General features: G+C 47.6%; 5 protein-coding genes, 2 non-coding genes and 1 pseudogene across 9 annotated transcripts; 2 read left to right on the plus strand and 6 right to left on the minus strand.

Annotated features, from left to right (window-relative positions):
- Positions 1–106,092: 106,092 nt before the first annotated feature.
- Positions 106,093–214,891, minus strand: PTPA (protein phosphatase 2 phosphatase activator). Of its 2 annotated transcripts, none has more exons than XM_063936483.1 (10): positions 214,685–214,891; positions 196,193–196,302; positions 177,570–177,656; positions 163,962–164,087; positions 161,111–161,228; positions 159,222–159,321; positions 158,149–158,273; positions 157,606–157,706; positions 137,301–137,408; positions 106,093–106,754 (listed from the first exon to the last, which is right to left on the minus strand). In XM_063936483.1, exons 1-10 carry the CDS (start codon positions 214,707–214,709, stop codon positions 106,680–106,682), a joined length of 975 nt encoding a protein of 324 aa, XP_063792553.1. In that variant the 5' UTR covers positions 214,710–214,891; the 3' UTR covers positions 106,093–106,679. The 2 variants fall into 2 exon arrangements, with proteins under 2 accessions (XP_063792553.1, XP_063792552.1); XM_063936482.1 differs by lacking the exon at positions 214,685–214,891 and adding an exon at positions 214,181–214,313.
- LOC134950592 (5S ribosomal RNA) lies at positions 191,801–191,919 on the minus strand. The gene has a single exon (XR_010183485.1). It is a non-coding gene; the product is annotated as a 5S ribosomal RNA (ribosomal RNA).
- A 396-nt stretch (positions 214,892–215,287) lies between the features above and the next one.
- CRAT (carnitine O-acetyltransferase) lies at positions 215,288–286,650 on the plus strand. Of its 2 annotated transcripts, none has more exons than XM_063936480.1 (14): positions 215,288–215,542; positions 244,458–244,718; positions 249,706–249,824; positions 260,860–260,913; positions 260,998–261,163; positions 263,538–263,712; positions 268,957–269,135; positions 269,211–269,311; positions 277,707–277,826; positions 278,999–279,121; positions 280,515–280,650; positions 280,778–280,840; positions 284,261–284,398; positions 284,490–286,650. In XM_063936480.1, exons 1-14 carry the CDS (start codon positions 215,516–215,518, stop codon positions 284,703–284,705), a joined length of 1,878 nt encoding a protein of 625 aa, XP_063792550.1. In that variant the 5' UTR covers positions 215,288–215,515; the 3' UTR covers positions 284,706–286,650. The 2 variants fall into 2 exon arrangements, with proteins under 2 accessions (XP_063792550.1, XP_063792551.1); XM_063936481.1 differs by lacking the exon at positions 215,288–215,542 and adding an exon at positions 229,684–229,725.
- LOC134953749 (U5 spliceosomal RNA) lies at positions 272,039–272,153 on the minus strand. The gene has a single exon (XR_010185754.1). It is a non-coding gene; the product is annotated as a U5 spliceosomal RNA (small nuclear RNA).
- LOC134953806 (U5 spliceosomal RNA) lies at positions 273,789–273,877 on the minus strand (annotated as a pseudogene).
- Positions 286,651–288,234: 1,584 nt separating the features above from the next.
- Positions 288,235–361,431, minus strand: DOLPP1 (dolichyldiphosphatase 1). Its single transcript, XM_063936484.1, has 8 exons — positions 361,160–361,431; positions 339,248–339,348; positions 339,071–339,155; positions 338,851–338,950; positions 310,259–310,357; positions 310,045–310,173; positions 290,578–290,667; positions 288,235–290,428 (listed from the first exon to the last, which is right to left on the minus strand). Exons 1-8 carry the CDS (start codon positions 361,233–361,235, stop codon positions 290,392–290,394), a joined length of 717 nt encoding a protein of 238 aa, XP_063792554.1. The 5' UTR covers positions 361,236–361,431; the 3' UTR covers positions 288,235–290,391.
- Positions 361,432–403,757: 42,326 nt separating this feature from the next.
- Positions 403,758–404,723, plus strand: PIGY (phosphatidylinositol glycan anchor biosynthesis class Y). The gene has a single exon (XM_063936485.1). The coding sequence runs from the start codon at positions 403,920–403,922 to the stop codon at positions 404,133–404,135; it is 216 nt and encodes a 71-aa protein (XP_063792555.1). The 5' UTR covers positions 403,758–403,919; the 3' UTR covers positions 404,136–404,723.
- Positions 404,724–547,678: 142,955 nt separating this feature from the next.
- On the minus strand, positions 547,679–554,073 carry LOC134947491 (uncharacterized). The gene is made up of 2 exons (XM_063935561.1): positions 553,824–554,073; positions 547,679–550,012 (listed from the first exon to the last, which is right to left on the minus strand). Exons 1-2 carry the CDS (start codon positions 553,888–553,890, stop codon positions 549,360–549,362), a joined length of 720 nt encoding a protein of 239 aa, XP_063791631.1. The 5' UTR covers positions 553,891–554,073; the 3' UTR covers positions 547,679–549,359.
- Between the last annotated feature and the right edge of the window lie 22,643 nt (positions 554,074–576,716).

Genomic DNA, 576,716 nt, shown 5'->3' on the forward strand with positions numbered 1-576,716 from the left:
GGCTGCACAAAAGCGGAGAAAATCTAGTATAGTGCTCTGCACACAGGGCAAATGCACAGAAACACTCAACATGTTTTGTAAGAGGAAGCGGCTGAGCACAGGGAGAGATAAGCAGCAGCACAGTGTGGATACAGCAAGGGGAAGGGAGACAGCTGTACAAAGGCTGCGAGAGAGGGGGGGGGGGTGCTGTAAGCTAGCAAACAAGATAGAGGCAGCTGAAGTGAAGGGAACGCTGTCATTTCAATGGGTTGCAGCAAGAAAATCATTTGTATAGAGCTAGTCCTGTGAGAGTCAGGGAAATGGGAGAACAGTTGGTTAAGGTAATGTTTTCCCTCGAACTGGTTAGTCTGGCTGGGTGGCTCTGTGTACCTGACACTAAGGAGTGGCTGCACAATGACGGTGCTCAGTGAGAGGCACAGGCACACAAGCAGCCTGCATACCAAACAGCAGCAGCACACAGCTCCGCACTGACACACAAACCGCATTCTTACTGTATAGTTCCTCCTGACACTATAATGTCTGATGAAACAACATATAGGGGGCGATTCAATTGTTTCCGAGCACCTGATTGCGCCTTATCCCCCGTCTACAGTCACGTCAAGCGGCTAAACCCGGGTAAAGTCCCGGTTAGCTTTCCCAAACCGCAGTACGGATTTCTGCTTGCCACCTCAGGAGCAGAAATCATCGTGCCGGTCAGTAGCAACAATTGAATAGCTGCCATCAGGTACGCAACACTGCCGCAGGCTGCAGAAACAACTGAATCGCCCCCATAGAACACAAAAGGGGGTCTAAATCAGACGAGATGCGGATATCGTGAGCTTCGGCATACTGCGCATGCGCTAAAGAAATTGTCGACCATGCATGCGCCAAATCAGACAGCATGTGGTGGGAGCTGGCTAGTGGGTATGGATTGATCACAGTTTCAATGAAATGGGCAATTCTGGGCAGAGGCGTAACTAGGGTAGGGCGAGTGGGGCACGTGCCCTGGGCGCCTTGGCAGGCCCAGGAGAGGGGGGCGCTGCCGGCGGCCAGGGCATCATGCCCCACTTGCCCCCGTCATGCCGAAATGTGAGGGGACGAGAGCGCAGCGTCTCTCCCTCCCCTCACCGCCCTGCCAGCACTAGCAGCGCTGCCAGCAGCGCTGCTGTGTCCGGTCTCCGGCGGCGTTAGCCAATCAGAGCTTGCGGACCGGCTCCTGATTGGCTGCCGGTCCGCGAGCTCCTGGAGCGGTGAGGGGAAGGAGAGGCGCTGTTTTTTTTTTTTTTTTTTTTTTTTTGGGGGGGGGCGCCATTTTCCATCTTGCCTTGGGCTCTGAAAACCCTAGTTACACTTCTATTCTGTGTAATAGGGGTGTCACAGAAGTGCTGCGGTGTGTTTGGCAGACTTTCGTAGTTGATTGTAGTGTGCGGACAAAGGTGGCACACCCCGTTCAGATGGATATTTTGCACCCAGCATGAGAAAACAGAGGGCAGGATGGACTTCCATGTGCAGTAGCACAGATTTTCTGCATATAAGGGCAGATTCTGCTATAAGCTAGTAGGCAGGCTGCCGCAGTCATTCGGGTTAGCAGTCTCAATATACAACTCATTCACGGGAAAGTAATGACTCCGTATTCAACATACAGTATTCTCAAGGAACGCATGATATCAGTGAGGCACATAGTGCCTCATTCCTCAACCATGTCAAGCATTCCTAATAAAGTAATGGGCTAAATACTAGTGATGAGCGGGTTCGGTTTCTCGGAAACCGAACCCCCCCGAACTTCAGCCTTTTTACACGGGTCCGAGCCATGCTCGGATTCTCCCGTGTGGCTCGGGTAAACCGAGCGCGCCCGAACGTCATCATCCCGCTGTCTGATTCTCGCGAGACTCGGATTCTATATAAGCAGCCGCGCGTCGCCGCCATTTTCACACGTGCATTGAGATTGATAGGGAGAGGACGTGGCTGGCGTCCTCTCCGTAATAGAAAAGACTAAGTCTAAGAGTGACATTGTTATAATTGTGGGGAGGATTGGGGACGGGGAGCAGCTGTTAGGGAGTACAGTGCAGGGTTTTGATTATAATAGTAGTGACCACCAGTTTAATCCGTTGGTTCTCTGCCTGAAAAAAACGCTCCACCATATCTGTGCTCAGTGTGCTGCACTGCTGCATGATATATCTGTGCTGAGTGCACTGCTCACACTGCCTAATTGTGGGGACTGGGGAGCAGTTATAGCAGGAGTACAGTGCACAGTTTTGCTGACAGTGACCACCAGTCCAGTATACGTTTGTCTGCCTGAAAAACACTCCTGTGGTGGCTTTTTTTTCCTTCATACTAGTTTAGCAGTCTGCTGACAGTGTCCACCAGGTCCGTTATTATTATTATACAGTATATATATATATATAGCAGTACGGTAGGCCACGGCTGTACCTACCTCTGTGTCGTCAGTGCACTCGTCGTCCATAAGTAATATAATAATACTATACTATCCATCCATCTACATTGTATACCTGTGGTGGCTTTTTTTTTTCTTCATACTAGTTTAGCAGTCTGCTGACAGTGTCCACCAGGTCCGTTATTATTATACAGTATATATATATATATATATATATATAGCAGTACGGTAGGCCACGGCTGTACCTACCTCTGTGTCGTCAGTGCACTCGTCGTCCATAAGTAATATAATAATACTATACTATCCATCCATCTACATTGTATACCTGTGGTGGCTTTTTTTTTCTTCATACTAGTTTAGCAGTCTGCTGACAGTGTCCACCAGGTCCGTTATTATTATACAGTATATATATATATATAGCAGTACGGTAGGCCACGGCTGTACCTATCTCTGTGTCGTCACTCGTCCTCCATAAGTAATATAATACTATACTATCCATCCATCTACATTGTATACCTGTGGTGGCTTTTAGTTGTGCGCATTAAAATATGGAGAACAAAAATGTGGAGTCATGGCCGAGACGATGAAATGCCATCAACGTCGTCTGCCAAGGCCGATGCCCAATGTCATAGTACAGAGCATGTAAAATCCAAAAAACAAAAGTTCAGTAAAATGACCCAAAAATCAAAATTAAAAGCGTCTGAGGAGAAGCGTAAACTTGCCAATATGCCATTTACGACACAGAGTGGCAAGGAACGGCTGAGGCCCTGGCCTATGTTCATGGCTAGTGGTTCAGCTTCACATAAGGATGGAAGCACTCATCCTCTCGCTAGAAAAATGAAAAGACTTAATTCAATATATATAATATATAAGATTCAATTCCTCCGTGGAGACATTCACCAGCAGCAATTGCCTCCAGAAAGTGCACGGGGACCTGAGATGGTGGATTCCAGTGGGGACGAATTAATAATCTGTGAGGAGGGGGCTGTACACAGTGAAAGGGGTGATGAATCGGACGATGATGATGAGGTGGACATCTTGCCTCTGTAGAGCCAGTTTGTGCAAGTAGAGATTGATTGCTTCTTTTTTGGTGGGGGCCCAAACCAACCAGTCATTTCAGTCACAGTCGTGTGGCAGACCCTGTCGCTGAAATGATGGGTTCGTTAAAGTGTGCATGTCCTGTTTATACAACATAAGGGTGGGTGGGAGGGCCCAAGGACAATTCCATCTTGCACCTCTTTTTTCTTTCATTTTTCTTTGCGTCATGTGCTGTTTGGGGAGTATTTTTTGGAAGGGCCATCCTGCGTGACACTGCAGTGCCACTCCTAGAAGGGCCAGGTGTTTGTGTCGGCCACTTGGGTCGCTTATCTTAGTCACACAGCTACCTCATTGCGCCTCTTTTTTTCTTTGCGTCATGTGCTGTTTGGGGAGTATTTTTTGGAAGGGCCATCCTGCGTGACACTGCAGTGCCACTCCTAGATGGGCCAGGTGTTTGTGTCGGCCACTTGGGTCGCTTATCTTAGTCACACAGCTACCTCATTGCGCCTCTTTTTTTCTTTGCATCATGTGCTGTTTGGGGAGTATTTTTTGGAAGGGCCATCCTGCGTGACACTGCAGTGCCACTCCTAGATGGGCCAGGTGTTTGTGTCGGCCACTTGGGTCGCTTATCTTAGTCACACAGCTACCTCATTGCGCCTTTTTTTTTCTTTGCGTCATGTGCTGTTTGGGGAGTATTTTTTGGAAGGGCCATCCTGCGTGTCACTGCAGTGCCACTCCTAGATGGGCCAGGTGTTTGTGTCGGCCACTTGGGTCGCTTATCTTAGTCATCCAGCGACCTTGGTGCAAATTTTAGGACTAAAAATAATATTGTGAGGTGTGAGGAGTTGAGAATAGACTGGAAATGAGTGTAAATTATGGTTATTGAGGTTAATAATACTATGGGATCAAAATGACCCCCAAATTCTATTATTTAAGCTGTTTTTTAGGGTTTTTTGAAAAAAAACACCCGAATCCAAAACACACCTGAATCCGACAAAAAAAATTCGGTGAGGTTTTGCCAAAACACGGCCGCGGAACCGAACCCAAAACCAAAACACAAAACCCGAAAAATTTCCGGTGCACATCACTACTAAATACTGATCCGGCACACAGAATGGCTGCCTCCTGTGTGTAGGCAATGTGCTGTAATGGGTACATTTTTGACAATGCAGTACACAGACACATTTTATTTTGCCACTTGAATATAGCCACATGGATGTCCATATCTGAATGCCTGCTGTATGGAAATGACTGAGTTCTCTATGTGCGCTTGTCTCCTGTGCGCAGTTGTTTCCTAGAAGAGCTGCATTGTCTGTATACTGTATATGCATCACAAGGCTACTTCTGAAAATAAGCTGAGTAGTTAAGAGCACCAACTGTAAAACATTGTCACTGAATGAAAAGGTCAGATCCCAGAGTTTGTATCATTGGGCACACCAGGCAAAATATCACATTGTATCCAAAATATCCTGCACAACGCAGCACAGCATTTCTTTTCCAAAGCTAATAAGTAATGTGTTTTGCATAATAATGATAATTCTTCCGCCATGAAATCTCCTTTCAGAGAATTCTTCTCGGTCTGATTTGCGTCTCGCTCTCCGGTCCTCAGCTCCTTCACTCCTGTTATGGCACGTGAAGTCCTCTCACTCTTGTCCTCCTATATCCCCTCTACTAGCAATCACACATTCTCTACACTCTTTCACCAAGTGCCTGCCAGCATCTAGTCCATCTCTACAACCTGTCCCTCTCCACTGGCATTCCCCTCCATCTCCTATATACAAAACATTTCCTCCCTCTCCAGCTGCAGTCACATTTCTGTGCTACGCTCTGCCCAAGCTTCTTGAAGGACTTGTCCAAAATCACCTGACCCACTCTCTCTCCATTCCACAGATTTCCACCCTTTACAATCCACGAAACTGCCCCCCACCAAAGTATCTCCATATTTACCTGTGGCATAATGGAGAGGTCACTTTCCCCTGCTCACACTCTCATCACCCTTCACTTTCATGGCCTTCATAGCACTCTTCTCTCCTGGCTCACCACCTACATTTCTGGTCACTGCTTCAGTTTCTCTACCTCTGACATACACCCCCATAACTTTCTCTCTGTGAATTCATTCACTCTTTTGGACTCCATTACCACCTCTATGACTATAGCACTCACATATACCTCCTCATCCTTGTCTACCTCTGCTATCGCCTGTTACCAACCGCTTTTCCTCCTTCAGCTGGATGTTCCAGTACTATCACAGACTCAACATGTCCGAAACCAAACTCATAATCTGCGCACCTCATAGCATCTTCTCACCTGCTACTATCTCTCAGGGTGGTCACCTCTAGGATCTGTCCTGCTCTGAGGCATGCTTTCTTGGTGTCATTATATATATATATATATATATATATATATATACAGCAAGGCGGTGCTCCACCAAAGGAAATGGATCCCATAGTATAATAAACCAAAGCTGTAGGCACTTACCATTGAAAGCAGGTTTTCTTTATTTGATATTCACAAACACATTTCCCAGATAGTCTGCCAACGTTTCGGTCAAAGCATGACCTTTGTCAAGACTTCACATACTTAGCACAGGGATCTGAAGCAAGTGTGCACCTATCACTCATGTCTCACAGTCTCTTGCTTTATAGCAGTAGTCATTTGTTAAGCCCTCCCACCAGCAATTAGTGTGTGCAGCTGACCGGAAGTGCTTCAAAAGCACTGCTAAAAAAACTATTATAGGGGCCAAGTAGCAGTCACAGTGAACATATGGCTAGATGAAGCCAACTACTTAGAATGTACCACCATTGAGTATTATAAATGCTAGAAAACAACAAAATAGATCAAAATCGCCGCAACTGGAAGTCCGATGCGCTCCACAGACGTGGAACGCATCACGTGACCGGAAATTTAAACTTTACTAGACGAAGCTCTTTTGATCCCTGATCTACGAATGCAAGTATCAAATCTTTTTTGAGACTGACTGAATATGCGATGACTACAAAACATTGCCCTCATACTTATGATAATTTAACCCCTAAATAGCGGATAGCATTAAAGAGCCTAACCCAAAATTATAAATTGGTGGTCCGCCAGGCGGGTAAGGGTGGGGCTGTTGTAGTGCAGGATTGGCACACCTACGACCGTGAAATCCGCCGACAACTGTCCGACACGATAAATACTGTAGACGTCATGTTAATTCTGTGTTTAATGTCAAGTGGGTCATTGATAGTACAATTGATATGGGAGTACAAAATTCGTTGGATACTAAAATTGCTTGTTTCTTGAAGGTTCCTGTATATGCTCCCCAAGATTCACAAAAGGTTAGAAAACCCACCAGGACGCCCCATAATTTCCACCATGGGTTCAACTCTTCAACCTCTGGCGGTATTTGTTGATAGCTTCCTGCAACCTAATGGCCATAAGATGCATAGCTATATTAGGGATACCCCTGATTTTTTGTTTTTTTAAACTGAACCTGTTGGACAATCTTCCGTCCAATGTTTGGCTAGCATCTATCGATGTTCAGTCACTCTATACTGTGATCCCACATAAAGGGGGCAATGATACTATGAGATTAGCCCTGAGTGAATCACCTCATGATGGACTGAATTCCTATGGAAATGGCTAATTTGATACTTACTAAAAATTATTTTACATATCGGAAAGAGTACTTCCTTCAAGTGTCGGGTTCGGCTATGGGGTCGAACTTGGCACCCTCGTATGCCAACCTATATATGCATCCGTATAAAAATGTTTATACACTACCTCACTACGGAGATAAGATATTATATTTTGGACGTTATATTGATGATTTGTTTTTTGTTTTGGTGGGCACAGATTCAGAGTTTAGGGAGATGGTTGAGACACTAAATGCACTTGATAGCCTAATACGTTTTACTTACCAGATTGCTCAAGACGCTCTCAATTTTTTGGATGTCACCATCATACTCAAGTAGGGAAGACTGACATCTACACTATACAGGAAAGAGACCGATCGTAACACCATCCTGCATGCTAAAAGCCACCATCCATGTGCCCTTAAGGAGAGCCTCCCGATTTTGCAGTTTATGCATGTATTACGTTATAACACGTCTCTGGCTAATACTGAAATTCGGATCAATGACAATGTAATGGTTGATGGTTGCTTGGATCATGGTTACACCCGTAAGACCATCACTAGATGTTTAACCAAAGCTATATATTCTGTCTGCCTTAATGTGTAAAAAGGGGGACTGGCTGCCGTAATGTGTAAAAAGGGGGACTGGCTGCGGTAATGTGTAAAATGGGGATGCTGTCTGCCGTAATGTGTAAAAAGGGGAATCTGTCCACCGTAATGTGTAAAAGGGGCTCTACCTGGTGTAGTGGTTCTACTGTGCGGTGTAATCTGAATAATGGAGACTACTGTGCACCGTTATATGAATTGGTATTATTTTGTGGTCACACCCCTTCCCCATGAAGCCACGCCCCTATATTTTTGCGCGCGCCTACGACGCGCACTGCCCTTGTTTTACATAGAGGGGGGGTCCTCAATGCCGTTTCTTGCACACAGCGCTAAAATGTCTAGTTACGGCATTGTTGCTAGGTATCCATTTCCCTGGCCCTGAGCAGGCCCCCCGCACCAGATCCTCTCCACCTCGGTGGACTTGGACGGGATGAGGGGGGCGGGCCCAAAGCTGCACCTGGGCCCACCGCTCGCTAGTTCAGCCACTGGTAGGCACTCACAGCAGGTTAAATTGCCAGGACGTTCAATTGATCCAAAAAGAATTATCTTTGTGTCAACTCACGATACTGCCTCCATGCAAGCCGAAAAAACCCTTAAGAAATATTGGTCGATCATCTCAACGGACCCTGTCTTTGAAGATATCAGCCCACGTCCACCAATGTGTGCTTACAGAAAAGGGCCAAATCTGAAACAACTATTAATGCACCCCATGTTACAACCTGAGAAAGAGTCAGGACAATGGCTATCAAAAGGGAAGGCTGGCTGTTTTAGATGCCCTAACTGTGTGACCTGCAGGTCCATAATGACTGGGACATATTTCACACACCCTCACAGTGGCCGAAAGATATCTATACATCATCGGCTGCATTGCAAGATGGATTTCGTCATCTATATCATCTTAAGCCCGTGTGGGTTTTACCACATAGGGATGACGACCCGATGTTTTAGGGACCATATGACAAATCACCGTTATTCAATTTGTAATGTTCTCCTCACAAAGGAAACTGAAGAAACTGGTGGCTAAGCACTTTCTCTCAGAAGGACAATCTATATCCAGTCTCAAATACATGCTCATCGACCACATTCCAGTCCTTCCACGTGGTGGTGATCATGAAAAACTACTGCAATAATGTGAGGTTCGTTGGATTTATCATTTGGACACTATAGTATCGCGGGGTTAAACGAACACAATCCATATAATATTTTCTTACGCTAATTTTTTAGTACAATTATTCCCTGGTACTGCTACTCTGCTTTTCTATTGAGCGTCTCTGGTATCAAGTGCAAACTCTATTTTTTATTTTTTTAGCCCTTTTTCTGGTCTTATTTTGTTGTTCATCCATTTTGTTATTATTTATGGGCCAATTGTTTGGCTCTCTGCGTGTGTTTTAAATGTCATTATATTTGTTTTTTTTAAATAACTTTGTGATGTCTATGTTATATATGTAGGATATGTCCCACAGGCTCCCTCTGTCTTCTTTGTTTCAACAACAAAGTTACATGATTGTTTATAATCTTATTTGTTATGCCCTCTCCCAATATGGCAGACGCAAACCCTCATCCCTGTTTTGCCCACAGCTTGCTATTTAGATTCTGTGATTTATATGATGTTTATGTAGTATTTGACATTCGGGGATTCAGTGGTATTATGCGCTGTAATGTTTAGTTAACATTGACCTATTATTTTTGATTGTGTATTTAGCGCCCCAGCTAGTTATATTTACTCTAGGGCTGCTGTTATTTCCGGTCATGTGATGTGTTCCACGACTTCCGTTTGCGGCGATTCTGATTTTATTTTGTTGTTTCCTAGCATTTAGAATGCTCGTTTGTGGTACATTCTAAGTAGTTGGCTTCATCTAGCCATATGTTCACTGTGATTGCTACTTGGTCCCTATAATAGTTTTTTTAACAGTACTTTTGAAGCACTTCCGGTCAGCCACACACACTAATTGCTGGTGGGAGGGCTTAGCAATTGACTACTGCTATAAAGAGAGAGCCTGTGAGACATGGGTGATAGGTGCACAATTGCATCAGATCCCTGTGCTAAGTATGTGAAGTCTTGACAAAGGTCATGCTTTGACCGAAACGTTGACAGACTATCTGGGAAATGCTTTTGTGAGTATCAAATAAAGAAAACCTGCTTTCTATGGTGAGTGCCTGCAGCTTTTGTTTATATTATATATTTTATATATATATATATATATATTGAACAAGCCCTATTATAAATAAGATTACTAGTAGAGGATAAGCAGAACAGGGTCCTAGAAGCTCTTTTATAGTTTAGTTTTAGAGGTTGTTTAAAGGTTCAGCACCTTTTGAGAAGCATAAAGCGTAAGACATAATAACCTTCATACCCAAAGTACAGCTTATAGCACCAACATAATAACAGCGTTTCACAATCCAATTTTTCCTTCAGGCACACCAGTGTCTGACCCATTGGACCTTACATCAGTGGTTTCCAAACTTTTTTGAATCATGGCGCCCTAGAATATCAGAATTTTTTCATGGCACCCCTAGGCCAAAAATGTCTTATTGAGAAATTTAGAAAGAAATATTACATTAAGTAGATCGCGTTTATATGTCATCCTTAGGGTCAGTTGTGTGGTGAGGGACAAGATTCGCTTCTGTTTGGCCACATATTTTATGACTGGCGGCCACCAGCACTGGTTTTGCCTATTATATTGACCATGAATAATTTGAATTGGTCCTGGACCACCAACCCAGGGCACCCCTGCAAGTGTCCCGAGGCACCCCAGGGAGCCACGGCACACAGTTTCGGAACCTCTGCCTTACATCTTTATTTACCTGACCACATGGAACGGCACAGCGTTTTGTACATGTAGCATCTTACTGCATATCAGAGGTTATTCATATGTGGAAGCAAACCATAAAAGCAAATAACTGGGCAAACCATGTGCACTGCAGGTGGGGCAGATGTAACATGCAGAGAGAGTTAGATTTGGGTGGTATGTGTCCAAACTGAAATCTAAATTGTAGTGTAAAAATAAAGCTGTCAAACATTTGTGGGCTACATTCAAAAGCAGCCAGCATTTACCCTGCACAGAAAAAAATTAAAAATGTGTTTCCTCCCCTTGCAATGCAAAATGGTTTGTTCCAGATACAAACTTTCGTCCTTTTGAAGCCTTGTTTCAAATCCAAATCAGGCCCATGATGTCATTCTGCAATGTGCGTACTTGGACTATCCCAAAGCGATTTTGCAAGTTTCACCGCACTTGCACAGATAGTTTACCGTCACACAGTGTTCGAAGAAGTGAGTCCTGTTAGGAGAGAAGTGTTATATAATTATTATTGTTGTGTTTTTGTAGTGCGTTGTAAAAATGCTTAGTTCAAAAGTAGAGCAGCATGTTAACTTGAGTTTAAATAGAAGAAAACGCCCACCAAATCTTTACGCGTTCTAACTGAGGGTTATGAGGCAGATTGTATGTCAGGTGCATGTGTGTGAGTGGCACAAAAGATTTATGGGGACATGTACTAAGCAGTGATAAAAGTGGAGAAGTGAGCCAGTGGAGAAGCTGCCCATGGTAACCAATCAGCTGCTCTGTATACGTTTATAGTATGCAAATTGTAAATGTTATGTCAATGCTGATTGGTCCCAATGGGCAGCTTCTCCACTGGCTCACTTCTCCACTTTCATCACTGCTTAGTACATGTCCCCCTTAGTGATGGTCGTCAGGATGTCGAAGATTATGAATGTCCGGGAAAGGCCTTGCACATCAAAGACGAACGAAATTGTGGAAAAAATTTAGAAAATTTTTGAATTGACCGTGGACTCAGCATGCGACTGATATACGTTGATAAAGAAACTGATAGGCAAGTTTTGCATCAATATTGTTAACATGACAAAGGTTTGCGCTAAGCTGGTTCCAAGGCTTCTCACTGCTGAGCAGAAAGAAAATTGAAATAAAATTTGTACAGACATTTTGGAACAAATTCACGCGGATTTGCAGATTTTTAGATAGTTCTTTCCTGTGATGAATTATGGATCTTCCAGTACAATCCTGAGACAAAACACCAGTCCATGCACTGGAAAACACCATCATCACTAAGAATGAAGAAAGCGCCCTAGAGAAAAGCCGAAGTCATAGCCATGTTACTTGTTTTCTTTCATATCAGGGAAGTGTGTTATTTTGGCAGACTGGGTACCAGAAGTCACAACAGTGAATCAACATTACTACAAAAATGTTCTAGAAACTTTGCGGGAAAGAATCAGAAGAAAGAGGCCAGCCTCCATACTCACCAGACCGAGCACCATGTGACTTCTTTCTTTTTCCCTAAAGTCAAATCTGTACTCCAGGGGAACCTGTTTTTTTATCCGTTATACCCCTGTCAAACAAAAGCTAAAAACCCAAGTTTTTTGCCGTGAACGCGCATCGACCCTGTATGGCTTATGTCTGAAAGGGTCTACAGGGGTTACAGTCCAGGGTCCTCTTACCTTTCACTCGTCCAAAGTTATTCCGGGACTAGCAACCTGTGTCAGTGCCCAGGCTCCTTTTTGAAAGGTATGACCCAGGTCTTGATGACCGGTGTTATGCCTAAAAGGAGCTGATTGGCTGGAGACAGTAGTACTTGGAGATGACATCATCTCCAAGTCCCCGCTGTCAGCTGGAAAACCCGGGTCACTGGAAGACTAGGGTCGGGTGTGAAAGGTGACGACCTGGGAATAATCCTGGTCATCACCCATGTGTGAACAGGCACCTTTTCCAGAAAGCCTTGGCTTCAGCCTGTGCCCAGTGTCCCAAGTCGAGCCAGGGGTTGAAGCCGGGATTTATGTCTGAAAGGAGCATTACTGAGGTAAAGAAGAAAATGACGGAGCTGTTAAGACAGCTACAGCATGGCTTTGACCAATGAAAAATAAAAATGCAGCGGTGTGTTGTGCGGAGGGTGTGCGGAGGGTGTGTGGGGGGGTGTACATAAAAGAGGAACAGAGTTAAAATGTACTTGATATAATTAAGCATAAATGATAGCATCAGTCTTGTTATTTAATAGCCACACCTGGTATATAGTCAGTGTGTATGTTAAAAATAAAGTACACCCTTTTTCAAATCTGTATTTTTAATATGGGACATAAATTCACATAATATGGGACATAAATTCAGTTCACAATCATCTAGTCCTCACCAGGCCCTAAAATTTGAAAACACATCCGAGATGACTTTGTCATCCCTTATTAAAGAAAAAAATAAGCCGACATAACTACCAAGCAACCATGGTTCAGGAGCTTGTACAACTACCTTTAGCTGCAGTAATTGTTTGCTGTATGACGTTCTCAACCTCTTCCATTGTATTTGAGGCATTTTGTCCCCACTCCTCCTTACAACACATCTTCAGTCATAAATGTCCGAGTGTATGCACACAGCTATCCTGAGGTCTCGCCAAAGCATTTCATCTCTTAATGTGGTCGAGGTTTGGACTTCAACTTGATCGTTGCAAAACCCTTGATTCTTTCTTTTAAATTTCAGTCAATCATTTGTAGTTTCTTTGGTTCAGTTATGGGGATTTGTCTCGCCTATGATCCAGGTAGGTTCCTTAACTTTAAAATTGAACATGTAGACAGAGAGCGCTGTAGGTCTCTGAATGTAGCTTTCAGGGTTCATTGCTTTTTCTCACAATCATACATTCTGATCTTTGGGTGACACCCACTCATGACAACTACAGTAATGTTTTCTATTTCTAAATAATCTTTCTTGTTGCAGAACGTCAGACTCCAAATTGTTTGGAAAGTATCTGGATGATAGAGCTACACTGTCTAGATAGACAGTAAATAGGTCAACACCATAAGGTCAACATATACAAAAGGCCGGCAGTGCTTAAGGTCGACATGCACAAAAGCTTGACAGGTTCAAAAGGTCGACATGACTATGGTCGAAACTTAAAAGGTCGATATATGCTCGTTTGATTATTCACGTTTTACCAACATTTGCTTGATGTACTGTCCATGTGGACTACTATTAGGAATAGTAACCTGTGGTGAGCGAAGCGAGCCCGCAAGGGTCTATGTTTCTACTGATGGTGGTCACAGAACATTAAATAAACAAGATGTGGCCAAAAAAGGTGTGTTGACCATTTTTGTGTCGACCTTTTGTACCTGTCAACCTCAACCACTGTTGACCTTTCACGTGTCTGCCTTTTGTACCTGTCGACCTACTGACTGTCTGTCTAGATAGTGTAAATCTTTTATACCACGGCCGTTTGGAAATGATCTAATGGTTTTCAGACTGATGAGCACCAACTATTGTCTCTCTGAGATCACTGCAAATGTCTCATCTCTCTGGTATGGTGTTGACAGATCTGAATGTTCCAGACTGAGGGTTCTGCTTTAATAGAGAGCTGATAACACTTCCTGATAGCGAAAGAATGAGGTGCACCTGATTATGACAGCACCTGCCCCGAATTACCCTCTTTACTGAGAGCAAAGATGCAGATTTCAACACAGGTTAGCTGTAATCGCTTCTGCACCGAACTAATTGTGTACGCTTACCCTAATGCAAAGTTGTATGCATCTGTGTGGTCAGTAGGTCTGTATGCATACTCTTAGCTTTTGATAGCTATCGTCATCATCATCATCATCAGTGTACACTCACACCAGTACTATTGCTACTTCATCCATCTGAAAACAGGTGCAATTATGCCTACGGTCAACTCTGCAATTCTGTTGACACTCCCTCACTGAGCCATGCTTATATGCGTAACCTCTTGGCCACCCAGCTACACCATTTAGATTGTGCGCTGAATTGCGCACAGTTCTGCACTACCAGTATGAGCATACACTCCTATGCAGAACGTTCATCTCTGGACAAATGGTCATTTTACGATTAATCTGTTGCCTCCCAACTATAAACACCTCTTCTTTGGAAAAAGATCTACTATTTATTTACATCGTATATTTTCATTCTTTCCTCTTAACTGTCAGAATCGGTTTGGATCTATTAAGTCAGCTTCCTGTTTTATTGGGTGTGTCAGTGTTTGAAATTAGACAATCTGCATCAAGGGAATCCTTGCTGGTTCCAAATATGGGATAGTTCCCTGTTTCTACAGGCCGATCGCACTAACATCTGTGGTAATGAAAGTGTTTGAACGGCTGGTGCTGAACCACCTGAGAGAAGTGACTAACACCCACCTAGACTCCTAAACTTGGGGCTGCACTACATCCTACAGCACCTAGACCGACCGGGCTCTTATGCGAGGGTCCTATTTGTCAACTTCAGTTCGGCATTCAACACAATTGTCCCCAGTATCCTGCAAGCCAAACTCCTCTCCTTAGGGGTCCCAGAATCAATATGCTTCTAGATCGTCAACTTCCTGAAAGGAAGGAAACAGGTGGTGAAAGCTGGGTCATTCACATCTAGTGGGCACACGATCAGTATCGGGGCTCCTCAAGTATGTGTCCTCTCCCCCCTGCTCTTCTCTCTATATACCAACAACTGCTCCTCGGCCGAGCAATTAGTAAAAATTATAACATTTGCAGACGACACCACCGTCATTGGCTTAATCAAGGACGAAGATGAATCTGCATACAGATATACAGATGCGAAGTAGAATGTAGTGGTGCGGCAGGAACAACCTTGACCTAAATCCCCGCAAAACAGTTGAGATGGTGGTGGACTTCAGAAGGAAACCCATTGCCATGCAACCACTCGTAATGGCCAACAGTGTGGTTTCGTGGGTCGACTTCTTCAAATTCCTAGAGTAAAAAATTTCCTGAGACCTCAAATGGGGACCCAACATAAACACTGTTGTAAAGAAGGCCCAGCAGCGGATGTTCTTTCTGAGACAACTCAGGAAATTCCACTTACCGCAGAAGCTGCTGCTCATCTTCTACACAGCGATCGTAGAATCGGTCCTATGTTCCTTGATCACAGTCTGGTATGGAGCTGCCAATGACAGTGACAGACGGAGGCTGCAAAGGGTGGTGAGGACAGCTGAAAAGATCATTGGGGCTGACCTCCCTCCCGTCCAGGAATTATACCAGTCAAGGGTCAGGAAGCGAGCAGAGAAAATCGCGGCAGATATGCAGCACCCAGGTCACAAACTGTTTGAACCTCTTCCATCAGGCAGATGCTACAGGTCCATTCCCGCAACATCAACCAAATCCATTGAAAGCTTCTTCCCACTAGCTGTCCACCAGCTGAACAATATATTAAAAGTCTAACATGTATAACATGTCTAATATGTCGAGTCAATCGTACAATTGCAATGTGCAGTATGAACTCATACGTGTTATGTATGCTACGTTTTCCCCCCTTCTTATGCTATGTATTCCTCCTTCATGTTGCTGCTTGGCGATGCATTGTACCGCAAAACATTCCTAGTGTACGTGAGTCCACCTGGCCAATAAAGCTGATTCTGATTCATGGGGCTCTGGTGCACAGAACGTAGCTTGCACTTGCTTATATGTCTGTGTGTGCATTAAACATACATTATATTTAAATAGGGAAGAGGTCACTCAAATGATTTTATAGCAGCCTGATACAATATAAAGTCATCCAAGGATGGGTAAGTGGGACAGACCGATGGCCGATGTTTGCCAGTAACAGATACTAGTACCGCTTTCAGATCGCAAATGCCAGGTCGCACCCGGGAATTGGAAACGGGTCCTTCCCGGGTGCGACCCGGCATTGGACCCTAAGAACTGGCTTCCTGATCCGGCAATATGTCGGGTCAGGTTGCTATCGGGGGTGGGGACCGCGGCAGCATCGGGGGCGGAAGCAGCGCTGGGAGATGATATCATCTCTGAGCCGCCTCTCCTTATGCTGTTAACTGGTACCGGGTCACATCGACCCGGGTAACCCATTCACACTGCACCTGACCCAGGAATAACCCTTCTCTATTCCCGGGTTGAATTACCGGGTCAGGTGACCCGGGAATTAGGGAGTGACCCTTTCACACTGCACAGCGACCAGCGTCGACGCGACAAAATACTGGGTCGATGCCGGATTATTTGTGCAGTCTGAAAGCGGTATAACATATATACAAGTTAGATGTGTGTCTCATTGGGAATTAGTTAGTGCACTGTAACTGTCCACACATCCTGCACCTGAAGTGTACCAGGTGGCGCTAAATAATGATTGGATTGTAATCTTTAGAATTTATATTGGGCACTCCTGTAAAGTCGGTCAGAAGCCAGATGCTATTCTGTTGCCCTACACTGTAATACCCCTGACACCATATTAAGCCACCACATTAATGCCCTTATCACCATATTATGCCCACAAAATAATTATTACAGTACCTGCTCGTTGTCAGGGGTTCTGCTCGTTGACAAGGGGTTCTATTCATTGTCATGGGATTCTATTTGTTGTCATAGGGCTCTGCTAGTTGTCAGGGGCTCTGCTCGTTGTCAGGCCTCACCCCCCACCCCGGGCCGCCACTGCCACAGAGGGTCTGCCATTTGCACCTGCATGCTGCTATTGAAAATGTCCCTCCCAAAAGAGCCGGCGCCTTAGAGGAGACAGTTATTAAAGATACTAGAGCCTACTCTAGTATCTTTAATAACTGTCTCCTCTGAGGCGGTGGCCATTTTGGGAGGGACATTTTCAATAGAGCAAGGGGACAGGCCCAGGACAGCTGTGCCCCCAGTACCCCTCTGATGGCGGCCCTGTGTGTGGTCAATCTGCAGACCACGCTCAGAGATCTCCTAGTTGTCTGAAAATGATCTACTACTTGGCCTGAGCACTCAGCAAGTTCAGGCCTTACTCAGTTTGTCCTCCATTGTGGACCGTGCTACTTTGGGCTAGCATTCAGGCTTATGTAGCAGGATCAGTTTATGTATGGTAACCTTAAGTTCATCTTTTTTTGTTGTTGTCTGAGGAAAAAAAAAAAAAGGAAGCTGGTGCCCTCTCGCTTTTAGTGTTGCCGGTAGACCCAACAAATTCCGGTTCACCTCACATGGCCACCCTCCTCTGCTCTTGTGAGTATGAATGGGGACGGGGCCAGTACGTGCACTTTACATGCTCAGAATAACCAAACCGGAGCCCCCCTTCACCTTTGTGGCCCTGTTTGGCGGTAGTTCCTTCACCGAGCATCTTCCGTGGAGAATAAATGTCATTACTCGGACAATAGCATTTCTGTCTTTGGAGTAAGTGATGTCTATTTGTTTTACACAACGTAATACATAAGCTGATATTTCATTCTAATCCACTGCATGAAACACCTAGATTCTGGACGTCACAGTGTGGTGAGAACACAAGCCCTAGTCCCAGCACACAGCGATAAAGCTAGCTGTTTCGCAATAGATCTGCACTGCTTGTATTCCCTTTCCAGCCTCACCACTAGCATCATGATTAATTTATCAGGGTCTTATGAATATGCAGATGAGGTTGCTTCTCTCTAGATTCCCCAGAATTTTTTTTTTTTAAAGGGCCAGTCGGGATTGGCTGAATCCGCAGCTTTCCGTAGCAAAATTCCCTCACCTCAACATCATCTCCACACACAAAATAAATGGGACGCCACAGATGCACTGAGCTGTGTGTGTGAGGGTGGTGTGTGCAGCGTGTCAGGTTCTTTTTGGGATTCTTGTGTATTGTATGTGTTTGGTGGGTAGGTCTATTGTTTTTGTTGAGTGTATTATTTCAGCGTGGTGTCAGTGTGGATGGATCGTGCTCATTGTGTGTGTATTTGCATTGTGTGTGTGTGCATTTAATTGTGGTTTTATGGAGACTGTGACTAAACTCTGTTACAGGACAATCCACCAGAGCAAGCGCTAACTGGAATCAAAGTCACTAGCAGCTAATGATGGTCAGACAACAATAACATCTAATGGGCAAATCCCTGAATTGCAAGTATTGTCAAGGAGAGACATTGGGGGTAATTCAGACATGATCGTAGCAGCAAATTTGTTAGTAGTTGGGCAAAACCATGGGGGTCATTCCGAGTTGATCGCTAACTAAAAATGTTTGCTGCGCAGCGATGATGCTAAAAAAACGGCACTTCTGCGCATGCGGCGCAGTGTGCACGCGCGACGTACTTTCACAACGGTCGAAGTATTTTTACACAAGGTCTAGCGAAGCTTTTCAGTCGCAATGGCAGCCGCAGAGGGATTGACAGGAAAGGGGCGTTTCTGGGTGTCAACTGACCGTTTTCATGGAGTGCATGAAAAAACGCAGGCGTGCCAGGAAAAACGCAGACGTGGCTGGCCGAACGCAGGGCGTGTTTGTGATGTCAAATCCGGAACTGAACAGTCTTGAGCTGCACAATTATTTTTTTTGTAGCCGCTGTGCGATCCTTTAGTTCGCACTTCTGCTAAGCTAAAATATACTCCCAGAGGGCGGCGGCTTAGCGGTTGCACAACTGCTAAAAACTGCTAGCGAGCGATCAACTCGGAATGACCCCCTATGTGCACTGCAGGGGGGGCAGATGTACTGTAACGTGCAGAGAGAGTTAGATTTGGGTGGGGTGTGTTCAAACTGAAATCTAAATTGCAGTGTAAAAGTAAAGAAGGTGGTATTTACTCTGCACAGAAACAATATATCCCACTCAAGTCTAACTCTCGGCACATGTTACATCTGCCCACCTTGCAGTGCACATGGGGCCTGATTCAGACCTGTTCGCTTGCTAGGGTTTTTTTGCAGTTATGCGTTCGCATAGTTGCCGCCCATAGGGGAGTGTATTTTCGCTTTGCAAGTGTGCGAACGCATGTGTAGCAGAGCTGTACAAACAGATTTTGTGCAGTCTCTGACTAACCCAGGACTTACTCAGCTGCTGCGAACACTTCAGCCTGTCCGGGACCGGAATTGACGTCAGGAACCCTCCCTGCAAACACTTGGACACGCCTGCGTTTTCCAAACACTCCCAGGAAATGGTCAGTTACCACCCACAGACGCCTTCTTCCTGTCAATCTCCTTGCGAACGTCCGTGCGAAAGGATCCTTTGCACAAACCTGTCGCTGAGCGGCGTTAGAATGTTTACATTTGTATTATTTCCGAACAAGAGTTTTAACATTAAGATCAAAGTCAAATCAAATAATAGGTTGTTCCAATCAGGGAAACGATAATATTCTATTTTTATAAAATATTTTGAATACCCCCTAGAACACTGCCAAATCCATCCTAAGGAAATGGATATATAGGGCAACATGGTGACTTTGTCTAGAACTGGCTATCATCCAAAATACAGCATCTGTTAGCGAGTCCAGCAAGAGGTGCATGTTATGGAGTGACCCAGTTAAAACCCAGACATCGATCCCATGGAGCAGTGTTTCTCAAACCCTATCCTCATAGAACCCCAACATTGCATGTTTTCCAGATCTCTAGCTGGAGTGAAGGTGTGTTAATTGACTAGCACAATACCTCTACAGGTGAAAGTATTTATAATTGAGGATATATTGAAAACATGCACTGTTAGGGTTCCATCAGGACCGAGTTTGAGACACACTGTCATCTAGAATATGTAAAATTATTTAAACATTGCTGTTGACCAACACTTCATATCCAGCCTGATGGGACTCCAGCAAAGCTGAGAAGAAGAATGGAGTAAGGTTGCATTGTCAGAGCAAAGCAAAGCCCAATAGGCTCACCGCTGTAACTGCAGCTAAATGTGCGGCTGCCATGTATTAAAAGAAACGTGTTGAATACCTATGCATACTTCCCAGCTTTTGTGAATACTAAATCAGGATCCTGCACGTATCAAAGGCGGAGTCTCACAGAAAGGGGGCGTGGCCTTGTGCCCGATAGGTCATGTCCCCTGGTATGTGCCAGTTTTGTGGGGCATGATCACATGTCATACACCCTTTGTTCGTCTTGTTGGGGTAAACCCAGCACTCCGACAAAGTGTTTCCCAGCCTCCTGCCAGTGGGACACTGTTCTTGCTGTGCAGCATGGTAGCATAGCGAGCAGCATTGCCGCTTCCAAAAAGTTGTTCAATTTACAGTGGTGTATGGAAGAGTGGAGTTTGCATGTTCTCACTGGTTTATCCTTAGGATTAAAAGACCTACGGGGTGATTTACTAAAGTGGTGGTGTAGACCATAGCAACCAGTCAGATTCTAGCTTCTACTGTAGCTATAATTTCTCTATTACATTCTAGAAAACAGGATTTTAATTACCTACCGGTAAATCCTTTTCTCGTAGTCCATAGAGGATGCTGGGGTCCACATTAGTACTATGGGGTATAGACGGGTCCACTAGGAGCCACTGGCACTTTAAGAGTGTGGGCTGGCTCCTCCCTCTATGCCCCTACTACCAGACTCAGTCTAGAAACTGTGCCCGAGGAGACGGACAACTTCGAGAGAAGGATTTTACACAGATAGTGGCGAGATTCACATCAGCTCACACATACAAGGGGCAAGCCAAGCTAACTAGCTTGAAACATCAGCAACGGCTGAACAATATTACTTAACCAAGTAACAAAACAGTACCAAACCAAGAACCAAGCAGTACTGAACAAAGTAACCACTGCAGGAGCAGGAAGCGCTGGGCAGGCGCCCAGCATCCTCTACGGACTACGAGAAAAGGATTTACCGGTAGGTAATTAAAATCCTATTTTCTCTTATGTCCTAGAGGATACTGGGGTCCACATTAGTACCATGGGGATGTACCAAAGCTCCCAGAACGGGAGGGAGAGCGTGGAGGCTCCTGCAGAACTGATTGACCAAACTTCAGGTTCTCAGTGGCCAAGGTATCGAACTTGTAGAACTTTGCAAACGTGTTCGACCCCAACCAAGTAGCCGCTCGGCAAAGCTGTAAAGCCGAGACACCCCGGCAGCCGCCCAGGAAGAACCCACCTTACGAGTAGAGTGGGCCTTAACAGACGTAGGACACGGCAATCCTGCCATAGAATACGCATGCTGGATAGTGAACCTGATCCAGCGAGAGATCGTCTGCATAGCAGCAGGACAGCCAAGTTTCTTGGGATCATACAGGACAAACAGAGAGTCTGATCTTCTGTGACGAGCAGTCCTCTTCACATAAATCTTCAGAGCCCTTACAACATCCAAGGACTTTGATGAAATTGAGGAGTCAGTAGCAACTGGCACCACAATAGGTTGGTTGATATGAAATGCCGACACAACCTTCGGAAGGAACTGCTGAAGTGTCCGGAGCTCAGCTCTATCTTCATGGAAGATCAAGTAGGGGCTCTTACAAGACAAAGCCCCCAACTCCGACACACGTCTAGCAGAAGCTAAGGCCAACAAAGTGACAGCCTTCCACGTGAGAAACTTGACCTTAACCTCCTGTAGAGGCTCGAACCAATCCGATTGGAGGAACTGCAACACCACGTTAAGATCCCAGGGCGCCGTAGGGGAGGCTGAATGTGCAGAATCCCTTTCAAGAAAGTCTGAACCTCAGGGAGAGAAGCCAACTGTTTCTGGAAGAAAATGGATAGGGCCGAAATCTTGACCTTTACGAATCCCAACCTCAGACCCATATCCACCCTTGCTTGCAGGAAGAGGAGAAACCGTCCCATAATGTTTAGACGTTACTCCTTTCCTAGCCTGTATCGGAATGCTCTTCCAAGCTAATATATAGCGTTCAACCTCCATGCCATCAAACGTAGCCGAGGTAAGTCTTGATAAGCGAACGGCCCCTGCTGCAGCAGGTCCTCCCGAAGAGAAAGAGGCCTCGGCTCTTCTAGCAGTAGATCCAGAAGATCCACGTACCAAGCCCTTCTTGGCCAGTCCGGAGCAATGAGGATTGCCTGAACTCTTGTTCTCCTTATGAGTTTTAGGACTCTTGGAATGAGTGGAAGTGGAAGAAACACGTACACCGACTGGAACACCCACGGAGTCACTAGGGCGTCCACCGCCACGGCTTGTGGGTCCCTCGACCTGGAACAATACCGCCAAAGCTTCTTGTTGAGACGAGAGGCCATCATGTCTATTTGAGGTACACCCCAAAGATCTGTTACCTCCGTGAACACCCCCGGATGGAGTCCCCACTCTCCTGGATGGAGATCGTGTCTGCTGAGGAAGTCCGCTTCCCAGTTGTCTACTTCCGGAATGAAGATTGCTGACAGCGTCAACGCGTGTTTTTCTGCCCAGAGGATGATTTTTGTTACCTCTGAAATTGCAGTTCTGCTCTTCGTTCTGCCCTATCGGTTTATGTAAGCCACCGTCAATACATTGTCCGACTGCACCTGAATGGCTCGATCTCACAGAAGATGGGCCGCTTGGAGAAGACCGTTGTAGACGGCTCTTAGTACCGGAATGTTTATTGGAAGGCTGGATTCCAGGCTTGACCACCGTCCTTGGAAGGTTACCCCCTGAGTGACTGCGCCCCAGCCCCGGAGACTCGCATCCGTGGTTAGAAGGATCCAGTCCTGAATCCCGAACCTGTGGCCCTCCAGAAGGTGAGGTAGTTGTAGCCACGAGAGGAGTGAAATCCTGGCTTTCGGTGACAGACGTATTCTCTGGCGCATGTGTAGATGAGATCCCGACCACTTGTCCAGGAGATCCAGTTGGAAGGGCCGAACATGAAACCTTCCATACTGTAGAGCCTCGTAAGAGGCCACCATCTTCTCCAGAAGACGAATGCACTGATGAACCGAAACCTGGGCTGGCTTCAGGACATCCAGGACCATTGTTCGTATTACCAATGCTTTCTCCTCCGGGAGAAACACCCTCTAAGTGCCCATCTGGCCTGACGAGGGTTGAGACATTGTGCGCCTTTCAGATATAAAAGGTTCTTGTGGTCTGTAAGTATGGTGATTGAATGAGAAGCTCCCTCCTACAGATACCTCCACTCTTCTAGAGCGAGCTTGATGGCTAGCAACTCCTGGTCGCCAATGGCATAGTTGCGCTCAGCTGGGGAGAACTTCCGGGAGAAGAAACTGCAAGGGTGTAAATGGCCATCTTTAGCCCTTTGAGATAACACCGCTCCTACTCCAACGGAGGAGGCATCCACCTCTAAGATGAAAGGAGAGTCGATGTCAGGCTGTTTCAGAACAGGCGCAGAGATGAACCTTTGTTTTAACAGATGAAATGCTTGCATGGCTTCTTCAGACCACTTGGACGGGTTAGCACCCTTCTTAGTGAAAGCAGTAATAGGCGCCACAATGGTGGAAAAGTCTCGTATAAACTTTCGGTAATAGTTGGCGAACCCTAAGAACCTCTGGACCCCTTTGAGGGTTAAGGGTACCGGCCAATTTTGGATTGCTTGTAGTTTCTCAGGATCCATATCTAGTCCGGAACCGGACACAATGTACCCTAGAAACGGAATGGACTTGACTTCAAAGACGCATTTCTCTAATTTGCAATAGAGATGATTGACACGGAGACGGGACAGAACCTCTTTAACCCAAAAACGATGTTCCTCTAAATCGTTGGCAAAAATGAGGATATCGTCTAGATAGACCACGACATGACGGTATAGAATGTCTCTGAAGATCTCATTGACAAAATGCTGGAAGACAGCTGGAGCATTGCTCAATCCGAAGGGCATGACGAGGTACTCATAATGTCCGTCACGGGTGTTAAAGGCGGTCTTCCACTCGTCACCCTCACGGATCCGGATGAGATTGTATGCACCTCTCAAGTCCAGCTTTGTAAAGATGGTAGCTCCGCTAACTCTGTCAAAGAGCTCAGTAATCAGGGGTAAAGGATAACGGTTCTTGATGGTAATGTCGTTCAAACCTCTGTAGTCGATGCACGGCCGCAGACCACCATCTTTCTTCTTTACAAAAAAGAAGCCTGCGCCGGCTGGAGAAGAAGAAGGTCGAATGAACCCCTTTGCTAGGTTCTCTTTAATGTATTCCTCCATAGAATGCGTCTCAGGCAGAGACAACGGATAAGTTCGGCCTCGAGGTGGAACCTTCCCTGGAACGAGATCAATCGGGCAGTCCCATTCTCTATGAGGAGGAAGGATATCAGCAGAAGCTTTACTGAACACATCCGTGAAATCTTGATATGGAGGAGGTGGAACATCAGACGACCTGGGGGAGGAAGAACAGACAGGCAATACTTTAAACAAACATGTCTCAGCACAGGAGGAACCCCATGCCAGGATTTGCGTAGTCGTCCAATCAATTGTAGGATTGTGAAGACGGAGCCATGGAAGGCCCAGGACCACAGGATGTGTGGCTCTTGGAATCACTAAAAAAGAAATAAGTTCGGAATAAAGAACTCCCACTCTCAGACGAACTGGTAGAGTCCTTAAAGAAATAACTGCATCAAAAATTTTGCTGCCATCCACGGCAGTTAAAGAAATGGACGAAGGAAGTCTCTCGGTGGGTAGGGACCACCGTTTAACATAGGCTTCGGTAATAAAGTTCCCAGCTGCTCCGGAATCAAGGAGGGCAATGACGTTCCGATAACGTTGAGCAACTTGAAGTGAGACTGGGAGATTACAATCTTGAGGAGATGGAGAGGAGATCATTACTCCTAGCCGGCCCTCTCCTTGGCGAGCTAGGATTTGGAGTTTCCCGGACGTTTGGGACAGGCATTAATGGTGTGAGACGGAGCCACACAATAAAGACAGAGAGACTCGGAGAGACGTCTTCGGCGCTCAGCAGGAGTTAAACGGGAACGGCCAATTTGCATGGGCTCATCTTTAGTTGGTGACAGTTGGCGAGGAGGAGGAGCAGAAGATTTTGGAGCAGATGATCTTCCACGCTCAGTTGCTCTCTCTCTGAAACGTAAATCAACTTTCGTGCAGAGTGAGATTAGCTCATCTAACTTAGAGGTTAAGTCTCTGGTAGCTAACTCATCTTTAATACGCTCAGATAAGCCATGCCAGAATGCAGCATACAGGGCCTCGTCGTTCCAGACCAGTTCGGATGCCAGGATCTGGAACTGTATCAGATATTGTCCTACAGTACGTGACCCCTGGCGTAAACGGAGAATCTCGGATGAAGCTGAGGTTACCCGGCCTGGCTCGTCGAAGATGCGCCTGAATGTTGACACGAATGCAGTGTAAGAAGATAGCAGGGTGTCGGACCTCTCCCATAACGGTGATGCCCAATCAAGGGCTGAGCCACTGAGAAGAGAAATAATGTAGGCAATTTTTGTACGGTCACTGGGAAAATTGCCAGGTTGTAGCTCAAACTGAATCTCACACTGGTTGAGAAATCCCCTGCAGAATCTTGGAGATCCGTCAAATTTTGCTGGCGTTGGAAGATGAAGACGTGGAGCAGAAATGGGTAAGGTGGGTGAGGTTATAGCTGGAGTCACTGTGGTTGACGCACCAGACGCGCCTGATCCACGGAGAGTTGTCTGAATCCCATCCAGCCGAGTAGAGAGATCCTGGAGACAGCGGATGATGTGGCCCTGTGCAGCCTCCTGATGTTCTAGTCGGGCTGCCAGTTCTTGCATCGGCCTGGCCGCTTGATCCTGGTCTCCGGCTGGATTCATTAGGTCAGTGCTTACTGTCACAACTGAGGGCCTGAGCTGACGGGAGGCAGCCTCAGTTGTAGGGGCTGAGATGTACCGGAACCTGGGAGGTTGTATCAGACCCCTGGACATGTAAGTAACATGAAGAATAACCGCCCGAAGGCGTGACCACGACAACTTGAATAAAAGTCAATGATGTTTATTTATGACAAACTCCATGCATCACAGTAGCAGTAAAAGAAACATAAAATCAGCAGAGAAATAATACAGTTCCTGGGTACTACAGGGTGGCAGGGGCCACAGAGCTCTGGTAGTATGAGACAGTTCTTATTATCTGCGAGTTGGAAAGTCCTTACCAGGCCCGACTGTAGCAATGAAGAAAGCCCAGGATCGTACCAGCTGGTGTTCCAGGGAAAGCTGGACTGCTGTAAATAAAATAGCTGCTGTGGGTTCTGGTTGGAACCAGACAGATGTTGGCACGGAGTGGATACTGGCTGGAACCAGTTAAATAATAAATGAAGCTTGAGAGCGATGCAATATGAATGAAATGTAGAGCTTGAGAGCGGAGAAATAATAATACCGGTGGAGAGTGGTAAACTGTAGAAAGGACACCGGCCCTTTAAGAGAAGCTGTACTCTGCTGGAAGCTGGGCTGGAAGCAGGTAATGTTGTGGCTGGAAACAGATGAATCCAAAATGGATCGGAGAGTCAGGCTACACCGCAGGTGGAATGCTGGTGCGGGTCTCTATGGTGGAAGTCTTGAGACAGGAGCTGGAACCTGGAAGACAATCACAGGAGAGAGACAAACAGGAACTAGGTTTGACAACCAAAGCACTGACGCCTTCCTTGCTCAGGCACAGTGTATTTATACCTGCAGCAAGGAAGGGATTGGCTAGGCAATTATGCAGATTAACAATACTGACAACAGATTGGAGGAAATGATCAGCTGACAGAATCCAAGATGGCTGCGCCCATGCAGACACTTGGAGGGAAGTTTGGTTTGTAATCCATGTGGTAATGAAAACAGTAATGGCGGCGCCGGCCACTGGAGACAGGAGACGCCAGGCAGACAAGTGCACATCCAACCACGCGGACACAGCGGAGGCCGCGGCTGACGTAATCCACTCTGACACTCTGCATGCAGAAGCTCAGGGACGGCGGCGGAGGCCGCGGGAGACGCCATGCCAGATGTATTATGGCGTTACTGTGACAGCGTCTCAGAGAGACAGGAGAGGATGCAGGAATGTGAACATTAGGATAACAGATGGGATCCGGTGCTGGAGCGCTGAGCCAGCCTTAGGAGGCATCTGATGGGTAAGAAATGGCGTCCAGATACCCGGATCGTGACACTGCAGGTGCAGGCTTTTTGGATTTTGCCCGACCACCTCTAAAGCAAGTGGTAGAAGGCTTGGGCTTTTTTGTCTTAGCGGTCCGAAAGGACTGCTGCACAGCTGAAGAAAACGGTTTCTTCGTAGAAGGAGTAGCAGAGGGAAGGAAAGGTAACTTACCCGCGGTTGCTGTGGAAATCCATGCATCCAACGCTTCCCCAAATAGAGCCAGACCTGTGTAGGGTAGGTTCTCCACACTTCTCCTGGATTCCGCGTCTGCAGATCATTGGCATAGCCAGAGTTCCCTGCGAGCTGATACCGACATGGAGGATATCCGTGCAGTCAGCGTACCCAGGTCTTTCATGGATTCCACCATGAACCCCGCAGAATCCTGTATGTTACGTAAAAACAATTCAATGTCACTACTATCCATTGCATCCAAATCCTCTACTAATGTTCCACCACTTTACTTTGGCTTTAGAAATCCATGCACAGGCAATAGTGGGCCTTAAGGCCACTCCTGAAGCAGTGTCAATCTTACGACCAGCCGGTTCTTACAACGCGGTAGAACCAGGGACAGGTAAAACCACCTTTTTAGACAGTCTGGAGACAGATGCATCCACAATTGGTGGGTTTTCCCATTTTTTCTTATCTTCCTCAGGGAAGGGAAAAGCAAATAGAACTCTTTTTGGGATCTGGAATTTTTTCTCCAGGTTTACTTTCCCCAGGATTTTTAAAATATAGCGCTTAATACTTTAGACGTGGGAAAGGTTAGCGGGCTTTCTTTTTATCAGTGAAGTAAGCCTCCTCAACCTGCTCAGGTGTAGTGTCATTAATGTTTAACACATCTCTAATGGCCTCAGCATGAGCTGCAACCCCCTTCTCAAGGGATGCCGCCCCCCTTAGCACGTCCCCATCACCGTCTGAAGTATCAGAATCGGTATCCGTGTCATCTTGCATAATTTGGGCAAGCGCACGTTTCTGTGGGAACAAGCTAGGGGATTTTGCAGGAATAGGGACATAGCCTGACCAAACTGCCCTAGACTTCTTCAACACCTGAGTTTCAGTCTCAGTATAAGCTTCAACAATAGGGATCTGAGACAAAGCATTACAATCCTGAGTACATGGAATGGATCCCTCCTGAGAGGAAACATCTTCTGCAGCATATGACACAGAATCCCTAGACATGGCATTGTGAGATGGTAAACACACACACACACACACACACACACACACACACACACACACACACACACACACAGGGAAATGTCAGACACAGTTTCCCCCCAAGTATGCCACAGAGAGACACAGAGATTGGAGCCAACCCACACACAGCGCTTTTTAAGATAGAACTAATGACACTACCAGCGCTGTCTGTGCACCTTAATAGACTAAACAGCCTCCCCCTCCCTTCTACAACCCCCTGGTACTGTACAAGATAGCTGGAGTTGACTTGGAGGGACAGCTCTCCCTGTCCGCGCTTCTGCAGGCAGGAAGATGGCGCTGAACGCTGCTGGGTCTGCTCTGAGAAGCTTCGCCCCCTTTCATGGCGCTGCTTCCCTCTCTCCTGTAGTTTATACTGGCCTGAGGAATTGTAATGACAGCGATCCTGGGACCCTGACAGGCTTGTTGGACAGTGTAGGGTGTAGGCGCTGGCTCAGGGCGCCCCTCACAGCGCCGCACCATGTACTGCTGAGCTCTGGAGCGCAGTTAGTACTGCGCTCCCTACCCTGTTGCCGCCATCTTCACATCGGCTCCCTGCTTGCCAAGGGGGCCGGTCACTAACTCGCCACTGAAGTCTCCTGGCTCTGTAAGGGGGTGGTGGCATGCTGCTGGGGCGAGCGGTCCCCTGTGGCGGTGAACGCTCGATCCCCTCAGGAGCTCAGTGTCCTGTCAGCAGAGATAGTGGCTCAGACCCCGCAGGGCGGACACTAATCCCCCCCTTAGTCCCTCGAAGCAGGGAGGCTGTTGCCAGCAGCCTCCCTGTAAAATAATAAACTCTAAAAATAAACTTTTACCAGAGAAGCTCTGTAGAGCTCCCCTAGCTGTGACCGGCTCCTCCGGGCACATTTTCTAGACTGAGTCTGGTAGGAGGGGCATAGAGGGAGGAGCCAGCCCACACTCTCAAACTCATAAAGTGCCAGTGGCTCCTAGTGGACCCGTCTATACCCCATGGTACTAATGTGGACCCCAGCATCCTCTAAGACGTAAGAGAAAATGATAGACACAATCTGGTTGCTATGGGTAACACCACCACTTATCTGTTTTAGAAGCTTTAGTAAATCCACCCCCATTGTTAGCTGTATTGGCTTCAGAATACTTTGTCCATGGATAGAGCGGGAATCATGTAGAAATGGACTGAAGTTCAAAATCACCCATTTTGTACTACTCAGGCTTAGGTGCAGGTGTATCAAGCCTTGGAGAGAGATAAAGTACCAACCAATAAGCTGTCATTATACAAACACAGCCTGTAACGTGGCAGTTAGGAGCTGATTGTCTGGTACTTTATCTCTCACCACATTATCTCTTTCCAAGCCTTGATACATCTCTGACTACTCAGTCTCAGCTTGGAGGCTCAGAACAGGTGACAGAAAAGCTGGGCTGGCATAGGGTGAGCACAGTAAATATATGTTCATCTAGTGTGTGTGTGTGTGTGTGTGTGTGTGTGTGTGTGTGTGTGTGTGTGTGTGTGTGTGTTTATATATATATATATAGTGTGTGTGTGTGTGTGTGTGTGTGTGTGTGTTTGTGTGTGTGTGTGTGTGTGTGTGTGTGTGTGTGTGTGTGTATATACAGCATGCTTGCGACTGAAAATCAAGTGGCACCCCCGGACCCTGAAAAGGTGGGCAAGTCTCCCGCAGTCCCCTGCACCGCACTTTTGCCGCCGACTCACAGAGGGCAGGTGGGCGGTCCGAGGGGACCCGATGACGTGATTTGTAATGAATCCCATCATCGTAGCCCCGCCCCCTGTTGTACAATGCCTGTAGTATCGGCATTGTATAGTGGGGGCGTGGCCACGATGATGCAACCACGAACACCATACCCCCTGTGTGCCTCTTGTTCTGAGCCATACCCATGCCACTCCTCAATGCTGCATCACGCCCGGCCGCACCACCCCCTGCAGCTCCGAGCTGGTTCCCATCTCCCGCAGAGGGCAGCCAGAATGTCGGCAACCCTGATGTACAGTATGTTTAAAGTGTCAGCAGTCTTTACAAATGCATACTGAATTAAAGTTCTGTAAAGCTTATCTGTTAGGTCTTTGTTGCTGTTCTCTCTATGGCCTGGCAGGATATCCAACCGCTCATATGAATACAAAAAGTATATACACATAGGGTAGTTTGCTTCTGGTTTCTCTACGATCCAGTCACTGCGCAAGATAAAACTTTTATGTCAACCCTGTATGTGGTTTATTTTTGGGGATTAAAAACTTGTGTCTGAAACTTCGCTGTTGGGGAATTATTTATTTTGTGCATGAAGTCATTATTTGACCAAGCATGCTCCTACTGCTGATCACCAGAGGGTACATCGGGGAATATTGTATTGATATGCGATTGTTCATCCATTATCTGGCATGTGGCGTATGGTTACAGACTCATATCAGTTCCCCGTCATACACAGTACTACACTAGGAGCCTAATGCTGCAGGATGCAGACTCTGACTTCGGCACACACAGAAAACAAGGCCAACCAATTAGTGCACCGTGTCCCCTCGAATGGCTCGCCATGCTGCGGGCAAAGTGTCTCGCTCCGCTACCACTGCGTTCGGCACAGGGAACCGTTCCCAATCGTTGTCCACGTGGATCGTAAAGTATGAAAACGTTTGTTTTTTTAAATGTGAAAAACTCATGTCGACCTATTTTCATGTCAACCTATTTCTAGTGTTGACCTATCCACTGTTGACCAATAGGTGTCGACCTAATTGGTGTCGACCTAGAGTCCGGATACCCAATATTTGGTGTGACCACCATTTGCCTTCAAAAACAGTATCAATTCTTCTCGGTGCACTTGCAGTTTTTGAAGGAACTCGGCAGGAAGATGTTTCAAACATACTGAAGAACTAACCACAGCGGTACAATAATGTCTGCAGGCAACAGTGAAGCACGATGGAGGGACCTTGCAACTTTGGGGCTGCATTTCGGCAAATGGAGGTGGGGATTTGGTCAGGATTAATGGTGCCCTCAATGCTGAGAAATACAGCCAGGTACTTATCCATCATGCAATACCATCAGGGAGGCGTCTGATTGGCTCCAAATTTATTCTGCAGCAGGATAACGACCCCAAACATACAGCCAATGGGGGTCATTCCGACCTGATCGCTGCACTGCGAAAAATTACAGCGTGCGATCAGGTCACTACTGCGCATGCATATGCACCGCAATGCGTAGGCACATCATACGGGTACATAGCGGATCGTTGCTGTGCGATGGATTTAACGAAGAATCCATTCGCGCAGCCGATCGCAAGGAGATTGACAGAAAGAGGGCGATTGTTGGTGTCAACTGACCATTTTCTGGGAGTGGTTGGAAAAACGCAGGCGTGTCCAAGCGTTTGCAGGGCAGATGTCTGACTTCAGTTCCGGGACCGGACAGGCTGAAGTGATCGCAGCGGCTGAGTAAGTTCAGACCTACTTAGAAACTGCACAAACTGTTTTTTTACTGCTCGGCTGCACAATCGTTCGCACACTTGCGAAAATACACTCCCCTGTGGGCGGCGACTATGCATTCGCACGGCTGCTAAAAACAGCTAGCGATCAATCAAGTCGGAATGACCCCCAATGTCATTAAGAACTATCTTCTGCATAAAGAAGAACAAGGAGTCCTGGAAATTATTATATGACCCCCACAATTTCCTGATCTCAACATCATAGAGTCTGTCTGAGATTACATGAAGAGACAGACGGATTTGAGCAAGCCTACATCCAAAGAAGATCTGTGGTTAGTTCTCCAAGATGTTTGAAGGAACTCGGCAGGGAGGTTGTTCCAAACACTGTGCAAGTGTACCTAGAAGAATTGATGCTGTTTTGAAGGCAAAGGGTGGTCACACCAAACATTGATTTGATTTAGATCAAATTTTTGAGTTTGAGACACACTGTCATATATAGAATATGTAAAATGATTTTAACTTTGCTGTTGACCAACACTTCATATCCAACCTGATGGGACTCCAGCAATGCTGAGAAGAAGAATGGAGTAAGGTTGCATTGTCAGAGCAAAGCTTGCTCAATAGGCTCACCGCTGTAACTGCAGCTAAATGTGCGGCTGCCATGTATGAAAAGAAACGTGTTGAATACCTATGCATACTTCCCAGCTTTTGTGAATTCTAAATCAGGATCCTGCACGCACCGAAGGCGGAGTCTCACAGAAAGGGGGAAGTGGCCTTGTGCTCATTAGGTCATGCCCCCTGGTATGTGCCTGTTTTGTGGGGCATGATCACATGTCATACACCCTTTGTTCTTCTTGTTGGGGTAAACCCAGCACTCCGGCATCTGCCCCCAGCCTCCTCCCGGCACTAAATGTGTCTCCCAGCCTCCTGCCAGTGGAACACTGTGCAGCATGGTAGCATAGCGAGCAGTATTGCCGCTTCCAAAAAGTTGTTCAATTTACAGTGGTGTATGGAAGAGTGGAGTTTGCATGTTCTCACTGGTTTATCCTTAGGATCAAAAGACCTAGGGGTAGATTTACTAAAGCTTCTAAAATAGACAAGTGGTGGTGTAGCCCATAGCAACCAGTCAGATTCTAGCTTCTAGCTATCATTTCGCCATGCGAATAAGACGCACAAGCATGCTTATATTCTGTGTGCGACTGCAGCTCTATCTGCATACGAAATGCTACGTTACAGTGTTTTCCTGGAAAACACTGTATGCAGATACAGCCGCAGTCGCACACAAAATATAGGCATGCCGATGCAAATAAGATGCATTTTCACCAAAAAAGACGCAGGCGTTAGCAGAGTTGCACGGGAACTGCCGGCTCACTCATGTCAGACATCTCTCGGTCCATGGTGTATAGAGGCTGGATGTATGAGGGCACCTCTGTGTATTTCATTTATGCAGACATTGAGGGGAACATGTATTAAATAATTATTAGGTTTTAGACCTGATAATAATTTCCTCACTCTTTGCCGACACACCTATCACACTGCACATCGCAGGGTAACGTCGTACATAACATACAAAGTAAGGCGCTACCTATACAAGCTTGTCATTGGTAATCCAAGTGAGATCTGTTGATGATTATACCGGGGCATGAAACCATAAGCTAGCAGACAGCATGCACGTTGTGATTGGAGTACGTGGTGATACAGACAGGCATGTTCTGTTGTGCGCTGGCCGGAGCGAGACTCAGATTTTCCTCCAGTCACTGTGTCCTTGCAAGTTTCTGCACACAAGCCCAGACTGCTCCCGGTAATCACCGCTACTACAGACAGCCTCTGGCAGGGAGAAGACAAGAGAGTCTTTCAGCAACTCAGCACAGCAATCTCCTAAACCATGGTGTATTATAGACCATCCTCTCCACATGACTCTTATTTCATCATTCTTCTAGTATAACTACATAGCTATTCCAGCCAGTGCTCAATGGCTGCACTTTATAAGAGTCATTCTGTAAGGTCAGTAACCAGCCGCCATATTGGTTGGCTTGGCTCGCCTACGGTTTAACAGGTCACTATTTCCCAAAAATGTGTGCCAAATAAATAAATGCCCAAAAAGAATATTTTCCCAAGGCTCGATGTTAGAATCCTAGCAATACAGCCAGGATGTGTTTCCTATTGTAAAGCACAACAGAATTTGCTGCGCTAAATAAGAAACGTTTAATAAATAAATGAGCACAGGCTATGCATATCCCATTGTCCAAGCAAGACACAAGATGCACTTCTGTCAGGGGTATAAATGGTGACCTGTGCCCCTTTTCATACAAAGTGATCTGATTATATGGCAAAACATAAAGAGAATAAAAAACAAAATCCAAGTCTAAAGGTGCATACACACTAGACGACGTACTCTATGAGCGACGCGCCTAGTGTTTCCCCCTCCCGGGCTAAGTGACATCACGCCGCGGTCGGGCCATGCACGCAGCTCTTGGACGACAGTCCAGATTGAGCATGCATGAACGGCCGACAGCGAGGGTCGTTAACGACCGCTGGGTGGCTGCGCTTTGGTCGTCGTCGCCGGCATACACACTTGCAGAGAAAGTGAACAACGCCGTTCAGGAAGGGTGAAAATGAGCAACGTCGTTCATTTTATCGGCAAGTGTGTACGCACCTTTAGTTTTGATCCGAAACCTAACATTGTTCAAAGCAGTCCAAACTGTAATGCAGGGTTCAGTCCAGTCTTACATTGGCCAATGAGAATTTCTAGACACGATTTGAGGTGCTCATCCAATGTGCTTCTTAAATGAGGGTCGGAGATAAGAACAGTAGCTGTAACGGGTTGGATATGAAATCCTGGTAGTCTGGATTCTGACAGCCAGAATCTTGACACATTCCGCTATGTCATCCTACCTTTAACCCCAATACACCCTTCTCAAGACTAACCGTATCCTCCCCCTCCCACAGCCTAACCCTAACCCCCCCACCCCCCCAGTGCCTTACCCCAGCAACTGCACTTACCTCCGAGATTTGACAGGATTGCGACCGTCTGGATCCCGCTGTCGGTCTTCTGACTGCATCCCTCGCTAACAGGCAGGGACCAAGAAAACAGTGACAATTATAGATGGGGTAATCAGTTAGGTGCGATTATATTGCACCCGCAAGTGTGGCTATGGGACTGCAAGCAAAAATGTGTCTAGGGCGAGTTCTGATGCTGTTGTCGGAGTTTACACACCATCACAATAGCAACTTGCCCCTCTTGCTTGCTGGGGCGACTTAATTGAATCCCCCCCTATAGTATTTTCCTGAAAACAAGACTCCAACACAGTTCTCATTTGGGGTAGAGTGTCATTAACCTATGCACCCTAGGATGGCAGAGATTTCCAACCTATATGATACAGCACACCTCATTGAATTTATGTGAATCGGGGACACTTCGGAAGGGAGGTGTGGACTCATCATTATGAGGGCGGGGCCATGTCTCTCAGGGGCATGTCTAGTGCTTCTTAAGCATTAAGTACCCCCTACCCCCTTTAAAAATCCCTTTGTATTGCCGCATGCATCAGAAGGCAGGACACATCTCCCAGCAGCAGGTGGGACAGTTCTGTTGAAAGCGGGATAGATGGGAGCTATGATAAAGGTGACTATAATATTGTGCAAATGACTAATCTCACAGGTGGAATAATGTTGTCAAGAAAACTTTAAAAGACCAGTGATGCCATTATGGAAAATGAAACCATGTGCAGAAAAAAACCCTATATGGGCTTGAAACTAAGCGGAAAGGTTTGGGGAGCGGAACTAGATTTTTCAACTGCGTCGGCTCCGGAGCCGTGCGTGCACAATTACATGGGCAATGCAGGTTTGTACACATTACAGTCACACCCCCATTGGGCTGTAACGGGCATTCTCGCCTAGGTAGGGTGAGGGCGTAATGATGCATCTAGGGCTCTGCCTATTTTCAGTCATATCCTTTACGCCTAGTATAGGCTGATGCTAGTCCGCACTAATGATAATGACTAGTAGCAAACCAAGCATAGAGATAGGCGGCAGACACAACTCTGTATATGGGCAGTTATACACATTATACACAGTGTTTCCGTGCATGCAGTGTGGTGGCAGAATATGTCTGATTTCCATCAAGCTGACCAGGGGCGGATTGGGAACAAAAAGCGGCCCTGGAAAAAATTGTACTAGTGGCCCCACTTGGGCAGCACCAGAGGTGTAAGGTCTAGCCATGGGCCATGGCAGCAGCACCCTCCCCCCAAGACTTTCCAGATAGTGGGCATGTCCAGCATCAAGGGGGAAGTTAAAAATAAATAAAATTAAATATTAAGGCACATTATATGATACACCTTTAGAATTTAGGAAACTATATAATTCTTTAGAAAGATATATTTTCTTGCTTATTACACCAACCGTGTACCAATCACTATTCACTCAATCTTATATGTCAGCCAAGCAGGCAGTCAGAGCATACACTAGATCATCTGCATTCACAGGCTAAGTGGCAAAGTCATTTTCATATATGCAAATTGTTTGGCATCTTATTCATTATGTCTATAAATAGGACCACATGTCCTCAAACAAAACAGGCCCCATGGGTGCGCCGGCCCACCGGGAATCTTCCCTGTAGAACCTATGGCCAATCCACCTCTGAAGCTGACCATCATGTCCTATTTGTTTCATACGGCTTGGAATAATATACAGTATGTACTTCCATTCAACAATGCATAGGCATATATGCCTATACGTATTGTGAGATTGATCTGCCTTACTGCTTGATTGGCAGAGGAAAGATACCGGTAACCAAGGCCGGATATGTGGAAAGGCCACCGGGCAGGAGCCCGGGGAGTCAAAGTTATGGGGTCAGCATTCTGCTCCCCTTAAACATCACAATATTATTATTTTGTGTGTGAATAATTTATTTACACATTCTAATCTTCTGAGCATACAGGTGCTTGACAGTTTGCGAACCTAAAAATAGATAAAAAGAACCAAATCAAACAAATGAGACAAAAAAATTAGATGTGCTAATTTTTTTAATTGAGGTTAATTCATCCAATATCACATATCTGTGAGTGTCAAAAGTATGTGAACCTTTGCTCACAGTATCTGGTATGACCCCCTTGTGTCCGCAACAGCTGCATGTAAACGTTTCCGGTAATTGTTGATTAGTCCTGAACATCGGCTTGGAGGAATTTTACCCCATTCCTCCGTACAAAACTGCTTCAACTCTGTTATGTTGGTGGCCATTCCAGAACTTTAAATGTATTCCTCTTTAAACATTCTTTGGTTGAATGATGTGTACTTTGGGTCATTGGCTTGCTGCATGATCCACATTCTCTTGAGATGTAGCTCATGGATAGATGTCCTGACATTTGGATTTGTAATATTCTGGTATAAATCATAATTTATTGTCCCATTAATGACGGCAAGTCATCCTGGGCCAGATGCAGCAAAACAGACTCAAACCATGATACCATCTCCACCGTGTTTCACATATGGGGGGGGAATTCAAATGTTTGAAAAGTCAGTCGGGTGTTTGTTTTTTTCCAATCTAATAGACAGGAAAAAACAGACACCCAACCGACTTTTCAAACATTTGAATTCCCCCCCCCCCCCCATGGTATGAGGTTTTCATGCTGGAATGCAGTGTTCTCCTTTCTCCAAGCAGAATGTTTCTCATTTAAACCAAAAAGCTCTATTTTGGACTCATCTGTCCACAAAACATTGTTCCCATAGCCTTCTGGCTTGTCCAGGTGATCTTTAGCAAACTGCAGATGGGCAGCAATGTTAGTTTTGGAGAGCTGTAGCATTCTCCTTGCAATCCTGCCATGCACACCATTGTTGTTCAGTGTCCTCCTGATGGTGGACTCATGAACATTAACATTAGCTAATGTCAGAAAGGCCTTCAGTTGCTTAGAGGTTACCTTGGGTTCCTTTGTGACCTTGCAAACTATTAGAAGCTTTGCTCTCGGCGTGATCTTTGCTGGTCAACCACTCCTGGGGAGGGTAATAATGGTCCGGAATTTCCTCCATTTGTAAATAATCTGTCTGACTGTTGATTGGTAGAGTTCAAACTCTTTAGAGATGGTTTTGTAACCTTTTCCAGCCTGATGAGCATCAACAACTCTTCTTCGGAGGTCCTCAGAAATCTCCTTTGTTCGTGGCATGATACATATCCGCAAACATGTATTGTGAACATCAGACTTTGACAGGTTGTCCTCTCACAACTGATTGTCATCTGATTGTCATCCCATAAATTTGAAATATCGGACTCTAATTTCACCTTCAAAATATCTTCTAAGCCTAAAGGTTCACATAGTTTTGCCAATCACAGATACAGGTTGAGTATCCCATATCCATATATTCCGAAATACGGAATATTCCGAAATACAGACTTTTTTGAGTGAGACTGAGATAGTGAAATCTTTGTTTTTTGATGGCTCAATGTACACAAACTTTGTTTAATACACAAAGTTATTAATAATATTGTATTAAATGACCTTCAGGCTGTGTATATAAGGTGTATATGAAACATAAATGAATTGTGTGTATGTACACACACTTTGTTTAATGCACAAAGTTATAAAAAATATTGGCTAAAATTACCTTCAGGCTGTTTGTATAAGGTGTATATGATACATAAATGCATTCTGTGCTTAGATTTAGGTCCCATCACCATGATATCTCATTATGGTATCTAATTATTCCAAAATACGGAAAAAAACGATATCCAAAATACCTCTGGTCCCAAGCATTTTGGATAAGGGATACTCAACCTGTATATGATATTGGATCGTTTTCCTCAATAAAAAAATGAGCACCTTTAATTTGTGGGTCTCATTTGTTTGATTTGGTTCTCTTTATCTACTTTTAGGATTTGTGTGAAAATCAGAGGTAGTTTTAGGCCAAATTTCAGCAGAAATATAGAAAATTCTGAAAATTCTATTAGTGTCATTAGAGTCACGTTCTAGTAAGGTAAGCTGCATTCACATTATTTTCTTTTTCTTTTTGTGAATTCTTCTTTTACGGAAATTTCATTACAACATATATTAAAATACAATAATGGCTTAACGAAGTGTTTGTGAGCGGCACGCAATGTTTTGAAAGGATTTTTCCATTATAATGCCCCTTATGGGTAATTCTCAATCTGTGCATTGTGCAACATATGATAATGACTTCAGTGATCATTATATTCCTCTGTTCAACCAGACAATGCTCTTACATATGATGAGTGGCAATAATAAAAACTGTGCATGTCTAGTTTGCTAGATCAGGGTAGGGTATTACTAAGCTGTATGCAGTTCATTAGTGATGCTCCAAAATTTCAACAGGTTAGATTGAATTACTGTGGTCTGAGGCTGACAGACATGGGTTCCGATTCGAACTAGCAATTAAAAACTTTCGGCTTCTGTTCGCCAATCGCATTTGAGGCTCACCAATCAAATTCATAAGAAACCAATCACATTCATAAGAATATATATGGTGACAGTATCCAGTGGCGCACGCGGGGGGATGGGTTCCGAGTACCCGGAAATCCCCCCCTGGTGGGCCAAGTGTTTTTTTTGTTTGTTTTTATGAGACGGAGACAGCTCTGTCTCCGTCTCTCTACAGTGAACGCTGCAGCCATCCCTACCGCTGCCGCCACCAAGATCGGAGCTGATGGCAGCTTTCTATGCTTTCCACAGCATAGGAGATACAGGCAGCGGAAGGCAGCCAGGTGGCCGACGGGAGCTGCAGGACAGTACTCAGCAGCAGTGGCCCGCCGAGGGGAGCTGCGGGCAGACTTGCGGGGGCGGCGGCCACTTGGATGAACTGCACTCTGGAGCAGGAGGCACTCGTCCAGCTTCAGGTGCAGTTGATTTCTTTATGTATTTGTTTGTGTGCAACTGTGCGTGTATAATATGTGTGTGTGTGTGTGTATATATATATATATATATATAATTTATTTTTATTTATTTTTTCTTTATGATTTTCATTTATTTTTTGGCAAGGGGTTGGGGTTTCCAAATTTGTAATGATATATATATATATATATATATATATATATTTGTATAGCAGACTTCTATTGCCTCGGGGTGGACCACCGTCATCAGGGACAATGCTGTACCTGACGAAGGGGGTCCACCATGAGACATAGGTACAAAGGATCAAGCACCACGACTGCCTCCAAGTCCGCCAAGTGCCACCCACATCACAGTGTGTGTGTGTGTGTGTGTGTGTGTGTGTGTGTGTGTGTGTGTGTGTGTGTGTAAATATATATATATATATATATATATATATATGTACACTGCTCAAAAAAATAAAGGGAACACTTAAACAACACAATGTAACTCCAAGTCAATCACACTTCTGTGAAATCAAACTGTCCACTTAGGAAGCAACACTGATTGACAATCAATTTCACATGCTGTTGTGCAAATGGAATAGACAACAGGAGGAAATTATAGGCAATTATAGGCAATTAGCAAGACACCCCCAATAAAGGAGTTGTTCTGCAGGTGGTGACCACATACCACTTCTCAGCTCCTATGCTTTCTGGCTGATGTTTTGGTCACGGAGTCTACAACCCACACAAGTGGCTCAGGTAAGTGCAGCTCATCCAGGATGGCACATCAATGCGAGCTGTGGCAAGAAGGTTTGCTGTGTCTGTCAGCGTAGTGTCCAGAGCATGGAGGCGCTACCAGGAGACAGGCCAGTACATCAGGAGACGTGGAGGAGGCCGTAGGAGGGCAACAACCCAGCAGCAGGACCGCTACCTCCGCCTTTGTGCAAGGAGGAACAGGAGGAGAACTGCCAGAGCCCTGCAAAATGACCTCCAGCAAGCCACAAATGTGCATGTGTCTACTCAAACGATCAGAAACAGACTCCATGAGGGTGGTATGAGGGCCTGACGTCCACAGGTGGGGGTTGTGCTTACAGCCCAACACCGTGCAGGATGTTTGGCATTTGCCAGAGAACACCAAGATTGGCAAATTCGCCACTGGCGCCCTGTGCTCTTCACAGATGAAAGCAGGTTCTCACTGAGCACATGTGACAGACGTGACAGAGTCTGGATACTCCAAGGAGAACGTTCTGCTGCCTATAACATCCTCCAGCATGACCGGTTTGGCAGTGGGTCAGTAATGGTGTGGGGTGGCATTTCTTTGGGGGGCCGCACAGCCCTCCATATGCTCACCAGAGGTAGCCTGACTTTCATTAGGTACTGAGATGAGATCCTCAGACCCCTTGTGAGACCATATGCTGGTGCGGTTGGCCCTGGATTCCTCCTAATGCAGGACAATGCTAGACCTCATGTGGCTGGAGTGTGTCAGCAGTTCCTGCAAGATGAAGGCATTGATGCTATGGACTGGCCCGCCCGTTCCCCAGACCTGAATCCAATTGAGCACTTATGGGACATCATGTCTCGCTCCATCCACCAACGCCACGTTGCACCAGGGACGTGCAGTCAGGGGAGGCAGGGGAGGCAGTGCCTCCCCTGTCTAATGATTAAAATAATACAAAGAAGTATATGCTTTAGACTTTGTATTATTTTAATAATTTTTACATTGTAAAAACTGTGTTAAAAGTGGGTCGGAGGCACCACTCGCGGTAACCCTCTCCCCGGCGTCACCTTCTCCCTGACACTGCTATCACCCTCTCCCTGTCATCCACTGCTGTTACTCTCTCCCTGGTGTCATCCTCTCCCTGGCGTCACATACTGCTGTCACCCTCTCCTAGCACCTACCGCTGTCACACTCTCCCTGGCGTCACCCTCTCCATGGAGTCACCCTCTACCTGTCACCCTGAGATGCAAATTAGCAGCAAGGGGGGCCAGGGGGCTGATGACGGCGATTTTGAAGGCCATTGGTTGGGGCAGCAGCCATTGGTAGTGGCAGTAGCGAGCATTGGCTTGAGGGTGGTAGCGGGCATCGGAGGGACTCAGTGGACATTATAGTTGCAGTGCCTCCCCAGCCACTGACCTCACCGCACGCCACTGCGTTGCACCACAGACTGTCCAGGAGTTGGCGGATGCTTTAGTCCAGGTCTGGGAGGAGATCCCTCAGGAGACCATCCGCCACCTCATCAGGAGCATGCCCAGGTGTTGTAGGGAGGTCATACAGGCACGTGGAGGCCACACACACTACTGAGCCTCATTTTGACTTGTGTTAAGGACATTACATCAAAGTTGGATCAGCCTGTAGTGTGTTTTTCCACTTTAATTTTGAGTGTGACTCCAAATCCAGACCTCCATGGGTTAATAAATTTGCTTTCCATTGATAATTTTTGTGTGATTTTGTTGTCAGCACATTCAACTATGTAAAGAACAAAGTATTTAATAAGAATATTTCATTCATTCAGATCTAGGATGTGTTGTTTAAGTGTTCCCTTTATTTTTTTGAGCAGTATATATATATATATATATATATATATATATATATATATATCTATCTATCTGGAAACTCCCCTTTGCAAATCCTTCGTTTGCCCCTGGTATCACCAGAGATGGCGCTGGTGAGCTGCTGATATAGGTGAGTCGTCATGGATATTTAAATTAGAGACACTCATACCAAATGGATTAAATGAGGCACTTGATTATACATGTCTAGATAATTGAAGAATAGAGAATATATAATTATGAGAACAATCTTCAATGTTATTTAGAGCAACAATGTATTTAGATATAGGGGGGGTTTCTTTAGGTATCATAGTAGTAGCTCACTTGTAGTAATGTAGGGAGAACTATATAGGTTTATAAAGGAAACACCTTGAGTCTGTAATGTTCTGATTGGAGTAAGATCATATAAAGACCCAATAATAAATAAGGGTCATATATAGGGTTAATGGCCTTCATTACTTATCATCTATGTATATCACTAATTTGTCCTATTTCTATTTTTATCTACTTATACGGTTATGCATATACATACACAAGTGCATGCATACGGATGCGAGTCTGTATTTATATTTAAAATATAGGTCCCTAATATATACTAAATATCACACTGTGGGATTATACACATATAGGGAACTATTATTGGTATATAATGTGTATTAACCTGTGTGAGAACAGACTAGAAAGAATATGGAGAACATTATATCTGGGGTACTAAAATGATAGGTATATATCTGATGGGATTTTCTCTTCTTTGTGTGTAAGAGATACACCTGAAGGCTAATTTATGCCTATGTTTGAACTCCATTGAATCTAAACACAGATGGGAGACATCATAATTAAATTCTAATTAGGTTGGGAGACCTTTCTGCGTATATTTTATATCTTATTATATATTATATTTTATTTGTGTCTATTTATTTATGAATATGTGTTTAGAAGTACCAAGATGGTCTGATAAAGTTATATACATATAACAAAAGTGTGAGGATAAATATAAATGAAATATAAGTGCCCACAGCTGCAGCCATTTTACAACTATGGCCAGCTATAAAAGAGGATCAATCTGAAGGAGTGTCAATCTTGAGGAAGTCCCAAGGCATTGTGGGACGAAACGCGTTGATACTGCACTCCTGAAAATTTATACTGGTATACTACCACGGGAAGCTGGGAGCATTGATTATCGTCCACTATTCACCCTGCCAATACATTTATCCGGGAGAGGTGGTGAACTTCTGCAGCCACAGGCAATCCAGCGCTACAGTTATCTGGCCGATCAGCAAATATCGGAGCCCGCAGTGAGCATATCCTGGCTGAGAGCCTGCAGTTCCACCTATAAGGATATCCCATCCCGGCACACATCACACGGGGCGGTGACGGCCTCACCACCGAGTGAAGAAAAGGGACGGATACGTCAGCCCAGCAGGGAGAACCAGTGGTAACTATTTATACTGCTTTCAGTTTTACACTGAACTGTTTCCAATACAGCCGGGACGCCGGCATACAAAGTAACAACTCCGTGTGTGGACCCAGTATTAAGAGACTGCCTATTACAGTGTTATACACTGTTTATTAAAAGTGTCACTAAGACAGTTATTTAATCAACCTCACATATTTTATGCTAATTAGGGATATTCCCTTGTTCAAACTGGCCATATGCTTATTTGATAGGTGATTATTGTTTTAGATTTTAGATGTACGTTTATGTGTATGTATACGTAATAAATGTTATTTGAGATATTTGCGGACGTCTCCCGATCTCTTCACTGATATATACAGAGTCACTCCTACAGCACATGTATATATTTTTATTTTATTTATTTATATATATATATATATATATATATATATATATATATATATATAATTCAACATTGCCTATATTTAGGAAAGCAAAAAAATCGGTAACACACAGCGCGATGTTTTAAATATCTATCCAGGAAGGATCTGCCCACACAAAGATTCCACACCTAGAGACTGCCTTCTGCATAGAGCCCAGGTGGGGCTGAGGCAGTGAAACAGGCCAGGTGGCCAAGTTTCAGAACTGCAGGATGCAGGTCATACTTGCCTAGCGGGAGACTCCCGATTTTTAGGGCAGGCACCCCGCACTCACGGAAGAGTGACAAGAGCTCCCACATCCCACCTACTTCCTAGTGAAGCAGGCAGGATGAGGAGATTATACTTGGGACTCTGGGCCCACGAGGAGGGGACGGGGCTTAATCATGCAAATTTGCGTCTTTAGCCCCGACCCTCCTTGCAGACCTGTGATTCGCGGAATTTGGGGGGCAGAGCCTGGTGAGTGATAGTTCGACCCCTCCCCCCCAACGGTGCAAGCAGTGTTTCCTCTCTGAGCTTCTCCAGGGGAAGAGACCCTTAAGGAAGGCAACTATAACGCAGGGAGAACCCTAGACTTCAGACACTGCACTTCTAGAGCTGTGGCAGCCATCCAAGACAGGCCAGAGAGCCTGACTGTGAGGTCAGGAGGTGCCTTACGAGCCTGTGAGAGACTTTTGGTGAGAGGCTTTGCAGACTAGCTACCCAAATATTGAGAGGGCTCCAGCGGTGAGATAGTACACGGGGGGCAAGGTTATTTATGTTTTGTGCATTAGCAGAGCATCCTCTTCACTCTGCTAATGCAAGTCGACTCTCCTGCCTACGGATTACTTCCGCCCACTCCTACCTCCAAGATTTTTCACGTGCTGCACCCATACTTGCCTACATGACCCTCTCCATGAGGGAGAAAATGCTCTGTTCCTGGACTTTCCTGGTAATGTATGATTGCCATCACCTGTGGTGAAACACCTTTCTTATCAATTAACTAGCTCACCACAGGTGATAGCAATCATACATTACCAGGAAAGTCCAGGAACAGAGCATTTTCTCCCTCATGGAGAGGGTCAGGTAGGCAAGTATGGCTGCACCACTTCTCTGGAATTCCCTACCTCTCCCCCTCAGACTCTCCACCTCTCTACAAAACTTCAAACGGGCTCTCAAGACCCACTTCTTCACCAAACCCAGCCAAATCTCATCCTAACCCTCTGTTCTACACTCTCCATGTACCCCATCTGTGTCACCCCTGTCTGTCTACCCCTCCCCTTTAGAATGTAAGCTCTCACGAGCAGGGTCCTCTTCCCTCATGTGCTTATCCTTTTCTTACTTTAATAATCTTCAACTGCACAAAATCCAGCAGTCTTCTGCCACCTGATACTTATTCCAGTGTCATCTGCTGATGTAACTATGTTTATTTACCCTGTACTTGTCCTATATTGTCAACTGTAAGTTGCTGTTTTCCTGTTTGATTATTCATGTACTCTGTAATTGGGTGCTGCGGAACCCTTGTGGCGCCATATAAATAAAGGATAATAATAATAATAATAATAATAATAATTTTGCTGATGTAAAGCATGATTTCATTTATTCACCTGAGAAACTGTGTGTGGACCTAGACACTGCACCAAATACATCAATCTACTGTAATTGGGCGGAGCAGAACCCTTGTGGTGCCATATAAATAAAGGATAATAATAATAATAATAATACTGAGCTAATTACCTCCTATCACCATGGGATGCGGTCATGTGATCGACGCTCAGAATCCCGGCGGTCACCATGGCGACGCCAGAATCCCAAGCGTTCACAATGCCGCACGACGGAATGCAGACACAAAAGGTTTATTCCCACTCCACGACACCCATGAAGTGGGAAGAGAACCTGTGGTGAGCGCATTCTGCTGCCGGGATCGTTCGGAAACACATTGCCAACCCATCGCCAATTATATATATATATATATATATATATATATAGTGGAAAAAACGAGGCGGCACTCAGAAACACTTACCATGCTTATTTAAACACTCTTGTTTTGCACTTCTGTTATCCTGAAGAAGGGGACCAGGTCCCCGAAACGTTGATGTGACCATTTGCACTATTTGCACCATTACATGATTGCAGTGAGAAGTCTCTGAGTGCCGCCTCGTTTTTTCCACTATATACCACCGGTTCCCGGTTGGGGAGGGCACCAGAGCAGCACAGTCCAGCCTTGGACTTCGTGGAGTGCCGGAGCAGTTGTTTTTCTTTATATATATATATATATATATATATATATATATACATACATATATATATATTTTCACACAGTACTGTGCAAAAGTTTTAGGCAGGTGTGGAATAAATGATGCACAGTAAGAATTTTTTCACGAATAGAAGTGTTTAATAGTTTATTTTGATCAATTAACAAAACTGAAGGTGAATGAACATTAGAGAGATCTAAATCAAATCAATATTTGGTGTGACCACCCTTTTGCCTTCAAAACAGTGTGGGTTTCCTCTGGGTACTCCGGTTTCCTCCCACATTCCAAAAATATACTGGTAGGTTAATTGGCTCCAAACAAAAATTAACCCGAGTGAGTGAGTGAGTGAGTGAGTGAGTGTGTGTGTGTGTGTGTGTGTGTGTGTGTGTGTGGTAAGGAATATAAGTGGTGATTCAGACCTGATCGCTGCTGTGCGTATTCGCACAGCGGGCGATCAGCAATAGACTGCGCATGCGTATGCACTGCAGTGTGCATGCACGTCGGCAAACAGGCATCGCCGGTCAGCGACAGGATGGTGCAAAAATTCTAATCGCACAGCCATTTGCATGCTGATTGACAGGAAGAGGCCGTTTGTGGGTGGTAACTGACCGTTTTCTGGGAGTGTCAGGGAAAACGCAGGCGTGTCCAAGCATTTTCAGGGAGGATGTGTGACGTCAGCTCCGGCCCCGATCAGCCTGTTCTCATCGCACTGTAGGAGTAAGTCCTGTGAATATACACTCCCCTTGGGCGGCGGCTATCAGATCGCAGGACAACAATTTTAGCAGCCCAGCGATCAGGTCTGAATTAGGCCCATAGATTGTAATGGTGTGTACACATGGCGAGCTTCGGGCTAACCCCGATTCTCACTATGCGATAGGGACTAAGGCCCTCATTCCGAGTTGTTCGCTCGCAAGCTGCTTTTAGCAGCTTTGCACACGCTAAGCCGCCGCCTACTGGGAGTGTATCTTAGCTTATCAAAATTGCGAACGAAAGATTCGCAATATTGCGAAAAGACTTCTCTGTGCAGTTTCTGAGTAGCTCGAGACTTACTCTTCCAGTGCGATCAGTTCAGTGCTTGTCGTTCCTGGTTTGACGTCACAAACACACCCAGCGTTCGCCCAGACACTCCTCCGTTTCTCCAGCCACTCCCGTGTTTTTCCCAGAAACGGTAGCGTTTTTTCACACACTCCCATAAAACGGCCAGTTTCCGCCCAGAAACACCCACTTCCTGTCAATCACATTACAATCACCAGAACGAAGAAAAAACCTTGTAATGCCCTGAGTAAAATACCTAACTGCATAGCAAATTTACTTGGCGCAGTCGCAGTGCAAACATTGCGCATGCACAATTAGCGGAAAATCGCTCCGATGCGAAGAAAATTACCGAGCGAACAACTCGGAATGACCACCTAGGTCGGCATTGCAAGCACATAATGACTGCTTGCGATACTTACTATGTGCGATTTTGGACAAGTGTAAATTTTGACTATCTTTTCTACGAGATAGTCAAAATTGACTTGCCTATCTAGGCTTGCGATGCCGACCGCGCGGGACCACGCATCGGCATCGCATCGGTATCGCAAGGTGACTTTCACCTTGCAATCTGCACTATAAAATCTCACCGAGTGTACACACCATAAGTTCCACTGGGGCAGGGACTTATGTGAATGACAAAATATTTTCTGTAAAGCGCTGCGGAATATGTGTGCGCTATATAAATAACTGGTAATAAATTATACCTTTCTATGGAAAAACAGTCCAGAGGGCTGAGTGAGGCAGATTGTTGGGTGGTATTGACCGGTCTCACTTCCCACCCCGACGCTCCCATGGTTTAAAAAATAGGATTTTAATACCTACCGGTAAATCCTTTTCTCCTAGTCCGTAGAGGATGCTGGGGTCCACTTCAGTACCATGGGGTATAGACGGTTCCGCAGGAGCCATGGGCACTTTAAGACTTTTCAAGGGTGTGAACTGGCTCCTCCCTCTATGCCCCTCCTCCAGACCTCAGTTATAAGACCTGTGCCCAGGAAGACGGACATTTCGAGGAAAGGATTAACTTTTATACTAATGGTGAGATTCATACCAGCTCACACCTCAACCATGCCGCACAACATGGCCTTCAACATGACACACGCCAACAGGCATAAACCATTTACAGCAACATGCTGAAAACAAATGAAACACAACTTGCGTAACTATAAAGAACAATTTCAGGTAAAGTACGCACTGGGTCGGGTGCCCAGCATCCTCTACGGACTAGGAGAAATGGATTTACCGGTAGGTATTAAAATCCTATTTTCTCATACGTCCTAGAAGATGCTGGGGTCCACTTCAGTACCATAAGGTTATACCAAAGCTCCAGTACGGGCGGGAGAGTGCGGATGACCCTGCAGTACCGATTGACCGAACTTGAGGTCCTCATCGGCCAAGGTGTCAAACTTATAAAATGTAGCAAATGTGCTTGACCCTGACCAAGTAGCTGCTCGGCAAAGTTGTAAAGCCGAGACGCCCCGGGCAGCCGCTCAGGATGAGCCCACTTTCCTAGTGGGCCTTCACCGACTTCGGTACCGGCAAGCCTGCCATAGAATGAGCATGCTGAATTGTCCCTCTGATCCAGCGCGCAATAGTCTGCTTTGAAGCAGGACACCCAATCTTGTTGTGAGCATGCAGGTCAAACAGAGCCTCTGTTTTCCGTAATCGAGCTGTTCTTGTGACATAAATCTTCAAAGCTCTAACCACATCTAGAGACTGTGACTCAGTGAAAGTGTCAGTAGCTACTGGCACCACAATAGGTTGGTTTATGTGGAAGGACGAAACCACCTTTGGAAGAAATTGTTGACGAGTTCTTAACTCTGCCCTATCTTCATGGAAGATCAGGTAAGGGCTCTTGTGAGACAAGGCCGCCCAACTCAGACACCCGCCTTGCGAATGCCAAGGCCAAAAGCATCACCACTTTCCAAGTGAGAAACTTCAATTCTATCTCCTGCAGAGGTTCAAACCAATCTGATTGAAGGAACTGCAATACCACATTAAGGTCCCATGGTGCCACTGGAGGCACAAATGGAGGCTGGATGTGCAGAACCCCTTTCACGAACATCTGAACTTCTGGAAAGGAGGCCAATTGTTTTTGAAAGAAAACTGATAAGGCCGAAATCTGGACCTTGATTGACCCCAATCGAAGGCCCGCATCCACACCAGCCTGCAGAAAATGGAGAAGACGTCCCAGCTCAAACTCTTCCGTAGGAGCCTTCTTGGATTCACACCAAGACACATATTTTCTCCAAATACGGTGGTAATGTTTAGACGTTACTCCTTTCCTGGCCTGAATAAGAGTGGGGATGACTTCCTTGGGAATACCCTTTCGGGCTAGGATCCAACGCTCAACAGCCATGCCATCAAACGTAGCTGCGGTAAGTCTTGATACACACATGGCCCCTGCTGTAGTAGGTCATCTCCAGGAGGAAGAGGTCGAGGATCTTCTATGAGCAACTCCTGAAGATCTGGATACCAAGCTCTCCTTGGCCAATCTGGGGCAATGAAGATTGCTCAAACTCTTGTTCTTCTTATTATTTTGCGAACTTTTGGAATCAGTGGAAGTGGAGGGAAAACATATACCGACCGAAATACCCACTGGGTCACCAGTGCATCCACTGCTATTGCTTGAGGGTCTCTCGACCTGAAACAATATCTCTGAAGCTTCTTGTTTAGACGAGATGCCATCATGTCTACTTGAGGAACTCCCCAAAGACTTGTCACCTCTGCGAAGACTTCTTGGTGGAGGCCCCACTCTCCTGGATGGAGATCGTGTCTGCTGAGGAAGTCTGCTTCCCAGTTGTCCACTACCGGAATTAAAATTGCTGACAGAGCTCTAACATGTCTTTCTGCCTAGAGGAGAATCGTTGTCACCTCTGCCATTGCCGCTCTGCTTTTCGTTCCACCTTGCCTGTTTATGTACGCGACTGCTGTTACATTGTCCGACTGGATCTGCACGGGATCTTGAAGAAGATGTACCGCTTGTAGAAGGCCGTTGTAAATGGCTCTCAATTCCAGAACGTTTATGTGAAGGCAGGCTTCCTGACTTGACCATTTTCCTTGGAAGCTTTCCCCCTGTGTGACAGCTCCCCAGCCTCAGAGACTTGCATCCGTGGTTATTAGGACCCAGTCGTGAATCCCAAACCTGCGTCCCTCTAGTAGGTGAGAACTGTGTAGCCACCACAGGAGCGAAATCCTGGTTTTGGGGTACAGGATTATTTTCCGGTGCATGTGTAGGTGTGATCCGGACCACTTGTCCAACAGGTCCCACTGGAATACTCTGGCATGAAATCGGCCAAACTGTATGGCCTCGTAGGCCGCTACCATTTTCCCCAACAACCGAATGGATCGACACGCTTGTTGGTTTCAATATTTGTTTGACCATTTTCTGGATTTCCAGAGCCTTTTCCACTGGAAGAAATACTCTCCGTACTTCTGTGTCCAGAATCATCCCTAAAAAGGACAATCTTGTCGTCGGTTCCAATTGCGACTTTGGAAAATTCATGATCCAACCGTGTTGTTGGAGTATTGACAGGGAGAGTGCGATGTTCTGCACCAACTGTTCCCTGGATCTCGCTTTTATCAGGAGATCGTCCAGATAAGGAATTATATTGACTCCTTTTTAATGAAGGAGGACCATCATCTCCGCCATCACCTTGGTGAATACCATCGGTGCCGTGGAGAGTCCGAACGGCAACGTCTGGAACTGGTAATGGCAATCCTGTACTTCGAATCTCAGATAAGCTTGGTGAGGAGGATAAATGGGAACATGCATGTAAGCATCTTTTATGTCTACTGACACCATGAAGTCCCCCTCTTCCATACTTGAAATCACTACCCTCAGGGATTCCATCTTGAACTTGAACCTTTTCAGGTAGAGATTAAGATTTTTCAGGTTTAAAATCGGTCTGACCGAGCCGTCCGGCTTCGGAACTACGAAGAGGCTTGAATAAAAAACCTTCTCCTTACTGTGCCAAGGGTACCAGGACAATGACCTGATCCTGACATAATTTTTGAATTGCCGTTGTTACTGCCTCTCTTCCTGGAAGAGAAGCTGGCAAGGTCGATTTGAAAAATCGGCATGGGGACGTCTTGAAACTCTAGTTTGTACCCATGGGACACTATTTGTAAGACCCATTGGTCCATGCCAGATTGAATCCAGATTTGGCTGAAAAGTTTCAGACGTGCTCCCACCCGAGCGGACTCCCGCAAGGGAGCCCCAGCGTTATGCTGCAGATTTGGCAGAAGCAGGGGTGGACTTCTGCTCCTGCGATCCGGGAGACGCTGCAGATTTCTTTCCTTTTCCCCTTCCCCTACCTGCAAAGAAGGGGGAACCTTTGGCCTTTTTGTATTTGTTGGGCCGAAACGATTGTATGTGAGAGTGATGTGTCTTTTTCGCCGGTGTAGGAGCATAAGGCAAGAATGTCGACTTACCTGCGGTAGCCGCCGGGACTAACGCATCCAGCCCATCACCAAACAAGGCCTCACCTTTATACGGGAGAGCTTCCATATTTCTTTTGGAATTTGCATCAGCATTCCACTGGTGAATCCACAACACCCTCCGAGCCGATACTGCCATGGTAGCGGTTCTTGATCCCAAGAGACCAATATATTTCATGGTTTCTAGTACGTACACAGCAGCGTCTTTGATATGACCTAACGTTAGGGGTATCTCGTCTCCATCTATTGTGTCAATGTCTAATGACAAGTTTTCTGACCATTTTTCAATAGCACTACTCACCCACGCACAGATAATGGTAGGCCTGAGTAGTGTCCCATTGGCCACATCAATAGATCACCTCACTCACTTGCGGTCTGTCGGCTCCTTAAGTGAAGCCATTCCAGGCGCAGGGAGAAACACTTTTCTCTTTTATGACAGGGCCCTGTCTAAAATGTGGGGTGACTCCCACCTTTTGGAAAAAGGTAAGCTGCCTGATATCCTTTTGTGAATCAGAAATTTCTTTTCAGGTTAAATCAGACCTGGGGTGGAGGGAAAATTACAAGACTTCTTTACTAAATTAAACCCTCTCCTTGTGGTAAAAGAGGGGGCTTCATAACTTCTAACACCTCCTTTATAGCTAAAACATGTTTTGAATACTTTTTTGCTAACTTAGGACCTATTCCCCTGGAATCACTAGTGTCGACACAGGAATCAGAGTCCGTGTTGGTATCAGTTTGTACTACTTGTGCAAATTTGTATGTGACCCAGAAAGGTCCCTGTGGATGAAAGGCAGAACTATTAAAAATCACATCTTCAACAGATTATTTTCATTTTCTGTATGAGATTCAGTCCAACCTCTTACTGATATGATTCACACTATCATGTAACCTTTCACCCAGTCAGGCTCTTGGTGTCATATTACACCTCTGTGTCCCTAACATGTCTCCACAGAGTTCCCTGCCACAAACATGTCACACACGTGCAGAACCACACCACAGACACTCCGGGATTTATAGGGGACAGACCCACAGTAAAATCTGTCAGAGGGACACAGATAGGATTTTGCCAGTTCACAACCCAGCGCCAGTAACACAATGTCTGTGAACACAAAATGCCCACTGACATTCAGCGCTTTTATAATGTTAATCACACAATTATATAGCACCAAATTCACTGTGCCCCCCCCCCCCTTTCCTGTTTTGCACCCTGATACTTGTTCAGTAGTGGAGGAGGACCAGTGTTGTCTCTGCAGCCTGAGGAGAGAGAGAAAATGGCGCTGAGCAGTGTGCTGGCTGACTGAGGAGGAAGCTCCACTCTTCAATGGTGTGTTTCTCCTCAGCTTTTATGAGGTCATTTTTTATACTGGCGGGGGTAGGACTGTGCCTCAGCAACTTATGCCCCTTATTTATGCCAGTTTCCATAGGTTTCATGCTGCCCAGGGCGCGCCCCCCCCCCCCCCGCGCCCTGCACCCTGCATTGCCTGTGTATGTGTGGGCGACATGGCGCGCTGCGCTCCCGCCAGCCGCACGGTACCTTTAGCCATCACGTTCTTGATTGAAGATCTGTCTTCTAACACTCACCTGTCTTCTGACTTCTGGCTCTGTGAGGGGGGTGACGGCGTGCTGTGGGAGTGAGCAACTAGGCACGGCTAGCGTTCAGTTCCCTTCAGGAGCTAATGGTGTCCTATCAGCCAGAAGCAGAGCCATGAAACACTTTAGGAAGTTGGTTCCTACTTCTGCCCCCTCAGTCCCATGAAGCAGGGAGACTGTTGCCAGCAGTTCTCCCTGAAAATAAAAAACCTAACATAAGTCTTTTCAGAGAAACTCAGTAGAGCTCCTCTGGAGTGCATCCAGTCTGCCTGGGCACATTTCTAAAAACTGAGGTATGGAGGAGGGGCATAGAGGGAGGAGCCAGTTCACACCCTAGAAAAGTCTTAAAGTGCTCATGGCTCCTGCGCAACCGTCTATACCCCATGGTACTGAAGTGGACCCCAGCATCCTCTAGGACATATGAGAAATAAATTATTTCAAATATACACATGATAAAAATCACCTCCAGTTATTATTTTAGTTTATTATTAAAGCACAAACATTCACCAACATTATGTAATAATCAGGTACGTACGCAATAAGTATTACATTAAGTATGTATTAAAATAAAATATTTGATTTTGTTTCTTGTAGACTATAACTCATGGCTTCTGATTGAATAGACAGAGGGGGTAATTCAGACCTGATCGCTAGGGTGCGTTTTTTGCATCCCTGCGATCAGGTAGTCGCCGCCTACAGGGGGAGGGGGAATTCGCTATGCAATTGTGCGTTCGGATGTATTGGAGAGCTGCACAAACTAAATTTGTGCAGTCTCTGTGCAGCCCAGGACTTACGCTTCCAGTGCGATGATCGGGGCCGGAGCTGATGTCAGGAATCCTCCCACAAATCGCCGGGTCCCTCCTGCATTTTTCCAGACACTCCCTAGAAACGGTCATCTGCCGCCCACAAACGCCCTCTTCCTGTCAATCTCCGTGCGTTCGCCGGTGCGATCGGATTTTTCGCACCATCCTGTTGAATTTTTGTGGAACCCTTCTGAGCCAGTATCCCCGCTGACGTTGCAGAAAAATGTAGCGTTTGACTGGTGTGATTTCTTTTCCAACAAGTTATTCACTCTTTTGCCTTTTTTTGTGATGGCTGATTCACACGAACAACGTGCTGCTGGGTTCAGTTGTTAAAAGTGAAAGCAGGGGGAGGACTGTGGGTGCTGCTTTGGTGTTGGTAGTAAAGACGGGTAGTGTAGTGCAGGCGGGTATGGGGGTGTGTCCGGTTGCTGCTGGGGTGTTGGTAGTGGAGGTGGGTATGGGTGGTGTGTTTGGGTGCTGCTGGGGTGTTAGTGGTGGAGGTGGGTATGGGTGGTGTGTCTGCGTGCTGCTGGGGTGTTAGTAGTGGAGGTGGGTATGGGTGGTGTGTCTGGGTGCTGCTGGGGTGTTAGTGGTGGAGGTGGGTATGGGTGGTGTGTCTGGGTGCTGCTGGGGTGTTAGTAGTGGAGGTGGGTATGGGTGGTGTGTCTGGGTGCTGCTGGGGTGTTAGTAGTGGAGGTGGGTATGGGTGGTGTGTCTGGGTGCTGATGAGGTGTTAGTAGTGAAGGCGGGTATGGGTTGTGTGTCTGGGTGCTGCTGGGGTGTTAGTAGTGGAGGGGGGTATGGGTGGTGTGTCTGGGTGCTGCTGCGGTGTTAGTAGTGGAGGCGGGTATGGGTAGTGTGTCTGGGTGCTGCTGAGGTGTTAGTAGTGGAGGTGGGCATGGGTGGTGTGTCTGGGTGCTGCTGGGGTGTTAGTAGTGGAGGTGGGTATGGGTGGTGTGTCTGGGTGCTGATGGGGTGTTAGTAGTGGAGGTGGGTATGGGTGGTGTGTCTGGGTGCTGCTGGGGTGACAGTAGTGGAGGTGGGTATGGGTTGTGTGTCTGGGTGCTGCTGGGGTGTTAGTAGTGGAGGGGGGTATGGGTGGTGTGTCTGGGTGCTGATGGGGTGTTAGTAGTGGAGGGGGGTATGGGTGGTGTGTCTGGGTGCTGCTGGGGTGTTAGTAGTGGAGGTGGGTATGGGTGGTGTGTCTGGGTGCTGATGGGGTGTTAGTAGTGGAGGTGGGTATGGGTGGTGTGTCTGGGTGCTGCTGGGGTGTTAATAGTGGAGGTGGGTATGGGTGGTGTGTCTGGGTGCTGTTGGGGTGTTAGTAGTGGAGGGGGGTATGGGTGGTATGTCTGGGTGCTGTTGGGGTGTTAGTAGTGGAGGGGGGTATGGGTGGTATGTCTTGGTGCTGCTGGGGTGTTAGTAGTGGAGGGGGGTATGGGTGGTATGTCTTGGTGCTGCTGGGGTGTTAGTAGTGGAGGGGGGTATGGGTGGTGTGTCTTGGTGCTGCTGGGGTGTTAGTAGTGGAGGGGGGTATGGGTGGTATGTCTTGGTTCTGCTGGGGTGTTAGTATTGATGTAGTAGAGGTGGTGCTGGGACAACGCAGCGTCTTTGGACGCAGCAGCAGATCGCAGAAGCTGGCAGGAGTTGTCATTTTACACAACATGCCTCCTGCGCCATTAGCATATTTTGCACAGCTGCTGCTGTGTAGATTGCGTCCATCTCTGAATCATGCTGTGACTGTATGCCTCTCTTATAACCTGTGACCTGTGTACCTTCTGAGTAGTCACAGTACTGTACATGGTGATTGAACAATGACTTTGGAATATCCATATAGTAACGGGGAACCAGCCACTTCTATAACTGGGGTGGTCATTCCGAGTTGTTCGCTCGTTGCCGATTTTCGCTATATTGCGATTAGTCGCTTAATGCGCATGCGCAAGGTTCGCAGAGCGCACGCGCTTAATTATTTAACACAAAAGTTAGGTATTTTACTCACGGCATAACGAGGAATTTTCATCGTTCTGGTGATCGTACTGTGATTGACAGGAAGTGGGTGTTTCTGGGCGGAAACTGGCCGTTTTCTGGGAGTGTGTGAAAAAACGCTGGCGTTTCTGGGAAAAACGCGGGAGTGTCTGAAGAAAAGGGGGAGTGTCTGGGTGAACGCTGGGTGTGTTTGTGACGTCAAACCAGGAACGAAACTGACTGAACTGATCGCAATGGCAGAGTAAGTCTGGAGCTGCTCAGAAACTGCTAAGAAATTTCTATTCGCAATTGTGATAATCTTTCGTTCGCAATTCTGCTAAGCTAAGATACACTCCCAGAGGGCGGCGGCCTAGCGTGTGCAATGCTGCGCAGCTAGCGAGCGAACAACTCGGAATGAGGGCCTGTGTTGGGCAGCAGAGAATGCAGAGAGCAGCGGAACGGCTTCCCTGGGCTCAGTACACGCAGTACTTTATGCCCCACTTCCAGCGCCACTCCTTTGAATAACTGTATCAAAAAGAGCAGACTAGCAGCATGCTCAAAAACATTTGTCAATATTATAAATAAGTGACAACTATAAACGAATAACCATTATAAACATCTGGAGCATAAAACCAAAAATCACCAGTATTGCTACACTAAAGACTATGCAAATAGCGTTACCTTCACTATTTATTTCTGTATTACTATATAAAGTGTATATCGCACATCCATGGTGCTATTTGTTTTCCTGATGACCTCCCCCCTCACCAGCCTGTACTGCCCCCACAAGCCTGTGTCACTAGAGCCGTGTTCATAATCCAGCAAGCATGGTATGATCCCAGGGCTGTAATCTGCTCTGCCAGCCTGTCTGTTCACTCCCTCCCTTCCTCGGCAGACACGGACAGTGCCAGTAGTGAACAGTACACCAGTGTACCACAGACTAAAGTAGTGCAGCGTTTAATCTTTGCATTCCCTGCCCATTGTAATGCAATGGAAATGACGTGTGCCTTTCTAACCATACTGCACAGCACTCGTGACTGGAACTGAAGCTCTATGTATGTATATTGGGGATCATGCACAGGATTACACATAGGCAATGAGAGTGTATGTAGGGAAAAGACGCCAATAATAAAGCAAATATATATATATATATATATATATATATATATATATACACACACACACACGGCTGTTTGTAGACTATTTTGCACCCAGTGTGAATACCAAAAATTACCCCCCCCCCCCCCCCCCCCCATACCGCTTCTCCTCCCTCAGACATTGTAAAAAAAGGAGTTGCGTGTACCGAAGACCCATGCAGCCCACAGAGGTTCGTGGCCTTGTAGAAAATGGGCATGGCCTTGCAGGCACATACTATCTTACACCAACTAGTGTCCCTTACATCATATTATGCCCCAAACAGTAATGCCGTAGCACCATGTTATGCCTCTTACAGTAATGCCCCTTGTACCAAATTATGCCCTACATAGTAATGCCCCTAGCACCAAATTTATGCAGACACAATATTAGGCAGCATAACCGAAAAAAGAGACAGCGCTGACTGAGATGGATTGTCAAAAATTACAATGTTATTTAATATTTAAAATACAATAAAAATAGCAGATAAAATAAGATAGGTCTCACTGCATTATTGAGCTCATAGTCACCATACATATGATGTTATTCACTTGCCGCTTGGTCCAATGTCCCCCTGGGACCCGCACACTTGAATGTCCCTTATCCTGGGGTTGTAGCACAATCCCCGGGCCGAAGTGCTTGTGATAACAACGCTGGAGGAATAACTGTCCCAGTAGTGTGGCAATACAACAGGAAAGTCCTCACCAGTAGTGCGTAGTGGTCCTTTGATAAAGCAGCAGCCAGCTGTGAAACGCGTCAGGTGTGAGCCTGTGTCACATTTTTACAATATTAGGCAGCATACCTCACATAGTAATGCCCCATAACATTTCCACTCTGCTTGCTAGTTGTCAGTGGTTGTTTCATGCTCCTGCTGCTCCCTCCGCTGCCACATTCCCGGTACCGCTGTGCTGTTGCATGTGCCTCCTCCCGCTCCGTCTAGTAAAGGTCCCTCTCAAAATGGCCACGCCTTCTATAGCATCATTCACAACTGTCTTCTCTCAGGCGTCAGCCATTTTGGGAGGGATATTTTCACAGTATTCTATGCGGCCGGCTAGACTGCATACAATATTACACACACTGGCCGCGGCCTGGAGCCCCTGTATGCATATGTTGACTCCACAGGCGTTTCTAAAATGGGTGCAGTGTGTGAAGTGCACATGGGCCCCTAAGTCCTCACCGCACGCCCTGTACCCATATTTAACTAATTACCTGCCAGGAGTCCCGCGTCATCGCAGCTGATGCCGGAGAAATCACTGAGTAAATAGTATGGCGGACATTTTCCCAGTAATTCGCGCATGCACAGTAAAAATTGGCCTCCGGGAACACGTCAGGCACCATTTTCCAGAGACCTGCACATGCGCAGAGTCTACAGCGCCGCAGAGAGGAGGAGGACCACATGGAGGGTCCTCTCATCTCTTCAGACTCCCCTGGTTGAGTCAGACACATTTCAGCATTCATCTGTTGTAAGAACTTAACAGTTTATAAATGGTAGCACATTTGGGGGTCCATGTACTACTAAGCCATGGAGAGAGATAAAGTACCAGCCATTCAGCTCCAATTGCCATGTTACAGGCTGTGTTTGAAAATGTCAGGAGCTGGTTAGCTGGTACTTTATCTCTTTCCACTTTATCTCTCTCCAAGGCTTGGTACATAGACTCCTTTTTCTCCTAATATTACTGGAAGCACATGACCCAGGAATAAAGATTCATCCAAACCTAAATGAGCCCCCTCATAATCCCAGATGCCTACTCTCCAAGAATGTCTGCCAGACTCTCAAATTAGGATGAGAACAGTAATTCTTCCAGTAGGGACCCATCTCCCATAATGTGGGCGGGGTCATTCTGCAATCACGCCAGTTGCTCCAATGAGCCCCTGCTTTTCACGGTGATCCTGAAGGACCAAGATGATGCTACGGGATGTAGTCACCATGCCGGCGTTCACGATGCCAGCCCCGCATTCCCGACATCTGTCGTAATGCCGGTGCTGGAATCCCGACCGCCAGGGTCCCGAACGTTAGTATGCTGGGGAAGGTTAGGGTTAGGCTGCGGGATGAGAATTAGGTTTAGGCTGGGAGCAGGGAGGGTTAGGTTTAGGCTGTGGGGAGGGAGAGTTAGGCTGCGGGGAGGGAGGGTTAGGCTGCAGGGGGGCAGTTAGATTTAGAGTGCGGAAGGGGAGGGTTAGGATTAGGCTGCGGGAGGGGAGAGTTAGGTTTAGGCTGCGGGGAGGAGGGTTAGGCTGCGGGAGGGAAGGGTTAGGTTTAGGCTGCGGGAGGGTTAGGTTAAGGCTGCAGGGAGGAGGGTTAGGCCGCTGAAGGCGAGGGTTAGGTTTAGGCTGCGGGGAGGAGAGTTAGGCTGCGGGAGGGGAGGGCTAGGTTTAGGCTGCGGGATGTTTAGGTTTAGGCTGCGGTAGGGGAGGGTTAGGTTTAGGCTGCGGGGAGGAGGGTTAGGTTTAGGCTGCGGGGAGGGTTAGGTTTAGGCTGCGGGAGGGGAGGATTAGGTTTAGGCTGCAGGGAGGAGGGTTAGGCTTCAGGAGGGGAGGGTTAGGCTGTGGCCAGGAAGGGTTAGGGTTAGGCTGCAGCCAGGGAGGGTAAAGGTTAGGTTGCGGCCAGGGAGGGTTAGAATTAGGGTACGTCTACCGCGGAGCCCCTGTTGGGATTGACAACAATTGGGGTGCCTGGGTCAATATTCAGACCGCTTCGTCATTGCCGGTCACCTGACCCCAACCCAATGCTACCCCTCTAGAATGTCAGCTCTCACGAGCAGGGCCCCCTTCCCTCATGTGGTTTACCTTCCCTTACTTATGCTATCATCTACACCATACTCCCTATAACACGGTCACCACCTAACCCTTGGTTTCTACCACCCTGCTGCTTATTTGACTGTTATGACCGCTGATGCAGCAACATTTATAAGCCATGTCATTGTCCTGCATTGTCTTGTACTGTAAGTCACTGTTTTCTTGTTTTGCTCATTTGTTTATGTATTTTGCTATTATCATTATTACTATTAATAATAATAACATACGCATCATAATCCGCTTTACCTTGTCCTACTGGTGACATCATCAAGCCCCACCCACCTCTTTTTACACCTCCCTCCACATCTGGGAGCAAGGTATGAAAATCTGCTCATACAGTACATACTCCCCAATGCAAAGGCAATTTACCATTAGACTGGTTGTTGCTGGAAAGAACCTGCTTTATCGCCATCCAAAACGCCCGCTTTTCGCCTTACATTTTATGGAGCCTTTTGATTTGATTACAGCAGATGTAATCAGAACATTGCAATATTCTGAGGTTTAGAAAATCAACAATTTAACTCAATACATAACAGATTTTATCTGCAAATCTACATCCTGTGGCGGCCACCCTGGCACTGGGAAGGTGATGGGTCAACTCAGCCCTCAGCCACGTTCTGACAAAGCGGCTGAGAGGGAGAAAGAGTTAAGAGTCCAGGGCATGGTGTAGAGGCAAGAGGGAAGAGGATGAAAGGTGTGAGCGAGAAGAGGAGTGAGAGAATGACAGCTGGAGAGCACACGGCAAAAGAAGGTGAGATCTCGTGTCGGTGTGCTGGCATACCTGCTGCTTGCCTGTCCACATCCTACAGCTGCCGCCGTGGCACCGGGGATCCTTCTGTTTATTCATGTTTGCTACCAAAAAGAAAAGTGTTATGTGTTGAGCTACATTTTTTATGTACTTGGGGCCTAATCCAGCATGGATCGCTAATCTGAGAAAGAAAAAACACCCCCTGCAAATTTGAGAATGCATCGCAGATCGCAATCTATTCGCAGATGCATACGCAATTTCCGGAACGTCAAAGATTTTTTGCCGTCTGAGCAAATGTCAGTGGGTCTGAGGCTGCCAGTAATCTGCGACTGAGACGGCTTGGAAGTGGTCTGCACTGACGTCAGAGACCCTCCCTAAAAAACGTCTGGGCACACCTACGTTTTTTCTGACACACCCAGAAAACGTCTGATTTCCGCCCAGAGATGCCGGCTTCCTGACAGTCAAACAGCGGCTACATTGTGATTAGGATCCGTATGCAATTTCTGTCGCTATTACCCCTCGCACGTGCGCAATGCTACACATGCGCAGTCATTCGATAATTGCTCAATTTGCAATTTCTCTAATTAGCGATCCATGCGGAATTAGGCCCTTAATCCCATAAATATGGGAATTTTCTGAATAAATATGCTGAATAAAAAATGTGCAAATCTAAGTTTAATAGCAGCTTGGGGTGTAGTATGGTATGCCGGCGGCCGGGCTCCTGGCGACCAGCATACCGGCGCCAGAAGCCCGACCGCCGGCATACCGACAGCGTGGCGAGCGCAAATGAGCCCCTTGCGGGCTCGCTGCGGGAACAGTGGCGCACGCTATTTATTCTCCCTCCAGGGGGGTCGTGGACGAGGGAGAATATGTGTCGGTATGCCGGGTGTCGGGATTCCGGAGCCGGTATACTGTGCGCCGGGATCCCGACATTCGTCAACCAGAAGACCACCCAGCAGATTGTAACCAAACTGTTTCAGTAACAGAAACCAGGCCTTGGAATGGGTATCGATAAAAAGCAGATAAGGAGAGCAAAACAAATAAAAAATAATAATTTTATGCAGTTACGTCTCCACAGGTTCATGATCACTTAAAGTCACGGCTAGGGTTGTTTGTGAATCCGGACTAGGTTGAGCTGCTGGGTTTTGGCTTGAGAACGTAGGACGGAATGGGGCTGGCTTAATATAGCATCTACTCATTCATATATGTGGCAGTTTGGCAATGTAGGAACACCTGATTGGACACTGTGGGGGTCATTCCGACCCGATCGCACGCTGCGCTTCATCGCAGTCGTGCGATCAGGTCGGAACTGCGCATGCGCTGTGGCCGCAATGTGCAGGCACGCCGTTGACCGGCAATGGCAGAGACACCCGTCGCCGGGCAGCGACGCCGCTAGCGAAGAAAGCGGTCGCAGCGGCGACCGCAAGAAGATTGACAAGAGGAAGGCGTTCCGGGGCGTCAACTGACCGTTTTCTGGGAGTGGTGTGGAGAAGGCAGGCGTGTCCAAGCGTTTGGAGGGCGGATGTCTGATGTCAATTTTGGGACCTTCAACGCTGGATTCATTGCACAGGGTAAGTAACGCATACCCTGGTCTTGTTCTGCACAAAACTTTTTTGCATAGCAGGGCTGCACAAGCGATCGCAGCCTTGCTATGCAAAAAAACACTCCCCCATAGGCAGCGTCTAGTTGATCGCACGGGCTGCTAAAAGTTGCAGTGTGCGATCAACTCGGCAGGACCCCCAGTATCAGGTGAATTGAGTTAGTGGTGGGGTAACAGCTATATGGGAAACTGGAACACTGGGGTGATGCGTTACCAGTACAATAGAATAATTGGGAAGTTCATAACACTGTGGGTGCACTATCACTGGGATGAGACCTATCAGTGAATCTGGAAATGCTGCAATGGAGTTGCAGGAGCAGCTCTTCAGGAATGCTGGGATAGGCTGTACCAGCGAACTGGAAATGCTGCAATGGAGTTACAGGAGCAGTTATTCAGGAACGCTGGGATAGGCTGTACCAGCAAATTGGAAATGCTGCAATGAAGTTGCAGGAGCAGCTCTTCAGGAACGCTGGGATAGGCTGTACCAGCGACCTGGAAATGCTGCAATGATGAACTGAGCAGCCCTTCAGGACCACTGGGACTGGCTGTACCGGTGAATCTGGATATGCTGCAATTATGAACTGAGTAGCCCTTCAGGATCACAGGGATTGGCTGTACCGGTGAATCTGGATATGCTGCAATGATGAACTGAGCGGCCCTTCAGGATTACTGAGATTGGCTCTACCGGTAAATCTGGATATGGTGCACACTGCACTTGTCTTGAATTCAACAGGAGAATCTGGAGCTCACAACAGGTTGATAGGCAACAAAGCACTGGCCTTTGTTGAAGAATTTGCCTGTGCTGGGATTCAGGATTTATACCCCTGGCTTGCAGCTGATTAGTGGTGATGATCATATAACTGTGAACTGGTTTCCTGATTGGATGGTCAGCTGATCAGAACTGTCATGGGCACTGGCCATGACTGGTTTTGGAGGGAACTGCCGGCATGGAGTGAGCAGTGGAGACTGACCATGGCCGCCAGGCCTGGGTGTGGCGGTAATGGAGACACAGCGCAGTGGCAGACATCACAGGACGTCAGATGGACCAGTGGATGACGGACAGCGCCTCAGAGTGTGGCGCAGGTAAGAGAGAGCGTGGCTGGGGAGTGCTGAATACCTCCATTTTGTGACACCTAATTTGCAATAAACTCAAATAAAACACACAGGGGAAGAGTTCCTCACTGATGCGATTGTGGTCTCGGCTACCGGGAGACTGAGCGGAAGATCTACTAAGCCTATGGGAGTGATAAAGTGGAGAGAGATAAAGTACCAGCGAATAAGCTCCTAACTGGCATGTTACAGGCTGTGTTTAAAAAAAGTGGGGTTCAGTATGAAATACCGGTGGTTGGGATGCTGGCGGTCACAGGGCCAACTGCGGCATCCCAACACTGAAGATCCTGACTTTGGAGGGGGTAAGTATTTTTACCCTCCCCTGCCCTAACCCACCGGGAGTGGTGGCTAGGGCTAACCCTCGGGGAGTGGGTTACCACCCTCCCTAGTGCCTAACCCGAACTCCACCTAGTGCTTAACACTGCCGGGCCCTAACCCAAACCCTGATACTTACCTTCGGGATGTCGGCTGTTGGTGTTTCGGCTCCGATCTCCAGAGTGGTGTTGGGATTGTGGCGCCGAACGCAACCTGAAAAGTGACAGGAGCTGATTGATTGGTAGTTTTTCTCTCTCCACATTATCTCTCTCCAAAGCTTAGTACATCTGCCCTTGAGCCTGACAAATTCCAGCATCCATCACAACCACTAAGCAGTCTCTAACACAAATGTTCAAACCAGCATTTGACACAAACCTTGGAAGGAGAGGACAGCAGCTCACCGCTGGAACTGGCTGCACATCGGAAATAGCGCGTTCTTCAGTTAGAGTTACGGGATTGGCTTCCACACGCTGCATCTCCAACAAAAAGGAAAACAAAATTATATTTCTTTGTTCTCAAATTAATATCAAAGCACTGATCGCATAAAAGCTTCAGGAGAAGGCTCAGGGAATCTGGCCACAACGTTGAGTATATTCTGTTTGGCCTCACATTCAAACTGTATGTTCATGGAATGGAAATTGTTAAGTAAAGATTATTCCATTCGGCGCAGCGCGGTCAGTGCCACATGAGTGCAATCAGTAGCACCCAGTGCGATATTCCTACTAGGGAATAACATGCTCCTTTTTAGTGCCCACGTTTCTGTCGCTCTCTGGGAAACAAATACATAAAGAGCAACATTTTTGAGTGTTCTTAAGACCTGGAACAGACACTGCAAAAAAGATGGCTGGGAAAAACCGTCCACATGTACCACCACCGGCTGAATAGTGCCCGATGTCTTTAAAACAAAACTTGTGTGTCGAGTTAAATTATTGGTATACTAGATATCAGAATATTGCAAATGTACCAATATGATCCTATTTTCAAAGCTTTTTTGTGACAAGGACAAAAATTATTTAAAAATAGTTGTTGTTTTTTGCCAACAATAGGAGAGGAGCTCTCCAGAGGAGTGATCAAGTATGGTAGCTACCAGAAGACCTATTCTGGTAACCCTGTCTCAGTATGGCCCTAACTGAAGCTGGAACCTTCCAAAAAGGGGGTACCATCATCAATATGAGAACCCATCACATGTCAGAAGGAGAACACAGGCTATAGAAGTGCTGACACCATCCATACAGAGAGCACATATTGGTAACCAAAGTGGATGCATCCAGGACTCTGACCAAGAAGCCAGACTGATGGCAATTGGTAATCACATTGCATTTGGGGCCTGGGTCATGTGTGGTCGTAGAAAGCATTGCTGCGGCTGCTTCCTATGCTTTCATAGGGTAATGCAGCAGCAGGTATAAGTAGACGCCTCCCACATGCACGTGAAATCCTCTACTGTGTCCGAGGGCGCAGCATCAGATCACCTGTGGAACCATTGGCTGGCTGAGTAACCCTGAGGTTACGTAGACCCGCCGCTCTGTTTCAGAGGCCAGGAAATCTCCGTAGGAAGATATCCTGGCCGCGGCACTCCCACATTAGTGAAACGGACCACGCCGTTGCCTTTAAATGATCGAGGTCGCAGGACCCATGCCGCACATATGCAGTATGGGTCCTGTGCATGTATGATGTATAGAACATCAGTATATTGCGACTCTGACCTTACAGCGATGGGACATGAATCTGGCCCCTGGAGAATAATAGCTGTACACCAAACAGCTTATGGCTCCACAGTTATTGATGGACTACAACTTCCAGCATGCTACCCAAGGCAGACAACTTCGTCTTGTGGGGGAAGAATTTCAGTGTAAAGAGCTTAAGACAGAGGGACCAGGGGAGGTCAGACAAGAAACAAAGCAAGCGTTTACTGACTTGTCCCATACCACCCTAACACTAGCCCCTCTGTCCCGTGTGTTAGTCCTACAGGCAGTACTTACTAGTGACCTATTCAGAGAGGGCAACAGCCTCAGGCTACGGGGCCAGCGGCCGAACAGAGCCAGCCTTTTCTAGGTAACAAGCCCAGCCATTCAGTAAGTGCCATACAGAAGGACTGAGCCTGCAATGTCCTGTCATGCAGAGGGCTTGTTGTGCTGAGGGAATTACGAGCCTAACCCTTACAGACAAGATTACATATTGAACATATTGAGGCAAAAGCCAACCCAGAATAAGCAAGCCCTGATGTGTATGTAATGCACACAATGCCCTGCACAGAGGACATCTCTTCACTTTGGCTTTGCACATGATACTCTCATTGTGTCCTGTCTGCAACCAATTTCCAGCTGCACAAAGCCGAAGCTGCAGACTGACACGGCCATACAGATAATCCTGACAGGCACAAATAGCTGTCTGAGGACAGATCCATTGGTCATACTCTGTCTGCCCGGCACGGCTCTGCCTTTCAGCATCTCCGGAGCCGGGCCCTTGGGTTGTCCTTGTGAGAGGTCATGGTGTTTAACCTCCCGGTAGCAGGAAATGACCCCTCATGTGTTTATCCTGAAACCGCGTTGTCCTTGATTCTTCTACCTTAGCTTTATTTCGCCGGTTATGCCAACACTGATACAGACTGGTTGCCGTGCTCTCCCCACCTGTAGCCTATCCGCACCTGAATCCCATGCACAACGCAGGAGATGGTGTGAAGGGAACTGATGCAGGTAGCATTCAGGCAGACGGTTAAGACCCGAAATTGGGGACTGAAATACTCTACAGCAAGAGGAAAGGAATGTGTAAAACGTTTCTTTATAAATGGGAAAAAGAAAGACGTCTAAAAGTTACATTAAAAGCACAAATTGTATCCATGATACTGTAAATATGTAATCCATAGCCTCAATGATCAATCCTACCACCCGGTACAAGATGCTCTGCTGCAGAACATCCTACTGCAGGTACCTGGACAGCATGAATCATTTATAAACATCAAGCAATTCAGCCCAGGTCAGTGCAGAAATAAATAAGAGGAAAGCAGCACATTTGTATCAGGTGGGAGGGATAATATTGTAGGGTCTATAATGCCCCTTTCAGACCGCCCGAGGCGGGCCGCAACCAGGAGCCTGACACGGGAGCTCCTAGGGTGCGACCTGCCTCAGGCGCTCTGCCGCTGCTGTCTGCAACCTGGCATATTGCCAGGTTGGTGACGCGGCAAGGGTGGTGCTTGGAGATCACGTGATCTGCAAGGGTCGCCCCGTCCACACAGTGTGAACGGGAAATGGGTCGCATCGACCCGGCTTCCATTCACACCACACAGCGAGCCAAGTTGAACACGAGTTCAACCCTGCTCGCTACCAGGGTTGAAATACTGGGTTGCTCGACCCAGTATATTTCCCCTGGCACCTTTCAGAATGCACAGGAACATGAGTTATGCGCACTCATGTGCCAATGACGCGTGTTCAAAGCTGGCGGTCTGATAAGGGTATAACTCTTACCCATGGCATGAAAACTATGTTGATGCCAGTACAGTTCTTTCACCATACGTTAGTAGAAGAAGGGTATCCTCAGGGTGCCTAGAGGAGAGGGGGGACTGCTACTAATTACCCGGGCTTGTTGTAGGGGCCCGGGTCAGCTGCTAAAGGGAACGTTGTCTGCATTTGCAGCTGCAGTGTCCACTGTGCAGTTGCCAACACCCCATGTATTTTTTTGGAGGGTGTTGCCACTACTCCCCAGATTTGTCCATGCCCCATCAGTACCCAGGCCTGTGGCCACTCTCAGTATTCAGATTAAGACCCTGTAGGCAATATTCTGGTTTGAACACCCTTCTTTCCCTCTGTCAACATTACACTGGACCCTAGGCACCAATGCCAAATTTGCAGTTCTGTTTATACCACCATACTATCCATTTACACCAGCACACACATGAATTACACAAGTTCTGTGGCTGGCTGACTTCAAGGCTACATTTCAGATGGTTTTAATCAGCCATAGAACCTGTGTAATCCATGTGTCCCGGTTTAAAGGGATAGTATGGTAAGCCTATTTACACCCCGCCTTATTAAATTAAATTGTACTGCAGTGGCTAAGAACATCATATGGCAAAGTGGTACCAATATAACCAGAGACGCCGTAAGTTCTACCGGCCTCCTATGCTATGGTGTTACGACCAAAAGAGTGTTATGCCGTGTCTCAGGCCCTACATGTGGTGCTGAGGTATAGCAGGGGGAAATCTACACCACCTTGTACTCACATGTCCCTACACAGTGTACCTCTTTAAATTGTTTCACCTCCCTGCAACCTTGGACGCATTTATAGGCTTGGAGGAAGTGTGCGGTGTGAGGCTATGGCCTTGGGAAATGTGCTCCAGTGTATGGCTCTCACCTGAGTGCGTAACCATACACTGCAGCCATACAACTGCTATGGGTAGAACAGCGTACGTGTCCATGACCCAACGGAAACAGTCTCTAAATTTGGCTACATGTTAATTAGCCAGTCTGCAGTCAGAGGATAAAAGGCAAGTGTGTATATTGCAGGCAAATGTGTCACACTGGGCAAGATGTAATTAGAGATCTGCAGTGTATGGAATTGTGCTTAGATGGGAATATTTATTGTGGGTGGTTGTGGACAGAGCTGGGGCGCGGATACATTAAAAACGTGGAACATAGAATTTGACGACAGATAAGAACCACTTGGCCCATCTAATCCTTTTTTATCCTTTAGGTAATCTCAACCCTTTTTGAACCTTAATTCTTTGTAAGGGTATTCATATGCCTATCCCAAGCATATTTAAACTTTAAATTGCTCTACAGTCTTAGCCTCTACCACCTCTGATGGGATACTATTCCACTTATCCACTACCCTTTCTGTGAAGTAATTTTTCCTTCAATTTCTCCTGAACCGGCCTCCCTCCAGTCTCAGTGCATGTCCTCGAGTTCTAATACTTCTCTTCCTTTGAAGAATGTTTCCCTCCTGAATTTTGTTTAAGACCCTTGATATATTTGAAAGTTTCTATCATGTCCCCCCTTTCCCTTCTCTCCTCCAAACTATGCACGTACCAAAGGCTTATCATACATTGGCGTAGTAATTGATACTTATGTCAGCAATGGTTCCAAGACCACTAAATCTAATATCCAATAGGAACAAGTCTTAGTTCATTCACAAATATCTATTTAAAGGTCCCATAACATGACAGCATTTAGTAGTGAATAATTGGCATTGCATGAATTCCTGTTATCCAGATGAACAGTGTTGTCTTTTGAAGTCCATGTGTTGCTCTCTGTGACTTATTGCTGTGTCCGGTAACAGCCTCACAATATCTCCTGCTGTACACAGATCTGAGGAACACAAGCTATCTCTAATACCTTTGGTTATGTTCCTGGAACATTCTCACCAGGAATGTCACATTAGTGCCGCTGGGGACTCCCTATCCCCTGCCCTGCAGCTAAATGTGCCCGACTGGCAGGTTACTGTAGAGGGAGGTGCACCACCCCAAACTTCTCACTTTCAACAACGAAATGAATAATAGATGTCACAAGCTAGGAAAGCTTATCTTACTTACATCACATTAAAAAATGACTGATTTCTTTATCTTGTGTACAAAATCACTCCGGCTTACTGGGAGCTGACACAAGATGGTATTTGCTTTTCCATACACCTCTGTTCACTATTAATCACAGATTGCTGATGTTATCATGATAACCAGAGTCACATGACTAGTGGGAAGTGGTCACCACAATGTCAACATTCAACATGTCGGCAATGTGGAATTTCGACATTCAGCATGGACCGGAAGGAAAGGAATAGGGCTAGGCTGTGGGAGGGAAGGTTAAGGTTAGACACTAGGGCTGACGGTTATGCTGCATGAGGGGAGGTTGGGTTAGGTGCTGGGGGCTTATGCTACCGGAGCGGAGACCAGGGTTAGGCACTAGAGGGAGGCTAAGGGTTTGCTACCAGAGGGAAGGTTAGGGTTAGGTACTAGGGGAGGGAAAGGGGCGGGACTATGCTGCCAGAGTGGAGGTTAGGTACTAGGGGGGAGCTGAGGGTTATGCTACTGCGGAGGGGAGGTTATGTACTAGGGGGTGGTTATGCTACAGGAGGGGAGGTTAGGATTAGGTACCAGGGGGGAGGCTGAGGTTATGCTGCTGGAGGGAAGGTTAGGGATAGGCACTACTAGAGGATTAAGTATTAGGATTAGTAATACAGCAGGAAATCGTCAACAGCTGACTGGCAGAACCAGGAGACACCACAGAATCCGTCAGACCAGGTAAGTCGACACTAGACTATCAGGGATCATTTTGTTGACATTTCATCAGTATCAACATGGTGAATATTGATGTGTCACTGTTGACATGCCAATCATGTTGACATGATTAATGTTGACAAAATACACCACACCCTGAGAAGTGTTGCAGTGAGCAGAGATACTTTGGAATGCCCCTCTTCTCAGCATGCTTGTTCACAGTACAATCCCCCACTCGTTTCACTATCATCATAGACATGGAGGGACACAGTGACAGAACTACTGTGGGTGCAGCAGGTGTGGCAAAAGCTCAGGAGGTGACAGGCGCCTGGAAAATGCCATGACACCCTTCCCTTCCCCCAAGGTGCCTGCATTGCCCCGGGCACCCACAGCACTCCCCGAGGCCTCATGTAATACTTGCCTACTTTAAAAAAACTAGAATCAGGGAGATTACAGTAGGCTGGTCCGCACGCCACAGAGGGCGTGTCTAGCTCCACAAATGGGCGTATATATGCTTAAATGCTTGTTGCGAGATATTTGTATATAACATTAGTAACAATATATTTTGGGAAGTTTTGCAAGTATCCAAAAATACACTGGTAGGTTAATTGTGTCACAACAAATATAACCCTAGCATGAATGCACAATTATGGGCACCATACTACAAAAAGGATATCCCGGAACTAGAAAAGATTCGGAGACGGGCGACCAAATTGATTAAGGGGATGGAGACGCTGGAATACTAGGAAAGGCTTGCTAGGCTAGGTATGTTTACACTGGAAAAAAGGAGATTAAGAGAGGACATGATTAACATTTACAAATATATAAGGGGACAATACACAGAGCTAGCGGGGGATGTTTTTGGTAAGATCAACACAAAGGACACGTGGACACCCACTTAGGTTAGAGGAGATTTCGCACACAGAGACAGAAAGGTTTCTTCACAGTAAAGACAATACGTATTTGGAATTACCTGCCTCAGAAAGTAGTAATGGCGGACTCGATCATTACTTTTATGAATGGGCTAGATAATTTCTTAATGAATAAGGATATACAAGGTTATGGTGGGTAAATCATGCACTACAGTAGTATATATAAAAAAAAAAGAAGAGGAATAGACGTAATGGATAACATTCACCACAGTTAAAATTAGTCTTAAAAATACTACAGTGTAGGAGGTCACTAACAGTTCAGCCTCAGAAACTATGGGGGTCATTCAGACCTGATCGTATGCTAGAAGTTTTCGCTGTGCTGCGATCAGGTCAGAACTGCGCATGCGTATGCACTGCAATGCGCAAGCACGTAGCACGGGTACAAAGCGGATCGTTGCTGTGTGATGGGTTTTACGAAGAATCCATTTGCACAGGCGATCGCAAGGAGATTGACAGGAAGAGGGCGTTTGTGGGTGGCAACTGACCGTTTTCTGGGAGTGGTTGGAAAAACGCAGGCGGGTGTCTGATGTCAATTCCGGCCCCAGACAGGCTGAAGTGATTGCAGCGTCTGAGTAAGTCCTGAGCAACTCAGAAACTGCACAAAACTTTTTTTGTACCGCTCAGCTGCACATGCGTTCGCACACTTGCAAAGCAAAAATACCCTCCCCTATGGGCGGCGACTATGTGTTCGCAGCAGTGCAAAAAAAACCTAGCGAGCAATCAGGTCTGAATGACCCCATATGTTACTATGTTAATGTGTGTACGTGTACATGTGGTAGGGACTATAGATTGTAAGCTCCACTGGAGCAGGGACTGATGTGAATGGCCAAATGTTCTCTGTAAAGCACTGCGTAATATGTGTGCGCTATATAAATAACTAGTAATAAATAAAAAATAAGTATTATTGATAATAACATTACTGTCTGCAATATGGGGTTTCTTGGTATATATTCGCTGTGATATTTATTTTCTTCTCACTCAGCACAATATACATGATAAATGTGATGCCTATGCAATAAATTCTAAATGCAATTTGACCTTGTGTGAATTCATCACTACACATATAAGTAAATTATGATTTCGGTGTATTAAATGTTATTTTATTGTAAACACTGGATGACTGTATATTTATTGGATGTGCTGTTTTCCATATCATTACAGCATTAGCCAAATCATTACAGACACCAGATACTCTAAATAAATGTATTTAACTACAGAAAGATTACTAACAACAATGCTCAGCAGCAGCACGATATGGATGAGTGCACACACATAGCACAGATAAGACCCTGTGTGTGATCATGTGCTGCTGTCTCTCTTTCCTGTCAGGGGTTACACAAGGGGGTATATTGAGAGCCGTCAGCAGTGACGCCTGAGTAGAAACAGCAAATCATTGTTCTTGCAAAGAAACTCCTTAGTGTCACCCCTGGCAGAGTCTGAAGAATCCGTGAGATTTAACCTACAAAGCAGGGCAGCAGGAGATTTATGACTGAAACGGGAGCCTCCCGCAGGCCACTATGCCTCATGTGCATGATTGGGCACAAGCTGCCATTAGGCTGACACTGGAGCTGCCAGGCAGCACCCTCTGCTTGCTTCACAGAGACAACTAGGTAGTGTGTGCCCGCAGTAGCACACTGATTGGTGGGTGACGTTGTACCTCTACTAATCAGAGTGCAGGAGGAGGGGCGGGGCTATACTAAATGTACACAAACGATTACAAAGATGTTCCATAATTCTTGGGGAAATTCCTTCCTTAGTGTCATTTCCATGTAACGAACCTGAACTACACATATTTATATAACTGTTGCTATTAGTACTTTTCCTTTAACCAGCAGGCATTTGTCTCTCCAGTTGCTTGGCCCAAATTCCTTCTCAAAGCTGTAAATTCTTCCTATAAAAGAGAAATAGCTTATATAGCCATGGGAGAATTACAGGGAATATGATGGGCAAGTGTGATTCTCTTTCACTGTTTATCACAGGCCAGTATGAAGCAACTGGACATAGCAGATCCCATCACTAGGGAGGTATGCTAGGGCGTAATGTGAAAGACACCATGGCAGCCTGTTCCCATCCGTCTTGTGTACTGTGTGTCCTGTTCTGCTCTGCGTGTACCTTGCGCTGGGGCTTCCAGGGGGAGTGTAGCTCTTCAAGCTGGATTGCTGGCTGGACTCAGGACACCAGGGGAGCCTGTAATCTTAGGAAAGTTATTAAAATCATTGTACCCCCCATAGTTAATCCTGCAGGCGTGTGCGGAGCCAGAGCAGCATGTATAAGTAGGGCACTTGTGGAAATAAACATTTTTTTTTCTTGCTTTTCTGGATGCAACTAGGCTAATTTTTATCATTTTTTGCCACAAAGAGTAAGAGACTGACATGAGACGTGTAGCATCTGACGTGCATATTAATGTGTTACTCTGTAACAGGGATCACAGCAGGGCTTCCAGCACCGAAACACAGCATGCAGGAGTATACTGCAGCGATACACCGACATACATCTACTCATACACATACACCAATATACATATATACATACACCAATATACATCTACACATACAGATACACCAATATATACCTATACAGATACGCCAATATACACCTACACATACAGATACACCAATATACACATACAGATACACCAATATACATCTACACATACAGATACGCCAATATACACCTACACATACAGATACACCAATATACACCTACTCATACAGATACACCAATATACACCTACACATACAGATACACCAATATACACCTACACATACAGATACACCAATACACATCTACTCATACAGATACACCAATATATACTTATACAGATACGCCAATATACACATACAGATACACCAATATACACCTACACATACAGATACACCAATATATACCTATACATACAGATACACCAATACACATCTACTCATACAGATACACCAATATACACCTACACATACAGATATACCAATATACACCTACACATACAGATATACCAATATACATCTACACATACAGATACACCAATATACACCTACACATACAGATATGCCAATATACACCTACACATATAGCTACGCCAATATACACATACAGATACACCAATATATCTATACACATACAGATATGCCAATATACACCTACACATACAGATATGCCAATATACACATACGGCTACGCCAATATACACATACAGATACACCAATATACATATATACATACACCAATATACATCTACACATACAGATATACCAATATACCTATACACATACAGATACACCAATATACCTATACACATACACCAATATACATATATACATACACCAATATACATCTACACATACAAATACACCAATATACCTATACACAAACAGGTAACGAGATTTATGGTAAGAACTTACTGTTGTTAAAACTCTTTCTGCGAGGTACACTAGGCTCCACAAGGATTAACATCGGGGTGTAGAGTAGGATCTTGATCCAAGGCACCAACAGGCTCAAAGCTTTTGACTGTTCCCAAGATGCACAGCGCCGCCTACTCTATAACCGCGCCTCCGTGCACATGAGCTCAGTTTCGTTAACCAGCCCAATGCAGTAGCAGGTACCAGAGACGACAACCGCTCGTAGCCAATTACACCACACACTCACCACAGGAGATGGTGTCAGCGGCTATGCCAATACCAACCCAAGGAAGCCAAGTGCGTCAGGGTGGGCAACTTGTGGAGCCCAGTGTTCCTCGCAGAAAGAGATTTAACAACGGTAAGTTCTTACCATAAATCTCGTTTTCTGCTGCGGGGTACACTGGGCTCCACAAGGATTAACATCGGGGATGTCCTAAAGCATTTCCTTATAGGAGGGGACGCACTGTAGCGGGCACAAGAACCCGGCATCCAAAGGAAGCATCCTGGGAAGCGGCAGTATCGAAGGCATAGAACCTTATTATTATTATTACTAGTTATTTATATAGCGCACACATATTCCGCAGCGCTTTACAGAGAATATTTGCCCATTCACATCAGTCCCTGCCCCAGTGGAGCTTACACCTTATAAACGTGTTCCCTGAGGACCACGTTGCCACCTTGCACAATTGTTCAAGGGTCGCACCACGGTGGGCCGCCCAAGAAGGTCCAACCGACCGAGTAGAATGGGCTTTAATGGTAGCAGGAACCGGACGACCAGACTGTACATAAGCATGTGCAATCACCATTCTAATCCATCTGGCCAAAGTCTGCTTGGAAGCAGGCCAGCCACGTTTGTGAAAACCAAACAATACAAAAAGAGAATCAGATTTCCTAATGGAGGAAGTTCTCTTTACATAGATACGGAGAGTCCGTACCACATCCAAAGACCGCTCTTTGGAAGACAACTCAGGAGAATTAAAGGCCGGAACCACAATCTCCTGGTTAAGGTGGAAGGAAGACACCACCTTAGGTAAATAACCTGGCCGCGTTCTAAGAACCGCCCGGTCACGGTGAAAAATCAAATAGGGAGACTTACAGGATAAGGCACCCAAGTCCCATACCTGTCTAGCTGAAGCAATCGCCAGCAAGAAGAGAACCTTAAGGGAAAGCCACTTAAGGTCAGCAGAGGCAAGAGGCTCAAACGGAGACTCTTGCAAGGCCTCCAAAACAACCGACAAGTCCCAAGGGGCCACAGGTGGCACATAAGGAGGCTGAATCCGCAACACACCCTGAGTGAATGTATGGACATCAGGTAGGGTAGCAATCTTTCTCTGAAATCAAACCGACAAGTCAGAGATGTGAACCTTGAGCGAGGCCAGACGCACGTATAAGTACGGCCAATAGTTTGGCCGTACTAAACTTGAAAACGTCATGATTGTGAGACGCACACCAAGTAAAGTAAGCATTCCAGACCCTATGGTAGATCCGAGCAGAAGCCGGCTTACGGGCCTTCAACATAGTTTGAACTACCGCCTCAGAAAAACCCTTGGCCCTCACATCGGAAGCTTCAAGAGCCACGCCGTCAAAGCCAGACGAGCCAAATCCTGGTAAACACAAGGGCCCTGAACGAGGAGGTCTGGTTGTTGTGGAAGTAGAAGGGGACGATCCCACGTGAGACCCAGGAGATCGGAGAACCAGTGCCGTCTGGGCCACGCTGGAGCGACCAAAAGCAGGTTTCCTCCTTCTTGCTTGAACTTTTGTATTACTCTGGGCAGGAGTGACACCGGAGGGAACACATACGGTAGCTGAAAGTTCAATGGAATTGCCAGAGCATCCACGAACGCAGCTTGAGGATCCTTTGTCCTTGCTCTGAAGACCGGAACCTTGTGATTGTGTCGAGACGCCATCAGATACACATCTGGAAGACCCCATGTGTCCACGAGAAGTTGAAACACCTCTGGATGGAGGCTCCACTCTCCGGCGTGTACGTCCTGACGACTGAGATAGTCCATTTCCTAGTTCAGGACGCCCGGAATGAACACTGCGGATATAGCCGGCAGATGGTGTTCTGCCCACTGAAGAATCCGTGATACTTCCCTCATTGCCATGCGGCTTTGAGTGCCGCCTTGATGATTGATGTACGCCACTGTGGTGGCATTGTCCGATTGTACTTGAACAGGTCTGTTCTGTATGAGATGCTGGGCCATTGTCAACGCATTGAACACTGCCCGCAGTTCCAGAATATTGATCGGGAGTAGAGACTCCTCCTTGGTCCACCGACCCTTAAGAGAGTGTTGTTCCAACACCGCACCCCAACCTCTCAGACTGGCATCCGTCGTAAGCAGGACCCAGTTGGATATCCAGAAGGGACGGCCCCTGCTTAATCGTTGGTCCTGAAGCCACCAGCTCAGTGACAAGCGGACCTCCGGAGACAAGGAGATCATGTGAGATCTGATCCGGTGAGGCAGGCCATCCCACTTGGTCAGAATTAATTTCTGCAGAGGGCGAGAATGGAATTGAGCATACTCCACCATGTCGAAAGCCGACACCATGAGACCCAGCACTTGCATTGCCGAATGTATCAACACTTGCAGACGAGATAGGAAGCATCGAATCCTGTCCTGAAGCTTCAGGACTTTCTCCTGAGACAGGAACAACCGTTGGTTGTAAGTGTCCAATAACGCTCCCAGATGTAACATGCTCCGAGCAGGAACCAGGGAGGATTTCTTCCAGTTGATCAGCCACCCGTGGGCTTTCATGCACTGGACAGTAAGATCGAGATGACACAGGAGAAGTTCTGGGGAATTTGCCCGGATCAACAAATCGTCCAAGTACGGTAGAATCCTGACCCCTTGACGGCGGAGTGTAGCCGTCATGACCACCATAACTTTGGTGAAAACTCGGGGAGCCGTTGTCAAACCAAAGGGTAACGCCCGAAATTGGTAATGAAGGTTGCCCATCACAAACCTCAGGTACTGCTGATGAGATACCGCAATAGGAATATGTAGGTAGGCATCCTGTATGTCCAGGGAGACCATATAGTCCCCAGGCTCCAAGGCCAGAACAATAGAGCACAGAGTTTCCATACGAAACTTGGAGACCCGAACATGCTTGTTCAAGGACTTCAGATTGAGAATGGGCCGCGAGGACCTGTTCGGTTTCGGGACTAGGAACAGCAGTGAATAGTACCCCTTGCCTCTCTGAGCCAGAGGCACCTGTACTATCACTCCTGTGGTCAGGAGGGAATGTACCACCGAGTGCAAAGTGTTTGCTTTTGCCGGATCCAGAGGCACATCTGTCAGGCAAAATCGATGCGGGGATGATTCTTGAAAGGTATGGCGTAACCTCGAGCGACGACTTCCCTCACCCAAGTATCTGAAGTGGTCTTCAACCATTCCTGGGCAAAACCTAGAAGTCGGCCCCCCACCCTGGGATCTCCCAGCGTCATGCGGCAGGCTTGTCAGTTTTGGAAGCAGGCTGACGGGCTGCCCAGGCACGCTTCGGTCTGGGCTTGGCAGGTCTGGAAGCACGAGCTTGCTTTGGGTACGCCTGACCTTTTGTAGACCTTTTTCCATGTTGACCTAGTACATGTCGACCTATAGACCATGTCGACAAATAGTGGTGGACCTAATGACCCATACCCGTAATTGTGCACCTTGGTAACACCATGCTGCACTGCAGGGAGATTTCCACTTCAGAGGAATGACTGTGAAGCAATCTTGTGTAGATGTTTTAATAGAGATTTATAAAATGTAGAGATTGGATTTGGAGGGGTAAATTTACTAAAGGTCGGTTTTGGTTCTAAATTAAAAGCATCAGAAACTGACTGCGACCGCCATCATGATGGTGTCAACAAAAAAACTGTGATCCGTCGGATTTCATCTTCAATTGAAACCCGACGTCAGTCTGTTGTTGCAGCTCTAAATGGCGTCATTTTGATTTTTCATTTCAAGACCAAGTGCACAGTGCTGTCTGTGGGGATCGGGTTGGTGGTTTGTTATTTTCTGAAGACCTATGGATGTCTACATGTGTACACAGGACCTCACTCAGCTTGGATCGCTATTGAAACAGAAATAGCGATTTTCTCAATCCTGCTTCTACTAAAAATCACATGTGAAGAGCCGCCCAGAAAGGAACAAGACGCCCACCGATGTAATTGCAAAATTATGTATGCAACTTAGCACCATGGACAGCTGCAGATGACCCAGAGCTACTGAGAATGAATCAGAATGCGGTTGCACCAGCGCCATATTTTAAGCCACGTCAGATGCACGCTCAGAAAACAGTCCTGACACATCTGCATTTTCTCAACCACTTCCCACAAATGCCATGTGTACGCCCACGAATGCAGCGTGTTCTCAGCGCATGCGCAATCATCCGATAATCAGCCAATTGCGATTTTCCAATTGTTGCGTCTGAGGCTGAATAAGGCCCAGAGTGTATGGTGTTTTACCATACCAGATCAGGCTATGAGGTCCTGGATTATGGTTTAGGTGGGCCCCCATTTATTTATTTTAACCCTTTATTTGCTTTTTTTCTAATGAAGCCTGCACAGATCATATATTGGGAGTCATTCTGATCCGTTCGCACGCAGCAGTTTGTCGCTGCGGTGCGAACGGGTCCGGAATGTGCATGCGCGGCGGCCGCAGTGCACGTGCGCGACGTTGCCCGGCGACACGTTGCGCCCTACGAAGAAAGCGTTCGCAGAGCCGACCGCAAGAAGATTGACAGAAAGAAGGCGTACCTGGGCGGATCCGGACCGTTGGAGACCGTTTTCGGGGAGTGGAGAAGAAAACGCAGGCGTGTCCAGCAGAACGGAGGGCGAATGTCTGACGTCAAAGCCGGCCCCAGCATCGTAGAGATCGTCGCACAGGGTAAGTATGTCCAGGCCTAGTCTTCTTTTACTTGAATTTTTTTTAGCTTAGCAGGGCTGCACAAGCGATCGCAGCCCTGCTAAGCTAAAATACACTCCCCCATAGGCGTGGACTAGTTGTTCGCAGCAGCAGCAAAAAGTTGCTGGCTGCGATCAACTCGGAATGACCACCATAAGTCTCCCAAATACCCTAATCAGGTCTATTATTTGGACTGGTTTGCTGTAGTTTTTCCATTGGTTTTAAAGCCGACCATTAATACAGCTGCAGATCCTATTCTGCTCTATGTTAAAAAAAGCGATTGTTGGTCCAATGTTCTAAGCTGTTCTAAAGTCGGGATTTTGGTAATTTTTCCGTCGGTTTTTTACTTTAGTAAATGGTCAGTTAGCAAATCTGACAGGAAAATGACCAAATACCCAAAACTGACTTATAGTAAATTTACCCCAGAGACGTCATTAGGTTAAAAAGACAAAAATTATGTACCCAACAGGACCTCCCCCTATTTCTGCTGAGATTTGGATTACTCCACAACAAAAAGGAGCATTCCTATTACATACACTAATATGGTAGTGCCCAGGTATCTGTTGCAGAACCAACAATTTCTAAGATGCCTGGGAACCACTGGCGCCTTTATAATGGGAGCAGTGTATGCACTGCACACGGGCCTCTGGGGTCCAGGAGGCCCACACTGCTCACTCTGCACCCATGTTTTTTTTCAATACTTACTCTATGGAATCCCGCAACCGCAGCAGCAGCGCTGCAAAAATCACCGGTTAAATGGAGCAGCAGACATTTTTCCAGCGTTTCATGCGCATGTGTCCTAGCAAATCACCGGGAAAATGGACGGCAGATACACACCTCGAAAATGGCCATGACACGTCAGCGTTTTTCCAACCACTCCCTGTAAACTCCCCGGTTAACACCTCCAAACGGTCACTTCCCGCCCTTGTAATCCTCATTGCGAGCAAGATCACATCGGCACCTTAGCGCATGCGCATTGCTACCACAGCACACGCACACTGTGCCGATAATCGCACCGTTGTGTGAACATCGGCCTTTGCATACAAACATGAATTAGGCCCCTGAAGAGGGATCCAACTTCTCCATTATGAAGGTGGCTTACCCGGAAAATCATCTGAGCCCTTCATGTGCCTTCATGAAGGCCATTTTGGATGCGCAGTAACCTTTACTTGTGGTGGCCCATATTTTATTTTTATACAAGTTTTAATGAATTATAAACATTTTTATGCGAAGAGGAGTATTCCATTTGTGCTTTTATTTAAGGAAATATACTGATGTGATGAGAAAGTATTTTCTTACCGTACTTAAATGTGAGTAAGCATTGAAAATATACAAATTTGATTCAAAATATGTGCACAAGTGTTATTTTCTCTATTGATTTGAGGTATCAGTGAATACAAGGAAGGCATTGTCCATTGAATGATAGGACTTACAAGCAGAGTTGGACTGGCCCACATGGATACAGGGGAAAACCCAGTGGGCCCCACTGCCTGGGGAACCACCTTCTCCTCTAGGGATCAGGAGTCAGACTGGGCACTTGAATTATACATTATACATACAAAAGTATTCGGACACCTGACCATTACACCAACAGGGACTGTAATGACATTTTATTCAAATACATATACTTTAATATAGAGTTGGTCCCCCCCTTTGCAGCTATAACAGCTTCCACTCTTTTTGGAAGGCTTTCCACAAGATTTTGGAGTGTTTCTGTGGGAAATTGTGCCCATTCATTCTGTAGAGCATTTATGAGGTCAGACACTGATGTTGGATGAGTAGGCCTGGCTCACAATTTCCATTCCAGTTCATCCCAAAGGTGCTTGATGGAGTTGAGGTCAGGGTTCTGTGCGGGCCAGTCAAGTTCTTCCACACCGAACTAATAAAACCATGTCTTTATAGTCTTGGCTTTGTGCACTTGGGCACAATCATGTTGTAATAGAAAAGGGCCTTCCCCAAACTGTTACCACAAAGTTGGAAGCATAGCATTGTCCACAATGTCTTAATATACTGAAGCATTAATATTGCCCTTTACTGGCGATAAGGGGTCTAGCCCAAACCCTAAAAAACAGCTCCGTACCATTATCCCTCCTCCATCAAACTTCACAGTTGGCATAATGCAGTCAGGCTGGTAACGTTATCCCGGCATCCGCCCAACCCAGACTCTCCATTCTGACTGGCAAACAGAGAATCGTGATTCATCACTCCACAGAACACGTTTCCACTGCTCCACAGGCCAGTATCAGTGTGCTTTACACCATTCTTGGTGATGTGAGGCTTGCATGCGGCTGCTCGGCCATGGAAACCCATTCCATTAAGCTCCTGCCGCACAGTTTTTGTGCTTACATGAATGCCAGTGGAGGTTTGGAACTCTTCAGCTATGGAATCAGCAGAGCTTTGGTGACTTTTACGCACAATGCGCCTTAGCAGTCATTGACACCTCTCCGTGATGTTACATGGTCTTCCGCTTCGTGGCTGAGTTGCTGTTGTTCCTAGATGGTTCCACTTTCTAAATTGATCACTTACAGTGACCGTGGAATATCCAGCAGGGATGGAATTTCACTAACTGTCTTATTATAAAGTTGGTTTCCTATCACAGTACCACGCCTAAAGTCACTGTGTGCTCCAGAACGACCCATTTTGTATCACAAATGTTTGATAATGGAGACTGCATGGCTGGGTGCTTGATTTTATACACCTGTGGCAATGGGTCTAAATGCAACACCTGAATTCAATAATTAACAGGTGTGGCCTAATACTATTGTCTATATACTGTAGTGCAGGCCTGGCCAACCTGTGGCTCTCCAGATGTAGTGAAACTACACATCCCAGCATGCCCAGCCACAGTTTTATCATTCCCTAATAGCAAAACTGTGGCAAGGCATGATGGGACTTGTAGTTTCACAACAGCTGGAGAGCCACAGGTTGGCCAGGCCTGCTGTAGTGTATGTTACCTTATACTGCACACAACTATGGTGTATTTTATATAGTGCATTGCTGTTATTAATCTGGTACATTATCAAGAATGCAATAACAGAATTTACTGTATATATTATCAAGGGGCCCAGCCCATGCACTCTCTAATGGTTAGGCAAAGCAATGTGGTGGCTGGCCACACCCCCTCTGGAGACTGGCCACACCCCTAAACATGGGCCCCTACCACGCTTTCCCCCAGTGGACCCTTCATGCCGCAGTCCTACACTGCTCACAACAAAGACTTTTAAATGATGTTTTATTTGTATTGACTACCCTGATTGAGAAGCGCTGTGTCCTGTTTTCTTGTGACCTCCATATTGAAAACCAGCTGCATCTTGTTAGTGGAGCGGGGAATGGATTGCTATTTTTGTCATTAACTTTAAAAAATGTTCCTATCACAGAGACATTCTGTCAACTTCTAAGTGAGAATTTAAAGATTTTTAACCACTGATCTCCCAATGTCAGAAGCAAAAAGAGCAGTAATGGCTCTGAGTAGACTATGTATCTGTATGTAAATATCAGACGCCGCGCACATAACAAAACGTACACACAACCTGTTACCAGTAGGATATACAAACTATACCCAGTGGGAATAAGTCAAATAAAAATGTATATGATAAAAAGCAGTAGGCTACTGCATATAACATAAAATGCAATAGAATTAAAATGCAATAAAAAATAAAGAAAAATCTAATCAGAAGGTCTTGGGTACATAAACAACAAGTAAGTAGTTAATGTATAAAACACCTCCCACAGCGCTGTGGGTGAAACCCCAAGGATTATTATAAACCTTATTGATGTAATATGGATGCAATAGATTGGGTAGCCGAATACATAGACACACCCTGTCTAGGATACTCTGTGGTGCAACCTAACTGGGAGCTGTGGGGAGATGATCAATCATTGTGTATGACTCACTTATACCCCTTTCACACCGCACAAATAACCCAGCAATATGCCGGGTCGACACGGATCAGTGTGCAGTGTGAAAGCGCTATGTCGGATTTCCCGGGTCGCCTGACCTGGTAATTCAACCTGGGTTATAAGCAGTGTTATTCCCGGATTGAATACCGGGTCAGTGGCTCTGTAAACGGATTCGTTTACAAGATAGGGAGAGGCGGCGCTGAGATGAGCTCATCTCCCAGCGCCGCCTCCGCCTCTACCCCCCCCGCCGCTATGGCAACCGAGCCGGCAATATGCCGGGTCTGGAAGCCAGAAGTAGGAGAGTCTCCAATGCCGGATCCCACCCGGGAAGGACCCGTTTCTAATTCCTGTGTCGGATCCGGCATTGGAGATGTGAAAGGGGTAATAGAGCTGAGCAGTGGTAATTCCATGTAACTGCAACAAAGTCACAAATGCAGTCTCTTTTATGTGAGTGGCATGTTGACTAGTAGTCCACGTCTCACATAGTTATCCTATATAATAAAAGGCTAACGTTGCGCTTCACCTCTATGGGGGAATGCAAGTATTTTGTGCGCCGACGGCCACTAGATGACACCTGATGGAGCAATTCAAGTGTTGCTACGTTCGGCCGCGCACATTCGCCAGCGACAACATTACTGTTATGTTGTTCCGTCATTTTGACGGGCTGGTAACTAGTATAGCAATAGAAGCTCCGTATAGCTGCTCCTAAGTTGCCTTACTGGTAACGAGTGTAGTCCTCTTGCCCCGTCACATTCAGCTGCTGTATAGCTGTTTTTTTTCCTGTAGTGCTTGTTCTGGCGGTTCCTCCTCTCTTCGATAAAGTATTACCCAGCTATTTGACTGGTCCGGTCTGTTTGAGATTAAGTCCCGATCATCAACTTGTGTATGCATGTTGAGGTTCACAAGAGTATGAAGTAATGCTGGCTGGGGTCCTATCTACTAACATTTCACCCGTTTCCGGGCTTCATCAGAGATTTTTCTTCATTTTTTATTGCATTTTAATCTATTGTATTTTATATATCATATTGCTTTTTATCGTGTTTTATAAAATAAATTGTATTTGATATATCCCCACTGGGTATTGATAGTCTGTATATCCTACAGGTAACAGGTGGTGTGTATGTTTTGCTATGTGCACCACATACACTCTATTAAGCGCTATTACTGCTCTTTCTGCTTCTGACATTTAACTATGGAGAGGGGGAACCCTCCCCAAAATTGTAGTGAGCAGCAGAATTACCTGCTAGAGAACAGTGCAGCTACATTGCCCTCCCCCTCCCCCCCACCCCCCGTTTTTACTTTTGATGTCCCAAAATCGCACTCCTCTACCAGTGTCAGGCTTCCACGTATGGTTAGTCAATGATTGGTTGTATTATTCTAGTTCAATCACATAAATGTCTATAGACAATTCCTGATTTGGGAGCACCAGTTTTACTGAAGCTCCTCAGAGGAGTGAATGCAGGGCCGGATTAATAATAGGGCGGATGGAGCTGCAGCTCCAGGCCCCCCATCAAAATAGGCCCATCCTAAGCCCGTTGTCCGTAGGATCTGCTGGAGACAGGATAAATGATTTTCCAGCCTGCCAACAGCACCTAAGGTCCCTGCCACTCACGAACTTTTTAGCTACTGACATTTGCATGAAGATTGGCCTAGCTTCCAACTCAAAATCAGAGTTTTTATATGTCCTTTTTTCTGTATTTTAGCTATGACATCGCTGTCTTTCTAACTAGCCATATACTATAGCTTTCCTTTCTGCAAATTCCATGTGGGGAGGTCTAAGGCCATGGATGTGGAGTGCTCAAAGGTGCATTTAAGGGCTTTGTGAGGAGGTCTCATGCCATGTGGGACAGTCTGAGGGGCATTAAGGGCTCAAACTGTTTTAGATATTACATTCAACCTTACATTCAGATGGTACCTGGAAATAATGTGGTTAAACCTAAGTGTCCCTGGAAATCACGTATATATATTTGTAAATGTGTGGGGTTACGCTAGGAGGCACTGGAGTCTGTACCATTTTGCTTGTCAGAACATATGCTGTGATGGGATGTAATCATGTGACCAGCGGTCAGGATCCCACCGGACACTATACCGACGGCGGAATCCCGACCATTAGAAATCTCGACAGTCAGCATGCCGACTAACCGGCACTATTTCCACTCATGGGTGTACACGACACCCATAGAGAGGGAATAGAACATGTGGCGAGTGCAGCGAGCCTGCAAGGTGCTTATTTGCGCTCACCCCCCCACTGGCACTCTGGCGGACGAGATCCCGGCGTCGGTATGCTGACCGTCGGTCACCCAATCCCAACCCACTGTGACCTGTAACCTGCTGTGATACCCTGTGAGTATACCATTGGGATATATATATACACACACAGATAGATCCACGGTTATCTTGGCTTCTTTGCTGCGCCTAGGCACACCTGGGTATATTTACATAAACCCTTCATCTATTGTCCTCAGCTGCAATACAATACAGAGAACAATACAGCAGGGGATTAAGTCCGACTGCCCAGTCTCAGTTAATCCTATTAAAGGCCAAGATAAACATGGACCCATCTGTATGTGTATATATATATATATATATATATATATATATATATATACACAGTATATACTTAACATTCATCACATCACTAAGTGACACGTTTACTCTTTAGTAGATGGGTTTCACATTTACGTCATCATTATCTGCCTTTACCTTTGTTCATGTGTAGCTTCTTACATTACACCATTCATATAAGTGAAGAGAGGAGGGAGATTAGGGTTCTTTAAGGAAGGCGCGAGTCACACTCCACGTTGCAGGCCACACCACCTATGAAGACCACACCCTCACATCACTAGTTACAACCCCACGGCGCTCGTCACTTCCCCTACAGTAGCACACAATAGGCCCTTCATAAATGCCAGCTCCAGACCCATGTGGACCTTTATCTGGCACTTGGTGAAAATCATATGGACCCACCAGTTTAGTAATCTGGAAGATGTCCTTTCTGGAGTCAATATTTCTAGTAGTCTGGAGACATGTTTGGTAGGAAAGTCACTTTGAGAACTAATGAAATCAGTGAAGATATGTAGAGAGTCATGACATTTTGTGTATTTTCCAGTTGTATTGAACCAATGCTGGTCAGATTCTGGTGTTATAATTGCTGGCACTGGTTGACGGCACTCTACGATGCCCAACCATAGCTCCATTTGCTGAATAGATTTCAGAGGTGATAGTGGACATCCTTGTCTTGTGCCAACACTCCTGAAATGAAGTGTGGCTGCCTGTGACTGAGAAAAAGGTGATTTATTATAGAGTTAATTGAATGTCTAGTAGGATAGAATGTGTAGTATAGCTTTCTAGGACGTTAGGAGTCCTAGTAGTTGGAAGTCCAGCTGGTGAGTCACTTAGCAAGCGCCTTATGTTTTGGTGATCTTGTAAGGAAGTTGTAGTAGAGGTAGCAGCAGTGTTCATCACCGGATCCCTAACCCCGTTCAAATCACCATGCCTTCCACTAAGGTCTCAATCCAACTCAGCATCTAGGTTGAGGAATGTAAGTAGTTGCCTAAATATTTTACATTTCACTAGCAGGCAACTGTCGCCTCCAGGAACATGCTCTGATATTTTTGTGCAACAGTTAAACATTTAGTAAAATACTGCAGCTACCCCAGGAACCTAGATTTGTTGGCTGGTTACTGTAGAAAGAAGTAGGGTAATGGTGGTTCTGAATCGATAAAGGCATTAGCTTTACTGTGGGTTTGCTAAATTAAAGCAACATAAATTCTGTGTTTTGTAGCACGTAAGATGTTCTTTCAGGGATATGTAACTTCTTGCCATTAATGGGGGTAATTCCAAGTTGATCGCAGCAGGAAATTTTTTTAGCAGTTGAGCAAAACCATGTGCACTGCAGGGGAGGCAGATATAACATGTGCAGAGAGAGTTAGATTTGGGTGGGTTATTTTGTTTCTGTGCAGGGTAAATACTGGCTGCTTTATTTTTACACTGCAATTTAGATTGCAGATTGAACTCACCACACCCAAATCTATCTCTCTCTGCACATGTTATATCTGCCCCCCCCCCCTGCAGTGCACATGGTTTTGCCCAACTGCTAAAAAATTTCCTGCTGCGATCAACTTGGAATTACCCCCTATATACATTGTTCTCAAAATGTCAGGCATTGTAACCATGCCATTAAAGTTAGGGATCTTGTCTGAAAATGGTAGGAAAGAAAGAATTAGATGTAAATATGGGGGAAGCGGAGGAAAGTGTTGAAAGGTTAACATGGACAGACATCATAAACAAGAGTCTGCCAATTGCCAGGTATACAGCTGGGGTTCCACAATGGTAGCCTACTCAACAGGAGTTCTAAACTTCATTACTAGGATTACTAAAGCTATAATATACAATTAATATGTATTAACAAAGGTCAGAATAACGATAGAGCATTTGCATCAGAGAATGAAATGTCTTCTACGTAAACATGGCACTAATTGTGAACTGCTCAGACAATAGAAGGGTCTAACTCAGTGATTTAGGCAATGCCCATTGTCCTATAATCTTGGTATACTGCAGCCCTAGGTTTGTTAGCAGATATAACTAGAGAAAAGGTCACAGTATACGAGAGAACTCTGGCAAGCTAAAAAACCCAAAACTGATTCCAATAAACTACAAAAGGTATTTTATCTCAGCAACTCCTCTGACCTAGAAAGGAAAACATTTCAATATGCAAATGGACAATTGAAAAGTTAAAGGTATAAAAGTTAAAAGTGCATTCTCTTTGACTGCGATACCTTCATGTATCTTCATTTCCTCTGGTCCCGGTTTGACTTTGGGGCTGCTCTTTTCTTTTATTTCTTTGGACCATAAGCCATCTTTCCCTTGGTAAGCACAACAGATTCTAATTTGGAGAATGCCACAGTTACTCTCCTAATAGTGGTTTGTGTAGTGTTATCAGCTTCATGTTGTAGTCTACTATTAGGCTTAATGGCAATCCCCATCTATATTCTATACCAAAGATTTTCAACCTTTTACAACTCGAGGCACACTGAACAAAATTTAAATATTGCCAAGGCACACACAAATATAATGGTGATGCATAGCGCAGTTGCGTGTCCTAGGATGTCATGTTGCAGCTTCTCCATAGGTAACGCCTGAGCCACATCTGAGAAAGCCAGAAGAGCCCAACACTGTCCGGGCCCGAAATTAGAACTGGCTCTGCAACCACTAAACCCACCAGTATTGATCGTTCCAGGGCCTCAGTAGCGGCAAACCACTGACGGGCCTGGCTGTGCTTCTATGGCGGCACACCTGGAGACTGCTCAGGGCACACTAGTGTGCCACGGCACAGTGGTTGAAAAACACTGCTCTATACAATTATTTTTATAATCAAAGAATGATTTATAAAGCCTTTAGTATGCCGAGGTTATATGTATGTTACTTGTGTCCATTGAAGCCAATATCTTCCTGCCATCTGGGTTTCTGTAACCTATCTTCCAGGACCTGAAGTTTGCAAGTTAGGTCACGTGAATGGGCTCTCTCATAACCCGCTGGCCCAAATAATCCAGTCACCTATGTTGGTCTCAAGTGCAGTGCTTGCTGGTTCCTGGTCTCTTGTAGTTTAAAGCAAACTCCTCAGTTTCCTTCTTATGCATCCCATCAAAGTGTTGAGATTGAGGTTCTATCTCTTGACAGAACTCTTGTGTTCGAGGAAGAATCTTAAGATAATGTAAAAGTAACTTGAGATCTGGGGGCGTGGCTTCGGCGGACATGGAGTAGCACACAGGCTGTGTGTCTCTCCAGCTATTTTATCCTGAATCACCATCCTGTGTCCCCCCCTGGGCCTGCAGTCCACCCCAATACCTGCAATATAGTGTGGGGGTACCCCTGTGCCGCTCTGGGACCCGTCAGCCAGCTATCCGCTGCAGCAGAGTGCTTCTAGTGTGCGGGGGCCCCGGGCCTGCTAGCACATGTGGGATGCCGCCATCCTGCTACCCGCACCGAGACCTGCTCCCGTCGTAAGCGCTGATCGCACCAAGTCCGCGGCTTCCCCTCTGCCGTCGCTGAGGACACTGTGGCGGGCGCCTCTCCTGTCTCGCTCCTGTCTTTGCTCGGGAGCGTCTGCGAGCGGTCCCCGGCCGCGGCACCGTCACGTGACCCGCTGCCGCTCTCCCTGCTCGCTCCGGCGGCCCCAGTCTGTACCCTCCGGCTCCTGCACTGTGCTCTGCTGCTGGGGAGGAGGTGCACGGCACGGCTGTGCCCTCCCCATACAACTGCTGCCTTGCTGAGCTCTGCTCCACTGGGACAGGGAGCAGTGTTCTATTAAACCTTGCAGAGCTTTGTGTTGTTTACTCTCAGCTTCCCAGCACACATTTCAATTCAGTTCATTGGATCCAGTTCTATGCTGCATGTGCCCCATATGCTGAGAGGGGAGGAAAGATTTTTATATCCTGTTGCACTTATTTATTTATTCTGTGCTGACAGAGGCTGATACTTCCGATATTATGCACGGTCACTGGTCAGTTTTGGTATACTATACTTACCCACAGGCAGCGACTGGACAATTCTGATATACTACATTGAGTTATTCATTGGCCGTCCCTGGACAGTTCTTGATATACTATTTAATATACTTCTTGCCTCCTGCCGCCCGCTCGGTTATAATGGTCAAACCGCATCAGTCTGCCGCTGTGAAGTTAGAGAAGTTTGCCAGAAATCCGCCGACGCGGTCCCAACAGGGGGGGGAGGTGCGGTCGACCTCGGCACCGCCTTCTCCGTCGGCTAGCTCCTCATCTGTGGAGGCCACCGATGCTGCTCTGCAAAAGGTGCTGGATGCGGTCACGGCCAGTGAAGCCCGCTTGGCCGACAGGATCGGTCAGGTCCAGGCGGACTTATCCATTATACACCAAGACCTTCAGCGGGTGCGAGAGAGGGTCGGTGAGGTTGAGATGCGCACCTCCACGCTGGAAGACACGGTTACGCCTCTTGGTAGACGCACTTCTGCTTTGGAGTCTCAGATGACGGAGGTACATAAAAAGATGACGGATATGGAGGGGAGATTGCGGCGAAAAAATAATGTCCGTTTCGTCGGACTCCCGGAGAAAGAAGAGAGTGCCTCCCCTGAAAAATTTCTTGAACGTTGGCTGTTGTATGCGTTTGGAGCGGAGGAGTTCACCTCACACTTCGCAGTGGAACGTGCCCATAGGGTCCCGATGCGCCCATTGCCTCCAGGGACACCTCCCCGTACGTTTATTGTCAAACTCCTTCATTACCGGGATAGAGATGTGATTCTGAGACTGGCCCGCACCAAGGGTCCCCTTAAGTGGAACGGTTCCCCAGTTTCAGTTTTTCCGGATTTTGCTGTCGATGTCCAGAAGGATAGAGCTCAGTTTCTCCCTGTGAAACGCAGGCTGCGTGAACTGCATATCCCCTATGCCATGCTCTTTCCGTCTAAACTGCGGGTGGTCTCGGGTGGAGAAACAAAATTTTTCACGACCCCTCGTGAAGCATCAATGAGGCTAGACGGACGCATTCCGGCACGGCGGGCGTTAGCTGCTGATTGAACTTATGCATTTGATTTCTCTACTTACAAGTATACTGCTTCTTTTATGCCTGCTATGTTATTGTTATATCGTTTTGGGAGGGATGTTTAGTTGTTTGTGGTTATGTTCCTTACGACTCACTGCAAATGCCTTTTTTTCTTGCTTAGAAATACCCCTCCCTTTCAAGCACCTGAATGATGTCACTAAGCTAATTGAGCATCTACCAATATATATGTTTGTTGTGAGAGGCAGAGAGGTTCCTGCATTAGGAGGTGCAGGCCCTGACATGCCACATGGAGCATTATGGAGTTGCTCCAAGGTAGGTAGCTCTTAGCTTAGACATATTGTAGTAAGGAGCCATTATCATGTGGCTCCTTGCTGGTTAATCTTAGACCCAGATTGGGGTAATGGAGGTGTGAGGTGTGGTGCCCCTGGACTGGCTGAGCTGGATGGCCTTAGTGTGGCATACCTTTACATTCTACTAACACTTTTCACTTATTAATTTTTTAACACTATTTCTCTATTTTAATTGCATTTCATTTTTGTATCACTTTCTCTATAGCTTCGGCTTCCTAAATACTAATTTATTAACACTACAGTTTTTTCACTGGTATGCTACGCTGGGCTTTCTGGCTTATGCTGGTGTTTTGGGGTGCCACACCCTGCACCTAGATATAGTGCTAGGGACCCCAAATATACAGAGATGCCTTGATGCGGCTTTGGGGCTTATTCACACATTTGCGCAAATATGTGTAACGAAGATCTCTGAATTCTATTATTATGTGGAATTTATATCTGGTTACGGTTATCATTCAGGGTGCTGGGGGAAACAAATGCCTTTTTTTCTGACTCCCTGCAAGATGTCAGTTTGGCTGGATAGACGCTTTCCGATTTGGGGAGCGATGGCCGCTGATTGCACTCCTGTATCTGATTTCTCAGCTAGTCAATATGCTACTGTTTGTGATGTGCTGCTATGTTGTTTACGGAGGGGCTTTCTGCGGCCCTTGTGGGCTTTTATTAGGAGGGGGTAGCTCTGTGGAGACAGGCGACTGTTAGATGTTGCCTCAACGCTGATTTTGGGCCTTATGCTCTCGGTGTTCGCTCTGCCATACAGTCTTTAAGGGGTAAACGGTTACTCAGTTGGGGTGGGGGTAATGGTCTAGGGGGGGATTGGTTTTGTTTTGAGTTTAGCTGCGGGATTCTCCTGTCTCATGGTCATTATATTCTTGGCCCCCTTAGTGGATATAGGAATTTGACCTTGGTTGGTACTGGCGGAGTATGTTACGGTGCTCTGCCATAGCTGCGATTGTTAGTACTTAGGGTGTCTTGTTGTTAGGGAACCAGGTATGCTGCTAGTTTTAGGTGGTATACGGGGTGGGGGTTATTATAGACTGTTAGTATTGATGTGTTTTCATTTTTTGCTGTGCAATGTGCTTATTTCCGCTATGTCTATGTTGCAACTAACTGCAGGCGTATCTTCTTTGATATTCACGTGGTGGCTGGCCGCGGGCGCTATGCAATATTACAACAATGCCCTGTTATGGCGTTGGTTAAGTTTCTGTCGTGGAATGTGCGGGGGATCAATGACAAAGTTTATGTCCCTAAACTAAGGTTATGTTCCTTAAAAAACCATGGGTGGGGTGGGCTGGGCTTACCACGGGGAGTGTCGATCCTAGGCCCTCATTCCGAGTTGATCGGTCGCAAGGCGAATTTAGCAGAGTTACACACGCTAAGCCGCCGCCTACTGGGAGTGAATCTTAGCTTCTTAAAATTGCGACCGATGTATTCGCAATATTGCGATTACTAACTACTTAGCAGTTTCAGAGTAGCTCCAGACTTACTCTGCCTGTGCGATCAGTTCAGTGCTTGTCGTTCCTGGTTGACGTCACAAACACACCCAGCGTTCGCCCAGGCACTCCCACCGTTTCTCCGGCCACTCCTGCGTTTTTTCCGGAAACGGTAGCGTTTTCAGCCACACGCCCCTGAAACGCCGTGTTTCCGCCCAGTAACACCCATTTCCTGTCAATCACATTACGTTCGCCGGAGCGATGAAAAAGCCGTGAGTAAAATTACTTTCTACATAGCAAAGTTACTTGGCGCAGTCGCAGTGCGAACATTGCGCATGCGTACTAAGCGGATTTTCATTGCGATGCGATGAAAAATACCGAGCGAACAACTCGGAATGAGGGCCCTAATTAGGAAGTCTTTTCCCTTTGCGCTTGATTCTGAGCAAACGGATAAATGGGGTAGATATGTATTTCTCAAGTGCAGAATTAACTCCGTCCCCCTGTTATTGCTGGCTGTGTATGTACCCCCTCCATATTCGCATGACGTCCTTAAAAAGGCGTCTGCCTTCATGGCTGCTTCCCCTGACATAGCCGTTATCTGTATGGGGGACTTTAACAACGTTTTAAATCACGAGTTGGATGGGTTGTCCGGGGCGTCCTCCAACCCGCAGCCCAGGCATTCCCCATTTGCAGACACTGTGTCAGAGTTGGGTGTGATCGACCCCTGGAGATTGAAGAATCCCGATTTGAGGCAATACTCATGTTTTTCACGCTCTCACTCTTCCTTCTCTAGGATAGATTTGGCTCTTCTGTCCCGGGAGCTTTTGCCCAAAGTTCAGAATGTCAAATATGAGACATGGGGTATCTCGGATCACTCCCCTATATCGTTACATATTGACTTAAACTGTCAGCGAGGCCAAGCAGTGTGGAAATTTAATCCCTTTTGGCTGACGCATATGGGTGAGGGATCCGATTTGGAGGCTAGCTGGTCAGAATTCTTTGTTGTGCATGATGACACCTCGGATGTGTCTCTGCTATGGGACACTTTCAAGGCTTTCTTGAGAGGAACATTGATTAAACGGGTGGGGAGTCTTAAATCCTCCTTTAGAAAACATGAGTCTGAATTGGAGGCTCGGGTGGTTGCTTCAGAGGTGACTTATGTGAGGGCTGGCTTGGATGCTTCTAAGCTGGTGTGGCTTCATGCGCAGGGTGAATGGAAGGATTATCTGTGGGGTAAAACCCAGCACAGACTTCTCTTTTCCTCGCATGTCCAGTATGCTACTGGGGATAGACCAGGTTCTTATTTGGCCAATCTTGCAAGGGGTGACCGTTCCTCTCATACTGTAGTGGAGATTTTGGATTCAGCTGGGTCTGTGCTGGACCGCACCCCCCAGATCGTGGCGGAATTTGTCTCATATTATCAGGCACTATATAGTTCTAAGTTGACCTGTTCCCCACTAGAACTGTGTGACTACTTGGATGGAGTCCACTTGCCCCGCATCTCCAGTGAGGCCAGGGCCCTTCTAGACGCTCCTTTGTCGGTGGAGATTGAGACTGTGGTCTCTGCCTCCCCCGATGGTAAGGCCCCTGGCCTTGATGGCATCCCGTCAGAACTGTATAAGAAATATATAAAATTCTTTGCCCCTCAGTTGCTTGAGTTGTTCAGTGAAATTTTTGCCCAAAGTGCGCTTCCCCCATCTATGGCGGAGGCTTTGATTATAGTGATTCCCAAGCCAAATAAAGACCCCAAGAGGGTTGAATCCTACCGTCCTATTTCCCTGTTGCCCACGGATATTAAAATCCTGGCCAAGGTTCTAGCTTCCAGACTTGGCCGGGTTATCTCCCAAATTATTGACCCTGACCAAACGGGCTTCATGCCTGGCAAGTCCATTGCTGTGAATTTGAGGCGCCTCTTTACTCATTTTCAGGCTTCTCGGGAGGAGGACTGCTCTGCCGTTATAGCCTCCTTAGATGCCGCAAAGGCCTTTGATTCGGTGGAGTGGGCCTTCCTCTGAGAGGCTATGAGTAGGTTTGGTGTGGGCCCCAACTTTATCAATTATGTTAAATTGTTATACTTTCAGCCCACCGCCAGAGTCTCGGTAAACGGGTTTGTTTCGGACTCCTTCCCCCTAACCAGGGGAACGAGGCAGGGCTGCCCTCTGTCTCCGACTCTGTTTGCCATTGCTATTGAGCCACTGGCATGTTTGATTAGGGCAACTCAAGATGTTGTGGGTATTAGGGTTGGCGCAAGGGAGGACAGGATAGCGTTATACGCTGATGACCTGTTGCTCTTTGTGGACGATTCAGTTTCCTCCTTACCTAAACTTCTTGACTTAATAACTGACTATGGACGTTTCTCCGGGCTCAAAATTAACTGGGATAAATCCACCATTACTCCACTTAGAGGCCCGGTTTCGGAGGCCCCAGTGATTCAAACCCCCCTTAAATGGGTAGATTCTTTCAAATACCTGGGTATATGGGTATCGAATAATCTTTGTACCTATGTTTCCCTTAATGTCATGCCGCTGATGGGGTATCTCCGCTCGAAGGTTTGGGGGTCGCTGCCCCTGACTGTTACTGGCAGGGTCAATTTGGTAAAAATGGTATACTTGCCTAAACTCCTTTGTGTCCTCCAGCAATCCCCTATATATATTAACTTGAAGACATTTCGACAGATTGACGGTTTGCTTTCTTCTTTAATATGGGCCAGCAGGAGAGCACGGTTGAGACTTGACGTTCTGTCCAGGCCGAAAGTGTTGGGAGGCTTAGCTCTCCCTATATTCCGATTTTACTATTATGCCGCGCAGTTGGCACATATATGGGAGTGGGTGAATGCCCCGGATGCTCTCACTATACACTCCCAAATGCTTTTCCAGGTCTACCCTGCCGGTTCTCCATTACAGATGCTTCTTTGTGGGAACCCTAACTTGTCCAAGATCCCTATAATAAAACAGGCCGTCCTCATATGGAAACAGGTACACGTTATCCTATTAGGCCAGGGTATTGACCCAGATACTCCTCTGGACAATGCCCTTGGCTTCCCAGAATTGGCTTTGCTGCAGACTGGGGCGGTGTGGGGGAGGTGGGGAGTGATGTCCCTGGGTCACTTATATAACGATGGTATACTGAGGTCCTTCCTGCAGCTTCAAGAGGATTACGGTATACCCTCTTCACATTTCTACCGATACCTGCAGCTGAGACATGCGCTTAACACACAATTTCCCGATACTCCTCCAATGATAGCTGACTCCTCGGTCAAGTCTCTCCTGCAGTCCCTGGGAAGCGGACATCTGGTATCCAACATTTATGCAAGCATGCTTCGATCTCACTATTCTGACCCGTTGTCCCTTCTCAGGGACAAGTGGGAATCTGACTTGGGTGCCATTTCTGATGAGATCTGGGAGGGTGCTTTATGTTTTCCACGATTATCCACTACCACCACTAGATATCAACAAATCCAACTGTTTATAATACACAGAGTATATATGACACCAGTGCGTTTGCGACATATGGGGGGTACCCACTCCTCTAGATGTCCTAAGTGCGATAGTCTGGATGCGGACTTTTGGCACATTATCTGGCTATGTCCCAAGGTAGCCGTATTCTGGTCGGGTGTTATTGATGCCCTGGTGTCGACGGGTATTCCCTCATCTGTATGCTCCCCGAAGACGTGTGTTATCTGCTGTGGAGGAGGATGCCCTGGACCCCCCTGCCAAACGATATGTAATTAATCTGTGTGGCCTGGCCAAGGTGTGTATTGCCAGGCTTTGGCTAGCCAAGGATGCGCCCACACTACGATCCTGGGTCTCACTTGTAAATGATACGGTCTCTCATGAGAAATATGTATACCTAGCTAGAAAAGCGGAGAAAAAATATCAGGACCTGTGGGGTCGATGGCTTGAGTCCCCGCTTTCTGGGACCCGGAGCGTCTAGATATGCAACGGAGGATTAGAGTGGGTGTGTGACTTTAGATCTGCATCGGCTGCACTGTCTCTTTTTGTTTATGTTGTCCCCTGGCACCTGCGGTCAGCCATTCCCGTTCCAATGCTTTGGCACTGTGAATAGCTCGATATTTATGATGTGTTGCCATTAGTGATGACGAACCCGCTCATCACTAGTTGCCATAGATGTCTATGTACAGCTTACATTGATCTATACGCTCCTAGTTAACATGTGATGTTGATTCTAACTTATAACCTATGTTTCGGAATTTAGGCCTGCACCGGTTTAATATGATAACTGTGATAACTGGTCCCTACTGGACATGGGAATCTGCGTATTCCCTGGGTTGGGGATCTGTTGTTGTTTTTTCTTTGTATTTTGTTTAATGAAAAACAGAAAATGAATAAAAAAAAGTATTGAATTAAAAAAAAAATTAACTTGAGATCCCTGCTATCTTCTAACAAAAAGTAGGCAGTGATGGATCAGACATAGGATGCTACGTTGATGGTTGTTGACTAGAAGAAGATGAGGTCTGAACAGTCCCAGAAGCCGCCGCTGGCTCAGGCATCATTAAAAGCCTGTATCATGTTTACCTGGGGAGATAGGTTCTTGCACTATCCCCATTTCCTTTCTGTCCTGGACTTTTTTTTGGTCTCACCTCATTTGATATACTGGTATACTGTACCTACAGGATTTGCTTTCAGTCAGGAAGTAGTATAGGAAGCTTAGCGTAATGTCCATACAGAATGATCAGCAGCTACATCTCCCCATAACTTATGAAGGTTCCATTTGGGTCAGTTTATAGTAGGCCTTATACCAACAGTTGAGAAAACCAAGTGAATTTATGTATAGGTTTATAGATATAGGTTTAGTTCCTCCAATAATCTGGCGGAACAGCATTCTGTGGTCCCACAGAGCTCCTTGCATTTGGTTAGGTGGCTTGACATTTCTATATTGCAGGGATTACTAGGACCACACTACCACTTGTTGCTAGGCAAGGAGTAGCCCACCCTACAGAATAGCCTAGGACTATGGGCCCGACTCAGAGACGAGCACTAATGCTGCTGCAGCTGCACGTGTATACAGTGTCTGTGCCAATTATGCGAATGCAGCACCAGACGGAATTTGTATTGAGACACCCACCGGTAGTACTAGGAGTCCATTCGGCTGAAGACAAACACACAGCGTCATTCGCAGATCAATGGATTATCAAACTGAATAACCAAATGGTGTCACAGCATGGCCGCAGGAAGCGAGGCCCCCAGAGACATTTTAACTGTGCACAAGATTGCAATCGTAGGCTCAGACGCGCCCTGAAAACAGCCCCGACACCACTGTGTTTTTGCCTTTCCAAATGGTTCCTGACAGTCAATAACTTTGCAAATAAATCCACACTGCGACTGCCATCGCAAGACCAATGCACCACATGCGCAGTCCAACTCAGACGCATACGTGGGTAGCTGATAATTGCTCAGCTGCAAAAAAGCTGATTGCGTACAACTCTTGAGGGGTTAAGCTGATTGGCTGGTACTTTGGGGTCTATATAAATAATAAAAATAACTGTTATTTTTTAAACTCAGCCTGTAACATGACAGTTAGGAGCGGATTGACCGGTACTTTATCTCTGCCACTTTCTCTCACGCCAAGACTTAGTACATAGACCCCTGAATCAGGTCAGATATGACCTGTGGAACCTTTGGTCATGGCTTCCAATATCGGTGTCTACCTCTCTGGAGCTCTAAGACCCTCTCCTCCAGACAGGAATTGACTCTCAAACACGTTATGAACTGCTAAACTGGTGAATGATGGTAGGTAATTTTTGAGCTGTGTAGCAGCTTGCCGTCAGGTCGGATTGCACAGGTGCTTGGGTCCCGTTTCCTATCCATGTTCTTAATGGTAGTGGCCAAGTTTTCCAACGTAACTTTTGCCTTTCCTGGGAGAGCTGCAGGTTGGTATTGGACTACAGCTAGCTGCTGGCTCATGGCTGCTGGATGCCAACCCCCTCTTAGGCATCTGATTCTGAGAGCAACTGGGTGTTGTGGAAAACCCAGAACCATGTCCGGAAGAGCGTCCCTGGGCATTAGAGGGCTTTCTAGTTTTTTTGTGAGATGAGACCGGGTGGAGAACACCATGATGATCATGGGCTTTTGCTGCATTGTTGCGGAGCTTCAAGAGGATACATTTTCCCTATTAGGCAGTCAGGCCACACCCTCCTAGCCCATCTGTTACTGTGCCGTCCGTACCCATTCCATAGATGATAGATGGCGCCTGATGCAGTGCTGCTTGCATCTCGGCCACAATTATGTGCTTGGAAATAAATGCGGATCTCTGCTGCTATTTACAGTCTGAATATGACGCAACTCCGGTGACACGACCATGATACTCCCATGCTATGCCCTCAGATTGCTTAGCCTACGTACAAACATCCAGCTGCTGCTCCGTTCCTCCCATGCAGTCGCAAATGGAGTTGAGGCCGACTCTGAATTTCATGCAGACCAGCAAATGTGTGTATGGAATTCACGCAGACCAGCAAATGTGTGTACGGGATTCACGCGGACCAGCAAATGTGTGTACGGGATTCACGCAGACCAGCAAATGTGTGTACGGAATTCACGCGGACCAGCAAATGTGTGTACGGGATTCACGCGGACCAGCAAATGTGTGTACGGGATTCACGCAGACCAGCAAATGTGTGTACGGGATTCACGCGGACCAGCAAATGTGTGTACGGGATTCACGCGGACCAGCAAATGTGTGTACGGGATTCACGCGGACCAGCAAATGTGTGTACGGGATTCACGCGGACCAGCAAATGTGTGTACGGGATTCACGCGGACCAGCAAATGTGTGTACGGGATTCACGCGGACCAGCAAATGTGTGTACGGGATTCACGCGGACCAGCAAATGTGTGTACGGGATTCACGCGGACCAGCAAATGTGTGTACGGGATTCACGCGGACCAGCAAATGTGTGTACGGGATTCACGCGGACCAGCAAATGTGTGTACGGGATTCACGCGGACCAGCAAATGTGTGTACGGGATTCATGCGGACCAGCAAATGTGTGTATGGGATTCATGCAGACCAGCAAGTGTGTGTACGGGATTCATGCGGACCAGCAAATGTGTGTACGGGATTCATGCGGACCAGCAAATGTGTGTATGGGATTCATGCAGACCAGCAAGTGTGTGTATGGGATGAATTGTGACGCATGCACAGTGCAGAAACTATAGTTGTACCTGCTCTCTGTGCAGCTCAGAATCAGATTGTCAGCGGGCTGTCCGAAACTGCAGAGTCCTGCGGTGTCTCACAAATCAGCGAAGATGGCAAAATATTTCCATGGTTACACGTTTCCAAAACATACATAGTATTAAAGACATATTGCCGCTAAATGACAGACCTGTGTGCTACCTTTGCACTAATGCAGGCCAGGCCGCACACATTACAATGCGATTGTAATTCAAAGAACGAATGATTGTTTCACACACAATCCGGCACTGGAATGATTTTTGCAGCACGTGGCCCGATTCCGATTTGTACGCAATGCCAATGTACACGCGACTGAGTGACTATCAGCAGACTGTGCATGCGTTGCGATCGCACTAAGCACAAGCCAAGGCACCTTTGCGATGCTGCTCGCTGTGAAGATTTAAACAGTTATTGACAGGAAGGGACTATTTGGGGGAGATACAGGGAGTGGCGGCAAAAATGCACGTTTCTGCCTTCAGCTGGGATCATGTATGCAGAGAAAACATGGAGCCAGTGTCGCTACTGGCACGGACAGTCTGCGTGACCATAGACTCCTCCGGGTGTTAATAAGGGTCATTCCGAGTTGATCGCTAGCTGCCGTTGTTCGGAGCGCAGCGATCAGGCTAAAAAGCGGCATTTCTGCCCATGCGTATGCATCGCGATGCACAGGCGCGTCGTACGAGTACAATGACTATCGTGGGTTTGCACAGAGTCTAACGAAGATTCCAGTCGCACGGCTGAACGCAGGAAGATTGACACGATGTGGGCGTTTCTGGGTGGCAACTGTCCGTTTTCAGGAAGTTCTTAGAAAAACGCAGGCCTGCCTGAAAAAAGGTAGGCGTGGCTGGGCGAACGCAGGACGGGTGTGTGACGTCAAAAGCCGTCCCTCCAGCATTAGAATCAACGTGCACGAAGAGTAACCTACAGGGCTGGTCTTGTTTTGCACAAAAAGATTTTGCAGGCGCTCTGCTGCACAGGCGTTCGCACTTCTGCAAAGCGAAAATACACTCCCCGCTGGGAAGCGACAATGCATTTGCACGGCTGCTAAAAACTGCTAGTGAGCGATCAACTCGGAATGACCCCCAATGTTCCTTGTTATTGCTGCGGTGCTGCCTATGTGTACACAGTTGCAGTGGGCGTCTCTAATCTTCTCTAGGCGGCTGCTTCACTTGTCATTGCGATGATTAGCAAGTCCATCACCTGAAAAGTCGCAGCTGCGTGGCCATGTGCCTACAACTGGAATCAGGTCCACAGGCAATGTGAGAAGGTTGTAGGATCAATAGATTGTACGATTATAGCACATAAGCAGCAATCTGCTAAAATAAAATGCCTTTTGGGCGGAAATTTTCCACAAGAATAGCTGTAGAGGGTAAAATTCCCTATTAGCTACAAAGTGCCCATTCCCCTCATTTATTAGTAATGATCCCTGGGCTAGAAAGACTCCTCTGATGCAGGAGAATGCTTTGAAGCCCCAGACGACGCTGGGCGTACAATCCTGCAATACAGCTGCACAGCTCAGGAAGTGACAGTTAGAGGTGGCTGGCGAGGAGGGGCTGCCAACGTCTGTGGTGCGGGGAGGGGGGGGGGAGCTCTCCCATAGACTCAACTGGAGAACAGAAATGCAGGGAATTGGTTTGAAAATACGTGCACCTTAGTGCAACTGTCTACATCCCTTTCCAGGGGCAAGTATTGCACAGTAAACTGCCAGGCTTGAAGCCGACTCGTACAATGGGGGTCATTCAGAGTTGTTTGCACGCTGCAACTTTTTGCAGCCCGTGCGATCAACTAGACGCTGCCTATGGGGGAGTGTATTTTTGCTTAGCAAGGCTGCGATCGCTTGTGCAGCCCTGCTATGCGAAAAAAGTTTTGTGTAGAAGAAGACCAGGGTAGGAGTTACTTATCCTGTGAGATGAATCCAGTGTTGCAGGTCCCTGAATTGATGTCAGACATCCGCCCTCCAAACACGCCTGCGTTCGCTGCACCACTCCCAGAAAACGGTCACTTGACACCCACAGACTTCCTGTCAATCACCTCGCGATCGGCTGTGCGAATGGATTCTTCGTTAAATCCATCGCTCAGCAACGATCCGCTTTGTAGCCGTACGACACGTCTGCGCATTGCGGTGCATGCGCAGTAGTAACCTGTTTGCTGTGCTGCGAAAAACGGCAGCGAGCGATCAACTCGGAATGACCCCCAATGGACCAATAAGTAGTGCAACCTAATGCACAGTGGTGTCCGCTCACTTACACTGCAAGGTACTTACTAGAATTCACCTTTGAAACAATGGGGGTAATTCAGAGTTGATCGCAGCATCAAATTTGTTAGCAGTTAGATAAAACCATGTGTACTGCGGGGGGGGCGGGGGGGGGCAGATATAACATTTGCAGAGAGAGTTAGATTTGGGTGGGTTATATTGTTTCTGTGCAGGGTAAATACTGGCTGCTTTATTTTTACACTGCAATTTAGATTTCAGTTTGAACACACCCCACCCAAATCTAACTCTCTCTGCACATGTTATATCTGCCCCCCCCTGCAGTGCACATTGTTTTACCTAACTGCTAAAAATTTGATGCTACGATCAACTCGGAATTACCCCCCATATATAGAAAAGTGCGGCAACTATAGAAGTCAATTGAAGATGTGGTAGATCTGTAGGTTTATATGAGGGTCTGAATATGTTTATCAGGCCAGAACTTGCCCTTGAAAAACTTTTGTTTACCTATGCGGAAGAAGTGACTTTACACAATATAATAAATATGACGATTCTGTCCGAACAGTGGAGACAGGGAAATGTCAGAAGTTTCACAAAAGCTTCGACTCTTCACACTGAGATTTAGTGAATACAGACAGACAACAAATAAAAAAGTTATTCAACTTCTTAGTTTGGTAAATAAGCTAAAATGAAATTTTAAAAAGTTTGAATATAATAATTCATCACAAATTGACTATATTAAGCCAAATCGCTTTATTTATTCATAATGTCTATAGCTGTCCTCTATGTAATTTACCACTTTATGTAAACCAGATGGAGGTGACAGATCGGGAACCGTGCTACTATATGTACCCAAAGTCTCAATCTTGAGGTTTTAAATGGTAGCCCTACGGATTCCCGCTTTGGCATTCGGTAGTAAGTCGGGATTCCGTGACTGCCGCAGCAGCAGCCAGTTTGCATGTGACTTAGCATTAGCCCCAGGGTCTGCAGCTACAGTCTTCTACTAGAAATAAGCTCCGTAATATCGCATAATGCTCATCTGCATTCAGATCCGGTGTCAGAGAATTACACAGGGATAGCATCAGTGTCACCAAACCAGTAGGTGATCACACATGACACGTCATCCTGGAAAACACCCTGCCTACCACGGAAGATGCTGCAATGTGGGGTGAAGATAATCACTCCTGTACCATTAAGCATTGACCTTGCTTTTTTTAGGGAATGACTGCACCCAAGCCGTGCCCGGACAACATGCCCTTGCAACATTTAGGAACGGTTTATTGCCTAAAACAAGCAATCCTGACTGTGGCATTTATCGCCACCTTGCACTGCTCTGTAGGACGTTGCCTGTGTTTTTTGCACTTCTAAACTTGCAAAACGTGCACTGGCAAGTATAGAGGACGGTGTATGTGCTGCAGTCTGACCCATGTCCTGGTGTATGGAGTTACCGTTGAACCACCTTTCATTAAGTCAGCTGCTCGCACCACAGCTGGAAGTTTGCAGGCACGTGAGCCGCAGTTGCTCGCCTTTTTTGTTTTGCACTTGAGTTGATGCCGAGATATCATGGTTTTCCTTCACATGCGGACATCACCTGAGACACAGCTGCTTGTGAAATATAAGCATGGCGAGCTGTCTTAGGGGTATATTCAATTAGGGTCGGATCCATTCCGACATGCATTTGTCGGAATGGAACCGACAACCCCAATTCAATCTCATCTCAATTCGACTTTTAAAAAGTCGAATTGAGATGAGGGACCCAGAGGAGGAAAGGTGGGGGGTGGGGAAGGAGCCGCGGGGAGACCAGCGGGGACAGCCGCGGGCAGATCAGCGCTACAGTAGCGCTGCAGGAGGATGTCACACAGCCTCCCGACCTTACGGCAGTGTCCACCCGGCTTTAGCAAGTGGACGCTGCCGTGAGCGGCGCGGCTCTGAGACTTCCTGCTGCAGCGCTGCTCTCCCCCCCTGTCTGCCCTCGGCTGTCCCCAGTCTCCCTGCGGCTGCCCCCCCCTCTCCTCCTCTGGGTCCCACATCTCAGTACGATATTATTTTATGTCGGACTGAGATGGTCGGAAACGGGGCCAAATCCTGTCGAATTTGGCCCCGTTTCACTCAAAAGTACGTGAATCTGCAGCATTACCGCCAATTCACGTACTATTCGACAAGTCGAATTCCACGACTTGTCGAATAAAAACTGCTGGGACTGAATAGGTCAAATCACTATTCGACCTTAAAAAGTCGAAAACGGCCGTCTTTTCGACAGACGGCAGTTTTCGATCCTAATTGAATATACCCCTTAGTCACTGAAGCTCCTACCCAGTGCACAACAATTAGTCCTCTTTTAAAATCACACTCACCATATTATAGCCCAGATAACTTTGCGGGTAAGAATGAAAAGAAAGAGGCCAGAGTTGTGGAAAAATGGTTTCATCCTCATCAGGACAACGCTCCAGCCCACATAGTTCGCTCTGTGAAGCAGTTTTTGGCCGAGAAACAGATTGCAGTGCTAGAACACCCTCCATTCTCCAGACCTAGCATTGTGTGATTTCTTTCTTTTTCCTAAAGTCAAACCTGTACTCAAGGGAACCCGTTTCGCATCCGTTACTGAGGTAAAGAAGAAAATGATGGAGCTGACAGATAATGAGCTACAGCATGGCTTTGACCATTGGAAAGTAAGAAAGCAGCAGCGTGTGGATGCAGAGGGGGAGTACATGGAAGGGGAACGGAGTTAAACTGTACTTAACATAATTAAACTTAAAGTATAGCATCAGTCTCGTTATTTAATAGCCACACCTCTCATATGCCAAATAAGCCCCACATCTAATGCTTCCTATTGTAGAGGGAGTACAGCTCAGAAAACTTGAGCTTGTAAATCTCAATCTAAGCACGGATTTCCACTGTTCCTTCTATCCCAGATGGGACTTGGCTTGTGGGAGAGATACTTGCAGAAATATGGCAGCCCCCAGTACAAGCCATTTGATTTACTTTGTTTAACTTGAGCTACGAAAAAAAAATATTGCTGTTTTAATGATTTTGTTTTCTTTTTTAGGACTATTTTTTAAGGTAACAAATCATGAACGCACAAGTGCAACAAGCAGGCCGGTCATTTTTTATTATTCCCAGGCCTCGCAAATGCAATCACAGTGTATGCAAATACGGACTTTGCTCTTGGACACATTAGGTGTTCATATTAGATTTCACTATTGCTCCACTTTGCTTCTACTTGTCTAGCTTTTTATTTGTTTAGCTAATGGTGGGGATTGTGTGGGGTTGTAGGGGACACGCACACCCGGTGGCTGCTCCTGATAGAACACATTAGAATGGTACGCCTTACCCTGTACTATGTTTTAAATCGCCTGTAACAGAGAAAAAATATATATCTTTATTTGAGTTTACTTCTGAAATATTTACGGTTGTAGCGGATTCAGCCAGTGCCTCTCCTAGATCTCCCCTGCACCCGTGGTGAGGCTCCACCAAAATTGGCAAAAATAGTACTGGTGATTACGTCTGGGCGCTCCCTCCCTTGGCTGGCCCCAAACGCAGCAGCATCCAGTTAGCTTGATGGGTGGCATCAATAGAAGTTCAACAGCCATTAGTACTCAAAATTGCCTGGGCCATTACTGGGCATGCCCATAAAATGCATCGGAAGAGGACTTCTTATGTAGTTACCTTTCTGATCTCTCCAACGGGCCTCATTGGGTTTGCAAATCTCATGCAGTCACATTATTCCCATCATACTGTGCTGTCCTTGTATTGAATATAAGAGGACTAAACACAGCAATGGTTCAGGGCTATAGAACCAGCAGAACACCGGAAACGATGCATTATGGTCTTTCACAGTCTACCTCTGGATAAAACCTTGTTCGATAAGAATACAAAAGGTACTACACAGAGTTGCATTGCCTGTACTGTACACTTCACTGTAACATAATCCGGGTTTGGAAATTCCCCAGTTGATATCCCACCACTACTGGACATAAATTGTGACTTCATTTATTTCTTCCTAATTTCAGACGGGTCCGCTGCTTCCACCCATACCTATGTACTGATGTCAGCGAACTCCATACCGGATTGCCTTCTGTGTCATCTCGTTAGGTATTCCCCATCTCCAGCTGCTAGCTGGAGCTATGCCCATCGTGAGACATAATTCTTCAAAATGAATAAAGAAATTAAAAATATAACATCACCACACGTCCCCACCAGAATGCAGCCCGCACACATGAAACATAAACATAACACATGTACAACTCACATGACCAGAGTCTTGAAATATTTTATTGGTAGACACCCTATAAGCTGCACAGGGAGGCAGGGCTCCATAGCCCAATGGACCTTCAAAAGAATATGAACACTAAGTAAACCACCATGACTCCACCAGGAGGTCTCCTTTCACCTCACCCTCATAAGTTACCACAGGCAGAAGAGTGCGGGGAAAACTATTGTTACATTGTGCAGAGCTTCAACTTACCATGTGGCAGAAGATCCTAAACTAACAACCTCCAAATTGGTCATTTTGGTTTCATCTTCTGTCAGAGGGGACTTAAAGGCCTATCTTGGTGCAAAAATGTAACATATTAAGTAACCAGTCCGGCTAAACACAACGATACCCAAGAGTTCCCCCATACCAGAGAGGCACCAGGCGCTGTGTCTGATGCCAAAATATTAACTTAATCTCCCACCCGCTCTCCTCCTAAAACGTGACAGGGCCCTATGGAGAAACCCTTTCTCCACGACAGATATGAGAACCTTGACAGGATGTGCGGCCTCACAGCTGGGAAGGAGAGTACAGACAGGGAGGGCTTGGTTCTAGAAGCAGAGGGATCTCCTTTCCTTCTCCTGGATCCTTAGGACTTAACAGGCTGAATGGGAAGCAGGCTGCCAAATTTAAAGTGCTGAATCACAGGAAACTTCTCCAGACACTGAGAAAGGGAGCGAGATAAAGAAACAGACCTAATTAGTTGCAGAGTGAGGACAATGCACAAATGGAGATACATAGCCAGTGTCACATCAAATTGCTACTTCAACAAGTAGTCAGGAGGGAACATCCAGACACCTGGTAGATTTATAAGCACTCTATCCCATCTAGAATGAAAACAGGCACGTAATCAGATGGAGTTGCTTCCGCACCTTACAAGGTGTAACCAGCATCCTGGCGTTAGCCAGAATTTTCTTAGTGCTATTTCCACTTTAATTGAAATTATAGGATGGCAGACCACTTTAAAGGACAGCACTTACGGAAATAGAAATAAATGGCAGGCAAGCTGTACAGTGCAAATCATCTTCACAGATCGAATGGTTTACAAAATTCGTTCCAGAACAGAAGACATAGGCCCTCATTTAAGTTGGATCGCAGTTTGCCAAAAATCGCAAACAAGCGATTTTTGTCAGTCTGCGCATGCACTGCGATAGTGCGATCGCATCCGTAAATAATGTGACTGTGCTGTGATTGAAAGCGGTGGCCACACAGAGAGGGGGTAGGGGTGTTTTGGATAGGGTATTTGGTGTGTTGACGCATTTTTTGGTATTGACCCGAACCATTTTCGGGGCATCCGCTCTGAAGAATAAGGGTGTCATCCCTGATTTCTTGTTCTGCAATGCGATTGCAACTGAATGCGATTTCATCGCTGGGCAGGACTTTGCATGCTGGCGATCGTACTCAGTAGCAGATTCTGATTTTTAGCAGAATCTGCAACGGATACTGAATAGGGTCCATAATGCTTTGTCCCAGCCAATCTCGGCTGTCCTTTATTCCATACAGGTCATCAATGTAGGAGTGGCCTACTGATATCAATCCTCACTGTCAATTGGCCACAGCACTATTTCACACGATCCACTGTGAATATGTGCCACTACTCACTATTTTATTCCCAGTCGTCTTATAACACGGACCCATCCCCAATACGTTCCACCAATTTTCTCTTTTTTTGTTATATACATTTTATTTATCATATCCTCACCCTGTCCTTTATCATCTGACCCCACCAAGTGTACTATATGCAAATGACATGGAGGAATATTGAGGGCTCAATAAGGGGGAAAACAATTAACAACAACATTCCGCCGGATCTTCGCTCGCTAATATAACAGGCAGGAAAACCTAGCAAGCCAAAACCTGCTGCATACCGCTATGTGCGCAGCTAAGCGTGCCGCAAGGTTCTGATGGAATCTCAAGCTTAACAGAATCTACCCATAACAGTCCCTCATACTGTGACGTTTCCAACTTATTCACTGTTTTCAACACCTCAGCCACACCAGCCTGGCTTTCTGATGGACAGGTCCATGTCACGTCACCCTAAACCAGTGATGTGCGGTGAGGTCAGAGGCTGGGGAGGCACAAATGGTGGTGGCTCTCAGTGCCAGGAGCCGGTCTCACCCCCTACACAGTGTAACTCTAATGTCCCTGCACCACATCCATACAAACACAGGGAGAACATACATACAGTAATAGCCAGGTCACAGTCATCACCCTAGTGTTGTGAGTAAACTGATGCATACTAACTTCTGGGTGAGGTGCCTCCTATTGCCCCCTCACCTGCAGAACACCGCTGGCCTGGTGCAGCAGGTTACACAGGGCAATACAGTCATCAGTTATATAGGCAGCAGCACCTGGGGAGGGAGAGCAGGAACATATATGTACACTACGTGTCACTACTGTAGCCACACACAGAGCCCTGTCCCCACACTCACTACAGATGACACACACACACACACAGTCCTGTCCCCACACTCACTACAGATGACACACAAACACACACACACACACACACACACACACACAGTCTTGTCCCAACACTCACTACAGATGACACACACACAGTGTGGTCCCCACTCTCACTACAGATACCACACACACACCTGTCTCCACACTCACTACAAATGTCACACACACAGTCCAGGTTCTGGCTGCTACTCACCCCAGTCACTGTGCACGGGTGGCTGCTGCTGGCACTTTGGATCCCCACTTACTTCCTCCCCTGCTACGCTGCTCAGCTCCGTTGTCTGACTTCCTGGATTGGTCACATGACCAATCCAAGCTGCCCATCAGTGCACAAGCACGCCTCCACTGTGAGGCATGCCTCCCATTTCTCTGTTCTTTGCGGTCTGATTGGCCGCTGTGTAGCCCCGCCCATCTGCACAGGGCAGTGTCCGACAGTGTGAGAGGTGAGGCTGAGCTACCGCTGCTGCCTCATCTCTATCTCTCCCTGCAGTTCCAGGAACTCGGCAACTCTGGTCAGTGTTATCTATAAAAATAAGATTTTAAACCTACCGGTAAATCTTTTTCTCCTAGTCCGTAGAGGTTGCTGGGGACTCCGTAAGGACCATGGGGTATAGACGGGCTCCGCAGGAGACATGGGCACTATAAAGAACTTTAGAATGGGTGTGCACTGGCTCCTCCCTCTATGCCCCTCCTCCAGACCTCAGTTAGAGAAACTGTGCCCAGAGGAGATGGACAATACGAGGAAAGGATTTTGTTAATCTAAGGGCAAGATTCATACCAGCCCACACCATCCACACCGTACAACCTGGAATAAACGCAACCAGTTAACAGTATGAACAAAACATTATCAGCTAAAGACTGATCTCAACTGTAACATAACCCTTATGTAAGCAACAACTATATACAAGCCTTGCAGATTTTGTCCGCACTGGGACGGGCGCCCAGCATCCTCTACGGACTAGGGTAAAAAGATTTACCGGTAGGTTTAAAATCTTATTTTCTCTTACGTCCTAGAGGATGCTGGGGACTGCGTAAGGACCATGGGGATTATACCAAAGCTCCAGACCGGGCGGGAGAGTGCGGACGACTCTGCAGCACCGACTGAGCAACGCAAGGTCCTCATCAGCCAGGGTATCAAACTTATAGAACTTTGCAAAAGTGTTTGAACCCGACCAGGTAGCTGCTCGGCAAAGCTGTAAAGCCGAGACGCCTCGGTCAGCCGCCCAAGAAGAGCCCACCTTCCTAGTGGAATGGGCCTTTACCGAATTTGGTAACGGCAATCCTATCGTAGAATGAGCCTGCTGAATCGTGTTACAGATCCAGCGAGCAATAGTCTGCTTCGAAGCAGGAGCGCCAACTTTGTTGGCTGCATACAGGACAAACAGTGCTTCTGTTTTCCTAACCCGAGCCGTCCTGGCTACATAGATTTTTAAGGCCCTGACTACATCCAGGGACTTGGAATCCTCCAAGTCACCCGTAGCCACAGGTACCACAATAGGTTGGTTCAAATTAAATGAAGAAACCACCTTAGGCAAAAATTGATGACGAGTCCTCAACTCCGCTCTATCCACATGGAAAATCAAATAGGGGCTCTTGTGAGACAAGGCCGCCAATTCAGACACCCGCCTTGCAGATGCCAAGGCCAACAACAACATGACCACCTTCCAAGTGAGAAATTTTAAATTCAATCGTTTGAAGAGGTTCAAACCAGTGAGACTTCAGGAACCGTAACACCACGTTAAGGTCCCATGGTGCCACTGGGGGCACAAAAGGAGGCTGGATGTGCAGCACTCCCTCTACAAAAGTCTAGACTTCTGGGAGAGAAGCCAATTAATTCTGAAAGAAAATAGATAGGGCCGAAATCTGTACTTTAGTGAAGCCTAATTTTAGGCCCATATCCACTTCTGTCTGTAGAAAGTGGAGAAAACGGTCCACATGGAAATCTTCCGTAGGAGCATTCTTGGCTTCACACCAAGATACATACTTCCTCCAGATACGGTGATAATGTTTCGCCGTCACCTCCTTCCTAGCCTTTATCAGAGTAGGGATGACTTCCTCCGGAAAACCTTTCCCAGCTAGGATTCGGTGTTCAACCGCCATGCCGTCAAACGTAACCGCGGTAAGTCTTGGAACACGCAGAGCCCCTGTTGCAACAGGTCCTCCCTGCGAGGAAGAGGCCATGGATCTTCTGTGAGCATCTCCTGAAGATCTGAATACCAGGCCCTTCGAGGCCAATCTGGAACAATGAGTATTGTTTGCACTCTTCTTTGTCTTATGATTCTCAATATTTTTGAGATGAGAGGAAGAGGGGGGAATACATAGACCGACTGAAACACCCATGGTGTCATCTTGTTGAGGCGGAACGCCATCATGTCTATGTGAGGAATTCCCCAAAGACTTGTTATCTCTGTAAAAACTTCTTGATGAAGTCCCCACTCTCCTGGATGGAGATCGTGCCTGCTGAGGAAGTCTGCTTCCCAGTTGTCCACTCCCGGAATGAAGACTGCTGACAGAGCGCTTACGTGATTTTCCGCCCCAGCGAAGAATCCTGGTGGCTTCCGCCATTGCCACTCTGCTCCTTGTCCCGCCTTGGCGGTTTACATGAGCCACTGCTGTGACGTTGTCTGATTGAACCAGAACCGGTAGGTCGCGAAGAAGATTCTCTGCTTGTCGTAGGCCGTTGTATATGGCCCTCAATTCCAGTACGTTGATGTGTAGACAAGCCTCCTGGCTTGACCATAGTCCCTGAAAATTTCTTCCTTGTGTGACTGCTCCCCATCCTCGGAGGCTCGCGTCCGTGGTAATCAGAACCCAGTCTTGAATGCCGAACCTGCGACCCTCTAGAAGGTGAGCACTCTGCAGCCACCACAGGAGAGACACCCTGGCCCTGGGGAACAGGCTTATCTTCTGATGTATTTGTAGATGGGACCCCGACCACTTGTCCAGAAGGTCCCAATGAAATGTCCTCGCATGAAACCTGCCGAAGGGGATGGCCTCGTAGGCTGCCACCATTTTCCCCAGAACTCGAGTGCATTGATGAACAGACACTCTTTTTGGTTTTAGCAGGTCTCTGACCATGTTCTGGAGGTCCTGGGCTTTTTCCATTGGGAGAAAAACCCTCTTCTGTTCCGTGTCCAGAATCATGCCTAGGAATGATAGTCGAGTCGTTGGAATCAATTGTGACTTTGGCAGATTGAGAATCCAACCGTGCTGTTGTAGCACTCTCAGGGAGAGCGACACGCTTTTCAGCAATTGATCTCTCGATCTCGCTTTTATCAGGAGATCGTCCAAGTACGGGATAATTGTGACTCCCTGCCTGCGCAGGAGCACCATCATCTCTGCCATCACCTTGGTGAAAATCCTCGGGCCGTGGAAAGCCCAAACGGCAACGTCCGAAACTGGTAATGACAGTCCTGTACAGCAAATCTCAGGTACGCCTGATGAGGAGGATATATGGGGACATGAAGGAATGCATCCTTTATGTCGAGTGACACCATAAAATCCCCCCCTTCCAGACTGGAGATCACTGCCTGGAGCGATTCCATCTTGAACTTGAACTTTTTCAAGTACAGGTTTAGGGATTTTAGATTTAAAATGGGTCTGACCGAGCCATCCGGCTTCGGGACCACGAACAGGGTTGAATAGTACCCTTTCCCCTGTTGGACTAGGGGAACCTAGATAATCACTTGTTGTTGACACAGCTTTTGAATTGTAGCTAACACTACTGCCCTCTCTGGGGGAGAAGCTGGCAAGGCCGACTTGAAAAAAATCGGCAAGGGGGCACCTCTTCGAATTCCAGTTTGTAGCCTTGGGATACAATTTCCATCGCCCAAGGATCCACGTCTAACAGAACCCAGACCTGGCTGAAGAGTCGAAGACGTGCCCCCACCGGTGCGGACTCCCTCAGTGGAGCCCCAGCGTCATGCGGTGGATTTAGTAGAAGCCGGGGAGGACTTCTGTTCCTGGGAACTAGCTGAAGCAGGCGTTCTTTTCCCTCTACCCTTACCTCTAGCGAGAAAGGATGAGCCCCGACCTCTTCTGGACTTATGCGACCGATAGGACTGCATCTGATATTGTGGAGTTTTCTTTTGCTGTGGGGGAACAAAAGACAACAAAGTAGATTTACCCGCGGTAGCTGTGGAAACCAGGTCCGCGAGACCCTCCCCAAATAATACTTCACCCTTGTAAGGTAAAACCTCCATATGCCTCTTTGAGTCGGCATCACACGTCCATTGGCGGGTCCACAGGGCTCGCCTAGCAGAAATCGCCATGGCGTTGGCTCTCGAACCAAGCAGCCGAACGTCTCTTTGAGCGTCTCTCATATATAAGACTGCGTCTTTAATGTGACCTAAGGTCAATAAGATGGTATCCCTATCTAGGGTATCAATGTTAGCTGACAAGGTATCTGTCCAAGCTGCAACTGCGCTACATACCCATGCCGATGCTATTGCCGGTCTGAGTAAAGCACCTGTATGCGTATAAATAGATTTAAGGTAGTTTCCTGTCTGCGATCAGCAGGATCCTTGAGGGCTGCCGTGTCTGGAGAAGGTAGCGCCACCTTCTTGTACAAGCGCGTTAAAGCCTTGTCCACCCTGGGCGAGGATTCCCACCGTACCCTGCCCTGTGCAGGGAAAGGATACGCCATAAGAATCCTCTTGGGAATCTGCAGTTTTTTGTCTGGAGTTTCCCAAGCTTTTTCAAATAACTCGTTCAGCTCATGAGATGGGGGAAAGGTTACCTCAGGTTTCTTTTCCTTATACATGCGCACCCTCGTGTCGGGGACAGAGGGGTCATCTGTGATATGCAAAACATCTTTTATTGCAATAATCATATAATGAATACTTTTGGCCACCCTTGGGTGTAACGTTGCATCATCGTAGTCGACACTGGAGTCAGAATCCGTGTCGGTATCAGTGACTGCTATTTGGGATAGAGAACGTTTTTGAGACCCTGAAGGGCCCTGTGACACAGTCAAAGCCATGGATTGACTCCCTGCTTTTTCCCTGGACTCTGCTTTGTCCATCCTCTTATGTAATAAGGTAACATTTGCATTTAAAACATTCCACATGTCCAACCAATCAGGTGTCGGCGTTGCCGACGGAGACACCACAATCATCTGCTCCACCTCCTCCTTAGATGAACCTTCCGCTTCAGACAAGCCGACACACTCGTACCGACACCCCCACACACACAGGGATATATTTATATGGAGACAGTTCCCCAATAAGGCCCTTTGGAGAGACAGAGAGTATGCCAGCACACACCCAGCGCCAACTGACACTGGAAACAAATTCCCAGATAATATAGCGCTTTTATATATAATTATCTGTATAATACACTCACTACGCCTTACAAATGCCCCCCCCCCCCTCTTTTCTGCCCTGTGTCACCGTATTCAGCAGGGGAGAGTCCGGGGAGCCAGCTTCTCTGCAGTGCTCTGTGGAGAAAATGGCGCTGGTTAGTGCTGTGGAATCAAGCTCCGCCCCCTCCAGCGCCGGGCTTTGGTCCCGCTCAATTTTGTAATACTGGCGGGGGATTTTTATATCTACTGCCTCCGCAGCCTATATATATGTATTTGCCAGCCCTAGAGGTTTATATTGCTGCCCAGGGCGCCCTGCATCCATCAGTGCCTGCCGTGTGTGTTGTGTGTGGGAGCAATGGCGCGCAGCGTTACCGCTGCGCGTTACCTCAGAGAAGATCTGAAGTCTTCTGCCGCCTTTGAAGTCTTCTTTCTTCTTATACTCACCCAGCTTCCGTCTTCCGGCTCTGTGAGGAGGACGGCGGCGCGGCTCTGGAACGAACGGCGAGGGGAGACTTGCGTTCAGACTCCCTCTGGAGCTAATGGTGTCCAGTAGCCTAAGAAGCAGAGCCTATCAGTTAAGTAGGTCTGCTTCTCTCTCCTCAGTCCCACGATGCAGGAAGCCTGTTACCAGCAGTGCTCCCTGAAAATAAAAAACCTAACAAAATTCTTTTTTCAGAGAAACTCAGGAGAGCTCCCTGTAATGCACCCAGTCTCCTCTGGGGACAGGAACTAACTGAGGTCTGGAGGAGGGGCATAGAGGGAGGAGCCAGTGCACACCCATTCTAAAGTTCTTTATAGTGCCCATGTCTCCTGCGGAGCCCGTCTATACCCCCATGGTCCTTACGGAGTCCCCAGCATCCTCTAGGACGTAAGAAAAAGATGATTGTATTAGTACAAAGAAGATGCTTATAAGTTATACATATCTTCTTTGTGTTCTCCTAATCATTTTTATAGTGAGAACTGTGATTATGACAGGGAGCATGACAGGTGAGGCTCTGCCTCCCCTGACTGCACATTCCTGCCATAAACGCTAATTGAAAATCATTTTAGAAGTGGAATGTACGAATGTAAAATATCTGCATAGAAACGCTATATTGTCTATATGTTCTTGAATAAGCTAAACTAACCCCATGCCTTCAGTTGCAGCATTCTCATATTAAAACTGAAACATAATGTACAAAATTTAATGAGGTCTAAAAAGGAGTGAAAAGAGAACCCGCAGTACTAAAGGGAACTCGTCCTCCCATCAATGTCACTGGCGGCTAGAGAAATGATAGGCTGTGTTCTCTGGAATACCGTGTCACCCATACAATGGCCATCCCCAAAGTGACTATGTGAAATAAATTGCTACACATAATTTGGGATTTACCACTTAATTTATTTGCACATTTGGGGGTATATTTACTAAGGCGCGGCCGCAGATTATGAGTGGCTTTGACGGATAGTTTTAAAATAGTTTAGCATCTCTTTCTATTGCCTTCTTAAATCTATCAGTCAAAGCCACCGAAGATTAGCGGCACTGACAAACCGCGCCTTAGTAAATCTATGCCTTGGAATTTTGAGGTGGCATAGTAGTTAGGATTGTGGCCTCACACACTTGGGGCTATGGCTTCAATGTGCAGAGTTTATATGTACTCTCCTTGGACTGTATGCTCCAATGATAACATGCTGTAGATGCTTTGTAAAATGATGGCACTATATAAATAAATGACAGTAATAGCAGTCAGACTATCTGTCCCCTCCAGGAACGCTCGGCAGCTGTGTTGGCCTGCGTTACTCAATGTCTCTCTCCCGTTTCATTCTGTATGTCCCTATCACCACCTCAAACGCAATCTTTCAAAAACTCAGCTAATAACATTCCCACCGCTCAACAGAAGCTGCCTATGTGATAGATCGGTGGACAACATGAAAATAAACCCTACCCCAAAAGCTTGCCGTCCTTGATTCAGAATTGTCCTTTGTTCCCCCGTCTCCAATCTGTATCCAGATCCTCTTACATACATCTAAGGAACATCTCCAGAACACGCACATACCTCACACATCACACTACAAAACGCATGTATTCATTGTACTCCACATTGACTACTGCAATAGTCTCCATACTGGACTTCCCAGAAGAAGACTTTCACCCCTACAATATATTTTGACGGCATCAGGTAGAATAGTTTTCCTTGCAAAATGCCATTCTACTGCTGCTCTGCCCTGCCAGTCTCTGTACGGCCTGTGTTTTACCAAATGCAGCCTAAAATGCTTCTATTCACAACCATCATCAAGACTGCACCAACATTTGTCTTAAAATATCTCCCAATTGGACCCCTCCACTCCACTCCCGTCACCCACACTCATTAGTGCTCCCATTCCCGGTTACAGGGCTGTTTTTAAGGTGCACCCTCTCGGTCATACAACAAGGATTTTTTTCTTGCCTCCAAATCATCAGGCATTCCCTGAACACACATCTGTTCAGGCAAGCCTATCAAACTGCTGAGCCACCACCGTAACCTCCCACCGCTCTACATAACCTCACACGTATTCTCCTTCTACACTCAAAATCCCTCTGCCCCTGCCCGCATCATATAGCCCCAATATTTACTGTCCCATTGCTATCTTGCAGCACTAATATGTATATGTGGCACTTAACGTTTAGTCCTATTTCCAAATAGATTGTAAGCCTATGAGCAGTGTTCTCTTACCGCTCCCTGACTGTCTGATAATAGCCAATCTTCGGTCACATGACTGACAGCGGCATCACGGCTGTGAGGATACTGACATCGGAGGGAGTATTTCTACCCACTCCCCTTCCTACCCTAACCTTTGGGGCTTGGCGGTTAGGGCTAACTCTCTAGGGGTATCAGCTACGTCTAACCCTCAGGGGGGTTGCGGCTAGGGCTAACCACCCCCCAGGTGCCTAACCCTAACCCTGATACTCACCTTCAGCATCCCCGCTGTCGGTGATCTGGCGCCGGTCTCCTGAGTGGTGTCGGGATTCTGGTATCGATCAGCTGAATGCTACCCCTTTATTGTTGTGTTTGTCCCATACTGTAAAGTGCTATACATTATGCAGACACTATAAATAGTAAACAGACATTTGTCTTTATTTACTAAACTATACTAAAAGTTTCCCAGCATCACTGTGCTAGGAGACTCGCCTCACTGCCCTGTGCTATCAGACTTGCATCACTGCCTGCGCTAGGAGACTCACATCGCTGCCTGTGCGCTAGGAGACTCACATCGCTGCCTGTGCGCTAGGAGACTCACATCGCTGCCTGTGCGCTAGGAGACTCACATCGCTGCCTGTGCGCTAGGAGACTCACATCGCTGGCCTGCACTAGGAGACTCACACCGCTGGCCTGCACTAGGAGACTCACATCGCTGCCCTGCGCTAAGAGACTCACATTGCTGTCCTGCGCTAAGAGACTCACAACGCTGCCCTGCGCTATGAGACTCACATCGCTGCCTTTGCGCTAGGGGACTCACATCGTTGCCCTGTGCTAGGAGACTCACATCGCTGCCCTACGCTAGGAGACTCACATCGCTGGCCTGCGCTAGGAGACTCACATCGCTGGCCTGCGCTAGGAGACTCACATTGCTGCCCTACGCTATGAGACACACATCGCTGCCTTGCACTAGGGGACTCACACCGCTGCCCTGTGCTAGGGGACTCACACCGCTGCCCTACGCTAGGAGACTCGCATCGCTGCCCTACGCTAGGAGACTCACATCGCTGGCCTGCGCTTGGAGACTCACATCGCTGGCCTGCGCTAGGAGACTCACATTGCTGCCCTACGCTATGAGACACACATCGCTGCCTTGCACTAGGGGACTCACACCGCTGCCCTGTGCTAGGGGACTCACACCGCTGCCCTACGCTAGGAGACTCACATCGCTGCCCTACGCTAGGAGACTCACATCGCTGGCCTGCGCTTGGAGACTCACATCGCTGGCCTGCGCTAGGAGACTCACATTGCTGCCCTACGCTATGAGACACACATCGCTGCCTTGCACTAGGGGACTCACACCGCTGCCCTGTGCTAGGGGACTCACACCGCTGCCCTACGCTAGGAGACTCACATCGCTGCCCTACGCTAGGAGACTCACATCGCTGCCCTACACTAGGAGACTCACATCGCTGCCCTGTGCTTGGAGACTCACATCGCTGACTCACATCACTGCCCTCCACTAGGAGACTCGCATCACTGCCCTCCGCTAAGAGACTCGCATCGCTGCCCTACGCTAGGAGACTCACATCGCTGCCCTACGCTAGGAGACTCACATCGCTGCCCTACGCTAGGAGACTCACACCGCTGCCCTACGCTAGGAGACTCACACCGCTGCCCTACGCTAGGAGACTCACATCGCTGCCCTGGCTTGGAGACTCGTATCACTGACTCACATCACTGCCCTCCACTAGGAGACTCGCATCACTGCCCTCCGCTAGGAGACTCGCATCACTGCCCTGTGCTGGGACCTGTGCTAGTAGGCTTACATTGCTGCCCTGCGCTAGGAGACTCGCATCCCTGCCCTGCGCTAGGAGACTCGCATCCCTGCCCTGCGCTAGGAGACTCGCATCGCTGTGCTGAGCTAGCAGACTCACATCGCTGCCCTACGCTAGGAGACTCACATCGCTGGCCTGCCCTAGGAGACTCACATCACTGCCCTGCGCTAGGAGACTTGTATCACTGCCCTGCGCAAGGAGACTCGTATCACTGCCCTGCGCTAGGAGACTCGTATCACTGCCCTGCGCTAGGAGACTCACATCGCTGCCCTGCGCTAGGAGACTCACATCGCTGCCCTGCGCTAGGAGACTTGTATCACTGCCCTGCGCTAGGAGACTTGTATCACTGCCCTGCGCTAGGAGACTTGTATCACTGCCCTGCGCTAGGAGACTCACATCGCTGGCCTGCGCTAGGAGGCTCACATCACTGCCCTGCGCTAGGAGACTTGTATCACTGCCCTGCGCTAGGAGACTCACATCGCTGCCCTGCGCTAGGAGACTCACATCACTGCCCTGCGCTAGGAGACTTGTATCACTGCCCTGCGCAAGGAGACTCGTATCACTGCCCTGCGCTAGGAGACTCACATCGCTGCCCTGCGCTAGGAGACTCACATCGCTGCCCTGCGCTAGGAGACTCACATCGCTGCCCTGCGCTAGGAGACTTGTATCACTGCCCTGCGCAAGGAGACTCGTATCACTGCCATGCCCTAGGAGACTCACATCACTGCCCTACGCTAGGAGACTCACATCGCTGGCCTGCCCTAGGAGACTCACATCACTGCCCTGCGCTAGGAGACTTGTATCACTGCCCTGCGCTAGGAGACTCGTATCACTGCCCTGCGCTAGGAGACTCGTATCACTGCCCTGCGCTAGGAGACTCGTATCACTGCCCTGCGCTAGGAGACTCGTATCACTGCCCTGCGCTAGGAGACTCGCATCACTGCCCTGCGCTAGGAGACTCGTATCACTGCCCTGCGCTAGGAGACTCGTATCACTGCCCTGCGCTAGGAGACTCGTATCACTGCCCTGCGCTAGGAGACTCGTATCACTGCCCTGCGCTAGGAGACTCGTATCACTGCCCTGCGCTAGGAGACTCACATCACTGCCCTGCGCTAGGAGACTCGTATCACTGCCCTGCGCTAGGAGACTCGTATCACTGCCCTGCGCTAGGAGACTCGTATCACTGCCCTGCGCTAGGAGACTCGTATCGCTGGCCTGCGCTAGTATACTCTGCCCTGTGCTGTTTGAGGACCTTCTTTTACCATCAACTTTAGAACCTTCTTTATAAAGTGCATTCCATTTGTCTTTGGTCTTGCACCCATGTTCCTGTATATGGTGGTGTGTTCCCATACATTTGCTCACAGCGTTGTACAGGAAGAGGCCGGAAGAGTGGGCTCTGGGTCTTTGTAGGAAGTTTACCACTAAGGAAGTTCCACATGTGTGTGTGGGAAGAGGCAGCTGCACTCTAACAAACAGGGCAATAAATGCTATTAACACTTCAGCTGCCAATCTGTAGCTTCTGGTAAATACTGGTGTCCGGGACTACACTTTCCATATGTGAATCAGTTTAACTGTGCTCTATACATTATCTGGTTGTATTAAATACATAAAACACAACTCAAGAATTAGTTTTCATGTCTGCATTTATTTTGTCTACCCTGTATTTATTTAACTCTTTATTTCCCCCAAAGTCCTGCAGTACGAACCCTTACATATAAGCGCTAATAATAATGTGATTAACCTCCCCTACATTGCTATCAAGATCCCTAGTACGCCATGCATACAAAACACCTAACCTGGGTCATGAATAATAATGATCTGGGCATTGCTGATATTATTTAGCATCTTTAAAAATAAGATTTTACTTACCGGTAAATCTATTTCTCGTAGTCCGTAGTGGATGCTGGGGACTCCGTAAGGACCATGGGGAATAGACGGGCTCCGCAGGAGACATGGGCACTTTAAGAAAGAATTTGGATTCTGGTGTGCTCTGGCTACTCCCTCTATGTCCCTCCTCCAGACCTCAGTTAGAGAAACTGTGCCCGGAAGAGCTGACAGTACAAGGAAAGGATTTTGGTAATCCAGGGTAAGACTCATACCAGCCACACCAATCACACCGTATAACTTGAGATAAACATACCCAGTCAACAGTATGAACAACAACAGAGCAACAGGTCAACCCTGATGCAACCATAACATAACCCTTATTTAAGCAATAACTATATACAAGCATTGCAGAAGAAGTCCGCACTTGGGACGGGCGCCCAGCATCCACTACGGACTACGAGAAATAGATTTACCGGTAAGTAAAATCTTATTTTCTCTAACGTCCTAGTGGATGCTGGGGACTCCGTAAGGACCATGGGGATTATACCAAAGCTCCCAAACGGGCGGGAGAGTGCGGATGACTCTGCAGCACCGATTGAGCAAACACAAGGTCCTCCTCGGCCAGGGTATCAAACTTGTAGAACTTTGCAAAAGTGTTTGAACCTGACCAAGTAGCCGCTCGGCACAGCTGTAATGCCGAGACCCCTCGGGCAGCCGCCCAAGAAGCGCCCACCTTCCTAGTGGAATGGGCCTTAACTGATCTTGGCAGCGGCAATCCAGCCGCCGAATGAGCCTGCTGAATCGTGTTACAGATCCAGCGAGCAATATCTGCTTTGAAGCAGGAGCACCAAGCTTGTTGGAAGCATACAGGATAAACAAAGACTTTGTTTTCCTGACCCTAGCAGTTCTGGCTACATAAACCTTCAAAGCCCTGACTACATCAAGCAACTCGGAATCCTCCAAGTCCGTAGTAGCCACAGGCACCACAATAGGTTGGTTTATAAGAAAGAATGAAACCACTTTCGGCAGAAATTGTGGACGGGTCCGCAATTCTGCTCTATCCGCATGGAAAACCAGATAGGGGCTTTTATGTGACAAAGCCGCCAACTCTGACACACGCCTAGCCGAAGCCAAGGCTAATAACATGACCACCTTCCACGTGAGATATTTCAACTCCACCGTTTTGAGTGGTTCAAACCAGTGGGATTTCAGGAAACTCAACACCACGTTAAGATCCCAAGGTGCCACTGGAGGCACAAAAGGGGGCTGAATATGCAGCACTCCCTTTACAAACGTCTGAACTTCAGGTAGAGAAGTCAACTCCTTTTGAAAGAAAATGGATAGGGCCGAAATCTGGACCTTAATGGACCCCGATTTTAGGCCCAAATTCACTCCTGACCGTAGGAAGTGAAGGAAACGGCCCAGCTGGAATTCCTCCGTAGGGGCATTCCTGGCCTCACACCAAGCAACATATTTTCGCCATGTACGGTGATAATGTTGAGCTGTCACGTCCTTCCTAGCCTTTATCAGCGTAGGAATGACCTCTTCCGGAATGCCTTTCTCTGCTAGGATCCGGCGTTCAACCGCCATGCCGTCAAACGCAGCCGCGGTAAGTCTTGGAACAGACAGGGCCCCTGTTGCAACAAGTCCTGTCTTAGAGGAAGAGGCCACAGCCCTTCGTGACCAATCTGGAACAATGAGCATCGTTCTCACTCCTCTTTTTCTTATTATTCTCAGCACCTTGGGTATGAGAGGAAGAGGAGGAAATACATAGACCGACTGGAACACCCACGGTGTCACCAGGGCGTCTACAGCTATCGCCTGAGGGTCTCTTGACCTGGCGCAATACCTCTGTAGTTTTTTGTTGAGGCGTGATGCCCTCATCTGTGCGAAGACTTCCTGATGAAGTCCCCGCTCTCCCGGATGGAGGTCGTGTCTGCTGAGGAAGTCTGCTTCCCAGTTGTCCACTCCCGGGATGAACACTGCGCCCAGCGAAGAATTCTGGTGGCTTCCGCCATCGCTACCCTGCTCCTTGTGCCGCCTTGTCGGTTTACATGAGCCACTGCGGTGATGGTGTCTGACTGAATCAGAACCGGTTGGTCGCGAAGCAGGGTCTCCGCTTGACGTAGGGCGTTGTATACGGCCCTTAGTTCCAGGATGTTGATGTGAAGGCAAGTCTCCTGACTTGACCACAGACCTTGGAAATTTCTTCCGTGTGACTGCTCCCCACCCTCGGAGGCTTGCATCCGTGGTCACCAGGACCCAGTCCTGAATGCCGAATCTGCGGCCCTCGAGAAGGTGAGCATTCTGCAGCCACCACAGGAGAGACACCCTGGCCCTGGGGGATAGGGTGATTAACTGATGCATCTGAAGATGTGATCCGGACCACTTGTCCAGTAAGTCCCATTGAAAGGTCCTCGCATGGAACCTGCCGAAGGGAATGACCTCGTATGATGCCACCATCCTTCCCAGGACTCGAGTGCAGTGATGCACTGACACCTGTTTTGGTTTTAATAGGTTCCTGACCAGTGTCATGAGCTCCTGAGCTGTCTCTATCGGGAGATAAACCCTTTTCTGGTCTGTGTCTAGAATCATGCCTAGGAAAGGCAGACGAGCCGTAGGAACCAACTGCGACTTTGGAATATTTAGAATCCAGCCGTGTTGCCGTTACACTTCCAGAGAAAGTGCTACGCTGATCAGCAACTTTTATGAGGAGATCGTCCAATTATGGGATAATTGCGACCCCTTGCTTCCGCAGGAGTACCATCATTTCCGCCATTACCTTGGTAAATATTCTCGGTGCCGTGGAGAGACCAAACGGCAACGTCTGAATTTGGTAATGACAATCCTGTACCACAAATCTGAGGTACGCCTGATGAGATGGATAAATGGGGACATGAAGGTATGCATCCTTTATGTCCAGAGACACCATAAAATCTCCCCCTTCCAGGCTTGCGACGACCGCTCTCAGCGATTCCATCTTGAACTTGAACCTTTTCAAGTATATGTTCAGGGATTTTAAATTCAATATGAGTCTGACCGAACCGTCCGGTTTCGGGACTACAACATGGTCGAATAATAACCCCCTCCTTGTTGAAGGAGGGGAACCTTGACCACCACCTGTGGAAGATACAATTTGTGAATTGCAGTTAACACTATTTCCCTCTCGTGGGGGGAAGCCGGCAGGGCCGTCGGTGAGGGGGCATCTCCTCGAAGTCCAGCTTGTATCCCTGAGACACAATATCTATTGCCCAGGGATCCAACAGGGAGTGAACCCACTTGTGGCTGAAATTTCAAAGACGTGCCCCCACCGGGCCTAGCTCCGCCTGTGGAGCCCCAGCGACATGCGGTGGATTTTGTAGAGGCCGGGGAGGACTTCTGTTCCTGGGAACTAGCTGTGTTGTGCAGCTTCTTTCCTCTGCCCCTGCCTCTGGCAAGAAAGGACGCACCTCGGACTTTCTTGTTTCTTTGTGATCGAAAGGACTGCATTTGATAATGTCATGCTTTCCTAGGCTGTGCTGGAATATAAGGCAAAATATCAGAATTACCAGCTATAGCTGTGGAGACCAGGTCCGAGATCCCTTCTCCACACAATCCTCAGCCTTGTAAGGTAAACCTTCCATATGCCTCTTAAGTCGGCATCACCTGTCCATTGCATGTTCCACAGGGCACGTCAAGCAGAAATCGACATAGCGTTGACTCTAGAACCCAGTAGACTAATGTCTCTGTGGGCATGTTTTATATATATATATATATATATATATATATATATATATATCTAATACAGCATCTTATATATATATATATATATATATATATATATATATATATATATATATATATATATATATATATATATATACACACACACACACACACACACACACACACACACACATACATATATATATATATATATATACATATTAGGTTCTCAATCTCTGCTGATAAGGTATCTGTCCACGCTGCTACAGCGCTATAAACCCATGCCGACACAATCGCCGGTCTGAGTAGTGTACCAGAAAGTGTGTAAATGGACTTCAAAGTACTTTTACTGCATGCTATCTGCAGGATCCCTGAGGATAGCTGTTAAGTCAGCGCTACCTTTTGGGCAAACGTGACACCCTAGGGGAAGATTCCCATCGTATCCTGGCCCTAGTAGGGAAAGGATACTCCCTGAGAATTCTTTGTGGGAAGCTGCAGCTTCTTGTCTGGAGATTCCCGCTCTTTTTCTTCATGAGAGGAGGGAAATTTACCTCAGCTTTCTTCCCCTTAAACATGTGTACCCTTGTGTCAGGGACAGATGAGTCATCAGTGATATGCAAAACATTTTTTTATTACAATAATCATATATTGAATACATTCCTGCCATTTTGGCTGTAACTTTGCATTATCGTAATCGACACTGGAGTCAGACTCCGTGTCGATATCAGTGTCTATTATTTTGGATAGTGATCATTGAGAGACTCTGAAGGTCTCTGCGACATAGGGACAGACATGGGTAGATTCCCTGTCTGTTCTCAATCTTTTGTGCAATAAATTTTCCTTAGCACTTAATTTCACATATCCAAACAGGTGTCGGCGTTGTCGACGGAGACACCACTCACACACACATTTGCTCCATCACCTCCTTTTACCTCAGACATGTCGACACACACGTACCGACACACCACACACTCCGGGAATGCTCATCTGAAGACAATTCCCCCACAAGGCCCTTTGGAGAGACAGAGAGAGAGTATGCCAGCACACACCCCAGCGCTATAAACCCAGGAATATAAACCCAGTAACTTAATGTTAACCCAGTAGCTGCTGTTTATATTGATTTTTGCGCCTAATTATGTGCCCCCCCTCTCTTTTTACCCTTTTCTACCGTGTATCTGCAGGGGAGAGCCTGGGGAGCTTCCTCTCAGCGGAGCTGTGGAGAAAAAATGGCGCAGGTGAGTGCTGAGGAAGAAGCCCCGCCCCCTCGACGGCGGGCTTCTGTCCCACTTAAATATACATTTTCTTGGCGGGGGCTCATACATATATACAGTGCCCAACTGTATATATGTGTACTTTTTCCAAAAGAGGTCCATATGCTGCCCAGGGCACCCCCCCTGCGCCCTGCACCCTTACAGTGACCGGAGTATGTGAGGTGTGTGGGAGCAATGGCGCACAGCTGCAGTGCTGTGCGTTACCTCAGTGAAGAACGGAATCTTCTGCCACCGATTTCGAAGTCTTCTTGCTTCTCATACTCACCCGGCTTCTGTCTTCCGGCTCTGCGAGGGGGACGGCGGCGCGGCTCTGGGATCGGACGACGAGGGTGAGATCCTGTGTACGATCCCTCTGGAGCTAATGGTGTCCAGTAGCCTAAGAAGCAGGACCTAGCTTCAGAGAGTAGGGCTGCTTCTCTCCCCTCTGTCCCACGATGCAGGGAGACCGTTGCCAGCAGAGCTCCCTGAAAATAAAAATCCTAACAAAATACTTTCTCACAGCAAGCTCAGGAGAGCTCACTGAACAACACCCAGCTCGTCCGGGCACAGATTCAAACTAACTGAGGTCTGGAGGAGGGACATAGAGGGAGGAGCCAGAGCACACCAGAATCTAAATTCTTTCTTAAAGTGCCCATGTCTCCTGCGGAGCCCGTCTATTCCCCATGGTCCTTACGGAGTCCCCAGCATCCACTAGGACGTTAGAGAAATAATTAAAAACAAAAACACATGTTCAGTTTTTTTTAATTTTTATTCCTATTACATACCTCCCAACAGATGGATAGTCCGAATCGGGACCCTCGTGGGACAGTGTCCAAAAACCGGAACGGTCCCTCTTAAATCGGAATGTTTGGGAAGTGCGCCTATTAGCACACAAGAAGATAAATTCTGTCTCCCTGGCTACGGTGGAACTAAAGTCCCAAAATGGAACTGGGAGGGAAAAGCTAGGACTCATTTCCAAGGACGCTAGAGAGCAATACAGAGTGACCAAGTCGGGAGGACTACCTCACTTGTTAAGATGATTTTTTTATTTAATGTTCTTATTTGCAAAATAAAACCAAATTCTTCCCACTTCTGCTTATGGGAAAATATTAGTGTAGTAAATATTACATTGGTTTCTATAAATGATAATTCCTTTTCGGTACAAAAGTCTACAGATTGTAAGCTTGCGTGCAGGGCCCTCTTACCTCTGTGTCTATATGTTATGGCCCACAGGGCCAGATTAAGCATGGGGAGGGCATGGCACTTAAGACATACCTCCCAACATGACCTATTCCAGGAGGGACAAAATGTTCTGTTCCTGGATGGGATGCTAGGATCCCTGGTTCACTTACAGCTCTCTACCCCCTCCTATCTCTCCTCTGGACGGGAAGCTCCATTAGTAGCTCATGATACCTTATAGTCCTGTGTCTCTGCCTGCACTGCATACTGTCCTACTTACATTCTGGCTGCCCGGTTCTGCTGCTGCACAAGAGGGAGAGCTAGTGATGTCAGTGTACTCTGGCAAAGGAGCCCCATGACAGATGAGGCCCCGAGGTACAGTATCCCCTGCGCCCCCCCTTAATGTGGCTATGATTACCCAGTCTTGTTTTATTACTGTTCTATTACGTTTTTTTCCTAATTGTAAAGCGCAACAGAATATGCTAAATGTTAAGAAATAAAAGACCCCGCTCATGGGAAGAAACAAAGAAGTAGAGACAAAGTAAAGCTGTGTACATACTATACAATGCTCACTAAAGATGAGCTGTTAATTCATTTTCCCGATATCGTGCATACACACTTCCTTCCGATCCTCACTATTTATCTATCTTAAAGATTGGAAGAAATAGAAATTTACATCCACAACTACTGGAAGATCTGTCTACAAGCCAGTCATCAGCCCATACATACTTTGTAAGATGTGCACAATTTCATTTTTTATTTATTACCAGTATTACAGATTGTATTACAGATGGGTCCACATTTATCTAGACTTCTTTGCTGCGCCTTGGCACACCATGGTTTATTAACATAAGCCTTTCATCTATTGTTCTTAGCTGCAATACAATACAGAGAACAATACAGCAGGGGATTAAGTCTGATTGACCTGGCTCAATTAATCCTATTAAAGGCCAACATAAACATGGATCCATCTGTATATGGGATCGGTATGTAAAGCCAGTGGGCAGGATCCCGGCCGTCAGTATGCAGACAGCGGGATCCCTACCACCGGTATGCCACACTGCGCTCGCCACAGGATTTATTCTCCCTCTATGAAATGCCAAGCCGCCGGAATACAGCCCCAGGCTTTTCTCCCTCTGTGTGTGTCCACGACACCCATAGGAGGAGCCCTCTGCAAGGGGATTTCTAGCGCTCGCCCCGCTGCCAGCGTACTGGTGGCTGGGATCCCGCTGTTTATACATTGACAGCCGGGATCCTGGACGCCAGTTTTTCTACATTCCCTACATGCCTGCACTAAACTTGCCCTACCCACGAACTCCTAGTTACCATTAGGTTGCGCACATTTAGATGCAGCTGAGAAGCTGACAAATTGGAATCGCCCTAAATCGGATAGGCATGCAACTCCACATCAGTCCCTTAGTGTGGCAGTCAAGTGCATTGCAGCTCATATTCTGGCTAATAACCCTTTCACACCAAGTTCCTGGGTCCAGCACGGGGTTTCCAGCCATATCACAGCAGCTTGAAACGAATACCCCTTTCACATCGCACAAATAACCCGGTATCGACACGGCATATTGCCGTGTCGACACGGGTCAGTGTGCGATGTGAAAGCACTTTCTGAGAATTAGCGGGTCGCCTGACCCGCTAATTCAACACGGTATAAAAGAAGGATTATACCCGGGTTGAATACCGGGTCAGGTGCAGTGTGAATGGGAGCCGCGTCGATGCGACACGGTTCCCATTCACAGCATAGGGAGAGGCGGCGCAGGAGATGAGCTCATCTCCCAGCGCCGCCTCCACCCCCGCCCCTGCTGCGCCCCCCCGCTGCTATGGCAACCGACCCGGTATATTGCCGGGTCGGAAAGCCAGCAGAGGGGAGCAAATGCCGGATCCCACCCGGTAAGGACACGTTTCTTTTACCGGGTGGGATCCGGCATTAGCGATGTGAAAGCGGTACTATTCACACCGCAGGCTGGACCTGGGTGATTGCTGGGGCTTCTCTTCTGCTTGCACTTGGAGATGACATCTCCATGCGGGGGGGCAGAGCCAGACATGCGGGGCGGACTAGCCCTGTGCTGGGCGTCCCTCCGCATGTCTGAGAAACTGATCTCTGTGATGAGATCTGAATTACTCCCATAGTCCATTAGGAAACTAGGGGCTAGAACAATTGCAAGGTACGAAGCAGGGGTGAGCGTATATATCTGCTATATACAATTCCCCCAGCATTGCAACAAAGTCACAGATTTTTGTGCGAACCTCTAAGGGAGCAAAGGAAAATCTACCGTGTAGGTGGAATCGTGATCCAGAACGCGGTGTGCGCCTAACTGAATCCCCTCCTAGGAGTTTGCATGTTTCCCACGTGTTTTTATGGGTTTCCTTCTACAATCCGAAAACTTATTGCGGGGGTTGTTGGGTTCTGACAAACACAGACCGTAAGCTCGATTCAGGGGTCGGTATCCTGACCGCCATGATCCCGACAGCCGGCAAATTAAATGTATACCGCAAGCCCCACCACAATGCACTGACAGAATATTCTCTGTAAAGAGCTGTGTAATATATGGGGCAGTACGGATGGTGTAATGGTTAGCATTACTGCCTCACAGCACTAAGGTCATGGGTTCCATTCCCACCATGGCCCTAACTGCGTGGAGTGTGCTTGCGTGGGTTTCCTCTGGGTACTCCGGTTTCCTCCCACAATCCAAAAATATACTGGTAGGTTAATTGGCTTCCAACAAAAATTAACCCTAGCGTGAATGTGTCTGTGTGTACATGTGATAGGGAATATAGATTGTAAGCTCCACTGGGACAGGGACTGATGTGAATGGGCAAATATTCTCTGTACAGCGCTGCAGAATATGTGTGCGCTATATAAATAACTGGTAATAAATAAATAAATATATGTGCTATAGAAATAACAGCAATGTAACATGTTCTTGGTGTTGCAGAAAAACATACCAATTTCTTCCCACTGTGGCCCAGATTTATCTAGAGATGAGCAGTTTCGGATTTACTCGGTTCTTAACGCCAGAATTATCGCAAGTTCTTTTTTTCTGGATTTTTCTTATTGGCTAACCAAAACACGTGAGCCAATAAGGAGATTCGGATAAATCTGAGTAAAACCGTACCCGCTCATCTCTAGATTTATCAAGCCTTGGAGAGTGATAAATTGAACTGTGATAAAGTACAAGCCAATCAGCTCCTAACTGTCATGTTACAGGCTATGTTTGAATAATGACAGTCGGGGGCTGATTGGTTGGTACTTTATCACTGTGCAATTTATCACTCTCCAAGGCTTGATAAATCTGGTCCTTTTTTATGTAACAAATCCAGCTTCAGATTCCAGTTAACCAGGCTGGTCCCATCTGCCATGTATGTGTAGCCTCCTGCTAGAGAAAGAAGTCAGGCATGCTTGTGGGCTGTAAAAGCTCCGCTACCCTGCCTCTAGCCCAGGCTTTTAGTCGCAGGCATGCAGCTGCCGGCCGCTGATGTCATGAGGCAGGCTGGGGGGTGTCTGGATATCAGGCCCATGGAATTCCAGCCAGGGTGAAAGTTCACTCAGCTTCCCAGAGACCCAGGGGCCTGGCGAAGGCTGAGCAAATATGAGCACAATTTCTAGCCTAAAAGAGCTGTGCTGTTCTCCTTGCAGCAGGCGGAGGGTCTGTGGTGGTGGTGTGAGGGGAACACACACATCAAGGGATGAAAGGAAGAGGCCTATCAGTTTGTGACACACACATGGGCACAGTATGCTACTTCTGCGCTCCTAATGTGAAGCAGCTCTCGGTTACAAATCAATACCACAGCTCCGTGTAGTGCCAGGGAACACTGAACAGCCTCAGCATTCATACCAGCAAACCCTGCACCACTGGGCGAGGAGCGCAGCAGACACCGTGTTAGGGAAACTGGATAACAGAACAATGTGGGATGTATTCCAAGGAGAAACTCCATTATTGTGGGCTGTGCACAATCACCCTATGTCCCTCTTACACTCTATTCCCATCTCTGTGCAGGACAACAATATATAATGTACCGACACAGGAGCACCCTATGGGCATACAGCTGTGGCCGCACTTGCTATTGGGACTTTTGGCTGGCAGGGTATGCTGGCACCTGTAGTTCCAAAGGAGCTTGGAGGCTCACAGCTTGATCTGCTGTGGAATTACAGGTATATATATATATATATATATATATACACACACACACACACACACACACACACACACACACACACGTAGTGCTTATCAATTTCTGACTAAGACCCCACTATTTGGTAAATGGTAATACAAATGTGTGTAGTTTGTATGTTCTCTCCGTGTTTGTCTGGGTTTCCTCCCACACTCCAAAAACATACTGGTAGGTTAACTTGCCACTGACAAAAAAATGAGTGTGTGTGTGTGTGTGTGTTCCACCGGGTCAGGAACTGATGTAAATGCCTAAAATATTCTTTGTAAAGTGCTGCGCTATGGAATATGTGTGTGCAATGGCAATACAGAGAGAGAGCGCGCATTACTACAGCTTCAAGCTATCACAAAAGTTGCCGTTTTCATTTTCAGCAGATCTGTGTAGTAAAGTAAGAAGTTGGCTATACAAGCTCAGCATGAGGTGTTTAACCCTCTCCGGTCTCCCCAATGTGGAGCAGTGGTCAGATAGACCTGCTCTTCTCGGCACTGTCAGCAGCAGCTGCCATCTGTATATGGAGGTACAGACAGGGACAGAACAGGGTTAGCAGGAAGGAGACAGCACAGACTTCCAAGAGACTGGCTCCCAGATTACAGAGGTATGTGGGTGGAACCTTACACAGGATGTGAAGCCGGCAGGGGGGGAGAGGAGAAGGAGGAAGGTCTGATTCAGTGCTCCAGGAACTTTTCACCTCAGTAATTCTATTCAGTACATGTGCTCACCTCTTGCAGGGGTTAAATACAACTGTGTATTACTGCTGTGGTAACAGAACTCAGAAACATTAACCCTTTCCGGAGGCCAAGTGTACGGACTTACTGTTGTCTGTCTACGCTACATGACTTTCCTATACAAGTCAGTTCACTATCCTCATACTGCACCAGTACCTTGCTCATGATTCCAATACACTACCTCTGTGCCCCAACAGTGATCCCCCTCCCCTTCTATAACCTCGTCTTACTCACACCTCCACGTCCAACCAGTCATCACCTCATGAATGGGATCCACTACCTCACCCCCTCAGACTCTGGCCAATTCTGCATCAATGTACCCTTAATATTGACCAAACAGAGTTTTCCTTCTCACCTCATCGAGGCTTGTAAGTACGCTCTGAGGACAGCACAGGCGAGGCAACGGTGGTCATCTTACCAACATGGCCGACAATCATCCTGTCTTATTTCAGCGACAATATTTTTGCTCACATGATGTGATGATGGAGAGAATGAGTCAGTGTCGGCCGTGATAATGCAGCGTGTGGTCTCCACAGAAGTAAGGATGGGGTAGGGGTTAGCTACTGCCTCACAGCACTGAGGTCATAGGTTTTATTTATTTATTACCAGTTATTTATATAGTGCACACATATTCCGCAGCGTTTAACAGAGAATATTTGCCCATTCACATCAGTCCCTGCCCCAGTGGCGCTTACAATCTATATTCCCTACCGTACGTGCATGCACACACATTCATGCTAGGGTTAATTTTGTTTGGAGCTAACCTACCGGTATATTTTTGGATTGTGGGAGAAAAATCCACGCAAGCACAGGGAGAATATACAAACTCCACACAGTTAGGGCCATAGTGGGAATCGAACCCAAGACCTCAGTGCTGTGAGGCAGTAATGCTAGCCATTACACCGTCCGTGATTCCCGCCAGGGCCTCAGCTGTAAGGAGTTTGTATGTGCTCCCCATCCTTGCGTGGGTTTCCTCCCACAATCCAAATAATATAATGTTAGGTTAACTGGCTCCTGACACAAAAAAAATTAACCCTAGTGTGTAAGGGGAGGAATTCAATTGGGCGCAAGGTTCAGCAAGGTGAAAAACCTTGCTTCCAATTTTGGATTCCTGCAGGTATGTACGTTCCAGATACCCTGGGTATCCAATTAAAAGAATGGTTGCAGGGTTTTCAGCGCTGAAAACCTCACAACATCAGTAAAGAATTTTTTTTTTAAATACCTGTCCGGAGGTTTCCCTTTCATTTCCCTACTGGGGAAGGGGATGCTGGGGGTCTTGGGGGCTGCTGGGACATGTAGTTCTCTCAGTGGCCAGCTCTGAGGGGGGGATGACACTGCACAGGGGAGAAGGGGGGGGGGGGGGGGTGTCACACACACATCCATTATACTCCAGTGCTGCAGAGGACCGGATCCCGACGCTGGATGCCGAAGACACCGCTTCGGAAGGTGAGTAATTACAGACTAATTAAGCTAATTGGAAACTTCCAATTGCTTAATTAGTCCTTGGGGGGGGGGGGGTGCCAGAGCAAGTCCCAGCAGTTTTTCCTGAAAGTTACGATTTTAGGAAAAATGAGACTTGCTCTGGAGGTGTGTGAAAAAAGACGTCCCATTTTCTATCCTTCAATTGAATAGCAAACCCCCGCAGCATCTGTAAAAACGCTGCGCTGCAGGGTTTTCTGAATTCCCCCCCCCAGTGTGTGCATGTACATGTGTTTAGGGCAGACTAGATGGGCCAATCAGTTCTATTATCGGTTATCAAATTCTAGACACAATTCTTCAGAGAAAGATATATTCCCAGTCACTTTGTCTATCTTCACAAATGTAATGCCACAGAATATGTCTGGAATATAAATTTATAATGGCGGATTTTACCTCATTTGGTTCAAATGCCACTCAAAGCGAGCCCCGGTCCCACTGGATGTAACAACGGAAATTGGTCACCATACCGCCAGACGGGATCCCGGACGTCACAATGCAGACGCCGGAATCCCGACTAGCGGGGAATTACAGACGCCTGAATTCCAGCACAAGAGGCTGACTCTGTCCACGACACTCATAGAGAGAGAATAATTCCTGTGGCGAGCGCAGCAAGCCACCAAGCCTGCAGCTACCAGCATATCCGTGGCCGGGATCTCGCTGTCAATATACTGACGGTTGGGATCCCAGCCGGCGGTTTAATGTACTGATTCCGTAGCAGTGGAGTGGCTTCTAATTGGAAGCGCTTTCTGCCCCTAGGTCCGGCTAGCAGAGAGCACCTCCAATGGGAAGCCACGCCCCTGTTATTACAGCAGCCTTAACCTGCTTCCAGGGGCTGCAGCTGATGCAGTCCCTAGAAGGCGGCTCATGCGTGGGATCACGCATGAGCATATGGAAGTGCAGCCCCCCCTATCCCCCAACCCGCAGAAAGAATGCAGAAACCGCCGGCGATTATACATTTGGAATCAATGACAATAATGAGATTCCATGAGCAGCAATTGAGTTAATTGTTTAATAATAAAGAGTGGAAGAGAATAAGGGAGACATTATGTCAAACATTGTGTGATTCGTTGCTAATTTAAGTAATTAAAGTGATGAATCCAATGAATAAATGAAGAATGCTGGCCACAAAACGGTGACTTTGGCCTGGTAAGCGTGCTTAGACATAAAACCAGTGCGAGGCCTGATAACGATCCCACTAAATCTACATAACCATTATCAGGCAGGCTGGTAAATGTGGTCACGTGCCAGTCACCCTAACAGGCCCCAGGGGTGATCTGGATGTGACAGGGCATCTTGGCCCAAATGCTGACCATTCCCCAGTTTGGCACCTGTGCATGTGCAGCTCATTTAGCCGGCAATCGAATACAATTCTAAATGTGTCAGGGGGGCGACAGGGACACTATTATCACAGAGCTGACCACGCTCAGCCCATGCAGAACACTGTGTCGGCATATGTCGGTGCTAGGCTGAAACACATTTTTCAACCATATCAATGTTTATTGCAGGAGAAGCAATGACCACAGAGGACGTGAAAGCTCTCTGTCCCAATACTACTTAATGGGTTGTGTGGTTGGCACTTTGCAGAAAGTGGTTTAGTACAGACACGGAACGCACAGCAAGGGCAGTGTGTGTACGTTTCCTTATGAAAATATATTTGTTAGCTTTCAGAATATGACATTTTTTAGGTTCTCTGTGTGGTTACTAAAGACCACATCTTCATTCTCTGTGGCTTACATTGTGTGTCGGGCAATTCTCTAAGCTAGCAGGTCAGTAAATCAGGGATTCCGATTCTTTGTTGCTTTATTACAACAAAGGGATGAATGAAAAACCTGCTTCAAATAAAATTAAGGTCAACTTGGTTTCATAGAGTGATTCATAGACATCACACTCTTCCCAGGTGGGCTAGACAGGACCCTCACATCAATATCCTGTGCGATTAGAGAAAAGTACCTGCTCATCCTATTCAAAGAGAGCCTCTAAAGACCCCCCCCCCCCCCGCGCACCCCGCACCCCACCCCACCATGACACTGTCAAATACAGTCCTCTCCTTACTTAGAAAGACATGGGTCCGACATGGGTGATTGAACACGGTTTCAAGCCGTGTCAGTGCGGCTTAATAACCCATTCACACCTAGGCTGGACCTAGGTTATTCCCTCTGCCGGCGCTTGGAAATTACATCATCTTCAAGCAAAGGTGATCCACCTCTCTGTATGCTTTTAGTGTGACCCGGGTCAGATAACCCAGATCACACCGTTCACACCACAGGCTACCCGGGTCGTCGCCAGGTTCGAACCTGGTAACTATCAGAGTCAGATTCCCCTATAACGCGACCTGGGACATTTTGATCTGACACTTCCCCACTAAACTTTGACCTGGGCTACGCCCGTTATAACTCAGGACAGGTGGAAAAGGGGTATTAGTCAGCCACACAAGTAGACAAACCAACCACAGTCTCCTGCAAAGTCAGCACACTTAGCTCCTGAAATTCTCTGTGCTGCTGTTAACGTTGAGATGTTATAATTGGCTATACATCCGGGGAAATTTCGTAGAAGCAGAGCAGGAATACAATAAGATGCTCTGAGCTTAGTCAAGCATACATTAAGTAAAATGCATTTATATGTTGCATATACCTACATTATCTACCTTTCCGATTATATAAAGCCCAGAAAAAGAGGGTTGTAAATCATACTTACTGGCTCTCATATCAGAGAAATGCCCTAAACAGTGGTGATCTTCCTGACTCCCTGAAGAGCCTAGTAATCTCCCTGAGGCTGGGCATGTGCAACACTGTGATGATGTCATCAGTCCTCACCCACCATGGAGAAATCAATGAGAAGAATAAGAAGGACGTATGCTACAAGAAAATGGCCACTGCTCTTTAGCACAGTGATGGCAACATGAGTGGCTGAGGGCCCAGAGGATGTGTGATGGATTACAGGGAGAATGTGTAAAGAATAGCATGAACCTGGTGGAAAGGAGACTGTTACAGGGAGTAATGTAAGAAAATAGTATGGTGAATGATATTATTAATGCAATTACACCTATGCCGAATATATCTTATATGTATGTGGGTTCCAGTCAATGGTTAAACAGTCAATAGGACAACATGATCAAAAGGTCGACAGGTAAAAGTTTTGACTGTATCTAAGGTCAACATGACAATGGTCAAAACACAAATAGTCGACACAAGTTTTTCCCCCAACTTTTACTTCAACTTCCATCCACGTGGACAACGACTGGGAATAGTAATGATTGGCGAGTGCAGTGAGTCACCGTGCCCGAAGCGTGGTGAGCGCAACTTGGCCGGTAAGGGTACACCTTTACTCTAATTGTGGTCACAGGTGATGAAACATACAAAATGACATCCCCAAAAACTTTAAAAACTTGTGTCAATCTTTTTATGTGTCGACAATTTTCACGTTAACCTTTTATACTGTCTACCTTTTTTCATGTAGACCATATGGGGTTGCCCTACTGACTGTCTGTATAAAACCTGTAGGTCTGTTATTCCACACCCATGTAGATTATATTTGGAATTAGTAGACTAAATTTCCAAGGTAATAATTCACGATTTACTGATCTGTTTTTTTTTTTTAAAAACTTAAACTGAGAAGTGCTGCCTACATAAGTATTCCACCAATGGGGGGTAATTCCAAGTTGATCGCAGCAGGATTTTTGTTAGCAATTGGGCAAAACCATGTGCACTGCAGGGGAGGCAGATTTAACATGTGCAGAGAGAGTTAGATTTGGGTGGGGTGTGTTCAATCTGCAATCTAATTTGCAGTGTAAAAATAAAGCAGCCAGTATTTACCCTGCACAGAAACAAAAAAAAAACACCCAAATCTAACTCTCTCTGCACATGTTATATCTGCCTCCCCTGCAGTGCACATGGTTTTGCCCAACTGCTAAAAAAAAATCCTGCTGCGATCAACTTGGAATTACCCCCAATGCACGGTACTTGGTAGAAACAGCTTATCTCTATAATTACAGCTTTAAGTCTTTTGGGGTCGGTCTCTGGCAGGTCCACACACTGTTGTGAGTGACTATTGCCCATTCTTCCTTACAGATTTGCTCCAGGTTAATCAGGTTGGTAGGAGGATGTTTGGGTACTGCAATTTTAGGATCAGGTGGCGGCTAATTAAAAGCCAATGGTTAGGGCAGAGGTTCTCAAATGCGGTCCTCAAGGTTGCAGGTTTTAAGTATATCCATAGTAATTAGTACCTCAGTCATTTGTATTTAACGGTCTGTGCAGAGCCATGGATACACTTAAAAACTGGACTGTTGGGGTCCTTCTTCTGGGTTAGGGCAATATCTTTCAATTGTGTAAACTTGGAGCTTCCACAGCAGGGTTGTAAACTTATGCAGAACAATTTTTCAGTTTTACTGTAATAAAAATAATAATAATAATAATAATAATTATATAAATAAACATGCTGACAAAGTGTGTGTGATATATATATATATATAGTATCATGTACATTTTCCAGAGTAAGAAATTATACTGTAAATACACATCATTCCGTGCACAAATAGCCCTGCAATATTCAAGCTACTGTAACTGAGTATTTCTGGTTGGGAAACATTAGATCTGGCCCTAGTGTGCCTCACCTCTGCCTTGTACATGCGGATGAGGCCTTGATTGACTTTAGCCCACGAAGGGACAGCGCTGATATTCCAAAGCTGATTGGAGTGTTCAGCGAAGGGGCCAGTCTTCATCTGTAAAACAGAAAAAAATAGTTTGAGACAATAAAATCATATTAGTTTCCTAACTACAGAGTTTTCAGATGAATTCCTCTCTAAACAGACAGGCAGCTTAGTAACCAGAGAAAGAGACCAGTACACGTATTTGCAATGAAGGCATTGCTAAAACATCTATTCTCCCTTGCTAACACATATTTAATAGTACCATGTTTTGAAAACATCTTCAGTTTTGTAGATTCTTTTTTTTCTTTGTACTTAATATGCAACAGAGAAATCCTGAAACCATGGCTTGTTTCGGAAATCTTAGTCGAGGGCTGAGAACATCTGATTTGTGCAGATTACACGCTGAAAGCACATGGTACAACCTTCTTTAGGTGTGCTGTGGGTAAAAGCAATCAGATTATAGCTGTCTTTGTTGTAGCCCAGTTTAGAAAATGAATGCTCACATCTGATTGGCAGCTCGGGGATACAACACTTTGTGCTATGTAAAAGCCTTCTTATCTCTCTACAATAGCCAGGAAAGGTGGGTGATCAGGTTTCAGGAACTATCTGCGTCATCTAAAGTGAGCCAGGGAAAGCATTTGGCAGAGCATGGCTCTCTGCAGTTTTACAATACTGTTGTATGATAAATAAGAATTTACAAAATAAGATGCAATGGAGTCTCTGAAGCTGGGCCATAATCTTTCCAGTATTACTAAGTCCCTGGTTTCCCCATGATGCTTCCTGGTGTAGCTGCCAGTTTCCTTCCTGAGTCTCCTAATGCGACGCTGACAGTTCTGCAGTACAGAGCAGTAATAGCCATCCCCTGACCCGAACTCCTCCACACAAAGCATACTGGCCCGGCTGTGCTCGGGAGGAACTTTGATTACCTGGATCGAAGTAACAAGCAACTAAATTGGATTGAGTGTCACAAAGCACTGGGTTTCCAAGCCATGGAACAGCGCTGGACAGAACAGATCTCGGTGACTAGTTCACCAACGAGTAATTACTTTTAAAAGGAGATAGTAGTGAGAAATTCATTTGTCAGACAACACCAGTTCATATGCAGCAAGGAACTAGGGGTTTTTTACTTTATGGTTACATATTATGCAAAGATGAGTTGTGTTGAAATCTGTTTAATTGTTCCAGCACTCTTTAGGATGTGATTTTCCCTCCCATCTTCATCTGCAGAGAACAGAAAACCATACAAGTTCAAACACACTGGTGTTTCTCAACCTGTGTATTACTAGCGTTCTTATTGCATCTAACAGCAGCAACTATGGTTTCTAGGTCACCTTACACAGAGGCAGATTCACTTACAGATCATTTGTTCTGCATGTAACGCATTGGGGTAGCAAATAGTGAACTCCAAACACTGATAAACACTTGTGAAACGCGTTGGTCACACAAAAAACACTTGCGAAATGCGTTGCCAACAAACACTTGTGAAACGCGCTGATCACACGGGTGTAGTATGTTATGCCGGGGGTCGGGCTCTCGGCGGCCAGCATACCGGCACTGGAATCTCAACCGCCGGCATACAGATAGCTGGGCGAGCGCAAATCAGCCCCTTGCGGGCTCGCTGTGCTCGCCACGCTGCGGGCACGGTGGTGCGCGACGCTATCCATTCTCCCTCCAGGTGGGGCGTGGACCCCCAAGAGGGAGAAAAGCTGTCGGTATGCCGGCGGTCGGGATTCCGGTGCCGATATGCTGGTCGTTGGGAGCCCGGCCGCCGGCAAACTGAAGCCCACCCGATCACACATAGCCCGACCCAACTGCTCTAAAAGACAGGATAGTAGGCCTCACATCGGTGGCCAATATAGAAAAGATCTGGTTGTGAGGCTCTTGGGCTGTTACTGGATAATATCTGGCTTACACAGGAGGCTGAAGATGACGGTAGGTACAGCCGGATAGTGGCCATCATCTAACATGCCCAATAATGATACATTATTTTTCAATAAGGTGATCAACAAGCCTCAGGTTCAACAGTTTAATACAGTGATGATGATGATCTGCATATCCCGAGTTGAAAAGAGCCCTCTGCCCAGGCATAAACTTCACTCCTTTGCCAAAAGTGCACCCAAAAGTCAAAGTTTTCCCATCCAATAAAGCACCTAGCACTGCATTACAACTGCACTGCCACTATGTATTCCCCTGGCAACAGGACGCTATTATGGTGGTGGCCAATACTGGGTTCGGGATCGACAGGATTAGAACTTCCAATCCCGGGATTCGGGCCAATACTTTTTTTTTTAGTGCTGGGCAGCATGTGAGCCAGTTCAGCATACAGCTCAGACGCAGTCTGGCTCCCCCTGCCCCCAGCTGTGCGCACTGCGCAGCATGGCATGGTGTTAGAGGTCACGCTGTACAGCACAGCGCAAGCCTCGCTGTCGGCCTGAAATGCCCGGACCCGTCGCCTGCCACCCATACTCACCACTTGCCGGACCCACTGCTTGCTGGCCGGACCTGAGGAGGGTGAGTATTATTTATTTATTTGTTTAATCCTCGCCAATCTCGGGTATCCCGGGTTTGAACGTTTTTCAATCCAGAGTCCCGGGATTGAAAAAAACGCCCCGGGATTGGCCTCCCTAGACGCTATGTTACTAAGCCCATGAGTCACACTGGTTTCTATCAATTTATATATGCCTTAGGTCAATGGTTCCCAAACTTTCGGTGCCATAGGGTATCAGCATATTTTTCAAGTCACCCCTAGGATTAAGGTTTCTTATTGAGAAATTCTGTAAAAATGGTTAAAATAAGATTTTACTTACCGATAAATCTATTTCTCGTAGTCCGTAGTGGATGCTGGGACTCCGTAAGGACCATGGGGAATAGCGGCTCCGCAGGAGACAGGGCACAAAATAAAAGCTTAAGGATCAGGTGGTGTGCACTGGCTCCTCCCCCTATGACCCTCCTCCAAGCCTCAGTTAGGATACTGTGCCCGGACGAGCGTACATAATAAGGAAGGATCTTGAATCCCGGGTAAGACTCATACCAGCCACACCAATCACACCGTACAACTCGTGATCTGAACCCAGTTAACAGTATGATAAATGCAAAGGAGCCTCTGAAAAGATGGCTCAAACAATAATAACCCGAATTTTTGTAACAATAACTATATACAAGTATTGCAGACAATCCGCACTAGGGATGGGCGCCCAGCATCCACTACGGACTACGAGAAATAGATTTATCGGTAAGTAAAATCTTATTTTCTCTGACGTCCTAGTGGATGCTGGGACTCCGTAAGGACCATGGGGATTATACCAAAGCTCCCAAACGGGCGGGAGAGTGCGGATGACTCTGCAGCACCGAATGAGAGAACTCCAGGTCCTCCTCAGCCAGGGTATCAAATTTGTAGAATTTAGCAAACGTGTTTGCCCCTGACCAAGTAGCTGCTCGGCAAAGTTGTAAAGCCGAGACCCCTCGGGCAGCCGCCCAAGATGAGCCCCTTTCCTTGTGGAATGGGCTTTTACTGATTTTGGCTGTGGCAATCCTGCCACGGAATGTGCAAGTTGAATTGTACTACAAATCCAACGAGCAATCGTCTGCTTTGAAGCAGGAGCACCCAGCTTGTTGGGTGCATACAGGATAAACAGCGAGTCAGTTTTCCTGACTCCAGCCGTCCTGGAAACATATATTTTCAGGGCCCTGACAACGTCTAGCAACTTGGAGTCCTCCAAGTCCCTAGTAGCCGCAGGCACCACAATAGGTTGGTTCATGTGAAATGCAGAAACCACCTTAGGTAGAAATTGAGGACGAGTCCTCAATTCCGCCCTGTCAGAATGAAAAATTAAGTAAGGGCTTTTATATGATAAAGCCGCCAATTCTGACACACGCCTGGCTGAAGCCAAGGCTAACAGCATCGACACCTTCCACGTGAGATATTTTAAGTCCACAGTGGAAAGTGGTTCAAACCAATGTGATTTTAGAAAACTCAATACAACATTGAGATCCCAAGGTGCCACTGGAGGCACAAAAGGAGGCTGTATGTGCAGCACCCCTTTCACAAATGTCTGAACTTCAGGTACTGAAGCCAGTTCTTTCTGGAAGAAAATCGACAAGGCCGAAATTTGAACCTTAATGGACCCTAATTTTAGGCCCATAGACAGTCCTGTTTGCAGGAAATGCAGGAAACGACCCAGTTGAAATTCCTCTGTAGGGGCCTTCTTGGCCTCACACCACGCAACATATTTACGCCAAATGCGGTGATAATGTCTTGCGGTTACTTCCTTCCTGGCTTTGACCAGAGTAGGGATGACTTCTTCTGGAATGCACTTTTCCTTTAGGATCCGGCGTTCAACCGCCATGCCGTCAAACGCAGCCGCGGTAAGTCTTGGAACAGACAAGGCCCCTGCAGTAGCAGGTCCTTTCTTAGAGGTAGAGGCCACGGTTCGTCCGTGAGCATCTCTTGAAGTTCCGGGTACCAAGTCCTTCTTGGCCAATCCGGAACCACGAGTATAGTTCTTACTCCTCTCCTTCTTATGATTCTCAATACTTTTGGTATGAGAGGCAGAGGAGGGAACACATACACTGACTGGTACACCCACGGCGTTACCAGAGCGTCCACTGCTATTGCCTGAGGGTCCCTTGACCTGGCGCAATATCTGTCCAGTTTTTTGTTTAGACGTGACGCCATCATGTCCACCTTTGGTTTTTCCCAACGGTTTACAATCAGGTGGAAGACTTCCGGGTGAAGTCCCCACTCTCCCGGGTGAAGGTCGTGTCTGCTGAGGAAGTCTGCTTCCCAGTTGTCCACTCCCGGAATGAGCACTGCTGACAGTGCTATCACATGATTTTCCGCCCAGCGAAGAATCCTTGCAGCTTCTGTCATTGCCCTCCTGCTTCTCGTGCCGCCCTGTCTGTTTACGTGGGCGACTGACGTGATGTTGTCCGATTGGATCAACACCGCCTGACCCTGAAGCAGAGGTTTTGCTTGACTTAAGGCATTGTAAATGGCCCTTAGTTCCAGAATGTTTATATGAAGAGATGTTTCCATGCTTGACCACAAGCCCTGGAAATTCCTTCCCTGTGTGACTGCTCCCCAGCCTCTCAGGCTGGCATCCGTGGTTACCAGGATCCAATCCTGAATGCCAATTCTGCGGCCCTCTAGAAGATGAGCACTCTGCAGCCACCACAGGAGAGACACCCTTGTCCTTGTCGACAGGGTTATCCGCTGATGCATCTGAAGATGCGATCCGGACCATTTGTCCAGTAGATCCCACTGAAACGTTCTTGCATGGAATCTTCCGAATGGAATCGCTTCGTAAGAAGCCACCATTTTTCCCAGGACCCTCGTGCACTGATGTACTGAGACCTGTCCTGGTTTTAGGAGGTTCCTGACTAGCTCGGATAACTCCCTGGCCTTCTCCTCCGGGAGAAACACCTTCTTCTGGACTGTGTCCAGAATCATTCCTAGGAACAGGAGACGTGTCGTTGGAATCAGCTGCGATTTTGGAATATTTAGAATCCACCCGTGCTGACGTAACACTACCTGAGATAGTGCCATTCTTGCCCTTATCAGGAGATCATCCAAGTAAGGGATAATTAAGATGCCTTTTCTTCGTAGAAGAATCATCATTTCGGCCATTACCTTGGTAAAGACCCGAGGTGCCGTGGACAATCCAAACGGCAGCGTCTGAAACTGATAATGACAGTTTTGTACTACAAACCTGAGGTACCCTTGGTGAGAAGGGTATATTGGGACGTGGAGATAAGCATCTTTGATGTCCCGAGACACCATATAGTCCCCTTCTTCCAGGTTCGCTATCACTGCTCTGAGTGACTCCATCTTGAATTTTAACCTTTTTATGTAAGTGTTCAAAGATTTCAGATTTCAGATTGGTCTCACCGAGCCGTCCGGCTTCGGTACCACAAACAGCGTGGAATAATACCCCTTTCCCTGTTGTAAGAGGGGTACCTTGATTATCACCTGCTGGGAATACAGCTTGTGAATGGCTTCCAAAACTGCCTCCCTGTCGGAGGGAGACTTTGGTAAAGCAGACTTCAGGAACCGATGAGGGGGAAACGCCTCGAATTCCAGTTTGTACCCCTGTGATACTACCTGTAGAATCCAGGGATCCACTTGCGAGTGAGCCCACTGCGCGTTGAAATTCTTGAGACGGGCCCCCACCATATCTGAGTCTGCTTGTAAAGCCCCAGCGTCATGCTGAAGACTTGGCAGAAGCAGAGGAGGGCTTCTGCTCCTGGGAAGCGGCTGCATGGTGCAGTCTTTTTCCCCTTCCTCTGCCCCGGGGCAGAAAAGAGTGGCCTTTTGCTCGCTTGTATTTATGGGAACGAAAGGACTGAGTTTGAAAAGACGGTGTCTTTTTCTGTTGATGTGAAGTGACCTGGGGTAAAAAGGTGGATTTTCCAGCCGTTGCCGTGGCCACCAGGTCCGATAGACCAGCCCCAAATAACTCCTCCCCTTTATACGGCAATACTTCCATGTGCCGTTTGGAATCTGCATCCCCTGACCACTGTCGCGTCCATAACGCTCTTCTGGCAGAGATGGACATAGCACTGACTCTTGATGCCAGGGTGCAAATATCCCTCTGTGCATCACGCATATATAGCAATGCATCCTTTAAATGCTCTATAGTTAACAAAATACTGTCCCTATCCAGGGTATCAATATTCTCAGTCAGGGAATCCGACCATGCGACTCCAGCACTACACATCCAGGCTGAGGCGATTGCTGGTCGCATTATAACACCAGTATGTGTGTATATACTCTTTAGGATATTTTCCAGTCTTCTATCAGCCGGTTCTTTGAGGGTGGCCGTATCAGGGGACGGTAACGCTACTTGTTTAGATAAACGTGTGAGCGCCTTATCTACCCTAGGGGGTGTTTCCCAGCGCGTCCTAACCTCTGGCGGGAAAGGATATAGTGCTAATAATTTATTAGAAATTAGCTGTTTTTTATCGGGGAAACCCCACGCTTTATCACACACCTCATTTATTTCATCTGACTCAGGAAAAACTATTGGTAGTTTTTTCACCCCCCACATAATACCCTTCTTTGTGGTACTTGTAGTGTCAGAAAGGTTCAATGCCTCTTTCATTGCTGTGATCATGTAACGTGTGGCCCTGCTGGACATCACGTTTGTCTCGTCACCGTCGACACTAGACTCAGTATCTGTGTCTGGGTCTGTGTCGACCCACTGAGGTAACGGGCGTTTTAGGGCCCCTGACGGTGTCTGATACGCCTGGACAGGCACTAATTGATTTGCCGGCTGTCTCATGTCGTCAACAGTTTTTTGCAAATTGCTGACATTATCACTTAATTGTTTAAATACAATCATCCAGTCAGGTGTCGACTCCCTAGGGGGTGACATCACTAACACAGGCAACTGCTCCGCTTCCACCTCATTTTCCTCCTCATACATGTCGACACACGCGTACCGACACACAGCACACACACCGGGAATGCTCTGATAGAGGACAGGACCACACTTAGCCCTTTGGAGAGACAGAGGGAGAGTCTGCCAGCACACACCCAGCGCTATATATATATATATACAGGGATAACCTTATATAAGTGTTACTCCCTTATAGCTGCTGTTAATATATTTATTTGCTGCCAAACGTGCCCCCCCTTCTCTTTTTTACCCTGATTCTGAAGCAGGACTGCAGGGGAGAGTCAGGGAGCCGTCCTTCCAGCGGAGCTGTGAGGGAAAATGGCGCTTGTGTGCTGAGGAGATAGGCTCCGCCCCTTCACGACGTCCTTATCTCCCGCTTTTTCTGTGTAAAATGGCAGGGGTAAAATACATCCATATAGCCCAGGAGCTATATGTGATGTATTCTTTTTAGCCACCTAAGGTATATACTGTAATATTGCGTCTCAGGGCGCTCCCCCCCCAGCGCCCTGCACCCTCAGTGACCGGAGTGTGAAGTGTGCTGAGAGCAATGGCGCACAGCTGCGGTGCTGTGCGCTACCTTAGTCTGAAGACAGGATCGTCTTCTGCCGCCGATTTCACCGGACCTCTTCGTCTCTTCTGGCTCTGTAAGGGGGGCGGCGGCGCGGCTCCGGTGACCCATCCAGGCTGAACCTGTGATCGTCCCTCTGGAGCTAATGTCCAGTAGCCTAAGAAACCCGATCCACTCTGCACTCAGGTGAGTCCGTTTCTTCTCCCCTTAGTCCCACGATGCAGTGAGCCTGTTGCCAGCAGGACTCACTGAAAATAAAAAATCCTAAACTAAACTTTTATTCTAAGCAGCTCAGGAGAGCCACCTAGATTGCACCCTTCTCGGCCGGGCACAAAAATCTAACTGAGGCTTGGAGGAGGGTCATAGGGGGAGGAGCCAGTGCACACCACCTGATCCTTAAGCTTTTATTTTGTGCCCTGTCTCCTGCGGAGCCGCTATTCCCCATGGTCCTTACGGAGTCCCAGCATCCACTAGGACGTCAGAGAAATTAAGTAAATTGTGCTCACTAGGGAGGCCAATCCCGGGCCATTTTTTCAATCCCGGGTATCGGGATTGAAAATGGTCAATCCCGGGATTGGCTTTCTTATTGTGTCCGCCCCTCCCCCACGCCTCGCCTCGCCCCGTCTCTCCCCGCCCGCCCCTGCACTAATAAATAAACTCACAAGACTGCAGGGCCGGGTGGGTGGGAAACTTAAATCACACGGGGGGGGGGGAAGGCGTGGGTGACGACAGCGGTACCATCGGGCTCAGTGGCTGCTGACTGCGCAGAGTGACCTCACAGTCACGCTGCGCAGGGGGAGCCGGGAGGAGGGAGCCGGGCAGCGTTGAGCGCCTGATCCCGCAATCCCCGGGATTGGCGCTTCCAATCCTGGGACTGAATCCCAGCCTATTTTTGGCCTAAATCCTGGTGTCCTGCCGAACCCGAGATTGGCCGCCCTAGTGCTCACCTGTCATCCTTAGGGTCAGTTATGTGGTGGTGCTTCTGTTTGTCACATGTTTTAGGATTGGCAGCCACCAGCGCTGGTTTTGCCTACCACATCAACCATAAATAATTTGATTTGGCCCTGACCCACCAGCCCATGGAACCCCATGGTGCTATGGCACCCAGTTTGGGAAATACTGCCTTAGATTATTAGTGCACACTCCACAATGCTACACTAATCTTTGTAGCACTGTAGTGAACATTTCAGGTACGCAGAAGACCTCACACACCTTGAGCATGCCTGCCATAGCAACACTGCTCTACACAGTAAAGAGGTTTAGGTGAAATAATAAAGACTTGGTGACCGAGGAAGGAACACGTGGAGAAAGTCCACACCCGGGCCTGATTCGGAGGGTGCTGAAGGTGCGGCGCTTTACGCATGCTGGACGCACTACGGCTGCACACTGACAGAGATTGACAGTCTTATGCCATTTAGGGGTAGAAAGGGGGCAGCAACGGACAGTTTCCCAAAACAGAATTGTGTCACCACTGATTTGGGGTGTGCTGAGGCAAGGTTCTCCGTCGGAAGGCCTCTTTGTATAAACTGCGGTGGCTAGCATGCGTGACCGCATGGGTTATGCCGGCTGATGGTGTCGCAGGTGATCCCTATGATGTAGCACAGATCACTAATGCAAGCAGAAGGTGGCTACCTATATCAGGCGCCTCCTGCTGCATTACCATACTAGTGCTTCCATGTAAGCAGCAGCAATGCACAATCCAATCACATCTTAAGTAGCTGGAGGAATTTACCTCATAGCTCCGTCATAGTTTTAATACAGTATACTCAAAATAACTTTTATGTTTAAAAATAGATTGATGGACAGAGGATTTTACCACCATTGCTGTCTGTCGGAAGCAGCGCCGGAACTAGGTGTGTGCAGAAGGGGCATTGCCCACAGCGCACACCTAGTTAGAGCGCATATTCCCCCTGCGCTCCCACTGCCCGTCCGCCAGCGTGTGGTGAGCCAGCTCAGGACTTTCACCCGCGCTGGCTGGTCAGTTGTGACCTCAGAGGCAGAATGGATGCGTACAGACAGGGGAGTTAAATAGAACTGCCCCTGAAAGATATGGAACGGTGACGAGCCCAGCGTGAGGTGACTGGCTGCAGCTCCCTCCCACTCCGCTCTGTCAGACTCCGCCTCGCCTCAGGCACCGTGCCTGCGGCAAGGCGGAGTCTGACAGAGTGCAGTGGAGTGGGAGGGAGCTGCCAGAGGGTGTCGGGAGAGGCAGCGCTGTGGCGCGTACAGCGCTAAAAGTGACGCTTTTATCAGGCGCTGGGGTTCTAATTAAGAGCAGGACTGGGCCAGTAATCCTTCACCGCGTCTGGTGCCCAGCCCCAAGGAGGAGTCAGATCAAAGGTATGTGAACGAATCTCTCCCCCCCCCCCCTCCTTCTTCTCATCTTCCTCTCCCATTTACTACCATCCCCTCTGGATGGTAATGTGTAAAAAGGGAGATGCTGTCTGCCGTAATGTCTAAAAAGAAGGATGCAGTCTGCCGTAATGTGTAAAAAGGGAGATGCTGTCTGTTGTAATGTGTAAAAAGGGGGGCGCTGTCTGCCGTAATGTGTAAAAAGGGGGGCGCTGTCTGCCGTAATGTGTAAAAGGGGGAAGCTGTCTGCCGTAATGTGTAAAAAGGGGGAAGCTGTCTGCCGTAATGTGTAAAAAGGGGGACGCTGTCTGCCGTAATGTGTAAAAAGGGGGACGCTGTCTGCCGTAATGTGTAAAAAGGGGGACGCTGTCTGCTGTAATGTGCAAAATGGGGGACGCTGTCTGCCGTAATGTGTAAAAAGGGGGACGCTATCTGCCGTAATGTGTAAAAAGGGGGACGCGGTCTGCCGTAATGTGTAAAAAGGATACGCTGTCTGCCGTAATGTGTAAAAGGGAGACGCTGTCTGCCGTAATGTGTAAAAAGGGGGACGCTGTCTGCCGTAATGTGTAAAAAGGGGGATTCTGTCTGCCGTAATGTGTAAAAAGGGGGGCGCTGTCTACCGTAATGTGTGTTAAAAAGGGGACTCTGTCTGCCATAATGTGTAAAAAAGGAGACGCTGTCTGCTGTAATGTGTCAAAAAGGGGACGCTGTCTGCCGTAAAAGTGTAAAAAAGGGGACGCTGTCTGCGTAAAAGTGTAAAAAGGGGACGCTGTCTGCGTAAAAGTGTAAAAAGGGGACGCTGTCTGCTGTAAAAGTGTAAAAAGGGGGACTGTCTGCCGTAATGTGTAAAAAGGGCTCTACTTGGTATCGTGGCGCTACTGTGCGGCGTAATTTGAATAATGGAGACTACTGTGCACCGTAATATGAATTGGTATTATTTTGTGGCCACACCCCTATATTTTTGACGCGTGCCTACGGCGCGCACTGCCCCTTTTTTACATGTAGGGGGCGCGGATGCCGTTTCTTGCACACAGCGCTAAAATGTCTAGTTACGGCACTGGTTGGAAGACTACTCATGCAGGAACCCAACCAATCAATAAATGCTATCTCAAAGCTGTTTAGTTGCTATAGGCAACTTCACTGTTTTCACTGCTTGGTACATCAGCCACATAATCTCTGAGAATAAAGCAGGTCCAAACATAAGTCTACTTGGCAAATGGACCTTAAAGCAGCAGCACATGTGTGGGCGTTCATTGGCCATCAGGCAAGTCTTCTATTCAGATTCTAATGACTCCCAGCTGGAAATGCACTGGGCCACTACGGCTGTATGTGTGCTGTCAGCACTGGTGTGGTCTCGTGTGTGGTAATGCACAGAGCCCTGGCTATTCAGCTTCCAGACCAAATTACCAAGTGTTAACATCTGTGGCCGGTATGAGGCGATCCTGGCAGTAAGGAAATCAGGGTCCGTCATCTTTTAGTGCCGTCACACTACCGCACACGGTATTATCCAATCAGGGTTCTAATACCGGGCGCTTCCAATCGTGTTTATACTCAATATTTAAAAGGACAAAGCTTTTGCTAGTGCCGTGTTTTGCTAGTAAAATCGTTGTCTGCACATAAACAGATCAGAAGTGTCAGGTATTAGAACAATTATCTGGCAGACCATCCATCTGTCCAATCGGTCTGGTTGGAATGAAAATCTGGTAATGTATGGGAGCAAATGACAACTGTCCATTTGCTCCCAAACATTGGAAAATGGACAAAAATGGTCGTTCAGATATCACAGATTAAACCAATTTGTCAGAACAACCGTTTTTGTCCATTTTAAAATGTTTGGGAGCAAACGGTCGATCGTCATTAAAACCAGCCAGATTGGACAAATGGTCTGCCAGATAATTGTATAGTCATAGTGTATGCCCAGCTTTAGTAAATAAAGCTTCCGATCTCACAAGTGATTAAACAAATTACACTGTGCCGACCAGATTTAAAAAATGTACAAATATATATTATAGCGCCAGAATATTCCACCGAGCTTTACAACTGGGGACAACACAGTAATAAAATAAGACTGGGTAAAACAGACAAAGAAATAGGTAAGATGAACTTATTATAGGATAATTATAGGATTGCAATGGAAATTAGTATTACATTCTTCCCCCAAACGGAAAGGATAATTCTGGCTTTAAAGGATATCCATAATGGGGGTCATTCAGTTGCGGTCGCTGTAGCGATCTCATGCTTTAAGTACTGATGTTCGGTACTTTGCGCGTGTGCAGGACCCATTTTGTGTGTGCGTGAAGGTGTCCTGCGATGACGTAGGCATGATGGCAGAAGACTGTCAGTGATTGACAGTCTGCTGCCGGTCAGGGGGTGGCCACGCCCTCTGTTTGTGAAAAAGGGGGTGGGAAGAGGTCAGGGATCTCAGTCGTAGAATATGAGCTCCAATGGGACAGAGGCGGACTTAAAAGACAAATATTGTCTGTATGGTATAAATGGGAGGCGCGGGTATGGGACTCAGGGTCGACAGTGTCTAGGTCGACACCCATTAGATCGACACCTATTGGTCAACAGTGGCTAGGTCGACATTTGAAATAGGTTGACACGGCCATTAGGTCAACATGACAATGTCAACATGAAAAAGGTCGACATGAGTTTTTCAGGTTTTTTTTATTCTGTGTCGTTTTTTTCATAAAGTGACCGGGAACCAAAATTAGTGCACCGTGTCCCCTCGCACGGCTCGCCATGCTTCGGGCAAGGTGACTTGCTCCGCTGCGCTCGGCACAGGTTACCGTTCCCAATCGTAGCCCACGTGGATCGTAAAGTATGAAAAATGTTTTAAAAAATGTGAAAAACTCATGTCGACCTAATGGCCGTGTCGACCTATTTCTAGTGTCAACCTAGCCACTGTCGACGAATGGGGGTCGACCTAAGTGGTGTCCCAGAGTCCGGATCCCAGGTGGCGCTATACAAATAAACGATGATAGCGATTTTGGAAACCACTTGTTTGAATGTGGACCTGTCCTATAAGAGTCAACCACAGAACTACACCACATGTAGTGGGAAATATACCAACCTGGCTTATAATCCTGACAAATCAAATACAACGCAATTAGATCTCTCAGGATGGAGCCACACACTGTGCAATGATCAGACAATTTGGTCTAGAACAAAGAAACTGGCTAACACAATTTCCAAGCATGTGGCAATTTTGGCAGCCCAGTCGAAATACAGATCCAGCTATCTGTCAATCAGGCTGGATGGGTCTTGGAATGTGCGCCCAGCTTTGGACCTATTCAGAGCCAGCTTCCCTAATGACTTCATACAAGCGAAGACTTTTTGTTTTCCTTTTAACTTCAACCGTACCGATGAAAGCGAATGTTTGATTTGGTTGCCATGAGTTACAGCATATTTGTTATAATCGCCTCATGATGCGAGATGTGTTCTGCTTTATGTGGTTACACTTAGATTCCGGTTACGTAGACCTAATAGCTAGAACTGGGGCAGTTGTGATTTTATTTTACTTCCATCTGTAATTTCTGTTTCACGTTTAGTGACCTCTATTGCAGTAAAGATGCTGTTTTATGTTATTATCCTTCTTTATTGAATGGATTGTGTTTTTCTTTTCTATAAAACAAGATACAGCGCAGCGGCGTCCTGCCTTGTAGCAGAGGGATTGCTGTGCGTTTCCAGTGCAGACAAACCACCCAGTACCAATGAAGTTACACAAGGTTGTAAATGGAGATTAATCCACTTCAAAGGCCAGCAGATATATAATAAAGAGCATGGTGAAAATAAATTTAAAAAAAGCGAGAGAAATGCAGAGGAGACACAGACTGCAGGGAGAGATCATGAGAAAGAGAGAGAGAGACGGCAGGAGAGGGAGCGTGAGACATCACATGATGGAGAGAGGGAGAGAGCCAATCCTGCAGTAACCTCAGGGGCATTGTATGAGTCAGAGAAGCCATATTGAGCAGGAAATTACTCACAGGCTCTGCGTTCCTGACTCTGCTCTCCCCAGAGAATGAGCCTTTTGTAAATGGTTCCTCAGTCAGTAAAAGGAGGGAGGTAGGGAGTGGGGGAGAGAGGGATAAATGAGAGCAGCCCCTTCCTGTCAGTTCCTTCCCTTCCAGCAGAAATCTGAACCCTCCCTTCTCTAGGAAAGGGAGGAAAAAAAAACCTCTCCTCCAAATTTAGAAGGGCAGACTGAAGCAGAGACTGTGCAGGCAGAGGAGAGAGCTGCTCTGTGCCTTTCAATTACTGCTCCTCTCCTTCTCTCGTTAAGTCAGCATCACTCATTCGAAACTTCCCTGATCTCATCCTTTGTGGTGGCGCTGTGCGTTTATTAACCCCTGGGCTACCAGAACAGAAAGCAAGATGTCACGATAACCCTGCTGTTCGGACTTTTAATAAGTGGCACATATAAAACATACAGGTCACCGTACAGTGTGCATCTCACCTGAGGCCAACCGTACTCATCCTGTGCAACTCAAGTGCGCCATATTAAAGGGATAGGGGCGTAACATTACTGTACCTCAACCTTTCCAAGTAGAAGTGTACAAGATGTATTTTAGGATCCTGGCACAACACCACTTTTTACGGGCACGATTAAAAGGGCTTTTCGGGAAGCCATGGTTTTCCGACTAGGAAACTTCTATGCTGTAATGATAGGCCCCATCTGTGACATTAACGTAGATAGAGAACGCCATTTCCCTGTCACATTAGAAGAATTCCAATTTTTAAAGTGTTTCAGTGGATTCACAATGGAATTTCTATGGTGTGATGGGAACAATGTTTCCCATTAACTTTAATGGTTACTTGAACGTGTCATCGTTCCACAATGCACCAGTTGGCTGACTGGAGAACTACAGTGTTCGGATGTGTAAAGTGTTAGCCTAGTATATATGTGTGTATGTTTCTACACTTGGCAGCAAATGTCCAACTGTGTTACATTTATTTATTAACAGTTTCTTATATAGCGCAGCAAATTCCGTTGCGCTTTACAATTTCAATCCCAGTGGTTTTTAATGCTGCCGTCCCACTGTAAAGATACAAGAATGAGGCGGATTATTTGGAATACTTAGGAATTGGGATTATTCTAATAAGAGGCTTTTCCACAATTTGTAGCACCATACCTATATTATATTTAAACATTACCTCTGTACTCCCCCTTCCTCCCAAATCCTCCCCAAGCAGCCGCCTCCCCATTAAACTAGTGACTGTAGAGGAGACACCTTGGGGATCAGGTCTGTGTGTAAGAAAGTATCACTTTAATCTTTATTTTAATTTTTTCTATTTTTTCTGAACTTTCTGTATGACAGCGTTCCAGAAAATAGGTCCCTACTTATAAAGTGTCCACATATATTCCCCATGCTCTGCAACCAGGCTTTTGGTGGCGTGTCTATGTGAGCGTATTAATTGGTCGGACATTAGGCAAGCAGGGCAGGCGTACATGGACAGTGGGATCAGTTTTAGGATCATTAATGTGGTGTTTAAGGCAAATGCAATATTACTGAATATTTCCCTCAAACACAAGCACTGGGCCTTTTATAGCCTCAACTTTTATTTTCTACTAAAAGCGACTTTTTTTTATATGTAAATGTATCACTCTAGCAGCTAATGAACTACACATCCCAGCATGTCCTGCCACCGCTTTATCACGACCGACAGCTAAACTATGGCAGGGCATGCTGGGATGCAGCATATGGTGTCCCGCTGATTGCCCACCCCTGCAGGTGAACATTTCTACTGAGAGTATTTGTGAATGACGTATAAACAGCAGCACACTTGCAGCAGTGATCTCTGCAGAGTATGGATCGGTCATGTCTGCCGCGGGACACACACAATACACATTCTGGATAAGGGTAGAATGGCTTCTGATCTACAGGCAGTTAATGTTACTGCAGACAGAACCAGGGATCAAGAGTACTTGGAAGTGATCAGCTAATTACCGTCACTGTATGGAAGTGGTCAGTGACTAAGAGTGACACCCACGTGATATCTCAGCTATAAGTAGTTCAGGCTGTTGTGGAACTGTAAGTCCCAACATGCCTTGCCAGCATCCCATTGTAAGGAAATGCTTCATTCAATCCAGAGTAAGGCAGCCTGTAGTTTTTCAGCTATTGTGGAACTACAAGTTCCAGCATAGAAGATAGGACTGAAGAGCTACTGATTGTACGCACCCAACACTTTGAGTTCTGTACAGGCTTATGACATGTCACATTCCATGTACGGATGTCGCTGCAGATAAAATAGCCATCTCATTACTACACACTTATCACCATATTCTGATGCCCTTGTAATAAACGCTGCATCTACAATATAAGTTGTCTTACAGAAGAGATACTATGAACATTCACAAATGTATCTGTACAAGGCTCAGTGATTAGTAAGACCTGAATATATGGGACATGTTGTTGTGACCAAACGAGAACCATTTACACCTTACACAGTGGTCACTGAACAAAGCTTTTTGGAACCTGGAGAGTTTGATAACAGAAGACAATAGCTTGCACTCAACTACATAACAAGGGGACACATTGCGGCTTCAGTTAGATTTAGAAAACACAATGCAGGTGAGGGGTGCAAATTTGCGGCTATACAAGGGTGCAAATACTGGCTGGGCACCTTTCTTTTATCACTGTGATTGGGCGTTGCACCGGGACACACCCCTCCCCCAGCTCTAAATTTGTTCCCACCTGCAACTCAACATGGTTTTTCCAAGGTGTAAAATGACATCTTCTATCTGCACTAGGGGGTAAATTTACTAAGATGGGAGTTCTATTTAAGATGCAATGTTGATCATAGCAACCAATCAGATTCCAGGTATTATCTTCTAGGTGCTAGATAAATGAAAAGTAGAATCGGATTGGTTGCTATGGGCAACATCCCATCTTAAATAGAACTCCCATCTTAGTAAATTTACCCCTAGATATGAATTCTTCCTCTTTGTAATTGTCATGTATGTAATTGTATTGTCCTGTATGCCCTGTTACTCAGCTACCGTGTGATATTTTAGTAATGCTTTGTACTTACGTTATGGTTATCTGTTGTGTATTGCATTTATATGTTTCTATGCCTACCCCTTGTATGGCGCTGCAGAAGCTTTGTGGCTCCTTAATATAAAAATAACCATAGTATCAAACATCTGGCGTTCTGACTTAAGGTGCCCATACTCCATAGATTGTAAGCTTGCGAGCAGGGCCCTCCTACCTCTATGACGGTTTTGTTTTGTTTACCCAGTTTTGTCGTCCGATTGTGTCCAGTTGTAAAGCGCAACAGAATTTGCTGAACTATATAAGAAACTGTTAATAAATAAAATAATAAATAACAGGCAGGTGTCAGGGCAATACGTCGTTCTCCCGATGCCTGGGTCGGGGATAGGCAAATTGTTGGAAATCCTCAATTTGCAGACTCTGGGGCAGATGTATTAACCTGGAGAAGGCATAAGGACGTGATAAACTAGTGATAAGTGCAAGGTGATAACGCACCAGCCAATCAGCTCCAATATTTAATTTGACAGATAGGAGATAATTGTCTGGTGCGTTTGGTTTATCACTTCCTTATACCTTCTCCAGGCTTAATACATTTGCCCCATTGATTCAGAAATGATCGGAATCTGTGACTTTTAACATGATGTATTATTCCAATCCCCCGGAAAATTGACAATCGGTGGATCGGCATCAGGGAACGGGCGTGTAGATGTGTGGCCTGCATTAGCTTGGTGACTTGTGAATTGCAAAATTTTGGGAACATTACAACATTTTGGGGTTGCAGATCATTCCTCAGTGCCCAAACTCTGAATGTACCACACAATGGGGGTCATTCCAAGTTGATCGCTCACTAGTAACTTTTTGCAGCGCTGCTATCAGATTAAATCTCGGTAAAACTGCGCATGCGTATGCACCGCAATGTGCAGGCACGTCGTACGGGCACAAAGAGGATCGGTGCTGGGCGATGGATTTAACGAAGAATCCATTCGCACAGCCAAATCGCATGGTGATTGATAGAAAGAGCGCGTTTGTGGATGTGAACTGACCGTTTTCTGGGAGTGTTTGGAAAACTGCAGGCGTGTCCAAGCGTTTGCAGGGCGGGTGTCTGACGTCAATTCCAGGACCGGACAGGCTGAAGTGATCGCAGCGGCTGAGTAAGTCCAGAGCTACTCCGAAACTGCACAAAACTTTTTGGTGCCGTCGGCAGCACAAGCATTCGCACACTTGCAAAGCGAAAATACACTCCCCCATAGGCAGCGACTATCTGATCGCAGCGCTGCAAAAAGTTGCTAGCGAGCGATCAACTCGGAATGACCCCCAATGCTCACTGATTAAACCCTGCACGCAGCATCCCAGGTACATACCTACTGAGCACCCACAATATACAATGGGGTCTGTGTACTAAGCCTCAGAGAGAGGTCAAGTGGACAGAGATAAAGTACTAACCAACCAGCCCCTGTCGTCTATGTAGTAAGACCTAGAGAGAGATAAAGTGGACAGAGATAAAGTACCAACCAACCAGCCCCTAACTGCCGTCTATCTCTCTCTAGGTCTTACTACATAGACGACAGGGGCTGGTTGGTTGGTACTTTATCTCTGTCCACTTGACCTCTCTCTAGGTCTTACTACATAAAGTGGAGAGAGATAAAGTACCAGCCAATCAGCTCCTAACTGTCATGTTACAGGATGGGTTTGAAAAATAGCAGGAGCCGATTGGTTGGTACTTTATCAAGGCTAAGTACATAGACCCCAGTGTCCTATTTCTACTGTGGCCATTACCATAGATTTGACAAGATGACTGGATCAGATTCTATTAGTTGCAGAGCCGTATTAGAGCAGTTCAGAACAACTTTGTAACAAAACAGTGGAAGAGATCTGCATGAACAGAAAGAGGACTTACAAATGTGTTCATGTTTGGTAACTATACTCCCAGCTTCCTGCTGGTGGCTAGGAGTATTGCAGAGCCAATTTTTCAGCTCAGCATCCCCTGAAATGTCCTTTGTGTATGTGACCATCTCTCAGAAGGGCAGAGGGGGTCACTCAGACTGGATCGCTGCAGCGATCGCAGTCTGAAGCCCTTTGGGGAGTCTGGCGCACTGCGCGTGCGCACCCCGTGAAGCCCAGTGAGAAAGCATCTCAGTGCTGCGATGGCCTCTGCCTAATGGACAGGCAGAGGCGATCGTGGGGCGGGATGCAGCGGCTGCGTGACGTCACACGCAGTTGCTGCGACTAGGGACACAGTGGGTAGCCGGCTGCGAGCCGGGGAAGGGGGGGGGGGGTAGGTAGGGCCAGACATGTGGGGCGGACTAGCCCTACGCTGGGCATCCCCCCACATGTCTGAGTAACTGATCGTGGATGTGCTATATTTAGCATGTCTATGATTAGGTCTAATTGACCCCCAGAGTGCGAATGGATGGGTGACATTACATAGTGCTCCACTATTGGCCAAGCAATGTGACCCACAATAGGTCAGGAGCCAGTTCCTCCTCATTTCTGAAGTGTCTCGGCATAAAAGGCATCACGTATTTGTTGGGGATCCCGGTGCAGGAGAAGCCGACACAGTTCCCTTACAAACGTACAATATACAACCGGACACATAAGGGGTAATTCAGAGTTTATTGCAGCAGCAAATTTGTTAGCAGTTGGGCAAAACCATGTGCACTGCAGGGGGGGCAGATGTAACATGTGCAGAGAGAGTTAGATTTGGATGGGTTATGTTTCTGTGCAGGGTAAATACTGGCTGCTTTATTTTTACAATGCAATTTAGATTTCAGTTTGAACACGCCCCACCCAAATCTAACTCTCTCTGCACATGTTATATCTGCCCCACCTGCAGTGCACATGGTTTTGCCCAACTGCTAACAAATTGCTGCTACGATCAGGTCTGAATTGCCCCCATAACCCAGTAACAGACAGGATGCTGTTTTGATAATGGGTGAACGAAGCATAGAAAAGGACCTCACCTGTGTAATAAATAGGATACACTCCAGAAACATATAGTCTTTGTGATTTTCATTCACCACCTTCTCGTCCACAAAGTGTCTGGGCTCCAGTGTGGCATGGTCTGCAAAACAATTACTAGATGTGATCTACTATTCCCCAAGTACGGAGACCGCAATACAGGAAACTGCATCAGTCTTGAGGTTTCTTACATGTAGTAAACAGACAACACACACATGTAATGGCAGTCATCACGGCTCCAGAAGTGTACCTGCCATGGATTTATACTGTATACCTATCTTCTGTTATGTCCTGTAGTCCGACTGGTGACAGCTTAGAAGTTACCCCATATAATAAAAGGCTTACGCTTTTCCTCACCTCTATGGGGGAAATTCAAGTGTTTTGCAAGCTGGCGGCCACTAGATGGCGCCTGACGGAGCAATTCAAGTGTTGCTCCGTTCGACCACACACAGCCGGCGGCGCTGATATCACTTATGTTGTTTAGTCATTCTGACGGACTGGTAACTAGTGTACAAATAATTATCCTACAAAGGTGACGTTTTTACCTACAAGCTGAGCACTGCCCCATATAAAAGGAAGAAACTGGAAGTCGTCCAGGCCCCAGACACCTTGGCTGCCGGCAGGCTCCATCCGGTAGGTCTTCTGCAGCTTTCGCATGACCTCAAGGTAACTATCGGAATAAGAAACAGTACATGTAAAAGAATGCAACAAGACGAGGCTTCCCATCAGCGATCTCATGGTGTAATTTCATAAGCACTAGTAATCAGGCCAGCCCCGTGGATAAGTCTGCCTTACGCTGCGTGGCCCACCTAATAGCTTTAGCACGTTATCTAGCTGAGTGAAGAGCTGTCGAGGTTTCTAAGGTGTGAGGACAATAGAGGGTATATTTACTAAACGTGTGGGGGTTTTAAAAGTGAAGATGTTCCATAACAACCAATCAGATTCTACTTATCGTTTATCTAGCGCTTTCTGGAAGATAATAGCTACAATTTGATTGGTTGTTACGGGCAACACCTCCACTTCTGAAAACCTTTAGTAAACATACCCTGATCAGTCATTTTCTCTCATATAACAACAAAGACCACAGGGGGCCTAATTCAGACAGACTCTGTGCGCAGGCGCAAATGGCGATTTTTGGTACACCGCAAATTTACGCATATTTGCACAAGTCCATTATATTCTGAGTCGTACACAAATTGGCTGTATCTTTCGGTCTTTCCATGGAATTGGGCATTTCAGGGAGCAACTGTGCCTGCAACAATGCGAGTGCACGGAACCGCCACGACTTGTGAGTCACATAGGAGGGCATCGAAACTCTGATTTCGAGTCGTGCTTAAGGGGAAGGGAAGCCTATTTCTGACGGATCTCTTGCATCTAGCGTCGACCTAGTGCAAGTGCAAATAATAACGATGATTGTTGCGGCGACTGGTGTAAAATCATTGGGCAATGCGGCTTCCCGCTCACAGACGCACAAATCCCTGCATTAGCCCTACGGATTCTCGCTGTAGCATATGCCAGTGAATCATGCTTCCATGGTTGCCCGCAACAACCCAGAATCAGCCGCCAGAGTGTGGTTCTTCCTAAAAGGATCCACATATTCTCAATACCTATTTCTTACCGATTAAACACCTTGAAGACAATGGCGAGCTGATCGTCCACCTGGAGAACGCCGATCTTACACAGGCAGCACAGGAAGGCAGCAAACGCAGCTTCGTGCCCTAAGGAGACAAGCAAATCCGGTACCAAGACTCTTGGTCATTACAACATAGGATCCAGCCCCTCTTCTGCAGAGACGGTACAAGACTGCAGCTACGGCCATCTTTTCCAGGTAATTGTTGGCGGTACATTCCCAAGTTACAAGCCCTGCTGTGTAATTGACTGAAACTATAAAGCAAGCGGAGAAGTTCTACCAGGAGAGCGCTGAGAGAGACACCAATAGGGGGCAGCAGAAACAAAGACAGCTGAAAGAATTACTTGCATCAGGTAACGATCTATTACCGGAACGGATTAGTGTGTTCCATAATGCAGTACCAGACCGCTGTGAATTTAAAGAAGGAATCAGAAACCCTTTTCTTGTATATACAGGCTATGCCTAAGCAAATCAGACTGCGCCAGTACCCGAGGTCACACACGACAGACTCCCTGTCATCGGTAGCTGCCATGATGTATATGGGACATGTCCCAACAGTGTGACTACAGGTCTCCCACAATCCATTGCTTTTAGCCCTTCTCTCTCATCTGCCACCTTTCCTGCCTGCCCAGCTTCCTTCCCATCTCTGCCCCCTCCCAAAGCTTCCCATTCCTGTGCCTCAAATAGGATTGTTCATGGCTGTTAACCCCGTCTTCCCTACGCAAAGAGCTTCCGATTGGAGTCACTGAAATAAACGACCATGCTTTCCCACAACGGAGCAGATGTATTAAGCCTGAAGAAGTGATAAAGCAGTGATAAGTGCAAGGTGATAACGCACCAGCCAATCAGCTCCAATATGTAAATTGACAGTTAGAAGCTGATTGGCTGGTGCGTTATCACCTTCCACTTATCACCGCTTTATCACATCTCCAGGCTTAATACATTTGCCACAACACTACAACTTCCTGTCCTGCTACGCAGTATTAATTAGAATCTATTTGTTATAATTATTATAGTACTACTTCCAACAAGAGGCAGTGGCTACAATACTATAGTCCAATGACTTTATTGTACAATAAAGGTCATTCCAATTACATATCAAGCTAGGCATAGCCAACCGTTGGCTCTTCATCTGTTGTGGAACTACAAGTACCAGCAGGTCCAATGCAGGGACATCGTTCTAGAATAGCTGGAGAGACGCAGGTTGCAGCTATAGCAGGGGGTTAGCAACGAAAACCATGTTTATCGTTATCTTGCACCAGCACAAGGAATTTACAAATCGTTATGGGGGTGACCTAAGCTTCTGAACTTCTTATTTGCCGCACCAGAGAAATGTTTTCCTGCTGCTGGTGGTATTAGGTGTACGTGAGATGTGCTGCATGCTGCTGGCACATCTCGCATGTCTACCAGCAGCCCCTCAAACACGTGCGACTGATGCTGTCACCCCATGGAGTTACAAGATACAAACCGTTTTAGAGTGACTAACAGAGAACAAGAAATGATGTAAAGGAGAGAGGGAGAAAATGACAGCACAGGAAGAAGTGGGCTAGAGCACGGAGCAAACCACTCCAGGCATCAGGCAAGCAAGTCACTGCTGCAGCAACAGGGCACCCTAGTGGTGAAATGCAGAATAGCACGCAAGTTTTACTTCTTTACATTTACCATTGTGCTGGGATTTGCAAATCATTCGTTACTAAAGTAAAGCCAACACTGCTGTAAAATACACCCAGACAACAGGACGAGATCTACAGAAGGATTTACCAGTCTCCGTAGAGATACAAATGACATATTTTAGTGCTTAACATTAAAATGAAAAATAGGGTTACTTATGTTTTCTGGGTATATATTGTGACTTTGTTTCCACCAATGCCAGTTACCTGTGCCATAATCAATGCGGGTTGAGTTTCCTACAGATTCCTTCAGATACACAGCCACCTCGGGCACGGCAGCACTCATCTGTGGAGGGATAACTGTGGAAAGGAGATTCTCGGCTTCCTAAGGATGAGATTGGAGCATTAGGCAGGCCTCTGGTACACACTGCAGTGTGTGCTGTCAGTTCATTACAGATGCGGAGCACAGATTTAGGGGTACACACAGGGTCTGCACAGCCAGAGCAGTGAGACCGTTCCTCAATGACAGGTCACATGGGTGTGCTGGGTTGTTGTACATTATGGGTATGGTACTCTAGGTCGACACCCACTGGTCGACAGTGGGTATGTCGACACTAGAAATAGGTCAACGCAGCCATTAGGTCGACATGAGTTTTTTTGTGGGTTTTTTGGTGTCGTTTTCTCCGTCAAGTGACCGGGAACCCCAATTAGTGCACCGCGTCACCTTGCATGGTGCGGACAAGGTGCCTCGCTCCACTACCGCTGCACTTGGCACAGATTACCGTTCCCAATCATAGTCTACATTGATCGTAAAGTATGAAAAAGTCCCCCCCCCAAAAAAAAGGTGAACTCATGTCAACATTGTTCATGTTGACCTAATTGCCATGTCGACCTATTTCTAGTGTCGACATATCCGGTGTCGACCTAATGGGTATCGACCTAATTGCTCTCGACCAAGAGTCCGGATACCATACATTATATAGTGGAACCCGAATGACTTTACTAATGGTCAGACAAATATATGCCCTTCTCTCAGACACAATGGCACAAAGAAGACCTCCTGTTATTGCCATCATGTTTAGACACTGTATAGGACAGTCATATGGACAGCGTATATTCCATAAAGGGCTACTTGTTCACAATTTAGGAAAGCCAAAATGTAGGTATGGGAATAACAGGAGGGCTGGTTGCAGATACTCTCTGCTCACACTTTAAATTCGGGTCACTTGGAATGATCACTCTGTAGCACTGACCATTGGTAAAACAATGATCAGTGTTTAAAATATAACCATTAAGCTGGGTACACATTTTAAGATTATCTGTCCAATCTGATTGGTTGGAACGATCTGGTGATGTCTGGGAGCAAATGACAATTGACCATTTGCTCCCAAATGCTGGAAAACAACAAAGACAGCCGTCTGATGACCATTTCTGTCCGTTTTCCAGTATTTGGGAACAAACAGATTATCCTTTGTTCCCATACACTACCTGAATTTTGTTCCAACCAGCCAGCTTGGACAGATACATATCAACTCATGCTGTGATCATAGGGACCGTCAATCCCTACTGTCCCCATATTACAATGCAAAGCAATTCTTGGGTGTATGTGAACTGGTGGGAATGGTGACCAAACAAATGAATGAATCCTAGACTAATGAACACTGTACATAGCGGACAAGCTGCCGCCATATTTCATGCCTATTGCATTTCAAAATAAAAATGTGCAGTGACCCTTAGCTTTCCTAGCTGCTTCCTTAACATACTGGGTTATGAAAACACTTCACGGCTGGGTTGGTAACGGATTCAAGGTAGGTGCACATAGGTGGTCCCGATGTGCCTATGGTCAGTTCCCTGATATCTGCCAGCAATGCAGCCTCCAATAGGGATTTTCTATCTGTTTGGACAAATACATGATTTATACACGAGAAGTTATTAGAGGGACACTTCCAGCAAACCTTTCCGATGCCTAATTGTGATTAGCAAAGGGAAAATCTATTAGCAAAATTAGGGCCACCTCTACGCTAGCTGCCATGTTTTCTGACCTCTCTGGACCTGGCCACGCCCCCAATATGGTCCCACCCTACCAACCAGCTCACACATAGCTCAGATTATTAGGCTGTGCCCCCAAGGTGGTGCAGTGCAGAGAGGATTACTACACCTCAATTACACAGATAGGAGAGCTCTGGATACAGATAATGGGATTATCTGGAAATGAAAAGCAAATAATGGAACTGTACTAACTGGTAACTCTACTTGCAGAGCATTATGGAAACGGAGTAAAGTCCTGCAACAAGAATATTTTTATACAATCATTCCGAAGTACTTCATTAGACCTATATAAAGTCCCTTTATGTCCCGTGCCATGTGTCATCATCATTGTTTAAAAACAAAGTGTGCTTGTGTGTATGGGGGATCTAATTAAGATAGATATTTGTTCAGCAATTTGCAATCTATCAAAATCACCACCGTTCGCCAAAGTAAAAACTGTTAATTTGTTGTCTAAACAGTTAATATGGGGACATAGGAAACCCCACTGAAATTAATTGAATGTTGATGCACTAAATCAATCGTGAAGAGATTTTCCTTTTCTCCACTTTACACTGCAGAAATCAATGAATTCAGTGATTAGGTGATGTCTGCCGAATTGTTTGCGGGAGGTTACAAAGTGTAATGATTTACACGGCGATTGGCCTATACTAGAGTTGGTGGATTTCAAATTGCCATTTATTAGACCCCCCCCCCCCCAAGGCATTTCTCCATAGGTAACAAGCAACTGGAGGCTTTTTCATTGTAGTTGAACTAAAACTATACCAAAGCTGTGTCTATAGTCAGCTGACCAGCGTGGAATGTCACAGGTTAACTATACGCGACTACAGGGATCTTCTCCTAATCATCAGATCTACAACTAGCGCTATTTGCCAAATGACGGAGTGTGCGCTAACAAAAGCTTTCTAGATTTGGGGTCAGTATTTGTGTTCAAAATAAAATCAATCTGTCATTACTCTTATCCAAGTAGCCATGGAGTCAGTGCCTAGAACGTGCAGAACCTGCCTGCCTTCAGCACTGTAGCGCCAGCTCACATAATAACTGACTGCGTCTGATCTCCTGCAGTTCCCACCTGATCCAGCTTGGAGTACCAGGTGCGAAACGCCTTGTTGCCGAAGCGGGACGGCTGATCCACGGGGGGTGTCTCGTCAATCCAATGATCCAAGGTATCCAGCAGGGCCATCAGCTTCTCGATTGTCTGTGAGGGCATCAAACACACGTTCAGTACTCTGCTTTGTGGGTTTATTTTAGGACTACACCATTAAGCGAACCTGTATCGATCATTTGTCACAATGCCAGCTTGCAGTTACACAGAGCCATGGACAGGGCTGGGTGCCTCACACGCCCCCTTTAAAATACAGTATCGTCTTATTTTACAAGACTTAGAAACATGTAGTTGCTAACTAGGGCAGCTCACTATTGTCTATATGGGTTCCACTGGCAGACTCTCATACAGGACCACTGAGTGATAGGTGTATAATGGCATATATAGCAGTACTAATTAATTATTGTCACATATTATAATATATATATATATATATATATATATATATATATATATTGGATAAACCTGGGGTGTGTTAAGTAGTTAATTTCCCTGTTAGTGCTGAGATAGGAATTAACAGTTCGTTCTTAGAATGCAAATAAGATATCAATTAATACAATGGGGGTACTCAATTAGTGACACCAGTCGAAAAAAACTGCACTTTTCGCCCGTTTTTAGGTCGAATTGACATTCGACCTATTCAATGCCCGTGCCATTTCTTCGACTGGTCGAAAAATCCACACGAGCGAAAGTTTCCGCCTCATCCACGTGTTTTGTCGAATTTGCGGGCGTTTGACAGTTTTTGGGTCATGCAGATTCAAATCCCCCCCCTCCCCCCCTCTGTCGGAAAATTCGGCACTAATTGAATATACCCCAATATGGTAAGTTATTCCCTAACATTCATATATCGGGAATAATTCATGTTTGATCGCACTTGCCTACTAGCTGCGATTTTTTAGTCTGCGGAATTGCTAATCTAAGCAAGTGAAGCCGCCGGCCGGAAGAGGATAGACGCCCACCAAAGCCATCAGAAACGCATTCGCAATAGCATACACATACGCAGCCCGTATGCACTAATGAGGAACATCGACTGCTAGGGTAGCCCTGTGGCTATGTATACTGGCTGCAGCAGTATGGACACGGGAGTCATGTTTTTGTACATACATGATCGCAGCTGACGCCATATACACGCCCTGAAAACGGCCATGACACACCCGTGTTATTGCTGCCACTCCCACTTACCTCCCCCCCCAGATGGACCCTTCCTGTCAATCGCTCTGCGATGAAACGCTCAATGCGAACGGCATGGCAGATGTATCTTGGCACGTGCGCACTGACGATAATCGTGAACATCGCCACTGCATAAAAACATGAATTAGGCCCATACTGTATACACAAGTGCCCATACCATTCTTGAAACTAAGGGGTCTATTTACTAAGCCCTAGATGGAGATAAAGTACCAGCCAATCAGCTCCTAACTGTTACTTTTCAAACCCAGCCTGTAACATGGCAGGTAAGAGCTGACTGGCTGGTACTTTATCTCCATCCAAGGCTTAAGGGCCGTATTTACGGGCCGATTTGGGCAGAGATGTGTGCTGAACGAACCGCTCAGCACACATCTCTCACCCCGCTCAGCACAGCGCGATCTGTGCTGAGCGGGGGGGGGCACTAATTTCACCCAGCGGGTGAAGTGAGCGATCCGCTAGATTGAGCATGCATGCAGGCCAATCTAGCACCAGCGATAGCGATGCGCGGGGCTGCGCATCGCTATCGCTGTGAGGGGTACACACGGAGTGATCGCTGCCTAAAATCTAAGCAATCTAGTCAGATTGCTTAGATTTTAAGCAGCGATCGCCCTGTGAGTACCCCCCTTTAGTACATAGATCCCTTAATAGAATTTTGTTATGTTCATCATAGGGAGCCAGGGCCGGCAACATAAATCCTGGGGCCCGGTACACAAATATCTCTGGGGCCCCTGCAACCCCCTTTGACCGCCCCCCCCCCCACCCCTTTTAAAGCAGAGGGTGATTCACGATGCGGAGGGTCACACTACACAGGGACTGCCGGGACCCGGGGGTTACGGTTACCGCCGCTGCCGAAGGCCGCCGCTGTACTACTAAACATATTTTTACATGAATCCATGTGCGGGCCAGGCATTATCATATTATGTTGATAGTGCCCCCTACACCTTGGGGCCTCTCAGAGCCCGGTACAGGGGTACCCTTTGTACCCCTCATGTCTTCGGGCCTGTAGGTAGCTACAGGCTCTGAAATGCTCCCTCTATTGTCCCTCAATAGGCTTACAGCCAGGAAATCTGATGAGCATAGTAAAAAAAAAATTACCCCCCCCCCCCTTTTCCACACCCCCAAAAAAACCCTCGTCTCAAATGTATTTATTTCTGATACCTCCCAACACGTTTGCACACATAAAAGGTATATTGCGAGCTGCTCTTTCATATATACACCAACTTAAAATTGAGGCTTTGTGGCATTTTAACCCAGCAGCTGTCGGTGCAGCCAGCAACCCCTGGTGCCCACTTGGTTAACAATACAGGTCAATACTTCCAGCGCCGCTGTGTTAGACCGTTCCCGGTCCATAAGGGCCGTGAGATCCAGCTGCGGGTGCCGTAGATTCACACTGTAATTAAGAATCACGGAGAGAGAGGCTTTTGTTACACAATACTGATGATTTACATGGGCCACCAGCCTCCCAGCCATAGGCAGCTCATTACGGGCAATTCAGCTTTTTCCATCCCTCTCTCAGAGCAGAGACTGGCTGAGTAATGGCTGGCAGGGGACGGCTGTACATCCAGGCTTAGGAGCTGGAGAGGAGGCGGGGGGGAGGGGAATGACAGTCACGCATCCATTGCTTTCTACTGCTTTTTAAAGGGATTAAAAACAGCAGAGCGGTATGCAGCGAGCAGGCCCCAGCTGCCAGCCTAGGCAGCCTAATACATAATTAAAGAGACACAAGGGTTTGTTGGTGTCTGGGTCTCTTTGAAAGGCAATGTGTGGAAGCACAGGCGGCATCCTATTGTCCGGCTAAATTAATATTGCAACGGAAGCATTAGGTAGTGTGTCCCATGTAACAGAGGTCACCGGCAGCGTGAGCCAGAGAACCCCACGGACAAAACCTATTCTGTGCGCTGTACCTGACAATGCGGGGAGCCGGCACAATCTAATCACACAGTACACAATGACTAGGATTGCCGCATGTGCTTCTTACACGCTCCCGTCCCTGCAACACCCTCAGGAGCGAGGCAAGGAAGCCGGGCTCCTGCTGGACCCTTATGCACACCCATAAGTCACTGATGCATACAAGGGGGACAAGCTAAATAGACCACTAGCAATACAAGACTTGTCTTGTGTATATGTGTATTTTCCCTATGTATGGGATATTGTTCCCTACAACCAGTACAATAAAAACGCATTAAGCAGCCATTTTCCTGCGCTGTAGAATGCGTTCATTGTAAAGTGCTGCATACGGAACATTCTATATGAACATGTTACCAGTGGGCTGAGAGATGGAGGAAATATCCACTCACGGTACAGCGTGCCGCCTTACATTACTGACGTGGCACATAAAGGACAGTAATACACAAAGGGGCTAATTCAGACCTGATCGCTGCCGCAGTGCGCCGGCGTATGACAGATAGCCGATGGCTGCCTTAGCCCTGTGATCGCTTCTGCCTGACTGACAGGCAGAGGCGGACGCTGGGCAGGAGAGGACGCCGCCGTTTAGGGGGCGCGGTCCAGGCAACGCAGACGTGCCCGGACCTTTATGGGGGCTGGCCCCGGCAGCTGCGTGATGTCATACGCAGCCGCTGCGACCCGGTCAGCGACGAGTAGCTCCCTGCCAGCGCGCAGGAGCTGCGCTGGCTACTCATACAGTACAAAAGCATCGCCACTGTGCGATGCTTTTGTACTCGTACGACGGGGCAGGGCCTGATATGCGGGGTGGACTAGCCCTCTGCTGGGTGTCCCCCCGCATGTAAGGGAAGCTGATCGTAGATGTGCTAAATTTAGCACATCTACGATTAGGTCTGAATCACCCCCAATATTTGCATATCTGCATCATGATATAAGCTCATCAAGGGGGCATATGCATCAATGCTTAGAGAGACACAAAGTACCAACCAATCAGCTCCTTACATCTTTCAAACACAAGGGCAGATGTATTAACCTGGAGACGGCATAAGGAAGTGATAAACCAGCGATAAATGCAAGGTGATACACGCACCAGCCAATCAGCTCCTAACTGTTAATTTACATATTGGAGCTGATTGGCTGGTGAGTGTATCACCTTGCACTTATCACTGGTTTATCACTTCCTTATGCCTTCTCCAGGTTAATACATCTGCCCCACAGCCTGTAAAATGGCAGTTAGGAGCTGACTGGCTGATACTTTCTCTCCTTCTACTTTATCTCTCTCAAAGAGCTGATGAATATGCCTAACTGTCTGATAAAAGTATCGGCACACCTATGGTGAGTGGGGATTGCATGAAACGGGATGCAGTTACCATCCTGACGGTCGGGATCCCGGTGTCGGAATCCTGACACGACGGAATACCGTCGGGGGGGGGGGGGGGGGGGGGGGGAGGGGCGGTGGTGTTAGTTTAAGGGTGTGGGAAGGGGGGGGGGGGGGTGTTAGGTTTAGGTACCACCCGGGATGGGGGTGTGTGTTAGAGTAGTTAGGTTAGGATAGGGGGAAGGCTGGACTACTTACCGCCCCTTGTCAGGATTTCCACTGTCAGGATGCCGCTGTCTGTCTCCTGCCCGTCGGCATCCCAACAGCTGGCATTTTCGTACACAACCCCATGAAACGGTGGGTGTTCCACCATTTTTCAAGTTATTTTGTCCACTAATGGGCAAAGTTGACATGCAGACCCTATTACGCACCAGCAGACTCGTAGAACATCAGCTATACACATATTACACACCAGCAGACTCGTTGAGCATCAACCATACACATTACACACTAGCACTCGTAGAGCATCAGCTATACACATATTACACCCCAGCAGACTCGTAGAGCATCAACTATACACATATTACACCCCAGCAGACTTGTGGAGCATCAACTATACACATATTATTACACACCAGCAGACTTGTGGCGCATCAGCTATACACATATTACACCCCAGCAGACTTGTAGCGCATCAGCTATACACATGTTACACACCAGCAGACTCGTAGAGCATCAACTATACATATATTACACACCAGCAGACTCGTAGATCATCCACTATACAAAAATTACATACCAGCAAAATCGTGGCGCATCAGCTATACACGTATTACACACCAGCAGGCTTGTGGAGCATCAACTATACACATATTACACCCCAGCAGACTTGTGGAGCATCAACTATACACATATTATACCCCAGCAGACTTGTGGAGCATCAACTATACACATATTACACCCCAGCAGACTTGTGGAGCATCAACTATACACATATTACACCCCAGCAGACTTGTGGAGCATCAACTATACACATATTACACACCAGCAGACTTGTGGAGCATCAACTATACACATATTACACACCAGCAGACTCGTAGAGTATCAGCTATACACATATTACACACCAGCAGACTCGTAGAGTATCAGCTATACACATATTACACACCAGCAGACTCGTAGAGTATCAGCTATACACATATTACACACCAGCAGACTCGTAGAGTATCAGCTATACACATATTACACACCAGCAGACTCGTAGAGTATCAGCTATACACATATTACACACCAGCAGAATAGTAGAGCATCAGCTATACACATATTACACACCAGCAGACTTGTGGAGCATCAGCTATACACATATTACACACCAGCAGAATCATAGACCATCAGCTATACACATATTACACACCAGCAGAATCGTAGAGCATCAGCTATACACATATTACACACAAGCAGAATCGTAGACCATCAGCTATACACATATTACACCCCAGCAGACTCGTAGAGCATCAACTATACACATATTACACACCAGCAGAATAGTAGAGCATCAGCTATACACATATTACACACATGCAGACTTGTGGAGCATGGGAAATATATAACACACCTTACTACAGAACTCACAATGTCGCCATCGTATACTGACACATTTGGAAATTACTGAACACAAAACAAGAGAATTAGAGCAGGAAAGATACATGTGAACAGGGAACCTGTGACTTTGCAACTGCAGTGGAATAGCCAGAAGTAGCACCCCTCTGTCTGTAGAGGGCAGTGTGACGACTAACGAGCACATGTCCATTCTCCTGTCATTTACCCTATATATGTTATTAATGTCAGCAGGTTTCCACCTTATTTACTGTTTTAGCCATGTTCTCCTGCTACTTCTGCCAAAAACATTGCAGTCTTTATTCTGTGGCTTCAAGACAAGTATTGCTACAAACATGAGTAACGCAACTTGGATACAGGGACCAGCTTTGTGCCGCACGGAAGACAAAACGAAAAAGCAATATATTTAGTAGCACACAGCAAAAAAAACCAAACAAACCTACAGTTGTTTTAGTCACAAAGTACCATTGGTCATTAGGGAAGAGAATCAATTGTGTTTAGGCACCCGACTGGTGACATTCAATTGTTTCGTTGATGGACGCGAGTGCCACTGGTGCCCATTATATATCATAAAGTGGCTAATCCCAACTAAAGTACTGGGCGCGACAAGGAAAATGCTCTTTGGGCGCTCAAAAGCCCGACTTTGGGCAGATTTCTGCTCACCACCTGAGGTGGGTGCAAGAGGAGTAATGAGCGCCCGCAGTATTCAAACAATCGGCACAAACAAATGAAATGTTCCCGTCATTTTAGATGTGAGCTGCCGGCACCTACGGACAACTATATCTTCACCTAGCTGCACCCATCACCTGCACTCAGTAGAGCAGTGATTACCAACATCGATCCTCAAGGCACACTAATAGTCTGGATTTTCACGATATCCATGCTTGAGCACAGATGGTTAAAACAAAATTACTGAGGAACTAATTAACTCACCTGTGCTCAAGTACAGCCTTAAAACCTGGACTGTAGGTGTGCCTTGAGGACGCATGTTGGCAAACACTGCAGTAGAGGGCGAGATTGTGGGGTAGAGGTATCAAAACATCTAAAAAGGTAAAGTGGTGGTGTTATTTGCAGGAACCAATCAGATTCTAGCAATCATTGATCTAGTACATTCTAGAAAATGATAGAGTGAATCTAATTGGCTACTGCAGGCAACACCTCCAATTTTGAAGTTTAGATAAAGCTACCGCAGTCAGTGCATTCACTACAAATACATTGTTATCACTGGAATTACTTAGGCAATACTTCAGTGAATCCACAAGTGAATAGGTTGTATTTTCATGATTATTGATTGAGTTTATCTACATTATACATAGGCATCAGGATACGTACTAAGCACAATTCCGTATGAATGCATTATGATCTTGGGGGCCTATTTACTAAGCCTTGAATGGAGATAAAGTGGACGGAGATAAAGTATCAGCCAATCAGCTCCTAAGTAACAAGTTACAGGCTGGGTTTAAAAAAATGACAGGAGCTGATTGGCTGGTACTTTATCTCCGTCTACTTTATCTCCATCCAAGACTTAGTAAATAGACCCCTTAGTCCTATAAGCTGTAAATTAAATTGGGAAGTGGTTACGGTACCGCCACACGAGATCCCGGCGATCACAATGCAGACGCCGGAATCCTGCACAGCGGTACAATGCCGGCACCGGAATACCGGCAACACAGACTATTCTCTGAGTGTGTGGGTCTATGACACCCATAGAGGGAGAATATAACCTGTGGTGAGCGCAGCGGGCTACCGTGTCTGCGTGGCGAGCGCAGTGAGCCCGCAAGGGGCTTTCTAGCGCTCGCCCCACTGCCGGCATACTGGTGGCTGGGATGCCGCTGTCGCTATACTGACGGCTGGCATCCCGGCCATCAGTATTTCATACTAAACCCACTAAATCTAGTTGAATTTAGATCCTTCTCAAATCCACTAGGTGGCACTGTTGCTACCATGGAAAAAAACTGGAGCTAAAACTGAAAATCTGCTTTAGGTATTCTTCAGACATGCACGGGGAAAATGGATAAGAACCCTGTGAACAATAATGCATGCGTCCGTCACATTTATAGTCTTGCGTTTTTAACACATTTCCCATGTGCGTCTCCCAATACGACCCACTGTACTGGTCAGCGCATGAGAATTTACTCATGTTGCACTGTAGAACGCTTAACACAGTATTAGAGTACACTATAATGGGAATGGAAACATACGAAAGCATTCATCCCATCTTAAGCAGGGTACACACTTGGCTAATCATACTTCAGAATTCTTACAATTACACTTAGGATTGAAAGTCCAGATGAACATGTAGATTCATGCGTACACACTAATAACATCCCCGATCCTCAGCCTTTACGTTATCTCACCAAAAGGATGACATCGCAAACCATGAGATGACGTCCGCGACGGGATGACGGGATCAGACATCGGCAAGTGCACACACACTTTGCAAGTGTAGTTGTGGTCTGCAGACCTCCCATACACACAGCCAGATGTGCCGATATATCGGCAGTGCTATAGGGCCAACGCGATATTTCTCTGAACACGTCGTTCACAGGTATACACACTCGCTGACCCGCTACCGATATATCGTCCATCCGCTGGAATGGCCAATATATATCGCCAAGTGTGTACCCAACTCTGTGATCTGCTAGACCAGTGTTTCCCAACCACGGCCCTCAAGGCACACTAAGGGCTGTAACACACTGGCCGGTTTCTCCCGGATGGCAAAAAGCCGGACAAACTTTGTCCGGCTTTTTGCCATCCGGGAGAAACCGGCAGTGTCCGTCACACAGGACGGCTTTGAGCCGTGTATGATGCTGTGCGCATGCGCAGCATCAGACACGGCTTCAGAAAAAACCGTTGTGTGTGAAAGCTCCCCTTCACACACATGGTTTACTGGCTCCAAAGACGGCCCGGCGGCCGCCCGGCCGCCGGACCTTCCAGTGGTGAGACCCGGCTGCAACCCGGCAGCCGGGCCGGGGCCGTGCAGTGTGAAGGGACCCTAGCCCTCACACTGTTAACTACAATGCCGGCACGGGAAAAAGCCGGCCGGCTTTTTCCCGGCCGGCAAAAGCCGGGTAGTGTGTTTCAGCACTAACAGTCCTGGTTTTAGTGATATCCAGGCTTGAACACAGGTGACTTAATTAGTACCTCAGTTATTTTGATTTAACCATTGGTGCTGCAGCCTGGATATCACTAAAACCTGCACTGTTGGTGTGCCTTAAGGACCGCGGTTGGGAATGCCTGTGCTAGACATAGAAACATAGAATATGACGGCCCATCTAGCCTGCCCTTAGATAGATAGGCATGCATACATATCAGATAGATAATAAAAAGAGATATATATAAATATTATTAACAGTTTCTTATATAGCGCAGCAAATTCTGTTGAGCTTTACAACTGGTCACAATGATGAGGCAAAACTGGGTAACAACAAACAGTCAGAGGTAGGAAGGCCCTGCTCGCAAGCTTACACTCTATACATAGATATGATGCTGGCAGATATACATGAGATAGATAGATATGAGCTAGATACGACAGATATGATATAGACAGACCTATATGATGCAGATAGATATGAGGTAGGTAGGTAGATTTGAGGTAACAAAACACTACATTTAACTGTACGGTCCTGAAGGCTCGACCCCAAATAACAAAAATGCAACACCCCAACCCCACACACACAAAAAAAAACGCTACAAGCTCCCAAAAAAATTAATTCATAAGTATCTTTGAAAAACGAAAAACATAAAAAGGATAGTAGGCACAAAATGTATTAAGAAAATAAGTTAGGCGCTGTTTCTAAGCATATATCACATGTATACATTGAGTCTTCTATATCACCGGGACTTGCTCTGGCAGCCCCCCTCCCCCAAAGACTAATTAAGCAACTGGAAGTTTCCAATTAGCTTAATTAACCTGTAATTACTCACCTTCCAAAGCAGTGTCTTCTCCACCAACAGCGGTGAGTGTGTGTGTATACCCCCCCCCCCCCCCCACTTTCTGTGTGTGTGTGTGTGTGTGTTCACCCCCGGAGGCAGGAGCTTGGAAAACTACACCTCCCAGCAGCCCCCGAGCCTCCCAGAAACCCCCTCCCCAGTGCAAAGATGGAGGGGAGACCAGAGGGAGCCCTGAAGACCACCGGAGTGGTAAGTATCTTTTTTTTTCCTGTACCACAGGGTTTTCAGAGCTGAAACCCCTGCACCCATTGTTTTTTATTGGATACCGCGGGTATTGGAAGGGCACATACCCGCAAGGTTTTTTGTTCGCTAAACCTCGCACCCAAATGAATAATCCCGTAGCCTATTTGTAGAAGGGTTTTTCATATAACTCTTTATAAAGGTCCCCATCCACTAGGAAGATTCTCTCAGCAATGAGTTGGATCATTTTTTCCTGCAATCTGCCCGGCAGCTTCCCGGGAGCCCTGCGAGTGCGATTTGCTACTTGAGTGTATTTTTTACATGTGATTTATCTCATGCAATCTAACGTACTGCCCCTATTTCCGTGCGACTGGGATAAATATTATGGTCAGCCCATATGATCTGCGATTGTGATGTGAGGCGCACGGGAACGCGCCTCGCATCGCAATCGCATGTAAAGGACATGCAATGTGACTCTTTTCATGCAATCCGTCTTAGCAATTTGTCACAAATCGCATAAAAAGTGCCCATATTGCACTAGTGGATGGGGCCTTAAGCAAGTTATTCAGAGCACAGAACCACATTCATCCTATTTTTGCATTTATTACAGGAGCTGCACAACATAAATAACACAAAATATCTTCCATAGACACTAATGGAATAGTGCCCCCCTGTGGCTGAATAACCCTGGATGTGACAGAATGCTTCCTGCCTTCCACTGGCAGCACATAAAAAGTTCTATATATGTTTTCTTTTAAAATGCCATGTAACACAAAATACAGTTGAACATTACAATATTTATGTTTTATTTTATGGGAAAATGTAAAGAGACAGCGGAGCACACACGTTCCCATGCGTCTTCTCTTAGCTACTTTCCATAAACAAAGGGGAACTCCACCAGCTTGAGTCCAATAAGCCAATCCCCATGAGTCTTCTCTTAGCTACTTTTCATAAATAAAGGGGAACGCCACCAGCTAGAGTCCAATAAACCAATCCCCATGCGTCTTCTCTTAGCTACTTTCCATAAACAAAGGGGAACTCCACCAGCTTGAGTCCAATAAGCCAATCCCCATGAGTCTTCTCTTAGCTACTTTCCATAAATAAAGGGGAACTCCACCAGCTTGAGTCCAATAATCTATGCTATAGGAATCTACTTGTTGGTGTCATTGGGAGAGCTTGGAACCCTCATGGTACCTGCTGGATCTCAGGTAAGTGGATTGTGTAATCAAGTTCTACAATTTACTGCATACAACACGAAACATATGCAGTATTTAGGTGAAACTGCTCTTTATGCAACACACAAAATACTATTCTGCAACGGGTCCTGAATAAAACAATATAAAATATGTGCACTGACATAAGTGATCTAAGTGTGTGGACCGTTATAAAATACATATGTACATATATGCCATTGGGCTCGATTTACTGAAGCTTCAATAAAGGAAATGTGGAGGTAATCCCAATAGTAATTAATCAGATTTTTGTTAATTTTACCACAATATCATATGTAAACCTGCTATACCACAGGCTTGGCAGTGATATTCAAAGCCCATGTTAGAGAATACTGACATATGCTCTATAACCAGAAAGCAACCCCACTGGTCCCCACAAACTGTTCCCCATGTTATATATTTCTATTATAATGACTGTTTTTTATAGTTTTATAGTCAAACTGGTCAATTTATTATAATAGTACCGCACTGACCCCATTACATCTGCCCTGTATGCATTGTGCGAGGGCTACTATAATTCATGGGTTCGCAATCTGCTCCTCAGTTATCAGTACATGGACTCTAAGCATGGTTCTTCAACCTGTGGCCCTCCAGCTGTTGTGAAACTACACATCCCACCATGCCCTGCCTCAGTTTTAGCATGCCTTAATAGCAAAACTGTGGCAGGGCATGATGAGATGTGTAGTTCCACAGCAGCTGGAGGGCCGCAGGTTGAAGACCCATGCTCTAAAGGGTCCATTCAATTAGGGGCAGGGGAGGAGTTACTATGCCAAAGGCACCCCCTTGCGGCCTTATCTTGTGGATTTTTGTTTGCAGCCCTATGGGACTGTAACAGAAATCTGTGAGTATGGCGGTACCGTACGTGCAGCATATAGCCGCACTTCAATCAAATACTTCTAAAACAGGGCTTGATGTTGAATTAAAACCCTGATACTCTCATGTTGAGGAGATTCTCCTGTCACCAGCCATTGCTATAATAATTTGGCACCAGGGGGCAGTGTTGAATCCTTCAACTAATATCTCATTCTCTATGCACTGTGCAGTATGAAAGGGATACGTTCAGCATCCCAGCTGTTGGGATGTCGGTGGTCATGTGACAGACGGCGGAATCCCAACACCAGGGCCGTAACTACGAGTGTGCCAATGGTGCCTGGCACACAGCGCAGTCACCCTTGACGGCACAACTGTCCGCATCCCCGTTCAAGGGGCCCAAAGTCTGCAGCATTGTAATGAGTCAGACTGACTCATTACAAGCTGTCTGTACTGTGTGCTACTGCCAGAGCAAGTGTAGGAGCAGCACCAGGGGCAGGGGAGGAGGGAGGTGGATTCTGGAGCCGCAGTAGCGCACTGTAATTGGTGGCAGCACCGCTGCAGCTGTCCCTCTCCTTCCACATTGGCTGTCCGCAGCCGCCACTGTGAATGCTGAGAGGCAGAAGGGACAGACGGGAGCTACCAGCAGCTGCATCGAGAAGCTTGACCCAGCAGAGAGAGATAGCCAGTAAGTAAATATCTATCTATCTAGTCTATCCTGTCTATCTACTCTGCCTGCCGTAATGTGTAGAAAGGGAACTCTGCCTGCCGTAATGTGTAGAAAGGGGACTCTGCCTGCCGTAATGTGTAGAAAGGGGACTCTGCCTGCCGTAATGTGTAGAAAGGGGACTCTGCCTGCCGTAATGTGTAAACTGGCCCTAATTTAAATAACGGAGGGCGCCAATGCTGTTTCTTGCACACAGTGCTTAAAAGTCTAGTTACGGCACTGCCCTCCGATGTCGGGATTTTCAGTGTTGGCATGCCGCTGTCGGTCATGTGAACACCAGCATCCCGCCTGCTGGGATTTCGTATGTATTCCGTATGGAAGTAGAACAGCAGTCTATAGATATCAGTGAATGCAGTTTTTTCTAATCCTGTCTCTATGCAGGAAGATTGATCCCTATTTGTAAGGCTCTCTCTGGGCGTGCTAATCAGAGACATACCTAAAGATGGTCCTGCAAGCATTACCCAGATCAGAAGCACAGCTCACAGCCTTAGGTCCCCATTCTATACAGATCATTACTATACAGTGGCATTCAAAACTGCCCATATGGGTCCTAATTCCATCCAGTCTATGTTCTGTATCCGGTATCTCAGTAACCGGATCTGATACTGAACATGTGTAGCCAAATTCTCCACAGATTAATCACCTACCTCTGAGACCCGATATTCACAAGTGAGCTTCTTTCCCTTCACGCCCTCATTTAAGGTGAGGATGAAGCTCATGTAATCAGCGTAGGCCTGTGGGAAGAAGAAGATACTGTGAGGTACTTGAGAGACGCGTTATAAATCCTCCAAGGCAGATTTGCAAAAGAGCTGAATAAATTCCACAGGGAAAAAATCCACGGCTAATACCTGCTCTGTGCCTACACACAGTAAGAGGCAGCCATTTTGTGGACTGAACCAATATTTTTGAGAGTGCGGCCAATCAGTGTACTAGGAACCAGTGATGTCACTGAGGCGGCCATTTTATAGTTTATCAATATCAATAAGTAATCTTAATACTCTAATGCTGATCAGAAAACACAATACTTACATCATTGTATAATAATTCTATCATCGTTTCTGAGTATTTTGTGGAATATCAAATCGCCAATTACAAACTATCTTGGAGAACTTAGACCTTGCGCACTTTTATATGACCCCGGAACTCCTCAGTGCCCTGTAATGTGACAATATCATTTACAATCACATAAAAGTCAGTAGCATGGGGGCCCTTAAATATCAGGATCCGTGGCCGCTCGATTTGCCATGCGAGCGACATAAGTACTGCACTCAGTAGCTGCTGGGTTTATAGAACCGACTGTACGGGGGGGAATAGGTTGCTGTAAATATTTCTGCAAGAAGAAAACCAAAGTACTTTGTGACAGCAGTTAAAAGACCAAGAGCATTGAGTTTTCCAGAATATATTCCATTTACTCTATGCACAATGAGCCACTTCACTAATGTAACACTAAGCATTACAAAGCGGTATAAACTGCGCATTTTACATTCAGAGACTCTTATGTAGACCTTTAAGAATGTATCACAAACTGCAATAAAAGCACTAAATGTATCTCAAGGAGCTCAGCGCCAAGTGACTTTATTCAAGTGCATGCACTCCGCTTGTTTCTGTCTGGCGAGCACCTGCAGGGGCTGGAGTCAGCCGCGCAAATCTTCTCTATCAGGGGTTCCCAAACTAATTCATTCAAAGCCCCCAGCCCAATATGCAGAACATAAATAAGTAATTAGTTTAAGAACAACTTATTCCTGAGATATACTGCCCTAGATGCAGCTAGTTATGTCATTAAATACAAATAACCACAAAACACAACTTAAGACACTCACTTGCAAACACTGAGCCTGATCCAGGGATGGCAACGCTAAACGGGCGGTGGAAATCCTGGTCAGAATGCCAACAGTGGCATCACCATGGATCCCGGTGAGTATTCTAACCCTATTCCTAACCCACACCTCCCGCAGCCTAGCCCTAACTGTCCTCCTCCGCCCGCAGGCGTAGACCCAGTACTTTACCGATGGGATCTGTGGGGATGCAGCTGTCGGCATTCTGACAGTCGGCATTTCAAGCACCGGGATCATGAGCACATCCCCTGATTTGGGATCGGTATGTGATATCACCGCACGGGATGCAGAATGTCAGGGTTCTGACATTGGCATCCTGTGCGAGAGTATGCCAGCAGGGCGGGCGAGTGCAGAGAAGCCCCTTGAGGGCTTGGTGCCGAGCTTCACTCACCACAGGTTCTATTCTCCCTCTATGGGTGTCGTGGACACCCACAGAGGGGGAATCACCTACCTTGCCGGTATTCCGGCGGCGGTATAGTACCCAAGTCGGGATCCTGGCGTCGGTATTGCAACAATCGGGATACAGATGGGCGGTATGTTCACTGCATACCCCCGAGATGTACGGTATACCTGATGCAGATATTAATGCAGGGGAGCGATTATCGGGTGACTGTACATGCATCGCATTGCACTGTGCAGATGCCAAGGTACTTTTGCATGGATGCTCGCAATAAAAAAATCAATTGCAAATGATTGGCAGGAGGAGGCCATTTTGTGGGAGGTAATGGGGTGTGTTACGCCCGTTGGTGGGGCGTGTCTCTACCTACATCTGCAATTTCGTACGCAGGTGGCGTCAGCATATTATTACATATTAAACTATATACGGGATCGCAGCTGCGACTGTATTAGCGCCCGCATCTGAATCAGAGGGGGGAGATTTACCTAACCATGCCCACCTTTATCTCCACCATATAACTGCTCTCACCCACCAATGCCAGTTACTGGTCCGACTCTGGCTTGCAGCCACTTGGCCAGTGACTAGTAAAGAGGACCTCAATTTATTGTATTACTGCCTCTTGTTGTGTTTTCTTTTTTCTTTCCAAATTTTTTTTTTTTTTTTGTGTGTTCTAGGAGATTATGTAGGCTATGTTACGGCCTACTAGTTGGAGTTGTACCTGCTAAATTACTGGGGAGAAAATTAAAAATGTCTAATATGTGATTTATAACCTGCTTACGGACATTAGATCTTCCTTGTATCGCGAGTTTGGTGACAATGGTGGTCATTCCAAGTTGTTCGCTCGCTAGCTGCTTTTAGCAGCATTGCACACGCTAGGCCGCCGCCCTCTGGGAGTGTATCTTAGCTTAGCAGAATAGCGAACGAAAGATTAGCAGAACTGCTACTAAATATTTTCTTGCAGTTTCTGAGTAGCTCCGGACCTACTCACAGATTGCGATCAGCTCAGTCCGTTTAGTTCCTGGTTTGACGTCACAAACACGCCCTGCGTTCGGCCAGCCACTCCCGTTTCTCCAGACACTCCTGCGTTTTTCCCTGACACGCCTGCGTTTTTTAGCACACTCCCGGAAAACGCTCAGTTACCACGCAGAAACGCCCCTTTCCTGTCAATCATTCACTGATCAGCAGTGCGACTGAAAAGCGTAGCACGAACACCAGCAAATCTACTAAGTTTTGTGTTAAATAACTTGGCGCATGCGCGCTGCGTACCATGCGCATTTAGCAACAAATCGCAGCATAGCGAAAATCGTCAACGAGCGAACAACTCGGAATGACCACCAATGTGGGAGCAATTGTACATGTGATGTAATGTCTCATGCTTCTGGAGTTCACACTTGGTATATACTGTTGTGTTGCTTATCCTGTACTATCTGATCTCCCATGTCCAATGATATGTCTGTATTGCTGACCATTTTTTCGAATAACAAAAACTCTATTTAAAAAAAAAAAAAAAAAAAAGGAGGACCTCAGAATGCCATCACCAGAGGAGAAGGTGCTGGTGGCTTGGATGAGAACACGTATATCCCCAGAGTAATAAATATAGTGCACAGTGCAGGTTAAACTTCCCTGGAAGACCTGCGAGTGAGTGTGTGTAGATTTATTGCCGGCTTTCGTGTATCCACCTGCTTTTATGCAGCATATTCTGCCCTGCCATTTACATTACAGACAGTTTAATAGATTTAACCCCTTCATTGCCAGGGCTTTCCTCACCCCTGTGCAGAGCCTATTTTGAAGCTTTTTGCACCGGTCACATTCTAACATCAATATTAGTCATTTTTTTATGCAGTGTCCACAAAGACGACCTAGGGGCTGGTACTGTGCCGTATGCAGCGGAGTCTGTGTCTGCGACTTCATGCAAATGCAGCTACAAGCCCCTCCCTGGTATACAGCCGTGCGTCTGAATGTGCAAGGACTGAAGGCCTGATTCAGAGATGTACGTAAACCAACAGTGACGGATTTGAGCGATTGTCGCTACACTACGCGTGCGTCTTAGCTGCACTGCGCACATGACAAGGTACCTTAGCAATGCCGCAGTGAGGATTTATTTGCAAAGTGATAAACAGCCAGTGACCATTTGGTGGAAGCAATGGGGAGTGGAGGCAAAAACGCAGGCGTGTTGTGACCATTTTCGAGGAGAGTCTCAGCGGACAACTGCGATCCCGTAGGCACAAAACATGGCGCCAGCGTCCCAATTCCTGCAGATATTGTAGGCGACCGCAGGAATACTCGGAGTCTATTATTATTAAGGATTTATATATTTTATATTGAATATGGGAGAATACAGATTCTAGCTATCATTTCCCTTTGTGCAAGTGTGGTCACATCCAGGGACGTGCGGTGAGGTAAATGGCTCAGGAGGCACTGACTAGTAACAGAGCCAGATTTACACACAATATAGAAGCCCAAGGGTACATGTGGGCATTATACACAGGTGCAGCAGTATATACATGTGGGCATTATACACAGGTGCAGCAGTATATACATGTGGGCATTATACACAGGTGCGGCAGTATATACATTTGGGCATTATACACAGGTGCAGCAGCACATACTGTACATGTGGGCATTATACACAGGTGCAGCAGCATATACTGTACATGTGGGCATTATACACAGGTGCAGCAGCATATACTGTACATGTGGGCATTATACACAGGTGCAGCAGCATATACTGTACATGTGGGCATTATACACAGGTGCAGCAGTACATACTTCTAGATATTTGGTGTGTTTTGATCAGAGATAAGGATAAGGCAGGCAGGGAAAGCACTGCCTCACCTACAATAAACTGTTTACTCCAGGGTTTTCTCTATAAAAATGATTAGAGTAACACAAAGAAGATACTTATTATTCACTGGTCATAACCAGTAGCGGATCTTGCTACGGGCACACAGGATTTTTGCCCGGGGCGCCCCCTTCCGGATGGCGCCACGGGAAGATCCGCTACTGGTGGTGCCCCCCGGTACTGTGCGGTGCTGTGTGGTGCGCGATGACGTCATCACGCACCACACGGCATTGTGGGACCAGCACATAGACGCTATGGGTCATAATTGACCTCTATGCTGTGCTATGGAAAAGACGTCATGACGTCTCTCCCATAGTTCCGAGGAGCGGCGCCGGCAGCCGGAGACGGAGGTCTGCAGCGGTCGGGAATCAGGAGCGAGGATGGTGAGTATTCATTTATTTATTTTTTTGTAAGCGGCACAATTCTACTGGGGGCACAACTGTACTGGGGGCACAACTCTACAGGGGGCATAACTGACCACGCCCCTTTATGAAGCCACACCCCATATTTCCGCCCGGGGCGGCACAAGGGCTAGAACCAGCCCTGGTCACAACATACATATAAATACGGGGATGTGCTATGATATGCCGACATGGTCACATGACCAACCGCGGCATTACGACTTTTAGAATGCCGACAGGGGACGGGGTAATTCATTTACCCCTCCCCTGCCCCGACTGGGGTGGCGGCTAGGGCTAAGATACTGGGGAGGTTTCGGCTACGGCTAATCACAGGGGTGGTGGCTAGGGCTAAGACTCGCGGGGTTCTGCTACGGCTAAACTCCCCCCCACCACCACCACCACCACTGTAGTGCGTAACCCTAACCTCCCCAAAAAAAAACGTACTATCGGATTGCCGTCGGTCAAGGTTCCGGCACCGGGATTCCGCGAGGTGCCGAAATTCCACCAGCATCCAGTGAGTCGGGAGGCTGACCGCATCCCAAATACAGTATACACGTACTTTTGTTGGATTATTATTAAAATAACAGTTATGTTCACACATCTCATTGTGCCATTCATACCAACGCCCACTCCTGACCCATCTACCGCACTCAGGAATCATTGTACCCTACACACCTACACTAGGTACAGATAACCCACAGTCACAGGGCAGATATAGGAGACCTTGGGGTAAATGTATGATCCTCTGATATGGGGATATGGGGCTATGCGCCCCTGTCATTATTGGCGCTATCTTTTAGATAGCACGCCTATGTGCGGTGGCAATGTAGGAGCGGTCAGTGGCCGTTCCGACACCAGCAGCTATCCATTTTGACAGCTGCAGGTGTTGTTGCCCCATTCAGCACAGCAGGGACTGGGCTATCTTGGCTGTAGCTGGTGCCGGCTCCGGGGTGCACAGGGGACCTTGCGCGAGTAGTGAGATCTTGCGCATGCCCAGAGGAGCCGGCCGGGGGGAGGCACAGTGCTTCAGCACAAAGCTGTGCTCTCTAGCTGGGATCGGCGGAGAAGAAGGGGGGGGGGGGGGGGGGTGTTATCACTCTCCCACTCCGGCAGACAAGATGTTCCTCCAGCTTGTCAATGTTCCTTCCTGCTTCGCCACTGTAATGAGGTGAATCAGGAAGTGTTATGGCGGCACGATCTATGCCGCTATAATATATCTACCCCCTTATCCGTTACTCGTAACAACACACAACACATACAGTGCACAACACATGTACAGTCAGTACCCAGAAAGTATGATACAGTGCAAAGTAGATCAGTGCCCACCACAGCCTCAGTTTCCTGTTCGTAGCTGACAGGAGAGAAACACGTTGTGCTGTGCTGCTTCTGTAGCCCATCCACTGCAAGGTTCTGAGTGCTGTGGGGCTAGAGATGCTCTACTGCAAACCCCAGTTGTATCTCATGGTTATTTGAGATACTACACTTAAACTGCTCTCACTGGTGTGATGCCTTGAGGCGGTTGGCTTGTGCTGGCCAGGGGGGTCCCAAGCTCTGGACTTGAACCATAGGAATGTTAGAGACCCACCAGATGAGGTTACCCGGTTGTGGTTAATGGGCTCATATTTGTGCCCAAAATTATGCTAAGCACCTCAATTTTACTCTATGTTATACTGCAGAGTTTATAACAATTATTCTGATTAGCAGCGTTTAGTATTTAGAGTGTGCACCTGTATTTTCTCTTTTTTATGTGGAACTACAAGTCTCAGCATGGCAGCACCTTTCATTATGTTTAGAACTAGCTGAATACCCGTGCTTCGCTACGGAATTTCAAGTATAATCACAAAGAGATGAAAAGTGCTGGTATTTAAGCAAATTTAATACTGCTTTTAAAAATTTTTACATATGAAACACAAAACTACGAGAATCTGAATTCTCTGTGTCTTATTTTAGTACAACGGGATATACCTGAAGTTAACTGGTTAGTTTAACACAGAAGATCAGCAATTAGACTTACAACAGGACATGCTCCGCCCACCGCTGCCAATCTTTGTCAGGCTGCACCTCCGGACGAGCCTTCCCCGGATTGATACTGTCAAAATGCTGGAGCGGAGGTTAATACTCCGCCTCTTTATCTGCCGGTCCCACTTCTGATGCTGCCCTGCTCTGTGCTGTAAATGCGGGGATGACAGGCCAAGCTCCACCCGCTGTTTGTTTGTTAAATATGTAAGGGTTGCAGGAATAGGCTGACTCTATTCTAAAGGGCCCTAGGTCTCCTTGCTTAGCTTCTCGCTCTCCTTAGGGCTCCTACTTTGAGGTAAAAAGGTTAAGATTTTGCACAACACTAAAGGGGGGTACACACGGGGAGATCCGTGCTGAATTTCTAAGCAAACACGGATCTCTCCGTGTGTATGGCCATAGCGATAGCGATGCGCGTCGCTATCGCCGGTACTAGAATCGCGCTGAGCGGGGGAGAGATGTGTGTCTGCGATAGATCGCTCAGCACACATCTCTAGATGTGTACCTCCCTTTAAGGTCACTGGGAGAGCTGTCGGTACCCTTTACACAGCAGATAAGCAGTTGCTGACTATCAGGCTTTCCTTTAATGCATGCAAGAGTCAAAATATCGCTCTCCTTTCCTGCAATTGCTCTCTGTGAGGTTGGACAATGTTTAGGTCAAGTGACAGGTTAACCTTAGATAATGGAGACACTATCCTCTCCTGACTGGAAATAGGTTAGTTAAGTACTTCTATCTGAAATTTGGAACTGAAACGGCATCGGGGAGTGTCACTATTCATCTCAGCGACTCCGAAAACTATGGATTTTTACATGTCACCCCCTTCCCACCCCTAATGGCGTTAGGGGTGTCTTACCTCACAGTATTTCTTTCCAGATTGTAAGTCATATGTGTACCAAGTTTGGTGTAAATTGCCCCAGGCATTCCAGAGTTATGCTGGAACATATATACACACATACATCCATTTTTATATATATAGATTAGGGTGTGCAGTCCAAGTCCCCACCACTCCCCCATATAAGTACCACCTTCCTATCAGTTTGAACCAGTCTGGTCAGTCACCTCTGATCTCTAACCCACAGAACCTTTTTTACCCACAGAACTTCCACTCACTGGGTGATTTTTGTTTTGCGCACCCTTCCCTGTATATTGTAGAGTAGGGGTGGGGAGAATACCAGCTGCTTGTCACTGCACTACATATGAACCGCGGCAGTCACGCAAAGCTATATGCTCCTGGTTCCCTCCTAATCCACAGGCATTTCTGTGGTGCTATGCGACTGTCACTGACAACCTGCCTCGTGCAGCCGGGTGCAAGGGCACGCTCTCGGCTCCAGCTATCAAAGGCAAGACTGCCCTGGAAGTCCCAGTCCCTAGCGGAGCAGCACTGACGGAGACAGAGGCAGAAGTGCGATTGCCACCCAGCTGTTAAATCCCCTACAATAGTAAGTTAAGCAATGAGGCAAATAACATTCTACTGGATCTGTTTTGCACTGGGTTATTTTTTTCTTACCAGTGGGTATGCGGGTGATGTATCTGCTCATGCTTTTAAGTGAAGCTGCTTCTGGGTTTGTTTGTTTTTAGGTTTTAAGTATTTTTATTTTTCATGTGACTGACGCCGGCATCCCGACACCAAATCGGGACACCGGCGCCGGAACAAAGACCGTCGGAATGCCAAAGGCGAGTATCGGGATTAGGCACTAGGGGGATGGTTTGCCTCTTAAAGGGATGGAGTGAGGATCTCGGCAGTTGGGACTAGGCTACCGGGGTTGTATCCGTCAGAATTCTGTGCGTACGCATTGCGGGAAAGAGGAGCCTGGCTACATTTGTAAATGCATTCTGTGTTCAGAAATATTTTTCCATATTTTAGAATATTTGCATAGCATAATGGGATATGAAGAAATCGGATATCCAAAATACTTCTGGTCCCAAGCATTTTGGATATGGGCGACTCAACCTGTACCTAGAATCTCACGGAATTCATTGGGTGGGGGTGGGGGGGGGGGGGTTAGAGCTTTTAGCCACGCGCCTCCGACTCTCCAGAACTCGCTTCCCTGCACAGTGGGGGTAATTCCAAGTTGATCGCAGCAGGAAATTTTTTAGCAGTTGGGCAAAACCATGTGCACTGCAGGGGAGGGCAGATATAACATTTGCAGAGATAGTTAGATATGGGTTGGTTATTTTGTTTCTGTGCAGGGTAAATACTGGCTGCTTTATTTTTACACTGCAATTTAGATCGCAGATTGAACTCCCCACACCCAAATCTCTCTCTCTCTGCACATGTTATATCTGCCTCCCCTGCAGTGCACATGGTTTTGCCCAACTGCTAAAAAATTTCCTGCTGCGATCAACTTGGAATTACCCCCAGTGTGAGAGGTCCCCACTCTAGAAGAGTTTCCTGTGTACTCAGCATTTCCTTATGTTCCTTTATAGTACCTCCAGTATCCGGACTCCAGGTCGACAACAAAAAGGTCGACCCACCTTAGGTCGACATCAATTGGTCGACATGGACAAAAGGTCGACATGTACCAAAGGTCGACAAGAACAAGGTCGACATGAAAAAGGTCGACATGAGTTTTTCACAATTTTTTTCTTTTTTGGAACCTTTTCATACTTAACGATCCACGTGGACTACGATTGGAACGGTAATCTGTGCCGAGCGAAGCGGAGCGGAGGGAAGGCACCATGCCCGAAGCATGGCGAGGGGACGCGGTTCACTAATTGGGGTTCCCTGTCACTTTACGGAGAAAACGACACAAAAACCCCCACATAAAAACCTCATGTCGACCTTTTTCCATGTTGACCTTGTTCCTGTCGACCTTTTGTCCATGTCGACCTAAGGTGTCTCGACCTTTTTGTTGTCGACCTGGAGTCCCAGACCTGTACCTCTATGCTCTCTGTACTTTATAAAAAGCTTTTCTGTATTTCAATGTTTTTGTACTGTGTTAAGTTAATTCTATCTTGTAAGTGCCTTGAGTCCTATTGGAGAAAGAGTGCTATATAAATAATAATAATAAAATTAATTATTATTATTACTAACATTTCCTCTCACGGGTGTCTGAAACCAAGAAGTCAAATATTTCCAGCAACGATTTACTATATCAAATCTATAAAAGATTCCTCTGTTCTGCACTTCTCTCTGAAGAAACAGTGGATTACAATGATTATTCAATGTCTGGTCATTTATGAGTTAATTTGCTTTTAACAGATTTAAGGAAATCGATCTGTATTACAAATATATTCTGTATAATTATACACACACTTTGGGCGGTATTCAAATGATATATCACGCCCAATCTCCTTTCTAAAGTGATCCCCATTATCGCGCATATTGCGCCCATAGAAATCAGGCTTAGCTGCTTAAAGGGTTGGGCGCCCTTGCTACCCCAGGGGTAGCGAGCTGAAATGATGATACCACTCCCGTCAGCAGAAACAGAACAGGTGTGGATGGGGGTGAAAAGAATTGAATACCGCCCTTTATGTAACACTTTCTGAAAACAACATTTATTAGGTTAGGGATAGCTTGCAAAGTTGGTGAATTATGGAAAAGCAAGAATAAAATAGGATTTTGGTACTTACCAGGTAAATCCTTTTCTTTGAATCCATAGGGGGCACTGGAGTACTCTTGGGATATGGACGGCTTCCACAGGAAGTAGGCACTGAATAAATTAATTTTGGGACTATACCTCCCCTCCATATCCCTGAGTACCTCAGTGTTTTTTACTGAGCCGAACAGGAGCGATAGAGAGGTTGACAATTGAGCATTACATATAACATAACGGACAACAATAAAGTTAACCCAACATTACTGACAACTAAACAGTTGACACCATAACTTGTTAATCTGAACCAGTCGGTGAAAGTGTGTTACCATAAGATCTACTGAACCTACCCCAAACCGGGTAAACTGCTCTGGGTGGGCGTCCAGTGCCCCCTATGGATTCAAAGAAAAGGATTTACCTGGTAAGTACCAAAATCCTATTTTCTTTTTCATCCACTAGGGGTCACTGGAGTACTCTTGGGATGTACCAAAGTCTCCTCCGTGGCGGGAGAGCTGTTTGGCACCTGTAACACTAAACGGCCAAAGCTAGATGCTGATGCCGCAAACGTATCAAACTTGTAGAGGCGCACAAACGTGTGCACCGAAGACCATGTAGCCGCCCGGCAACGCTGTGTCGTAGAAGCTCCACGACTCGCTGACCATGATGTTCTCACAGCACGTGTGGAATGAGCTGTTATCGATGTAGGTGGCTGTAACCTAGCATGAAGGTAAGCCTGACGTATGGTCACTTTAATCCAACTGGATAAGGTCTGCCTAGAAGCTGGCCAACCCATCCTGGCAGCATCATAGAGAGTAAACAACGTATCCGTCTTACAAACGGTCGACGTTCGGGATACATAAATGCGTAATGCGCGTACCACATCCACCTACCAGAGTCTCCTGTTAACATAGGAACTACTATTGGTTGATTGATGTGAAAAGATGACACTACTTTTGGCAGAAAAGCAGAATTTGCTCGGAATTCCGCTCTGTCATCATGAAACCTAAATACGGTGGTTTGCACGACAAAGCACCCAAACTGAAACACGCCCTGCTGACGCTAAGGCTAAAAGAAACATTGTTTCCCCAAGTGAGAAATTTAATATCCACTTGTTGTAAGGGTTCATAATAAAAAGACTAAGAAATCTAAAAACCAGATTCAAGTCTTATGGCGCAGTAGGTAGAGTGAATGGAGTCTGAACTCTGAGGACACCCTGCCTAAAAGGTGTGAACAGACGGCAATAGGGCCAATCTACTATGAAAATAAATGGACGCCGCCGATATCTGCACCTTTAGTGTGGATAAACTCAGACCTCCATCTAACCCCATCTGTAGAAATAACAAAAGACGGGATAACTTAAAAGATGATGTCGGAAACTTCAGAGCTTCACACCAACCTACATAGGCACGCCAATTTCTGTAATAATGAGCTGCCGTAACCGGCTTCCTAGCTCGTAACATGGTTGGAATAACCGATTCTGGAATGCCCTCTCTTCTTAAGAGGGCTGTCTCAACCGCCACCCCGTCAAACGTGGCTGCGCTAAATCGGGTAAGAGGAATGGACCCTGCTGTAACAGGTCCGAACGTAGTGGGAGCGGCCAAAGACAGACTGCGAGTAGACCGCGGAGATCCGAGAACCAAGCTCTCCGGAGGCCAAAGAGGTGTCACTAGTATAACTGTGACGGACTCTCCTTTGATCCGTTTTAGCCACAGAGGGAGCAGCGGAAACGGTGGAAATAGATACACGAGACTGTATGGCCACGCGATTGAGAGAGCATCCACCGCCACTGCCTTTGGATCTCTCGTTCTGGACACGACCTGGGGCGTTTTGATGATTGCGGCGAGATGCCATCAGGTCCACCTGCGGGTAACTCCACTTCTGGAGCAGCATGTGGACACATCTGTACCTCCCGCATTGCCCTCCGGTTTTTCGTTTCTCCTTGTTTGTTGATGTATGCGACTGCTGTCGCATTGTCTGACTGCACCTGAACAGCCTGAGCCTGCAGCCCGTGCACTGCTTATAGTAGCGCATTGTAAATTGCCCGGAGTTCCAGGACATTTATAGGCAGCAATCTTTCGTGATCCGCCCAGAGACCATGGAGCTGATAATTTTGAACTACAGCTCCCCAATCTCTGAGACTTGCGTCCGCCGTGAGAATTATCCAATTCCAGGCACCGAACCGTTTCCCTGCGGTTAGATTCTGTACTTTGAGCCACCAGAGTAGAGACTCTCTGGTCCTTGGAGACAACCTCACTTCTGCAGTAAATCTGCAGATGCGAGCCCGACCACTGTGCGAACACATCCAATTGAAAAGGACGAGAGTGAAGTCCTCCGAACTGAAGCGCTTCGAAAGCCGCCACCATTGTCTAATAGGCGAATGCCCAAGTGACCGAGACTGTGCGTGGCTTGAGCACTAATTGTACCAGATGACGAATGACCTGTACTTTCTGTTCGGGTATGTAAATTCTTTGATTTACCGTATTGAGAATCATACTTAGGATTTGAAGTCGTTGAGACGGAATCATCCAGAAATTCGCGTAGACAATGGTAGGAAATCAGATTTTCCTCCCCACTTGGTCTGCGATCTATCTCGTTTGGAATCCGACTCCGCCTGTTAGGAACGTAGCCAAAGTGGACGTTATGCGCTACTAGCGAAGCTAGAACGCAAGAACCAACTGCCAACGTCCAAAGAAGCTGTAGGCAGCAAGAAGTGTAAGGTGGTCTTTATTTAGGGCAAACCTGAACCGGAATGCCCTGCCACTACAGCCTTGTTACCTCAAACCCTTACCAAAGCAGGGCGAAGCAACAGCCCTACTGCTGTGTAGGGTATACTCCGATATGTAGTAAAACCCCCAATAAATGCCATTGTCTCTGATTGGAAATTGTTCAGCCTTCGCTGAGAACCTGACGTACTGGCTTGGTGCTATGAGGGCTGGTGGCAATCGACCGCAACAATCTAACTGAAACTGTCTGTGCAGTCTTTACGCAGAGTACTAACCACTATACGATCACGGCAATTTAAACAAGCCAGGTAGGAGACGAACCTACAATCTTGTTATGCATAGTCAGATGCGATATACATTGCGCCACTGGCCCAGATTCGTATTTGTCCGACACACTGTGTGACCGACTTTGCAGCGAAGCTGCTTGTTTGATTATGCATAAATGCATATAGCAGAGGATAGTTTCAATCTGCCTACCTCTGGGTTATGGGCCCAGCATGCATCCATTGCAGTACTCTGCTGCACATGTAAGTGCAAGAGATCATGTACTCCAACCAGTAAGTACACCACGGAAATAACGTGTGTATAAACCTGCATTACCGTGCATGTGGTTACCAGCAATAGTGAATCTTCCTGTAGAGTCATGCTGTACAAAAACAATTAATAAATTAAACTCCTAACAACACCCCGCTCCTCCAGAGTCTAAGTGTTGTAGGGCAGCAACTTTCGAGAAAGAACCAGGAAGTAACATTAAAAGAAAAAAATTGTCCTACTTTTTTTTTTTTTTTTTAAACACCTGTTAAACCAGGATCTGAACCAGTGTTCATGCAAACACAATGTTCACTGTGGCCGGAAAGCCTAACCACTTGGCTACCGAGCCACCTGTAAAAACAATAAGCAAAACTGCTGTGGTGTGGCCATGTCTGCAGTGCTCAACAGATAGTGTTAATAAGCACTGAGTGCTGTCAATTATTCTTGCTTACTGCAAAATAGACTTTTAATGTCAGCATATTATATATACATATATACAACAATGTATATTCACACATGTTCAGACTTTAATAAATATATATATATATATATATATATATATATATATATATATATATATATATATACACACATAGTATCTACAGCACCTTGTATTCCCAGGTGGTCTCCCATCCAGGTACTAACCAGGCCCAACACTGCTTAGCTTCCAAAATCAGTTGAGATTGGGCGTATCCAGTGTGGTGTGGCTGTAGATCCCCTATACACATATCCTGTACACAGGTATAACACATTTTTACAAGTCTGAACTAAATGTGACCTCTCACAGGCTTAAAACCTGAGATGACTGCTGCTTGACCACAGCTTAGTTAATGGGTCCTTCTAGTGGCCGGCGCCGGGAGCGCGCTCTGGAGAGCTATCCTGACTGTAAAACCTATAGTAGGTTTATATTGATAGTGTAAGCCCAAACTGAGCTATTTTTAACAGTTTAAACTAGCATGTATTAGTATGCAATCTAGTTGGATCACCAGTTTCCTAGATGGTAACACAGTATGCAACCCTGCTTAGCTTCCACTCAGATGAGTTTGGGCGTATCCAGTGTGGTGTGGCTGTAGATTAAAAATACCTACAGCACCTTGTACTCCCAGGTGGCTAATCAGGCCCAACACTGCTTAGCTTCCAAAATCAGAAGAGATTGGGCGTATCCAGTGTGGTGTGGCCAAGTGATTTAAGCCAAAGCTGCTGCAGGTGAGTGAACTCACACGGCTCCACAGATACTGTTTTATAAGCACCATGTGCTTTACAATTGTTATAACATACTTACTTTACAACAAATGAACAAAACCAGTATTTGGCTGCCACAACCATGAATCAGATTTGCAGTGTTTAGGATAATATCATTATAAACAGTTATGATATAAATAATTATGTATATCCATGTTTTAGACATGGCAGGGAAACTGCTTATTAGTAATTGCTGGTGTCTTACTCATGCAGACAGACAATACAACCAAAACAAAAGCAAAGACCGACAACTTGCACGACTCAGTAAATAGCACTAAGGTGTCTCTATTATATCTGGCCAAGTGCAGTGCACGCCAGCCATCTGCTCCCAAATTCCCCTTAACACCCCTGCGCCTTCAATGGAGGAGAGATGTAACACAGGAATTTCTGGAAATACAACAGGAAACATGGTTAATCTTGCTTTAACCAGGACTTCATAGCCTTTTGTAAAACATATGCAGCTCTGCTGTATTCCCTTATCAATAAGAGTTTCATCATGAGATTTCATCCAGTGACCCTGACATTTCTGTGTGCAGGGAACATCACTGTGGCAGCACCTGCCTTTTGACTCTCATTTGTGTGTCCCCCCATGCTCCGTATACCGTTCTCTATACACGGAGCCGGGCTATGGTGGAGAGGGAGCCTGAAGCGGCATCGAGGGCCTGGGCCACACACACACACACAGAGTCCCACACAGTGGGGCGGCAGCGTGAGCTGACCGCCCCGTTCAACATACCTGGACCCTGTGGTGAGGGCTATGACGGGCCTTCTCTGTAAGTTCCGTCCAGCCTTTACTGCAGGTTTTAGTACTGCAGGTGGTAGTGAGGGAGCTCTTTTTTGAGAGGTCCGACACCCACAGCTGCTAAAGCAGCCTTCACTTATCCCGGACCCACCTATTGGAAGGGGGGGGAAGGGATGTTGAAAATCGTTGAAAAAAGAAAAAACTTAGAAAAAAAATCCAATGAAAATGTGGACCTCTGTGGCAGTAAAGCCACAAGCCTACTAACTGTGTCGAGCACAGAAAAAACACTGGGGTACTCAGGGATATGGAGGGGAGGTATAGTCCCAAAATTAATTTATTCAGTGCCTACTTCCTGTGGAAGCCGTCCATATCCCAAGAGTACTCCAGTGACCCCTAGTGGATGAAAAAGAAATAAAATTTGCTGTAGCACCTCACGTAGCCATAAGGTGGCAGGAGAGAGCCAACCATTTTCCTTTATCTATTATTTCATTTAGATCCGATGTACTGCACAAATCACAGAGTTTAATTGAAGCCCAATTTATTCCTGTGTGAGCAAGTATTTTTTAATGTCCAAATAATATGCAAAAAATGTTTATAGTTAAATAGATATTTAACTACAGATTTGCAGATTCTTTGCATGTGAGGGAAAACAGTATTCCTATACAGATGTCTCCTCAGGAGCTCAGCTGCCAGGTCCCATGCAATTCGGATTGCATCCAAGCATCTTTTTTACCCAAAAATGAGCATTAGTTGCAAACGGATGCGACAAGCCGCTACATGACACTGTTTATTTGATATATGACACATTTCATTCCGTGTGCGACTGAGTCTGCATACGAAGTGCAATGGACCTAGGCATGAAAAAATGCTGCAGCCGCTGCACCGAAGCATGTCGTATACAGAGTCAGTGTCAGCTGCACACAGATATACAAGTGTCACACATCAAATTAATCAGGGAAGTCTCTTCAGGCGGATTGTAGCATCCGTTTGCGACTAAGGCGCATTTTGGAGCATAAAAGAGGCTCTGAGTGAGCTGTGTCGCAAGGACCTAGTGCGCAGAGAAGGACTGATGACACAATTACAGCAATAGTGTATGAGGACACAGCTGTATCTGAATTGTGAGACACCAATGAAAGTGCATGAACGGGAAGTGTAACATGAAAGAATCTATTATTAAATAGAATAGGAAAAACATAGAAAGTGGTTAGTCAAAAGGCGGACATGACGTGTACTAGGGGAGGACATTGCAGGCAGCCGACACGGGCAATATAATAGCCTTAGGGTGCTGGTCACCTGCTTCCAGCTATGTATACCCAACGCAGCGGCATCACAACAAAGCGGGCAGGGTGGAAACTCCGACTCGTGAGCCAACAGAAAATTATGTAAGTGCTCTCCCTGCCTTTAACCACACAGGTAACCCTATTTCTAGCATAAGATGTATCATTAAACACTTAAGAAAACTCCTGGAAATATTATTTATTGGCGAGTAGCGCTGAAGGTTCATCTTTCATTGTTATGATCCATGCTACCTTTTTTGGTTGGTGAGGAAAAGATAAATGTATCAAGCGATAATAACCCCTTTTTGGCATTTTCGGAATAAAAAAAAGGGTGTAACTGACTGTACAATAACACTGCTACATAGCCAGCTCTGGCGGCAAGCGTTCAGTCACGTCAAGCATTTTCATCTCAAGATGGCGTTCGGACTATTTACATTCCAGACGCGGTCGCCCATGCACCTTACTTTCATAATAACATTTTCCTAAATCACCCACATGCGTATGAGAGCCACCCGGGAGCCATAACTCATCACTTCAGAACTAGGCGGATGTGATACAGAGGAAGAGATCGTCAGAGGGTTGCGTTATCATAACACCCCCCTGGTGAATCTCATACATTGCATCGCCAAGACATCCGCCATGGATACAATCAGCGGTAATACAGGATGACTGCTAGCGCTGAGAAAAGGGACATCTTAGTACATCTACCCCTAATGCTGAGGCCACACAACGGTTGTGAACGCTAGCACCATTCCAGCTGAAGATACAATCATACAGTAGTGTACAATCCACTCCATGCTGACACACTGAAGTGAAGGGGGAAATCTCACATTGTCACAGGGAAGCACCTACTCTATCATAAGGCAGGATTTCCTGGGCGTATGGGTTCCCATGTGACACGGGGTGAGCGATTCCCGTTCCCTTCTGTATATCAGCATTATGATCACTAGTGCCACTTAGGGATAAATTTATTAAGATGGGAGTTCTATTTCAGATGGTATGTTGGCCATAGCAACCAATCAGCACCTTCTAGAAGATAATACCTGGAATCTGATTGGTTGCTATGGCCAACATCCCATCTTAAATACAACTCCTGTTTCCCCTTCGTTGGATAAGAGCCTGTCTGACACCACTATAAATGGCACTATATACTGCAATATCAACAGCGCCACCTGCAGGCTATATCTGGGTAATACCCAGGACGGTATCCGCACTCTGGGTCGACACCCATTGGTCGACAGTAGAAATAGGTCGACACAGCCATTAGGTCGACATGAACAAGGTCGACATGAGTTTTAAAAAAAAAAGTGTGGTTTTTTTACTTTTTCAAACTTTACGATCCGCGTGGATTATGATTGGGAACGGTAACCTTGCCCGCAGCATGGCTAGCAAAGCGGGACATGCCAATGGGACGCGGTGCACTAATTGGGGTTCCCGGTCACCTGACGGAGAAAATGACACCAAAAAAACAAAAAACTCATGTTGACCTTTTTTCATGTCGACCTTGTTGAGGTCTGACCTAATGGTCGTGTCAACATATTTCTAGTGTCAACCTAGCCACTGTCGACCAATGAGTGACGACCTAATGGGTATCGACCCTGAGTCCCATACCCACCCAGACTACACAGGCAAATAAAGGGCTGTTATAACAATATTAATAATAATAATGAGTTAATATATATTCAGAAAACATTCCGCAGAGTGAGAGACGGAGAAATGTTCTGTACCTGAGAATACTTCCACTTGGCCATGTCAGGAACAGTGTTAATCTCCTTCTTTGGGATAATGAAGGTATGCCCGACAAGAGATGGGGGGACCTCATACCCATGATGAGAGCCTGGCACAGAAGAGAGGAATAGAGCAAATGGTTACTAAGAACAAGACGCTTTGATCCAAATAAATGATTATATCTACAAAAAGTGCTACAAAAACAGTTTCCCCTGATGGTAGGACTATACGGGATGCAGTCACTTTACCGGCTGTCAGGATCCAGTGTTCAGGAGACAGACGCCGGAATCCCGACACCCGCAGATGCGCCCGATGAGTGGTGAGCACAGCGAGACTGTGAGGGGAAGCGCTGTCATGATTCCGGCAGACTAGATGCAACTGTCGGTATACGGACATCCGGCATCCGGTCTGCTGAGATATCGTATGTATCAACACAAAGAAGAAGCCTCAGTAAAGGTCACTGTAAAGGGCCCCATACAATACAACAATATGTCTGAGGCTGAAGTCAGAGGCGATTTCCCTTGAACTCTCCCTGGAGTGGTTCCATACGACTCGATACATTTTGCATGTGATATATAGAAACATAGAAACATAGAATTTGACGGCAGATAAGAACCACTTGGCCCATCTAGTCTGCCCCTTTTTTATTTTATCCTTTAGGCAATCTCAACCCTTTTTTAACCTTAATTCTTTGTAAGGATATTCATATGCCTGTCCCAAGCAGGTTTAAATTGCCCTACAGTCTTAGCCTCTGCCACCTCTGATGGGAGGCTATTCCACTTATCCACTACCCTTTCTGTGAAGTAATTTTTCCTTAAATTTCCCCTGAACCTCCCCCCCTCCAGTCTCAATGTATGCCCTCGAGTTCTAATACTTCTTTTCCTTTGAAGAATGTTTCCCTCCTGAACTTTGTTAAGACCCTTGATATATTTGAAAGTTTCTATCATGTCCCCCCTTTCCCTTCTCTCCTCCAAACTATACATGTTAAGATCTTTTAGCCTTTCCGGGTAAGTTTTGTGATATAGGCCAGTCACCATTTTAGTTGCCCTTCTTTGTACACTCTCTAATGTATTTATATCCTTCTGGAGATAGGGTCTCCAGAACTGGACACAGTATTCCAGATGGGGCTGTACCAATGACCTATACAGTGGCATTATCACTTCTTTTTTCCTGCTACTGATTCCTCTCCCTATGCAACCAAGCATCTGACTTGCCTTTCTCATTGCTTTGTTGCATTGCTTTCCTGCCTTCAAGTCACTTGAAATAGTGACTCCTAAATCTCTTTCCTCCTCAGTAGTTTCCATTATAGTACCCTTGATACTACACTTAGCCTTTGGGTTTTTGAGACCCAAGTGCATGATTTTGCATTTTTTAGCATTAAACTGTAGTTGCCACGTTCTTGACCATTTCTCAAGCCTACCTAGGTCATTAATCATTTATTTGACCTCTCCCGGTGTGTCTACCCTGTTGCATATCTTTGTATCATCTGCAAAAAGGCATATCTTCCCTTCAATACCATCTGCAATGTCACCAACAAAGATATTAAAGAGAACTGGACCAAGTACAGATCCCTGGGGTACTCCACTGGTAACATTTCCCTCCATAGATTGCACTCCATTAACTACGACTGTCTGTTTCCTATCCTGCAACCAGGTTCTTATCCATTTAACTGATTTATAATCCACCCCCAGGCTTTCAAGTTTATTTAGCAGTCTGCGATGTGGGACAGTGTCAAATGCCTTTCTAAAGTCTAGATATGCTACATCTACAGCTCCCCCTTGATCTATTATTTTCATCACAGAGTCAAAAAAAGTCAATAAGATTTGTTTGGCATGATCTCCCACCAGTAAATCCATGTTGTTTTGGATCCTGTAAATTGTTTGATTTAAGATATTCCACTACTCTTTCTTTTAATAGTTTTTCCATTACTTTTCCTACTACTGATGTAAGGCTTACTGGTCTGTAGTTACTTGCTTCTTCCTTGCTTCCACTTTTGTGCAGTGGAACTACATTTGCTCTTTTCCAGTCCTCTGGAATAGCACCTGTATTTAGTGACTGGTTAAATAATTCTGTTAAAGGTGTAACCAGCACATCTTTTAGCTCTTTGAGTATCCTTGGGTGTATCCCATCTGGTCCCATTGATTTATCCACTTTTAGTTTTGAAAGTTCTGTTAGGACCTTCTCCTCTGTAAATGTATTTTCATCTACCTTATTTTTATGAATGTCCTTGCAACTTAACTGTGGCCCCATCCCTTCTTCTGTAGTAAATACTGAGCAAAAATAATTATTTAGGTGATCTGCTATTGCCTTGTCACCCTCCACCAAATGCCCACTCTCTGTCTTAAGTCTTATTATTCCCTCCATTTGATTTTCTCCTTTCACTTATATACTTAAAAAAAGTTTTGCCCCCTTTATCTACTGTCTGGGCCATTTTCTCCTCAGCTTCTGCCTTTGCACGTCTGATCACTTTCTTAGCATCCTTCCGTCTGCCCAGATACACCTCTTTGTCGTTATTATTTTGAGTCTGTTTGTATTTCCTAAAAGCCATCTTTTTTGCTTTCACACTAGTTGATACTTCTTTTGTGAACCACACTGGCTTCCTTTTCCTGGTGCTTTTCCTAACCATTTTGATACAAAGGTCTGTTGCACTTAGCATTGCACTTTTCAGTTTTTTCCACCTCTCCTGCACTCCTTCCAAGTTCCTCCAGTCTGCCAATGAATCACTTAAACATCTACCCATTTTTGCAAAGTCAGCATTTCTAAAATCCAACACCTTTGCTTTTGTGTGACAGGAGTTGGATCCTGTCTTTATACTAAACCATACTGCTTGATGATCACTGGATCCCAGGTGCTCACCCACATATATATCAGATATCCTATCACCATTTGTAAGAATTAGATCTAATATTGAGTCTTTGCGAGTAGGCTCCCTCACCAATTGCTTGAGAGATGCTCCCTGTAAGGAATGTAGAAATTTGCCACTTGTAGCTGAACTTGCAAAAGACCCCTCCCAATTTACATCAGGTAAATTAAAGTCATCGTATGCGATCCCAGCCATGCCTGAGGGAACCGACATATCACGATCCGACCCTCACGGGAACGCGCATCGTATCGGAAACACATCCAAAATACCCGATATATCGCCCCGAATGCCCAAAATTGGATGAAATCGGGCATTATCGTTCTAGTGTATGGGGCCCTTAAGAGGTGTCTCTTTTACACCTGTGAGTGGGAGCTGCCATGATGAGCGCTGTAAAGTAGACTGTACAATGCTAAGAAAGTTACAATCAGAAACCAATCAAAGAAACCTGTAAATGAGTGTTGCTGCAGAGGTGTAAAGGGAAAGAAGAAAATGCATCACATTAGATGTACATAAAATAGACCCGGTTCCTGGCGCGTCAATGGTGCAAACCACTCAAGACCTTCCACTCTATCTGATCCAAGTAATCCTATCATCTGTGACAGTGAGTGCTGTCACAGGATTTGGGCTGCAGGCTTCTGTCTCTATGGTGCATAAATATACTTTATTATGTCTCTTTTCATTAAAATGCATCTCTGAATCTTTTACCTATACTTCATTTTAGGGAGTATGTTCTAATACAGAAGTGCTGGCCATTAGGTAAGTGTTCTGTATGTGCGCTGGCCTCTGGTAACTGCTGTGCCACATATTTTCCCAGACATAAGGTTTGTAAAACGCGTTGTAAAAGTCTGGAGGAAGCAAATTCGCATGTTGGGGGCTAAGCCTTGAAAGTGAAGTTACATTATGTGGACTTAGATTACCAAATCATGCACTGTACTAGGGGTTTTAATACTATTACAAATATAAAAAACCTGCTCTCAAAATTGCTTCTAATGACACAATGGGGGCGAATGTTTTTCAGACGTTGGCCACTAGGTGGCGCCTGACGTCAGCAATTCAATTGGTCTGAGGTGGTGAGCAGAAATGTTCGAAAACTGTCCCGTCTGGGCGCCCAAATGGAACTTTTTTGCATTGTGGGGACTACTTTAGATGGGATTTGCCGCTATGCGCAGCTAAACCCCATTTAATTGGGTGCTTAAAAAGTAATGGGCGTCCGATCAGAGCAACAACTGAATTGCTTTTAGTTATATGCACGGAGATCATAAACCTGACCTCCACTGACCTCTCAAACAGGAGTACTCACATCAGTTTAAAAACACATATAAAATACATTTGCATTTGACATATGATTTTACTTGAATTGAAACATGCATTTTAAAAAGCAAATAAAGGCCAGTGAGTGGGTTTAAGGCCTAAATGATCGCTCATGTTTGCTATATCTTCAGAATAAGAAGCCACAGCAGTCTGGTAACACAGAACGGTACCACTGTCACATTACTACCTTGCATCCTGTATTAGTGGTACTTATGGGTATATGCAATAGCGGGCGAAATCGCGGCAATTATCGCCGTTTTTTCAATTCGACCAAATTCGCCAGGTGAATTCCGGAAGGTGGCTTCCGGAATTCACCATATGCAATGAAAAACGGATTCGCCAGAGTCGCGGGCGAAAATCGGCCGATTTTGCGGATTTTACCGCGATTTTAAAAAACGGGAAAAAACGGGGAAAAACCCGAAAAAAAAATGGCGTGGGGTCCCCCCTCCAAAGCATAACCAGCCTCGGGCTCATTGAGCAGGTCCTGGTTCTAAAAATGCGGGGGAAAAATTGACAGGGGATCCCCCGTATTTTTAAAACCAGCACCGGGCTCTGCGCCTGATGCTGGTGCCAAAAATACGGGGGACAAAACGAGTAGGGGTCCCCCGTATTTTTAACACCAGCATCGGGCTCCACTAGCTGGACAGATAATGCCACAGCCGGGGGTCACTTTTATACAGTGCCCTGCGGCCGTGGCATCAAATATCCAACTAGTCACCCCTGGCCGGGGAACCCTGGGGGAATGGGGACCCCTTCAATCAAGGGGTCCCCCCCCCCCAGCCACCCAAGGGCCAGGGGTGAAGCCCGAGGCTGTCCCCCCCCATCCAATGGGCTGCGGATGGGGGGGCTGATAGCCTTTGTGTTCAAAAAAAAAGATATTGTTTTTTCCATTAGTACTACAAGTCCCAGCAAGCCTCCCCTGCAAGCTGGTACTTGGAGAACCACAAGTACCAGCATGCGGGAGAAAAACGGGCCCGCTGGTACCTGTAGTTCTAATGGAAAAAAAATACCCAAATAAAAACAGGACACAGACACCGTCGACAGTAAAACTTTATTACACACTGCCGACACACACATACTTACCTATGTTCACACGCCGACATCGGTCCTCTTCTCCATGTAGAATCCCGGGGTACCTGAAAATAAAAGATCAATTATACTCACCTCAACAGGCTCCAGAGATAAATCCACGGACTTGGCAAAAAAAGAAAACGAACAACCGGACCTGCGGACCGAAAGGGGTCCCATGCTGACACATGGGACCCCTCTCCCCGAATGCCGGGACATCACGTGACTCCTGTCACTGATGTCCCTTCAGCCAATCAGGAAGCGCTACTGCCGTGGCGCTCATCTGATTGGCTGGACGCCGTCTGTACTCTGACAGCGCCTCGCACAGCTCCCTCCATTACTTTCAATGGTGGGAACTTAGCGGCTAGCGGTGGGGTCACCCGCCGGTCACCGCTGACCGGCGGGTGACCTCACCGCTAGCCGCTAAGTTCCCACCATTGAATATAATGGAGGGAGCTGTGCGATGCGCTGTCACAGCGATCAGCCAATCAGGTTAGCGCAACGAAGTTGCGCTTCCTGATTGGCTTAGAGACCTGTCAGTGACAACTGTCACTGACAGATCTTAATCGTGGATAGGTGTCCCATGTGTCAGCATGGGACACCTTTCAGTCCGTTTTTGGTGCGGGTAAATGCGCTTTCTTTTTTTGCCAAGTCCGTGGATTTATCTCTGGAGCCTGTTGAGGTGAGTATAATTGATCTTTTATTTTCAGGTACCCCGGGATTCTACATGGAGAAGAGGACCGATGTCGGCGTGTGAACATAGGTAAGTATGTGTGTGTCGGCAGTGTGTAATAAAGTTTTACTGTCGACGGTGTCTGTGTCCTGTTTTTATTTGGGTATTTTTTTTCCATTAGAACTACAGGTACCAGCGGGCCCGTTTTTCTCCCGCATGCTGGTACTTGTGGTTCTCCAAGTACCAGCTTGCAGGGGAGGCTTGCTGGGACTTGTAGTACTAATGGAAAAAACAATATCTTTTTTTTTGAACACAAAGGCTATCAGCCCCCCCATCCGCAGCCCATTGGATGGGGGGGGACAGCCTCGGGCTTCACCCCTGGCCCTTGGGTGGCTGGGGGGGGGGGGACCCCTTGATTGAAGGGGTCCCCATTCCCCCAGGGTTCCCCGGCCAGGGGTGACTAGTTGGATATTTGATGCCACGGCCGCAGGGCACTGTATAAAAGTGACCCCCGGCTGTGGCATTATCTGTCCAGCTAGTGGAGCCCGATGCTGGTGTTAAAAATACGGGGGACCCCTACTCGTTTTGTCCCCCGTATTTTTGGCACCAGCATCAGGCGCAGAGCCCGGTGCTGGTTTTAAAAATACGGGGGATCCCCTGTCAATTTTTTCCCCGCATTTTTAGAACCAGGACCAGCTCAATGAGCCCGAGGCTGGTTATGCTTTGGAGGGGGGACCCCACGCCATTTTTTTCCCGGATTTTACCGTTCCAGCAATAAAAAAAATAAAAAAATAAAAATATTATTTTAAAAAATATATAAATAATATTTGTGCCTCCCCCAAAAAAAAAAACAAAACCTAATCCCTTCTAATATAAATAGATCTGCTATTCCTAAAAAAAAAAAACACAAAAAAAAACATGTTTAAAAATTTTTTATTTGTTTTCACCCTCCAAAGTGTGGCGGAGTGAAAATCGCGAATTTGCTGTCTAAAAGCACTGCAGGCGAATTTCCAAACTTGAATTGAATATGCTGGAGGCGAATTGCAGCATCTGTACCATTGCAGAAAAGGCGAATTCGGAAAAAGGCGAATTGAGAAAAGGCGAATTTTGACGGGCCGTTTTTTTGCGAAAAATGACTGCACTGCATAGGCGAATTGATTTTTGGAGGCGAAAACGGCCCGGAATTCGCCTTTTTTGCCAATTCGCCCGCTATTGCATATACCCCTTAGAGTATGTTTGCCTACTATGTGAGTATTGTGTGGTTTGTTATAATGTTACTTCTCACATACTGTATATGTATCATATCCTCCAACATGACCCCTTCACCAGGTGAACAACACTCTGCTCCTGGGCTTCTCTCTTTAGGATTGCAGTCACCTGTGTTAAAAGAACCTTTTCGTCAACGAATTAGCCCAACAAAGGTGACAGCAATGAAACATGGGGCCTAATTCAGATCTGCTCGCTCGCGTTTTTCGCTGCGCAGCGGTCAGGTAACTACTGCGCATGCGTATGCACCGCAATGCGCAGGCGCGTTGTACGGGTACAAAGCAGATCGTTGCTGTGCACTGGTTCTAGCGAAGAATCCATTCGCACAGCCGATCGCAAGGAGATTGACAGAAAGAGGGCTTGTGTGGGTGTCAACATACTGGAAAAACGCAGGCGTGTCGAGGCGTTTGCAGGGCGGGTGTCTGACGTCAATTCCGGGACCGGACAGGCTGAAGTGATCGCAGCGGCTGAGTAAGGTCAGAGCTACTCAGAAACTGCACAAACTGTTTTTGTACCGCTCGGCTGCACATGCGTTCGCACACTTGCAAACCTGAAATACACTCCCCTATAGACGGCGTCTATCTGTTCGCAGCGCTGCAATAAAATAGCTAGCGAGCGAACAGATCTGAATTAGGCCCATTAAGCGGGAGGTCCGGGACAGGAGCATTTTGTACCTGGTGGAATGGATCATGTTTGAGTATGAACCAGCTCCCAAACGCCAGACAACGGACAAAAATGGTTGTTCAGATAAGTTGGTTAAAACAAACCATCCTGTCTGAACAACCGCTTGTGATCATATTTGGCATTTCGGAGCACGGTGTTTGCCCCCATACATTACCAGACTTTGGTTAGAACCAGCCTAGATGGCTGGTTAGAATGAAAAGCTTTAGATGGAAGCCAGCTGTAAATTTGGGGTATGGGACTCCGGGTCGACAGTGTCTAGGTCGACACACATTAGGTCGACAGTGAGTAGGTCGACACGGCCATTAGGTCGACATGAGGTTTATTTTAGGTGTCGTTTTCTTCGTAAAGTGACCGGAAACCCCAATTAGTGCACTGTGCAAGATGCCTCGCTGCGCAAGTTACCATCCCAATTGTAGCCCATGTGGATCGTAAAGTATGAAAAAAATGAGATTTTAAACCTACCGGTAAATCTTTTTCTCCTAGTCCGTAGAGGATGCTGGGGACTCCGTAAGGACCATGGGGTATAAACGGGCTCCGCAGTAGACTTGGGCACTTTAAGACTTTAAATGGGCATGAACTGGCTCCTCCCTCTATGCCCCTCCTCCAGACTCCAGTTATAGGAACTGTGCCCAGAGGAGACGGACATTACGAGGAAAAGGATTTTGTTAATTAAGGGTGAGACACATACCAGCTCACACCACAAACACACCGTATAACATGGTATATAAGTAAACCAGTTAACAGTATGAACAACAAAAATCAGCAACAGCCTGATCTCAACTGTAACACAACCCTTGTGTAACCTTATCAATAACTATGTACAATTATTGCAGATTCCAGTCCGCACTGGGACGGGCGCCCAGCATCCTCTACGGACTAGGAGAAAAAAAATCTTATTTTCTCTAACGTCCTAGTGGATGCTGGGGACTCCGTAAGGACCATGGGGTTTATACCAAAGCTCCAGACCGGGCGGGAGAGTGCGGATGACTCTGCAGCATCGATTGAGCAAACATGAGGTCCTCCTCAGCCAGGGTATCAAACTTATAGAATTTTGCAAAAGTGTTTGAACCCGACCAAGTAGCTGGTCGGCAAAGCTGTAACGCCGAGACACCACGGGCAGCCGCCCAAGAAGAACCCACCTTCCTAGTGGAATGGGCCTTTACCGATTTTGGTAACGGCAATCCAGCCGTAGAATGAGCCTGCTGAATCGTGTTACAGATCCAGCATGCAATAGTCTGCTTGGAAGCAGGCGCGCCAATCTTGTTGGCAGCATACAGGACAAACAGTGCCTCTGTTTTCCTAATACGAGCCGTTCTGGCTACATAGATTTTTAAAACCCTGACCACATCAAGGGACTTGGAATCCTCCAAGACATCCGTAGCCACAGGCACCACAATAGGTTGGTTCATGTGAAACGACGAAACCACCTTGGGTAGAAATTGAGGACGAGTTCTCAATTCCGCTCTATCTACATGGAAAATCAGAAAGGGGCTCGTGAGACAAGGCCACCAATTCGGACACCCGCCTTGCAGATGCCAAGGCCAATAACATGACCACTTTCCAAGTGAGAAATTTCAAGTCAACAGTTTGAAGAGGTTCAAACCAATGTGATTTAAGGAACTGTAACACCATGTTAAGGTCCCACAGTGCCACTGGGGGCACAAAAGGAGGTTGGATGTGCGGTACTCCCTTCACAAAAGTCTGCACTTCTGGAAGAGAGGCCAATTCCTTCTGAAAGAATATTGATAAGGCCGAAATCTGCACCTTAATGGAGCCTAACTTTAGGCCCATATCCACTCCTGTCTGTAGAAAATGGAGAAAACGACCCAGCTGGAAATCCTTCGTAGGAGCATTCTTGGATTCACACCAAGACACATACTTCCTCCAGATACGGTGATAGTGCTTCGCCGTTACCTCCTTCCTAGCTTTAAGTAGAGTAGGGATGACTTCCCCTGGAATACCTTTCCTAGCTAGGATCCGGTGTTCAACCGCCATGCCGCCAAACGTAATCGCGGTAAGTCCTGGAACACACACGGCCCCTGTTGTAACAGGTCCTCACTGAGTGGAAGAGGCCAAGGATCTTCCGTGAGCATTTCCTGAAGATCTGGATACCAGGCCCTTCGAGGCCAATCTGGAACAATGAGTATCGTCTGAACCTTTGTTTTTCTTATGATTCTCAATATTTTTGAGATGAGTGGAAGTGGAGGGAACACATAGACCGCCTGATACACCCATGGTGTTACTAGCGCTTCCACTGCTATCGCCTGAGGGTCCCTCGACCTGGAACAATATGTCCGAAGCTTCTTGTTGAGGCGTGACGCCATCATGTCTATTTGAGGGAGTCCCCAGCAACTTGTCACTTCTGCAAAGACCTCTTGATGAAGTCCCCACTCTCCTGGATGGAGATCGTGCCTGCTGAGGAAGTCTGCTTCCCAGTTGTCCACTCCAGGAAAGAATACTGCTGACAGAGCGCTCACATGATTTTCCGCCCAGCGAAGAATCCTGGTGGCTTCCGCCACTGCTGTTCTGCTCCTTGTTCCGCCCTGTCGGTTTACATGTGCCACGGCTGTCATGTTGTCTGACTGGATCAGAACAGGTAGGTTGCGAAAAAGATGCACTACTTGTCTCAGGCCGTTGTATATGGCCCTTAATTCCAGCACATTTATGTGCAGACAAGCCTCTTGGCTTGACCATATTCCCTGAAAGCTTTTTCCCTGTGTGACCGCTCCCCATCCTCGGAGGCTCGCGTCCGTGGTCACAAGAACCCAATCCTGAATTCCGAACCTGCGACCCTCTAGAAGGTGAGCACTCTGGAGCCACCACAGGAGAGAGATCCTGGCCCTGGGGGACAGGCTTATCATCCGATGCATTTGTAGATGGGACCCTGACCACTTGTTCAGTAGGTCCCACTGAAAAGTTCTTGCATGGAACCTGCCAAACGGAATGGTTTCGTAGGCCGCCACCATCTTTCCCAACACTCGAGTGCATTGATGAATCGACACTCTTTTTGGTTTCAGCAGATCCTTGACCATGTTCTGGATATCCTGAGCTTTTTCCACTGGAAGAAAAACCCTCTGTCTTTCCGTATCCAGAATCATGCCCAAAAACGACAGCAGAGTTGTTGGAACCAACTGCGACTTTAGCAAATTTAGAAGCCAGCCGTGTTGTTGTAGCACCCTCAGAGAGAGATCCACGCTTTTCAGTAATTGTTCTCTTGATCTCGCTTTTATCAGGAGATCGTCCAAGTACGGGATAATTGTGACACCCTGCTTGCGCAGGAGCACCATCATTTCTGCCATTACCTTGGTGAAAATAGTCGGGGCCGTGGAAAGCCCAAATGGCAACGTCTGAAATTAGTAATGACAATCCTGCACAGCGAATCTCAGGAACGCCTGATGAGGGGGGTAAATGGGGACATGAAGGTATGCATCCTTTATGTCTAGTGACACCATAAAATCCCCTCCCCCCCAATCCCCCCCCGTCCAGACTGGAGATCACTGCTCGGAGAGATTCCATCTTGAATTTGAATCTCTTCAAATACAGGTTTAGGGATTTTAGGTTCAGAATCGGTCTGACCGAGTCATCTGGCTTCGGGACCACGAATAGAGTTGAATAAAAACCCTTTCCCTGTTGTAACCGGGGAACCATGATAATCACTTGCTGTTGACACAGCTTTTGTATTGCCGCTGAAACTATTGTTATCTCTGGGAGAGAAGCTGGTAACGTCGATTTGAAAAATCGGTGTGGAGGCACGTCTTCGAACTCCAGTTTGTACCCTTGGGTCACAATTCCTAGCACCCAAGGATCCAGGTCCGACTGAACCCAGACCTGGCTGAAGAGCCGAAGACGTGCCCCTACCGGTGCGGACTCCCGCAGGGGAGCCCCAGCGTCATGCGGTGGATTTGGCAGAAGCCGGAGAGGACTTTTGCTCCTGGGAATTAGCCGTAGCTGGTGTTCTTTTCCCTCTTCCTCTACCTCTGGCGAGGAAAAATGATCCACGCCCCTTTCTGAATTTATGAGACCGAAAGGACTGCATCTGGTATTGAGGCGTTTTCTTTTGCTGTGGGGGAACAAAAGGCAAAAAAGAAGACTTACCCGCGGTAGCTGTGGAAACCAGGTCCGCGAGGCCATCCCCAAACATAACTTCACCTTTGTAAGGCAAAGCCTCCATAAGTCTCTTGGAGTCAGCATCTCCAGTCCATTGACGGGTTCACAGCGACCTCCTAGCTGAAATTGCCGTGGCATTGGCCCTTGATCCCAAGAGGCCAATATCTTTCGCAGCCTCCCTTAGGTATAACGCTGCGTCTTTGATGTGACCCAAAGTTAACAGAACAGTATCCCTGTCGAGGGTGTCCATGTCAGATGACAAGTTATCTGCCCAACCTGCAATTGCGCTACTCACCCATGCCGACGCAACTGCCTGTCTGTGCAGGGCTCCCGTAGTTGCATAAGTTGATTTTAAAGTGGTTTCCTGCTTGCGGTCCGCAGGATCCTTTAGGGTCGCCGTGTCCGGGGACGGTAGGGACACTTTTTTGGATAACCGCGTCAAAGCTTTATCCACCGTGGGTGATGATTCCCACCGTAACCTGTCCTGTGAGGGGAAAGGATACGCCATAATAATTCTCATGGGAATCTGCAGCCTCTTGTCTGGAGTTTCCCAAGCCTTTTCAAATAGAGCGTTCAGTTCATGAGATGGGGGAAACGTTACCTCACGTTTCTTTTCCTTAAACATACAGACCCTTGTGTCAGGGACAGAGGGGTCCTCTGTGATATGAAATACATCTTTTATGGCTATAATCATGTACTGAATACTCTTGGCCACCCTTGGGTGTAACCTCGCATCATCATAGTCGACACTGGAATCGGAATCCGTGTCGGTATCAGTGTCTGCTATCTGGGTAAAGAGACGTTTCTGGGACCCTGATGGGTTCTGTGACACAGTAATATCCATGGACTGTCTCCATGCTTGGTTCTGAGACTCAGATTTGTCCAACCTTTTATGTAATAAAGCCACACTTGCATTCAAAACATTCCACATGTCTACCCAATCAGCAGTCGGCGGTGCCGACGGAGTCATTACCACATTCTGCTCCGCTTCCTCCCTCGAAGAGCCTTCCGCCTCAGACATGTCGACACACATGTACTGACACCCCCAAACACACTGAATTATAGGGGACAGACCCACAATGAGGTCCTTTGGAGAGACAGAGAGGGAGTTTGCCAGCTCACACCCAGCACCGCCACAGTCTGAAATATTAACAATACCTCAGACCTGTAAGCGCTTTTATATATAAATATATATCAAATCAGCACCAAATTATTGTGCCCCCCACCCCCCCTCGTTTTGCACCCTGTTACTTGTGTATAAGCAGGGCAGGGTTCGGGAGCAGTGTCTCTGCAGCAAGCTGTGAAGAAAATGGCGCTGGTTAGAGCTGAGGGAAGAAGCCCTGCCCCCTTGATGGCGGGCTTTGGTCCTGCTATTATTTATACTGGCGGGGGTTTGTATACCCTGCCTATGCAGTATATATACTATGCCAGTCTAGTATTTGAGGTTAATTTTGCTGCCCTGGGCACCCTGCGCCCTTGTAGTGCCTTGTGTGTGTGTGGGAGCAATGGCGCGCAGCGTGACCGCTGCGCGGTACCTCACGAAGATCTGACGTCTTCGGCCGCCTCTGAAGTCTTCTTGCTTCCTATACTCACCCGGCTTCTATCTTCCAGCTCTGTGAGGAGGACGGCGGCGCGGCTCCGGGAACGAACAACTAGACGACACCAGTGTTCAGACCCTCTGGAGCTAATGGTGTCCAGTAGCCTAAGAAGCAGAGCCCATCAGTCTAGGAAAGTGGGTCTGCTTCTCTCCCCTCCGTCCCACGAAGCAGGGAGCCTGTTGCCAGCAGTGCTCCCTGAAAATAAAAAACCTAACAAAGCCTATTTTCTGGAGAAACTCAGTAGAGCTCCCCTAGTGTGTGACCAGTCTCCTCTGGGCACAGGATCTAACTGGAGTCTGGAGGAGGGGCATAGAGGGAGGAGCCAGTTCACGCACATTTAAAGTCTTAAAGTGCCCATGTCTCCTGCGGAGCCCGTCTATACCCCATGGTCCTTACGGAGTCCCCAGCATCCTCTAGGACGTAAGAGAAAAAATGTTTTTTTTAAAGTGAAAAACTCATGTCGACTTTTTCCTGTGTCAACCTATTTTTTGTGTCGACCTAGTCACTGGCAACCTAAGATGTGTCAACATAAGTGCTACCGATCCAGAATCCGGATACCGTAAATTTGTCCTTCTGACATTTGTTTTTTGCCTCTCATGGTTTATATGCGTCACTGGTGTTGGTTATAGCTTGAAAAAGGAGGAGAACCTCTAAAAATATCTGTAGACAAGGAGTGCCTGGAAAAGGACTTAGGTGTCCTCATAGATAGCAAACTAAGCAGTAGTACCCAAAGTAGGACTGCAGCAAAGAAGGCTAATAAGATATTAGCATGCATAAAACGGGGAATTGATGCTAGGGACGAGAGTATTATACTCCCGTTATATAAATCACTTGTGAGGCCACACCTTGAATACTGTGTACAATTCTGGGCACCATACTACAAAAAGGATATCCTGGAGCTAGAAAAGGTTCAAAGGCGGGCGACCAAACTAATTAAGGGTATGGAGACGCTGGAATACGAGGAAAGGCTTGCAAGACTAGGCATGTTTACGCTGAAAAAGAGGAGATTAAGAGGGGACATGATCAACATTTACAAATATATAAGGGGACAATATACAGATCTTGCGCAGGACCTGTTTTTGGTTAGATCAACACAGAGAACTCGTGGACACTCGCTCAGGTTAGAGGAGAGGAGATTCCGCACAATACGGCGTAAAGGCTTTTTTACGGTAAGGACGATACGCGTTTGGAATTCCCTGCCTGAGGGAGTTGTAATGGCCGACTCAGTCAACACCTTTAAGAATGGGTTAGATAAATTCCTAATAGATAATGATATCCAGGGTTACGGGGCATAGTCACGCACTATGGTTATTATAAAAAAAGAGGGCTAAAACGTAACGGCAGTCATCAACATCAGTCAAAATTTTATACAAAATAATCGTGCATAGCAGACCACAAATAGGTTGAACTCGATGGACAATTGTCTTTTTTCAACCTTAAATACTATGTTACTATGTTACGGGGCCTAGAGGCGAGGGCTGCCTGGCAATGCCAACCTTTCCCCGTTCTGAAACCCTGCACCCACCCAGGTAGAAAGTTTCTTTCATCAACTGGATGTGTTGCAGAATCTCTCAGCCACGTGTATGCATTCAATGAGTAACTTCTAGATGTCTACAGTACACTGAGTTGTTCTTATACACAGGGAGCAGGTTGTATCATGTATCGCAATTCAATTGTGATTCACATTCCACCCCTATTCGCATTCATGAATACTCACCACCCAGGACAACTCTTTCAATATGGAGCTGTTGTGGGGAAGAACTGACTTCCAAGTTTATGACTCGGGATTCCTACTGCAAAAGGACATGGCTATAGGAACCCTCTCCGGGGAAATGATGGGCAGTACGGATGGTGTAATGGTTAGCATTACTGACTCACAGCACTGAGGTCATGGGTTCCATTCCCACCATGGCCCTAACTGTGTGGAGCTTGTATATTCTCCCCGTACTTGTGTGGGTTTCCTCTCACAAACCAAAAATATACTTGTAGGTTAATTGGCTCCTAACAAAAATTAACCCTAGCGTGAATGTGTGTGTGTACATGTGGTAGGGTATATAGGGGGTCATTCCGACCCGATAGCTCGTTGCAGTTTATCGCAGCGCAGCGATCGGGTCGGAACTGTGCATGCGCCAATGCCGCAGCATGCCGGGCGGCCGAAGGGCTTCGTTCCCTAGCGATCGCCTCTGCCTGATTGACGTTTGGGGGGCGCAGTCCGCGCAGGCGTGGCTGGGCCGTTCGGGGGGGTGGGCCGCAGCAGATGCGTGACGTCACACGCAGCTGCTGCGACCAGGGGCAGCGAAGAGGTTCTCCCGGCCAGCCGCAGAAGCTGCGCTGGCCAGGAGTTACGCCTCAAATGCAAAAGCACTACCGCTGTGTGATGCTTTTGCACTGACATGCGGGACGGACTAGCCCTGTGCTGGGCATCCTCCTCCTGATCGATCAACTCGGAATGACCCCCATAGATTGTAAGCTCCACTGGGGCAGGGACTGATGTGAATGGCCAAATATTCTCAGTAAAGCGCTGCGGAATATGTGTGCGCTATATAAATAACTGGTAATAAATAAATATAGGCACATCACAGCACCAGAGAATCCTATGCCGCAAATCCACAATAGATATATCCAATATCCGCTACTGACCTTTTTAATACATATGTGGGGATCTGGTCAGGATTTCAGCAGTCAAAATACCAACTAGGATAACAAACCCCACACCGGAATCCAGAACGAACGTTTGACGGGCCTTCAGAAAGGTAATCCCCAGAGGGGAGTGGAGTGGTGGTGTTTAGTTAGGTTTAAGCTGCGGTAAGGGGGGTGTTTTAGGTTTAGGCACCACCACGCAGCGTGAAGGTTAGGTTGCAGAGGGGAGAGCGGGTTAGGATTAGACTGTGGCTAGGGAGGGTTAGGGTAAGTATACTTACCTTGCCCCTGTTAGGATTCTCACCATCCTAATGACACAGTCGGTATTCAGACCGCCGGCAAATCAATCCCAATCCATATGTGGAGTTTTTGGGGTGTTACTGCATTTTACACTTTGATACATTCTGTATAGGGAAACTAAGGGCCTAAATCTAACTCTCTCTACACATGTTATAGCTGCCCCACATGCACTGCACATGGTTTTGCCCATTAGAGAAAGATTTTGCTGCTGCGGTCAGGTCTGAATTAGGCCCTTAGGGGGTAATTCAGACCTGATCGTAGCAACAAATTTGCTAGCAGATGGGAAAAACCATGGCCCTCATTCCGAGTTGATCGCTAGCTGCTTATGTTCGCAGCGCGGTGATTAGTGAAAAAAAGAGCGGCACTTCTGGGCATGCGTATGGGGCGCAGTGCGCACGTGCGACGTACTTTCACAAAAGAATATGCAGTTTCACACAAGTTCTAGCGACGCTTTTCAGTCGCACTGCTGGCCGCAGAGTGATTGACAGGAAGTGGGTGTTTCTGGGTGGTAACTGACCGTTTTCGGGGAGTGTGTGTAAAAACGCAGGCGTGACGGATAAAAACACAGGAGTGGCTGGCCGAACGCAGGGCGTGATTGTGACGTCAAAACAGGAACTAAATAGACTGAAGTGATCGCTAGCTAGGAGTAAGTCTGGAGATACTCTGATGCTGCACAATCTTTTTTTGTAGCAGCGCTGCGATCCTTTCGTTCGCACTTCTGCTAAGCTAAGATACATTCCCAGAGGGCGGCGGCTTAGCGTTTGCACTGCTGCTAAAAGCAGCTAGCGAGCGATCAACTCGGAATGAGGGCCCATGTGCACTGCAGGGGGGGGGGGGGGGGGGCAGATATAACATGTGCAGAGAGTTCCATTTGGGTGTGGTGTGTTCAAACTGAAATCTAAATTGCAGTGTAAAAATAAAGCAGCCAGTATTTACCCTGCACAGAAACAAAATAATGCTGCACTATATAAGAAAATGCTGCACTATATAAGAAAATGCTGCGCTGTCCTATATAAGAAAACGCTGCACTGTACTATATAAGAAAATGCTGCGCTGTATTATATAAGAAAATGCTGCACTATATAAGAAAATGCTGCACTATATAAGAAAATGCTGCGCTGTCCTATATAAGAAAACGCTGCACTGTACTATATAAGAAAATGCTGTACTATATAAGAAAATGCTGCGCTGTACTATATAAGAAAATGCTGCGCTATATAAGAAACTGTTAAGAAAATAATAAAATAACCCCCCCCCCACCACCACCAGCAGGAGACTGCCGCCCGTGGGTGGGACAGTGGGATGGTCCCAGAAAAACAGGACTGTCCCGCTGGAATAGGGACAGTTGGGGGACATACACGCAGCAAGCCGCTCCGCCAACAATTTATCTGTCCATAGCGGCACCAGTCAGTATTAGTGTCGGCACTTGCACCAACCCAACACTAGGCTTCAGAGATCTGTCAGAAACAGGCGTCACCTTCTCCATACGCACGACACTCCCATGAGGAAAAGTTGCATGCAATCTCACTGCTGCCACCTGGTTCCCGCCACAAAAGACAGATCGGGCCAAGAATCAGAAATACGCACAGATACATAAATTCACTTATGCGCTGTATGCAAAGACTCCCCATTTGCATTTGTGAACTGAGATGCGTCCAACAATCTGTCCCTACACTAAGTAGCCTATGACTCCTCCTGGGGAGCTGCAAGACCTGTGTACATGCAACCTGTGCTTTCCAGCTGTAGTGGAACTGCAAGTATCAGCATGCCCTAAAAGTAGAGGACAGTGGCAGGGTATGTTGGCACTTGTAGTTCCACAAGCCCTCGTGCATGCTCAGAGCCCTGCGCATCCACATGGTTACCATGGTAACGAGGGACCAGCGACTGGGAACCATGTGACTGCCGAGCACTTCCGGCCCCCCAGCCTCTCTCTGACTCGGTACGTTATGAATGGGGGGTGACTTGGTCCCCGGTGACAGACCTGTTTGCTGTTCTCCCTCGGCCATCTTCCTGCAGCCGGGTTCTTCCCTCTTCACCTTTTACTTTTCACCTTTCACCTCCAAATGACACACCCTCTTCTGGTCACCCAGAAACACCGACTCCTGGTTCTCGTTCTTCTACTTGGCTAAATAAATAAACACACCCTTGCTGTTTTACAACATAAACCAATAGCCTGGTGCTTTATAAGCGTGCTTCACACCACAGCGACTGGCAACTGCCAATAGAAAAGATGGCCTCCGAACAGACTCTCTCCGCCATCTTTAAAAATGGCGACGGTCCCAAACCCGCTCGCTCGGTCGCATGTGTGATAAAAAAACAAAAAAACAAAACAACGAGCGACCAAAGTAAATCACTGCTAAATGGTAAGAGGTTGGCTGTCGTGTGTTTTTTACTGCTGTAAAAAAAAGTGGTCACTGCAGCCAGCGCTGGCTATTAGCCCACGACAAAGATGGCGGTTCTTTGCCTCGCCGACATGTTTGTTCCTGGCAATTTCGCAGCTCCCGTATTCCAAACATTTTTCAGTCCAATTGTAATCAGAATGCCGACGTCTGGTAATAAGAGTTCATGTGGTCACGTTAATACGTAACGGCACCCAAGATGTGAGGAGTTACCCTTTTTAAAAATGGCCGCAGCGCCCCTCCCAGGGCAGCGCATAGTTTTGTTGACAGATCAGCAGCTATGAAGTTACCTTGCTTACACCCTTGTAACGCTGTCCTTGTGAGGGACAGATTGTGAAAGACACCAGTGACAGCTCCCAGTCACACAGGGACTTTGAACTGGGGGCTCAAAGTAGCATTTCCCTGCAGGAGACATGTTGTCTTTCATAGCTAAAAGCATGGTAAGTGCTGCAAGCTGCAGCTCTGGGAGGGAGGGGGGCTTTTAAATATTGTGCTTTGCAAATTCAATAATGGTAATATGGCTTAGTGCATGCATGCAGCCAGTGTATTGGTAACTGCTATGGATCTGTCTGACAAAGTAAATGGAGTAGGCTTCTGCTCATTGAATCAGCAGCTCAGGTTTTTGTTGTGCAAATAAATACTGCTGACAGTTGTGAACATCTAAGTGTGAAGTTGCACTATTGAGCTCAATTCACTATGACATTCCTTTGTGTTTATATAAACAAAGTCACTTTTGCTTCAGCTTGTTGATGTATGATGGCTAGGCTGGATTTACTAACAGCGGTCTCTATTTGTATAGTGTGTATGTGTATATATATATATATATATATATATATATACACTTTGTCAAAGTGCTTGAAGTCACATAATTATTTAGCATTTGACTAGTCGGTGACTGAAAGTTATAAAAGTATGGGTGACGGGCTTTGTGCTAGAATCTTCATTTGATACTTTAAGCCAGTCAGCGCAGATTCATTGTTTTTATATATTAACGCAGCGCTGGTGTAATTGCTTTGTGTGGATTATTTAAGGGCTTGTTCCCTGTGAGATGATTTAATGGCTAATTTTACTTTGGTAAACAGAGTGACATTGAATTAAACCCAGGCCGGCACATGCTACAGTATGTCACCGCTGTGTGCTGGAGCTGTGCCTCTACTGAATAGCTGAGTGTTCCCAGTATAGAGGGTGGCAAATGGTTTACGGTCTGTTCTGTACCCCGGGGATGCAGTCTGACTGGAGTTAAGAGCCCTACACACTCTGCGATTTGACCGATTTTGACGACCAACGATATTATCGTTGGTTTATTTTTTTATTTTCATCAACGATTTTTTTACATACACAATGAACGATTTTTCTGTCCGATTTTGCCAATATTACGTTACATCAATATCTTCCAAATTAGCTTGCAGGTATAAATGAAGATAGACCAACGATGAACGACTGCATCCACACTGAACGATTTATTGTTAATTTTTGAACGATGACGTTCATATCGTCCATCAATATTGCCAAGTGCGTAGGGCCCTTTAGACATACAATGTGTGCCAGCTATCTTATTGAACAAAAGAACATATAAGCTAATTATTATGCTGCTATTTATTTCTGTGTTTTCTCATAATGTTAGTATTTTATTAGACAGTCTTACACTAAACTTACATTAAAGCTACTTGTCGGCTGTTTACAAATTTGCCGCTAACCCAATAAGTGATTATTATATAGATGGATTGTTGAAAACTTGTGATCCAGTAGGCAATGCTACAAGATATACTGTCATTATTAAATAGAACATTTGGAAACATAGTATGTGTGTGGAATCCGCTTCCAAAAAAGTGTTATAATGTGCCCATCACCTACAGACCGTGTAGGCAACCATTTTGGGAGATAAGTTCCGGATCATGGATAGACACTGTCAAGATAGACAGTCAACAGGGTCGACACATGTTTTTGGATTTTTCTTCAACTTTTGCTTGGTTTACCACCCACGTGGACTACGATTGGAAATTGTAACCTGTGCCAAGCGGAGTGAGGCACCTTGCCCGAAGTGTGGTGAAGGTCTACGTTACCATTAATTGGGGTCACAGGTGATGAAACATACAAAATGACACAAAAAAAACCCATAAAAAATACTTATGTTGACCTCTTTTGTGTCGTTGACTATTTCCCTGTCAACCTTTTGAATGGTCTACCTTTTGCCTGTCGACCATATGGTGTCTATCTCATAACTAAGAGACCATCCATCATACTATAGATTGTAAGCTGGCGAGCGTGACTCTCTGACTTCTTTGTCTCTCTTAATAGCCGATCCTGTTTTATTACAGTGCTTTTAATTGTATAGGGCTGCAGAGTACACTGGCACACTGTAAGAAATACATAAATCAGTGGGTGCTGCCACACCGGTTTATTAATGTAACATGAACTATCGGACCTTACTGGATAAGGGCAATATGGGGGGAAATTCAATACATAGCTTTTACTCGCACCCATAGAGGTGCGCAGGAAAACTAGCGATGTTGCGTGTACCTTATATGCCAGCTTTTTGCGCAGCCGGACATCACAGTGATGTTTGGCCCCTTAGTGTTGTATTCTAGGACAATCTTCAACTGGCCATACGCTGCAGCAGACTAGCCAACATGTACAGGGGAGACCTGCCAGCCCAATTGTTTGGTTCACCTCCATGCATTACACAATATATGGAGGAGATCAACATTCATGGCTTGAAGTTGTGTGGAATGGACAGGTTTGAAAACCAAAGTGACCCATCCAGACCTTTTTCAGGCTGTGAATGATCCTTTCTCATTACCATATACTAACCGGTGGTTGTCCAAATCACTCATTTAGTTGGCTGGTTTGTATGATTATTATGTAGTGCAGATTATCATGTAGTGTTCTCAAACGCGGTCCTCAAGGCACCCCAAAGTTCCAGGTTTTAAGTATATCTATGCTTGGCCACAGATGACTTATTTAGCATCTCAGTCAATTTGATATACCTACAATCTGGACTGTTGGGGTGCTTTGAGGACCACGTTTGAGAACCTCTGATGTAGTCTGTTGGCCAGCTTTAGTTTTTATATGTGAATAGCATTACTATGGATTGTCCACTTTTCTAATCATTGAACCATACATTTTGTATGAAATATTTTGGACAACCAACGGGTAAATCAATTGTTTTACCATGCCTGGGAGCCCGTCAGCTTAGACAGGGCGTTATGCAGTTTTTGTTCCGCTCCAGGCACCCATCCCTTTTATTGAAACTGCTAAACCTGTCTAAATGAGTGCGACAAGGAAAATGTGTGAATATCAGGAGAGGGCAAGTTGAAATAATGGGTGCCCGTGGCAATTCACGGATGGAGCAACAATTGAATTGCTCCGTCGGGCGCAGGGCACCCATAGAATAATTTAATTCCTCCGTATGTCATGTGTTTTATTATTTATTACCTTACATGTTTATGAGTGATAAGAAGTCCCCACACCCTGTGCCAGTAACAAACTTGCACATAACACTTCTGCACCTTGTAATGCACAATTGTTATTATTTATTTATTTGTTGAATGTAGCAGAATTCACATAAATAAGAAATGTGGTTAGTGGAAAACGTTGGGCACCCTTCCAGCGGATTCATTTCACATGTTTTTTCTTATTGCCTTCAAAACTTAATTAACTTTTGTACTCCTGAACGTGAACCATGTAAAAACAATTCTAGGATACTTGAACCCTGTAACCTCTCAGGATCTCAATCTGGAACGTCTTCTAGCAGCTGACTTCACATAAAGACAACTGCCTGTTACAAAGCAGGGCCTATAAAAAGATTTCCAAATGCTTCCAGCTTGGAATTTATACCATGCGTTAGGTAATGGAAGTTTAGGGGACCCGTTAATAGGAAGGCATTATCTGTTGGGAAGGGGGGGGGGGAGAATACACACTTAGATCATTGTTTAAAATCTAAGCAATCTGACTAGATTGCTTAGATTTTAAGCACGGATCTGTCGTGTGTATGCCCCCAGCGATAGCTATGAGCGGCCCCGCGCATCGCTATCGCCAATGCTAGATTGAGCCTGCAGGCTCAATCTAGCAGGTCGCTCACTTCAGCGCTGTGTGAAGTGAGCGGCCCCCCCGTCGTCCCTCCCTCGCTCAGCACACATCACGCTGTGCTGAGCGGGGGGAGAGATGTGTGCTGAGCGGTCTGTGTTAAGGTCTGCCCAGCACACACATCTCCCGTCAGTACTGGCCATTAGAGTTGGGTGGGGTGTATTCAAACTGAAATCTAAATTGCAGTGTAAAAATAAAGCAGCCAGTATTTACCCTGCACAGAAACAAAATAACCCACCCAAATTTAACTCTCTCTGCACATGTTATATCTGCCCCCCCTGCAGTGCACATGGTTTTGTCCATTAGCTAACAAATTTGCTGCTGCGATCAGATCTGAATTAGGCCCACAGACCGTACTTGGTTACACGCGGGGATAAATCTGATAAAGCCCCTGTATGGATGCAAATGTACTAGTTTTTCGCGTTTCTTCGTCCTATTTTGTGTCCGACAGTCTTTGCTGGATCTTTCTTTGCGGAAATGGGCATTTCAGGGTGGAAACTAGTCGGTGACAATGTGATTCCATTGAACTGTTCTGACTTGTAGGAGGAAGGGAAGCCTGTCTCCGTCCCTAGCATGGTAAAATTTGCTAAGTTACTTATGACCAGTTATTTATATAGAGCACACATATTCCAGAGAGCTTTACAAAGAATACTTGCTGATACTAATCATTAATGGCGCGGTACTGAAAGGCAGTGGGCAGGGCAGCTTCCCGTTTGAAGCCAAGCCAATCCTCACATAAGTCCTAAGGAAACACGCATAAGTTAGTAAATTAGGCTTCCGCTGCAAAAACAGTCAATTTGATTCCAACTCAGAACCGGCTTCACGTGATTTTCTGGGACAAAGGGCCTTATTCAGGTTTGTAAGTAACGCAAACAAGCAAGCAACTGGGCAAAGCCATGCTGCATTGCAGGAGTGGCAGATGTAACATGTGCAGAGAAACTTAGATTCAGGTTCAAACTGAGATCTAAATTGCAGAGTAAAACATTTGTGGCCTACATGCAAAAGCAGCCAGTATTTACCCTGCGCAGAAATATTCTTATTGTTTTATGGGTGGCCTGCACCCGACAGAGTTTCAATTGAAGCTCTGAGCAGGTGCGCATACTGCGGGCACCCATTATTTTTGCTCGCCTTCTCCTGAGGGGTCAAGCAGAAATGTGTGAAAGTCCGACATTTTTCTTGTTGCCCCCAATACTTGGGGTTAGATCAGTAGTTCCCAATCTTGGTCCTCAGGGCACCCTAACTGTCCAGATCTTAAGGGTATCTATGGTTGAGCACAGTTTGTTAAATCATGTTAATGGAGGTCCTAATTAAGTCACCTGTGCGTAAGTATGAATATCCTTAAAACATGGACTGTTGGGGTGCCTTGAGGACCGGTAGCCACTGGGTTAGTTTAATTATGCTACAGGATTTTATGGCAGCCAGTGGCACAGGATATACCGTATGAGTGGCCGTAAGATTGGATTCAGCTAATTATCAACAAATCTTAGACAACTCCCGTCTGAAGTGTTTGGCGGAATTCAATTGTTTGTGCCACTGGGCAGGAGTTACTGGGCGGCCATTACTTTTTGCGCATATGTTCCACCGGGTTTAGATGTGTAAAGCGGATAAACCCGTGCAAAGTACTGGGTGCACTGCGTTTGGGTGGATTTCTGCTTGCCACCTCAGGAGGGTGCAAGCAGAAATTGTGGGTGCAGCATTATGTGTGCCACACAAACAGTTAGCGCGACGGGAGCTGCAGCCATGATAAAACAATTGAATTACTCCCTTTTAGAATCTAATATCAGAGGAGAAATTGAAGCTGAAAACAGGTTGGATATTTCGGCAAGACGATGAGCTAAAACATGTTTAAAACAGACCATGAAGTACTAGCTGGAATGAAAGATCAAGGTGTCTGAATAGACACTACATTCCCCAATCTTGTATGCTAGTGAAAATCACGGCGATGAAACCTGCTGCGCCATGAGAATAGTTCTGCATGGGAGAGTTGGTGAAAATCTCTAAGCCTAGAACAGAAGGACTCTGCCCTGGCAGCCTAGAGTCATGTGGAAGCTGTGATATCTGCCAGATGCAGTGTTACCGAAAACTTACTGACCGGGTGACCAAACCTCGCACACGTCATGTCCCGTCTTATTTTTTTCTCTCTCTTCAATCTTAAGGGCCCCATACACTACAACGATATGTCCGAGGCTGAAGTCGGAGGTGATTTCCTTTGAACTCTCCCGGGAGCTTCCCGGGAGTGGTTCCATACGATTTGGTACATTTTGCATGCAATATATCTTCTGCGATCGCAGCCATGCCTGCGGGAACCGACATATCACGAGTGCAGCACTAATGATCTAGGGGAGCCGATTCGACCCCCACGGGACCGCTCATCGAATCGGATACACCTCCAAAATGCCCGATTTCAGCCGATATATCGGCCCAAAATTGGATGAAATCGGGCATTATCATTCTAGTGTATGGGGCCCTTTGTTTCAGAAAAATAATTATTGCATACTCAAGTGTCCAGCTATACGTCATGCTGAGGTTTTCTTTCTGTATACAACTGTTAAGTGTGGCAGGTGACCAAACCAAGGGGTAAAACCGGTTGTACCAGCACGTTGTACAAATCTGTACATACATTAGCCTCAATTTGGGCATTTTATTACTCTCCTTTCTGACACTGCAGACTAGAGTGATGTAGGGGTGATGTAGAGTGCCGTTTCCAGAAGCTCCAGTGTCGTCACTGCAACACGTTGCAAATAGTAACCTGTGGTGAGCAAAGCGGAACGCGCCAGCTTGCCTGAACCGTGGCGAGCACACACGTTTGCTCTGATGCTGGTCACGTAAAATATACAAGATTTGGCCCAAAAACCGTGTATTGACCATTTTCATGTTGACCTTTTAACCCTATGGAACTTAAGCACTGTTGACCTTTCACCAGTCTACCTTTTGTATCTGTCGACCTATGCATGTTGACCTAATGACTGCCGACCAGAACTTTGTCAGACTATTGATCCATACCCAGCAGCATAGGAGCTGTCTATGGTGTATGTGGCATTCAAAAGCTGCTTTTAGGGGAGGGGGCAGTTCCGTGCACCCTAGGTGATGAACTTGGCAGCAGTCTGGGACCTTAGGGGTATGATTGTACTTATTTTAGTGCTGTTCTGTTCCCTTTTTACCATTTCTGAATGCACTGGTATAATACTAGCTTTTTGCATGGACAGAGGACATTACATCCAGACGCTGCAGGCAGGGGCGGTAGTCCAGATGGAGGTGAGATACCTATAATCTAAAACAGGTGAGCCATTAATCCCGATAATAGAGTACAGGCAGGTAAAGTATAACGCTAGGTAACCACAAAGGATCTAAAAAGGAAATGTACTCCAAATACACTGGGATCATTATTTAATAAAAGTTTAGTAAAACCTACCAATACGTCTTTGTATGTCAACTCCTAACGGGCGCTCTTCACACCGTCATAAGGGGCTATGCCCCCTTAACCCTTGCACACCCTTGTGGCGTGCAATATTTGTATTATGTGGAGTATTACCTCATAACTGTGTGAGTGGTTAAATATTGCACAGACAAAGGGCGTGCAATGGTTAAAGGGTCGTAGCCCCTTGCAACGGCGTGAACAGCGCACGCAGGGCCTGATGAATCACCTAGTAGGTGCTGTGGTTGGGGGAGTGGCGGGTGCAGGGGAGATGCAGATGGGGGAGGGGTCCGGGGGTGCTGCGGGTGGGGGAGGTGTGGTTCCGGGGGTGGCGCGGGTGGGGGAGAGGCTGGTGCGGTGATGCCGCAGGTGGGGGTCCGGAGACATCGCGGGTGCGGGGGTGGCACGGATGGGGAAGGGGCAGGTGAGGGAGGGGTTCCAGAGCCACTGCTGGTGGAGGAGGGGGTGTGTGGGGGTGCTGCGAATGGGGCACAGAGGTACTGCGAGTGGGGGAGGGGTGGGTAATGCTTCTCCGGCTTATCCTCTTGGAAGCAGCTAAGCTGCTGTCCTCCCTCTGGCAGTGGCTCTCCCGGAGACTCGCACAGCAGCCAGTCACTATTGTTAGCGCCGGTGTCCCAACACACCGCCTTACAGGGAAGAAGATGCACTCCATAAACTACAGCTCCCAGCAGCCCTTAGCGCCGGAATGCTTCGGCGCTAAGGGCTGCTGGGAGCTGTAGTTTATTTAGTGCGTCTACTTCCCTGTAATGCGGCGCGTTGAGACACCGGCGCTAACAATAGTGACTGGCTGGCAGAACGGACTGGCTGAATCAATGTAAAAGGTGAGAGTGCTGTGCAGTGTCAGTGACACTGCACACCCACTGCACTGCACAGCACTGTCACCTTTTACATTGATTCAGCGTCCAGACATTACCCTCCGCAATATCACCCACTCTATCCGTTACATTAGCCATCTCGGGGCTTCCAGGCCGGCAGGCCAGGTGCTGTGTCGCGGAGTCGGGGCCTCTGGGGGTCTGGGAGCGGCTGTGGCGGGGAGGCACTTCTGTTACATCACGCACAGCGGAGGCTCCGGGGCTCAGAGTATGCGGCGCAGAGAGGGGTATGAAAGCCTTCCGCTGCGCCGCTTTCATACACATCTATGCCGGTGGCCACAGCAGCTTTTGTTCCACCTGCGCCGCAGCTAGGGAGCGGGGATTGGTGATGCTGGAGGGGGCAGGCGGACTGGCAGCAGGACATAGGAAGCTGCAGTAAAAGGATTTTTTTCCCCTATCTACAGCGCAGAGACTTGCTGCAGATGCAGTGGCATACCCTCCAGCTGTACCTTTTTGGCAGGTACAGTATCTTTTTTTTTTTTTTTTTTTAAGGTCTGTTCCGATTTCTGGCTCTCCAAACTTCCATTGGAAGTATAGGAGAAGGGGCGTGACCAAGCCACTTTCCCCATGGCCACGCCCCCTTTTGGAATTTGTAACGATTTTTATGTGTAAATTATTGGAGGGTGTGTTGCTACAGATGCAGGGGGCCTATTTTGGGGTGTGGACCTGGAGCTTCAGCTCCATCAGCTCCATTGTTAATCCTGCTCTGGGAACACACAGCAGCCAAAGGGCAGAGTCTCCCATTGGATGTAACCTGTGTGGGAGAGCGTTTCTCACCCAATCAGCTGTGGACTGGGTGTTATAGACCTGCCTCTAACCCAATGAGAGCTCCTAGCCACGCCCAGCATTATACACACAGGCACAGAGTCACAGATCTGGGCTACTATATAGGAGATAATATTGCCTTTCTGGCACATGAGCTTTCTCCTGTGGGGTAGTTAGGCTCCTCAGATGGCAGGTGATTGGTCGAGCAGTGACAGCCAGCCATCCAATCTGCTGCCACGGTGGCCTTATGCTTTGTGTTATATCCAGTTAACTCATTGCTGATAGTCCTGGCGCTCCATTGAGAGCAGTCGGCCTTGGGAGATCCATTCCTGATCCGTGGAGTTTTTGGCACTAGAACCATGCATCTATACTAGCGTATATTTTGAAATGCATCTCATAGACATGAAGTGACTTTGCTTTCCTAACAATACAAGCCACATAAAGTAAACCTTCGTATAATCAGCTTGTTTCATAGCATGACACTATGGGCCTAATTCAGACCTGCTCGCAGCAGCAACATTTTTCTCTAATGGGCAAAACCATGTGCAGTGCAGGTGGGGCAGATGTAACATGTGCAGAGAGAGTTAGATTTGGGTGGGGTGTGTTCAAACTGAAATCTAAATTGCAGTGTAAAAATAAAGAAGCCAGTATTTACCCTGCACAGAAACAAAATAACCCACCCAAATTTGACTCTCTACACCAGTGATTTTCAACCTTTTCCAGTTCGTGGCACACTGAACAAGATTTAAAAATTGCCAAGGCACACCATCGGTACCCCACAGGAAAAAAAAATCACTCAGGGAAATAAAACAAACATATTTGTCCCCAAGGGGTAAAACACACACACATTGTCCCCAACAGTTATTGAAATAATGCACAATAATTGAACACACTGTCTGCCACAGTAATTCCACACATTACCCCCCATAGTAATACCACCGCACACATCGACCCCCACAGTAATTGCACACATTGCCCCCATAATAATGCCACCACACACAATGACCCCCACAGTAATGCCCCCAGAGACACTGACCCCCATAGTAATGCCACCAGAGACACTGACACCCACAGTAATGCCACCAAACACACTGACCCCCCCAGTAATGCCCCCAGAGACACTGACCCCCACAGTAATGCCCCCAGAGACACTGACCCCCATAGTAATGCCACCAGAGACACTGACCCCCATAGTAATGCCACCAGAGACACTGACCCCCCCAGTAATGCCACCAAACACACTGACCCCCCCAGTAATGCCACCAAACACACTGACCCCCACAGTAATGCCCCCAGAGACACTGACCCCCATAGTAATGCCACCAGAGACACTGACACCCACAGTAATGCCACCAGAGACACTGACCCCCCAGTAATGCCACCAAACACACTGACCCCCCCAGTAATGCCCCCAGAGACACTGACCCCCATAGTAATGCCACCAGAGACACTGACACCCACAATAATGCCACCAAACACACTGACCCCCCAGTAATGCCACCAAACACACTGACCCCCCCAGTAATGCCACCAAACACACTGACCCCCCCAGTAATGCCACCAAACACACTGACCCCCCCAGTAATGCCACCAAACACACTGACCCCCACAGTAATGCCCCCAGAGACACTGACACCCACAGTAATGCCACCAGAGACACTGACCCCCCAGTAATGCCACCAAACACACTGACCCCCCCAGTAATGCCCCCAGAGACACTGACCCCCATAGTAATGCCACCAGAGACACTGACACCCACAGTAATGCCACCAGAGACACTGACCCCCCCAGTAATGCCACCAAACACACTGACCCCCCCAGTAATGCCACCAAACACACTGACCCCCCCCCCAGTAATGCCACCAAACACACTGACCCCCCCAGTAATGCCACCAAACACACTGACCCCCAAAGTAATGCCCCCAGAGACACTGACCCCCATAGTAATGGCACTGCACACACTGTCTGTCGTAGTTATAAAGCACTGGCCCAAACCTTTTCTTCTTTTCCCCCTTAGCGGCAGGAGCAGTGAGGAGCAGAGCAGCACGGGCCACGAAGGGAAACTACCAGGCGGGATGGTGATCATGTGTAAGTGACCTATGAGTCACGCCACGTCATGTCATAGGGGTCACGGACGGGCCCGCAGGAGAGCTGCTGTCTTCACTATACCATAACCGCGGAAGAGCTGTCTGCGCTGCCCGATAGTAATACTGTAAATCAGTATCACTATTGGGCAGCGCAGGCAGCTCTTACGCGGTCATGTAAAGTGAAGACGGCAGCAGACGGGGACGGGCAGCAGGGATCTCTGGCGGCGGCACACCTAACAACCGCTGGCGGCACACAAGTGTGCCGCGGCACAGCGGTTGAAAAACACTGCTCTACACGTTACATCTGCCCCACCTGCAGTGCACATGGTTTTGCCCATTAGAGAAAGATTTTGCTGTTGCGATCAGGTCTGAATTAGGCCTTATGTGCACATGTATATGCTGTTAAGGCCCATACACACTAGGCGTTTTTGAGCAGATCACTTTTGGTGTGTTGAGCTGCTTTCAGCTCAAACCTGCCCAGTGTGTATGGACAAGTGATGAGCGGTGAGCGCTGATGCGTGCTCCCGCTTCATCGCTGGTGGCCGCCGTTCATCTACTCGTATTAACACTAGATAAACAGCTGGGTGAGCGGCTTTCCATAGCGTCCTGCTATGGAAAGCCGCTCACCCCCGCTGACATCGCTGGGCAGGGGGAAAAATCGCTCAGTTTGTATGTATTGAGCGATTTTCAGCCCAGTGATGTCAGCGATCATCGCTGTTCATACACGCTGAGAAAAAACACCCAGTGTGTATGGAACTTAACCAATCAGATGTTTGAATTTATTGTCACGTTTAGTGCAGCCTAGAAAACTGCTAAATTAGCCATAGTGCATATGCACGACAGTACATTACCTTGTGTCTATTTGATTGCTTATGGTTCTATTTCTATGTAGCTGTCCCTGACTTGAAGGACATTAATCAGATGCCATTGGTGAATAGATATCTGCAGCAAAGGGAGTGTCTAGGAAAGAGGAAGCAAGAGAACTAGGGCAAAGTGTGTGGAAAGACCTGTAGAACGTTTCGCCGGGATGTAGTTAGACTTCTAGCCAAGCCTGGGATCCGGAGCATTGTGACACTGTGGAGGGGAAGGGAGGTGAGGAGGAGGACCAATGAGGAGTTGCAATTGTGGGCACTTGCACCTCCCCGTTACAGGTGTGTTCCTGACTTTAGGTGGTAAGGCAGCTTTCTATTTATATACAGTGCATATATAATAAAAGTCGGTGACCAAATAGTCCGGGTATTTACACAGTGCTGCAGAAACTGGTTGTAGTGTTATTGATCACACAGAGCAGGCCATAGGTTCGAGCTTGTGGGCAGGATTGGCGAACTCTCTGCTCAGGGTGGGACAGATCTAATCCCCTCCCAGCTTTGGTGCTCTTATTGTTGTGTGTCTGTCAGCGGCCCCACTTTTCCCAGGGCAGTGGCGAATTACAGTGGCTGAAGGCCTTTGGTCGCTATTTAAAAGGGCAGATTTGGCAATCATTGCTGTTCATCAGAGGTGTCACCGATTCCCAGTTCAGATTGTCAGGTATTGTGTAGATAGGCATGGTCTCATTTTGCAAACTAACAGCAAATATGATACCAAAACAAAGTGGCAAGACTCCTGATGGCGTCTGCGGCGCCGGACAGAAAAAATGGGGCTGTGAGATGCGTACACACTAAGACGTATGTAGGGGTCGTCTTAGCATTCTGTTTGCAATCCATCTGCATTCGGAATGTGGCCACATTCAGACCTGCATGTGACTTGGGCCCATAGTGTGTGCATATTACCTAGCTCTTAATAAGAGAATGTTAAACATCCTAGGCGCTACTATCAAAATTTTCTACAACGCAGACACACAATTGAATTCCCTCCAATGAATGGTTAGTTTTTTTGGCAGCATTCAATGAAACTATATGGGAGGAAACTAGAGCACCCAGGAAAACCCAGTTAAACAAGGAGAACATCCAAACTACACACTGATGGAGCACTGGTCCGAATCAAAGTCATGGCCACAGCACTGTGACCTAAGACAAGTGTACTCGTCTTGCAGTGGCTACTGCACCAGCTCCATCGAAAGGGCTGTAACGGCCCCATGCCACAATCCTCTTTAACACGTTGCCCTTCGCCCATCTAAATCTATGCCACATTCTACCGTGTACTTCCCATTCACATAAGGGGGAGGACCGAACTAATAGTTCTGACAGCGTCCTGAAAACCTTTTACATTTATTTTAGGATTTATTATTGTTTTATCAATATTTCTTTCTTTTTCGGAGCATAGGTTCTGATCTTTGTACATAGCGGTAGATTCAGGAGGGGGCATGGGGGCCAGGTGCCCAGACACCAGGGCCCCGGGGAGCTTCCTCCACCGCCTTTGAAATGCAGAGCACCCCATGCCAGCCACAGAGCGAGAGAACTAGTAGTGTCTATTTTATGAACCATCATAGTATACATGATGTCACATAATAGGTCTGCTGCTACACATTATGCCACACAGTACCCCCAATTCACATTATGACATGCAGTGTCCCTAGCTCATATTATGCCAAGCTATAGTGTGTCCATATACTGTACCACATTACAGTGCCCCAGTTCTTATTATGTAACATTATAGTGTCCTCCACATTACAATAAGCAGATCAGATTATGACACATTACAGTGCCCCCCTTACCATCCACTACACACTCCTGTCACTGATAATGTAATGTCACACAATTCAGGCTGGACAATGGATCAGACCCAATTGCTTAACAGGCAAATTTGGGAAATGGGTATGCAGCTTTATGACCTGGGTCCAGGCCCCCTAAGCCTCTGGGCCCCCTAGCAATGGCACCCCCTGCACCCACTATAGTTACACCCATGGGTTGGAGTGCTGTAATGTGGTGCCTACAGACATTTGCCCTATCGCCCACAACATCTGCACCACAGACCCTCAACCTGTCCCCGCACACTGTCCCTGTCACCCGCCAGACTCCATGCCCTCAGCGTGATGAAAATGAGGGAGTGGCCCATGGCTACAGCATTCCCTGTGAGGCCACATCCCTTGTTATGAGGCCACACCCACCCTGCCAGGAGCGCTGGTGCCTTCGTCGCTGGCAAAAGAAACCCCCCACAGCCACCTTCCCCTATCGTTGTTGCCCCCCCCCCCCCCCCTGTCATTTTGTTCTGGATCCGCCCCTACATAGATTGCTACAATGTATGAATATCACTTTGTTCCAGAAATAATCGATTTGTTACATTTTAATGGCTGCTGTTTTGTTTTCTTGACAGAATAGGACAGTGTAATGTCTAACGCTAAACATTTTCAGCCTGCATGTTAATTAGGCTGTATTGGAGTGCACAGGTTAAACTAACAAACCGATACATCGATGGATGAGCGGCATCAGTCGGATAAGGTAAAGTACAGCTCTCGGTGATCATATTTCTGTCTCATTCCGTCTGCTGTAAATCCTGCTTATTGCCCTGCATTATCTGATGTGTTTCTACATTACCGGGTGTAGTAGGGTAAATGAATTCCCAATTGTGCCGCTCCTCCAAGCTGGAGCCTCGCTTCTCTCCACCTACTCTCAACATTGAGCCAACCTCACATTGAGGGTGATTCAGACCTGATCGCTGGGCTGCTAACTTTGCTGTCCTGCGTTCACATAGTCGCCGCCTACAGGGGGAGTATATGTTCGCTTGCAAGTGTGTGATCCCATGTGTAAGCCGAGCTGCAAACATCCAGTGTGTGCAGTCTGTGCGCAGCCCAGGACTTAATCCTACAGTGCGATAAGAACGGGCTGATCGGGGCCGGAGCTGACCTCGGACACCCTCCCTGAAAATGCTTGGGCACGCCTGTGTTTTTCCGGACACTCCCTGTAAAGTTACCACCTACAAATGGCTTCCTCCTGTCAAACACCTTGCGAACGCCCGTGCGATTAGATTTTTCACACCATTCCGTCGCTGACCGGCGATGCCCTTTGTTGTCCGACGCGTGTGAGTATTGCGGTGCATGCGCAGTTAGTACGTGATCGGCCACTGTGCCAGCGAGCAGGTTTGAATCGCCCCCATGGTTGGGTTAAGGAAAAGCAAAATGCTGATATGGATTTTAGAAAACAAATGCGATGCAAGTCGGCCTTCGGTAAACCCAAATTGATTTTTGCCTTCAGTTGCTGCACTGTCCATATTCATGTACTTGGTGTGATAACTGTCATGGTAATCAGTGCGCTCTTGTACCATCTGCCCATCCGGAAACGGGTATCTTCGCATACCCACAACTCTGCACAGCCTGCATTCCCATGAATACGTCCCCCTCCAAATATTCCCTGCGTGCAGACTCCCAGTTAAGCCCTTTCAATGTTAAATGGCGATGCCAGTGAGTTGTTTATGACTCTGCATCGCCCATAGATGAGTGCGCTAGTCTACCGAGCAAGCGTCAACACGCAAGATTGATCTGCAAAACTGACAGCTTGTGTGGAGGGAAATGTGGGAGATAAATCTCATGGATTGCATATTATTCTGGGATGGTGCATATGAAGTCCCACCAAATGTTTTTTTTGGGTGCCCGATGGAGCTTTTCAATTGTTGCCCCAATTTAGAGTGAGTTCCGTGGGTGCCAGTTAATTCTGCCCACACCCTCCTGAGGTGGCAAGCGGAAATGTGCAAAAAGTCCGGCGTTTGGGCACCTGTCAGCAGTATGGCATATTTTCCTCACAGTTGTGAGGTATATATCCAGGTACCACAGAAAAAGGGGTAGACATCCAAGTTTGATCAAAATCATTGATCTTTGGGGTTAATTTTTTTTGTATTTATTTTCTTAAGAATGATTTTGCATCTATTTTAGAACTCTGATCTAACCAGGGGGTAAATTTACTAAGATGGGCGCTCTATTTAAGATGGGATGTTGCCCATAGCAACCAATCAGATTCCAGATATTATCTTCTAGAAGGTGCAGGTCTGCAGGATAAATGAGAAATAGAACCTGATTGGTTGCTATGGGCTACATCCTATCTTAAATAGAACTCCCATCTTAGTAAATTTACCCCCAGGTCTGTAACTGGTGGGTTCAGAGTAAAACACACAACCCATTGACAGTCTAGTAATGTGCTCCATGTGCACTGAATGCAGGTAAGTTTGTCACCACACGAGAGACCTGGCCATCCTGCACACTGACAGCACCAGCTCCACTTCCTGCCACACAGACCCAATGTCAAAATACCACCCCACTGTGCCCTGAACACAGACTCCATTACTGCACCACCTGGTACACTTCATGGTGAAACCACCCCGCAAACAGCCCCCCTCCCCACCCCCCTGAGTTCCATCCACTCCACATATAAGTGATCACTGCACATAAGACTTCTGCTACACAGACTTGGATTATCTCCCTGCACAGAGCCGGCAACTCGCTGCAATACACTGTATTTATTACACAATCACCACATCGGTATTTAAAACCGATGAGCAGCTATCTGGCACAAATTATCAATGCGGACCCTTCCATTGTTCTTCCCTCCATAAGGGTGGTCTTCAGTTTGCCGGCGGCAGGGCTCCCGACGACCAGCATACCGGCGCCGGAATCCCGACCGCCGGCATACCGACAGCTTTTTTTCCCTCTTGGGGGTCCACGACCCCCCTGGAGGGAGAATAGATAGCGTGGCACGCCACCATCATCATGCCCGCAGCGTGCCCGCAAGAGGCTCATTTGCGCTCACCCAGCTGTCGGTATACTGGCGGTCAGGATTACGGCGCCGGCATAACATACTACACCCCCTTCATACACTGCGCTGCGTAGCAGTTCAATGCATATCGGGGTAGGAGTTACTCTTCAAGTACAAAAGCATTGCCGCTGTGCGATACTTTTGTACTTGTGTGTGTGTGTGTGTGGGGGGGGGGGGGGCGGACTGACATGCAGGGTGGACTAGCCCTGTGCTGGGCTTCCCCCCGCATGTCTCGGAACATGATCGTAATTTAGCACAGCTACGATCAACTCGGAATGACCCCCATTGTGCATTATGGCAAACACAATGCACACGTACGTATGTGCACGTTTGCTCGGTGGCCTGGCGGCTTGCCTCCGGATTTAATTGTTCTGCAGAGTTCTTCTCATAGCTAGCACACCTTCTATTGCTCTTACTGCTCATTGACGGTGGATGTTCTAATGCAGGAAAAATAAAGACGTTTACATGTTACTATTGTTTGTTGTCATAATATTATACTTTGCTTTCGTTATTCTGGTTTATTTATATAACACCACTAAATACATTTGTGTCCACCTACGTCTAGCCTCCCTGCACGTTACACAGCCCTTCTAGTCGCACCGTGCTGTGGCGTCCCTTGATAGCGCTCAGCGTATTTTTTTTCATGCGACTTTTTCCATTAAAATGTCTTATTCGCAAAATGATGTGAATAGGACGCACAAGCAGCTTTTGCTGGCTAAAATGATATGCGGCTCTATTCTGTGTGCGCCTGCGGCTGTGTCTGCATACGAGTTGCTACGCTACAGTGTTTTCCTAGAAGATCGTGCAGTGTGTACAGACCGCACGATATAGCGTTCCGTCGCATCTGCCGTCGGCTGGGTACACAGGTTGTCTGATGTGTACCCAGCAGCCAACTAACCTACCAGTATTGTTTATAATTAGGCTCTTGGAATTGGCTTCTGAAAAACATGTTGTTTGTGTGTAAATCTGGGTACACCGTAGACCATAAATCAGACGATTTTGTCATTTTTAGTTGAATTGTAATCGCGCGCTCACATGAGTTGTCCGTGGCATCTTCCCATCTACTGTACATGCAGGTCAGTCTGATGATATCAACGATTTCCAGCAAACCGTGCAGTGTGTACGCACTACGGGCCCGATTCAGTAAGGATTGCAAATTCTGCTAAGTAGAAGAATTTGTAATCCTTGTGATCGCATGCTGTGGGCCGCCCATCGCAGCTGACCGCCGCCATCTTCCTGGTCGCGTGCACATGTGCTTTCATCCTTTTTGCAATTTTTGCTGTTGGATTGCGTTTTGCTGATCTAACCTGAATCTGTACATACGTACATACATACATACATACATACATACATACATACATACCTTAGTGTTCATTCTAGCACCCTGCGCCTCTCAAAATACCTTTCAAGTCCTGTGCAGTTCCTCTTTCCTGCCTGGGGTGTCGCTCTCTGCTGTGGTGCTTCTCAGCACACTCCGATCTGTTACTCAGTGCTGTGATACAGACCTGTGTGTGCTGAGAAGCACCAGAGCAGAGAGCGACACCCCAGGCAGGAAAGAGGAACTGCACAGGACTTGAAAGGTGCAGGGTGCTAGAATGAACACTATACCTGATATATCGTTAAGGAACAAACTACCGAACGGCGCACAATATATTGTCCGGGCGTTTGTAAGATTGCACAGTATGTATGCACTGTATCGTTTATCTAGGAGTTCAAGGTAAATTGGGAAGACTATTTTGTTGTTTGCACATTGGCCCTCATTCCGAGTTGATCGCAGTAGAAAACGTGTTAGCAGTTGGGCAAAACCATGTGCACTGCAGGGGCAGCAGATATAACATGTGCAGAGAGAGTTAGATTTGGGTGGGGTGTGTTCAATCTGCAGTCTAAATTGCAGTGTAAAAATAAAGCCGTCCATATTTACCCTGCACAGAAACAATATAACCCACCCAAATCTAACTCTCTCTGCACATGTTATATCTGCCCCCCCTGCAGTGCACATGGTTTTGCCCAACTGCTAAAAAAAATTCCTGCTGTGATCAACTTGGAATTACCACCATTGTCTAATGTGTACCCGGCTTAAGGCTGGGTACACACTGGGCCTGAGTAAGATATGGAGGAATGTCCAGGCGCAGCTACTAGTTAGCTAGCTACGGAGTTGTGAATCCGTGTACAAAAGCACCCACCTTACAAAAAGCATAGAGACTCCCATCGCGGACAGGAAAGCAGCTGCGCACACCGCCGCATTCCACGCGCAGATCCACCGATTGTTACTATCCTGAGTAGCCCCGTGCAGCATAGCCGGCTGGAGTGAACTTCTGCAGCCATAAACTGTGCGTATGGGATCGCAGATGTCTCAGGCTACCCATCCTTAAAATGGCCCAGCCACTCCCCTCCCCCTGACGATGGCTTCCCGGGAGAGCTGCGTGCGGGATGGCAGAGGGAACTTTGGGCATGTGCGTTGAGGTACATGGGCAGTCTTTTCATTATCGCTCAACAGCGTAACTATCGGAAGCCAGTGTCGATGTATCTAGTAGATATCAGTAGATCTGCTTGTGTGTATGGACAGACCCGTTTCCGGACCGCAGGAACTGCCGACAATGACATCACAGCTGGGCGGATAAATTTAAATGCTCGTCTAGTTGGGATGTCTGGCCAGACATATAGAGACCGGGTGATTGGTGTGTATATCTTACCAAATCAGTCACTGTGTTGCCGGGTCTGCCAGATGGCCTGATGGTTAGGAATGGTTCCAGCATTACTGTATTTTGTTTCTGTACATATATTATTATACCTGGATGTTTCTAAAGCTGGGCATACACTATACAATTATCTGGTAGATCATCTGCCAGATCTGGCTGGTTGGAATGAAAATCTGGCAATGGATGAGAGCAAATGACAATCGACTCTTTGGTTCCAAACACTGGAAAACGGACAAAAATGGTCACGGATTTAACCAATTTGTATCAACAACAGTTTTTGTCCATTTTCCAGTGTTTGGAACCAAATAGTAGATTGTCATTTGCTCTCATCCATTGCCAGATTTTCATTCCAACCGGCGAGATCTGGCAGATAATTGTATTGTGTATGCCCAGCTTAAGACACTTACCCAGTAATCAATATTTCTCTGACGTCCTAAGTGGATGCTGGGACTCCGTAAGGACCATGGGGAATAGCGGCTCCGCAGGAGACTGGGCACAACTAAAGAAAGCTTTAGGACTACCTGGTGTGCACTGGCTCCTCCCTCCACGACCCTCCTCCAGACCTCAGTTAGAATCTTGTGCCCGGCTGAGCTGGATGCACACTAGGGGCTCTCCTGAGCTCCTAGAAAAGAAAGTATAATTTTAGGTTTTTTTATTTTCAGTGAGATCTGCTGGCAACAGACTCACTGCTACGAGGGACTGAGGGGAGAAGAAGCGAACCTACCTGCTTGCAGCTAGCTTGGTCTTCTTAGGCTACTGGACACAATTAGCTCCAGAGGGATCGAACACAGGGCCCGACCTCGATCGTCCGGTCCCGGAGCCGCGCCGCCGTCCCCCTTACAGAGCCAGAAACAAGAAGATGGTCCTGGAATCGGCGGCAGAAGACTTCGGTCTTCAACAAGGTAGCGCACAGCACTGCAGCTGTGCGCCATTACTCCTCATGCACACCTCACACTCCGGTCACTGATGGGTGCAGGGCGCTGGGGGGGGGGGGCGCCCTGAGCAGCAATATTAAACACCTTGCTGGCATAAAAATCACATAATATAGTCCTAGAGGCTATATATGTGAAAAATACCCCTGCCAGATATCTATAAAAAAGCGGGAGAAGTCCGCCGGAAAAGGGGCGGAGCTATCTCCCTCAGCACACTGGCGCCATTTTTCCCTCACAGCTCCGCTGGAAGGATCGCTCTCAGGCTCTCCCCTGCAGTTTCAAGACTACAAAGGGTAAAAAGGAGAGGGGGGGCACTAAATTTAGGCGCAGTAGTATACATATAAGCAGCTATAAGGGAAAATCACTCAGTTATAGTGTTAATCCCTGTGTATATATAGCGCTGTGGTGTGTGCTGGCATACTCTCTCTCTGTCTCCCCAAAGGACTTTGTGGGGTCCTGTCCTCAGTCAGAGCATTCCCTGTGTGTGTGCGGTGTGTCGGTACGGCTGTGTCGACATGTTTGATGAGGAGGCTTATGTGGAGGCGGAGCAGATGCCGATAAATGTGATGTCACCCCCTGCGGGGCCGACACCTGAGTGGATGGACTTGTGGAAGGAATTACGTGAAAGTGTCAACTCCTTACATAAAAGGTTTGACGACATAGCAGATGTGGGACAGCCGGCTTCTCAGCTCGTGCCTGCCCTGCTGTCTCAGAAGCCATCAGGGGCTCTAAAACGCCCGCTACCTCAGATGGCAGACACAGATGTCGACACGGATACTGAATCCAGTGTCGACGACGATGAGACTAATGTAACTTCCAATAGGGCCACACGTTACATGATTGAGGCAATGAAAAATGTGTTGCACATTTCTGATGTTACCCCAGGTACCACAAAAAAGGGTATTATGTTTGGGGAGAAAAAACTACCAGTGGTTTTTCCCCCATCTGAGGAATTAAATGAAGTGTGTGAAGAAGCGTGGGCTTCCCCCGATAACAAACTGGTAATTTCTAAAAGGTTACTAATGACGTACCCTTTCCCGCCAGAGGATAGGTCACGTTGGGAAACATCCCCTAGGGTGGATAAAGCGCTCACACGCCTGTCAAAAAAGGTGGCACTACAGTCTCCGGATACGGCCGCCCAAAAGGAGCCTGCTGATAGAAAGCAGGAGGCTATCCTGAAGTCTGTATATACTCACACAGGTATTGTACTGAGACCAGCTATTGCTTCAGCATGGAGATACCCTAGACAGGGACACTATATTGCTAACCATAGAGCATATTAAAGACGCAGTCTTATACATGAGAGATGCACAGAGGGATATATGTCGGCTGGCATCTAAAATAAGTGCAATGTCCATTTCTGCCAGGAGAGGATTATGGACTCGGCAGTGGACGGGTGATGCAGATTCTAAAAGGCACATGGAAGTTTTGCCTTATAAGGGTGAGGAGTTGTTCGGGGATGGTCTCTCGGACCTCGTTTCCACAGCAACAGCTGGGAAGTCAGCATTTTTACCCCATGTTCCCTCACAGCCAAAGAAAGCACCGTATTATCAGGTACAGTCCTTTCGGCCCCAGAAAGGCAAGCGGGTTAAAGGCGCGTCTTTTCTGCCCAGAGGCAGAGGTAGAGGTAGAGGGAAAAAGCTGCAGCATACAGCCAGTTCCCAGGAGCAAAAGTCCTCCCCCGCTTCCTCCAAGTCCACCGCATGACACTGGGGCTCCACAGGTGGAGCCAGGTACGGTGGGGGCCCGTCTCAAGAACTTCAGCAGTCAGTGGGCTCGCTCACGGGTGGATCCCTGGATCCTTCAAGTAGTATCTCAGGGGTACAAGCTGGAATTCGAGACGTCTCCCCCCCGCCGTTTCCTCAAATCTGCCTTGCCAACAACTCCTTCAGGCAGGGAGGCAGTGCTAGAGGCAATTCACAAGCTGTATTCCCAGCAGGTGATAGTCAAGGTGCCCCTCCTTCAACAAGGACGGGGTTACTATTCCACAATGTTTGTGGTACCGAAACCGGACGGTTCGGTGAGACCCATTTTAAATTTGAAATCCTTGAACACCTATATAAAAAAAAATCAAGTTCAAGATGGAATTGCTCAGGGCGGTTATTTCAAGCCTGGACGAGGGGGATTACATGGTATCACTGGACATCAAGGATGCTTACCTGCATGTCCCCATTTACCATCATCACCAGGAGTACCTCAGATTTGTGGTACAGGATTGTCATTACCAATTCCAGACGTTGCCGTTTGGTCTGTCCACGGCACCGAGGGTATTTACCAAGGTAATGGCCGAAATGATGATACTCCTTCGAAAAAAGGGAGTTTTAATTATCCCGATCTCCTGATAAAGGCGAGGTCCAGGGAGCAGTTGTTAGTCGGGGTAGCACTATCTCGGGAGGTGCTACAACAGCACGGTTGGATTCTAAATATTCCAAAGTCACAGCTGGTCCCTACGACACGTCTACTGTTCCTGGGGATGGTTCTGGACACAGAAAAAAGTGTTTCTCCCGGAGGAGAAAGCCAAGGAGCTGTCATCTCTAGTCGGAGGCCTCCTGAAACTAAAACAGGTGTCGGTGCATCACTGCACGCGAGTCCTGGGAAAAATGGTAGCTTCCTACGAAGCAAATCCATTCGGCAGGTTCCATGCAAGGACTTTTCAGTGGGACCTGTTGGACAAGTGGTCCGGATCGCATCTTCAGATGCATCGGCTGATAACCCTGTCTCCAAGGACCAGGATGTCTCTGCTGTGGTGGCTGCAAAGTGCTCATCTTCAAGAGGGCCGCAGATTCGGCATACAGGACTGGGTCCTGGTGACCACGGATGCCAGCCTTCGAGGCTGGGGGGCAGTCACACAGGGAAGAAACTTCCAAGGACTATGGTCAAGTCAGGAGACTTCCCTGCACATAAATATTCTGGAACTGAGGGCCATTTACAATGCCCTAAGTCAGGCAAAACCCCTGCTTCAAAACCAGCCGGTACTGATCCAGTCAGACAACATCACGGCAGTCGCCCATGTAAACCGACAGGGCGGCACAAGAAGCAGGACGGCGATGGCAGAAGCCACAAGGATTCTCCGATGGGCGGAAAATCACGTGTTAGCACTGTCAGCAGTGTTCATTCCGGGAGTGGACAACTGGGAAGCAGACTTCCTCAGCAGGCACGACCTCCACCCGGGAGAGTGGGGACTTCATCCAGAAGTCTTCCAACTGATTGTAAACCGTTGGGAAAGGCCACAGGTGGACATGATGGCGTCCCGCCTAAACAAAAAGCTAGAAAGATATTGCGCCAGGTCAAGAGACCCTCAGGCGATAGCTGTGGACGCTCTAGTGACACCGTGGGTGTACCGGTCGGTTTATGTGTTCCCTCCTCTTCCTCTCATACCCAAGGTACTGTGGATAATAAGGAGAAGAGGAGTAAGAACTATACTCATTGTTCCGGATTGGCCAAGAAGAGCTTGGTACCCGGAACTTCAAGAAATGATCTCAGAGGACCCATGGCCTCTGCCGCTCAGACAGGACCTGCTGCAGCAGGGGCCCTGTCTGTTCCAAGACTTACCGCGGCTGCGTTTGACGGCATGGCGGTTGAACACCGGATCCTGAAGGAAAAGGGCATTCCGGAGGAAGTCATTCCTACGCTAATTTAAAGCTAGGAAAGAAGTGACCGCAAACCATTATCGCCGCATTTGGCAAAAATATGTTGCGTGGTGTGAGGCCAGGAAGGCCCCAACGGAGGAATTTCAGCTGGGCCGTTTCCTGCACTTCCTACAGTCAGGGGTGACTATGGGCCTAAAATTGGGTTCCATTAAGGTCCAGATTTCGGCTCTATCGATTTTCTTCCAGAGAGAACTGGCTTCACTACCTGAAGTTCAGACTTTTGTTAAGGGAGTGCTGCATATTCAGCCCCCTTTTGTGCCTCCAGTGGCACCTTGGGATCTCAACGTGGTGTTGGATTTCCTAAAGTCACATTGGTTTGAGCCACTTAAAACCGTGGAATTAAAATATCTCACGTGGAAAGTGGTCATGCTGTTGGCCTTGGCTTCGGCCAGGCGTGTGTCAGAATTGGCGGCTCTGTCATGTAAAAGCCCTTATCTGATTTTCCATATGGATAGGGCGGAATTGAGGATTCGTTCCCAATTCCTTCCTAAGGTGGTATCAGCTTTTCATGTGAACCAACCTATTGTGGTGCCTGCGGCTACGTGGGACTTGGAGGACTCCAAGTTACTGGACGTAGTCAGGGCCCTGAAAATATGTTTCCAGGACGGCTGGAGTCAGGAAAACTGACTCGCTATTTATCCTGTATGCACCCAACAAGCTGGGTGCTCCTGCTTCTAAGCAGACTATTGCTCGCTGGATCTGTAGCACGATTCAACTTGCACATTCTGCGGCTGGACTGCCGCACCCTAAATCTGTAAAAGCCCATTCCACGAGGAAAGGGGCTCTTCTTGGGCGGCTGCCCGAGGGGTCTCGGCTTTACAACTTTGCCGAGCTGTTACTTGGTCGGGTTCAAACATTTTTGCAAGAGTCTGCAGGTTTGATACCCTGGCTGAGGAGGACCTTGAGTTTGCTCATTCGGTGCTGCAGAGTCATCCGCACTCTCCCGCCCGTTTGGGAGCTTTGGTATAATCTCCATGGTCCTTACGGAGTCCCAGCATCCACTTAGGACGTCAGAGAAAATAAGATTTTACTCACCGGTAAATCTATTTCTCATAGTCCGTAGTGGATGCTGGGCGCCCATCCCAAGTGCGGATTGTCTGCAATACTTGTATATAGTTATTGTTTAACTAAAGGGTTATTGTTGAGCCATCTGTTGAGAGGCTCAGTTATTGTTCATACTGTTAACTGGGTATAGTATCACGAGTTATACGGTGTGATTGGTGTGGCTGGTATGAGTCTTACCCGGGATTGAAAATCCTTCCTTATTGTGTCAGCTCTTCCGGGGCACAGTGTCCTAACTGAGGTCTGGAGGAGGGTCGTGGAGGGAGGAGCCAGTGCACACCAGGTAGTCCTAAAGCTTTCTTTAGTTGTGCCCAGTCTCCTGCGGAGCCGCTATTCCCCATAGTCCTTACGGAGTCCCAGCATCCACTACGGACTACGAGAAATAGATTTACCGGTGAGTAAAATCTTATTTTTTCTTTTGTTGGCATTTTGGATGAATAGAAAATAATGGTTTTTGAATTACGAGTTATTGGCCAAATTGGTCCCATGCTATGTAACGGTCACAGTATAAGGTATCCGGAAGGTGTGCTGACCCACAGTTGTGAACACTTGGGGGCATATATAATAGGGTCTGAGTTTTGAGTTTGGCGGAGGTGCAGAATGCTGTCCGATTTCGGACGGTTTTTTAAAGCGGCAATAATTTACAAGGCATGATTGCCGCTTTAAAAAAAAAAAAGTGTTGCAGGTCGTCCGGCATCCCGCACCTCCAGCAGACTCTGGCCGTATTAAATATGCACCTTGTACTCGAAGTTGGCGTCAGACCTGTTGGTGACCTAGAAGGAACCGGACCCCATTTCCTCTGAGAGCATTGCACCTCCACCATGCTGCTTCTAACTGGAACATGGGGATAGCATCCATAACTCTGTAGATTGGAAGTGTTACGCTTGGCTGTGGCATCATGGCGAAGCCCCATATTCTATGGAGGAGAGTGATGACAGAATTGGCATTATCATACACCGAGCCATGCCTGCCTCCTTACTGTCTAACCTTCACATCTCCCAGAAGTGAGCTGCATGAAGTAGGCAATTCTGATAATATATTGGTTACCAAATATTGCCCACCATTGCTTTTATATCGGCCACGAAGTGTGTGAGGATGTCGCTGGATCCTAGAGAATAAACAAGGCACTTTATTGGATCTATTTGATTGAATGGGCTGAGTTATCGTTCATATTTGGTCAGCCCACAAAATGGCCGCCTCCGCTGTGTGTCTGAGAAAAATTGGGTTTTGTGTGTATTTCTGTAGTTAATAAATAGTATTTAGATAATTTGTTAAATGGCTACAATGCTACTGTTCTCTGTTTTATGGTCTTGATTATATATATATATATATTAATTTCCTGATGCTCTGAAGTCCTATTCACCATGAAATACTCATTGCAATTATATTTTATATATCCACTAGTTACCAGCCCGTCAAAATGACGGAACAACATAACAGTAATGTCAGCCCCGTGGCTGTGTGCGCCCAAACGGAGCAACACTTGATTTGCTCCGTTGGGCACCATCTAGTGGCTGCCAGTGCGCAACACACTTACCCCCCATAGAGGTGAGGAGCAGAGTTGGCCTTTGATTATATAGGTTGTCCAGAGACATCTGCAGGTGGCCACCAATAAGTGTGATTATTTAATTAATTGTTATACAGTATACATATTCAGCAGTGGTTTACAGAGTGAATATTTAGTCCTTAACATCAGTCCCTGTCCCAGTGGAACTTACAATCTATATTCCCTACCACATATACACAGATTAGAGTTAATTTTTATTTATTTATTTTAAGGATCAAAAGACCATTAAACCAACCATGTGTATGTTTTTTACTTTTTGGGGGGAGGGGGGTTTAATTGTGGAAAGAAGCTGGGGCATACGGCGAAAAACCCATGTTGGGGAGAACATACAAACTCCACACGGTAATATCCAAAGCTTCATTGCTGTGAGGCAATACCCTAACCATTGCGCCACTGTGCTGCCCAAAATTCATGGGTATTTAAGTGTGTAATTTTGTGTTCTGATCTAGGCCAAGGGAGGGTCTACAAATGTTTGCCCGTTTATCTTAGGGGTATATCTTGGGCCTGTGTCCTGATTGCTATGGCAACTGCATCATGAGACATTGAACTTGGATGTTTTACTGCAGCTTAACATCACAGTTGTTATACACTTTGTATTGCTCCCATGCTTCCTGTTCTTGATGTCATGGTAACCAAGGTTCATAACATGATTTTGTGTTGCTTTGGCAACGCTGACGTCTGACAGCCGGCTGGCAATGGACTTTTGGCGCCAACGTTACTCTGTATGTAAAACAAATATGGGGGTGATGACTGAAACCTAAAGAGAAAAAGTGGAGATGTTTCCTACAGCAACCAATAACCTTCTACCTACCGCTTTATGGAATGCACTTGATAAATGATAGCTAGTATCTGATTGATTGGTTACTATGGGCAACAGCTGTGTTCTTTAGAAGGTTTTAATACAGCTTCGCCATAAGTTTCTTACATTGGGGTCGATTCAATTCACTGACAGCTGAATAGCGCCGGGAGTTAGCTCCCGGCGCTATTCATTACAGCGACAAGTGACCCTCAATTGTCGGGAATTCTTCTCTATCCCCCAGGGGATGAGAGAGGAAATCCGACAAAAGTGCGGCCGGCGTAAGGCTGATTCTGTCGGGAAGCAGCATTGCGGCGGGAAGTTAAGTCGGAGAATGCCCATTCTCCTGACAATTCAACCTGTTAAGTTCGGGAGAATGGGCTTTCGCCGACTTAACTTGAGCTGAATTGAATAGCGACGGGAGCTAACTCCCGGCGCTATTCAACTGTCGGTGAATTGAATCAACCCCATTGTGAAAAAGGGAGATTCTTTTTTTTTTTTTTTCTTGGAGGAATTGATTGTTCCCAAAACATCAGGAGTCTTTCCGCTCCCCTCACTACTGTGTATTCTGCCTGTCTGTCAAACTGTATCAGTGTTACCTTTATGTAATCCGATTATTGAGGTTTAAATATGCGGAGGCATACGTGAAGGGAGCAACTAGGGCTGGCGTTCTGGGGGCTCCACAAGGGTGGTGCTATTTTCCTACTCAGCGATGATTCTGACTCAGCGGTCACCTCTCTGCACTGAGCGCTCCCTTCCACCAGCGCGTTTCGCACCTTCATCTGATAATGCAGCTCCTAGTCTCTGATAGGCTGGGAGCACATTGACAAGATCACTGCCATACCAGCCAATCGGTGACAGGGAAGTGCAGCTTCAGACATGGAACGGACTCCTGCTCATATGTCTGTGCCGTTGGGATGCTACAGGCTCCATAGAACCTTGCTACTCCACTGCATATGAGTTTACATGTATGACTAACATTGTATGTGCACTGGTGTACTGTATGCACTTATTACTATTTATTTATATAGCGGGAATCCCCAAGCTTTAATATAATAGGTGGTGGCAGACAGTCTTTTGTTTACAGGTGTTTTCCACATCAAACTGATTTTATTTTTGAATCCATCCCCCAGTCTTAGGTCTCCCTGGCTGTTGGCTGAATTCAGAAGGGTCTCTGCTTTTACAATTACTGGGGACCTGTTATATAACACTTTGTAAAGCTGTCATCTCTAGCCCTGTGTCTAATCTTCCTGCGTCTACAGATAATTCGAGACTGGATAGTAATTGTAAGAAGTCAGCTAAAGCCAGTGATCCATAAGGCATTACAGTATCCTAACACACAAGTAGAGTTAATATGTGTATAAACGCCTGCATAAAATATTGGTATAAATGGGAGTTCTGATGTCATTGCTTTATCGTTCATTAGAAAAACTTGTGTATTATAAAGCCTTGTATGTTCACATCGTTCCCAACTGTCCTGATTCCAGCGGGACAGCCCCGATTTATAAATGCCAAAAGGGGCAGGGCTAAGAAGGAAGTGGGTGGGACTCCATCTGAATGTGGGAAGGCATAGGCAGGTTTAGGCATGGTTTCCGTGCCATGGGGCGTGGCTTGCACCGTTGAGGGGCTTATTTTGATTTTTTTTTATGGGAAAATATCCTTATAATTTTCTGTACTAGAATGCATTATCCCATATATAAAGTGTCTGTCTACCTTTTACAGGCCAAGCCGGCTCGCTTGGTGAAACCCGTGTCATTGGTGAAGCTGCCAGGGAGGTATTTGGCGCACCAGGAGGGGTTACCTCGACTGCCTGTACCACCGCTGCAACAAACACTGGACAAATACCTACTGGCCATGAGGCCCCTGGTCAGCGTGGAGGAATGGGACCACACCAACCAGTTGGTAAATGAATTCCAGACATCTGGAGTGGGCAGCCGGCTGCAGAAGGGTCTCGAGAGGAGGGCAAAGAAAACTGAAAATTGGGTAATGTCAAGTAAACATTGCTATATTGACGTTAGTTATTTATTTAGACCCAAATTGATAAAGCCTTGGGGAGTGATAAATTGCACTGTGATAAAGTACCAACCAATCGGCTCCTAACTGCCATGTTACAGGCTGTGTTTGAAAAATGACAGGAGCTGATTGGTTGGTACTTTTTCATCGTGCAGTTTATCTCTCTCCAACTTGGTAAATCTGGACCTTAATTTGTTTAGGACTTTCATTTACTTTACATTCAGAAAGCAGTAGGTTAGGTAATACACTGGACAAAAGTGGGCTTAGACTAATAAAAGCAAAACTCAGGTCAGATTACAATGCAGAAAGTGAGCTATTTGCTTAAAGAGATGAATAAAATAAAAATGAGGGCTTTGATAATTATCTGTGGATGTCATGCATTTGTCACATTAGGCATATGAACAATGCTATAATAAACCTAATGCGTTCCCGACCATTCTGATGTTGTGACGCATCTGTAAACACAGGTGCCACAATGATATGCTAAAATAACATTACATAGAACCAGAGTCATTAGTATCTTCTATGTATGCCTTTAAACCAGTGTAGTTCATATATATTCTCTACGGGTTGGGTATGTTTTGTCTACATTCAGAATTTTGACATGGTGGTAATGTCCACATTTACCATATTTGACATCATGTTTTGTTTTGGAGCCAGTTAACCTTCTAGTATATTTATGGATTGTGGGAGGAAACCGGAGTACCCAGAGGAAACCCACACAAGCATGGGGAGATGAGTTATGGCTGGTACTGTGACGGTTCCGGCAGTGTTTAATGCAAACCCTAATCCTCCCATCCTGCAACCTAACTCTCACCCTCCCACCGCCTAACCTTCACCCCCCTCTCTCCAGCAGCCTAACCGTAACCATCCCCCTCCCACATCCTAACCCTAACCTCCCACAGCCTAACTGTAACCCTCACCCACCCGCAGGCTACCTCTTAACCCTCACCCCCCCACAGCCTAACTCTAACCCTCACCCTCCCGCAGCATAACTCTCACCCTTCCTGTAGCCTAACTCTCACCCTCACCCTCCCGCAGCCAAACTCTCACCCTCCCGCAGCCAAACTCTCACCCTCCCGCAGCCTACCTCTTTAACCCTCCCGCAGCCTCACTCTAACCCTCCCCCTCCCGCGGCCTCACTCTCCCCCTCCCGCGGCCTCCCCCTCCCACGGCCTCACTCTCGCGCTCCCCCTCCTGCGGCCTCACCCTCCCCCTCCCGCGGCCTCACTCTCCCCCCTCCCGCGGCCTCACTCTCCCCCCTCCCGCGGCCTCACTCTCCCCCCTCCCGCGGCCTCACTCACCCTCACCCTCCCGCGGCCTCACTCACCCTCCCGCAGCCTCGCTCTCACCCTCACCCTCCCCCTCCCGCGGCCTCGCTCTCACCCTTCCGCAGCCTCGCTCTCACCCTTCCGCAGCCTCGCTCTCACCCTTCCGCAGCCTCGCTCTCACCCTTCCGCAGCCTCACTCTCACCCTTCCGCAGCCTCACTCTCACCCTTCCGCAGCCTCACTCTCACCCTTCCGCAGCCTCACTCTCACCCTCACCCTTCCGCAGCCTTACTCTCACCCTCACCCTTCCGCAGCCTTACTCTCACCCTCACCCTCCCGCAGCCTTACTCTCACCCTCCCGCAGCCTTACTCTCACCCTCCCGCAGCCTTACTCTCACCCTCCCGCAGCCTCACTCTCACCCTTCCACAGCCTCACTCTCACCCTCACCCTCCCGCAGCCTTACTCTCACCCTCCCGCAGCCTTACTCTCACCCTCCCGCAGCCTCACTCTCACCCTTCCACAGCCTCACTCTCACCCTCACCCTTCCGCAGCCTTACTCTCACCCTCACCCTCCCGCAGCCTTACTCTCACCCTCCCGCAGCCTTACTCTCACCCTCCCGCAGCCTCACTCTCACCCTTCCACAGCCTCACCCTTCCGCAGCCTTACTCTCACCCTTCCGCAGCCTTACTCTCACCCTCCCGCAGCCTCACTCTCACCCTCCCGCAGCCTCACTCTCACCCTCCCGCAGCCTCACCCTCACCCTCCCGCAGCCTCACCCTCCCGCAGCCTCCGCCTCACTCTCACCCTCCCGCAGCCTCACTCTCACCCTCCCGCAGCCTCACTCTCACCCTCCCGCAGCCTCACTCTCACCCTCCCGCAGCCTCACCCTCACCCTTCCACAGCCTTACTCTCACCCTTCCGCAGCCTCACTCTCACCCTTCCGCAGCCTCACTCTCACCCTTCCGCAGCCTCACTCTCACCCTTCCGCAGCCTCACTCTCACCCTTCCGCAGCCTCACTCTCACCCTCACCCTTCCGCAGCCTTACTCTCACCCTCACCCTTCCGCAGCCTTACTCTCACCCTCACCCTCCCGCAGCCTTACTCTCACCCTCCCGCAGCCTTACTCTCACCCTCCCGCAGCCTTACTCTCACCCTCCCGCAGCCTCACTCTCACCCTTCCACAGCCTCACTCTCACCCTCACCCTTCCGCAGCCTTACTCTCACCCTTCCGCAGCCTTACTCTCACCCTCCCGCAGCCTCACTCTCACCCTCCCGCAGCCTCACTCTCACCCTCCCGCAGCCTCACCCTCACCCTCCCGCAGCCTCACCCTCCCGCAGCCTCCGCCTCACTCTCACCCTCCCGCAGCCTCACTCTCACCCTCCCGCAGCCTCACTCTCACCCTCCCGCAGCCTCACTCTCACCCTCCCGCAGCCTCACCCTCACCCTTCCACAGCCTTACTCTCACCCTCCCGCAGCCTCTCTCACCCTCCCGCAGCCTCTCTCACCCTCCCGCAGCCTCACCCTCCCGCAGCCTCACCCTCACGCAGCCTCCGCCTCACTCTCACCCTCCCGCAGCCTCACTCTCACCCTCCCGCAGCCTCACTCTCACCCTCCCGCAGCCTCACTCTCACCCTCCCGCAGCCTCACTCTCACCCTCCCGCAGCCTCACCCTCACCCTTCCACAGCCTTACTCTCACCCTCCCGCAGCCTCACCCTCACCCTTCCACAGCCTTACTCTCACCCTCCCGCAGCCTCACTCTCACCCTCCCGCAGCCTCACTCTCACCCTCCCGCAGCCTCACCCTCACCCTCCCGCAGCCTCACCCTCACGCAGCCTCCGCCTCACTCTCACCCTCCCGCAGCCTCACTCTCACCCTCCCGCAGCCTCACTCTCACCCTCCCGCAGCCTCACTCTCACCCTTCCACAGCCTTACTCTCACCCTCCCGCAGCCTCACTCTCACCCTCCCGCAGCCTCACTCTCACCCTCCCGCAGCCTCACTCTCACCCTCCCGCAGCCTCACCCTCCCGCAGCCTCACCCTCCCAGTTTATCGCAGCGATTGGATCGGAACTGCGCATATGCCGGCACCGCCGCGCGCCGACTCATGCTGGACGGCCGAAGGCCGTCGTTCCCTAGCGATCGCCTCTGCCTGATTGACAGGCAGAGGCGGTTGCTGGGCAGGAGGGGGCAGCACGGCAGTGTTTGCCCGCCGTTATGGGGGTGCGGTCCGGCCAACGCAGGCGTGGCCGGACCGCGCGGGGGGTGTGCCGCAGCGGCTGCGACACGTCACTCGCAGCCGCTGCGATGATCCACTCCCGGCCAGCCACAGGAACTGCGCTGGCTGGGAGTTAGTCCACAAGCACAAAAGCATCGCCGCTGTGCGATCCTTTATTACTTGTGTGTGTGTGTGTGGGGGGGGGGGGGGGGTGGGGGGTAGGGGCGGACAGACATGCGGGGCGGCCTAGCCCTGTGCTGGGCGTCCCCCTGCATGTCTGTGAACATGATTGTAGCTGTGCTAAATTTAGCACAGCTACGATCAACTCGGAATGACCCCCATTGTCTAATGTGTATGGATGTCAGCGTGCTCCCGCCTGTCGACATCAGGATCGTCCCATCTGCTGTGCCGACGACAGCATACAGCTGAATGTGGCCATGAACGATATATTGCAAGGTCGCGCGCTATATCATTCAGTGTGTACTGGTGACTGATGTATCTTTACATATCGGTCGTCCCATCAGGCGTGATCCGGGTCGTCCTAGTGTGTACCAGGCCTAACCCTATCTGCATTCTGAGGATGTCGGCACTTCAGATGCTGACATTTTGAGCCTGTCAACATCATTGTTGACATGACTGCATCCCACCTCTATCTTTTATTTACCACAAGGGTTAGAATATAGCAAGACCCTGAAGTATATAAAGCCACGGTTGGAACACAGACCTTTATCAGACAATGTGTTCCACTGATCAATACTGTACACATCTGGTTCCCATCCCTAACACCTGGACAAACTGCGGCTCTTTAGATGTTGTGAAACTACAAGCCCCAGCATACTTTGCCAGTTGGCTAATACCCTGTTAGCTGGCAGGGTATGCTGGGACTTGTAGTTTCACAAAACCTGGAGAACTATGGGATGCCTAGTCCTGGCATAGACCAACTCAAGCAGCTCAAAATGCGTCATCGGTCTGACCTGAAGGAAGACTGTACACCAGGGGTATTCAACATGCGGCCCTCCCGCTGCTGTGGAACTGCACATCCCAGCATGCCCTGCTCCAGTTTTAGCATGCCCTAACAACAAAACGGTGGCAGGGCATTCTGGGATATGTAGTTCACATTTAGCTGGAGGGCTGCATGTTGAGAATACCCCTGCTGTACATAAACAACATGATACTTGTGTGTATAGGGAGTTGCCGACGCAACTACTGTAGACCTGAAATAGAACATCCGCCGAGGATCAATTTAATAGGATCACAAGATACACATCCTGTGCACAGGTAGCGTCGTCAGGCCGGCAGAGACGTACCGGTAACTAATGTAGCCGGCCTGAAAGAGCGCGATTATCCAAAGGATGTGATCGTATTAAGCAAAAAATAAAAATACAAAGTAGTGATAGAACTGTATAGACAAGATAAACAAATGTGATTGGTCTGTGTCTGATGCGTCCTTCTGTATGTGCTTGTCCTCAGCTCTCTGACTGGTGGCTGCAGACAGCGTATCTGGAATACCGGCTGCCGGTGGTGGTTCACTCAAGTCCTGGAGTGGTTTTACCAAAGCAAGACTTTGCAGACAGGCAAGGGCAGCTCAGGTAACATATCTACGATCCAGTGTTTGTTCTCTGAGGTGACCTTTGTACTATGGAAGGGGGGGGGCAACTTCTGAGGGGCGTACAGGCTGACCTTTGTTCAGGGTGACCTTTCCCACACTATTTTGAGATCAGCCAGAGCGCTTAGTGAAAACACAGTCCAATAACATGCACCAAGTCCAGGGTGGCAGACACTCCCACCTGCACAGCAGAGTTACAGCTGCAGGCTCTTTTACTCTGAGCTCCAGGGTACAGACTGTCAGATATCATTCAGTTTATTGATCACTGAAATAGACTACTTACTAACAGCACAAACTCGCTGTAACCCGGAGCAACCAATTATCCCTGACCGTCTGTAGTACAGGTTAAAAGATGAAAACTAGCATTTCATTAGTTGCTGCGAGTTCTCCTTATTAAATAAGCTTTATTGCGCTTAACGTGTCTGCGTTATTTTAATGGTTGTTGTATGTTATTACAAATGAAAGCATTTTGTAAGCACTATTTGAGGGAGTGACTTCATTTAAAATAATGCTGCCTAAGTAAAATGACCGTGTCGGGTACCATACCCCCCAACAGTGCTGAATTAAGCGGGACACTGCTAATTTAGGGTCTGTCCCGACTGTCAGAATGTTGTTAGCTCCGACCCGTTCTCTGCACTGAGCGGCTCAGAAGTGCTAAATCTTTGTTTCAGTGGGCCTAATTCAAACCTGGACGTAGCAGCAAATTTGTTAGCTGGTGGGGCAGATATAACATGTGCAGAGAGAGTTAGATTTGGGTGGGGTGAGTTCAATCTGAAATCTAAATTGCAGTGTAAAAATAAAGCAGCCAGTATTTACCCTGCATAGAAACAATATAACCCACCCAAATCTAACTCTCTCTGCACATGTTATATCTACCCCACCTGCACTGCACATGGTTTTGCCCATCTGCTAACAAATTTGCTGCTACGATCAGGTCTGAATTAGGCCCAGTGTCCCTTTTATTTGCCCGGGATGCAGTTAGGTTGCTGGCAGTCGGGATCCCGGTGATCAGGATACCGACACCGGAATCTAGACCACTTACAATGCCGCCAGGAATCCCGGGTAACGGGCTATTCCCGCTTGTTGGTGTCCACGACACCCATAGAGATGTCAGACAACATCACGGCGGTCGCCCATGTAAACCGACAGGGCGGCACAAGAAGCAGGATGGCAATGGCAGAAGCCACAAGGATTCTCCGATGGGCGGAAAATCATGTGTTAGCACTGTCAGCAGTGTTCATTCCCGGAGTGGACAACTGGGAAGCAGACTTTCTCAGCAGACACGACCTCCACCCGGGAGAGTGGGGACTTCATCCAGAAGTCTTCCAAATGATTGTACACCGGTGGGAAAGGCCACAGGTGGACATGATGGCGTCCCGCCTCAACAAAAAGCTAAAAAGATATTGCGCCAGGTCAAGGGACCCTCAGGCGATAGCTGTGGACGCTCTGGTAACACCGTGGGTGTACCGGTCGGTGTATGTGTTCCCTCCTCTGCCTCTCATACCCAAGGTACTGAGACTAATAAGAAGGAGAGGAGTAAGAACTATACTCATTGTTCCGGATTGGCCAAGAAGAGCTTGGTACCCAGAACTTCAAGAAATGATCTCAGAGGACCCATGGCCTCTGCCGCTCAGACAGGACCTGCTGCAGCAGGGGCCCTGTCTGTTCCAAGACTTACCGCGGCTGCGTTTGACGGCATGGCGGTTGAACGCCGGATCCTGATGGAAAAGGGCATTCCGGAGGAAGTTATCCCTACGCTTATTAAAGCTAGGAAAGAAGTGACCGCAAACCATTATCACTGCATATGGCGGAAATATGTTGCGTGGTGTGAGGCCAGGAAGGCCCCAACGGAGGAATTTCAACTAGGTCGATTTCTGCACTTCCTACAATCAGGGGTGACTATGGGCCTAAAATTGGGTTCCATTAAGGTCCAGATTTCGGCTCTATCGATTTTCTTCCAAAAAGAACTGGCTTCACTACCTGAAGTTCAGACATTTGTTAAGGGAGTGCTGCATATTCAGCCCCCTTTTGTGCCCCCAGTGGCACCTTGGGATCTCAACGTGGTGTTGGATTTCCTAAAGTCGCATTGGTTTGAACCACTTAAAACCGTGGAACTAAAATATCTCACGTGGAAAGTGGTCATGCTGTTGGCCTTGGCTTCGGCCAGGCGTGTGTCCGAATTGGCGGCTTTGTCTTGTAAAAGCCCTTATCTGATTTTCCATATGGATAGGGCGGAATTGAGGACTCGTCCCCAATTTCTCCCAAAGGTGGTTTCAGCATTTCATTTGAACCAGCCTATTGTGGTGCCTGCGGCTACTCGTGACTTGGAGGACTCCAAGTTGCTGGACGTAGTCCGGGCCCTAAAAATCTATGTTTCCAGGACAGCTGGAGTCAGAAAGACTGACTCGCTATTTATCCTGCATGCGCCCAACAAGTTGGGTGCGCCTGCTTGAAAGCAGACTATTGCTCGCTGGATCTGTAGCACAATTCAACTTGCACATTCTGCGGCTGGACTGCCGCATCCTAAATCTGTAAAAGCCCATTCCACGAGGAAGGTGGGCTCTTCTTGGGCGGCTGCCCGAGAGGTCTCGGCTTTACAACTTTGCGGAGCAGCTACTTGGTCGGGGTCAAACACATTTGCTAAATTCTACAAGTTTGATACCCTGGCTGAGGAGGACCTAGAGTTCGCTCATTCGGTGCTGCAGAGTCATCCGCACTCTCCCGCCCGTTTGGGAGCTTTGGTATAATCCCCATGGTTCCCAGCATCCACTAGGACGTCAGAGAAAATAAGATTTTACTCACCGGTAAATCTATTTCTCGTAGTCCGTAGTGGATGCTGGGCGCCCGTCCCAAGTGCGGATTGTCTGCAATACTTGTATATAGTTATTGTTTAACTAAAGGGTTATTGTTGAGCCATCTGTTGAGAGGCTCCGTTATATTTCATACTGTTAACTGGGTATAGTATCACGAGTTATACGGTGTGATTGGTGTGGCTGGTATGAGTCTTACCCGGGATTCAAATCCTTTCCTTATTGTGTCAGCTCTTCCGGGCACAGTATCCTAACTGAGGTCTGGAGGAGGGTCATAGAGGGAGGAGCCAGTGCACACCAGGTAGTCCTAAAGCTTTCTTTAGTTGTGCCCAGTCTCCTGCGGAGCCGCTATTCCCGTGGTCCTTACGGAGTTCCCAGCATCCACTACGGACTACGAGAAATAGATTTACCGGTGAGTAAAATCTTATTTTCTCCTACGTCCTAGAGGATGCTGGGGACACTTCAAGAACCATGGGGTTTATACCAAAGCTCAAGAACGGGCGGGAGAGTGCGGATGACTCTGCAGCACCGATTGACCAAACAAGAGGTCCTCCTTAGCCAGGGTATCAAACTTGTAAAACTTTGCAAAAGTGTTTGAACCCGACCAAGGAGCTGCTCGGCAAAGCTGTAATGCCGAGACCCCCCTGGCAGCCGCCCAGGATGAGCCCACCTTTCTGGTAGAATGGGCCTTCACCGCTTTTGGTAACGGCAATCCAGCCATACAGTGAGCTTGCTGAATCGTATTACAGATCCAGCGTGCAGTAGTCTGCTTGGAAGCAGGAGCCCCAATCTTGTTGGGATCATACAGGACAAACAGAGCCTCCGTTTTCCTAATCTGAGCCGTTCTGGCTACATAAATTTTCAAAGCTCTGACCACATCTAGAGACTTCGATTCCGCTAAGGCGTCGGTAGCCACTGGCACCACAATAGGTTGGTTCATGTGAAACGATGACACCACTTTCGGCAGAAATTGCTGACGAGTTCTCAACTCTGCTTTATCTTCATGGAACATCAAATAGGGGCTCTTGTGAGACAAAGCCGCTAATTCAGACACCCGCCTTGCAGAGGCCAAGGCCAACAGCATGATCACTTTTCAAGTGACGAATTTCAACTCTACCTTACGTAAAGGTTCAAACCAATGAGATTGCAGGAACTGCAACACCACGTTAAGATCCCATGGTGCCACCGGAGGCACAAAGGGAGGTTGGATGTGCAGCACGCCTTTCACGAAAGTCTGAACTTCCGGAAGGGAGGCCAATTCTTTTTGAAAGAAAATTGACAAGGCCGAAATTTGTACTTTAATTGAGCCTAATTTTAAGCCCGCATCCACACCTGCTTGCAGAAAATGGAGAAAACGGCCCAGCTGAAATTCTTCCGTAGGAGCCTTCTTGGATTCACACCAAGACACATATTTTCTCCAAATACGGTGATAATGTTTCGCCGTTACTTCTTTTCTAGCCTGAAGAAGTGTGGGAATGACTTCACCGGGAATACCCTTTCGGGCTAGGATACGGCGTTCAACCTCCAAGCCGTCAAACGAAGCCGCGGTAAGTCTTGGTACACGCACGGCCCCTGCTGTAACAGATCCTCCCCATAGAGGAAGAGGCCAGGAATCTCCTACGAGCAATTCCTGAAGATCTGGATACCAGGCCCTCCTTGGCCAGTCTGGAACAATGAGGATTGCATGAACCCTTGTTCTTCTTATGATCTTTATCACTTTTGGAATGAGTGGAATCGGAGGGAACACATATACCGGATGAAACACACACGAGGTCACTAGGGCGTCCACCGCTATAGCTTGAGGGTCCCTCGACCTGGAACAATATCTCTGAAGTTTCTTGTTGAGCCGAGACGCCATCATGTCTATTTGAGGAATTCCCCAACGACTTGTCACTTCTGCAAAGACCTCTTGATGAAGACCCCACTCTCCTGGATGGAGATCGTGTCTGCTGAGGAAGTCTGCTTCCCAGTTGTCCACACCTGGAATAAAGACCGCTGACAGAGTGCTTACATGCCTTTCCACCCAGCGGAAAACTTTTGTGGCCTCTGCCATTGCCGCTCTGCTCTTCGTTCCGCCCTGGCGGTTTATGTACGCCACTGCTGTTATGTTGTCCGACTGAATCAGGACGGGCAGATTGCGAAGAAGATGTTCCGCTTGTAGAAGGCCGTTGTAAATGGCCCTTAATTCCAGAATGTTAATGTGTATACAAGCTTCCTGGCTTGACCATTTTCCCGGGAAATTTTCCCCCTGTGTGACTGCACCCCAGCCTCGGAGACTCGCATCCGTGGTCACCAGGATCCAGTCCTGGATCCCGTACCAGCGTCCCTCTAGGAGGTGAGAGATGTGCAGCCACCCCAGGAGTGAGATTCTGGTCTTGGAAGACAGGATTATCTGTCGGTGCATGTGCAGATGGGACCCGGACCACTTGTCCAACAGGTCCCACTGAAACATTCTTGCATGGAATTTGCTAAACTGAATGGCCTCATAGGCCGCCACCATCTTCCCCAGCAACCGAGTGCATTGATGAATTGACACTCTTGCTGGTTTCAGAATCTGTTTGACCAGGTTCTGAATTTCTAGAGCCTTTTCCACTGGAAGAAAAACTCTCTGTAATTCCGTGTCCAGAATCATACCCAAGAACTACAGACGTGTCGTCGGAACCAACTGCGATTTTGGCAAGTTTAGGAGCCAACCATGTTGTTGCAGAATTGTCAGGGAGTGCGTGATGTTCTGCAGTAATTGTTCCTTGGACCTCGCTTTTATCAGGAGATCGTCCGAGTACGGGATAATTGTGACTCCTTGCTTGCGCAGCAGAATCATCATTTCCGCCATTACTTTGGTGAAAATTCTCGGAGCCGTGGACAGACCAAACGGCAACGTCTGAAACTGATAATGGCAATCCTGCACTGCAAACCTCAGGTAAGCCTGATGTGAAGGAAAAATGGGAACATGCAAATAGGCATCCTTTATATCTACCGACACCATAAAATCCCCCTCCTTCAGACTGGATATCACTGCCCGGAGAGATTCCATCTTGAATTTGAATTTCCGTAGGTAGAAATTGAGGGATTTGATGTTCAGGATCGGTCTGACTGAGCCGTCTGGCTTCAGGACCACGAACAGGCTCGAATAAAAGCCTTTCTCCCTGTTGCGACAAAGGAACCCTGACAATGACTTGATTTTGACACAATTTCCGTATTGCTTCGCATACCACCTCCCTGTCCGGAGGAGAAGCTGGTAAGGCCGATTTGAAAAATCGGTGAGGGGGAACGTCTTGAAACTCTAGCTTGTACCCCTGGGACACTATTTCCAAAACCCATGGGTCTAGGGTCGAACGAGCCCAGAACTAACTGAAGAGTTTGAGACGTGCCCCCACCGGTGCGGACTCCTGCAGAGGAGCCCCAGCGTCAGTGGATTTGGCAGAAGCCGGAGAGGACTTCTGCTCTTGGAAACTTACCACAGCCGGTGACCTCTTTCCCTTTCCTCTTCCTCTAGAAGCAAGGAAGGAAGACCCTCACCCTTTTTTGAATTTATTGGCCCGAAAGGACTGCATCTGATAGTGGTGCTTTTTTCTTTTGTTGTGCAGGAACATAAGGTAAAAAGGATGACTTACCCGCGGTAGCCGTAGATACCAGGTCAGCGAGGCCGTCACCAAACAAGACACCACCTTTATACGGCAGAGACTCCATCGCCTTCTTAGAGTCCGCATCAGCATTCCATTGATGAATCCACAATGCTCTCCTAGCTGAGACTGCCATGGCATTGGCCCTTGATCCCAAAAGGCCAATATCCCTCGCAGCTTCCTTTTAGGTAGGCTGCAGCGTCCCTGATATAACCCAGTGTCAAAAGAATGCTATCCCTATCCAGGGTATCTATCTCAGATGACAAGTTATTTGCCCATTTTTCAATAGCGCTACTCACCCACGCCGATGCAACGGCAGGTCTGAGCAGCGTACCCGTAGTGACATAAATGGATTTCAATGTATTTTCCTGCTTACGAGCCGCAGGCTCCTTTAGGGCTGCTGTGTCAGGAGACGGAAGCGCCACCTTTTTGGACAGCCGTGATAGGGCTTTGTCCACAGTGGGGGGTGACTCCCACTTTTCCCTATCCCCAGAGGGGAATGAATATGCCACCGGAATTCTCTTGGGAATCTGAAACTTCTTGTCAGGATTTTCCCAAACCTTTTCAAAAAGAGCGTTCAGTTCATGAGAGGGAGAAAACATTACCTCAGGTTTCTTTCCTTTAAACATACAGACCCATGTATCAGGTACAGCAGGGTCCTCCGTGATATGTAACACGTCTTTTTATCGCCACAATCATGTACTGAAACTGAATGCTTTTAGCCAGTTTTGGTTTTAATCTGGCATCACTATAGTCGACACTGGAGTCAGTCCGTGTCGGTATCCGTATCTGCTAACTGGGTAAATTAACGCTTTTGTGACCCCGAGGGGGTCTGAACTTGTGACAACACATCCTCCACGGATTTTTTTCCATGCCTGGCTCCGAGACTCAGATTTATCTAATCTCTTATTTAACAAAGCCACATTCGCATTCAAAGCACTCAAAACATTTACCCAATCAGGAGTCGGCGGTGCCGACAGGGTCACCTCCACAGCCGTTTCTTTCCATATTCCAGTCTCCTCCTGGGAAGAGCACTCAGCCTCAGACATGCCGACACACGTGTATCGACACCCACAAACACACTGGGCATATAGGGGACAGACCCACAGTAAAGCCTGTCAGAGAAACACAGAAAGAGTTTGCCAGCTCACAACCCAGCGCTAATCCCGATTCTGAAATCCCTTATATAAAGCCTCAGACCCGTTAGCGCTTTTATAATTACATATACAGCACCAAAATAACTGTGCCCCCCCCCCCCCCTGTTTTGTACCCTGTTACTTGTACAGCAATGTAGAGGAAGGACCAGCGTCTCTGCAGCTCTGTGAAGAGAAAATGGCGCTGATGAGAGCTGTGAGGGCTAAGTCCCGCCCCCTTAATGGCGCACTTCAGCCCTGCTATTTTTTTAAAATATTTATACTGGCGGGGGTTCGGATTTAGTGACTAGGCACTTAAAAACCACATTGCCAGTCCATATTGAGGATTTTTATGCTGCCCAGTTGTGGATCTGCCAGGAAACATTATGGTCGACAGAAAACCTAGTATTCATCGACAGCAGGGAGTAGTAACCAGGTAAAATAACATACTTATAACTCCGAGGGGACTGAAGGTAGATACATAATAAGTTCAATAACACTCCCCTATATGTACTACCATGTCTGCGCACGAGCTACAGGCCCACGGAACCGTACCCCACATATACATATAACATATATACAGGTATAGGTAGTTACCGCATGTTAATTAACACCCAGTAATAACAGTCGGTGCCGACAGAATCACCCACATACTACTGTGTCTCCCATACAGAGTTTACTTTTGACAAGTATACAACTACCGACTTGCTGACACTGCATCTACAGAATCAAGTACGAACAGTAGCCGGCAATGTCGACCGTGATCCGCATAAATGACAGAGCACGCACACCTGTCGACCTATGTCGACTAAACTATAGTGGGTATCCGACAGGGAACACACAGATATAAATATATATATTTATAACACACAGAATACCAGCCCATTTGTGCAAAAATAGCGCTATTTTCCTCTAAACAGCACCCAACCTTGTGCCCCCTGATGCTTTTGGCGGGGACAAGCAGAAAATGGCGCTGTATAGTGAAGTGAAGGCTAAGCCCCGCCCCTCCCGGCGCGCTCCAACATGCAAAAAAAAAAATAACTTTGTGTATGCCAACGGGGGTCCCTATACAGTGTATAGACACTGTATAGGTGTACTGTCACCCCCAACAAGTCATATATACACATTGCTGCTCAGGGCGCTCCCTCCCTAGCGCCCTGCACCCTCGTAACAACCGTTGGCGTGTGGGAGCAATGGCGCGCAGCCTGACCGCTGAGATATCCGGCGGGGGTATCGGAACGGTGCCCAGGTATAGAGTCTGCACACATGCCAGCTGTATTTTAAACTTCTAGTAACTTGCTGCCCAGGGCGCTCCCCCCCCAGCGCCCTGCACCCTGTGAGTGCAGTTGGTGTGTGGGAACATGGAGCGCAGCGCGACCGCTGCGTGTTACCTCCGTTACTGAAATCTTCTGTTCTTCACATACTCACCCGGCTTCTGTCTTCTGGCTCTGTGAGGGGGGCGACGGCGTGGCTCCGGGAACGAGCAGCTAGGCGCACCAAGTGATCGAACCCTCTGGAGCTAATGGTGTCCAGTAGCCGAGAAGCAGAGCCCTTGAACTAAGTAGAAGTAGGTCTGACTTCTCTCCCCTCACTCCCACGATGCAGGGAGCCTGTAGCCAGCAGGTCTGCCTGAAAATAAAAAACTTAACATAAAGTCTTTTCTAGAGAAACTCAGTAGAGCTCCCCTAGTGTGTGTCCAGTCACTCCTGGGCACAAAGTCTAACTGAGGTCTGGGGGAGGGGCATAGAGGGAGGAGCCAGTTCACATCCAGTCAAAGTCTTTTTAGTGTGCCCAAGCTCCTGCGGATCCCGTCTATACCCCATGGTCCTTACGGAGTCCCCAGCATCCTCTAGGACGTCTGAGAAATATATTTGATAATTATGCACTTTATATTATACATTCATAAAACCTTTTAAGTGCATCAGCGCCGGCAACTGCCATTCCCTCATACCATATATTGTGTGACTGTATTCCTGTACGCAACTTCATAAATATCGGCATTGCGTATGTTTCTAAATCGGGTCAATAGAGCGACACATTATGCAGTCTTCTGAGTGACAGCAGGATGTATTGTGTCGGGAGATTGTATCAAATGAATTGTTGCTCCTGTACACATTGGCCCTCTTTCCGAGTTTATCGCTAGCTGCCGTTGTTCGCAGCGCAGCAATTAGGCAAAAAAATCTGCGTTTCTGCGCATGCGTATGCACTGCAATGCGCACACGCGTCGTACAGGTACAAAGCGCTTTGTGCTTTTGCTCTGGTTATAACGAAGATTCCTTTTGCACGCCTGAATGCAGGAAGATTGACAGGAAGGGGGCGTTTCTGGGTGTCAACTGACTGTTTTCAGGGAGTGTTTGGGAAAACGCAGGCGTGTCTGAAAAAATGCAGGCGTGGCTGGGTGTTCGCTGGGCGGGCGTGTGACGTCAAAAGCCGTCCCTCCATCGTTAGAATCAACACACGATAAGTAACTACAGGGCTGGTCTTGTTTTGCACAAAATGTTTTTGCAGGCGCTCTGCTGCACAAGCGTTCGCACTGCTGCAAAGCTAAAATACACTCCCCAGTGGGCGGCGACAATGCATTTGCGCGGCTGCTAAAACTAGCCAGCGAGCGATCAACTCGGAATGAGGGCCATTATCCAATCGTCCTGTAGAATAGTGCCAAACGTCAGGGTCCAACATGTCCTGTATACACACTAGATGATGTACATCATACATCGCATTGTCCCATCTGACATAGCAGCGCGCAAAATGGGACGATACAATGAACGGCTGGTGAAAATGACGGATTGTATACACACGATATGGTGGTCGTTCCGATCCAACACGGGAAGATATATTGGACAGTAGATCGGATAGTGTGTCCTAGCTTTACAGGAAATTTATTGTTCCATAATACAACATCCTATATCAGGGCTGGCCAAACCGGTCCTCGAGATCTACCAACAGTTCATGTTTTCCAGGCCTCCTGGAGATCTGTAGAATTGTCAGTTAGGAATGAATGCAGCACATCTTAATTAGTAATGACTACACCTGTGCACCAGCTAGGTGGTCTGGAAAATGTGTACTGTTGGTAGATCTCGAGGACTGGTTTGGCCAGCCCTGTCCTATATAATAAAAGCTTAACGCTGCTCCTCACCTCTATCAAGTGTTTTGCGCGTTGGCGACCACTAGATGGCACCTGATGGAACAATTCAAGTGTTGCTCTATTCGGGCGCACACAGTGCATTAGTGTTACGTTGTTCCATCATTTTGACAGACAGGTACTAGTACAGTATATAGAAAGTGGTATTTTACAAATATTTTGGTGCGTAAGGAGTTGTTAGGAGGACATATAGGTGCATTGCGAGGTACATGTACACACATTTGGGGGAACTTACTATAAGTGTGATCGTATAGTTGAGCGTTTGTTCTGCTGATATGGATTCTATCATGAATATTGTTCCTTCTCTTAGATTTGCTGCTAAGCTGATTGAAGGCGTTCTGGACTTTAAAGCCATGATTGACAAGTAAGTAATGTCTTAAAGCTACGGCAACTCTCCTGGCCATGTGTCCAGCTGCCTGAATTATATTTATCTTCCCATTGTCTACAGTGAGACCCTTCCTGTAGAGTATCTTGGTGGCAAACAACTGTGTATGAATCAGTACTACCAGATCTTATCGTCCTGCCGGATACCAGGCCCGAAGCACGACTCTGTCGTCAACTATAGTCAAGTGAAGAAGCCCCCCACTCACATTACCGTGGTTCATAACTTCCAGGTGAGGCCCACACTGTCTTATGGATGATAGATGAACAATGATGATAGATTAATAAAGCATCATAAAGATGCCTCACAGAAATAACTGTAACATACAAGTCATACTTAAAGGTGCTTTTACCTTCAGGCTTTTCATGTATTGACTTGTACACGTATTCCTGCAACCATTGCTGTATGATCTAGTTACAGATATTTCTCTAACATCCTATCTGGGGGACACTGCTATACCTGTGGGGTATAGAGGGCGCTGTAATAGGAGCAAGCACATCTTCACACTAAACTTGTCTCCTTCCCCTTTATATCCCATAATAGAAGATGATATAAACAACCCTGCCTGATACTACATACATGACTGAAAAGCACAGACAGTAACCCGTTACGGTGCGTTTAAAAGGGGTCTCAAGACTTTGTGTATAACACAATGTAACAGTGACATCAGACCTCTCCTTTCATGTAAGGCAGGGCTAGTAATAGAGTCACAACTTATTATCTGTGCCAATGCCGTAAAAGAGATTACCAAAATCAGTACTTATGGCCTCAATAGCTTTTATTTATATATATATATATATATATATATATATATATATATATATATATATATATATATATATATATATATATATATATAGAGAGAGAGAGAGAGAGAACAAATGAAGAATAGTGCCTGGACCAGTCCTAATTGTGACACACTAATAAATTGTTATGGAATTAATTAGAGATATTTGTAACACACCCCATAAATCAATGGGTGGCCGCTCATGCCCAGTACAGGGGAAATAGATAAAAAATAGAGTGCAATAGAGCGCCTGATAGTGTTTGTATATTAAAATATTATTGTATAGCCAGTTCACCCTGTGAGGTGTGTAAAGTGCAATTTTTGAAAAAGAACAACTTAGCTCCTTGGAGGCAGCTTCGATCAGATGACGCTTTAGAACATGTAAATTAAAAAACAAAAGAAGAACATAGTGTGTAGTTTTTACAGAGTTAAAATGCACATAAAACTCTGAAAGTAGGAACCTTGCTGGTCCCAATAGCCATACAGAAGTTTGTCAGAATACAAATAAAAACACAATTTATTATAACAATCCTGACGCAAAGGCAGGTAGCAAACGTACAAGATAACACAATTAGGTAGCTTATCTATCCATGATTAGAAATTTCAACTAAACAGCAATTTCGTAACCAGAGATTCAATTTAAAATCCTGTAGCAAATGCAGGTATCATACGTACGAGATAAAAACATAAAAACGGCTTATCTGTCCAATGTTAGAAGTATCGGGTGAGCAGCAAATCCCAATCCCAACGCGTTTCGTCCTTTAGCAGAGGACGTGTGTGTTTATATGTGTGTTTATGGAGGAACCTTCTAATATAAAGTAATTTCCTCGCCCCTAGTAGGATATATGAATATTTTAGTGATGTACCTCCAGCTACAGTATGATACCATTGCACCTTACAGTATGTTATTCCCTGCATTTATTCCTTTCTATCTATAGGGAGCAGAAGAGATTCATATTTTACTGAAGTCCTTCTGAATGTTGAAGCATTTATATAAGTATTGGTAGTTCATGGTTGGCCTCTTTGAAATTACATTTTAGTAATATGACTGCCTTGCACCTATACGTATTCCGTCAAGAAAGAGCGTAATATACAGATGGAGCCATCTTTATCTTGGCCTTTAATAGGATTAATTGAGACTGGGCAGTCAGACTTAATCCCCTGCTGTAATGACTTAATCCCCTGATGTACTGTTCTCTCTGTATTGTATTGCATCTGAGAACAATAGATGAAGGGCTTATGCTAATAAACCATGGTGTGCCTAGACGCAGCAGAGAAGCCAAGATAAGCGTGGCTCCATCTGTAAATGTGTATTTTGGGGGGATTTTTTGGGGGCGTGTATAAATTAATGGGTGCCCAACCAGTGATATTCAGTTGTTCTGCAAGTGCCGTATGCACCTATTACATATTGCGCTTGTCACACCCAAATGCACCAGGTCTAGATGCGTAAAGTGCCAAAAGCCTGACTTTTCACAGACTTCACAGAAATAATGGCTGCCCTTGGCACTCGCACCCAAAAGCTAACCAATTGAATAGCTCCCGTCAGGCGTATAAAATCATTTAAATTCACCCCTTTGTCTTATACAAAAGTTTGCACTTCAGAGTGTTCCCCTTCATTGAAACTTTATTTTAAAGTCTACAAATATGTACTGTGGGAGCAGCCATTTTGAGGCTGAACCAATATTCATGATTGATGTCGTTAATAGGGTTACTGTTGGTTCATCCCACAAAATGTCTGCCTCCACTTCCTGTAGGCATCAGGTCCACGCTAAATCACTCAAACCTCCGATGATTCTGACTCACTTCATTTTTGTCTCAGTTTTTTGAGCTGGATGTGTATAACAGCGACAGGACGCCCCTCACTGAGGATCAGATTTTTAGTCAACTGGAAAAGATCTGGGGAACCTCCCTGCAGACCAACAAGGAGCCCATCGGAATCTTGACTACAAACCACAGGAACAGTTGGGCCAAGGCCTACAACAATCTCATCAAAGGTGAGCTGAGGAGATTATGCTCTGTACTAGGACCATACTCTCCATTCTACACCACACAGTATTCTATACTCTACTCATTTAGGGGTTGTCCAGAATACACTTCCCATCCCAACATGCTTAGCATTTATGGGTAACAGTGAGCTGGCTTGTGCTGAATTGCAGACCTGTCTACTGCTGGGTGATCACTCTATAGTGTGAGAGGTCAGGGTTACAGTATTCCTATCCGATGTCCAGAAGCGAGGTGTTTCGCATTATGGGCGATTGGTGGGTCTCAAGGGTGTCCGTGCGTTTGGTGCCATCATGCTAGGTGACCGTTGTCCAACTCTGAATCTGGCATTCCCTACAGCTGAAACGTTTCCCATGTATGGAAGAGGCCAGTAAGAAATTATTTTTTCCCACTCTACCAACGTTTACTAAAGATAGGAAACGGGACCTGAGCAAGTCATAACCGTTCCGTCAGTGGGCCTAATCAGAAGTGCATGTTGCCGAGGCCACAACTGAGTCCTTATGTTAGTGCCGTGGCCAATGGTCTTTCTACTGGCTGTGGGGCTAATCCGTTTAAGACGCACCATCGAACATTTAATCAGTCCTATGGAGGTGTAGATTATCCGGCGGAACGTGGCCACCTGTGCCAGAGCAAATGCATCTTTAGACACAGTCACTAGCTGGGACTCGGCCATGTCTGACTACCACCCCATTACCTCCGGGAGAGCCTACTGATATCCCCGGCCCCTGCCTCCAAAATCATTCTGCATCTCTGTGCAATGACTATCGGGCCGCACGTGCTGTGCGACTCCTGACGCATGTGTAGTACATACAACATCGGCCAACTGCGTGACTATCTGCATTGCGTGTATTAACCACTTGCCTGGCATGGTCGCATCAGATGCGACTACACCAGGCAGTGTTTTATCTGAGTTGGTCGCACAGGATGCGACCAGTCAGATAAACAGTGTTAGCAGCGGCAGGAAAGAGAAACTTCCCTCCGCTGCTGCTCTCGGTCCCACTGCCTCCCTGCACCTTCCCCTGTGTCTGCCGTGCTGCCGATCACTGCTGATCGGTCAGCACGGCAAGATCCCCCACCCAGCGGCTGCAGACAAAGGCAGCCACTGGGAAAGCGTAAAACAATCCCCCCAAGCCCACCCTGTGTACCTGGCAGCTGTAATGGTTGCAATGTTCCCGATGTTCCGATGTTTGAGAAAAATTATTTTAGAAAAAAAAATTCAAACATTTTTGAATTTTTTTTTTTTAACTAACATAATTTTGTTCTTCACCTAATTCACTCATAAAAAAAAAAAAAGACAATTTCGGAGCGTTTTCTTTTTTGGAAATAAAAACGTCCGTTAAGTGTCCACCTCTGAATCGGTCCCAGCGTGTCCGTCATAGTAACCTATTATAAGGTCCTTTCCTGATGGTAATGATGCCCAAACTTACAGTACTTTTGAAAATATTCTCAGGGACCACTGCAAATTGCTGGAGGTGCAGCAGGGGTATATATGGTGACTGTCTCAGATTGCAAGCTTTTTGGATCTGGATAATCTACATTTTCAAGAGATTCTGGGCTCCGACATTCTAGATGTTTTGGAGACTGGCTCCTGAACTTGACAACCAAACACGTTTAGATTTGGTTGGGGTGTATTCAAACTGAAATCTAAATTGTAGTGTAAAAATGAAGCAGCCAGTATTTACCCTGCACAGAAACCATATAACCCACCCAAATCTAACTCTCTCTGCACATGTTCTATCTGCCCCACCTGCAGTGCACATGGTTTTACCCAGTTGCTTGCTTTTTTTTTTTTTTTTTTTGCAAACAAACCTGAATAACTCCCGTAGTCATGAATACTCTCAATTCCCTTCAGGTTCAATCCAAGATGCAGCCTCCCAGCTCACGGTCTCTCTCCCACCCTCTAATCTTTTAAGAGCTCTCTCAAAAGCCCCCTCTGCACTGTAGCCTTTTCCCCCCCAGGAATTCCAGCACACACTGTCCCCCCAGTAATTCCACTCACTGCCCCCAATAATAATTGCTGCCTCCCACATCCCCCACCCCCAGTGATTCCAAACATTGCTTGCATAAATACATTTTTTATTTTAAATATATAGGGGTATATGCAATTGCGGTCGAATTCTGGCTGGAATTCGACCGTTTTTAAATTCAACACAATTCGACAGTCACATACCCTCCCGCCGGGACCCGAATTCGACATATTCAATAAAAAACGGATTCGACAGTCCCACTGTCGAAAAATGGACCAATTGACGATAGTGTGCGTCCTGGATTCGACTTCATGGACGGCACAAAAGTGTGTAAAAAATCCTGAAAAAAAAATGCGTGGGGTCCCCCCTCCTAAGCATAACCAGCCTCGGGCTCTTTGAGCCAGTCCTGGTTGTAAAAATACGGGGGGGAAAATGACAGGGGATCCCCCGTATTTTCACAACCAGCACCGGGCTCTGCGTCCGGTCCTGGTGCAAAAAATACGGGGGACAAAAGACATAGGGGTCCCCCGTATTTTTAACACCAGCACCGGGCTCCACCAGTCAGAGAGATAATGCCACAGCTGGGGGACACTTTTATATCGGTCCCTGCGGTTGTGGCATTAAATCACTAACTAGTCACCCCTGGCCGGGGTACCCTGGAGGAGTGGGGACCCCTTAAATCAAGGGGTGTCCCCCCCCCCCTCCAGCCACCCAAGGGCCAGGGGTGAAGCCCGAGGCTGCCCCCCCCATCCAAGGGCTGCGGATGGGGGGCTGATAGCCAAGTGTCAAAATAAAGAGTATTGTTTTTTGCAGCAGAACTACAAGTCCCAGCAAGCCTCCCCCGCAAGCTGGTACTTGGAGAACCACAAGTACCAGCATGCGGGGGGGGTGGCGCTGGTACCTGTAGTTCTACTGCAAAAAAAATACCCAAATAAAAACAGTACACGCACACCGTGAAAGTAAAACTTTATTACATACATGCACGCCGACACGCACATACTTACCTATGTTCACACGCCGACTCGGTCCACTTCTCCAAGTAGAATCCACGGGGTACCTGAAAATAAAATTATAGTCCCCAAAATCCAGTGTAGATCTGTCCTCTTCTTTTTTGTAATCCACGTACTTGGCAAAAAAATAAAACGCAAAACCCGATCCACGCACTGAAAGGGGTCCCATGTTTACACATGGGACCCCTTTCCCCGAATGCCGGGACCCCCCGTGACTCCTGTCACAGAGTGTCCCTTTAGCTAATCAGGGATCGCCACGTCGTGGCACTCTCCTGATTGGCTGTGCGCGTCTGAGCTGTCAGACGGCGCATAGCACTATGCCGCTCCATTATCTTCAATGGTGGGAACTTTGCGGTCAGCGGTTGACCGTGAGTAACCTCACCGCTGACCGCAAAGTTCCCGCCAGGCGGGAATGAGACTGCTGTACCGCTGAGAAGGCAGCATAGATGGAGGAGTAGCAGTAGACGTACGGGCACTTCAGGCAGGAATGCGACATGGCGTGCATGACCTATGAGTCACACACGCGGAAGTGCACAGCGCTACCCAAGGTGGCTATTGTTTGCGGCGGATATCTCTGGCTGGCCGAGCGGCAGTGGATCTCTGGCTGTCAGCGGCGGGGAGCATCTCTGGCTGGCGGCGGCACACCTAGAGACCACTCTAGTGTACAGCGGCTGAAAATCACTGCTCTAACCTATGAGAATGACTCTGAGATGAAAGCGGATCTCGCAGCAGCAAATTTGTTAGCTAATGGGCAAAACCATGTGCACTGCAGGGGGGGGGGGGTGCAGATATAACATATGTAGAGAGAGTAGATTTGGGTGGGTTATATTGTTTCTGTGCAGGGTAAATACTGGCTGCTTTACTTTTCTTTTACACTCAATTTAGATTTCAGTTTGAACACACCCCACCCAAATCTAACTCTCTCTGTACATGTTATATCTGCCCCCCCCTGCAGTGCACATGGGTGGTCATTCCGAGTTGTTGCTAAATGCGCATGCGCAAGGCACGCAGGGCGCATGCGCTTAGTTATTTAACTAAAAAGTTAGATTTGCTGTGGATCCTGCGGCGCTTTTCAGTCGCACTGCTGATTAGTGAGTGATTGACAGGAAATGGGCCTTTCTGGGTGGTAACTGAGCATTTTCTGGGAGTGTGCTAAAAAACGCAGGCGTGTCAGGGAAAAACGCGGGAGTGGCTGGAGAAACGGGGGAGTGGCTGGCCGAACGCAGGGCGTGTTTGTGACGTCAAACCAGGAACTAAACGGACTGAGCTGATCGCAATCTGTGAGTAGGTCTGGAGCTACTCAGAAACTGCAAAGAATTATTTAGTAGCAGTTCTGCAAATCTTTCGTTCGCTATTCTGTTAAGCTAAGATACACTCCCAGTGGGCGGCGGCCTAGCGTGTGTACTGCTGCTAAAAGCAGCTAGCGAGCGAACAACTCGGAATGAGGGCCATAGTTTTGCCCAACTGCTAACAAATTTGCTGCTGTGATCAGATGTAAATTACAGTTATCCAAGTGAACACCACTGAGCAAGCTCAGTTACAAGCTGGACATCATGGAAGAGGTCTGGTAATGAGATACACAAGGGACTGAGATGATGGGAGTATACAAAAGGACAGGTAAGTATGGGAGAGCACTATGTGGAGTTTATATGTTCTCTCCAGAGCAGGGAATGATATGCTGAACAACACATTCTCTGTACAGCACAGTGTGACACAGTGACACTATATAGGTAAATACTAAGAATAATAAATTAGGACATAGGGTGAGGTAGGTGGCTCATAGCCAAGTACACATGACCTAAAAATAAGTAGACGGGGAAAGCAGAGAATGTGGAATGAAGGAGGAAAGTAAGTCGTAGCAAACTTCTGTAATGTATTTTAAATACAAATTTTTAAACAAAAGTAGAACCAAAGTTATTCCTTTCAGTGATTGTTACTGCACACTCCAAATGGCAGGCTCGCATACTCTGTAATTTTGCTGATGGGCAAGGCTAGATGGCATGGACAATTTATCAGTAGGAGACTGACCCCCAAAACTGACCATTTATAAAAAATAATTTAAATTGCCGGTAAACTCTTCGCATGGCCCAAACGCCCCTTCTCTGTTGCACTGCCGAAACGAACGTGCTGGTATGTTGGTCTGTGTAACAATCCTTTTTTACACATTATGTTCTCTGGTTTGATATACCATTATCCAGTAAGTTTTATGGTAAGAGAGCGGAGTCTGACTTTGTAATGGGGATTTTTCTTCTCTGTCCAGATAAAACCAACAAGGAGTCGGTGAGAACAATTCAGAAGAGCATCTTCACGGTGTGCCTGGACGCCCCAATGCCCAGAGTGTCTGACGAGCTGTACATGAGCCGCGTGGCTGCGCAGATGTTACATGGTGGAGGGAGCCGCCTGAATACTGGGAATAGGTGGTTTGACAAAACCCTTCAGGTAAGGGAGAGATTTATGTATGGTATTAGGTCACTATTGACTTTACGGGACTCTTCATAAGCGTTTTGTTCTCAGTTTATAGTGGCGGAGGATGGTTCGTGCGGGCTGGTGTATGAACACGCTCCTGCTGAAGGACCACCCATCGTGGCATTGCTGGATCATGTTGTTGAATACACGTAAGAATCCTGTACTGGGAAGCGGTCTAAATCCCAATGCAGTCACTAGGGCGGCTTCTTTGTGTCAGCAGAGTTTTGTACATGTGATCTAAGCAGGAATAGTGCTTAATCTGGTTTGTATGTGCGCACTGGAAGGTAGACGTCCAGCTCATTTTATTTGTGCACATGGGCCCGATTCAGGTTTTCACTACTTTGCGCATGCACCAGGCCCATACTGCGTATGTGCAGTACGGGTCTGCAACATTGGATGAAGATTGGCAGCAGATGGTCAGTGATTGACAGTCTGCTGACATTTGGGGGTGGCAATAGCTGGCGTTTCCCAAAATCCATAGCCCAGGATCTCCGTCGGAAGATGGAGATTTCCCAGCCTGTTTGTAGGATCTGCGGCGGCCGGCTTGAGCGACCTCATGGGTCCGCAGCCAGCCGATTGTATCACAGGTGATCCAAAGCATGGATCAATAATGCAAACAGGAGGCGTCTACTTGTATCAGACCCCTCCTGCTACATACCATACTAGTGCATCCCTGCTGCCTCCATGCACATCTGAATGTGAGAGACATCAGCACCATCTAAAAATAGGATTTTGGTACTTACCAGGTAAATCCTTTTCTTTGAATCCATAGGGGGCACTGGAGTACTCTTGGGATATGGACGGGCGTAGCCGAACAAGGGCACTGAATATTTAAATTTAGGACCCTCCCCCCCCTCCATATCCCCGAGTACCTCAGTGTACGACCTCAGTGTTTTTTACTGAGCGAACAGGAACGATATAGAGAGGTTGACAATGGAGAATACCTATAACATAACGGACAACACAATGTTGACCCATAACCTTACTGTCAACTAAACAGTTGACACCATAACCGATAGAACTTTATAATTTGAACCAATCGGTGAAAATGTGTTACCATAAGCTCCTCTGAGCTTAATATCAATGAAGTAAAACTTGTTACCCTAAGCTCCCTTGAGCTTAAAACAACCCCGGTAAAACTGCTCTGGGTGGGCGTCCAGTGCCCCCTATGGATTCAAAGAAAAGGATTTACCTGGTAAGTACCAAAATCCTATTTTCTTTATCATCCACTAGGGGTCACTGGAGTACTCTTGGGACGTACCAAAGCTTCCCTCGTGGGCGGGAGAGCTGTTTGATACTTGTAACAGTAGGCAGCCCAAAGCTAGATGCTGATGGCGCCACCATTTATAACGTGTAAACGTGCACAAACATGGTGCACATGAAGGCTATATAGCCGCGTTTTAGACACTCCACGACCCACTGGGTCTGACATTCCCACAGAACCTGTGGGATGAGCTATTACTGACGTAGGCGATTGTAACTTAGCCTTAAAGTAAACCTGACTTGTAGTCATTATTATTACCCAACTGGATAATGTCTGCTAAGAAACTGGCTAACCCCAGTTGGCAGTATCATAGAGAACAAACAACGTATTCATATCACGTACTGTTGACGTTCGGGACATATATAAACGCGTAATGCGTGTACCACATTCAGAATTCTAGAATGTGCTGTCCACACAGGAACCCCTATTGGTATATTGATGTGAAGAATACGAAAGCGTGATTCGTCCGAAGATCTGCTTTGTCATGAGAAAACTCAAATACGGTGGCTTGGAATACAAGGCACCCAAATATGAAACAAAACCCTTGCCGAAGCCAAGGCTATAAGAAAATTGTTTTCCAAAGTGAGAAACTTAATTCCCATTTGTTGAAAGGGTTCAAAATATGAAAACTGTAAGAAATCTGAACCCAACTTCAAGTCGCCTGGCGCTGTAGGTGGGATAAATAGAGTGTGAACTTTGATGACACCTTGTAGAAAGATGTGTACAGACGCCAATAGAGGCAAACGTCTTTGAAAATAAGTTTACCACACAGATACCTGCACTCTTCGTGCAGATCAACGCAGTTTTCCATTCCACCCCGTTTAACAGAATACGGGTTACTTGAAGGATGATGTTGGAAACTTCCGAGGTTTACAACCTATGTAAGCCCACGAAATTTTGTAAAAATGAGCTGCCTTAAACGGCTTACTATTTCGTAACATGGTTAGTATAACCGATACTGTAATGCTCAATTTCTTAAGAGGGCGGTCTGCACCCTCACCCCGTCAACCGCAGCTGCGGTACATAGATAATAGGTACATAGGTAACTATGGGTAAACTAACGTTCCCTGATGTAACAGGTTGGACGTATTATGAGCGGGCCAAGATCGTGTGCAAGTATTCCTTGAAAATTCGAGAAGCAAACTTCTCCGAAACCCATGAGCTACCACCAGTATGACTGTGACAAACTGTCTTATGAGCCGTTTTGACAACGGAGAGAGCAGCGGAAACTGGTGGAGCCAGATACACGATGCTGAATGACCACATGAATGTGAGAGACTCCACCGCCACTGCCCTTGTGATCTGTTTTGTACACATACTGAGCTTTTGTAATTGTGGCGAGATGCCATCATGTATACTTGAGGGTAACCCCCTTCTGTGGACTCACATATGAAACACCTGTGGATTTAATGTCCAGTTTTCAGGATCCAAATCCTGACGGGTGAGATCCTCTGTCTAACAGATGTCCACTCACGTAATGATCTCTTGACATTTTCACCTAATGGTGTTCTAAGCCATTGAGGATTTGAGTCACATGCCGCATTACCATGCGGCTTCTTGGTTCTCACTGGTTGTTGTGTATGCAACTGCCGTTGCCTTGTTTGACTGCTTAAGGCCAGCGTGAGACAGGCATCAAACATTTACCTGAAACTCATGGTTGTTCCTCTCCACAGAAATCTTTAGTAAAAGGCGAAAGATTTATTCGTTCTGAAGAGAAACCAGAGTATATACCTGGTCAGACTGAAAGCGAATCATGTATTGCATTGTAAAATGCACAGAGTTCTAGGACCTTTATCGACAGCAATCTTTGTTGCTGATTTTAACTACAAATCCTGACCCTCTGCGACTGTCGTCCAGAGTATATGCACCCTTTTCCCTCTGTGGGAAACGCGAGTGAAGGGTGGCGAACTAAATTGAAAACGCAACTTTATTCTTAATAGGTGAATACACCAATGTACCGCTAGTGTGCGTGTTTTGCACTAATTACTAGACGTACATTTGTTATTGCTGGTGTAGTAGGTAAAAGTCTTTGATTTACCGTATTTATCATCTTACCTAGGCATTGACATCGTTTAGACGGAATTAGATGTGATTGTTTTCGAACTTGATCTGCTACCGCAGTATACCTTAGTAGCGCAAGTTAAAGGAACTTTGTTGAGACAGAGTTCTTATGTGAGATGAGCTATCATCCCAACCTCACTTTGGTAAATACCCAAAGCGATAAGCAACGGTAGACATGAAATGGTTAATGGTTGTGGCGATTTGCAACCGCTAGAACCTGTGAAGAACAAACCGGACTGGGTAAATACGCATTCAAATGCAATTATGCAATTGTGTGGCTCCAATAAGCAAATACTAACCGCAGAAAATCCATTTTCTAACTGTAGTAAATGACTTGCTGATTGATATTGCAACGGAGCTGTTTGGTTTTGCTCAAACAGAGGGGAATAAGTAACTCTGACTCTGTTGGCGTACTACTGCCTGGTTTATAAACCTGCAAAGACTAAATGACAACCTGCCAACCGTTCGACAGAGGCAGTTTTGTCCTTTAAGCTGTAAATAGCTGAGACCTGTATGAGTTGAAGTCCTGAAACCTCGCAAATGTAACATGTAAATACGCGCTTCCACAATTGTAAAAGAAGTCATCAAACCACTGGCTTGCTGACTGTAACGTCCTGTCGTTACAAGGCGTGACTGTTCCTTATAAAGGGATAAAACGCCGTTACAAATATACTGTATGCGGTAATGGCTGAATATCATAAAGGGATAAAATACCGTTACAAGTATATCAAATTTATGAGCAAACAAGCTCTGGCCTTGTCGCGCTTAACTAGCGACAATGAAAATAACCGGCGTTAGCAGAAGCTTTACAGATATACTCTGCAGCTTCTTTTACCAGTGATCGTCATTGTTTGATACATAGATTCTAGTGACCCAAATGTATCCTGGGTTTTTATAATGTTTGAAAGAAAATCATCTAGCAATGGCGGATCGCGTCCTTTTGGAAACGATTATGTATGGTTGTTAACAACCCCCCCGCACTATCTGAGTGCTGGTCTAATGTACCCTTCTCACTCGTAGTTATAATTTGACCTAGAATCGAGTGAAATAAACACTCTGGTACCCAAAGGGAAATTGGCCCTTTGGAAGACTGTCTTTTGTTAGGGCTGGCGGAGTCATTTCGAGACTCCGATGTTACCGCTCTTTTAATTTGAATTGCCAATGTTAACATAGGATTTTTAAAATTATTTTTAGTCTGCACTATAGCCTTACTCGCTATGTAGACAGACACCATAAAATAATAGGCAATAGACAGACACTTGCACGACTTAATGAAGTTATTATGTGTCATATATATATATATATATATGAAACTCAAGCTTGTTTCTCTCTACGGAAATCTTTAGCAAAAAACGAAAGATTTATTCGATATGAAGAGAAATCAAAATATTGTCTTTTATGTGAAAAGCAGTTCACATGGGCATATGAAACCCCAACCAAATTCCTACTAACTTCCCTGCGCCTCTGGTGGCTGAGAGATGTAGGGCAGGAATGTTCTAGAATTAATTAGAAATACAGATTACATGGCTGACTTATGTGAAAACTGAACCAAAAAATTCCCACTAACACCCCTGCGCCTCCTTGTGGAGTATAGGTGTATGGGCGGAATGTTCTGGAATTATAACCTGGAAGAACAGCAATGATTAAAATGACCGTCATGCCATGCTTCCACTGAAAATCACAGGACAGGTTACCTGCTGCAGCGTTAATATATAGGCTTAATAGCCTATTATACATTAAATATAGGCTTAATAGCCTATTCTACAGTTACAGGTCTATTATACAGTAAAATCCGTGCAGTTTACAATACATTATGCAGCCTTATGCTTTAGTTAGCCTTCCAGTTATTTCATTAACTGTTTAAACACTAAGCAGTCTCTTACCCCATGCAGCCTTCTGCTGCTATGGGCTTTACTCAACACTGCCTGCAGTGAATTGTATTATTTCCAACATATCTTATTCCCAAGCAGCCTTTGCTGCTGCTATGGGTCAATAACTTGTTTAAAAACTGAGCAGTCTCTTATTTAGAACTGAGCAGTGTCTTAACCCATGCAGCCTTTGCTGCTGCTATGGGCTTTACTCACCGTCACCCCCCCGCAGCCGCGCTGCTTTGTAGCTTCTCCCTGTGCAGCGCCGGAAGCGAGTGCAGGGAGCTTGGGGAAACCCGGGGAGCGCTGGTATAGTGCGCCGGGGAGCCCTAGGAACGGGCGGCGCCTCATACAGCAGTGGCCGGGTGCAGCGCTGGAAGAGCGGCCGGCGTCTTTAGTGACGTACGGCCGCTCGGAGCTTTAGACCCGGGTACGCAGAGTGGCTGCTTGGGCGGCGCTCGCGTACAGTGGCTGGGAGAGCGGCCGGCGTCTGAGTGACGTGCGGCCGCTCGGTTACCGTGCTGGGAGAGCGGCCGGCGTCTGAGTGACGTGCGGCCGCTCGGTTACAGTGGCAGAGTACTGGTACAGTGGCTGGGAGAGCGGCCGGCGTCTGTGAGTGACGTGCGGCCGCTCTCTCGTTCAGCGGGGTCCTCTGTAAGCGGCGGGCAAAGCGGCGGTAAAAATAAAGGCTTTTCCCACACAGCAGGGCGGCAGCGTGAGCTGACCGCCCTGACCCCCCCACCATACCTTGCAGTGTCGCACTTCTGTAAGCTCCGTCCAGATTGTGACGGGGCTTCCATCCTGGCTGTGACGGGGCTTCTTACTGTAAGCACCGTCCAGTTTTCAGCTCTCCTCCTGGCTGTGACGGGGCTTGTAATCTCCGTCCAGTTGCAGTAGGAGACAGTCTGCCTGTGGCTGTGAGGGTGCTCTTTGTGAGGACCGACACGCCATGCGCTGCCTTGTAGCGCCTGTGGCTGTGAGGGTGCTCTTTGTGAGGACCGACACGCCATTCGCTGCCCGTGCAGCGGCACTATCCCGGACCCATGTTTTTCCAGAAACTGGGAAGGGATGTGCTAAGTGTAAAAATAAAAAGTAAAAATAAAAATTTAAAAATAAAAATCCAAGTGTGGATATACCACAAGCCTTGTTCGTGCTGTGAGCACCGAAAAAACACTGAGGTCGTACACTGAGGTACTCGGGGATATGGAGGGGGGGGAGGGTCCTAAATTTAAATATTCAGTGCCCTTGTTCGGCTACGCCCGTCCATATCCCAAGAGTACTCCAGAGACCCCTAGTGGATGATAAAGAAACAGTCTTGAGAAGCGCTGCTCATTTCACTTCCCACATAAATTGCTCATAATGGGCCTGATTCAGTTGCGGATGCAGCGCCAATATGCATGCAGCCGGCCGTTGTGTTTTTTCTACTATGCATGCATCCTGAGTCACCCCGTACATGTCCCACCTGATTGTCTGCACACAGAGACAGCAATGCAGGGTCTGAGAATTATAATGGACATTCATAGGAGGTAACGGGCGTATCGCTGAAAGATGTGTAGCTGTGTAGCAGCTCACACAAGAAAGCCATACTCAGACAGAGACACTATACCTGCCATAGTGTCTAAAGATGCACATAGACTGAAATGCATTGTCTTAACCAGTTGCCTGGCAGCTGATGCAACCTGTAAGAAAGCTTCCTGTGCAGCTGCAGGAAGAGAATCTTCCAGCAGCTGATGCTCACTGAGGGACCTCCCGGACCCCCTGTTTCCAAGTTCCTGCTGTGCTGCCGATCACTGACTGTTTTTGGAAAAAATATTAGTCCGTTAAGTGATTAAGATACTGCAAGTGGATGTCTCAGTCCTCCGAAAATCGGATGTAGCATTAGTATATAGAGACAGGTATAACTGTCTCCGAATCAGCCCCAATCGGTAAATGCATGTGGCATTCAAAAATCCAGCAATACATTTTATACATACATACATACATACATACATACATACATACATACATACATACATACATACATACATACATACATACATACAGTATATTCAGTGCCTATAAGAATGTGGGCAGGACGGATCTAAATCTTTAAGCGTCTGATGACTATGGACCAAGTTCTGCCCGTTCACCTGCTGCACCAGCCATGCGCTCTGCCATGCTAAGCATGGGTACTTGTACCTGCAGTGAGGCCTGTATGAGAGCAGAGCGCGGACTTAGGGAGAGTACAATCCCTCACCAACATGCATTTCCATGTGGCAGCTCTAAAGGTGGGATCTGTCTTATTTAGGACATATGGACAGACGATGGAAAAAGGCAAGCACAGACTGACCGAAGACCTGGCTATTTCTGCATTTTATTTATTTTCTAATACAAATTTGCATTAGTTGACACCCTGCTAAACCACAATAAATGGAGAGTACATGAAGGCCGCCTTCTGATCTGCTGCGACCGTTTCACCATTTTGTGCTGTAGTCATGCCTGAGACTATATGCTAATAATGGCCTACCTAGTGTACAAGTGTGCATCTGAATGTGCAAGGACTGAGACACCCACGTTGTGCATCTTTAGTCGCCACCATCAGTCGCAACATAGAAACTTGCTCCAGTCACATGCAAGCAATTGCGCATCTGAGTTCATCAACACTTCAGCGGCACGCCTGTCTCGGTGCATCAAAATAGTCACCCGTTTGTCATTGCCCAGGTATGTCCAATACATTAATACATATCCGTGTACATGCTTCTAAAAATGCTACTGTGACTCGGTACAAACACAATCGGGGGCATGCGTGGTGCAACTTAGTATCCGTAAAAATATATATTGCAATAACAACAAAATGCTCAGCGGCATCCAATATCAACATAGCGTGCAACGAAGGCCCTATTCAAGGAGTCATTAGGCGGAATTCAATTGTTTTAGGTCGCTGGCAGCCACTAGATGGCGCCCGACATAGCAGTTGAATTGTTGCTCCATTTGGGCACAAACAGCTGATTTCTCCGGAGCAACAGCCATGCCCCGGAGAAATCAGAAATAATATGGTAAAGTGTGCTACATGTATAATGATAGTGTATTAGACATCCCAGCCAAACCTTGAATACATGTATTATCTATGCAGTCAGGGATATTCTACAAAGTGGTCATATTGCTGAGTAAATAGTATTTACATTCCTTGTGTGCATTTATTTACAATAAAACTCTAATTGAGTTGTGGTGTCATTTGTCCTTGATTACTGGTATGTACAGATTTTTATTTTCAGACTTAAGTGTCCTTTTTGTAAGAAGTAAATGACACAGATGGTAGCTTACCATTCTGCATATGATAAAGGAGGCTCTGACCTCATTGTGTTCCTGCAGGAAAAAGCCAGACTTTGTCCGCTCACCGATGATCCCTCTGCCAATGCCCAAGAAGCTGCGGTTCAATATCACTCCAGAAATCAAGACTGACATTGAGAAAGCCAAGCAGAACCTGAACATGTGAGTGCACAGAACCAATAGTGACATGGTCATTAGGTGACCATACTTATTTTAGTTAATCGTCTTTAGATACTTAAACAGCAACTTTACAGCAGTGAAGGGCAACCTGTGGAACAAAATATCCCAGCAGACCCTGCCAGCCAGTGACTTACAGGGTGTGCTTGCAGTTGTAATGTTACATTAGACGCACGTTTCGCCTAAGCCTTCTCTACAGTGAGTTTACATGATACAAGCAGAGGGGAGACAAATGTGTACGATGGCCCAGACAGACTGGCGATATGTAGTTACACTGCAATGCTCATAGGGGATAATTCAGACCTGATCGCATGCTAGATTATTTTCGCTGCGATCAGGTCAGAACTGCGTATGCACCACAATGCGCAGGCGCGTGGTACGGGTGCAAAGCGGATCGCTGCTGTGTGATGGATTTTACGAAGAATCCATTCACACAGCCAATCGCAAGGAGATTGACAGAAAGAGGGCGTTTGTGGGTGGCAACTGACCGTTTTCTGGGAGTGTTTGGAAAAACGCAGGCGTGTCCAGGCGTTTGCAGGTCGGGTGTGTGACGTCAATTCCGGGACCTGACAGGCTGAAGTGATCGCAGCGGCTGAGTAAGTTATGGGCACCTCAGAAACTGCACACAACTTTTTTTGTAGTGCTCGGCTGCACATGCGATTGCACACTTGCAAAGCAAAAATACACTCCCCTATAGGCGGCGACTGTCTGCTCGCAGCGCTGCAAAAAATAGCTAGTGAGCGACCAGGTCTGAATTAGGCCCATAGAGTGCTGTCTTACCTTCTCTGCTGTTCCCACCTTGCTGATACAGGCACCTGGTGATGTCCCAGGGGGGAGACAGACAGTGCTTAGTGTTGCTGTTAGATAAATACATCTCCCATGTGCCATTATATGCAGTTCATTACCACAGTCCTTGCACAACATGTTGTGATATCACTACAGGCTGCTCAACCAGTACTAGAGTCACAATAATAAAGCAGAAAAACGTTTAATGGGAACATTTTCACTCTATAACCAATTTCATTTAAAAGAGGGGGGTTGCGATCTTTATCCATTGAATATTGTCTAAAATAAGTCATTCTACTATTTATATTTATTCCTCATTGTTTTGCATTTGCTTTTTATTTTTTGTTTTTTTGGGTTTTTTTTTTTTATAGAATGGTTCATGATCTGGATATTAAAGTCTTCGTTTTTCGTGTATTTGGGAAGAATTTTCCAAAGGCAGAGAAGTTAAGCCCAGATGCCTTTATCCAAGTGGCGCTCCAGTTGGCCTATTACCGGTAAGAATGGGGAAGCTATTATGGTGCCGAGACACACCTGGGTGCTACTGAGTTACAATGAGGTAACAATTCTTGCCTGTCCAGCAGAAAGGGGTTAAACTCTGTTCCTGCCACATGGTGCCTGAGCACAAAGGGGCAGATCCAATTAAGTGCAGAACCACTGGAAGGGCTCCTACCAGCTGTACATGCATGACCTCACAGAAGGCTGAAACTGCTCGCAGCCCAGAGAATCAGCCTACAGTATACCAAATGGTATTCTGCTATGCTTCAAACCTACTTTTATGACCAGAGCCAAGATGCTGTCATGTAGGCCATCAACTATTGATAGTGAGAAACCAATAGTCTCTCATCAATGCCAGATAGTTTTATAATTAATGGTGGCGCTTCAGGTAGTTTCCCGTGATGGTAGCAGAGCCGCCAGCCCGCATTTTATTTTTACACTTGCACGGCAGCGCAGATACTAGGCTGTAAGCCAGTAACCCTGCGCTGTGCTGCAGCGTTCTCCAGCCTTGAGTACGCCAGCTTACAGTTTAACAACGCGACAACAGTCAGTCAGTGTGTCGGGATGGGCGGGCCCGTCTGACTGGCTGAGCTCCGCTGCCAATCAGCAGCCCCGGCTCAGTCACAGAGACTCCTGACTGAAGCCACCCTTTGGGGAGCATTCGCAGAGAAAACTTACTCTGCTCATTCTTTCGTCGTTGACCAAGTCTTTTCTGCGCATGCACAAGCCTTCCATAGTAAAACCATCAATGGTATGCCTATGCCAAGTTTCATACCATCAATGGTGCCTTCCGTTTTTACCATCGATAAGAGGACATACCAATCGCCATCCCTATGTGACGATTGCCCTCTTGCTTTGAACGGAGCAGAAAGCATCAGAGATGGGACTGGAAAGAGGGCTCTCTTGATCCCTATAAGGAGTCCGAAGTCCATACACACAGTAGCGTGGGTGCAGATACTTAAATGCTGTGACGTGTTTCTTACTTGCTTTTAACATCAGTGTATGTGACCCTTCCACGCTTCTTATGGCTCAATGATGCCTTTACCAACCCAATGCCTTTATCATCTCCATTCACTGCAGTTAGGAAAACATGGTTGCAGTTAAAATGCCGTCTTTTGGGATTCCGGCGTTCAGGATACAGACGCCGAAATCCTGACAGCTGACACTGCCGACAGATGGAATCGCGATGCATCAGGGCTGTTCCCACACCTAGCGAACCTGCAAGGGGACTCTGAGCACTCGCCCTGCTGCCGGGATGCCGATGTCAGGATATTGGCAGCCGGCATCCCGTCCGCCGGTAATACGCATGTAACCCTCCTTGTGAGTTTTACGTAGGCAAACCTTTAATGCAAGGCCTGATCAGTGATCTAGGATCTGCTTTGCACTGTTTAGGATGTATGGATGTGCCTGTGCCACTTACGAAAGCGCTTCACTACGGATGTTCCACTTAGGGAGGACGGACACCATCCGTTCCGCCTCCGTGCAGTCTCTGGAGTTTGTGAAAGGAATGGAGGATTCTGGGAAACCGGTAACGTATTTTTTTTGTATTGGAACCTCACGCAATTACTTTATACATGCATGTTGGTACTAGAAGCCTGAGATTCGTTGAAGAGTTGATAAATGTGGGTTTTGTCGGTTTGTTTTTCCATCCTTAGAACCAAGAGAAAGTAGATCTGCTCAGGAAAGCTGTTCAAGCTCATCGCACTTATGCAGACATGGTAAGCTTAAAGGACAGCACATGACCGCTAGGGTTTTGGATACAAAGCTACATATATAGTTGTGGCATTAATTGGGAACTGCACACTTATTTTTATCAAAAAAATTTGCAAATTATTATTACAATACACATCGGAGAACTTTTTTCTGTAAATATCTATATAAATGGTGCATGCAGGTGTCAGAAGGTGACCATTATTCATATACCACCCCAGCTGATCACTAGACATAGCGACTGATCAGGTGACACCTCCAACATAAGTGGATGGCTCCATTATTTTCTGTGAGCTCCTAGTAAAGCCCTTGTTCTGCCACCTTGTGCTTATACGTGGTAATAAACCTATTAGCTGGCTGTTTAATAATATACTGATTTACTGTAAATGGGGACATCCCATACATTACTTTTTATGCTACAGAGCAAAGTACCATTACCCAATCCTTTTACCGATCAGAGAATTTAATAAAAAATGTGGTTTGATCCCGAGCACCGGAGTAACCAAACCTGACATTGTCACATGTGATCTATGTAATGCCAGCTGCCCCTAGCTGGACTGTTGTTCCTCTATTCACAAGCGATCTACAGAAACCTACTGTAACTGGAGCCAGACAGTGTGTATAAACTGTAGGTGTATAAAATAAAGGTATGCTTCTAATATGATTGACATGTGTGTCCCACAGAAACAGTCCGGGAACAGTACAGGAACCCACAGTGGAATGGTTCTGCTAATAGGAAGTGTCTGGACATAGGTTAATACTCACGCCCCAGCTAAAGTACGGTCGGGTTGTGGCATGCTTCCGAGAAAACTAACATGAAATAAAGATCCTATATATTATTACATTTTATTTATAAGGCGCAACAAGTGTTTTGCAGCGCCGTACAGGGAGACAAAACTTAACATTACATTAAATAACAAAAATAGAGTGCAGGTAATAAAGAGCACCACAATTCTCAAAACATAATACAGCTAAGATGTAAGTAGCAAGTGAGTGATCAGCGTACTACTAGGAGCTGGTGGCCATAGATAGAGATGAGCCTTTACCAGCAGGAGAAAAAGGGGGTTAAGATGGTCGCTGAATAAGAGAGGGTTTTGACAACAAGAGGAAAGAGGGCCCTGCTCTGAGGAGCTAACAATCTAGTGGAAGAGGCGGCAGACAGATGACAGGAGGTGCAAGCAAGCAGGAGGTAGCCTGATAGCAAGATATAAGCAAGGCATGAGGCAGGGGGGTGGAAGAGCAGCCTCTGGACTAGGTTATGCATCGGAAGGCTACGCTTTCATAAGTAGGTGGGTTTTCAGTGCCCGTTTGAAGCTTTGCAAGGTCGGGGAGAATCTAATGGAGCGGAGGAACGCTTTCCACTGAAGGGGTGCAGCACGGGCAAAATCTTGAACTGGAGCATGGGAAGCAGTGACCAGGGTAGAAGAGAGGTGACAGTCATTGGCCAACAGTAGGGGGCGGGATGGAGTATGAAGGGAGAGGAGGTTAGAGATGGCCTTGTATGTGACGGTGAGGAGTTTGAAGAGGATTCTGTAGGGGAATGGAAGCCAGTGCAGATTTTGTGGAAGCGGAGTAGCAAATGTGGAGGGGTGGGAGAGGAAGATAAGCCTAGCTGCGGCGTTGAGGACAGATAAGATGGGAGCAAGTGAGACCAGTGAGGAAAATGTTGCAGTAGTCGAGCCGTGAGATGACCAGTGAGTGGACGATAAGTTTAGTTGCACTCTGGGAGAGAAATGGCCTGATGCGAGCAATGTTGCGTAGCTGGAACGGACAGGACTGTGCCAGAGCTTGGATGTGGGGTGCGAAGGAGAGGGAGGAGTCAAGAGAGACGCCCATGCAGCAGAGTTGGGGAATGGTCGGAGGTGATGGTGTTGTCAACAGTGATAGAGATATTGGTAGGCAATGTTACTCTAGCTGGGGGAAAGAAAATGAGTTCAGTTTTGTCCATGTTGAGCTTCAGAGAGCACTCGGACATCCAGGAGGAGGTGACGGAGAGGCAGCTGCAAACTTGAGAGAAGATAGAGGGGGACAGATCAGGAGAGGAAAGGTAGAGTTGTGTGTCATCAGCATAGAGGTGGTATTGAAGGCCAAAGTAGTTAATGAGCGCACCCAGGGAAGCGGTGTACAGGAAGGAGCCCGAGGACAGAACCCTGAGGGACACCAACAGGAAGTATGGAAGGGTGTGAGGTGGCGCCGGAGGCAGACACAGAGAAGGAGCGGTTAGTGAGGCAAGAGGTAAACCAGTCAAGGACCGTGCTAGACAGGCCAATGTTTTGGAGTGTGTGGAGGAGGAAAGGATGATCCATGGTGTCGAAGGCAGCAGAGAGGTCTGGAAGGATAAGAAGAGAGAAGTGGCCCCTGGATTTGGCCGAAAGCAGGTCATTGGTGACTTTCACCAGGGCAGTCTCCGTGGAGTGGGCGAAAGTCAGATTGTAATAGATCAAGGATGGAGTTGTCAGAGGGGTAGCTTGTGAGACGGCTGTAGACCAGTCATGCAAGTAGTTTGGAGGTGAATGGGAGAAGAGGTATGGGGCGGTAGCTAGTGGGTGATGAAGGGGTGAGGTAGTTTTTTTTTGTTTTGGTTTTTTTTTTAGAATAGGTGAGACCAGAACATGTTTGAATGGTGAGGGAAAGATGCTGGTGGAGAGTGATAGTTTGAAGAGGTGAGCAGGGGGGGAGAGGGAGCGGAGAAAACGGGAGGGGGTCCAGTGGGCAGGTTGAGGGGGGGGGGGTGGATAAGACAAGGGAGTGGACTTCCTTGTCTGTAGTGGGACGGAAGGAGGACAGGGTGGGATAAATGGAGGGGAAGGATGAGGGGGGCAGCAGAGGGGTGACCTCAGGAGATACTGTGTCAGATCGCCTCAATTTTGGAGATGAAGAAGGAGGCAAAGTCAGTGGCAGTGAGGAAAGATGGGAGGTGAGGAGGAGGGGGGGTGAAGGAGTGTTTTGAAAGTTTCAAAGAGACTGAAGGACTGAGAAGAGATGAGTACTTGGAAAAAGGATTGCTTGGTGAGGAAAAGAGCAGAGCTGTAGGAGAAGAGAATAAACTTGAAATGGAGGAAGTCTGCCAGAGAGTGAATTTCCTCCAAAAGTGTTCAGCGGCGCGCGAACATTTTTGTAAGAATTGTGTTACTTTGGTGTGCCAGGGTTGGGGTATAAAGCGGCCGAGGGGGACAGAGGACAGGGGGGGTCACATAGTCGAGAGCAGAGGTTAGGGAAGAGTTATAGAAGGAGGCTGCTTGGTTGAAACAGGTCATAGTGGAAAGAGGAGAGAGGAAAGTCTAGAGGGAGGACAGGATAGTGGGGTCGAGAGACCCGCGATTGCGTCTGGAGATGGTGGGTCTGGGTGTGGAGAGGGGAAGATGAGTGGGTGAAAGAAAGTAGATGGTAGTAGTTAATGCTATTGTTCTCCTCTTTGCTTGCTACAGGCTATAAATGGTAACGCCATAGACCGCCATCTACTGGGACTGAAGCTCCAAGCCATTGAAGATTTGGTCAGCATTCCCGAAATCTTCATGGACACGTCCTTTGCCATGGCAATGCACTTTAACCTCTCCACCAGCCAGGTATAGCAATAGCTGTGTGTCATGTCATCCCTATAAACGCTATGTAGCCTGATGTGTTTGTTGTGGAACTGACCATGTATGTTGCTTGTAGGTGCCTGCTAAAACAGACTGCGTCATGTGCTTTGGTCCGGTGGTACCCGATGGATATGGCGTTTGCTATAACCCTATGGAGGATCACATCAATTTCTCTGTATCTGCATTTAACAGCTGTGCGGAAACGAATGCGGCACGAATGGCGCATTATTTGGAAAAGGCTCTGTGTGATATACAGAAACTCATCCAGAGCACACCAAAATCCAAGCTCTAGCCTATCACAATGGACCTTTATCCCCCCCTTCCCGGGCTAGAGACTGAGGCTGGACATTGTGCTGTATTAACTAGACACGGGCAGGCTTGGATAGTGACCACTGAGGGGACTAGGATCTATGTGCTCTTTTCAGCCATGATTTTACACCGGACCTCCCCTCCCTGCATTGCCAGCGTCATCAGAAATGAATCACCAGAATACTCCAATCAAGATTCACTACTCTGAAAAAGGAAGGGAAGGTGGCACGTAATACACTAACCTGTGACGTTCTGTGATTACTTTAATGTTCTTTCCTCTATTCACTTTATTACCTTCACTTTAAGAAAAAACAAAAAAAAACATTTTTGCAGGGAAGCAGCATGACTAAAGTAAAAACCTTTGTTTACTCCATAATGGATATATAGAGTGTTTACAGGCAGAGTGAGGCTAAAAGTGCACTTCTACATATTATATGCCAACTAGTAATTTACTACACCCCCCAAAGAGCCAGAAAGCAGATGCTGACTACTGTGTAGAAGGGTTAGGTGCAAGTTCCAGGCAGCTGAAATACAGACAGCAGTCAGGACACCAATGCCGGAATGCTGAAGGTAAGTACAGCCAGGACACTTAGGGATAGAGTTGTGGAGGGTTGCTGCAGCTGCCATCCAAGGGGGTTAGGTTTAGACACGAGGGGAGGGGAGGGGTGGGGGCAGAACACTGGTGAAATCTAAAATAATATATTAAAGAGTATAAATCATATTCTGGAAGTTCCAATGGAACCGTTCTATAATATAATGCTAGAGCCTTTCCACTTTTTTGTTCATGCATTTCAGATACATTACCTATACTTAGTGGGTGACTTCATAAAATATGACATTGTAATACAGGACACATGGGTGACTGAATCTGTTTTATTCTTGGTGGTTAATGTAGAGGTCACGACCAGCTCTTGCTGCTTAAGTTACCAACACATGGGAGACACGACACAGCCAAAACACAGACCACCATCACTCTTCATTATCTGCTGTTCAGGGTAGCCAGGCTTAGAAGACCAGCAATACGCCACCAGATCAGTAGAATAGCCGCAGAGTATACATGGAAATGGATTATGTTCCAGTAGGATGTGGTTGCATTTGACAAGAAATGAATTGGGAAGGCACAGCCAGCAGGTATATTTGTGGGAACCCCAGCTATGAGGTTGTGGTGATGAGATTTCATATACAGGTGTGTAGCAACGCAATCAGTCTGCATGAAGGTTCATACACACAACGTTATGCGTGACTGGCGGGCCCTGAGTAGCAGTAACACAGGCTTGTGTGTAGGTTACTTTAGTTATTGCCAGAAGCGTCTTCCCCTGCAGATTCGCATTTAGCCTTGATGAATGATTGCCATATGAATCTTGCTAGAGCACACTATGAAATAGGGACTTTAGTTTCCTTGCAAATACAGTGGAAACTATTATTCCCCAGTACAGTTATTCAAAGGCAATATATTCCTGTAAGCACCATGTGACGCAGACGGAGCCCCTGCGAGCTCTACATGTTACCTGCTTCCGCTCTGGAGCCTGCTCCAACATTGTGTAACATCCACAGACTTAGAGGTCACTGCGAGCAGTGATGGGAGCGATAGTATACACTCATTACAGATTTATCTATGCCCAAGTTTGCCTTTATTTTAATTTCTTTTGATTCGCAATGAAATGCACCGTTCATGTGGAGGTATCACATTATTCTCCTGCCAATACCAATCTAGTAATGAGTATGGACATAGCACAGCCTATAATCGGATGCCTCGAATGTACTTGGAGTAGAAGTATTTTCCAAATGTACAATTAATATGTTGATCTTCCGCTCTCATTGTGGACTCTTGGCGTGTGGCTATTGGGAGGATCCTCTTTGTGCGTACCCAATCATTGGGCTTGTTCTGTTTGTGTTGAAGACATTTCTAATAAACCTTAATAGAAGCCTGGATGTGTAAGAGTATACTTAGGCTGTATCATACAACAAGGGACATCACCAAATGCCACACCATGGGCTTTAATTAACTTGCTGCACTTACAGTAGCCCCCTCGCCACTAATTGAATTAAGTGGAATCCCGGCTCACAGGGGCTATTCCCACTCGTGGGTGTCCACGGAACCCATAGACTGGGAAGAGAACCTGTGGTGGGCGCAGGAGCCACTGAACCTGCAGTGTGGTGAGCCCACAAGGGGACTCTTTGCGTACTGGTGTCCGGGATGAAGCTGTTGGTATACTGACGGCCGGCAAATCATACTGATCCCCTCCTAACTACACTAATTTCCTTCCTGGACCTCTTTCTAGTGCACAGTACACACACAGGCTGGGGCCCAGCTTAGTCCATGCCTGGATGGTGCAGTCTTGTCCCTAGCTTCAGTAGCCAGCCATAAGATACCAACGTTTTGTCACTGCTTTGAGAACATGTGGTGATGCTTTGCAAAGGTTTATTGTGCTCCCATGCAGAAACCCTTATGAAGCGCAGAAACGGAAACCTCCAAGCCAGAGATTCTCAAATTCAGTCTTCAAGGCACCCTAAAAGGAGCACAGATGGTTAAATCAAATTGCTTGAGGTACTATTTAAGGCACCTGTGTCCAGGCATGGATATTCTTCTTAAAACCTGGAATGTTCAGGTGCTGTGAGGACCACATATAGGAACCTCTGCTCTAAGCTATATTTGTAGGCTTATCATACTCCCCTTTCAAACCAGGACATACATGAATTACACAGGTTCTCTGGCTGATTGAAACAAGGCTTGAAGCCAGCCAGCCATAGAACCTGTGTAATTCACTTATGTCCTGGTTTAAAGGAGTAGTATGGTAAGCCTATATATTTGTCAATCAATCTAAAACCTACTAGAAGGTTTTAATAGTTCAGTTACCTCAACACCGCGATTCCTCACTGGCAAAGCAGGATCTGCTAAAGTCCAAGAAAGGTTACTTGCTACCCGGCGTTTAAAAGCCGCCCCTTCCCAGCGTGTTTAAGCCTGAAATCTAGAAGAGCACTGCCCTTTCATATATCAGGCTTAAACATGCTGGATAGCAACAGTATTTACAGCCACAACTCCGATAGATTTTGTAGGATGAATTGGAGGGGTTTAGTATGAAATACCTACAATCAAAATTCCAACAATTGACCGATGGTCAAAATCCCGATCTTTAAAATACCTTCATTTAAAATAGTGACAAGGTCAAAATACAGTCATTTAAAATGTCGACAGGTTAAAGTCGACACAGGTTTCATGTGTGTGTATGTCGACATGGACACCGTATAAGTGTACCGCATCCCCCTCCAAGTCCACTGGTATGGTAACATATGAACAAGTCTGTTTCAATGGAAAACTCATGTCTACTTTTTGACCTGTCGTCATTTTAAATGTCGGGATTTTGACTTGTAGGTAAGTTGACCGCATCCCTTTTGGAGGTCTAACAATAGGGACCATTTGGATGGAGGAGGAATAGCTGCAGCTAAATACATAAACACATTTTTGAGCATAATAAATCCTGGGCTGAAAAAATAAAATAGAATAAATTCAGTATTTTGCATCAGTTTTATTTTAAAATAAAAATAACTCATGTTTCAATCCATTACACTCACACTGTAACAAAAACAAAACAGGAGTGACGATTCGGAGCAAAGAGCCAGTGGTATATCAGTGTATTGTTAGGGCACCATACAGCCACCGCAGTATGAAGAGCAGGGCCGTACTATGCAGCTGCACAAATGGAGACTGGTGCCCCAACTGCATCTTAATTACCAGTAATGCCCCCTATTTGCGCTTTGTGGGGGTCGGGAGTCTCCCATGCAGTCCACAGTAATTGTAGGAAAAGTAACTCATCTGTGCAAGCTCTTGCTATTCATTTATCCAAGACGTATCATTTAGAGACAAGCGTTTGCAATGCGACAATATAAAAAGCAGATAGTAAGATCTGCCTACCTTAAGCCCTTTCCACGCGATTCAAAAGAACAGTATATCCTAACACAGAGATCAGACGCTGTGCTTAGGAGACATCACTTCCTCCTTAAAAACAAACGTGACAGTTTACATTAAAACTACGGCTGGAAGTGATGTCACTTGGTTGTGATTACACAGAACAGTTAGGATGCATCGTGTCAAATGCATGCATTCACAGTGGTAATACAGCTGGGTTTACACTGCCTAGGTTGCCGATCTAAAGCCAGCTGTGTGGACATTCATACCTTCACTGAATGTCTTAAATAAACCACTCCAAGAAAATGTAACTAGTTACCCAGAAGCCTTTGCTTCTATTCTCCTTTTTAAAAGTGGTTTATTTGAATATTGGCCCCAGGCTAAGTACCTCCCTTGTTTTACTCCACTTCTTGTTTTACTCAGGCCATCTCTAGTGCTTCACATACTGAGCAGGCTGCCCAGTGACCAGAGCATTGGCTTAAAGAGCTGCCACGTAAATGGTATTACCCAAAGGCCTTTGCTCCCTTTTTGAATGGTTTCTTTGCATGCTGTTCTCAGGGAGCATAGCGTGGAAATCTCCCTATTTTAGCGTGGTCCCGTACCCACGACTGCAGTTTTCATCTGCACTACTGGCTAGTCCAGCTTTATTAAAGGGAAACCGTTATACACCGCTGGTCTAATGCATCCACTACCCCCGAGAGATTATAGCAACTCATTTACTTACATTGCTGCCATCATGGCTGAGATTATAATAGGAGTTTTATTTCTGACAATTCCAGGCTGTTATTCGTTGTTAAATTTGTTATGAAGACTAAACATAACTCTCCCCCTATAGTACAAAAATTGATGAGCAACTCCAGAGATTACCAAGCTTGATCAGATCCCTGGTTACTGCAGCAATAGTCCTTTCCGTGGAGCTTGAGAAGCAACATATCAGGAAGAAAAACACAGTCCCACTTTCCACCCACACAATAATAATAATAAGTAAAAACAAAAACAAATAATCACTAGTGTTAAAAGGGTTGTTTGTAGTCCTTGACTGAAATCTTGTTCAAAGTGCAACAGGAATTGCTTTAAGCCCTCCAGCCGTCTTTCGTCAGTAGGCACCTTGGGGAGCACAGCTGATGCCCAAGGGGCAATATTACTAAATGGCCAAGCCAGCTTGGCTGGCCACGTGAATCTTGCTGAAGCGCAGGGAAATTAGGGCTTCGCTGTTTGTGGTCAATTGGGTTTAAGAGAAAGATATACAAGGAAATAATGTCTGAAAGTCACCGACATTCATGGAATTTTCCACCCCATACTTATTAGCTGCAAAGGATTTTTTTAAAAATATATAAATAAATAAAAGGTGGGTACTCGTGCTATTAAAAAGGGTTTGGGGGTTTTTTTCCGCGGGAATTTAGATTTAATTTGATCATCTCCTTAAAAAAAGGAAAAGGGTGTGGGGGACCAAGAAACAGAAAGAAAAACAACCTCAGCTCTTTATTTCCCATTAGTCCGTCTTCTGTCAGTTGAGCGATCAGAGAAGGATCATTGGACAGCGTGCATTTGAGAGCATTGGTTGGCCTCAGTCCTGACATGCAGAGGAGGGCCGCTGGCAAGACAGGCATCGTAAACCGAGTGAAGGCCACACGTTCTCTCTCTTTTGGTCCGTCAGTTTAAATGTTCTTCAGTGCGCCACAGTCTGTACTGGCTTCAGTTCCTGTCCATAACATTACGTAGCTTACCGTCATACCTCACTGTCAGTTTGTTGGTCGCAGACTCACTGAAGCTTTGTGCCGAGTTTGCGTTGTCTGCTCCTGGGGGAGTATTAAAAAGAAGGGGGGGGGGGGTACATTTTATTTAAAAATGAATATGGATTTATATTTTAAAACTATTAAACTTTGTGTGTCTAGACAGTCTTAAGAGACTGCCCTCCAATCACTACAAGTACCATCCACATATTTACCTGGCTTCTGATCTGGTTACTGTGTATTCAAACCACAAGATGTTGGGAATTAGACTGGTATCACGAATAAGGAAAAATTCTGAGATTGGCCTGCAGGTAATAAGAAGTGTGCTTGAAACAAATGGGCAAGTTATGCAGAAGAGAAGACAAAACGTACAAACAATCATTCCTGCTATAATATGATGAAATAAAAAAGATAAAGAAAAATAGGATCACTTTCTAGTTTCTTTTCTCTTCTTATATTTCCTTTCATCCCTTTTCTCTCTCTTTGTCAGTTTGTTCTCTTGGGCATTCTAAACTTTTTAAGGTTGTAATGCCTGACCGTTCTGCCCAGAAGAAAAAAGAAAGCAGACTGAATTGTGGCTCCGCTCTCTTTTTCCTTGCTTTTTGAGGATTCTATGGTTTCCCTTTTGGACATGGGAGTCTTTGTTGTAAATCCCGCAGGATATCATAGTGTTAGATTATATCGGCCGTGAAATAGCGGTAATTTTACCACATCTGCAATTTTTGCCTCTTTTCGGGTATGTGCGCTCCAGCAATTCGATTACCACGCTCGAGTTATCTGCTATCCATTTTACTACCATATTGTGCTTTGGTAATTCTTGTGTATTTTCGTCCATTTCTTCAATAAACACAATTTTGAAAGAAAATAATAATAATAAATAATAATAAATAATAATAATAATAATAATAAGTAACAGGACTTTATATGGGAGTTAACATTTTAAGGGGCAGCTGAAAGCAAGTAACTGACACACTGGGCATCTAGTTCTTCTCCTTGCAGAGGGAATCTTTCCTCCCTCAGGCAGTACAGCTGTAGGTAACTGATGTCCTGGGCTGGATTAAGGGGTCTACTCGTGAAACATAGCAACCAATCAGTGTTGAGGTAACATTTATAAAGTGCATTCTATAAAATTATACATAGCAGCTGATTGGTTGCCATGGGCAACTTCTCCACATTTTTCACTGCTTCATGAAGAGACCCCTAAGAGCCACATGGCCCTGGAGTTGAAATTTATCAATTTACCATTGTTAGAAGGCACTGTGACCAGTGCCGTGTAGGTGTGTACATGCCCATCACTACAGTATCTGCCCCAACGTCTCCCTAAACATGTAGACGTAAAAACATTGCATCATTTTTGAGGAAAATGTAAATACAACTGTAAGAATTTATGGCCAGCTGGGTAGCTGGTCACGATAAAGGGCATATTTTTAGGTGGAGGCCTGGAGCTGTAGTCTCATTCACCCCATTTTTAATCTGGCCTTGCCGATGCCACATTCAAGGAACGTAGAATGCACTATAGCATACATTTAAAAAACGGTCCCAACCATTATACCGATAAAATAAAGCCATACCCTTATAGACTTCTAAGACTATGCTGCTGCTCAACTGCATGCAGCCTTTTTCCTAGGATAATCCTTCCTATATTCCTAGTAACCAACTGTAATTGGCTACAATTTATGCATTAGGACTGTTATTTACTAAATACATATTAGCAACTGGGATCTTGTGCCACATTTATAAAAAGTACTCCCGTTAAATCCTGTACTTTAGGTCCATTGGGAAGGCGTTAGGGCATAGTGAATACAAGAGGAGTGCTGGCACTTTAAATGTAAAATCACTCCATCACCATGTCTGCATGACGATAGTCCCAAACTTGTGTAAAGAACAACTGCCTTCTAAGACAGGAAATGTAAAAATGAACAAATGTGTAGAGGGAATGCACACAGTGACAACCAATAGTCTTAAAGAGATTTATTTAAAAAAAAAAAAAAAATACAAAAAAAAAAAAACCTCCTCTTTAGTCCTCCAGATGGGAAACAATGTGACTACATTGGGGACATCACAAAGCTACCTCTAAGGGCAGAAGTATAGCAAAGCACTTCCTATCCAAGGCTGGCATATCTGGAATCAAACACATGAAACCTCTAGATTATGGTAAATACATGAAGAGGCATTTAGGTGGTAGCCCTATACAGTTAGCTGTCCAGCTGAAGTTCTGCACTGCACCACCCAAAAGATCAACCATACTGCATACATAATTTGTCCAACGAACATAAGTATGCAAAGCCCTAACCACATCCAAGGAACAAACAGAGCTCTCTTCTTCTTCTTCAGACGTAGGATGGTCCAAAGCCAATTTCACGATTTATGTGAAAAAAAGACCACTTTTGGCTGTAATGAAGACCACCTGATCATCATGGACAAAGAGCCCTACAAGACACAGCACCCAGCTCTGAAACTCCTTTACCCACAGAGAAAACCATCTGCTTGCTAAAGTGTAGAACACAGATTCTTAAACTCGGTCCTCAGGACCCCACACAGTGTATGTGTTCGAGGTCTCCTCACAGAATTACATATGAAATAATTAGCCTCATCTGTTTAATCTTTTAAAATGCGTCAGTGAGTAATGAATACACCTGTGCACCTGCTGGGTTACCTGGAAAACGTGAACTGTTTGGTGCAGAACGCCACACCAGGAAATTAGAAGTCTTCCCTTTCAAAACGGTGAGAAGACCCTGAATACGGGTCAGAAATGTGACCACTCCCCAATTCTGAAGGCTGGCATCCACTTTCACAGATGTGTATTTGTGAGCATGCAAAGATTTAGCCAAAACCCTGTAAAAGGGTCTTCTCCAACAACAAAAACACCTGTAACCAGGTGTCAAACAGGAGCCCCAGGAAGATCATAAAATGGGTCAATTTTGACTTCTTGTAATTAATCCATCCTTCAGGTTAGAGTGCCTGCATTGCATTCAGCAACATGGGTCTGAAAAAAAAGGTGGGGAATTTTCCTTGATAAAAAGATCATCCAGGTAGGGAATGATAAGTCACCCACCTGGCTGTAGAAGAGCCATCACCATGCCAATGATCTTTGTAAATAATCATGGAACTGTCACCACACGGAACAGAAGTGCCCTGAACAGGTAATGCTGGTTCTGAACTGCAAACCAGAGAGGGCTCCTATGTTCACGCACATTTGGGGATGTCCAAATACGTGTCCTTGAAGTCTATAGACACTATGTACTTGCGAGGTGTAGAGCCGCTTGCCCCGCTGCAGGACCACCGTCCTGAGGGGTTGTTGTTCAGTGGGGCACTGCGCCTTGGCGGTCACAGCTGCAGCACGCTGCACACCCCTAACACTGCCTGAAGGGGACATCTGTGGTGAGTACAAACTGGGAAGCGGAGCCGCTATTTGCCTTTATAAATATTCACTGTAGCTCCGATGCCATTAGGAAGGGGGGCTCACGAAGGTGATGGTGGAAAGGATGTTCCAGCTCCTGGTCCAGGGAATCAATATTGGTCCTTACCTGGACGATCTTCTGATCAAAGCAAGATCCAGGGGGCTTCTGCTGCTCCATATCGACCACACTATCCAACTTCTGTCACACCATGGGTGGATCCTCAACATACAAAAGTCCCATCTGGAGCAGTCTCAGCGGCTCCAGTTCCTGGGGATGTTGCTGGATACTGTGGGCCCAGAAGGTGTTCCTGCCAGAGGACAAGGCGAGAACACTTCAGTTGATGGTCCGCATGGTGCTCCGACCTATTTGAGTGTCCATCTATCTTTGCATAAGATTGTTGGGTAAGATGGCACCTCATACGAGGCAATCCAATATGGGAGGTTCCACGCCAGGACTTATCAGCTGGATCTCCTGAGCAAATGGTCCGGATCACATCTTTAGAGGCACAGGTCGATATGGCTGTCGCCTCAAGCCCGGATATACATTCTGTGGCGGCTGCAATCCTCCAATCTCCTGGAAGGCCGGAGTTTCGGGATTCAGGATTGGATCCTCCTCACAACGGATGCTGCGAGTCTGAGAGGATGGGGAGCTGTCAACCAAGGGGCGCAGTTCTAGGGCAGTTGGACAGCCCACGAAGCCCTCCTTCCGATCAACATTCTGGAACTTCGGGCGATCTACAATGCTCTGCTTCAGGCCTCTCCTCTGCTCAGGGATCACGCAATCCAGGTACAGTCGGACAACGCCACAGCAGTGGCGTACATCACTCGACAAGGAGGAACAAAAAGCAGAGCCTGCATGCGAGAAGTGTCAAAGTTACGCCTCTGGGCGGAAAGAAATGCAAGGGAAATGTCCGCAATCTTCATTCTAGGACAAGCGGACTTCCTGAGTCGTCACAATCTCCACCCGGGGGAGTGGGGTCTCCACCAGAAGGTGTTCCAGCAGATCATCCACCGGTGGGGCCATCCACAGATAGACATGATGGCTTCCCATCTCAACAAGAAGCTTCCCTGGTATTGCTCACGCACCAGAGACCCTCAGGTGCGCGAGGGTAAGGTAAGGTGATGAAGGTAAGGTAAGTATAGATGATGATAAGGTAAGCATAGAGATGAGACTTTTACGTACCAAACACTCATACTTGATTTGGGTAGAAAAAGCATATAAAAAGGTAATCTTTTTGTAAGGTTTCCAATGGATTAACGAGGTGCGTACCCCAACTCACATGGATTGTGTAAAGTTGACTCCTATCAAGGTATCTTTTATTGGGTATGTTCTATCAGAAATGTGAGTTGGGGGTATGCACCTCATTAATCATTTGAAAGTAGAATATTCACATAAGATGACCTGTTGCCTGTTAAAGAAACCTTGATGTGTGCATACTTACCTGAATTTGTGTGAGTGCGGTACGCTCCCTTTCTTGGATCCGCTATAGTGTTTGTTTCTTCAATTGTCGGGTTAAGATTGGTCTACAAATTTGCTTCGGTTTCCCTCCCTGCATGAGCCTGGAAAAACTGTTTGAGACGAGCTGAAGTTTTCAAAAACACAAGCTGAACTCTCCATCTGATCGACAACCAAGGGAACGGATTATCAAAGCGTTCAAAAGGAATGTATTATTACTTTGAACGTTCCTTTTTTATTCTGCATCTTTATCATACAGTCACGTTAGAGCGCTCTGGACACAGTAGTATCTACTTTTTTTCTATATTTTGGTTATATAAATGGGGTGGTATTCATGTGACCGCCGGTCAGCTGACCGACAGTCACATGACCTCCTCCACCAGCCCGACGGGTCACTGTCCCGATGGTCGGCATGCCGACCAACAGGGACCATTTCCACTCGTGGGTGTCCACGACACCCATAGAGTGGGAATAGAACCCGTGGCGACCGCAGGTCGCCACCGAGCCCGCAGCGTGGCGAGCGCAGCGAGCCCGCAAGGGGCTTGCTGCACTCACCCCTCCCTGCCGGGATCCCGGCGTCGGTATGCTGCCGGGATCCCGGCGTCGGTATGCTGCCGGGATCCCGGCGTCGGTAAGCTGACCGGCGGTCAGGAGACCGCCGGTCAGCCGTACTACACCCATATAAATGTGGTGACATTTATTTCTGCCACTCTCAGTGTATGGGCAGCTCCTGCGCCAAGTTGGAAGAACCTTCCATCTTCCTTTTTCTTTCTCAGGGCGTTCAATTAGTTCAAGTTCAGATTGGCACAAAAGGATTCATCTCATTTCTGCAGCTGAAAACCCCAACCTATTGATTGGCTGGGCAACCCCCAATAAGTAAAAACGAAATAATTGTCCGTATAGCAAGATGCTTTGCCTAATCTCCTCCCACCCAGGCGTTTGCCGTCGACTACAGCCCTTAAACTACGGATAGAAACAAGCAGGAGATCCTGTGTGCGACGGATGCCCATCATGACCACAGACCCAACCAGCAGACCACCTTGAGTAGCTGGGGGAAAAATGAATTCCACTGAACACCTGGGAGTGAGACACCATCTGAATCAAGCGATCAAAGGAGGCCATTGTGGACTTGGCCCAGGCCGTTTCCACCAGCACCACCTCAGAGAGAAACTTCCTGGCCCATGCGATATTGGAGACCCCGGTTAGCAGGAAGCGCAAACGTTGGCAGTACCTAAAAGTTCCACCAGCAAATTAGCAAGGCAGGAACTCTAAACTATGGAAGCACCTCTCTCAGACATGAAAAAGGATTAAGAAAAAAAAAAAAAAAAAAAAAAAAAATGGAGTCCGAAGAGGTCCCAGCACTGCCGGGGAAGTTTAGCTAAACGGAGAGCCTGCAGCAAGCATGGAGTATAGGGGGAGCACAGACAAGTAATTTAGATCTAAAATACTCAATCTTTCCCTGCGCATATTATACTCCCAACATCTTCCTGTGACCCCCAAATGGAGGACACAAAAAACGAGTTTTATGGTAAGAACTTACCCTTGTTAAAACTCTTTCTGCGAGGTACACTGGGCTCCACAAGTCTGGACAATGGGGTGTAGAGTAAGATCTTGATCCGAGGCACCAACAGGCTCAAAGCTTAGACCGTTCCCAGAATGCACAGCGCCACCTCCTATATCACCCCGCCTCCCAGCACAGGAGCTCAGTTTAGTTAACCAGCCCAATGCAGTAGCAGGAAAAGAGACGACAATGGTTAGTAGCCACATACACCACACTCTCACGACAAGAAGTGTCAGCGGCTAATGCCATATCAACCCAAAGAAGCTAAGTGCGTCAGGGTGGGCGCCTTGTGGAGCCCAGTGTACCTCGCAGAAAGAGTTTTAACAAGGATAAGTTCTTACCATAAAACTCGTTTTCTGCTGCGGGGTACACTGGGCTCCACAAGTCTGGACAATGGGGATGTCCTAAAGCAGTTCCTTATGGGAGGGGACGCACTGTAGCAGGCACAAGAACCCGGCGTCCAAAGGAAGCATCCTGGGAGGCGGCAGTATCGAAGGCATAGAACCTTATGAACATGTTCCCGGAGGACCACGTAGCCGCCTTGCACAATTGATCAAGGGTCGCACCACGTTGGGCCGCCCAAGAAGGTCCAGCAGACAGAGTAGAATGGGCCGTAATATGAACAGGAGCTGACAGACCAGCCTTAACATAAGCATGCGCAATCACCATTCTAATCCACCTGGCCAGGGTCTGCTTGTGAGCAGGACAGCCACGTTTGTGAAATCCAAACAAAACAAAGAGAATCAGACTTTCGAATAGAAGCAGTTCTCTTCACATAGATACGGAGAGCCCGTACCACATCCAAAGACCGCTCTTTGGGAGACAAATCAGGAGAGACAAAAAGCTGGAACCACAATCTCCTGATTAAGGTGGAACGAAGAAACCACCTTAGGTAAATATCCGGGACGAGTCCGGTCACGGTGAAAAATCAGATATGGGGAACTACAAGACAAGGCACCCAAATCCGACACTCTTCTAGCAGAGGCAATAGCCAGCAAGAACACCACCTTAAGGGAAAGCCACTTGAGGTCAGCTGAACCAAGAGGTTCAAATGGAGGCTCCTGCAACGCCTCCAAAACCACGACAAGTCCCAAGGAGCCACAGGCGGGACATAGGGAGGTTGGATACGCAACACACCCTGAGTGAAAGTATGAACATCAGGTAAAGTCGCAATTTTTCTCTAAAACCACACCAACAAAGCAGAAATATGAACCTTGAGGGAGGCCAGACGCAGGCCTAAATCTAGGCCCTGCTGTAGAAAAGCCAAAAGTTTGGCTGTACTAAACTTGGAAGCGTCATAATTATTAGATGCTCACCAAACAAAGTAGGAATGCCAGACCCGATGGTAAATCCGAGCAGAGGCCGGTTTCCGGGCCCGCAACATAGTTTTAATGACCTCTTCAGAAAAACTCTTAGCTCAGAGGTTCTCAAACTCGGTCCTCGGGGGCCCACACAGTGCATGTTTTGCAGGTCTCCTCACAGAATCGCAAGTGAAATAATTAGCTCCACCTGTGGACCTTTTAAAATGTGTCAGTGAGTAATTAATACACCTGTGCACCTGCTGGGTTACCTGCAAAACATGCACTGTGTGGGCTCCCGAGGACCGAGTTTGAGAACCTCTGCCTTAGCTCTTAAGACGGAAGCTTCAAGAGCCACGCCGTCAAAGACAGCCGGGCTAGGTCCTGGTTGACACAGGGGCCCTGAACGAGGAGGTCTGGGCGTTGTGAAAGTAGAAGTGGACGCTCCGACGATAGGCCTTGCAGGTCTGAGAACCAGTGCCGTCTGGGCCACGCCGGAGCTATGAGAAGCAGATTTCCTTTTTCTTGAACTTCCAAAATTACCCTGGGCAGGAGTGACACCAGAGGGAACACGTACGGCAGCCGAAAACTCCACGGCACTGCCAGCGCATCCACGAATGCTGCTTGAGGATCCCTTGTCCTTGCTCCGAAGACCGGCACCTTGTGATTGTGTCGAGATGCCATCAGATCCACATCTGGAAGACACCACCTTTCCACGAGGAGTTGAAACACTTCTGGATGGAGGCCCCACTCGCCGGCATGCATGTCCTGACGACTGAGAAAGTCCGCTTCCCAATTCAGGACCCCCGGAATGAATATTGCCGATATTGCCGGTAGATGGCGTTCTGCCCAACGTAGAATCCGTGAGGCTTCCTTCATTGCCAAACAGCTTCGAGTGCCGCCTTGATGATTTATGTAAGCCACTGTAGTGGCGTTGTCAGACTGTACTTGAACAGGACAGTTCTGAATCAAATGCTGGGATAGGTTCAACGCATTGAAGACCGCCCGCAATTCCAGAATGTTGATCGAGAGGAGAGATTCCTCCATGGTCCACCGACCCTGCAAGGAGTGCTGCTCCAGCACCGCACCCCAACCTCTTAGACTGGCATCTGTCGTCAACAGGACCCAGTTGGATATCCAGAAGGGACGGCCTCTGCACAATTGTCGGTCCTGGAGCCACCAGAGCAGCGACAGACGGACCTCCGGAGTCAATGAGATCATTTGAGACCTGATCCGGTGAGGCAGGCCGTCCCACTTGGCTAGAATCAGCTTCTGGAGGGGGCGAGAATGGAATTGAGCTTACTCCACCATGTCGAATGCTGATACAATGAGGCCCAGCACCTGCATTGCCGAATGTAGACACTTGTGGACGAGAAAGGAAGCAACGAATCCTGTCCTGAAGTTTCAGGACTTTCTCCTGAGACAAGAACAACCTCTGGTTGTGAGTGTCCAACAGCGCTCCCAGATGCACCATGCTCTGAGCAGGGACCAGGGAGGATTTCTTCCAGTTGATGAGCCACCCGTGGGCTTGTAGAAACCGGACAGTCATATCCAGATGACGCAGGAGAAGATCTGGGGAATTTGCCAGGATTAACAAGTCGTCCAGATACGGCAGTACCCTGACCCCTTGACGGCGGAGTACCACCGTCATCACCGCCATAACTTTGGTGAAGACTCGCAGAGCCGTTGTTAAACCAAAAGGCAACGCCCTAACTGGTAATGGAGGTTGCCAATAGCGAACCTCAGGTATTGTTGATGTGACACTGCTATAGGAATATGCAGGTAAGCATCCTGTATGTCCAGGGAGACCATGTAGTCCCCAGGTTCCAAGGCCAGAGCTATAGAGCAAAGGGTTTCCATACGGAACTTGGAAACCTTCACAAAAACTTGTTCAGTGCCTTGAGGTTGAGAATGGGTCGGGAGGACCCATTCGGTTTCGGGACTAGAAACAGCGGAGAATAGTACCCCCAGCCCCTCTGAGCAAGAGGCACCTGTACTACGACTCCTGTATCCAGGAGGGTCTGTACCACCGAATGCAGAGTGTTTGCCTTTGTCTGGTCCGACAGGACGTCTGTCTGGCAAAATCGATGAGGGGGTCGGTTTTTGAAGGCTATGGCGTAACCTCGAGTGACTACTTCCCGTACCCAGGCATCTGAAGTGGTCTTCAACCATTCCTGGGTATACCCTAGAAGCCGGCCCCTCACCCTGGGATCCCCCAGGGGGAGGACCGCCCCGTCATGCGGCAGGCTGATCGGTCTTGGCTGCTGGCTGACGGGCAGCCCAGGCTCTTTTGGGCTTCGGCTTACCAGGTTTGGAAGTGCGGGCCTGCTAATGATACGCCTGACCTTTTGCTTTACCTAAAGGACGAAAGGGGTGAAAGGACGTGCCTTTGGCCTTCGACACAGAAGGAGCTGTATTAGGCAGACAGGCAGTTTTGGCAGCAGCCAAGTCAGCCACTATCTTATTTAAGTCCTCCCCAAACAGAATATCCCCCTTGAAAGGGAGTACCTCCAGGGTTTTTCTAGAGTCCAGATCCACAGACCAGGATCTCAGCCACAACATCCTGCGAGCCAGGACTGACGTAGTAGAGGCCTTGGCTGCTAGGATACCGGCATCAGAAGCCGCCTCTTTAATATAGCGAGAAGCTGTGACAATATATGACAAGCATTGTCTAGCATGGTCAGAGGAGATTTCAGCTTCTAACTCCAAGGCCCATGCTTCAATAGCCTCTGCCGCCCATGTAGCTGCAATAGTGGGCCTTTGTGCAGCACCCGTGAGGGTGTAAATCGCTTTTAGACAACCCTCAACACGTTTATAGCCATCTGACTGAGGAAGCCGCCGATTTCTACAGGCGGAGAAACGAGTCTTATTGATTCCTATCTACCCGCAATTAACACACCACAAGGTTGCCTCGATACACTGGAAAAAAATTCTAAGGACATCCGGATAAGGCTCGTGAAAAGGGATTTAAGCACCAGAGCCGGGAGTGGAAAAGAAATTGAACCCAGGAGGAAATGTGGTAACGATCTGCATATAACATGGCCATGTTTTAATTAACAGTTGAGTTGCTGAAATATCCATTGTCGCTTCTGAGCGAAGTTATATATACCTGCATGTTTATTAACAAATAATCAACTGACTGCTGCTGTGTACTTAATTAGTGACGCTCTTAAAACGGAAAGGAAAAATTACTGAGACTGTGCATTTTGTCTTAATCTATCTGGAAGCGCAGTGCTCTGTGCTCCATAGCAGTGTGGACTTGGAAATATTATTACACATCCTGAATAAGAGACTTTGTAACAACTATTGCTCTTCAGTTTGGGAAAGAATCAATAAAGTTTCCGACTTAAATTAAGCAACTGAGTATCACTATAGAGGCTGAAGATCTCGCAAGATTGAAAGGAAACAGTGTGAATTAATTGTATCCAGCTGTTTATTTAAGTGTGTGTAGAAAATTATTGCACAGAGCAGAGCATTGAATTGTGCTAGTATATGAATTATTATTGTTTTGCCATGTTTTTTTAGAAACTAATCGTTTTTATGTGAAAGTAGTGCTAGCGGTAAGAAAGGAGCTTTTTATAAAAATTAAGGAATATAAGAGTAAAAATAAAAGTAAAAATAAAAAGTATTTTAATAAGAAATCTACTAGCGCTGTCTGCATTTCTTTTTTATTTTTCTTAAGTGCATTGAGGTAAGGAGGTAGAGAATTTCCCCTTTTGCAGTGAGCTGCATGTAGATTTCTTTAAATATCTATTCTGGTATAGGACATATATACAAATCAAATTAAGAATTAGCGCCAGGGGGTCACTTTATTGTGCTTGTGTGTCAGACTTTTTAGTAGTCAGGGACTGGTTCAACTTCTTTAATTGAGCAGATAAATCGTCCGCCCACGGCGGGTTAGCTGCAGGGACCACATACGGTTGTACCGGCATTGGGGGTCCCATAGGGGGTGTTAGTTTATGAACTAGCGTATGCAGAAGCGTGAAAAAAGCGGCCCACTGAGGGTCAGTATGTGCCTCCGTTGCCACAGTCCCACTGGGGGGCAAGGAGCCCACAGAACCAGAGCCCACAGCTGCTATAATCTCCCCATATGTGCCTGTGGCTTCAGCAACACCAGCAGCGTGTTCCGCCCCAGAACCGTTACCCTCAGAAGCAGACATGATATAACTTGCAGTATGAGGTAACACAGTACAATTATTAGCAGCACTATATCCCTAAACCCAAACCCCTACACTGCGTAGTCAGCACCTTCAGAGATAAAGGAGAGATATGGTGACTAAATCACAGAGAAAAAATAAGAATTTACTCACCGGTAATTCTATTTCTCGTAGTCCGTAGTGGATGCTGGGGACTCCGTAAGGACCATGGGGAATAGACGGCTCCGCAGGAGACTGGGCACATCTAAGAAAGATTTAGGACTATCTGGTGTGCACTGGCTCCTCCCCCTATGACCCTCCTCCAAGCCTCAGTTAGGAACTGTGCCCGGAAGAGCTGACACAATAAGGAAGGATTTTTGAATCCTGGGTAAGACTCATACCAGCCACACCAATCACACCATATAACACGTGATAGGAACCCCGGTTAACAGTATGATAACAAATGGAGCCTCTGAAGAGATGGCTCACAACAAAACCCGATTTTTGTAACAATAACTATGTACAGGTATTGCAGACAATCCGCACTTGGGATGGGCGCCCAGCATCCACTACGGACTACGAGAAATAGAATTACCGGTGAGTAAATTCTTATTTTCTCTGACGTCCTAGTGGATGCTGGGGACTCCGTAAGGACCATGGGGATTATACCAAAGCTCCCAAACGGGCGGGAGAGTGCGGATGACTCTGCAGCACCGAATGAGAGAATTCCAGGTCCTCCTCAGCCAGGGTATCAAATTTGTAGAATTTTGCAAACGTGTTTGCCCCCGACCAAGTAGCTGCTCGGCAAAGTTGTAAAGCCGAGACCCTTCGGGCAGCCGCCCAAGATGAGCCCACCTTCCGTGTGGAATGGGCTTTTACAGATTTAGGCTGCGGTAAGCCTACCGCAGAATGCGCCAGCTGAATAGTGCTACAAATCCAGCGCGCAATAGACTGCTTAGAAGCAGGAGCACCCAGCTTGGTGGGTGCATACAGGATAAACAGCGAGTCAGTCTTTCTGACTCCAGCCGTCCTGGAAATATAAATTTTTAGGGCCCTGACTACGTCCAGCAACTTGGAAACCTCCAAGTCCCTAGTAGCCGCAGGCACCACAATAGGTTGGTTCAAGTGAAAAGCTGAGACCACCTTTGGGAGAAACTGAGGAAGAGTCCTCAATTCTGCCCTATCCATATGGAAAATCAGATAAGGGCTTTTACAAGACAAAGCCGCCAATTCTGAAACCCGCCTGGCCAAGGCCAACAGCATGACCACTTTCCACGTGAGATATTTTAAATCCACAGTCTTAAGTGGTTCGAACCAATGTGATTTCAGGAATGCCAAAACCACATTGAGATCCCAAGGTGCCACTGGGGGCACAAAAGGAGGCTGAATATGCAGTATTCCTTTGACAAAAGTCTGAACTTCGGGTAGTGAAGCCAGTTCTTTTTGGAAGAAAATCGACAGAGCCGAAATATGGACCTTTATGGACCCCAATTTGAGGCCCAACGTCACCCCTGCTTGCAGGAAGTGCAGGAATCGACCCAGTTGAAATTCCTCCGTCGGGGCCTTCATGGCCTCACACCAAGCAACATATTTTCGCCAAATGCGGTGATAATGTCTTGCGGTGACATCCTTCCTGGCTTTGATCAGGGTACGGATGACTTCCTCCGGAATACCCTTTTCCTTCAGGATCCGGTGTTCAACCGCCATGCCGTCAAACGCAGCCGCGGTAAGTCTTGGAACAGACAGGGTCCCTGCTGCAGCAGGTCTTGTCTGAGCGGCAGAGGCCAAGGGTCCTCTGTAAGCATCTCTTGAAGTTCCGGGTACCAAGCTCTTCTTGGCCAATCCGGAACCACGAGTATGGTTTTCACTTCTCGCCTTCTTATTATTCTCAGTACCTTGGGTATGAGAGGTAGAGGAGGAAACACATAAACCGACTGGTACACCCAAGGTGTCACTAGAGCGTCCACCGCTATCGCCTGAGGGTCTCTTGACCGGGCGCAATATCTTTTCAACTTCTTGTTGAGGCGGGACGCCATCATGTCTACCTGTGGTTTTTCCCACCAGTTGACCAGCATTTGGAAGACTTCTGGATGAAGTCCCCATTCTCCCGCGGAGGTCGTGCCTGCTGAGGAAGTCTGCTTCCCAGTTGTCCACTCCCGGAATGAACACTGCCGTCAGTGCTAACACATGATTCTCTGCCCATCTGAGAATCCTTGTGGCTTCTGCCATCGCCATCCTGCTTCTCGTGCCGCCCTGTCTGTTTACATGGGCGACCGCCGTGATGTTGTCTGACTGGATCAGTACCGGCTGGTTTTGAAGCAGGGGTCTTGCCTGGCTTAGGGCATTGTAAATGGCCCTTAGCTCCAGGATATTTATGTGAAGAGAAATCTCCTGATTTGACCAGTCCTTGGAAATTTCTTCCCTTTGTGACTGCCCCCCAGCCCCGAAGGCTGGCATCCGTGGTCACCAGGACCCAGTCCTGTATTCCGAATCTGCGGCCCTCTAGTAGATGAGCCCTCTGCAGCCACCACAGCAGCGACACCCTGGTTCTGGCCGATAGGGTTATCCGCTGTTGCATCTGGAGATGGGACCCGGACCATTTGTCCAACAGGTCCCACTGGAACGTCCTTGCGTGGAACCTTCCGAATGGAATTGCTTCGTACGAAGCTACCATTTTTCCCAGGACTCGTGTGCATTGATGTACCAACACTTTTCCTGGTTTTAGGATGTCTCTGACCAGAGATGACAATTCCTCGGCTTTTTCCAGTGGAAGAAACACTCTTTTCTGGTCTGTGTCCAGAATCATTCCCAGGAACAGAAGACGTGTCGTAGGGACCAGCTGTGACTTTGGAATGTTTAGAATCCAGCCGTGCTGTTGTAGCACTTCCTGAGAAAGTGCCACCCCCACTATCAACTGTTCTTTGGACCTCGCCTTTATCAGGAGATCGTCCAAGTACGGGATAATTAAAACTCCCTTCTTGCGAAGGAGTATCATCATAGCGGCCATTACCTTGGTAAAGACCCTCGGTGCCGTGGATAACCCGAACGGCAGCGTCTGGAACTGATAGTGACAGTCCTGTACCACAAATCTGAGGTACTCCTGGTGCGGAGGGTAAATGGGGACATGCAGGTACGCATCCTTGATGTCCAGGGATACCATGTAATCCCCCTCCTCCAGGCTCGCAATAACCGCCCTGAGCGATTCCATCTTGAACTTGAACCTTTTGATATAAGTGTTCAAGGTTTTTAAATTTAAGATGGGTCTCACCGAACCGTCCGGTTTCGGTACCACAAACATTGTGGAGTAGTAACCCTTTCCTTGCTGAAGGAGGGGTACCTTGACTATCACTTTCTGTGAATACAGTTTTTGAATAGCCACCAACACTGCCTCCCTGGCAGAGGGAGTTGCCGGCAAGGCAGATTTTAGGAAAACGGCGGGTGGGGGGGGGGGGGGGGGGGGGGAGACGTCTCGAATTCCAGCCTGTACCCCTGAGATACTACTTGAAGGACCCAGGGATCCACTTGTGAGAGAGCCCACTGTGCGCTGAAAAACCTGAGACGTGCCCCCACCGTTCCCGATTCCACCTGAGCAGCCCCAGCGTCATGCTGTGGACTTACCGGACGCAGGGGAGGACTTCTGCTCCTGGGAACTAGCTGTGTGCTGCAGCTTTTTCCCCTTTCCTCTGCCCCTCGGCAGAAAGGATGAGCCTCTAGCCCGCTTATTTTTCTGGGGCCGAAAGGACTGTACCTGATAATACGGTGCTTTCTTTTGCTGTGGGGTAGCCTGTGGCAAAAAAGTCGATTTCCCAGCAGTAGCTGTGGAAACGAGGTCTGAAAGACCTTCCCCAAAAAGTTCCACCCCTTTATAGGGTAAAACTTCCATGTGCCGCTTGGAGTCGGCATCACCTGACCATTGCCTAGTCCATAACCCCCGTCTGGCGGCAATGGACATAGCGCTTATTTTTGATGCCAGCCGGCAAATATCCCTCTGTGCATCACGCATGTATAAGACCGCGTCTTTTAAATGGTCAATCGTAAGCAAAATATTGTCCCTATCCATGGTATCAATGTTTTCCGACAGGGAGTCTGACCACGCAGCAGCAGCACTGCACATCCAAGCTGATGCAATAGCGGGTCTCAATATAACGCCAGTGTGTGTGTATATAGCTTTTAGGGTACTTTCCAGCTTTCTATCAGCAGGTTCCTTTAGGGCGGCTGTATCCGGAGACGGTAGTGCCACCTTCTTTGATAAGCGTGTCAATGCTTTATCTACCCTAGGGGGTGTTTCCCAGCGTGACCTATCCTCTGGCGGAAAAGGGTACGCAGCCATTAACCGTTTAGAAATGATCAATTTCTTATCTTGGGAAGTCCACGCTTCCTCACACACCTCATTTAATTCGTCAGATGCAGGAAAAACTACTGGTAGTTTTTTCTCACCAAACATAATACCCTTTTTTGTGGTACCTGGGGTATCATCAGAAATGTGTAAAACATTTTTCATAGCCTCAATCATATAACGGGTGGATCTATTGGAGGGTACACTCGTCTCATCATCGTCGACACTGGAGTCGGTATCCGTGTCGACATCTGTATCTGTCATCTGAGGTAGCGGGCGTTTTATAGCCCCTGATGACATCTGAGACGCTTGGACAGGCACAAGCTGAGTAGCCGGCTGTCCTATGTCGTCAAACCTTTTATGTAAGGAGCTGACACTGTCACGTAATTCCTTCCATAAGTCCATCCACACTGGTGTCGACCCCGCAGGGGGTGACATCACATTCACAGGCATTTGCTCCACCTCCACATCATTATCCTCATCATACATGTCGACACAGCAGTACCGACACACAGCAGACACACAGGGAATGCTCTTACAGAGGACAGGACCCCACAAAGCCCTTTGGGGAGACAGAGGGAGAGTATGCCAGCACACACCAGGGCGCTATATAACACAGGGATATCACTATACAGAGTGTTTTCCCCTATAGCTGCCTATAATATATATATATATATATACTGCGCCTAAATTGTGCCCCCCCTCTCTTTTTTACCCTTTCTGTAGTGCAGGACTGCAGGGGAGAGCCAGGGAGCTTCCTTCCAGCGAAGCTGTGAGGGAATAATGGCGCCAGTGTGCTGAGGGAGTTGGCTCCGCCCCTTTTTCGGCGGGCTTTCTCCCGCTATTTTATCGTTTCTGGCAGGGGTTAATATACACCTATATAGCCTCTGGGGCTATATATGGTGTTAGTTTTGCCAGCCAAGGTGTTATTATTGCTGCTCAGGGCGCCCCCCAGCGCCCTGCACCCATCAGTGACCGCAGTGTGTGGTGTGCATGAGGAGCAATGGCGCACAGCTGCAGTGCTGTGCGCTACCTTGGAGAAGACAGAAGTCTTCAGCCGCCGATTTTCCGGACCACCTTCTTGTTTCTGGCTCTGTAAGGGGGACGGCGGCGCGGCTCCAGGAACGGACGACGAGGTCGGGTCCTGTGTTCGATCCCTCTGGAGCTAATGGTGTCCAGTAGCCTAAGAAGCCCAAGCTACCACCACTTAGGTAGGTTCGCTTCTTCTCCCCTTAGTCCCTCGTTGCAGTGAGCCTGTTGCCAGCAGGTCTCACTGAAAATAAAAAACCTAAACTATACTTTCTTCTAGGAGCTCAGGAGAGCCCCTAGTGTGCATCCAGCTCAGCCGGGCACAGAAATCTAACTGAGGCTTGGAGGAGGGTCATAGGGGGAGGAGCCAGTGCACACCAGGTAGTCCTAAATCTTTCTTAGATGTGTCCAGTCTCCTGCGGAGCAGTCTATTCCCCATGGTCCTTACGGAGTCCCCAGCATCCACTAGGACGTCAGAGAAATACGTAATACAGTATATCTTTGTGAAAATCCTATATTAAATAACACCTGATGCACCAAGCCCCCTCAGGTTATAGAATATATGGATAGCAAGTTGAGTGAAAGACACGAGATGGACACCACTCAGCTATCAATGCACACACAAATAGTCACAGTTTGTACAATGCAGAGGTTACTACAGACAATAATACTGCACTGGACTAGCTTACACAGCTATATAGTCAATAGATATAACACTACACAGTAAGAAACTGGATGTATATCACAGGGTAATTGTACTATAAACCCCTGACTAAATGCACTCTTTCTTACTAACACTGACTAAAAAGGCAGGTAGAATACTTAAGTGTCATGTAAAGGCACAGCACTGACAACCAGGCGGCTTTACATAGGAGGATTTGCCCAAGCAGTCCCAGGAACAGTGAGCTGAGGAGTAATGGCGCCGCAGACACTGACAGGGAGTGAGGAAAAGACAGAGATGCAGCTCTAGGGCGGGAACACTTTCTGGAAATGGCGCCCTGAGGCTGGGGGAGGGGCTTCAGGTCTAAGCCTTATCCCGCTTGCTGGCAAAACCACCGGGTACTGTGGGCGATATTAAAATCGGTTTTAAGAGAAAACCTGACCTGCGCCCATGCCCTGGTGATCTAGTGGGATCGCCTGTATCCACAGTGTCCACCGCCAGCGCGCGCGGCCCGCCTCCCACTGACCGCGCCGGATCGCGATAAAGACCGGGTCCCGCGAGCGGGACCCACTTACCACCTCCCGAAGCGCAGCCACGCGATCCTGGAGAGCCCCAGCCTAGTGTGTCTAACATGAAGAAAACCGGAGCCTCCGCTGTAGGTACCCGGCAAACAGGGCTCAGGAGTGTACAGCGCCGCTGGGGAGAGCTGGAGCTGCAGCAGTGAATGTCACAAGACATTTACCACCGCTGCTGCCCTTGAAGTCTTCACTTTTTACCTCATAAAAAGCTTTTCTCAGGGCTGTTTGGAGCAGCCCCTCTGTTAAGTGCCTGCTTACTGCAGCACCAACTGACAAACTGAGCTCCTGTGCTGGGAGGCGGGGGGTGATATAGGAGGCGGCGCTGTGCATTCTGTGAACGGTCAAAGCTTTGAGCCTATTGGTGCCTTGGATCAAGATCCTACTCTACACCCCATTGTCCAGACTTGTGGAGCCCAGTGTACCCCGCACAGAAAAAACCCTAGAAAATAAACAAGGCATGCATAAACAGAATTTGCATAAAGTGTGTTCTTGTGTCATCACTTTGGAGTTTATTAGGAATAATGCACTCTCCCTAGTGTAGATTTTAATTTTTGTAACCTGTATACCGCAAGCCTAAAAAACCTGTGGCTTTGCATGTCATTATCTAGAAGCCAAAGCATGAAACTACACCTTGTGAATTTTAGTATACATGTATATATAACAATCATACAGTCTACGCAGTAGGGGGCAGTGCACGACCTAAAGATGTTGCCAATGGGATACACTGTTCCAGTATGCTAGCACAGTGTGCCTCTTCAACACCGGTCCTAAAGTACCACCAACAAGTCATGTTTTGTCGGTGTCTTTAATCATGCACAGATGAGTTACTCTATTTCGCTGGCTCTAATTATCGCTACAAGAATCAGTATTCTTAGTTCTTAGAGTGTGCACCTGCAGTTTCTTTTTCCTCCATGGTAATACAAGTCTCAGCATTGTAGCACTTAATGTTTAAAATAAGGGCGTGCAGTCCAAACCCCCTGCATTCCCCCTTCAATAATTATCCTAACTGCCTTCACAGACCAGAATCCTCAAAACAGGACCTGTGGGGGAATTTGAGGATGAAGATTGAGAACCATTGTGCTAGTAACTTATAGGGATGTACTTGCCCTATGCAGATAAAGCAGAAGAAATCTACCATTGCCTGTGTTCTGTTCCGCAATGAACGGACAAGAACTGCTTGAACTCCATTCACGAACATATACTTCTATAGAATTGTGTATGGCTTACCAGGCTGCGATTCTAGGGAATAGTGGTGTAAGGATCTCCTGCGTGACAGCAAACCAGGCTACAGCCAGGATGCTTCCAGCCACGGCTCCATATGTAACCTGGCTCCAGCTGTGGTACAATAGATACACTCTGCAGAAGAAGCAGGGGACATTAGACAATGGGTAACATCCAGCGTCCAACAGTAAATGGAAGAGAAGGCCAGCTTTGTGCATACCGACTATATGAGACTAGACAAGCTGCTGTCAGGAGACAGAGAGATAGTACATGTCGCCAGAGCAAGTCCAAGAAACGTGCGTTGTTTGTCTGGTGCATCCTGAAAGAGAAACGGCCTGAGCTGAAATCATATAGAGGCTTCAAATACAACAATAATCCTATAAACAAACCTACTTTTTTTTTTCCCCTTCAATCTTATTTATTTGAATTTACAAAACATACAAACAAAAAAAACACAACATTATGCAAAATGTACAAAAGATATATAAGGTGTATCATATATGCATAGAGACAATAAATAAAAGTACAATAACCAGGTGTGAGCATATTTGTGAAGGAACAATGCAATTACAAAGCCATTTGGGCTTGAAAAAGTAACATTGATAGCGCCTAAGCACGTATAGAGAAAAACTTAGTAGACTGGTCTTAATAAGCATACAACTTCAAGAAGATAAAATGGTAAGGGGCTGATTGTAGGGGGAAGAAAGCCATCTATCTCATATCTTACAAAAGTTGTCGGGGAACTTCCTAGAAATATATACAAATTTTTTGTGAGAGTCTAGGTCACCAGGGGCATCCAATTAGTGATCATGGGGCCCGTTCTCGCCATCCAGGAGCGCGCTATCAGCACTTTGGCCAGGGTACACAAATTAATAATATACCATCTAGAGTGCACATCGAGTATTTACTCGTCAGTCACAGCAAGAATACAAACAGTGGGAGTAAGGACGTCAGACGGTAAACCAGTAGCAATTATGATCCTTATAACAGCATTCCAGAAAGCGTTAACCACCGGGCAGGCCCACAGCAGGTGTCAAAAGGTGCCATCCAGGGAGGCACACTTCGGTCACCTGGAGTCACCACGCCCACCCATCCTAGACAACCTAGAGGGAGTAAAATAAATGCGATGTAATATAAACAGATGTATTTGTTGAAAGCGAGCGGCGGTAGTAGCCAAACGAGAAGCCCCCAGGGCCATATCCCAAATAGATGGCGAGATGGGTCCCAGGTTAGCCTCCCACTTAATGCACAAGAAAATGAGGAGTCCCTTCTGCGCTCATCCAACAACAATAAACAGTAATGCAGTGAATTGTGAGTTCTTAATTGATCAGTCTATGACTCAAATACAGTCTCTTTCTCTAACGTCCTAGTGGATGCTGGGGACTCCGTCAGGACCATGGGGAATAGCGGCTCCGCAGGAGACAGGGCACAAAAGCAAGCTTTTAGGATCACATGGTGTGTACTGGCTCCTCCCCCTATGACCCTCCTCCAAGCCTCAGTTAGGTTTTTGTGCCCGGCCGAGAAGGGTGCAATCTAGGTGGCTCTCTTAAAGAGTTGCTTAGAAAAAGTTTTTAGGTTCTTTATTTTCAGTGAGTCCTGCTGGCAACAGGCTCACTGCATCGAGGGACTTAGGGGAGAGATTTTCAACTCGCCTGCGTGCAGGATGGATTGGATTCTTAGGCTACTGGACATAGCTCCAGAGGGAGTCGGAACACAGGGCTCGCCCTGGGGTTCGTCCCGGAGCCGCGCCGCCGACCCCCCTTGCAGATGCTGAAGATGAAGAGGTCCGGAACCAGGCGGCAGAAGACTCTCAGTCTTCATCAGGTAGCGCACAGCACTGCAGCTGTGCGCCATTGTTGTCAGCACACTTCACACAGCGGTCACGGAGGGTGCAGGGCGCTGGGGGGGGGCGCCCTGGGCAGCAATGTATAATACCTGTATGGCGAAAAATACATCACATATAGCCCTTGAGGCTATATGGATGTATTTAACCCCTGCCAGATATCTAAAACTCCGGAGAAGAAGCCCGCCGAAAAGGGGGCGGGGCCTATTCTCCTCAGCACACAGCGCCATTTTCCCTCACAGAAAGGCTGGTGGGAAGGCTCCCATGATCTCCCCTGCACTGCACTACAGAAACAGGGTTAAAACAGAGAGGGGGGGGCACTGATTTGGCGATATGTATATATATTAAAATGCTATAAAAGGAACACTTATATAAAGGTTGTCCCTGGATAATTATAGCGTTTTGGTGTGTGCTGGCAAACTCTCCCTCTGTCTCCCCAAAGGGCTAGTGGGTCCTGTCCTCTATCAGAGCATTCCCTATGTGTGTGCTGTATGTCGGTACGTGTGTGTCGACATGTATGAGGAAAATATTGGTGAGGAGGCGGAGCAAATTGCCTGTAATGGTGATGTCACTCTCTAGGGAGTCGACACCGGAATGGATGGCTTATTTATGGAAATTACGTGACAATGTCAACACGCTGCAAGCCGGTTGACGACATGAGAGGGCCGGCGAACAAATTAGTATCTGTCCAGGCGTCTCAAACACCGTCAGGGGCTGTAAAATGCCCATTTACCTCAGTCGGTCGACACAGACCCAGACACGGACACTGATTTCAGTGTCGACGGTGAAGAAACAAACGTATTTTCTTTTAGGGCCACACGTTAAGGGCAATGAAGGAGGTGTTACATATTTCTGATACTCCAAGTACCACAAAAAAGGGTATTATGTGTGAGGTGAAAAAACTACCTGTAGTTTTTCCTGAATCAGATAAATTAAATGAAGTGTGTGATGATGCGTGGGTTTCCCCAGATAGAAAATTATTGGCGGTATACCCTTTCCCGCCAGAAGTTAAGGCGCGGTGGGAAACACCCCTCAGGGTGGATAAGGCGCTCACACGCTTATCAGAACAAGTGGCGGTACCATCTACGGATAGGGCCGTACTTAAGGAGCCAGCTGATAGGAGGCTGAAAAATATCCTAAAAAGTATACACACACATGCTGGTGTTATACTGCGACCAGCGATCGCCTCAGCCTGGATGTGCAGAGCTGAGGTGGCTTGGTCGGATTCCCTGACTAAAAATATTGATACCTTTGACAGGGACAGTATTTTATTGACTATAGAGCATTTAAAGGATGCATTTCTATATATGCGAGATGCGCAGAGGGATATTTGCACTCTGGCATCAAGAGTAAATGCGATGTCCATATCTGCAAGAAGATGTTTATGGACACGACAGTGGTCAGGTGATGCAGATTCCAAACGGCACAAAGATGTATTGCCGTATAAAGGGGAGGAGTTATTTGGGGTCGGTCCATGGGACCTGGTGGCCAGGGCAACTGCTGGAAAATCCACCGTTTTTTACCCTAAGTCACATCTCTGCAGAAAAAGACACCGTCTTTTCAGCCTCAGTCCTTTCGTCCCTATAAGAGTCATATCTGCCCAGGGATAGAGGAAAGGGAAGAAGACTGCAGCAGGCAGCCCATTCCCAGGAACAGAAGCCCTCCACCGCTTCTACCAAGTTCTCAGCATGACGCTGGGACCGTACAGGACCCCTGGATCCTACAAGTAGTATCCAAGGGGTACAGATTGGAATGTCGAGAGGTTTCCCCCCTCGCAGGTTCCTGTAGTCTGCTGTACCAATGTCTCCCTCCGACAGGGAGGCAGTATTGAAAACAATTCACAAGCTGTATTCCCAGCAGGCGATAATAAAATTACCCCTCCGACAACAAGGAAAGGGGTATTACTCCACACTATATGGTGGTACTGAAGGCTAGGTGAGACCTATTCTAAATCTGAAAAATTTGAACACTTGCAAGGGTTCAAATCCAGATGGAGTCACTCAGAGCAGTGATAGCAAAGAACAAGGGGACTATATGGTGTCCCGGGACATCAGGGATGCTTACCTCCATGTCCCAAAATTTGCCTTTTCTCACCAAGGGTACCTCAGGTTCGTGGTACAGAACTGTCACTATCAGTTTCAAGACGATGCCGTTGGATTGTCCAAGGCACCCCGGGTCCTTACCAAGGTAATGACCGAAAGGAGGATTCGTCTTCAAAGAAAATGGACGACCTCCTGATAAGAACAAGGTCCAGAGAACAGTTGGAGGTCGGAGTAGCACTATCTCAAGTAGTTCTACGACAGCACGGGTGGATTCTAAATATTCCAAAACCGCAGTTGTTCCGACGACACGTCTGCTGGTCCTAGGGATGATTCTGGACACAGTCCAGGAAAAGGTGTTTCTCCCAGAGGAGAAAGCCAGGGAGTTATCCGAGCTAATCGGGATCCTCCTAAAACCAGGAAAAGTGTCAGTGCATCATTGCACAAGAGTCCTGGTAAAAATGGTGGCTTATTACGAGGCGCTTCCATTCGGCAGATTTCACGCAAGAACTCTTCAGTGGGATCTGCTGGACAAATGGTCCGGATCGCATCTTCAGATGCATCAGCGGATAACCCTATATCCAAGGACAAGGGTGTCTCTCCTGTGGTGATTACAGAGTGCTCATCTTCTAGAGGGCCGCAGATTCGGCATTCAGGATTGGATGCTGGTGACCACGGAGGCCAGCCTGAGAGGCTGGGGAGCAGTCACACAAGGAGTGTGATCAAGTCTGGAGAATTCTCTCCACATAAATATACTGGAGCTAAGAGCAAATTTATAATGCTCTAAGCTTAGCAAGACCTCTGCTTCAAGGTCAGCCGGTATTGATCCAGTGGGATAACATCACGGCAGTCGCCCACGTAAACAGAAAGGGCGGCACAAGAAGCAGGAGGGCAGTGGCAAAACTGCAAGGATTTTTCGCTAGGCGGAAAATCATGTGATAGCACTGTCAGCAGTGTTCATTCCGGGAGTGGACGACTGGGAAGCAGACTTCCTCAGCAGGCACGACCTCCACCCGGGAGAGTGGGAACTTCATCGGGAAGTTTTCCGCATGATTGTGAACCGTTGGGAAAGACCAAAGGTGGACATGATGGCGTCCCGCCCGAACAAAATATGGGACAGGTATTGCGCCAGGTCACGAGACCTTCAGGCGATAGCTGTGGACGTCCTGGTAACACCGTGGGTGTAACAGTCGGTGTATGTGTTCCCTCCTCTGCTTCTCATAACCAAGGTATTGAGAATTATAAGACATAGAGGAGTAAGAACTATACTCGTGGCTCCGGATTGGCCAAGAGGGACTTGGTAACCGGAACTTCAAGAGATGCTCACAGAGGACTAATGGCCTCGGGAGCTAAGAAGGGATTTGCTTTCAGCAAGTACCATGTCTGTTCCAAGAGGAACCGTGGCATCGGCCTTTAAGAAAGGACCTGCTCCAGCAGGGACCTTGTCTGTTCCAAGACTTACCGCGACTGCGTTTGACGGCATGGCGGTTTGAACGCCGGATCCTAAGGGAAAAGGCATTCCGGAAGAGGTCATACCTACCCTGGTCAAAGCCAGGAAGGAGGTGACCGCACAACGTTATCACCACATGTGGTAAAAATATGTTGCGTGGGTGAGGCCAGGAAGGCCCCACGAAAAAATTTCAACTAGGTCGATTTCTGCACTTCCTGCAAACAGGAGTGTCTATGAGCCTCAAATTGGGGTCCATTAAGGTTCAAGTTTCGGCCCTATAGATTTTCTTCCAGAAAGAATTGGCTTCAGTTCCTGAAGTCCAGACGTTTGTCAAGGGAGTATTGCATATACAGCCCTTGTGTGCCTCCAGTGGCACCGTGGGATCTCAACGTAGTGTTGGGATTCCTCAAATCATATTGGTTTGAACCACTCAAATCTGTGGATTTGAAATATCTCACATGGAAAGTGACCATGCTGTTGGCCCTGGCCTCGGCCAGGCGATTGTCAAAATTGGCGGCTTTGTCTTACAAAAGCCCATATTTGATTTTCCATTCGGACAGGGCAGAACTGCGGACTCGTCCCCAGTTTCTTCCTAAGGTGGTGTCAGCGTTTCACCTGAAATAACCTATTGTGGTGCCTGCGGCTACTAGGGACTTGGAGGACTCCAAGTTGCTAGACATTGCCACAGCCAAAATCTGTAAATGCCCATTCCACAAGGAAGGTGGGCTCATCTTGGGCGGCTGCCCGAGGGGTCTCGGCTTTACAACTTTGCCGAGCTGCTACTTGGTCAGGGGCAAACACGTTTGCAAAATTCTACAAATTTGATACCCTGGCTGAGGAGGACCTGGAGTTCTCTCATTCGGTGCTGCAGAGTCATCCGCACTCTCCCGCCCGTTTGGGAGCTTTGGTATAATCCCCATGGTCCTGACGGAGTCCCCAGCATCCACTAGGACGTTAGAGAAAATAAGATTTTACTTACCGATAAATCTATTTCTCATAGTCCGTAGTGGATGCTGGGCGCCCATCCCAAGTGCGGATTGTCTGCATTACTTGTACATAGTTATTGTTACAAAAAATCGGGTTATTATTGTTGTGAGCCATCTTTTTAAGAGGCTACTTCATTGTTATCATGCTGTTAACTGGGTTCAGATCACAAGTTGTACAGTGTGATTGGTGTGGCTGGTATGAGTCTTACCCGGGATTCAAAATCCTTCCTTATTGTGTACGCTCGTCCGGGCACAGTATCCTAACTGAGGCTTGGAGGAGGGTCATAGGGGGAGGAGCCAGTACACACCATGTGATCCTAAAAGCTTGCTTTTGTGCCCTGTCTCCTGCGGAGCCGCTATTCCCCATGGTCCTGACGGAGTCCCCAGCATCCACTACGGACTATGAGAAATAGATTTATCGGTAAGTAAAATCTTATTTTTTCAGTTCTTGTTCAAAGCGGAAGTGCTGGGTGTAGGGAGACTTAATGCGTACCGTACTCACAAGGAGTCGTGGTGTGACCCACGTATATAGGTATCTTTGGTATCTTGATTCTTCTTTCTCTTTTCCGAGGTGGAGGGTTCTTATCCTCGTCGTTGGAAAAAAGAAAAATGGGACAAAAGAGCAACTGATGGTGTAGTATGTTCGTGCAAGCAGGAGATCACTGGATATGGATAGGTGATGGGGTATCATCAAAGTGACTCTAAGGGTGGTGATCCGGAATTTTCGTCCTTTCTATACGTAATGATATAGAAGTGGAGGTGCTCGGAATGAGTGGTGTTTTAACGCGTACCTTACTCACGTTAAATCAGGGTTGATCTTCCATGTAAAGGTATCTTTGGTCCTTCGTTGTTCGTTCTTCCTCTTATTTTCTTCCTTCCTCACAGAGATAGTGCTGGATCGGAGTTGTTTTCTCAGTGAAAAAGCAGAAGAGAACAGATATTGGTGTGGTACGTACGTAACAGCACGTGGTTATGTGACTGTTAGAGCAATGAGTGACCTTTACGTTTAAACTGATGGTCAGGTGCGTACCACACTCACATCCATACGGGGAAGGAAAAAGCGCATCAAGGTATCTTTCCCTTGGACTGGAATTGTATCATTCAGTCACTCACACCCGAATTGGACACAGGATAGATGAGAAATGGGCGTACCCGACTCACACTTAAAGGTGTTAAGATCTGCACATAAGGGTATCTTTGAGATGTTCCTAAAAGTCCTGGCTCTCCGATTCTCACATGGGTGGCGGTGTATATATGGAGGAGGAGAGTGGAGTGTCAATAAATAATGAATGGAGTATTGACACGTAAAAAATTTATTAAACACAAACAGAAATGGAAAAACTGGCAACAAACCAGTGGTCAATACAGAAAAGGCGCCAGCAAGGATGGGTGAAAGATGTTGAAAAGGGTCCGGATTAACCTCACCTTAGCTGGTACAGTCCTGATTAGTCACTGGTAGTCCTGGCCCTCACACCAACGCGTTTCGACATAGAAGTCTTTTTCAAGGTGTGTGATGAGGGCACTGGTACAGATATTTATACCCCCTGACAGGAAGTCATGTGATGGGGGTGGGGTTACATCATTGTGCAATTGCATACATAAAGTAAAGTAAAATAGGCAATAAACATCCAAAAATAAAACTTGACAAGTGAGCACTAAAATAGTAAGATAATATATTTAAAACTTAATTAGAAATACTACGTTTTGAAGGTCTAAAAGGTTACTTCCTGTCGGGTGGAACGCATAAATTACCGGAAGTGACGCTAATGCGTTCCACACCGAACGGAGGGATAGATTGAGTATTAAAAAATGATTAAGCCTTAAATCCTCCCCATGGGTTGAATACCTATTACGGGCATGGTATAAATGAGTGTGATAATTGTATTACATTTATCCGGGAGCGCAAGCAAGCGTCTCCGTAACATGCTCGCGCTCCCGGAAGTGGTGTATATGCAGTAATGTTGTGGACCGCATAGACAGGAAGTGACGGGAATGCGTTCCACCGGCCCCGAGACCGCAACGAGAAGTGACGTGAATGCGTTCCACCGGCCCCGAGATCGCGACCCTTCCTGTAGGTGGAGCGCAGAGAACTTATTGTGCGTTCCACTGAAAATATGAGGTTTTACAGCATATAGTGAAAAGGGCCAAATCAAGTGTAATATGTAGATGGCAAAATACAAGAATTAGATAAAAGAATTAAATAGAAGGGCAAAATTAAATATATAGAACTGGCATAAATAAAATGATGTTTAAAAACACAAACATGAATGAACATCTGGTAAAACAGTTAAAGGTACAAATGACCCTAGTTAATATACGCATAATATCTGGGATCCAAAAAAAGGGGGACCCAAGCAGAGTCCTCAGAAGATTTAGGAGGGATCTGGACGGGTGGGTTGTTCTTACAGAAACCACTTGGTCTCAAATTCTAGATTAAGACCTTTAGGTTTTAAAGTGCCCAAATTAAATATACTCCTCATCTCGGTCCGGGCAAGTCTTTCCTCAATGTCGCCTTTTCTCCAATTCCCTAGTACTGCTTGGATACCGCAGAATGAGGCTAATTCCGATGTTTTGCAGTCATGTTCTTCCTTAAAATGTGCTGAGATCCCATGTGTTAGCAGTCCTTTCTTAATATTCCTCAGGTGTTCACCCATTCTTTCTTTGAGTTTTCTAGTGGTTCTCCCCACATATTGTTTGTTGCATTTGCATTGTACAAGATATACAACATTTTTACTGTCGCACGTTATAAATTCACCAATATTATATTTCTTTTGGTTACTTGTGGACATATAACTGGTTATGACTGATGTGCTACTTTTGCAATTACGGCACATTTGGCAAGTGCCGCAGCGGTAAAAGCCCTTATTTTTAATGGTCAAAGTTCTTTTTGGAACCTCCAATGCGCTTTTAACTAAGCGTTTCCGTAAGTTGTCCGCTTTTCGGTAGATGAATCGTGGTTTATCTGGTATGTATTGTCTGAGTATAGGGTCCTGTTGGAGTAATCCCCAATTCTTTTTCACAATGTGCTCGAATCATTTATATTGGCTGTTAAATTTCGTAATGAAGGTAACCTTGTCACCCTCAGTTCCTTTTCCACCTTTCTCTGAATTCTCTGTAGGTCTTATCATCAATTCTCTATCCGTTTGTAGATATTTTTCATAAGGTTCGTCCAATGTTTTGGTCTGATAACCCTTTTTATAAAATTGCTTTTTCATCAGTGTACCTTGCTCATGATAGTCTCTTAGTCTAGAGCAGTTCTTCCTTATTCTGTGGAACTGGCTGCCTGGAACTGAAGATAGCCAGTTGGGATGGTGGTTACTACTGGAGGGGATGAACGAATTACAATCGGTCGGCTTAGAGTATGTTTTAGTGTGCAAGATGTCTTCTTCAATAAATATAGACAAATCCAAAAAGTTTACATTGGTGGTGCTCTTCTGGAAAGAGAATGCGATATTTCTGTTGTTTGAGTTGAGGAAATTGCAGAAGGCATCCAACGAGGTGGCATCACCCCTCCAAATGAAGAGGATGTCGTCTATATAGCGCTTCCATAGCACCAGGTTCGCCCCATAATCCGGGTTGCCATGGACAGATTTTTCCTCCCAATGGGCCATGAATAAATTTGCGTAGCTGGGGGCGAACCTGGTGCCCATGGCTGTCCCATGTAATTGGAGGCAAAAGGAACTATCAAACCAAAAAAAGTTGTTGGTTAAAATAAATTCAATGCTTTCCAAAACGAAAGATGCTGTGTCACTTGGAATGGTTCCTTTTTCCAGAAAATAGGAGGTGGCTTCCAAGCCATGATGATGGCTGATGGATGTGTATAGTGAAGTGACGTCAGCTGTCACCAGGGTAAATTCAGATGACCAATTAATGTGTTGAAGTTCCTGTAGAACAGCAGTGGAGTCCCTTAAGTAAGAGGTGGTGTTCTGTGCCAGTGGTTGGAGGATATAATCTATGTATTGGGATAAATTGGATGTGACAGACTCTGTGCCGGCTACTATTGGTCGACCTGGCGGATGTAGATTGTCTTTGTGGATCTTAGGGAGAGTATAAATGACTGGTATGGACGGATGAGAGATGGTGATGAAATCCCGTTCCTTATCTGTAATCACTTTTACGTTCATATTTGACAAGGAGATCTGAATATGAACGTAAGAAAGTGATTACAGATAAGGAACGGGATTTCATCACCATCTCTCATCCGTCCATACCAGTCATTTATACTCTCCCTAAGATCCACAAAGACAATCTACATCCGCCAGGTCGACCAATAGTAGCCGGCACAGAGTCGGTCACATCCAATTTATCCCAATACATAGATTATATCCTCCAACCACTGGCACAGAACACCACCTCTTACTTAAGGGACTCCACTGCTGTTCTACAGGAACTTCAACACATTAATTGGTCATCTAAATTTACCCTGGTGACAGCTGACGTCACTTCACTATACACATCCATCAGCCATCAACATGGCTTGGAAGCCACCTCCTATTTTCTGGAAAAAGGAACCATTCCAAGTGACACAGCATCTTTCGTTTTGGAAAGCATTGAATTTATTTTAACCAACAACTTTTTTTGGTTTGATAGTTCCTTTTACCACCAATTACATGGGACAGCCATGGGCACCAGGTTCGCCCCCAGCTACGCAAATTTATTCATGGCCCATTGGGAGGAAAAATCTGTCCATGGCAACCCGGATTATGGGGCGAACCTGGTGCTATGGAAGCGCTATATAGACGACATCCTCTTCATTTGGAGGGGTGATGCCACCTCGTTGGATGCCTTCTGCAATTTCCTCAACTCAAACAGAAATATCGCATTCTCTTTCCAGAAGAGCACCACCAATGTAAACTTTTTGGATTTGTCTATATTTATTGAAGAAGACATCTTGCACACTAAAACATACTCTAAGCCGACCGATTCTAATTCGTTCATCCCCTCCAGTAGTAACCACCATCCCAACTGGCTATCTTCAGTTCCAGGCAGCCAGTTCCACAGAATAAGGAAGAACTGCTCTAGACTAAGACTATCATGAGCAAGGTACACTGATGAAAAAGCAATTTTATAAAAAGGGTTATCAGACCAAAACATTGGACGAACCTTATGAAAAATATCTACAAACGGATAGAGAATTGATGATAAGACCTACAGAGAATTCCGAGAAAGGTGGAAAAGGAACTGAGGGTGACAAGGTTACCTTCATTACGAAATTTAACAGCCAATATAAAGGATTCGAGCACATTGTGAAAAAGAATTGGGGATTACTCCAACAGGACCCTATACTCAGACAATACATACCAGATAAACCACGATTCATCTACCGAAAAGCGGACAACTTACGGAAACGCTTAGTTAAAAGCGCATTGGAGGTTCCAAAAAGAACTTTGACCATTAAAAATAAGGGCTTTTACCACTGCGGCACTTGCCAAATGTGCCGTAATTGCAAAAGTAGCACATCAGTCATAACCAGTTATATGTCCACAAGTAACCAAAAGAAATATAATATTGGTGAATTTATAACGTGCGACAGTAAAAATGTTGTATATCTTGTACAATGCAAATGCAACAAACAATATGTGGGGAGGAGAACCACTAGAAAACTCAAAGAAAAAATGGGTGAACACCTGAGGAATATTAAGAAAGGACTGCTAACACATGGGATCTCAGCACATTTTAAGGAAGAACATGACTGCAAAACATCGGAATTAGCCTCATTCTGCGGTATCCAAGCAGTACTAGGGAATTGGAGAAAAGGCGACATTGAGGAAAGACTTGCCCGGACCGAGATGAGGAGTATATTTAATTTGGGCACTTTAAAACCTAAAGGTCTTAATCTAGAATTTGAGACCAAGTGGTTTCTGTAAGAACAACCCACCCGTCCAGATCCCTCCTAAATCTTCTGAGGACTCTGCTTGGGTCCCCCTTTTTTTGGATCCCAGATATTATGCGTATATTAACTAGGGTCATTTGTACCTTTAACTGTTTTACCAGATGTTCATTCATGTTTGTGTTTTTAAACATCATTTTATTTATGCCAGTTCTATATATTTAATTTTGCCCTTCTATTTAATTCTTTTATCTAATTCTTGTATTTTGCCATCTACATATTACACTTGATTTGGCCCTTTTCACTATATGCTGTAAAACCTCATATTTTCAGTGGAACGCACAATAAGTTCTCTGCGCTCCACCTACAGGAAGGGTCGCGATCTCGGGGCCGGTGGAACGCATTCACGTCACTTCTCGTTGCGGTCTCGGGGCCGGTGGAACGCATTCCCGTCACTTCCTGTCTATGCGGTCCACAACATTACTGCATATACACCACTTCCGGGAGCGCGAGCATGTTACGGAGACGCTTGCTTGCGCTCCCGGATAAATGTAATACAATTATCACACTCATTTATACCATGCCCGTAATAGGTATTCAACCCATGGGGAGGATTTAAGGCTTAATCATTTTTTAATACTCAATCTATCCCTCCGTTCGGTGTGGAACGCATTAGCGTCACTTCCGGTAATTTATGCGTTCCACCCGACAGGAAGTAACCTTTTAGACCTTCAAAACGTAGTATTTCTAATTAAGTTTTAAATATATTATCTTACTATTTTAGTGCTCACTTGTCAAGTTTTATTTTTGGATGTTTATTGCCTATTTTACTTTACTTTATGTATGCAATTGCACAATGATGTAACCCCACCCCCATCACATGACTTCCTGTCAGGGGGTATAAATATCTGTACCAGTGCCCTCATCACACACCTTGAAAAAGACTTCTATGTCGAAACGCGTTGGTGTGAGGGCCAGGACTACCAGTGACTAATCAGGACGGTACCAGCTAAGGTGAGGTTAATCCGGACCCTTTTCAACATCTTTCACCCATCCTTGCTGGCGCCTTTTCTGTATTGACCACTGGTTTGTTGCCAGTTTTTCCATTTCTGTTTGTGTTTAATAAATTTTTTACGTGTCAATACTCCATTCATTATTTATTGACACTCCACTCTCCTCCTCATATATACACCGCCACCCATGTGAGAATCGGAGAGCCAGGACTTTTAGGAACATCTCAAAGATACCCTTATGTGCAGATCTTAACACCTTTAAGTGTGAGTCGGGTACGCCCATTTCTCATCTATCCTGTGTCCAATTCGGGTGTGAGTGACTGAATGATACAATTCCAGTCCAAGGGAAAGATACCTTGATGCGCTTTTTCCTTCCCCGTATGGATGTGAGTGTGGTACGCACCTGACCATCAGTTTAAACATAAAGGTCACTCATTGCTCTAACAGTCACATAACCACGTGCTGTTACGTACGTACCACACCAATATCTGTTCTCTTCTGCTTTTTCACTGAGAAAACAACTCCGATCCAGCACTATCTCTGTGAGGAAGGAAGAAAATAAGAGGAAGAACGAACAACGAAGGACCAAAGATACCTTTACATGGAAGATCAACCCTGATTTAACGTGAGTAAGGTACGCGTTAAAACACCACTCATTCCGAGCACCTCCACTTCTATATCATTACGTATAGAAAGGACGAAAATTCCGGATCACCACCCTTAGAGTCACTTTGATGATACCCCATCACCTATCCATATCCAGTGATCTCCTGCTTGCACGAACATACTACACCATCAGTTGCTCTTTTGTCCCATTTTTCTTTTTTCCAACGACGAGGATAAGAACCCTCCACCTCGGAAAAAAGAGAAAGAAGAATCAAGATACCAAAGATACCTATATACGTGGGACACACCACGACTCCTTGTGAGTACGGTACGCATTGAGTCTCCCTACACCTAGCACTTCCGCTTTGAACAAGAACTGAAAAAGAGACTGTATTTGAGTCATAGACTGATCAATTAAGAACTCACAATTCACTGCATTACTGTTTATTGTTGTTGGATGAGCGCAGAAGGGACTCCTCATTTTCTTGTGCATTATTGTTCCAGGGTGATTGAGTGATCATCCGTTGGCGTCCCCACTGCAGCTCTCTGAGGCGCAGCAGTCCTCTACCTCCTCTCTTTTAGATTAGCCTCCCACTTAAGTTTGAGTGCAGGGAGAGAACTGGTATGGTGGTGGGCACCGAGCAGAGATAGTCCTGGAGTTGCCAACGGAAGTTAAGAGCAGGCGGCGTCTGAAGGAGGGGCGGTGCAGCGCCAAACTGAGATGAACAAGCGTGGCAGAGCTGAAGGTACCGGTAAAAATGTGAAGCAGGTAAATTGAAGTCAACAGTCAAGTGGTCAAATGTTTTGAAGGCGACCGATATATATAGGTGACCTATGGATCGAACGTTCCAACTGCCCCACAATAATTCCATCTGCAAGGAAGCAAATTCACAGAAGTAGCGAGTGTGAGCCAGAGGGGTATCGGGATCCCACCCTTCCCCCTGCATTATACGATGCACTTGTCTCCAAATTAAAATAGCTTGTTTAACAAGTGGGAGAGGAAGAATAGTTCTATTATCACTCAGTAATAGTTGTTTTGGTGCAAGGCCAGTCCTGGTATGAAGAAGCAGTTGGGATATCAAGGTGGAAACGTCAGAGTCAATGATCCAGGAAATCAAATGGGACAATTGGGCTGCCATGTGGTACAAGTGGAATTTAGGAAGAGCAAGACCGACTGAGTCCCGAGACCGAGTGAGAGTACCTAGTTTAATTCTAGCTCTGCGATTAGCTTAAACTAGGGAAGTTAAAAGGCTATCAATAGTACTAAATATTTTCTGAGCTAAATAAACTGGGGAGTGTTGTAAGACATAGAGCAATTTGGCCAGTGCGACCATTTTAATCAGATTAATCCTACCTGTAACCGTAAGCGGTAATTTCCCCCATACTCTAATGCAGGAACGTAGATAGTCCAGTTGTGGGTGTATATTCAAAACAAATTGTAAGGATTGGTTAGTTATCCAAATACCCAGGTATTTAAAAGAGTCCACCCAGCAAAGCGGCAGGCTCCCAGGCGGGTGGGCAGGACAGACACCACTAAAAGGAAGGATACAGGATTTATCCCAGTTTATAGTCAAACCGGAGAATCCCCCAAAGGTATTAATAATCTCCAAAACAGAAGGCATAGTAGTGGAGAAGTCAGAGATATATAACAGAATATCATCTGCATAGAGAGAAATTTTGTCTCACCTGTCCCCCAGCCGGAAGCCCGCCACCCGCGAGGAGGATCTAACAATGTTGGCCAAGGGTCCTATGGCAAGGGCAAAGAGGAGTGGAGACAGAGGGCATCCCTGTCTTGTACCTCTCTGTAGATAAAAGCTAGATGAAATATAACCATTTACCGAGACCCTAGCTGTGGGGGCAGAATAAAGCAGTTTAACCCATCTTATAAAGTTGGGCCCAATACCTAACCGATCCAGTACCCCCCACAAGGACTCCCACTCCACCGAATCAAACGCCTTTGCAGCATCAAGAGAGACAAATAACCGAGGAGCGGGAGTCCTCGCGAGGGGATTGTAGGCGAGTATATAAGCGACGTAAATTGGGTAGAGTGGACCGGCCGGGCATGAACCCCGACTGATCCTCATGGATCACCTGCAAGGCCACCGAGGACAGCCTAGTAGCTAGTATTTTGGCCAGAATCTTCACGTCAGTCGTTAACAATGAGATCGGGCGGTAAGATTCCACCCTCTCTGGGTCCTTATCAAGAAGGACAATAATCAGAGCATCCGCCATAGAAGGAGGCAGTGTTCCCAATTTAAACAGTTCATTAAATAATGTGAGAAGCTTGGGGCCATAGAAGTCAAAGTGCTTTTTATATAGTTCCAATGGGATCCCATCAAACCCAGGGGTTTTCCCTCCAGGGAATGATTTGATTGATACTTCCAGAACTGGAAAATGCAAAGGAGAATCCAGAAGGAAACAGCCTCGTGGGACATTACAGGTAGGGAGACACCGTCCAAGAAGGCCAGGATCTCCCGAGTACCGTGCACTAGTTTGGAGCTGTATAATGTTCTCTAGTATTGAACAAAGTCTTCCACTATGTCAGGGGTCTTGGTATGGAGTGCATTATTCACATTACGGAGAGAAGTTACTGTATTAGAGGACCTGTCAGTGCCTGACAATTTTGCCATGAAGCTCCCAGGCCTGTCGCCCGTTGCATAATATGAGTGTTGAGTATACAGCAAGCGATATCTAGCCTTATCCGTCAAACAAGTGCGCCAGTCAGCTTGGGCGTGCAGCCACCTCTCTTTAGTAGTAGTTAGACTATCAGTAAGGTATTGAAGTTCTAATGTATTACACGCTGTTTCCAGGGCCTGCTCCTTACGTGTGTAATCAGTTTTTAATGTTGCCACCGCTTTAATTAATGTGCCATGCACATATGCCTTAAATTGTAAAGCGCAACGGAATATGCTGCGCTATATAAGAAACTGCTAATAAATAAATAAATGCGTCCCACAACATAGGAGCGGATGCCGAGCCCTCGTTAAGCACCAGGAAGTCTCTCCACAGCTCCTCCAACCCCGCCCCATCGCCCAGTTGTGTTAGCCAAAAGGGGTTGAATTTCCAAAACAATCGATCTTTGCTATCCCCCATAACCAGACATAATACCACAGGCGAGTGGTCCGAGATACCCCTGGTGACGTACTGGACATCCACCATCCACGGCAGTAAACATTAATTGTCAGGGCCAAGTCTATCCTGGAAAAGGACAAGTATGTGCTGGAAAAGTAGGAGTACTGATGGGTGCCCGGAGAGCGCACTCTCCAGACATCTGTCAAGCCCAGACTCTCCAGCAACAATGCAAAATTACTGCGACGGATAGTAGGGGCGAAAGATGTCCTTTTAAATCTATCTAGGAAGGGGGTCAACGACGTTACTGAAATCCCCAGGACAAACAATAGGGACTTTGGGATATAGAGCCATAAAATCTGCCGCTTTTTTAAGGACATCTGAAGAGAAAGGTGGTGGTATATAGACAGTAAACAACAACAAGGACATGGAATATACCTGGCATTTAAAAAAAAACATATCTGCCCCATTGATCAATACGTCAAGGATGAACAGTATTGACCTTCGCGCCAGAACAGATACCCAGTGGCGGTTCTTGCCACGGGCAAGCGGTACTTTTGCCCGGGGCGCCGCCTTCCGGAGGGCGCCGGCGCCATCCGGAGGGCGCCGCACCAGGGCAAGATCCGCCACTGTGCCCCCCGCAGTGCCCTGCTGTGCCCCCCGCTTTGAAAGGAACCAGACGCGTAGAGTCTAGTTTCCCTTCATTGAGAAGACCTTAGTTGTGCGGTGCGCGATGACTTAATCGGGCACCGCACAGCAAAGGTCCTCTCCATGAAGGGAAACTAGACGCTACGGTCTAGTTTCCCTTCATGTAGAGGACCTTTGCTGTGCGATGACGTCATCGCGCACCGCACAGCATAGTGGCACAGACACTAGGGGTCATAATTGACCTCTAGTGTCTATGCTGTTCTATGGGAGAGACGTAATAACGTCTCTCCCATAGATCGAAGAGAGGAGAGGAGAAGAGCGGCGCCGCCGGTGGAGGGGGTCTGCAGCGGTCTGGATCAGGAACGGGGATGGTAAGTATACTTTTTTTTAATTTCATTTTTTCTTTCAGCGTCGTGACCACGCCCCCATTTGAAGCCACGCCCCTATTTTTTGCCCGGGGCGCCACAAAGCTAAGAACCGGCCCTGCCGATACCCCCCGGGAGTGAGTAGTATGAGTGGAGTGGTATGCCCATCCCACCCATGGCTTTTTTAGAGACATAACCTTTGCACCAGCAAGGCGGGTCCCCAGAAGACAGACTATGTCCGGATTATATTGTGTCAAAGTCAGAAAAATATCCCCATGCACGTTGCCATATTTGCACCGCACACTGGTCCGTGCTGCGCATGCGTACGCTCTCCCGTGAAGGCGCATACCCGCAATAGCGTGCACTCGCAGGCGCGGTATGCATATTTACGGTAGAGTTTATGTAGTCGTAGCGTGCGACTCATTCGTTACATATTTTCACAATTAATGTAGTTTATAGATCATGATCCCTTTGATAGTTTCTGAAAGTTTGGTTAATATAGAAGGTCCCTGAGCTAAGGAATCCCTCTTTGTATCGTACGAAGGGTCTAACAGGAATCATACAGCAGTGTTTGGTACCCATCGGAAGAGTATTTAATTAGCAATATTCCGGTGTTGGTTTGGAGCGTATTAATCGCTCGTGCGAATAGTTATGGACATAAGAAGTTTATGTCCATTTCTATTATTTACTCATACTCAGGTATGCGGCGGGAAACTTAGTTCCCCACCCACCTGAGCTGTTTGAAATCGTCACAGCCCACCTGTATGAATCAACCTATGACCTTTTGTTGTGATACAGGGTCGAATTCCTTCATCCAATGGACAATGGGATTGTAGGGACTATGAGATTGCATTGTGTGTGGGGCATAAATAGGCAGGCCGACCACATCCAGCTCTCACTCTTCAACGGTTCTCATTGCTGAAAATCGGGTGCTGGATGTCCAGGCGCATGCGATCGTTTACCCTTGTGCGTAAGTTTCTCTCCGTAATCATTGTCTTTCTGTGAGCCAATTTCTCTCATCTCTCTCCGTCTCTCTCTCTCTCTCTCTTTCCCTTCTCTTTCTCTCGTATCTCCCCTAGACTAGTATTGTATTGTATTAGATAGTATTGTATTTTGGTTAGGAAGTCTTTGTTATATTGTAGTGTATCATTTGTACTGTTACCCCCTTTTTACAAGTATACTAGATATAATACAGTTAATAGGCTTTGGACCCTAAACCAGTATCTGTGTATTTCCTATAGTGTTAAGTGTTCACTTGAGCGTCGGTGACGCTCAAGCAGCTTTGTAGTTAGTCAGGTTACACAAGGTTGCACTTACACCCTGTACTCACATTAAGGTATTCTGTGTATTTCTTTGGTATAAGGTTTAGACATAAAGGTATAGCGTTGTGAGCGTCTGCGCCGCTGGTGATCTCCTCGTGGTCTCGAGCGTCCGCTACGCCATAGCGAATCATTACTCTAGTCATAGCCAATAACGTGTCCTGTGATCACTGGGCCGTGAGCGAACGTGACGCTTGAGCGTCTCGCCTACGGCTGAGCGATCGTTACGCAACTAGCGTACCATTACGGTACTTCTTAAGTAAACAGCGTACAGTGTTCTTAGACTTCATAAAGGGTTGTTTATACGACAAGGGAATTTAGCATTGTCAATTGTTTGAGATGTCGGAGTACAAGAGATCTTTTAATTTTATCGTTTAACCCTCGGACATTCCACAACAAAATCTTAGAATGATTAGAGGCCATGGGTCAACGTAATATAGCAGAGAAGATCAATCCCGAACAACCCATAGATATTATCGATATCGGTAGCAATGACCAACAAGTAGCTCACACCACAAAAAAAAGAAAAAGAAAAGAAAACAGCAGTACACAAACATCCCTTCAATCCCAGCCCCCCACCCCGTATACCTGACCAAACTGTGGCATACCTATTCCCCAAAACATGTTCCCCAAACAAACTATAAAAAATTCAACATAAAGAAGCAATGAATACTATGACCAAAGGACAAGGTGTAGGCCTCCCACCATCTAACACGAATAGTGAGAGGACACCACCCAGAGCCCCACAGCAAAATATTAACTGGAGGAAGTGAGCAATAGCTTTGAATCCAGCCCATACACTAAGTACCGTAAGACTGCAACATGCAAATTATGAAAATATGAATCTAGCATGACAAAGATAAATCCTCAAGGGTCAGCTGCAAGAGCCCGCCTGGCCGGGGCCCAGCGGTCATGCCATACGGCAGCTTCCGGAGGTGTAGAGAAAAATTTGGTCTCCCCGTCTGCCACCACTCGAAGCCTAGAGGGAAACAACATTGCATATTGTAGATTAAGTTCTCTGAGGCGCCTCTTAATTGGGATAAATTGTGCACGGTCTTTTTGCACTTCCAGTGCAAAGCCTGGAAATGTGGAGATTTTGGAACCGTTTCACATTAAGGGGCCTTTAGTGCGCACCAAGGACAACACAGCATCCCGGTCTCGGTAATGAAGAAACTTTGCAATGAGTGTGCGTGGTGGTGCACCTGGATAAAGAGGTCTGAAGGGAATCCTGTGGGCCCGTTCAACGGTGAAGGAGGGGGTAAAGGAATCAGCACCAAAAGATTTGGTCAACCAGGTCTCGAGGAATTTCTCCGGGTCAGTCCCCTCCTCTTTCTCCGGTAACCCCACAAAGCGAATATTATTTCTCCCGAGCCTCCCCTGCTTATCCAGCATCTTGCCTTTAAGGTCAGATAACTGACCATCCATGGAAGTGATACGAGAAGCCATCGGTGAGATTTCATCCTCTAAAGTGGAAGTACGGTTCTCAACCTCACCTACCCTTTCCCTGACTTTCTGGATATCGTGATGTATTAGAGTCAAGTCTGCTTGAACCGGACTAATCTTGTTAGAAAGACGGGACTCACTAGCCGCCAGCGCCTCCAGCACTTTTTGTAAAACATCAGCAGCAGCCTCGGTTGAAGAGGAAGATTGGTTAGGGGAGTCCTCTTCCCCGTCGCTGCATTCTTCCCTGGAGTACGTTGAAATTGAGCAAGCCTAGCTGCCGCAGATTTGTGGTGGGTGTGCACCATACTGTAAATATAAGTTCAGTAATATCAGAAAAGCAAGGTAGGGATAAGCACTGATGAAAGCCGGTTTGGTATTGTAACAGCGCAGCCCTGCAAACAGAACGGGCACTATATGAGGCGAGCAATAAAAGAGCTGATGGTTGAGGCGCAGGCTGTGCCTGTGGGATAGGAAACAGTAATATGGCCAGGTGAGGCTGTATGCAGCTATAGAGATGGCTCCAGCAGCGGAGCGGATGTAGGAGAGGAGAGGCGAGTATAGGTAAGATGGCCGCCCGTCACCTCCGGCACCTCTGTGAAGGGGAGCTAAGACCTGGAGGCTCACCCGTTTTGGATCGCTCAGGCAGTCAGCGGTTCAGGCTGTGGTGATGTCCGGCGGCTCTCAGCAGCAAAGCCCCACCGTACGGGAGGTGGCCGCGGTAAGCGTCTTGGCAGCGCACCAGCGGGAGGGAGACAGGACGGAGTGGCAGCAGCCGCTGCAAGTCACTCACACGTCCGGGCAGCGGTGGGAGCCGGCGGTGCACTGCGAGGCAGGTCCACGTCTTCAGAAGCGGTCGCAGCGAGAGTCACAGGAGCCCAGCAGTGTCCAGGGGAGACAACAGGTAGGATTCAGGGATCGGTGCAGACGGGCTTCAGGGCCGGGAGTTAGGCGCCATTGTAGAGCAGACTTCCATGGGGCACTCAAAAGCCGGAGAACCCTGCAGCGGACCCAGGCAGCATGCACCTTCCCCCAACAAACAGGCAAGTTTGGGCTCGGGGAAGGGGGGGGGGGGGGGGGGACCTCAGGATATGTATAAGGGATTAGTGAAGTGGAGAGCGCCCAGCAAGAGCTGCTACTCCATGTTCCACTTAGCCACGACCCCCCCCCCCCCAACCAAACCTACTTTTAAGTGCAATAGAGATTTTGCAGAATACTAATCATTTCAAACAGCCTTTTTCACAGTATTGAGGTGAGAAAGCTTTGAAGTTTACTCTAATGCGAACAAGTTACCTTCATGCAGTGGAGGCAGACATTGCTGGCTAAAACCACACATAAACGTCAGCTATTCCTTGTGACTTCCTGCCGATTCATCGCACAAAGCCGATACGGCCACGGCGTACAGTGGATTATAAATATGTCAGTGTGATTCTCTGTGCTCCACATTTCTAATGCATTAAAAAGGTCAGGCGTCTGCTTAGAATTGCACTGTGATACGCTATCCCGGCAGTCGAGATGCCAACGGTCACATGACCAACCGTGGCATTCAGACTTTCAGAATGCCGACAGAGGACAAGGTAACTCGTTTGTTTTTCAAAAATTGTGTATTCAGGTTTCAATAAAAATTTGTAAAAAAAAAAAAAAAAATAAGATTTTACTTACCGATAAATCTATTTCTCGTAGTCCGTAGTGGATGCTGGGGACTCCGTCAGGACCATGGGGATTAGCGGATCCGCAGGAGACAGGGCACAAAAATAAAGCTTTAGGATCAGGTGGTGTGCACTGGCTCCTCCCCCTATGACCCTCCTCCAAGCCTCAGTTAGGATACTGTGCCCGGACGAGCGTACACAATAAGGAAGGATTTTGAATCCCGGGTAAGACTCATACCAGCCACACCAATCACACCGTACAACTTGTGATCTGAACCCAGTTAACAGTATGACAAACGTAGGAGCCTCTGAACAGACGGCTCACAACAATAACAACCCGATTTTTTTGTAACAATAACTATGTACAAGTATTGCAGACAATCCGCACTTGGGATGGGCGCCCAGCATCCACTACGGACTACGAGAAATAGATTTATCGGTAAGTAAAATCTTATTTTCTCTGACGTCCTAGTGGATGCTGGGGACTCCGTCAGGACCATGGGGATTATACCAAAGCTCCCAAACGGGCGGGAGAGTGCGGATGACTCTGCAGCACCGAATGAGAGAACTCCAGGTCCTCTTTAGCCAGGGTATCAAATTTGTAGAATTTTACAAACGTGTTCTCCCCCGACCACGTAGCTGCTCGGCAGAGTTGTAATGCCGAGACCCCTCGGGCAGCCGCCCAGGATGAGCCCACCTTCCTTGTGGAATGGGCCTTGACAGATTTAGGCTGTGGCAGGCCTGCCACAGAATGTGCAAGTTGAATTGTGCTACAAATCCAACGAGCAATCGTCTGCTTAGAAGCAGGAGCACCCAGCTTGTTGGGTGCATACAGTATAAACAGCGAGTCAGATTTTCTGACTCCAGCCGTCCTTGAAATATATATTTTCAATGCCCTGACAACGTCCAGCAACTTGGAATCCTCCAAATCGCTAGTAGCCGCAGGCACCACAATAGGCTGGTTCAGGTGAAACACTGACACCACCTTAGGCAGAAACTGAGGACGCGTCCGCAGTTCTGCCCTGTCCGAATGGAAAATCAGATATGGGCTTTTATACGATAAAGCCGCCAATTCTGACACTCTCCTGGCTGAAGCCAGGGCCAGTAGCATGGTTACTTTCCATGTAAGATATTTCAAATCCACCGATTTGAGTGGCTCAAACCAATGGGATTTGAGAAAATCCAAAACTACATTAAGGTCCCACGGAGCCACTGGGGGCCCAACCGGGGGCTGTATATGTAGTACTCCTTTTACAAAAGTCTGGACTTCAGGAACTGAAGCCAATTCTTTCTGGAAGAAAATCGACAGGGCCGAAATTTGAACCTTAATGGACCCCAATTTGAGGCCCATAGACAATCCTGTTTGCAGGAAATGTAGGAATCGACCCAATTGAAATTCCTCCGTGGGGGCCTTCCTGGCCTCACACCACGCAACATATTTTCTCCAAATGCGGTGATAATGTTGTGCAGTCACCTCCTTCCTGGCTTTTACCAGTGTAGGAATGACCTCTTCCGGAATGCCTTTTTCCCTTAGAATTCGGCGTTCAACCGCCATGCCGTCAAACGCAGCCGCGGTAAGTCTTGGAATAGACACGGTCCCTGCTGAAGCAGGTCCCGTCTTAGAGGTAGAGGCCACGGATCTTCCGTGAGCATCTCCTGAAGTTCCGGGTACCAAGTTCTTCTTGGCCAATCCGGAGCCACGAGTATCGTTCTTACTCCCCTTTGCCGTATAATTCTCAGTACTTTTGGTATGAGAGGCAGAGGAGGAAATACATACCACTGACTGGAACACCCACGGTGTTACCAGAGCGTCCACAGCTATTGCCTGAGGGTCTCTTGACCTGGCGCAATACCTGTCCAGTTTTTTGTTGAGGCGAGACGCCATCATATCCACCTTTGGTTTTTCCCAACGGTTCACAATCATGTGGAAGACTTCTGGATGAAGTCCCCACTCTCCCGGGTGGAGGTCGTGCCTGCTGAGGAAGTCTGCTTCCCAGTTGTCCACTCCCGGAATGAACACTGCTGACAGTGCTATCACATGATTTTTCGCCCAGCGAAGAATCCTTGCAGTTTTTGCCATTGCCCTCCTGCTTCTTGTGCCGCCCTGTCTGTTTACGTGGGCGACTGCCGTGATGTTGTCCCACTGGATCAATACCGGCTGACCTTGAAGCAGAGGTCTTGCTAAGCTTAGAACATTGTAAATTGCCCTTAGCTCCAGTATATTTATGTGGAGAGAAGTCTCCAGACTTGATCACACTCCCTGGAAATTTTTTCCCTGTGTGACTGCTCCCCAGCCTCTCAGGCTGGCATCCGTGGTCACCAGGACCCAGTCCTGAATGCCGAATCTGCGGCCCTTTAGTAGATGAGCACTCTGCAGCCACCGCAGAAGAAACACCCTTGTCCTTGGAGACAGGGTTATCCGCTGATGCATCTGAAGATGCGATCCGGACCATTTTTCCAGCAGATCCCACTGAAAAGTTCTTGCGTGAAATCTGCCGAATGGAATCGCTTCGTAAGAAGCCACCATTTTTCCCAGGACCCTTGTGCAATGATGCACTGACACTTTTCCTGGTTTTAGGAGGTTCCTGACTAGCTCGGATAACTCCCTGGCTTTCTTCTCCGGGAGAAATACCTTTTTTTTGGACTGTGTCCAGAATCATCCCTAGGAACAGCAGACGTGTCGTCGGAAACAGCTGCGGTTTTGGAATATTTAGAATCCACCCGTGCTGTCGTAGAACTACTTGAGATAGTGCTACTCCGACCTCCAACTGTTCTCTGGACCTTGCCCTTATCAGGAGATCGTCCATTTTCTTTGAAGAAGGAATCATCATTTCGGCCATTACCTTGGTAAGGACCCGGGGTGCCGTGGACAATCCAACCGGCAGCGTCTGAAACTGATAGTGACAGTTCTGTACCACGAACCTGAGGTACCCTTGGTGAGAAGGGCAAATTTGGACATGGAGGTAAGCATCCCTGATGTCCCGGGACACCATATAGTCCCCTTCTTCCTGGTTCGCTATCACTGCTCTGAGTGACTCCATCTTGATTTGAACCTTTGTATGTAAGTGTTCAAATATTTCAGATTTAGAATAGGTCTCACCGAGCCGTCTGGCTTCAGTACCACAATATAGTGTGGAATAATACCCCTTTCCTTGTTGTAGGAGGGGTACTTTGATTATCACCTGCTGGGAATACAGCTTGTGAATTGTTTCCACTACTGCCTCCCTGTCGGAGGGAGACGTTGGTAAAGCAGACTTCAGGAACCTGCGAGGGGGAGACGTCTCGAATCTCCAATCTGTACCCCTGGGATACTACTTGTAGGATCCAGGGGTCCACTTGCGAGTGAGCCCACTGCGTGCTGAAACTCTTGAGATGACCCCCCACCGCACCCGAGTCCGCTTGTACGGCCCCAGCGTCATGCTGAGGACTTGGCAGAAGCGGTGGAGGGCTTCTGTTCCTGGGAATGGGCTGCCTGCTGCAGTCTTCTTCCCTTTCCTCTATCCCATGGCAGATATGACTGGCCTTTTGCCCGCTTGCCCTTATGGGGACGAAAGGACTGAGGCTGAAAAGACGTTGTCTTTTTCTCCTTTATACGGCAATACTTCCATGTGCCGTTTGGAATCTGCATCACCTGACCACTGTCGTGTCCATAAACAACTTCTGGCAGATATGGACATCGCACTTACTCTTGATGCCAGAGTGCAAATATCCCTCTGTGCATCTCGCATATATAGAAATGCATCCTTTAAATGCTCTATAGTCAATAAAATACTGTCCCTGTCAAGGGTATCAATATTTTCAGTCAGGGAATCCGACCAAGCCACCCCAGCGCTGCACATCCAGGCTGAGGCGATCGCTGGTCGCAGTATAACACCAGTATGTGTGTATATACTTTTTAGGATATTTTCCAGCCTTCTATCAGCTGGCTCCTTGAGGGCGGCCCTATCTGGAGACGGTACCGCCACTTGTTTTGATAAGCGTGTGAGCGCCTTATCCACCCTAAGGGGTGTTTCCCAACGCGCCCTAACTTCTGGCGGGAAAGGGTATACCGCCAATAATTTTCTATCGGGGGAAACCCACGCATCATCACACACTTCATTTAATTTATCTGATTCAGGAAAAACTACAGGTAGTTTTTTCACACTCCACATAATACCCTTTTTTGTGGTACTTGTAGTATCAGAAATATGTAACACCTCCTTCATTGCCCTTAACAAGTAACGTGTGGCCCTAAAGGAAAATACGTTTGTTTCTTCACCGTCGACACTGGAGTCAGTGTCCGTGTCTGTGTGTGTCGACCGACTGAGGTAAAAGGACGTTTTAACGCCCCTGACGGTGTTTGAGACGCCTGGACAGGTACTAATTGGTTTGCCGGCCGTCTCATGTCGTCAACCGACCTTGCAGCGTGTTGACATTATCACGTAATTCCTTAAATAAGCCATCCATTCCGGTGTCGACTCCCTAGAGAGTGACATCACCATTACAGGCAATTGCTCCGCCTCCTCACCAACATCGTCCTCATACATGTCGACACACACGTACCGACACACAGCACACACACAGGGAATGCTCTGATAGAGGACAGGACCCCACTAGCCCTTTGGAGAGACAGAGGGAGAGTTTGCCAGCACACACCAAAACGCTATAATTATACAGGGACAACCTTTATATAAGTGTTTTTCCCTTATAGCATCTTAATATATATAATCATATCGCCAAATAAGTGCCCCCCCTCTCTGTTTTAACCCTGTTTCTGTAGTGCAGTGCAGGGGAGAGCCTGGGAGCCTTCCCACCAGCATTTCTGTGAGGGAAAATGGCGCTGTGTGCTGAGGAGAATAGGCCCCGCCCCCTTTTCGGCGGGCTTCTTCTCCCGTTTTTCTGAGACCTGGCAGGGGTTAAATACATCCATATAGCCCCAGGGGCTATATGTGATGTATCCTTTAGCCAGTATAGGTATTTCATTGCTGCCCAGGGCGCCCCCCGCAGCGCCCTGCACCTTCCGTGACCGCTGGTGTGAAGTGTGTGACAACAATGGCGCACAGCTGCAGTGCTGTGCGCTACCTCATGAAGACTGAAAAGTCTTCTGCCGCCGGTTTCTGGACCTCTTCACTTTTCGGCATCTGCAAGGGGGTCGGCGGCGCGGCTCCGGGACCGGACTCCATGGCCTGTGTTCGATCCCTCTGGAGCTAATGGTGTCCAGTAGCCTAAGAAGCCAATCCATCCTGCACGCAGGTGAGTTCACTTCTTCTCCCCTAAGTCCCTCGTAGCAGTGAGCCTGTTGCCAGCAGGACTCACTGTAAAATAAAAAACCTAAAAACTTTTTCTAAGCAGCTCTTTAGGAGAGCCACCTAGATTGCACCCTGCTCGGACGGGCACAAAAACCTAACTGAGGCTTGGAGGAGGGTCATAGGGGGAGGAGCCAGTGCACACCACCTGATCCTAAAGCTTTATTTTTGTGCCCTGTCTCCTGCGGAGCCGCTAATCCCCATGGTCCTGACGGAGTCCCCAGCATCCACTAGGACGTCAGAGAAAAAGAAAATATGCCCATGCCCAGTACAGTGAAATGTATATTCTAGTCTGTGAAGTTATACCACTGTACAAGCTTTAAGCAAACTAAGGGATAAATACATCAGCACTTGGAAAGTGATAAAATTGAGAGAGAGAAAGCACCAGCCAATCAGCTCCTAGCTGTCATTTTTTAAACACAGCCTGCAGCATGGCAGTTAGGAAATGACTGGCTGGTACTTTATCTCCATCCAATTTATCAATGTCCAAGCGATGGCGCACTTAGCCCTGTATATTTTGGACCTTTCTGCTCCTAGGAACCTCATACGCCACAATTAATGATGTCACTCATACACTTTGCCTTTATGCCAGGCCCCCAAGCTATTATATTGCTAGAGGATTATTACAACTTAACTAGACGGGGGAGATAAAGGTAAGTGTACTGAACGGTTAGGCCTGCTAGCAGACTTACAAGCACCATCGCAGACGCTATGTATATAACAAGAATATATTGCTCACATTTGGTTTAAACATATGCAGAACAAAATATTAATATTTGTATTCCCTTTAAAGGGCATTTTACTCCTTAAAATAAAGGGAACAGCTCACTTTCATACAGTAAGGTTAGAACTCCCCTTCCACCCTATGAACACTTCACTGTGGGTTCTCGCAGCTTCTGGAAGCATCCGAGTGCTGGGGGAGGGAGGGGACTACACAGTTATCTGCCGACAACACTCAGAGGTTTGCAGAACTGATCATTAGTCACTGGAACCCTGCTGCACTGTGCCGAAGAAGTGCGATTAATGGGAGTGGTGTAAAATATATAGAAACAACAGGCAAAAACAAAATGAAAGCAAAAATTAAGGCAGAAATCATCTTAAATATTTTTCTTTCCCATAGAGATCGCTGCAGACAATATAAATCAGTAGCGTAAACCAAATAGTTGGAAGTAGACCGTGAATGACTGCAATGCTGCCAGAACAGGGAGTGTGGGTCTCTTGCTCAAATTTTAGCACGTCTACATACTACGCTACTAATAATACAGCTCACCTTAAGTATAGGAACAGGAATGAGTACACGGAGAAGAACCACATGAACTGTGAATGACTGGAAGGTAACCCATATTCTGTGGTGACTGTTGTGTGTGTACCTGTAAAAAGGATATAAAACAAAAACATGGATCAAGCTTAGAACACAGAGACAAGCTGGGTACACATGCGCTGGAGGGGAGCAAGCTGGCAAACGGACATACGCCTGGCTCCCACCTTACCTTCACAGGGTCGAGGCTCCCTCACTATATTCTTTATTAACCAGTTTAGTCCTTCATTCATTACCAAACCCCCAAGGAAGGAGATCTGAAATGGAAAAGAGCAGTGAGAGAAAAGTCATCTGGAATGAAAAAGGTCCGAACAATAGTTTAAAAATAAAGATGCAGTAAGAATCGAACCGTGTGAAGTTCTCTCTTGAATATAATTAATGTCACAAAACTGATGAGAATGAAGATTGGTCCAAGGCTGAGGTAGGCCAAGAGCTGCCCGTAAACGTCCCCTGAAACAAGAACAGCACACAATTAGACAACCAGAACTTACTGATTCACCGCAATGGAATGAAAAGCCGAATAGTACAACTTTTATATGACCTTGTCCTCCTATCAAAAACAGACTGTCATCAGTAAATGTTGTAATTTCCCTGGAGAACAGCCCCACACAGAGACTGCACAAAATGTTGTAATTTCCCTGGAGAACAGCCCCACACAGAGACCACACAGTAGGTGCTAATACAGGTTGAGTATCCCTTATCCAAAATGCTTGGGACCAGAGGTATTTTGGATATGGGATTTTTCCGTATTTTGGAATAACTGCATACCGTAATCAGATATCATGGTGATGGGTCCTAGGTCTAAGCACAGAATGCATTTATGTTTTATATACACCTTATACACACAGCCTGAAGGTCATTTTAACCAATATTTTTTATAACTTTGTGCATTAAACAAAGTGTGTCTACATTCACACAATTCATTTATGTTTCATATACACCTTATACACACAGCCTGAAGGTCATTTAATACAATATTTTTAATAACTCTGTGTATTAAACAAAGTTTGTGTACATTGAGCAATCAAAAAACAAAGGTTTCACTATCTCACTCTCACTCAAAAAAAGTCCGTATTTCGGAATATTCCGTATTTTGGAATATTTGGATATGGGATACTCAACATGTAGTCACTGAGAATTCATACTGTAAGTGTTCTTGTTACGCAGCCCATTCTGTTCACTGAACCAATCTTCTTTAGGTCACAGTTCATTTAATATTTCTGAGACCTAATGGCATCAGACTCCCTAAAGGGCCCCATACACTAGAGCGATAATGCCCGATTTCATCCGATTTTGGGCATTCGGCCCGATATACATTTTGGAGGCGTTTCCGATCCGATGCGCATTCCCGTGAGCATCGGATCGGATCCTCCAGATTGAATGTGCTGCACATTCAATCAGGTCCGACCCCGCAGGTGTGGCTGGGATCACCCAAGATACATTGTATGCGATCCTGCCCCCTGGGAGGCTGCCGGGGGTGATCGCCCGCGACATGTCCGTCTGACATGTTGCGGTAGTGTATGGGGCCCTTAAGAGATCCTCCTCCTTGCTGCTAGATTAGATAGTTCACCATTAGATGTATCAGCCTCTATTTACAAAGTGCCAATATATTATGCAACATCAAGAGGATAATGTTACAAATACACGACATAGGGTGCAATTCAGTGCAATGTTGTAAAGCATCAGGAACGAGTGTCCTCAAGGACCTCCAACAGTCCATGTTTTCCAGATCACCTAGCAGGTGCAGCATTCATTACTCGACACTTTTAAAAAGATCCACAGGTGGAGCCAATTATCTCACTTGAAATTCTGTGAGGAGACCTGTAAAACGTGAACCGTTAGGGGTCCTTGAGGACAGACTTTAGGAACCACTGCTGTAAGAGCAGGGTCCTGCACCCTATTGTTCCCCACCTGCACTATCCCCATCTCCAGTGCGCCCCCAGTCCTAGTCAGAGAATCAAACAGTTTCTGTCCACCATTCCCAGGTCACCGGGTGTTACGGGTCATTATCTGTCAATCATTTTAAAGGTGGTGCCATGTAAAAAAAAAAAAAAATACATGCATACATACATACATAAAATATATATATATATATATATATATATATATATATATATATATATATATATATATACACACATACATAAAAATATATATATATATATATATATATATATATATATATATATATATATATATATATATTTATTAGTGGTGGGCAACGATTAAAATTTCTAATCGCGATTAAGCACAGGATTTTCTCAGATTAATCGCATTGTTATGCGCAAGATTCAATAATGAATTCAAAAGTAGTGTATTGCGCACATTTAGAGAGCGAGAGAGAAAAAAAGAGAGATACACATACATACACATACATACATACATACATACATACAGCATGTAAGTATTCTATTGTGCAAAACTGGATCAGGCTGTGTAGTGCATGGCTGGGAGCACAGGCTGTATAGTGCATGGCTAGGAGCACAGGCTGTATAGTGCATGAATAATAAGAATTTACTTACCGATAATTCTATTTCTCGGAGTCCGTAGTGGATGCTGGGGTTCCTGAAAGGACCATGGGGAATAGCGGCTCCGCAGGAGACAGGGCACAAAAGTAAAGCTTTTACAGGTCAGGTGGTGTGTACTGGCTCCTCCCCCTATGACCCTCCTCCAGACTCCAGTTAGGTACTGTGCCCGGACGAGCGTACACAATAAGGGAGGATTTTGAATCCCGGGTAAGACTCATACCAGCCACACCAATCACACCGTACAACTTGTGATCTAAACCCAGTTAACAGTATGATAACAGAGGAGCCTCTGAAAGATGGCTTCCTAAACAATAACCCGAATTAGTTAACAATAACTATGTACAAGTATTGCAGATAATCCGCACTTGGGATGGGCGCCCAGCATCCACTACGGACTCCGAGAAATAGAATTATCGGTAAGTAAATTCTTATTTTCTCTATCGTCCTAAGTGGATGCTGGGGTTCCTGAAAGGACCATGGGGATTATACCAAAGCTCCCAAACGGGCGGGAGAGTGCGGATGACTCTGCAGCACCGAATGAGAGAACTCCAGGTCCTCCTTTGCCAGGGTATCAAATTTGTAAAAATTTACAAACGTGTTCTCCCCTGACCACGTAGCTGCTCGGCAGAGTTGTAATGCCGAGACCCCTCGGGCAGGCGCCCAAGATGAGCCCACCTTCCTTGCGGAATGGGCCTTAACAGATTTAGGCTGTGGCAGGCCTGCCACAGAATGTACAAGTTGAATTTTGTTACAAATCCAACGAGCAATCGACTGCTTAGAAGCAGGTGCACCCAACTTGTTGGGTGCATACAGTATAAACAGCGAGTCAGATTTTCTGACTCCAGCCGTCCTTTAAATGTATATTTTTAAGGCTCTGACAACGTCCAACAACTTGGAGTCCTTCAAGTCATCTGTAGCCGCAGGCACTACAATAGGCTGGTTCAGGTGAAACGCTGATACCACCTTAGGGAGAAAATGCGGACGCGTCCGCCGCTCTGCCCTATGTCGAATGGAAAATTAAATAAGGGCTTTTATAAAACAAAGCCGCCAGTTCAGATACTCTCCCGGCCGAAGCCAGGGCCAGTAACATAGTCACTTTCCATGTGAGATATTTCAAATCCACATTCTTTAGTGGTTCAAACCAATTGGATTTGAGGAAATCTAAAACTACATTTAGATCCCACGGTGCCACCTTAGGCACCACAGGAGGCTGTATATGCAGTACTCCTTTGATAAAAATCTGGACCTCAGGGACTGAGGCCAATTCTTTTTGGAAGAATATTGATATGGCCGAAATTTGAACCTTAATAGATCCCAATTTGAGACCCATAGACAATCCTGATTGCAGGAAATGTAGGAAAACGACCCAGTTGAAATTCCTCCATCGGAGCACTCCGCTGCTCGCACCACGCAACATATTTTCGCCAAATACGGCGATAATGCTTCGCGGTGACTTCCTTCCTTGCCTTTATCAAGGTAGGAATGACTTCTTCCGGAATGCCTTTTCCTTTTAGGATCTGGCATTCAAACGCCATGCCGTCAAACGCAGCCGCGGTAAGTCTTGAAAAAGACAAGGACCCTGCTGAAGCAGGTCCCTTCTCAGAAGTAGAGGCCACGGATCGTCCGTGACCATCTCTTGAAGTTCCGGGTACCAAGTCCTTCTTGGCCAATCCGGAGCCACTAGTCTTACTCCTCTTTGCCGTATAATCCTCAATACCTTTGGTATGAGAGGCAGAGGAGGAAACACATATACCGACTGGTACACCCAAGGTGTTACCAGCGCGTCCACAGCTATTGCCTGCGGATCTCTTGACCTGGCGCAATATCTGTCCAGTGTTTTGTTGAGGCGAGACGCCATCATGTCCACCATTGGTTTTACCCAACGGTTTAATAGCATGTGGAAAACTTCTGGATGAAGTCCCCACTCTCCCGGGTGAAGGTCGTGTCTGCTGAGGAAGTCTGCTTCCCAGTTGTCCACGCCCGGGATGAATACTGCTGACAGTGCTATCACGTGATTCTCCGCCCAGCGAAGGATCCTGGCAGCTTCTGCCATTGCCCTCCTGCTTCTTGTGCCGCCCTGTCTGTTTACATGGGCGACTGCCGTGATGTTGTCCGACTGGATCAACACCGGTCTTCCTTGAAGCAGAGGTTCCGCCTGGCTTAGAGCATTGTAGATTGCTCTTAGTTCCAGAATGCTTATGTGAAGAGACTTTTTCAGGCTCGACCACACTCCCTGGAAATTTCTTCCCTGTGTGACTGCTCCCCAGCCTCTCAGGCTGGCATCCGTGGTCACCAGGATCCAATCCTGCATGCCGAATCTGCGGCCCTCCAATAGATGAGCCTCCTGCAACCACCACAGAAGGGATACCCTTGTCCTCGGCGACAGGGTTATCCGCAGGTGCATCTGTAGATGCGACCCTGACCATTTGTCCAACAGATCCCTTTGCATGGAATCTGCCGAAAGGGATTGCTTCGTAAGAAGCTACCATTTTTTTTTTTTTTTTTTCCCAGGACTCTTGTGCATTGATGTACAGACACCTTTCCTGGTTTTAGGAGGTTCCTGACCAGGTCAGATAACTCCTTGGCTTTTTCTTCGGGAAGAAAAACCTTTTTCTGAACTGTGTCCAGAATCATCCCCAGGAACAGCAGACGAGTTGTCGGCATTAATTGGGATTTTGGAATATTCAGAATCCATCCGTGCTGCTTTAGCACCTCTTGAGATAGTGCTAAACCCATCTCTAGCTGTTCTCTGGACCTTGCCCTTATTAGGAGATCGTCCAAGTATGGGATAATTAATACGCCTTTTCTTCGAAGAAGAAATATTATCTCGGCCATTACCTTTGTAAAGACCCGAGGTGCCGTGGACAAACCAAACGGCAGCGTCTGAAACTGATAGTGACAGTTTTGTACAACGAACCTGAGGTACCCCTGGTGTGAGGGGTAATTGGAACGTGGAGATACGCATCCTTGATGTCCAAGGATACCATAAAGTCCCCTTCTTCCAGGTTCGCTATCACTGCTCTGAGTGACTCCATCTTGAACTTGAACTTCTTTATGTACAGGTTCAAGGACTTCAGATTTAGAATAGGCCTTACCGAGCCATCCGGCTTCGGTACCACAAAAAGAGTGGAATAATACCCCTTCCCTTGTTGTAGAAGAGGTACCTTGACTATCACCTGCTGAGAATACAGCTTGTGAATGGCTTCCAAAACCGTCTCCCTTTCTGAGGGGGACGTTGGTAAAGCAGACTTCAGGAAACGGCGAGGTGGCTCTGTCTCTAATTTCAACCTGTACCCCTGAGATATTATCTGCAGGATCCAGGGATTTACCTGCGAGTGAGCCCACTGCGCGCTGTAATTCTTGAGACGACCGCCTACCGCCCCCGAGTCCGCTTGCGAAGCCCCAGCGTCATGCTGAGGCTTTTGTAGAAGCCGGGGAGGGCTTCTGTTCCTGGGAAGGAGCTGCCTGTTGCTGTCTCTTCCCTCGTCCTCTGCCTCGTGGCAGATATGAATAGCCCTTTGCTCTCTTATTTTTAAAGGAACGAAAGGGCTGCGGTTGAAAGGTCGGTGCCTTTTTCTGTTGGGGAGTGACTTGAGGTAGAAAGGTGGATTTCCCAGCCGTAGCCGTGGCCACCAAATCCGATAGACCGACCCCAAATAACTCCTCTACGCATCGCCTGTCCACTGTCGTGTCCATAAAGCTCTTCTGGCCGAAATGGACATAGCACTTACCCGTGATGCCAGTGTGCAGATATCTCCCTGTGCATCACGCATATAAAGAAATGCATCCTTTATTTGTTCTAACGACAGTAAAATATTGTCCCTGTCCAGGGTATCAATATTTTCGATCAGGGACTCTGACCAAACTACCCCAGCACTGCACATCCAGGCAGTCGCAATAGCTGGTCGTAGTATAACACCTGCATGTGTGTATATACCTTTTTGGATATTTTCCATCCTCCTATCTGATGGATCTTTAAGTGCGGCCGTCTCAGGAGAGGTTAACGCCACTTGTTTTGATAAGCGTGTTAGCGCTTTGTCCACCCTAGGAGGTGTTTCCCAGCGCTCCCTAACCTCTGGCGGGAAAGGGTATAAAGCCAATAACTTCTTTGAAATTAGCAGTTTTTTATCGGGGCACCCCACGCTTCATCACACACGTCATTTAATTCTTCTGATTCGGTAAAAACTATAGGTAGTTTTTTCACACCCCACATAATACCCTGTTTAGTGGTACCTGTAGTATCAGCTAAATGTAACATCTCCTTTATTGCCAAAATCATATAACGTGTGGCCCTACTGGAAAATACGGTTGATTCGTCACCTTCACCACCGGAATCAGTGCCTGTGTCTGGGTCTGTGTCGACCGACTGAGGCAAGGGGCGTTTTACAGCCCCTGACGGTGTTTGAGGCGCCTGGACAGGCACTAATTGAGTGTCCGGCCGCCTCATGTCGGCAAACGACTGCTTAAGCGAGTTGACGCTATCCCGTAATTCCACAAATAAAGGCATCCATTCTGGTGTCGACCCCCTAGGAGGTGACATCCTCATATTTGGCAATTGCTCCGCCTCCACACCAATAACGTCCTCATACATGTCGACACACACGTACCGACACACAGCAGACACACAGGGAATGCTCTATACGAAGACAGGACCCACTAGCCCTTTGGGGAGACAGAGGGAGAGTCTGCCAGCACACACCAAAAAGCGCTATATATGACAGGGATAGCCTTATGATTAAGTGCTCCCTTATAGCTGCTTTTATATTAATATATATTGCCATTTATTTTGCCCCCCCTCTCTGTTATACCCTGTTTCTGTAGTGCAGTGCAGGGGAGAGACCTGGGAGCCTTCCTGACCAGCGGAGCTGTGACAGAAAATGGCGCCGTGTGCTGAGGAGATAGGCCCCGCCCCTTTTTCGGCGGGCTCGTCTCCCGCTATTTAGTACATTTAGGCAGGGGTAAATATCTCCATATAGCCTCTGGGGCTATATGTGAGGTATTTTTAGCCTTTTTAAAGGTTTTCATTTGCCTCCCAGGGCGCCCCCCTCCCAGCGCCCTGCACCCTCAGTGACTGCCGTGTGAAGTGTGCTGAGAGGAAAATGGCGCACAGCTGCAGTGCTGTGCGCTACCTTAAGAAGACTGCAGGAGTCTTCAGCCGCCGATTCTGGACCTCTTCTTGCTTCAGCATCTGTGAGGGGGCCGGCGGCGTGGCTCCGGTGACCATCCAGGCTGTACCTGTGATCGTCCCTCTGGAGCTTCATGTCCAGTAGCCAAGAAGCCAATCCATCCTGCACGCAGGTGAGTTCACTTCTTCTCCCCTCTGTCCCTCGTTGCAGTGATCCTGTTGCCAGCAGGAATCACTGTAAAATAAAAAACCTAAGCTAAACTCTCTAAGCAGCTCTTTATGAGAGCCACCTAGAATTGCACCCTTCTCGGCCGGGCACAAAAATCTAACTGGAGTCTGGAGGAGGGTCATAGGGGGAGGAGCCAGTACACACCACCTGACCTGTAAAAGCTTTACTTTTGTGCCCTGTCTCCTGCGGAGCCGCTATTCCCCATGGTCCTTTCAGGAACCCCAGCATCCACTTAGGACGATAGAGAAAGGGGAGCACAGGCTGTGTAGTGCATGAATAGGGGAGCACAGGCTGTGTAGTGCATGAACAGGGGAGCACAGGCTGTGTAGTGCATGAACAGGGGAGCACAGGCTGTGTGGTGCATGAACAGGGGAGCACAGGCTGTGTGGTGCATGAACAGGGGAGCACAGGCTGTGTGGTGCATGAACAGGGGAGCACAGGCTGTGTGGTGCATGAACAGGGGAGCACAGGCTGTGTGGTGCATGAACAGGGGAGCACAGGCTGTGTGGTGCATGAACAGGGGAGCACAGGCTGTGTGGTGCATGAATAGGGGAGCACAGGCTGTGTAGTGCATGAATAGGGGCGCACAGGCTGTGTAGTGCATGAATAGGGGCGCACAGGCTGTGTAGTGCATGAATAGGGGAGCACAGGCTGTGTAGTGCATGAATAGGGGAGCACAGGCTGTGTAGTGCATGAATAGGGGAGCACAGGCTGTGTAGTGCATGAATAGGGGAGCACAGGCTGTGTAGTGCATGAATAGGGGAGCACAGGCTGTGTAGTGCATGAATAGGGGAGCACAGGCTGTGTAGTGCATGTATAGGGGAGCACAGGCTGTGTAGTGCATGTATAGGGGAGCACAGGCTGTGTAGTGCATGAATAGGGGAGCACAGGCTGTGTAGTGCATGAATAGGGGAGCACAGGCTGTGTAGTGCATGAATAGGGGAGCACAGGCTGTGTAGTGCATGAATAGGGGAGCACAGGCTGTGTAGTGCATGAATAGGGGAGCACAGGCTGTGTAGTGCATGAATAGGGGAGCACAGGCTGTGTAGTGCATGAATAGGGGAGCACAGGCTGTGTAGTGCATGAATAGGGGAGCACAGGCTGTGTAGTGCATGAATAGGGGAGCACAGGCTGTGTAGTGCATGAATAGGGGAGCACAGGCTGTGTAGTGCATGAATAGGGGAGCACAGGCTGTGTAGTGCATGAATAGGGGAGCACAGGCTGTGTAGTGCATGAATAGGGGAGCACAGGCTGTGTAGTGCATGAATAGGGGAGCACAGGCTGTGTAGTGCATGAATAGGGAGCACAGGTTGAGTACTGCATGGCTGGGAAGCACTGGCTGTGTAGCGCATGGCTGGGGAGCACAGGATATATACATACAGTGTATATGACTGGAGCATGGAGGAGCTGCCAGGACAGAGCATGTGATTATTGCTGTCCTACCCCTGGGAGCACAGCTGCCTTCTAATTGGCAGCGACAGAGGAGGGGGCGGAGATTCACGTCTTCCTGGTGACAGATTTGGATCATACTTGCAAGGTGGAGCAAGGACAGTCTCCCCATCCACCCAGTGCCGCACCAGTTCCTGCTGCTGCCCAGGCCGCTGTCATTATTGCATGTGGCTGCTGAGCAGGCTAATGGAGAAAATTATGGTGATGGGCGGGGCTTGTAGAGAGGGCGAGGCTACCGATCAGTGTGCTCCGTGTTGTGGAGGCAGTGACATGAGCGTTACTGCCACTGAAAGAAGGGGAGTGGGCGGGACATCAGTGTCACTGCAGGGCGATGGAGAGGAGCTGCATGTCTTCCCCGATGGCCGCCAAGCGTTAAAATAATTGTCGGCGTTAATTAGTTAACGCGATATTAACGTGTTAACTTGCCCAGCCCTAATATTATATATATATATATATATATATATATATATATATATTTTTTTTTTTTTTTTTTTTTATAATAATAATAATAATAATAATAATAATAATAATAATAATAATAATAGCTTTAGCTGGTGGTGATGATGGCAGCGTGGCTACTGTAAGAGATAAGTATTATCAGGCAATAATATTGAACCACCTTCCACTCCCTCCTCTTGAGAAGGATTTTGCTCTTGTGCTGCATGGGACTCCTGCCATTATCTGCCAGCTCAGAGTAGCTCTGTGTCTGGTATTTTTCTTTGCTATTAATCAGTCCCAAGAGTTACGCAGCCAAAGCTCTTGGCATGTACTGTGGATGCCTAATATTACGATTGTAGACATTGAAACAAGAACACCATAACAAAGGTCAACCCATCTCCTTCATCCTGCATCATAAGTCCCAAAGCAGTGGCCAGGGCAATATAACCACGGTCACAGTAACTCTGTACATGTAAAAAGGGACTATTGTGTTTGTAGTACAGAGGAAGAACCTTATGAAAAATTAAGTCACTGAGGTTTGCTGAGCCATTATCATGAAATATTCAAGGAAACCACAGAGCAAAGAAATCCATATGAAAACTGCGGAGAAACGCTGTACTACCGGGGATGAGACAGAGACCTGGGCAAACAGCAGACAAAGGGTCCTCTCCAAATCAGCCATTATAATGTACCTATACTATTATTTGGATAGGACATAATTAACAGCTCAAGCAAAGAGCTCTACCAATAACCCCCAAAATATAAATAGCCATGATGGTAATATGGATTACGCTGTGTTGCCCTATCTACTGCAACTCCGTTATAAAGAACAGTATAAAGTCTAGGCGTCATTAGAGGCAGCTGCGGCTCCTACTATGTAATTACACCTGGTCCTGGTGATCTCAGAGGCAGCGGAGGGGTTTGGTATATAGGTTTGACGTCAGCAATCATTAGGATGACACGGATGTCATATCAACACAGTTTATGTAGTCATTCCGCCTCTAACGCTAACCACAGGCCTCATGGAATGTCGACATAGTGACTGCAGGCATCTAAATCATTCTGACACCACAAACCCTCTCCCTGTGTAGGGATCCACCAATCCACAACTTCACCAAAGCCAACAGCAAGTTTAGGGCGGATGTAGACTTGGACACTCACATTTTACCCCAAAAACAGACGCAAACAAGAAAATTCTATGTAAACGTGTGTGTCCAGCTCTGAAAGGGTGCATGTGCCAGTTCTACCCCAGGAGAAAATAGAGGTATATACAAGGAGATATGACAAGTCAATGTTAAAGTTACATTATAAAACGGAGTACTTATGTCCTACATATGACTGCCTCTGCTTAAACACTTATTCATAAATACTAACGTCACATTAACCATGTAAGATACAATTAAGTGCAGCTGCAAATACAAAAGCACTAATTACGTTCAATTAAATACTAGCATCCGTTTTCTGCTTTATACAAAATTCTAATGGGAATTCCCGCTTTTGTGCTGTGGAGTAATTGCAAGTATCAAGTAAATAATGCAAACAGTATTAATTGTGCGGCTGCTGCACTCTATCAGTGGGAGGGATCAAGAGGCAGTCAGCCAATCAGAAGCCGCTACCAAAAGTCATTATCAGGTTACAAGCACGCAAGATGTATGCCTCCTGACAGGCACCCCTGTCACCCCTATAGCACACAGCTTAGGCCATGGGTCTGCAAGCTGCGGCTCTCCAGCTGCTGTGGACCTACACATCCCAGCATGCCCTGCCTCCGTTTTAGCATGCCTTAAAAGCAAAACTGTGGCATGGCATGCTGGGATGTGTAGTTCCACAGGACCTGGAGAGCAGCAGGTTGCAGACCCATGGCCTAGACACTAGGCTCACACACCAACTCCCGCCCCCCCACCTATTACAACTCTCTAAAATAGATAAAATAATGAACCTGCATTAAGGTTCAATGGGAGAATCGCAGGTTTTTGTTTGTACTGTACTGTTTGTACTGTAAATCCAGAGCAAGTGATTACAATGAAATAAGGACTATACAGATTGGTCCATGTTTATCTTGGCCTTTAATAGGATTGAGACTGGGCGTATTAGAACACGTGTCATGTTCCGCAATGTGGAGCTTACCGGTCCCACAAGCCGGGAATATCAGTTGTGGGACCGGTAAGCTCCACATTGCGGTACATGACACATACCAAGTTGTTCTAATATGGACACCACTTTATCCATCAGCATTTCATTAGCACTATCTATATAAAAAGCACCTAAGCATAATTCAATACATCACCATGTACGTGGATTAATCATTCGTGGACATTTTTTTTTTTTTTTTTTACATTTTTTAGTGTGATTTTTTTTTAAGAAGTCATGGCACAGTATAATAAAAAATAAGATTTTAAACCTACCGCTAAATCTTTTTCTCCTAGTTCGTAGAGGATGCTGGGGACTCCTTAAGGACCATGGGGAATAGACGGGCTCCACAGGAGATATGGGCACTATAAAGAACTTTAGAATGGGTGTGCACTGGCTCATCCCTCTATGCCCCTCCTCCAGACCTCAGTTAGAGAAACTGTGCCCAGAGGAGATGGACAATATGAGGAAAGGATTTTGTAAATCTAAGGGCAAGATTCTTACCAGCCCACACCATCCACACCGTACAACCTGGAACATACGCAACCAGTTAACAGTATGAACAAAACAGTATCAGCTAAAGACTGATCTCAACTATAACATAACCCTTATGTAAGCAATAACTATATACAAGCCTTGCAGATTTTGTCCGCACTGGGACGGGCGCCCAGCATCCTCTACGAACTAGGAGAAAAAGATTTACCGGTAGGTTTAAAATCTTATTTTCTCTTACGTCCTAGAGGATGCTGGGGACTCCGTAAGGACCATGGGGTTTATACCAAAGCTCCAGAGCAGGCGGGAGAGTGCGGACGACTCTGCAGCACCGGCTGAGCAAACGCAAGGTCCTCATAACCCAGGGTATCAAACTTATAGAACTTTGCAAAAGTGTTTGAACCTGACCAGGTAGCAGCTCGGCAAAGTTGTAATGCCAAGACGCCTCGGGCAGCCGCCCAAGAATAGGCCACCTTCCTAGTGGAATGGGCCTTTGCCGAAATTGTTAATGGCAATCCTGCTGTAGAATGAGCCTGCTGAATCGTGTTACAGATCCAGCGAGCAATAGTCTGCTTCGAAGCAGGAGCGCCAACTTTGTTGGCTGCATACAGGACAAACAGTGTTTCTGTTTTCCTAACTCGAGCCGTCCTGGCTACATAGATTTTTAAGGCCCTGACTACATCCAGGGACCTGGAATCCTCCAAGTCACTCGTAGCCACAGGCACCACAATAGGTTGGTTCATATGAAATGAAGAAACCACCTTAGGCAAAAATTGAGGACGAGTCCTCAACTCTGCTCTATCCACAGGGGAGGTCAAATAGGGGCTCTTGTGAGACAAGGCCGCCAATTCGGACACCCGCCTTGCAGATGCCAAGGTCAACAACATGACCACTTTCCAAGTGAGAAATTTCAATTCAACCTTTTGAAGAGGTTCAAACCAGTGAGACTTCAGGAACCGTAACACCACCTTAAGGTCCCAAGGTGCCACTGGGGGCACAAAAGGAGGCTGGATGTGCAGCACTCCCTTTACAATAGTCTGGACTTCTTGGAGAGAAGCCAATTCCTTCTGAAAGAAAATAGACAGGGCCGAAATCTGTACCTTAATGGAGCCTAATTTTAGGCCCATATCCACTACGGTCTGTAGAAAGTGGAGAAAACGGCCCAGATGGAAATCTTCCGTAGGAGCATTCTTGGCTTCACACCAAGAAACATACTTCCTCCAGATACGGTGATAATGTTTTGCCGTCACTTCCTTCATCAGAGTAGGGATTACTTCCTCCGGAATTCCTTTCCCAGCTAGGATTCGGCATTCAACCGCCATGTCGTCAAACGTAACCGCAGTAAGTCTTGGAATACGCAGGGCCCCTGTTGTAACAGGTCCTCCCTGAGAGGAAGAGGCCAGGGATCCCCTGTGAGCATCTCCTGAAGATCTGAATACCAGGCCCTTCGAGGCCAATCTGAAGCAATGAGTATAGTTTACTCTTTTTTGTCGTATGATTCTCAATATTTTTGAGATGAGAGGAAGAGGGGGGAACACATAGACCGACTGAAACACCCAAGGAGTCACCAGGGCGTCCACTGCTACTGCCTGAGGGTCCCTTGACCTGGCACAATACCTCCGAAGCTTTTTGTTGAGGCATGACGCCATCATGTCTATGTGAGGAATTCCCCAAAGACTTGTTATCTCTGCAAAAACTTCTTGATGAAGTCCACACTCTCCTGGATGGAGATCGTATCTGCTGCGGAAGTAGTCTGCTTCCCAGTTGTCCACTCTCGGAATGAAGACCGCTGACAGAGTGATTTTCCGCCCAGCAAAGAATCCTGGTGGCTTCCGCCATTGCCACTCTGCTCCTTCTCCCGCCTTGGCGGTTTACATGAGCCACGGCTGTGACGTTGTCTGATTGAATCAGAACCGGTAGGTCGCGAAGAAGATCCTCCGCTTGTCGTAGGCCGTTCTACATGGCCCTTAATTCCAGTACATTGATGTGTAGACAAGCCTCCTGGCTTGACCATAGCCCCTGAAAATGTCTTCCTTGTGCGACTGCTCCCCATCCTCGGAGGCTCGCGTCCGTGGTCACCAGAACCCAGTCCTGAATGCCGAACCTGCGACCCTCTAGAAGGTAAGCACTTTGCAGCCACCACAGGAGACACACCCTGGCCCGGGGGACAGGCTTATAATCTGATGTATTAGTAGATGGGACCCGGACCACTTGTCCAGGAGGTCCCACTGAAACGTCCTTGCATGAAACCTGCCGTAGGGGATGGCCTCGTAGGCTGCCACCATTTTCCCCAGAACACGAGTGCATTAATGAACAGACACTCTTTTTGGTTTTAGCAAGTCTCTGACCATGTTCTGGAGGTCCTGGGCTTTTTCCATCGGGAGAAAAACCCTCTTCTGCTCCATGTCCAGAATCATGCCTAGGAACGACAGTCGAATCGTTGGAATCAATTGTTACTTTGGCAGATTGAGAATCCAACCGTGTTGTTGTAGCACTCTCAGGGAGAGCGACACGCTCTTCTGTAATTGATCTCTTGATCTGGCTTTTAATCAGGAGATCGTCCAAGTATGGGATAATTGTGACTCCCTGCCTGCACAGGAGCACCATCATCTCCGCCATCACCTTGGTGAAAATCCTCGGGGCCGTGGAAAGCCCAAAACGGCAACGTCTGAAACTGGTAATGACAATCCTGTACAGCGAATCTCAGGTACGCCTGATGAGGAGGATATATGGGGACATGAAGGTATGCATCCTTTATGTCGAGTGACACCATAAAATCCCGTCCTTCCAGACTGGAGATCACAGCCCGGAGCGATTCCATCTTGAATTTGAACTTTTTCAAGTACAGGTTTAGGGATTTTAGATTTAAAATGGGTCTGACCGAACCATCCTGCTTCGGTACCACGAACAGGGTCGAATAGTACCCTTTCCCCTGTTGGACTAGGGGAACATTGACAATCACTTGCTGTTGATACAGCTTTTGAATTGCAGCGAACACTACTTCACTCTCTGGGGGAGAAGCCGGTAAGGCCGACTTGAAAAATCGGCGAGGGGGCACCTCTTCGAATTCCAGTTTGTAGCCTTGGGATACAATATCCATCGCCCAAGGATCCACGTCTGACAGAACCCAGACATGGCTGAAGAGTCGAAGACGTGCCCCCACTGGTGCGGACTCCCTCAGTGGAGCCCCAGCGTCATGCGGTGGATTTAGTAGAAGCCGGGGAGGACTTCTGCTCCTGGGAACTAGCCGGAGCAGGTGCTCTCCTTCCTCTACCCTTACCTCTGGCGAGGAAAGATGAGCCCCGACCTCTTCTGGACTTATGCAACCGAAAGGACTGCATTTGATATTGTGGAGTTTTCTTTTTCTGCGGGGGAACAAAAGGCAAAAAGGTAGATTTACCCGTGGTAGCTGTGGCAACCAGGTCCGCGAGACCTTCCCCAAATAAAACTTCACCTTTGTATGGCAAAACCTCCATATGCTCTTTGAGTCGGCATCACCCGTCCATTGGCGGGTCCACAGGGCTCGCCTAGCAGAAATCGCCATGGCGTTGGCTCTCGAACCCAGCAGCCCAACGTCTCTTTGAGCGTCCCTCATATATAAGACTGCGTCTTTAATGTGGCCTAAGGTCAATAAAATGGTATCCCTATCTAGGGTATCAAGGTCAGCTGACAAGGTATCTGTCCAAGCTGCAACTGCACTACACACCCATGCCGATGCTATTGCCGGTCTGAGCAAAACACCTGTATGCGCATAAATAGACTTTAAAGTAGTTTCCTGTCTGCGATCAGCAGGATCCTTGAGGGCAGCCACGTCCGGAGACGGTAGCGCCACTTTCTTAGACAGGCGTGTTAGAGCCTTGTCCACCCTGGGTGAGGATTCCCAACGTACCCTATCCTGAGCAGGGAAAGGATACGCCATAAGAATCCTCTTGGGAATCTGCAATTTTTTATCCGGAGTTTCCCAAGCTTTTTCAAATAACTCGTTAAGCTCATGGGATGGGGGAAAGGTTACCTCAGGTTTCTATTCCTTATACATGCGCACCCTCGTATCAGGGACCGAGGGGTCATCTGTGATGTGCAAAACATCTTTTATCGCAAGAATCATATAATTAATACTTTTGGCCACCCTTGGGTGTAACCTTGCCTCATCGTAGTCGACACTGGAGTCAGAATCCATGTCGGTATCAGTGTCTGTTATTTGGGATAGGGGACGTTTCTGAGACCCAGAAGGGCCCGGTGACCCAGCCGAAGCCATGGATTGACTCCCTGCTTTTTCCCTGGATTCTGCTTTGTCCAATCTCTTATGCAATAAGGTCACATTTGCATTCAAAACATTCCACATGTCCATCCAATCATGAGTCGGCGTTGCCGACGGAGACACCACAATCATCTGCTCCACCTCCTCCTTAGCTGAGCCTTCCGCATCAGACATGCCGACACACTCGTACCGACACAGGGATAATAGTTATAAGGAGACAGGTCCCCAATAAGGCCCTTTGGAGAGACAGAGAGAGAGTATGCCAGCACACACCCAGCGCCAACTGACACTGGAAAGTAACTCCCAGATAATAGCGCTTTTTATATTACTCACTGTGTTAATACACTCACAGCGCCTTACAAGTGCCCCCCCCTCCTTTTTTCAGCCCTGTGTCACCGTGTTCAGCAGAGGAGATATCGGGAAACCAGCTTCTCTGCAGATCTCTGTGGAGAAAATGGCGCTGGTTAGTGCTGAGGGACCAAGCTCCGCCCCCTCCAGCGGCGGGCTTCGGTCCCGCTCAATCTCAAAACTGGCGGGGGATTTAAAGAATTACTGCCTCTGCAGTGCCTATTATAATGCCAGATATAGAGGTTATTATTGCTGCCCAGGGCGCCCCCCCTGCGCCCATCAGTGCCCGCTAGTGTGTGTAGTGTGTGGGAGCAATGGCGCGCAGTGTTACCGCTGCGCGCTTACCTCAGTGAAGATCAGAAGTCTTCTGCCGCCTTGAAGTCTTCTTTTCTTCTTATACTCACCCGGCTTCAATCTTCCGGCTCTGTGAGGAGGACGGCGGCGCGGCTCTGGGACGAACGGCGGGGGGGGGGGGGGGGAGACCTGCGTTCCGGCTCCCTCTGGAGCTAATGGTGTCCAGTGGCCTAAGAAGCAGAGCCTATCATTTAAGTAGGTCTGCTTCTCTCTCCTCAGTCCCACGATGCAGGGAGCCTGTTGCCAGCAGTGCTCCCTGATAATAAAAAACCTAACAAAATTATTTTTCAGAGAAACTCAGGAGAGCTCCCCTGTAATGGACCCAATCTCCTCTGGGCACAGGATCTAACTGAGGTCTGGAGGAGGGGCATAGAGGGAGGAGCCAGTGCACACCCATTCTAAAGTTCTTTATAGTGCCCATATCCCCTGCGGAGCCCGTCTATACCCCATGGTCCTTACGGAGTCCCCAGCATCCTCTAGGACGTAAGAGAAAAAAATATAGTTACCAAAAAAAAAAAAAAAAAAAAAGTGTTTTTGTTGTGGGGGGGGGGGGGGGGTTTACTTTCTTTTTTTTACCAAGGTGGTTTAACCCAGCCAATCCAGATTTATTTGGAAAGAATGCACAGTACAACAAAAATAAAAAATAAAGTGCAATTTGACAAAATAAATATGCTTACGTACAACCCAACATCAGTCGCTCTTAGGAAAGTGCAACCCCCTCCTAATAGGGGGTAAGATGCTGCAGTGGAGTAAGAGCATGGTAGATGCTAGATCCAAGTGGCCTAAGAGACTTATGACATCAGGGGGAGGAGCCACATCACCAGGGGAGGAGCTAGGCCAGCAAGATAGTTCTTCTACTATCCACGCCACCAACTATTACCTTTAGTAACCTGCCCGAAGCATGGCGAGCGTAGTTTTCGGGTACCCTGTTCGGGCGTGGCTCCTCCCTCTGGTGACGTCAAAGGTTCCTTACCCACCTCCGATTTAGAACCAACCGTAAGAGCACGGTGGAGAGTACACCACACATTCAGCCGTTCATATACAAATTAATATAAAGTGTCTGGCTTTAATTACTATATTTCACTACAGATAAGTTTTTTTTTTTCATACAACAAAAGTCTAACAAGATGTTTCAAAGGGGACAGTGACTCAGCAGATGATAAGATGCTGCTCAGTTATAACCGTCTCTTTCCTACTGTAAGATATCATATACCAAAGGGAGGGACCTTTAAAAGTACAGCTATAGAAAACAAGTTTAAATACTTTTCTTACACTGATAGTTCCCAAGTCCAGTGTTTGGAGAATACAGATTTGAAAAACACATTTTTAGCCGTTTTACTAGGTGCAAAATCTGCCATGCAATTTTATCATAGCGGCTCAGTGATTAGTATTGAGGTTATGGTTGAATTACAACAAATGTGCTGTGTGGAGTTTGTATGTTCTCCCAATGTTTGAATGGGTTCACTTGATTCCAATGACTAAAAACATACAGGGGGAGATTTATCTCTTTCAAAGGGATGATACAATGGTGAAATTTTCCATAGCAACTAAACAGCATAATAGATTGTGCTAGATAAATGTCAGAAGCGAGTTAGTTGCTTTGGGCAACTTCTCCATGTTTTCTCTCTCCAAGGCCGGGATGTAATGAAGTCCGGGTTCGGTAGCCGTGCGGGATGTCAGCTGGACTCGGATGTTTTTTTAAAGGGGCAATCATGTACAAGGCATGGTTTAGCCTTGTAAATGATTTCCCCTTTAAAAAATGTCCGACTTCGGCCGGCATCCCGCATGCCCACCAAACCCAGAATGCATTACATCCCGCCCCAATTCTAGATACATCTCCCCTACAGATAGGCAACTTAGCTTCTGCAGAAAAGAACCGTAGTGTGTTTCTATGGGTAACCGGATGAAAGATTGTCAATAGGGCGACACAATATGGTCGACAGGCACAAAAGGTTCACACAAACATGGTCGACACATTTTTCTATTTTTTCCCCCCAACATTTTTAGGGTTAGGATTAGGCTGCCAGAGAGGACGGTGAGGGTTAGGGACCGTTAGGATTTAGGCTACAGGAGGAGGTGGTTAGGGCACAATTCAATTGTTATCATCAGTTCAGCTTGCGGCCCCCATGAAAGGCAAGCTGAAATGTGCGAAAAGTGACCTGTTTGGGCACCCAAACGGCACTCTGCACATCGCACCCATTAGTTTAGCTGGGTTTAGCGGCTTTACGCGACCTGGATTGTTTGGTGAGCAATACAAAAAAAAACAATTGAATAGCACGTCACTTTACACGGGAGATCAGGCGTGATAAAACAACTAAATTCCACCCTTCGGGTTAGGCATTAGCGGGATGGTTACGGTTAGATTTGGGCTAAAATAAAAGAAAAAGCACGTATCAACCATTTGTGTGTCAGCCATTTTTATGTCGACCTGTCAACCTACTTACTGTCAATCCATTAATCCATACACGTTTCTATGATTTACGGTAATTAGATAGTAAGCTCCAGTGGGACAGACTGGTGTGAATGAGAGATATTCACTGAAAAGCGCCACAGAATATGTACAGTAAGTACTATAAGAAATTGCTATTAAGTATCTGCAAATAAATGGCATGAAGTAAAAACATGTTTATAACCAACTTATTTGTATAAACCTTAGTCTCTAAAAAAATACCCGTACTTGGGTAGATCCAGTCAAGTTGTACCCAGATTTATGTTGAATTTGGCCAAACAGGTGTGTAGTCTAATTGGATAGAACTGGCTGGTAACATTGTAAAGCTAGGTACGCACTATACAATTGTCTGGCAGATCTAGCTGGTTGGAATGAAAATCTGGTAATGGATGAGAGCAAATTACAATCTATCATTTGTTCCCAAACACTGCAAAACTGTCCAAAATAGTCGTTCATCCAAGTGGGTTTTTGTGCTTAACCAATTTGAATGAACAACAGGTTTTGTTCGTTTTCCAGTGTTTGGGAACAAATGATAGATTGCGATTTGCTCTCATCCATTACCAGATTTTCATTCCAACCAGCTAGATCTCGCAGATTATCTCCCAGATAATTGTAGAGTGTGTACCTAGCTTTAGAACCGAAAGTCAGCCAATGACCGCACTCACTAGCAGATTGCAGCAATCAGGTGCCGACTGATATCAGACTGATGCCTTTCAGTGGTCACCGTGGTAGGGATAGACATCCATTTTCGATGGTTTGCAACCATCAATGTTTTTCTTTTACCATTCGATGTCGGCTAGTAAGGCCACACAGTCTGCCATTAAAAATGAAAGTCAGAGTATACACATACTACTTACAGTAGTGTCATTGACATACATAAGGCAAGTCATTGTAACTACAGGCATTCAGGACGCGTCCTAAATATTTGCATCCTGTGTATTTCCTAACCCTGAAGAGCAGAGAAGAGGGCCTCCTGGTCAGACATGTATACCCCTTTTCCACTAGCTCAAAAAAATACGGGTAAATGCACGGGGGCGCGCATTTATCAGTGTTTTTTGCTAGTGGAAAAGGGTCCCTCTGCAAAAACCCGGATCAAATGATCCGGGAATTCTACCCGGGTAGCTTACCGGGTTCAACATGAGTTCAGCCGGTAAGCTGTGCAGTGTAAACGGAAGCCGTGTCGATGCGACACGGCTCCCGTTCACACTGTATGGAAGGGCGGCGCTGGGAGATCTGATCTCCGAGCGCCACCCCTGCCGCGTCGCCAGCAGCGTCACCAACCTGGCAATATGCCGGGTTGGTGAGTGCAGTGGGAAAGGGGGCTGAGCATGGGCAGCAGCCGGGTAGCACACGTGTCAGGCTCCCGGCTGCGACCCGTGCTTCTAGGTGGAAAAAAAGAGGTAGCTGCACACATACTGCACTGTGACCACCAGTACCAATGCATACCTCCCAACGGGTTCACTACGGTTGGCCGGCGGTCGGGCTCCCGGCGACCAGCATACCGGCGCCGGGAGCCCGACCGCCGGCTTACCGACAGCGTGGCGAGCGCAAATGAGCCCCTTGCGGGCTCGCTGCGCTCGCCACGCTACGGGCACCGTGGCGCGCCACACTATTTTATTCTCCCTCTATGGGGGTCGTGGACCCCCACGAGGGAAAATAAGTGTCGGTATGCCGGCTGTCGGGCTCCCGGCGCCGGTATACTGAGCGCCGGGAGCCCGACCGCCGGCATACAGAAGACCACCCCCTCCCAACATGACCCTCTCCAGGAGGGACAAAATGTTCTGCTTCTGGATTTTTTTCTCTTAATTCAAGATTGCCGTCACCTGTTTTGAACAGGTAATGGATAAGAAAGGTGTTTCAGCACAGGTGATGGCAATCCTAAATTAAAAAGGGAAGTCTAGGAGCAGAGCATTCCGTCTCTCCTGGAGAGGGTCATGTTGGGAGGTATGCCAATGGATGATGAATGCAGCTAGTACTTAGGCATTAAAGTGCACACATATAGTATACAAACTGCACTAGGCTCAGTGCTTTATTACAAGTAGTAATAGCTGCAAGCATAGTCCTGGCAGAATTGCTATAGAGATAAGCATCAGGAGTATGCCCTAGCTGGGCAAGTAGGAGCCTCAGACAGAGGTACAAGACACCATTAAGGTACCCTGAGGACAACCTGCAGCAATGACAAATACTCTGGGCACATTATATTGCAGTGACTGGCAGCAGCCATAAACTCGCTACGGGCTATATAATAACATGTACAGCCCTGGTCTCCATCTCCAGGTCCACAGACACTGTAATGCAGACACCCGGCGCATGCGCACAACCCCGTCCCACACTAGGCGCAGTACGCATGCGCAGAGCCCAGACGGTCCCGAGAAGAGATCAGTCTGGCAATTAGATCTTTTCCCAGCGATTCTCATTCAGGCAGCGGCTGCAACGGCGCCATAGCCAGACGGAGGTTGTTTACCTGCAGGATATTCAACGTGAGTAAGCGAAACTGGGCGCCATTGAGCTGACAGCGAGCACTGTTCCACAGCCGCCATCTTACCCGGATACCGGGCTTTTGGAAACAACCAATTGAGAGGCAGGTAGGAGGAGGTGTCAACCAATGGGAGGGAAATGGTAGCAGACACGTCACAGCCAGCCAATAGGGAACCGGAACAGGTACGGGCCCAGACCCAATAACTACAGATGTGGGGGAGACAGGCGACGACAGTACGTAGACGTGTGGTACGCAGCCAATCAGAAGGATAAGACTTTAGACGCAATAGCCAATTGGAATAGGAAGTGCGATTTTTAAGGCTTAGTGGACAACCACCAATGGGCGTCGGAGCTGCACTGTCCAATCACTACACAGGAGTGAGGTTGGCGGGAATTGCGTTCCCTGCTGCCTAGGGTTACCACCTCATCCCTTTAAAATTCTGGACACATATTAATTACACAGGTTCTGTGGCTGATTAAAACCATAATATGGAGACTTGAAGTCAAACAGCCACAGAACCTGTGTAATTACGGTAATATGTGTCCAGAATTAAAGGGACCCCACTGCTGCCTGGACAGGGTGAGAGGAATTGTATTGCATTATGCAGTCATTCATTTGTGTAGTCAAGTGTATGGGCCATATCCATAAACCTTAGCCTAACATTGCTATTCTGTTCCCAAATACAGTACTTTCCTTATTTCATTAATATAGATAGATAGACATACATGCATACATACATATAAAGAACGGCACTCGGAGACTTAGCTTGAAGAAATCATAGGCATGTATTTGGGGCAACTTTTCAAGTTTGGCTTTCTCAAGCCCAGCAACAACCACACAGGAAAGACAACATAATGACAAACATTAACTTCCCCCTCTAAATAGACAAGCAAGTCCCGCCATTGCCGTGAGGTCTGTCAATCAGAAGTCCCCGATGACGCGCTTCCGTATTCTGCGTTCCACCGTTACCCGGCAATGGCTGTATGCGTTCTGGGACTCTCCTGGACACGCTGACAGCCTCCGCAGCAGGATGGCGCTAGTCAGGGTCACTTCCAGGCTGACCTGTATGACAACACAGGACTAGGTTACAGTATGTAAAAAAAAACCTTACAACATACAACATTTTATTATATCAGCTTAGATATTATTAAAAGAGTGAAGAAAAGTGTAGAAAAAGTAAAAATGAAGAAAAGAGCACATCAGGTTAAAAAAAAAAAAAAATCTAATTCTAGACCAAAGACGAGACTATATTATAAGGAATTCCAATTGATTTTATCATTCAACCCATTAGGGAAAGAGGAATTAAGTTTGAAGATCCACTTAGTTTCCTTATTGATGAACTCATTAAAATACCTTATAATTGATCGTGTCCCAGAATCTTTCAGAGGGGGTGATAGAGCAAAGGTTCTTCTGAACAAGGAAACGAAGTGGATCTTCAAACTTAATTCCTCTTTCCCTAACGGGTTGAATACATGGTTCAGTACAATTGAGAAATCTTTTGCACCAAGCAGTATGTCATGGAAGTTTGGTCACTTTAAAAAAACACCAGCATTTTATTTTTCAACCCAGCGATAATTTCTGGATCACAACCCTCAGTTCTACAAGCGGAACTCAAATGCACAGAGGCGGATTTCCCCCTAGGCACGTGAGACGGGTGGTATTCATGTGACCGCCGGTCAGCTGACCGACAGTCACATGACCTCCTCCACGAGCCCGACGGCTCACTTTCCCGATGGTCGGCATGCCGACCAATAGGGACTATTTCCACTCGTGGGTGTCCACGACACCCATAGAGTGGGAATAGAACCCGTGGCGACCGCAGGTCGCCACCGAGCCCGCAGCGTGGCGAGCGCAGCGAGCCCGCAAGGGGCTTGCTGCACTCGCCCCTCCCCGCCGGGATCCCGGCGTCGGTATGCTGCCGGGATCCCGGCGTCGGTAAGCTGACCGGCGGTCAGCCATACTACACCCACGTGAGACACGTGCATAGGGGCGACACAGCAGACTGATAAGGGCCAGGTGACTTATTTTTTTTTATTATTTATTTAGCAAATGACGGGGGTGGGACAAAGGGCAGCAAATTGTGGTCCAGGAGTTGGTAGTAGGGTTAGCAGAGGCGGAACTACCGCCAGTGCAACCAGTGCGTTGCACTGGGGCCCGCCTCTGTCCAGGGGCCCAAAGCATGTAATGAGTCAAACTGACTCATTACATGCCGCTGTGCGCTGCGGGCAACCGCTGCCCGCAGCGCACAGCCGCCCGGAGAGAGAAGAGGAGCAGCGGTACGGGGGGGGGGAGGAGGAGGAGGGAGGTGGAGGAGGGAGCCGCAGCAGCGCTTTGTTACTGGTGGAGGCGCTGCTGCTGCTGCTCCTCTGCTTCACTATAGGCTGTCTTCCGAGAACAACCTATAGTGAAGCAGAGGGGCAGCAGCAGCAGCGCCTCCACCAATAACACAGCGCTGCTGCGGCTCCCTCCTCCACCTCCCTCCTCCTCCTTCTCCCCTGCCCGGGAATCGTCTTTCTTTCTTTCTTTCTTTCTTTCTTTCTTTCTTTCTTTCTTTCTTTCTTGGGACTGCTTGCCGCTATGTGTAAAAATTGGGGACTGCCTGCCGCTATGTGTAAAAAGGGGGAATCTGCCTGCCGCAATGTGTAAAAAGGGGGAATCTGCTTACCACTATGTGTAAAAATGGGGGACTGCCTGCCGCTATGTGTAAAAAGGGGGAATCTGCCTGCCGCAATGTGTAAAAAGGGGGAATCTGCCTGCCGCAATGTGTAAAAATGGGGGACTGCCTGCCGCTATGTGTAAAAATGGGGAATCTGCCTGCCGCTATGTGTAAAAAGGGGGAATCTGCCTGCCGTAATGTGTAAAAAGGGGGACGCTGTCTGCCGTAATGTGTAACAAGGGCACGCTGTCTGCCGTAATGTGTAAAAAGGGGACGCTGTCTGCCGTTATGTGTAAAAAGGGGACGCTGTCTGCCGTAATGTGTAAAAAGGGGACGCTGTCTGCCGTAATGTGTAAAAAGGGGACGCTGTCTGCCGTAATGTGTAAAAAGGGGACGCTGTCTGCCGTAATGTGTAAAAAGGGGACGCTGTCTGCTGCTATGTTTAACAAGGGCACGCTGTCTGCCGTTATGTGTAAAAAGTGTACGCTGTCTGCCGCTATGTGTAACAAGGGCACGCTGTCTGCCGTTATGTGTAAAAAGGGGACGCTGTCAGCCGTTATGTGTAAAAAGTGCACGCTGTCTGCCGTAATGTGTAAAAAGGGGACACTGTCTGCCGTAATGTGTAAAAAGAGGAATCTGTCCGCTGTAAGGTGTAAAAGGATCTCTACCTGGTGTAGTGGTGCTACTGTGCGGCGTAATTTGAATAATGGAGACCACTGTGCACCGTTTTATGAATTGGTATTATTTTGTGGCCACACCCCTTCCCCACAAAGCCACGCCACTATGTATTTTTGCGTGCGCCGTAGGCGCGCACTGCCCCTGTTTTGCATGCAGGGGTGGGGCTCCGATGCCGTTTCTTGCACACAGTGCTAAAAATAAGAATTTACTCACCGGTAATTCTATTTCTCGTAGTCCGTAGTGGATGCTGGGAACTCCGTAAGGACCATGGGGAATAGACGGGCTCCGCAGGAGACTGGGCACTCTAAAATAAAGATTAGGTACTATCTGGTGTGCACTGGCTCCTTCCTCTATGCCCCTCCTCCAGACCTCAGTTAAGGAAACTGTGCCCGGAAGAGCTGACACAACAAGGAAAGGATTTGGAATCCAGGGTAAGACTCATACCAGCCACACCAATCACACCGTACAACTTTTGATAACCATACCCAGTTAACAGTATGAACAACAACTGAGCCTCAGTAACAGATGGCTCATAACAATAACCCTTTAGTTAAGCAATAACTATATACATGTATTGCAGAGAGTCCGCACTTGGGACGGGCGCCCAGCATCCACTACGGACTACGAGAAATAGAATTACCGGTGAGTAAATTCTTATTTTCTCTGACGTCCTAGTGGATGCTGGGAACTCCGTAAGGACCATGAGGATTATACCAAAGCTCCCAAACGGGCGGGAGAGTGCGGATGACTCTGCAGCACCGCATGAGCAAACTCCAGGTCCTCCTCAGCCAGGGTATCAAACTTGTAGAACTTAGCAAACTTGTTTGACCCCGACCAAGTAGCAGCTCGGCAAAGCTGTAAAGCCGAGACCCCTCGGGCAGCCGCCCAAGAAGAGCCCACCTTCCTTGTGGAATGGGCTTTCACCATTTTGGATGCGGCAATCCAGCGGCAGAGTGAACCAGCTGAATCGTGCTATAGATCCAGCGAACAATAGTCTGCTTCGAAGCAGGAGCGCCAACCGTGTTGGCTGCATACAGAATAAACAGCGAGTCAGACTTTCTGACTCCCGCCTTTCTGGAAACATAAATTTCTCTGACGTCCTAGTGGATGCTGGGACTCCGTCAGGACCATGGGGAATAGCGGCTCCGCAGGAGACAGGGCACAAAATTTTAAAAGTTTGACCACTAGGTGGTGTGTACTGGCTCCTCCCCCTATGACCCTCCTCCAAGCCTCAGTTAGGTTTTTGTGCCCGTCCGAGCAGGGTGCAATCTAGGTGGCTCTCCTAAAGAGCTGCTTAGAAAAAGTTTGTTAGGTTTTTTATTTTCAGTGAGTCCTGCTGGCAACAGGCTCACTGCAACGAGGGACTTAGGGGAGAAGAAGTGAACTCACCTGCGTGCAGGATGGATTTGCTTCTTAGGCTACTGGACACTAGCTCCAGAGGGACGTCACAGGTACAGCCTGGATGGGTCACCGGAGCCGCGCCGCCGACCCCCTTGCAGATGCCGAATAGAGAAGAGGTCCAGAAACCGGCGGCAGAAGACGTCTCAGTCTTCATGAGGTAGCGCACAGCACTGCAGCTGTGCGCCATTGCTCTCCGCACACTTCACACCAGCGGTCACTGAGGGTGCAGGGCGCTGGGGGGGGCGCCCTGGGCAGCAATGTAATATACCTATTCTGGCTAAAATATATCACATATAGCCCCTGGGGCTATATGGATGTATTTAACCCATGCCAGGTTCCAAAAAAACCGGGAGAAGAAGCCCGCCGAAAAGGGGGCGGGGCCTATTCTCCTCAGCACACAGCGCCATTTTCCTGCCCAGCTCCGCTGCGGGGAAGGCTCCCAGGACTCTCCCCTGCACTGCACTACAGAAACAGGGTAAAAACAGAGAGGGGGGGCACTTATTGGCGATATTTATAATATTTGAGCTGCTATAAAGGGAACACACTTATTAAGGTTGTCCCTATATATATTTATAGCGCTTGGGTGTGTGCTGGCAAACTCTCCCTCTGTCTCCCCAAAGGGCTAGTGGGGTCCTGTCTTCTATCAGAGCATTCCCTGTGTGTCTGCTGTGTGTCGGTACGTGTGTGTCGACATGTATGAGGACGATGTTGGCGTGGAGGCGGAGCAATTGCCTGTAATGGTGATGTCACCCCCTAGGGAGTCGACACCAGAATGGATGGCTTTGTTTATGGAATTACGGGATAGTGTCAGCACGCTACAAAAGTTGGTTGACGACATGAGACAGCCGGCAAACCAGTTAGTACCTGTCCAGGCGTCTCAGACACCGTCAGGGGCTGTAAAACGCCCTTTACCTCAGTCGGTCGACACAGACCCAGACACTGACACTGAATCCAGTGTCGACGGTGAAGAAACAAACGTATTTTCCAGTAGGGCCACACGTTATATGATCACGGCAATGAAGGAGGCTTTGCATATCTCTGATACTGCAAGTACCACAAAAAGGGGTATTATGTGGGGTGTGAAAAAACTACCGATAGTTTTTCCTGAATCAGAGGAACTGAAGAGATGCACAGAGAGATATTTGCACTCTGGCATCAAGAGTAAGTGCGATGTCCATATCTGCCAGAAGAAGTTTATGGACGCGCCAGTGGTCAGGTGATGCGGATTCCAAACGACATATGGAAGTATTGCTGTATAAGGGGGAGGAATTATTTGGGGTCGGTCTATCGGATCTGGTGGCCACGGCAACGGCCGGAAAATCCACCTTTTTACCCCAGGTCACCTCCCAGCAGAAAAAGCCGCAGGCTTTTCAGCCGCAGTCCTTTCGTTCCTATAAGAACAAACGAGCAAAAGGACATTCCTATTTGCCCCGAGGCAAAGGAAAGGGTAAGAGACTGCAACAAGCAGCTCCTTCCCAGGAGCAGAAGCCCTCCCCGGCTTCTACAAAGGCGTCAGCATGACGCTGGGACCTTACAAGCAGACTCAGGGGCGGTGGGGGGGTCGCCTCAAACATTTCAGCGCACAGTGGGCTCACTCGCAGGTGGACCCCTGGATCCTGCAGGTAGTATCTCAGGGTTACAGGTTGGAATTCGAGAAGTCCCCTCCTCGCCGTTTCCTAAAGTCTGCTTTGCCAACGTCTCCCTCCGACAGGGCGACGGTATTGGAGGCCATTCACAAGCTGTATTCTCAGCAGGTGATAGTCAAGGTACCCCTCCTACAACAGGGACAGGGGTATTACTCCACGCTATTTGTGGTACCGAAGCCGGACGGCTCGGTAAAACCGATTCTAAATCTAAAATCTCTGAACCTGTACATACAAAAATTCAAGTTCAAGATGGAGTCACTCAGAGCAGTGATAGCGAATCTGGAAGAAGGGGATTTTATGGTGTCCTTGGACATCAAGGATGCTTACCTTCATGTTCCAATTTGTCCTTCACACCAAGGGTACCTCAGGTTCGTGGTCCAAAACTGTCATTATCAGTTTCAGACGCTGCCGTTTGGATTGTCCACGGCACCCCGGGTCTTTACCAAGGTAATGGCCGAAATGATGATCCTTCTTCGAAGAGAAGGCGTCTTAATTATCCCTTACTTGGACGATCTCCTGATAAGGGCAAGATCCAGAGAACAGCTGGAGGTCGGAGTAGCACTAACCCAAGTAGTGCTCCAACAACACGGGTGGATTCTGAATTTTCCAAAATCCCAACTGATCCCGACGACACGTCTGTTGTTCCTAGGGATGATTCTGGACACTGTTCAGAAAAAGGTATTTCTTCCGGAGGAGAAAGCCAGGGAGTTATCCGATCTAGTCAGGAACCTCCTAAAACCAGGAAAAGTATCTGTGCATCAATGCACAAGAGTCCTGGGAAAAATGGTAGCTTCTTACGAAGCGATTCCATTCGGCAGATTCCATGCACGAACTTTTCAGTGGGATCTGCTGGACACATGGTCCGGATCGCATCTGCAGATGCATCAGCGGATAAAATTGTCCACAAGGACAAGAGTGTCTCTGCTATGGTGGTTGCAGAGTGCTCATCTGTTAGAGGGCCGCAGATTCGGCATACAGAACTGGGTCCTAGTGACCACGGATGCCAGCCTGAGAGGCTGGGGAGCGGTCACACAGGGAAGAAACTTCCAGGGCGTGTGGTCAAGCCTGGAGACGTCTCTTCACATAAATATACTGGAGCTAAGAGCAATCTACAATGCTCTAAGCCTGGCAAAACCTCTGCTTCAGGGTCAGCCAGTGTTGATTCAGTCGGACAACATCACGGCAGTCGCCCACGTAAACAGACATGGCGGCACAAGAAGCAGGAGGGCAATGGCAGAAGCTGCAAGGATTCTCCGCTGGGCAGAAAATCATGTGTTAGCACTGTCAGCTGTGTTCATCCCGGGAGTAGACAACTGGGAAGCAGACTTCCTCAGCAGACACGATCTGCACCCGGGAGAGTGGGGACTTCATCCAGAAGTCTTCCACATGATTGTGGTCCATTGGGAAAGACCAATGGTGGACATGATGGCGTCCCGCCTCAACAAAAAACTGGACAGGTATTGCGCCAGGTCAAGAGACCCTCAGGCAATAGCTGTAGACGCTCTGGTAACACCATGGGTGTACCAGTCAGTGTATGTGTTTCCTCCTCTGCCTCTCATACCAAAAGTACTGAGAATTATACGGCAAAGGGGAGTAAGAACGATACTCGTGGCTCCGGATTGGCCAAGAAGAACTTGGTACCCGGAACTTCAGGAGATGCTCACGGAAGATCCGTGGCCTCTACCTCTAAGACGGGACCTGCTTCAGCAGGGACCGTGTCTATTCCAAGACTTACCGCGGCTGCGTTTGACGGCATGGCAGTTGAACGCCGAATCCTAAGGGAAAAAGGCATTCCGGAAGAGGTCATCCCTACCCTAGTAAAAGCCAGGAAGGAGGTGACTGCACAACATTATCACCGCATTTGGAGAAAATATGTTGCGTGGTGTGAGGCCAGGAAGGCCCCGACGGAGGAATTTCAACTGGGTCGATTCCTACATTTCCTGCAAACAGGATTGTCTATGGGCCTCAAATTAGGGTCCATTAAGGTTCAAATTTCGGCCCTGTCGATTTTCTTCCAGAAAGAATTGGCTTCAGTTCCTGAAGTCCAGACTTTTGTAAAAGGAGTACTACATATACAGCCCCCGGTTGTGCCCCCAGTGGCACCGTGGGATCTTAATGTAGTTTGGGATTTTCTCAAATCCCATTGGTTTGAGCCACTCAAATCGGTGGATTTGAAATATCTTACATGGAAAGTAACCATGCTACTGGCCCTGGCTTCAGCCAGGAGAGTGTCAGAATTGGCGGCTTTATCGTATAAAAGCCCATATCTGATTTTCCATTCGGACAGGGCAGAACTGCGGACGCGTCCTCACTTTCTGCCTAAGGTGGTTTCAGCGTTTCACCTGAACCAGCCTATTGTGGTGCCTGCGGCTACTAGCGATTTGGAGGATTCCAAGTTGCTGGACGTTGTCAGAGCATTGAAATCAAGGACGGCTGGAGTCAGAAAATCTGACTCGCTGTTTATACTGTATGCACCCAACAAGCTGGGTGCTCCTGCTTCTAAGCAGACGATTGCTCGTTGGATTTGTAGCACAATTCAACTTGCACATTCTGTGGCAGGCCTGCCACAGCCTAAATCTGTCAAGGCCCATTCCACAAGGAAGGTGGGCTCATCTTGGGCGGCTGCCCGAGGGGTCTCGGCATTACAACTCTGCCGAGCAGCTACGTGGTCAGGGGAGAACACGTTTGTAAAATTCTACAAATTTGATACCCTGGCTAAGGAGGACCTGGAGTTCTCTCATTCGGTGCTGCAGAGTCATCCGCACTCTCCCGCCCATTTGGGAGCTTTGGTATAATCCCCATGGTCCTGACGGAGTCCCAGCATCCACTAGGACGTCAGAGAAAATAAGATTTTACTTACCGATAAATCTATTTCTCGTAGTCCGTAGTGGATGCTGGGCGCCCATCCCAAGTGCGGATTGTCTGCAATACTTGTACATAGTTATTTTTACAAAAAAATCGGGTTGTTATTGTTGTGAGCCGTCTGTTCAGAGGCTCCTACGTTTGTCATACTGTTAACTGGGTTCAGATCACAAGTTGTACGGTGTGATTGGTGTGGCTGGTATGAGTCTTACCCGGGATTCAAAATCCTTCCTTATTGTGTACGCTCGTCCGGGCACAGTATCCTAACTGAGGCTTGGAGGAGGGTCATAGGGGGAGGAGCCAGTACACACCACCTAGTGGTCAAACTTTTAAAATTTTGTGCCCTGTCTCCTGCGGAGCCGCTATTCCCCATGGTCCTGACGGAGTCCCAGCATCCACTACGGACTACGAGAAATAGATTTATCGGTAAGTAAAATCTTATTTTTCAAAGCCCGGACTACGTCCAGCAACTTGGAATCCTCCAAGTCCCTAGTAGCCGCAGGCACCACAATAGGCTGGTTCAAGTGAAACGATGATAGCACCCTAGGAAGAAATTGGGGACGAGTCCTCAATTCTGCCCTGTCCATATGGAAGATCAGATAAGGGTTTTTACATGACAAAACCGCCAATACTGACACACGCCTAGCCGAAGCTAAGGCCAATAGCATGACCACTTTCCACGTGAGATATTTTAGCTCCATGGTCTTAAGTGGCTCAAACCAGTGGGATTTCAGGAAATCCAACACAACGTTAAGATCCCAAGGTGCCACCGGTGGCACAAAAGGAGGCTGAATATGCAGCACCCCCGGAACAACGTCTGAACTTCAGGCAGTGAAGCCAGTTCATTTTTAGAGAAAATGTATAGGGCCGAAATCTTGACCTTTATGGATCCTAATTTTAGGCCCATAGTCACTCCTGACTGTAGGAAGTGCAGGAATCGACCCCGCTGGAATTCCTCTGTAGGGCCTTCCCGGCCTCACACCAAGCAACCTATTTTCGCCATATACAGTGAAAAAGTCTTGCTGTCACGTCTTTCCTAGCCTTTATCAGCGTAGGAATAACTGCATCCGGAATGCCCTTTTCCGCTAGGATCCGGCGTTCAACCGCCATGCCGTCAAATGCAGCCGCGGTAAATTTTGGAACAGACAGGGCCCCTGTTGCAACATGTCCTGTCTGAGAGGCAGAAGCCCTGAGTCCTCTGAGAGCATTTCCTGCAGCTCCGGGTACCGAGTCCTTCTTGGCCAATTCGGAGCAAAGAATATTGTTTTCACTCCTCCTTTTATTACAATTCTCAGCCCTTGGGTATTAGAGGAAGAGGAGGGAATACAGAGACCGACTGGAACACCCACGGTGTTACTAGTGCGACCACAGCTATCACCTGAGGGTCCCTTGACCCGGCGTAAAACCTTTTTTAGCTTTTTATTGAGGTGGGACGCCATCTAGTCCACCTTAGGCAGTTCCCATCAATTTGCAAACTGCGTGAAGACTTCCTGATGAAGTCCCCACTTTCCCGGGTGGAGGTCGTGCCTGCTGAGGAAGTCTACTTCCCAGATGTCCACTCCCGGAACGAACACTGCTGACAGTGCGCTTACTTGATTCTCCGCCCAGCGAAGAATTCTGGTGGCTTCTACCCTCACCACCCTGCTCCTTGTGCCGCCTTGGCGGTTTACATGAACCCCTGCGGTGTGACTGGATCAGAACCGGTTGGTCGCGAAGCAGGATCTCCGCTTGACTTAGGGCGTTGTATATGGCCCTTAGTTCCAGGATATTGATGTGAAGGCAAGTCAGTTGACTTGACCACAGACCTTGGAAATTTCTTTCCTGTGTAACTGCCCCCCACCCTCGGAGGCTTGCATCCGTGGTCACCAGGATCCAGTCCTGAATGCCGAATCTGCGGCCCTCAAGAAGGTGAGCACTCTGCAGCCACCACAGGAGAGACACCCTGGCCCTGGGGGCTAGGGTGATTAACCGATGCCTCTGAAGAGGTGATCCGGACCACTTGTCCAGTAAGTCCCATTGGAAGGTCCTCGCATGGAACCTGCCTAAGGGGATGGCCTCGTATGATGCCACCATCCTTCCCAGGACTCGAGTGCAGTGATGCACTGACACCTGTTTTGGTTTTAATAGATTCCTGACCAGTGTCATGAGCTCCTGAGCTCTCTCTATCGGGAGATAACCCTTTTCTGGTCTGTGTCTAGGATCGTGCCTAGGAGAGGCAGATGAGCTGTAGGAAACAACTGCGACTTTGGAATATATAGAATCCAGCCGTGTTGCCGTTACACTTCCAGAGAAAGTTATACGCTGTTCAGCAACTGCTCTCTTGATCTCGCTTTTATGAGGAGATCGTCCAAGTACGTGATAATAGTGACACCTTGCTTCCGCATCAGCACAATCATATCCGCCATTACCATGGTGAATATTTTCGGGGCCGTGGAGAGACCAAACGGCAACATCTGAAATTGGTAATGACAATCCCGTACCGCAATCCTATGTACGCCTAATGAGGTGGATAAATGGGGACCTGAAGGTATGCATCCCTTATGTCCCGATTCACAATAAAGTCTCCCCCTTTTTAGGCTTGCACTGACCGCTCTTAGCGATTCCATCTTGAACTTGAACCTTCTCAGGTATATGTTCAGGGATTTTTAATTCAATATGGGTCTGACCGAACCGTCTGGTTTCGGGATTACAACATGGTCTAATAATAACACCCTCTTGTTGAAGGAGGGGACCCTTGACCACCACCTGTTAAAGATACAATTTGTGAATTGCAGATAACACTGGCTCCCTCTCTTGGGGGGAAGCCCGCAGGGCCGTCGGTGAGGGGGCATCTTCTCACAGTCCAGCTTGTATCCCTGAGACACAATATCTATTGCCCAGGGATCGAGCAGGGAGTGAACCCACTTGTGGCTGAACTTACGAAGGCGTGTCCCCACCGGGCCTAGCTCCGCCTGTGGAGCCCCAGCGACATTGGTGGATTTTTGTAGGGGCCGGGGAGGACTTCTGTTCCTGGGAACTAGCTGCCCGGCTCTGACAAGAAAGGACGCCCCTCAGACTTTCTTGTTTCATTATACGAAAGGCTGCATTTAATAATGTCGTGCTTTCTTAGGCTGTGCAGGAATATAAGGCAAACTAGCAGAATTACCAGCTATAGCTGTGGAGACTAGGCCCGAGAACCCTTCTCCACACAATCCTCAGCCTTCCATATGCTTCTTAAGTCGGCATCATCTGTCCAATGCATATTCTACAGGACACGTCAAGCAGAGATCGACATAGCTTTGACTCTAGGACCCAGTATACTCATGTCTCTTTGGGCATGCTTTATAACTATATATCTATCACTTAAGACAGCATCTTTAATATATTTATATTGCATACTAGGGTCTCATCTCTGCTGATAAAGTACCTGTCCACGCTGCCACAGCGCTATAAACCCATGCCGACACAATCGCCGGTCTGGGTAGTATACTAGAATGTGCACGCTATCTGCAGGATCCCTGAGAATAGCAAGTGCTACCGTCTGTGCAAACAGGACACCCCAGGGGAAGATTCTTAACATATCCTGGCCCTAGTGGGGAAAGGCTACAGCCTGAGAATTCTCTTGTGGGAAGCTGCCGTCTCTTGTCTGGAGATTCCTGCTCTTTTTCCTCATGAGAGGAGGGAAATTTACCTCAGCATTCTTCCCCTTAAACATGTGTACTCTCGTTTCAGGGACAGATGAGTCATCAGTGATATGCAAATCATCTATTATTTCAATAATCATATATTGAATACCTTATAGCCATCTTGGCTGTAACTTTGCATTATCGTAGTCGACAGTGGAGTTAAACTCCATGTCGATACCAGTGTTTGTTATTATGGATAGTGAGCATTGAGAGACCCTGAAGGTCTCTGTGACATAGGGACAGACATGGGTAGATTTCCTGTCTGTTCCCTAACCTTTTGTGCAATAAATTCACCTTAGCACTTACACATATCCAAACAGGTGTCGGCGTTGTCGACGGAGACATCCTCTCACACACATATCCGCTCTATCACCTCCTTAGAGGAGCCTTTTACCTCAGACATGTCGACACACGCGTACCGACACACCACACACACAGGGGATGCTCTATTTGAGGACAGTTCCCCCACAAGGCCCTTTGGAGAGACAGAGAGAGAGTATGCCAGCACACACCCCAGCGCTATATAACCCAGGGATTACACTACAACTCAGTGTTTACCCAGTAGCTGCTGTATATACAAATTTTTGCGCCTAAATTTATGTGCCCCCCCCCTCTCTTTTCACCCTTTGTGTACCAGGATACTGCCGGGGAGAGCCTGGGGAGCTTCCTTCCAGCGGAGCTGTGAAGAGAAAATGGCGCTGGTGTGCTGAGGAAGAAGGCCCGGCCCCCTCAGCGGCGGGCTTCTGTCCTGTTTCTGACTAAAAATGGCGGGGGTTTTACACATATACAGTTTCTCTGACGTCCTAGTGGATGCTGGGAACTCCGTAAGGACCATGGGGAACAGCGGCTCCGCAGGAGACTGGGCACAAAAGTAAAGCTTTAGGACTACCTGGTGTGCACTGGCTCCTCCCCCTATGACCCTCCTCCAAGCCTCAGTTAGATTTTTGTGCCCGGCCGAGAAGGGTGCACACTAGGGGCTCTCCTGAGCTTCTTAGTGAAAGTTTAGTTTTAGGTTTTTTATTTTCAGTGAGACCTGCTGGCAACAGGCTCACTGCATCGAGGGACTAAGGGGAGAAGAAGCGAACTCACCTGCGTGCAGAGTGGATTGGGCTTCTTAGGCTACTGGACACCATTAGCTCCAGAGGGACCGAACACAGGCCCAGCCTCGGAGCTCGGTCCCAGAGCCGCGCCGCCGGCCCCCTTACAGAGCCAGAAGCAAGAAGAGGTCCGGAAAAATCGGCGGCAGAGGACATCCTGTCTTCACCAAGGTAGCGCACAGCACTGCAGCTGTGCGCCATTGCTCCTCAGCACACTTCACACTTCGGTCACTGAGGGTGCAAGGCGCTAGGGGGGGGGGGGCGCCCTGAGCAGCAATAAAAACACCTTGGCTGGCGAAAATACATCACATATAGCCCCCAGGGCTATATAGATGAATTTTAACCCCTGCCAGATTCCACAGAAAAACGGGAGAAAAGGCCGCCGAGAAGGGGGCGGAGCCTATCTCCTCAGCACACTGGCGCCATTTTCTCTCACAGCTCCGTTGGAGGGAAGCTCCCTGGCTCTCCCCTGCAGTTACTACACTACAGAAAGGGGTTAAAAAAGAGAGGGGGCACTAATTAGGCGCAGTATAACAATACAGCAGCTATAAGGGGAAAAACACTTATATAAGGTTATCCCTGTATATATATATAGCGCTCTTGTGTGTGCTGGCATACTCTCCCTCTGTCTCCCCAAAGGGCTAGTGGGGTCCTGTCCTCTATCAGAGCATTCCCTGTGTGTGTGCTGTGTGTCGGTACGTTGTGTCGACATGTATGAGGAGGAAAATGAGGTGGAGGCGGAGCAATTGCCTGTAACAGAGATGTCACCCCCTAGGGAGTCGACACCTGAGTGGATGAGCTTATGGAAGGAATTATGTGACAGTGTCAGCTCTTTACAAAAGATTGATGACATGAGACAGCCGGCGACTCAGCCTGTGCCTGTCCAGGTGTCTCAAAAGCCATCTGGGGCTCTAAAACGCCCGTTACCGCAGATGGCAGATACAGACGCCGACACGGATACTGACTCCAGTGTCGACGTTTAAGAGACGAATGTGACTTCCAGTAGGGCCACACGTTACATGATTGAGGCTATGGAAAATGTTTTTACACATTTCTGATAATACCAGTACCACTAAAAAGGGTATTAGGTTGGGTGAGAAAAAACTGCCTGTAGTTTTTCCTGCATCTGAGGAATTAAATGAAGTGTGTGATGATGCGTGGGTTTCCCCCGATAAAAACTGTTAATTCCTAAAAAGTTATTAGCATCATACCCCTTCCCGCCAGAGGATAGGGCACGTTGGGAAACACCCCTTAGGGTGAATAAAGCGCTCACACGCTTGTCTAAACAGGTGGCACTACCGTCCCCGGATACGGCCGCCCTTAAGGAACCTGCTGACAGAAAGCAGTAAAATATCCAAAAATGTATATACACTCACACGGGTGTGATACTGCGACCAGCAATCGCCTCAGCCTGGATGTGCAGTGCTGGGGTGGCTTGGTCGGATTCCCTGACTGACAGTATTGATACCCTAGATAGGGACAGTATATTACTAACTATAGAGCATTTAAAAGATGCTTTTCTATATATGCGTGATGCACAGAGGGATATTTGCCGACTGGCATCAAGAGTAAGTGCGCTGTCCATTTCTGCCAGAAGAGGGTTATGGACAAGACAGTGGTCAGGTGATGATGATTCCAAAAGGCATATGGAAGTATCGCCTTATAAAAGGGAGGAGTTATTTGGGGTAGGTCTAACAGACCTGGTGGCCACTGGAAAATCCACATTTTTACCCCAGGTAGCTTCTCAACCTAAGAAGACGCCGTATTATCAGGCGCAGTCCTTTCGGCCCCATATGGACAAGCGGGCAAAAGGCGCCTCATTTCTGCCCCGTGGCAGAGGGAGAGGAAAAAGGCTGCAGCAAAAGCCCTCTCCCGCCTCCGCAAAGTCCTCAGCATGACGCTGGGGCTTTACAAGCGGTCTCAGGCACGGTGGGGGCCCGTCTCAAGAAATTCGAGACGTCTCCCCCTCGCCGCTTCATAAAGTCTGCTTTACCGACGTCTCCCTCAGACAGGGAGACAGTATTGCAAGCCATTCACAGGCTGTATTCCCAGCAGGTGATAATCAAGGTACCCCTCCTGCAACAGGGAAAGGGGTACTATTCCACACTATTGTGGTACCGAAGCCGGACGGCTCGGTAAGACCATTTTTAAATCTAAAATCCTTGAACACTTACATACAAAGGTTCAAATTCAAGATGGAGTCACTCAGAGCAGTGATTGCAAACCTGGAAGAAAGGGACTATATGGTCTCTCTGGACATCAAAGATGCTTACCTACATGTCCCAATTTACCCTTCTCCAAGGGTACCTCAGGTTTGTGGTACAGAACTGTCACTATCAGTTTCAGACGCTGCCGATTGGATTGTCCACGGCACCCCGGGTCTTTACCAAGGTAATGGCCGAAATGATGATACTCCTTCGAAAGAAGGGAGTTTTTAGTTATCCCTTACTTGGACGATCTCCTGATAAGGGCAAGATCCAGGGAACAGTTGGAAGTCGGGGTAGCACTATCTCAGATACTCGTGGCTCCGGTTTGGCCAAGAAGGACTTGGTACCCGGAACTTCAAGAGATGCTCACGGAGGACCCGTGGCCTCTACCTCTAAGAAGGGACCTGCTACAGCAAGGACCCTGTCTATTCCAAGACTTACCGCGGCTGCGTTTTGACGGCAGGGCGGTTGAACGCCGGATCCTGAAGGAAAAAGGCATTCCGGATGAAGTCATCCCTACCCTGGTCAAGCCAGGAAGGATGTAACCGCAAAGCATTATCACCGCATTTGGCGAAAATATGTTGCGTGGTGCGAGGCCAGTAAGGCCCCGATGGAGGAATTTCAATTAGGTCGATTCCTGCATTTCCTGTAAACAGGAGTGTCTATGGGCCTAAAATTGGGGTCCATTAAGGTTAAAATTTCGGCCCTGTCGATTTTCTTCCAGAAAGAACTGGCTTCAGTTCCTGAGGTTCAGACGTTTGTCAAGGGGGTACTGCATATACAGCCTCCTTTTGTGCCTCCAGTGGCACCTTGGGATCTCAATGTAGTTTTGGGGTTCCTAAAATCACATTGGTTGAACCACTCACCACTGTGGACTTAAAATATCTCACATGGAAAGTGGTAATGCTGTTGGCCCTGGCTTCAGCCAGGCGTGTCTCAGAATTGGCGGCTTTATCCTATAAAAGCCCTTACCTAATTTTTCATACGGACAGGGCAGAATTGAGGACTCGTCCTCAATTTCTCCCTAAGGTGGTTTCAGCGTTTCACTTGAACCAGCCTATTGTGGTACCTGCGGCTACTAGGGACTTGGAGGACTCCAAGTTGCTGGACGTAGTCAGGGCCCTGAAAATATAAGTTTCCAGGACGGCTGGAGTCAGAAAATCTGACTCGCTGTTTATCCTGTATGCACCCAACAAGCTGGGTGCTCCTGCTTCTAAGCAGACTATTGCTCGTTGGATTTGTAGTACAATTCAGCTTGCACATTCTGTGGCAGACCTGCCACAGCCAAAATCTGTAAAAGCCCATTCCACAAGGAAGGTGGGCTCATCTTGGGCGGCTGCCCGAGGGGTCTCGGCTTTACAACCTTGCCGAGCAGCTACTTGGTCAGGGGCAAACACGTTTGCTAAATTCTACAAATTTGATACCCTGGCTGAGGAGGACCTGGAGTTCTCTCATTCGGTGCTGCAGAGTCATCCGCACTCTCCCGCCCGTTTGGGAGCTTTGGTATAATCCCCATGGTCCTTACGGAGTTCCCAGCATCCACTAGGACGTCAGAGAAAATAAGAATTTACTTACCGATAATTCTATTTCTCGTAGTCCGTAGTGGATGCTGGGCGCCCATCCCAAGTGCGGATTATCTGCAATACTTGTACATAGTTATTGTTACAAAAATCGGGTTATTATTGTTGTGAGCCATCTTTTCAGAGGCTCCTCTGTTATCATGCTGTTAACTGGGTTCAGATCACAGGTTGTACAGTGTGATTGGTGTGGCTGGTATGAGTCTTACCCGGGATTCAAAATCCTTCCTTATTGTGTACGCTCGTCCGGGCACAGTATCCTAACTGAGGCTTGGAGGAGGGTCATAGGGGGAGGAGCCAGTGCACACCAGGTAGTCCTAAAGCTTTACTTTTGTGCCCAGTCTCCTGCGGAGCCGCTGTTCCCCATGGTCCTTACGGAGTTCCCAGCATCCACTACGGACTACGAGAAATAGAATTATCGGTACGTAAATTCTTATTTTTCCAGACTGTATTATGTGTATATATTGCCAAAAGGTATACTTATTGCTGCCCAGGGCGCCCCCCCCCCCCCCCCCCCAGCGCCCTGCACCCTACAGTGACCGGAGTGTGTGGTGTGCAGTGGGAGCAATGGCGCACAGCTGCAGTGCTGTGCGCTACCTTAATGAAGACCGGAGTCTTCTGCCGCCGATTTTATCTCCTTCTTCTGTCTTCTGGCTCTGCAAGGGGGACGGCGGCGCGGCTCCGGGAACGGACGATCGAGGTCAGGCCCTGTGTTCGAACCCTCTGGAGCTAATGGTGTCCAGTAGCCTAAGAAGCACAAGCTAGCTGCACGCAGGTAGGTTTGCTTCTCTCCCCTCAGTCCCACGTAGCAGTGAGTCTGTTGCCAGCAGATCTCACTGAAAATAAAAAACCTAACAAATACTTTCTTTCTAGCAAGCTCAGGAGAGCCCACTAGGTGCATCCAGCTCTGGCCGGGCACAGACTCTAACTGAGGTCTGGAGGAGGGGCATAGAGGGAGGAGCCAGTGCACACCAGATAGTACCTAATCTTTCTTTTAGAGTGCCCAGTCTCCTGCGGAGCCCGTCTATTCCCCATGGTCCTTACGGAGTTCCCAGCATCCACTAGGACGTCAGAGAAATGTCTAGTTACGGCACTGTTGCTAGGTATCCATTTCTCTGGCCCTGAGCAGGTCCCCCTCACCAGATCCTCTCCAGGGGTGAGGGGGTGGACTTGGATGGGATGTGGGGGGGCGGCAAAGCATTTTGTCGCACCTGGGCCCACCGCTCGCTAGTTCCGCCACGGAGGGTTAGGCTGGGGCTGCTTTGGTGGTCTCGAGGCATCCAGATTGGCACCCAAAATGAAGGGGGCAATGATGTGATTGGGGGAGGGGTGTGCGGCCAATAATGTGACTAGGGGCAGCCAGACCCCTAAATCTGCCCCTGCAAATGCAGTAATATGAAACGTTAGTGCTGACAGCGAGAAAGCTTTACACTGACTGATCTGATCTAATTATAGCTATATCATATTTATCTAGGTGCCAATCTGATATTGAATATACTTGCAGTTTGAACCATAGACAAGTACTGCCTCTCTGTTCCATGTTCATGACATCAAGCTGTAAATGACACTACTCTTTATTCACTACATATATGTGAGAAATATGATAAGAATCAGAATATTCATGAAAGCAATATTATCTTGAACCACCTTTCTCCCCAGAATTAATGTAGAAGACTCCATATTTTAAAATGTACTTTAAACAAAGAGGCTACAAAATCTGTTATTGTTTATTCTTAGTTCACATATATATTTTAATATCAAATTGAGACGTGTGATAACATGTTCTATTCAAATTTCATGTAATCACAATTATTATATATTTTTTAAATTAATGTCTGGTCTCTATGGGGGTCATTCCGACCCGTTCGCACGCAGCGGTTCTTCGCTGCGGTACGAATGGGTTGGAACTGCGGCTGCGCGGCTCCTGCATTGCGCACACGTGTACCATCGCCGGGCAACGACGCCAGGACCGAAGGAAGCGATCGCAGGCCCAATCGCAAGAAGATTGACAGCGGGAAGGAGGATCGGGGCGTCTACTCACCGTTTCCCGTTCGTGGTAAGGCGAACGCAAGCGTGTCCAGGTGTTTGGAGGGCGGATGTCTGACGTCACAGCCCGGACCTTCATCGCTGGACCCGTCGCACTGGTTAAGTAGGTGCAGGGCTGGTCTTGTTCTGCACAAAACTTTTTTAGCATAGCAGTGCTGCACAAGCGATCGCAGCCCTGCTATGTTAAAATACACTCCCCCATAGGCGGCGTAAAGTTGATCGCATGAGCAGCAAAAAGTTGCTACATGCGATCAATTAGGAATGAATGTGCAGTGTCTGGATTTGTTTTATCCCTGTTGGCTTTGTAGATTTGCTGACTTTGTCGCAGCAGCCTGGGTTATCTATATATTGACGATGGAATTATATAAAATATAGCTGCAAAAGCACAAGGATTCAAAAGCGTATCCGTTGCCTAAACAAGCTGGCCTGCCTTCAGCAACATCTTACTGATCTTAGGGGGTTATTCAGAGTTGTTAGCAAACCAAAAATGTTAGTACTTGGGCAAAACCATTTTGCACTGTGGGGGGGGGGGTCAGCTGTAACATGTGCAGAGAGAGTTAGATTTGGTGGGGTGTGTTCAAACTGAAATCTAAATTGCTGTGTAAAAACAAAACTGCTAGCATTTACCCTGCACAGAAACAAAATAACCCACCCAAATCTAATTTTCTCTGCACATGTTACATCTGCTCCACCTGCAGTGCAACGGGTATGGGTCGTTGGGTCGACACAACTAAGGTCGACAGTCATTAGGTCGACCACTATTGGACAACATGCATTAGGTCGACAGGGTCATTATGTGGACATAGTCATTAGGTCGACATGTACTAAGTTGACAGGTCAAAAGGTCGACATGAGTTTTTTACCTTTTTTGTGTCGTTTTCTTCGGAAAGTGACAGGAAACCCCAATTAGTGCACCGTGTCCCCTCGCATGGCTCTTCGCTCGCCATGCTTCGGGCAAGGTGCCTCGCTCAGCTACCGCTGCGCTCTTTACAGGTTACTATCCCCAATTGTAGTCCACATGGATCGTAAAGTATGAAAAAGTCCAAAAATTGAGAAAAACAAAAAAGGTGAAAACTCATGTCGACATTTTGAACTGTCAACCTAGTACATATCGACATAATTACCATGTCGACCCAGTGACCCTGTCGACCTAATGCATGTCGACCAATTGTGGTCGACCTAATGACTGCCGACCTAAATGGTGTCGATCTTGCCCGTGGTTTTGCCCAATTGCTAACTTTCCTAGTTTGCTAACAACTCTGAATAACCCCCTTAATCCGCGTTATTCACGTACTTTGCACAACGACTTAGACTTTACAACTCCCAGACGTTCAACGGGAACCACAATGTATGATTTGATGCCTGTTTTGAACACGGTCTACCAGGATAGGAATCTCCTTTGCACACTAGCTCCTGGATTGCTATCTGTTTTTCACACAACCCACAATAAATGGATATTGCTTGTTACACTACCTATCAAGGAGTCCGCTTTTTGGATGGTTGAGCACCCCCGATCTCTGTGCTGTCGCAGCTACTAACCATGTGTACACGTCAGTTTTGATCGGGAGTTACCGACGATCGGGATGCCGGCCGTCAGTATACCGACAAGGGCATCCCGATCGTCAGTATGCCGGTAGCGGGGCGAGCAAAAAGAGTCCCCTTGTGGGCTCGCCGCGCTCGCCACAGACACCCACGAGTGGGAATAGCCCCGTTAGCTGAGATTCCGGCTGTCGGCATTGTCAGCGGTCAGCATCGTTATCGTGACTTAACTACATACTTTGCAGTTATATGGGTGTGAGGAGCTCAGGAGCACCCCCCAGTTATGTTTTGTATATTTGCCATTACGTTTTGATCTGTATTTTACTCCAGTCACCTGACTTTGATTTGTGCTGTGAATACCATAGGGGAGAATTCAATTATGCAGGTAATTTATCCCGGTGGGGGGAGGGGTAATTCAATTGATGCCAATAGCTGGCTGGGTCATTCCAGTTCAACCAGGCGTGTCCACCACCCATCTCAAATTTTTATGACTTTTTTTTAGTTAAGACTCAAGAGATGATGTCAAAACAACTATTTCTACCAAATATCTCGACTGTCTGTCAATTAGTTTATTATATATTGATTTTTTAATTTATTAAATTATTTACTAATCGCGGATTCTTTATCCAATTTATTTGAAGTATCACGGGTGTTTATTAAGGGATCAGCGCAAAATTTGCACCCCTAAGTTAACTCTTCCTCCTGAATCCCAAAAATCCCAAACAAATCACTTTATCTACCTTACGTTTCAAATTACGGCAAAAACGCACATTTTATGAAAAGACTTAACGCTAGGTTCAATCAACATTAGGTATCCCAAATTTTTTTAGGTGCTTAGCAAAGGTACACGTTAGTACCACACAAAAAAATCAGCATGGTAAAGAAATCATGAAGTTGACGTTCAATTACTGTTGTACCGCATACATAATTAACACAAGAAACCATTAAAATTTAAAAACGTAAATATAACTTGAGTCCATAACGTAAGTTGAGTCAACAATCAAATTATCTTTTCCTTGTTTGGAACCTGTTGTAATGGTCTGTAATTTTCCTTAAAGTGTCAGCAGACAGTGCCTTCCAGTTCTTCCTTGGATAGTGGACACTTCCGTTACACAGAGGACGTGAATAAAAGGAAGAAAACATTGAAAGCCAGGACAACACATTTGTTGATTGGTTTTGTTTCATCTTGTTCCTCCTCATTACATTGAATAATATACCCAATGTACCAGATGTTATTGTACACTGCTGCTATGTATGTTCCAGGTTGCAGGTCACTTTTGTCTACATTATTTGTGACTGTGGTCATAGTGAAGCTAAAGGGGTTATGCAATTAGCAACGGTAAATTAACGTAGCTAATTGTACCGCCGGGGGCTATCCAATTAGCCCCGTAAAGCCACGGCTCGCACCGGCTTATCAGGGATTTTGTTTCACCAGCCTCAGGCAGGCTAAACCAGATCCACGAAAATAGGGCTGTTTCTACCAAAAACACACAGGTTTCACTGAACTGTGTGTTTTTGGGAGATAATGTATTTTTTTTTACAGGCGACCAAATTGGATAGCCTGTAAAAAAAAAAATATGAGTGAAACATGGGAAAAATCGGCCAAAGTATTTTCACCTGTAATTGGATACTCCCCAAACTGTGCTTCCTGCTGTACTCATGTCGTCTGATGATCGGAATATGTAGTTCATCATAACTAATAGGCTGAAATTGGTGATGTTCCTACCACAGTCTTTGCTGTTTTTAGACGGCTATGCAGCTTGGTTTTGCATTCTTGTATTTGTCACGTCTGGCAGGGTTTGAGGATCCGGCAGCTGAGATTTGCCCGAGGAGGTAGCAGGCTGTGAATGAACCAGATGAGGGGGCTGGATATAGTTCCTTCGCATGGGACACAGAGCAATGAAGAACGTAGGCGAGGTTTGAGAGTCAATGGAAAGTATTTATTATGTACAGGGCTGAGGTAGAGAACCGATGCTGAAGCACAATGGTTAAAGACGTGGCTGGAGGTGAAGAACTGCGGACTGTGATTCGAATGACGAGACTGTAGATGATGAACTGTGGAACTGTGGATGGTAGTTCAAAACGTGGCTGGAGACAAGGACTGTGGACTGTGGTTTGGAAAACGAGGCTTGAAGATAATAATCTGCAGGCTGTGGTCAGTGGTACAAAGGCGTGGCTGGTGAAGGAGATCTGTGGAGTGTGGCTTGAAAGACGAGGCAGAAGACCCGGGGCCGACTGTGCCCAAAGAGTGTTACTGGACCGGGTTTTCCAGGAGCGCTTCCACAGGCAGTAGCAGGCAAGAAACGGCAGGGCTGCGGCAGCAACAGAGAACCGACCAAGCAGGATCAGGAGGAACCAAGATACAGCAGGAATCCTGGGAGCACAGGCTAAAGCACCTACAACAGGGTTGTAACTTGAAGCACTGGCATCCCTGTCCTAAACCAGCCCCCTTTTATAGGGAGAGCTTCCCCTGGATTGGCTGGAAGAAACAGGAAACAGGAACTATGCTTAAAACTTGGACTCCAACATGGCGGCGCCCAGTAATGCAGACCTTTTTGCAAAGCCACATTGCTCACTGCCCCTGGTCTCCAAGCAACGGTTCAGCAAGAGCGACCCGCTGTAGCGGCGTCCCGCCGCCACGAGCGGACCCCCTCACCGCCGCTACTGCTGCCCACGGATCCGGCGCAGCAGCCCACCTCCACCGCTGCCCGCACAACGCCAAGGAAGCCAGCCCCGCGGCCCCAGCGTACCGGTAAGACTCCGGACGCTGACAGTACCCCCCCTTTGCGGGTGGACTCCGGACACCTATGTGGTTTCGTTGGAAACTTGGCATGAAATGTCCGAAGAAGTCTTGGAGCATGGACATCCTCTGCATCTACCCAAGATCTCTCCTCTGGTCCATACCCCTTCCAATTAACAAGGTACTGGATGCGACCATAACGTCTGCGAGAATCAAGGATCTTGGGAATCTCAAATTCATCTCCATGTGCTGATTGGATCTTGGGTGATTTAGGCAGAGCGGCTCTGAACCGATTAAGTACCAGTGGTTTTAAGAGAGAAATATGAAATGCATTAGGAATTCTTAACTGCGGAGGTAATTTCACTTTGTAAGCCACAGGATTCAACACTCTTTTGATTGGGTAAGGCCCAATAAATCTGGGAGCAAACTTTTTTTGTAGGAACCTTTAATCTTAGGTTACGTGTGGAAACCCAAACCCGATCTCCTACTTTAAGGCTTGGTACAGCTTTTTGTTTCAGATCTGCATAGGTCTTATATCTCTTGGATGTCTTGAGCAAAGTCTTGTGAACTTGTTTCCAGGCTTCAGTAAATTGATGAAGTGTTGACTCTGCGGCCGGAACCTCGAGCGTAGGCAGAAGTTGGAAGTCAGGAACTCTTGGATGGTAACCATAATTAATGAAGAATGGAGAAGATTTTGTGGCAGAGTGATAAAGATTGTTATGGGCAAATTCTGCGAACGGGAGGAAGTCCAGCCAGTCGTCCTGTGAGGAGGACATGAATAAACGCAGAAAAGTCTCCAGATCCTGGTTCACTCTCTCTGTTTGACCATCCGTTTGAGGATGATATCCTGAGGAGAAGTTTAATTTCACGCCAAGAGCAGAACATAGGGATCTCCATGTTATGATTCCAGTACTCCTGACCGGAGGAGATCTTATGACAATGGCCAGAGTACTGGAAGGGAATGCTGGTTACAGGAGCAGGAAAGACTAGTTGCCCCTGGCGCCCTAACTCTATTGTCTCACCCGTGCTATCGGAAATCCCTTGCGAGACTATGGTTTCTTGAGCCCCTGGCAGCCACGTTTGAAAGGCGGATTATGTCTGCCCAAATCCGGTGCCCCCCGGTCTTAGTGAGAGACAAAGGGAAATCCGAGGCAGGATGATGACAAGAGGACCTCTGACTACAACAGGCCAAGGGCAACAAGCTAACTAACCAAACTTGAAGTATGCGCGGAAAAACCGCCAGATAAAAGGACAACCAAAATCCACTAGTCCATTACTCCTACCCAGCACCGCTGGATACCAGAGTGGATCTGTGGGAGCGGAATCCTCCGCAAAAGCTCCGAAACACAAATAATAAATAATAAGTAATAAAGCGGCCAAGCCGCAACACACGGCTACGCCGCGACTCACGAACACCACTGGATGTTTAACGGTGCTCAGTCAGGACTCTAGGAACAGATGACGACTTCCGAGTGCAGGACAACTGAGGACAGGAACGACCGGATACAGCAGGACTGGAAACACTCTCAGCAAACAGATACAGCATGCAGGAAGCTATTACCGGCGTCTGTGTGAGGCACTGCAAGAGCATATAAACTGAAGCCCTCCAATCAACTGCTGCCATTGCTGATTGCATGAATGCCGTGCAGCTGCCTTGCTGCACGGCCAGGAAACAGGTGCCCTTACTAATTTAAATGGACCCAGCAACGGGGAACGCGTTGCCAGGGAGCCGGCGGCTGTGCGCGCACGGCGTCCCTGGTTGCTAGGCGCCGGGCCGCACCGACGAGCGGACCCCGGCGCCTAACAGTACCCCCCCCTTGAGGAGGGGTCAAGGAACCCCTAAAGCCAGGTTTCCGAGGAAATTCCCGAAAGAATGCCCTCTTGAGCCTTGGGGCATGGAGATCCTTATCCAGGACCCAAGACCTTTCCTCTGGACCATAGCCTCTCCAGTGCACCAGAAAATAAAGCCGACCCCGGGACAATTTGGAATCGAGAACCTTCTCCACCAAGAACTCCTGTTGTCCCTGTACATCTACTGGTGATTTCCCCTGAGAGATCTTCCGAGGAAATCTACTGGAAGAAACGTATGGTTTCAACAGGGAGCAATGGAACGTATTTCCGATCCGGAGAGCTCTTGGTAAACGTAACCGGAAAGCAACTGGGTTGATTTTTTTAATAATATGAAATGGTCCAATAAATTTGGGGCCCAATCTAGCTGAGGTTTGTCGAAGTCTAATGTTACGAGTCGACAACCATACCCTGTCTCCCACCTTAAAAGTGCAAGGACGTCGGAGCCTGTCCGAAAAAATTTTCTCTCGAAATGCCGCTTTTCTGAGGGCAAGATGCACTTTTTTCCAAATGACTCTGAGATGAGAGGTTAAGGTTAGCGAGGAAACAGAAGAATGTTGAAAAAAAGAATTAGCTCTGGGGTGAAAACCAAAAACTGAAAAGAATGGAGACACATTAGTGGAGGAATGACAAGAATTATTGTAAGCAAACTCCGCCAAAGGAAGAAACTCGGACCAATCATTCTGGAGTTTGGCTGAGTACAAACGCAAATACTGTTTTAATGATTGATTAACTCGCTCGGTCTGCCCGTTGGATTGGGGATGGTAACCGGATGTTAAAGACAATTTCATCTTTAATGAGGCACAAAAGGACTTCCAGAATTGTGCAATGAATTGTGGACCCCGATCAGAAACAATATCAGTGGGCAGCCCATGAAGTCTGAAAACATGGCGGAGAAACAAAACAACCAATCCCTGGGCAGAAGGCAGTCGGGAAAGAGCAATGAAATGAGCCATCTTGCTAAAAAGGTCCACTACCACCCATATGACTCGGAATCCGGCTGACAGAGGGAGGTCTACCACAAAATCCATGGAAATGTGAGACCATGGCCCGAGAGGAACATTTAAGGGCATAAGTTGCCCGATAGGCAAGGAACGGGGAACCTTATGCTGTGCACAGACCTGACAAGAAAAAACAAACTCCTTAATGTCTTCAGAAAGACCAGGCCACCATACTGAGCGGGAGACTAATTCCAAAGTCTTAGAAATCCCCGGATGCCCGGCAACTTTGCTATCATGAAATTCAGTCAAAACAGTAGCTCTCAAAAACTCAGGGACGTAAAGACGACCAGCAGGAGTATTTCCAGGAGCTTGATGTTGAAGCTGCTTTAACTGGGTAAATAAATCTTGTGTGAGGCCTGCCCAAATGACTGAAGACGGAAGTATGGGAGTAACAGGACTGTTATTATGAACTGGAAGAAAACTGCGTGACAGGGCATCCGCCTTGGTATTCTTGGAACCTGGCCTAAAGGTGATAATAAACTTGAAACGAGTAAAAAATAAAGCCCAACGAGCCTGCCGGGCATTCAGCCGCTTAGCTGATTCGATGTACTGAAGATTTTTGTGGTCAGTCAATACTGAAATGGTATGTGTTGCTCCCTCAAGCCAATGTCTCCACTCCTCGAAAGCCCATTTAATAGCCAGTAACTCCCGGTTACCAACATCGTAGTTGGATTCAGCGGATGAGAATTTCCTGGACATGAAGGCACAAGGATGTAGTTCCAGAGACTCCGGATCCTTTTGAGATAGAATAGCCCCCACTCCAACCTCCGAGGCATCAACCTCAACAATGAAGGGCAATTCTGGGTTGGGATGTCTGAGGACTGGAGCTGAGACAAAAGCTTGTTTCAAGGCCTGAAAGGATAACTCAGCTTCACGTGACCAGTTGGTAGGATCCGCTCCCTTCTTAGTCAGTGCCACCATGGGAGCAACCAGGTCGGAAAAAGAATGAATAAATCTTCTATAATAATTCGCAAACCCTAAAAAGCGCTGAATTGCTTTTAAGTTGGTGGGTTGCGCCCAACTAAGGATGGCTTGGAGCTTCTTAGGTTCCATGTAGAATCCCCGAGGGGAAATAATGTACCCTAAAAAGGATACCTCCGTGACATGAAACTCACACTTCTCCAGCTTGGCATATAGATGATTTTCACGTAATTTTTGAAGAACCTGACGCACCTGGGTAACATGTTGTTCAATTGAGTCAGAATAGATCAGGATGTCGTCTAAGTAAACGACCACGAATCTTCCTAGAAAGTCACGGAGCACATCGTTAATGAGATCCTGGAAAACTGCCGGAGCGTTAGACAAGCCGAACGGCATCACCAGATACTCGTAGTGACCCGACTGAGTACTGAAAGCCGTCTTCCACTCATCTCCAGACTTGATTCGGATGAGGTTATATGCTCCCCTCAGGTCAATTTTAGAAAAAATCACAGCCGAACGCAGCTGATCAAAGAGGACAGAAATCAGCGGCAGAGGATAAGTATTTTTAACTGAGATCTTATTCAGGGCTCTAAAGTCAATGCAAGGTCTGAGTGATCCATCTTTTTTCTCCACAAAGAAGAAGCCTGAACTTAAAGGGGATTTAGATGGCCTGATAAATCCTTTCCCTAGACTCTCCTTAACATACTCATTCATGGCCGCAGTTTCTGGCCCGGATAAAGCATATAACCTTCCCTTTGGCAATGTGGCACCGGGAATTAGCTCAATAGCACAATCATAAGGCCGATGGGGAGGCAGAATGTCCGCATTGCCCTTGGAAAACACATCAACAAAGTCCTGGTATTCCACGGGAATGAGTTCGGGAATGGCAGCAGCTATTCTAACGGGAAACGTAATACATTCCTTATTACAGATGGTACCCCATTGTGAAATCTCCCCCGACTGCCAATCAATGGTGGGATTATGAAAGGCCAGCCAAGGGTGACCCAGAACCACTGGAACTGCTGGGCAATGGGTAAGGAAGAACTCGATCTTTTCGGAATGAAGAGCTCCTACCGTAAGTAGTACAGGAGGTGTACAGAGGGAAATAACCCCATTGGACAAGGGACTCCCATCTAAACCATGCATGGTGATACACCTACCCAAGGCTAACTGAGGAATACCTAAGGCCTTGGCCCAAGTTAAGTCCATAAAGTTCCCTGCAGCTCCACTGTCGACAAAAGCCGACACCGAAGAACTGAGGCTGCCAAAGGAAACTTTAGCTGGGACTAAAAGGGAGTTATTCGAGGAGATAAGCTGCAGACCAAAGTGAACCCCCTCACAATTCACTTGGTCGAGGCGTTTCCCGACTTGTTCGGACAATTACGGGCAAAATGTCCCTTACCCCCACAGTACAAACAAAGACCAGAGTTTTGCCTTCTGGCTCTTTCTTCTGGAGACAGTCGGGAGAAACCCATCTGCATGGGCTCCTCTACGTCCTCAGGAATGGAAAATACACATGGAGTAGTCCTGACTGGTGCTCCTTTTTCAGCCCTCCGCTCTCTGAGACGTCGATCAATCTTAATAGAAAGCTCCATGAGTTTATCGAGTGTCTCAGGAGCGGGATACTGAAGGAGACTGTCCTTTATAGACTCAGATAAGCCGAGGCGAAACTGACTGCGCAGGGCTGGGTCATTCCAGCCACAGTCGTTCGACCAACGGCGAAACTCTGTACAATAAACCTCTGCAGGATTTCTACCCTGTCTGAGAGCGCGTAACTGACTCTCAGCGGATGCCTCTCTATCAGGGTCATCATACAAAAGCCCTAAAGACCCCAAAAAAGCGTCGACTGACAACAATGCCGGATCCTCTGCTTTTAAACCAAATGCCCAGGTCTGAGGATCCCCCTGGAGCAAAGAAATAATGATTCCTACCCGCTGAGATTCAGTACCTGAGGAGATCGGTCTTAAACGAAAATAAAGTTTACAGGATTCTTTAAAATTAAAAAACTCCTTCCTATCACCAGAAAAACGGTCAGGCAAGTGCATTTTTGGTTCAGGGACTACCCTCGGGGAAGTTCGTAAAAGATCTTCCTGCGACTTCACCCGCAGGGAAAGATCCTGAACCATCTGAGTAAGTTCTTGAATCTGGCTGACTAGGAGCTGACCAGGATTTGGCCCTAAACCTGTGGGATTCATGAGGCCGATAACTCTTAAAAAACTGAATAAGGAAAAAATCAAACCCTGTTTAATTTTAAGTTTTGGTTTGGCCGGTAATAATGTTATGATTCCAGTACTCCTGACCGGAGGAGATCTTATGACAATGGCCAGAGTACTGGAAGGGAATGCTGGTTACGGGAGCAGGAAAGACTAGTTGCCCCTGGCGCCCTAACTCTATTGTCTCACCCGTGCTATCGGAAATCCCTTGCGAGACTATGGTTTCTTGAGCCCCTGGCAGCCACGTTTGAAAGGCGGATTATGTCTGCCCAACTCCGGTGCCCCCCGGTCTTAGTGAGAGACAAAGGGAAATCCGAGGCAGGATGATGACAAGAGGACCTCTGACTACAACAGGCCAAGGGCAACAAGCTAACTAACCAAACTTGAAGTATGCGCGGAAAAACCGCCAGATAAAAGGACAACCAAAATCCACTAGTCCATTACTCCTACCCAGCACCGCTGGATACCAGAGTGGATCTGTGGGAGCGGAATCCTCCGCAAAAGCTCCGAAACACAAATAATAAATAATAAGTAATAAAGCGGCCAAGCCGCAACACACGGCTACGCCGCGACTCACGAACACCACTGGATGTTTAACGGTGCTCAGTCAGGACTCTAGGAACAGATGACGACTTCCGAGTGCAGGACAACTGAGGACAGGAACGACCGGATACAGCAGGACTGGAAACACTCTCAGCAAACAGATACAGCATGCAGGAAGCTATTACCGGCGTCTGTGTGAGGCACTGCAAGAGCATATAAACCGAAGCCCTCCAATCAACTGCTGCCATTGCTGATTGCATGAATGCCGTGCAGCTGCCTTGCTGCACGGCCAGGAAACAGGTGCCCTTACTAATTTAAATGGACCCAGCAACGGGGAACGCGGTCCGCCAGTGGCGTCCCCGTTGCTAGGGTCCGTGCGGCTCCGTGCGCCCGGCGTCTAGCGTTGCCAGGGAGCCGGCGGCTGTACGCGCACGGCGTCCCTGGTTGCTAGGCGCCGGGCCGCACCGACGAGCGGACCCCGGCGCCTAACACTCCAAAACCTGGCCACAAATTGAGGACCTCTATCAGACACGATTTCCTGGGGTAGACCATGGAGTCGAAAGATCTCTGCTATAAACAATTTTGCCAACTGGGATGCAGATGGAAGATTAGCCAGAGGAACAAAGTGTGCCATTTTAGAGAATCGGTCAACTATGACCCATATGGTGTTCCGCCCACCAGACATAGGTAAATCTGTAATAAAGTCCATAGAAATATGCGTCCATGGTCTGAGTGGTACCGGCAAAGGATGGAGTAACCCGGCTGGTGGACCTTTGGGACTTTTATGCTGGGCACATTTTGGACAGGCAGCTACGAATTCCTGAACGTCAGTCCTGAGATGAGGCCACCAGTAGGAGCGCTGAATGAATTTAAGTGTCTTATGACCGCCCGCATGGCCCATAAAGGAGGAGGAGTGAGCCCATGTAAGAAGTTTTTTGCGAAGATTTGGTGCAACGAAGATCTTCCCTGGAGGAGGAAGTGGAGAGGTATTAGTTGCAGAAAAAGAGGTGGATTCCAGGATAAATTGCTGTTTTGAACGGTCAGAGGGTTCTTCTGAACTTAGGGAGCGAGATAATGCATCTGCCTTTTTGTTGAGGGAACCTGGTCGGTAACTGAGTTTAAAATTAAAACGGGTAAAGAAGAGTGCCCATCTTGCTTGGCGTGGGTTCAGACATCGGGCTGACTGTAGATACAGGAGGTTCTTGTGATCCGTGGTCACCGAGATTGGATGCTGAGCTCCCTCCAACAAATACCTCCACTCCTCAAAGGCCAACTTAATTGCCAGTAATTCCTGTTCCCCAATAGCGTAATTCTGTTCAGCGGGGGAGAATCTTCGCGAGAAGAACGCACAAGGATGGACCTTCTTGTCCTCGAAAAGCTGGGATAATACTGCTCCTACTCCTACAGTAGAGGCATCAACCTTCACGAAGAACGGACGGCTGAGATCGGGTTGTCGAAGAACTGGAGCAGTCGTGAAGGCCTCCTTTAAAGATGAAAAAGCCTCCAAAGCCTCCGGAGACCACTTAACAGGATCAGCTCCCTTCCTAGTTAATGCGGTTATAGGAGCTATGACAGAAGAATAATTTTTAATAAATCTTCGGTAGAAGTTAGCAAACCCCAGGAAACGTTGAATTCCTTTAAGGGTAGCTGGAAGTGCCCAATCCTGAATCGCCTGGACTTTAGCGGGGTCCATCTGTTACCTCTGCCCTGAAAGAATGTAACCGAGGAATGGAATCGTGGGTACTTCAAAGGTGCACTTCTCTAATTTACAGAATAACTGATTCCTTCGTAAACGAGTTAACACTTCTTTGACTTGTTCCCGGTGGGTCTTCAGATCCCTAGAAAAAATGAGGATGTCATCCAGATACACTACCAAGCAGTCATAGAGGAGATCTCTGAAGATTTCGTTAACGAACTCTTGAAAGACGGCTGGGGCGTTACATAGGCCAAAAGGCATTACCAGGTATTCGTAATGGCCGTCGCGGGTATTAAATGCCGTCTTCCATTCGTCCCCTGCGCGAATACGTATAAGATTGTAGGCCCCCCGTTAGTCCAACTTGGTAAAAATAGTAGCTCCTTTAACACGGTCGAACAGTTCTGGAATCAGAGGTAACGAATATCTGTTCTTAATTGTTATGTCATTGAGACCTCTATAGTCAATACAGGGCCGCAAGACCCCATCCTTCTTTTTGACGAAGAAAAACCCTGCTCCGGCCGGAGATGTAGAAGACCTGATGAACCCTTTCTCCAAGTTCTCCCGTATATACTCCGACATGTCCTGTGTCTCGGGAAGTGAGAGAGGGTAAATTCGACCTCGGGGAGGAGTCTTACCGGGTACTAGCTCAATGGGACAATCCCAAGTACGATGCGGAGGCAAGGTGTCCGCCCCATGCTAACTGAAAACATCTTGAAAAGATTGGTACTCCACAGGAAGGCTGGAAGGGTTGGAAGAACAGAGAGGTCTAACTGAAGGTAAACAGTTCTGAAAGCAGTCTTGTCCCCAAGAGAGAACATCCATAGTTTGCCAATCAATGTGGGGATTGCGTCTGATTAACCATGGAAACCCTAGGATTAGTTCATGAGAGGCTTTAGGAATTACAAGGAAAGATATTTCTTCTGAATGGAGAACTCCGACCTTCATCTTGAGAGGAATAGTACGAAAGGATATAATACCCTCTGGGATATAACTTCCATCCACTGCGGTAACAGAAATAGTACGATCCAAAGGAACCGTTTGCATTCCAGATCGTTTGACCAGAGCTGACGTAATGAAGCTTTCGGTGGCTCCGGAGTCGAGTAGTGCAGGGATGAGAAGAGAAGAAGAAGGGAGCTCCAATTGGGTTAACAGGACAGACTCTTTCTTGGTATGTAATTCTGAGAATTCTCCTAGCTTGAACTCTCCAGCACAAACTAGGAGCGGGCGTTTCCCGGACGTAGACTGCAAGTTTTAACAAAGTGATCAGATGCACCACAATACAGGCAGAGGTTCCCTGGTCGCCGTCTCTGACGTTCTTCATTGGAGAGGTGGGAGCGATTAATCTGCATGGGTTCTTCCACAGTTGGTGATGATGGTATTGGTGGAAGAACAACTCTAGGCTTAGGGCGATCTGACCGCAACCTCTCCATACAGCGTTCTCTGTACCTCAGATCTAACTTATTGCATAAAGAAATTAGTTTATCCAACTTATCAGGTACGTCCTGAGTTGCGAGGTCATCTTTGATCTTTTCGGAGAGACCGCTCCAGAAAGCTGCAATGAGAGCCTCCTCGTTCCAGTTCAGTTCTGAGGAAAGGGTGCGAAACTGGATCACGTACTGACTGACCGTACGCGTGCCCTGACGAGGATCTCCAATGAGGCGGCAGAAGTCCTGCCCGGTTCGTCGAAGATTCTTCGAAAGGTGGCCATGAATTCTGAATAGTTAGATAAGATGGGATCCATCCTCTCCCACAAAGGTGAAGAGTTCCAACGCTTGCCCGGTAAGTAAAGAAATTATATAGGCTACTTTGGTTCGTGCTGATGGGAAGTTGGCCGACTGTAGTTCGAACTGGATTTCGCACTGGTTAAGAAACCTGCGGCATTGTTTTGGATTCCCATCAAATTTACTGGGAGGTGGCAAATGCAAACGTGGAAGTGGTACTGGTACAGGAGGAAGCTGGACTGGAAGTGCCAATGAGGGAGCAGCTGTAGATACTTGAGGGGCCGTCATGGCAACACAGAGAGAATCGAGACGTTCGGACATACTCTGCATGAACTGCACGATTTGAGATTGTGTGGCCTCCTGCTTACTTAAGCGAGACCAGATATCTGCAGTTGAATCCCCTCCTGAGGGCTGATCACCCGTCGAATCCATTGGGCCAGTGCTTACCGTCACATCTGGCAGGGTTTGAGGATTTGCCCGAGGAGGCAGCAGGCTGTGAATGAACCAGATGAGGGGGGTGGATATAGTTCCTTCGCATGGGACACGGAGCAATGAAGAACGTAGGCGAGGTTTGAGAGTCAATGGAAAGTATTTATTATGTACAGGGCTGAGGTAGAGAACCGAGGCTGAAGCACAATGGTTAAAGACGTGGCTGGAGGTGAAGAACTGCGGACTGTGATTCGAAAGACGAGACTGTAGATGATGAACTGTGGAACTGTGGATGGTAGTTGAAAGCGTGGCTGGAGACAAGGACTGTGGACTGTGGTTTGGAAAACGAGGCTTGAAGATAATAATCTGCAGGCTGTGGTCAGTGGTACAAAGGCGTGGCTGGTGAAGGAGATCTGTGGAGTGTGGCTTGAAAGACGAGGCAGAAGACCCGGGGCCGACTTGTGCCCAAAGAGTCTTACTGGACCGGGTTTTCCAGGAGCGCTTCCACAGGCAGTAGCAGGCAAGAAACGGCAGGGCTGCAGCAGCAACAGAGAACCGACCAAGCAGGATCAGGAGGAACCAAGATACAGAAGGAATCCTGGGAGCACAGGCTAAAGCACCTACAACAGGGTTGTAACTTGAAGCACTGGCATCCCTGTCCTAAACCAGCCCCCTTTTATAGGGAGAGCTTCCCCTGGATTGGCTGGAAGAAACAGGAAACAGGAACTATGCTTAAAACTTGGTCTCCAACATGGCGGCGCCCAGTAATGCAGACCTTTTTGCAAAGCCACATTGCTCACTGCCCCTGGTCTCCAAGCAACGGTTCAGCAAGAGCGACCCGCTGTAGCGGCGTCCCGCCGCCACGAGCGAACCCCCTCACCGCCGCTACTGCTGCCCACGGATCCGGCGCAGCAGCCCACCTCCGCCGCTGCCCGCACAACGCCAAGGAACCCAGCCCCGCGGCCCCAGCGTACCGGTAAGACTCCGGACGCTGACAGTATTTCATTTTGTGACACGTAGAAAAACTTTACGCCATGTATCTTTTCAGCCCAGCTATACAGGTCCAAAGGTGTCAAGATATGATGAGTTCCCACTGCTTGCAGACTGGTCCGGGTGGCTAGACGTTTACTAGCACCATCGCTAAAAGTTGTGAACCTACTCCAATCAGTGTCGGACTGGGGCATGAAGAGCCCACCGGGGAAATGCAGTGGTGGGGGCCCATTCTTAGAGGTTTGTCTAACCATTAGTTCATGGTCTGGGACCCTTGATAAATAATATATATAGTAAATACTGCTAGTACATGCATGATAATGTACCAGATTAACAACAGCAATGCACTGTAGAGAATACACCATAGTCCTGTGCAGTATAATGTAACGTATGCATAATGTATAATTGAGTGGGTGGGGCCCACAAGCAGTGGGGCCCACCGGTGGTTTCCCCTGTACCCCTATGGGCCATTCCAAGCCTGACTCCAATTTTAGTAATATTTCCGCTAAGTGTTTCATAACTACCGTAATGAAGGCATGCACAGTTATGGCTACATGGTCACAGGTATCACTTATAACACATAGACTCACAAAGTTTAAAGGGTCACACAATCATCTTGCCTAAAAAAAAAAAGAGATGTAGCCACGCTAATCGTTGTTCCACAGTACTAGTGACTGTAACCAATTTACTTTGGTCAGGACCCACTGCTTAGAAACAATTGTGTCCTCATCATCCATGTCCCTATCATAAAAAGGTTTTTCAACTATTTTCTGAAGTGCTTCCAGACCTGGAAATGTTTTACACCGATGAAGCATACAAGTTTTTGACCCTGAAGAACAAACAAGGATTGCAGTTAGGTCTTTCTTGTCCATCTTTAGTGGAGGAGCAGCAACCAATCATTTTTTATGTTTTAAAATAACTATACAAGTGCGCAGTCAGCATCATGCTCCTGAGGAAGCTGGATACCTAATCTAACCAGTGAAACGCGTTGAGCTTGTCATCATCATTCACCACCCATTTGGATCTATATCACACATTGAGCCACTTCTGGAACTTTGGTCTCCATACCGGTACCACCATTGGACATCTGTTCCATCAATTGGAATCACATTGCAGCACAATTTCCAGTCTATCCCTCCAGCTAATCAAATGGACTTTCCCTAAAGCTGATGCACCATTGAGGGATCACCTACACTCCAGTCTGGTAACTAATACTGCATTACAGTGACTGTACCTGATTTGATTGGAAGATGCCCTAGCCGAATATATTGGAGCCATATTGCATACCTCCCAACATGACCCTCTCCAGGAGGGACACGATTCTCTGCTCCTGGACTTTCCTCTTAATGTATCATGATTGCCGACACCTGTGCTGAACAGGTTAATGGATGAGAAAGGTAATTCAGCACAGGTGATGGCAATCATGTAGTAAGAGGGAAGTCCAGGAACAGAGTATTTTGTCCCTCCTGGAGAGGGTCATGTTGGGAGGTATGATATTGGGCCTAATTCTGAGTTGATCGCAGCAGCAACTTTGTTAGCAGTTGGGCAAAACCATGTGCACTGCAGCGGGGGCAGATATAACATGTGCAGAGAGAGTTAGATTTGGGTGTGATGAGTTCAATCTGCAATCTAAATTGCAGTGAAAAAAATAAAGCAGCCAGTATTTACCCTGCACAGAAACAAAATAACCCACCCAAATCTAACTCTCTCTGCACATGTTATATCTGCCCCCCCCCCCCCTGCTGCAGTGCACATGGTTTTGCCCAATTGCTAACAAATTTGCTGCTGCGATCAACTCAGAATTACTCCCATAATCCATTTAAAAGTGGACTCATAATCCAAAACATATGTATCAGGTGGTGTAAATGTCTTTATTGAGTGTACTCTATACCCTTCATGTTTTATTGAATGTATTTTATGGAATACATTTTATCAAATTTTTTATAAAAGAAACCGTCCCACTTGCAGAGTTTGTGTTTATGATACAGCCAGCGCTGGTTCAAATATCTTCCATTTTTTATGTTTTGGTGAGTTTCGCAAACACACACAGCTTGCATACCTCTTGCCGCAACACTAATACACCATGTAGGTCGTAAGGAACAAACCTTAAACAATCCAACTTGAATGTCTGGAACATAGTATTTTAAAGCAAGATAAAGGGGGTCATTGTGACCTGATCGCACGCAGAAACTTTTTGCTGCCCATGCGATCAGGTAGACGCCGCCTATGGAAGAGTGTATTTCTGCATAGCAGGGCTGCGATCGCTTGTGCAGCCCTGCTATGCAAAAAAATCTTTATGTAGAACAAGACCAGGGTAAGAGTTACTTACCCTGTGCGATCAATCCAGCGTTGCTGGTCCCGGAATTGACGTCAGACATCCGCCCTCCAAACACCTCGACATGTCTGCGTTTGGATCTCCACGCCCAGAAAACGGTGAGTTTACGCCGGTTCCGCCTTCCTCCTGTCAGTCTTCTTGCAGTCGCCGCTGCAACCCCTTTCTTAGTTAGTGGCGTCGCTGCCCGTCGCCGGGCAACGACACGCCTGCGCAATGCGGCCACAGCGCATGCGCAGTTCCGACCCGATCGCACGGCTGCGAAGAAACGTAAAACAGATAAAGTGATTTGGTTTAGATTTTTGGATTCAGGAGGAAGAGTTACCGCAGGGGTCCAAATTTCATGATGATTCCTTAAACACCCGTGATACTTCAAATAAACTGGCTAAAGAAGCTGTAATTAGTAAATAATGTAATAAATTGAAAAATCAATATTTAATAAACAAATTGTCAGACAGTCGAGATATTTGGCAGAAATAGTTGTTTTGACATCCACTCTTAACTAAAAAAAAAATTATAAAAATCTGAGAAGGGTGGTGGACATTGGCATTTTTTGGGGTGATTTGATGTGGAATGACCCGGCTGCGAAGCTGCCAGATTTACTAAAGCTTCGGAATGTGAAGCATTCGGCAGCATGGCCTTCGCTGGCGATGTTGCTCGTTGGACCTGCATGCATGCAGGATGTCGCTGACGACGTGTGGGTGCACTCATCATCAGTAACATAGTGTATACACAGTGGACAATGGGGGTAATTCAGATCTTATCGTAGATGTGATAAATTTAGCACATCTACGATCATTGACTCTAACATGGCAATGCTTTTGCACCTGGCGAGTAGTACCCTGCCAGCGCAGCTCCTGTGCGCTGGCAGGCCGCTGCCCGCCGTGTTCCTGGTCGCAGTGTCTGCGTGTGATGTCACACAGACGCTGCGGCCCACCCCCCCTCAACGGTCCGGACACACCTGCGTTGTCTGGACCGCGCCCCGCCAATGTCGTTCTAATGCCGTTGGCACGCCTTCTCCAGTCCGGCGATCGCAGCCCAAAGATGCTTTTAGCAGTCCGGTCTGAATCAAGCCCAATATCCTGAACGATGTATCAGAATCAGACACATCGTACACAATATTGTCTAGTGTGAACGCACCCTAAGTATTTCAGCTGTGTAGGGTATCACTATATCTGATGCTTCTGTGGGCTTTTCAACCGTAAACTGCTGCTGAAATTCTGGTACAGCTGTGCAGGATGCGTCTTCATGGAAATCCTGCTGGAGAGTGCCTGGCCTGCCCCCTACTATGGGGTCATTCCGACCCGTTCGCACACAGCGGTTTGTTGCTGCAGTGCGAACAGGTCCGGAATGCGCATGCGCAGCGGACGCACTGTGCGTGCGCGACATTGCCCGGCGACAAGGGTCGCCGGGTTACGTCCAGAAGAACGAAGATAGCGGTCGCAGAGCCGACCGTAAGAAGATTGACAAGAAGAAGGTGGACCTGGGCGTCACCGAAGCGTTTCCACCCGTTTTCAGGGAGTGGATTAGAAAACGCAGGCGTGTCCAGGAGAACGGAGCAGTGGCGAATTCAGCGGGGGGCACCAAGGCACGTGTTCCCCCTGTCGTTTAGGAGATTTTTTTACATTTTATTTCAAATAAGGCTGTTTGCTCCCCCGGCCGCATCTACCTTGGTGGTCCAGTGGTTTGTGCGGCTACTGTCGCGGCTGTGCTCCGGCTTTCACTGTCAGGACAGCCGCAGGTATGCCGTTTCTGTTGGTGACACAGCGCTGCGGCGGGCACACTCATGGATCAGTGAGAGGCGCTTCACATCCAGAGTCTCAGATGTCTGAGCGGCCACCAGTCTCTCCCGTGCCCGGAGCTCACTGCCGCCGCCACCATACTCAAGGTGAAGTGACCCGGGGTGCGGGTGCTGCTGCGCTGGGGGTGTGCAGGGCTCCGGACCAGGGGACATCAGGAGAGGCCATGCTAACTGCTGCTCGCTCTCCCTCTGTGTAACAGGATGTATTGATTGAGATAGATAGATAGATAGATAGATAGATAGATAGATAGATAGATAGATAGATAGATAGATAGATAGATAGATAGATAATTTATCTCAAAACATATACACACACACTGAATGCAACCCGGGAGGGGGGTTGCATTCACTGTGCCAGCTGCGGAAGGGGTATGGGATCACTACATTGCTTCATGATATGTCATGCTCACGGCACCTCCTGAGGGGGTAATACTCATATGTGTTTGCTACACCACTTGAGAGGGGGCATATTCACTCTTTTACTGGGCTGGGGGATGTGCTGCTCTAGGTGTGGATATACTTGCTGGTCCACTAGTGAGGGGTATGGGCTTGCTGCTCTCCTTGAAGGGGAGGGGGGGGGGGGGCAACGTACTGGGAATAGTAATGTACTGGCTGCATCAGGCAGTACAGATCAGATGGTGTAGTGGTTAGCATTACTGCCTCAGAACACTTGGGTTCCATTCCCAGCATGGCCATGTGTGGAGTTTGTATATTCTCCCCATACTTTCATGGGTATCCTCCGGGTACTCCGGTTTTCTCCCACAATCCAAAAATATACTGGTTAATAAATTGGCTCCTGCCAAAAATTAACTAATGTATAATAGTGCATGTACATCGACAGAATACATGGGCCAAGGGGTACTTATCTATCCACTGCCTTTCCCCATCACCCGCTGCCTCTCCCCTTCACCCGCTGCCTCTCCCCATCACCCACTACCTCTATGTCTCTCACTGTCTCTCCCCGTACCGTCACCCTCTGCTTCTCCCCTGAGCCACTATATCCCTATCACCCTCTCCTGTCATCCTCTGCCAGGCATTACCCTCTCCCTGTCACCCTCTTCTTCACCTTGTTACCCACTGCCTTTCCCTGTCACCCTTTCCTTTTCACTTAATGCCTCTTCCCGTCACCTCCCTGTCACCCACTGCCTCTCGCCGTCACCCTTTCCTGTCATCCACTGTCTCTCTATCTGCCACTATTTCTCCCTGTCACCTTTCTCTTCTGTCACCCACTGCCTCTCTCCATCATATTCTAAGTTGCCCACTGCCTCTCCGTGTATTCAGAAAAGCAGTCTGAAATTGAGGTGAGGAGCTGAGCAGTGCTGGGTGCGGGAAGAGGGGTCAGGGGTGAGAGGACGGTTACTCGGAGTCTAGATGCTGGGAAGGGGAGCCTGGCTGTGACTGGTGAGGGGACTGGGTGAGGACTGAGGAGAAAAAGGTAGGCATGAGCTAAGGAGTGGATAAGGAAGGGTTAGGAAGTGTGATGAAAATGAGGGCATGACTTGTGGATAGGGCATTGCTTTTGAGGCCAAGACCCTTGTTGCCGGTCCACACCCACTTTTAACGGAGCGCACGTGCCTTCGGCGCACACAAAAGAATACCACAACCCCATCTTCCCCTGTACTGGTGCCTCCCGTCATTTTGTTCTGGATCCGCCCCTGGAACGGAGGGCGGATGTCTGACGTCAAAACCGGCTCCAGCATCGCAGAGATCGTCGCACAGGGTAAGTATGTCCAGGGCTGGTCTAGTTTTACTTGAAATTTTTTTAGCTTAGCAGGACTGCACAAGCGATCGCAGCCCTGCTAAGCTAAAATACACTCCCCCATAGGCGTGTACTAGTTGATCGCAGCAGCAGCAAAAAGTTGCTGGCTGCGATCAACTCGGATTGAGCACCTATGTACTGTGATTAGCACTGCATGCCTGTGTGTAAGGAAATGCAGAATACAGTTACTAGGAACTGATGAGGCCAGCTGCTGTTACAGAGGGAGTGATTATAGTGTACACAGGAAGTGGTGAGGCTCAGGCAGCAGAGGAGGATTTGTGGGCAGAGTGATGTCCTTGTAGCGACTGCTGGGCCATGTTGGTTATGATTGTATGGAGAGGAATATACACATCCCTGGTACGGTGCCCGCTGCCTGCAGCCCTGCGCCCATTCTCACCCGTGGCCTGCAGCCAGGGCATACATACAGCTTCCAGGTCTGCAGGACAGGAGACTGGGGGCAGCTGTGACTTTGACCCCGCAGTGCTGCGCTTCCTGGTCTGCCCTCTCTCCAGGAGAACATTGAGGTAACACAACTGAGTCACATATTCCCTTACTATTTCCACAATGTATTATTAAATAGAATAATAGATTACATGAACAAGAGAGAGAGAGAGAGAGAGAGTGTGTGTGTGTGTGTGTGTGTGTGTGTGTGTGTGTGTGTGTGTGTGTGTGTGTGTGTGTGTGTGTGTGTGTGTGTGTGTGTGTGTGTGTTTTGTATGGCATTCATGTGGAAGGGCACAACGTTGGCACACAGGACCTAATTCATGTATGTTTGCAATGCTGTGTATCTGCCTTCAGCTGCGATCATGTACGTAGAGAAACGTGGCGTGAGCGTCGCTACTGCCGCAGCAGTCTGCGTTACTATAGACTCACTCGGGGAGTCGATGTTCCTTGTCATTGCATCGTTGTATGTGTACGCAGCTGCTTATTTTTTTCTAATCTGTCATCCACAATCTCTGTTGTTAGGAGCAGAGCCTTCCTTCCATATGCTTTCTTTTTATACATTTGTTTTGTGTACCTTGCATATCCCTATTTTCTCCACTGTGTGGCGCTGTGGCACCATACATATCTGCTGTAATGACCAAAATATATGCGCTGTACACCTGTCTGCATTACTGTAGTCTTCAATAAACCTTTTAATTCCCAGGGAAATACTGACTACATGGACATTAGGCTTGTATTTATGTATTTATTTTCCCTTTTTGCAGGTATGACGAGTCCACCAGGGAGCTAATTAATGACGAGCTGGGTATAGCTTATCCTATAGTAGATGGTATACCTAACATGATTCCTCAGGATGCAAGGATGATTCACAAAGACCAGAAGCCCAAGGAAGATTCTAATACATCAGAGTAACTTTGTGTCCGTCCTGAAGCCATGTTTCTGTCCCTCCCCACACTGACTGTGTTAGTCCCTCTCTTGTCCCTGACTGGCATTTTCTATTCTGCTTCTGTGGACAAAGATTTTCCCCAGGGATGCACCAGCACAGCCAGCGTGTGCTTCTACAGCCTGCTGCTTCCTATCACATTGCCAGTCTATGTGTTTTTTCATCTGTGGACGTGGATGGGACTCAAGCTTTTCAGGCACAATTAATTAATAATGTATTGTTTCACTTTGTTTCTAGCAGTACGGTTTGTTACAGTGGGACTGTTTGCAGCAAAACGGTCTAGAACCTGCTTAATTTGTCTATTATAAAGATTACTGTTTAAATATAAGGTATTGGTATTTTTTAGCATACTAATGCAACATTGAAGAATTCAGTGATGGTTTGCTTCGTTATATTAAGGTAATAGGATAAGAAGATCAATCCATTCTGACTGACCCATCCACCACTTGTAATGTGTTGGCAAACCCTCATCATCATGTATGCCAAATGCCTGCACCTTGTGGGCAGTAGCGAGAATTCAGAGATATAAGTGGCATTTGTTTTCTAGGCAAAACCAAGTTGGTTTCTGCACTTCCAGAAGCTGCAAGCAGAATTTGCCTGGTTACAGGTTGGGGTAGATCTAAGAGGGTAATTAAGATGTGATTTGAGATGTATAAAGGGGAGGACACGGAACCAAGCGCAGTGACAGATATGGGAAGGTAAAACTATACACACATGCAGATTAATCGTAGTTTTCGTACATTTCCTACTGAATATAATGTATAGAAAATAAAATATATGCAAAAAATGCCTAATAGCTGTAATTTGTGATTTTCCAGTCCTCAGTAACAGTCAGATTTCCTGCATGTCTCAGAAAGATTGCAGTGTTTTCAGTGACATCACACGGGCAGACTGACACGTCCATTAAATTGGGACGCTCATAATACCTACCTGACACAGATCATAGAAGCCAGGAGTTGTTTAGATGGGTTGGGTACAGGATCCCAACAGTGAAGACGCCTGGGGTCAGAGTACCGACACTTTTTTTAGTAAGCAGGTTAACCCTACTCCTTACCCGCAGCCAGTGTTGGACTGGGGCATGTAGGGCCCACCGGGGGGATGCAGTGGTAGGGGCCCATGTTAGGGGTGTGGCCAGTCTGCAGAGGGGGTGTGGCCTGTTACCTTATTGGTTTGACTAACCATTAGAGAGTGCAATGTCTGGGCCCCTTCATAAATATATACAGTCAATTCAGCTGCTGCATGCATGATAATGTACCAGATTAATACCAGCAATGCACTGTAGAAAATACACCATAGTCCAGTATAAGGTAACGTGTATAATGTATAATTCAAGTGCACAGTCTGGAACCTGATCTTTAAAGCAGTATCTGTGCCCCCAGGCAGTAGGGCCCACCGGTGGTTTCCCCTGTACCCCTGTGGGCCAGTCCAAGCCTGCCCGCAACCTAACCCTCCCCTCCCGCAACCTAACCCCTCCCGCAGCCTAATCCTCCCCTCCCGCAGCCTAATCCTAACCCCCATCCCTGACATACTTACGTTTGGGATGTTGACTGTCTGGATTCTCAGCGGTGTCAGGATTCCGGCGCCGCCCTTCTGGCTGCCGGCATCCTACCTGTGGGGATGCCAACTACATCATGTTTGGCTAAATGCTTATGACCAGGTTTTCAAGATCTTCTTATTAATATCTTTTATTTGTATCACGCCACAAGGGTTCCACAGCGTCTAACAAATATATAAACAAATGAATAGGACAAGAAAACAGTGACTTACTGTATATGACAATGCAGGACAAGTACATTCTTTATAACCATTGCTGCATCAGCAGTCATCACACCCCAATAGGCAGCAGGGTGGGAGAAACCAATGGCCGTGGTATGGAGTCGATGATAGTATAAGTAAGAGAAGGAAAAGCACATGAGGGAAGAGGGCCCTGCTCATGAGAGCTTACATTCTAAAGGGGGGAGACAGGTGACAGAGAAGGGGTAGACAGCGTGGAACAGAGGGTAAGGATGAGAGTTGGTTGAGTTTGGTGAAGTTTTGTAGAGAAGTGGAGAGTCTGATAGGGAGAGAGTTCCAGAGGTAGGGAGCAGCATAGGCATGATCTTGGAGGCAGGAGGAGTAATCAGTTGGCAGATGAGGCAGCATTCATATGCAGAGCGAAAAGGACAGGCGTGTGAATGGAGATAAGGCCAGAGATGTCAGTGGCAAACGCAGGATTTAGCGAGGGGGGTTTCCGTGGGTGGGTGTGAATGTATATGCACAGGTATGTGTAATAATAGGATTTTGGTACTTACCAGGTAAATCCTTTTCTTTGAATCCATAGGGGGCACTGGAGTACTCTTGGGATATGGACGGCTTCCGTAGGAAACGGGGCACTGAATATTTAAATTTAGAACACTCCACCGCTCCATATCCCAGAGTACCACAGTGTTTTTTACTGAGCCGAACAGGAGCTATAGAGAGGTTGACAATGGAGTATTACATATAACAACAGACAACAATGAAGTTGACACATAACGTTACTGACAACTAAACAGTTGACACCATAACCAGCACTTGTTAATTTGAACCAGTCGGTGAGATTGTGTTACCATAAGATCCCCTGAACTTACCACAAACCAGGTAAAACTGCTCTGGGTGGGCGTCCAGTGCCCCCTATGGATTCAAAGAAAAGGATTTACCTGGTAAGTACCAAAATCCTATTTTCTTTTTCATCCACTAGGGGTCACTGGAGTACTCTTGGGACATACCAAAGCTTCCCCCGTGGGCGGGAGAGCTGTTTGGCACCTGTAACACTAGGCGGCCAAAGCTAGATGCTGATGCCGCAAACGTATCAAACTTGTAAAAGCGCACAAACGTGTGCACTGAAGATCATGTAGCCGCACGGCAAAGCTGCGTCGTAGAAGCTCCACGACCAGCTGCCCATGAAGTTCCCACAGAACGTGTGGAATGAGCTGTTACTGATGTAGGCGGCTGTAACCTAGCATTAAGGTAAGCCTGACGTATAGTCAGTTTTATCCATCTGGATAAGGTCTGCTTAGACGCTGGCCAGCCCATCTTGGCAGCATCATAGAGAACAAACAACGTATCCGTCTTACGAACTGTAGACGTCCGGGATACATAAACGCGTAAAGCGCGTACCACATCCAGAGTTCCAGAATGTGCTGTTAACACAGGAACTACTATTGGTTGATTGATGTGAAAAGATGACACTACCTTTGGTAAGAAAGCGGGATTCGTCCGAAGTTCCGCTCTGTCATCATGAAACACCAAATACGGTGGCTTGCATGGCAAGGCACCCAAATCTGAAACACGCCTTGCTGAAGCTAAGGCTAGAAGAAAAATTGTTTTCCAAGTGAGAAACTTTATATCCACTTGCTGTAAGGGTTCAAAATATGAAGACTGTAAGAAATCTAAAACCAGATTCAAGTCCCATGGCGCTGTAGGTAGAATGAATGGAGGCTGTACTCTGAGGACACCCTGCAGAAAAGTGTGTACCGACGGCAATAGAGCCAATCGTCTTTGAAAGTAAATTGACAACGCAGATACCTGCACCTTTAGTGTAGATAAACGCAGTCCTCCATCTAACCCCGTCTGTAGAAATAACAAAAGACGGGATAACTTGAAAGCTGATGTCGGAAACTTCCGAGCTTCACAACAAGCTATATAGGCACGCCAAATTCTGTAATAATGAGCTGCCATAACTGGCTTCCTAGCACGTAACATGGTTGGTATAACAGATTCCGGAATGCCCTCTTTTCTCAAGAGTGCTGTCTCAACAGCCACCCCGTCAAACGCAGCCGCGCTAAATCGGGGTAAAGGAACGGACCCTGTTGTAACAAGTACGGACGTAGAGGGAGCGGCCAAGGATCGTCTGCGAGTAGTCCGTGGAGATCCGAGAACCAAGCTCTTCGAGGCCAATGAGGCGCCACTAGTATGACTGTGACGGACTCTCTTTTGATCCATTTTAGCACTAGAGGGAGCAGCGGAAACGGTGGAAACAGATACACTAGGCTGTATGGCCACGCGATTGTGAGAGCATCCACCGCCACTGCCTTTGGATCTCTCGTTCTGGACACATACTGGAGTGTTTGGTGATTGTGGCGAGACGCCATCAGGTCCACCTGAGGGTAACCCCATCTCTGAACCAACATGTGAAACACCTCTGGATTTAATGCCCATTCTCCTGGATGAAAATCCCGACGGCTGAGGTAATCCGCCTCCCAGTTGTCCACTCCCGGAATGAACACTGCCGACAATATCACCTGGTGATATTCTGCCCAATTGAGGATTCGAGATACTTGCCGCATTGCCATGCGGCTTCTTGTTCCTCCTTGTTTGTTGATGTATGCGACTGCCGTTGCGTTGTCTGACTGCACTTGGACAGTCTGAGAGCGAAGCATGTGTACTGCTTGTCGTAGTGCATTGTAAATTGTGCGGAGTTCCAGGACATTTATAGACAGCAATCTTTCGTGATCCGCCCAGAGACCCTGGAGTTGACAATTTTGAACTACAACTCCCCAACCTCTGAGACTCGCGTCCGTCGTTAGAATTATCCAATTCCAGCCGCCGAATAGTTTCCCTGCGGTTAAATTGTGTTCCTTGAGCCACCAGAGTAGAGACACCCTTGCCCTTGGCGACAACCTCACCCTGTGGTGAATCTGCAGATGCGAGCCCGACCACTGTGCGAGCACATCCAGTTGAAAAGGACGTGAGTGAAATCTTCCGAACTGAAGCGCTTCGAAAGCCGCCACCATTGTTCCTAAGAGGCGAATGCACAAATGTACCGAGACTGTGCGTGGCTTGAGCACTAATTGTACTAGATGGCGAATAATCTGTACTTTCTGTTGTGGTAGGTAAATTCTTTGATTTACCGTTTCGAGAATCATACCTAGGAATTGAAGGCGTTGAGACGGAATGAGATGTGATTTTTTGAAGTTGACAATCGAACCGTGGTGAACTAGTACATTGTACGTTAGCAGCGCATGTTGGAGAAGCATCTGTTGAGACGGGGCTTTGATGAGCAGATCGTCTAAATACGGAACTATTGTCACTCCCAGGGATCTGAGATGAGCTATCTGTTATGCACACCAGTGCCTGCAGGAAAGTACTGGTGTCAGAACTGTTATGCACTCCAGTGTCTGCAGGAATGTACTGGTGTTTGAACTGTTATGCAAAACAAATGGACTCACAGACAAACTGGGGAATATGACATAACGTACACAGAAGGTAATAGAATAACAAAATACACACAAAGTGAACAGAGAAGCCCAGAGGCTAAGGAACTGGGTATCTCCCTTGTATTAGAACTGCACAGATGGAAAAAGCAAGATGTTGTGTTTTAATACGTAGAGAACCCGAAATGCTGTTGCTAAGGGCAACAGCAAAACCCTAAAGGGTTACCAACGGGTGTGGCAGTAAACTCCTTGGTCAGAGATGGAATGATAGACACAAGGAGAGTCTCCACAATCCTATTTCTCACTTGCAGTGCACAGGTTTTAGCTTACTGCCACTAAACTGACCCCTGACACCTAGCACAGTGAGACAGGATTAGACAGGCAAGTCTTAGAATACAGCCGCAAACTTGCTAAGTTCACAGAGTAGTAACAGAACCCCAGCAAGCTAAAGGACTGACTCCAGTCTTACTGCTAGGTCTGGATTGGCAGAGTGTAATACCAAATCCCCAGGCCTATTTGCAGTAAGCAACAAACAAATACAAAGCTACACAGTACTGGCTAACTTTCATGAACTGACTAACCAACAAAGATTCAGCAGCATCTGCTTACCCTGAAAAGAGGCCTTATAAAGCAGGTGCTATCCACGCCCCACTCAGACCTCACAGACTGTGAGCACAAAAACCAGCACCGGATCCCCTGCCGTGCACAGAGCCTATAACCACTGCACAGCAAAAGACCCGAACCGGAGTATCAGCTGCGCTCAGGTTACTCCACTAGCACTTGTCTCCCGGTTGCCATGACGACGTGGCAGCACAGGGCAGGAGACCCTAACACTATCATCACAGACATCACTTTGGTGAATACCCGAGGCGCTGACGATAGGCCAAACGGTAGAGCCTGAAACTGGTAATGGTTTTGGCGCACTGAGCGCAGAGATTCCATCTTGAATCTGTAGTAAGTTACGTACCGATTGAGACCCTTTAAGTTCAATATTGGTCTGACTGAGCCATCCGGCTTCGGTACCACAAACAGACTGGAATAATAACCCTGACCCTGTTGGTGTACAGGGACCGGAATCAAAACTGCTGAATCCAGTAGGGACTGAATGGCAATTTGCAGAACCGCCCTCTTGTCGTCCGACAGAGGAAGTCCTGTCTTGAAAAACCGCAGTGGCGGAAGACAGTCGAACTCTATTTTGTAACCTCTTAACACTAAATTGCGGATCCACCCATCCGCGGATGTCTGGAACCACGCCAAATGGAACATCTGAAGGCGTGCTCCCACAATCGGAGAACCGAGATGGGCTGGTAGCCCGTCATGCCACTGGCTTGTCGGTAACCTTAGCGTCCTGACGACTTGTGTTGGTTTGTTGGAAACCACGACCACGTCTACCAGGCGTGGCTGTTCCTCTGCCACGTCCGCGAAAGGATTGAGGTCTAAAGGATTTGAACGAAGGTCCAGAGTACCTCCTTCTTGGTACCGGTGTAGGCAATGGTAAGAAAACCGACTTTCCTCCCGTAGCCTCAGAAATCCATGTGTCCAATTCAGGACCAAAAAACTTCTTGCCATCGTAAGGTAACGCCTCTATACCTCGTTTGACCTCTGCCTCCGCTTGCCAAGAACGGAGCCAGAGTGCTCGTCGTGCCGTAACTAGCGACAATGAAATACGAGAAGTGAGCTGACAGACGTCAGTAGAAGCTGTACAGAGATACTCCGCAGCCTCACACATTTGATCAGCAAGAAGTATAAGGTGTTCATCATGTAGGGCAGACTTGAGTTCTGTTATCCATACTATGAGCGACTTAGTGACCCAGATACCAACCAAGCCAGGTCTCAGCAGCACTCTTGCTGCTAAATACATGGACTTTAGCATAGTTTCTATTTTGCGATCTGAAGGGTCTTTAAGCGTAGTAGCCGCTGGCACTGGTATGGTTAATTTCTTTGTAAGCTCCCATGTACATGTCACCGAGTCTGGAAACGGGTAACTAGACTTAAATCTGCGAGGTATAGAAAACCGTTTATCTGGAGTCTGTCGCGTTTCTACTAACATCTTATTAAGAGACTCCGAAACAGGAAAACACATTGGAGTTCTCTGTCGTTTAGTAAATACGACCTGATCATTTGTCAGAGGCTCCTCAGTTTCTGTAAACTTGAGAGACTGACGCACCGCTCTGATGAGATTATCAATACCTGAGCTGTTAAAATCCTCACTATCTGACTCCACTTCGCCCTCCTCACCCTCATCTTGTGCCGTGAGGTCTGGCATGGAATCGTCAGAATGCAACATAGCAGAAACTGGTAAATCATAAGACATATGAAAATTATCCCGTCTACCCAAAATGGATTTGGACCTTTCGCAAGGCTGAGACGCCTCCGGTAGTTCTGGTGGTCTCACCCTAGACTCAGATCTTGCCGCTTCCCGCTCTTGACGAGCGGCGGTCAATTCTGATTGCAACCCAGCCAGTACAGTGGCTAGCATTTCCCATGGAGGGTCTGGGGATGAAACTGGCTTTAAAACCGGAGCAGAAATTGTATTCGTAACTGAATCCACAAAACATACTGGACATGTGGTAAATCCATCCGGTAACACACTGCTACAGACTTTACAGTGATGCTTTTTCATTTTTGCTGGTGCCTTACTCATTATGGAGACAGACAATACAATACACAAAAAACAGACACTTGCCCGACTCAGTAAAATAGTACGAAGGTGTCTCTATATATATATCTGGCCAAGTGCAGTACACGTGGCCAGTACTATGAAATGTGATCCCAAATTCCCACTAACACCCCTGCGCCTCCGGTGGAGTAGAGATGTCGTACTGGAACGTTCTGGAATCACAACAGGAAGACACAGGAAGCATGGTTAAAATGGCTGCCATGCTTACACTTATAATCACAGTGCAGGTTACCAGCCTTTAAACTGACATCTATATGAAAATCCTGTGTAATTAACCCTGCAGCCTAGCATACTGCTGTTGCTGCAGGTTATCCCCCCTCATGCCGCTGATTGCACCCTCTGCTAGCAGTTCTGTAATGCCCCCCCCCCTCCCTGTATGCTCCGTTGCGGATGCAGTGCGGGCGGGCAGCGAGCAGCGTGTGGGGCCGCCAGCGGGAGCTGGGTAGCGGGACGCGCTGGGACAGACAGCGGGGAGCGCGTCTTGAAGCGCTGTGAGCAGCGGCCGGAGCAGCGGCGGCGGGCAGGCGGTCTGTAGAGGGATCCTGGCATAAGCGGTAAAGAAAACAATGTCCCCACACAGCGGGGCGGCAGCGGGAGCTGACCGCCCGTTCAACATACCGTGACTCCTGCTGCTGTGGTGAGGCTCCGACGGGGCTTCTCTGCAAGCGCCGGCCAGCCTGTGCAGGAGGTCTGTATGGCTGTGAGGGTGCTCATTCAGTGAGGACCGACACACCACAGCTGCTAGTAGCAGCTTGCACTATCCCTGACCCTGCCTTTTGGAAGGGGGAAAGGGATGTGTATGAAAAAAGAAAAATATTCACTAAAAAAATAAAAAATATTCAAAAGAATTGTGGACCAAGCCACAGACCTGTTGCTACTTCGAGCACAGAAAAAACACTGAGGGGGGGCGTGGCTTGGACGCTGTCCTGACTAGTCACGCTGGGCTGGAGCTCCTAACTATAAGTCATCTATAACAGCCAAAATATCCCTTTATCAACTCCTGCTGGCTCCTGATCCCCCCCAGTGAGCTGCTGCCTGCTGGGGGCTGCCCGGAGTGACCTCCGGTAACGCTGGGAGCTGTTTTCTGCAGTTCCGAGATCGGGGCCTACACATCCTCCAGAAGCCGGGGCCTCGATTTTGGAGACAGCCCGGCGCCGAGCTCCGGGACCCGCTCGCGGCCGCGGCGGGACCCGGCGGACCTCCTGAGGGCTCAGAACACCCAGCCTGATCAGCGGAGACCCTCCCCAGACCCTCAGGTACCTTCCAAATAACGTTGGCTCCCTCCCTGTGCATGTTAAAGCCAGTGGTAGTGGAGTCTCTGGCCTGAAGATTCTGGCGGCGGCCATCTTGGATTTCTCCTAACAGCTCCTGAGATCACAAGCAGCATAATCCAGAGTTACTACATAGCTGCTCTGTGACATCCTCTGAGCCCACTTATCCTGCATGCTGTATAGCTGTATTCACCTCTACCTATTGAAGACATATAATAAGCTGCTGACTGCAGCCTCTGCAATACGCTCTGCAATTTAATTGTGCCTTACCACACTAATCTGTCACTACTCTCAGCCCTGCCTGGAGACTTCCTACCATCATTACCGAGCTTGAAGCAACCCTCGTCTCTATACTCATACAGCCCGGCAAGATGTGACCCCTAATATGCGCTATCTCCGCCCAGAGTCTCACCGTTTAACATGGGAATACGTCTGAAAAAAAGCATCCTGTCTACTTTATAACACATCAGCCTAGAGGGACCCAGCTGCTGCATTATCCTCAGAACATTTATTTTTCTCAATTCTTTTTTTTCTTTTCCCTTTATCTCACTATGGCACCTAAAAAAGCAAAGGGCACGCTACCTCCTCAGGTATCTCTCCCGATTCGGAAACAGAATCAGGCGTCCCCGCCGCCTCGAAGAGTGTCGGCCCCCTCCACGAAAAGCACGAACGCATCCGATCTGCCCAGTTCGCTCTCAATGTCGGGCGTAGACCCGAGCTCTGACGCTCCCCTTACCGTGAAGACCCTTTGCCAAGTCCTGTCGGCCTTCAAATCGGACTTAACTCGCGACCTCACAGCTGCCATACGGGAAGTTAAGGAGGAGCTGACAGCCATTGGTGATAGAACCGACACTCTAGAACGTAAACTGGAAGAATTGGTGACGTCACATAATGAGCTCATAACGGCTCACGACCAACAACAAAACGAGTTGGACATGGTTAAAAACAAAATGGCAGATATGGAAGATCGTTCCAGACGGAACAATATTAAAATACGTGGAATACCCGATTCGGTTGATAACTCCGATCTGACGAAATACGCGATGGCCCTGTTCCGTAAACTACTACCTGAAGCATCTGATGCGGAGCTGCTTATTGACAGAATCCATCGCCTTCCTAAACCTCGGTTTCTCTCCAGCTCCTTACCTAGAGATACACTACTCCGGGTGCACTTCTTCACCGTTAAAGAGCGTATTCTCCAAGCTGCTCGAGATGCAGAGAACTCTGACACCCTAGGAGGCTTGCAACTGTTTCCGGATTTTTCCGCAATCACCCTTTCTAAAAGACGCAGTCTAGCCCCGATTACCACTGCCCTCCGAGCCCAAGATATCCGTTATCGGTGGGGCTTCCCAGTGAAGCTGATTGTATTCTATGACAGCTCTACGTTTATTATATCAGAACTGGAAGCCGGAGTGAAGCTGCTTGAAGACTGGGACATCTCGGTGAAACTACCATCCTCCCAGGAGAGACGTCCTCCTCCTCGCTCGGAATGGTCCACTGAGTGATCATATTACATAATTAATGTATTGTTCTAACATGCCTTGTATTTCGTTAGACTTACCGTCTATATTATATTCTGTCCATTGTAGCCCTTACGGCTCTCGAACCCCTCTAGGTGAGATACACCGTGTTCCCACTAATTCATATAGCGCATACTCTTCTACTTAAATGTGGTCGCTCAACTCTCGCCCCAGTTTACCTGTTTACCTGTTTACTGGCCTATCTTTCTAGTATTCGCTAAATGCAGCAGACGGCGGTCTTCCCGCTGGCAAGATACGCCAGTACACTTGCGATATATTTGTGTTATTCTGATATGTATTTATACCCCACGTACCACATATGTTTAGATGGAGATGTGCAGTTATTCCCCTTTTCTCTATCGTCCTAAGTGGATGCTGGGGTTCCTGAAAGGACCATGGGGAATAGCGGCTCCGCAGGAGACAGGGCACAAAAAAGTAAAGCTTTACTAGGTCAGGTGGTGTGCACTGGCTCCTCCCCCTATGACCCTCCTCCAGACTCCAGTTAGATTTTGTGCCCGAACGAGAAGGGTGCAATCTAGGTGGCTCTCCTAAAGAGCTGCTTAGAGAAAGTTTAGTTTAGGTTTTTTTTCTTTACAGTGAGTCCTGCTGGCAACAGGATCACTGCAACGTGGGACTTAGGGGGAAAGTAGTAAACTCACCTGCATGCAGAGTGGATTTGCTGCTTGGCTACTGGACACCATTAGCTCCAGAGGGATCGAACACAGGCCCAGCCGTGGAGTCCGGTCCCGGAGCCGCGCCGCCGACCCCCTTGCAGATGCTGAAGCGTGAAGAGGTCCGGAAACCGGCGGCTGAAGACTCCTCAGTCTTCATAAGGTAGCGCACAGCACTGCAGCTGTGCGCCATTTTCCTCTCAGCACACTTCACTGGGCAGTCACTGAGGGTGCAGAGCGCTGGGGGGGGGCGCTCTGAGAGGCAAATATAAACCTTATACAAGGCTAAAAATACCTCACATATAGCCCATAGGGGCTATATGGAGATATTTAACCCCTGCCTGACTGGAAAAATAGCGGGAGAAGAACCCGCCGAAAAAGGGGCGGGGCCTATCTCCTCAGCACACGGCGCCATTTTCTGTCACAGCTCCGCTGGTCAGAACGGCTCCCAGGTCTCTCCCCTGCACTGCACTACAGAAACAGGGTAAAACAGAGAGGGGGGGCACATTAATGGCTATATATATATATATTAAAGCAGCTATAAGGGAGCACTTAATATAAGGATATCCCTTGTATATATAGCGCTTTGTGGTGTGTGCTGGCAGACTCTCCCTCTGTCTCCCCAAAAGGGCTAGTGGGTCCTGTCTTCATTAGAGCATTCCCTGTGAGTTTGCGGTGTGTGTCGGTACGTGGTGTCGACATGTATGAGGACGATATTGGTGTGGAGGCGGAGCAATTGCCAAATATGCAGATGTCACCCCCCAGGGGGTCGACACCAGAATGGATGCCTTTATTTGTGGAATTACGTGATGGTTTATCTTCCCTTAAACAGTCAGTTGAGGACATGAGGCGGCCGGACAATCAATTAATGCCTGTCCAGGCGCCTCAAACACCGTCAGGGGCTGTAAAACGCCCTTTGCCTCAGTCGGTCGACACAGACCCAGACACGGGCACTGATTCCAGTGACGACGGTAGAAATTCAAACGTATTTTCCAGTAGGGCCACACGTTATATGATTTTGGCAATGAAGGAGACGTTACATTTAGCTGATACTACAGATACCGTAAAACAGGGTATTATGTATGGTGTGAAAAAACTACAAACAGTTTTTCCTGAATCAGAAGAATTAAATGACGTGTGTGATGAAGCGTGGGTTGCTCCTGATAAAAAGTTGATAATTTCAAAAAAGTTATTGGCATTATACCCTTTCCCGCCAGAGGTTAGGGCGCGCTGGGAAACACCCCCTAAGGTGGACAAGGCGCTCACACGCTTATCCAAACAAGTGGCGTTACCCTCTCCTGAGACGGCCGCACTTAAGGATCCATCAGATAGAAAGATGGAAGTTATTCAAAAGAATATATACACACATGCAGGTGTTATACTACGACCAGCTATAGCAACTGCCTGGATGTGCAGTGCTGGAGTAGTTTGGTCAGAATCCCTGATTGAAAATATTGATACCCTAGATAGGGACAATGTTTTACTGTCGTTAGAACAAATAAAGGATGCATTTATCTATATGCGTGATGCACAGAGGGATATTTGCACACTGGCATCTCGGGTGAGTGCTATGTCCATTTCAGCCAGAAGAGCCTTATGGACACGACAGTGGACAGGCGATGCGGATTCAAAACGTCACATGGAGGTTTTGCCGTATAAAGGGGAGGAGTTATTTGGAGTTGGTCTATCAGACTTGGTGGCCACGGCTACTGCCGGGAAATCCACTTTTTTACCTCAAGTCACTCCCCAACAGAGAAAGGCACCGACCTTTCAACCGCAGCCTTTTCGCTCCTACAAAAATAAGAGAGCAAAGGGCTTGTCGTACCTGCCACGAGGCAGAGGAAGAGGGAAGAGACACCAACAGGCAGCTCCTTCCCAGGAACAGAAGCCCTCCCCGGCTCCTGCAAAAACCTCAGCATGACGCTGGGGCCTCTCAAGCGGACTCGGGGACAGTGGGGGGCCGTCTCAAAAATTACAGCGCGCAGTGGGCTCACTCGCAGGTAGACCCCTGGATCCTGCAGATAATATCTCAGGGGTACAGGTTGGAATTAGAGACGGATCCTCCTCATCGTTTCCTGAAGTCTGCCTTACCAACCGTCTCTTCCGAAAGGGAGAGGGTGTTGGAAGCCATTCACAAGCTGTACGCTCAGCAGGTGATAGTCAAAGTACCCCTATTACAACAAGGAAAGGGGTATTATTCCACTCTATTTGTGGTACCGAAGCCGGATGGCTCGGTAAGGCCTATTCTAAATCTGAAGTCCTTGAACCTCTACATAAAAAAGTTCAAGTTCAAGATGGAGTCACTCAGAGCAGTGATAGCGAACCTGGAAGAAGGGGACTTTATGGTATCCTTGGACATCAAGGATGCGTATCTACACGTTCCGATTTACCCCGCACACCAGGGGTACCTCAGGTTCATTGTTCAAAACTGTCACTATCAGTTTCAGACGCTGCCGTTCGGATTGTCCACGGCGCCTCGGGTCTTTACCAAGGTAATGGCCGAGATGATGATTCTTCTTCGAAGAAAAGGCGTATTAGTTATCCCATACTTGGACGATCTCCTAATAAGGGCAAGGTCCAGAGAACAGCTGGAGACAGCTTTAGCACTATCTCAAGAGGTGCTAAGACAACACGGGTGGATTCTGAATATTCCAAAATCCCATTTAATCCCGACAACTCGTCTGCTGTTCATAGGAATGATTCTGGACACGGTTCAGAAAAAGGTTTTCCTTCCAGAGGAAAAAGCCAAGGAGTTATCCGATCTGGTCAGGAACCTCCTAAAACCAGGAAAAGTGTCAGTACATCAATGCACAAGAGTCCTGGGAAAAATGGTGGCTTCTTACGAAGCAATTCCATTCGGCAGATTCCATGCAAGAATATTCCAAAGGGATCTGTTGGACAAATGGTCAGGGTCGCATCTGCAGATGCACCTGCGAATAACCCTGTCACCAAAGACAAGGGTGTCACTTCTGTGGTGGTTGCAGAAGGCTCACCTATTAGAAGGCCGCAGATTCGGCATTCAGGATTGGATCCTGGTGACCACGGACGCCAGCCTGAGAGGCTGGGGAGCAGTCACACAAGGAAGAAACTTCCAGGGAGTATGGACGAGTCTGGAAAAGTCTCTTCACATAAACATTCTGGAACTAAGAGCAATCTACAATGCTCTAAGCCAGGCGGAACTTCTCCTGCAAGGAAAGCCGGTGTTGATTCAGTCGGACAACATCACGGCGGTCGCCCATGTAAACAGGCAGGGCGGCACAAGAAGCAGGAGTGCAATGGCAGAAGCTGCCAAGATTCTTCGCTGGGCGGAGAATCACGTGATAGCACTGTCAGCAGTGTTCATCCCGGGCGTGGACAACTGGGAAGCAGACTTCCTCAGCAGACACGATCTTCATCCGGGAGAGTGGGGTCTACATCCAGAAGTCTTCAACATGTTAATAGACCGTTGGGAAAGACCAATTGTAGACATGATGGCGTCTCGCCTCAACAAGAAACTGGACAAATATTGCGCCAGGTCAAGAGATCCACAGGCAATAGCTGTGGACGCACTGGTAACTCCTTGGGTGTACCAGTCAGTGTATGTGTTTCCTCCTCTGCCGCTCATACCAAAGGTATTGAAGATCATACGGCAAAGAAGAGTAAGAACAATACTAGTGGTATCCGGAACTTCAAGAGATGCTCACGGACGAACCGTGGCCTCTACCTCTGAGAAGGGACCTGCTACAGCAGGGTCCCTGTCTTTTTCAAGACTTACCGCGGCTGCGTTTGACGGCATGGCGGTTGAACGCCAGATCCTAAAAGGGAAAGGCATTCCAGAAGAAGTCATTCCTACCTTGATTAAGGCACGGAAGGAAGTCACCGTGAAACATTATCACCGCATTTGGCGAAAATATGTAGCGTGGTGCGAGGATCGGAGGGTTCCGACGGAGGAATTCCAACTGGGTCGTTTCCTACATTTCCTGCAATCAGGATTATCTATGGGTCTCAAATTGGGATCCATTAAGGTTCAAATTTCGGCCCTGTCAATATTCTTCCAAAAAGAATTGGCCTCTGTCCCTGAGGTCCAGACTTTTGTCAAGGGAGTACTGCATATACAGCCTCCTGTGGTGCCTCCGGTGGCACCGTGGGATCTAAATGTAGTTTTAGATTTCCTCAAATCCCATTGGTTTGAACCATTGAAAAAGGTGGATTTGAAATATCTCACATTGAAAGTGACTATGTTACTAGCCCTGGCCTCTGCCAGGAGAGTATCTGAATTGGCGGCTTTATCTTATAAAAGTCCTTATCTAATCTTCCATTCGGATAGGGCAGAACTGCGGACTCGTCCGCATTTTCTCCCTAAAGTGGTATCAGCATTTCATCTGAACCAACCTATTGTGGTGCCTGCGGCCACTAGCGACTTGGAGGACTCCAAGTTGTTGGACGTTGTCAGAGCCTTAAAAATATACATTGCAAGGACGGCTGGAGTCAGAAAATCTGACTCGCTGTTTATATTGTATGCACCCAACAAGTTGGGCGCACCTGCTTCTAAGCAGTCGATTGCTCGTTGGATTTGTAACACAATTCAACTTGCACATTCTGTGGCAGGCCTGCCACAGCCTAAAACTGTAAAAGCCCACTCCACAAGGAAGGTGGGCTCATCTTGGGCGGCTGCCCGAGGGGTCTCGGCATTACAACTCTGCCGAGCAGCTACGTGGTCGGGGGAGAACACGTTTGTAAAATTTTACAAATTTGATACCCTGGCAAAGGAGGACCTGGAGTTCTCTCATTCGGTGCTGCAGAGTCATCCGCACTCTCCCGCCCGTTTGGGAGCTTTGGTATAATCCCCATGGTCCTTTCAGGAACCCCAGCATCCACTTAGGACGATAGAGAAAATAAGAATTTACTTACCGATAATTCTATTTCTCGGAGTCCGTAGTGGATGCTGGGCGCCCATCCCAAGTGCGGATTATCTGCAATACTTGTACATAGTTATTGTTAACTAATTCGGGTTATTGTTAAGGAGCCATCTTTAAGAGGCCCTTTCTGTTGTCATACTGTTAACTGGGTTTAGATCACAAGTTGTACGGTGTGATTGGTGTGGCTGGTATGAGTCTTACCCGGGATTCAAAATGCCTCCCTTATTGTGTATGCTCGTCCGGGCACAGTACCTAACTGGAGTCTGGAGGAGGGTCATAGGGGGAGGAGCCAGTGCACACCACCTGACCTAGTAAAGCTTTACTTTTTTGTGCCCTGTCTCCTGCGGAGCCGCTATTCCCCATGGTCCTTTCAGGAACCCCAGCATCCACTACGGACTCCGAGAAATAGAATTATCGGTAAGTAAATTCTTATTATATATTAGCTGTTTGTTCTCTTACTGACTCTGGGCGGATTGAAGAGTCCGCCTACCCCTCGTTTCTCTACTGCATTCATTTTTCCCCTGCAGTAGCTATGCAGACCCGATGTACTGGGTCGATTTACTTTTCTTTCCCTTTTGTTTTCCTATATCTATGCATATCGCCCTGTTTCCTTGATTTTTGTATCCCCCCCCTCCCCCCCCCCCATCCGGATGGGATGCCGTCACTTGCATGATATTCTAACTGAATAAGTATGGTTGGTATTCTCTCATTGAACGTTAAGGGCTTAAACTCCCCTAATAAACGTAGATTAGCTCTATCCTCCTTCCATAAGTATAAAGCCGATATAGTCGCCCTACAAGAAACTCACTTTTCCTCACATAACCCCCCTGTATTGAAGGATCATAGGTTCACTACTGGCTTCTTCGCTAACGGACCCTTTAAAAGAAATGGAGTAGCTCTGCTGTTTAGAGAGGGTGTCCCCTTTATTCTCCACTCACAAATTGCAGACAAAGCAGGCCGGTACTTAATTCTCACAGGTATTTTGGAGGGTAAATCCGTCACAATAGTATCTCTGTACGCACCGAACTCGAATCAAGTGGCCTTTATTCGGAAGCTATGTTTACTTATCCAGAAGGTCCGGGTCGGCTCCCTAATCCTCCTAGGAGACTTTAACTTAGTACCAGACCCCAAACTGGATAAATCGTCCCAGCCCTCTTCAACTACACCTAAAACTCGCTCTGGCCCCTCACTAGCCCTGTGCAATGTGGTAGCGGAATTTGACTTATATGACATTTGGCGAATCAGCAACCCCTCAGGCAGAGACTACACGTTCTTTTCACCAGTTCACAATTCATACTCACGAATTGACCTCGTGTTATGCGATAAATGGACCTTGCAGGAATCTGGTGGGGTGGATATCCTACCTATCACCTGGTCCGACCATGCTCCGTTATTTTGGAAGTGGCACATTGGACCTGCCCCCGCTCCCCCCAGACCATGGCGACTATCTCCCCATTTGTTACATGACGCGTTGGCCAAAAAGATTATCTCAGACAGCCTATCCCTATATACAGATACTAATTCCCCTTCGGACACATCATTACCAAATTACTGGTGTGCGTTAAAAGCGGTTGTCCGTGGCTCTGCTATTCAGGCTGGAGCAACGCTTAAAAAGCAAGCCAAAAGACTCCAACTAGACTTGGAACAAAGACTTAAAATAGCTGAAGACAAGAATAAGTTACGCCCCTCTCGACTTTTACGTAAGGAACTTGCTGACATCCGCAGCCAATTACAAAAACTCTTGGTTTTTAGAACCCAAATAGCTCTCAATAGACTACGGCAGAAATTCTATTTAGTAGGTAACAGACCCGGTAAAATGCTAGCCCGCAGACTTCGTGCCCAACAAGCTCGTAACAGAATTAAATTTATCCTTTCCCCTACAGGCTCTAAGCTTGCTAACCCATTAGATATTGCTAACCAATTCGCAGACTATTATACTAAACTGTATAACTTACATTCTGACCCCCTTACATCCCAACCTACCCCCGACACTATTCAAACGTTCCTTTCTTCTATCAATCTCCCTACCCTAACCCACGACCAACTAGACGCCTTAAATGCTCCTTGGACCGTAACGGAGGTCGAATCCACTATTAAAGCTCTCCCTAAGAATAAAGCCCCAGGCCCCGATGGGTTTATTAACGACTTCTACGCTTCCTTTGCAGACCGCCTCTCCCCCACTTTGACCGCTCTGTTTAATGAGATAACTAATACTGCTACCTTCCCTAAAGAAATGCTGGAGGCTCAGGTAGTAGCTATCCCCAAGCCTGGAAAAGACCCTGCCCACTGTCAAAACTACAGACCAATCGCATTACTTAATAGTGACGTCAAGATATATGCTAAATTGATAGCATCCCGACTTAGTGTTTATCTACCGCTATTGATTCACCCCGATCAAGCTGGGTTTATGCCTGGCAGACAGGCCTCTGACAATACCCGCAGAGTTTTTAACCTGATAGATAGGGCCCCTGGCACAGAGGGATTCTTATTACTCTCATTGGATGCTGAGAAGGCGTTCGACAGACTGAATTGGCTATATATGCGTACTGTTTTGGTTAAATTTGGTTTCTCGGCCCAGATTCTGGCGTCAATCTTAGCATTATATACCCTACCGTCAGCTAGAGTTTTTAGTAATGGATTTCTGTCGGACGCCTTCCCAATCACTAATGGTACCCGCCAGGGCTGCCCTCTCTCACCGTTGATATATGCTCTTGGTATTGAACCCCTGGCAGCTAAAATTAGAGCAGATGCTGCATTCCCAGGCCTGACCCATGGCGGAATCTCCCATAAATTGTGTCTTTTTGCCGACGACGTTCTCCTCTTCGTATCTCAACCCTCCTCCTCTCTCCCGAAACTACATTCCATACTACACGACTTCAGTGAGGCATCATACTACAAACTGAATACAACGAAAACCGAAGCCTTGCCGGTCCAATTACCCGATACACTCACGGCCGCTTTACGTTCTCAATATCCATACAATTGGAAACTCAACTCACTTATATACCTCGGGATACATATCCCCCCTACCTCCTCGGCTGTGTTCGATTTAAATCTCCCCCCCCTGATACTCACTCTCCAGACCCTGACATCCTCATGGTTGCTGTATGAGATATCCTGGCTGGGACGTTTATCTGCCTTTAAAATGTCCTTACTACCCAAACTCATGTATTTATTTCGCACTATACCTTATTCTTTTCCCAAACCGTACCTCGATAAATGCAAAGTAGTTCTGACGAAATACCTATGGAAATCGCACCCCCCAAAACTGGCACACGCTAGAATGATTCTTCCCCGACATAGAGGAGGCCTTGCATTGCCTGACCTAAGTATGTACCAGGAAGCATGTGTGCTTGCCCAATTGAAATCCTGGAACATATCCAATCCCGCTCCCCTCTGGGCTCACATTGAGGAGGTCGGGTGCATAGGATACCCCTTAGCAGATTTGCTATGGACTCCTAAGGTCCTCCGTCCAAATGGTTTGAATGTTCTTCCCTCTACGGCTTCTTCCTTACGAATATGGGATAATTTGATGAGTAAACTTCCTAGCATTACTACCCCCCACACGACCCTTTCACTTAAAGCAGTGAGTAAGTTAATTCCCAACTTACATATCTCTACGTGGACTGCTTGTAATATTCATACCCTTGGAGACTTATTGGACGGAACTATCTTCCTTACATTCGCCCAATTGCAAGATAAATTCTCCCTCCCAAGTGCTGAAATGTTTCACTACTTCCAGATCAGACACTGGTTCCAAAGCCTACCTACAGTACAAACTCCCCCCAGCTCTCTGGCTCAGTCTATCCGATCCCGCATAGTATTATCTTCATCAACTAAAGATATAACTTATTGGTACAACACACTCATCTCATTAGTCCCATACCAAAAGTCTAATGCTCAGAGGCGCTGGGAGGGAGACTTGGGTATTCCCATAGCAGAGGCACAATGGGAGAAATTATACCGTTTAACATTTCGCATGTCTCGCTGTTTAAATCATTCAGAAATGCATGTTAAACTACTGAATAGATTATATCTGACCCCAGACAGACTGCACACCTTCTGGCCCTCCTGCTCACCACTATGCTGGAGAAATTGCGGAGAGATAGGGCATGTATACCATATTTTCTGGTCATGTCCCCTTCTCCAAACTTTCTGGGCAGAAGTATTTACACTAATAAATAAAGTTCTAGGCCTATCTTTAAGCCCATCCCCAGATCTGGCTCTTCTACATATGTATCCCCTGGAGGTATCATCCTCCCAGAGGTACTTGTTGGGACACATCTGTATAGCAGCAAGGGCAACCCTGGCCCAAGCCTGGAAGCAGGTGGCGGCCCCACCTGTTCTAAAGGTGTTTCATAAAGTTAATTTTCATTATACTATGGAAACCGAATGTATGCCTTATTCCTCCTCTGCTTCCTCTCCCATGGTGAAATGGTTCCATTGGCATGAATACGTCACGGAGGGGGAGGGCTCCACCTTCATATCACACCCGGGGCTGTCGCCCCCTATACAATTCAGTCTGAATGAGGAACCTTCTACTTCCTGAGTGCTCTATCTCCCATACTTTCCCTTCTGGTCCTTTTTACTAGACATTACATTTATGATGTTATCAACCGATTCCCACCGGTTTCTAGAGATGGAGTAGAGAATCCATATTGAACTACCTATGCGCATTTCAAACTGTTAACATGTCTAGGATACCTGTAAACCTACTTAGTGTTATGCTATCTGTTCTATATGTCAGTTGCATTTTATTGACGTGTACATCCCTCCCCACCCTGGTTTTTTTTTCTGTACCCCCCTCCCTTTTTTATTACCTTTTTGCATTCAATATAAAATTCAATAAAAACTATTGATGTTAAAGAAAAAACACTGAGGTACTCTGGGATATGGAGGGGTGGAGTGTTCTAAATTTAAATATTCAGTGCCCTGTTTCCTACGGAAGCCGTCCATATCCCAAGAGTACTCCAGTGACCCCTAGTGGATGAAAAAGAAAAAGAAATATATATATATAGATACACACACACACACACACACACACAGATATATGTACGGAGGCAGGACGGCACTCATAGAAACTAGTATACCATAGAAAATCAGCACAGGACGCTGAAGCTGTTTGTCAACGTTTCAGAGTTAGACTCCTTTAAAAGAGTCTAACTCTGAAACGCTGACAAACAGCTTCAGCGTCCTGTGCTGATTTTCTATGGTTTACTAGTCTCTATGAGTGCCGTCCTGCCTCCGTACATATTATCTAATTCGGACGGGCACCGGAGCATGTTGTGCGGTACTAGTAAGGAGTGCCATTCATCATATATATATTTGTGTGGTCGTCTGGCACTCTGGATGCTAAAAAGCAAAGATGCCAGAGTGCCCTCCTGAAATGAATATAACTGGTAATCCTCCTTGGGTCCTGTGATAGGACCTCTATTGAAGAAAGATAGGCGGCACTCCAAGGACTTAAATAAAGTCAAACTGTATTAAAAAAAAAAAAATTAAAATTAATGGTGCAAAAAACAAAGTTTCAAGGCTCTACAGTAGAGGCGTAGCTAGGGTTTTCGGAGCCCAGGGCAAGATGGAAAATGGCGCCCCCCCCAAAAAAAAAAAAAAACAACAACAAACAAACAAAAAACACCAAAATAAGCATGTGGCCAAAAGAAGGGGTGTGGCCACGCTCCAGAAGGGGTGTGGCCACTGAAAATGGCCCACAGTGCCAGTTACATTGCCCCACAGTGCCAGATACAATGCCCCACAGTGCCAGATGCATTGCCCCACAGTGCCAGTTACATTGCCCCACAGTGCCAATTACATTGCCCCACAGTGCCAGTTACATTGCCTCACAGTGCCAGATACATGCCTCACCGTGCCAAATACATTCCCCACTGTGCCAGTTATATGCCCCACTGTCCCCCCCCACCCCCCGGTCACTCACCGCTTGTGTTGATATGTGAGGGGAGGAGAGCGCAGCGCCTCTCCTTCCCCTCACCGCTCCAGGTCTCCGGCGGCTGTGTGGTGCTGGTTCGCTAGCCAATCAGAGCTCGCGGACCGGCAGCCAATCAGGAGCCGGTCCGCAAGCTCTGATTGGCTAACACCGCCGGAGACCGGACACACGCAGCGCTGCTGGCAGCGGCGGTGAGGGGAGGGAGAGACGCTGCGCTCTCCTCCCCTCACATTTCTGCGTGACGGGGGCGAGTGGGGTATGATGCCCTGGCCGCCGGAGGCGCCCCCCTCTCTTGGGCCTGCCAAGGCGCCCAGGGCACGTGCCCCACTCGCCCTACCCTAGTTACGCCTCTGCTCTACAGCCTTTCCATCAGGTTATGCATTATAGGTGAGGTGGAAAAAAACAGAGGTATTTTGTTTATTGTTTTTGACCTCACCTATAATGCATAACCAGATTTAAAGGCCGTAGAGCCTTGAGACATTGTTTTTTGCACCATGAAATTTTTTTTTTAATACAGTTTGACTTTATTTAAGTCCCTGGAGTAACGCCTATTTTTCTTCAATAGAGGTCCTATCACAGGACCCAAGGAGGATTACCGGTTTTATATATTTTTATATATATATATATATATATATATATAGTGTGTGTGTGTGTGTGTATATATATATATATATATATATATATATCGCATTTATATATACATACACAAACTCACACGTGTAATCACACATACATACATACATACATACTGTACATACACAAGCACCCACACAAACCCACATACATACATGCATTCAGATCATACAAATACACACTTAAACAATGATTTAAAACTTACATACAGTATACACAGCTGGGAGCAGAGGGGCGGCCGCGGCAGTGTGAGGACAGAGGGAGCTGCTGTGGCTGAGCATGCGCAGCCAGCAGCTCCCCCGGCACCCAGGACATTCTCTAGAGAGTTGCATAGCTCTCTGCTCTTGCTACAGCTCCGTCCGTGATCGCGATCGCGGCTTTTGTTGAGACGGAGACAGCTGTGTCTCTGTCTCAAAATTTTTTTGGGGGTCATCAGGGGGGGTTTCCAGGTACTCGGAACCCCCCCCCCCCCCCCTGCGTGCGCCACTGGATGTAAATGGGAGAGGACTGGATGAGGGCTTTGTAAGGAAGTCATAGTTTTGCTGTTCGGGAATGATAAAACTGTGGCAGGCCATGCTGGGATTTGTAGTTCCACAGCAGCTAGATTACCATATGTTGCTTGCCCCTGCTCTACAAAGCAAAGAAAAAAATGGCTCCTGCAAAAGGAGCACCGCACAAATAACCCGGTATCGACCCGACATATTGCCGGGTCGACACGTGTCAGCGTGCAGTGTGAAAGGGGCATAGCCGAAATCCCGGCAATTCAACCCGGGAATAAAGCAGTGTTATTCCCGGGTTGAATACCTGGTCAATGGCAGCGTAAACGGGCTCCCAGGTCGATGGGAGAGGCGGCGCGGAGATTATCTCATCTCCCAGCGCTGCCTCCACCCCCGCTGCCGGCTCCGCCCCCCACCGCTATGGCAACCCGCCCGGCATATTGCCGGGTCAGGGAAGCCAGCGGCAGCGTCCAATGCCGGATCCCACCCGGGAAGGACCCGTTTCCAATTCCTGCGTGGGATTCGGCATTGGCAGTGTGAAAGGGGTATTACTAGAGTAGGTGGCAGAAGAGGCCATAGAAAGTAATATTACACTTTGGCATACTCAAATAAAGCCTGAATACAACCTGCTGTATGTACATACAGTAGCATGCTTGGAGGTGTAGGCACAACATGATGATATGATAGACTCGTCATAGTATTTACATTATGTTTGTCTGCAACTGGCTTCATTTAAGGCCTAACGAGTCAATAACATCTTGAGCCCTTAAAAAAAAAAAAGTTTTCATATCTCAGCGGGAAGGCGCCCATGCCACGTCCACTTTTTTTGTTTTTGTTTTATTTATATATATATATATATATATATATATTTCTGTAAACAGTAATTGTACATTAAAATTCTGTTCACTGCAGGGATGATTTTTTTTTCCACTTTAAGATTTAGAGACACAGGCAATCTGAGCAGGGCCCGGTGGTCAGATGTCTGCACACACACACAAGGGTGGGATGGAGGCTGGAACAGTCCCTGAAAATCAAGACTATCTTGCTGAATTTTATGCAATCCCACTATGGGCGGTCTGCAATTAGCCGCAGTATTTTACTGCAGCTAGTTACCTCCCCCGGGGCTATCCAATAAGCCCAGAGACCAGCACTTTCACCTCAGGCAGGCAAAACCAAATCCGCTATAAGCAGGCTTGTTTTCCATGATCACGGCCGTGGAAACACATACCTCCCAACATGACCCTCTCCAGGAGGGACAGAATGCTCTGCTCCTGGACTTCCCTCTTAACTGGACTTCCCTCTTAATTTATGATTGCCATCACCTGTGCTGAAACACCTTTCTTATCCATTAACCTGTTCAAAACAGGTGCCGGCAATCATAGATTAAGAAAAAAAGTCCAGAAGCAGAGCATTGTGTTCCTCCTGGAGAGGGTCATGTTGGGAGGTATGAAAACACATAGGTCTGCTACTTCACGGATCCTATGTGTTTTCACTCCCAGGTGAAGTTTCTCTTACGTCCTAGAGGATACTGGGGTTCCATTTAGTACCATGGGGTATAGATCGGTCCATTAGGAGCCATGGGCACTTTAAGAATTTGATAATGTGGGCTGGCTCCTCCCTCTATGCCCCTCCTACCAGACTCAGTTTAGAAAATGTGCCCGGAGGAGCCGGTCACACTTATGGAAGCTCCTGAAGAGAGTTCTGCATTTATTTTTCTATTTGGTATTTTCAGGCAGGACTGGATGGCACCAGCCTGTCTGCTTTGTGGGACTTAAGGGGGTGAACGGCCCAACCTCATGAAGGGTTAATGGTCTCGTTCTCCGCTGACAGTACACTAGCTCCTGAGGGAACTATTCGCAAGCCCCACCACGGCGAGCGTACATTCCCGCAGCACGCCGCCACCCCTAACAGAGCCAGAAGAAAGAAGAGTGGTGAGTACTAAGCCGGCGTCCCGGTTAGCGGGTTGCCGGCCATTATGGTGGCATGAGGGTACGGAGACGCACGGCTTCTAACCGGGCGGATTGCGTCTCCAGACTCAGTACACAACTGCTTCTCAGTACACCGTACACAGGGGGTCATTCTGAGTTGATCGCTAGCTGCCATTGTTCGCTGCGTAGCTATCAGTGAAAAAAATGGCTAATCTGCGCATGCGTATGCTCCGCAAAGCACACGCGCGTCGTATGGGTACGAAGTCCTTTGTGGTTTTGCACTGGTTCTATCGACGATTCCAATCGCACAGCCGAACGCAAGGAGATTGACGGGAAGTGGGAGTTTCTGGGTGGCAACTGTCTGTTTTCTGGGAGTGTTTGCAAAACCGTAGGCGTGGCCGGGTGGTTGCTGGGCGGGTATCTGATGTCATTACCGTGTCACTTGTCGCAGCAATCATCGCACAGAATAAGTAACTACAGGGCTGGTCTTGTTCTACACAAAATGTGTTTGCTGCCGCGCGGTTGCACAGGCGTCCGCACTTCTGCAAAGCGAAAATACACTCCACCGTGGGCGGCGACTATGCGGTTGCACGGCTGGTAAAAGTAGCTAGTGAGCAATCAACTCGGAATGAGGACCACAGTACCCACACAAACAAAGCACCTTTGAAAGGGTGGGGCTTCACTATGAGAGGATCCAGCAGCTCACCAGCGCCATTTTCCCTCTGCAGTGGACACAGACGCTGACTGACAGGGACGCACACCTCCTCCGGTGTGACTCCAGATTACCTCAGCGGTACCAGTGGGTCATAGCAGGGGGGGAGCGATTACTATTGTACTAAGTCCCCAATCTGGGTACTTAGTCTACAACCCGGCTAAGCTTGGCATTAGCAATAAGGTGTGGTGGCTCCAAATACCTCTGTGTCTCCCTGGAAGGGCTCTTTGTGGGTTAATTGTGTTTTTAACTGTGTGTGTGTGTGTGTGTGTGTGTGTGTGTGTGTGTGTGTGTGTGTGTGTGTGTGTGTGTGTGTGTGTGTGTGTGTGTGTGTGTGTGTGTGTGTGTGTGTGTGTGTGTGTGTGTTGTCACATTTACAATATGTCAGGCAAAGAGTGTGTTTCATGTACGGCGGAGTGTTCTTCTTCCCCAGGGAGCTCACTACTATGTACTCAGGGAAAAGCACCTTCTCAGGCTTGTGGGGCTGAACCAGTGTGGCTGGAATACATTACAGGAATGATTTCCAATATTTCTAATAAATTGTCCCGCAATGAGAAAGAGACACAATACTTAAGACAGTCTGTGGATGAGTTATGTACAGAGACTCAGTCCCAAAACCAGCGTCTCAGTCCCCTACCATTTCTCCACAAAAGTGAACTGTGGCCCATATCCTGCAGTCTGACTCTGACGCTGCAGGGTTAGACATGGAGGAGGGGCAGGTGGATACAGAAGGGGGGGACTCTGCTCTGTCACAGGTAATACCAGCTCTTATAGAAGCTATCAGAGACGTTCTGCAAATTCCTGATAAGATGACAGAGGAGTGTGAGGAATCTTATTTTAATGTAAAAAAGAAGTCCTCAGTCACTTTTCCTGAGTCAAAGGAATTGAATACCCTGGGGCAGATGTATTAACCTGGAGAAGGCATAAGGAAGGTGATAAAGGCAGCAGCCAATCAGATCCGACATGTAAATTAACAGTTAGGATCTGATTGGCTGGTGCCTTTATCACCTTGCACTTATCACTGGTTTATCACTTCCTTATGCCTTCTCCAGTTTAATACATCTGCCCCTGTTTGAAAAACCATGGGTTAATCCTGATAGGAAATTTCAAATCCCTAAAATGTTACTCTCATATTTTCCTTTTCCTCCTGAGGATAGGAAAACATGGGAACATTCACCGATAGTGGATGCATCAGTGTCCAGGCTGTCACGGAAAATAATATTGGCTGTCCCTGGTGCAGCCTCCCTAAAAGACACAGATGATCGTAAAATTGAGACTACACTCAAATCCTTGTATACAGCTGCTGGGGTGGCCCAGAGACCCACTATTGCATGTGCGTGGATTACAAAAGCCATTGCTAAATGGTCAGGTAACCTAATTGAGGGGTTAGATTCCTTACCTAGGGGGGAGATTGTTTTACTCCTGCAATATATACAGGACTTCATGGTAGAAGCCATAAAATAGATAGGCTTGCTTAATGCACGCACCACTGCTATGGCAGTGTCAGCAGGCAGGGGCTTGTGGCTACACCAGTGGACTGCTGATGCGGACTCCAGGAAGGGCGTGGAAGGTCTACCATTCACAGGAGAGGCCTTATTTGGAGACAAACTAGACATATGGATCTCCAAAGCAACTGCAGGTAAGTCTACATATCTTCCTTCCGCAGCTCCCCCAGCCTGGAAAGCTTACTCAGCTTCAAATATACAGTCCTTTCGGGCAGCCAAGTTTAAGGGCAAATCCAGAAGTGCTTCTACAGCCACCAGAGGCGCAAGAGGTAAACCACGCAAACCAGCAACTGTCGGTTCTCAGGGACAGAGCTCAGGTTCTGCTTCCTCAAAGCCTTCAGCATGACGGTGGACCGCGATGCCTGGAAGACTGGCAGGTGGGAGCCCGGCTAAAATTCTTCAGTCATATCTGGACAAGTTCGTGCCAGGATCCCTGGGTCATAGATCTTATTTTCCAGGGCTACAGACTGGAGTTCCAAGAGCTCCCACCTCACAGATTCTTCAAATCAGGCTTACCAGTTTCACAAGAGGCAAGTATAACTTTACAGGACGCCACTCAAAAACTGGTACTGACTCAGGTCATTGTCTCAGTTCCACCTCATCAGCAAAACAAGGGGTACTATTCCAACTTGTTTGTAGTACCGAAACCAGACGGTTCGGTAAGGTCGATTCTGAACCTCAAGTCGTTGAACCCATACGTAAGAGTGTTCAAATTCAAGATGGAGTCTCTGAGAGCGATGATCTCAGGTCTGGAGAAGGGGGAATTCCTAGTGTCTCTGTGTCAGCGGCGGCGGGTCGCGCCTGCTCCGGGTCATTGCTAGGCAACGGGGCAGGCGCGTCACTTATGTCGCTGACACCCTGTCCTTGGCCGGTTGCCTAGCAACCGGAGGCGCCAAGCGGCCGCCCTGCACTGCAGTCCCGGCTGTTACAAGGCAGTCAGGACGCTGCGCGACAGTGGGCAGCTGCTTTAATCAGGATTTGGGTGACTGGGCTGCCTGCTGATTGATCTGCAGGGGTTCTTATGGGAGCCAGAACAGGACGGCCCTGCCTCTGGAGTGTTCCTGCTTTTAGCCAGGTCATTCCTGCATCCTGTGTCCCGGTTTCCGGAGCCTGGTCCTGGTAGTCTGTTCCAGCCTTCCAGTCTAGTAATCCTGAACCATCAGCCTTGGGGTCCTGTTGCTTCTACGTGCACCTTTTCCGGTGTCGTGAGTAGCGTCTCTGCCACACCTTACGGCTTAAGCCATATTATCCTAATTATCTTGCCGTTGTGTTTTCTACGGAGGTTCCGCCACTGTTATCCTTGCCGAACTACGACGGATTCGTATTTGGCATTTGGGCAGCGTTACTTTGGTTACGGTTTTTCTTAACACTCTGGATATCAAGGATGCGTACCTTCACATTCCGATCTGGCCGCCTCATTAGGCTTATCTACGGTTTGCACTGCAGGACTGTCACTACCAGTTCCAGGCCCTGCAGTTTGGTCTCTCCACGGCACCGAGGGTGTTTACCAAGGTGATGGCAGAGATGATGTTTCTACTCCGCAAACAGGGAGTGAACATAATTTCGTACCTGGACGATCTTCTGACCAGGATCGCGGGTGGATTTTGAACCTTTTGAAATCTCACCTAGAGCCGACACTGCGGCTTCCATTCCTGGGAATGATACTGGACATGGAGTCGCAGAAGGTGTTCGTTGGAAAAGGCATTAGTAATCCAGTCAATGGTTCGGGATGTCCTGATATCCACCCGGATATCGGTGCATCTATGCATTCGCCTTCTGGGGAAAAGGTGGCCTCTTACGAGGTGCTTCAATATGGAAGGTTTCATGCAAGACCCTTCCAGCTCAATCTGTTGAACAAATGGTCCAGATCGCATCTTAGTATGCACCAGAGGATCCATCTGTCGCCAAAAGCCAGGATCTCCCTTCTGTGGTGGCTACAGACTTCGCACCTCATCGAGGGTCGGAGGTTGGGTATTCAGAATTGGATTCTGTTAACCGCAGATGCAAGCCTCAGAGGTTGGGGAGCAGTCACCCAGGGGGTGCAGTTTTAAGGAAGATGGTCAAGTCAAGAAGTCTCATAGGCCTCATATCTTTTTCAAGATCAGGACATTCAGGTCCAGTCTTACAATGTGACGGCAGTAATGTACATAAACCGACAGGGTGGAACGAAAAGCAGAGCAGCAATGTCAGAGGTGTCAAGAACTCTCCTCTGGACAGAAAAACACTCTGTGGCGTTGTCAGCGGTCTTCATTCCGGGAGTAGACAACTGGGTTGCTGACTTCCTCAGCAGACACGACCTGCACCCGGAGGAGTAGGGCCTTCACCCGGAAGTGTTCGGGTGATTGAAGCATCGATAGGGATATCCACAAATCGACATGATGGCCTCTCGTCTCAACAAGAAGCTCAAGAGGTATTGGGGGTAATTCCAAGTTGATCGCAGCAGGAATTTTTTAGCAGTTGGGCAAAACCATGTGCACTGCAGGGGAGGCAGATAAAACGTGCAGAGAGAGTTAGATTTGGGTGGGTTATATTGTTTCTGTGCAGGGTAAATACTGGCTGCTTTATTTTTACACTGCAATTTAGATTGCAGATTGAACACACCACACCCAAATCTAATCTCTCTGCACATGTTATATCTGCCTCCCCTGCAATGCACATGGGGGGGTAATTCCAAGTTGATCGCAGCAGGAAATTTTTTAGCAGTTGGGCAAAACCATGTGCACTGCAGGGGGGGCAGATATAACATCTGCAGAGAGAGTTAGATTTGGGTGGGTTATTTTGTCTCTGTGCAGGGTAAATACTGGCTGCTTTATTTTCACACTGCAATTTAGATTGCAGATTGAACTCACCACTACCCAAATCTATCTCTCTCTGCACATGTTATATCTGCCCCCCCTGCAGTGCACATGGTTTTGCCCAACTGCTAAAAAATTTCCTGCTGCGATCAACTTGGAATTACCCCCATGGTTTTACTCAATTGCTAACAAAAATCCTGCTGCGATCAACTTGGAATTACCCCCATTGTTCCACGTCGAGAGACCCACAGGCAGTGGCGGTAGACACTCTGACGACTCCATGGGTCTATCAGATGGTGTTCATGTTTCCTCCACTTCCTCTAATCCCAAGAATTCTCAAAAGAATGAAAAGGGAAAAGGTTCAAGCAATACTCATTGCTCCGAACTGGCCAAGAAGGGCCTTTTACGCGGACCTTCTGGAGATGCTTCTTGAAGATCCATGGCCTCTACCTCTTTGCGAGGATCTACTGCAACAGGGGCCATTCATCTATCAAGACTTACCGTGGCTACGTTTGACAGCATGGAAGTTGAATGGCTGATTCTAGCCAGGAGAGGGATCCCTGACATGGTTATTCCGACTATGATCCAAGCCAGGAAGGGGGTAATGTCGAAACATTACCACCGTACTTGGAAGAAATACGTCTCTTGGTGTGAGAGCAGAAATTATTCTGTGGTGGAATTTCATCTGGGACGTTTCCTGCTTTTCTGCAGGCGGGTGTAGATGTGGGCATTCGGCTGGGCTCTATAAAAGTCCAGATGTCGGCCTTATCCATTTTCTTTCAGAAACAATTGGCTTCTCTCCCTGAGGTCCAGACATTCTTGAAAGGTGTTCTGCACATCCAAACTCCCTTGGTGCCTCCCACGGCACTTTGGGATCTCAATTTGGTGCTGCAATTCCTCCAATCGGACTGGTTTGAACCATTACCGAAGGTAGACCTAAAATATCTTACATGGAAGACCGTCACACTGTTGGCCTTGGCTTCAGTAAGGCATGTGTCGGAGCTGAGGGCGTTGTATCACAAGAGCCCCTATTCAATTTTCCACGAGGAAAGAGCTGAACTCAGAACTCGTCAGCAGTTTCTTCCTAAAGTGGTGTCGGCGTTTCAAAACAACCAACCTATGGTGGTTCCGGTGGTTACCGAAACCTCTGCTACTTCATGTCAGGCTCCGGAGCTCCCGGGTGCTCCCGCGGGCTACCATCCCGCTAGTTGGCGTGGCTGCGGCGGCAGGGAGCTGCTGGCGGCGGGTCCTTCTGGACAGATGTGCGACTGCCAAGTGTTATGCACACCAGTGCCAGCAGGAATGTACTGGTGTCTGAACGGAGAGGGATGCAAAACAAATGAACTCACAGACAGACTGGGGAATATGACATTACATACACAGAAGGTGATAGGGTAACAAAATAAACACAAAGTCAACAGAGAAGCCCAAAGGCTAAGAAACTGGGTGTCTCCCTAGTATTAGGAATGCTCAGATGGAAAGAAGCGAGATGTTGTGATTTAATACGTAGAGAACCCGAAATGCTGTTGCTAAGGGCAACAGCAAAACCCTAAAGGGTTACCAACGGGTGTGGCAGTAAACTCCTTGGTCAGAGATGGAATAATAGACACAAGGAGAGTCTCCACAATCCTAGTCTTCACTTGCAGTGCACTGGTTCAGCTTACTGCCACTAAACTGACACCTGAACACCTTGCACAGTGAGAAAGGATTTTGTCAGGCAAGTCTGAGAATACAGCCGCAAACTTGCTAGGTTCACAGAGTAGCAAAAGAACCCCAGCAGGTTAAACGACTGACTCCAGTCTTACTGCTAGGTCTGGATTGGCAGAGTGTAATACCAAATCCCAAGGCCTATTTGCAGTAAGCAACAAACAAATACAAAGTTTACACAGTACTAGCTAGCTTTCAGGAACTGACTAACCAACAAAGATTCAGCAGCATCTGCCTAACCTGAGAAGAGGGTTTATATAGCAGGTGCTGTCCACGCCCCACTCAGACCTCACAGACTGTGAGCACAAAAACTAGCACCGGATCCCCTGCCGTGCACAGAGCCTGTAACCACTGCACAGCAAAAGACCCGAACCGGAGTATCAGCTACGCTCAGGTTACTCCACTAGCACTTGTCTCCCGGTTGCCATGACGACGTGGCAGCACAGAGCAGGAGACCCTAACACCAAGGGCCGGGGGCCGAGGGTCAGGAGAGCCGGGCGCTACGGCGGGGATCGCTGCGGTAAGGACCTCTAGTGGTGACACAGTATAGTGTGTCAGAGACAGAAGCTGGCTAAAGCTGTGTGCTAACAGCTAAGTATGTCTCCTGTGCTGGGGGCAGCCATGTTGGAGACCAGAGTATTACCAATGAAGTTCCCAATCTTTGTCCAGCCAATCCTGTGTGTTCTCCCCTTACAAAAGGGGGCTGGCTCAGAGGGAGAGTGCCAGTGCTTCATGTTGCCTCCTTATGAAAGGTTCTCCAGCTCTGTGCTCCCAGGTTACTTCCGGTTCCCTGGCCCTGGTTGCTCTCATCCATCGGTTACCTAAACGCTGCTGCAGTCCTGCTGTCTAAGTCCATTGCCACTCGTGGAAGCGCTCACGGGGTCCCAGGTCGTAGAGGAGCTCCAGCTGCTAACGGCGGTTCCCGCAGACATCTTCATTTCTTCAATGTCCAAGTTCTTCAGCCTCGTCTTTCAATCACAAACCACAGTCCTCATTTCTTCAAAGTCCAAGTTCTTCAGCTTCGTCTTTCAATCACAAACCACAGTCCTCATTTCTTCAAAGTCCAAGTTCTTCAGCCTCGTCTTTTAATCATAAAACACAGTCTTCAGTTCTTTTTTACCGGAGTTCTTCAGCTTCACTCTTCAAGTCATTTAACCATAGACTCTAATTCTTCCAGTTTCTTCAATTGCTCCAATATTCGTGTACAGCCTGATTATTCATTAAAACTACAGTTATCTTCCTACGAAGTCCTCCTTTTCTTTACGCCCTCCGGCCAACGTTAACACTTAGTTTGGCTTTCACCCCATGAGGAGGAATTACATTCAGCCACCTTGTTTACTCTCCTCACAGGTAGCTGTCCCTTCAGCCAAAACTTGGTTGTCGGAACCCCAACTTACGCCGAGCGTGACAGTAAGCACTGGCCCATTGTATCCGGCAAGTGAACAGGCTACCGGGGGCGATGCCTCTGTGGATATTCTTTCTCGTCTAAATAAACAGGAGGCCATGCAGGCACAGATTGTACAGTTTATGCAGAATATGTCCACACATTTGGATTCTCTTCACACAGCCATTTCTACATCTTGGACTCCAGTTCCAGCTTCCAATCCGCCAGCACCTAATCCTCTAGTGTCGATTCCAGTTCCTCGTTTACAACTACCGCCACCCAGTAAATTTGACGGTAGTCCAAAGCAATGCCGAGGGTTCCTCAATCAATGCGAGATCCAGTTTGAGCTTCAGTCAGCTAACTTTCCGTCTGATCGTACCAAAATCGCATACATCATTTCACTTCTGACCGGACCAGCTCTGGATTCACCCTTATGGGAGAGAATTGATCCCATACTCTCAAATTACCCGGAATTCGTGGCAACTTTTCGTAAAATCTTTGACGAGCCAGGCCGGACCACCTCTGCCTCTTTGGAGATTCTGCGTCTGCGTCAGGAAACCCGTTCCGTTGCTCAGTACGTAATCCAATTCCGTACAAAGTGGGCTGGAATGAAGAAGCTCTCATTGCCGCCTTTTGGAATGGTCTCTCCGACAAAATTAAAGATGACCTGGTCACTCAGGATGTGCCAGTAAAGCTCGATCAGCTTATTTCTTTATGTAACAAGATTGATCTAAGATACAAGGAGCGCTGTCTTGAGAGAACAAGGTTTGAGCGGCCCAAATCTTGGGCCTGTCCCACTCCTAGTCCATCCTCACCGTCTACTGAAGAACCCATGCAGGTCAACCGTTCTCGTCTCACCAATGAGGAACGTCAAAGATGCAGACAGGGAAACCTCTGCATGTATTGTGGGGCGGCTGACCACTTTGTTAAGTCTTGTATTCAACGACCGGGAAACTCCCGCTCCTAGCTTACGCAGGAGAGGTTAAAGTAGGACCATTCCCCAACCAAGTTACCAGGACGGAATCACTGTTGGCTGTATGTCTGGAACTTCCCTCTACCTCCTTTCATGTTACAGCACTTTTGGATTCTGGAGCTGCAGAAAGTTTCATTACTTCCACCTTAGTCCGACAGTCTGAAATACCAACCACTCGTTTGGAGCGGGCTAGCTCTATCACCGCAGTTGACGGAAGTTCTATCCCTGAAGGGATCATCACCCACCGTACAGTTCCTCTGAAGATGAAAGTTGGTGTTCTCCATTCTGAAGTTATCCCTTTCCTGGTAATTCCCAAAGCCTCACAAAAAATAATCCTAGGATTCCCATGGTTGCAGGAGCACAACCCCCGCTTGGATTGGCAAACTATGGATGTCCTCGCCTGGGGGGAGTCGTGTTCTCAAAGCTAGCTGTTTATCCACCGTTAAGCCACTCTTTACCCTACACTCCACTGATCTCCCAGATGCCTATCAGCCCCCCTTTCTGGACGTGTTCAGTAAGCAAGGGGCGGATCCCTTGCCTCCCCACCGAAGTTGGGACTGCCCTATCGATTTACTGCCTGGTAAAACACCTCCCAGAGGCCAAACGTACCCTTTATCTCTCCCAGAAACCCAAGCGATATATGAGTACATACAGGAGAATTTGGCCAAAGGGTTCCTTCGCCCTTCCTCTTCTCCAGCTGGGGCGGGGGTTTTTTTTGTTAAGAAGAAGGACGGGAGCCTACGGCCTTGCATCGACTACCGGGGCCTCAACTAAATTACAGTTAAGAACAGATACCCCTTGCCCTTGATTCCCGAACTATTTGACCGTGTAAAGGGGGCTACCATTTTCACCAAATTGGACCTGTGGGGAGCTTATAACCTTATATGCATTCGCACAGGAGATGAGTGGAAGACTGCATTCAATACTCGCGACGGGCATTACGAATATCTGGTGATGCCCTTTGGCTTATGCAATGCTCCAGCAGTTTTCCAGAATTATGTCAACGAGTTATTCCAAGAACTCCTCTATAAGTGCCTGGTTGTGTATCTGGACGATATTCTAATATTTTCCAAAGATCTGAAAGTCCATCGGGAACAAGTCAGAGAAGTCTTGAGACGTCTAAGGGAAAACCGACTTTTTTGTAAACTAGAGAAGTGCACTTTGAGGTTCCCTCCATCCCTTTTTTAGGTTACCTCATTTTCGGGAGGGAATTACAGATGGATCCTGCCAAAGTCCAGGCAAGATTGGACCCTTCCTACCACTCTGAAGGGAATCCAGCGTTTTTTAGGCTTTGCCAATTTCTATAGGAAGTTTTTTTAAATTATTCCTCCATCATTGCCCCGATTACAGCACTAACAAGAAAAGGGTCTAATTCTACAGCTTGGCCACCGGAGGCACTAAAAGCCTTTTCGTTTCTAAAAGAGGCCTTCATGTCTGCTCCTATCCTTCGGCAACCTGATCTCAGTCGTCCTTTTCAGGTGGAGGTGGATGCTTCTTCAGTAGGAGTGGGGGCCGTCTTATCCCAGTACTTCGAGGATCAGAAAGCTCATCCTTGTGCTTATTTTTTCCAAAGATTCTCTCCGGCAGAACAAAACTACGCCATTGGAGAACAAGAATTGCTTGCCATAAAACTTGCTTTTGAAGAGTGGAGGTACTTACTGGAAGGAGCTCAGCACCCAATCTCAGTAACCACAGATCACAAAAATCTTTTATATCTGCAGACCGCCCGATGTTTAAACCTGCGGCAAGCCAAGTGGGCACTGTTCTTCTCACGTTTTTCTTTCAAGCTCAGTTATCGTCCAGGGTCTCTTAATCAGAAAGCAGATGCGCTCTCTTGTTCATTGAGTTCAGATGAGTCCACAGATCTTCCGGACAGACAATTCATCCTAGATCCTGCCTCCTTTGCTGCAACTCGTACTACTCCGCTTCCTCCACCGGGAAAAACCTTTGTTGCACCAGAACTCAGGAAAAAACTGCTCACGTGGGCTCATACCTCACCGTGTATGGGACACGCAGGTAGCCTCAAGACTCTTAAGTTCATCCAACGCTCCTATTGGTGGCCTCATCTGAAGACGGATGTTTTGGAATTCATAGCTGCCTGCCCAAAGTGCGCCCAACATAAGAGTCCAAGAGGATCACCATCAGGTCTTCTTCATCCGCTATCGGTTCCACAAAAACCCTGGACACACATCTCCATGGACTTTATAACTGACCTACCTGTCTCCAGAGGACGAAACACCATTTTGGTCATTGTGGACCGATTTTCCAAAATGGCGCACTTTGTCCCACTCACAGGTCTTCCAACCGCTCCACAACTATCAAAAATGTTCATATCAGACATCTTCCGGTTACATGGACTTCCACAAGAGAGAGTTTCCAATCGAGGGGCTCAGTTTGTGGCTAAATTCTGGAGAGCACTGAGTTCAGCTCTTGGAATGGAATTAAGTTTCTCCTCTGCATACCATCCCCAAACGGATGGCCAGACTGAGAGAGTGAACCAAGACTTAGAGACTTTCCTACGACTCTTCATGTCTTCTTCTCAGGACGATTGGCTGGACTATCTTCCATTTGCTGAATTTGCTCACAATAATCTCTACCATTCCGCTACTCATTCCACACCCTTTTATGTGAATTATGGACTTCATCCACGTGTTCCTGCTTTCCAATCTCTTTCAGCTCTCAAAGTACCTGCCGCAGAGTTAGCCCTTCAGCAATTCACTAAGATGTGGAAACAAGTTCATGAGGCTCTGCTTAAAACGTCCAATAAATACAATTTTTTTGCAGATTGGAAACGGAAGGCTGTCCCTAGTCTCAAAGTGGGTGATCAAGTCTGGATTTCTACTCGAAACTTAAGACTCAAGGTCCCTTCCAAGAAATTTGCCCCCAGATTCATTGGACCATATCCTGTTGAAAAAGTATTGAATCCAGTAACATACAAAGTGACGTTGCCTCCGTACTTGAAGATCCCAAATGCATTTCACATCTCCTTACTGAAGCCTCTCATACTGAACTGTTTTCGGGCTGCGCTCCCTAGACCTCCCAAGGTGCAAGCTGCTCAGGGAGAAGAATTTGAAGTTCATAGGATCCTTGACTGTTGTAAAAGATATGGTCGTCTCCAATATCTTATTGATTCGAAGGGATATGGACCGGAGGAAAGGTCCTGGGTTTCTGAAAAGGACATCCATGTTCCAAGAATAGTCCGGGACTTTCATACCAAGAGTCCAATGAAAGCACAAGGGTGTTTAGAGCCCACCCTAAAAAGGGGGGGTACTGTCAGGCTCCGGAGCCTTACCTCCGGCGGGTGCTCCCGCGGGTTACCATCCCGCTGGTTGGCGCGGCTGCGGCGGCAGGGTCCTTCTGGATGGATGTGCGGCTGCCAAGGGCCGAGGGTCTGGAGAGCCGGGCGCTACGGCGGGGATCGCTGCGTTAAGGACCTCTAGTGGTGACACAGTATAGTGTGTCAGAGACAGAAGCTGGCTAAAGCTGTGTGCTAACAGCTAAGTATGTCTCCTGTGCTGGGGCAGCCATGTTGGAGACCAGAGTATTACCAATGAAGTTCCCAATCTGTGACCAGCCAATCCTGTGTGTTCTCCCCTTACAAAAGGGGGCTGGCTCAGAGGGAGAGTGCCAGTGCTTCATGTTACCTCCTTGTGAAAGGTTCTCCAGCTCTGTGCTCCCAGGTTACTTCCGGTTCCCTGGCCCTGGTTGCTCTCATCTATCGGTTACCTAAACACTGCTGTAGTCCTGCTGTCTAAGCACCGTTGCCACTCGTGGAATCGCTCACGGGGTCCCAGGTCGTAGAGGAGCTCTAGCTGCTAACGGCGGTTCCCACAGAAGTCTTCATTTCTTCAAAGTCCAAGTTCTTCAGCCTCGTCTTTCAATCACAAACTACAGTCCTCATTTCTTCAAAGTCCAAGTTCTTCAGCCTCGTCTTTTAATCATAAAACACAGTCTTCAGTTCTTCTTTACCGGAGTTCTTCAGCTTCACTCTTCAGGTCATTTAACCATAGACTCTAATTCTTCCAGTTTCTTCAATTGCTCCAATATTCGTGTACAGCCTGATTATTCATTAAAACTACAGTTATCTTCCTACGAAGTCCTCCTTTTCTTTACGCCCTCCGGCCAACGTTAACACTTAGTTTGGCTTCCACCCCATGAGGAGGAATTACATTCAGCAACCTCGTTTACTCTCCTCACAGTTAGCTGTCCCTTCAGCCAAAACTCGGTTGTCGGAACCCCAACTTACTCCGAGCGTGACACTTCAAAGTCTTTGGAAGGACTTTGAAGGTGTATGTAAAGAGAACATCGCATGACACAAAATAGGACACACTGTTTGTTCTTTATGATCCCAATAAGTTTGTGTGTCCTGCTTCTAAGCAGTCAATTGCACGCTGGATCAGGCTCGCTATCCAGCATGCTTTTGCCACGGCAGGCTTGCTGGTTCCAAGATCTATACAGGTCCACTCTACTAGGTTGGTGGGTTCTTCTTGGGCAGCCTCCACAGTGTCTCGGCTTTACAGCTCTGCCAAGCAGCTACTTAGTCGGGTTCGAAGACGTTTGCTAAGTTCTACAAGTTGGATACTTTGACCAAACTGAAGGTCCTCAGATGTCAATTAGTTCTGCAGGAACCTCAGCACTCTCCCACCCGGTTTGGGAGCTTTGGTACTTCCCCATGGTACTAAATGGAACCCCAGTATCCTCTAGGACGTAAGAGAAAATAGGATTTTAATTACCTACCAGTAAATCCTTTTCTCGTAGTCCGTAGAGGATCCTGGGCGCCTGCCCGGTGCTTCATTCTTCCTGCACTGTTACTTGGTTAAGTATGATTGGTTCAGCTGTTGCTGTTCCTGTTTCCAGTTGGGTTAACGTAGCTATACTCTTGTTTGTGTGTGCTGGTTCGGAATCTCACCACTATCCTTTAATATCCTTCTCTCAAACTATGTCCGTCTCCTCGGGCACAGTTTCCTAGACTGAGTCTGGTAGGAGGGGCATAGAGGGAGGAGCCAGCCCACACGATCAAATTCTTAAAGTGCCCATGGCTCCTAGTGGACCCGTCTATAACCTCAGGGCCATCTTAACAGCAGTGTAGGACCCTGGGCACATCAATGCACTGGGTCCCCTACCCATCCTCCAGTGGTAGGGGTGGGGGGTGCCATCAGCGGCAGGTTTGATGTCCCGCGGGCGGTAGGGGGTGTTCTATCTTCCGCTCAGCATGTAGGACCTGGAGCAGTAATTTCTGCTAATTACTCCTTTACTGCACAGATGGGGCTAAACTGTAGAAGGGGACATTGAGCTCAATGAAGAAGCCCTGGTACATGACTTCTAGGGTGGTAGGGGGGGTTTAATACATTGGGGAGGGGTGGATAGTGGAGTGGGCTTAATATTTATAATTTTCCGGTGGGCGGTCAGCGTGCTTGACTGCAGATATCTCAAGTTCCTGAAAATATATTTCGTAGATTTGAATGGGATAAAAGACTAGTGAGCCCCACCTTTCAGGAGGTACTTAGGACTTGAGGATCAGAGTTCAGGAGCCAGAGCAATTCACCAACGAAAATCTAAAACTGCATATTAGGCGTGTGGAGCTGGAGCAGGGACCAGCTGCTGGAAGGCTGATATCTCTGATTCTGGGCATAGTATAGACAAGCTGCCAGTATCCACCAAAAGGGGAGGGTCACAGCTTTAGGATTATACCCTCAGAAAAACTCTAAGTCAGACAGAACTCGAGATATCTGGCTGGGAAGAGCAATTAACAGGCTTGGATGGGGACCACTGCTTTCAAGTCCGATATCTCCGGTTCCCCAGGGCCGATTTTCAAAAATCTGGTACCCCTGGAAAGAGGGGACCCTCAGCTATCAGCATAGGGCCCTTATACTCCTGGAGCCCTTGAGCAAGGGCCCATTGAGCCCATATGAAAAGACGGCCTTGTATACCCTATGGTACTAAATGGAACCCCAGTATCCTCTACGGACTACAAGAAAAGGATTTACCGGTAGGTAATTAATATCCTATTTTTTCACTCTCAGGAGGAGATTTTTTTTTTTTTTTAAAGATTCCTCCAATACACCAGGGATGTAACTCGCAGGGACATCTATCCCAGTGAGTTACATTTACATAAGTACATAGTTAATAATTGGCGTACAGAAGTAATACACTTTGCTAAGTAATAGAATAGATTAATTTTCTTTAAAATACGAATTGTAATATACATTTCTCAGGATATAACACATATGCTGTTATTTGATAAAGAAATTTTTATTTTTCTGTGTTTAAAGCAAGATATTTCCAAGCTAACACACAGAAGATTTTTTGAGGATGATACAGTTAATAAACAATCACTTTGATAACATCTTGGGGTGTATCTATGAAGCAACCCACGACTTCTCTAAGTGTTTACAGTTTTCCTGATACAGGTATTTAAAAGGATAATGTTAATACTAGCCCTGTCTTGCTAGTAAAAGTGTTGCCCTTTTAAATATTGGGCATGAATAAGATCAGAAGCGCTGTGTTTTATAGCTTGATGCAGGGCCGGTGCTAGGGTGTTCGGCGCACCCCTGCAAACTATAAATTTGCGCCCTCCCATACTTTACAAAGGGACAGCGCACATAATGCTTATACACACAATGCTCCCTGTAGTAGTGGGACTTACACACGTAACGCCCCCTGCAGTAGTGATGCTTACACACGTAATGCCCCCTGTACTAGTGACGCTTATACAAGACGCAGTGACGCTTATACACGTAACATCCCCTGAAGCAGTGACGCTTCCACATGTTATGCCCCCTGCAGCAGAGATGCTTACACACGTAAAGCACCCTGTAGCATTGACGCTTACACACGTAACGCCCCCTGTACCAGTGACGCTTATACAAGACGCAGTGATGCTTACACACGTAACGTCCCCTGCAGCAGTGACTCTTGCACACGTAACGCACCCTGTAGCATTGACGCTTACACATGTAACGCACACTATAGCAGTGACGCTTGCACATGTAACACCCCTGTACCAGTGACGCTTACACACGTAATGCCCCCTGTACCAGTGATGCTTACATACGCAACGACCCCTGTACAAGTGATGCTTAGACACGTAACGCCCCCTGCAGCAGTGATGCTTACACACGTAACGCACCATGTAGCATTGATGCTTACACATGTAACGCACCCTGTAGCAGTGACGCTTGCACATGTAACGCCCCCAGTACCAGTGACGTTTGCACATGTAACGCCCCCTGTACCAGTGACGCTTGCAAACGCAACGACCCCTGTACAAGTGATGCTTAGACACGTAACGCCCCCTGCAGCAGTGACGCTGACACACGTAACGCACCATGTAGCATTGATGCTTACACATGTAACGCACCCTGTAGCAGTGACGCTTGCACATGTAACGCCCCCAGTACCAGTGACGTTTGCACATGTAACGCCCCCTGTACCAGTGACGTTTGCACATGTAACGCCCCCTGTACCAGTGACTCTTATACAAGGTGTAACGCCCCCTGAAGCAGTAACGCTTACACACATTATGCTGCACAGTCACACATACACCACATACACATATACATACACACACAGATACATACTGGGGGTCATTCCGAGTTGATCGTACGTAGCAACTTTTTGCTGCCCGTGCAATCAACTCGACGCCACCTATGGGGGAGGGCTCTTTGTAATAGCAAGGCTGCAAACGTTTGTGCAGCCCTGCTATGCAAAAAAGTTTTGTGTAGAATTAGACCAGGGTAATAGTTACTTACCCTGTGCGATCGATCCTGCGATGCAGGTCCTGGAAATTGACGTCAGACATCCACCCTCCAAACGCCTGGACACGGCTGCATTCACCGAACCACTCCCAGAAAACGGTCAGTTGATGCCCTGGAACGCCTTCCTCCTGTCAATCTTCTTGCGGTCGCCGCTGCGACAGTTTTCTTCATTCGCGGCCACCGCACATGCGCAGTTCCAACCCGATCGCACGGCTGCGAAGAAGTGCAGCGTGCGATCAGATCAGAATGACCCCCACTGTACACACACACACACACACACACACACACACACACACACACACACACACACACACACACACTCTTTCCAGCCACTTACATGAAAAAAGTCTGGAAACTTGTCCTCCTGTGATGCAGGCTGCAGCCTGGTCCCGTGTAGCCCCGCCCCTTATTCCCATGAAGCTTCGCCCCCTTTTAGATCCGCCAAGCAATCTGTGAGTCTGTGACAGGGGAGTAGGCTTCATGATGTCGGCGCCGCTGCCTGTCATAGAGTTTGACAGGTGCAGCAGCCGGCATCAGCAGGGGAACTCAGCACAGGGATGCAGAGTGGGTAGAACGCCTCTCCCCCCTGGCGCCTTCCTGCACTGCATCCCTTTGCTGAGCGGTATGCGCCGAGCCTGGCGTGAGGCTTTGTAAATAAGCCCCCTTGATTCACATTCGGGATAAGCTAAACCAGTGCTATTTTTGAAGGAAAATAGGTTCAGGAACTGTGGGCGGGCAGAGGTGAGCGGTGATGTGGGTGGAGCTACCAAAGGGGTGGGGCTTCAATTGGTACATAAACTTTTTTTTTTTAACACATAATGCCCTGAGTACTGCCATATATACACACAATGCCCCCAGTAGTGCCAGATACACAATGCCCCCAGCAGTGCCAGTTACACAATGGCCCTCATTCCGAGTTGATCGCTAGCTGCCGTTGTTTGCAGCACAGCGATCAGGCTAAAAATCGGCACTTCTGCACATGCGTATGCTGCGCACGCGCGACGTACTTTCACAAAAGCCGATGCAGTTAAATACAAGGTCTAGCGACGCTTTTCAGTCGCACTGCTGGCCGCAGAGTGATTGACAGGAAGTGGGTGTTTCTGGGTGGTAACTGACCGTTTTCGGGGAGTGTGTATAAAAACGCAGGCGTGCCAGATAAAAACGCAGGACTGGCTGGGAAAACATAGGTGTGTCTGGGCAAACGCAGGGCGTGTTTGTGACGTCAAAACAGGAACTAAACAGACTGAAGTGATCGCTAGCTAGGAGTAAGTCTCGAGCTACTCAGAAACTGCACAGTCTTTTTTTGCAGCAGCGCTGCGATCCTTTTGTTCGCACTTCTGCTAAGCTAAGATACACTCCCTGAGGGCGGCGGCCTAGAGTGCGCAATGCTGCTAAAAGCAGCTAGCGAGCGATCAACTCGGAATGAGGGCCAATGCCCCCAGCAGTGCCAGTTACACCAGTTCTATTTTTTTTTTTTTAAATAGGTTCAGGAACTACGGGTCTTGGGGTGGAGCTATTTAAAAAGTTGTAGATAGATGATATATAGTTTTTAGTAAATAAAAGCACTCAAAATGGACTTTAAAATAAAACTTATCTTATGGAAAATACATTTTGGCCCACGACAGGTTCAGGAACCCAGTTCCTGATGATGTCATATTTAATGAGAGGTTCAGGAACTCAGTTCCTGCTCGTTCCTGCTGAAAAATAGCACTGTGCTAAACCATTTAACTTCAATAAAATTGGTACAATCTGTTGCTTAAGGGCCCTACACACTAGAAGACATGACCAATGTGAAAGATATATTTGGAATTGGCACCTTTTTTACATATTTTAATGTTGGGAAGGCATTTCTGGGTGTGTGGGCAGGGCTGTAGAAAGGGGAACCAATAAAGTTTTTTTCACCCACTGCCCCACCAATTTCCACTGTGCCACCAACTTAATAAAAAATTAATTATAATGGGTTCAATATATATAAAATATATACAGACCAGAGTGCCCGGCTCTCCCATTAAGACCGTGTTAATGCGCCGGGTGCCTCCACAAATAATAATCACATGAAGTCCAAAGGTGCAGCACTCCTAGCGGCTGGAATAAAGGACAACAGCAAGGCATCCGTGTAGAAAACGTTTCAGTGCCTTTATTGCAGCATAAAATACCTGATGACAATCCGCAATAAAGGCATTGAAACGTTGTCTACACGCATTCCCTGCTGTTGTCCTTTATTCAAGCCGCTAGGAGTGCTGCACCTAGCTGAGCCGCTGACCACTCAGCGTCTCCGTCCACTGCCCCACCAATGAAGTTATAAACCCACTGTGCCACCAACTTAATCTAAAATTAATTATAATGGGTTCAATATAATATATATATATATATATATATATATATACACACAGACATATATATATATATTAAACCCATTATAATTAATTTTATATTACGTTGGTGGCACAGTGGGTTTATAACTTCATTGGTGGGGCAGTGGACGGAGACGCTGAGCGGTCAGCGGCTCACCTCCAGCGGCTCCCGTCAGCGGCTCAGCTACAATGATGGAGGGAGCCGCTGGAGGGGAGACGCGCTGAGTGGTCAGCGGCTCCCATCAGCGGCTCAGATATGAAGCCGCCGGCGGGGAGGGAGCCGCTGCCAGGGGGAGGTGACCAATGTCACATTGTGGACATCGCTCATCGCGGCTCCGTACACACATGCCATGATGAGTGATGTCACAAGTGACATTGCTCACATTGAGCATGCTGCAGGGCCAACCGCCGACCTCCAAACAATGAGCGCGGGTGCGCGCATCGTTGATTGGAGGGCCATACACACTAGATGATGTGACAATCGTCATTATCTTTAAGATCTTTCACAGATATCTTCTAGTGTGTATGGCCCTTTACACCAGTGTGTTTGGTGGAAAATATTTATATTCCAATGTAATAACCAGCTACATGTTTTGCATGCTACAGCTGTGATAGTGTGCAATATTGTATTTATTTGGACAATGGAACAGAATCCCTGTTTAACCACTTAACTGGCTAATAGTTTTTTTTTTCCAAAAACCGCCCAGACACTGTTTCTTCTTGTTTATTTCATGTTATTTTGTTTCACCTTTCTCTATAACATCTAATATATCAGATAATCATTAAATCAGTTGTTTCTGTGTCCCATTTCAAACGATTTTAAGCTTCCAAATAGTCCAGATTCTTACATGTTAGTGCCGTTTAAGAATGTGATACCTTTTTTTTTTGCTAAATTAGGTATTAGAACTCTGTATCTAATTTTAGACTTAAACATCCAACCTTTCAAATCCCTAAAACACAATTGCGCGTTCCGTTGGTAGCCTCGGAAATGCAAATACCATGGGGTTGTTTACTAAAGTGCAGGTTTTTAGAAGTGGAGAGGTTGCCCGTAGCAACCAATCAGATTCTAGCTATTATCTTCTAGAAGGTGCTAGATAGATAAGCAGAATCTGGTTGGTTACTATGGGCAACATCTCCATTTCTAAAAACCAGCACTTTAGTAAATATACCCCTGGGTCCTATTCTGGGCTTTTGCAGCCAAATTCCCTGGTTTTATCAACTCCCTTAAAAAGGGCCAGTAACACTATAATCAGTAAATTATCTCCTGGTTTGGTTGCGTAACTGCATTTAAAATGGTTTTACTTCCCAAACTTTTACATTTATGGCAAACCCAATTTCTGTCCCTACCGTAGTTCTTAAAAACCTCCAGTGAGATATATTTTAGTTAATCTTGGCAGGTAAGAAACCTAGGGGGAGTATACTGATATTATGAACACCGCAGCCATGGTTGGCTAGCAGAGGCGTAACTTGCACGGGGCGAGCAGGGCACGTGCCCGGGGCGCCATGGCAGCCCCAGCAGAGGGAGGCGCCACCGGCACCTACACTGCCCACTCACCCCATGCGACAGTAAAAAAATGCAGGGTTACGGCGCCGGGCAGTAAGGGTATGCCCCTGACAGTGGCGGAACTTACGGCAGTGCAGCCCCTCAGCCGCCGGCATTACAGTGAGTCACTTTGACTCATTATATGCCGCTGCCTCCGCCAGCCCCGTCTCCGCCGCCAGTGTTTCCTCCCAGTCCCAGTTCTTTTTACTTTTACTAAGCGGCAGCCTCAGAGCCGGCCTTAGCTATAGGCAGGCTAGGCATTTGCCTAGGGCATTCAAGCATGTCTAGGGGCATCCAAGCATGTCCCTGCAGTATCTCATGCTGAGAGGGACAGTCCGCAAACTAACTGTTACTTTCCAAATGTATTCAATCAGTACTTGTATACACTGCTGTTTACATTTGTCAAAAAAAAATGCACACTGTGCCTTAAACTTCCTCCGACATGCTTGAATGCCCCTGACTTGTGAGACCTCAGACAGACAGCAGAAGCCCAGTAAATGCAATTCCTGGACCTGTGACATTTTTACTGACTATATAAGGTTATTACTGGATGGCTTCTTATGATAACACATGTGTATTTTGGAAGACTGCTTCACAGAAACCTGACATCACCTATACTGCTTGTGCACATGGGGGAGGGGGACCCTGCCATCCTGTGTGTGTCCCTTATCCCTGTGCAAACCCCAGGTATCTGCAGGGACATAACATGGGCAGTGTTCTCCCCACACTTTATTTCCTAGTCAGTCCATACCGTAAAATTCCCCTGCCATCTAGCACTGTAACGTGGTCAGTAAGTTGCGTTGTGCTATTTCTATATGAAACATCAGTGCAGCGTGACTTTCGGACACATCAGACTGGAGGGCAGAACATATCACTCCCGCAGTATAAAGTAAAGGGCATGCAGTAACAGACACCAGCAAACACACTGAATAGTGAAGAGAATGGACAGTTTCTACATGTTTGATACTGATCTTTTTGTATAACCAGCAAGTGTGGCAGTATCTGTGGCAGTATATGTGTATTATGGGCATTACTAATGTGGGGCATATGTGTAAGGTGCATTACTGTGTGGCATTATGTGTATTATGGGCATTACTAATGTGGGGCATATGTGTAAGGTGCATTACTGTGTGGCATTATGTGTATTATGGGCATTACTAATGTGGGGCATATGTGTAAGGTTCCTTTACTGTGTGGAATTATATGTATTATGGTCATTACTGTGTGGCATTGTGCAGAGTTGACCTGGCTCACAGGGTAACGCCCGGTGGGCCCCACTACCTGAGCGTTGCAGGTACAGATGCAGAACTAGCGGCGGAGCTAGGGGGCACCAGACAAAATTTTGCCTAGGGCATCAAATTGGCTAGGGCCGGCTCTGGGCAGCCTGGCCGGAGAGAGAGGAAGGGGCTTTCTTCCTTCTCCTCCCCTCTATAGAGCGCTTCCTCCCGTCTCCACCCCGAGCCCACAAACTTACCAGTGCCCTGGACTGTCAGTCACTGCTGCTATCAAGGGTGAGGAGTGGACGCTCTTCCATCTCCTCCCCTTTTCAGCGCTTCATCCTCAAAGAGACGTGGTGCTGCTGCTGACACTGAGTGCCCCTCTGATGGGAGGCCCCTCCCATCATCTCCCTATTGGCTTCTTCTCCCTGGGGCAGTCCTCCTGCTGCTGTTGCTGCTGCCTGGTAATCTTCTAATGTCCCAGGCACCCGCAGCATGAAAACAAGAGGGAGGAGAGGAGCCGTCCTGCCTACATGCACCCTGGCCAGGAACCGGTGAGTGGATGCTGTTACATAGGGGATCAGTACTAAATCCTGCTGGACGGGATCCCGGCGGTCAAAATACCGACGCCGGAATCCCGACCACACAATCCCGACAGGTGTGACGAGCGGAACGCGGCCCCTTGCGGGCTCGCATCGCTCGCCACGCTGCGGGCACACTATTATATTCTCTCTCTATGGGTGTCGTGGACACCCATGGAGGGAGAATATGTCGGGATTGTGCTGGTCGGGATTCCGGCGTCGATATTTCGACCAACAGGATCCCGTCCAGCGGGATCTTGACCGCCTCCCGTTGCATAGCCATACTGGGCTTCTTTCTTTGGTAGAGGTAAAGACATGGACCTCCAGGGGATAGGGAGGAGGGGGAGGGGTTGGTCTGCTGCATTGTGGTGTGATTTATTTGTTTTCCATCACATCCAGGCCCCTGTGTGACGCTGCTTATTCACACTTCTATGGCACACATTACACTGGAAAGGAGAGCTGCAGTGAGGGCAGAAGGGACAGTGAGGGCTGACTTTGTGACATTACATGATTGTGGGCACCACCAGGTGGCGTAAAGTGAATTTGGGCACCACTGTGTGGCGTAACGTGATTGTGTTTGCCACTGTGTGATGTAACGTGATTGTGGGCACCACTGTGTGATGTAACGTGATTGTGGGCACCACTGTGTCGCGTAACATGAATGTGGGCACAACTGTGTGATGTAACGTGATTGTGTTCACCAGGGAGGAGCTGCCCACGTCTGCGCCTGTCACCAGAGCGACCAGAGCTGTCCGCGCTGAGTGCAGAAGACGCTGCAGAAGAGGAGGAGTCTAGCCAGCGCAGGACCGGGGAAGGACATCCAACCTTCAGTGGACCGGGACTCTGCAGCAAGGGAGGAGACTGACCAGCGACGGGAGCACCGGCATCACGGAGGATACCCACTTACCGGAGCAAGGACCCGCAGAAGACCCTAGCTGGCTTAAAGAAGATGGTGTGGAACAGCGGGGAGGACGGCGCACATCGGGATCCTGCAGCAGGAGAGAAGATCCCCCTTGGGAGCGCAGCAGACCGCACTGCAAAGGGTGCATCCTCGGTGCGGTTCTCTGCTTCCCGGGTGGCGCTGAAGACATGAAGTGTCAGAGGTGGCAGAAGCGCTGCAGCTTGGGGTGAGAAACTGCTGCAACCCTTCCGCTGCTAAACTCTGCCATTAGTCAATTAAGGAAGTAGGCTCCCCTCACCACAGTGCCCTTCAGGATTAGTTAATTAATGAGGTAGGCTCCCCTCACTCTATAATGTGAATTTTGGCTCATACCACGTGCTATAACGTGAATTTCGGCTCATACTGTGTGCTATAATGTCAATTTCGGGTCATACTGTGTGCTATAATGTAAATTTCGGCTTATACCGTGTGCTATAATGTGAATTTCGGTTCATAGCGTGTGCTATAATGTGAATTTCGGCTCATACCGTGTGCTATAATGTGAATTTCGGCTCATACCGAATACTGTGTGCTATAATATGAAAGGGGCACCAGTACTATATAGTATAAGGGGTCCTACTACACTGAAGGATACGCCCCTTTTTGAGTGACCACGCCCCTTTTCCGGAGCGTGCGCCGAATTGCAACCTTCACATCTTCATTCCCCCTTCAAAAATTACACTTTGACCACTGCAACTACATCTATACATACACACCTTGACATCTTTATATACAGTGACACCAGTGGCGTGCGAACATTCTTTCCTTTTGTAGTGTTTTTTTTTTGTTTGTTTGTTTTTTTGGGGGGGAGGGGGCGCCATTATTGATCTTGCCCTGGGCTCCAAAAGCCCTAGTTACGCCTCTGCCCTTACTTCGTCATTAAATTATTTATCCACCTCCTCATATTACATACAATGCTAGTTCTGCCAATGTCAATAGAAAAAGAATAATTCATGTTGAAAATATTAAATTCTAATAATAAAAGGGGATGGTGTGACAGCAGCCGCAAAAAAAAGGGTCAAGGCCCATCAATGAAATGAAAGAAACTACCGAACAAACACCAATTATGCAGCGTGCCATTAAAGGAATACTATAATACTTAAAAACAATGGCCCTCATTCCGAGTTGTTCGCTCGTTCTTTTTCATCGCATCGCAGTGAAAATCCGCTTAGTACGCATGCGCAAAGTTCGCACTGCGACTGCGCCAAGTAACTTTACTATGAAGAAAGTATTTTTACTCACGGCTTTTTCTTCGCTCCGGCGATCGTAATGTGATTGACAGGAAATGGGTGTTACTGGGCGGAAACACGGCGTTTCAGGGGCGTGTGGCTGAAAACGCTACCGTTTCCGGAAAAAACGCAGGAGTGGCCGGGGAAACGGTGGGAGTGCCTGGGCGAACGCTGGGTGTGTTTGTGACGTCAACCAGGAACGACAAGCACTGAACTGATCGCACAGGCAGAGTAAGTCTGGAGCTACTCTGAAACTGCTAAGTAGTTAGTAATCGCAATATTGCGAATACATCGGTCGCAATTTTAAGAAGCTAAGATTCACTCCCAGTAGGCGGCGGCTTAGCGTGAGCAACTCTGCTAAATTCGCCTTGCGACCGACCAACTCGGAATGAGGGCCAATATTCACAAATGCCAAGGACAAAATGATCGGAAGAAAGGAAAGGAAGATAGAGACTTATAGCGCTCCAATAAAAACCCAAATTTACAAACAAGCACCCAGTGGGTAAATAGAAGGATAATACCGTTAATTATGGGCATATCACATATACAAATACTCTTTGAGGTAGACAGAAATCCAGCGTTGATTTTTCTGGGGGTTTATATCAAACAAAACCCTTCATATACGTCTAAACCTCATAAAGAGCTAAACCAGAAAAAAGTGCAATAGTTCAGTTATTCTTTTTTAAAACACACAGGTTTATTTTAACATTGCACTTAAACCAAACAGAGTAAACAATAGCGTGTAAACATATCCTCATTGGCAAATACAGCAACAGGAGGCAGAGTCTGGAATCGACCAGATGGATATAGGCACCCTAGGATAACGGCTCCGGAAACCGAGATCCAGCACAGACACTCAGCACCAGGTGTAGATGGCAATCTCAACGGGATCACAAAAAAACGAGAGATTAGACGCTTAAGAATATACTAATTGGGACACAAATCGTGCTTGGAATAGATATAAATCCCAATTACTATTTATTAGTGCTGGGCAAGATAACACGTTATTAACGCGTTAACGCCATAAGGCAATAACGGCAATAATATTGTTAACGCCGTTAACGCTGCTGCTGCTGCGCCAGAAGCAGTAATTCATCTGACCCCCTTGATGGATGGATGGCTGCTGGATGCCGCCGGAGAAGAGGAAGCCGCCGGATGCCGCCGGAGAAGAGGAAGCCGCCAGCCGCCATAACCTCTTGGGACTGAGACTCCGGTAAGCTTGTCCACCACAACAAATGAAAAAAAAAATATTGCGTGGGGTCCCCCCTCCTAAGCATAACCAGCCTCGGGCTCTTTGAGCCGGTCCTGGTTGTAAAAATACAGGGGGAAAATTGCGTAGGTTTCCCCCATATTTAAACAACCAGCACCGTGCTCTGTGCCTGGTCCTGGTTCCAAAAATACGGGGGACAAAAGATGTAGGGGTCCCCCGTATTTTTAAAACCAGCACCGGGCTCCACTAGCCAGAGAGATAATGCCACAGCCGGGGGACACTTTTATATAGGTCCCTGCGGCCGTGGCATTACCCCCCCAACTAGTCACCCCTGGCCGGGGTTCCATGGAGGAGTGGGGACCCCTTAAATCAAGGGGTCCCCCCCTCCAGCCACCCAAGGGCCAGTGGTGAAGCCCGAGGCTGTCCCCCCCCCATCCAAGGGCGGCGGATGGGGGGCTGATAACCACGTGTAAAAAAAAAAAGAATATTGTTTCTGCTGTGGGGTACACTGGGTTCCACAAGGAAAGACATAGGGGTGTAGAGTAGGATCTTGATCCGAGGCACCAACAGGCTCAAAAGCTTTGACTGTTCCCAGAATGCATAGCGCCGCCTCCTCTATAACCCCGCCTCCCTGCACAGGAGCTCAGTTTTGTAGTTGGTGCCGCATATAGCAGGCACATAACAGAGGGACTGCTCTGGGCAGCCCTAAGAAGGGCTTGGTGCGTCAGCTTTTATATTTATATAGGATTTTCACAAGATATACTTTAATACGTATTTTTCTCTGTGATTTTAGTCCCTATATCTCTCCTGTATCTCTGCTTGTGCTGACTACACTGCGCAGGGGTTTGGGTAAGAGGTATTGTGCTGCTGACAATTGTACTGTGTTACCTGATACTGCAAGTTATATCATGTCTGCTTCTGAGGGTAACGGTTCTGGGGCTGAACACACTGCCAGTGTTGCTGAAGCCACAGATCCCTATGAGGAGACTATAGCAGCTGTGGGCTCTGGTTCTGGGGGCTCCTTGCCCCCCAGTGGGACTGTGGCAACGGGGGTACATAATGACCCACCGCATCTACATACGCTAGTTACTAAACTAACACCCCCTATGGGACCTCCTATGCCGGTTCAACCGTATGTGGTCCCCGCAGCTAACCCACCGTGGGCGGATAATTTGTCTGCTCAATTGAAGAAGTTGAACCAGTCCTTGACTACTAAAAAGTCTGACCCTCGCTCGCCTAAGACCAAGGGGTCCTCTAAGCGAGCTCTTATCTCCTCACAATCCACTGCTGTCACTGACACCTCGTCTGATGAAGATGGCGCTTACACTGACCCCACAGATTCTGACACAGATACTGCTGATGGGGAGGGTAGTTCACATGTGGATGTTCCTGATCTTTTGGAGGCTATTAAGTTAAATTTACAGAATATGGATGATCCCGAGCCATCCGTTCCTCCTAAGAAACCAGATAGGTTCAAGCGTCATAAGGTGGTTAAACAAGTTTTACCTCACTCTGACCACCTAGTGGATATACATCAGGAACCCTGGGGAAACCCGGGTAAGAAGTTTGTGCTTTAAAAGAAGATGCTGGCTCGCTATCCCCTCGCGCCAGAGCTGTCTAAAAATTGGGAAACGGCTCCTCCAGTAGACTCACATGTGGCTAGGATGGTGGTTTCCTCAGCTCTACCTGTCACTACCGTCACGTCTCTAAAAGAGCCTACGGATAAACATGTGGAGGGTTGTCTGAAAGCGATTTACACCCTCACGGGTGCTGCACAAAGGCCCACTATTGCAGCAACATGGGCTGCAGAGACTATTGAAGCATGGGCCCTAGAGTTAGAAGCTGTAATCTCTACTGACCATGCTAGACAATGCTTGTCATATATTGTCACAGCTTCTCACTATATTAAAGAGGCGGCTTCTGATGCCGGTATCCTAGCAGCCAAGGCCTCTACTACGTCAGTCCTGTCTCGCCAGATATTGTGGCTGAGATCCTGGTCTGTGGATCTGGGCTCTAGAAAAACCCTGGAGGTACTCCCTTTCAAGGGAGATATTCTGTTTGGGGAGGACTTAAATAAGATAGTGGCTGACTTGGCTACTGCCAAAACTGCCTGTCTGCCAAGTACCGCTCCTTCTGTGTCGAAGGCTAAAGGTACTTCCTTTCGCCCCTTTCGTCCTTCAGGTAAAGCAAAAGGTCAGGCGTACAACAAGCATTTCCAAACCTGGTAAGCCGAAGCCCAAAAGAGCCTGGGTTGCCCGTCAGCCAGCTTCCAAGACCGATAAGCCTGCCGCATGACGGGGCAGGCCTCCCCCTGGGGGATCCCAGGTTGGGGGGCCGGCTTCTAGGGTATACCCAGGAATGGTTGAAGACCACTTCAGCTGCCTGGGTACGGGAAGTCGTCACTCGAGGTTACGCCATAGCCTTCAAAAACCAACCCCCTCATCGATTTTGCCGGACAGACGTCCCGTTGGACCAGATAAAGGCAAACACTCTACATTCGGTGGTACAGACCCTCCTGGATACAGGAGTCGTAGTACAGGTGCCTCTTGCTCAGAGGGGCTGTGGGTACTATTCTCCGCTGTTTCTGGTCCCGAAACCAAATGGGTCCTCCCGGCCCATTCTCAACCTCAAGGCATTGAACAGGTTTGTAAAAGTTTCCAAGTTCCGTATGGAAACCCTTCGCTCTATAGTTCTGGCCTTGGAACCTGGGGACTACATGGTCTCCCTGGACATACAGGATGCTTACCTGCATATTCCTATAGCATGTCACATCAGCAATACCTGAGGTTTGCGATTGGCAACCTCCATTACCAGTTTCGGGTGTTACCTTTTGGTTTAACTACAGCTCCGCGAGTCTTCACCAAAGTTATGGCGGTGATGACGGTGGTACTCCCGTATCTGGACGACTTGTTAATCCTGGCAAATTCCCCAGAACTTCTCCTACGTCATCTAGATATGACTGTCCGGTTTCTACAAGCCCACGGGTGGCTCATCAACTGGAAGAAATCCTCCTTGGTCCCTGCTCAGAGCATGGTGCACTTGGGAGCGCTATTGGACACTCACAACCAGCGGTTGTTCTTGTCTCAGGAGAAAGTCCTGAAGCTTCAGGACAGGATTCGTTGCTTCCTTTCTCGTCCGCAAGTGTCGATGCATTCGGCGATGCAGGTGCTGGGCCTCATGGTATCAGCATTCGACATGGGGGAGTATGCTCAATTCCATTCTCGCCCCTCCAGAGGCTGATTCTAGCCAAGTGGGACGGCCTACCTCACCGGATCAGGTCTCACATGATCTCATTGACTCTGGAAGGTCCGTCTGTCGCTGCACTGGTGGCTCCAGGTCCAATGATTGTGCAGGGGCCGTCCCTTCTGGATATCCAACTGGGTCCTGTTGACGACAGATGCCAGTCTCAGAGGTTGGGGAGCGGTGCTGGAGCAACACTCCCTTCAGGGTCGGTGGACTAAGGAGGAATCTCTCCTCTCGATCAACATTCTGGAATTGCGGACGGTCTTCAATGCGTTGACCCTGGCCCAGCATTTAATTCAGAACCATCCTGTTCAAGTACAGTCAGACAACGCCACCACAGTGGCTTAAATAAACCATCAAGGCGGCACTCTAAGCCGCTTGGCAATGAAGGAAGTCTCACGGATTCTTCAATGGGCGGAACGCCATCTACCGGCCATATCGGCAATATTCATTCCGGGAGTCCTGAATTGGGAAGCGGACTTTCTCAGTCATCAGGACGTACACGCCGGAGAGTAGGGCCTCCATCCAGAAGTGTTTCAACTCCTAGTGGAAAAGTGGGGCCTTCCAGACGTGGATCTGATGGCGTCTTGACACAATCACTAGGTTCCGGTCTTCGGAGCAAGGACAAGGGATCCTCAAGCAGTATTTGTGGATGCGCTGGCGGTGCCGTGGAGGTTTTGGCTGCCGTACGTGTTCCCTCCGGTGTCACTTCTGCCCAGGGTAATTCGGAAGTTCAAGCAAGAAAGAGGAATTCTGCTTCTCATAGCTCCAGCGTGGCCCGGAAGGCACTGGTTCTCAGACCTGCAGGGCCTAACGTCAGAGTGTCAGATTCTACTTCCACAATGCCCAAACCTCCTCGTTCAGGGCCCCTGTGTCTACCAGGACCTAGCCCGGCTGTCTTTGACGGCGTGGCTCTTGAAGCTTCCGTCTTAAGGGCTAAAGGGTTTTCTGAGGCGGTCATTCAAACTATGTTGCGGGCCCGGAAACGGCTTCTGCTCGGATTTACTATAGGGTCTGGCATTCTTACTTTGTTTGGTGCGCATCTAACAATTATGACGCTTCCAAGTATAGTATAGCCAAGTTGTTGGCCTTTCTTCAGCAGGGCCTGGACTTTGGCCTGCGTCTGGCCTCCCTCAAGGTTCAAGTATCTGCCTTGTCAGTGTGGTTTCAGAGGAAGATTGCGACCTTACCTGATGTGCATACCTTTACTCAGGGTGTGTTGCGTATCCAACCTCCCTATGTCCCGCCTGTGGCTCCTTGGGACTTGTCGGTGGTTTTGGAGGCGTTACAAGAGTCTCCGTTTGAACCACTTGGTTCAGCTGATCTTAAGTGGCTTTCCCTTAAGGTGGTGTTTCTGCTGGCTATCTCTTCAGCTAGAAGAGTGTCGGATTTGGGTGCCTTGTCTTGTAGTTCCCCATATCTGATATTTCACCGTGACCGGGCAGTTCTTAGGACTCGTCCCGGATATTTACCTAAGGTGGTTTCTTCGTTCCACCTTAACCAGGAGATTGTGGTTTCGGCACTTGTTTCTTCTGATCTATCTCCCAAAGAGTGGTCTTTGGATGTGGTACGGGCTCTCTGTATCTATGTGAAGAGAACTGCTTCTATTAGGAAATCTGATTCTCTCTTTGTGCTGTTTGGATTTCACAAACGTGGCTGGCCTGCTCACAAGCAGACCCTGGCCAGATGGATTAGAATGGTGATTGCACATGCTTATGTGAGGGTTGGTCTATCAGCTCCTGCTCACATTACGGCCCATTCTACTCGGTCTGTTGGACCTTCTTGGGCGGTCTGCTGTGGTGCGACCCTTGAACAATTGTGCAAGGCGGCTACGTGGTCCTCTGTGAACACGTTCATAAGGTTCTATGCCTTCGATACTGCCGCTTCTCAGGATGCTTCCTTTGGACGCCGGGTTCTTGTGCCCACTACAGTGCGTCCCCTCCCATAAGGAACTGCTTTAGGACATCTCCTATGTCTTTCCTTGTGGAGCCCAGTGTACCCCCCAGCAGAAAATTAGTTTTATGGTAAGAACTTACCTTTGTTAAAACTCTTTCTGCGAGGTACACTGGGCTCCACACGGCGCCCACCCTGATGCACTTAGCTTCTTTGGGTTGGTATGGCATTAGCCGCTGACACTTCTCCTGTTGTGAGAGTGGGGTGTATGTGGCTACTAACCGTTGTTGTCTCTTTTCCTGCTACTGCATTGGGCTGGTTAACTAAAAACTGAGCTCCTGTGCAGGGAGGCGGGGTTATAGAGGAGGCGGCGCTATGCATTCTGGGAACAGTCAAAGCTTTTGAGCCTGTTGGTGCCTCGGATCAAGATCCTACTCTACACCCCTATGTCTTTCCTTGTGGAGCCCAGTGTACCTCGCAGAAAGAGTTTTAACAAAGGTAAGTTCTTACCATAAAACTCGTTTTTTGTAGCAGAACTACAAGTCCCAGCAAGCCTTCCCCGCAAGCTGGTACTTGGAGAACCACAAGTACCAGCATGCGGGGGGGAAACGGGCCCGCTGGTACCTGTAGTTCTACTACAAAAAAAAAAAAACAGTACACACACACTGTGACAGTATAACTTTATTACATACATGCACACCAACATACACACATACTTACCTATGTTGACACGAAGTGTCGGTCCCCTTGTCCACGTAGAATCCACGGGGTACCTGTAAATAAAATATATACTTACAAACAATCCTTGCGTAGTTCTGTCCTCTTCTTTTCCGACGTAATCCACGAACTTGATTAAAATAATAAAACGGAAATCCGATCCACGCGACTAAAGGGTTTCCATGTTTACACATGGGACCCCTTTTCCCGAATGTCGGGACCCCCCGTGACTTCTATCACTGAAGGTCCCTATAGCCAATCAAGGAGCGCTATGTCATGGCGCTCTCCTGATTGGCTGTGCACTCCTGCCCTGTCAATCAGAACGAGCGCACTGCCTAGAATGGAGGGGAGCGCTCATCCATTCTAATCAATTGACTTTGCGGTCTACCGCAGACCGCAAAGTTCCCATCATTGACTAGAATGGAGGAGCGCTCCCCTCCATTCTAGGCACAGTGCACAGCCAATCAGGAGAGCGCCATGACGTAGCGCTCCCTGATTGGCTACAGGGACCTTCAGTGATAGAAGTCACGGGGGTCCCGACATTCGGGAAAAGGGGTTCCATGTGTAAACATGGAACCCCTTTAGTCGCGTTGATCGGGTTTCCATTTTATTATTTTAATCAAGTTCGTGGATTACGTCGGAAAAGAAGAGGACAGAACTATGCAAGGATTGTTTGTAAGTATACATTTTATTTACAGGTACCCCGTGGATTCTACGTGGACAAGGGGACCGACTTCGTGTCAACATAGGTAAGTATGTGTATGTTGGTGTGCATGTATGTAATAAAGTCATACTGTCACGGTGTGTGTACTGTTTTTATTTGGGTTTTTTTTTGTAGTAGAACTACAGGTACCAGCGGGCCCGTTTCCCCCCGCATGCTGCTACTTGTGGTTCTCTAAGTACCAGCTTGCGGGGGAGGCTTGCTGGGACTTGTAGTTCTGCTACAAAAAACAATATATTTTTTTGGCACATGGCTATCAGCCCCCCATCCACCGTCCTTGGATGGGGGGGACAGCCTCGGGCTTCACCCTTGGCCCTTGGGTGGCTGGAGAGGGGGGACCCCTTGATTGAAGGGGTTCCCACTCCTCCAGGGAACCCCGGCCAGGGGTGACTAGTTGGGGGGGGGTAATGTCACGGCCGCAGGGACCTATATAAAAGTGTCCCCCAGCTGTGGCATTATCTCTCTGGCTAGTGGAGCCCGGTGCTGGTTTTAAAAATACGGGGGACCCCTACATCTTTTGTCCCCCATATTTTTGGAACCAGGACCAGGCGCAGAGCCCGGTGCTGGTTGTTTAAATATGGGGGAACCCTACGCAATTTTCCCCCTGTATTTTTACAACCAGGACCGGCTCAAAGAGCCTGAGGCTGGTTATGCTTTTTTCATTTACTATGTGTGATGTCCACAGGGCTATTGTCTGCTGCTAGTGAATTTGCCTTTGGACCAGCCCCCCTAGCACCCTGATCCAGCCCATCAGATGTATCTGATATTTTGTGTACCTTACCTTTATATGTTGTTGTTAATTAAGTGAATTGTTGTGTTGATAAAATACAATATATACCCTCACGGACAGCATGTCTTATCATTTTTTTATTTTTCATTAGCTGCCATAACCGCTTGCGGTGGAAGCCGCTGTATCCACACGCTGCCAGACTCGCTTGCGTTGGAAGACGCTGGACCTGGAAGTTGCCAGCCACCAGATTGTGCTGTGATTCAGGGAGACTGGGCAGACTACCTCTCGGACACTCGGCCTAGGGACACGAGATCTCCCACACACCTGGGTATGTGCACTTGAGGTTCTATCAGGAAAGGAAATATAATACAGTGATAGTGATCTGCCAGATTTATGTACATTGGGGCTGACATTGCTTATATTAACCAGAGAGGTAGTGGATGGGATAGGAAGCTTTGGGCCTCCTTCGTTCATTAAGGTCTCCCTGCTGAGCTATTATACTCCCTTTTATTGCTGGGGTGCCTAATCTGCTGTTAAAAAAAAAAAAAAAAGGTTTTTTTTTTATTTTTAAATTTTATTTTATTTATTTAAAAAAAAAAATCACAGAAAATGGAGAAAGGAACCGAAATCTTACATGGACATTTTCATTTTAAATCTCTACCAGATGGCACAGTTGATAAAACCAAAGTTATTTGTAGACACTGCGAAGCTGAATTTTCTTATCACCGGAATACTTCGAGTCTGAAGTATCACTTAAATGCAATACACACCATTGATGCCAGCAACTCACCCACCCAAACAATCAAACAGTGGAGGGAAGCTTCGGCAGACTACGTTGGATACAGCGTATGGGAGAAGTATAGATAAACAAAAGCAAGAAAAGCTAACAAATAACATAGCGAAGTGGATAGCTACAAACTGCAGGCCAATTAGTATTGTCGAAGATGTCGGTCTGAGGAACGTTCTTAGGATCGCAACGAATGACAGCACGTATGAGCCTCCCTCAAGATGCACCATCAAAACAAGAATACATGACTTGTATGAAAATGAGAGGACTACAAAAGCGATAGCGTTACAATGTGTACCACATGTTGCTCTCACTGGAGATTACTGGACATCGCTGGGTAACCATAATTACCTCGGAGTTACAGTGCATTATATTGATGAACAGTGGGAGCTACATTCACATGCTCTGACTGTAATGAAAACAGAAAAGAGACATTTTGCTGAAACGTGTGCTGAACATTTTATTCATGTTGCACAGGAGTGGAACATTTCAGATAAAGTCGGCACACTTAGCACAGATAGTGCAAGAAATATGATTGCTGCTGCAAGACACCTGCCTTTTGAACATGTCCCCTGCACTGCGCACAGTCTCCAGCGTTCTGTCACAGTATCTCTGCAGAACGGTGCGTTTCACAATGTCCTGGCCAAATGCAGAAAAGTTGTAGGCCACTTTAAACACAGTCCAGCAAGTGCTGCAGAATTAGAAAAACAACAAATTCAACATAGACAAAAGAAGGAGTCGCTTATACAAGATATTCCAACCAGATGGAATTCGACTCTGGACATGATAGAAAGTGTCTGTAGAAATGAACAGCCACTGAGGGACCACACACAACACCAAGATTGCCATGCCAACTACAGCTGAAATGGACAAACTGCAGAGTTTGGAAACGCTACTGGAGCCCTGCAGGTATATTTTACATACTTCATATATTTCATTTTTCCACTGTCCTGTCTGTAAAAAATATAGCATAAATGGGATGTAGTTAGGTAGGTTTAGGCACTTACTGGTGGTGGGTAGGGAGCAGGGAGGGTTAGGGTTAGTAGGGAGCAGGGAGGGTTAGGGTTGGGCTGCATGGAGGGAGAGTTAGGGTTAGGCAGCACCAGCGGACTTTTAGGGTTAGGCACTATGCAGGGAGGGTTAAGAGTAGGGAGGGTTAGTATACTTATCGGGGACTTTTGGGTATCTGGATTCCAGGATGCCACTGTCGGTCTTAGTTCTGACCACCAGTATTCTCCCATACCCAAAGAAATGGGTTTGATTTTTTTTTGCTGTGCAGCTATGTGACTGAACTTTTGGGAGGAGAAAAGTATGTTTCATGCTCTGTGGTTCTGCCTGCTTTTTGCCATCTCTCTCGGGTCATGGAGAGTTCAGATGATGACCCTGCCTACGTGGTCAAATTTAAGTCTACATTCAGAACAGACCTGGAGACACGCAAAGAAAATGCCAACATTGCATATCTGAAGATTGCTACCGCATTGACCCTAGATTAAAGGACCTCAAGTGTATACCCAGAGCTGAGAGGGGTGAGGTGTGGGCCTTAGTCACCAACTTACTAAAGGAACAGAGGTTTGTTACAGAGAAACCTGTGGAAGCAACAACATCAGAGCCACCAAATAAAAAGTTACCCTATTGGCTGCTTCATCAGAGTCTGATTCTGAATAGGAGGAAGATTCAGTTGAGAACAGTGTGCGTCGATTCAGAGCGGAGCCCACCATCAGTACAGGGTCCTGTCCATTAGAGTAGAGGTCCAAACATGCAGGCTCACACAGCAGCAGAGCCGGCGGAACCCGCTCAGCAAAGGGATGCAGTGCAGGGAGGCGCATGCCTGGAGAGGCGCTCTCACTGCTCTGCATTCCTTTGATGTGTGCAGTTGCTGCCGGCTCTTCAAGTTCCCACTCCCACGCCGTTGATGTAATCTCCTCCCACGGCGCTGATATAATCTCCTCCCACGGCACTGATATAATCTCCTCCCGTCCTGATGTAATCTCCTCCCACGGCGCTGATGTAATCTCCTCCCACGGCGCTGATGTAATCTCCTCCTGCCTTGGCGCTAGCAGTGGGAGGTGTGTGGGCGGGACTGATGACAAAGGACGGCTTGGGGAGCAGAGAGCTGCAGTGACTACTGTACTTGACTGCAGTACTGCCAGGAGCCACTAGATGCCCCCATATCCATGGAGCCATCTCATCACCTACCAGGACTGAGGAACAATAGAGAGACTGCCCGGGAGGTTGTGTCTATCAGAGGAACTAAGTGAGTATTTTGTATGTTTGATCTATCTATCTATCTATCTATCTATCTATCTATCTATCTATCTATCTATCTATCTATCTATCTATCTATCTATCTATCTATCTATCTATCTATCTATGTGTCTGGCTGTCTGTCTATCTATCTATCTATCTATCTATCTGTCTGTCTGGATTTTTTCACTCTGTCTCTCTTTGTTGAAGGGGTCTCTGCCTGCTATAATGTGTAAAATGGGGACACCTGCCTGCTATAATGTGTAAAATGGGGACTCTTGCCTACCGTAATGTGTAAAATGGGGACACCTGCCTGCCGTAATGCGTAATATGGGGACACCTGCCTGCCGTAATGCGTAATATGGGGACACCTGCCTGCCGTAATGCGTAATATGGGGACACCTGCCTGCCGTAATGCGTAATATGGGGACACCTGCCTGTCGTTATGTGTAAAATGGGGACACCTGCTTGTCGTTACGTGTAAAGTGGGGACACCTGTCTGCCGTAATGTGTAAAATGGGGACACCTGCCTGCCGTAATGCGTAATATGGGGACACCTGCCTGCCGTAATGTGTAAAATAGGGACTCTGACTGCCGTAATGCGTAAAATGGGGACACCTGCCTGCCGTAATGTATAAAATGGGGACACCTGCCTGCTATAATGTGTAAAATGGGGACTCTTGCCTGCCGTAATGTATAAAATGGGGACACGTGCCTGCCGTAATGTGTAAAATGGGGACTCGTGCCTGCCGTAATGTGTAAAATGGGGACACTTGCCTGCCGTAATGTGTAAAGTGGGGACTCTTGCCTGCCGTAATGTGTAAAGTGGGGACTCCTGCATGCCGTAATATGTAAAGTGGGGACTCTTGCCTGCCGTAATGTGTAAAATGGGGACTCTCGCCTGCCGTAATGTGTAAAGTGGGGACTCTTGCATGCCGTAATGTGTAAAATGGGGACTCTTACCTGCCGTAAAGTGTAAAATGACAGTCAGAGTACCGACAGCGGTGAATCGAGTTCCCTCTGTGCGCTTTGCGCGGTGTAAATGTGAACAAGATTGTACTACTGTATGGAGTAATTTGAATTGGTACTATTGTGTGACCACGCCCCACCTGTTTTTTTTGCGGCGTGAGACTTCATACTGCATTGTCTCTTTATTAAGTATGGGAGAGAGGGCGCAAATTTATAGTTTGCAGGAGGGCGCCGAACACCCTTGCACCGGCCCTGCACAGCAGGCTGGCCTCCATTGCACAGAAGTACTTGGCCACACCTGCAACATCAGTACCCTGTGAAAGGTTGTTGTCTCTTGCTGGTCATATTGTACAGAAGAAGAGAGTTTCTTTATCATCTGAAAATGTAAATAACCTTGTGTGTCTTAGCAACTGGCTTGGTGCAGAGGAGTAAATAGGTTACACACCTAAAATATATCTGTCCAATCTGGTGGAAACAAAAATCTGGGATAGAAAACAGATTTAGATTCTCAGAAAACATATTTTATTTTAATTTTTTACGTTTTTTAAATGCTACTGTGTTAAGGGAAAACTGCAAACCAAATGTTATTGCAGTGTTGTTTAATGTTATTGCACTGTTGTTCATATAGAAGTACTAAAAGTGCGCAATACACCACTTTTGAATTCATTATTGACTTTAGTCGGCTAACAATATGATTAATCGCTATTCATCGCAGGAAATCCTGCGATTAATTGCGATTAAAAATTTTAATCGTTGCCCAGCACTACTATTTATTAAAACAGATATCTACACAAGTTACTGATATTAATGTTAAACCCTGGATACAAGGTGAATAGGGAACTCTGCAAAATACTATATCAGTTCATATACGCACGCAGGAGGGGTTTCCGATTACCTGGAAACACACACCCTACCAACTGATCAATCGGCACAGCTGATAAATATATATGTATTTTTTAAGTAGATGGGGAGCTCAGGCAGGCTGTATTTGTAGTGCGGAATCGCTGTATCTCTCCTCCCTCACATCCTGCATCAGCCGCACCTATCCCCCCTCCTCCTCCAGCCTCCCATGTCAACATTATCCTCTCGTCCTCCTGCGTCTCAGCCTATCCCCCTCTTCCTCCTGCCTCCTGTGTCAGCTTTATCCCCTCGTCCTCCTACGTCTCAGCCTATTCCCCTCCTCCTCCTGCCTCCCATCCCAGCGTTATCCCCTCATCCTCCTGCGTCTCAGCCTATCCCCCTCCTGCCTCCCGTGTCAGCGTTATCCCCTCATCCTCTTGCGTCTCAGCCTATCCCCCTCCTCCTCCCGTGTCAGTGTAACCCCCTCGTCCTCCTACGTCTCAGCCTATCCCACTCATCCTCCTGCCTCCCATCCCAGCGTTATCCCCTCGTCCTCCTGCGTCTCAGCCTATATCCCTCCTGCCTCCCGTGTCAGCGTTATCCCCTCGTCCTCCTGCGTCTCAGCCTATATCCCTTCTGCCTCCTGTGTCAGCATTATCCCCTCCTCCTCCTGCGTCTCAGCCTAGCTCCCTCCTCCTCCCGTGTCATCTTTATCCCCTCGTCCTCCTGCGTCTAGCCTATCCCCCTCCTCCTGCTGCCTCCCGTGTCAGCATTATCCCCTCATCCTCCTGCGTCTCAGCCTATCCCCTCCTCCTTCTGCCTTCCATGTCAGCTGTGACAGGACGGTACCGTACGGAAGCACTCGCCGCTTGCCACGTCCCGTCGACTGCGCACAGAATGGAAAGTCAAGCCGCACGAGGCCTGACCACATAGGGGATTCCCGCTTACCGTCAGTAACCGCCTGTTACTGACTCCACCCACTGCGCTGTGGGCGGATTCTCGCGGATTCTGCCACCACCAAACTCCTAACCTGCCGTGGCGTTTGGAACCACGGTTCTGCTCTGTATGTGCCGACGCACTGCTTTACCACACCTGTGTGGTGTCGACGAATCCCCACTAGCCACTTGCTAGGCCTCTACCGGTAGCTGGCGGAAGGCGGAGCTTGGAGACGTCAGGTGCTTCCCTGGACAGCCGGAGAACGGGGCTAGGTTTGGCCTAACCCTGTAGGTCACAAGATGAAGCAGTCTTGAGGCAAAGATGTTTATTGCTCAAATAACCTTTAAAAAGGCTCCTCCCTATTGCTAGGGGCAACAGCATACAATCAAGATGTTTTCAGCAGAAGAAGATGTTACAATACACTGGAGGCACGCGGGTCTCCTTTTTATGTCAGTTTTCCACACAGTATCACAGGGGGGTAAGCCCTCCCTGTCTTCTCCAACCGATCAGGTTATTTTACAAAATACCAATAAATCACATTTTACAAGGATATAAGTGCAATAAAACAATATCCTCCTTCCTCTGACACAGGCGTTTGGTATCAGATTAACATTCACTATTGATAAATTTATCACATAGCTTCAAAACACAATGTTTCTGTCTCATTCACATCTCCAGGCAAACCCAGTGTCTGAGACCACAACAGGAAGGCTACAATACAAACAGTCTTCCTTCCTGCATAGGTCGCTCGCATGTCAATTAAATCAGGTACATGAAACAAGTTCCAAGCCCATAAACCCAGTGATTAGCATCTCTCTCTAAAGAACTTACACATCAAAAGGTATTGTCCTTCACACCTCTCTGATAGGAAGTGGCATGCTAAGGGCCCTGTCCCATTCCCAAAGGATAAGACATGATTATTCAGACATCTATAATAGTAAGTGCATTTTCCTCTTTAAATATACAGATGACCACATCTTGAATATAAAATACAGTTAAACATGCATTCCTGCAATTGTGCATAGAGCACTACATATGACATGTTAAAACACATCATTAAACAAACTTTTAAACAGTCCGTACCCAGCGCCGTAAGTACATTTAACAGTGACGCCCAGCGCCCATTGTCCCTTAATATGGCGCCAGGCACAAGGGTTAACACCTTCAGTGCCGCAGCCGCCATTACACGTGTGGCTGGTTGGTCTCTCCGGCCACACTCCCCCCCCCCCCCATTCAAGCGGGTCAACCAGGGACCCATGTCCCAACGATTTGGGTCCTGGTCCCGCAGTCCGTTGGGGTGAAGGGGACGCTACCTGGGATGTGTAGGCTCTGGCCTAGACAGTTCATCCATAGTGCAGTGGGCCTCTCTTCGTGGGTGCACAATCTTCACATAGTCCACCTGAAGTCCAAGTTCAAGGCTCCACCACAAAAGTCTGTCCAATTCCCCCAAGGTAGGTTGCAGCCACCTAACAGGTAGGTGGTAAGTCACCACGGTGGGGGGCCGGTTACAAACAAGTGCCACCCACGGTGTCCCAATTGTGGCATACCCCACCTCCCACAATAGCAGTTTCCTGCTCAAACAGGCCACAGGGTGCTCCTGCCCATATGGCTCTTTCTGGCTCGGTACAGCTCCCAGTCCGTGCAGTGGCGCAATAGTTCGTAACACACAGTCCTGGTCAAGAATGTGCGCCATCAGCACTGGAGCGGGTACCCGAGCCTTCTTCAATGACTGGAATGCCAACTCGCAAGCGGGTGCAAAGTCCACTGACTTGGGAATGCCCTTCCTAGCCACCTCTGTCAAGGGGTTCACTACAGGACTAAAGTTAATGACAACATGTCCGTAGGGCCTTACAGGTTCTAAGGTCAGTACCGGTCTGGGTGATGTGGGTCGGGGACAGCCTCTGGTTGCCTCCACCCCCTCTGGGTTGGGCCTACCCCTGTCTCCTCCCACATGGTGCCCCAGGCACTGCACCTCCGTCATACCTATCTGGCAACTGTCTGCCCGAACTGTCAGACCTGCCCTCCAATCCTCTTCTGTCGACCTATGACTCGGGAAACCTACCCTGTCACCTAGGCCTACTCTTCCCTCCTCGTCCGCTACCTGTGCCACAGTGATGGCGGCCAGACCACCAGCCTCTGGATCCTGTGTGGCATCCACTACAGGGAGGCTGCGTGTCTTCCCCGATCTACTGCGCACAGGCAGGGGACCTGCTATGTCCACAGCAACTTGCTGCAAGGGTTCTCCTATGGGCAGAGGCCCAGAGACAACACAAACGCTGGAGTGCCCCGGCTGCCAACGCATGGCACCAGCCTTACAGTTGGTCTGGGCGTCATCCGACATTCCAGACCAGGGTAAGCTCTGTGTCAGGCACTTCAGGGTATGGTCTGTCTCCGGGTTACTGTCCAAAGGGGTTTCGCTGGCAACCGACACTGGTTGCGCAGGAACGTTCCCTGAGGGGACCAGTTGGACACATTCCCTATCTGGTCTATCCCCTCCCACTTTCCTGGCTACCCTGTACCTTAACCCTTCCCGCCAGGTCAACCTCCCCGCCCCAACCCTGTCAAGGCCGCTGCCAGAGTGGCGCCTCATGCCTTTCGGGGATGGGTCAGAGAGTTGAGCTTCCCTAAACTCCTGCCTGTGGCCCTCAATCTCTCCTAAATTGGGACACTCTACAGGGGGATCTAGGTGGGGACTACTAGGGTCAGTCTGGTAGGGGTCAGTCATGGAAAAGTCAGTGTGGTTTCTCATACTCACCGCCGGAGTTGGCAAACCACTTGGGTCAGGAGCATCATTGGGCACCCCCACAGGATCACACGAGCTGGAACCGACATCCTCTGCGTAGCTAGGGGACGTAGGCATACCAGAGGCAAAAGGCATGCGGGGTCGATGTACTGATCTAGCCGCTGTAATCTTTTCCTCTGGGCTGGTTGATGCTGTGGTTGGCTGTGCTGGCAGTTGTCTAGCAGCTGTAGTCTTTTCCTCTGGGCTGGGCTGTGCTGGAGTAGCTGATGTCAACTGTGGTTTTGGAACTTGACTCCGGGGAATGGCGCCAACAAACGTAGTGACGATCCCACCACCCAGATCATTTCCTAGGACCACATCAGTTGGGAGACCATCCATGACGGCAACTTCTCGCAACTCTGGTCCAGCTCCCCAGTCCAGGTAGACTCTTGCCATGGGAACCGCTTTTTCTGTTCCTTCTGCCATGGTGACCGTGGCAGTGCGACCCTGCAATACTGCAGCAGGATCTATAAGGTGGGGGCTCACCACAGTGATTGAGGCCCCAGAGTCTCTTAGGCCTTCTCCCTGCAGGGGTCCCACGTGGACTGACTGCAGGTGCCTCCACATGTTGTGTAGGGGCTGTTTGGCCATGCAGGTAACTCTCTCCGCAGAGTGCACCTGTCTCTTGCCACACTCCATCGGACTGACTGGAGGGGGAACAGTCTCTGTAGGCTCATCTCCTCTCGTCAAACAAGCGATCCGGGCTCCAGCACTCGGATTTGGGGCACGAGTCTGGGGTGCTTGGGATGCAGGACAGTTCATCCTCAGATGTCCGATTTTCCCACAGCCGTAGCACTTCTTCTCCAGTCGTGGCACCGATGATCTCTGATCAGTTGCAGGGACGCTGCGGTGCGGTTGCTGGCCAAGAGCACCCGGGTTGGAAGATGCTTGTCTTTGGGGTTGATGAGCTGAAGAGGGGGGTCCCCTTGGTGGTACAGTCTGTTGGAGCTGGCTGCTGGCGGGGCGCTTCTGCCCCCGTGGCCGAATTGCCACATATTTGTCGGCTAATTGGGCAGCCATTTTTAAGCTGGGTGGCTCCCGATCTAGCACCCACTCCTTCACTTCTTGGGCGCACCTGCGGTAGAACTGCTCCCTGCAGATCAGGTCGATAAGTGCGTCCCATGTAGTGGCTTCCGAATCCTTCACCCACTTCACCACGTACTGCCGCAGCTGGGTGGCGAATTGCTCATGGGTGCTGCTAGGATTCTTAGGCAAGTCTCTGAATTTCTTCCTGTAAGACTCGGGAGTGATGAAGAATCGCTGGAGGAGGGCCTTCGCGACTTCGTCGTAGTTCCCACAGTCCTCCGTCGCCACTCCTCGATAGGCCTCCAAGGCCTCTCCATGCAGAGTGGGCACAAGGTGTCTCACCCACTCCGACTTGGGTAGATCGTGTAGTTTGCAAGTCCTTTCAAAAACTTGTAAATGTCCATCAATGTCCCCATCACTGTCTGCAAACTTGGCAAACTGTATACGTCCTGATCTGTGTACAACAGCTGACAACGGCTCCCGGGGTACCACGGCCTGTGGTGCCCGCTCCGCATGCCACATCCGAATGACAAGCATGCGCTCTTGCTCCGTTGCCCTTTCCCCCAATTCCGCTAGCCGATCTGCTAGGGTATCCGGGTCGCCCCCCCTGGGACGTTGGGATCCTGGCCCTGCTAGGGATTGCTGGGAAACATGGCTGCTGTGAGAGAGGGCGGGGCTTGTGGTTCTCACCGGTTCCTCACGAAGGTCCACTGGTGGGCCGTCCTCTGCGATGCTGACGCCGTCAGTGCTTTCCACCTCCGCCCGATGAGACTCCTCCCAGCTCCTGAGCGCCGCCTTCATGACGCTTCTGGACGCGTTGGAAGGGATATCCACACCCTTCCCCTGGCATACGATCTCCAGATCCTCCTTGGACATTCCGCTGAATTCCGCCATCTTGTGCGTTCTCCTGCGCTGCAGTTACTCCTCTCCTGAGTAACTCGGCTTCTCCAATCGGGTGATGAAAAGCCGCCTGGGAATATCCCACCACTATGCCACCAATTTCTGTGACAGGACGGTACCGTACGGAAGCACTCGCCGCTTGCCACGTCCCGTCGACTGCGCACAGAATGGAAAGTCAAGCCGCACGAGGCCTGACTACATAGGGGATTCCCGCTTACCGTCAGTAACCGCCTGTTACTGACTCCACCCACTGCGCTGTGGGCGGATTCTCGCTGCCACCACCAAACTCCTAACCTGCCGTGGCGTTTGGAACCACGGTTCTGCTCTGTATGTGCCGACGCACTGCTTTACCACACCTGTGTGGTGTCGACGAATCCCCACTAGCCACTTGCTAGGCCTCTACCGGTAGCTGGCGGAAGGCGGAGCTTGGAGACGTCAGGTGCTTCCCTGGACAGCCGGAGAACGGGGCTAGGTTTGGCCTAACCCTGTAGGTCACAAGATGAAGCAGTCTTGAGGCAAAGATGTTTATTGCTCAAATAACCTTTAAAAAGGCTCCTCCCTATTGCTAGGGGCAACAGCATACAATCAAGATGTTTTCAGCAGAAGAAGATGTTACAATACACTGGAGGCACGCAGGTCTCCTTTTTATGTCAGTTTTCCACACAGTATCACAGGGGGGTAAGCCCTCCCTGTCTTCTCCAACCAATCAGGTTATTTTACAAAATACCAATAAATCACATTTTACAAGGATATAAGTGCAATAAAACAATATCCTCCTTCCTCTGACACAGGCGTTTGGTATCAGATTAACATTCACTATTGATAAATTTATCACATAGCTTCAAAACACAATGTTTCTGTCTCATTCACATCTCCAGGCAAACCCAGTGTCTGAGACCACAACAGGAAGGCTACAATACAAACAGTCTTCCTTCCTGCATAGGTCGCTCGCATGTCAATTAAATCAGGTACATGAAACAAGTTCCAAGCCCATAAACCCAGTGATTAGCATCTCTCTCTAAAGAACTTACACATCAAAAGGTATTGTCCTTCACACCTCTCTGATAGGAAGTGGCATGCTAAGGGCCCTGTCCCATTCCCAAAGGATAAGACATGATTATTCAGACATCTATAATAGTAAGTGCATTTTCCTCTTTAAATATACAGATGACCACATCTTGAATATAAAATACAGTTAAACATGCATTCCTGCAATTGTGCATAGAGCACTACATATGACATGTTAAAACACATCATTAAACAAACTTTTAAACAGTCCGTACCCAGCGCCGTAAGTACGTTTAACAGTGACGCCCAGCGCCCATTGTCCCTTAATATGGCGCCAGGCACAAGGGTTAACACCTTCAGTGCCGCAGCCGCCATTACACGTGTGGCTGGTTGGTCTCTCCGGCCACATCAGCGTTATCCCCTCGTCCACCTACGTCCCAACCTATCCCTTCCTCCTCCTTCCTCCCGTGTCAGTTTTATCCCCTCAACCTCCTACGTCTCAGCCTAGCTCCCTCCTCCTCCTCCTCCTGCCTCCCGTGTCAGCGTTGTCCCCTTTTCCTCCTGCATCTCAGCCTATACCCTCCTCCTCCTGCCTCCCGTGTCAGCGTTGTCCCCTTGTCCTCCTGCATCTCAGCCTATCCCCTCTTCCTCCTGCCTCCCATGTCAGTGTTATCCCCTCGTCCTCCTGCATCTCAGCCTATCCCCCTCCTCCTCCTGCCTCCCGTGTCAGCGTTATCCCCTCATCCTCCTGTGTCTCAGCCTATCCCTTCCTCCTCCCATGTCAGTGTTATCCCCTTGTCCTCCCGCGTCTCAGCCTATCTATTCCACCACGGCCACCTAAGTATTGTTGAGCTACAGAGAATCCACCAGAGCTCCTGCACATACCGGGGCACCTGGCAAGAGACAATGTGGCCTTCTCCCGACCTCCAGGTAACTGCTTTCCCAGGCATCTCACCACATTCTGCTTCTGATGATAACTCCCTATCTCTCTTCCATGCCTCCCTCTCTCTCTCTCCCCATGCCCCCTCTCTCTCTCCCCACGCACCCTCTATCTCTTTCCCATGCCCCCTCACCCTCTATGCCTCTCTCTCTGTCCCTCCCCGTGTCTCTCTAGGGTGTGTGTGTGTGTTTACACACACACACATTCAAAACGCGCCCCCATCACCCCAAAAACATCAAAAATATATATAGTTTTGTGTCCGGGTGCTGCTGGCAAGGGGGCGTGACCTCACTAAAATGGGCATGGTCTCACTAGAATGGGTGTGGCCTCACAGGAAAAGACTACCCTACACCCCAGTTTTTTACCCTGCAACAAAAGACCTCGGCTTCACAGTAAAAAAAATGCCACCTTATTAAGCCCCACACAGTAATGCCCCTTGCACCATGTTATGCCCCCTGCACCATATTATGCCACACACCGCAATGTCCGTGATACATTATGCCCCACAGTAAAGCTCCTAATTACTTTTAAATTAATTGCTTGCTGCCAGGGGTTTCATGCGCTGGATGTCATGCTTTTTGCCAGGGGTTTCATGCATTGGGTATCATTCTTGTTGCCAGGGGTTTCACACGCTGGGTGTCATGCTCGTTGCCAGGGGGTTCATGCGTTGGGTGTCATGCTCTTTGTCAGGGGTGTATACTCGCTGGCGGGCGCCTTTGGTGCCTTTTGTACTATACATGGGATAAAAGATTACTCAGTAGATGCCATGACATTTTGTCCAATACTACATCCAAATAGAGATATAAATGCAAACTGAAGGATACAAGTTTTAATGTTCACGCAAATAAAGATATGTATGTAAATAATGTGCATTTGTCCATTATTCTATCTTTGGAAATTAACACATGCACAGGAATAGGATTATTATTGGGTCCTTATGAATTTAACTGACTAACTAGAATCCAAGACATTTTAGTGCTGTGCGCAAGAAACCGCATCACCCCCCCAATATTTAAAATAGGACCAGGGTGTGCAACAAAAACGTAGGGGTGTGGATTCATGCGGAAGGGGCATTGCCACAAAATAATATCAATTCATATTACGCTGCACAGTAGTCTCCATTATTTAAATTATGTCGCACAATACCGTCACTTACACACTTTACGCCAGGTGGAGCCCCTATCACATATTACGGCAGGCAGAGCCCCCTTTTACACATTACGGCAGACAGAGCCCCCTTTTACACATTACGGCAAGCAGAGCCCCTTTTACACATTATGGCAGGCAGAGCCCCCTTTTACACATTACGGCAGGCAGAGCCCCCTTTTACACATTACGGCAGGCAGAGCCCCTTTTACACATTATGGCAGGCAGAGCCCCCTTTTACACATTACGGCAGGCAGAGCCCCCTTTTACACATTACGCAGGCAGAGCCCCCTTTTAGAAGGAAAAAAATCCAACAGCGCTTGGGATAAACAGCTATTGAAGTTGTATACCAATATTTATGTATAGAATACCACGGTTTGTCAGTTATAAACACTCATTTGTCACGTCTAGCAAAGTTTGAGGATCCGGCAGCTGAGATTTGCCCGAGGAGGTAGCAGGCTGTGAATGAACCAGATGAGGGGGCTGGATATAGTTCTTTCGCATGGGACACGGAGCAATGAAGAATGTAGGCGGGGTTTGAGAGTCAATGGAAAGTATTTATTATGTACAGGGCTGAGGTAAAGAACCGAGGCTGGAGCACGATGGTTAAAGACGTGGCTGGGGGCGAAGAACTGTGGACTGTGATTTGAAAGACGAGACTGTAGATGATGAACTGTGGAACTGTGGATGGTGGTTGAAGACGTGGCTGGAGACAAGGACTGTGGACTCTGGTTTGGAAAATAAGGCTGAAGGTAATCTGCAGGCTATGGTCGGTAGTACAAAGGCGTGGCTGGTGAAAGAGATCTGTGGAGTGTGGCTTGAAAGACGAGGCAGAAGATCCGGGGCCGACTGTGCCCAAAGAGTCTTACTGAACCGGGTTTTCCAGGAGCGATTCCACAGGCAGTAGCAGGCTAGAAACGGCAGGGCTGCAGCAGCAACAGAGAACCGACCAAGCAGGATCAGGAGGAACCAGAATACAGCAGGAATCCTGGGAGCACAGGCTAAAGCACCTACAACAGGGTTGTAACTTGAAGCACTGGCGTCCCTGTCCTAAACCAGCCCCCTTTTATAGGGAGAGCTTCCCCTGGATTGGCTGGAAGAAACAGGAAACAGGAACTATGCTTAAAACTTGGTTTCCAACATGGCGGCGTCCAGTAATGCAGACCTTTTTGCAAAGCCCCATTACTCACTGCCCCTGGTCTCCTAGCAACGGCTCAGCAAGAGCTACTCGCCGTAGCGGCGTCCCGCCACCACGAGCGGACCCCCTCACAGCCGCTACTGCTGCCCACGGATTCGGCGCAGCAGCCCACCTCCGCCGCTGCCCGCACAATGCCAAGGAAGCCAGCCCCGCGGCCCCAGCGTACCGGTAAGACTCCGGATGCTGACAGTAACCCCCCTTTGCGGGTGGACTCCGGACACCTATGTGGTTTAGTTGGAAAATTGGCATGAAATGTCCGAAGAAGTCTTGGAGCATTGACATCCTCTGCATCTACCCAAGATCTCTCCTCTGGCCCATACCCCTTCCAATCAACAAGGTACTGGATGCGACCATAACGTCTGCGAGAATCGAGGATCTTGTGAATCTCAAATTCGTCTCCATGTGCTGATTGGATCTTGGGTGATTTAGGCAGAGCGGCTCTGAACCAATTAAGTACCAATGGTTTTAAGAGAGAAATATGAAATGCATTAGGAATTCTTAACTGTGGAGGTAATTTCACTTTGTAAGCTACAGGATTCAACACTTTTTCGATTGGGTAAGGCCCAATAAATCTGGGAGCAAACTTCTTTGTAGGAACCTTTAATCTTAGGTTACGTGTGGAAACCCAAACCCGATCTCCTACCTTAAGGCTTGGTACAGCTTTTCGTTTCAGATCTGCATAGGTCTTATATCTCTTGGATGTCTTGAGCAAAGTTTTATGAACTTGTTTCCAGGCTTCAGTAAATTGTCGAAGTGTTGACTCTGCGGCAGGAACCTCAAGCGTAGGCAGAAGTTGGAAGTCGGGAACTCTTGGATGGTAACCATAATTAATGAAGAATGGAGAAGATTTTGTGGCAGAGTGATAAAGATTGTTATGGGCAAATTCTGCGAACGGGAGGAAGTCCAGCCAGTCGTCCTGTGAGGAGGACATGAATAAATGCAGAAAAGTCTCCAGATCCTGGTTCACTCTCTCTGTTTGACCATCCGTTTGGGGATGATATCCTGAGGAGAAGTTTAATTTCACGCCAAGAGCAGAACATAGGGATCTCCAAAACTTGGCCACAAATTGAGGACCTCTATCAGACACGATTTTCTGTGGTAGACCGTGGAGTCGAAAGATCTCTGCTATAAACAATTTTGCCAACTGGGATGCAGATGGAAGATTAGCCAGCGGAACAAAGTGTGCCATTTTAGAGAATCGGTCAACTATGACCCATACGGTGTTCCGCCCACCAGACATAGGTAAATCTGTAATAAAGTCCATAGAAATATGCGTCCATGGTCTTAGTGGTACCGGCAAAGGATGGAGTAACCCGGCTGGTGGACCTTTGGGACTTTTATGCTGGGCACATTTTGGACAGGCAGCTACGAATTCCTGAACGTCAATCCTGAGATGAGGCCACCAGTATGAGCGCTGAATGAATTTAAGTGTCTTATGACCGCCCGCATGGCCCATGAAGGAGGAGGAGTGAGCCCATGTAAGAAGTTTTTTGCGAAGATTTGGTGCAACGAAGATCTTCCCTGGAGGAGGAAGTGGAGAGGTATTAGTTGCAGAAAAAGAGGTGGAGTCCAGGATAAATTGCTCTTTTGAACGGTCAGCGGGTTCTTGTGAACTTAGGGAGCGAGATAATGCATCTGCCTTTTTATTTAGGGAACCTGGTCGGTAACTGAGTTTAAAATTAAAACGGGTAAAGAAGAGTGCCCATCTTGCTTGACGTGGGTTCAGACATCGGGCTGACTGTAGATACAGAAGGTTCTTGTGATCCGTGGTCACCGAAATTGGATGCTGAGCTCCCTCCAACAAATACCTCCACTCCTCAAAGGCCAACTTAATTGCCAGTAATTCCTGTTCCCCAATAGCGTAATTCTGTTCAGCGGGGGATAATCTTCGCGAGAAGAACACACAAGGATGGACCTTCTTGTCCTCGAAAAGCTGGGATAATACTGCTCCTACTCCTACAGTAGAGGCATCAACCTCCACCAAGAACGGACAGCTGAGATCGGGTTGTCGAAGAACGGGAGCAGTCGTGAAGGCCTCCTTTAAAGATGAAAAAGCTTCCAAAGCCTCCGGAGACCACTTGGCAGGATCGGCTCCCTTCCTAGTTAATGCGGTTATAGGAGCTATGACAGAAGAATAATTTTGAATGAATCTTCGGTAGAAGTTGGCAAACCCCAGGAAACGTTGAATTCCTTTAAGGGTAGCTGGAAGCGCCCAATCCTGAATCGCCTGGACTTTAGCGGGGTCCATCTGTAACCTCTGCCCTGAAAGAATGTAACCGAGGAATGGAATCGTGGGTACTTCAAAGGTGCACTTCTCTAACTTACAGAATAACTGATTCCTTCGTAAACGAGTTAACACTTCTTTGACTTGTTCCCGATGGGTCTTCAGATCCCTAGAAAAAATGAGGATGTCATCCAGATACACTACCAAGCAGTCATAGAGGAGATCTCTGAAGATTTCGTTAACAAACTCTTGAAAGACGGCTGGGGCGTTACATAGGCCAAAAGGCATTACCAGGTATTCGTAATGGCCGTCGCGGGTATTAAATGCCGTCTTCCATTCGTCCCCTGGGCGAATACATATAAGATTGTAGGCCCCCCGTAAATCCAACTTAGTAAATACAGTAGCTCCTTTAACACGGTCGAACAATTCTGGAATCAGAGGTAACGGATATCTGTTCTTAACTGTTATGTCATTGAGACCTCTATAGTCAATACAGGGCCGCAACCCCCCATCCTTCTTTTTGACGGAAAAAAAACCCTGCTCCGGCCGGAGATGTAGAAGACCTGATGAACCCTTTCTCCAAGTTCTCCCGGATATACTCCGACATGGCCTGTGTCTCGGGAAGTGAGAGAGGGTAAATTCGACCTCGGGGAGGAGTCTTACCGGGTACTAGCTCAATGGGACAATCCCAAGTACGATGCGGAGGCAAGGTGTCCGCCCCATGCTTACTGAAAACATCTTGAAAAGCTTGGTACTCCACAGGAAGGCTGGAAGGGCTGGAAGAACAGAGAGGTTTAACTGAAGGTAAACAGTTCTGAAAACAGTCTTGTCCCCAAGAGAGAACAGCCATAGTTTGCCAATCTGTGTGGGGATTGTGTCTAAGTAACCATGGAAACCCTAGGATTAGTTCATGAGAGGCTTTAGGAATTACAAGGAAAGAGATTTTTTCTGAATGGAGAACTCCGACCTTCATCTTGAGAGGAATAGTACGAGAGGATATAATACCCTCAGGGATATAATTTCCATCCACTGCGGTAACAGAAATGGTACGATCTAAAGGAACCATTTGTATTCCAGATCGTTTGACCAGAGCTGATGTAATGAAGCTTTCAGCGGCTCCGTAGTCGAGTAGTGCAGGGATGAGAAGAGAAGAAGAAGGGAGCTCCAATTGGGTTAACAGGACAGACTCTTTCTTGGTATGTAATTCTGAGAATTCTCCTAGCTTGACCTCTCCAGCACAAACTAGGAGCGGGCGTTTCCCGGACGTAGAGTGCAAGTTTTAACAAAGTGATCAGATGCACCACAATACAGGCAGAGGTTCCCTTGTCGCCGTCTCTGACGTTCTTCATTGGAGAGGCGGGAGCGATTAATCTGCATGGGTTCTTCCGCAGTTGGTGCTGATGGTGTTGGTGGAAGAACAACTCTAGGCTTAGGACGATCTGACCGCAACCTCTCCATACAGCGTTCTCTGTACCTCAGGTCTAACTTATTGCATAAAGAAATTAGTTTATCCAACTTATCAGGTACGTCCTGAGTTGCGAGGTCATCTTTGATCTTTTCGGAGAGACCGCTCCAGAAAGCTGCAATGAGAGCCTCCTCGTTCCAGTTCAGTTCTGAGGAAAGGGTGCGAAACTGGATCACGTACTGACTGACCGTACGCGTCCCCTGACGCAGGCGCAGGATCTCCAATGAGGCGGCAGAAGTCTTCGAAAGGTGGCCACGAATTCTGGATAGTTAGATAAGATGGGATCCATCCTCTCCCACAAAGGTGAAGCCCATTCCAACGCTTACCCGGTAAGTAAAGAAATTATATAGGCTACTTTGGTTCGTGCTGATGGGAAGTTGGCCGACTGTAGTTCGAACTGGATTTCGCACTGGTTAAGAAACCCGCGGCATTGTTTTGGATTCCCATCGAATTTACTGGGAGGTGGCAAATGCAACCGTGGAGGTGATACTGGTACAGGAGGAAACGGGACCGGAGGTGCTAATGTGGGAGTAGCTGTAGATACTTGAGGGGCCGTCATGGCAACACAGAGAGAATCGAGACGTTCGGACATACTCTGCATGAACTGCACGATTTGAGATTGTGTGGCCTCCTGCTTACTTAAGCGAGACCAGATATCTGCAGTTGAATCCCCTCCTGAGGCCTGATCACTCGTCAAATCCATTGGGCCAGTGCTTACTGTCACGTCTAGCAAAGTTTGAGGATCCGGCAGCTGAGATTTGCCCGAGGAGGTAGCAGGCTGTGAATGAACCAGATGAGGGGGCTGGATATAGTTCTTTCGCATGGGACACGGAGCAATGAAGAACGTAGGCGGGGTTTGAGAGTCAATGGAAAGTATTTATTATGTACAGGGCTGAGGTAAAGAACCGAGGCTGGAGCACGATGGTTAAAGACGTGTCTGGGGGCGAAGAACTGTGGACTTTGATTTGAAAGACGAGACTGTAGATGATGAACTGTGGAACTGTGGATGGTGGTTGAAGACGTGGCTGGAGACAAGGACTGTGGACTGTGGTTTGGAAAATGAGGCTGAAGGTAATCTGCAGGCTATGGTCGGTGGTACAAAGGCGTGGCTGGTGAAAGAGATCTGTGGAGTGTGGCTTGAAAGACGAGGCAGAAGATCCGGGGCCGACTGTGCCCAAAGAGTCTTACTGGACCGGGTTTTCCAGGAGCGCTTCCACAGGCAGTAGCAGGCTAGAAACGGCAGGGCTGCAGCAGCAACAGAGAACCGAACAAGCAGGATCAGGAGGAACCAGAATACAGCAGGAATCCTGGGAGCACAGGCTAAAGCACCTACAACAGGGTTGTAACTTGAAGCACTGGCGTCCCTGTCCTAAACCAGCCCCCTTTTATAGGGAGAGCTTCCCCTGGATTGGCTGGCTGAAACAGGAAACAGGAACTATGCTTAAAACTTGGTCTCCAACATGGCGGCGCCCAGTAATGCAGACCTTTTTGCAAAACCACATTGCTCACTGCCCCTGGTCTCCTAGCAACGGCTCAGCAAGAGCGACTCGCCGTAGCGGCGTCCCGCCGCCACGAGCGGACCCCCTCACAGCCGCTACTGCTGCCCACGGATCCGGCGCAGCAGCCCACCTCCGCCGCTGCCCGCACAACGCCAAGGAAGCCAGCCCCGCGGCCCCAGCGTACCGGTAAGACTCCGGATGCTGACTTCATTAGCTTAATATGTATTCAATTTTATATGAAATAAAACCAACAAGTACATTAAAATTGTACTGTGCACAGTATAAAACGTACATTTATCAGATGAACATTAGGTTATACAATGTATCAAATATGTTATTTTTTGTTATGTTTTATTTTTTTTAAAGGAAAAAAACAACGATAGTTATGAGGAGGACCAGTTGTAGACAGACTTGGTACTACCCACCGATTTGGATCCGGTACGGTTTAGGGAGTGACGGCCAGCACACACGTTGAGGCAGCATCCCTGCAACCAGCTAGCCGGGACTCATGTCCGTCAGCCCTGCATCGGCTCTCCCTCCCTACACGGCCAGGTAACCAGCACTGTGGGACGCCACAGGATCACCTGGTCTGTCTACCAACTACTCCTCGTCTATAAAGATTAAAGACGCCAGCTGCTCCATATGGACATTCATTTTCTCACGTCCCTCGCAGTGTCGGACTGAGGCATGAAGGGCCCACCGGTGGGATGCAGTTATAGGGGCCCATACCTAGGGGTGTGGCCAGCCTACAAAGGGGGTGTGGCCAGCCTCCACAGAGGCTTGAAATACACAATAGTTCGTCACAGTTGCCCGGAGGCAAGATAATTATTGGTGCCCCCCTATATCCTATATTAAGATAAATATATGTATGTATGTGTGCGTGTGCATGTGCGTGTGTGTGCATGGAGTGTTCTGAAAAAGATTTATATACTATATTTATACATTTAATTGTCTTTTATTTTAAATTGTCGTTTATTTTAAATCACACATTTCTTAGCACTCATATCCAGGATTAGAACCCATGACCTGTTACACTAACAGCAGACACTTTACTGATGGAGTTATTTGCTCCTGTAGAGGAAGCATGACAATTCTAACTATATGAAGTTACGTGTAATTGTCAGAGAAGTATCTTCATACAGTTAAAATTCTCATATTTTCTATACAGGAGCGAACAGCTTCATCAGTAAGGTGTCTGCTTCCAGTGTAATAGGTTGTGGTTTCTAATCCTGGGTGTGACACTTGTAAAATGTGTATATTCAGTATAATAAAGAGGGTGTGATTTGTAAGGTGCAGGGACCAGTGAGGAAGTCGGCCAATGAAAACCAGTGACAGCTATCAATTAACTTAATTCAATGGTGTCAGAGAATGGGAGGAGAGGTACCCCCCTTCAGAGCAGGAGCCCGGCGGCAGATGACTCCGTTGCCTCCCAGAGTTCTGCCTCTGTGCAGTGTAATGCAACATATCTACCATGTATAATACAAGTGCACAGTCTAGAACCTGATCCCTAGAGGAAGGAGTGGACCCTCAGGCAGTGGGGCCTACCGGTGGTTTCCCTGGTACCTCTGTGGGCCAGTCCGACCCTGGTCCCTCGTGTATAGCTGCACACATCCGTACCGCATCGGTGATTGGAGTAAGTGATATATAACATCCTTGAACTTACTGTATAGAAGCCTGAGAGAATTAATACAACACACAGGATCTCAATTCACAAAGTCTGACTGTGAATATATGAACTTGTAAGGTCTATCTAATACGGCCTTCAATTGAGACACACAGCTCATAACTATCATTGGCCCTCATTCCGAGTTGTTCGCTCGCTAGCCGCTTTTCGCAGCAGTACACACGCTAAGTCGCCGCCCTCTGGGAGTGAATCTTAGCTTAGCAGAATTGCGAACGAAGTATTCGCAATATTGCGAAAAGATTTTTCTGTGCAGTTTCTGAGTAGCTCGAGACTTACTCTTCCAGTGCAATCAGTTCAGTGCTTGTCGTTCCTGGTTTGACGTCACAAACACACCCAGCGTTCACCCAGACACTCCCCCGTTTCTTCAGCCACTCCCGCGTTTTTCCCAGAAACGGCAGCGTTTTTTCACACACTCCCATAAAATGGCCATTTTCCGCCCAGAAACACCCACTTCCTGTCAATCACACTACGATCACCAGAACGAAGAAAAAACCTTGTAATGCCGTGAGTAAAATACCAAACTTCTTAGCAAATTTACTTGGCGCAGTCGCAGTGCGAACATTGCACATGCGCAATTAGCGGAAAATCGCTGCGATGCGAAGAAAATTACAGAGCGAACAACTCGGAATGAGGGCCATTGTTTTTTTCCTTTAAAATAAATAAATAAATAAAATAACATATTTGATACATTGTATAACCTAATGTTCATCTGATATATGTCTGTTTTATACTGTGCACAGTACAATTTTAGGGGTATATGCAATTGCGGTCGAATTTCCGAAAATGTGGAAAAACGGGACATTTTCGCAAAAAAAAAAATTCGACAATGCAATACAGTACTTTTCGCCAAAAAGACGGCCATTCCAAATTCGACTTTTTAAATTCGACATTTGTCAAATTTGACATTTCTGCAATGGTACAAATGCGGCAATTCAACAAAAGTATATTCAATTGAAGATTGTAAATTCGACAACAGTGCTTTTAGACAGTAAATTCGTCATTTTCAATCCACCACACTTTGCTGGCGGAATCTAATAAAAAAATTTAAAAACATGTTTTTTTTGTGTTTTTTTTATTGGTAATAGCATATCTATTTATATTAGAAGGGATTAGGTACTTGGTTTGTCTATTTAGGAGGCACAAGTATTATCTATATATTTTTAAAAATATATATATATTTTTTTTATGTAATGGGGTAAAATTCAGAAAAAAAAATGCGTGGGGTCCCCCCTCCTAAGCATAACCAGCCTCGGGCTCTTTGAGCCGGTCCTCGTTGCCAAAATACGGGGGGGGGGGAATGACAGGGGATCCCCCGTATTTTAACAACCAGCACCGGGCTCTACGCCTGGTCCTGGTGCAAAAAATACGGGGGACAAAAAGAGTAGGGGTCCCCCGTATTTTTTGTACCAGCACCGGGCTCCACTAGCTGGACAGATAATGCCACAGCCGGGGGTCACTTTTATACAGCGCCCTGCGGCCGTGGCATTAAATATCCAACTAGTCACCCCTGGCCGGGGTACCCTGGAGGAGTGGGGACCCCTTCAATCAAGGGGTCCCCCCCCAGCCACCCAAGGGCCAGGGGTGAAGCCCGAGGCTGTCCCCCACATCCAAGGGCTGCGGATGGGGGGCTAATAGCCTTGAGTAAAATGTAAGAATATTGGTTTTGCAGAAGAACTACAAGTCCCAGCAAGCCTCCCCCGCAAGCTGGTACTTGGAGAACCACAAGTACCAGCATGCGGGGGGGAAACGGGCCCGCTGGTATCTGTAGTTCTACTGCAAAAAAAATACCCAAATAAAAACAGGACACAGACACCGTGAAAGTATAACTTTATTACATACATGCAGACACACATACTTACCTATGTTGACACGCCGACTCTGGCCTCGTCTCCAATGTCGACGTCCGGGGTACCTGAAAATAAAATTATACTCACCTGATCCAGTGTCCTGGTCTTTTATTATAATCCACGTACTTGGCAAAAAAACAAAGCGCATTAACCCGAACCAGACGGACTGAAAGACGGACTTTCCCCGAATGCAGAGACTCCCCATGACTCCTGTCACAGAAAGGTCCCTACAGCCAATCAGGAAGCGCCACTTCGTGGCACTCTCCTGATTGGCTTTGCGCGTCTGAGCTGGCAGACAGCGCATCGCACAGCTCCCTTTTTTTCCCCGTATTTTGGCAACCAGGACCGGCTCAAAGAGCCCGAGGCTGGTTATGCTTAGGAGGGGGGACCCCACGCAAATTTTTTTCGGGTTTTTTACAGTTTTTTGACCATTTTTAAAAATCGGATCAAAATCCGTCAAATAGGCCGTTTTTCGACAGCGGGACTGTCAAATCCGTTTTTTATTGAATATGTCGAATTCCGGCACCCACCTGCCGGAATTCGACGGTCGAATTGTGTTGAATTAAAAAACGGGCGAAAAATTGCAGCAATTCGCCCGCAATTGCATATACCCCTTAATGTACTTGTTGGTTTTATTTCATATAAAATTGAATACATATTAAGTTAATGAGTGTTTATAATTGACAAATGGTGTTATTCTATACATAAGTATTGGTATACGACTTCAATAGCCGTTTATCCCAAGCGCTGTTGGCTTTTTTTTCCTGTTAATGTCTGCTGATATAAATCCACAGAGGTTTATTACACAACGGCGAATGGTAGATACGGTAGATTGAAGTTTTTCTCTATACACACCACTATCCTGATCTATAATTGTTTTTCAGCGCCGAGGTCATTATTTTTTAATCAGAACCCCCTTTTACACATTACGGCAGGCAGAGCCCCCTTTTACACATTACGGCAGGCAGAGACCCCTTTTACACAGTATGGCAGGTAGAGCCCCCTTTTACACATTATGGCAGGCAGAGACCCCTTTTACACAGTATGGCAGGTAGAGCCCCCTTTTACACATTACGGAGGCAGAGCCACCTTTTACACAGTATAGAAGGTAGACCCCGCTTTTACACAGTATGGCAGGCAGAGACCCCTTTTACACATTACGGCAGGCAGAGACCCCTTTTACACATTACGGCAGGCAGAGACCCCTTTTACACAGTATGGCAGGCAGAGACCCCTTTTACACATTACGGCAGGCAGAGACCCCTTTTACACAGTATGGCAGGTAAAGTCCCCTTTTACACATTACAGCAAGTAGAGTTACCTTACCTTTTACACATTGCGGCAGGTGGAGACCTCAGTATACTGATGGTCATGGGACACGGCCGGGGCCGCATCTGAAGTCGGATGAGGCGTTACAAATTGAATAGGCTTCTGGTGGATTGGTCCGGTGGCAGCGGCGCACTGTGGTCCTTCTGTGACAGCTGGCGCCCGGCGGCAAATGGTTATACCAGGAGTTACACCACTGCCTCCCATCCAAATGCTGAGGCTCCTTGCACTGTGGCGCTGGGCACTGTGGAGTTGAGCACTGGGCAGGCTGGGGGAGACATCATCACGTCTCTCCCTGAATTTTGAAGACACGGCAGGGGGATGGGAGAAGCTGATGCGCTACCTTGTAAGTAATGGTGTGCTCGGCAGAGAAGGAGCCGAGCACACCACTACATGAGGGACAACGGGCAGCGCTGCAGCTAGTAGCGGCAGTGTGGTGTTAAGCGGCCGTGCGGGTGATGCCAGATGGTGTGCCCACAGTGCACATGCGCTGTGGGCAAGGCTCCGCTGGCACACCAGGGCACCAAAAAGTCTAGTTATGTCTCTGGTAACTGCACAATAATAAGGTAGCAGCAACAACTAACCCGCCGCCCACTCTAGGGTGGGCGTATTATTTTATTTGGAGCCACTGAGCTAGGCAGCCAGGGAGCAGAGCAGACCCAGTCACATAGTAAATACTCACTCTGCAGCTAGCGGTGGTCTCACTGAGAGAGTGGAACCGTGGGACTGCCGTCGGTCCCGTCCTCCGGCTGCCTGCTAGATACACCGCCGCACGGCCCGGGCTGCACCATTCCAAGCGCCGCCTCCTCCTCCCAATGTTGTGTGTGAAATTGCACCTATATGCTCCTCCACGGGCATCTCCATATAAAAAGGCGCAACCAGTGCTCGATTTCCCACTAGGCACGTGCCTATTGGCAGCACCTGCTGGGGGCGGCATGGCAGCTACCCCCCCCCCCCCCCCACACACACACACACACACATCAGAGCAGCTGCTGATTGTTTTTTAATATAGCAGGAAAGGCAGATGCCCAGCAGTGATGACATCCAGGATCGACAGACGCTTTGATGGGGTGGAAGGTTTTGCGGGTGGAAGAGCCGTTCAAACTGTGTGCCAGTCACCTCTTAGAGGGTGTCAGTGGCGGTTCTTGCCACGGGCAAGCAGGACTTTTGCCCGGGGCGCCGCCTTCCGGAGGGCGCTGGTGCCCTCCGGAGGGCGCCGCACCGTGGCAAGATCCGCCACTGCTGCCCGCTGTGTCCCCCGTCCGCCTCCGCTGCCCGCTGCCGTCCCCGTCCTCGGCGCCTCCTGTGAAGGGAACTAGACGCATAGACGCTATGCGTCTAGTTTCCCTTCGTGGAGAGTAACTGCTGAGCGGTGCGCGATGACGTCATCGCGCACCGCACAGCAAAGGTCCTCTCCACGAAGGGAACTAGACGCATAGCGTCTAGTTTCTCTTCGTGGAGAGGACCTTTTGCTGTGCGGTGCGCGATGACGTCATCGCGCACCGCTCAGCATTCAAGCGGCGCTTTCAATATACAGGGGGCGTGACTCACCACGCCCCCTGTATTAGGCCACGCCCCTTTCCTGCCCGGGGCGCTCTGCGCCCTTGAACCGGCCCTGGAGGGTGTAGTATGCCCACCACTGGAACCGTGGTGGTTTACTGCCAAACTTTGATGAGAGCGGAATCCGGTGTCCGAACTCCTCACCAAATGTCCTGCCGCAGTCAGAGCTCTTGTCTCCTTTCTGGACAAACTTCATCCTGACCACTGTTGGTGCCAATAATTGTTATGTGCTTTTCCTTGTGGCTCTACCTGTGCGGACTCTACGTCCTTCAGCCACATGCAGGGCACGTCTGTTCATTTGCTGCAGAAGTGACTGTTGGACCTGCAGGCCGCTGTCAACATCATGTTGACACAGTCTGGCTGGACTTTTCCTTTGCTGAGCTGCTCCTTAATACACCCTCCCTTGCCTGGCTGGTCTCCAGATTGCTGTTCACCTGTTAAGAACCAAGGAGGTCATTCCGAGTTGTTCGCTCGCAAGGCGATTTTAGCAGAGTTGCTCACGCTAAGCCGCCGCCTACTGGGAGTGAATCTTAGCATCTTAAAATTGCGAACGAAGTAATCGCAATATTGCGATTACACACCTCGTAGCAGTTTCTGAGTAGCTTCAGACTTACTCGGCATCTGCGATCAGTTCAGTGCTTGTCGTTCCTGGTTTGACGTCACAAACACACCCAGCGTTCGCCCAGACACTCCTCCGTTTCTCCGGCCACTCCTGCGTTTTTTCCGGAAACGGTAGCGTTTTTTCCCACAAGCCCATAAAACGGCCTGTTTCAGCCCAGTAACACCCATTTCCTGTCAATCACATTACGATCGCCAGACCGATGAAAAAGCCGTGAGTAAAATTACTAAGTGCATAGCAAATTTACTTGGCGCAGTCGCAGTGCGGACATTGCGCATGCGCATTAAGCGGAAAATCGCTGCGATGCGAAGATTTTTACCGAGCGAACAACTCGGAATGAGGGCCCAAGTTGGGTTCCGCACTGTAGTGCACCAGGTAGTGCACACATTGCACCACGTAGCCCATTATACAGTATAATCAGAGCCGGATTAAGGCTGTGGGGGGCCCGGGGCACTTAAAACAGCATGGCCCCTAACAAGGAAGCAGGTGATAGATAGATAGATTGATAGATAGATAGATAGATAGATAGATAGATAGATAGATAGATAGATAGATAGACCAACAAATGTAAAACCACAGCACTCATCACCCCAGAAGCGGGGTGCAGTCTCCGCACTCACCACTCATAGGGTGGGGTGCATGCAGCCCATGGCAACCTACTCAAAAATATACACACAGAAAGTTCAGCACTCACCAAAGCAAGCTCACTTATCTTCACAACATCAATAAATAAATAAATAAATAAATGATGGGGGTTTAGTTAGTGAATTGGCCAATGCACGGAAGCCTGCAAACCACTCGCCAAGGTACCCCACCTTCATGCAGGTCCCACACTATCACAGAGTCTCAAAAAGCTGGCAACTGTATCACACATAATATAACTGCAAATGTGCCACTAGGTTTAATGTGTACCTGCAACATACTCCATGGCTTTTAAAGGTACACTAGTCACCTGACTCAGGTTTAAGATAACTGGGTTAGCAAAGGGGTGCATGAAAAAGCTTGTGGCCACAGTTAATCTGAGTTAACCAAAGATTAACCCTACAATATACCAACAAATTTAAAACCACAGCACTCACCACCCCAGAAGCGGGGTGTAGTGTGAGTAGGTGGCCATGGGCAGCATGCACCCCACCCTATGAGTGGTGAATGCGGACACTGGGGTGGTGAGTGCTGTGACTCAATGTGTATAAGGGGGGGTTTGGATGTTCAGCGGCCAATATCATTGTGCTTGTAGGGGGGGGGGGGGGTGGCCAATATCATTGTGCTTGTAGGGGGGGGGGGGGGGGTGGCCAATATCATTGTGCCTAGGGGGCGGCCTGATCCCTAAATCTGGCTCTGGACGCAACCGCATCATAATGCTGAACTCCGCCCAGCGAGTGAAGTAACACGGAGGGCCAGGGGGAAACACTGGGAGATAAGGTGGCTGCGGACAGCAGCTGCCAGCAGGGGTTGCGGCGGGTGCCCCGTGCAAATGCCGGTAGAAACAGCCCTGATTATAATCAAAAACTATTTTGATACAGTGTCACAGCATACCAATGTTTCAGGGCCTGTGTCTCCCCCATATAAAGCCCATTTCACCTTTATAAAGGGGTTACGGTCCCTGAGACGTTGGTATGCTGTAACACTGTATCAGTATAATTTTTGGTTATAGTCTCTGAGGGCCACTGGTTCTTTACTGGTAATATATATGCGTTTTACTCACACTGATCCAGAGGGATTGGGATAGCAGATGAGTGAGAGTGACTGGTACAGTAAATGTGTAGACGACATACTCACGGAAAGCGATGTACATGGAAGCAGTGCAGAGAGCTGGTCCGCATGAGGCGCTGGTAGATACATTGTGCACATGCATTTGTGTGATGTAATGGTCGCACACCAGCAGACAGAATGTCACACTGCAAAAGGGAATTACAAATTGCCATGTGGGGAAATGGGGTGTTATAGTGAAGCCCCGAGCAGACACTGTGTTATTCATGACTACTACACGCTCCATGCCGGGGAGAGTTGTGTAATTAGATCACAGACCCTGCAAGGATCCCTGTCTCCCATGAGCTGCGCTGCACGCTCCAGAGGAAATATGCACCATTAGAAACGTCCCTAGCGCTGGCTTATATCAGGCATCCTCACCAGAGCTGTAACTAGGTATGTGCCGATGGTGCATTGCCCACAGCACAAATGCACGGAGGCGCACCATCGGGCAACACACCCGCAGGGCTGCAATCTCCAGACTCCAGTCTGCACACACTCACTGCCGCTGGCGGTGCCGCCTGTGTCCAGCGTGCGACGCCGGCTGTGTCCCGACTCCCGCTGGTGGTGCCCCCTGTGTGCCGCTGGCGGCTCCGCCTGTGTCCAGCGTGCAGTGCCGCCTGTGTCCCATCTCCCGCTGGCAGCGCAGCCTGTGTTCAGTGTGCAGCGCCACCTGTGTCCCGTCCCCCACCGCCAGCACTGCTTTTACACATAAGGGTCTGGCTGCCGCTGCACTCACCCGGATTACCGTACAAACTGACTGTCAGACCAGTACCCAGGGGACTGTGATGCTGCTGTTGTAGTCATGTACTGACAGCCCCCTTCCTCCGGAGAGATGGTAAGTATCAACTATTCTGTCTATCTATCTATCCTGCCAAAATGTGTAAAAAAGGGGATGCTGGCTGCCGTAATGTGTAAAAAGGGGGACGCTGCCTACCGTAATGTGTAAAAAGTGGGACGCTGCCTGCCGTAATGTGTAAAAAAGGGGACGCTGTCTGCCGTAATGTGTAAAAAGGGGGACGCTGTCTGCCGTAATGTGTAAAAAGGGGGCGCTGCCTGCCGTAATGTGTAAAAAGGGGACGCTGTCTGCCGTAATGTGTAAAAAGGCACGCTGTCTGCCGTAATGTGTAAAAAGGGGGACGCTGTCTGCCGTAATGTGTAAAAAGGGGGATGCTGCCTGCCGTAATGTGTAAAAAGGGGACGCTGTCTGCCGTAATGTGTAAGAAGGCACGCTGTCTGCCGTAATGTGTAAAAAGGGGGATGCTGTCTGCCGTAATGTGTAAAAAGGGGAGCGCTGTCTGCCGTAATGTGTAAAAAGGGGATGCTGTCTGCCGTAATGTGTAAAAGGCACGCTGTCTGCTGTAATGTGTAAAAAGGGGACGCTGTCTGCCGTAATGTGTAAAAGGGGGACTTTTTGCCATAATGTGTAAAAAGGGGCTCTATCTGGTGTAGTGGCGCTACTGTGCAGCGTCATTTGAATAATGGAGACTACTATGCACCGTAGTATGAATTGGTATTATTTTGTGGCCACGCCCCTTCCCCATGAAGCCACGCCCCCATGTATTTTTCCATGCGCCTGCGGCGCGCGCTGCCCCTATCTTGCATATGCCAATGCCGTTTCTTGTACACAGCGCTAAAATATCTAGTTACGGCACTGATCCTCACCATCAGCTCCTGCCGAGGATTGCTCTTTTCTGGCACGCACACATGGTCCTCTGCAGCGCTGTCTCCAGTGCGCTGTCACTTCCTGCGGTCCAGCCTGGAACGCACATCTCCCTCCCACTGCCAACACAGAGCATAGCTCCGCCCCAGGTCCTCATCTGGGTTTTCCTCAGGTGGGGCTGTCCTGGCTGATGCCTGTACTTTTCCCATTCTTCGCTCCGGTCCTTTTGGCAAGACTTCCGCAGGGGAGTAGATGGGGTTACGCTCACTCAGGGCTCCTCTGGACCACACTGGATCCTCTGCGCTGCATCCTCAGCAGGATCACCTCCAGCACCAGGGTCCTGGTCATTGGGCACTGCTGTAGGCAGACCTGACTCCAGCACAGGGGTCCTCCCAGCTCTCCTCACAGCAGTCATCTCCTCCTCCACTGCCTGGTAATGGAGCTCAGTCAGTCTGCTCAGCCGCCTCTGCTTCCCTGTCCCTGGTGTGGCTCCAGCAGCAGCACAGTGCTCCCTGTCACCGGGGAAAGCCCGCGCTCCTCTCCCGGCAGCCGCCCTTATCCTCCCTGGGAGTCCTGCTCGGAGACCCCGGCTAGATGGAGTAATTTTCCCGGGCTTCTGGTGATGCTGGCCGCAGGGGAGAGTCTGTCTGAGCCTTGCGAAGCCTCAGAGGCCCCCAGGGAGAAGAGGTCACTGCAGCCCTACTATAGAATCCTATGGGGAGGGTGTATGTACCCTATAGCCCTGTCCATATATTCCTGTGCCAGGCAAAAAGGGGGTTTGAGGAGGGTTCAAATTATATCTAGGTGGTGACCCCAATTAGACTTGTAGGGGCACCGCACTCTATATTCTACATTCATAAGTTAATGTTTTAATGAAGGAACCGGCTACATCATGCAATGCAATACCAATCTAGTAAGAGTCTAAACGAATAATATGATCACATTATTAGGATAGTACATGGGATGAACACGTGATGCAGCACACTGAGAATGCTGATTTTCATACAGGACTAAAAGCAAACACTTTAAAAAGAAATTTCATACACTTTAAATGAAGCCGCTGCGGCCGCTATACTTAATCCGCAACCTACGGACTTTTTACACCGTTAGCGTACAGAGTCCCGTACCTTCTTCCATTGGTTCGGGGGTGGGACATATCCTATGCACCGGAGATCATTGGTCAGCTCAAGAAGTGGGCGATGGCTAGGACTTGAGATGTGGTTTCTGTTGTTTGCATCTGAGTTCCCACCCCATGACCAGTTGAACCCATCACATTAATCATACATAAATCTGGTATTATTAATAACTTAATGTGGTAATATATAATAATATTCTTATTCCCATCAGATTAATGTTTACGTGACTCTGAACAATATGATCCCACACATGATATTATTATCTATTTCCATCCTCAAGATATACATATATCCACATCTGCTACCTCTTCCTGGATGTCCCAGCGCTTTCTTAAACTTAACATGTCTAAGACCGCGCTGATCATCTTCCCTCCCTCCCGCATAACCTCACCTCCCACAATCTCATTATCTATTGATGGCACTACTATCTCCTCTAGCCCCCAAGTGCGCTATTCTTGGAGTAATCCTTGACTCCTCCCTCTCCTTCAAACCACACATTCAGCACCTCTCACAAACCCGCCATTTTCATCTAAAAAATATTTCAAGGATCAGACCCTTTCTGACCCAGGATGCTACTAAGACTCTTATCCACTCACTGGTCATCTCCAGACTGGACTACTGTAATCTGCTCCTGACTGGCATTACTGACAAATACCTCTCTCCACTCCAATCTATCCTCAATGCTGCTGCCCGGCTCATCTTCCTCACCAAACGCACTACGTCCACCCAGCTTCGGTTCCTGGGTATTGTCTCTTCGTTTGTTTTTGTCTTCAGGTGAGACAATCACAATCCAGTACTTATTGTTTTAAATAGAAACTCGGCTATCCTAGTAAACAAAGATGTTTGCCTTCTTCATAGAATTTCAAAGCCTAGTGCAAATAAGGCCATTGTATTTTAGTCTCTGGGAGTTTTAATTTATGTGTGACCGATCTTCATGCTATTTAGAAGAAAAAGCAGACAGTGTGGGATCTATGCAATATATAGATTAGATTTATGATATGTCTTTGTGGCTTTTCCATGAGAGTACAAATTCCACTGTAATTAATCATACCACACTCTAATGTGCAGGACCGCAGGAGCGACCATACGCAATTTGCGAATATGTGCACGCACAACCGAACACGCACGCACACGGAGGCAATCTATGTGGTGTTTGTATGTAATGTGTGTGTTGTAATATTTTCTGACTTCGACAGTCCATCCTTTGGCAGTCATCAATAACTGCCACTAACTAATCAATAAACAGGAAAAAAATATTACACATACAATATATACAAAAGCTTGGATGATCGGGGAAGAGTTGTAGGTGGGAAATGTATGACCTAGTGGGATAGTAAAAAGCATGTATGTATGAATCCATGTCTGAGGGGCATGTATCATCGTGCCGTATATGTTCTAGATAAGCTTCGAGGCATTGCGAAGTATACATTAAATCCTTCTCATCCAGTATTAAGGGTCTGAAAATGGGCCAACAAACACTACCGAGCTCTTTTCGGCTTTTTTTGTTCCAACAAATGGGGTGCACATTTAGTTGATGATACATGGAGGGGGAAACATATGTGAGTGCTAGTATATGTGGATATCACCTGTCGACTATGTGTGCCATTAACTGGAGGTTGCAGAGATGAAGATAAGACACATATAAAATACATTCACATAAACATTTTGGGTAGGGATGATGTCTTTTCCGGATGGATGTATCTGGGCAGAGGGGGAAACAAAATAAAAACGGGTGAAAGAAACAGGCCATGAAATTCATTTGCAATCCTTATGATAACACTGTTTCTATGAATGGGTCATAAATTAAATCTGCTGCTATAACAGTGCCCTCGCTCCTTAGACTCATCAGAGTTGTGCCGTGCTTGCGCCACATTAGAATTCGAACACACCTAAATATCGAACCAATAATTATGATGACTCCCAGGATACAAAGGAGAAACTTCCCCACACTCATAATGACATTCTGAGCCCACTCTCCTAAACCTGAGAACCATTTGCGTGGGTTCAACCATGAGACCCAGCCGGTCAGTTCATTACTCACAGTCGCAAAGGTAAGGTTGTGCTTCCTCCTGAACTCCCACTTCAACTGAAAGATATTATCCATCTTTCGATCGATAATCTCCGTTGGGTCGTCAGTGCTGTTTGTAATATAAGTACAGCACTTCACACCATATTGAGTTGCCAGAGTAACACAGTACCCACCTGTCACGGCTGTGACATAATTAAGGACCATCCTGTGCTGAATCAGTTCCTTCTTGTAAGCTTGTAACTCCCTTCCCGTATACCTGAAGGTGTCGTCATACATCTCAGTGATATTATCTATCAAGTTCGCTAGCGCATGGATATACCTATAATTTATAGTTCCTCTGGCAGTACGGGTGATGTCTAATGCGAGAAGGAACTGAATCCCGGTGGATTCGTGGATCAAATCAGAGGCTGCGTGCTCTGCCCTATCTATGAGGTGTCTCTTGATGATGTGTTCATAGTGAGTATGAGTATAAGGAGCCTGAGCACTGCGGTGAACGTCTTTCATCTTATCATGGGTTATGGTCATGACCTCTGGCAGTACTCTCCCAATATAACACAATCCCTCTGAGCTCGGGGCAAGCCACTTGTACGCCTTACTCCAGTGGCGTAACTAGAAGTTTTTCTCCCCCAAGCCAAAAAATTCTTCGCCCCCCCCCCAATCCCCCATCCCCCATAATTGGCACCATGAAAGGGACAAACATGCGCGCGCCACCAAAAAGGGTGTGTGGCTTCGTTGAAATGGGCGTGGCTTTGCATAAAGGGGCGTGGTATTGCAGGAAAAGACTTCCTTATACCCCAGTTTTGCAACCTGCACGCCCAGACGTTAGCCACCACTGGAAAGAAAAATAATCCTGATTCATGCCCCTTACATTATTTGTCATTTTTCCTCCTTATAGTAATGCCCAGTATACATTATGCCACATACTGCAATGGCCCTTAGACATTATTCCACGCACAATAATGCACATGACACAATATGCACACACCATAATGCCCCCGACACATTATGCCACACACCGTAATGCCTGTGACACATTATGTCACACACCGTAATGCCTGTGACACGTGACAGGAATCGCAAAGCCCGTTATACATTATGCTACACACTGCAATGCCCCTGATACATTATAGCACATACAATGTCTGTGACACATTATGCCACACACCGTAATGCCTGTGACACATTATGCCACACACCGTAATGCCTGTGACACATGACGACAGGAATCGCAATGCCCGTTATACATTATGCTACACACTGCAATGCCCCTGATAGATTATAGCACATACAATGCCTGTGACACATTATGACACACACTGCAATGACCCTGAGACATTATACAACATACCACAATGCCCGTGATATAGTATACAACACACAGTAATGCCCGACACATTATGACACATACCGCAATGTCCGTGATACATTATGCCACACACTGCAATGACCCTGAGACATTATACCACATATCACAATGCCCGTGATATAGTATACCATACACCATAATACCTGTGACACATACCGCAATGCCCGTTATACATTATGCCACACTGCAATGTCCCTGAGACATTATACCACATACCACAATGCACGTGATATAGTATGCCACACACCGTAATGCCTGTGACACATTATGACACACACCGCAATGTCCGTGATACATTATGCCACACACCGTAATGCCCATTACACATTAAGTCCTACAGTAAGGCTTCTAATTACTTTTAAATTACCTGCTCGTTGCCAGGGGTTTCATGCTCTTGGTTCCATGCACGATGCCAGGGGTTTTCATGCTCAGGGTGTCATGCTCGTTGCCAGGTGTTTCATGTACTGGGTGTCATGCTCGTTGCCAGGAGTTTCATGCACTGGGCGTCATGCTCGTTGCTAGGGCTGTGCTCCCAGTGCCACATATGTCCCCAGTGCCACATATTCCCCCACGGTGCCAGGTACTCACATGCCCCCAGTGCCAAATATAGCCCCCCCCCCTCCCCCAGTGACACATATGCCCCCAGTGCCAGATATTCCCCCACAGTGCCAGGTGCTCACGTGCCCCCAGTGCCAAATATAGCCCCCCCCCCATGTGCCAGGTACACATGCAGTGCCATATATCCCCCTCAGTACCCCCCCAGTGCCATATATGCCCCCTCAGTGCCATATATGCCCCCACACTTCCCCCCCAGTGCCATATATACCCCCTCAGTGCCCCCCCAGTGCCATATATGCCCCCTCAGTGCCCCCTGTGCCATACATGCCCCCTCAGTACCATATATGCCCCCTCAGTGCCCCTGTGCCATACATGCCCCCTCAGTGCCATATATGCCCCCTGTGCCATACATGCCCCCTCAGTGCCATATATGCCCCCTGTGCCATACATGCCCCCTCAGTGCCATATATGCCCTCAGTGCCATATATGCCCCCTGTGCCATACATGCCCCCTCAGCGCCATATATGCACCCTCAGTGTCCCCTGTGCCATACATGCACCCTCAGTGCCATATATGCCCCCTGTGCCATACATGCCCCCTCAGTGCCATATATGCCCTCAGTGCCATATATGCCCCCTGTGCCATACATGTCCCCCCCCTCCCCTCGCTGCTGTGAACGAGGGACAAGGAGGGCACAGCGCGCGCCTCTCTCATGTCCCTCGCATCTCCGTCTCTCTGGTCTAATAAAGGAAGTGCCGGTTCGCGAGCCAATCAGAGCTCACGAACGGCACTTCCATTATTAGACCAGACGGACGGAGACGCAGGATGGACACTGGAGAGGCGCGCGCGGCGCGCTGTGCCCTCCGTGTCCCGTTACAGCAGGGAGGGAGAGGAGACAGCAGATTGACATGCGGACGCTCGTCCGCATGTCAATCTGCTCTAAATCAGTGGCGGCGCCCCCGCAGCCCCTCGCCCCCAAGCCACCGCGAGGGCTGCGGGGGCAGTAGTTACGCCACTGCCTTCCTCCCACATATGAAATAGGCATCATCTGGGAGAACATAGGGGACAAAATATAACATTACCATATTACAAATTTTCCAAGTAAAGAAACCAATCCCTAGTTCTCCCATCTGCTCAGTACAAGTATCGGGCTGGATGATATGAGCACAATACCCTGGCGATACTTTTCCAACCCACATGGTCTTGCTTCCACGAGTATACCTATACCGGAAATACCTCCCACTTTTGGCTATTTGGCGTACAAGTTCAGAGTCTATGGGTATGCTATCAGCTCTGTGTGAAAAGGTCATTGTCTGGTTATTCCACGTCACTTCCCAATTTCCCGGTTTTCGGTAATTGGAAATATTAAAACACAATAAGGACCTGTCTACATGATACTGGTGGAGCTTCAAACTAGGGGGCCTAGAGATATTGAATTTCTTGTCCACCGGTCTCCCACCCCGTAATTCGAGTACCTCATCTATTGCTAAAGGGTATGGTACTAATCCTGACTTGCTCTGACCTTGAGGTACCTGTGAGCACACCCAGCATTCTGTCTGGTTTAAGATCTTACCCACTAGTGAGTGGTAATCACTCAACGGATGACGGTCCATGTCGATATTAAGGTTGGACTGACATCTCTGGATGCACCCATCCTTGACTATATTCTCACAATTCCTACAAATACAATATTCATCAGACAATAACCCCTCACAGTGCCTTGAGCTCCCTGACTACCAGAGCGCTTACTGATGCCAGCCTTTACTAAAGTGACGTGCTGATCCTGAGATCCTACAAATTCATACTTGCCATCAGAACCCATTCCAGATCCTTGCTCGACCTCTCTGGGACCTCACCAAAACAAACTGTCCTTATCAAAACCAGAATTACTAACAGAACCCAAAACACAGTCTCTTGTAATCGATCCATTTCGTTAGGGGAAAGGAGGAAAATAAGAAGGAGAAAAGAAAGGAAAAATGCAGGGGGAGGTGAAAAAAAGAAAGTGGTACGACAACCGTTCTAGGTCTTGTTACTCTCTGTGCTCAGATGCCTTTCAACAGTCCTGCCTCTCAACTTTCCCGGAACAGACACTCCAGTGATACGAGATTCTCTACACTCTGCTCTTTGTCACGAGTTCTCTCCGGGTCAACGACCTTCTTGCAGTGGGACGAGTGGACCCAAGTTTCTCTTTCGGCGACCTTCAATGCTGTCGTGCTGGTTAACAAGACTTGGTATGGTCCTTCCCACCTGTCTATGAGGCAACCTGAGCGTGTCACGAACCGGTCTCTCACCTCTGCGGGTTCTGGGATTCATCCGTTGCCAGTGCGGTTGCTCGCGGTGCTGTGCGCCCGTGTGGGGACGCGGCGTGATCAGTGGCACAGGTAATGCAGAGTCTGGGAACTGGGAGTGCGGGGACCAAATGGCCTAAGGCACTGCGGTGTGTCTGCTGTATAGGAGGTGGCCATGTTGGAGACCAAATAGGTAATACAGAGCACTTGTGAAAACACCTGTGGGCAGGTGTAAGCCAATCCCGTGCGTGTGCTGCCTTTAAGTAGGCTGGGATTATGTTACTCTGGGCCAGTGCTTTGTTGTATCAACCCTGTGCTCTAGCTCTGAGCTCTCTCCGTGCATTCCTGTGTGATTCCCGTGGTCCAGATATCGCCTCCGTTCCCAGAGGTCCGTCTGCAGCCTTCACTGCTAAAAGATCCACCAGCTCCCCGCTGTGCTGTCAGTTAATTGCACACCTACTGGAAGCAGTTGGATTCCCAGAGTCCTGCATGAGGTTACCTTGTCTGTCTGCTTTCAACCATACAAAGTTTGGAGGATTCCATTTCCCTCAGCTGTTCGTTTGTTCAACTCTGCATTTAACCCATTCATCACCTTGTCATCTACTACAGTTTCACAGTGATCTCCGGAACCCGCAAGTAACCCAATTCAGTACTTTATATTTGCTATGTTGTCATAACAAGGATAATTCTTCACAGTCTCTCAGTTAACTCTCAAAACTCCATTGCAAATCCTTACAGTTATTTCTTCATGTCTGCATTATCCAGTTAATCACATTCTGCAGTTCAGCATCAAAGCTTGTTTATATTTGGACAATTCAACATTTATTCATCAGCTTGTTTTTGCATACAGTACCATGAACATTTCTTTTATTTGTCTTTGAGATTTATCCTGCATATTATTTCTGCCATTCCTGCAATACTTCAGTATGATATGATGATTAACAACTTGTCATTTAACTCTTTACTGGAATTGTTAATTTCAATAAATATATGGAACGGAACTTTCTTTGTCCTCCCTGCTTTCTTCATACCCCAGCACCTACACCTGTGGTTGGTCCCGGGTTAACGGATTCACAAAAACACCCGGACCTGACAGTAAGCACTGGCCCCATGGATCCGTCAAGTGACCAATTCGCAGGAGGCGGTGCTATGTCAGATATCCTTTCCCGTCTGGAAAACCAGGAGTCTATACAGACACAAATAGTGCAGTTTATGCAAACTATGGCAGACCGTTTAGAGACTCTTCATACGGCTATTAAAACGTCTCAAGTCCAGATTCCAACTCCGGTTGTCCCAGTAACCACTACAGCTTCTCCTGTGACGCTGCCTACGTCCCGCTTGCAGTTACCCTCTCCGAGTAAGTTTGACGGAACTCCAAAACTTTGCAGAGGATTCCTGAATCAATGCGAGATCCAGTTCGAACTGTTGTCCGCCAGTTTCCCATCAGCTCGTTCTAAGGTTGCATATATTATTGCCCTCCTCTCCGGTCAGGCTCTGGAGTGGGCATCACCATTATGGGAAAGAGGTGATCCTATCCTCTCTAATTACAAAGAGTTCGTATCATCCTTCCGGAGAATCTTTGACGAACCAGGCAGGACCACCTCAGCATCTTTGGAGATTCTCCGTCTACGTCAAGGTTTACGTCCTGTCAGTCAATATATTATTCAGTTTTGCACGTTGTCTTCAGAGTTAAACTGGAATGAGGAGGCCCTGATCGCCGCGTTTTGGAATGGACTTTCTGAGAGAATCAAGGATGATTTAACTATCCGGGATGTGCCTACTAAACTGGATGAATTGATTTCTCTCTGTAACAAACTTGACCTACGCTACAGGGAGCGATGTTTAGAGAAATCCAGGGCAGAGCGATCCAGTCCACGTTATCATCCTAGTCCTCGACAAGATTCTTCATCACAGTCTCCGGTGACGACAGAAGAACCTATGCAGATTGGGCGCTCTCGCCTCACAGAGGAAGAACGACTTCGTCGTCGACAGGGTAACCTCTGCATGTACTGTGGGTCCTCCGAACATTTAGTTAAATTCTGCAAACTCCGACCGAGAAACTCTCGCCTCCTAGCCTATTCAAGAGAGGTTAAGCTAGGAGTTACTTTAGAATCACGTTCTGGGAAAGAGCCAACCTTGTCTATTAAATTAGAAGTTCCAAGTTCTACAGTGAAAGTTTCAGCTCTCCTAGATTCCGGGGCAGCCGAGAACTTCATCTCCTCAGCCTTTGTCATACGGTCTAAAGTTCAAACCATGCCTCTGGAAGCAGCAGTTGCTGTTACAGCAGTGGATGGAAGTCGAATTCCAGATGGTATCATTACTCATCGAACCGTATGTCTCAAGATGAAAGTTGGTGTGCTCCATTCCGAATACCTCTCCTTCTACGTGATTCCCAAAGCCTCTCAAGATGTGATACTTGGTTTACCTTGGCTGCAGAAACATAATCCTCAACTTAATTGGCAAACCATGGAAGTCCTTTCGTGGGGTAAATCTTGTACCAAGGACTGTGTAGCTTCAATTGTACCTTTACGGTCAATTAGCCTTCTCGATCTACCTCCGGTGTATCAATCCTTTGCGGATGCTTCCAGTAAACAAGCAGCAGACTCTCTACCTCCTCATCGCGAATGGGACTGCCCAGTCGTCCTGGTTCCGGGCAAAACCCCTCCTAGGGGACAAATTTATCCGCTATCCATCCCAGAGACGCAAGCTATCCGAGATTGGTCCACTCCTACAACTCCTAAGGGGATTCAGCGATTTCTTGGCTTTGCTAATTTCTATAGGAGATTCATTAAGATTATTCTACGTTAGCTGCTCCCATCACAGCCCTAACTCGCAAGGGAGCAAATCCTACGAACTGGTCTTCTGAAGCAATCAAAGCCTTCTCTGATTTAAAGCAAGCCTTTGTGTCAGCCCCCATTCTTCGACAGCCTGATTTGAATCGTCCCTTTCTACTAGAGGTGGATGCATCTACAGAAGCAGTAGGAGCTGTGTTGTCACAAGTCTTTGAAGATAAAAAAGTCCATCCCTGCGGATATTTCTCCCGAAAGTTCCTTCCGGCCGAGCGTAATTATGCAAGCGGCGAGCAAGAATTACTTGCCATCAAGTTGGCATTTGAGGAGTGGAGATACCTTCTAGAAGGAGCACAACATCGCATTACAGTATATACTGATCATAAGAATCTTCTATATCTGCAGTCAGCTCAGTGCTTAAATCCACGACAAGCTCGATGGGCGCTTTTCTTCACACGATTTAATTTCAAGCTCACCTATCGTCCAGGATCTCAGAACAAAAAGGCAGATGCCCTTTCTCGGTCCTTTGCTTCTTCTGAATCAAATGATGCTACCACGAATCAAGCCATTGTGAATTCTACGTCCTTTTTAATGACTCGAACCTCTCCAGTTCCTCCGCCTGGTAAGACCTTTGTCGCCACAAATCTTCGAAAACGGCTGCTTACCTGGGCTCACTCCTCTTCCTTCATGGGTCATCCTGGGGTTCTAAAGACTCTCAAGTTTATTCAACAGTCTTATTGGTGGCCACGTCTCAAAGCCGATGTCCAAGAGTTTATTGCAGCATGTCCTAAATGTGCCCAACATAAGAGTCCAAGAAGTTATCCACCAAGTTTATTACATCCATTATCCATACCCAAGCAACCATGGACTCATATCTCAATGGATTTCGTGACCGATCTACCTCCATCAAAAGGGCGAAATACCATTTGGGTGATAGTGGATCGATTTTCAAAAATGGCACATTTCATTCCATTAACTGGATTACCATCAGCCCCTTTACTAGCCAAATTGTTCATCTCTGAAATCTTCAAGTTGCATGGCCTTCCTCGAGAGATCATCTCTGATCGGGGAACACAGTTTGTGGCCAAGTTTTGGAGGTCGCTTTGTTCATCTTTAAATGTCAAGTTGAACTTTTCTTCTGCATATCATCCTCAGACAGATGGGCAAACTGAGAGAGTAAACCAAGACCTTGAAACATTTCTCCGGCTATATATATCGTCCTCACAGGATGACTGGGTTGACTACCTTCCATTGGCAGAATTTGCTCATAATAATCTCTTCCATTTGTCTTCAGAATCTACGCCCTTTTATGTTAACTTCGGCTTTCATCCTCGTGTGCCGGAGTTCCATCCATTGCCAGCCCTAGAGGTTCCAGCAGCATATCAAGAGCTTCAACGTCTATCCAGAATCTGGAGTTGTGTGCGTAAGTCGTTGGTCAAAACTTCCGCTCGTTATAAATCTTTTGCAGATAGAAAACGTAAAGCTGTACCGAATTACAAGGTGGGAGACCAAGTTTGGATTTCTACGCGCAATCTCAGGTTCAAAGTTCCTTCTAAGAAATTTGCTCCCAAGTTTATTGGTCCATTTCCCATTGTAAAAGTACTCAACCCTGTGTCATACAAAGTCAAGTTGCCACCGTCTTTGAGAATTCCTAACGCCTTTCATACATCTTTACTGAAGCCTTTGATTCTCAATAAGTTCCGTACTACCCAGTCCAAATCTCCTAAAGTTCACTCTTTGCAGAATGAGGAATTTGAAGTTAAAGAGATTGTGGACTCACGTTCCCGATATGGACGTTTACAGTTTCTGGTCGACTGGAAGGGTTACGGTCCGGAGGAGAGATCCTGGGTTTTCTCTGAAGATGTTCATGCTCCAAGACTGGTACAGAAATACTTCTCCAAAAATCCTGATAAGGTTCAAAGGTGTTCGGAGACCACCCTTAGAAGAGGGGGTACTGTCACGAACCGGTCTCTCACCTCTGCGGGTTTTGGGATTCATCCGTTGCCAGTGCGGTTGCTCGCGGTGCTGTGCGCCCGTGTGGGGACGCGGCGTGATCAGTGGCACAGGTAATGCAGAGTCTGGGAACTGGGAGTGCGGGGACCAAATGGCCTAAGGCACTGCGGTGTGTCTGCTGTATAGGAGGTGGCCATGTTGGAGACCAAATAGGTAATACAGAGCACTTGTGAAAACACCTGTGGGCAGGTGTAAGCCAATCCCGTGCGTGTGCTGCCTTTAAGTAGGCTGGGATTATGTTACTCTGGGCCAGTGCTTTGTTGTATCAACGCTGTGCTCTAGCTCTGAGCTCTCTCCGTGCATTCCTGTGTGATTCCCGTGGTCCAGATATCGCCTCCGTTCCCAGAGGTCCGTCTGCAGCCTTCACTGCTAAAAGATCCACCAGCTCCCCGCTGTGCTGTCAGTTAATTGCACACCTACTGGAAGCAGTTGGATTCCCAGAGTCCTGCATGAGGTTACCTTGTCTGTCTGCTTTCAACCATACAAAGTTTGGAGGATTCCATTTCCCTCAGCTGTTCGTTTGTTCAACTCTGCATTTAACCCATTCATCACCTTGTCATCTACTACAGTTTCACAGTGATCTCCGGAACCCGCAAGTAACCCAATTCAGTACTTTATATTTGCTATGTTGTCATAACAAGGATAATTCTTCACAGTCTCTCAGTTAACTCTCAAAACTCCATTGCAAATCCTTACAGTTATTTCTTCATGTCTGCATTATCCAGTTAATCACATTCTGCAGTTCAGCATCAAAGCTTGTTTATATTTGGACAATTCAACATTTATTCATCAGCTTGTTTTTGCATACAGTACCATGAACATTTCTTTTATTTGTCTTTGAGATTTATCCTGCATATTATTTCTGCCATTCCTGCAATACTTCAGTATGATATGATGATTAACAACTTGTCATTTAACTCTTTACTGGAATTGTTAATTTCAATAAATATATGGAACAGAACTTTCTTTGTCCTCCCTGCTTTCTTCATACCCCAGCACCTACACCTGTGGTTGGTCCCGGGTTAACGGATTCACAAAAACACCCGGACCTGACAGAGCGTAAGAAATTTCGAATCATCACATAATCCCCAGGCTCAATGTCATGACAATTACTGTTCGGTAGGTCAGGAATCACCAGCTTTAAATTTCTTTGTTGATTTCTCAGCTGCTGGCTCATCCCAACCAAATATTTCACAGTCACTTCATTATTACATTTCAAATCATCCTGGGGGTCTATCAGTACATGAGGTTGTCGACCAAAAAGAATTTCGAAGGGTGATAGGTTAAGTGGAGACCTGGGAGTGGTTCTGATGCTGTACAACACTAGTGGCAAAGCTTCTGGCCACGACAATCCAGTTTCAGCCAATAATTTGCTCAGCTTGTTCTTAATAGTGCTGTTCACTCTCTCCACCTTTGCACTCGCCTGTGGACGGTACGGAGTATGCAGCTTGCTATTAATTCCCATCAGTTTGCACATGACCTGAAAGACTTCACCTGCAAAATGGGTACCCCTGTCACTTTCAGTTATTCTAGGGATACCATATCTACACACAAATTCCTGCACAATTTTCTTTGCAGTGAACGAAGCAGTATTTGTGGCAGCAGGGAACGCTTCTACCCAGTTGGAAAATGCATCAATACAAACTAACACATATTTTAAATTCCTACAGGGTGGTAACTGTATGAAATCGATTTGTATTACCTGAAAAGGTCCATCTGTCGGAGGGATATGGGATGGCTCTGTTGCGGGGCCGGTTCAAGGGCGCTCTGCGCCCCGGGCAGGAAAAGGGGCGTGGCCTAATACAGGGGGCATGGTCAGTTACGCCCCCTGTACATTGCTAGCGCTGCTTGAATGCTGAGCGGTGCGCGATGACGTCATCGCGCACCGCACAGCAAAAGGTCCTCTCCACGAAGGGAAACTAGACGCTATGCGTCTAGTTCCCTTCGTGGAGAGGACCTTTGCTGTGCGGTGCGCGATGACGTCATCGCGCACCGCTCAGCAAAGTTACTCTCCACGAAGGGAAACTAGACGCATAGCGTCTAGTTCCCTTCACAGGAGGCGGACGGGGACGGCAGCGGGCAGCGGAGGCGGACGGGAGACACAGCGGGCAGCAGTGGCGGATCTTGCCACGATGCGGCGCCCTCCGGAAGGTGGCGCCCCGGGCAAAAGTCCTGCTTGCCCGTGGCAAGATCCGCTACTGCTCTGTTGGTATTGACTTTCCAATATTCTTCCTCAAGCAAGTAAAGCATGTCATTGCTCTCTTACCTGCATGAGAAGAGAATCCTGGCGCACACCAGTAGGCTCTCATCAGCCTGCACATACCCTCTTTGCCTAGATGAGTCAGACCGTGTGCCACCTCAGCTAGACTTGGAAAATATGCTCTGGGGGCTACTGGCTTACCGTGTCCACCTGCCCACAGTCCTGAGGACTCCTGGCCATACCCATTTTCCCTCCAGACTGCCTTTTCCTTTAGGGAACACAAATTTTGCCCATTAAATTTACTATCGTGTGTTATCAGTTGTGTGAAGTAAACCGTCTCTGGATGAGTGAAGAGAGAGGAGAAAAAATAGTAAATTAAGAAAAGAAAAATGTCAGGTTTGGCATTCACCAACAGGCTGTCACACCATCATGCATATCCGTGTCTGTGCACAGTCTCCCTTCACCAGTATTCTCATTCTCCACCCTTTGTGCATGACCAGGCACACTGCATAAATACTGGTGTCCTTATGTCCTTATGCTTGTGAGATATACTGGATTTGGGCAGAGCTCTGAAAGACCGAGTAGGCATGTGGCGTCTGAACTGTAATCCTGTCGGTAAACGCAAGAGATGAAGAGGAAACTTTGAAGACAAATCACATAGAGTTTAGTCTCAGATAAGTTTGTAGAGGCAAAGAAGATTTTACAAAATTTGACATCTGGATTGGGCACTACGGGGGAATGATTCTCTACTCGGTCTGCTCCCCTAAAAAAAATTCTATGTGTGTTATATCTCTACTGGGACTATCCCAGCCATCAATCCAGTGTCGAGTCCATTCTAAGTTCATAGGGAACCCGGTATCTTTGAGATAATTTCCTCTACCTGTGATGGACATGCATCTAAAACAGTGAAATGCAACATTAGTCTTCGTGGGTATCCAACATAATTCGTACTTTCTGGGCGGGAGCACGCTATATGTATACCATCTCTAACAAAACTTCTGTTAAGTTAATTAGGTCACTTCTGCTAGAGAAAGAAGCATAAGTTTAGAGACCTCTTCTCAACCCCAGTAAATTTTGTTAAAAGGGTAAAGTTGCATTTATTCCGTTCTTCCCATTAACCGAATCTGTGTTTTCTATATGGCTCGTGATTCCTTACTATATGTCCCTTGATCCCTTCTATGTGTTTAATAACATGGCTTGTTTTCTCTGTCTAGGGGTCTATATTGGCTATGTGCTCTACTACTCTTACAATCTCTAGCAAAATGTCCTTTATTTTTACAAGTGTAACATATTATTGGCCTTTTCTTACCACCAGGGTTTTGGGGTTTAGGCTGATGAGACTTTGGTGTAAGAGCCTGTATACTTTCAATCCTCAGCCTCTCCTCCTGTTGTTTTCTACGCCTAACAATATTCTTGTGGTGTTCAATTGCGCACTCTCTAAGACAAGCTACTGTGACCCCTCTCCAATTAGGCAAAAATGTTTGTACCCTGTCCCTTACTGTCTTGAGTCCGTCCATTAGCACAGAGACAGCCACCTCCCTGTAATTCGCATCGTTCCCTGTATCTGATACCCCAATGTATCTATCCATTATTTGCAGGGCCCGATGGAAATATTCAGATGTCATTTAATTTTCCCTCTGTTTTATGGAGAACATTCTTCTCCACTTAACAGTTGTGGGGAAATACAACTCTAGTTGCATGTTAATTTGCTCTAAGTTCTCCTGATTGTGTTTGTCAATCATACGACTATCCGACTCTAATCTACAATCAGGTGGAAGGCACGCTTTCAAAAATATCCGCCAGTGTTTGTTTGTCGGTTCATACGCATTACCCAGATCTCTGATAAACTTCTGACATCTGAATAAATGCTTCCGAGGGTCGGGAAATTCTGAAATGATTGACCACAGCTCATCTCTGGGCCACGGGCAATACATTGCATTATTCCTGGTGAGGATTACTCCCTGACTATCGGTCCTACTATTGGGAGTTACTATTTCCAAGACAGGATGTAGTCCTACCATTCCGTTCCTAATCTGTTTACTGTGAGGTGTTGTTGTCTCTGTGCAATGAACTGTCTCACACTTACCGGTAGCTGTGACCTCACTAGTTCTTTCATTGGGGAATATTGTTACTGCTCTACCTGGTTGGACAGGCCCCACCTGAGTTTCCTGCAAGGCGACTGCTTGGAGGAGAGCTGTGATTTGTCTGGATCCTTCATCTTCCTGTGACCTATAACCTTGAAAAGACTTCAAAACAGGATACATCTTGCAAAAATTAGGGTTAATACATTGTTTTTGCACACTACTATCATTTACAAATGTACCATTGATTGCAGCCATCTTTTTTTTTTTTGACCTGTGTCGGTAATGGTGTGTTTGTGTCTCCATTCCTGCTAAGTTTGGAACCTGCTTTACGAGTTTGTTCCCTTTGCATCTCCCCCTCTAGTTGCCATAATTTTAAACAATCGTTATGTCTAATCCTTTGTTTTCTGGATTTAAGAAGACATATTTTACTGCTTAAGTTCTGCAATACTTCTGGTTCAAAGCTGCCCACCCTAGGGAATGGTTCCCTATCTTTGTCAGTCATACGTTCCCATTCAGACAAAAAGTCTTCAGCGTGTGGCCCATATTTCCCACACATAATACTTTTTACTTTAAACTTCGCTGACCCCCCTGGGCCGCGGCTCTTCAACCTGAACCCTGGTTAAACGTCCCCTACTTGAGCAACTGGCTCCCATATTTGTGGGTCTCTTTTAATAACAAAAAAAAAAAAATTCCCACAAACACCAAAATACTCAATGTAAGTAGACGGTGGAAGTATCTCCGAGCGCCTTCCACTCGCTCTCGCCCACGCTGGCCAGTACTACCATACACTGTTGATAGCGAAGGCAATGTACCCAACTTAGGGCTCCTATCAGACCTTACAACACCGTAATTTCTTTCGGTGGAAGTTCTGTTTGGAATATTTTCCTGAGAGAGGCAGCGAAAAATTCCTTTTCGGTATCTTTCAACTGGAATTGTTTGTAGGGTGAAAAACAGAGAAATTAGATAACTATCCTTCACCCTTTCCAGTGAAGCCCACCAGGGAGATTTCCTGACGTTGTCAAAGAAAAACCCCTTTGTCTATACAATCACGTCTGCGTATGTTCTTCCACAGCGCATATGACACAATGATATCACGTTGTGCTGTGCAGAACACACGGACATGCGATGCAATAGCACAGCCTATAGATACTAGTTATCTATATGCCCTACGATTGTTGTAGACCACTTAGCTTAGACCACCCCAGACCACTTAGTTGTATGGGATCACTAAGACCACTTCAGACCACTTAGTCACGCAAGGTAGCAAACACTACGCCACCGGGCCTCTACTAACCCAGTGTTACCACTTCAGACCACTTAGACCACTTAGTTCCTGGGTTCAGTATCCACTTACTCCTACGTTCGCTCACTCAAATACACTTTGATTTTTCTGTACAGAAAATTTTAATTCATTCAGATAGGCAGCTTTACCCCAGAGGCAATACAGTTTTAAACAAAAGTTTTGTACTAATCTGCTTTAGAAACCGGGCAGTTTTGTGCTATTGTAGCATGGCTACTGTCCCACCTTTTAGCTAAATGACACTATTGTGTAATTTGTACTTAGCGCCCATACTCTTACGCATTTTGCGTAAACACGCGACCGTGCGTGTCTCTTACGCTGCATGCGCAGTCCTGTACTTTGTCCGAGACACGTGTACAAAACCGTACGTCCGCAATAAAACAAATCCCACAACTTCTATAAATGTGAGCAATACTAACTATAATCGCTCACTTAATGTCACAACTGAGGGCCTGAGCTGACGGGAGGCAGCCTCAGTTGTAGGGGCTGAGATGTACCGGAACCTGGGAGGTTGTATCAGACCCCTGGACATGTAAGTAACATGAATAATAACTGCCCGAAGGCGTGACCACGACAACTTGGATAAAAGTCAATGATGTTTATTATGACAACTCCGCAACACAGCAGCAGTAAAAGAAAACGTAAAAGTCAGCAAAGAATAAATACAGTTCCTGGGTACTACAGGATGGCAGGAGCCACAGGGCACTGGTAGTGTGAGATAGTTCTTATAATCTTCTAGATGGAAAGTCCTTACCAGGCCCGACTGTAGCAATGGAGATAACCCAGGATTGTGCCAGCTGGTGTTCCAGGAAAAGCCGGGTTGCTGAAGATAAAACGGCTGCTGTGGATACTGGCTGGAACCAGACTGTTGTTAGCACGGAGTGGATACTGGCTGGAACCAGTTAAATAATAAATGAACTTGGGAGCGATGAAATATGAACTGAAATGTAGAACTTGAGAGCGGAGAAATAATAATACCGGTGGAGAGTGGTAAAGTGTAGAAAGGGCACCGGCCCTTTAAGAGAAGCTGTACTCTGCTGGAAGCTGAGCTGGAAGCAGGTAATGTTGTAGCTGGAAACAGATGAATCCACAATGGATTGGAGAGTCAGGCTACACCGCAGGTGGAATGCTGGTGCGGGTCTCTATGGTGGAAGTCTTGAGACAGGAGCTGGAACCTGGAAGACAATCACAGGAGAGAGACAAACAGGAACTAGGTTTGACAACCAAAGCACTGACGCCTTCCTTGCTCAGGCACAGTGTATTTATACCTGCAGCAAGGAAGGGATTGGCTAGGCAATTATGCAGATTATCAATACTGAGAACAGATTGGTGGAAATGATCAGCTGACAGAATCCAAGATGGCTGCGCCCATGCAGACACTTGGAGGGAAGTTTGGTTTGTAATCCATGTGGTAATGAAAACAGTAATGGCGGCGCCGGCCACCGGAGACAGGAGGCGCCAGGCTGACAGATGCACATCCAACCACGCGGACACAGCGGAGGCCGCGGCTGACGTAATCGCCACTCAGACACTCTGCATGCAGAAGTTCAGGGATGGCGGCGGAGGCCGCGGGAGACGCCATGCCAGGTGTAATATGGCGTTTACTGTGACAGCGTCCCAGAGTGACAGGAGAGGATACAGGAATGTACACATCAGGATAACAGATGGGATCCGGTCCTGGAGCGCTGAGCCAGCCTTAGGAGGCATCTGATGGGTAAGAAATGGCGTCCAGATACCCGGATCGTGACAGCACCCCCCCCTTTAGGAGTGGCCCCAGGACACTTCTTTGGCTTTTGAGGAAACTTGGAATGGAATCTCCGGACCAAGGCAGGAGCATGGACATCAGAAGCATTGGTCCATGAACGTTCCTCAGGACCATAACCCTTCCAGTCAATAAGATATTGTAGTTGACCGTAACGGTGACGTGAGTCCAGGATCTTGGCCACTTCATACTCAACGCCTCGTTGAGTTTGGACTTTCGGAGTTGGAGGAAGTGAGGAATGAAACCGATTCAAGATCAGCGGTTTCAACAGGGAAACATGGAATGTCCTGGGTATTTTTAAGAAGGGAGGCAACTGGAGTCTGTAAGCAACAGGATTGATGACTTGTTCAATCTTGAAAGGACCGATATAGCGAGGTGCAAACTTCATACTGGGAACTCTTAACCTCAAATTCTTCGTGGATAACCATACCCGATCACCCACCTTGAGAGCAGGAACTGCTCGACGCTTCTTATCCGCAAACTTCTTGTACCTGAACGATGCCTTGAGCAGAGCTGATCGTACGCTCTTCCAGATATTGGCAAACTGATGCAAGGTGATATCCACTGCGGGAACAGAAGTTGCTGGAAGCGGTTGGAACTCAGGGACTTTAGGGTGGAATCCAAAGTTAGTGAAGAATGGTGTTGAAGCAGATGAAGAATGATACTGGTTGTTATGACAGAACTCGGCCCAGGGAAGTAATTGAACCCAGTCATCTTGAGAGGAGGACACATAGATGCGGAGGAAGGCCTCCAAGTCCTGATTCACCCTCTCGGTTTGACCATTGGTCTGAGGATGGTAAGCCGTGGAAAACTTTAGCTTGACTTGGAGGACTTGACATAAACTTCGCCAGAATTTGGCTGTGAATTGAACTCCTCGATCTGAGATAATTTCTTCAGGAAGACCGTGGAGTCGGAAGATCTCTTGTATGAATACTTGAGCCAACTTGGAAGCTGACGGAAGACCGGTGAGAGGAATGAAGTGTGCCATCTTGGTGAACCGGTCAACTACCACCCAGATGGTATTGAACTTGTTGCACATGGGTAAATCTGTAATAAAATCCATCGACAAATGGGTCCAAGGTCGACGGGGAACAGATAGTGGAACCAGTTGCCCCGCAGGCGACTGGCGGGATACCTTATGTTGAGCACACTTTGGGCAAGATGCAATAAACTCCAAGACGTCCTTTTTCAGAGTTGGCCACCAATAGGACCTAGAGATAAACTCCAGGGTTTTTTGGATACCTGTATGTCCGGCAAAACGGGAAGCATGGGCCCAATGCATGAGCTTCTTCCTTAGCATCGGTTTCACAAAACTTTTCCCTGATGGGGGCGTAGAGTCCATCCCTACCGTGGAGAATGCCAACGGATTTATAATAGGATGCTTGTCTGAAGACTCTGACTCATTTTCTTGCTCCCATGAGGGGGAAAGGGCATCGGCCTTGCGATTCTGAGAGCCCGGACAGAACTGGAGTTTAAAGTCGAACCTGGAAAAGAAAAGTGCCCATCTGGCCTGACGAGGGTTGAGACATTGTGCGCCTTTCAGATATAAAAGGTTCTTGTGGTCTGTAAGTATGGTGATTGAATGAGAAGCTCCCTCCAACAGATACCTCCACTCTTCTAGAGCGAGCTTGATGGCTAGCAACTCCTGGTCGCCAATGGCATAGTTGCGCTCAGCTGGGGAGAACTTCCGGGAGAAGAAACTGCAAGGGTGTAAATGGCCATCTTTAGCCCTCTGAGATAACACCGCTCCTACTCCAACGGAGGAGGCATCCACCTCTAAGATGAAAGGAGAGTCGATGTCAGGCTGTTTCAGAACAGGCGCAGAGATGAACCTTTGTTTTAAAAGATGAAATGCTTGCATGGCTTCTTCAGACCACTTGGACGGGTTAGCACCCTTCTTAGTGAAAGCAGTAATAGGCGCCACAATGGTGGAAAAGTCTCGTATAAACTTTCGGTAATAGTTGGCGAACCCTAAGAACCTCTGGACCCCTTTGAGGGTTAAGGGTACCGGCCAATTTTGGATTGCTTGTAGTTTCTCAGGATCCATCTCTAGTCCGGAACCGGACACAATGTACCCTAGAAACGGAATGGACTTGACTTCAAAGACGCATTTTTCTAATTTGCAATAGAGATGATTGACACGGAGACGGGACAGAACCTCTTTAACCCAAAAACGATGTTCCTCTAAATCGTTGGCAAAAATGAGGATATCGTCTAGATAGACCACGACATGACGGTATAGAATGTCTCTGAAGATCTCATTGACAAAATGCTGGAAGACAGCTGGAGCATTGCTCAATCCGAAGGGCATGACGAGGTACTCATAATGTCCGTCACGGGTGTTAAAGGCGGTCTTCCACTCGTCACCCTCACGGATCCGGATGAGATTGTATGCACCTCTCAAGTCCAGCTTTGTAAAGATGGTAGCTCCGCTAACTCTGTCAAAGAGCTCAGTAATCAGGGGTAAAGGATAACGGTTCTTGATGGTAATGTCGTTCAAACCTCTGTAGTCGATGCACGGCCGCAGACCACCATCTTTCTTTTTTACAAAAAAGAAGCCTGCGCCGGCTGGAGAAGAAGAAGGTCGAATGAACCCCTTTGCTAGGTTCTCTTTAATATATTCCTCCATAGAATGCGTCTCAGGCAGAGACAACGGATAAGTTCGGCCTCGAGGTGGAACCTTCCCTGGAACGAGATCAATCGGGCAGTCCCATTCTCTATGAGGAGGAAGGATATCAGCAGAAGCTTTACTGAACACATCCGTGAAATCTTGATATGGAGGAGGTGGAACATCAGACGACCTGGGGGAGGAAGAACAGACAGGCAATACTTTAAACAAACATGTCTCAGCACAGGAGGAACCCCATGCCAGGATTTGCGTAGTCGTCCAATCAATTGTAGGATTGTGAAGACGGAGCCATGGAAGGCCCAGGACCACAGGATGTGTGGCTCTTGGAATCACTAAAAAAGAAATAAGTTCGGAATGAAGAACTCCCACTCTCAGACGAACTGGTAGAGTCCTTAAAGAAATAACTGCATCAAAAATTTTGCTGCCATCCACGGCAGTTAAAGAAATGGACGAAGGAAGTCTCTCGGTGGGTAGGGACCACCGTTTAACATAGGCTTCGGTAATAAAGTTCCCAGCTGCTCCGGAATCAAGGAGGGCAATGACGTTCCGATAACGTTGAGCAACTTGAAGCGAGACTGGGAGATTACAATCTTGAGGAGATGGAGAGGAGATCATTACTCCTAGCCGGCCCTCTCCTTGGCGAGCTAGGATTTGGAGTTTCCCGGACGTTTGGGACAGGCATTAATGGTGTGAGACGGAGCTGCACAATAGAGACAGAGAGACTCGGAGAGACGTCTTCGGCGCTCAGCAGGAGTTATACGGGAACGGCCAAGTTGCATGGGCTCATCTTTAGATGGTGACAGTTGACGAGGAGGAGGAGCAGAAGATTTTGGAGCAGATGATCTTCCACGCTCAGTTGCTCTCTCTCTGAAACGTAAATCAACTTTCGTGCAGAGTGAGATTAGCTCATCTAACTTAGAAGGTAAGTCTCTGGTAGCTAACTCATCTTTAATACGCTCAGATAAGCCATGCCAGAATGCAGCATACAGGGCCTCGTCGTTCCATGCCAGTTCGGATGCCAGGATCTGGAACTGTATCAGATATTGTCCTACAGTACGTGACCCCTGGCGTAAACGGAGAATCTCGGATGAAGCTGAGGTTACCCGGCCTGGCTCGTCGAAGATGCGCCTGAATGTTGACACGAAGGCAGTGTAGGAAGATAGCAGGGTGTCGGACCTCTCCCATAACGGTGATGCCCAATCAAGGGCTGAGCCACTGAGAAGAGAAATAATGTAGGCAATTTTTGTACGGTCACTGGGAAAATTGCCAGGTTGTAGCTCAAACTGAATCTCACACTGGTTGAGAAATCCCCTGCAGAATCTTGGAGATCCGTCAAATTTTGCTGGCGTTGGAAGATGAAGACGTGGAGCAGAAATGGGTAAGGTGGGTGGGGTTATAGCTGGAGTCACTGTGGTTGACGCACCAGACGCGCCTGATCCACGGAGAGTTGTCTGAATCCCATCCAGCCGAGTAGAGAGATCCTGGAGACAGCGGATGATGTGGCCCTGTGCAGCCTCCTGATGTTCTAGTCGGGCTGCCAGTTCTTGCATCGGCCTGGCCGCTTGATCCTGGTCTCCGGCTGGATTCATTAGGTCAGTGCTTACTGTCACAACTGAGGGCCTGAGCTGACGGGAGGCAGCCTCAGTTGTAGGGGCTGAGATGTACCGGAACCTGGGAGGTTGTATCAGACCCCTGGACATGTAAGTAACATGAATAATAACTGCCCGAAGGCGTGACCACGACAACTTGGATAAAAGTCAATGATGTTTATTATGACAACTCCGCAACACAGCAGCAGTAAAAGAAAACGTAAAAGTCAGCAAAGAATAAATACAGTTCCTGGGTACTACAGGATGGCAGGAGCCACAGGGCACTGGTAGTGTGAGATAGTTCTTATAATCTTCTAGATGGAAAGTCCTTACCAGGCCCGACTGTAGCAATGGAGATAACCCAGGATTGTGCCAGCTGGTGTTCCAGGAAAAGCCGGGTTGCTGAAGATAAAACGGCTGCTGTGGATACTGGCTGGAACCAGACTGTTGTTAGCACGGAGTGGATACTGGCTGGAACCAGTTAAATAATAAATGAACTTGGGAGCGATGAAATATGAACTGAAATGTAGAACTTGAGAGCGGAGAAATAATAATACCGGTGGAGAGTGGTAAAGTGTAGAAAGGGCACCGGCCCTTTAAGAGAAGCTGTACTCTGCTGGAAGCTGAGCTGGAAGCAGGTAATGTTGTAGCTGGAAACAGATGAATCCACAATGGATTGGAGAGTCAGGCTACACCGCAGGTGGAATGCTGGTGCGGGTCTCTATGGTGGAAGTCTTGAGACAGGAGCTGGAACCTGGAAGACAATCACAGGAGAGAGACAAACAGGAACTAGGTTTGACAACCAAAGCACTGACGCCTTCCTTGCTCAGGCACAGTGTATTTATACCTGCAGCAAGGAAGGGATTGGCTAGGCAATTATGCAGATTATCAATACTGAGAACAGATTGGTGGAAATGATCAGCTGACAGAATCCAAGATGGCTGCGCCCATGCAGACACTTGGAGGGAAGTTTGGTTTGTAATCCATGTGGTAATGAAAACAGTAATGGCGGCGCCGGCCACCGGAGACAGGAGGCGCCAGGCTGACAGATGCACATCCAACCACGCGGACACAGCGGAGGCCGCGGCTGACGTAATCGCCACTCAGACACTCTGCATGCAGAAGTTCAGGGACGGCGGCGGAGGCCGCGGGAGACGCCATGCCAGGTGTAATATGGCGTTTACTGTGACAGCGTCCCAGAGTGACAGGAGAGGATACAGGAATGTACACATCAGGATAACAGATGGGATCCGGTCCTGGAGCGCTGAGCCAGCCTTAGGAGGCATCTGATGGGTAAGAAATGGCGTCCAGATACCCGGATCGTGACAGCACCCCCCCCTTTAGGAGTGGCCCCAGGACACTTCTTTGGCTTTTGAGGAAACTTGGAATGGAATCTCCGGACCAAGGCAGGAGCATGGACATCAGAAGCATTGGTCCATGAACGTTCCTCAGGACCATAACCCTTCCAGTCAATAAGATATTGTAGTTGACCGTAACGGTGACGTGAGTCCAGGATCTTGGCCACTTCATACTCAACGCCTCGTTGAGTTTGGACTTTCGGAGTTGGAGGAAGTGAGGAATGAAACCGATTCAAGATCAGCGGTTTCAACAGGGAAACATGGAATGTCCTGGGTATTTTTAAGAAGGGAGGCAACTGGAGTCTGTAAGCAACAGGATTGATGACTTGTTCAATCTTGAAAGGACCGATATAGCGAGGTGCAAACTTCATACTGGGAACTCTTAACCTCAAATTCTTCGTGGATAACCATACCCGATCACCCACCTTGAGAGCAGGAACTGCTCGACGCTTCTTATCCGCAAACTTCTTGTACCTGAACGATGCCTTGAGCAGAGCTGATCGTACGCTCTTCCAGATATTGGCAAACTGATGCAAGGTGATATCCACTGCGGGAACAGAAGTTGCTGGAAGCGGTTGGAACTCAGGGACTTTAGGGTGGAATCCAAAGTTAGTGAAGAATGGTGTTGAAGCAGATGAAGAATGATACTGGTTGTTATGACAGAACTCGGCCCAGGGAAGTAATTGAACCCAGTCATCTTGAGAGGAGGACACATAGATGCGGAGGAAGGCCTCCAAGTCCTGATTCACCCTCTCGGTTTGACCATTGGTCTGAGGATGGTAAGCCGTGGAAAACTTTAGCTTGACTTGGAGGACTTGACATAAACTTCGCCAGAATTTGGCTGTGAATTGAACTCCTCGATCTGAGATAATTTCTTCAGGAAGACCGTGGAGTCGGAAGATCTCTTGTATGAATACTTGAGCCAACTTGGAAGCTGACGGAAGACCGGTGAGAGGAATGAAGTGTGCCATCTTGGTGAACCGGTCAACTACCACCCAGATGGTATTGAACTTGTTGCACATGGGTAAATCTGTAATAAAATCCATCGACAAATGGGTCCAAGGTCGACGGGGAACAGATAGTGGAACCAGTTGCCCCGCAGGCGACTGGCGGGATACCTTATGTTGAGCACACTTTGGGCAAGATGCAATAAACTCCAAGACGTCCTTTTTCAGAGTTGGCCACCAATAGGACCTAGAGATAAACTCCAGGGTTTTTTGGATACCTGTATGTCCGGCAAAACGGGAAGCATGGGCCCAATGCATGAGCTTCTTCCTTAGCATCGGTTTCACAAAACTTTTCCCTGATGGGGGCGTAGAGTCCATCCCTACCGTGGAGAATGCCAACGGATTTATAATAGGATGCTTGTCTGAAGACTCTGACTCATTTTCTTGCTCCCATGAGGGGGAAAGGGCATCGGCCTTGCGATTCTGAGAGCCCGGACAGAACTGGAGTTTAAAGTCGAACCTGGAAAAGAAAAGTGCCCATCTGGCCTGACGAGGGTTGAGACATTGTGCGCCTTTCAGATATAAAAGGTTCTTGTGGTCTGTAAGTATGGTGATTGAATGAGAAGCTCCCTCCAACAGATACCTCCACTCTTCTAGAGCGAGCTTGATGGCTAGCAACTCCTGGTCGCCAATGGCATAGTTGCGCTCAGCTGGGGAGAACTTCCGGGAGAAGAAACTGCAAGGGTGTAAATGGCCATCTTTAGCCCTCTGAGATAACACCGCTCCTGCTCCAACGGAGGAGGCATCCACCTCTAAGATGAAAGGAGAGTCGATGTCAGGCTGTTTCAGAACAGGCGCAGAGATGAACCTTTGTTTTAAAAGATGAAATGCTTGCATGGCTTCTTCAGACCACTTGGACGGGTTAGCACCCTTCTTAGTGAAAGCAGTAATAGGCGCCACAATGGTGGAAAAGTCTCGTATAAACTTTCGGTAATAGTTGGCGAACCCTAAGAACCTCTGGACCCCTTTGAGGGTTAAGGGTACCGGCCAATTTTGGATTGCTTGTAGTTTCTCAGGATCCATCTCTAGTCCGGAACCGGACACAATGTACCCTAGAAACGGAATGGACTTGACTTCAAAGACGCATTTTTCTAATTTGCAATAGAGATGATTGACACGGAGACGGGACAGAACCTCTTTAACCCAAAAACGATGTTCCTCTAAATCGTTGGCAAAAATGAGGATATCGTCTAGATAGACCACGACATGACGGTATAGAATGTCTCTGAAGATCTCATTGACAAAATGCTGGAAGACAGCTGGAGCATTGCTCAATCCGAAGGGCATGACGAGGTACTCATAATGTCCGTCACGGGTGTTAAAGGCGGTCTTCCACTCGTCACCCTCACGGATCCGGATGAGATTGTATGCACCTCTCAAGTCCAGCTTTGTAAAGATGGTAGCTCCGCTAACTCTGTCAAAGAGCTCAGTAATCAGGGGTAAAGGATAACGGTTCTTGATGGTAATGTCGTTCAAACCTCTGTAGTCGATGCACGGCCGCAGACCACCATCTTTCTTTTTTACAAAAAAGAAGCCTGCGCCGGCTGGAGAAGAAGAAGGTCGAATTAACCCCTTTGCTAGGTTCTCTTTAATATATTCCTCCATAGAATGCGTCTCAGGCAGAGACAACGGATAAGTTCGGCCTCGAGGTGGAACCTTCCCTGGAACGAGATCAATCGGGCAGTCCCATTCTCTATGAGGAGGAAGGATATCAGCAGAAGCTTTACTGAACACATCCGTGAAATCTTGATATGGAGGAGGTGGAACATCAGACGACCTGGGGGAGGAAGAACAGACAGGCAATACTTTAAACAAACATGTCTCAGCACAGGAGGAACCCCATGCCAGGATTTGCGTAGTCGTCCAATCAATTGTAGGATTGTGAAGACGGAGCCATGGAAGGCCCAGGACCACAGGATGTGTGGCTCTTGGAATCACTAAAAAAGAAATAAGTTCGGAATGAAGAACTCCCACTCTCAGACGAACTGGTAGAGTCCTTAAAGAAATAACTGCATCAAAAATTTTGCTGCCATCCACGGCAGTTAAAGAAATGGACGAAGGAAGTCTCTCGGTGGGTAGGGACCACCGTTTAACATAGGCTTCGGTAATAAAGTTCCCAGCTGCTCCGGAATCAAGGAGGGCAATGACGTTCCGATAACGTTGAGCAACTTGAAGCGAGACTGGGAGATTACAATCTTGAGGAGATGGAGAGGAGATCATTACTCCTAGCCGGCCCTCTCCTTGGCGAGCTAGGATTTGGAGTTTCCCGGACGTTTGGGACAGGCATTAATGGTGTGAGACGGAGCTGCACAATAGAGACAGAGAGACTCGGAGAGACGTCTTCGGCGCTCAGCAGGAGTTATACGGGAACGGCCAAGTTGCATGGGCTCATCTTTAGATGGTGACAGTTGACGAGGAGGAGGAGCAGAAGATTTTGGAGCAGATGATCTTCCACGCTCAGTTGCTCTCTCTCTGAAACGTAAATCAACTTTCGTGCAGAGTGAGATTAGCTCATCTAACTTAGAAGGTAAGTCTCTGGTAGCTAACTCATCTTTAATACGCTCAGATAAGCCATGCCAGAATGCAGCATACAGGGCCTCGTCGTTCCATGCCAGTTCGGATGCCAGGATCTGGAACTGTATCAGATATTGTCCTACAGTACGTGACCCCTGGCGTAAACGGAGAATCTCGGATGAAGCTGAGGTTACCCGGCCTGGCTCGTCGAAGATGCGCCTGAATGTTGACACGAAGGCAGTGTAGGAAGATAGCAGGGTGTCGGACCTCTCCCATAACGGTGATGCCCAATCAAGGGCTGAGCCACTGAGAAGAGAAATAATGTAGGCAATTTTTGTACGGTCACTGGGAAAATTGCCAGGTTGTAGCTCAAACTGAATCTCACACTGGTTGAGAAATCCCCTGCAGAATCTTGGAGATCCGTCAAATTTTGCTGGCGTTGGAAGATGAAGACGTGGAGCAGAAATGGGTAAGGTGGGTGGGGTTATAGCTGGAGTCACTGTGGTTGACGCACCAGACGCGCCTGATCCACGGAGAGTTGTCTGAATCCCATCCAGCCGAGTAGAGAGATCCTGGAGACAGCGGATGATGTGGCCCTGTGCAGCCTCCTGATGTTCTAGTCGGGCTGCCAGTTCTTGCATCGGCCTGGCCGCTTGATCCTGGTCTCCGGCTGGATTCATTAGGTCAGTGCTTACTGTCACAACTGAGGGCCTGAGCTGACGGGAGGCAGCCTCAGTTGTAGGGGCTGAGATGTACCGGAACCTGGGAGGTTGTATCAGACCCCTGGACATGTAAGTAACATGAATAATAACTGCCCGAAGGCGTGACCACGACAACTTGGATAAAAGTCAATGATGTTTATTATGACAACTCCGCAACACAGCAGCAGTAAAAGAAAACGTAAAAGTCAGCAAAGAATAAATACAGTTCCTGGGTACTACAGGATGGCAGGAGCCACAGGGCACTGGTAGTGTGAGATAGTTCTTATAATCTTCTAGATGGAAAGTCCTTACCAGGCCCGACTGTAGCAATGGAGATAACCCAGGATTGTGCCAGCTGGTGTTCCAGGAAAAGCCGGGTTGCTGAAGATAAAACGGCTGCTGTGGATACTGGCTGGAACCAGACTGTTGTTAGCACGGAGTGGATACTGGCTGGAACCAGTTAAATAATAAATGAACTTGGGAGCGATGAAATATGAACTGAAATGTAGAACTTGAGAGCGGAGAAATAATAATACCGGTGGAGAGTGGTAAAGTGTAGAAAGGGCACCGGCCCTTTAAGAGAAGCTGTACTCTGCTGGAAGCTGAGCTGGAAGCAGGTAATGTTGTAGCTGGAAACAGATGAATCCACAATGGATTGGAGAGTCAGGCTACACCGCAGGTGGAATGCTGGTGCGGGTCTCTATGGTGGAAGTCTTGAGACAGGAGCTGGAACCTGGAAGACAATCACAGGAGAGAGACAAACAGGAACTAGGTTTGACAACCAAAGCACTGACGCCTTCCTTGCTCAGGCACAGTGTATTTATACCTGCAGCAAGGAAGGGATTGGCTAGGCAATTATGCAGATTATCAATACTGAGAACAGATTGGTGGAAATGATCAGCTGACAGAATCCAAGATGGCTGCGCCCATGCAGACACTTGGAGGGAAGTTTGGTTTGTAATCCATGTGGTAATGAAAACAGTAATGGCGGCGCCGGCCACCGGAGACAGGAGGCGCCAGGCTGACAGATGCACATCCAACCACGCGGACACAGCGGAGGCCGCGGCTGACGTAATCGCCACTCAGACACTCTGCATGCAGAAGTTCAGGGACGGCGGCGGAGGCCGCGGGAGACGCCATGCCAGGTGTAATATGGCGTTTACTGTGACAGCGTCCCAGAGTGACAGGAGAGGATACAGGAATGTACACATCAGGATAACAGATGGGATCCGGTCCTGGAGCGCTGAGCCAGCCTTAGGAGGCATCTGATGGGTAAGAAATGGCGTCCAGATACCCGGATCGTGACACTTAACACAACACACAGTTTTTTTTTTGCATAAACCTTTACAACCAGGCCAGACTACGTTTGTGATTTACACTTACTTCCTTAAATATTTGTTTTAGTTTTAACTATATAGCAACAAATGTATCCGGCTTCACACAGATCTAAATGAATCTAGCAATCTGAGTCTTATGGCAACAATGTGAGAGGGTGGCAGGAGGATGATCGTGGCGGTAAGGAGCTGTGTCTGCAGGTATTTAAGTCTGATGACGGAATGACGGCAGCATCGTTTAATTTATTGCAACTTTAGATGTAAGTGCCTCATATCAATATACCTCCTCTCTAGATCTCCTCTGAATTACTGAACTATATGGTGTTGCACCCTTAGTAAATGGTATTTAAGCACATTACCTAAGGAAAAAAGGGAATCGGCACACTGCCAGTAATATATTCATTTTTATTCATTTTTATATATTTTTAAACAAACACTTACAGCACTTCTTCTGCACATATTTACTTTATTGCAAATTTTGCACAAAAGTAGCACCAAGTCACTTTCTAAGAGCAGTATATTGATACACTGTCTTGCATATACGTACAAACTCCACACCAACATCTGGACGTATGGGAACGGAGAGTCAGTACGAGTAAGGAACATCCAGATGCAAAGACACCCTAAATAAGGCGATTGTTCCACGTATGTCTGGTACGCATATTTTAACTATCACTTAAGGATTTGCAACGTATTACTCATGAACACTGAAGGCGCAACTGACTTACCACTAGAACAATTTTGAAAACTAAGTTCCCTTGGGAATTGGACATTTTGAAATCTGGTTGCGACACCATTTGTCTTGGGAGTGTTTTTTAACTAATTTATTAATTTGCTAACCTTTGCACCAATTCACGTGTAATTTAAGATCTCCCATCTCAGGGATATCTGGTTATAGAATATTCAGGTTGTAGCGCTATTTGCACCTTTTTGTACACAATATATATATATATATATATATATGTATACACACACACACATACTCCTGCTATTACAATTTGTTAGGAATTATATATATATATATATATACACAAACACATACATCTCCAAGAGTTTAAACTATCAATGTCAATATCTCAGATTTTTAAATGTCTGGTTTGTATCTTGGTTAGCTATTTGCTAATTGAGTTTCTCGCAGCTTCGGTTCCTGGGTATTGTCTCTTCATTTGTTTTTGTCTTCAGGTGAAACAATGACAATCCAGTACTTATTGTTTTAAATAGAAACTTGGCTGTCCTAGTAAACAAAGGTGTTTGCCTTCTTCATAGAATTTCAAAGCCTAGTGCAAATAAGGCCATTGTATTTTAGTCTCTGGGAGTTTTAATTTATGTGTGACCGATCTTCATGCTATTTAGAAGAAAAAGCAGACAGTGTGGGATCTATGCAATATATAGATTAGATTTATGATATGTCTTTGTGGCTTTTCCATGAGAGTACAAATTCCACTGTAATTACTCATACCACGCTCTAATGCGCAGGACCGCGGGAGCGACCATACGCAATTTGCGAATATGTGCACGCACAGCCGAACACGCACGCACACGGAGGCCATCTATGTGGTGTTTGTATGTAATGTGTGTGTTGTAATATTTTCTGACTTCGACAACACCTTCATACATCTACCCCCTCATGTGATGGTTGTGTATGCACTGGAGATACCCAGGGCTGGCACCACCATTAGGCAGCTGCGTAAGGGCGCCGACCACTGGAGGGCGACACACTCTGCCGCTGAATCTGGTTTACTAAAAAATGTGTTGAACTAGCAGCGATGCAGTGCCCCCCGGCTCCTGGGAACACAGTAGTGCCAAACATGACATAAGTATTCACCTCATGCACCGGCGCTCCAGACTGTAATAGGATGCCGGCCACCGCGATTACTGCGGCTCTATTCCCTCTCCTCTCCCACTCTGAGCCAGGCTGCCTGAGTTTCTCTCACTATCTCCCTCTCCCCTGTTGTCTCTCACTATCTTCCCTGCTGTCTCTCTCAGGGTATGGGTCTTTGGGTCGACTCAACTTAGGTCAACCATGGAAGATCGACATGCATTAGGTCTACAGGGACAATAGGCTGACATGGTCATTAGGTCGACATGTAGTAGGTCAACAGGTCAAAAGGTCGACATGTTTTTTTTCCTTTTGGCGTCGTTTTCTTCGTAAAGTGACGGGGAAACCCAATTAGTGCACCGTGTCCCCTCGCATGGCTCGCTATGTTCACCATGCTTCGTGCAAGGTGCCTCACTCCGCTATCGCTTTGCTCGGCACAGGTTACCGTTCCAATCGTAGTCCATGTGGATCGTTAAGTATGAAAAACATTTTTAAAAATGTGAAAAAATGTGAAAAACTCATGTCGACCTTTTGACCTGTTGACCTAATACATGTCGCCCTAATGACCATGTCGCTCTATTGACCATGTCGCCCTAATGCATGTCGACCTTCAATAGTCAACCTAATGACTGTCGACCTAAGCTGTGTCGACCTAACGACCATATCCCCTCTCTCAGTATCTCATCTGTGGTCTCTCTCACTATCTGGATAAAACACGTGAGTGAACCTACATTAGGGAGCGCGTAATATGATTAATCAATTAACCGTAATATAAACATTAAAAATGACACAATTTTATTGACAGTAATCATAAAGCCATAGGTCCTAATCCAGAGCTGATTACTGCACCTACAGCGATCGCACTCTGATGCCCTAAGTGTTGTGCGCACGCGCAGTGGCCACACCGTACGTGCGCACCCAGTGAGGTGGGTGTCAATCAGGCGGAGGCGGTCGCACGGCGTGGAGGGGGCATGCCAATGGCGTAAGAACGGTGTTGGTGAGGCGCGGTCAGGACATGTCTGAGCTGTCCGGCCCGCGCCCCACCAACGGCATTCTAACAGGGGCAGGCCGCGGCAACCGCTGCGACTCAGAATGTAGTGGGTAGCCGCCTACCTGCGCAGGTAGGGAGGTACTTGGTGAGTGCGGAAGCATCGTCACCGTCCGATGCTTTCTCATCCGTGCGGGGGAGGGGGGGGGAGCTTGACATGCGGGGCGGATCAGCCCTGTGCTGGGCGTCCCCCCGCATGTCAGAGAGACTGATCGCAGATGTGCTAAATTTAGGACATCTATGATCAGCTCTAAATCACCCCCATTGTCCTTTCACTGACCATTGCAATTCTAAAAAAACTCGCTAGGCTGCGTTTTCATACAGCAGGCGATCAGGTCTAAACTCCGGCAATGGCGATCGCCGGGTGGGAAGGCGGCGCAGCGGGGGCTGTTCTTGCTGTTATTTGGATGGGTGGGTGTCTCTTCCGTGTGTGCGTGTATGTATGTCTGTATGTATGTACTCTGTGTATGTATGCTATCTCTGTATGCTGCGTGTGTGTTTGGAAGTATGCCGTGTGTATGTGATATTTTATGTGTGTGTATGTGTTTCTATGTACAACATACATTCTGACTGCTCTCTGCGGGAGAGAGCAGCCAGATCGGCTCAGCAGGGGGGCAGGGAGGCGGGAGGTGCCGTGAGGAGGGGGTGGGCTGGAGTCGGGATGGGGGTGGGGCAAGGGCGGGACGGGGGTGGGGTTACAGTGACACCTCCTTTAAGCCACGCACCCCGCTCTGTAATGCCGCGATCACCGGCATTACACTGCAGGGGGCGTGGCTATGATGACGTGATTCAGCAAGAATCGCGTCATTACCTGCCCGGACCACCCACTTTACACACTAAGTGGGTGGGCGGGCAGGGGGGACCCCTCAAATCGGGAGACTTGCCTGCACTTCCGGTGGGCCGGGAGGGTCACCCGATTTTTGGGAGCCTCCCGCCCATTCCGGGAGAGTAGACAAGTATGATGTACAGTAAATATATTAATGTACAGTACTGTGCAGACACCTTTTGGCAGCAGTATCAGTGTATATATATGTGGCATACTGGAATGTTAGCAGCTATTGGAAAGTTCCAAAAGCCATTTAATTCTTATCAGTGAGTGGGGGAGTTTATGGCCCCAAAACCAGTTCTAGCAGACAATGCCACATGTTGGAGGTTACGACAGGAAGTGTAGGGGGTTGTTAGGACAAGGAAAAGTCACAGGCTAGAATTCAGTGTGAGCTGAAGACTGAGATGGAAGGCACAGGCTAGTGTCCAGGAGAAACGCAGTCTGGGGACTGTGGAACAAGCATGGTACTCCACAGTCCCTGGCATTATGGAACAGCATGTAGGTGCTGCTAGGAAGAGCAAGAGATATCCAGATTTGCAGCGTGAGAGCAGCTACAGCATGAACAATCAGTGGAAGAAATAAAGGGGATCCTCACCTTCAGGGGTACCCAAGAAGCAGGACGGGAGGTGTGAGTCTGCGGGAGAGGACGATCTGGGTGAGTGGTAGGAAACCACATTTGGCGGAAGGCCCCCAGTAATGTTTCCATGAGAGATCCGGTTTAGATAGAGCCACTAGCGAATGGGGGAGAGCACACTGAAATGAATCTCAGTTTGCAGTCGCCGCACTACTGATTCCCAGAGACTGCGCTGGTATGTAATATAATCAATTGTTTATGCTGTTATTGCCATTGTAGCGAATTAAAAGAAATGTAACCTGATGTAATCCATATGAATCTTACGCTGGAGAGAGAACAAGAAATTAAATGTTATTGTCGTGATAACCCTGTCTGAACTGTGAATAAACTGCTTGCTTATGTGATGAGATGGCCTGGCGTGACAATGCTTTTTAAAATCACCGATGGATCTGGCCCTGCCCGGCTATCACATATACAGTATATATAGAGACAGCGGCACTCCGGAGCTTTTGTGTAAAAATAGCTGTAAGAAAGCATCACAAATGCACGTACCAAAGTTTCTCCCCTGCGGTCTCTCTCACTATCTCCCCTGCGATCTCGCACTATTTCTCCATCCCCCTGCGGTCTCTCTCGCTATCTCCCCTGCGATCTCGCACTATTTCTCCATCCCCCTATGGTCTCTCTCGCTATCGCCTCTGCAGTCTCTCACTATCTCCCCTGCGGTCTCTCTCTCTATCTCCTCTGCAGTCTCTCTCGCTATCTTCCCTGCGGTCTCTCTCGCTATCTCCCCTGCGGTCTCTCTCGCTATCTCCCCTGCGGTCTCTCTCTCTATCTCCCCTGCGGTCTCTCTCACTATCTCCCCTGCGATCTCTCTCACTATCTCCCCTGCAGTCTCTCTCGCTATCTCCCCTGCGGTCTCTCTCGCTATCTCCCCTGCGGTCTCTCTCGCTATATCCCCTGCGGTCTCTCTCGCTATCTCCCCTGCGGTCTCTCTCGCTATCTCCCCTGTGTTCTCTCTCGCTATCTCCCTTGCGGTCTCTCTCACTATCTTCCCTGTGGTCTCTCTCGCTATCTCCCTTGCGGTCTCTCTCGATATCTCCCTTGCGGTCTCTCTCACTATCTCCCCTGTGGTCTCTGTATCTCCCCTGCGATCTCGCACTATTTCTGCATCTCCCTGCGGTCTCTCTCGCTATCTCCTCTGCAGTCTCTCACTATCTCCCCTGCAGTCTCTCTCGCTATCTCCCCTGCGGTCTCTCTCACTATCTCCCCTGCAGTCTCTCTCGCTATCTCCCCTGCGGTCTCTCTCGCTATCTCCCCTGTGGTCTCTCTCGCTATCTCCCCTGTGGTCTCTCTCGCTATCTCCCCTGCGGTCTCTCTCGCTATCTCCCCTGCAGTCTCTCTTGCTATCTCCCCTGCGGTCTCTCTCGTTATCTCCCCTGTGGTCTCTCTCGCTATCTCCCCTGCGGTCTCTCTCGCTATCTCCCCTGCGGTCTCTCACTATCTATCTCCCCTGCGGTCTCTCTCACTATCTCCCCTGTGGTCTCTCTCGCTATCTCCCCTGCGGTCTCTCTCGCTATCTCCCCTGCGGTCTCTCTCGCTATCTCACCTGCGGTCTCTCTCCCTATCTCCCATGCGGTCTCTCTCGTTATCTCCCCTGTGGTCTCTCTCGCTATCTCCCCTGCGGTCTCTCTCGCTATCTCCCCTGCGGTCTCTCACTATCTATCTCCCCTGCGGTCTCTCTCACTATCTCCCATGCGGTCTCTCTCACTATCTCCCCTGCGGTCTCTCTCGCTATCTCCCCTGCGGTCTCTCTCGCTATCTCACCTGCGGTCTCTCTCGCTATCTCCCCTGCGTTCTCTCTCGCTATCTCCCCTGTGGTCTCTCTTGCTATCTCCCCTGCGGTCTCTCTCGTTATCTCCCCTGTGGTCTCTCTCGCTATCTTCCCTGCGGTCTCTCGCTATCTCCCCTGCGGTCTCTCACTATCTATCTCCCCTGCGGTCTCTCTCGCTATCTCCCCTGCGGTCTCTCTCGCTATCTCCCCTGCGGTCTCTCTCGCTATCTCCCCTGCGGACTCTCACTATCTATCTCACCTGCGGTCTCTCTCGCTATCTCCACTGCGGTCTCTCTCGCTATCTCCCCTGCGGTCTCTCTCACTATCTCCCATGCGGTCTCTCTCGCTATCTCCACTGCGGTCTCTCTCACTATCTCCCCTGCGGTCTCTCTCGCTATCTCCCCTGCGGTCTCTCTCGCTATCTCCCCTGCGGTCTCTCTCGCTATCTCCCCTGCGGTCTCTATCGCTATCTCCCCTGCGGTCTCTCTCGCTATCTCCCCTGCGGTCTCTCACTATCTATCTCACCTGCGGTCTCTCTCGCTATCTCCCCTGCGGTCTCTCTCGCTATCTCCCTGCGGTCTCTCTCACTATCTCCCCTGCGGTCTCTCTCGCTATCCCCCTGCGGTGTCTCTCGCTATCTCCCCTGTGGTCTCTCTCGCTATCTCCCCTACGGTCTCTCTCGCTATCTCCCCTGCGGTTTCTCTCGCTATCTCCCTTGTGGTCTCTCTCACTATCTCCCCTGCGGTCTCTCTCGCTATCTCCCCTGCGGTCTCTCGCTATCTCCCCTGTGGTGTCTCTCGCTATCTATCTCCCCTGCGGTCTCTCTCACTATCTCCCCTGCGGTGTCTCTCGCTATCTATCTCCCCTGCGGTCTCTCTCGCTATCTCCCCTGCGGTCTCTCTCGCTATCTCCCCTGCGGTCTCTCTCGCTATCTCCCCTGTGGTCTCTCTCACTATCTCCCCTGCGGTCTCTCTCGCTATCTCCCCTGCGGTCTCTCTCGCTATCTCCCCTGCGGTGTCTCTCGCTATCTATCTCCCCTGCGGTCTCTCTCGCTATCTCCCCTGCGGTCTCTCACTACCTCCCCTGCGGTCTATCTCGCTATCTCCCCTGTGGTCTCTCTCACTATCTCCCCTGTGGTCTCTCTCACTATCTCCCCTGTGGTCTCTCACTATCTCCCCTGTGGTCTCTCGCTATCTCCCCTGTGGTCTCTCTCACTATCTCCCCAGTGGTCTCTCACTATCTATCCCCCCTGCGGTCTCTCTCGCTATCTCTCCGGCGATCTCTCTCACTATCTCCCCTGCGGTCTCTCTCACTATCTCCCCTGCGGTGTCTCTCGCTATCTCCCCTGCGGTCTCTCTCGCTATCTCCCCTGCGGTCTCTCTCGCTATCTCCCCTGCGGTGTCTCTCGCTATCTATCTCCCCTGCGGTCTCTCTCACTATCTCCCCTGCGGTGTCTCTCGCTATCTATCTCCCCTGCGGTCTCTCTCGCTATCTCCCCTGCGGTCTCTCTCGCTATCTCCCCTGCGGACTCTCTCACTATCTCCCCTGCGGTCTCTCTCGCTATCTTCCCTGCGGTCTCTCTCACTATCTCCCCTGAGGTGTCTCTCACTATCTCCCCTGAGGTGTCTCTCACTATCTCCCCTGCGGTCTCTCACTATCTCCCCTGCGGTTTCTCTCGCTATCTCCCTTGTGGTCTCTCTCACTATCTCCCCTGCGGTCTCTCTCGCTATCTCCCCTGCGGTCTCTCTCGCTATCTCCCCTGCGGTGTCTCTCGCTATCTATCTCCCCTGCGGTCTCTCTCACTATCTCCCCTGCGGTGTCTCTCGCTATCTATCTCCCCTGCGGTGTCTCTCGCTATCTATCTCCCCTGCGGTCTCTCTCGCTATCTCCCCTGCGGTCTCTCTCACTATCTCCCCTGCGGTCTCTCTCGCTATCTTCCCTGCGGTCTCTCTCACTATCTCCCCTGAGGTGTCTCTCACTATCTCCCCTGTGGTCTCTCTCACTATCTCCCCTGCGGTCTCTCTCGCTATCTCCCCTGCGGTCTCTCTCACTATCTCCCCTGAGGTGTCTCTCACTGTCTCCCCTGTGGTCTCTCTCACTATCTCCCCTGCGGTCTCTCTCACTATCTCCCCTGCGGTCTCTCACTATCTCCCCTGCGGTGTCTCTCGCTATCTATCTCCCCTGCGGTCTCTCTCGCTATCTCTCCTGCGATCTCTCTCACTATCTCCCCTGCGGTCTCTCTCGCTATCTCTCCTGCGATCTCTCTCACTATCTCCCCTGCGGTCTCTCTCGCTATCTCCCCTGCGGTCTCTCTCGCTATCTCCCCTGCGGTCTCTCTCGCTATCTCCCCTGTGGTCTCTCTCGCTATCTCCCCTGCGGTCTCTCTCGCTGTCTTCCCTGCGGTCTCTCTCACTATCTCCCCTGCGGTCTCTCTCGCTATCTCCCCTGCGGTCTCTCTCGCTATCTCCCCTGCGGTCTCTCTCGCTATCTCCCCTGCGGTGTCTCTCGCTATCTATCCCCCCTGCGGTCCCTCTCACTATCTCCCCTGCGGTGTCTCTCGTTATCTATCTCCCCTGCGGTCTCTCTCGCTATCTCCCCTGCGGTCTCTCTCGCTATCTCCCCTGCGGTCTCTCACTATCTCCCCTGCGGTCTCTCTCTCTATCTCCCCTGCGGTCTCTCTCACTATCTCCCCTGCGGTCTCTCTCGCTATCTCCCCTGCGGTCTCTCTCGCTATCTCCCCTGCGGTGTCTCTCGCTATCTATCCCCCCTGCGGTCCCTCTCACTATCTCCCCTGCGGTGTCTCTCGTTATCTATCTCCCCTGCGGTCTCTCTCGCTATCTCCCCTGCGGTCTCTCTCGCTATCTCCCCTGCGGTCTCTCACTATCTCCCCTGCGGTCTCTCTCTCTATCTCCCCTGCGGTCTCTCTCGCTATCTCCCCTGTGGTCTCTCTATCTCCCCTGCGGTCTCTCTCGCTATCTCCCCTGTGGTCTCTCTCTCTATCTCCCCTGTGGTCTCTCTCTCTATCTCCCCTGCGGTCTCTCTCGCTATCTCCCCTGTGGTCTCTCTCGCTATCGTCCCTGCGGTCTCTCTCGCTATCTCCCCTGCGGTCTCTCTCGCTATCTCCCCTGCGGTCTCTCTCGCTATCTCCCCTGCGGTCTCTCGCTGTCTCCCCTGCGGCCTCTCTCGCTATCTCCCCTGCGGTCTCTCTCGCTGTCTCCCCTTCGGTCTCTCTCTCTGTCTCCCCTGCGGTCTCTCTCGCTATCTCCCCTGCGGTCTCTCTCGCTATCTCCCCTGCGGTCTCTCTCGCTATCTCCCCTGCGGTGTCTCTCGCTATCTATCTACCCTGCGGTCTCTCTCGCTATCACCCCTGCGGCCTCTCTCGCTATCTCCCCTGCGGTCTCTCTCGCTATCTCCCTTGTGGTCTCTCTCACTATCTCCCCTGCGGTCTCTCTTGCTATCTCCCCTGCGGTCTCTCTCGCTATCTCCTCTGCGGTCTCTCTCGCTATCTCCCCTGCGGTCTCTCTCACTATCTCCCCCGCGGTCTCTCTCGCTATCTCCCCTGCAGTCTCTCTCGCTATCTCCCCTGCGGTCTCTCACTATCTATCTCACTTGCGGTCTCTCTCGCTGTCTCCCCTGCAGTCTCTCTCACTATCTCCCCTGCGGTGTCTCTCGCTATCTCCCCTGCGGTCTCTCTCGCTATCTCCCCTGCAGTCTCTCTCGCTATCTCCCCTGTGGTCTCTCTCGCTGTCTCCCCTGCGGCCTCTCTCACTATCTCCCCTGCGGTGTCTCTCGCAATCTCCCCTGCGGTCTCTCTCGCTATCTCCCCTGCGGTGGCTCTCGCTATCTATCTCCCCTGCGGTCTCTCTCGCTATCACCCCTGCGGTCTCTCTCGCTATCTCCCCTGCGGTCTCTCTCGCTATCTCCCTTGTGGTCTCTCTCACTATCTCCCCTGCGGTCTCTCTCGCTATCTCCCCTGCGGTCTCTCTCGCTATCTCCCCTGCGGTCTCTCTCGCTATCTCCCCTGCGGTCTCTCTCACTATCTCCCCCGCGGTCTCTCTCGCTATCTCCCCTGCAGTCTCTCTCGCTATCTCCCCTGCGGTCTCTCTCTATCTATCTCACTTGCGGTCTCTCTCGCTGTCTCCCCTGCGGTCTCTCTCGCTATCTCCCCTGCGGTGTCTCTCACTATCTCCCCTGCGGTGTCTCTCGCTATCTATCTCCCCTGCGGTGTCTCTCGCTATCTCCCCTGCGGTCTCTCTCGCTGTTTCCCCTGCGGCCTCTCTCACTATCTCCCCTGCGGTGTCTCTCGCTATCTCCCCTGCGGTCTCTCTCGCTATCTCCCCTGCGGTCTCTCTCGCTGTCTCCCCTGCGGCCTCTCTCACTATCTCCCCTGCGGTGTCTCTCGCTATCTCCCCTGCGGTCTCTCTCGCTATCTCCCCTGTGGTTTCTCTCACTATCTCCCCTGCGGTCTCTCTCGCTATCTCCCCTGCGGTCTCTCTCGCTATCTCCCCTGTGGTTTCTCTCACTATCTCCCCTGCGGTCTCTCTCGCTATCTCCCCTGCGGTATCTCTCGCTATCTCCCCTGCGGTATCTCTCACTATCTCCCCTGCGGTGTCTCTCGCTATCTCCCCTGTGGTCTCTCTCGCTATCTCCCCTGCAGCCTCTCTCACTATCTCCCCTGCGGTCTCTCTCGCTATCTCCCCTGCGGTCTCTCTCGCTATCTCCCCTGCGGTCTCTCTCGCTATCTCCCCTGCGGTCTCTCTCGCTGTCTCCCCTGCGGTCTCTCTCGCTGTCTCCCCTGCGGTCTCTCTCGCTATCTCCCCTGCGGTCTCTCTCACTATCTCCCCTGCGGTGTCTCTCCCTATCTATCTCCCCTGCGGTATCTCTCGCTAACTCCCCTGCGGTCTCTCTCGCGATTTCCCCTGCGGCCGGTGCGGGCCATAACAAAGCAGGAGGAGTCAGTCCGGCCTCTTCCCTCCTCTCTGACCCTGCGTGACTTGCCAGGCACTAGAGTTAGTGCTTACTATCATATATTTATTACTGATGGTTATATAGTATCTGGCTCTCTATACGGGAAGTGGTTATCATTCCACCAGTCGGCATCCCGGCAATCACAATACAGACGCCGGAATCCCGGCAAGCGGTGAAATGCTGTTGCCGGAATTCTGGTGACACAGTCTATTCTCCCTCCGTGGGTGTCCCATAGAGGGAGAATATAACCTGTGGCGAGCACAACTATGGTGGCCGGGATGCTGCTGTCGGTATACTGATGGATGGCGGTATATCATACTGAATCCCTCTATACATCTGCAGACACTGGAGATATTACTCATTATCTTGTGTCTCAATGAAGATTTGATTGATTTTAGTGCAGTGACACCTCATCCCCAGCCATACCCCCTTTTCAAGACACCCAGACACAGTGTGTTTCCTTTCCAGCTTGTTCGGTGGGATTCCTCTGCCCCCGATGTTCTCAGCGCTGTCCGCTCTGCTTCACAGACCTGACCTGTAATTCTGTCCTAGGAGAATGCCAGGGGGACCGGACCTGCGTGGCCGCCACACAGCTCCTCACAGACTGCCGCTTCGGTTAGTGATCCACGTGTCAATCAGTGCTGTAATCATGCTTATTTCCTATACAGGCGGGAGAAATCAGTGCGCATATACAGGTACCCATAATAGTAAGAGCCTTATACAATATACCACTCATATTAGTAATTACTTATATACATACAATGTGGTGCCTGCAATTATTATTAATAAACTAAAACAGTCATTTACTGTATATGAAATGTGGGTGCTGTTGGGCGCTATTGTACTCTATGGTGTATGCCAGCGGTTCCCAAACTTTTTTGAATCACGGCACTCTAGAGTATCAGAATTTTTTTCACGGCACCCCTAGGCCAAAACTTTTTTATTGAGAGATTTAGAATAATTATTAAGTGAAGTAAATTGTGTTTATATGTCATCCTTAGGGTCAGTTGTGCGGTGTGGGACAGGAATTGCTTCTGTTTGTCACATATTATGATTGGCAGCCACTGGTTTTGCCTGTTACACTGATCATAAATAATTTACATTTGTCCTGGACCACCAATCCAAGGCACCCCTGCAAGTGTCCTGAGGCACCCCTGGGTAGTTTGGGAACCACTGGTGTATGCTATTCTCCTTTCCCACCCTGTTCAAGCAAAAATGTATAACTTGGGGGAGTTCATAGGGTGAGTGCATAAAACAAGACAAAAAACGTGGAAGGGAAAGTGGTGGGGCTTTTATATACCCCCCCAACAGTCACCATTCCCACAGAGAAGGGGGTACAGCCTAGCTGTACTGGGGCATGGCTGCAGGTGGTGTAGCTGGATCAGAGATTGCTCTCTATGTACTAAGCAGATGACAATGTGCTGTTAGGGGGTTAGGTTTAGGCTACAGGAAGGGAGGGTTAGGGGGGTAAGGGATAACATACTTACCGAACCTCTGTTCCGGATTCTCTGCTTCGGGATGCCGGAGTCGGTCACATGACCGTCGGCATCCCATTCCCTGGGATATCATTAGAGATGTGCACCGGAAATTTTTCGGGTTTTGTGTTTTGGTTTTGGATTTGGTTCCGCGGCCATGTTTTGGATTTGGACGTGTTTTGGCAAAACCTCCCTGAAATTTTTTTACCGGATTCAGGTGTGTTTTGGATTCGGGTGTTTTTTTTCAAAAAACCCTCAAAAACAGCTTAAATCATAGAATTTGGGGGTAATTTTGATCTTATAGTATTATTAACCTCAATAACCACAATTTCCACTCATTTCCAGTCTATTCGGAACACCTCACACCTCACAATACTATTTTTAGTCCTAAAATTTGCACCGAGGTCGCTGGATGACTAAGCAAAGCGACCCAAGAAGGCGGCACAAACACCTGGCCCATCTAGGAGTGGCACTGCAGTGTCAGACAGGATGGCACTTAAAAAAATTGGCCCCAAACAGCACATGATGCAAAGAAAAGGGAAAAAGAGGTGCACTGTGGTCTCTGGACGGCTAAGCTAAGCGACACATACACCTTAATATCACAGGAATTATTCATTCTAATCAATGGTATTATTGGTCCAAATCACTGGAAGAAAATGACAAAATCACTGCAATTATTCGTTCTAATCAATGGTATTATTGGTCCAAATCACTGGAAGAAAATGACAAAATCACTGGAATTATTCGTTCTAATCAATGGTATTATTGGTCCAAATCACTGGAAGAAAATGTAATGGATGGATACTTGCAGTGACACAGAGCTGCAAGATACAGCAATGGCCTACTGTACAACTATATACTGTTAGTCACCAAAATGCTGCACTGTAATACTATATATACTGCTCACAAAAATGCCGCACAGATATGGAATGGATACTTGCAGTGACACAGAGCTGCAAGATACAGCAATGGCCTACTGTACACATGGCCGGTGCAAGGTTTCTTGGCACCCTAGGCAAAACTTCTGCCTACTGCCCCTTCCCCATACCCACCCTTCAGATGAAAGGCATGCTGCTGCTCTCCCCCACCCCCAGTCTGTTGCATGGAGCTCTCTTCTCCCCATCTCCCCGGTCTCTGTGGGTGCCTGCTGCTCTCACCTCTCTCCCCCCCCCCTCGTTAAATGTCTGCTGTTCTATCCCCCACAATCTGTGTGCATGCATCTGCTTATCCCCCTTAGATTGTGTGCATGCCTGCTGCTCATCTCCCAAACCCCCCCGCACACACACAGACTGCTGCTCTCACCCTCTTTCTTTATCAAATGCAGAGAGTGCCCTGTGCAGCCACCTTTACCTGCAGGCTGCATTGCAGAGTAGTCTGTGAAAGAGCCTGGAATGAAGAGTAGCACAGTATGTCACCCCTGGCCAGGACTCCAGGAGATGTCAAAGTTACTGCCTGTGGCGGGTGAAGGCAGTCACGGCTACTGTAAGATGAGTGCTGGGGGATTTGCGGCAGCTGTAAGAGGTAGGACCACGGTACCTTCTTCAGGTAGCTGTAGCAGGCCGCCCCCTCTGGTCCCAGTGCCCCTAGGCAACTGCCTAAAGCTGCCTAGTGGAAGCTCCAGCCCTGACTGTACAACTATACAACTGACTGTACAACTGACTGTACAACTATATACTGTTAGTCACCAAAATGCTGCACTGTAATACTAGAAGCTATAGAAAAGTATATATATTATTGTATAGTGTAACTGTGACCCATGTGTCCTGACAAGCAGTATAGAAGTTATAGAAAATAAGAAAAGTATATATATTATTGTATATATTAGTACAGAGCGGTGTATCTGTGACCATGTGTCCTGACAAGCAATATAGAAGCTATAGAAAAGTATATATAATATTACTGTATATCAGTACAGAGCGGTGTAACTGTGACACATGTGTCCTGACAAGTAGTATAGAAGCTATAGAAAAGTATATATAATATTACTGTATATCAGTACAGAGCGGTGTAACTGTGACCCATGTGTCCTGACAAGTAGTATAGAAGCTATAGAAAAGTATATATAATATTACTGTATATCAGTACAGAGCGGTGTAACTGTGACCCATGTGTCCTGACAAGTAGTATAGAAGCTATAGAAAAGTATATATAATATTACTGTATATCAGTACAGAGCGGTGTAACTGTGACCCATGTGTCCTGACAAGTAGTATAGAAGCTATAGAAAAGTATATATAATATTACTGTATATCAGTACAGAGCGGTGTAACTGTGACCCATGTGTCCTGACAAGCAGTACAGAAGCTATAGAAAAGTATATATATTATTGTATATATCAGTGCAGAGCGGTGTAACTGTGACCCATGTGTCCTGACAAACAGTATAGAAGCTATAGAAAAGTATATATAATATTACTGTATATCAGTACAGAGCGGTGTAACTGTGACCATGTGTCCTGACAAGCAGTATAGAAGCTATAGAAAAGTATATATATTATTGTATATATCAGTACAGAGCGGTGTAACTGTGACCCATGTGTCCTGACAAGCAGTATAGAAGCTATAGAAAAGTATATATATTATTGTGTATATCAGTACAGAGCAGTGTAACTGTGACACATGTGTCCTGACAAGCAGTATAGAAGCTATAGAAAAGTATATATATTACTATATATCAGTACAGAGCAGTGTAACTGTGACCCATGTGTCCTGACAAGCAGTATAGAAGCTATAGAAAAGTATATATATTATTGTGTATATCAGTACAGAGCTGTGTAACTGTGACCATGTGTCCTGACAAGCAGTATAGAAGCTATAGAAAAGTATATATATTATTGTATATATCAGTACAGAGCGGTGTAACTGTGACACATGTGTCCTGACAAGCAGTATAGTAGCTATAGAAAAGTATATATATTATTGTATATATCAGTACAGAGCGGTGTAACTGTGACACATGTGTCCTGACAAGCAGTATAGAAGCTATAGAAAATAAGAAAAGTATATATATTATTGTATATATCAGTACAGAGCGGTGTAACTGTGACCCATGTGTCCTAACAAGCAGTATAGAAGCTATAGAAAAGTATATATATTATTGTATATATCAGTACAGAGCGGTGTAACTGTGACACATGTGTCCTGACAAGCAGTATAGTAGCTATAGAAAAGTATATATAATATTACTGTATATCAGTACAGAGCGGTGTAACTGTGACCCATGTGTCCTGACAAGCAGTATAGAAGCTATAGAAAAGTATATATATTATTACTGTATATCAGTACAGAGCGGTGTAACTGTGACACATGTGTCCTGACAAGCAGTATAGAAGCTATAGAAAAGTATATATAATATTACTGTATATCAGTACAGAGCGGTGTAACTGTGACACATGTGTCCTGACAAGCAGTATAGAAGCTATAGAAAAGTATATATATTATTGTGTATATCAGTACAGAGCAGTGTAACTGTGACATGTGTGTCCTGACAAGCAGTATAGAAGCTATAGAAAAGTATATATAATATTACTGTATATCAGTACAGAGCGGTGTAACTGTGACCCATGTGTCCTGACAAGCAGTATAGAAGCTATAGAAAAGTATATATATTATTGTATATATCAGTACAGAGCGGTGTAACTGTGACCCATGTGTCCTGACAAGCAGTATAGAAGCTATAGAAAAGTATATATATTATTGTATATATCAGTGCAGAGCGGTGTAACTGTGACCCATGTGTCCTGACAAGCAGTATAGAAGCTATAGAAAAGTATATATATGATTGTATATATCAGTGCAGAGCGGTGTAACTGTGACCCATGTGTCCTGACAAGCAGTATAGAAGCTATAGAAAAGTATATATAATATTACTGTATATCAGTACAGAGCGGTGTAACTGTGACCATGTGTCCTGACAAGCAGTATAGAAGCTATAGAAAAGTATATATATTATTGTATATATCAGTGCAGAGCGGTGTAACTGTGACCCATGTGTCCTGACAAGCAGTATAGAAGCTATAGAAAAGTATATATATTATATACTGGTGATCCCTAGTCCCCACAATGCAGCACACTGATCAGATATTTGCAGCACACTGAGCACAGATATGGAGCGTTTTCAGGCAGAGAACGTAGATATTTTCAGCACACTGAGCACAGATTATTTGCAGCACACTGAGCACAGATATTTGCAGCACACTGAGCACAGATTACGGAGCTTTTCAGGGAGAGAACGCAGCCACGTCCTCTCCGTTCAATCTCCAAAGCACGAGTGAAAATGGCGGCGACGTGCGGCTCCTTATATAGAATACGAATCTCGCGAGAATCCGACAGCGGGATGATGACGTTCGGGCGCGTTCTGGTTAACCGAGCAAGGCGGGAAGATTTGAGGCTGCCTCGGAACCGTGTAAAATAGGTGAAGTTCGGGGGGGTTCGGATCCCGAGGAACCGATCCCGCTCATCTCTAGATATCATATGTATCCCACACGTGAGACTGCATTCCTCTACTCTGTCCCTACATATCTTTATCAGGTTGTATCGCTCAGCAGGGAAACTGGTTTTGATCTGCCTTGCGCTGCTTCCTGCTACAGGGCAGACTGCCACGGACCGCTCTGCTGGATCCCTCCTCTGCCTTCCTTCAAACTCGCTGCCGGTCCCCCTTCTCTCTCATTCCATGCCCCATGCACCCAGGCACCGATATCGGCTTTCCTTATACCTCTAGTTACTTCTTACACAGTGGGTTTACACGTATCTCTATATTGTTTTGGAGTAATCCATAGAAGGATATATACCCTATCATCTATCTATCTATCTATCTATCTATCTATCTATCTATCTATCTATCTATCTATCTATCTATCTGGGCACTCACTGTATCCCATTACACCCATCTTAATTGCAGCACTGCACTTATACAGTTCAGGTGGTTATAAGAGGGAGGCGGTCAATTTATCGGTTATTGGGATCCTGGCTGTCAGGAGACTGATGCCGAATCCCAGCACCCGGTGAAATACCGGTGGTCGGAATCCCGCCATCTGAAATCCCCACTCGGGTGGTGGTCCACGCAACCACCCGAGGGGGACTATAACCTTGTTGCTGCCGGTATTCCGGCTGTCGGGATCCCAGCATCGTCCTTCTGACCACCATGATCCCGACAGCCGGATGTCATACTGATCCCTTATAAGAGAGTAAGGAGGAGATTTACTAAGCAGTGATAAAAGTGTTGCCCATGGCAACAAATCAGCTGCTCTGTATATTTTTATAGTATGCAAATTATAAACCCATAAATTCCAATAGCCCTGGTGTGTCGGGATTACGGCTGCCGGGATTTTGGCGTTGGTATCCTGAGCGCCAGGATCCCGACAGCCAGCATTTTAACTGCATCCCTATAGGATGTCCCAGTGTTGTTTGGTAAATAGGACCCATAGGTGATCATGTAGTCTGAGAATTGACAGTTGCACATTTCCATAGGTGGATCATCTTTATTATACAGTATGTGTGTATGTATTTTCATGATTTTCAGCCAACATTAAACACTGTCTGCTTCTACTAAGCGGCAGTATTATTTGCTGCTGATGTCATTATACCGGTATTACCCGGGGCTGCTGCTTCTTGGTCTCCAGCTCATGGGATATTAGCATGGTCTGCTTTTACAGCTTGGGGGAGGCTTATATTTATTCCCTATGGCCATTTATACTTAATGGACACTTTTAAGACATCTGTGTATATAGAAAATATAAGGACCAGGTACTTATAGCTCCACCTGTCTATCCAGCAGCTACTCAAAATGCTTTGGTGGCAATTACTGGCATCACCTACCTGAATCCTAAGAGTCTGGTACTGGTGAGTTGCTTTGGAGGGTGAAGGAAGGTATCCGGAACCCTCATGTAACATTCACTCCATTGCTCCTTACTGGGAGCCAAACGCGGTACGGTTCCAACTTATTACTGTGTTTGCATTGGGTGGATTTTATATATGGCAGCTATACCTACTTTGTATTAAAAGTGCTTTTTTGCTTATTAGGAAAAAACTTGATTGCGCTATGTTTTCTATGATATGTTGATGTGGACAACTACAAGCAATTTGTTCTCCATGTGATAACCGAGGTTTCGTCCATATTCCTGTAGTGGAAAAGCTCCAACCATTTATCATTTTGGACTCTTTTTTTCACGTCAGTGGACTGATCAGGTGTTTTGCTCTTGGTAGCGCCTAAGGTGTTTTCTTTATTTTTGTGTATTATTTGTCCTTAGTGGGTGGATTCCATTGGAGAATGCTTGGGTGGCTATGTTATACCAAGATAGCACCAGTGCATTTTCCATTTTTAAACTTGTTTGGTGCCTCTCCACAGCAATTATTAATTGTATGCCCCACAATAGTGCCCTAGTTAATTTTCTGATCCATAGTAGTACCCTAGTTAATATTATGCCCCATAAGGAATAGAGTGTAAGCTCCACTGGGGCAGGGTCTGATGTGAATGGCCAAATTGTTGGGCTGCCAGTAAACATTATGCCGCACAGTGGCCCTCATTCCGAGTTGATTGCTATCTGCAGTTGTTCGCTGCGCAGCGATCAGGTTAAAAATTGACATTTCTGCGCATGCGTATGCACCGCAATGGGCAGGCGCGTCGTACAGGTACAATGAGCATCGTGGGTTTGCACAAATTCTAACAAACTTTCCAGTCGCACGGCTGAACGCAGGAAGATTGACTTGAAGTGGGCGTTTCTGGGTGTCAACTGACCATTTTCAGGGAGTGTTTGGAAAAACGCAGGCGTGGCTGGGCGTTTGCTGGGCAGGTGTGTGACAAAAGCCGTCCCACCGTCGTAAGAATCAACGCACACGAAGAGTAACTACAGGGCTGGTCTTGTTCTGCACAAAACGTGTTTGCAGCCGCTCTACTGCACAAGCGTTTGCACTTCTGCAAAGCAGAAATAGACTCCCCCGTGGGCAGCGACAATGCGTTTGCACGGCTGCTAGAAACTGCTAGCGAGCGAACAAATCGGAATGAGGGCCGGTATCGCAAGTTCACATTATGACATACAGTGTGCCCCACTTCATATTATGCGACAATACATTGCCTCTTGTTCATACTGTGTCACATTAGAGTGCCGTCCAGTTCAAATTATGCCACATTACAGTGCCCCCTTACAACTATAACATCTACTGCACACTCCTCTCCCTGAAAATGTAATGTCACACAGTTCAGGCTGGGCAATGGATAAGATCCAATTGCCTAGCAGGCAAATCTGGGAAATAGGTATGCAACTTTATAACTTGGATCTAGGCCCTCTAGGACTCTGGGCCCCCTAGCAGTGGCACCCCTTGCACCCACTATAGTTACGCCTATGTGTCTGTGGATCTGGGTACTCAATCATTGCACTGGAGAGAGAATCTGGTAAGTGGTGTACCGTGATCATTGGGCCTGCATATGGCTGATGTACTGTATTACATATTGTGCACTTTGTTTGGGGTTTAGAGTGGCCAATCCCGGACCATTTTTTTCAATCCCAGGTATCTGGATTGAAAAATGGTCAATCCTGGGATTCCCGGGATAGCCGGGATTGGCTTTTTTCCTGTGTGTCTGCCTGTTTCCCCCTCCCCACCCCACACACATAACTCACAAATACTACAAGGACAGGCGGGTGGGACACTTCCTTCCGGCTCAGCGGCGGGTGACGGCGAGCGACTGACTGCGCAGCGTGACCTCCGACTTTACGTCATGCTGCGCCCGAGAGTGTCAGGATTTTTCTCACGGCACTCCTATGCCAAAAGTTTGTAATGAGAAATTTACGGAGATATTAAATTATGAAAATTGTGTTTATAGGTCATTATTAGGTTTAATTGTGTGGTCAGGGACACGAATTACGTCTGTTACAATTGGCAGCCACCGGCACTGGTTTTGCCTATTACATTCAGTGGTGCCGAGAGGGGGGGGGGGGAGAGGGTACAAATTACCCGGCTAATGTCTGATGAAGGGGCCCAGTGGGGGCCCTGGGCTTCCTCTTCCTTAACTGGCAGCATCAGCTACAGCTCTTCTCCTAAGCCCAGCACACGCTGCTGACTGCTAGGCTGGAGTGTGGCCATGGTGGCGCTTAAAATACAATTTTTTAGGTATTTTTTAAAAGGGTGCATGACCACGCCTCCTGTGATTAGGCCACGGCCGCTGAAAAGTACCTGGGCCCAGCCAGACTCTCTACTGCCTTGTATGTGTGTGTGTGTAATATCTATATCTATCTATCTATCTATCTATCTATCTATCTATCTGGCTGGCACTTTGTCCAAAATATTGCACAATTGCCCGGGTGCCCGCCGTGGGATGACAGGTTATATAAGCAGAAATACTGTGGCACTCTCAGGACTTACTAATGTAACAATATATCCTGGTGATGACCACTAATGTGCAAGTCAACATTTCACTTTATTCAGCTTTAATCATGGTAAGTACTGAAAGTTCTGTGGTATTTCTGCATATATTATATGTGTGTGTATGTGTGCGTGTGCGTGTGCGTGCGTGCGTGCGTGCGTGCGTGTGTGTGTGTACAGTGATTGCACTTACACACTATACCGCATCCTTTATCCCAAAATTACAATGGAGGATCCACTTTCACAAAATAATGGTGTTCCAGGAAATGCGTTCTGCAACCAGTGCAGCTTTTATGTGACTGTCCCACCATCCTACTAGTGAACACTTTTGTCCCAGCTGCTGGGAGGTAAGTCATGCTCCTGTGAGTGGGTACTTCTTGTGTGCTAGACATGCCCCCAAAGTGGTGCAGCAGGTTGTGGCCACATCCCCGGCAGGGGGGCCCTGGGAAGTTACTGTACCGGGGCCCAGGATTTCTCTTGGCAGCCCTGATTACATTGACCATAAATAATTTGAAGTGGTCCTGGACCACCAATCCAAGGCACCCCTGCAAGTGTCCCGAGACACCCCAGGGTGACACAAGAGTGACAGGGAAGGGGGGTATTCCAAAGGTTAGACATGAATCAGTTGGACCTCATTGAAATCATCACTGTTCCATCAATAGATCAGTAGACTCTGCGCTAATCATCATCCAATAACCAGTGTACACAATTTTCATCCTAATTACGCTTTTATCATTTATAATAATGGTACCTATTGGTGCAATCCATAATCTGTATCCCCTCTTATCCCCCACATTCAGACCCTCACCCAATCCTGCTGCTTCCACCTCTGTATTATCTCCAGTATCAGCTCATTTCTTACATTAAAGCTAATAAACACCCTCATTCACCATCCCCATATCTCTCACCTGGATTACTGTAATCCAGAGGTTCCCAAACTGTGTGCCGTGGCTCCCTGGGGTGCCTCGGGACACTTGTAGGGGTGCTCTGGGTTGGTGGTCCAGGACCAATTCAAATTATTCATGGTCAATATAATAGGCAAATCCAGTGCTGGTGGCCGCCAGTCATAAAATATGTGGCCAAACAGAAGCAGATCTTGTCCCTCACCACACAACTGACCCTAAGGATGACATGTAAACGCGATCTACTTATTGAGAAATTTAGAAAGAAATATTACATTAAGAAATTTTTGGCCTAGGGGTGCCGTGAAAAAAATTCGGATATTCTAGGGCGCCATGATTCAAAAAAGTTTGGTAACCATTGCTGTAATCTCTTCCTCTCTGGTGTTCCCAATTACCATCTCGCCCACTCAGTCTACCCTTACCTGTGCTGCCCATCTCATTTTTCTCTCGTCGCTCTACCTCTGCTGTTTAACCTGTGCTAGGTACTCCATGGGCTCCCTATACCCCACAGAATAAAATGCAACTCCTCATACTCACCTACAAAGCCCTTACCTACTCTTTTCCATACAGATCCCTTCTCAGCTCACCTTACACTCCCACCCTCTTGTCTCTGCCAATGACCCTTCCTCTGCTTCCCCCGATCAGCTCTTGCCACTGGCATCTTCAGGATTTCTCCCCCTTTGTGTCCTCTCCTCCCGCAGAAAGTCAGCTGTTGCTGCTGTAGTAGAGCTCTCTCCTCCCCTTCTATTATCTAGTACATAGGTTCTCAAACTCGGTCCTCAGGACCCCACACAGTGCATGTTTTGCAGGTAACCCAGCAGGTGCACAGGTGAATGAATTACTCACAGACACATTTTTAAAGGTCCACAGGTGGAGTTAATCATTTCACATGCCATTCTGTGAGGAGACCTGCAAAACATGCACTGTGTGGGGTCCTGAGGACCGAGTTTGAGAACCTGTGATCTAGTATATTAGTAACGAGATGTGCTAGTCTGTAACCATGTTACATGTATAACCCCTATGGACATTGCTGTGCAGCTCTGGCGTGCTATATAAGTAAGCTGCCTACTGGCTCCCAGGCCTCAGACACATCCCCTCTTACCCCTGATAACATACACACAGGTACAGCACAGGGGGCAGTAAGGGTTATACTCACCCTCCTAATGGCTGAGGATTGCCCCGTGTATGCATCAGTGATACCCAACATAAACCTTACATAAAATAACGACACGGAGACATGAATTTGGCAGAAACTGTTATCTATTTATTTAAATGAGCTTTAAAGGCGTAAACTTAAAGCCATAAACCTAGCCGAGCAAAAGACATGAGCGGCCAGCTCTGCGATCCTTGCGCCTATCGCCCAGCAAACCTATAAGGGATGGAAAGAACTAGAGAAAAAGCTCAGATTGACATGGAAAATAGAAACAGTTCTGTTGGAAACATAATGAAATGAAGATCTGCCAAAAAGAAAAAAAATAGCATGGAAATTCCATGTAAACGAGCTTCAGGCCAATCGAAGCAACATATAGATACAATAGGATAGGAGGTAAAACAAATAAATGGGGGGGGTCACACAAGTAAACTCGGTTAGAGGTAAAACTTAAAACCTGCTGAGGGACATATAATTGAAATCCAATTAGCCAAATCAAGTATAATTAAGCTGAATTAAGTCCATCAGTCTAGGTAAAAAATTGTTAAATCCCTCTAAACTCCCACTGCCAACAGTGGCGAGTAGCTAATCCCCGAGTAGGGAGGACAGGGGGAGACGTACAAGACCAACAAACAGCGCAACAAATCCTGCATGCGCCTAAACGCTGCTAAGCCCTGCGCAAACTATCTAAACCCGCCGGAGCTTAGCCGCACCTAACAGCCTCTTGTCTAGCATACTTAGGGGATAATTCAATCAGTGCCGTTTTTAAAACCTGTCGACAAAAAACAGCACTTTTCGCCTGTTTTTAGCCGAACTTACATGCGACCTATTCAATGCCTGTGACGTTTTTTTTGACTGGTCAAAAAATTCGGTACTAGCTGAAACCACATGTATCTGCGAACTTGCCGCCAATACATGTGTTTTGGTGAATTCATTTTTGGCGCAATTTTTGCCCATGTCGATTCAACAAAAAGACAAAAAGTGAAACGGCATGGGCGAAAATGGATTGTAAACCAGGCGAAAACGCCCGCAATTGAATACCCTGTGTCAAAAAAAAATGCCACTTGATTGAATACCCCCCTTAGCAGCACGCTTCCATGCCCTGACCGCGCTAGTAGAAGAAGGCAACAGCAAAGAGGAGGAGGAAGAGCAAGATCTATCTGACACCCTAAAACAGGGGTGGGGAACCTTTGGCCCTCCAGCCGTTGTTGAACTACACATACCAGCATGCCTTGCTACAGTTTTGCTATTTCGCCATGCTAAAAACTGTTGCAGGGCATGCTGGGATGTGTAGTTCAGCAACATCTGGAGGGCAGCAGGTTCCCCACCCCTGCCCTAAAAGAAGAGGAGAAAGGGCCAGAGCCATTATCGTCTGACTCCCCAGGTGCCTCATGTCAGAGCCGGATTAAGGCGACGCGGGGCCTGGGAACTTAAGTCAAAGGAGATCAGTATGATATGCCGGTGGGCAGGAGACCGACATCAGGATACCGGCGGTGAGCACAACGTGTACCCTCGTGGGCTCAGTGGCGACCTTTGGTTGCCACAGGGTTCTCTTCCCCCTCGGGTGGTGGCGTGGAACACCACCCAAGTGGGGATTTAAACCGGCGGTCGGGATTCCGACTGCCGGCATGTCAGTGGGTTTCAGGATTCCGGGATCCCGACAGGTGGTAAATTGACTGCCTCCCAAGTCAAGGGGACCCCCTATGGATGATATAAATAATGTGTGTGTGTGTGTGTGTGTGTGTGTGTGTGTGTGTGTGTGTGTGTGTGTGTGTGTGTGTGTGTATAAACACACACACACACACAGCATGCTTCCACACACGTATCATACATACACACACACACACACACACACACAATGGGGGTCATTCCGAGTTGATCGTAGCAGTGCTAAATTTAGCACAGCTACGATCATCTTCCCAGACATGTAGGGGGATGCCCAGCACAGGGCTAGTCCGCCCCGCATGTCAGTCCAGGTCCCCCCCACCACACAAGTATAAAAGCATCGCACTGCGGCTGGCTGGGATTGACAAGGTTGGTATAGGCAAGGGCGCAAGGCCCAGTAGTCTTAAATTGTGCAATTAACCACAGGTGTGGTAAGTCGGTGCTAGGCCGTGGTATCTGTTTATCCTATACTAGGCTGCAAGTTGGATAAATCGGCTCTAGGCTGCAGGCGTGGTAAGTCGGTGCTAGGCCGTGGTATTGCTATTCATCCGGCGCTAGGCCGTAGGTTGGATGAGTCGGCGCTACGCCACAGATGTGGTAAGTCGGTGCAAGCTGTGGTATCTCTTGATCCTGCGCTAGGTTGCAGGTTGGATAAGTCGGCGCTATGCCGCAGATGTGGTAAGTCGGCGCTAGGCCGTGGTATCTCTTGATCCAGCAAAAGCCCCCTACACATTGGTCGACCCGCTGCCGAGCTGCCTGACGGCTGATACGGCAGACGGGCGACCCGATGGCTGGGGGGAGGTGACGGGGGGAGTGAAGTTTCTTTACTCCCCTGTCACCTGGGGATGAGATTGTCCATATTGGCCTGCATGCATAAGCGACAGGGCACCAACGATGAACGTGCATGGGGCCATGCATCGTTAGTCGTTGGTGCCTCCACACAGAACGATATGAACGCATAAGCGACAGGGCACCAACGATGAACCTGCACGGGGCCATGCATCGTTAGTCGTTGGTGCCTCCACACGGAACGATATGAACGCATAAGCGACAGGGCACCAACGATGAACGTGCACGGGGCCATGCATCGTTCATCGTTGGTGCCTCCACACGGAACGATATGAACGAGCTCTCGTTCATTAATGAACGAGAACATTCATATCGTTTAGTGCTATCGTCCAGTGTGTAGGGCCCTTTAGACCGCAGGAGGGTGGTAGGAGTAGAGGAGAGAAATCAGTTGGCTGACGAGACTGGACAGAGTGGAGGAGGTGGTATGGAATCTAGAGAAGATGGTGATTTAGATCTTCCTCTTGCCGTATTCAGGAGATCCAACACTCAATTTGCCCTGGGATGCACTCTCTGCGGCACAGGGGACAGCTGGAATGTGTTGCACACCACTGTGAGATGCAGCTTGGATGGTACTTGTGGCTGCAGGGCAGGGTAGACACTCGCTCCCCATCTTGGTACTGCATCAGACAGATAGCACATGACTGTGTCGCTTCATCCCCAGCAATGATGGTAGATTGGAAAAATCTGATCTTTAACTGCAAGGCCTGGACATTCTGCCTGTGCATCTCTTCCACCACAGCTGGCCTGTTCTGTTCCATGATCTCTTCCAAAATGGCCGGGATATTCTGCTCATTGTCAGCTTCCTCAGCGGCTGTCATCATCTGCATGACGATCTCGTGCACCATGTCCGAGAGATTCTGCCTATTCTCCGATGGCTGCTGAGACGCTGGCTGTCGATGACTTGGACCAGGGAGAGAATCTGGACTTGGTCCGTCTGTTGGTGCTATCTCAGGAGCAGGAAGAGGAGAACGGCTTCGGTGTCTTTGCTCCCTCTGAGGTCTCTGTAGACGAGCGGATGTTCCTGCTCTTGACAGATGTTCCTGGGTGTCCTGACGAGATCTTCTTTCACCTCTTTGGCGCTCAGACCGCAGTCTCTCCTCAAATATGGTCTGGGGTGAATCATCTGAAAAGATATATCTTATATAGTAGCCATAACAATTACCTATCGATAACATGTACCAATCAATTGCCGATCAATAACTTGAGTTACAGTAAACATTTTGGTATATCATTGATAGTGTTACACTGTAAGAGACTGTATGAATAAGAGTTGTTTCATTTATTGTAGTTATTTTTTGTAAGTGACATTTCCATTAAGAGCAATATTACAGCATTAAGCAAGAAAGGAACCAATAAGGAGCCGCTCTCATTGGGAGAATGGATCTCTAGGTGTTCCAGTAAGATAAGACACAGAATAATACAGGTAGTACAGAAGGCCTGAGGGGAGCTGCACTAAACAGAAGCGATATAGGGAGACAAGAAAAGCGACAAGAGGGGAAATGAGAGGTAAAAAGGAGGAGGGGGAAGAAAGAAGAGAGTGTTGGTGGGGTGCAGGCAGGAAGGGAGGAGGAAGGGGGGTCATACTTGCCTACCTGACCCTCTCCATGAGGGAGAAAATGCTCTGTTCCTGGACTTTCCTGGTAATGTATGATTGCCATCACCTGTGGCGAAACACCTTTCTTATCAATTAACTAGCTCACCACAGGTGATGGCAATCATACATTACCCAGAAAGTCCAGGAACAGAGCATTTTCTCCCTCATGGAGAGGGTCAGTTAGGCAAGTATGAGGGGGTTGCTGGCATGACAAATCATTAAGTTATAAAATATCAGACCTAAGCAGGGGATATAGTGGAGGAGGCCTCGTTGTGACAAACCCAAGGTGCCCAAATATATTTAAACTGGCTGGGGTGCTCAGGCAGGACGCTAGAAATGTATTCCAGGTGTAGATTTTCCAAATAGAGTTGAGTAGAGCAGAGAAGGGAGGCAGCGCTGGATGTTTCTAATGAGCAGCAACAGTACAATTAGCTGCATTTAGCTGCATGAGTGAGTACTGCTGTGTGTGTCTGCAGCGGAGTAGGGTATGGTAATACCAGTGAGTGTAACATTCAGACGATCAGTCGCTGACCAGAACCCAGTGATTCTCGGACAGAACCACCATAACTATCCCAATGAGCCCCTATAATATCTATAAATGGTCGGAGGGAAAATAAATGAGAAGGCACCAGAGGAACGAGTTCGGCTCAGAGTGGAGATTGGGCTAGATGTGAGGGTGCATTAGTGGGGGTAGAATAGGTGGGAGTAAGGTAATAAAGAGATGTGAGTTAGGGTGTGAGGGCTGCTGGAGAGTCTGGGCTAACCTGTAAGGAACTCCATAAGTGGGTAGCAGAACGGTAAAAACACCTAAAAAAAATTAACTAGTCTTTAAATTGAAAAATGCTGAGGACTGAGCATTAATGGTTCAGGTCCGTGTTTCTTATACTTGGTCCTCAGCACCCCTAACAGGTCATGTTTTCCAGACATCCTGTGTCTCCCTAGACTGTGTCAGTCAGGAGTGAATGCGCTGGAACTTTTGAAATGTGACAGATGCAGCGAGTGATGAGCCCACCTGTGCCCCAGCTAGGGGGTCTGCAGCACGTGGCCTGTCAGCGGTCCTAAGGGCTGAGTATGAGAAACCCCTTAGATCAGTGATGGCTAACTTTGACACTCCAGCTGTTGTTGAACTATACATCCCAACATGCCCTGCATCAGTTTGAGCAAGGCCAAATAGCAAAACTGTAGCAGGGCATGCTGGGATGTGTAGTTCAACAACAGCTGGAGTGTCAAGTTTAGCCATCACTACCTTAGATCATACAATGACTTGGTGATTTTGTGACCTCTGAGACACCATGTTACTTTAGGCCAAGCTGGCTGTGTCCATCTCTGTTCAGCTGCTGGACCCAGAGCTCAGCTGTCAGCTCCTATTTCTCCCTCTGCATTAGTTCCCCATCACTGCGTCCCTCCTCGCTAGTCTGCACCAATGACCTGCTTTGTTCCCTGCGCCAGCGCACTCTCAGGCCTACATAAGCAGAAACACCTCGCACCCACAATTCATCCGGGCATGTCTATCTCACCCTGTACCTTCTCATGGCTGCTGGTGACATCTCACCCAACCCTGGACCCCGTACACTCCCCACTATCTGCTCACACTCCTCTTTCCACCCCAAAACTTTCCATCCAGCTCATGCTTGTAATCCCTCCAACCTGACCCACATATCTCCCATACTCTGTATAGTACATAAACCATAGACCTCAGAGTCACATTACAGTTTCCAGATCGTAGACTGTTGGATGTTAAAATTGGTTGGTAAAATTTAAAATGTATTGAGATAGTTTGCGAGGGGGACTCCGAGATTTTGACTGCCTAGCGGCCTCCACAGGGTTTATTGCGGCACCACTCGCATCCATCAATGATCTACTTAGTTCACTATCACACCCCATTGCCAGTTCATTTTGACACTCAGAGCACATTGCATTGTCATCAGACTGCATCACCACCTCCTATTGGTCCAGCAACTGAAGAGAGATGTCAGCTCAATAGATCCTACATTAGCCTTGTTTTATGTGTGATCCCAGATCCTCAGCACCAGTGTGTTATTTCTGTACAGTACTCATAATGGGTCAGATGGTTTATATAAATATATATATATATATAAAGTGTGAGGCCGGCCATAGAGATAATGGGGGTCATTCCGAGTTGTTCGCTCGTTGCCGATTTTCGCTATGCTGTGATTTGTTGCTAATTGCGCATGCACAAGGCACGCAGGGCGCATGCGCTTAGTTATTTAACTAAAAACCTAGTAGATTTGCTGTGGATCCTGCGTACTTGTGGTTCTCCAAGTACCAGCTTGCGGGGGAGGCTTGCTGGGACTTGTAGTACTGCTACTAAAAACAATATTCATTACTTTCAACAAAGGCTATCAGCCCCCCATCCGCAGCCCATTGGATGGGGGGGACAGTCTCGGGCTTCACCCCTGGCCCTTGGGTGGCTGGGGGGGGGGACCCCTTGATTGAAGGGGTCCCCACTCCCCCAGGGTACCCCGGCCAGGGGTGACTAGTTGGATATTTGATGCCACGGCCGCAAGGCACTGTATAAAAGTGACCCCCGGCTGTGGCATTATCTGTCCAGCTAGTGGAGCCCGGTGCTGGTTTAAAAAATACGGCGGACCCCTACGTTTTTGTCCCCCGTATTTTTGGAACCAGGACCAGGCGCAGAGCCCGGTGCTGGTTGTTTAAATATGGGGGAACCCCTGTCAATTTTTTCCCCATATTTTTGCAACCAGGGCCGGCTCAAAGAGCCCGAGGCTGGTTTGGCTTAGGAGGGGGGACCCCACGCATTTTTTTTTTTTTTTTTTTTTTTTTTACAAGGTGCACAATGAAGCCCTGCGCGGATCTCTCAGATCCGGCCGAGATTCATTGTATTAAAGTCGGCAGTGTTTTACAATTCACTCACGTAAAACACTGCCTAAAAAAACGAATGACATCGACATCGGAAAAACCGAAAATGCAGAATACGGCAGCTTAGTAAATTAGTCGTAATCAATTCAAAAAGTTGCATATTTACACTTTCGATGTCATTCGTGATTGAACTTTGACCTCAAACGGGAAAATACGATTCTTAGTAAATTTACCCCATAGTGTACAAAGTGTATAGGCAGGACATATAACTAATGTGCAGCAAACTCCAACTGCCGCCCGCATGCCACACAGGGTGAGAGGACATAGCAGAGATTTATCACAGCTTGGAGAAAGGTAATGTGGGGAGAGATAAAGTACCAGCCAGTCAGCTCCTTTCATTTTAATGACGGAAGCTGAACGCTTGGTACTTCATCTCTCTCCAATCTTTGATAAATCTTCCCCTTAGATTGGAATCACTGCCCCAAAATATCTCACTTACCGTGATCTCCTTGACGGCTCCAGGTCCGCTGGTCCTCCTGGAGCCGCCGCAGTTCCCTCCGGCTCATTTCCAGATGTTCAATAAATCCACCAAATAGAAAAAATAAATAAAAAAAATGTTCAGGAAAAGCACAGATTTTATTGTGCTCTGAACAACAGGATAAACGCTGGAAGTATAACACTAGCTGCCAAAGCACACTAGCTCGCTCTTCCAAGGCAAGACTATAGTATCAGCCACCAGAGCTTCAACTGTCAACTGCCACTGATGCTGCTGTGCACTGGGCTCCTATACCTGTCCATAGACAAAATGGCGACCTGCCCGCATCACTCACTGCAGTCAGGCGGCCATATTTCTTACTGGCATGGAGAAATCCAGCTACTGAGTATCTGTATTATCATGAATTTTACTGCTGACTAGCTTACACAATATTTCTACAAACTTTCCAATTAAGCCCCACCCACTACCCCATAAGCACAACCCCTGTGCTGTCACAGATTGGGACTTTTGGCTGTAATAGTGATAGTGGGCTGGTATGTCTCATGGTAAATTCTTCTCAATTCCAAATCATTGCTCTACAGTCTGCAACATACTAATCCATAGGCCCCAATTGATAATGCAATAATTTCCATATTATTTTTTATCTGCAGCCTTGCTTATCAATCCTGTGGCCGTGGCCAGGAGACTGATTACAGCCGCTAGAACTATCCTCACTAGGAGCTGCGGAACTGCGCTTCTTCCAGATTCTAACAAAATGTGTCTGAGTGACAGGACATAGCTCCGTCATGGTGAAACATATTGGATGTTATCCGCTGGTTAGCTGTCTTCAGTTCAGATAAGGGGGGTGATTCCAAGTTGATCGCAGCAGGATTTTTGATAGCAATTGGGCAAAACCATGAGCATTGCAGGGGGGGCAGATATAACATGTGCAGAAAGAGCTAGATTTGGGTGGGTTATTTTTAGTGATGTGCACCAGAACTTTTTCGGGTTTTGTGTTTTGGTTTTGGATTCGGTTCCGCGGCCATGTTTTGGATTCGGACGCGTTTTGGCAAAACCTCCTTGAAAATTTTTTGTCGGATTCGGGTGTGTTTTGGATTCAGGTGTTTTTTTTACAAAAAACCCTCAAAAATAGCTTAAATCATAGAATTTGGGGGTCATTTTGATCCCATAGTATTATTAACCTCAATAACCATAATTTCCAGTCTATTCTGAACACCTCACAATATTATTTTTAGTCCTAAAATTTGCACCGAGGTCGCTGGATGACTAAGCTAAGCGACCCAAGTGGCCGACACAAACACCTGGCCCATCTAGGAGTGGCACTCCAGTGTCAGACAGGATAGCAGATTTAAAAAATAGTCCCCAAACAGCACATGATGCAAAGAAAAAAAGAAGTGCACCAAGGTCGCTGGATGGCTAAGCTAAGCGACCCAAGTGGCCGACACAAACACCAGGCCCATCTAGGAGTGGCACTGCAGTGTCAGACAGGATGGCAGATTTAAAAAATAGTCCCCAAACAGTACATGATGCAAAGAAAAAAAGAGGTGCAATGAGGTAGCTGTGTGACTAATCTAAGCGACCCAAGTGGCAGACACATACACCTGGCCCATCTAGGAGTGGCACTGCAGTGTCAGACAGGATGGCACCTCAAAAAAATAGTCCCCAAACAGCACATGATGCAAAGAAAAAAAGAGGCGCAATGAGGTAGCTGTGTGACTAAGCTAAGCGACCCAAGTGGCCGACCCAAACACCTGGCCCATCTAGGAGTGGCACTGCAGTGTCAGACAGGATGGCAGATTTAAAAAATAGTCCCCAAACAGAACATGATGCAAAGAAAAAAAGAGGTGCACCAAGGTCGCTGGATGGCTAAGCTAAGCGACACAAGTGGCCGACACAAACACCTGGCCCATCTAGGAGTGGAACTGCAGTGTCAGACAGGATGGCAGATTTAAAAAATAGTCCCCAAACAGCACATGATGCAAAGAAAAAAAGAGGTGCACCAAGGTCGCTGGATGGCTAAGCTAAGCGACACAAGTGGCCGACACAAACACTTGGCCTATCTAGGAGTGGCACTGCAGTGTCAGACAGGATGGCACTTCAAAAAAATAGTCCCCAAACAGCACATGATGCAAAGAAAAATGAAAGTAAAAAGAGGTGCAAGATGGAATTGTCCTTGGGCCCTCCCACCCACCCTTATGTTGTATAAACAGGACATGCACACTTTAACAAACCCATCATTTCAGCGACAGGGTCTGCCCATACTTGCCTACCCTCCCGGAATGGCCGGGAGGCTCCCGAAAATCGGGTGACCCTCCCGCCCCCCCGGAAGAGCAGGCAAGTCTCCCGATTACAGGGGTCCCCCCCTGCCCGGCTGCCCACTTAGCGAGTGAAGTGGGCGGTCCGGGCAGGCGATGACGCGATTCTTGTTGAATCGCGTCATGCAAGCCACGCCCCCCACTTTATAATGCCGGTAATTGCAGCATTACACAGTGGGGGCGTGGCTTGCATGACGCGATCCAGCAGCCATGCCCCCATCCCTCCTCTGGCCCGCCTCCACCCCGCCCCTGTGCCGCCTCCAGTCCGCCCCCCCTCCTCACATCAGCTCACTGCCCGCCCCCCTGCTAAGCCGACTGGCTGCTCTCTCCCGGAGAGAGCAGCCCAAAAGTCGGCAACTATGGGTCTGCCACACGACTGTGACTGAAATGACTGGTTTGTTTGGGCCCCCACCAAAAAAGAAGCAATCAATCTCTCCGTGCACAAACTGGCTCTACAGAGGCAAGATGTCCACCTCCTCCTCTTCCTCCGATTCCTCACCCCTTTCACTGTGTACATCCCCCTCCTCACAGATTATTAATTTGTCCCCACTGGAATCCACCATCTCAGGTCCCTGTGTACTTTCAGGAGGAAATTGCTGGTGAATGTCTCCACGGAGGAATTGATTATAATTAATTTTGATGAACATCATCTTCTCCACATTTTATGGAAGTAACCTCGTACACCGATTGCTGACAAGGTGAGCGGCTGCACTAAACACTCTTTCGGAGTACACACTGGAGGAGGGGGCAACTTAGGTAAAATAAAGACAGTTTGTGCAAGGGCCTCCAAATTGCCTCTTTTTCCTGCCAGTATACGTACGGACTGTCTGACGTGCCTACTTGGATGCGGTCACTCATATAATCCTCCACCATTCTTTCAATGGTGACAGAATCATATGCAGTGACAGTAGACAACATGTCAGTAATCGTTGGCAGGTCCTTCAGTCTGGACCAGATGTCAGCACTCGCTCCAGACTGCCCTGCATCACTGCCAGCGGGTGGGCTCGGAATTCTTAGCCTTTTCCTCGCACCCCCAGTTGCGGGAGAATGTGAAGGAGGAGCTGTTGACGGGTCACATTCTGCTTGACTTGACAATTTTCTCACCAGCAGGTCTTTGAACCTCTGCAGACTTGTTAAGCGAATTAAGGGCTCCATCCACAAGTCCCACATGCCTAGCGGAATCGCTCTGTTTTAGCTCTTCCTTCAATGTCTCCAGCTTCTTCTGCAAAAGCCTGATGAGGGGAATGACCTGACTCAGGCTGGCAGTGTCTGAACTGACTTCACGTGTGGCAAGTTCAAAGGGTTGCAGAACCTTGCACAACGTTGAAATCATTCTCCACTGCGCTTGAGTCAGGTGCATTCCCCCTCCTTTGCCTATATCGTAGGCAGATGTATAGGCTTGAATGGCCTTTTGCTGCTCCTCCATCCTCTGAAGTATATAGAGGGTTGAATTCCACCTCGTTACCACCTCTTGCTTCAGATGATGGCAGGGCAGGTTCAGGACTGTTTGCTGGTGCTCCAGTTTTCGGCACGCGGTGGCTGAATGCCGATAGTGGCCCGCAATTCTTCGGGCCACCGACAGCATCTCTTGCACGCCCCTGTCGTTTTTTAAATAATTCTGCACCACCAAATTCAATGTATGTGCAAAACATGGGACGTGCTGGAATTTGCCCACAATTTCTCTGACGTCCTAGTGGATGCTGGGAACTCCGTAAGGACCATGGGGAATAGCGGCTCCGCAGGAGACTGGGCACAAAAGTAAAGCTTTAGGACTACCTGGTGTGCACTGGCTCAGAAAAACGGGAGAAAAGGCCGCCGAGAAGGGGGCGGAGCCTATCTCCTCAGCACACTGGCGCCATTTTCTCTCACAGCTCCGTTGGAGGGAAGCTCCCTGGCTCTCCCCTGCAGTTACTACACTACAGAAAGGGGTTAAAAAAGAGAGGGGGGCACTAATTAGGCGCAGTATAACAATACAGCAGCTATAAGGGGAAAAACACTTATATAAGGTTATCCCTGTATATATATATAGCGCTCTGGTGTGTGCTGGCATACTCTCCCTCTGTCTCCCCAAAGGGCTAGTGGGGTCCTGTCCTCTATCAGAGCATTCCCTGTGTGTGTGCTGTGTGTCGGTACGTTGTGTCGACATGTATGAGGAGGAAAATGAGGTGGAGGCGGAGCAATTGCCTGTAACAGAGATGTCACCCCCTAGGGAGTCGACATCTGAGTGGATGAGCTTATGGAAGGAATTATGTGAGTCAGCTCTTTACAAAAGATTGATGACATGAGACAGCCGGCGACTCAGCCTGTGCCTGTCCAGGTGTCTCAAAAGCCATCAGGGGCTCTAAAACGCCCGTTACCGCAGATGGCAGATACAGACGCCGACACGGATATGGACTCCAGTGTCGACGATTAAGAGACGAATGTGACTTCCAGTAGGGCCACACGTTACATGATTGAGGCTATGGAAAATGTTTTTACACATTTCTGATAATACCAGTACCACTAAAAAGGGTATTATGTTGGGTGAGAAAAAACTGCCTGTAGTTTTTCCTGCATCTGAGGAATTAAATGAAGTGTGTGATGATGCGTGGGTTTCCCCCGATAAAAACTGTTAATTCCTAAAAAGTTATTAGCATCATACCCCTTCCCGCCAGAGGATAGGGCACGTTGGGAAACACCCCCTAGGGTGAATAAAGCGCTCACACGCTTGTCTAAACAGGTGGCACTACCGTCCCCGGATACGGCCGCCCTTAAGGAACCTGCTGACAGAAAGCAGTAAAATATCCTAAAATGTATATACACTCACACGGGTGTGATACTGCGACCAGCAATCGCCTCAGCCTGGATGTGCAGTGCTGGGGTGGCTCGGTCGGATTCCCTGACTGACAATATTGATACCCTAGATAGGGACAGTATATTACTGACTATAGAGCATTTAAAAGATGCATTTCTATATATGCGTGATGCACAGAGGGATATTTGCCGACTGGCATCAAGAGTAAGTGCGCTGTCCATTTCTGCCAGAAGAGGGTTATGGACAAGAAAGTGGTCAGGTGATGCTGATTCCAAAAGGCATATGGAAGTATCGCCTTATAAAAGGGAGGAGTTATTTGGGGTAGGTCTAACAGACCTGGTGGCCACGGCAACGGCTGGAAAATCCACATTTTTACCCCAGGTAGCCTCTCAACATAAGAAGACGCCGTATTATCAGGCGCAGTCCTTTGGGCCCCATAAGGGCAAGCGGGCAAAAGGCTCCTCATTTCTGCCCCGTGGCAGAGGGAGAGGAAAAAGGCTGCAGCAAACAGCCAGTTCCCAGGAACAGAAGCCCTCTCCCGTTTTCTGCCAAGTCCTCAGCATGACGCTGGGGCTTTACAAGCGGACTCAGGCACGGTGGGGGCCCGTCTCAAAAATTTCAGCGTGCAGTGGGCTCACTCACAGGGGACCCCTGGATCCTTCAGGTGGTATCTCAGGGGTACAAATTGGAATTCGAGACGTCTCCCCTTCGCCGTTTTTCCTAAAGTCTGCTTTACCGACGTCTCCCTCCGACAGGGAGGTGGTATGGGAAGCCATTCACAAGCTGTATTCCCAGCAGGTGATAATCAAGGTACCCCTCCTACAACAGGGAAAGGGGTATTATTCCACGCTGTTTGTGGTACCGAAGCCGGACGGCTCGGTGAGACCTAATTTAAATCTGAAATCCTTGAACACTTACATACAAAGGTTCAAATTCAAGATGGAGTCACTCAGAGCGGTGATGGCAAACCTGGAAGAAGGGGATTATATGGTGTCTCTGGACATCAAGGATGCTTATCTCCATGTCCCAATTTACCCTTCTCACCAAGGGTACCTCAGGTTTGTGGTACAGAACTGTCACTATCAGTTTCAGACGCTGCCGTTTGGTTTGTCCACGGCACCCCGGGTCTTTACCAAAGTAATGGCCGAAATGATGATACTCCTTCGAAGGAAGGGAGTTTTAATTATCCCTTACTTGGACGATCTCCGGATAAGGGCAAGATCCAGGGAACGGTTGGTAGTCGGGGTAGCACTATCTCAAGTAGTGTTGCGGCAGCACGGTTGGATTCTTAATATTCCAAAATCGCAGCTGATCCCGACGACACGTCTTCTATTCCTAAGGATGATCCTGGACACAGTCCAGAAAAAGGTATTTCTCCAGGAGGAGAAAGCCAGGGAGTTATCCGAACTAGTCAGAAACCTCCTAAAACCAGGCCAAGTGTCAGTGCAGCAGTGCACAAGGGTCCTGGGAAAAATGGTGGCTTCCTACGAAGCAATTCCATTCGGCAGATTCCACGCAAGAACTTTCCAGTGGGACCTGCTGGAAAAGTGGTCCGGATCGCATCTTCAGATGCATCAGCGGATAACCCTGTCACCAAAGACAAGGGTGTCTCTCCTGTGGTGGTTGCAGAGTGCTCATCTTCTAGAGGGCGCAGTTTCGGCATTCAGGACTGGGTCCTGGTGACCACGGATGCCAGCCTGCGAGGCTGGGGAGCAGTCACACAGGGAAGAAATTTCCAGGGCTTGTGGTCAAGCCTGGAGACATCACTTCACATAAATATCATGGAGCTAAGGGCCATTTACAATGCCCTAAGCCAAGCAAGACCTCTGCTTCAAGGTCAGCCGGTGCTGATCCAGTCGGACAACATCACGGCAGTCGCCCACGTAGAGAAGCTGCAAGGATTTTTTGCTGGGCGGAAAATCATGTGATAGCATTGTCAGCAGTGTTCATTCCGGGAGTGGACAACTGGGAAACAGACTTCCTCAGCAGAAGTCTTCCACATGATTGTAAACCGTTGGGAAAAACCAAAGGTGGACATGATGGCGTCCCGCCTAAACAAAAAATTGGACAGGTATTGCGCCAGGTCAAGGGACCCTCAGGCAATAGCTGTGGACGCTATGGTAACACCGTGGGTGTACCAGTCAGTGTATGGGTTCCCTCCTCTTCCTCTCTTACCAAAAGTATTGAGAATTATAAGACGGAGGGGAGTAAGAACTATACTCGTGGCTCCGGATTGGCCAAGAAGGACTTGGTACACGGAACTTCAAGAGATGCTCACGGAGGACCCGTGGCCTCTACCTCTAAGAAGGGACCTGCTCCATCAAGGACCCTATCTATTCCAAGACTTACCGCGGCTGCGTTTGACGGCAGGGCGGTTGAACGCCGGATCCTGAAGGAAAAAGGCATTCCGGATGAAGTCATCCCTACCCTGATCAAAGCCAGGAAGGATGTAACCGCAAAGCATTATCACCGCATTAGGCGAAAATATGTTGCGTGGTGCGAGGCCAGTAAGGCCCCGATGGAGGAATTTCAACTAGGTCGATTCCTGCATTTCCTGCAAACAGGAGTGTCTATGGGCCTAAACTTGGGGTCCATTAAGGTTCAAATTTCGGCCCTGTCAATTTTCTTCCAGAAAGAACTAGCTTCAGTTCCTGAAGTTCAGACGTTTGTAAAAGGGGTACTGCATATACAGCCTCCTTTTGTGCCTCCAGTGGCACCTTGGGATCTCAATGTAGTTTTGGGGTTCCTAAAGTCACAATGGTTTGAACCACTTGAATCTGTGGAGTTAAAATATCTCACATGGAAAGTGGTCATGCTGTTGGCCCTGGCCTAGGCCAGGCGCGTGTCAGAATTGGCGGCTTTATCCTGTAAAAGCCCTTATCTGATCTTCCATTCAGACAGGGCGGAATTGAGGACTCGTCCTCATTTTCTCCCTAAGGTGGTTTCAGCGTTTCATCTGGACCAACCTATTGTGGTACCTGCGGCTACTAGTGACTTGGAGGACTCCAAGTTGTTGGACATAGTCAGGGCCCTGAAAATATATGTTTCCAGGACGGCTGGAGTCAGAAAATCTGACTCGCTGTTTATCCTGTATGCACCCAACAAGCTGGGTGCTCCTGCTTCTAAGCAGACTATTGCTCATTGGATTTGTAATACAATTCAGCTTGCACATTCTGTGGCAGGCCTGCCACAGCCAAAATCTGTAAAAGCCCATTCCACAAGGAAGGTGGGCTCATCTTGGGCGGCTGCCCGAGGGGTCTCGGCTTTACAACTTTGCCGAGCAGCTATTTGGTCAGGGGCAAATACGTTTGCTAAATTCTACAAATTTGATACCCTGGCTGAGGAGGACCTGGAGTTCTCTCATTCGGTGCTGCAGAGTCATCCGCACTCTCCCGCCCGTTTGGGAGCTTTGGTATAATCCCCATGGTCCTTACGGAGTTCCCAGCATCCACTAGGACGTCAGAGAAAATAAGAATTTACTTACCGATAATTCTATTTCTCGTAGTCCGTAGTGGATGCTGGGCGCCCATCCCAAGTGCGGATTGTCTGCACTACTTGTACATAGTTATTGTTAACTAAATCGGGTTATTGTTGTTGTGAGCCATCTATCCAGAGGCTCCTCTGTTATCATGCTGTTAACTGGGTTCAGATCACAGGTTGTACGGTGTGATTGGTGTGGCTGGTATGAGTCTTACCCGGGATTCATAAATCCTTCCTTATTGTGTACGCTCGTCCAGGCACAGTATCCTAACTGAGGCTTGGAGGAGGGTCATAGGGGGAGGAGCCAGTGCACACCAGGTAGTCCTAAAGCTTTACTTTTGTGCCCAGTCTCCTGCGGAGCCGCTATTCCCCATGGTCCTTACGGAGTTCCCAGCATCCACTACGGACTACGAGAAATAGAATTATCGGTAAGTAAATTCTTATTATTGCTGGCGTTGTCCGATGTCACAAATCCCCAGGAGAGTCCAAATGGGGTAAGCCATTCTGCGATGATGTTCCTCAGTTTCCGTAAGAGTTTGTCAGCTGTGTGCCTCTTATGGAAAGCGGTGATACAAAGCGTAGCCTGCCTAGGAACGAGTTGGCGTTTGCGAGATGCTGCTACTGGTGCCGCCGCTGCTGTTCTTGCTGCGGGAGGCAATACATCTACCCAGTGGGCTGTCACAGTCATATAGTCCTGAGTCTGCCCTGCTCCACTTGTCCACATGTCCGTGGTTAAGTGGACATTGGATACAACTGCATTTTTTAGGACACTGGTGACTCTTTTTCTGACGTCTGTGTACATTTTCGGTATCGCCTGCCTAGAGAAATGGAACCTAGATGGTATTTGGTACCGGGGACACAGTTTCTCACCACCCAGGCTGCCAAGGCCTGAGTTATCCGCTTTGCAGCAGGATGACTGCTGTGATATTTCTTCTTCCTCGCAAAGGACTGTTAGACAGTCAATTGCTTACTGGAAGTAGTACAAGTGGTCTTCCGACTTCCCCTCTGGGATGACGATCGACTCCCAGCAGCAACAACAGCAGCACCAGCAGCAGTAGGCGTTACACTCAAGGATCCATCGGAGGAATCCCAATTAGGAGAGGACTCGTCAGACTTGCCAGTGACATGGCCTGCAGGACTATTGGCATTCCTGTCTAAGGAGGAAACTGACACTGAGGGAGTTGGTGGTGTGGTTTGCAGGAGCTTGGTTGCAAGAGGAAGGGATTTAGTGGTCAGTGGACTGCTTCCGCTGTCACCCAAAGTTTTTGAACTTGTCACTGACTTCTAATGAATGCGCTCCAGGTGACGTATAAGGGAGGATGTTCCTAGGTGGTTAACGTCCTTACCCCTACTTATTACAGCTTGACAAAGGCAACACACGGCTTGACACCAGTTGTCTCCATTTCTGTTGAAATAATTCCACACCAAAGAGGTGATTTTTTTTTGTATTTTGACCAGGCATGTCAATGGCCATATTCGTCCCACGGACAACAGGTGTCTCCCCGGGTGCCTGACTTAAACAAACCACCTCACCATCAGAATCCTCCTTGTCAATTTCCTCCCCAGCGCCAGCAACACCCATATCCTCATCCTGGTGTACTTCAACAGTGACATCTTCAATTTGACTATCAGGAACTGGACTGCGGGTGCTCCTTCCAGCACTTGCACTTGCAGGTGGCGTGCAAATGGTGGAAGGCGCCACCTCTTCCCGTCCAGTGTTGGGAAGGTCAGGCATCGCAACAAAAATCCTTGGGGATTTGTGATTTAGAAGAATGCACAGTTCTTTGCTGTGCTTTTGCCATCTTTACTCTTTTAAGTTTTCTAGCAGGAGGATGAGTGCTTCCATCCTCATGTGAATCTGAACCACTAGCCATGAACATAGGCCAGGCCCTCAGCCGTTCTTTGCCACTTCGTGTCGTAAATGGCACATTGGCAAGTTTACGCTTCTCCTCAGACGATTTTGATTTAGATTTTTGGGTCATTTTACTGAGCTTTATTTTTTTGGATTTTACATGTTCTCTACTATGACATTGGGCATCGGCCTTGGCAGACGACGTTGATGGCATTTCATCGTCTCGGCCATGACTAGTGGCAGCAGCTTCAGCACGAGGTGGAAGTGGATCTTGATCTTTCTCTATTTTACCCTCCACATTTTTGTTCTCCATTTTTTAATGTGTGGAATTATATGCCAGTAATATATCAATAGCAATGGCCTACTACTATATATACTGTGCACAACTGAAATGCACCACAGGTATGGATGGGATAGTATACTTGATGACACAGAGGTAGGTAGAGCAGTGGCCTACTGAACCGTACTGCTATATATTATATACTGGTGGTCAGCAAACTGTGCAAAACTGAAATGCACCACAGGTATGGATGGATAGTATACTTCACGACACAGAGGTAGGTAGAGCAGTGGCCTACTGTACCGTACTGCTATATATTATATACTGGTGGTCCGCAAACTGTGCAAAACTGAAATGCACCACAGGTATGGATGGATAGTATACTTGACGACACAGAGGTAGGTACAGCAGTGGCCTACTGTACCGTACTGCTATATATTATATACTGGTGGTCAGCAAACTGTGCAAAACTGAAATGCACCACAGGTATGGATGGATAGTATACTTGACGACACAGAGGTAGGTAGAGCAGTGGCCTACTGTACCGTACTGTTATATATTATATACTGGTGGTCAGCAAACTGTGCAAAACTGAAATGCACCACAGGTATGGATCAGGGTTGCCTACCCTCCCGCATTTAGCGGGAGGCTCCCGTTTTTTACATAAGCCCCCCGCTGCCCCGCAAAAACTCTGGGTCCTCCCGGTTTTTCAAATTACTCGCTGAAAATGCCATGTGCGCATGCGTGAATCCGGATTGTCAGGGGGCGGGGCCTGCACGACAATATCATGAAGTGGTTAGTACAGGCCGCCGATATAATACCCATCACGCTGCCCTCATTTAAATAACATGACGCCCCCACCATGATGTCACCCATATAGGTCCGCCCCCAGCATTGCGCATGTGCAGTCCCCATTTTCCTGATGTCAGGGAACATGGGTCCGGCCACCGCGGAGTTATGGGTAGCGGTGGCCTTTCCCGAAGATGGTAACCAGCAGCAAAGCAGAGATCGGCGGGGGGAGGAGGGGGAGAGAGAGGCAGCCGGCAGCGTAGCTCATTCAGCTGAGCTGAAACTGCGGCTGCAAGCGGGAGGGAGAGCCGGAACTACGGAGGCTCAGACGGCTGAAAGTGATAAAGTTGCTGCCCAGATCGGGCGGCCACCAGCGCCGCAGCTCACACATCTAAGCGGAGATAAACCAGCAGTGGGAGGGAGAAGGTGCAGAAGCTCTGCTTTCAGTGCTGAGTGTTATGCTGCCGCTGAGAACGAGGGAGGGGGCAAGAAGCCGAAGAGCCAGCTTGCACTTTACTGCAAGTTATGCTGCCACAGAACTTTGACTTCCCCCACATATTAGGTAAGTTTTTTTGTGTTTTTTTATTGTTGCTTTTTTTTGGGGGGGGGGGGGGGGGGGGGCGGCAATGAGTGTGTGTTATCATTATAATGTGGGGGCAATCTGTGTTATTATTTCCCTATTTCCCTGGGTGCAGTGGGGTAGATGTATGAACATGCAGGATGCGGACGTTATTTGCAAGGATCCACTTCACCTCTGCATCGTGGTGAAGTGGATCCAAATACCGCCCGAATGTATTATTACAACTCTTGCCGTTGTGGGAGAGCGTTAAATCATCTGTCTGGTGATAAACGCTCTCTCACTATTGGCTCCCCTTACTAGCGTTTGTGCCTCAGTGCGCATACAGCGACTATTATTTAACCAGCGAAACCTGCAGCTTCTTAGAAAAAAAAAATATTGTTTTGTATGTGCACGTTTCCTGACGGAACTGACAGCCGGGGACAGTGCTGTGCGCCAGGCAATGGCAACTGCAGCTGTTGAATCGATAGCTACAGCTGTCACAATGGTCAGTGCCACTGACCGTTCTTACACTGCCTGGCATATTAGTGTGCTATCTTGTAGATAGCAGCAGCAATCATGACAGGGGTGCACAGGCATTTACTGGTAATCACTCCTGTCTTACATGGAGGAGAAGCAGTGATACTGCTTCTCCCCAATAACGCCGGTTCTTATATCTACCCCAATGTGTGTTATTATTCTCCTGTGGGGGCATTGTGTGTGTTTTTGTCCTGCGTTGGACAGTGTGTGACTGATTATGAGTCAGATACAACCGGTCCATATCTGCGTCTCTTTGCCGGTCACACATCTATGACTTGATGTAAATGCTGCTGCATAGCCTTTCCCTGGTGCACATCCCTGTATGTGAATCTGCAAGGACTGAGACGCCCTTTGCATCGTCCATAGGTGCTGAAATACTGATTAATGCCTCCTTAGACGCCACATTCAGTTGAAACATTGAAACTTGCACCAGCCCTATTGTAGGTGCAGAGTCCCCGTCTGAGTACGGCCTCCTGTGTGAGCCTCCGTCTGAGTACGGCCTCCTGTGTGAGCTCTATTGCAGGTGCAGAGTCTCATTCTGAGTACGGCCTCCTGTGTGAGCCCTATTGTAGGTGCAGAGTCTCCGTCTGAGTACGGCCTCCTGTGTGAGCTCTATTGCAGGTGCAGAGTCTCCGTCTGAGTACGGCCTCCTGTGTGAGCTCTATTGCAGGTGCAGAGTCTCCGTCTGAGTACGGCCTCCTGTGTGAGCTCTATTGCAGGTGCAGAGTCTCCGTCTGAGTACGGCCTCCTCTGTGAGCCCTATTGTAGGTGCAGAGTCTCTGTCTGAGTACGGCCTCCTCTGTGAGCCCTATTGTAGGTGCAGAGTCTCTGTCTGAGTACGGCCTCCTCTGTGAGCCCTATTGTAGGTGCAGAGTCTCCGTCTGAGTACGGCCTCCTGTGTGAGCTCTATTGCAGGTGCAGAGTCTCCGTCTGAGTACGGCCTCCTGTGTGAGCCTCCGTCTGAGTATGGCCTCTTGTGTGAGCTCTATTGCAGGTGCAGAGTCTCCATCTGAGTACGGCCTCCTGTGTGAGCCTCCGTCTGAGTACGGCCTCCTGTGTGAGCTCTATTGTAGGTGCAGAGTCTCCGACTGAGTACGGCCTCCTGTGTGAGCTCTATTGCAGGTGCAGAGTCTCCGTCTGAGTATGGCTTCCTGTGTGAGCCCTATTGTAGGTGCAGAGTCTCCGTCTGAGTACGGCCTCCTCTGTGAGCCCTATTGTAGGTGCAGAGTCTCTGTCTGAGTACGGCCTCCTCTGTGAGCCCTATTGTAGGTGCAGAGTCTCTGTCTGAGTACGGCCTCCTCTGTGAGCCCTATTGTAGGTGCAGAGTCTCTGTCTGAGTACGGCCTCCTCTGTGAGCCCTATTGTAGGTGCAGAGTCTCCGTCTGAGTACGGCCTCCTGTGTGAGCTCTATTGCAGGTGCAGAGTCTCCGTCTGAGTACGGCCTCCTGTGTGAGCCTCCGTCTGAGTATGGCCTCCTGTGTGAGCTCTATTGCAGGTGCAGAGTCTCCGTCTGAGTACGGCCTCCTGTGTGAGCCTCCGTCTGAGTACAGCCTCCTGTGTGAGCTCTATTGCAGGTGCAGAGTCTCCGTCTGAGTATGGCCTCCTGTGTGAGCCCTATGGCAGGTACAGTGTCTGTCCGAGTACAGACTCCTGTGTGAGCCCTATGGCAGGTACAGTGTCTTTGTCCGAGTACAGACTCCTGTGTGAGCCCTATGGCAGGTACAGTGTCTTTGTCCGAGTACAGACTCCTGTGTGAGCCCTATGGCAGGTGCAGTGTCTTTGTCTGAATACGGCCTCCAGTGTGAGCCCTATAGCAGGTGCAGTGCCTCCGTATGAACATGGACTTAGAGGTGGCCATCATAATAGTAAAACATATACTACAGTATGTGCAATGCAGGAGTGATACCATAGGTGCCCGGTTTGAATTCTCAGACATCGGGGTATATTTACTAAGGTCCCGATTTTGACCGAGATGCCGTTTTTTCATCAAAGTGTCATCTCGGTAATTTACTAAGCAATAATCACGGCAGTGATGAGGGCATTCGTAATTTTTTGGAAGTCCAAGAAAAAAATTACGAATGAATACACCATCGGTCAAAACGCGGCTGTTTAAGTATGAATCTCGGTCATTTACTAAGAAGTGCAAAGCAAAAAAAAATAAAACACTGCCGTGAAAAATTACAACTCGTAAAAAAGTGCTAAAAAGAAACAGACCTGCTTTTTTAATCCGTGATTGTATAGGCATGCAAGGATCCATGAGATCCGTGCATGTATATCAGTAGGAAGGGGTGGGAAAGTGGTTATTTTCTTAAAAAAAATTGCGTGGGGTCCCCCCTCCTAAGCATAACCAGCCTCGGGCTCTTTGAGCCGATCCTGGTTGCAGAAAAATGGGGAAAAAATTGACAGGGGTTCCCCCATATTTAAGCAACCAGCATCGGGCTCTGCGCCTGGTCCTGGTTCCAAAAATACGGGGGACAAAAAGAGTAGGGGTCCCCCGTATTTTTAAAACCAGCACCGGGCTCCACTAGCTGGACAGATAATGCCACAGCCGGGGGTCACTTTTATATAGTGCCCTGCGGCCGTGGCATCAAATATCCAACTAGTCACCCCTTGCCGGGGTACCCTGGGGGAGTGGGGACCCCTTCAATCAAGGGGTCCCCCCCCCCAGCCACCCAAGGGCCAGGGGTGAAGCCCGAGGCTGTCCCCCCATCCAATTGGCTGCGGATGGGGGGCTGATAGCCTTTTGTGAAAATGAAAAGATATTGTTTTTAGTAGCAGTACTACAAGGCCCAGCAAGCCTCCCCCGCATGCTGGTACTTGGAGAACCACAAGTACCAGCATGCGGTGGAAAAACGGGCCCGCTGGTACCTGTAGTACTACTACTAAAAAAATACCCAAAAAAAGACAATACACACACACCTTGAAAGTAAAGTTTTATTACATGCATCCACACAAACATACATACATACTTACCTTATGTTCACACGAGGGTCGGTCCTCTTCTCCAGTAGAATCCATGGGGTACCTGTTGAATAAATTCTACTCACCAGATCCAGGGTACCAGGCTCCTCGGATAATCCTTTTGTAATCCACGTACTTGATTAGAAAAAAAAAACGGAGACCCGAGCCACGCACTGAAAGGGGACCCATGTTTTCACATGGGTCCCCTTTCCCCGAATGCCAGAAACCCACTCTGACTGATGTCTAAGTGGGTTTCTTCAGCCAATCAGGGAGCGCCACGTTGTAGCACCCTCCTGATCGGCTGTGTGCTCCTGTACTGTCAGACAGGCGGCACACGGCAGTGTTACAATGTAGCGCCTATGCGCTCCATTGTAACCAATGGTGGAAACTTTCTGCTCAGCGGTTGACCGAAAGTGACCTCACCGCTGACCACAAAGTTCCCACCATTGGTTACAATGGAGCGCATAGGCGCTACATTGTAACACTGCCGTGTGCCGCCTGTCAGACAGTACAGGAGCACACAGCCGATCAGGAGGGTGCTACAACGTGGCGCTCCCTGATTGGCTGAAGAAACCCACTTAGACATCAGTCAGAGTGGGTTTCTGGCATTCGGGGAAAGGGGACCCATGTGAAAACATGGGTCCCCTTTCAGTGCGTGGCTCGGGTCTCCGTTTTTTTTATTTAATCAAGTACGTGGATTACAAAAGGATTATCCGAGGAGCCTGGTACCCTGGATCTGGTGAGTAGAATTTATTCAACAGGTACCCCATGGATTCTACTGGAGAAGAGGACCGACCCTCGTGTGAACATAAGGTAAGTATGTATGTATGTTTGTGTGGATGCATGTAATAAAACTTTACTTTCAAGGTGTGTGTGTATTGTCTTTTTTTGGGTATTTTTTTAGTAGTAGTACTACAGGTACCAGCGGGCCCGTTTTTCCGCCTCATGCTGGTACTTGTGGTTCTCCAAGTACCAGCATGCGGGGGAGGCTTGCTGGGCCTTGTAGTACTGCTACTAAAAACAATATCTTTTCATTTTCACAAAAGGCTATCAGCCCCCCATCCGCAGCCAATTGGATGGGGGGGACAGCCTCGGGCTTCACCCCTGGCCCTTGGGTGGCTGGGGGGGGGGACCCCTTGATTGAAGGGGTCCCCACTCCCCCAGGGTACCCCGGCCAGGGGTGACTAGTTGGATTTTTGATGCCACGGCCGCAGGGCACTATATAAAAGTGACCCCCGGCTGTGGCATTATCTGTCCAGCTAGTGGAGCCCGGTGCTGGTTTTAGAAATACGGGGGAACCCTACTCTTTTTGTCCCCCGTATTTTTGGAACCAGGACCAGGCGCAGAGCCCGATGCTGGTTGCTTAAATATGGGGGAACCCCTGTCATTTTTCCCCCCATATTTCTGCAACCAGGGTCGGCTCAAAGAGCCCGAGGCTGGTTATGCTTAGGAGGGGGGACCCCACGCATTTTTTTTTCTCCGTTTTACAGTGTTTATTTAAAAAAAAAAAAATGAACCCCAGCACGGATCACACAGATCCGGCCGAGATTCATTGTGATAAAGTCGGCAGTGTTTTGCTAATCACTGCCGTAAAAAACGGGAAAAAAACACGAATGACATCGACATCGGAACAAATGAAAAATCCGAATACGACAGCTTAGTAAATTAGGCGTAATAAATTCAAAAAGTTGCAGTTTTACACTTTCGATGTCATTCGTGATTGAACTTTGACCTTTTTCCGAAAATTACGAATGTTAGTAAATATACCCCATCATTTGAGTTTTATCTATTTTGATTGATTAAATAATGTCAGGCAGTGTGTAAAATATTATATATATGAATAACTGATGTATCACTCCTGTGGTTCCAGCAACAGCTGCTAGAGCGACACAGCAGCGCCCACCTCTTAATCAGGCCCAGAGTGTTACTGAACTCATAAACATCAATTTGTCTGATGGGTTTAATTCAGAGTTGATTGCAGCAGCAAATTTGTTAACAGTTAGGCAAAACCATGCTGCCCTGCAGGTGGGGCAGATGTAACATGTGCAGAGATAGATAGATTTGGGCGGGTTATATTGTTTCTGTGCAGGGTAAATACTGGCTGCTTTATTTTTACACTGCAAATTAGATTTCAGTTTGAACACACCCCACCCAAATCGAACTCTCTCTGAACATGTTACATCTGCCCCACCTGCAGGGCAGCATGGTTTTGCCCAACTGCTAACAAATTTGCTGCTGCGATCAACTCTGAATTAGGCCTGATGTCTGATGTGGAATCTTATGTCTGGAAAGACGCCCATACACAAACCCCCTCAGGCAGCATGCTGCACTTAGTAATTTCGTTTTCACCTGTCATTGCAGGACACACCCCTTAGTTGCACTAGATACGCCCATAGGTGGAGCTACATATGCCCTTTGGGAGGAGCATGACACGCCCTCTCATCGGCGCTGCACATTCTACTACCAGCTAAAATCTCCCTCAAACTAGTTTTAAAAAGTAGGCAAGTATGGTATGGATGGATAGTATACTTGACGACACAGAGGTAGGTAGAGCAGTGGCCTACTGTACCGTACTGCTATATATTATATACTGGTGGTCAGCAAACTGTGCAAAACTGAAATGCACCACAGGTATGGATGGGATAGTATACTTGACGACACAGAGGTAGAGCAGTGGACTACTGTACCGTACTGCTATATATATAGTTATACTGGTGGTCAGCAAAATTCTGCACTGTCCTCCTACTATATACTACAATGCAGCACAGATATGGAGCGTTTTTCAGGCAGAGAATACTGGTGGTCACTGGTCAGCAAAACTCTGCACTGTCCTCCTACTATATAATACTGCTGGTCCCCAGTCCCCACAATAAAGCAATTAGCACACTGAGCACAGATATTTGCAGCACACTGAGCACAGATATTTGCAGCACACTGAGCACAGATATTTGCAGCATACTGAGCACAGATATTTGCAGCACACTGAACATAGAAACTGAGAGGACACCAGCCACGTCCTCTCACAATCATCTCCAATGCACGAGTGAAAAATGGCGGCGACGCGCGGCTCCTTATATAGAATACGAATCTCGTGAGAATCCGACCGCGGGATGATGACGTTCGGGCGCGCTCGGGTTAACCGAGCAAGGCGGGAGGATCCGAGTCTGCTAGGAACCGTGTAAAAAAAGGTAAAGTTCGGGGAGGTTCGGATCCCGACGAACCGAACCCGCTCATCACTAGTTATTTTATTTCTGTGCAGGGTAAATACTGGCTGCTTTATTTTTACACTGCAAATTAGATTGCAGATTGAACACACCACACCCAAATCTAACTCTCTGCACATGTTATATCTGCCCCCCTGCACTGCACATGGTTTTGCCCAACTGCTAAAAAATTTCCTGCTGCGATCAACTTGGAATTACCCCCATGGTTTTGCCCAATTGCTAACAAAAATCCTGCTGCGATCAACTTGGAATTACCCCCCAAGTATCTAACTTTTATTCAGTGCAATATTGTATGATTTTAGCGATATATTTGTAAGCAGGATTACACTGTGTGTTCTTGTTTATATTTAATTAAATTTATGATATGGAGCCTTAACTAAAAAGGCAGAAATTCCTGTTATTGGGAATACTTATGAAGTCCTATTGGATATCAGTGAAGCTCAATCCTCTCATATTTTTTTATACAGTATATTATGCACAATTGGTGTTTTCACGTGTTACTGCACTAGGGGGCGCCTTGGTATGAATTCTGACGATTAGCTTCGCCGTCCTATATACAGTATGTGGATTGTCCTATGCACAGTATGTCATAGCTCAATCGCACATGTACATTATATACATAAAATGAACATTGCACTGTACACCATGGCAATAAAATACACATACAGTATGTACAAGTTTAAAATAGTATGTTCTCCTGTGAAGAGGACAAATAGTGTCTGATTGAAGTGCTAAAATTAAATGTGTGTGTGTGTTGTCGAAGTCGGAAAATATTACAGTACACATATCACGTACAAACTCCACACAGATGGCCTCCATGCGCGTACTTGTTCTGTCGTGCGTGCACATATCCGCAAGTTGCGTATGACCGCTCACGCGGTCCTGCGTATTAGTGCGTGGTATGAGTAATTACGGTAGCATTTGTACTCGCATGGAAAAGCCACAAAGACATATCACATATTTAATCCACATAGTGCACAATGAACACATAGCCCACATGCACCACACCAGCAATTTATACTTGTTTAAATGGTACAACAACAAAGTGATTCACCTTTACAGGATATGAGGGGACAGCATTAGGTTATGAGGTGGTGTTTGGTATCCAGCTGTAGGGTATTTTAAGGGCAACATTCCGGTAGCAGTTTGTAGAAGATAGCACGCTCCTGTGCATAATTATGCGCAGGAACATAATATTACTATTATACTGTATTTACTGTACTCTGATATTCGGCGGGAACCCAGTGGAGACCAACTGCAAGTGCACCTGGATCAGACATCACCCACCTATTCAAACCAACCTATGACCCCTCCTGTACTGTAAATGACCAGCCCTTTGACCTATGGATGAAGAGGTTACAGTTTCCATTGTATTGTGTTTTTACCAACTGTATAAAAGCCAAAGCTGCCTAGCCGGTCACTCTCTCTTTCTGAGGGTCATCTTGCTGATTGACTGAGCACTGGACCGTGTGGCACTGGCGAAACAAAACGTATGTACCATTGTATTGAAGCCTCTTTTCTCTTATTGTAATTGTATATCTGTTGTAACCTCCTTTCAGCAATTATATGTTGGTGGGTCAGATCCCAACATCTTAAATACAACTGGTGTCGTGTCTCTTTCCTGCTAAGGTTTAAAGTGTATTTCAGACACACGTGTAGCTGCATTGTGCTCTCAGTGTGTCGTTGTGAGTGTGTATGCACTGTGTGTACTTTGTACGTCCGTCGCGGCGTGTGTACGCAAAGTGCGTACACGGTACGGCCCTTTGTACGCTAACTGTGTAAAAAGTACGTAGATTAAAGATTACATCCAGCAGCCACAGCTGCTCAAATTTCAGTGTAAAAGGTATTGCTTTTTCTGTCCTGTATGTTAATCAGCATTTACAGTGTGTGTGTGTGTGTGTGTGTGTGTGTGTGTGTGTGTGTGTGTGTGTGTGTGTGAAACTTCATACTTAAATCTAATATGTATGTGCATATACACAAGTGAAACAATATACAATAATATATAAAGAAATTAAATTAATATAGAAAATAAAAAGAAATAGACTGTCAATGGCTATTACCACTGTGCTGTAAATGCTGCCATCTCGTGGCTAAAAATTAAAACTACAGTATACATCCGAACCGTGCCATATACAGCCAGCAAAATCCTATTAAATACATAAAGACTTTATTACATAGCCTGGCCAAGTGAATTATTTAAGCCTTTAGGGGCCAGGGAATCGTTGTGAGTGTGTATGCACTGTGTGTACTTTGTACGTCCGTCGCGGCGTGTGTACGCAAAGTGCGTACACGGTACGGCCCTTTGTACGCTAACTGTGTAAAAAGTACGTAGATTAAAGATTACATCCAGCAGCCACAGCTGCTCAAATTTCAGTGTAAAAGGTATTGCTTTTTCTGTCCTGTATGTTAATCAGCATTTACAGTGTGTGTGTGTGTGTGTGTGTGTGTGTGTGTGTGTGTGTGTGTGTGTGTGTGTGTGTGTGTGAAACTTCATACTTAAATCTAATATGTATGTGCATATACACAAGTGAAACAATATACAATAATATATAAAGAAATTAAATTAATATAGAAAATAAAAAGAAATAGACTGTCAATGGCTATTACCACTGTGCTGTAAATGCTGCCATCTCGTGGCTAAAAATTAAAACTACAGTATACATCCGAACCGTGCCATATACAGCCAGCAAAATCCTATTAAATACATAAAGACTTTATTACATAGCCTGGCCAAGTGAATTATTTAAGCCTTTAGGGGCCAGGGAATCCAGGCCAAACATTCACCTGGACTCAAGTTGCAGTAATTTTTTAACCCTCAAGATCTGGTGGTGAAAACAGATGTGATGTGGTTGCCAGCACTTATGTGATAACGCCTGGCGTAACACGGAGAGCGATCTGTAAGCATTGCACATTCTACAGACCGACACGTCCTTGAGTCCGTTCTGCAAGTATACACCCCTGTTTTGCTACAAGCACAGCCACAACCTAAAGGAGCTAATTACTTATTTGGATGTTAGTCCTAAAGTGGAGCGTTGTCATAATTGGCTCACACTGCAAGTTGGGGCGCCAAAGTGTTGAACTTGCAACTAGCGTGAATTGCAGATACATGCGCACAGGCAGCACTTTCGGTCATCCCACAAAAGGGACAGTGTTCTATCTATGCCATCAAATGACGTGTGAGACTAGGTTTGTTACCTACAGTACATAATTTTCCTCCGTTGAGAAGAGGGGGTGACAGATGCAAAATTGTTTTGCTGCAGGAATGTCAATGGATATATTGATTGAATTTGCTTGTTCCCCAGGGACTGAATGAAGACTTTTCTTTCTCTCCATTTCTTTGATTTATTTTTATGGACTTTGGCTATATAACAATTTTTTGTTTAATATATATTTTTTGTGTGTGGCATCTCTTTCCAGCAGTTTTTTAGTGATATGTATTTATAAATATTTAGGGGTATATTCAATTGAAGTCGGATCCATTCGGACATTCATTTGTCGGAATGGATCCGACCTGGGCTATTCAAATTACATTTCAATTAGACTTTTAAAAAAGTCGAATTGAGATGCAGGGGGGGGGGGGGGGGGGGTGGCGGGGGAGAGCCGCGGGCAGATGGGGGAGAGCAGCGTCTGCCGCTGCTCTCCCCCGTCTGCCCGCGGCTCTCCCCCGTCTCTCCTCCCCCAGCCGTCTTTCTGCCTCTCTCTGTCAGCGGCGGCCAGGGAAAGGTAACTGCAGCGGCCGGGGGACGCTGTCAGGCGGCGGGACGCTGTCAGCGGCGGCCGGGGGACCTGTCAGCGGCGGCCGGGGGCGCCCACCAGAGGTAGTGCTCTGCAGCCCGCCGCCCTGCTCCCGTCCCCGCATCACAGCGGCCGCTCACGGCAGCGTCCACTTTGTTCCAGCAAGTGAGGTCTCGCTTGCTGGAGCCGGGTGGACGCTGATGTGAGCGGCGGCTGTGATACATCCTCCAGCATTGCTCTCCCCCCTGTCCTCCACTAAGGTCCCTCATCTCAGTCCGACATTTTTTTATGTCGGACTGAGATGGTCGGAACCGGGGCCAAATCCTGTCGAATTTGGCCGTTTCACTCAAAAGTACGTGAATCAGCAGCT

The sequence above is a fragment of the Pseudophryne corroboree genome, chromosome 8, assembly GCF_028390025.1.
Source record: "Pseudophryne corroboree isolate aPseCor3 chromosome 8, aPseCor3.hap2, whole genome shotgun sequence".
NCBI lineage: Eukaryota > Metazoa > Chordata > Amphibia > Anura > Myobatrachidae > Pseudophryne > Pseudophryne corroboree.

Coding starts and splice junctions, on each gene's coding strand:
- PTPA (XM_063936482.1), bottom strand. CDS start 214,298: ATGTATCTGTGCGTATTTCTGATTCTTGGCCCGATCTGTCTTTTGTGG. Junction 159,322..161,110: donor CCGCATTGATTATGGCACAG/GTAACTGGCATT, acceptor TTGTCTCCTTAG/GGCACGAAGCTGCGTTTGCT. Junction 106,755..137,300: donor TCCGCATGTACAAGGCAGAG/GTGAGGCACACT, acceptor TCCCTTTCTCAG/TGTCTGGAGAAGTTTCCTGT.
- CRAT (XM_063936480.1), top strand. CDS start 215,516: ATGTTGTCTTTCATAGCTAAAAGCATG. Junction 215,543..244,457: donor CTTTCATAGCTAAAAGCATG/GTAAGTGCTGCA, acceptor TACCTTTTACAG/GCCAAGCCGGCTCGCTTGGT. Junction 277,827..278,998: donor GCCAAGCAGAACCTGAACAT/GTGAGTGCACAG, acceptor TTTTTTTTATAG/AATGGTTCATGATCTGGATA.
- DOLPP1 (XM_063936484.1), bottom strand. CDS start 361,235: ATGGCGGCTGTGGAACAGTGCTCGCTGTCAGCTCAATGGCGCCCAGTT. Junction 338,951..339,070: donor GGAGCCTCGACCCTGTGAAG/GTAAGGTGGGAG, acceptor TCCTTTTTACAG/GTACACACACAACAGTCACC. Junction 290,668..310,044: donor TTCCCTAGAATCGCAGCCTG/GTAAGCCATACA, acceptor TATTACCTGCAG/GCCAATCTCAGAATTTTTCC.
- PIGY (XM_063936485.1), top strand. CDS start 403,920: ATGTTTCTGTCCCTCCCCACACTGACTGTGTTAGTCCCTCTCTTGTCC.
- LOC134947491 (XM_063935561.1), bottom strand. CDS start 553,890: ATGAGCCGGAGGGAACTGCGGCGGCTCCAGGAGGACCAGCGGACCTGG. Junction 550,013..553,823: donor GAGCCGTCAAGGAGATCACG/GTAAGTGAGATA, acceptor ATATCTTTTCAG/ATGATTCACCCCAGACCATA.